Source organism: Equus przewalskii, chromosome 21, assembly GCF_037783145.1.
Source record: "Equus przewalskii isolate Varuska chromosome 21, EquPr2, whole genome shotgun sequence".
NCBI lineage: Eukaryota > Metazoa > Chordata > Mammalia > Perissodactyla > Equidae > Equus > Equus przewalskii.
In genome coordinates this window covers 13,783,737-14,208,565 of record NC_091851.1, presented here as the reverse complement: position 1 = coordinate 14,208,565, position 424,829 = coordinate 13,783,737, and the positions used below count along the sequence as shown (strand labels likewise).

General features: G+C 40.7%; 2 protein-coding genes and 1 long non-coding RNA gene across 17 annotated transcripts; 2 read left to right on the top strand and 1 right to left on the bottom strand.

Moving 5' to 3' along the window:
- Nucleotides 1–4,456: 4,456 nt before the first annotated feature.
- Nucleotides 4,457–26,539, top strand: LAMP5 (lysosomal associated membrane protein family member 5). Of its 3 annotated transcripts, XM_008533452.2 has the most exons (8): nt 4,457–5,523; nt 7,588–8,092; nt 10,310–10,880; nt 11,423–11,595; nt 11,972–12,103; nt 12,228–12,333; nt 13,772–13,960; nt 25,678–26,539. In XM_008533452.2, exons 3-8 carry the CDS (start codon nt 10,817–10,819, stop codon nt 25,854–25,856), a joined length of 843 nt encoding a protein of 280 aa, XP_008531674.1. In that variant the 5' UTR covers nt 4,457–5,523; nt 7,588–8,092; nt 10,310–10,816; the 3' UTR covers nt 25,857–26,539. The 3 variants fall into 3 exon arrangements, with proteins under 3 accessions (XP_008531674.1, XP_008531675.1, XP_070443961.1); XM_070587860.1 differs by lacking the exons at nt 4,457–5,523; nt 7,588–8,092; nt 25,678–26,539 and adding an exon at nt 22,405–23,024 and having other exon boundaries at nt 10,315–10,880; XM_008533453.2 differs by lacking the exons at nt 4,457–5,523; nt 7,588–8,092; nt 11,972–12,103 and having other exon boundaries at nt 10,178–10,880.
- On the bottom strand, nt 18,941–327,912 carry PAK5 (p21 (RAC1) activated kinase 5). Of its 13 annotated transcripts, XR_011530723.1 has the most exons (13): nt 220,985–221,188; nt 210,632–210,779; nt 140,922–141,136; nt 81,229–82,014; nt 62,897–63,388; nt 60,574–60,707; nt 57,148–57,274; nt 47,073–47,168; nt 46,652–46,906; nt 45,301–45,435; nt 35,033–35,205; nt 19,928–20,038; nt 18,941–19,294 (listed from the first exon to the last, which is right to left on the bottom strand). XR_011530723.1 is itself a non-coding variant. In XM_070587856.1 (11 exons), the coding sequence occupies exons 3-10, from the start codon at nt 141,123–141,125 to the stop codon at nt 35,050–35,052; spliced, it is 2,160 nt and encodes a 719-aa protein (XP_070443957.1). In that variant the 5' UTR covers nt 141,126–141,136; nt 210,632–210,779; nt 220,985–221,188; the 3' UTR covers nt 19,816–20,038; nt 35,033–35,049. The 13 variants fall into 13 exon arrangements, 6 of the variants coding, with proteins under 6 accessions (XP_070443957.1, XP_070443958.1, XP_070443956.1 ...); XR_011530720.1 differs by lacking the exon at nt 18,941–19,294 and having other exon boundaries at nt 19,816–20,038; nt 47,043–47,168; XR_011530718.1 differs by lacking the exons at nt 18,941–19,294; nt 19,928–20,038 and adding an exon at nt 34,298–34,481 and having other exon boundaries at nt 34,736–35,205; nt 47,043–47,168.
- On the top strand, nt 73,826–78,004 carry LOC139078026 (uncharacterized). The gene is made up of 3 exons (XR_011530724.1): nt 73,826–73,960; nt 76,556–76,665; nt 77,883–78,004. It is a non-coding gene; the product is annotated as an uncharacterized lncRNA (long non-coding RNA).
- Nucleotides 327,913–424,829: the final 96,917 nt, after the last annotated feature.

Here is a 424,829-nt window from a genome sequence, read left to right as displayed (position 1 = left end):
GGCAGATTCAACATCGCCAGAATTCCTTGGACTAAGAGTTGGACATACGGTTTCCTCCAAGGGAAACAGGATATAGTTAAAGGAAGTAGAAGTCCATGCCAAGAATGGGGTAGGGAGCAAAGCAAGAGATATCCACTAAGCATTCTTTCAATACATGAGTCGGATTGATTATCACACCAGTAACATAATGGCCCCATGCCACATACCTCCAAAATGACTGACATACTCCTACCCCGTTTGTCCCTTCTTTGCTCTTCTCATACCTCCTGCCTCCCATATACACACAAAGAAACACCATACAAAGACACACAATTCGGACATTCTGGTTCGTGTGCATCTCTGGACAGTTTCCAAGGTAACAATGAAACTCACATCTACTTCTTTCCATTGAAGGAATTCTCCAGACCTGCTCTGTCTACTACAGAAGCCACCAGATATTTGTGTCTCTTGAGCACTTGCAATGTAGCTATTCCAGATTAGAAATCCCAGATTGCAAAGATGTAACACAAAATACATTTACATTTAATACAAAATGCAAAATAGCTCATCACTATTTGGCGTTGATTAAATGTTAAAATTTTAACATTTTGGATGTAAGTAAAATATATTATCAAAATTAATTTTACCTGTTTCCTTCTTACTTTTTAAAACGTGGCTACCAAACTTATAAAAACACAGAGTAAAATGGTGGTTACCAGTGGGTAGAAGAAGAGGAGAGATGTTTGAGGGTACGAACTTGCAACTAGGAGATAAATAAGTCCTGGAGATCTAATGCACAGCGTAGTGATTATAGACAACAATATCGTATTATAATCATCAGACTTGCTAGGAGACTAGATGTTAATTATTTCCACCACAAAAAAGAAATGACAATTCTGTGACTTGATAGAGGTGCTAACTATCACTACAATGGCAATAATGTTACCAATATATAAATGGATCAAATCAACATGTTCATCTTAAATTTACACAGTTATATGTGAAATATATTTCAATAAAATAATAAATAAAAATAAAATGTGGCTACCAGAATATTTAAAACTACAGTTGCAGCTTGCATTATATTTCTATCGGACAGTGCTGTTCTCGAGATTTCTACGATGCTCTGAGTGGACCATTCATTTGGCCCCGTGGTTCTCAAAGCATGGTCCCCGCTGACAGGAAGCATCAGCATTACTCAGACACGCAATTGCTCAGCCACTTTCGAAACCTACAGAATCAGCATCTCTGGGTGGGACCCCCGCTCTGTGTCTAAACAAGCCCTCCAGGTATTTTTATTCAGCGGCTGCTGTGGGGAGACACAGGGGTGGAAGCACGCTCCATTAGTGCTTATAAAACTGATGGATGAGGATGAAATTACTGGAAGCGTCAAGATCAACCTTCACAGAGAATCAGGTTTACTGAATTGCTAAGTGATTTAAGATACTGGTTTTCATGTTGAAAGTGTTGAAAAATAGACAGGAATATTGAAGCAAAAACAAGCCATTGTGCCCTGGAAGAGGACTACTGAGGGGGAGGGGGAGGGAGTAAGATAAAGAAGTGGTCTGCCGTGTGGGCCTAAAATGAGAGATTGAGAGACTTAGCCTTATAAACTAATATTTATTGAATTTGATTCTAAATGTTTGATTCTAAATCTGCACCGCACTCGTTGTGGTAGGCATTATTATCAACTCTACTTTATAGGTAAGTAATCTGAGGCACAGCAAGGTTAATTAGCTGGGTCAAGACCACACTTATTGGAGCCAGAATGAATCAGGCTACAGAGCTCAGCGGCCTTAACCATTGTACTTACTGCCTCGCACAGGGCCCACGCCATATCTCAGCTAATCTATAAAGTGGACATTTCTTCACTAGTTATTCCTGGCTGATATTAAAATCACCCGGGGACACTTAAAACGCACTCCTACCTAGACTCCACCAACTGGAGATTCTAATTTCATTGGTCTGAAGTGGGTGCAGGGATGCTTAAATTTCCCCAAGGCCTCAGAAACAGCTCTCATTTGACAGATGATGATGATGAGGCTGGGAGACACAGTTGGAACAAGTCGGCAGTGGCTAAACTCAAGCTCTATCTATTAGGCTAGGGCTTTTCCGACAGAGAAGTGGGCAAGCCCTTGGATAACCATTTTAAACACTAGTTCTGAGGCTGTAGGGCTGAGGGGGCCTGAGACTCTGCAGTGTCCAGGTGAGGTCGATGCTACTGGTCCAGGGACCACACTTTGGTCTTTGGGCTGTGCATTGTCCAGATGCACTTTTCCTGGCTCCCCAGAGAGTGGCGAATTTCCCCACCGTCCGAGGGTGAGCGAGGGTACTCAGCACAGGTGCATACTCGGATTGGCGATTCCTTGAGACCCCAGGCCTGATCCCCTTAGCGTCCTCCAAGGCCCAGCCTAGAATGAACGCCTGAGGCAGAGTGCGAGTTCCGGAGACCCGGAAGAAGATTCTGCGAAGTAGAGAGGGACAAATTCACAGTTATGGCCTAGAAACAGGATCCAGCGACCCGACCCTTCTCCAGTTCAGGTGTCTTCCTCTCACCTAAGTTCAGCCTCCAGCTCGCCCCTGGGTTTCTTGCCCCCACCCACTCCCTCCTCAGCTTCGGGCCAGGTGCCCGGATAGGAACAAGCAATCTTGCCCTGCACGGGGGCGCAGGGCTTTCTTGGCCACCCTGGAGGGTCGGACAGCGGGAATGCAAGCGTTTCAATGTGCATTTTCCACCCGTCCTTCTACAACATCCCTCACCGCTGCCCAGACTCTCAACCCTAGCCCCGCCAACTCCCTCCAGCCTTCCCCGCCCGCGGCGAGCGGACTTTAGATGGACCCAGTTTAAAGGCTGTTTTCCCCCCACTGCAGCTTTCCCGCCCCCCTAGTGCCCTTTCCAGGCCCTCAAAGTCGAGTCCTGTCCTCCGCAGCCTCCCGCGGGAAGGATGGCGGCAGCGCGGGAGGGAGGACGCCGAGGCCCGAGGAGAGGAGGCGGCCCGGCGCCTGGAGCTCCTAGAGCCGGCACCGCACTCACAGCCCCGCGGTCCTCGGAGGCAGGGATGCGGCGCCCGTGCGCAGAACGGAAAATGGGGGAGGGGATAACTTCGCGTACAGTGTCAGGGGATTCGGGGGTTTTTCTCTAAGATATGTATACCTTACGCCCCGTTCCCCAACCAAATTCCAGGGCCGGATGCGGCCGTGAGGCCGAGTCCCTGTGCCCACCCGCTCCTCGCCAGCCCGGCCATGCCAGGTTCCGGCCCATCAAGTCGGGAAATGAGACTATCCATCAGCTGGCCCCGAGCGCAGGCGGGAGGCGTCCCCCATCTGCGCGCCTCCGCAAGGTCACCCGGGAATAACCGCGCAGCTGCAGCCACCGAGGCTCCCGACCTCCGGATGACACCGGTTGGCGCGCGTTGCTTTCAGCGGCTTTGCTGCTCTGGGCTCCGGGGCCCGTTTGGCTTGAGTTGTGACTGTGGGCGAGGCGGTAGCTACAACCTCTATAGCCTGGCTATTTCGCTGACAACAGAAAGAAAGAAAGAAAGAGAGAGAGAGAGAGAGAGAGAGAGAGGGAGGGAGGGAGGGAGGGAGGGGGAGAGAGAGAGAGAGAGAAAGAGAGAAAGAGAGAAAGAAAGAAAGAAAAAGAAAGAAAGAAAGAAAGAAAGAAAGAAAGAAAGAAAGAAGGAAAGAAAGAAAGAAAGAAAGAAAAAGGCCCCGGAGAACTGGAAACACAAAGAACATGCTGGGGAGGAAATCGATTCGGGCCTCGAGACTGCACATGCGGGTGCCACTGGGCTGCTGGACCAGGGGTGGGGGTGAGTGGGGGCGGAGGGGACACCTCCAGCAGACACACCTAGGGCGCAGAGGCCTGGGGGATTTCACAGGCAGGGGGACAGCTGGGGTACCCGTAAATTTTCTTTTGAACTAAAAAATAACCATAGCGTGGCCATGGAGAAAAAGCTGAATGTAGTGTGTTCATACTCTTATTTTGAGCTTTAATGTTATTTTTATTATGAAGGGAATATGGGGAAGGTCTCCACAGTGTTCTTCAGGTGTGGGGCCTCCCAGCGTTCTTATCTGGCCCTGTTCACCCGAGAAGAGGAGAGAGGCGGGGACAGGCCACCCTCTGGCACCACCAGACACCCGGCTCCCACGTCCCGCAGCAGCGTTGGGCCGGCTCGGTGGGGAGAGCTGCAGGGTGCGGAGGGAGCCCACGATCAACCTCTGTGGGCGAAGACTTTCCGCTGAGAGGCGGGCCCCTGGTTTGTCCCTGGAGACTCCCTTTAAGGTAGAAAACTGGGTTTTATTTCCAGTTGCGACCTAGGGTGGAAAATGCCCTCTGCTCCCGCCCCGATCCTTGGATTAAAAACAGAAAGAAAGAAAGAAAGCAGAACAAAACCCTAACCTCCCAGCCCTGGGCCTCCTGCAACCGGGGTGAGGGGGGTAGTTGGGGGGGGGGGACGCGCCCCGAGGGGGTGTGGGGTGGGAGGAGCTGGGCTTTTCAGTCCCACTTCTCCTCCAAGCCAGGAGCGACCAAGGACCCTCGCCCCAATGAGTCAGTCTTCTTTCTCACCTTCTAGTCCCGAGTCCAAACCTGCTGGGCTCCAAAGCAGCCGCCAGCCCCTCCTGCAGAGGCCGCTTCCCCCCGGGTGCGAGCCCCGGGCTGTCTGCACGCCCTTTGAGCCACTCGGGCCGTCTCAGCTTCGATCGCCTCTCGGCAGAATCTATCGTCGGTTTGGAAAACCTCGTGCGGGTCCCGGAGTTGTCCAAGGACCGAGCTGCGGCGAGGAGCCCCGCGCCGCTGCCTTGAAGCGCAGCATCCTCCCGACCTCTATCCTAGAAGCTGGACCGCTGGGGCACTTCAGGGGCATTTCCCTCCGGTGTGGATACTGCACTGGCGGTTTAGAAAGAAAAAAAGAAGAGAAAAGAACAAGAGAAGCAAAGCCTCTGTAACCCGGTCTCCTCCCCTCCCCCAAGTCTCCCGACTTTTCTCTGGGAGGAGGAGGTACTCAAGAGGCCCGAGGAGAGGAGACCGCCAGGGTCTCACCGCCCACCCTCCCCGCCCCAACACAGAAGCTGTTTGCCCAGACTTCCAGGGCGTAGGAGCTCCAAAGAAGGTCGCGGGGAGCCAGCGACACGCTCTCTGCCAGGAACTTTCTTCCTCCTTTCTTTAGTCTTCAAAAGCCCCCGCAGTTCCTATCGCCGTGGCCCGAAGTTGTTCAACTCGAGCATCCTGGGAATTGATCCCGCTTCCCTGGCTTTGGAGCCAGTGCGGACCTCACCTTTGCAACTGGGCAGGAGTTATCTCTCCCACGGCTACACCGGGAGCAGCTGCGCGAATGAGCCCGGGAGTCCAACCCGGGTGCCAGGCGCTGACGTCTTTCCCAGGCTGAGGTCGTCGCAAACTCGGGGTGCAGGCAGCTAGGCGCCCGGCAGCAGCGCGCAGTTTCCTTCCCGCGGGCAGAAGCCGTCTGGTCTGGAGGCTACCGCCCCGCGAAGCTCCAAGACCTGAGCAACCAGGCCCACCTGCCTCGGCGCCACCCAAAGGTAACGCCGCAGGCCACAGTCCATGTGTCCTGACCATCGCACACTTCTTGCACGTTGGCATATTAAGCTTTAATAATGAAATTCCCAGCATTTTTTTTTCCTGAAAGGAAATGCTCAGATCACTTCCCAACTAAGGCCACTCACAGAAGCGAGGCATTTAGTCCTGGAGGGATCCTTTGGGAAAGGCACGTAGAAGATGAGAGAGGAGAAGCCACTCCTCTCAGAAGTTCTCACTAGTGGAGTAATAAGGTCATAACTAACAGTGCATCCTAGATTCCCATTCCAGTCGCCTTTCCAATACACTAAAGACTCTTTCCCTTTCTTGGTTACTGGAGTATCTTGCAATGTTTTTGAAGAAAACAGTCATAGAACCATCTCACACTCACAACATCAGAGCACCCTGGGGCATTCCAGGACTCCAGCTCTGCACCAGCAAAGCTTCCTTGGAAGCACCCTGGACTGGCTGCGCCACTCTCACCCTCCCCGCAATGGCAATTAATATAAAGATTCCTTAGTTCTAACACATCTTCAAGTGAATATGCAGATAACTTCAAATAGACAATTAAAAGACTGGGTACCTGGGGACTAGTGACCCATGTGACACATCATAAAAGAGATTTTGAGTTGCATTATCTCAGAATTCATGTAGCAACCTTCTTTAAATGAACCTCAGCTTGCCTAATCTTAAGCCCATTAAGGTAGCTGTTATTTCTTGGAGAAAAACTTTTAAAGGATTAAAAAAATTTTCCATTGACTGTTGTCTTTTACAGAAAGGTCCCCTGCCCTCAAGTTAAGATTTTCCTCACTGCTAGGAAAGCAGAGAGGCTTGTACTCCACGGCCTAGAAACTTTATCACTGAAGCTAGTGATAAATAACCTAAAACAGTTTAAAATTAGTTAACCATTGCTGGCTCAAAAGATGAAGATAATTTCTTTGCTTTTTAACTTTTCAGGAATGATTACCTGGCCTCACTCGCTGCTTGTTCAGGGTTTGTTATACAGACTTTGTCCCCTGCATCCCCTCATGTGTGAAGGCATTTATTCTACATTAATTCATAAAAGGACATGTCTTAAGAACCTAGTACAACCATACTTTGGCAATGAAAGGACCATTATTTTGGTGCCTGTCTCCTCCGCTGGTTACCTTCATTGCAGAAACACTTCTTGTTTCATCAAAGTAGATGCGGGAGAGACCAATGAAATGAAAAGATGAAGGAAATTTCACCAAGGTCATGCAAGCTGAGTGCATCGAAGGCCCAAACTTAATTTTATGATTCTTTCCAAATATTTGAGGGTTTGGAAATTTATACACAAAATATTCTTGCGTACACTTATTTTTCAGTTCCTATCCCCAAAGGGTTTTCATCCTAGAAAGGGTTCCAAAGGCATTCAAAGGCAGTGAATACATTAAATGAAATAATTGTTTAGTGACAAGCTGAACACAAGAAAGAGTTTGGGTAAGTTGTAATTTTGCCTTAACATCTATGTGCATCTTGTCCAGTTTAGTTAAATTATCCCTGCTTCTGTTATCCTTTTGTGCTCCCATTGTCTCTGCGTGTGTGTGTGTGTGTGTGTGTCTGGGAGGGGATTGGTGGTGGTGGAGGCAGCAGAGTTGGAGTACATTTTTACTGTAGGGTGGACTGAACATCAATGAGCCAAATTTCAGCTGCAACAAAGTCTAGCTTTCCCCTTTGAAGCTCATAAATGTGTTCTCTAATTGCATTTTTCCTGATTTTTAAATTTTGTTTCTTGATTCTACAAATACAAGTCAATGGCTTGCACAAGTATAAAGAGATACACCTAACAATTTGAATACTTAATTTTATTTAGGATAAATTTAGCACATGCCAATCTTTTGCATATGCCATATGTGAGTAAATCATCAAATAAAGAAGTTAAATAGGGGTTATATAGTCTATAAAGCATTGTGGGTTTGGGGGCCTAATTTCTTCTTCATTACAAACTGATGAATATGGAAGTATGAACATTTACATCTTTGCACTGACTTTCCTATTTAATATATATTTCTTTCATCTGCATTGCCCTTCCTTGTCTTTCACCCTAGGTCAATTTGTCCACTTCTTTCAAGACCCATCTTCTTCAAGAGGCTTTCTCTGGTCAATTCCACCTCACTCTGGGATGGCTATCTTACCTTTTCTTTCCCTAAACATCTATGTGCACCTTGTCCGGGCAACCCCACATCTCCATGTATTTTCTTATTTTCTCTCAACCAGACTGAAAGTTCTATACATGTAGGGGCCTTTTCTTTCACTGCTATGAAACAGTAACCACCCAATGGCATGAGATTCATAAAGGCTAATTCAATAAGTGAATACATGAATTGAAGAAAATCTTTTGAAGAACTTAGAGGATCTAGAGGAGATTCCAAAGCCAACATGCTTGGGTCACACTGACATTTAGTATTGACCACCAGCAGAAATGATAAAAATTGACACAGCGTTCATCCACACAAGTACCTGTCAGTTCCTCCTACTTCTCTCCCATTCAAGAAATGAAGAATGGAACACATTCTGGACAACTTTGTTATTATCTTAAAATATGATTTAATGGTAAGCTTTGCTCCTCTTTCACTTCTTTGGTAATTCTAAAGAACTGAAGATTTTTTAAAGGATGATTAGAAAGTAGGTAAAAGTTGTAGATATCCAATTCCTATTGCAACATAAGAACCACTGGAAATAGATGAATGAGGTAGGTATTTCTAAGCTAAGGTTAAGATTAAACACCTAAAATGGCATTAAATTAATTATATTTTGAAGATGATCCTCCCAGGAAGAAAGGTTAAAATTGCTTCCTTTTTTCTTTTAACTCATTCAAGTACTCCCTGATGTTAACAAAGAGACCATTTATGTCAGGTATGGAAAGAAACCATTTTCAGAGGATCCACTATTTGATTTATAGTCAAATCAATAATCAACTACAACAACTTAAGATTAATGACCAATGCTACTTCCCATTTAATGTTTTATTATTAAAACAGATAATAATTAATTCAGTTGATTTTTAATAACTTATAAATGAGGATATTTGCAATAATGTATCACAAGAGAAATTATCATAATCTTTTATTACCGATATCTCTTCTACTTATATAATGGTATTTGTTTCTCTTTGGGTTTCCAAAGCACCAAGCCTAGTGCAAGTAGTAGGTATTCAGTTAATGTTTGTGGACTAAATTAATTTGTCTTTTGTTTTGAATGATTTTGTATTCATGGGCTCACTTGGCCTAACTAGCCATCCCCTGGGCTATTATCCCAATTTTTTAGTTGAGGAAAACAAAAATCTGTACAGGGTCACAAAAGTAGTAAATAGTGAATCCTAGATTGAAATATTTCCATTTCTTTCCACATTGAAGTACTGAAGGGAGAGAGAGATGGAGGGAGAGAGAATATAAATGTGTCATTACATATTCTCATTGTTTTCTAATTTTTACAGTAATGCAGGAAAATAAGTGTTTAATAACAATTGCTAACATAACAAATTGTAAGGCATATAAATTTTACAACTTCCACTCACAACTGATAATAATTGACTTTATATCAATCACAGTTTTGCCTCAATTCTTCTATATATAATCACTTATGTAAAGCTCTTAAATGTTTGAGTGAGATATAAAAATACAGAGATAAAAATGAAGATGTAAAAATGCAGTGTCAATTTAAATATTGCTTTATAACTTGAATTGCTATTGATCTAATTATTAATACAGGAATAGGTTTGAAAGAAAAATTATATAGACAGTTTTTAGCAAATATTATGTCAGACTATTATTATACTTAAAGCAACACTCTTTACATTTCAGGAACGTGAATTAATGATAGAGATTTTAGGTTTCCACTTGTTTGGTCATTCAATGAAGATTTTTATGGAAATCAAAATATAATATATTTTGGAGTCAAAGTATTATATAAGGAAAAATAAAGATGATCCCTACGAAGTCCAAGCATGTGATTTTTCTATTTTAATTCTACCTACCTATGTGATATTTGGGAAGGTCATTTAATTTCTCTGAGCTTCAGTGTTGGGATTTGTACAACCACAATAAAGTATATCTTCCCTTGTCTACCATCTAAGGTTGTAGGGAGGATCAAATTTGACAATGAACGTGAAAATATTTTGCAACTTGCCCATAATATGACATTGTTGGTTTTATGACATTATATTACTGATTATTCACATAATGAAATATCCTCCAAGAAATGAAATATTTGGACATCACTACAATTGATGGGGACAGCATGCCTATTGCTGAAAGAGCTATATTCAGATTTATGGAGCAAAAAAACTTAAAAAAAATAAGCAAGCTACCAAAAATGTAAATATAGGAATTAGCCAAGCAGTATTTGTTTTTCTGTCCCACTAGAGGCTGTAGAGTAATATCAGTGTGTGTGTGTGTTTACATAACTATGTAACATTACTGTCCTAAGAAATCCTAGATAACCCTCACAAACTTCAGGTTCACTTACATTCCTCTTGGTAGACACAATATAATGAGTGAGAGTATGTGACCCCAGAGTTTACAGTCCTCATGCAATCAGAGAGAAGAACTCACAGAAAATAAGCCCGAATGGGTATACTGCATTGACTAATGGACCTCCTTTGAGGAGGCGTCAATTTAACTTTAAACTCATGAGCTCATTAAGAGCAGGGGAGAGAAGGAGATGTCTCCAAACGCAGGAAACTGTTGCCATAGAATTCTCCTTCTCTATTCCCGCCTACTCTTCCTCCCCTAAAGCAGAAACAATTTGTGCTCTACCGTTTTCTTTCAGGAACCAGATACATTTTCAGAAGCCAGAACTCCAGTGATGTGATATCTCCACTACCTAACAACTGTCCCTGGTAGGGATATTGAATAAGTCTGAGGGTGCTATTAAGTTTCTCAGGACAGAATCATCTTTGCGGATGCAATTGCAGCACAGGAAGCAGACTTAGGAAGAATTTTTAGCCCCCTCAAATCTCATTGGCCCTCTGCACAAGCCAAGCCACTATCACTCCTACAACAAAACGGAATCCTTTCAGCACTCGCTGCCGTGGACAGCTCCCTCACGGCGCGGTCCGTTCCTCCGCAGTGAGCCGACTGGCGTTCAGCCTGCACCGGTCGGTGCGGCACCCGACACCAAGTCCCCGCCAGCAGGCACAGAACACGCGCTGCCCTCCTCCCTCTGGGTGCTCCCGCCCCTCGCTCACCCCGGCTCACTCCAGCGGCGACTTTGAGGGATTCCCTCTCGGGCGGCCTCTGCAGCAGTACATTTCGACTCATTCGCTGCACTGCGAGCATGGATCTCCGAGGAAGAGCCGTTCTCAGCGTCAAGAGACTTCAGGTTCTCCTGATGCTGTTCCGTGAGTAGCGTTTTGGCCATCGCGAGGGCAGGGTGCACTCTTTGCAGACAATAGAATCAGCATAGTAAGTGGTACTTAAGGTCAAAATGTGGCCCCTATGTTTCGCGGGTTTTTTTCTTTTCCGGGTGGGGGAAGGGAGAAAGGGTTGTGGAGGGCCTTCCCACCAGTGGCAGGGAATTCCCTAGAGAGCCACACACCCGTGTGGCGTGTCCCAGACAGAGTGCTATACGGGCCTGCTTCGTGGGGTCAGAATATTGGCAAGAAAGATTTGGTTTAAAAGCCTAAGAAGAAGAAAAAGGACAATTGGGGTACAAATTAGTAAGGCTTTACAATTTTTTTCTGTTTTAATGTTTATTATAAATTGACAGCAACAGAGTTGAATTTGTTGGCGTTAGGTTAGAGAAATGGTTCTCAGAGCGCATAACAGCTGGCAGGGAACTTTGTCACCCCAAAGCCCGCAGACCACAATCTCTCCACCCTTGTGCCCGAGATGCGTGGCCTTCAGTGAGCCCCGAACAGATAGGATTTTTTTTCCCCCGCAGATACAATGGTTCGAATCATGGCAGAACAAGAAGTGGAAAATCTCTCAGGCCTTTCCACTAACCCTGAAAAGGATATATTTGTGGTGCGGGAAAATGGAACGACGTGTCTCATGGCAGAGTTTGCAGCCAAATTTATTGTCCCTTATGATGTTTGGGCCAGCAATTATGTCGATGTAAGGAACCTTTTCCCTCCCAGCTTGCTCCTAGGGCTCCAAGGGCGAAGGGCACCCTCCCTCAAGGCCCTATGAAGACCTGGGTCGCCCGCCTTTCCCCCTACGCCCCTGCAGGCTGCTCCGGAATGCTGCATGGGGGTTCTGGCTTGCAACGCCTTCTGCTCGCCCTGCCTGCTTTGAAAGTAAACCCCCTTCTCTCTGCTTCCCTAACGGAGGGGTCTGCACGTAGAGCATCTAACCGCATGTTTCCGGAGCTGGGAGAGCGCGCGCGCAAAGGAGCGCCCAGGCGTGCAACCCGGAGTTTGGACGCGCCGCCCTTTATAGCCGGGACTGGGTCCGGGCGCGCTGAGGGGGTGCGGGGCGTCTGTGTTCCCAGCTGATCACGGAACAGGCCGATATCTCACTAACCCGGGGAGCTGAGGTGAAGGGCCGCTGTGGCCTCAACGAGTCGGAGCTGCAGGTGTTCTGGGTGGATCGCGCGTACGCGCTCAAAATGCTGTTTGTAAAGGTAACGCCGAGCGGGGCGCGCAGAGGGGGCGCAGACTCCGGGTGGATGTGGGCAGAGGCCGGCCCTCGGTTTCCCCACCCAGAAGGCGCGGAGGCGGTTGACGCGCGCCTCCCCCGCTCCGCAGGAAAGTCACAACACGTCCAAGGGACTGGAGGCGACGTGGCGGCTGAGCAAGGTCCAGTTTGTTTACGACTCCTCCGAGAAGACCCATTTTAAAGACGCAGTCGCTGGTGAGTAGAGGCCTGCAGGGCTGGGGAGGGGGCCTGGGAAGGCGTGGGCACTGCACACAGCACAGGCCTAGAGGGCGGATTTCTCAGGAAATTCGGCAATTTTACGGAAACCAATCCGGGTTTTGCGCTCCCACGCCAAGTCCACCCTGGGCTTGCTCTCCAAGGGAGAGCAGAGGAAACGGGAGCTCCCGTGGGTCCTCAGGACTTCAGGCATTGAAAATGCGCAAGGAACCTCGCGCCCAAGGACCAGCCCATCACCCAGGGCGCGATCCTGGATGACACGTCTCCTGAGGACCTGTGTTCCCCTAGTTGTTTCAGGACGACCTCATGATTTGTTCTTTAAAGGAGCACCGAGAAGGGCAAAGCTGTATTTTTAGTTTTTCTGCACCCCTGCTTTTTCTTCTCATGCGCTAAAACTTGAAGGGGGCGTTGTGACTTGCCTTTTCCGTCAGGATTTGAGAGCCTTCGGTATCTTTTTGCGCATGGCACAGGGTTCACCCGAGCTCTTCAGTCATCGACTGCAGCCACCTCAGAGTGGATCCTGAACCGTGTCCTAATATATTAGCTTTTCCTGCCCATCTCTCCAACCACTCACCCACATCCTCCAAAAATACCGTGGCAAGAGAAACATCCATCCCCCAAATGACAATGTTCACATCTGCAGGCACCAGCAAAGACCACATTTTAATTAATTAATTTAGTAAATTGTCTAATCTACTCATATGAAGCCTTCAATCACCTGGACACCTGGGGTGAGAAAAGGTTTTTAATGAGCACTTAAGAGAATACATATGTCATCTCTCTCCTCCCCCCTTTTTTTTATCATCACAGTAAAAAGAGCATCTTTTTCTTTTCATCAAAACTTATATTCAAGCATTTCCTTCTATTAAATTAGACCCCTCCCCTCAAAAAAAGGAAAAAAAGAAGAAAACACAAACAAACAAACATATGCCGGAAAAGAAGAAAAAGAAGGCAGACCTCCAAAGGGTATTTCTGTGTGCAAGGGTGTCTGCCCAGGGCACCAGCCATCAGCAAGGCTTTGTTGAAGAAGACATTTTAATCTTTGCAGGCCAGTGTGAAATGTGGAAAACCAAGTTGCCATTCTGTGTCTTTGGAATCTCCATCATTTGGTTTTATATAGTAAAAAGGGTTTGGTTTTTAGGTATCACTCTCCTCTTCCAAAAAGAAATAGCAGATTAATGCTTTAAGAGCCCCTGCTCATGAAATAAGGGGTGTATTTATCCTTTGTCACCACTTGGTGCCATTTGCACAACCCCAGCCCCAGCCCCAGCAAGGCAACATGGCATGGCAGCACAGAGGATGGGAGGGGTGTCTGGAGCTAAGAGGCAAGAGTCAATTATCTGGCACACGAGGTTAGGAGCAAGAAGGGTTCTGCCAGCAAGAGGGGCCTAACCATTGCTTTGGGCCTTCTCTGCAGCCAGGAAATACACAGCCAACTCGCATCACCTCTCTGCCTTGGTCACCCCAGCTGGGAAGTCCTATGAGTGTCAAGCTCAGCAGACCATTTCACTAGCCTCCAGCGATCCGCAGAAGACAGTCACCATGATCCTGTCTGCAGTCCACATCCAGCCCTTTGACATCATCTCTGATTTTGTCTTCAGTGAAGGTAGGTTGTAGGGGTGGTGGGAGGAGGAAACGGGGAGGAGGGTAGGGAAGGCTGACCTCAGGAAGGATGTGGAAGGGGCCCTGCTAGGGTCTCAGCCTATTCTCTAGGCTGACATGACACTGCCTCCTTCTGTAATATTTTTCAGAGACTAAAGGCAGTAAACTGAATCATATCAACTTCAGTGGCTCTTTTTTCTTCCCTCTCTCCTTTCCTCCTTCACTTCATTCCTTTCCTCTCCCTCTTTCCCTCCCTCACTCCCTCCCTCCTTTCCTTTCTTTCTTCATCTTTCCCTTCCTCCCTCCCTTTGCCAAAAGAGGAAGCTTGATAGGGACAGAGGTAAGAAAGTCAGCTTGGAAAAAATCTGTATAATTTTGATGCAAATTTCCCAATGAAAAAGCAGCTAAAAATCTCAAGTAGTTACCTAGAGAGCCATGGATTGGAGAATGGCCTTTTCTTCTGTGGGCCTCAGTTTCTCCATGTTCTCTCAGTCACTTCTCAGCTGTAGGATCTACCACCGTGAGTCTAAGTTTTGTTTGGCTAGAATGCAATAGGTGTGTTTTGTCTGTGTGTGTGTGTGTGTGTACGCGCGTGCGCGCAGGTCAGAGAGAGCGAGAAACTCATGCAGACCTGCTTCCATCCATCACTCACCTTTGCTTGTAGGGACACCCACAAGGATCCAGGGAGGCAAAGGTCCCTAATCTGCTCCCTCTGGCGTATAGAGGAATCTTCTTCTCAGTCTGTGCCAGCCCCTGAAAGGGGATCAGGCAGGATACACCTGGGCAGGCTCGGGGGGTCCACATTCTCTTGGTTCTCTGCATCCCGGCAGGGGTAGAAATGAGAGGAGTCCACATTTCTGCAATTTCTCCAAGTCTAACAACAATTTACATTGGGCAAATGTAGGGTGAGTGAACTCTTCAATTCATTTGTTCCTCTTTCTTGTCTGGAGGAAGTCATTAAAGACAGTTTGAGATTCTGTTTATTCCTTATGGTTAAGAAACGGGGAGAGATTCTGATGGCTTTAAGGATGCCTTCTTTGGGGCTGGGGATCCTCAGGTGAATACAACTATTCAAATGTGCAGGATATTAGGAAATCCCCGTCTGTGTCACACACAAATCATTAAATAATTTCCCAAGGAATCCAGCTTTCATAAAATGCCCCTGCTACTCAAACTGTGCTGAAGAGAATCTGCCCTTCCCCCTCCATCATTCAGATGGCATTTGAGAATTCCTAAGTTCAACTGGCCTTGAGAGAAGGACCTGCTTCTTTTTCATCTTTGTGTTTTTAGCACCTAATACAGTGCTTGGCACATAGCAGATGCCCAGTTGACTTCCGCTGAACTGATAGACTGAAGCTGTGGACTGGATGCTTCAATGCCAGGCAAATCAGAATTTAATAGGTTTAGTAAAGCAGTGCCACACTTACTTATTCTTGTGGAAGGGTGGGCTATTCCATTTTAATATATTTTCTACTGAATTGAAACTAAACTCTAAGTGTCAAGACTTTAAACATTTAAAAAAACCTGTTTGATTGTGGAAGTATTTATAAAATGTAACAGTGTCTTTCTTACCTGAAAATATTAAATATAATTCAATGTAATTGTACTTATGATTATTGATGACCAGGAATTCATTGTTAAAATATTGGATTGTGTAGTATCAGTCCCCAAGGTCCCTACCGTAGATGCTTTTGAGTTTATATGGTACTTTGAATAGCCTCTAATCTCTCTTTGTTTTCGGCTGGTCAGCAGTTCGTAGGCACTTCTGTGCTTCTTGGAATGACTGGTGCTATACTTGCTGCTTTTTACTAGTTCCTTACCACAACCTCACCTAACCTTCTCTGGGTTATTTCTAAGTTGTTGCTTACCATTGTTTATAGACTGAGAAATCAAATCTCACAGATGTTTAAAATTGTATATACCACAAGAGTAAATGAGTCCTGCCGAGGGACCAGAGCTTCTTTCCTAAAAATCAGTAAAGTTCATGGCATGACCTCTTTTGTTTGGAAAGCACTTTTTATCCACTTCCAGATCCTAAATAGGAGCGATTGCTGGGTAGGCTTAGAGAGTTTGTAAGCACGTATAAATTCCCAAATGCAGATATATTAAGCACAAGCAAATTGCCCTTGTCTTACCCAGGCTTTTCCGGGTAATAATTAGGATGTTCCCTCCTGTATGGTGCCCTGGGGCTCAAGCCTTGACACATGGGAGGATGCAAGCCTCATTCAGAATCACTCACTGGATCGATGTGCCTTTGTGTGGCAGGGGTTCCTTTGTTCCTGGCTCCTCCTGTCTGTGCTTCTCAGCACCTGCCCCCTACTGTGTTTTGTAAGAGATCATTTTATTTGATTTGGTGGAATCTGAATGATTTCTTTTGGGGTACCTTTTTGGGACCTGGCACTTGGCCCCCATTCCCCAGAATAGAAGCTCAGGAGGCTCTGGATGTGTTGCTGATGCCTGTGTGGGTGGAGTGGAGCATGCCTGCGTGGGGCGGGGTAGGGGGCCAGCATCTGGTCATATATCTGCACGCCCACTTCAGGGGCATGTACATGCGGTTTCATATGTGTACAGGACCCATAGCGTAAGGGTTTCGATTTGTAAAGGAAGTCTGCAGTTTCACACCTGCCTGCTTAAGAGACTGAGAAAAGCAAGGAAGGGTCAGTGCTATGGATTAGTGGACTCTCACAGGGGCTGACGTCTTCATCACACAAATCCCTTTGTGCATTGAGCTCAGCTACTACACTGATCCCCAAGGAAAGTCTCTGAGCCCAGCCCTTCTCCAACTGCAATGTGCACACGAATCATCAGCGGCAAAGTGGGCAAATGTGGTGATCTTGTTAACATGCAGAGTCTGGCTCAGTAGGTCTGGGAGTAGGGCCCAAGATGCTCCATTTCTAGCAAGCTCCCCGGTGATCCTGCTGGTCCATGAAATTCTGTAGGGGTTTGAGGAATTTTGAGCTGATCAAGGAAAAAGATATGACCATGAAAGGCAGTAACACACAAGCTTTATTGGGCAGCACTTGGACACGGTTGCATGATGAGGGAAGCCCCTCACAGCATGGGACTGTCCAAAGGGAGGCTTATGGCAGCTTGGGGACCACCATCCAGAAGGGGAGGAGGGCAAGGGACCTCCTGGCAGGGAGGGGGCTTATGTGTCTAGGTGATGCACTCAGCTGCATGGTGAGGAGTCTGTGGGTCAGAGAGCTCTGAGGGGCAGCAGAGGGTCCGGCCTCATCTTATCAATGGGTAACCGCTCTTGGGGGAGGTTTGGTATGCAAAGCAGGCAGCCTGTAAATGGCAAAAAAAAAAAAAAAAAAGTGCTTGTTTTGGCTGTTTTTTAAATAACTGGATGTGTAAAAATTTGAGTTTGACATTGGGGGCATTTAAGCTGACAGGTCTCAGCCTGCAGTGAAGAACTAAACCACCTGGGGCCAATCCGCAGAGGCCACTTGGGCTCATTTCTGGAACAAACACAACTTGTATGGCAACTACCGCCCTGCCATTCAGAGGCGCCCCTTTGTCTCAGTTGGGGTTGATTAACTTGTCCTTCCACAATTCATTCCTTGTAGTGTGTCCTTGGAGGGGCTCAGGAGATTTCTGGCAGTGGTGGGATGGGGGATGCATCACTAGGAGAGAACAAATCAGCCTGAGTATTTTAATTATTTGAATTAAAGGCAACTTTTACGCATAGCGACAGAAGAAGCATAATAGAACAGGAAAGGTGCCTCTGTTCCCCTTTATTAAAGATTCAGGTTTAATAGGCATTTAAGTTACCACATAGAGGCTGGTCCCTTTTTAATTCTCAAGGGGGAAAACCAACCAACCAAACCAACCTGTGAAGAAGGTGCTGAGATCCCCATCTGTGGTGGAGAAACTGGTAAAGGCTGCACTCCCAGGGGCTGCCAGGATTGGCAGGAGAGCTTGTCTTTGGGTGTCAGACACTGTGCTCTTGGCCTCTCAGAGCCTCAGCTCCTCCTGCGGAGCAACTATAATAAACACGTGGATGCAGGAGGCACCTTTAGGAAAGTTGTCAGGTACCCTGAATTCATGAGCTTTTTATTATTCTTCCCAACAGTATAATTGGGAGATGCCACCTGATCTGTCTTTTTACCCAGATCTATGGGAGAAACGCTTTGTGTTTTAGTGGAATGGATGTGTTTTACCTTTTCCTGTGCACCAACGCCCAGTAAAGTGCCCTGTGGCTGGCTGCCATGCCACTAATGCAGGAAGGGTTTGATGCTGATCCAGAGCATTGTGTAGACCTGTGATCTGCTTGGTACCTCCCAGCCAGGAAACGTGTCACCTAGGGTAGTTGCTCCTCAAGGTCTCCTGGGTAAGCATCCAGAGGGAGATAATCCTGGGATTAACACTGCTGAGAACTGCATTGAGGGCTGGAATATGGAACCCCAGTGTAGCCACATAGCTAGCCAGTCATAGAATTCTGTGTTCCTGCTACTGTCCTGGAACGTAGAGTTTTAGGTTGGGTTCCCTGAGCAGCAGATCCTATGCAGGTACACAAGTGCAAGTAATTTATTTAGGAGATGGTTCTAGAGAGCACTGGCAGGGGAGTGGGGAAGTGAGATAGGAAGGCAAGGCAGCCAGTACAAGTGCATTAGTGAGCAGGTGACCACTGTGGGCACCTGGCGCTCACCCCGCTGGAACCTCTGGGACCCACAGCAGAGTTATCCCACCTGAGGCATTTACCTGCCAGCTCCCATCCACCATTGCTGGCTGCTGGGATGGGGGAGGGGTGCGGACGCTGGGACTTCTAACCTGCCTTGTAGTCAAACCCGTTGGACTGTGTGGGAATGGTGATGCTGAGGGTGTCGGACACGGTCTGTCTGCTGCACCTAGGTGCTAGCATATGTGAACCTTCCCTGTCCTGGCGGAGCTTACAGGCTAGTGGGAAAGAGTTGATAAAACTCTTTCTTGCACAAGCCGTGTTCCTGGTGCACTGTGGCATCAATCATCAATCAATAACTGCTTTTATTATCTTTTTGTTGTTGTGTGGTTACTAGTGCTTACCTCTTGGTGAGAGTATCTGCTTGTCTCCAGCCAAAGGTCTCCAAAGCCCACTCATCTTAGCAGCTTCTCAGATACAAACTACATTTTTCTGAGTTTACAGGAGTCCAGAGCCAGCCCAGAGAAAATATGGAAAGATGGGCAGGCTCTTCCCTCTAGCTTCGCTGTCAGCTAGCAAAAGGCTTGCCCTCCTCCGTGAACAGAACAGTCTGGCATTGGTAGAGCTTGAGAAAGCAGACAGCTTGCCTATTGGCCCATTGCCCATCTCAGTGCTGTTCATTTGGGGTACAATGACGAGTTCTTGTAGATGCTATGCCTCAAGGAGTAAATACAAATTTGAAATGCGGTGATCATCAAACAAAACAAAATAAAGCACACATCTAGAAAACAGAACCTAAGGTGAACCAAGATTTCAGTAGGGGCACTGAGTTTATGGTTGAGGGGACCTTAGTTGGCAACTGGCAGCTGGCAACAGATTAACCCTCTGTTGTCTGATCTGTCTTCATCTGGTTCTTTCCAATGACTAGGCTGGTTTTTGCCTTTTCTAGCCACAGGCCATCCACTCTGGGCCTCTGTTTTGTGCTTTCTGTAAGCCTGAGTCCAGCCAGGGCAGAAGCATGTGGGGCCCCAAATCCTGTAGGGGTAAACAGGGAGTTAGGGGTCTCCAAGCATCCAAAGCCAGATGCAGTCTGGGCTGAGCCAGGGGATGCTATTTTCCCAGGCAGAGATTAGGGTTTTCCTTGTTTTATAATCCATGGGTTGTATTACCAGTTTATTGCACAGGATTTTAACCCTGAAGTCCATAGGGTTTGTGGATAGAATTCAGAGGTCTTTAAATTTCAATGGGAAAAATTTATACCTTTATTTTCACTAGCTTCTAATTAATATTTAACATTTCCTTCAATTATAAATGAAGGTGACCACCCACAGTAGTATTAGTGATACCCACTTTGTGACCAGTAGAAATCATAGATGTTCTCATCTTCCATTAGTTTGTGCAGATCTTGCAAAGTAACAATTACGCTTCTCACTAATTTGCAATCATGGCCATACATGTGAACTAAAAAAGAAGCACATATTTTGCTATTATTTAAAATTATTTAAAAAATCATTTAAAAATATTTTCATAGCTGAATTTCAGTATAATATTTTTCCTTTGGAATCTTATGTATTTTCTTTGTATGCATTCATAAGCATTATTTTGAAAAGGGGTCCATAGTTGCATCATACTGGCACAAAAAAATTACAACCTGTACTTTAGTGGGTCATGACCAGTACTGTTTTACATGGAAGAAAATAGAGTATAAATTATTAGATGCACAAAGTAAGGATAATAATTGCTTTGTAAAACTTTGGTTTCGGTTATGTGTGTATATATGTTCTGAGTTATAATGTAATGCACTGTTTTTCCTGTGGGTTGGAGGCAGAGTTTGAAAACATTGGCTTAAGCCTGAAAGGGGAATTCAAGTCCTTCTTTCACGGGTTCGCAATCTGTCATCTGAAACTCTTGGGGCTAGATGCTCTTCGGAATTCAGAATATTTTAGACGTTAGGAAGACAATACAGTGCACAGTCCATGCATTATGTAAGACCCCAGAAGAAACAGGGCAGCCCCTGTAATCAAACATATGAATGTGTCTGTTTCCTGCCGTGAAACACATGAGTCTTCTTGCTAAGTAGGATAAGTGAGAATCACGAGCGGCCTGACGTTAGTTCTAAACAGGTTTTGCTGCCAAATGAGTGACACAAAGTACTTTTAGCTCACCGCGTTTTGAGGATTTTGGAATGGTGGATAAGGAGTAGCAGAGTCAGGATTTCTTCTTTATTTGACTACTTAGTGGATGGAGGTGGGTGAGGAGAGGAAATTCAGTATTTTTCACGATAATTTGTGAAATCCCCTCATTTTCCCATGAATATTTTTGGCAAGTACATAGTTGAATACTCCCTTTCTATGTAGCCCTTCCTGTGGTGTGTTTAGTTCAGGTTTTTCCCTAAGGCAATAAAAAACAATTTCTAAAGAAGTAAACCACAATGTATTTTAACCATAATTTCTTTTTTTTGGCTAAAAGACACCACACTTTTCTCCTTCATCTTCCTTAAAGGATGGGATATGAGATGTTATGCCCCATAACTACACTAAAGTTATTATCCATTTAAGGATAATACTTTCAGCACTATGATTCGGACACCAATTCTGACGTGTGGCTGTTTTTCCCAGACCACTGAGCCATTCTACAACACTAGTTGAGTGTCTTACAATTCAACTCAATTCTGACACTAGCTACTTCGAGAGACCATCAGATCCCACAAGTTAAGAGCTCAGTCCTGCAAGACTGCCCTGACTCCCCACTTCAGATGCCAGTCACAAGTCCAGGTTGTCGCCTGTGCTTCTGACTCCGTGGCTATTGATCGTAGGTTCCCATACCTCCTCCTCAGATTCTATTAATTTGCTAGGGAGGCTCGCAGAACTCAGAGAAAGATTTTACTTACTGGTTTGCTGGTTTATTATAAAAGTATATAAGTCAGGAACAGTCAGATGGAAGAGATGCATGAGGCAAGGTAGGAGGAAAGGGCACGAGCTTCCATGCCCTCTCCGTGCTCGCCACCCTCCCCAATCTCTGTGTGTTCACCAACCGGAAGCTCTCTACTCCCCATTCCTTTGGGTTTTTATGGAGGCTTCATTACATAGGCATGATTGATGAAATCACTGGCCACTGGTGATTGAGCTCTATCTCCAGCCCTTCTCCCATCCCTGGAAACTGGGGGATGGGGCTGCAAGTTCCAATCCTCTCATCACATAGTTAGTTCCCCTGGCAACTAGCCCCCATCCTTAGTGACTTAGGGGCTTTCCAAAAGTCACCTCATTACCATAGACTCAGGTGTGAATGAAAGGGGTTTGTTATGAACATCAACATAGGAGTCTGCAGCTGGTACATGGAAATTAAGCAAATGCCGTAATCTATGTTGACTTTACACAGAACATTACATAGAACATGATGTAGTCTACACAGAAATCTAAATATAATGATGTAAAGCTGAAGTTTAAATAATGCTATCAGCCATTGTTACAATAAAATTTATTAAATTAAGGGGCTGGCCCCGTGGCCGAGTGGTTAAGTTCGCGTGCTCCGCTGCAGGTGGCCCAGTGTTTCGTTGGTTTGAATCCTGGGCGCTGACATGGCATTGCTCATCAGACCACACTGAGGCAGCGTCCCACATGCCACAACTAGAAGGACCCACAACGAAGAATATACAACTATGTACGGGGGGCATTGGGGAGAAAAAGGAAAAAATAAAATCTTTAAAAAAAATTTATTAAAAAAATTATGCAGGCAACAGTATGTTGTGTTGAGGAAAACAAGTAATCTTTGTTGTTAACAAAATCCCTACCCCAGGAGACCCCATTTCTATTTGTTGTTCTCTTCAGGGTCAGTGTGGTATCCTGGCAAAAACCAAACCTCTGGCTGTGGAATTCTGGGCCCAGAGCTGCCCCTGGTGCACCTCTTCCCTGGGGAGATGGGGAAATCGGACCACAGGCTGATACTTAAAGTGTGAGACTCGTTAGAATTGAATCAAATAGTGGAAAAGTCCCCTGTGAATTTTTTTAGTCCTTCAGATTGTGTGAGAACACCTCAGTGTAGTGCTACGTTCTTAACACTTCCCTAACCTTTGCCAAAATATCTTTTAAAAAAATCTATCTAGGGCCCAGCCCAGTGGCACAGCGGTTAAGTTCACACATTCTGCTTCGGTGGCCCAGGGTTCACTGTTTCAGATCCGGGGTGCGGACCCACACACCGTTTGGCAAGCCATGTTGTGGCAGGCATCTCACATATAAACTAGAGGAAGATGGGAACAGATGTTAGCTGAGGGCCAGTCTTCCTCAGTAAAAAGAGGAGGATTGGCGGAAGATGTTAGCTCAGAGCTAATCTTCCTCAAAAAAAAAAAAAATCTATTAAAAAAATTTTTTTTCCAGTTGGGGGATGTGTATATGTATACTTATTTATTTTAAACAGTTTTATTCAGGTATAATTGAAATACAATAAACTACACATATTTCAGTGTACAGTGTGATAAATATCAACTTAGGAATACACCTGTGAAGCCATCAGCACAATCAAGAAAATCAACATTTCCATCACCTCCAAAAGCATCCTCATAACCCTTTGCCATAAGTATCCAGCTCACGGAATTTTCAGAAACTGCACATAACTCCACAGCTGGATGCAGATGGAGAGCCTAGAACCCTCCTTCCTGCCCTCCTGTGATTCTGTAGTGTTTGAAGCCCAATAGCTCAGATCTGCTACTGACTGGACCTTACTCTAACCCTGGCTCCTGTCTGCTGTATGCTGCCTCACTATGCTGGTGAATTAGGCTGTTTGTGTTCAGATTGGGGTTTCATTTGCCCTTTGGAAAATGATTTAGCCTCTTTCTTCCTCAGTTACCTTATATGTAAAATGGGTATAATAATAGTCTTTACCTCATGGGGTTGTTATGGGGATTAAAGGAGATAGTCCTTGTGCTTAGAACCGAAAGTTAATTTAGGAACCAGGTGTGTTAAGTATCCAGCTTTTTTCTTTTTAAAGATTGGCACCTGAGCTAACAACTGTTGCCAATCTTCTCCTTTTTTTTTTTCTGCTTTATGTTCCCAAACCCCTCATACATAGTTGTATATCTTAGTTGTAGGTCCTTCTAGATGTGGGATGTGGGACGCCACCTCAATGTGACCTGATGAGCAGTGCCATGTCCGCACCCAGGATCCAAACCCTGGGCTGCTGCAGTGGAGCGCGCAAACTTCACCACTCGGCCATGGAGCCAGCCCCTTAAGTATCCAGCTTTTTACAAGCTGGATATTTGCCTGCAATTCTCCAGATTTGTATTATTAGAGAGAAAAGACTCCTGGGACTCAGGTCTTATCCTCCTTTCTGTTGGTCTCAGGTGAGGTGAGAGGAAGGATTGTGTCAACAGGGATTCTGGAGGAGCCTGGCACACTGTAGGTCCTCAATAAATGTTTACTGGGTCATCTTGATTTAAAAACTTGGTCCTTGGGGGGCCGGCCCCATGGCCAAGTGGTTAAAGTTTCACGTGCTCCACTTTGGTGGCCTAGGGTTGGCAGGTTCGGATCCCAGTCACTCTTCAGCCACTCCACTCTTCAGCCATGCTGTGGAGGCATCTCACATACAAAGTAGAAGAAGATTGGCACAGATGTTAGCTCAGGGCTAATCTTCCTCGAGCAAAAAAAGAGGAGGATTAGCAATGGATGTTAGCTCAGGGCGATTCTTCCACACTAAAAAAACCCCAACAACTTGGTCCTTATGAAGAGATATCGAAAGCCTGTTTTCTTCAGTTGTGGGTCTTAAGTTTGGTGAAAAGGCCCCTAGTTACTCCCAAGGAGCCAACGAGCCTGAGCAAATGTATCCTGGTTTCTAGGAGTGCTGTTCTGGTCAGCTCAACAAAGTACTTGATCACCTGGCTTCCCCAAAATTGTTTTTCAGTTCTACGTAAAAATGGAGACATACCGTAATTAAACTGTCTTAAATTTTACAAGCGTAAAGATGGAATCAACCTAGAGGTGCTGGTAACATTTTCTTTCTTGATCTAGGCACTGGTTATAGGAAGCGTCCATTTGTGAAAATTCATCAAGCTCTGCACTTTCTTTTTAAAAGTTGTGGTCTAACTTACATATATTAAAATGCACAAATCTGAAGTATTTGGCGCAGTGCGTTTTTACCTATACTTGCAACCATGTAACCCTCACTTAGATCAAGATATGGAATATTTCCATCACACCTGAAAGTTCCCTTGTGTCCTGTTCCCCAGATGTAAGCACTTTTCTGATTTCAATCACCATAGACTTAGTTTTACCTGTCCTTGAATGTCATATAAATGGACTCATATAATATGTACTCTTCCGTGTCTGACAGTTTTCACTCAACATAATGTTTTTGAGATTCATCCATTTTGCTATCTGTAGCCATAGTTCATTTGTTGGTTAATATTCCATTGTATGAATATACCAGTTTATTTATCCATTCCATTTTGATGGGCATTTTAGTTGTTTCCAGTTTTAGGCTGTTATGAATAAAGCCTCTGTGAACATTTACATTCAAGTCTGTCTATGTTTTCATTATTCTTAAGGAAATACCTAGGAATGGAAAGCTGGGTTGTAAGCTAGGTGTTATTTTATTAGAAACTACTAAGCAGTTTATAAAGTGGTTGCACCATTTCCCACCAATGATGTATGAGAGTTCTAATTGTTCTGTATCATTGCTGACTCTTGGTATTTTCGCTCTTTTTGAAAGCTGTATATTTGTGTGCAATTCTGTATGTGGACATTCTTCTTCAATAAAAAGTTAAAAAATGAAACTAACGATAAAAAAATGGTAGTGGTTGTGTCTAATGCCAAAACTCTGAAAATTTAAATAAATCATCTGGATGTTTTGTTGACATCCGCCAGGAATCTGATAACTAAATGTTGCCCTGTTTAATTGATGTATTTTTATTTCACATTATGCAGAAATTTTAAGAGGTTCAGCCTTAGGGTTGGTTGGGGAATTATCATTTCTGAAAACCAAAATGTCTCCCCAAAGCTTCCTTGAGAAATCTTTTTGTCTCCATCTCCCTTTTAGTTTTGATAGGAAGACTTATGATTTAGAATATTTTGACAGGAGCTCACTGCTTTTCTTCTTCTTTCCCATTTCAGAGCATAAATGCCCAGTGGACGAGCGGGAGCAGTTGGAGGAAACCTTGCCCCTGATTTTGGGGCTCATCTTGGGCCTCGTCATTGTGGTTACACTGGCGATTTACCACATCCACCACAAAATGACTGCCAACCAGGTGCAGATCCCTAGGGACCGATCCGAATATAAGCACATGGGCTAAGGGCCATTAGGCAGGCAGCCCCCAAACCCCCCTTCCCCAGCTGGATCAGGTAGAGAAACAAAAGCACTTTTCCACCTTGTACATGGGGTACACCAACATAGCTACAATCCAACAGTCCTGGGTATCTAAGGCTTGCTTGGCCTGCATCCATGCTTAAACCCAGGGATGGGGGGATTCTTTTGGATTCATGGGGTGAATGACAGTTGTTCTCTCCATGCTGGGGAATGGGGAGGGAGGGGACAGCCAGCTTTCATGCTCACGGTGGCTTGACTTTGACTCTCCAAGGAGCAACACTCTGAAGTTTAAAGATTGGAAAAGACGCTTCTTTTGGGAAGACACCCCTTGAGGTTCAGAGGAATGGGGAGGGGGTTTTTTGCTCCCTTGAACACAGCTGGCCTACCCTATGCAGCTGTCAGTGCACAAAAAATACAGCCTCATGCTCCCTGCAGCAAGACCCCTGAAAGTGGTCCATGCTTCTGGCTGGCATTTTGCATGTCTAGTGATTGTCTTGGGAATGTTTCACTGCTACCTGCACCCAGTGACTTTGCAGCACAAGAACCCGTTTAATGTAACTATGCAGAGTTGTTTGGACTTCATAGTGTGTCAGGTTCAACTAAGGGGACCTGAAGAATCAATCATGTGAGTTTGTTTTTCAAAATGAATTAAACCACAGTACTGTCTAACGTTTGGTTGCTTTCTTGAAACAAGAAAACAAAACTAAAATGGTTTCTTTGGCATCAAGAGGAGAGAGGGGAATGAAGATGGGCTTTTCATTTCTGCTCGAGGAAAAGCAAAGGAAGGGCAGGGAAGCAATGATGGGAATGTTGGCTTTTCCAGGTGAAAAAACATGGATTTATTTTGGCAATATAAATAGTTTTAATAATGGCACTTCTTGAACGATTGGTCTAAAATCGCTTCTGATGCTTCTTGGTCTTGAGTTTAGCATTTCACTTTGGATTAAAAAGCTGGACTGAACATGGCAGCTTAGGCTGAGTTTATTCAAAGTCAAATGTAATTTACTGAAACTTCCTAGAGAAATGTACACAGTTTGAATTTCCCTCACTTTCTAAACAACCATTTTTCAGAAGATCTGAGTGGGGGTAGGGATAACTCTTTTCTCTGGTGTTAGAATCGCCCAACCCCCATATAATCTCCACCATATGAGAGGCAGCCCATAAGTTCATCTCTCCAAGTCTTCAACTGCCGACAGTAGCGCATCCTTAGAAGTTTGTTATCCCCCAAATCTTGATAAGTACCAGCCAGCTGCTGTTCTAGTACTCATTTCTTTGCTGCTCTGTCAACTTCAATCTTTTCCCCTGAATCATCTCTCTTCAGTGTCTGTCCGGTACCAATGAGGGAAAAGCCCCAGTTCCTCATGAAAATTGCATGTTGCACAAGGAAAACAAGATACCTTTGTGCCAGTGGACACCCCCCACGGTTTACTCCACTCTTTTATCATCTGTGATCTTCTCACCCCCAAGCCCCAAACTTGACAAACTCTTTCCTTTTTAGCATCTCATGTATTTTTTTTTAAACTTCACATTTATTTTGAACCATCCAAGGATTTGGGGAGAAATGGACGCTTAGATGTAATCAGTGAGTTACCCTTGCTTTCTGTAACCTTTTCAGAAAAACCTTACAGATCTTTCTGAGCCATACTTCTGAAAACCCCATATTTACTTAACTTACTTTCACAAAAGTAAATTTGTGGTTTTTTAAAATTTTACATTCACAAAACATAGGACTCGTGATTACTTTTGGAATTGTCATTCACTTGTTCAACAAACAGGTTTTGAGCACCTACTGAATGCAGGCTCAGTGCTGGGTATCCAGTGGTAAATTTGACAACTTAGAGTCTGCAAGGGGGGGACCGACAAGAAAACAACACACATACACAGGTCATTCTAAAAAGAACAGAGTGTCCTGGCTCTTTTCAATATGTTGTCACATGGCCACATCCCTGTTTCTAAGCTAATTAAATTTTTCTGGAATCCAATTTTTTTTTTCAAGATTGGCCCTGAGCTAACATCTGTTGCCAATCTTCCTCTTTTTTTCTACCCAAACCCCAGTACAGAGTTGTATATCCTAGTTGTAAGTTCTTCTATTTCTTCTATGTGGGATACCGTCACAGCATGGCTTGACAAGCGGTGTGTAGGTCCGTGCCCAGGATCCGAACTGGCGAACCCTGGCCACCGAAGCAGAGCATGCAAACTTAACCACTATGCAACCAGGCCAGCCCCAAATCCAAATTTCTTAATTCTCTAAATTAAGAGTGATTTTTCCACCTGTGATATGCAGTATGTATAAAAAACCATATTACTATGACTATTATTGTTTCACTATTATTGTAATCACATCATCTTTATCTAGCTGTCCTAAAATTAGGTCTCAAGCTCAGCCTAATTTCTTTGAACTTTGCCTTATTTCTCTCAGTCCTGTGTTTATGTTCATTATCAACTAAGCAAAATAAAGCAGTGCCTCCTGATCAGGGCAGAGGCAGTGGTCTCTGAGTGCAGAAGGCAAGGTGTGCAGAGGGACTGACTCAGCTCTGGGCCTCAGCCCTGGGCTCCATTCATGGCCATTGCCATTGTCCAGCATTTCGCAGCTGCTCCTGTACCAGGAACAAGCTGAGGCTGTGGCTCATCTGTCTGCATTGCTTCCCAGGTTCAGAGATGGGAGAGAAAACAAACACACAAACCACAGATGCTCAATTACCCCTTTAACTGTCATTTTTCTTTTTTACTGGAGTTTTAAACACAAATGCCTCTGGGCACAAAAGGATGCTGGGTCTGGTTGCTGGTCTGCCTGCCTCGAAAAGCCAGGCAGGAAGAACCATATGCAGATTTCTTTGGGGGGGTAGGGTGAATCTGATTTAAATTCTGAGCATGGTTCTTTACAGGGTTCCCCCATTCTCAGGAAATAGCTCCCAGCAAGATTGCCTCAGGGGGCATGGAAGACTGTTTTCCAGCTGAGAAAGCCCTCTCAATTATAATCACTTTCTTCTTGCCAATTGTCCAATCTCTCCATTAACAAAGACTTGGCAAAGCTGCATGGGTGTGGGAGACACCAGAGAAATCTGAATGGAGAAATGGGAGGAAAGATGGTAGGAATGAGCTGCAGGGGCTGGTGGAAGCTGTGTGTGCTCAGAGCTGTTTTACCAGGAGAGCAGTCCCAACAGGCATTGGGCACAAACACTTCCCTGGAACAAATACCCAAGAGACCCGAGCCAGGCAGACACAGCTCTAAATTAGCGTGTCTCAAAGTGCAGTTTGCAAGCAGCCTGCATCCGAATCATCCCAGGGGGCCATTGAAAAATGTGACTTCTGGGGTATCCTCCCAGATGATAGAGAATCTCTCTGGTGAGACCTAGAATCTGTAGGTTTAATACGCTCCCCAGACAATTTTGATGCAGCAGGATGCAAACTTCTGGTTAAAAAGTCTGTACTACCAGCCTACCTGCAACATTAGCCAAATTATTGGGCTTCTCTGTGCTCATTTTCTCATCTGAAAATGGAGCTCACACCCCCATCCTTGCAAAGTTATTTGAAGATTCATGACAGTACATTTAAGTCCCTAGCACAATGCCTGGCACACAGGAAATGCTCCATAAAAGCCAATATTAATGATCCATTTTTCTAGCGCAATCCTTAACACGTGTATTCCAATTTTACCTGCCGTAAAAGTTCATGAAAGATCCAAAGGGATGCAGGGGATTTTAACCCAACAGCCACAGTTTTCCGTGTCAGTTTATTTTGAAATTGGAGTACGCTTCTGTGAAGGGACTCCCCCCACCACCAGCCCAGTAAACTACTCAGGGGGTCTCAATTTAGAGGGGTGGGGGAGACTGTCAGAGTCCATGAATTTGGATGGGAAAAAATTACGGCTTTAGTTTTTACTAACCTCAAATGAGAGGTAGCATTTCCTTCCACTATGAACATAGGCACCAAACCACTGTGGTATAAACAGACCTGTGTAGTTGTCATCCGTAGCAAACATCACATTATACTGTTGGCGATATCTCAAAAAATCATTTATACTCATTATTCTGAAATTATGGTAGTTATCAGACCCATCACAAGATCTTGGTATTTAATGCATTATAACCACAAAGTTAAAAATATTTTGATAATTATGCTTTAATTGGTTTTCTTTGTAAGCCTAGTATTTTACTTCATGCCTTTAAAAGCGTTTTTCTGAGGAGCCCATGGACTTCAGGCAGCCAAGAAGGTCCAGGGTACAAAATTAGGCTAAGAACTCCAGGGCTAATGGCTACTTCAGCTGTCATTTAGAGTGACATTTACATCATTTCATACCTGTTAGAATGGCTTTTACCAAAAGACAAGAAATAACAAGCGTTGGTGAGGATGTGAAGAAAAGGGAACCCTTGTGCACCTTGGTGGGAACGCACACTGGTGCAGCCACTATGGAGAACAGTATGGAGGCTCCTCAGAAAATTAAAACAAGAATTATCCTATGATCCAGCAATCCCACTTCTGTCTATTTATCTCAAAGAAATGAAAAGACTGACTCAAAAAGATATCTGACAACCTAAGTGTCCATCAACAGATGAATGAAGAAAACATGGTGTATATATATACAATGGAATATTATTCAGCCATAAAAGGAAGGAAATTCTGCCATTTGCAAAAATACTGATGGAGGGGCTGGCCCAGTGGCCGAGTGGTTAAGTTTGCGTTCTCCGCTGCCGCGGCCCAGGGTTCGGATCCTGGGCGCGGACATGGCACTGCTCGTCAGGTCATGTTGAGGCGGCGTCCCACATACCACAACTAGAAGGACCCACAACTAAGATATACAACTATGTACAGGGGAGTTTGGGGAGATAAAGCAGAAAAAAAAAAAAAGAAAGAAAGATTGGCAACAGTTGTTAGCTCAGGTGCCAATATTTAAAAAAAAATATAGACGGACCTTGAGGCATTATGCTAAGTGAAATATGTAGACAAAGACAAATACTGTACGCTCTCACTTATATGTGGAATCTAAAAAAAACAAACCAAAAAACTGAGCTCATAGTAAACAGGTTGGTAGTTGCCACAGGCAGGGGGTGGGGAACGGGTGAAATGAGCGAAGGCGGTCAAAAGGTACAAACTTGCAGTTATAAAATAAATGTCATGGGGATGTAACGTACAGCATGGTGACTATAGTTAACAATATTGTATATTTGAAAGTTGCTAGGAGAGTAAATCTGAAAACTTTTCATCACAAGAAAAATTTGTAAATTTGTGTTGACGGATGTTAGCTAGACTTAACCATTTCACAATATACATATATCAAGTCATTAGGTTGTACATCTGAAACTCATATATGTCAATTATATCTCAATAAAAAAAATAGTGACTGAACCTGCCAGGTAGTCTGCTGGGGAAGGATTCACAAAGGCTCATGTGACAAATGAGATAAGTATTTGCTAGCACTGACCACGTATTTTCTAGACCTTGGTCTCGGTGCTGTGGACACAGTGAACAACATAGGTAAAAATCCTTGCCTTCAGACAACTGAAGTCTCCAGATTCTCCTTTTAGCGGAACCCACACTAAGGTAATATATTCATCTGACTTGGAAATACAACTCAAAATGCACACATTTCAAGGCTCAAGTTGACTGACTTTCCCGAACAATTTGGATTTGTACTATATCATGTCACTTTCACAGAACTGCTTCTGCTTGTACATTTTGTACCTGCTTCAGACCAAATGGATCTTTTCTCTGCCTGGTGTCTCATTACCATTTCTTTGATGTCACAATGCTATTCATTTGACTGGTTTGACCAAAGAGTCTGAACTCATTGGGTTGTTAACTTCATGGAATTATTTTATTTTTCCAGTAATTTCTACTGAGTGTGTTCTTCACAGTGGGTAATGGGAACACAACCATAACTCAGTCTGCTTCCATCTATCTAATCCATTTAAAAACCAGTCAACCTCATTCTAAATCAAAATAACTCCCCTCTCTTTTGCTTGGGCTAAACTTGTGACAGAGAAAGAGAGAGGCAGCAGTGGCAAGGAAGCAGCAGGGGACACGGTATGCTCTCTTATTCCCTCTTTCTTTCTTCTAAATCCCTCCCCCAAACCATGGGGTCCCACACTAACACATGGCCCAAACCCACGGGGAGCAGTTGGGAAGGGAGGATCCGGTAACCCATCTGGCTTACAGTTCGATACCTTGGAGATCCTGTTAGAAGAAAGGGAGATGCTTGAATTTTCTTTGTCTCAGCCTGAAGACTATAGCCTATGCTGTTTAGAGTGGTCTTGGTGTAGATGGTATGTGTAATTTTTAGAGTAAGGTTCAGCTCCACCCTGACCCCTTCTCTGTGCCGAAAAGCAGCCACACCTCCCTTTAGTTCCCGTCACGGTGCATGCCTCCAATGCACTTTCCAAGTTGAGAATCCCACTACTTAGTTAAGTGGTTGACGTGTTTCCTGTTCCCTCTCCATGCTCCAGCATAGCCAAAGGAACCTGGTGTCTTCCTCCATGTCCCACAATGGCTTCTGGGACCTGCCTGGGGGAGGTTGCCTCCATTCTTTCTTCCCTGGCACACGATATACTACATCCTTTCTCTTGCTATCTCAGGCTATTTCCTGAGGGTTTTCATCTTTTAAAAATTTCAAGATGTGAAATGAAGTCTTTATATACAAGTGTCCCTTCAACTTCATGGGATAAATATTAATGTCTTCCTTATCACCCAAGAAGAAGAGAGGCCTAGCATTCTCTTCAGGCGGCCAGAGAGCTCTCACCACACTTTCTCTAACCCAGAATAATTTCCTTTTTATGTCTTTTATTGATAAAGCCTTCAGATCAGATCAGTATCTTTGGAACAGGAAAATGGGGTGGGAGTCTTTAGCTATGAATCTGACTTTCCTTGAACTTGGCCTTCCAGAATTCAATAATTTTTTTCTCAATAGTGATATTTACATCACATTGTTACACTGTTTGTAACCTGTGGGGATGGGAATATTTGTCTTTGATTCATGTCATCATGTTGTTACAATTAACTTTATACCAACTCATTTGCATTCCCCAAGATCATAAAGAAAGTATTCTTGGTTACTCAAGAAAACAAATTTGGGAAATCACTAGTTTCTAACAACACGATGGGAAAAAGGCAAATGTTTATTTTTATTTGCAAGTGCAGTTTCTGCCAATAGTTAGTGCTCACAAAACCTTTTAAGCTACAGTAACGTTTGGTAAACTCAATGAATACTTTAAAAAACACCCAGTGATAAGAAAATTACAGAAAAATTTCCATTAACCTGTTGAAAATGTTTGGAATCCAAAATTCACTATTTCCTGCAATGGTTTTTAATATTTATTCGGGTTAAAAAAAGATTTCCTTTTTCTTTTCTTTCTACTTCTACATAGTCCTGGTTGAATTAATACAATCTGTTCCATGAACTTTTAGGACTGCCACTTTCTGGATTTAGAATGTTTTTATTCTTACATATTTCTATTAATATTTTAATATTTTACATAAAACATTGATTTCTTATGTTTTATGAAACAAAATCATAGATTCTATTTATGGTGACACATTTCCCATTTGGGGGAAAACTGAAAAACTAATCAGTAGAAGGTCATTTTATGCCTTTTTTTCCTTTCTTAACTATAATAAATAATTAGCAACCTATTAATTACAAAAATTCTTAATTATGCTTAGAGCAACCAGAGCGTTTTCACGAATTTAAATTCATATTTGTTACAGTATGCGAAGTCATTAAGAAAAGCCTCTGGTTTTCCAGTTTGGTAACAAATGGCTTTTGTCTGATGCATAATTAATAGAAACTAATGATGACTATGTAGCTCTTCCAGAGTTTTAAAGGCAAATCTATATTGGCCTACGGTTAACATGCAAATTCATCCAACAAGCAACACAAAATGTATTACAGTAGTCATTCATTTTTATCAACATTCAAGAAGATCTAGTCAGCAGCACAACTCTCCTATGTCGGAAACACATTATAACATGGTCACAACTGAGTCAGTTCACATCTGGTAAGATACCCCCTTCCTAATCCATCCTCTAGAGGCAGTTCAGACTTCCAGCACAATACATGAACAATTGCAATTAATACTGGGGACAAAGGTAAATACAGACAAGAGTTTGGTGTGCTAGCACACAAAGTTTTAAAAACAGTGACAAACAAAACCAAACATCTTGCCCTGTTCTCTCTCCTTTCCCTTTGTGAGACTGGAATTCTCATGGCCTTGTTGAAACATTCACTTTGGGGAACTGAGGCCAATGATCCTAGCACTGAAATTGGTCCTTGGGAGGGAAATTTGGCCACAAGGGGATGTTGTACCCATTTGAGAGAGGGCAGTAGGAAAACACCCTGCTGTGCAAAAAATGGTTGGTGACTAACAGCCTTGAAGGAAAATCTGATTTTTCAAAATATTTAGCTTTATCCCAAGGAGTAGTTTGGTGGTATACTGTGGCTCAAATTTTATTTTATTATTTTTGGTTGGATAAATGAAATGTGCACCACCATCACCATCACTCTTAATTCTTCTTCCATCACATAAGACACTTGTTAAGATAAGAAAGATATTCTACTAAAGCTGACGGTGATAGAGAGTCATTCAGTATTCAAAGTTCCTAAAGAGTCGTTGGTTCTCTGAAAGGGATAAAAAAGTAGGAAAGGCTTTGTTCAAACTCTTGCTAGTAAACAAGTCTTACCTCAACTGATACAATGGCTACGTGACATCAAAGTACTATAAATTATCAAAACTATCGTACAGAAAAATTACAAATTCATTGCAAAATACATTACACTGCTACCATTAAGAAAAAAGTGCTTTTTGTTTTCCTTTCTTTTTTTTTTTTTTGCCAGAAAAGTATTCTTTCAATATAGAAAATCCTATGCGTTACCCTGCATGTGGCTAGGATGTATCATAACGGAGTTTGTACTGAGTCTTTCTGATTTGCTGAATGAAGGGCTGAAAAATATAATAATGACTTATTAAAGCAGTGTTCCAAATGACCACGCCAGCTGTCAGTGGAGAGATGCCTGTTTAAGACCCAAGAAGATGCCCTGGTCTGTTGAACCCTGCTGGTCATCACACTGTCCCACCAATCAGCTGGTCTAGAATGCACAGGCCTTTGCACGTTCTGTGGTTTCCTCGTGTTCTCCTGAATTACTCTCATGTCCTCATCTAGCTTTGTCACCTGCATGAATCCCCTGCTCAGTGATGCCTGTATTGTCTCATGAGGGGAACGATGCAAGATGGTGGACCTGCTAGTTTCAAGAAGGGATGTCCGAGGAGTTCCTGGGCTGTGGCTCTTTGGGAAGGCTCCCTCACCAACATCAGGTCTAGGAATCCCCGGAGCACTGAAGAAACCTGCGAAAACACAAGATGCCATCCTGAGGACGAACACCGAAACCCAAGCCAGTTCTCCCAAACGGTTTCCCAGCTAATTCCCAGGAAAGTCATTCTATCAACAACATCACATTCTAGAAAGTCAGCTTGAGGAGAAAGATGTTATGGAAGCAAAAGGCAGGTATTGCCTTTATTAACATATGATGTTTTCCTTACCTTCTTGAAGTTTGAAATAATAGGCGTAAATGACAGTGAATGCCATTTACAATGACAATGAAGAATGATAATTTATTTACTAAGTAAAATAATAATGATGATAATATTGCTAATAGCAGCTATAATGAAGCCTTGACTATGTACAGGCACTGGTCATACATGTTTGATGGAGTGTGGTATTAACATAGAATAGTTTAATTTTTATAACAATTCAACCATCTAGGCTCTGTGGCATCCCCTTTCTTGAAGAGAAACAAGCTTCTGTAAGGATTTCTGAGACAGACAGCATTTTTCCTTTAATTTCTTATAATTTACTTTCTGAGGTATATCTTACATACATTCAAGTGCATAAATAGTAAGTGTATGTTTTACATAGTTTTTTTTACATATTTTACACCTATATTTCCCCAACCCTATCAAAATATAGAACATTTCTACCACTCCAGGAGGCTATCTCAGGCCAGCTTCCTGTCAATACCCATCTCCCTGCAAAGGGATAAAACTTTGGCCACACACTCCAGGGATGAATCTCACAGACATGATGCTGAGTCATATACTCTCAACTCTTCTCTATCTGGCTTCTTCCCCTCAAAGTTGTTTCTGTGAGATTCATCCCTGATGTGTGTGGCCAACGTTTTATCCTTTTCATTGCTCTGTAGTAGTCACTGTTGAATTATACCACATTTTATTTATCTATTTGGGAAACAACTTTGGGCAGTTTTCCGTTTTTGACCATTAGGATTAAAGCTGCTCTCATACGTGACTTTGAAGAACATCACACTCATTTCTATTGGGTGTGGGACTATTTTGATACCATACTATTTTAGCCACTTTTCATTATTCAAACTTTGTTCAATGCAGTAAAAGTTTTAATCTCCTGTTCAATTCAAGCAGTTTCCTTTTTTTGTTTTTTTTTTGGTCCACAGAACCTATATGAGTGATTCTATTGGGGGTTTTCCCTAAGATTTAGGGGTAGGGGGAATGTTGTCAAGATGGCAGCATAGGCAGACTCTGAACTCACCTCCTCCCAAGGACACAACAAATTTAATTTACAACTACTCGTGGAACAATTACCCTGAGAGAGAACTGAAAACTGACTAAAAAGGACCCCTGCAACAAGGAACAGTGCTGACAGACGTGGAAGAGGCAGAAATTCCATTCTGAAGAGAAAAAAGCCACCTTCACAAGCTGCAGCGCTTCACAGCTGGCTAGGAGCAATCCTAAGGTATGAAGCCTTCCCCAGAGGACTGGGGGATCTGAGCGGGGGAGCGTTACCACTATAAGCACCTTTCAGACACAGCACAACCAAGACAAGTGTCGTACGGCTATTACCTACAACGGGGAGTATCCCCAGAAAAAGCTATCAGACATAAGGGAAAGAAAAGCCTGCTCTTAAAGGACCCATGCATAAATTCATCTGTTTCAGAAAGCAACCTAAAATCACCAGAAAGGTGCACAGTCCTTTGGTGAAAAGAGACTCACCTGATAGGCTGTGGGTGCATCTCAGTGAGAAGTGAGACCTCTCCAGGCACTGAGACATTGGCAGCAGCCATTATTGTGACCTAGTACAGGCATGCTGACACAGATGCTGGCAGACTCCATTGGAGTTCTTCCCCTGGCCTATTAGCACAGGGGTCTGCCCCATCCAATAAACACTGATTTAATTCAGCTCAGCCAGGGTAGGTAGTCCACCCTTGGGACTGGCCCCATACAACAGCAAGCCCTCAGGCAACTTGTGGGCTCTGCATAGCATAGGTCGGGTGTCTGGAACCTCTGCAGCCCAATGAGTAGGTCTGCCTCTGTGGGGCAAGGCATACATGAGGAGCAAGAAGAGGGTGTGAGACATTGGTGGAGTGTGTGAGGCCTCTGCAGTGGGGCCACTGGGTCTGCTTCAGTGGGTCAGGGTATGTGCCCAGGGCAGGACTGTGTTGATGGGGAGTGTGGCCCTGTGGGCAGTGGGGCTTCTCAGCTGCAGCAGACTTGTGCTTCTCGAACAGCCACATAGGAAATCAGACTTGAAACAACTTGAAACAACTTCCAAAACTTGAAACAACCGAGTGCTCCCATGCCTGGGGCTGGCCCCACTCAGCTGCAATCCTGAGAGAGCTGACAAGAGCCTTGCAGGCCAGAGGCCTACAGCAATTGCAAGCCCCTCAGCCTAACAAACAGCCACGCTGGGGGGACTACTCACTTAAGAGAAAAACTACCACAGGAACATGCTATTAGACCTTGCAGCCAACTGTGCTGTAACTCCCCATGGCCAATAAAGTGACTGAAGGGTCCATAGCAGCCACACACAGCTGATATTACAACCAGGCAGACAGGGGGACAGCCTAGCCTTCCTGGGCACCTGCAGCAAGAGCAACCCTGCCACAACAGAAGGATACATGTACCCCACACAGGGGACATTCCTGGAACATCTGGAACTGGTGATGAGAGGGAAGCACAATGCTGAGCCTCATAAGGCATCTCTTACACAAGACCACCTCTCCAAGATTGGGAGATGTAGCTGACCTACCTAATATAAAGAAATAAGCACAGAGAAAGAGGCAAAATGAGGAGGCAAAGGAATATGTTTCAAGTAAGAGATCAGGACAAAACCTCAAAATCAAACTAAATGAAACAGAAATAATCTACCTGACAAAGAGTTCAAACAAAAAGTCATAATGATGCTCATTGATCTTGGGAGAAGAATGGGTGAACTTAGTGAGAACTTCAACAAAGAATTGGAGAATATAAAAAAGAACCAATCAGAAATGAAGAATACAATGTTGGAAATGAAAAATTCTCTAGAGGGATCAATAGCAGAGTAGATGATACAGAAGAGCAGATCAGTGAGCTGGACAAAAGACCAGAGGAAATCACCCAAGCTGAACAGATAAAAGAAAAAGAATTAAAAAGAATGAGGACAGTCTAAGGAACCTCTGGGACAACATCAAGCACACTAACACTCATCGTATAGGTGTCCTAGAAGGAGAATAGAGAGACAAAAGGGGAGAGGATCTATCTGAAGAAACAATAGCTGAAAACTTTCCTAACATAAAGAAGGAAATGGATATGCAGGTGCAGGAATTATAGAGATCACCAAACAAGTTAAACCCAAAGAGGCCCACATCAAGCCACATTATAATTAAAATGCCAAGAATTAAAGATAAAGAGAGAATCCTAAAAGCCGCAAGAGAAATACAACAACTTACATACAAAGGAAATCCCATAAGGCTATCAGCTGACTTCTCAGCAGAAACCTCACAGGCTAAAGGGAGTGGCACACTATATTTAAAGTGCTGAAAGGGAAAAACCTACAGCCAAGAATACTCTACCCCACAAGGTCCTCATTCAGAATGGAAGGAGATATAAAGAATTTCTCAGACAAGCAAAAACTAGTGGAGTTTATCACCATGAAACCAGCCCTATAAGAAATGCTAAAGGGACTTATTTAAGTGGGAAAGAGAATCTCACAAACAGGAATAAGAAAATTATTTTAAAAAAGCAATAAATTCACTGGTAAAGGCAAATATACAGTAAAGGTAGCAGCTCAACCACCAGTGAAGATAATATGAAGGTCAAAATACGAAAGTACAAAAATTATCTATTTTCATGATAAGAGGGTAATAGATACACAGACACACACAGACAAAGAGGTTAGATATAATATAAAAAAACATAAAATCTGGGAAGAAAGGAGTAAAAGAGTAGAGCTTTTAGCAAGAGGTCAAACTATAGAGACAATCAACTTAATATAGATTGCTATATACATAGGTTATTATATATGAACCTCATGGTAATCGAAAACCAGAAACCTATAATAATTACACAAAAAATTAAGAGAAAGGAACCCAAACATAATACTAAATTATTATAGCTACTTTAAATGTCAATGGACTAAATGCTCCAATCAAAAGGCACACGGTGACAGATTGGATAAAAATAAAAGATCCATATATATGCTGCATATAAGAGACACACTTCCAACCTAAAGACACTCACAAACTGAAAGTGAAGAGATGGAAAAAGACACTCCATGCAAATGGCAATGAAAAGAAAGCTGAAGTAGCAATATTTATATCAGACAAAATAGACTTTAAAACAAAAACTGTAACAAGAGACAAAGCAGGGCACTACATAATAATATAGGGAACAATCCAACAAGAGGATATAACACTTGTAAATATCTATGCACCTAATATAGGAGCACCTAAATATAGAAAGCAATTATTAACAGACATAAAAGAAAAACGAGACAGTAACACAATAATAGTAGGGGATTTTAACTCTCCACTTACACCAATGGATAAATCATCCAAACAGAAGATCAATAAGGAGACACTGGCCTTAAATGACACATTAGACCAGATGGACTTAGTATATATATACAGAGCATTCCCTCCAAAAACCACAGAACACACATTCCTTTCAAATACACATGGAACATTCTCTAGAATAGATCACATAAATAGGCCACAAAACAAGTTTCAATAAATTTAAGAAAACTGAAATAATGCCAAGCATCTTTTCTGACCACAATGGTATGAAACTAGAAATCAACTACAGGAAGAAAATCAGAAAAGCCACAACTATGTAGAGATCAAACAAAATGCTGTTGAACAATGATTGGGTCAATGAAGAAATCAAAGGAGAAATCAAAAAATACCTGGCGACAAATGAAATACAACATGCCAAAGTTTAGGGGACACAGCAAAAGTGGTTCTAAGAGGGAAGTTTACAGCAAAACAGGTTTCCCTCAACAAACAAGAAAAATCTCAAATAAGCAATCTAACAGTGCACCTAAAGGAAATGGAAAAAGAACAAACAAAGCCCAAAACCAGTATAAGGAAGGAAATAATAAAAATCAGAGCAGAAATAAATGAAATAGAGACTAAAAAAAGCAATAGAAAAAATCAATGAAACCAAGAGCTGGTTCTTTGAAAAGATAAAAAAACTGACAAACTTTTAGCTAGACTCATCAAGAAAAAAGAGAGAAGGCTCAAATAAATAAAATCAGAAATGAAAGAGGCGAAATTACAATGGACACTTCAGAAATACAACAGATCATAAGAGAATACTATGAGAAGCTATACACCAACAAATTGGATAATCTAGAAGAAATGGATAAATTCTTAGAATCATACAACCTTCCAAAACTGAATCAAGAAGAAATAGAGAATTTGAATAGACCAATCACCAGTAAGGATACTGAAACAATAATCAAAAACCTCCTCCCAAATAAGTCCAAGACTAGACAGCTTCCCTGGTGAATTCTACCAAACATTTAAAGAAGACTTAAGACCTATCCTTCTCAAACTCTTCCAAAAAATTGAAGAGTAGGGGAAGCTTCTGAGCTCATTCTACAAAGCCAGCATTACTCTGATACCAAAACTAACCAAGGGCAACACAAAGAAAGAAAATTACAGGCCAAGATCTCTTATGGACACGGATGCAAAAATCCTCAACAAAATACTAACAAATGGAATAAAAAAAATAAGTTAAAAAAGATCATACACCATAATTAAGTAGGATTTATTCTGGGGATGCAAGGATGGTCCAACACCCACATATCAAGCAGCATAATACACAACATTAACAAAATGAAGAATAAAAATCACATGATCCTCTCAATAGATACAGAGAAAGCTTTTGACAAGATACAGCATCCATTTATGATAAAAACTGTGAATCAAATGAGCATAGAAGGAAAGTACCTCAACATAATAAAGACCATATATGACAAACTCACAGCTAATATCATTCTCAATGGAGAAAAACTGAAAGTTATCCCTCTAAGAACAGGAACCAGACAAGGTTGCCCACTGTCACCACTCTTATTTAACATAGTATTGGAAGTCCGAGCCAGAGTAATCAGGCAAGAAAAAGAAATAAAAGGGATCCAAATTAGAAAGAAAGAAGTGAAACTGTTACTATTTGCAGATGACATGATTTTACATATAGAAAACCCTAAATAATCCACCAAAAATCTTTTAGAAATAATAAATTAATACAGTAAAGTTGCAGGATACAAAATCAAGATAAAAAAATCACTTGCATTTCTATACACTAACAATGAATTATAAGAAAGAGAAATTAAGAATACAATCCCATTTACAATTGCGACAAAAAGAACAAAATGCCTAGGAATAAACTTAGCCAAAGAGGTGAAAGATCTATACACTGAAAACTATAAAACATTGTTGAAATAAATTGAGGAAGACACAAAGAAATGGAAAGATATTCTGTGTTCTTGGACTGGAAGAACTATCATAGTTAAAAATGCCCATACTTCCTAAAGCAATCTACAGATTCAATGAAATCTACAGGTTCAATACAATCTGTATCAAAGTTCCAGCAACATTTTTCACAGAAATAGAATAAAGAATCTTAAAATTTATATGGAAAAACAAAAGACCCTGAATAGCCAAAGCAATCCTGAGAAAAAAGACCAAAGCTGGAGGCATCAACCTCCCTGATTTCAAAATATACTACAAAGCTATAGTAAGCAAAACAGCATGGTACTGGCACAAAAACAGACACACAGATTAATGGAACAGAATCGAAAGCCCAGAAATAAACTCACACATCTATGGACAGCTAATTTTCGACAAAGGAGCCAAGAATATACAATGGAGAAAGGAAAGTCTCTTCGATAGATGGTGTTGGGAAAACTGGACAGCCACATGTAAAAGAATGAAAGCAGACCATTATCTTTCAGCATGCACAAAAATCAACTCAAAATGGATTAAAGACTTGAATGTAAGACTGAAATCATAGAAACTCTAGATGAAAACATCGGCAGTATGCTCTTCAATATCAGTCTAAGCAGCATATTTTCAAGTACCACGTCTGACCAGGCAAGGGAAACAATAGGAAAAAGCAAATGGGACTACATCAAACTAAAAAGCTTCTGCACAGTGAAGGAAACCATCAACAAAATGAAAAGACAGCCTAACAATTGGGAGAAGATATTTGCAAAACAGATATCTGATAAGGGGTTAATATTCAAAACATATAAAGAACTCATATACCTCAACAACAAAAAAACTAACAACCCAGTTAAGAAATGGGCAAAAGATCTGAACAGATATTTCTATAAAGATATACAGATGGCCAACAGGCACATGAGAAGATGTTCAACATCACTAACTCTCAGGGAAATGCAAATCAAAACTACAATGAGATATCACCTTTCTCCGGTCAGAATGGCTATAATTAACAAGACAGGGAATAGCAAGAGTTGGAGAGGATGTGGAGAAAAGGGAACTCTCATACACTGCTGGGGGGAGTGCACACTGGTGCAGCCATTATGGAAAACAGTATGGAGATTCCTCAAAAATCTAAGAGTAGAACTACCATATGATCCAGTTATTTCACTGCTGAGTATTTACCTAAAGAACATGAAAACATGAATGCGTAAAGATAACATGCACCCCTATGTTCATTGCAGCATTATTCACAACAGACAAGACTTGCAAGTAACCTCAGTGCCCATCAACGGATAAATGGATAAAGAAGACGTGGTACGTATACAGAATGGAATACTACTCAGCCATAAAAAACCATGAAATCCAGTCATTTGTGACAACATGGATGGACCTTGAGGGTATTATGCTAAGTGAAATAAGTCAGAGGGAGAAAATCAAATACCGTATGATCTCACTCATAAATAGAAGGTAAAACAACAACAAACAATCTCATAGAGACAGAGATTGGATTGGTGGTTACCAGAGAAGCAGGGAGGAAGGAGGGCAAAAGGGGTGATTAGGCACATGTATGTGGTGATGGACTGTAGTTAGTCTCTGGGTGGTGAACATGATGTAATCTACACAGAAACTGGAATATAATGATATACACCTGAAATTTATATGATGTTATAAACCAATGTTATCACAATAAAAAAAAGATTTAGGGGTGAGGAAAGAGAAGATGCTACCATTATAAACTAGTCTCTCCTAAACAGCAGCCTTACTCTCTCTTATCACGAGGCAGATTGGGGGGAGGTGTGTGTGGGGTCAGTGTTTATGGAACTTATCTGTGGAAACAGCACCTCTCAGCAAGCCCTGCCCCCACTGGCAGCCCCCACAGTGGTGGGTCTTTGACTTAGCATCATTTTTTATGAGCTTGACCCTACTTGGCAATCCTTGGAAAACAGGAAATACCCCACATGGTTCCTTCACCATGTCCTTCATTGCCTTGCTCAATCTAGCCCCTGCCTACCTCTCTGATATGTCTTACCAGCCCCCTTGCTCACTTTGCTCCAGCATATAAGCCTTCTCTCTTGGCTTAGGGTCTTTGTACTTGCTCCTCCCTCTGCCTGGGACATTTTTCTCCCAGATCTTTGCACGGCTTGCTCCTTCTTTACACTCAAGTTCCAGTTCAGATGCTCCCTCTCCAGAAAGGACTTCCTTCAGTCCTCTTCAGCCTAAGCTAGGCCCAATCCCCTCCCCTGCACTCTCATCACATCACAGTTTTATTAGCTTCATAGCATGTACCAGTCTCTGAAATTATTTTGTTCACCCATTTGTTTGTCATTTCTTATCTGCCTCCCGAACTAGAATGCAAGCTCTATAAGAGTGAGGAAATATGGGGTCTTGTGCTGTGATATCCCCAGCAATTAGAACAGTCCTCAGCAAGTCATTGGTTCTCAATGAGGGAGTGTTGAGTGGAGCACCTGATTATTCTTCTAGCCACCCTATGACAGAGGAGCAGACTGTACCCCACTGTACAGATGAACTTTGGAGAGGCTGAATCACTTGTCCAATGAGTGAACAGGAAGAGCAGAGATGTGAATCCAAGTGACTCTAATTCCAAATTCCATGCCCGTAAACCAGGATCTATTCCTGGATATGATATGGCGGTCTTTAAAACTACAGAGAGAATAATGATGAACATAGGGGTGCATATATCTTTTTGAAGTATTGATTTCATATTCTTTGGATAAATATCCAGTAGTGGAATAGCTGGATCATATGGTATTTCTACTTTTAATTTTTTGAGAAATCTCCATACTGTTTTCTGTAGTGGCTGCACCAGTTTGCAGTTCCCACCAGCAGTGTATGACAGTTCCCTCTCCAATACTTGCTATTTCTTGTTTTGTTAATTATGTTCACAATAACCAAGACATGGAAGCAAACCAAGTGCCCATCAATGGAAGAGTGGATAAGGAATATGTGGTATATATATATTATGTGGTATATATTATATATATGTATATATATAATATTATATATACATATACATTGTGTATATATATATATATATATACATATATACACAATGGAATACTACTCAGCCATAAAAAAGATAAAATTGTGTTATTTGCAACAATATGCATGGACATTGATGGTATTGTGCTAAGCAAAATAAGTCAGAGAAATACTGTATCATTTCACTCATATGTGGAAAATAAACAAACAAACACAGAGATAAGAAGAACAGATTAGTGGTTACCAGCAGGGAAGGGGGTGGGGAGGGGGTGAAAGGGGTAAAGGGGCACATATGGATGATGACAGATAAAAACTAGACTATTGCTGGTGAACACAGTGCAGTATATACAGAAACTGAAATACAATGATGTACACCTGATATTTACACAGTTATAAGTCAACATGATCTCAATAAAATAATTTTTTAAAACGGCAGCTAGAAAGGTACTGAATGTCCTGGGTGAATCCACAGCCCTCCAGTTCTATTTCAAATAGTCTTGTTGATGTTCCAGTGTCAATATAGAACCTCTTCTCATTGGTGTTCAATCTCACTGTGGAATCATTAGTTTTTATCTCTCAAATGTTACTCAGGAATTAATGAAAAATAAAAATGATTCAGATCTGGGGAAAAAAAAAAAACAAACTACAGAGAGACTGAAAAATCCAAGAACGATTTTGAACTTCAGCAACAGACACCACTTCTCACCTTGTGTAGGTCCTTCACCCTTGGAGGTAAACTGTCCCGGATCCTCCGCATCGCCTGGAGGGGAGGCTCGTTGAAGTAGGGGGGCTCGCCATCGATCATTTCTATCACCATGATCCCAAGGGACCAGATGTCCACCTGTCAGGCACAGCCCACTGGTTATCTCAGGCAAGGAGGACATTCTGAAATGGGGGACGTGTCCAGGGAACCCAGAAGGTTCATACTCATTCATAAATTAACGTGGTATTTGTAACCCCTCAAAATTTACAATACAAATTTATAGGTTCAACTGAGGAGTTACCGAGTGTTTGCTAACGGTCTTCATTTACTTTATAAGACAACTTCAATGAAGGTCCCGACAATTAGATATAGGTGAATACCTTAACATTCTAAAGTTTAGAGCTTTTAGTTTTAACCCTGTTAACTTTGGTGGTTAACTGTCTATCAGGGCAGATGAGAAAAACATCCAAAGCTTAATGTTATGAACATAGGGAAAAAAGTTGCATTTAAACCATAATAAAATAGAAAAGTTTTTGACATCTTCATAAGAAACTGCAAAGAGCTACATTGCACAATGCAGAGTATATTCTGATTTTTTATTAATTTAATTTTTAAAAACAATTATACCCCCCCTACTTTGCAGTTCTTTCCTTTACGTTTAATCATTTTGAAGCAGCAAGCACAAAACCTTGCTTTATAAAAACCATTTTCAGGGAATAGAGAAAAGAAAAGGAAGAGATGACATGCAATTCTTTCTGAGCAAAGAACGGGAAGTCAGGACAATGAGAAGGCATCATTGTGCTATAAATTCCCAGTTACAGTCTCTTCCCTGGGATAGCCTCATTACACCTTTTATCAGTTAGCTGCATTCTGTTATTACCCTGGCAGTGACCTTCACCGAGAATTTATGCTCTTGGGACCACAGTGAGGAGAACAAGCTGAGTACTCACGCAAGGGCAAGCAAATGAGGGAAAGAGAACAGGGTCCACCTTAACTTATGCCAAGATGCTTAGCCCATTGGTCCATGCCACCTCTTGCATGCTTCTCTTAGAATTGCCTTCTGCACCATAACGTGTGGAAGCACTGTGCGCCCAGCCGAAGCGAACTCCTTGCCTTCATGTGTGTGTAGCCTTGCGTGCCTCCGCTTCTCTTCATGCTATTCCCTCCCAGAAGGCCTTTCCTCCACTCCTTCTGGTCCCTTATTTTCACACATCCAGACCTTATCTCTTAATAGATAATGAGTGACTGTTTCCTTTCCAGAGGAAACAGAAACTGTGCCATATTTTTAAATAGGTTATAATATTCCTACATAATTTTTTCTATGGGAAAACACTATTGCTCATCCAAATATTACCTCTATTTTGTGGAGCTTTCTCCAAGCCTCTATCTTTTGACTCATCACGCCTACTCATCTGTGCATCTCCGGCCACTTTTTAAGTTGCGTTGCTGTGCTTTGTGTGAGCCTGCTATTGAGGGTGGGATCAGAGTTTGAGTGACTCTCCCTCAGTGTCCATTGTAGGACCTCAATAAATGCTCCTGGATCAATGTTGCGGCAGTATCCTCAGTGACGGCCAGTCTCCTTTCTGCCACAACCTACTTTGTGACAAGTCTAGTGAAGAGGAGTCAAATGCAAAGTCAAAACTCATCAACCTGATCTCCGGTGGCAGTTAACTGTCTCAGAACCACTGCATCCCTGAGCCTGTTCAGGCTCTGCCACTCCCAAACAGTGACTGCCACCCCCTTACCTCTGTCCCATAAGGTAGCCTAGAAATCACCTCGGGTGCCATCCAGTAGGGAGTGCCAACCAACGATTTCCTCTTCGGCACCTCTTTGGAAACTTGAGCACAGAAACCAAAGTCAGACAGCTTTATCTGAAAGCAAAGGAACGCAAGAAGCTATTTTAAAATACTGGCTGCTAGACTTAGAAATAGAGAGAGAGTTGTAAATTCAGAACAAAACAGTCTCATTAGCAGGGCTTGGAAATACCGGAGGAGAGGTGGTCAGACCCTTTTATTCGAAAGCACGATTCATTTTAATGGAAAAACCTCTCACGGGTCCACCAGGGTTGACTTGAAATGTTTAAACTCCTGCTGCTGATATCTTCTATAAAATTATGAAACCAAAAACAGTTATAAATTAAATATACCCAAAACAACAAATTCATTAAAATTCAAACCCAGAAGCTTAATTTAATTTAATGTAACAGGTGAAGTTTTAGTCTAAGCAAATTGCTATTCTCAATGTGAGTTTTGTACAAACCCCTGCACTTCAGGTTCTTCTGTGTTGAATGCATTTAGATTTCTAAGTACCATGAGATCATTCAAATAACCAGCCTCATTTCTATATTTGAATTATTGCAAGATCTCATTTATACAGGATGCTGAGATATTGGGAGTACTGGCTCCCTTTTTCTTTTTGTTTTGCTCCTTTGCTCACGACAACTGAAGATGCCAATGTGAACATCAATGCAAGTGGCATTACAGGCAAACAAACTGGGTGTTAGCACTTGGTTACCAGGGGTTTAAGGTGGTCATTCTAATGACCCAGTGTATGTATGTATATGCTATTTATCTTAGACGTCATCAAAAAGAAAAAAATTCTGAAAACTCCTACACAGAGCTTTTAAGAATACTCTTAAGAACACACTGCACCATTAGGCACCCTGCTGCTTTATATATTCTGGGTGACCAGGATTCAGTTTATATCTGGGAGGTGTGATTCCTGTTCATGATGACCTGGTCTGAACCTCAGGTGGCCTCACTGAAGAGGACTGCCACTTAGCTTTGTTGGTGATGATCAAATACATTCAAAGAAAGCAATTCTTTGGGCATTGGTTGGCAATGGTTCAGAATGGCCATCTGAAGTTAAAATTTCCATACATCAAAGGTACAGTCTCTCAGGCACAAATTCTCCCCTGGTTCTCTTCATATGCTCTGAACTTTTTTCAATCTTCTTCTCTGGCTCTACCTCTGCTGCCTACACTTTAAATATTCGTGCTTCTTACGGTGTGGGTTCCTACCCTCACCTCTTCTCTTTTTATATACTCTTGCTAGATATTCTTTTTTCTCTCTATGCTTAATTTAGACCTCTTTCCTTCATTCTAAACCTATACTTCCATCTAATATATTTTTCCACATGGAGTTAACTTTCATGAAGTGTGTAATGTCTGTGTCTAGATTCATTTTTGTGCATGTGGATATCTAGTTGTTCCAGCACCATTTGTTGAAAAGACCACCTTGGTCCATTGTATTGCCTTTACTCCCTTGTCAAAGATCAGCTGACTATATTCATGTGGGTCAATTTCTGGGCTCTCTATTCTATTCCATCAGTCTATTGGTCCACTCTTTTGCCAATACCACACTGTCTCAATTATTCTAGTTTTGTAGTAAGTCCTAAAGTCAGGTAGTGTAAGCCTCGCAATTTTGTTCTTCTTCAATATGTGTCAGCTGTTGTGTTGGTCTTTTGCCTCTCCATATGAACTTTAGAATCAATTTGTCAATATCCACAAAATAACTTGATGGGATTTTGAGTGGGATTGCATTGACTCTATAAATCATGTTGGGAAGAAATGACATCTTGACAATATTGAGTCTTCCTATCCATGTACATGGACTATCTCTCCATTTATTTCTTTGATTTCATTCATCAGAGTCTTGTAGTTTTCCTCATATTTTGTTAGATTTATATCTAAATATTTAACTTTTGGGGAGCTAAGGTAAATGGCATTGTGTTTTTAATTTCAAATGTCATTTGTTCACTGCTGGTATATAGGAAAGAGACTGGCTTCTGTATATTAAACATATATCCTGCAATCTTGCTATAATCACTTATTAGTTCTAGGAGTTTTTCTTGTCAATTCTTTTTGATTTTCTGCAAAGACAATCACGTCATCTGTGAAGAAAGACAGTTTTATTTCTTCCTTCCCAATCTGTACAGATTTTATTCCTTTTCTTGTCTTACTGCGTTAGCTAGCACTTCCAGTATGATGTTGAAAAGTAGTGAGAGTGGACATCTTTGCCTTTTTCCTAAACTTACTGGGAAAACATATTCAATTTTCAAGGCTACCTGATCACTTCTCACTTCCTCCAGAATTTTTCTCAGGAGCCCATACTCATCTCTCTCCTCTCCAAATTTGAGAGAATTTAGCACCCATTCAATCTTTAATTGTTTGCTGATGCTGATTTTGTCCCACTGGCTAGAAATGACATTCCCCATGGGCAATTGTGAAGTCTCACTGTGTTAAGAGCAGGGAAAGCAGTAGTACTCAAAACCACATGCTAGTAGGTTGACTTTATTTTATATTGACACATACATAGATAGCAGATCATGTGATAGAAACCACATTGGTGCTCTTTCTGAAACCATCATCAACTTGCCAAGACAGCTGTTTCTAGAATCAAAGTTGGAATACAGAGGAAATGGGGGTAATGTTTTGGAAATTATTAATGTGTTTTTTTCTTTTTTCATTTCCTTGTTCATGATTCTCTCTCTAATCAGGCCAAGGTTAGTGGTATGGTTTGGGATGGGAGGAGATTAGATTTCTGCAGGAGAAATGCTAGAGAAAGCTGGTTTAGAAGAGAGAATTTTCTTAATTGCTTTGGCATATCCAGAATCAAGATTAGATACCTCAGATCATAAAATTTCCATGTGGTATGAAGAAGAGAGCCCTGTGGCCACGGTAGCTGGTCCAAAATCATTGTTGTCCTATTGTAAAAGGAGTCTACAATTCAGAGAAGTGAAAATCCTACAGTCTACCCCTTTTAGCCTGGGATTATTTGCAGAAAAGGACACAGATTTGATTATTATTTGATTATGTCTGCCTCAACTGGTGGTGGGCTTCAGAAATATCAGAGTAGCACACATCCCCACACAAACAAGGGAGAAGAGAAGCCAGATACGTCTGTGTTCAGAGATAATATTAAAAATATTTAATAACCAGATTCATCTAGACCAATCAGAATCTAGATGTAAAGTTAAGAGCTATCCTAAAGTGATCCTGGGAGTATTACCATCTTTAATGAGGTTGGGAGGTGGCCCCCACGCAGGGCTAGGGTAACGGAGGGTACTCCAATGACTTGAAACACTGGCTATTAACAAATAAGCATAAAAATACTGCAATCTTTTAACAATGGGTATAGATGTACTAGTGTATACTGGCTGAACATCAGCCTTGGCTATTCCCAGTATGGCCTCCATGGAGAGATGGCACAACAGAGTGGGTGAAAGTGAACTGGAGGCAATGCTACTGGCTTCCCTGGCCTTTGAGTGGTGTGCAGGGATCCAAAAGCTCCTCCAAATCTCAGTGGGGGAATGGGGGATACCTGCCACAAGCCCACGGTTGACATGAGGAAGCAGTCTCAAGGATGGCTTTCAAGACTTGAGGCAAGAGGCTGGAGTTGTGGAATACTGCAGAGGCACCCTCCTGAAAAGCCCAGAAGCTGATGGGACCTGTTAATCCCCAGTGGTCACCAGTCCAGGTAGCAGAAGAGACCAGTAATGCCAAGGCAGGGACCAGAGAGGAACAAGAAGATGGGTCTTATCTCTTTTACCCTGAGGTCCCATAAGCCTCATTTGTCCCTTCTTCTCTCAGACTCCATCTTGAGAAAGATGGTAGTGGAAGGTGGGAAGAGGAAGTAGGTGGTGGCCAAATCTGAAAGATGGAGGTTTTAAAGGTGTCACTTAAACCTTACAATAATGTGGTTGAACTTTGATAGACTATGTTTAAATTATGTAAGCAGACTAATGTAATAGATTGAATTAAAATAGAAGGTTTTTAAAAAAAATCTAGTCAGTAGAACTTTGTCAAGAAGTCCCGGTTAGTTTTAAGAGACAGAGAAACTATAATTGTGTGTGCACGGGTGTGTGTGGTTATTTCAAGTTCAAGTGTGAGTGAAATTGCAACCCTACTGTAAGGACGATAGAGAAGGAACAATTTTGAAAATAAATTTCATTTGCCTGTAAATTTAAGAAACCTGAATGATTATGGAGGTGAATGTATCAACATTTTGGTATTGGCAGTTTTTTTTTTTTTGAGGAAGATTAGCCCTGAGCTAGTATCTGCCGCCAATCCTCCTCTTTTTGCTGAGGAAGACTGGCCCTGAGCTAACATCCATGCTCATCTTCCTCTATTTTATATGTGGGACGCCTGCCACAGCATGGCTTGATAAGCGGTGTGTAGGTCAGCAGCCGGGATCCAAACTGGCAAACCCTGGGCCGCCGAAGCAGAATGTGTGAACTTAGCTGCTGTGCCACCGGGCTGGCCCCTGGTATTGGGAGTTTTTAACATCAGTATTTCTAGAACGGCTCCTTCCTTCCAGACATAAAACAAAAAGACCCCAAACCTGACTGACAAATAATCATCTCCCTGACAAAATGTAAGATGAGAAAGTGAAAAACTTGACACTTGGGAGCCAGGCCTGTTCTTCTGTTGCAGGAGTGTAAGTGCTTCTGCATGATTTTTTTACTCATCCAGGTATATAAAAGAGACATTTTCTAAAAGAATATAATTGCACACAACATTCATCCAGATAAATCTGCACGTAGATAATGAGAACTCAAGTAATGAGTATAATAACACATTGCAGGCAGATCTTAAAAGCAAATCACATAGACTCTAAGCCGAGCCTTATTTTAGATAGAATTACACAACATGGCTGTTTAGGAAACCATCTTCATCTCAAACGGCTAGCACACTGCCCGCCCCCTAAAAGGAGGAGATGTAGCTTGTTTCACAGGGGCCAGACAAGGAACTGGAGCTTAGAGCTCAGACAAAGCTGCTATTTAAACCTGAGATCCTATCCATCTCAGTGTGTCCTGTAAGGAATCAGGGGCCCCACAAAAACATAGGAGAAAGGGGGCAAAAGAGAGTCTCTCCACAAGATAGCCACGGATTTAAAATAGAATGTAAAACCCTCATTCTGTAAATTGCATACATTCTAAAAAATTCTTGCATTTGCTCCTGGTTTTTGCTAAGACAGAAAGATGGATGCTTTTGTGCCTGGTTCCTGGATGCTTCCTATAAGGTAATGGTAGTCAAAGCGTGTAGCATCAGCATCCCCTGGGAACTCATTAGAGATGCAGGTTCTTGGGTACCACCCAGCCCACCTGAACCAGAACCTCTGGGGGTGGGGCTGATAAATAAATAAAAAGCAATAGGTTATTAAGAGTATATAAGGAAGATATTTGGTTTAAAATTAATTCAGCCTGAGCTTTTTTTTTCCCCAAAAGGGCCTGATGTGGCCTGTTGAGCATGCATTGTATGTCAGCTTTAAATATTTACTGCGTCCCAAAGACAAGAATGATGCTCTTAAACATAGGGATGTAACTTCCCCTCATATCAGCAATTCCTTTAGGAGAAGCGTCTCTCCCTAAACTAAGGATTAATTACTGACCTGCCTGTGACCTTGTGACCACAGACCTGCTGTGTTCACTGATCTGCTGTGCCAGCAAAGCAATCTCGTGACTATTGTAAAAGGACATTCCTAGCATATGTGCTGTATGCTCTTTGTTCCATGACAGTATATAACCACAAAGAAGTACATCCTACTTCTTTGGTGCCCTTCCTTGGAGAAGGAAGGCCCTGGGCTAGTCCTCAGATCTGGCTCATAATAAACTCATCCAAATTTTGATTTGTAGATTGATTATGGATTATTTGTGTTGACAGGGCCCAGGAATTTTTTTTTTGTTTTGCCAATGTCTCCAGCAGTTTTGATGCTTGCTAAAGTTTGCAAATTTCTCTTTTAAGAAGAGCAATGACCTAGGGACAAGGGGACTGAGAGAGGTCATAGAAGGGACCAGAAGTGATGATAGTGCCTCCAGCTTAATGCCCATTTCTTCAGCTGCCAAATCCAAGAGGAGAGGGAAGACATCACAGGAGCTCAGCTGGAACGGCACAGAGACCTCAGCCAGCCCCTCGGCCATTTGACCGAGTGCAGAGAGCGGCAGGAATTTGCCCAAGACTGCTCGCCAGTATCTGAGGGAGACTCAAGCCTGGGTCTCCTGACCTTTCACGCTGTGCTTCCTGCATTAGGAAAAGCAACCTCTGGGGAGTAGCAGGGAAGAAAGGAGGGGGAGAGTCCGGGTGTGTCCCAGACACCATCTGAAAGGAATGAATTTACAAGCTATTGGACATGCCTAAATCTCTGTTTATTGAAGAAGAGCTTTTGGGAGATAATCTTCAGGTCTTCTTCTAATTGTAAAGTTCTAGTTATTTGAAAAACAACAAATACAAATGCCTATGGGAACAGGCAAATAATACCAATGAATTAAATGGGCCTCTGGAGACAATGGAAAACTAGGGGCACGACCCCTCAGGAAAGAGATACTGACCTCCAGTTGGTTGTCAGGGGCACAGTAAAAGGGATGTGGAACCTTAGAAGGCCCTGGTTGCCAGTCTATGGCCCCTCACTTCAAATCCTGTGGGAGTGAGGCCACAAACACATCACATTGTCTCTAGGTACTGTACCAGCTTGGGCCTCCCCTGAATCACATGCTGAGAACTGGATTCAGTGCAGGTCGGTTACTGGGGACAAGCAGGAAACACTAGTGAAATGGGGACGCCTAACAGGGTAGGGAAGGCAGTCAGTCACGAGTTAGTTACCAGGCAAGTTACCACTGTGGGAACCAGAGCTTAATCCGCTGAGGCAGTGTGCAGACTGTGGAGGACAGGTGCCTCAGAGCTATTCCACCCAAGGGCAAGAGTGCTGGGGTATTTACACACCGACTCCCATCACTGGTTTCCAGGCTGATCCTGGGAGTGTGGATGTGAATTCCCTAGAATTTCTAGCCCGCCTTGTACCAGAAGAGCAGACTACAGTGGCCAGAGAAAGGCCCCAGGCAGAGAGATGCCAGTGGTGGCATTTGGAGGTGGAGCAAGTGAGTGCTGAAATAGGAAATCCTGTGAAGACACACGTGGGGCACGCACAGTATCTGCTATGGTCCTAATCACCCTCATCGCACCACCTCCATTACTGCTGTGTGTGAATTCAGACACAGTGTTGTCAGATACTTTGATTTTTTTTTCAAGGAAGATAGGAATCTGAAATTTTATGTGATCTCCTCCAATTCTTAAGTTGTGGCAATCAATTTACATTTTAAAAAAAGACCATAAAGATCACTTATGTGTTCCTTTTCTTTTCTTTTTTTTTTTTTTTGAGGAAGATTAGCCCTGAGCTAACTATTGCCAGTCCTCCTCATTTTGCTGAGGAAGACTGGCCCTGAGCTAACATCCATGCCCATCTTCCTCCACTTTATATGTGGGACACCTACCACAGCATGGCGTGCCAAGCGGTGCCAGGTCCACACCTGGGATCTGAACTTGTGAACCCTACACTGCCGAGAGGCAGAACCTGCGAACTTAACTGCTGTGCCACCGGTCGGCCCCTGTGTGTCCCTTTTCAATAGATGCACTGGGCTTAAGAAGTCATGGGTTTGAATTCCACTCCAGTCAATAAATTTGATAAAAGTTAATCACTCATTGTCTAGTGGCCCCTAAGTATCATCTCTCAAATGCAAGCTCCAGGCTGAGAAAAGATCGTGGATGAATTTACTCAACTGTTAATTGCAAGGGTGGGGAGTGGTGGGGTGGGAGGGAGGACTGCCTTCTCTCTGAGCATCGACCTTGTACCTGGTTTACTTCTGATGGTTTTATACAAATTCTTCATGTAATTCTTGTAACCACTCTATGACATGCTATTTATTTTCCCTTTCAAACCCCGAACATCACAGTCCTCCTGCTTAAGACAAATTAGTGACTTACTAGATATTATTTCTGCCTTGGACATTAGAGAACGATTCACTCTCAGTTGATAGCAAATAATCTCCCTTCTAATCTTTGAAGGGTCCAGAAAGGATTTATCCTCTTAACCCTGAGCAATTCACTGTCTTTTTATTTTTTATTCTGAAATAATTATAGGTTCATAGGAGGTTGCAAAGAAATGTGCACCCAGTCCTCCCTGATGTTAGCATCTTACAAAACAATAAGATATTCTGTACCTTATATAACACCAAGAAACTGACATTGGTACAGTCCATAGAGCTTATTCAGATTCAACTGCCAACTAAGAATTGTGAGCAAATAAAAGGTGGTTGTTTTAGGCCACAAAATCTGGAGTGATTTGTTATGTAGCAAAAGCTAACTGATACACACACCCATACTCTCTTTTTAAAAAAATTTCAGCCAAAGCCAGCCCTGATGGCCTAGTGGTTAAAGTTCGGTGCTCTTATCGCTTTAGCAGCCCAGGTTCAGTTCCTGGTCACGGAACAATACCACTCGTCAGCAGCCATGCTGTGGTGGTGGCTCACAAATAAAAACTAGAAAGACTTACAACTAGAATGTATGGCTATGTACTGGGGCTTTGGGGAGGGAAAAAAAAAAGCAAGATTGGTAACAGATGTTAGCTCAGGATGAATCTTTCCCAGGCGTAAAAAAAAAAATTTCAGCCAGACTAATGCAAAAAGCAGGACTTAAAACTGCCCATGAATTATAATCCCAAATTTGCAAATTATATGTACATATGCATGGAAATATGGGAAAAATAAGAAATGGGATTAAGACTGATCTTTATTTTATCCTTTATACTTTTCTGAATTTTCCACAATAAAATTGACAATCTTTTTAAAACAAAAGAAGAAAAGCCAAAGCATTTGGGCAGTTTCTTCTGGTTGCCCTCTGATCATTCCTGGGCATATTCTGATGTGACATGAATGTTTTCCATATGGCTGAGGTTGCTAGGTTGTAAAAGACAAGAGCATCAAAGGGGAAGCTGGCTTCATTCATCCCAGGGCTATTACCTCTGGTGGGAGTTTCAGGGAGGTCAAAATGACCTAAATAGTGAAAATCTATGCTTGGAAACTTTTCCATCTAACTATGTCTTCCTCGGAATGTCAACTCTTTGTTTCCTTGGCTGTTGTATCCTATGTTCTTTTGTACCCTGGTGTGGCTGATGAGTTTCAACAGAATCTCATAAGCAGGTTGCAGCAAAGGGAAATCAAGAAATCTGGGCCTGGAGATATGCTAGTGTGATGGATAGCTTCTGTTTGTCCTTCAGATCTATTCTCCTCCCTTCTCTGGGCCCTGGAAGGCCAACCTGTATTGACTGCATCAATGGCTTCTGATTGGGTTCAGCCAATGGGAAGCACCAATAGGAGGACATTGGAAGGTCCAAGGAGCAGAATGAGGTGGGAGTATTTATGCCCCCAGCTCCCATCCTGCAGGTTCACTGTGGTCTAGCTTCCACTAAAGACCAGAACTCCTGCCAAGCAACCCTCTTCACACAACAATCTCTATGTCCAGATTCCCAGTAACTAGTTCTGTGCCGTACCTCTTCAGCCATGGGGCATAAGAGTGGTGCTCCATTCTAGAATACTGCTCTAATCCTCATGCACAGTTCCTTATGACTCTTCTGCATCTGCCCACACCTTTATGAAACTCTCCTCAAATTACCCACTGGAGTTTGTCATCTGTTTCCTGCAAGGACACTGAGAGATACTGCAGACATGCACAGTCAAATGAATAGGGTGGGCACAACCCTAGAAAAGTCATTTTCTCTCCTCCAACAAAAATACGAACGTGGCAGGAAAAGAAAAGAAAAGAAATTTCCATAGTTTCTATTCCTTCCCACTCGTTATTAAGATAGAAAATTATCCATCAAATTCAGGTCACAGATAACTCTGACTAAGAGGATGACACAGAGGATGGTAATTTCCTTTTTGTAAGCCTTCTGGGAAGGGCAGTGGGTGACTTGCAAGTAAGAAAAATTAGAATTATGAGAAAGTGTTCTTAGAAGGATAATACCCAAGACAGACAAAGTGACAAGGTAAAGTGTGAGGAGGCCAATGTGAAAATCTTACCCGACCATCGCTCGTCAGCAGGATGGAGTCACTCTTTATGTCCCTGTGAATCACTCCTTGATTGTGAAGGTAGGAGAGAGCTCTCAGAACCGACAGACAGACGGTAGCTATCTGTTCTTCATTCATTCTAGAAAGGAAATAACATTTAAGGAGCAAGGACAGGATTAAGAATATCTTTGAAATGATGGAGAGAGGCAGCTCCCTTTGGTAGTAGTGAACCAGTCCATGCTCTCCAGCCAGTGTCTGGAAAATCTACAGGCAACGAGAAGGCAATCTTTGGGATCTGATTCATGGAACCTAAGGCTTGGGACTTAGGATGACAGGGGCCACATATAAGCAAAAGCAAAGAGACCCCATTTGCTGGCTTTTGGATCACTGATGCAATGCCCTTTCTTGGACTCTTATAGTTAATTCCTTAGGTATTGCCAAACCGCCAGGGTCCTAGAGAGAACACTCTGAATAGAGCCAAAGTTCCAGGGGTCCTTGAGCAAGTCCTTTAACTTCCTTGGGTCTCATTTTCCTCATTTTGGAAACGGGACAGCCACAGTTCTCTTCAAGGTTAGACTCAGGGATCTTTAAGACACCCCTAAGACTTACCCTGCCTCTCACTAGGCCTCCCTCTTGCTTTTTCAGGAGTTGGGAGTTCCTGTTGCTCCAAGTCCCTCTGTCAGAAGGAAACTGTACCTAGGAAGTTACTAATAATTAAGCATGAATGGATCATATTTTAATAAATGGACCATGGGAATGAGGAAGGCAAGTACAGCACTGGACATGGGCTCCCACATTTCATGGCTGCACCTCTCTGAAGAAGATACTTCTGGTTTCAGCTGAAGAGATTGAGGTCAGGTGACCTGCCCAAGTTTAGACAGCTAAGAAAGTGACCAGATCATGATTCAAACCCCACCCCTTTTGAGTTCAGAACTCACGCTTTTCCACTTTCCCCCTACATCACAATGCCATCGCAACTCAAAAGAATGCATTTTCTAATGAGTAAAATAGTTCAGCCATTGAGGGATCTAGGTGAGAATTATTTGAACAGCAGGGGGCTGCTCACTATCCTCAAAATGACCCATTTAGGCATTTGCCTAACTCATCTAGGTATACTACTTCCTCCCTCTCACAGAGCTATTATGAGGCCCAAATTAGACAGCAAATGTGAACGCGCTCTGAAAACAAACTATCACGCAAACAGAGGAGACTGTCAGGAGAAACAGAAGGGGTAACTGACCAGAGCCCAAATTTAAGGACTGACCAGGAAACTCCAGTAATCCCAGATGACCCTTTACTCAGCAGAACAAGGAAATGAATGGCCTTGAATTTGTGTTTGTCTTGTTGATGCCAGCAAACTCCGACTAAGTGAGACTAAGATTCAAGGCAAAATCCAAGGAGATAGCCAATTAGGAGAACGTTGAAGGCAGAAAGCTGATAAGTATGAAGAAACATGCTCTCCTCTTTGAAGAGGTTTCCTACAGCAATGAATTGGCCCCATACAAAGGCAGGTGAGAAGAAACATTCTTGTCTGAAACAGAGTGGAAATCTACAACCTCTGTGTTCTTGCTTTTGTGGCTTACATGTTAAACAATTAATAAAAATATGTCCAAGGGAGGGGCTTTTTTCTTGCCCTAGGGAGCCCCTCCCTTGGACATATTTTTATTAATTGTTTAACATGTAAGCCACATTTGCCTTATTCTTAGGTCTCTTCAGTACAGTTGTTTCTACACATTGAGATGATCTTACATATTTTTGGGGTGGGCATGTGTGATGGCTACACCAATAGGAGTCTGCCAGCTGAAACGATGGTGATGTCTTCCATGTCTTCCCTCACGCCCTTTTGTTTGAGATGGTGTACTACAGACTCAGAGCTGCAGAGGGTCATGATTGAAACTTTGCCTCATTTTAGTGGAGAAACAGCAGCATATTCTGTCCCTCACGGGGTTTCCCAACACTTTCTTGCTACCTTGCTTTCTGTACTGTACTTCGTCTAGAGTCACTTACGATTTGGGGGCCATTTCAGTGACATCAGCTAATATCCAATGCCTCTTCTTCATGACAATCCTCTCTTAACTCTTCTGCATTTTATTTACCAGCAAGACCAAAGTTTCCCAAATGTAACAAGCCTTTTTACATGTTTGTTCCTTAGAACGTTGCTCCCCCAAATGTGGTTCCATGAACCTATAGCACTGGCATTGTCTGGGACCTTGTCAGAATGCAGAGTAGTATCAGTATTTGAATCAGAATCTGCATTTTAATAAAACCTAGAGGTAATTTGTATGCATATTAAAATTTGAGAAGCACTGTCTTAGCATATACTCTGTCTTCTGCCTTCAATGGCTTTTCCTCCCACTTGTCTTCTTAGTAAACTCCTATGCATCTCTCAAAACTCATCTCAGATATCATCTTATACTGGAAATCTTTCTTGGCTCTCCCTGATGGAGACATTCAGGTATTCTTCTAAGCTACTTATATACATCTCATTCTGTACAGGCACTATCATGTATTTATTTCTAATCTGTGATTTTCTTAAGGGAATGTACCTGAGCCTTATTCATTTGTAAGACATGAATTATTCATGTAAGACATGTCTCCCCAGTGCTTAGGAAAGAGCCTGGTACATAAAAGGTGATCTATAAACACTTCATGATTTTATTTTATTTATTTATTTTTTGATTTTATTTTTTTTCCTTTTACTCCCCAAAGCCCCCCAGTACGTAGTTGCATATTCTTTGTTGTGGGTCCTGTTAGTTGTGGCATGTGGGACGCTGCCTCAGCGTGGCTTGATGAGCAGTGCCATGTCCGCGCCCAGGATTTGAACCAACGAAACACTGGGCTGCCTGCAGTGGAGCACGAGAACTTAACCACTCGGCCACGGGGCCAGCCCTTATAAACACTTTATGAATGACCACAACTGATATATCAGGGAAGCATGTAGCCAAGGCTACTGGCTAGTAATTAACCATTGTTGCTTGTAACACTATTTTAAAACAGAATTGAATTCCTCTTTCCTATGTAGGTTCATTATTATGACATAAAACTTTGGTCCTCCACCTGCCGCTCCCTCCCCCAGGTACCCTTGGTGTACACACCAATGACATGACAACTCAGGAGAATGAAACTCAGTTTTAGAAATCTATGTAGGGAGGGGAAATTCTATCATTTGTCACTGAAACTTCATTCTCAGCAGCCTGCTGATTTAAAATCAATGGGTATTAATGAACATCTTGAGGGCAGGGAGAATGTTGAATGAATGAACTATACATACATGATATTATACTACGCACTTGGGAGATACAAAGGAAGAGGACAATCATGTTCCCTGACTTCAAAGTGCTTACTATTTAGGAGGAGTTCATAAAGATAGTCATTGAGGCCTCACCCTGTAGGAGAATAATGAGTACCTTTATTTGTCTGGATAGCAAAGAAACTTACCTGGTATGAGTAACGATGTCTGTCAAGGCACCGCCTTCTAGAAACTCCATGACCACCCAGAGCTCATCACTGACAAGGTAGCTGTTGTACATGTCAACCACATTGTCATGGTGGTAATCCCGCATTATCACAACCTGGGCAAAGGGAAAGATACTTTTTGACTTGTGACAGTGAAATTTAGCTTTTTGTTCTCTTGTGCTCACACCTATGCCTTGAATACACCTGATTGAGGGAGGGAGATTTTTTCAGGAATTTACTATAGAGAAAAAGACGGCACTGAGAGTAGCTAGTAGATATAAAAGGAATTAAGTTAATAAATTCGGGAGGAAATGGCAGGTCAACCAGACATTGGAGAAGAAGAGAGGGTGGGCAGGGGAGAATAAGACGTGAAAACAGGCAGAACCATGGCAAGGTCTGCATTCACAAGAGGGAGCTGAGTTGACTGTTCTGGGCGGTTATGATAGCTATCCCTGGGGGTCTCCTTTAGAATGGCACCATCCATAGTCTACTGGTGGTTAACCTGGCAAAAGGGTCATCAACTCAGGGTGAGTGAACAGTGAGTCTCACAAATAAATGAAGTAAACAGTTAGTAAGGGTGGGGCCACATGAGATCAGCTTAACTTCTTGGGAGAAGGTCCGGGTTGGTCTGAGAGGGGTTTGGGCTGAATACAAAGGATAAGTATTGAAGGTAAAAACAAATTTGACTTAAGCATAAAAAGGCTAACTTGAGAATGCTTACCGGAGAGAACTTCCAGAAATTGCTGCCCTGTGGCTGTTTCTGGTGACATTTCCAGAATCAGTGTTAAATAATAAATTACAGAATTGCTTATCTAAATTATATTTGCCCTGTCTATTCTGGCATTGTGATTCAGAAATAAGTTCCAGAAATCAGGAATCGTGGACTGGGAAGAAGCTGAAGCCCACTCAACTGGTGCTCTCTGTGAGGTTCAGAGCATGGGAAAGAAATGAACACCTGTGGGAACTGGAGATGGGCGGAGCCACTGGTGGCTTCACATGAGTCACCATAGAAGAAGGTCCAAAGTCATAGCTGATGGCATTTTTTACAGTATGCGTCTACTGCTCTGAGAATTAGGAGATGTGGGGGGTACAGCCTTTGCTAGAGACTGACATATTATCTAACACTGGAAGTTTGACTTGATATCTTCAAGACACAGATTTCTCATCCACAAAAGCTCATCTCTTTCCCCAAGACCTTCTAGACACATTAAAGGGATATTGCTCCAAAATGTTTCGTGTTCTAGACACAGGTACTCATGTCTTTCCGCCAATGTGCATTTTACAGTTCTCAAGTAATAAGCAAATTCAAAAGCAAAATGAGAGAGTGGAAAAATATGTGCAACAAATATATAAGTAAGGGTTAATTCCTTAATATATTAAGAGCTCTTAAAAATCAATAAGACAAAGGCTACTACCCTAACTGAAAACTGTGCAAAGGCCATATAACTTGATGAAGAAATATAAATGGCCTATAAACATTTAAAAATAAATTCAGCTTCACTAGTAATAACAGTGTTAATTAAAGCAGAAAGATTTAGTCATGTTTATCAGATTAACAGATAATGTGATATATCCAATGCTAGTGAGGGTGAAACAGGACTATGGGTAGGGTCCAAATTGGTGCAAACTTTCTGGAAATCAACACTATACATCATTTCTCTAAGTAGAAAAAATATAGAAAGGAAATACAGAAATATTAATGTAGGCTATATCTTGATGGTGGGATTATGGGGCATTTTCTGTATTTTCATATTTTCTACACAAAGAACTTACTGCTTCTATAGTCAGGAAAAATATTTTAAAGTCCCTAAAGAGTGATTCAGCCCATTAGTAAACTACTTCTGTTTATTGTGATAAAAAATTGGCTGCAAAGAATATACACAATAACACAGCAGTGTAAAATGTGTATATGTACAGAGAGTGTAGCATGAGGGTTTGGAATCTGTTAGAATTCAAACCCCAGCTCTGCCATCAACCTGCTGTATGACCCTGGGCTAGTCACTTATGTTACCTGAGTTCAGGTTTCCTTGTTGCTATGGCGATAACATCTTTCTGTCTCATAGAGTTGTCGTGAGAACGAAACCAGATCGATGCTTAGCACAGAAGCTGAGACATATGAAGCACTTCACAAAGGTAGCAGACATACACACACAGGCAAAGACCAGAAGGATGGATTATGGAGCACGCTATTTTTGTATTTATATTTTCAGTGCTTTCTAATGTCCTAAAATGTACATGTACTAATTTTGAAATGGGAAATAAATATTACACAGGCGCGAAGGGATGATCCAATCACATCACTTACCTCATTGAAGAGCAGTTCTCGTCTCTGTTGCTTTCGGAGGTCCATTTTCTTCACTGCAACTTGTTTCCCTGTGTGTTTCTCGGTTGCGATGCACACAATGCCGGTTGACCCTTCTCCGATTTTGATAAAGTTGTCCAAGTATTCCCTAGGGTCTCCTGGGCTGACCACCAGCTGCAGAGCAGCCCGAAACTGTTCGTGGGACACCCTGGAGGGCTGCTGGTCTGAGGAGGAGCCCCAGCTGGGTGGGGGGTAGGTGCTGGATGAGATGCTGAGAGAGCTCAGGTAAGAAGCTGTGGAGATGTACTGCGAACTGGTCTGCAGGGAGGGGTGGTGGTACAGGGTGGCTTTGTGGTACCCAGATGGGTACTGGTGGCTGCTTGAGGAATAGCCAGCTTTGCTTTGACTTTGAGGTAGTTTGGCGGGGACCCTGGGGTAGGTGTCAGACCCTGACAGTGGAGGGCTGAGGACCATCTGTGCTCGATCGTAATCCACCTGGGAAGACAGACATGGATGGAGAATATTCACATATTCACCTGCTACATCTGAACGCCACAGCCAGTTACTGAGCCAACCCGCAGCTGGTCTGAGCGAACAGCATCATTGCACAACCTGGTTGTGGGTGAGGCTTACTTTGCAAGAAGCCTGGTTGCCTCAGCTCCCACCCTTTATCACCATCCAACCTCCCTATCCAGCCTCTTTCTTCCCCTTTCCCTACCAAAATCCCCAGAAGCAGACTCTGAGACCTGAATTTGAATTAAGCAAGCAAGCAGTGGGAGGTGATCCCAGAAGCTATGAAGGGGGACAGGAAAGAGGAAACTGCTAATAAAGGGTGAGTTGCAAGTACGATGGTTAACTTTATGTGTTAACTTGGCTAGGCTATGGCAGCCAGTTGCTTGCTCAAAAACCAGTCTAGATATTACTGCAAAGGTATTTTTTAGATTTGATTAACATTTAAATCAGTAGACTTTGCATAAAGCAGATTATCCTCCGTGATGTGATGTGGGTGCGCTACATTCAATTGTTGAAGGCTCTAAGAGAAAAGATTGAGCTCACCCAAAGAGGAGGGACTTTTGCCTCTAGATTTCCCTTGGACTCAAGAATACATCAACTCCTGCTGCAATTTCCAGCCTACTGACCAGCCCTGCATAGTTCGGACTTGCCAGACCCCACCATTGTATGCGCCAATCCCTTCAAATCTCTCCCTGTACACACACACACCCTATTGCTTCTGTTTCTCTGGTGAACCTTCACGAACATACACAGCAAGTTACCACGAAGCAACTGGAACTTAATCTGCTGGGGAACTCTGAACCCTGAGACTATGCAGAGCATGTGACTTGGAATTGTCCCATGTGAGGGGCAGAGAGTTGGGGTATTTATGCACCAGCTCCCTTCAAATGTTGTTTAACGTCTGCTCCTATGGCTATTAATTCCCTGGCACTTCTGGCCTGCTGTGTCCTGGGCTGAGCAGGCTCCAGTGGCTTGAGAAGGCTCTTAGACCAGAATTTCTCAATCTTGGCATTGTCGATGTTTGGGGCCAGATAATTCTCTGCTGTGGGGCACTGTCCTCCTGTGTGTTGTAGGATGTTTAGCAGCATCCCTGGACTCTACCTGCTAGATGCAGCCCCTCCTCCGAGTTATGAGCAACCAAACGTCTTGAGATATTGCCAAATGTCCCTAAGATATGGACAAAATCGCCCTTGGTTGAGAACCCCTGCTTTAGACAAAGGAAAGCAGTGTTGGCAGATGGAAACAGAAGGTGGTGAAGGGATGTGGCCAGGGCACCAACATTATCTACTACATCTAGGAAAGGGCCTCCTTCTACTCACAGGCACCACAGTGGGGGGAGTGGTGGTGGGTTCCAGTTAGAGTGTGCCTTATCCACAGTGTATTTGCTGTTTATGCCCTATTTTCTTTTTCAGGAATGAAAGACACCATTCCTCATTAAAGGATGCTAGTCTTCAGGGAGCATTTCAGGGGTAGGAGGCCTTTTCCCATGTGTCTGAACTCACATACGTGTGGTTTGTACCACCCAGGCATATAATTTAGCAGATCTGTGTAAAAGGGAAAACATGGCTCCCAGTGCTAAGCAGCTTTTCAGGATGGACGATGAGGTAACCACATGCTCACCAAGTAAGTACAAATAATAATTAACAGTAACCAAAATTTGTAGGGGTGTGTGTGTGTGTGTGTGTGTGTGTGTGCATGTGATAGAGAGAGACAGAGAGAAAGAGAGAGGAAGGGAAACTTGGTCAGCCCTCACAGGGATTCTAGAAAAGAACACTTTACTCTGATTATGAAGAGGGGATTGAGGGAACTAGTGGAAGAGAACAAGGAAGGCAGACAGAGCAGGGGTAGGGGAAGCCAGTGAGGGGCTTATGGGACACTAGGTGTGGGTTTCAGCAATCACTGCCTGGAAGGGATCAGGAAGGAGCTCCGGCTGCCCTTGGAAACACTGAGGTCAGGGATGGTGAACATACCACATAATAGCATGTTCGCTTCCTTGCGCTGGGCAGAAAGTGCTAATCCATCAACACACTGTTGTGTGTAAGATCATCATGGTAACACAGTGCTGTGTACATATAAGATGCTCGAAAAGATTTTCTGATTGGACATCAGGCTCCTTCTTAACACAGCAACCTGGGAAGTTTCTACCACTCTACCAGCATGTACATGGAATGACATTTACGTGCCTCACCTCCATCTACCCTAAGGATCTAGATCTGCTCTAATATGATGGCTACTGGCCACATGTGGCTATTCAGTTAAACTCAATAAAAGTTAAAATTAAAATAAAATACTCAGCTCCTCAGTCATATTAGTCACATTTTAACTATTTAATAGTCACCACATCAGACAGCACAGATATAGAACATTTCCACCATCACAGAATGTTTTATCCAGCAGCACTGTTCTAGATGAATCCATTGCTCCCACATGGTGCATTCATTCATTAATTCATTCATTCCACAAATTAACATTTGAGCAATGATTATGTGTTAGGCACCATTTCAGGTGCTGTGGGAATGTCCAACAATAATCACAATGGATGGTATTTCTGCCTTCCTAGAGTTTACATTCTAGAGAAGGAGTGAGATGGTAAACTAGAAAACCAATAAATATACAGTATGTGGTCCAGAAGCAATAAGTGACACGAAGAAAAATAAAGCAGAGCAAGAGGGTTGAGAGTAACGTGGTGCCACCTTGGATGGGATAGCTAAGGTAGGCCTCTCTGGGAGGTGTCATTCAAGTGGAAACCTGGCTAAAGTAAGGGAGCAAGCCCTGTGACTGTATGGGGAGGAGCGGTCCAGGCAGAGTGCACAGTGCACAGCACACACAGGATTCTGAGGCACATACAGGCTTGAGGAAGAGCATGGAGCCTCCTCTGGAGCAGAGCTGGACACAGTTTGCAAAGATGGACAGAGAAGTAGCCAGGAGGCAGATTATGTGGACCATGGCAAGGACGTCAGATGTTGCTCTGAGTGACGTGGGAGCCACTGGACATTGCTGAGCAGAGAGGAGTGACACGATCTAACTCTCTAGCTCTTGGAAAAGAGACTTTGGTGACAAGAGTAGAAACAGGGCTGCCGGCTGGCTTACTGCAGTCAACGTGGGCAGAGATTAGGGTGGATGCTGAAGATGAGGTAGGAAATGGTGGGACCTAGGGTAGGGTCAGCGGTCAAGCTGACAGGATTTCCTGATGGATTGGATTAGAATTTGAAAGAGACAAATCAGAGATGATTCTTAGGGTTTTGGCTTGAGCAACAGGTCATTTAATGATGTGAAGAGCACAGGGGCAGGAACAGGCTTGTGGGGTGTGGTAATCAGCCTCAAAGATGGCTGCCAATGACCCCTGCCTCCTGACATTCAGATCCTTGTGTAGTTTCCTCCTATATGGTATCAGGTTGATCTGTGTGAGCAAAAGAGTACAGTGCAAGCGACAGTAAGTGCCTTCTGAGGCCAACAAGGACATCGTGGCTTATCTTCTCTCTTGGATCACTCATGCTTGTTCTCTCAAGCTGCTATGTTGTGAGAACATTCAAGAATCCTATACAGAGATCCAAGTGGCAAGGCCTCCAGCCAAAAGCCAGCTAGAAACTGAGGCCTTCCGCCAACAGCCACGTGAGCCATCTTGGAGGTGATCCTTCTGGCCCAGTCAAGCCTTCAGAAGACTGTAGCCCTGGCTGGCATCTTGACGGCAACCTCATGAGAGACTCAAGGCCAGAATCACCCAGCTAAGCTAGCGGAGACATGACCCACAGAAACTATGTGAGGTAATAAATGTTTATGGTTGTTTTAAGCCAGTAAGTTTTAGGATAATTTGTTACACAGAAATAGAAAACTAATGCATGGGGGAAAACCAAGAGTTCTGTTATGGCTATGTTAAGTTTTAGAGTTATTAAGTATCCATGTGGAGATGTGGCCTAGGCAACTTAGACATGCCTCCAGTTCAGGGAAGAGTTGAGGCTAAAGACATGAACCTGAGAGTCATCCATCAGTATTTAGTTGGTATTAAGAGCCATGATGTTGAATGTGTAAGAGAAGGTCCCACCTTTAGAGACCAGAAAGAGCAGGAGGATCTTGCAAAAAGGAGCCGAGAAGGAACAACAGTGACATACAAAAGAAACTAAGGGACTAGTGTGTCCTGGAGCCAAGGGAAGAAAGTATCTCAAGAAGGAAGGAGTAATGAACCATGTCAAATGCCACTGAGAAGTGAAGTAGGATGAGGCATGTTGCTCATTGGATCTGGCAACATGGTGGTCATCTGGAAGAAGGCAGGTGTCTGAAGCTCTGGCCCCATCATGTAGCATGAATAGATGCCTAACCCACAAGCCTCGGGGAAAGATCTGCACGGAGCGGGCTCCTTAAAATTGCTACCATGGCACCATTCTCAATTCTTCTGCCCTATTTGTTGGCTCCCAGATGGTGGTGCTGATGCTGCACAGCCAGCAATGCAGCCCTTCCTAGCCTTGAGAACACTACACTCTAATCAGGGGAGTTCACCACTCAGACAGCCTCACAGCAGCCAGCAGGGACCAGGCTACTGCTAAGCCAGGGCCCTGGTTGTAGAACAGAGAAAACACGAATTCTGATTCTGATGGCTTTAGCGAAATCACTTAGCCTCTCTGAACCTGTTTCTTTATCTGTAAAGTAGGGACCATAATACCTCCTTCACAGCACTTTTATGAGGCTTAACTGTGGCAACCTAGAGCAACCTAGTGTTTAAGAAAACACACTCTGGGCTCAAAAGTTTTTTCTGTCATTTACAAGTTGTGTGACGCTAGGCAAGTTATTTAAAGTCCCTGTGCTTCAGTTTTCTCATCTGTAAAATGGGAGTAATAATAACAATACCTACCCACTTCCTTAGGTCATCGGGAATTTTAAAGGATTGAATATACATTAAAGGATTCGAACAGTGACCAGCCAATACATTCTAGGTGGTGGTTTTATGATAAACTGCTTAGCACATTAGTGAGAATGTAAAAGAAACAGTAACTACAGTGTTAAGTTAGCATTTATTGAAGGCATACAATGTATCAGTGGCATATGTTTCCCTATACATTAATCTTCAAAACAACCAGAAAAGGTGCCTTTAATTATAATATATTGAACATTGTATTAGAATCAAAATGCTATATTTGAAATGAAGCTGACTTTTTCTAAGCCCTCGGATTTGTGCCACACACAAGGAAAATTGGTGTGTGTATGTGACGGGGTGGAGAGAGACAAATGTTAGTGTAAATTAAATAAGTGGATTCTTCCTTTAAATTAAACTCAAGATTAGCCAAGCCCAGGCTAGTCACAAGGCCAGTGTGTGAGGGGAAGTGGGGTCTGTGACTTTTATTTTTGCAAGGGTGTCCTGGGAGCCATCACATGCCATCATTTCCTAGTGTCTTCACTGGAGGATTTCCTCCTGTACTTGAAGCGAAATTGAATTCACTTCCCACAAGCATGTATAACTGATCTCTGAAGATATATTAGAAATAAAAAAGCCATGCCCTGTAAGAATCACAACCACCCCTCCACACTGCATCAGGCCACTTTTCTTCTTTATCAACTGTCAGCAGCATTATCAGAGTCTACTCTCAACCCCAGGCATGCGGCATAAAGAAGAGGACACTTGCCAGCGTATATGGGACAATTTCCAGTCAGACAGAATGCAGAGGTGTTCACTGGGAGCTAAATGTCTTTGAAATTAGGTCTCTGAGACAAAGCGGTGCTATGGTCTTCCATGGCTTCTCATAAGAGGTGCAGACTCTTACAAAAAGCAATGGATGAGAGCAGCTACTATCACAAAAGGCAATTTTGGGAACCAAAGTTGAGGTGCACTTGTCGAAGGAGAATTGACTGTTTGCCTCCAGTGAGGAAACATGCGGTCTTCTCTCCGGGCTTCCATCTGTTCACGGAGAAGATGGCAGACAAAGAGGTGACTCTGTGAAGGAGAAATGCATGAATGACCCTGTTTGGGGTCACTATGTCATTGATCCACAGCCCTCAGCTGGGTTTTGATGACCTGATCGTGGGTTCCGTGATGGTGAGTATTGCTGGCCCACACATTTGCGCAGGCCTCATCCTTTTCCAGTCTGAGAGTCAAACAGGAGGCAATTTATCCCATTGTATTGCTGACACAACTGTGGTTCAGGGAGGTGAAACCGCCTCTAAGCAATCCAGGGCAAATCACTCCATACCCCCAAGAGGATTACACGACCCAAAATTCTTCTGCTCAGGTCAGTCCTTCACTCCTAGTGGGAAAGCGTCTAGATGCTTCCTTGTCTGCCTTGGCATTTCCACCATTAGTTGTCACCTCCCTAGTCTATATAATCAAGGCTGGACACTCTCTCTCTGATAAAATGCAGGGGTGTTTTACTGGCATTTAAAGTAGGGTCCTTTCCATTAGCCAACTGCTCTGTTAGAAGTCTGCTCGCAGGAGTAACTCATACTAATGTTAATAATGACAGTTGACATTTACTTGCACTTTCTATGAGCCAAGGACTGTTCTAAGCCCTTTATGTACATGGTTGCATGTAAACTTCAAGTCACACAATGAGATAGGCCCCATGATTGTTCCATTTTACAGATAAGGACACCAAGGCACAATGGGTTTAAGTAGGTCATGCAAAGGTCTCAAAGCTACTAAGAAGAGCCAGAGTTCAAATCTACAGTGTCATTTTAGAACTTGGGCCCTTGATACGTTCTCAGAGATACCCTTCAATGATAAGAAGGTAGACAGGGACAGGACAGAGGTGGGCACAGTGTGGAGTGACAACGATAGAGCTAAAGTCTGGTTAGGGTGCTTCTTTAGGGGCCCAGATGTCTAAGCAGCCTGGAGCACAATGCAAGAACTGGGCCAGAAAATGACAGACGATAATGCCTAGGTGAGGAAAGGGAGAAAAAAACTAAGCTTTTATTTTTAACAGTCTTGGCTTAGAAAAATCAGCTCAAAATATGCAAAAAAGGAATAATCATCATAGCAAAATGAGTTGATCATCTATGTACATAATTCATTGCTTTCATTTCTGTTTTGGCCAGAGAAGAACTTTGTGTTCAGCCACAACAATGCCCCAACTTTCTTCTGTGTGTTCTTCCAAGAAAGCAAGCCCAAGCTTTCTTCTATAACAAGGCCTCTTGGCTCTCTTACATGGCTCTTAAACTGCTGCAATTATTTAACTTTTCTACTCTAAATCATCTTCCCCACGATATCCTATATTTGGAAGTGGGTGAAACATGAATGATGAATTTGTCCATATACACTGTTTTGCACATAACACACATGTTCATGCAAGAAGGACCTGCAAAGGAGTAAAGCTTGAACTGTGCAACCTTTTCTACAACCTGATTTACAAATATATTTTAGAAAACAAAAGGAGTACATGTGGAATCCATATGAGCAGGCCTTTAGTATCTTGAGAAAGATGCAGAGTTTAATCCTAGCGAAACCACACTGCAGTGGAATTGGACCAGCGAAAGAGACAGATATTTAGTAAGCGAATCCAGTGTGCCTCCCACCACCCAGCCCCAAACCATTTCCAAAAGATCTATGCAGGTAGTTCACTTCCGAAGAGCAGATTGCAAGGGCACAGGGACCTGGAGCAGGAGTGGAAAGCCGTTATGCAGGAGAGAAAACAACAGAGATGCCAGAGAGGCTTCTCCTGACTCCTCCAAAGAGAAGAGTCCTGTGATTTTGTGCAAAAGTAACTTCATAAAAATGAGACCATGGTCTGCATCCTTTTAAGGGGGATTTCCATATGGCAAGATGTAATAAAAGAAGATCAGATCTTTTTACAAATTATCACCCAGGCTGCTAAACTGTTTAGCTGCTGTTACAAGGCCACTAGTTGTCACCGAAAATCAGATAGTGAGAAGGAATTCTCTCTACAGGAATCTTTAAAAACACGGAAAGAAAATACCAGCAGTCTTGGTTTCCTTCCTCTTTGAAATGGTTAATAACATATATTCATTTTTTTTAGTTTCCTGATGCCTTTTAGTATAACATATAAATTAATTCTTAAAGAAACACGCTTTTTCATGTCTCTATTCAAATCCAACAAAATACAAGAAGGGCAAAAAAAAGGGCTGTATTTTATGGGAATAAATAACCTCCAGGGAACAATTCAGCCAGACTCCCTTCCACGATGAGCATAGTATCTCCAAGGATAGGGTCAGCTACAGGCTTGTAATGTATCAAAATTATAAATAATTATAGCAATGAATTCATTTAATCAATCAATTTCACGAGTGGTGTGCTCCAGTAGACAGGGCACAAAACTCCACACAGCTATCAATTGCTCCGATTACACCTGGCTGTCAGCCAGAATTCCCCTGATCCATGTTAGTTAAATGCACATTAATCTGAATTTGGAAGTGTAATCAAAGACCTAACTGAACTGTGAAATTGAATTCTGCAGTAGAACATCATTTGACCATTTTATGCCAAGGCTGGGAAAAAAGGCTTGATGGGGGAGGGCAGGAGAAAGAAAATCAGGAAAAAAAACTCCTGCTGCAGCATCTATTTGTCACCGTAGCCTTCTGTACTGGTGACAGGGAGACCGAGGCTGGATCACGCTGGACTGGGTGTGTGTGTGTGTGTGCGTGCGTGGTGTAAGTCTGTGCCCACCGAATGGGGACTGCGGAATGTTCTCTGAAGGATGGAGAGGCTTTCTTTCCACTTCCCACAGTTACCCAGGAGGGGAGGCAGCTGGTTCTAGTGCTTGAGTGTGATGCTCCAATGCACCTTTTCTGAGTACAATAAAGCCAAGAGACTACTCATCCCGAAAATGAAAGAGCCAGACTGGGTGCTGCTTGCTCTACATAAATCAAATGCGGGATAACAGTGAATCATAGACCTCTATTATCTGAGCAAGGAAAGGACATCTTAAATTGTCCTTACTTGACCCAAAGGGAAATGTAACAGGACCAGCCTTGGCTTTGGGAAAGGAAAAGGACGGCTGGTCAGAATTCCAGAGAGAATAGGTAACAGGCTTTCTCTGCAGGGGCATTTTAGAGACTGATAATTAGCAGAAGGGATCCTCGTGCCCCCCGCCCCCCTCAACACTGCCATGAGCAGGAATGTCGCTGACGGGGTGGGGGAAGTCAGCCTGGCCTGTGGCCCATGGGCCCATGTGTCTCCATCCTTGACTTTCCAGCCTCTGCTACTCCTGCCAAGGTGTTGCTGCCCTGAGAGCTCCAGTCTGTTTCTCACATTGCACGGTGTTAAGGAATTGCTCCATCTCCAACTGCATCCTAATAATACAGTAGCTGCTGTCCCCGCTTGAGGCAAAACTTTGACATGTGCCCAGCCACGGTCAGTTCCCTCCAAATTACTTATTTTCATTTACAAAATGGAGTGGCCCTATTTTGTAGTCTATTATATTTGCCTTGGCTAGATGACAAAGGGATGTAGTGCGCAATTTGAGCTGGCGTTCAGTTTTAAAGAAGCATGCACACATTATCATTGCCAATGACTAGTTGTCATGGGCATGCTCAGGTGGGACCTATAGAGCCAAGGTGTCTCGTTAAGGTCCTGCATGCAGAGCGCTTGGGAAGTAGGCTACATTCTGGATATTCAGACCTATGCTGGATTTCCAAACTCCAGGTAGCAGAAAGCCATTCCCCATAAATAGAGTCTCTGCAAGGAAATTTCCCCCATCCTGATGCTGGATTCCTATTTAGGCATGTAGGAATTTACACCTTATGACACGAAGTGTGAAGAGTCATCTACTTCCCTGCCTTACAAAACATATGGCAAATGCACATCGAGAGAGTTGGGACAAGTGGCTCATGACCTCTACAGATAGGCAAACCCTAGTTATTTGAATAAATGAATAAATCTGGATCAGTAGGCTCTTTTACCTCTGAATCAGTATATCCAATTAAGACCCCCAGATGCTGTTCCAAACTCTAAGAATGCATCCTCTATTCAAGAGCAGATTGTTCTGCCCTGCTATCTGTCACTGCCTGCAGCGACAAGAGGTGGGGGACTCTGTGCCTCTGGGGATTGGTTCACTGAAGAAGAATATGGTCCAAATGTTTCAGGGCCTCTGAGAGCCCCAGGACAGAAAACAACAGATTAGACTCATTTCATTTTTAATTTGGTAATGGGAAAACCCACTCATATGTAATGACCAAAACACAATTTACTTTGAACCACAAGAACATTCATGGGAAGATGAGTCCATTCATATGCAAAGGACACCTAAAGTCAACAGCAGAAGGGACAGATGTTGCTCTGAATCAACTCTCTGAATGTTTTATGAGCTTTAATGAATATCCTACAGGAGCCTTCATTTTCTTTGTAAAGAAAAAAAATCAAAAAGCAATAATATCCATAGTTATATTAAGCGATTAAGTACTTCGTTCTCTCTTTCCCTTCCTCCCATCCCTTCTCCCTTCTCAGATTTTTGGTGCAGCTCATCAGACTCTGCCCAGCATTGTCCTTCCATTTCCCACCAGGTCCCTAAAGGATCTCTGAAAGGTATTCTGCTGGGATCCTTAGTAGATGAGGAGCCTCAGTTTTGTTCCTGGAGCCTTGGCAGAATCTGGGCATGGCAAGTGCCACAAAGAATGGTGAGTCATTCAATTATTGATGCAGCAAGGCTGAGCACCCTGGTTCAACTGCTTTTTCCTTTAAGGGAAAGCAAAGTGATAACTGAGCAGTGAAAATCCACCGCACTGGTGACCCCAGGAAGAAGGTCTGGGGGACCAGCTCACCATTTTTCTTGCATCCTCTCTCTTCACTCAGAACCCTTTAATATGCCATCTGTTTGGGACGTCCTGGGCTGCAGCACCGGTCACATTGCTGCCCTGGCAGAGGAGATGATGGGGGTAAAGTGGAGGTTTGGTTGGGAAGAACTGTCACAACTAGTCACACACCTACAGTATGACGGTTCTTGCTTTAATGCTGCTAAGTTTTCTGTTCTCACTTAGCATCTGGCTTCCATCAATTCTAGAGACTGAAGCAAGCTCTGGGGTGGCAGGACTGGGGTCCTCAGGCCAGCTCAGTCCTTAAGGCTTTACATGGCCTTGAAGAAGTCACACAGCTACTCTGGCCTCCTGTGACCCACATCTCTAAAGTGAGGACAGTAGGACTTATTAGGCTGCACAGAGTGGCTGTGAGGGCAAAGTCAGATAGAACTTGTTCCCATATTTTGAAAACATGTAAAAGATTATATAGACAGGATATTCCTATGGCTGGCATTAGAAAATATGGTGACAGGTTTTCCACCACGAATATTGCTGGGAATAAGGGCTAACCCTGGGTGCTTGCCATGTGCTAACTCCTTTACATTTATTAACCTTTTTTAATCTCAGGACAAGTTCAAAGCAAGCACTGAAACACCCCATTTTATAGATAAGGGAACTGAGACACAGACAAGATCACACAGCTTGTAAGTCTTGAATCTTGGGAATCTGATTCTAGAACTTGCACTCCTAAAAGCCTTCTGAAATGGGTGAGACAATCTAGATTGTTGTTTATAAAATGGAATAAGACCATCGCTCAAGGTAGAGTGAGTGCATGCGAGGGTCTCGGAGACCTCTACTGTCAATGCTTCCTTTGCAGCCCATGGTCCAAGCTCTCACCCACGTCACAGTCTGGGTGATGCTAAGGACCTTCTCAGAGGACTCCATCCTCCCAAGAAGAGACAGAATAAAGTGCATTCCCCGTGCACCCCAAATCCATCTGTGAATCATCACCCATTCTTCACCAGCAAGGTGAGGGCCGCCTATGGTGTGTGCACCTGGGCGCAAGGCCTCACATCCATTTTTCTGCTCCTTGGTTTTCTTCTGTGGAAATAAGAATCTGGAATATAAAGACTTTGGAGTAAGACAGACCTAATTTTGGATCCTGGCTCAGCCGTTAGCCTTCATATCCTTCGGAAGTCCATAAAGATTTAGTCTCATTGAGTCTCAGCTTCTTCACTGTAAAAGGGAGATGATCTTGAACTCTAGAGTTGTTGTGAGGACTAAACTGGCTCATGTTTGCAAATGCTTAGCACAGTGTCCAGCACACAGTAACCCTCAGCATCATACCACAGCCACCATGCATCTATATGCTATACATGCAGACTGATGTATAGAGACTACATGTATTAATGATTAGGCTATTGTCATTATTAACTTATTTATCCCTCACTCAACATGACGAGGCAGGGGCAGTCTTTGTCTGCATTTTATAGATAAAGAAGTAGAGGCACAGTTAAATAGTTTAGCAGTTTACTCACGCAGTTATAAGTGGCAACATCAAGACTCAAACCCAGGGAGTTTATTTCCAGAACCTACAGCTTTAACCACCAAAAAGCACCTGAGAAATGCCAGTATAGAACACTGGTTCTCAACTGGGGCCACTTTGCTCCCGTTGCTGCACGTGACATTTGGCAGTGTCTGGAGATATTTTGGTTGTTATAAGTGAGGGAGGGGTGCTACCGGCATCGAGGGTAGAGTCAAAGGAAGCTGCTAAACATCCTACAGTGCACAGGACAGCCCCCACAACAAAGAATTACCAGGCCCCAAATGTTGATCGTGTCAAGGTTGAGAAACCTGCTACAGAATGAGACGGGATGATGCAACCCAAGGGGACTTCATTGCTGCAGATGTTAACAGGAGCTTGTAAGAAGCCAGGTTAAAGCTTGGCACCCACAGCACCTATTCCTGTGCCACTGGGGATGTATGCAATGTCTGGTGAAGGGTTGAGCCCAGAGAGCTGGATCTCATCTCTTCTGTGAGCTGACTGAGCTGGCTGTTACTGAGCCTCTCAAAGCCCCCAGTTCCTCATCTGTACAAAGAGGGCAAGAATTGCTGCTTTATGGGCTATGAGGCTCAACAAGGCAACACAAGTGTCTGGCATGCAGCAAGTGCCTAGTGAACTGGCAGAAGGTGATTACATTGGGGGCTTCTCAGCAGTTGCAGCCAGAGCAATGATGTTCTGGGCCAGCACCAAGACACTGGAGCTGGCAGATCCCTGTGCCTGGCCCCTGAGAGCATCCCAGTGAGCAAAACCAAGTGTACAGTGACACTCTCTCCAGCCAGTATCCTCCCTGCAAGGCAGACTTGTCTGCAGGGGAGGGTGGAAAGCATTTTCTCGCTACCTCTGGCTGTTTTTATAGTTCTGTTTTGTGAATCGTGGCTGTAAGGATTTTTTTTGTCTTTATTTTTTCTTCCCAGGCTTCATCTGCTCAGCCCCAGCAAAAAACATTTAAAAATAGAGAGAGAGATGCCAATATCTACAGATTTCATAGCATCCTTGATTCCTGTTGTGCCAACAGGAAAATTAGGTAGGTAGATAACATTGGAGGAGTTTTCTCTGTGGATTAACATTAGTACTTTTTTTCTTTAGGTCAAAATGTAAAACTTGCAGCAAGCGCACACACACATGCATGCACATCTCTTCATTTTTGCTGTATCTGGGAACCTACACAAGTTTCGTGCTTTCTCTTATTATTAGAGATGTGAACATTACCCAGCAGCCTCTAGGATGTTCCATGAGGCAAAGCCAAATTATCTGAGTCGTGATCGCTATTCCTTCCCTCAGCAGGAAATCCAAATGTGATTGGTAGACTTTTAAGAGTACAGTTCTAAAGACGCAGGCATCTAAGTCTTTTTAGAGAAATGTTATATTTTTAATCAAGTAAACGTTTTAATTACTAACATGCCTCCTACTTCTTACCCTCCCACAAAATCTGCTTGTGAATCCTCACGGGTCTCCTGTGAAACATGGGACAGCAGGCTGTTCCTTTGAAGTCCTGGTTATAAGGACTAAAGAACTCCTGGTAGATGTTCCTATGGGTGAATATGTTATTTTTTTTTTCTTAACCACAATAGTTTCTGCATTGTTTCTGTTATATATATATTTTGGAGCCACAATAGTTCCTGCATTGTTTCCAGGTTTGACAAAACCAGATTTCAGGGTAGGTCTGCTTTGCCTTCTATTTGGAAATCTGTAGGAAGAGGGATTCAGCAGGAACGAAGCTAATTATCCCCTCCTCCCTCCCTTCGTCCCTCCCTTCTCTCCCTATTCTTCTACTTAGCCTAAAGTTCTGGTGGTCACTAAGAGCTCTCATGGGTTTTACTGGCAAATGCAGCCAAACTCCTGAAATCACATATGCCCATATCATGGGAAAAGTACTGGACTAGGAGAAACACGAGACTTCAGCTCTTGCCCTTGTTTTGCAATCAACTAACTACGAAACCTTAAACATGCCATGTGACTTTCCGGACCTCAGTTTCTCCTTCTGGGAAATGAGTGGCCAGGGGGTGCTGGTGGTTATATTAAATACAGAATTCCTCCAAGGATTAGGCTAATGGGAAAAATGAATGAAATGGGCTGGGCAGGGCTTGTCCCTTCTAATGGGGTAGCCTTTCCTCCAGCCAAGTCTGTTTCCAACGCTACGTGAAAATGTGGGCCCAGGGATACGAGATCATCCCCTTTTTTCCAACAGAAGCTTGAAACCCAGAAGTTGAGGCTCTTAAGTGAAATATCTTGATTTTTCAGATGCTGGAATTGACTACTGGGTGAGCCAAACATGTCAATGGGCTGAACTGGCTTCAAGGCTGGAAGGTTACTGCCTCTGGACAAAACTTTCTCTCTGACCATGACCTAACACAGCTTCCTAGCACAAGTGTTCAAATATGCCACAAAAAAATCATATTCAAATCTGAATAGCCAAAGAAATCCTGAGAAAGAAGAAGAAAGCTGGAGGCATCACACTTCCTGATTTCAAACCATATTATAAAGCTATAGTAATCAAAACGGTATGGTGTTAGCATAAGAACAGACACATAGATCAATGGAACAGAACAGAAAGACCAGAAATAAACCCATACATACATGGTCACTTAATTTTTGACACAGGAGCCAAGAATACAGAATGGGGAAAGGACAGTCTCTTCAATAAATGGTTTTGGGAAAACTGGACAGCCCCATGTAGCCTGGACCCCTATCCTATACCATACACAAAAATTAACCCAAAATGCATTCAAGACTTGAATGTAAGACCTGAAACCATAATACTACTAGAAGAAAACATAGTGGGTAAGCTCCTTGAGACCGGTCATGGCAATGATTTTTTTGGATTTGACAACAAAAGGCAACAAAAGTAAAAAAAATAAACAGGTGGGACTACATCAAACTAAAGTGCTTCTACACAGCACAGAGAACCATCAACAAAGGCAATGAAAAGGCAACCTATGGAATGGGAGAAAATATTTGCAAACCATATATCCGACAAAAGGGTTAATATCCGAAATACACAAGGAACTCACAGAAATCAATAGCAAAAAAGTAAATAACCCAATTAAAAAATGGGCAATGGACCCGAAAAGATGTTTTTCTAAAGAAGACATACAAATGGCCAACAGGTACACGAAAAGGTGCTGAACATCAGTAATCATCAGGGAAATGCAAACCAAACCACAATTAGATATCACCTCACACCTATTGGGATGGCTATTATCAGTAAGACAAGAGATAAACACTGGTGAGGATGTGGAGGAAAAGGAATCCTATACACTGCTGGTGGGAATGTAAACTGGTACAGCCACTATGAAAAACAGTATGGAGATTCATCAAGAAATTAAAAACAGCACTACCATCTGATCCAGCAGTCTGACTTCTGGGTATACAGCCAAAGGAAATGAAATCATTATCTCGAGGAGATATCTGTACTCCCATGCTCATTGTATCATTATCAATAATAGGCAAAGTATGGAAACAACCTGAGTCCATCAATGCATGAATGGATCAAGAAAATGTGTATCAATAAAATATATACACAAAGGAATGTTATTCAGCCTTCAAAGAGAAAGAAATCCTGTCACTTGCGACAACATGGAAGAACCTGGAGGGCATTATGCTAAATGAAATAAGCCAGACAGAGAAAGACAAATAGTGTATGGTGTCCCTTATATGTGGAATCTTAAAAAAAAAAAAGAAAAGAAAAGAAAAGAAAAAGGCAAAATGCATAGAAACAGAGAATAGAAAAGTGGTTTCCAGGGTCTAGGGGGTCGGGGAAAAAGGGAGAAGTTGGTAGAAGGGTACAAACTTTCAGTTATAAGATGAATAAGGTCTGAGGATCTAATGTAAAATATGGTGACTACAGCTGATAACACTGTATTGCATAACTGAAATCTGCTAAGAGAGTAGAACTTAAATGTTCTCCTAAAAAAAAACTAAGGTAAATATATGAGGTGATGGATGGATGTGCGGCGAATCCTTTCACAAGGTATACATATATCCAATCATCATGTTGTACATTTTAAATATCTTGCAGTTTTGTCAATTATACCTCAATAAAGCTGAAAAAAATTTACTTTCTTTACTCCTAGATGAAATCACCACTATGTTCAAAAACCCAAAGAAGTAACTAGATTCAGCTAAGGAATGTGTTAATTTGCTTATTTCACTCTAGAACTCTGAAGGGGTTCCCTCACTTGAGTGATATGCACAGGAAATCGAGTCATCTCATGCATCATGATACATATGTATGGCTTCATATAACTTTTATCTGTTGGTTAATTAGACCTCTTTCCAACAATTGCCCCGGCAAGAATGTAGACAGTAAAGGTAGCCATATTACCCTGATCATGGGAGTTCAATAACACAGTGAGATGAAAAATATTCTCAATATTTAAATTTTAACTGGAGGTATATATTTCAGGCCTTTTTTTTCCTCAAGATTTATTTTTAATTTAATATATTGGGAACTAAAGTGCCAGCTTTTTTGGTTTTTCTAAAGTATGGCTTAAGTCACTCCCAGCCTGTCCCTAAAAGACTTCTCAATGTCTTGGATTGGGTTTATGAGAAAAAATAAGCAAAGGAAAAATGTTGACTATCTACAATCAATATAACAGATGAATGGAGGCAGGCTTGCCTAGAGAGAGCATTTGGTACAAACATACACGATCACGCTGCTAAAAGTCATGTCCCTTTGAAATGGTTTAAGACCTCTAGGTGATCCACAGCCCATCACCAAATGCCCCACTTTCACTCTGCTGTGCAGGTGAGGCAGCAAAAGCATCACAGTTACCGTGGGAAGATAAACCACTTGCACACTCTCTAAGGTACTTGGCAAAGTCTGTGCTTTTAGCTTCAGCAACTTCTCCAACAGTGGTTCCTAACCTATGGGATATCACGGACCAGTCAAATTTCAAAGAACATTTGCAGCATCTAACATTAATTTTTCTTTCTTTTTTTTTTTTTTACCAAGAAGAGAATTACACAAAAGAAAACAAAATAGAAAGCACACCAAAAAAGGTCCAGCAACAAGCTTCTATCTGTCATCCCAAAATTTCCTATAGAAAATTACATTTCAACATAGAAATAGCAGAAAGAACATACTTTCAAAATGAAGGGCCGTCCCTTGAGTTGAACAAAATTAATTTTATTAAAAACTTACCACATTATCCTGATTTTTTTTTCCCCTTTATTGGCAGATCCAGGTAAACTTTGCCAGAACACAGGTACCATGGTATTACTCCCTCTAACGGTCTACAATCGTCTACTCCTTAACAGAGAACTTAGTACCATACGAGCACATAATATTTATCATTAGTACTATATCAGAATATTTTTCAAATAAATAATTTATTTTCGTTTTTTTTGCCTTTTAACCAGAAACCCTGTGGGAGATCCCAAAAGACTGACTTTAATGAATAAATGTGCTTTGCCCTAAATTCTCTGCTGTGGGGACTTGTGGATGGAAATTAGGTAGAATTTCAATATGGATTCTCACTTAAAAGGCAAACCAGTGCTCTCGAATCTGACTGTATGAGAAGGTAGTGCCAGTGCCACCTTTGAGAAGGTTCCCGTACACTCGAGGGAAGAGGGCAGTGAACGTTACCTTTGGAATGCACACTGTGGGCTCGGACAAGCGAGGGTAGGTGTAGGAACTGTACGAGTGTCCTTGGGGGTGGGTTTTAAATGCACTTGCTCCGAAGGGCATCATCGGTTCCTGGAGCCCCGAGCCTGACCTGGACCTCTGCCGCATGGCGGGCTGAGGGCTCGTCTGATTCAGGTACGACGACTTTGGCCTCCTGTCATAGTCATCCAGGCTGGGTCCCCATTCACTTTCACTGTACGCCAGACTCTCCTTGGAGCACCCGCCAGTCCCTGCAGTTCTAGAAGGTGTGAATTGGAATGGATAATCTAGAGGCGGGCTGCTAGAGGCCCTCTGGTACTCCCACTTGAGGTCACTGTATTCACTTGGTTTGCTCAGTGAGTCCAAATGTGCGTGATAATCGACAGGAAATCTGGCAATGTCGGATTTCAAAGGCTTTATCTCAGAATAGTAGGCCTCCCCGTGTTTCATTTTCATTACGTGCCCATTTTGCTTGGTTGCAGGGCTGCCTTTATAAAACGGATCCAAATCGTCTCCATAGAGACTCTTTTCTCTGTACTTTTCGGTCGTGTAATCAGCAGTGGTATCAGATTCGCTGGAATACTGCGAGAAGGTGATGAAGCCATTTTCTTCCCGATGGCCTTGACCATGGCTGGAGGCTCCCTGGTCCGGGGTGGGCGGGCTTTCTTTCCTTAGGGAGTTGGAGCGAGTTACCGAGATGTTGTCAAAGTCTTCCAGCAGGCCGTTGATGGAGGTTTCCTTGCAGGGTTTGTTTCCTCTAACGATTGTCTGGAAATAATAAAGGGAATACTGTTTAAAGAAAATATTTCATGCTTTCAAATTGATGGAGGAATTCCACGCCCACTCCATCCAATTTAAACCACAAAGGAAAACAGACCCCAGGAATATTTCATAAAAAATCATAACGAAAAAATTGTTGATTGATTTCAATGGTGAACTAAATCAAATATTAAACAACAATCTCAAATTAAAAATTTTCCTTCTCTATCTCAATAGAGAGATCAATTAAACATCAAAAAGCTAGTGAGAAGACTATATAGGCTAATATTGTCTTATTTACCAGTTTATGGGAAATCCCCCTCCCCGTTCCTCCACGTAAATAATAAACTCTAACCATCTAACAGTAAGCTGATGATTATAATTCTACCAGTCTATAACTGTTAGGATATAAAAGGTATATTACGTTTTTACATTCATTACTCAGATGATTTGCAAAACTAGTAAGCATTGTCACTTGAGTATGAACATACCCAGAAATGGGTGCACTTGTTTTTATCATTTTATGGAAGACACATAACAATTTGTTCTCAGATTTTATAGAAGAGGAAGGCACTTTCTGAGGTGTAAATAGCAAACAGCACGAAGATTACTTGTGGGATTTAATTCGTGAGCAAATGTGATGTTCTTATTAAGCATATAACTGTAATGTTTGCTATGGCCACACTTCTATCATCAGCACTGAATTTTGGATGGCTTAGTATTGAGGTGCTTGTACCTGAACCTTGGTGACAAATTGCCAAGCCCAAATGTTCCCTTTAATGAACCTAAATAACATCGGAATAACAGGAACAGAAAGAAATCACAAACTACTTACAAAGCCAGTCAGCTGCACCTTGACAATGACAAAGTTTGCAGTGAAATATGACGGGGGTGGATCAAAGAACAAAGAACAAAGCATTATGACTTCAGACTTCCAGGATTTTAAGAGAAAAATACCTTTGAGCAAGCAGCAAGGAGTTCAAACCATCTCAGTCAGTACAATAGAAGATTTCGAACTGGAAGAAAAAGTCTAAGTTGTCCTGGAGCATATGTTTTTACAGATCGGTGCTTCTCAAACTATTCATGGTGAAAAACAAGGTTTTAGTTTTTTCCCTAGTCAGTCCTGGGCTAATGCTTTTGGTCTATACCCTTTTCTTTTAAAGAACGTTTTAAGTTTGGAATAGTCTTAGATTAATGGAGAAGTTGCAGAGTGGAGGTAGCGTTTGCCAGGTTTCCACGCTGTACAATATTAGCGGGAATTCATAGTCCCCCAAAAAGTAGATTTCTGGTATTTTTAATTGCGTGCATCTGTGTTGACTGATGTGCCATGTGAATAATGACTGTAAGATGTGCCAAGGTCTTCAAGTACCTTCTGAATTATTGGACCTACCTTTAGCAAAAATACTATCCAGACTTGACAAATAATAGTTAACTATGTTAGAATTTTTCGTATTCAATGCTATCTTTAGCATTCTTTAACTTCAATTAATCTTTCCTATCTCCATCCTTCTCATCTCTGAATACACAAAATATTCAGCTCTAGAATCAGAGGATCATTTCCAATCTCTTAATGTCAGAAGGAATCTAAAGATGAGCTGGGTCACCTCCTGCCTTTACTGAGTAAAAACTGAAACTTAGAGTTGACTTTGCCACGTGGTATGTAACAGATGTGGGATTCAAAGCAACTCCTCTTTCTCCCAGTCTGGCTCGCTTTCCAAGGTACTTTTCAGACTCTTTTGGAGCTCAAGAAAATAGCACCAGTTGACAATGCAAAGGCTTGGTGTGTGACATCACAGTCCACCAAAAACGGGTCTTTAAGTGCATATTTCTATTGCACATTCCACCCCCTGGCAATGAGCCATTGAATTTACAGAATATGGATAATTCTAGCTTCTGGTCTCAATTTTAGCCACACTTGCTATGTGATTTAGTTTCATTCTTCTTTCATTATCTGTTCTCTGATTTGTAAATAGGATAATATCACTTGATATTTGCCCCTTTCCTCCCCCCATCCAGGAACTATAGAGGCTGATGGGGAAGAGATTACAAAACAATTTTAAAACATACTAATGCCCTCATGAAGACACCACTTTCAGGTGGACACAAACGCATAAATATGAAATAGATTAAGAATATTGAAATACAACTCATCAATGAAGGACAAGTTAAAACATGAAGATTATAAAGAAAAGATCAGAGAAGAACAAACCAAAAATCTTGGAAAGTTTTCAGGAAGAGGAGAATTATGAGCTAGTCCAGGAGGCAACAACAGATGTAATTGGATAAAGGAAAAAAGAGGTTAATTACCAGCTCATCACTTACTGAATGACTGAGGCACAGAGATGGTCAGAATGTGTCAAGATGCCACATCTTTGGGGCTATGAGGGTAATTGTGATTACAGAAGAAAAGTTTCCCTGTGCATATCAAATTAGCATCTCAATAACTTGTCCTCTGGAATTTATATCCAGAAAACTGGTTAGTTCATCTTCAGCAAATTAACAAGTGGTTATGATGGGGCTGGACTCTGGGTCTTAGAACTTCACCACCAGGACACAGATATTTAGAAGGAAAAAAATATTCTTCCCTGATGATTCCTTTGAGAGCAGAGCATTATTGAATATTTCATTTAAAACTGCTGAGTCCTTTAAATCTATTTTCCCCCACTAAAAGCTTTCCAGTTTCATTAGTGAGTTCAATGGGCAAATTTGAAACTAACTCATTTTGTTTCTGGGGAATATTTACAGAAAGAAATTTAGATACTAAAAAGAGGCATCCATCTATCCATCCATCCATCCACCCCCCACTCATCCATCCAATAACATCTATAGATAGATATAACAGATATCTGTAATATCTATATGTCTATATCCATACTGTCCGTAAATATTTTTTAAATGACTACGTGATAACACAATGAAGGTCTGTTTGGGAGAGTCTTTTCTCTCAATAACTGTGCTATGAATGTCTTACATTTTGAAAATTAAAAATCAAACAATCCTAAGCAACTATTTCACAATTATTTTTGTTGCCCAACTGTGTTCATTCCGATTTCTGTGGGAGATTAAAGGGTCGCTGTCTCAGCATATGAATCAATCTGCGGCATCAGAACTGGGGAGTATGCTGTTCCTGTGCACTTGTCCTTGCATCTCCAGAGAAGTATGCTCAGTTTACATGCAAAATTATAGCAGCAAAAACAAATAGAATTCTGTACATTTGTTAATGTGGACAGAGAAATATTAATATTGCTATGAGCTAATGCTATTTAGAAGAAAAAATGAGAAACACTTTTGAAAAACAATCTAGTATTTACGATCCTTGTTTTGGATCTTAGGCTCACAGCACTTCTCAGCTGTGGGATATTAGGCAAGTTACTTATCCTTTTAAAGCTACAGATTTTTAAAAAATTTTGTTGAGGTCAGAATAGTTTGTAACTGTGAAATCTCAGTTGTACGTTATTATTTGTTAGTCACCATGTAAATCTGCCCCTTTACCCTTTATGCCCACCCCCCAGCTCCCTTCCCCTCTGGTAACCACTAATCTGTTCTCTTGGTCCGTGTGTTAGTTTATCTTCCACATATGAATGAAATCATAGGGTGTTTGTCTTTCTTTGTCTGGCTTATTTCGCTTAACATAATACCCTCAAGGTCCACCCATGTTGTTATGAAGGGGACGATTTTGTCTTTTTTATGGCTGACTAGTATTCCATTGTATATATATACACCACATCTTCTTTATCCCTTCATCCGTAGAAGGGGACGTGGGTTGCTTCTACTCTTACGAGCCACAGTTTCTTAATCCATAAAATGGCAAGAATAAATCCTTGCCTCATGGGGTAACGTGATGATTTAATGAAATAATGTGTAAAACAGCTGGCAGGATTCCTGGCATACAGTAAGTACCAATAAATAGCAGTCATTTAATTACTTCACGGGTAAAATTTACTTTTAAATTAGGTTAATAGAAGCTGGCCCAGTGATGGAGTAGTTAAGTTCGCACACTCTGCTTCAGCAGCCAGGGGTTCTCAGAGTTGGATCCTGGGAGCAGACCTAGCACCACTTGTCAAGCTATGCTGTGGTGGCGTCCTACATACAAAATAGAGGAGGATTGGCATGGATGTTAGCTCAGTGACAATCTTCCTCAAGCAGAAAGAGGAAGAGGGACAACAGATATGAGCTCAGGGCCAGTCTTCCCCCCAAAAAAACCACCATAGGTTAATAATTTAGGGAAGAAAGGAAGCTGCAAACAATAGGTAGAAGAAATAAATCTCGGCTTTATATGATGAAAGAAAAATGATAATTGATGCAGTAGATTTTTACAAACTACTATTAGTAACTTTAGATATAAAACACAGATTTCTTGAGTTTAAACAGATGTATCTCAAATTAATTACAATGTTATATACACTAAATAGATACTGATAGATACTCCTTATTAGATCTAAAAAAGTGAAATACTTTCAAATCATAATCAGCACCCTATTGGTATCTTTCTTAAAAATGTCATGTCTAAGGTGCAAAAATTAACAAAATTAGACTTTCAATGTTCAAACTGAAAGATAAGTATGGAAAAGAAAAGGTTACGGAAATAAGGTAAAATACTGACAGTGGTCATCTCTGGCTGGTGAGAGATCAAGGGTGACTGGTATTTTAGACTGGTGCTTCTCAAAACCTTTCTGTGCACACAGATCACCTGAGGATCCCATTAAAGGGAGATTCTGACTCAATAGTCTGAGGAGGGGACTGTGATTCTGGATCTTGAACGAGCTCCCCAGCAATGATGCTGCCGGTTTGCTGTTCACACTGTGTACTCAACGGGGTTAGTGTATTTTCCAAGTTTTCTACAATCAGGGCTACTTCTATAATGAAAACGTTAGATTGAGATAACTTCCAGTATAATAGGATTCAGGATTTTATTTATATAGTATTCAACATACAATATACATTTTATTAACTAGATATAGAATAGTGTTAAATATACTTATATATTGTTTTATATGTATACATATCTATCTATATAGCTAGATATATATATTGTTAGATATATATATTGACATATGCGTTAAAATCATTAGATTTTATAGTTGGCTGTTGGCAGCTACAATGTTCAATATTTTCCCTTTCCCTATGAAGATGAAATATTTCTTATATTTAACCAAAACAAACACTTTAATAGATTTCACCATTTTGGTACACCCGCTTCTGTAGCATCACAATCTTACTATGAAGCTATAAGCCTTAGAGCTACTGATAAATAAAACCTGAGAACCATGGAAGAGAAGGTGTAGCTGCAGATATCTGAAAGAAGAAAATTTTGTCTGTACTAAAAAAAAAACAAAAAAAACAAAACAGAAGCAAAAACCCAAGGACACTAAAGCTTAGATTACCTAAGGCATGATCTTTCCTCGGATCTCCTTTTTAGCATTTGAAACTGTTTACTGACTGTGTAAATGTATCGCTCTTAAAGGAAGCACAAGCTTTTCTCTCTTTCAGTGAAAACTGTTAAATCAGTGTTACCAAGCGGGGGCTTGCAAAAGGTAAATATTTATTAAAAATAAATTGTTGACCTGCTCCAAAAAACTTAAAAAGGGTATAACATCCTCTTTTAATCAGGAAGACCAGTTACACTAGAACCGAGGTAGTATCTGTTTCCCTGACACGAGTTTCACTTTAAAGAATCATAAACGGCAAAGCAATAATAATGAACTCGAAACGTGGAATTTTACAGCATGGTTTAACCAGCTTCAAAGTATAACAACTACTATTTATTACTGTATCTGATGTTTATTAAAGCAAGATTGTGCTGTCTTATAGAGATCGATAATATAACAAGTCCCAGAGTATAGGTGAATTTCATGCCACGGAACAGCCAGGCGTTAAAAATCAATGCAACCCAATCTACTTGAGTTCGACGCCATGGTTCTCATTGTCTTTCCATTGTGCGTGGACCAGCTCAGCGTCTGCTCTGACTCCGGTGACAGCGGCCATATTTCATGGTGTTCCTTCCCCAGGCTGTGGGCCAGTGATAAGCTATAATGGATCTGTCTGTAAGAACAGCTGTCTCCCCTTGTTCCCGGGAAGAGATGAAAAAGTGCCTCTGCTCTCACAGACTGTATTATCCTTGACAATAATGAAGTGTGTAATTAACAGCTTTGCCCTAATAAGACCTCGCATTTCTTTCTCTCAAAAACAATGTCTTCTATCCTCCTTGAGAATGTGTTTCATTTGTCTTTCTGGGTAAACACTTCTCAGGAGGTCAATAAGCTAAATATTCCCATGACTCCAAAATAACCAGGACTCTCGCAGGAAGTATCCACTTTTAAACAATTTCTCTAAACTCTTACCCTGTTTGCAGAGAACCAGTCCCCTCATTTTTATTACGGAATGTGGCTGGAAACAGCTGAACACATAATCACAACACAGCTGATATACTTAGATCCTTATGGGAAGAAATGCTAATTCTTGGTTGGATTTTCTAACATCAAAAGACCTCAGATCTTCTATTTTCTTTCCGTTTTCCACATATACCTTTTTTTGGTAACCACAGGGTGTGGGGTTAATTGGGTGAGTAGTTAAGAATCACGTATTTCTGGACAACATGAGAATTAGGGCAGCATATCTCAGAGTGGAGGTGGTCGTGAAGGTTGCTAACCATTGAGACCTTTTAAGTAAATTATGTCATAATCTTAATCACGTGGAACCCAAATAAACCAATTCCTTTACTAAAACTATTATGTTCTGTACAAATTACAAGAAAGTAGAATGTATTTAAGTAAGGTTTTGTGAATTTTCTAGAAATGAACATTTCCTCATTAAGTTAATGGGGAAATGTTCTGTTGTTTTCCCATTCTCTCAAAGCACAGCAAATCCAACACATTTAGTGACCACTTCTATACGAGGATAACCCCTGAAGGGGACTTTCTATTTATTGTCAACTTGGCAGAGGAAATGTGAACAGTCGAGAGCCCTGGTTCTTGCTGTTTGGAATGTAAGGCAGACAGGCTAAAGTCAACTGAAGTGTTTGGCCAGAGTTAATAGTCAGAAATGTTTTACGTTTGTGTTTAAAGGCAGTTTGAGACTAATCGTACTGTAATTGGGAATTTAACTATTATTTGCCTGCTGTTTTCTGGCTCAGTGTCTAGAGAGCAATAAGGTCAATGGAAGTGCCTCTGTTTACTAATTTATTCATTTAGTCAAACAAAAAAATCATTTCCAGCTGTAGGGAGTACTCTGAGATGAATGAGACAAGATTCCACAATCTATTTCTTGACTTGGGTAGTAGGTATAAGAATTTAATATTATCCTTTAAATTTTCCATGTGCTATATTCTATTCATGTCTTAGCCTGGATTCCTCAAAAGCAGAGCAGAGACAAAAGCTTGCATGTGAGTGGTTTATTTTGGAAAGTGAGGCCAAGGCACAATGGGGGGGGGGGGCGGGGGGGTAACAGGGAATGGGGAAGTCAACTCAAGAGTGCAGTACCAAGCTGGTTATCTGTGGACATCTGGGGCTCAGTTCTTCTGAAGAGCTGTGAAGACTGAGTCTCAGAATCAACCACAAGGGAATGAAGATGGAAGTATCCATCCACCTGCTCCCATCTCCTATGTCGGAACGGCTGAGGGGACTTCCACATGCCTCCCACAAGGTGGCGGTAAAGAAACCGCTGTGTCCAAAAGCAGACGTCAGTGGTGCAACTGAGGTCAGAGCATGTTGCCTCAGCAATGACTGGAGTATCAAAGGTTGGCCTAAAAGACATGAGATGGGACACAAGAGGTGTCCAATACACCTTTTTTAGACATGTGATATATTCCACAATCAAAAAAATAAAAAATGAAGTAAGACAGGGCCTTCTTTTCACAAACCAATGGGCGTGGATATCAGTATTCTTGATCAATGTGCTAGATATGCTAGGTGGCCACCAAAGATCTGTGTCCCCTTCCAGAATGTAAACTTTTTGATACAAAGCTGTTGCCAGCCAGGGACCACATTTCCCACACTGTTTGCTTCTAGATGGACCATGAGACCAATTCTCATTCATGGAACATGAGCAGGATGTGATGTGTGTCCCTTCCAGGCTAAAGTCACAAACAAATGCCTTTTCTTCTCTTTATTCTCCTGTCTGCTAGCTGGATGGAGAAGATCTCACAGGATACTCAGTTGCTAGGGGATGCCAGAGCCACATGATAAAATCCATTAACCTGGCAGGAAAAGCCACACTGGATCTTGAGTGAGTGAGAAATAAGCTGCTATTTTGTTGAGCTTATTTACTGAGATGTAAGGGTTAATATGTGATAGCAGCTGGCAATACTTTAATTAATATATAACGATAATGATTATAGTGAGTCTAGAATCAGAAAGCAGACCAGGAAGAAAAGAGAGTAAGCAGGGACAGACTCTATCTTCATATTCCTATCAAGTGTGCCCAAGGCTAATCCCTATAACTGGCCTTGGCCATGCAGCCCAGGACATCCACACTGGGTCCAGGGATACCAAGGGAAGCAATGTGAGTTATGAACCAGACATGCACTGAGAAAGTCCTTGTAGAAGAAATGACATTGAGCACCTGAAGCCTGAGACAGGGCACTGAGAGTTGTGAACAGAAGTCCTTATTGCAGCTTGATTTTAGAGTATCAATAAGAGAGCGGCCATGTATGAACAAAAGTTTTATTTTTCCGTATTTGGGGATGAGATATAAACTCTTGCAGGGGAGTGAAAGAAGGTACATTTATTAGAGTGTAGCACCCACGGGCCAATCCTGTAGTTTATTAGTCTCTGTGACAGATTGCTTGTGAAATGGGCACAATTATCCCCCTCCCTGTGCAATGCGACTTTGTAGTTCTTTGCATTGGGAGGTGGTGGAGTTTATGTCTCTACCCTTGAATTGGGGATGGCCATATGGTTTGCTTAGACAAAAGAGGGTGACAGAAATGACATTATGCTGATTCTTAGTCTGGGCTGTAAGAAGCCTTGCCAGCTGCTGCCATCTCTGTCCCCTGCCTCTCCCAGGTGAACAAGCTAGGGCTGGCAAAGTGAAGGACCAGAGATGACTCATCATTGCTGAGGCCATCCCAGATCAGCCAGCCCCATTTCATCTAGGTGCCCCTTTCCTCCCTGCTGGCCAGAGCTAGAGCTGCAGGGGAAAGGAGGCATAAAACCTAGGATCTGGGCCCATTTATACCAGTGTAGGTGAACCAGACAGCCAGAAGGGGGAAAGGCTTGTGTGCCTGTGGGTAGGGAATGGTAACCCTTGATGTGGCTAGAGAAAGGGGTATTTATACGAGTGGAAACCCAACAGAGATGAGTCCTGGGTGGCAGGCTTCTCTTGAGTTGCGCTAATTATTAAGCCATCCTACATCTGCTTTTGCCCATAAAAGATGAGTCAGCATGCAGTATAAAAGGGGCATGGTCAAGGCTTATCTTTGAGTTGGTTTTAGGTTTTCTTTTTGTGGCTGAAATTACTTGAAAGTGGCATAGCCTCATGGTTAGAATTTTGGTTCTATTTATATAGATGATAAAAAAAAACCTGTCAAAAATGGGCATGTTAGTAATTATGCAGTTTCCTATAGTCACTTAAAAACTTTAAATCATTAGACATCAGGTCGCTTCAGGAAATTTAGGTTATTGGTAAGGTAACACATCTGTCCCTTTCTATGCTAAGACTTTTGTTATTCTTTTAAAAGTCTTTAAAAAATGAGACATTTTAATATATCAAGCACTTTTACAATGTGTTTACCAGGAAACGTAAAATTAAATATGTGGTTTGCATTATATTTCTATTGGACAGCACTGATCTAGAGTGGGGGCCGGCAAATGATGGCCCATGGGCCAAGTCCAGGCTGGTTTTGTAAATAACGTTTTATTGGAACACAGCCACACTCATTTGTCCATGTAGAGTGCATGGCTACTTTTGCACCACAATTGGTGCGACAGAGGCCATGTGGCTTGCAAAGCATAAAATATTTTCTCTCAGGCCCTTCACAGAAAAAGTTTGCTGACTCTTGATCTAGAATGTCACCAGCTGTACTGGTCCCACTCTTTGGAGAAAACTGTTCATTGTTTGAGCCATGGGGTGTGTCAAAAGGAAGAGCACCTCCCAGTAAGTGGGGTATGTTGTCTCAGGGAGATGGGGTCACCTGGCACCAATGGACCACCAAGCTCATCTACAATCTGTGGTTCTGTGGCAGAAGCGGGCATGAGAACTCCCCACTCCTGAAGCGATTCAGTTTGTGGGCCAAGTCGACCAACTAGAATAAGGAACCATATCCTGTTCTTGAGGGAATTTTCAAGCAACGTCATTCGGAGAAGGAAGCTGGTTGAGTTTTTGTTGGGTGGTGAGCTCAACCTTAGGTAACACAGATGTGAGGGCATAAATAAGATTGAGCCCACCCCCTCCCCTACAGAGGACCTGAGCTTTAAATAGTTTGTGAGATGCATAAAATGACTGTCGTCATTCCATGAATTGGTTTAAATGAACTTCTAGTCACTAACCTTGACCTAAACACTCACTGTGTGCCAAGACAATGAGAAGTGTTTTCCCCATGTTTAATCCTCACAGCAAGACCCTGAGATAGATGGCATTGTTACCCCTTTGTACAAAGGAGGGAAATGAGGCTCAGAGAGGCTAGGTAACTCACCCAATGTCACTCAGCTGGTAGGTGGAGGGTCTGAAAGCAAGGCCCAATCTTACTTATTACAAATACTGCCTCTCGCTATATGTATGAAAATCACAGCACACCCTGACAGCACTCTCACCTTCACTCTCTGAGGGCATGGAAAAGACAGCGAAAGCACGCAAGACAAGATCCACTTGCTCTGGGAGACACCGGAAGGAACATAAGCATACACCACGCGAGGCAATATAAAATATCTCCAGAAACAAAACTTTCTAAAGAAAGGATGTTTAAAACTCAGAATGATGGGAATTGGGGAAAAAGCCAAGTTGACTGCTCTTTGGAATAATTAGCCTTTCCAGCAACTTCAAAATCCTGTCACCATAACAAAAGAAACATCTTGCTACATTGCATTTGCTCAAGATTCTGACATTTAAAAATTTAATAACTAACAAAATGTGTTGTCTACACATCAATTGCCACCCTCCCCCTGTAAAAACAACTGATTAAATGATTCTGGGAATATTGCTAACAGGCAATGCTAAACGTCAAAATCACCTGCTTTCTCTTACAGACTATATAAAGAAGGACAAGACATATTTATTATAAATTTGATCAACAAAATGTTACCTTTGAATGTCCGAAACTTAAATTTCTGTTGTTTTTTTCAGTGTGACATTTTAAGCAATCTTGACAAACATGAAAATGATCTATTCAAGGCATAATAAATGTTAAGAAACTTATTAATTCAGAAAGAAAACTGCTAGGCAGTTAAATAACATTTTAAAGTACAAAGTTGTTACTGTAATTATGTACTTAATATTTCAAAAATGGACTGGTCTTAGATGCCAAGAAAAAATTATGCCCCAGTAGGAAAAAAGATTGGAGAAAAGCTGGGCTCCAAATCTTCCACATGTTTCAGAAATATGAAACTTGAAAGTCCATTAAATATTAAGGTCAGCTTTACCAACTTTCCTAGTTATTTGTCATCCATTTCTCTTTAGTGATCCAAGTCAGAATAAGGTTTACCTCCAGAGAAAGGGTGTTCATTGGGAGGAGCCCCAAGAGAACTTTCTGGGTGATGAAAATGTTCTATATCTTGATCTGGGTTGTGGTCACATGAATATATATATGTAAAAATTCAGCAAGGTGTACATTTATGATTTGTCTTTTATTACATGTAGATTATTCTTTTGTTAAAATACATTGGAGTGGCACCAAACCCAATGGTTGCTTGTCTTTTCCAGCAAATATGTAGCACCCTGAAGGCAGCTTCTGCAAAGGTGGGACACTGGATGTATCTCAGAATGAGTGGATGCTGGGTGGCGGCCATGGATGGATAACGGCAGGTAGGTACTGATGAGGGGAGAATGTAGATGAAGCATGGAATTCAAGATGGAAGGTGATTAATAAAGGAAGGGGCTCATAGGTAAGGATAATACAGCGGGGACAGAAGACTGGAGGTCTGAGGGAGGGAGAAGAACACGTGTTGTGGGGTGTGGCTGTGGGCGGGTGACTGAATCAGAGACAGGCAAACCCAATCAAAGACACGAGGCTGCACACTGAATATTCTAGAAACTTAGCAAATACAAAAAAAAATGATGCTATTAAGAGTTGGGAGGCTCCTTTCATCCTTAATTTCTTCACCATTCCCACTAGTTGAGCCCAGGGCCTCTCCAGCTACTAATCTGGCGCCCCCAGAGAAACCTGCAAGGCAGTGGGGCTTTCCTTCTGTGCCGCAGAAGGGCCAACTCCTCAACACTTCTTTGATTTATATAAGCTATGTACAGAAAAAACTGACGTGGTTTCTCTTTTCATTTGCAAAACGAGACTCATTTTTTCCCAAGGATATCTATCTATCCATCCATCCAAGATATAAGATTGTTCTCACTTAACAGATTTTATTGCTTTGAAACTCAATGAAGGGTTTAAGAATGCACCTGGAGCTTTTCTAAGGCAAGCCTTAGGGAAGGCTAAGGCAGCGAGAGGTTCTGCTTCATCTGGTAGCTTCAACTGCAGCGGCTCTCAGCACAGCTGCACACTGGAGTCACCTGGGGAGCTTAGGAACATTCCTGAAGCCAAGGCCTCTCCCCAGTTTCATCTCTGGTGGTGGTTCCAGGTGTCAGTAATTTCTAAAGCTCTCCCTGGATGACTCGAATGTGCAGCCAAGTCTGGGAATGGCACTGCTGGTAGACCTTGTCCCCTGCTATTCAAAGTGTGGTCCCGGACCAGTGCATCAGTCTCCTGAGAGCCTGGTAGGAGAGCAGACACTCAGCCCCCACCCAGAACTGCTGAATCAGAACCTGAGTTTTAACAAAACTTCCAGGTCAATTCACATATACATTGAAGACTGATCACCACTTGTAGACCATTTGCCTGAGGTCCCCTTTACATGACTCAAACAATTTCAATTCAATAAAGATTTTGAAAATCAGTCAATTCTCTGATTATATATATGTATATATATAACACACATATATATGTATACACATATATAGATGTATCATTTGTATCTTTAGATGTATATACATCTCTACAGATATAGACATATATTATCAGAGAAAAAATATTCCTTAGTCCTTAAACTCCAGATTAGTAGGGTCATTTCTTTGCTTTATGAAAAAAGAAACAGTGTTCTATAACAGAAAGGGGAAAATGATTGATTCATAACACAAAGGGCAGCTCTGGGGTATTATGTTCCTAGAACGCGTTCTATGACTTAATGTGGGAGCATATTTATCCTATTATGACTGTGTTCAAACATCCCTGAGGGCAAGTTGATGGCTGGAATGCAGGAGTCTGAAAAGAGTTTACTGGATAATCTTGTTCACTCCTTCAAGGATATTAACAGAACGGCAAGAGCCCTCGCACCAGCACACAGAGACAACCCACTTCTTTCTCTAAGCAGGATGCAGCTACTTGGCCAAATTTAAAGAGAGGGTGATTTTACAACTCCTCTTTGCTAAGTTCTGTCTTAGATAGAGCTGGGACACACAACACATGTGCACACACACCATAAGAGACTCAATAGTATCTTTCCTTTTTCCAAAATTGTATTCCATCAATTGTATTTCATATTCTAACCACAGATTTAACAAAAAGACACTATAAGAAACAGATGAAATTCAGTCCTGCTTTGCCCTAGGAATATATATATATATATATATTTTTTTTTTTTTTTTGTAAACATTGGCACCTGAGCTAACAACTGTTGCCAATCTTTCTTTTTTTTGATTATTCTCCCCAAAGCCCCCCAGTACATAGTTGTAGATTCTAGTTGTGAGTGCCTCTGGTTGTGCTATGTGGGACACTGCCTCAGTGTGGCCTGATGAATGGTGCCATGTCCGCGCACAGGATCCGAACTGGTGAAACCCTGGGCCGCCGAAGTGGTGCACATGAACCCAACCACTCCGCCATGGGGCCGGCCCCTGCCCTAGGCATATTCTTGAAGACATGACTCACTATGTTATTCAGTGTCCCTACAGAAAGACCTCATGAAACATTTACAAATTAGAGTGGGAGAGATTTGCATTCCCATAGGAAAGACTTTTTCCCACTCTCCTTTTACATTGATAAGAATTTTATAACCATTTCAACTGGACACCAAAGAGGCTTGAAAATATCAAATTTGTAGCTTAACTATTGATTATGTGCATGTGTGAGGTTTGCACATTTGTATTCTTTTTTATTGTCTTTTTTCTCTTCTATGATTTACATTTTTCTGGGTCCTTAATCTTCTATTGTTTATAATTTGCCAAACTTTTATTATGTGGGATTTTGTTGTATATTAGTGCCACTCCTTTTTGGGAACAAAGTAGGTTTTTAAAAACTTCCTCTCAATTACCAGCTCTAGTGTTTCACCTTCCTCCTTTATAAAGATATATTTAAGTAATCTTCAGCAATTTATAAATCCCTTAAGCCTACATCTGACTCAGAACACTGGAGCAAGTTTATCAGTTAGGGTCTTCCGAAGGTTGTGTTTACTCATTAAGAAAATACTAGCCCATTGCATGGAGGGGAAACCTAATAAAAAGCTGCCAACATCTTGAGCACATTAGAGATAGACTAAAGAGAAGCAGTGCCTCCAGGAGCTTTAAAAAATCCTTATGACCATACTGTAACCAAGAACAAATAAATAAGGGTCTCTGGGGTGGAGCTCAGGTATCAATAGTTTTAAACCTCTCCCAGGTGATTCCAATGAGTAGCCAAGGGTGAAAACCAGCGTCCCAATGCAATGCATCTTTTTTTTAAAGATTGGCACCTGAGCTAACAACTGTTGCCAATCTTTTTTCCTGCTTTTTCTCCCCAAATCCCCCCAGTACATAGCTGTATATTTTAGTTGTGGGTCCTTCTAGTTGTGGCATGTAGGATGCCACCTCAGCATGGCCTGATGAGCAGTGCCGTGTCGGTGCCCAGGATCCAAACTGGTGAAACCCTGGGCCGCCGAAGCACAGGGCGTAAACTTAACCACTCGGCCTCGGGGCCGACCCCCCAGTGCAATGCATCTTAAGCTCTACCATGCACACAAATGTCCTGGGCATCTTGTTAACATGCAGACTCTAATTCAGTAGGTCTGGCGTGAGGCATGAGATTCTAAATTTCTAGCAAGCTCTCAGATGAAGCTGATGCCGCTGGTCTGCAGAACACACTTTAAGTTGCAAGGTCCCAAAGAACAGATCAAGGTCCCTGGATGGCTGAGCTGGGGTTTGCCTATTGCAAGGAAAATGAGATCACCACTATGTCCTAGAGAGAGCACTGGATTGTGAGTTCAGCAGTCTGGGGTCTAGTGCAAGTTATCACTGGCAACTATGAAGCCTGCAACAAGTCACTTTACCTTGCAGAGACTACAGTTCCCGTCTGTACTAAGACGTGCCTGCCTCCCTTCCAGCTCCAACATGCCGTTGTTTTGAAGACTTTCTCCATGTCTCAGCTGCTCCGAAGAGTAACTGCCCCTACAAAGCGCTAAGTCTGCAAAGTATCTGGCTTGACTGAAAAATAATCTGACAGGTGCTTAATGCCTCAGAGAGAAAATTATGTGCCCTAATTGGAGTTTGTGTATAAATTCCTACACTTTTTAAATTCCTAGGACAGGCACTGATCCTTTTGTAAGCAACTCCTAGGTTAGATACATGAGCTCACTCTGCCACAAACCATTTGGTATCCTGACACGTTCTCTATTAACAATGTCAAACTGTGGTAGGTTGATGCAAAAATGGTGCCAATTCTCCTCTCCTGTCTGTATGCAGATCCTTTGCAACCTGACTCTGCAGCTCCTCTCCTCAGGAGATGGAGTCTGTTTCCCTTCCCCTTGATGCTGGCTTTGGCCCCAGGATGTGCTCTGGTCAATAGAATGCAGCCAAAGAGATGTGGTGCCCTTTCAAACCTCTGCCTCTGGAGGCTGTGCAGCTTTGGACCCTGCCCAGTTGCCATGTGAACAAGCTGGGCTGGTCTGGGGAATGATGACAGACTCATGGAACAGAGACCATGACCCCAGCTGAGGCTGTCCTGGACCAGCCAGCACCCAGCCCACTCCACAGCTGACTGTAGATGCTTGAGTGAGCCCAGATGAGACTAGAAGAACTGCCAGCTGAGCGCAGCCCAAATTGCCAACTTGCAGAATTGTGAGGAACAACAAATGCTTATTGTTTTAAGCTCTTTTTAAAAAACACTGTGGTAAAATACACATTAAAAATTTACTATTTTAACCACGTTTAAGTGTATATTTCGGTGGCATTAAGTACATTCACATTGTTGTGCTACCATTATCACTGCATTTCCAGAACTTTCTCATCATCCCAAACAGAAACTCTGTACCCATTAAACAATAACTCCCTCTGCTCCTCCCCCGAGGTCCTAGTAACCTCCAGTCTACTTTCCATCTCTATGAATTCACCTATTTTTGGTCCCTTATATAACTGGGATCATACAATATTTGTCCTTTTGTGTCTAGCTTATTTCACTTAGCATAATGTTTTCAAGGTTCATCCATGTTGTAGCCTGTGTCAGAATTTCATTCCTTTTTAAAGCTGATAATATTCTACCGCATGTACATACATTTCGCTTATCCATTCATCCGTTGATGGATCCTGTTTTGCTATTGTGAATAACACTGCTGTAAACATTGGTGTACAAGTATCTGTTTGAGTCCCTGCTTTCAATTATTTTGGGTATATACCAATAAGGGGAATTGCAGGATCATCTGCTACCTCAATGTTTAGCTTTTGAGGAACCACCAAACCGTTGCCACAGCAGCTGTACCATTTTACATCCCCGCCAGCAATGCATGAGGGCTCCAATTTCTCAACATCCTTGAAACGCTTGTTATTTTCTGTTAATTTTTTTAAGATAGTAGCCATCTTAATGGATGTGAACTGGTATCTCATTGTGGTTTTTAATTTGCATTTCCCCAGTGATTAGTGATGTTGAACATTTTTTCATGCACTTATTGGCCATTTGTGTATCTTCTTTGGAGAATGTCTATTTAAGTCCTTTGCCCATTTTCAAATTGAATTGTTTTTTGATGTTGTCCAGTTGTAGGAGTTCATATATTCTGGATATTAATACCTTAACAGATATGTGATTTGAAAATATTTTCTCTTATTCTGTGACTTGTGTTTTTACTCTCTTGTGTCCTTTGATGCACAAAGTTTTAAACTTTGACAAAGTCCAATTTATTGATCTTTTTCCTTTTGATGCCTATGCTTTTGGTGTCATATCCCAGAAATCACTGCCAAAACCAATGTCATGAAGTTTTTCCTTTATGTTTTCTTCTAAGAGTTTTATAGTTTTAGCTCTTACGTTTAGGTCTTTGATTCATTTAAGTTAGTTTCTGTGTATAGTCTAAGGTAAGGTTCCAATTTAATTCTTTTGCATGTGAATATCCAGTTTTCCCAGCACCATTTGTTAAAAAGATTATCCTTTCCCCATTAAATGGTCTTGACATCCTTATGGAAAACCATTTGACCATATATGTGAGGGTTTGTTTCTGGGCTCTCTCTTCTGTTCCATTGATCTAGATGTGTATCCTTATACCAGCATCGTACTGCTTTGGTTTTTACTGTTGCTTTGTAGTAAGTTTTGAGATCAGGAAGTGTGAGTCCTCCAACTTTGTTCTTTTTGAAGGATGTTTTGGCTATTCGGGGTTCCCCGTGATTCCATATGAATTTTAGGATGGGTTTTTCTATTGCTGCAGAAAATACCATTGAGATTTTCATAGGGATTGCCTTAAATTCATAGATCACGTTGTGTAGTATTGCCATCCTGACGATATCAAGTCTTCTAATCCACCAACACAGGCTGTCTTTCCATTTATTTATGTCTTTTTAAATTTCTTCAGCACTGTTTTACAGTTTTGAGCATGTTTTAAGCTCTTCAGCTTTGGAGTGCTTTATTATACAACCTTATTTGTGATAACAGATGACTGATCCTTTATTGATCATTAGGCCAGGCCACTGACTCTAAACCTACTGATTTCTTCACTCGCTAGAAAGCTCCCAGCAAGGCATTAACTTTTCTCATTTACAAAACAGGTTGTCAGGGGAACTGCCTCTCTCCTGTCCTCATGCTTCCATGAAGGGCCTTCCACTGGAATAATGAGAATAATGCTTTTGTTCTGTCTTGCTGCCCATACCCACTTGTCTGCATGTGGCAGGGATCACAGCTTATTCGCTGGGGGAGAAAGACGGGTTAGGGCACATGCATGGTTAGGGCTCGAGGGCCCTTCTCTTCCTTTTTCTGGACAGTCTTCCTGTCTGAGCGGCTTGTGTGTTTACCTCGTTCCCTGGGGCAAGGACCCAGAACTTCTCAATCTGGAGGCTGGCAGCCCTACTCTGACCCAGTACTGGAGGGTGATGAGTGTGTGTGGAAGTGATTCTCCCTGAGCAGCCTGGGTCAATATCAGCTTTGCAGAGCTCTCTCATATATTTAAGCTGGAGGGTGAGGGGAGGTGCATATTGTACAAGGCCTCATTAGTAAACGGGGCTTCACGATGATAAAGCTGACATCTGGATCAATTTATCTTTCCTGTAGTCTAAACACAAAGATACTCATATTGCCCTAACCTCCTGGAAGTGAAAAGAGGCCAAGCAGGGGAATTCGAGAATTGGGAGAGGGTGGCGCTGCTAGTAGACAATGGATGGTGGAGGGAAGAGATCAGGAGAGAAAAAGGGGCCAAAATGGAAAAGGTGGATTCTGTTACAATGAAATTATCCTTCATTAATCACTCACTATGTGCTATCCTCTCTCTCTCTGCCCTGCTTTTAATCTTCCCAACAGCCCTAGGAGGCAAGTAGTATTAAGACTCACTTTACAAAAGAGAAAAGAGAAGTTACGATTGTCCAAGGTTCTTCAGCTTCTTAGTGGTTGTAGAAGACTAAAATATTGTTTCAGTTCTTCACCTTCTTCCTGTAATGCTTATACAGTCATCCCTCAGTATCTGCTGGGGATTGGTTCCAGGACCTCCCTAGGATACCAATATCTGCGGATGCTCAAGCCCCTTAGTTGGCATTCCATATCCATGGGTTCCACATCCACGGATTCAACCAACCACAGGTCATAAACACAGTACACAATCTGTGGTTGGTTGAATCCGTGGATGTGGAACCCGCAGATACAGAGGGGCAACTGTACATCCCACCCTTTGCAAGAGACTTTTTAGTGCCCTTCAGCAGAGTATGTGGAATATGTACCCCTGGCCCATTGACTTTGAGCTTGGCCAAGTGTCTTACTTTGGCCATTGGAACGCTGGTAAATGACACAAGCAGAGGTTTCTAATGGTTTGGCTTGGTTCCTTGAGTTCTTGCCAACTTCCCTAGAAAGAACTGATGTGGCACTTCCTCATCCATGAATCATGCCAAGAGGCATCCAGAACAGACTAGAACCCAACCTAAAACCTGCAGCTAACTTCAGCTGTCCTCAAGCTTGAAGCAGAATGACTCCCACAACCTGCAGGCCCATGAACAAGAAAAACAAATGTTTGTTGTTATAAGCCACGACACTTTCGGAGTTGTTTGTTACACAGATTTTGCAACAATAGCTGACAAATAGAGTGGTGAAGTCAGGATTAAATTCCAGGAATGTCTGAGTTCAGAACCTTTGCTCCTAACTAATATACAATCTAAGGAATAACACTGCCCCTGACTAGCCTCATTGTACCCAGGTGGAGCAGAGCCCCTCCCTCGGTGTCTAGGAGGTGCCCAGTACAGAGGCTCATCTGTCATGCATTAATCTCTTTATGGATAGAGCTTCAGGCTGATTTATGAGTGAGTCCCTGAGAATCTAAAGGTTCTTTTTGCAGTTCATTCTATTCTTACTGTTTTGCACTGCGGGACTTCTCCATGCTAGATTGGTAGTTAGTAAAAAGCTTGGTTTATGTGCAACATTTGACAGAGCTGAGATTCAGAGCTGCTCCAAAGCAGTCAAACACGACCACAGCATCTGAGCAAAAGGCAGAGGGGACCCTATTTATCAACCAAAGTTGAGTTTCCTCTTATGGAATAATCTGAGTGTAATCCAAGGAATTCCTCATCTTGCCTGACTGTATGTGTAATAGAGCTTTTGTAGGCAAAAATACTCATTTACTTAACCTAGTCTTTAACCAGAAAACAACACAACAAAACAAAAAACAAAAAGCAAGCAAGCAAACAGAACACAATAACATGTGCCATCAGTCTTGCATTTTAGCTCCTATTCCTCTGAGTCACAGATGGCTGAGACAGAGGTGTCTTGGATGGGAAAGCCAAATTGATTTATTTTGCCCCATTTTGTCTCGGCACAGAACCCAGGAAGCTGGGTGGGACTACTTTCAACACAGAAGCATCCTAAAGCACAACAAGCTGGTGCGTACGGTGGCCTAGAGAGGACAGATCATAGACACCTCTAGATAGAAAAGCAGCCAAATCTCCTATAAGGTACCTGTCCAATGACACAATGGCTTTCTGGGTAGATGGAGCTCTCAGGGAAAGATGCAACCTTTGCCCTCTCCTAGGAAGTGCCTCTAGGTGGGGAGGGAGGGAGGGAGGGAGAGAGGAGGTAGCTATCCATTTTCTTGATCTCTATCAACTCCATCTCCTCTGTTTTCTTCCTCCTGCTTCTGCAAATCCCTTCTACTCATGCCACCTCATTCCCTAAAGGTGGAGACTTCAAGGTCTTCCCTACTTTAGTCAAAGAATCAGCACCTCCTGGCACCTAAGATTTTTAATTCACACAGGGCTTCTGCCCCAGAGGAAAATTCAGGACTGTCTTTTCACATTGTACTCCCTGAACAGCTAACGTCCCTCCTGCATATTAGTTGGCCCAAACTGCCTGGCTCTACACTGCATGACTGTCTCCACACAGCTTAGGTATTCAAGTTGCTTTTCCAGGTTTATAGATAACGTTATAGGGCTTTGAATGGGCTACACACTGTTCAAAGTTCTGTTTTTCTCTTGTATTTAATCTTTATAACTCTATGAGGTCCCCCTTTTTACAGATGTGGAATCTGAGGCCTGAGTCAATACAGAGAAAAGCTGTGTATTTGAACCCAAGCCATTTATCTAGCTAGAGAATCCATGTCTCAGCCAGCACTACATTGCTAACATTTTAAAAAACGGTTTATCTCCTGGGAGATGCATTAAGGGCTTTACATATATTTTCAAGTTTAATCCATTCAACAATCCTATAAGGTTGGCAGAATGATTATCATCATATGCCATGAGGAAACTGCGGTATGGAGAAGGTTAAGTGACTCAGTCAAGGTCACCCATCTCGTTTCAGTGGAGGAACCAAGGTTTGAAGCCAGGTTTCTGTAGATCCAAAGTTTTTTCTCTTAAACAGTTATAAATCTCTATTCAAAACAGTTGCATCCAACTTTGGGACCTCTGATGGATCCTCCTGCTTTGTGAGTCTCCCAGATTAGATCTTTGCCACTCACACACCAACACCACCTCTTTCTTCTCTCTCCTTAGACACTCTCTCGGATGGAAGAGAAAGGGATGCCTGGTTGTCTTGACACTGTTGTCCTCCTTCAGAGGGGCCACTGAATTCTGTGGGAATTCGGACATTCTATGGGAGGGAGGAAAAACCGGGAACTTGTACAACTAACCACTGAGGTGTTATCTGGACTGCTACCCTATTTAGAAGCATTAGGTATCCCATCACAGGGACCTGGAGAGAGAACAGGTGTCCTAATTTGGGTTCTCCTGAAAGCAGACCCCGAGGAAGGATTGTAATGCAGGTTTATTTGGGAAGAGATTCCAGGAAGCCAAGTCAGAGATTGAGGAAAGTACGATGGAAACGAAAGAAGTCCAAAATGGGTGCATTAATGAGCTGGTTACTACTATGGATGAGAGGTCTCAGTCCTGCAGTGGACCCTCTGAGGACGCGTGTAGAACACACATCAGAATTACCCCACGATGGGACAGGGAAGCTGGGGTATTTATCCAAAAATTCCCTCCCTCACTGGGAAGGATTACCTCTGGGGGTATTAATTCCCTGGCATTTCTGGGCTGACCTGTCATGCCAGAGAAACAGAGCATGCAATCAGTCCACCAACGCTGCAGGTAAACAGAAGGAAGTTCAGGGGACAAGAAACAGGGCATCCACGTGACCACTATAGTGGGCTTTGCACATAGACTGATGTAGGTTTAAATATCTGCTCTGCCATCTGTTAACTATAAGACCTTAATGAAAATTGCAGGAGCCTCTCTCTAAGCATCAGATTCTTTGTCTACAAAAAAGAGATAATGGTATCTTGCTCAATTGACTTCAGGGAGGATCAAGTGAGACAGGGTATGTGTTAACACCTGGGACAGTGTCAGCTGGGAGTGGGCAACTACTGTTGCTTCCCCATTGGGTTAAAAGTGAAGAGGATTTGGACAAGCCAGATGGTCAAAGCTGTGTTTACGAGTGCCAGTCTCTGCCTAATGTTCTGGATGCTCTGTAGGTGTTTTTTCAGTGAATGAAAGAATAAAAGACCCCAAATCTGGATGGTGGCCTGGGAGGGACAATAATGACAATTGTATATGGATCTCAGAATCACAATGTCAAATGAAAGAAGTTAGCCACAATAGAGAAGATCTCGTACATTCCATTAAAGTAATGTTAAAAAATTGGCAAAATCTATGGTGGATAGCAGTACCTTTGGGGGTGATTGAGAATGGAAGTGGGCACAAGATGGGTACCTGCTGAGGTGGGGGTAGTGATTATAACATGGTGATTCTTGATCTAGTGTGTTCCCTTTGTGGAAACGCGTTGGGCTCTTCCTTCATGATTTGTGCACTTCTCTGTATATGTGTTCAACGCCAAAACTTTTAAAAAGTGGAAGTGGGGGCTTATAGCCTTGGTTTTTAAGCATTCCTAGGGCTTGCATCCCTACAGAATGAGACGTACAGAGACACTAAGAATTCATTTCCCTCTATGTGCAACAAGAACAAAAACTTAAGAAAGCCAAGCCTTTGTAGAAAATTAACTAAAATTTGGGATCAAAACTTTTGCTGATGGATGTTTTAAAAGTGAAGGACCATATTTCATATTCTCAAACTACCTCCTTCTCCAATACTTATTAATTACAAAGGGGAAGAGAGTAACTTTACAGTGGAGAAGTCAGGCAGACACCACCTTCATCGAGTGATCAAAGTGAGTGACACCAGCAATGGGACACATTGAAACCGACTAGATGCAATGGGAAGACTCAGCATCACTCCTCTGATGGGCCCACAAAGGTGCGCCAGCTGAACCCAAACACAAGGAAGCAGCAGACAAAATCAAACTGAGGGACATTCTACAAAATGCCTGGCCTGTACTCTTCACAAGTGCCAAGGTCAAGACAAAGCAAGACTGAGGACCTAGTCCAGACTCAACGAGGGGGCTAAAGAGACATGATAACTAGATGCAACATTTATTTTCTACTGGATCCTTTTGTTATAAAGACGATTATTGGGACACTGAAGAACTTTACTGGGGCCTGAGGATTAAATGGCTGTAAAGACTCAGTGCTAAGGTCCTGGTTTAGCTGGTGGCATGTGGTTATATAGAAGAGGCTCCTCTTTAGTAGGAAATACACACAATGGAGTTTGGAGGTAATAGAGCATTGGGTTGACGACAGATTCAAGACAAAGGGTTCTTTATATGGTACTCACAACTTTTCTGTAAATTTGAGATTATTTGAAATAAAGATGAAAAGTAAAGGAGTTTCCCTGAATGCTTCAGCCAAGAGGATTTCCATCTCAGAGGATAGCCAAGCAGTCCAAGAATACGAGGCGGAAGCGGTCCTTCCTGGAGTGGACTTAAACTGATCCGCGAGCCTCAGTAGTTTCTACGTGGGACGAGGTGCTCAGACACCCTTGACCCTAAGTCATGTCTTTTTATTTGACTTTTCAATCTCCTTTTCAAAATCAAGAGGAAAAATATTTTAAATCTCAAATATCTTCTCTGAAAAACCTGACAGTGTATTTTTTTTTAACAAGAAATGTGTGTGTAAGGTGCACATATTCTCAAATTAAAACAAGATTAATAGGGGGACTCTAAAATGAATTAATTTATGGGAAGCTGCTGAAACACCACTTGAATCACTTAGATTAAATCTGCTTAGCAGGACAGGTCCACTTCCACTGTGTTCTATTATCAGTGGTATATTGGCCTTGACAACCCTAATAAATTAAACTGTCCAGATCCTGCTGCTTCATCTGAGGCCACTGGTAATAGACACAAGGATGAAAGAGGAGAAAGGGAAATCTCTAGTAACAGAGGAAATTCAGTGCGATGAAAGATAAAACAAAGCATCTGAAAAATTAGCAAATTAAGGATGCCTCTTCACTAAGTTATACCCATTGTCTGGAAAGTATGAATTCAATGCCCTTTCCCAGGCCCTGAGAAAGGCTTCCCTTTACAGCCAGACACGGAGCTTTGGGTAAGAGGGTACCGGCAACCTCATGATGCTGGACAGGAGACATGGGGGGGGCGGGGTGTGGACTGTGCTCTACGTCTTCCCTCTAGTAATGAAGAGGGACTTGCCTTCGCTTCCCCAGCCCAGGCCGGCGGCTCTAATTTGCCAGCTGACGAATTGGCCTTCAGGTCGAGTCTGAGCCACTGAAGAGGTCCCTCGCAGGTGGAGCCCATTTGTGCCGCCCTGAGCAACTGAGCAAGTACCACCACCTTCCACACTGATGGGAATCAGGGATGTTGCAATTTAACGCTGCGCAGGGCCAGCGTATCCAAGCCGAGGGCAAAGTGTAAGTGTGAAAACACCGATATTTTCCAGGCAAAGACACTGAAAGGGGCTGAGCAGGCACAGATGCCAACCACTCCTTTCCTTCCGTGAGGCTGACATTTATGGTGAGGGATCGCACTGGGCAAATGAACCCACAGTCTTTGAGCTCTGAGGCCAACCCTCAGCCACCAGGGTCAAAGCCATCAGAGGCAGGGACATAAGGGCTCTCTGCCTCTGGCCACTGGGCACGCTCAATTGTACGATTTTACACTAGCAGAACAAGAACACATTAAAAATGACTAACTTTAGCAAATTCTCTGTTCTAGGAACTTGGAAACCGTGGCCTATATATTAGCTGGTGGATCTCTGACACAGATACTAGATATTCCTGTTTAAAATTCAAATGAATCCTCAAAAATTGTCGCAAATGAAGCAGAAAGAAACACAGGCAAGACAGATGGACAGCAACTCTTTTATATCTAGTCCACAGAAGGTTTGCAATCAGCAGACGACAGTGAAAGAAGTGAAATGCCGGAGGGTAATTTTCCCTTGAGGTAGCCAAGTGTAGTAGGTTTTGCTTTTCTGCTTTTTTCTTCTTAAATTAGACATGGCTATTGTTTTGTAAGAACCACACACAACAGATTTCAAAAAGACTGACGTCTGCCCCCTGGTGTTGAAGATGGATAAACGCAACTGCAGCTACTGGGGCTCAAAAGGCAACTTGTTAAAGTTTCTCAGAGACAGGGCTGAAGTCACCCTGCTATACACAAATATAGTGCGTGTGGTGGGCTGACAACGTCCACCATTGTTTTTACATTTAATGTATTCAGAACCAGACTGGCCACTAGGGAGGACGTTAAAGGAATGGAAGAATTAGCCTGTGTCCCCCAGGTATCAGGCTATGAGCAAACCCCTCCCCGATGTGTGGCCCCAGGTAGAGACTGAAAGTGGCTTCACACACAGGGCCTGCGCTACCAGTGATCTCTGCTGGCTTTCTCAAACAAAGCTGCAGGGCTTGGCGTGGGGACAATGTTGCGGTACCATTCCCTGACTGGAGAGCCAGCTTGCACAGGGCAGTGTGCTCACAGCATTCTGACTTAGAATCATATTTTTAATATATTTAACTGAATAGATTACAGGAGATGTACTGATATTTGAATTACAAATAGGAAAATACAAGGTGCTAACATACTTACAAGCTCCTTAGGTATTTCCTCTTTCTTTTTGTAAATTCCCCTTTGGTCTTTGTAGCAGATACTGTTAACGGTCTGCTTGGATCCCCGTGGGTCTCTTTTACTGTTTCCCTGTGTCCCTCCCACGGCTTCTGTGTGCTTTGCTTCTAATGGCCTGTACCTGTAACTGTCTTCAAAGGACTGCCCTTGGGCTATCGGGGCTGCTCTGCCTGCATGGACAGACAGTGGTAGTGCCTGTGAGGTTCTGTTCCACCCGTCCTGGGGCGGCCCTCAGCCAACCTGCTTGCTGTGGGAGTGGGAGAGTCCAGCTCCTTGCATCAAGGAGGAATAAGGTCTGAGGAGTGATTTAGGCTCCAGAGCTCCCCACGGGTTCAGGCTGAGGCTGGGAATTTGCCTGAAATGGCCCCATTGCTTAGCTTCTTTCTCCTTTCTCTCCGCCTATTTCTCTCACTCTCTCACCAGTTTTCCCTGGGAGCAATTCCTTAGTAAATCCTTTATACATGAATCCTTGCCTTAAGGTCTTCTCCCAAGAACCCATTCTGAGACAGCCCTGCTCTCCACTTAACTTTTCTTTTTAATGGAGGTAGTTCAAATTTTTTAAACAGGTATGAACAATGTTTTTTGGCTCCTCCCCAACCTGAGGTGTCTGGTCCACTATGGAAAGTGTCTGGTCCACTATGGAAAATGCTCCAGTGGTCTGTGTCAATTAAACTCTGAGGCAGAAGGGACAGTGAACATTCAAATCTGAAGTCCTCACTGAGGCAAGACCTCTGGGCCCAGGTAGCCTCCTGCCCCCGGCCCCTGCGCTCGGCTCCCTGCTGTCACTCACTGCAGGCTGCTGCTCCTTCCAGTGCACACCACCTCAACAGCTGTCCTCTTCCCGCCATCTCTGCCTGGGAAGCTCATTTCCCAGCCACCCCCAGACTTGCTCCCTCATCCCATTCCCATCTCTGCTGAAAGGTCACCTTATCTTTCCACACCACTCTGTCTATGACCCCCTGTCACTTTTTGTCCCCTTGACGTTTCCTTCTGGCACTTATCACCACCTGATATTTATGAGCTTTTACTTCATCTTTCCCTCACTAGAATATAAATTCTACAAAAAGTGAAATGTTGTTTTACATATCATTAGATTCCCATCACCTGGAACAGGTGTCAGCAAAAATTTTCCTGTAAATGTCCGAAAAGTACTTCTGGCTCCGCGGGCCACACAGTCTCTGTGGCAACTACTCAGCTCTGCCGTGGGAGCACCAAAGCAGCCACAGACACCATGCGACTGAATGAGTGTGGTCGTGTTTCAATAAAACTTTATTGACAAAAACAGATGAGACTTCCAGTTTCTGGCCTGGCACGTAAGAAGCTTGGAAGTTGCCACTCTGTCCTAACAACAAGTACAAAGCTGAACAAATTGAAAAATCCACTCTTCTTAGCTCTGTAAGAGGAGCGAGGCCACAGACAAACCACTGTCCCCAAACTGGAAGATAGACGGGCAAACACAGAGAATCACAACTAACTGGAGCAGAAACTCCCAAGCGGAAACCTCCATGGGAACCAGCACCTGGGTAGGAAAACCTGATCTGTAACTGACGAGTTGCTGGAGGCTCAGTATTGACAAGTCTGAGAGTTAATAACCCCAGGGGGTCCAAGTCTCTTATGAGTTTATGGAGCCCCCTAAACTCTTGTAAGTTTTACCTCCTGGGGCTCAAGTAAGTTCTAACAGTGAATATGAGAAAAATTCACTCCTACTTCCTACAGGGAGAGGGAAAAAGTAACTATTTGAAATGTGCCAGAACATTCTGTTCTATTTATTTATTTATTTACTTATTTTCTTTTTTTGAGGAAGATTAGCCCTGAACTAACATCTACTGCCAATCCTCCTCTTTTGGGTGAGAAAGGCTGGCCTTGAGCTAACATCCATGCCCATCTTCCTCTACTTTATATGTGGGACGCCTGCCACAGCATGGCTTGACAAGTGGTGCCTAGGTCCACCTGGGATCTGAACCAGCGAATCCTGGGCCGCCAAAGTGGAATATGCGAACTTAACTACTGCGCCACTGGGCTGGCCCTATTCTGTTCTTCTTAACAAGACCTGCCTCAAAAGAAAGTATTTTACCAGAGCCTAAAGTATTTAGTTTTTTTTCAGAGCCTAACAATTAAGGAAGAAATGATACCAATTCTCTATAATATCTTCCAGAAGCAGAAGGAATACTTCCTAACTCATTCTATGAAACTGGCATTTCTCTAAGACCAAAAGATATGACAAGAAAAGAAACATAGACCAATATATTTCTCATGAACACAGATGCAAAAATCCTCAATAGAATATGAGTAAATTGAATCCAAGAATATATAACAAGAATCACACACCATAACCATGAACTTATCCCAGATATGCAAGGCTGCTTCAACATTTGAAAATCAATTAATGTAATTCATCATATCATCAGGCTAAAGAAGAAAAATCACATGATCATATCAACAGATGCAGAAAGAGCATTTAACAAAATCCAGCATCCACTCACGATAAAAATTCTCAGCATACTAGGAACAGGGGAAACTTCCTCAACTTGATAAAGAGGATTTATAGAAAACCTATAAATAACATATTTAATGGCAACAAACTAGAAGCTTTTCTGCAAAGATCAGAAACAATGCAAGGATATCCCTTCTTACCACTCCTTTTCAACATTGTACTGGAAGTCCCAGACAATGCAATAAGACAAGAAAAGGAAACAAAAGATATCTTGTTTGGGAAGGAAGAAATAAAACTGTGTTTGTTTGCAGATGACATGATTGTCTATGCAGAAAATCTGTAAGAATTGGTAAAAATACTCTAGGAATTAATAAGCAATTATAGTCAGGTTACAGGATACAAGATTAGTATACAAAAGTCAATTGCTTTCCTATACACCAGCAAGGAACAAGTGGAATTTGAGATTAAAAACATAATACCATTTACATTAGTGTCCCTTAAAATGAAATAAGTATAAATCTAACAAAATATATACTAGATCTTATAAAGAGAACTACAAAACTCTGATAAAGAAACCAAAAAAGAATAAATGGAGAGACATTCCACGTTCACAGATAGGAAGACAATATTGTCAAGACATCAGTTCTTCCAAATTTGATCTATAGATTCAATGTAATCCCAATAAAAATCCCGGCAAGTTATTTTGTGATTACTGACAAACTGATTCTAAGGTTTATATGGAGAGGCAAAAGACCCAGAATAGTCAATACAATATTGAAGGAGAAGAACAAAGTTGGAGGACTAACACTCACCAACTTCAAGATTTATTATAAAGCTCCACTAATCAAGATGGAGTGATATTGGCAAAAGAACAGAGAAATAGATCAATGGAACAGAATACAGAGTCCTGAAATAGAGCCACATAAATATGGTCAACTGATCTTTGACAAAAGATTAAAGACAATACAAGGGAGCAAAGATAGTCTCTTCAACAAATGGTGCTAGAACAACATCCATGTGCAAAAAAAAAATGAATCTAGACACAGACCTTACATCTTTCACAAAAATTAACTCAAAATGGATCACAGACCTAAATGTAAAATGCAAAACTATAAAATTCCTAGAAGATAACACAGGGAAAAAGTTAGATGACCTTGGGTATGGCAAAGACTTCTTAGATAAAATACCAAAGGCATGATTCATGAAAGAAAGAATTGATAAGCCAGATTTCATTAAACTTAAAAATTACTCTGTGAAAGACACTATCAAGAGAATGAGAAGACAAGCCACAGACTAGGAGAAAATATTTGCAAAAGACATATCTGACAAGAGACTGTTGTCCAAAATGTACAAAGAATTCTTAAAACTCAACATAAGAAAATGAAAAGTCTAATTTAAAAAATGGGCAAAAGACCTGAACAGATACCTCACCAAAGAAGATATACAGATAGCAAATAAGCATGTGCAAAGATGTTCCACATCATACATCATTAGGGAATTGTAAATTAAAACAACAGTGAGATACCACTACACACCTATTAGAATGGCCAAAGTCCGAAGCACTAACATCATATGCTGGTAAGGATATGGAGCAACAGGAACTCTCTTTCATTGCTCATGAGAATGCAAAATGGTACAGCCACTTTGGAAGACAATGTGGCAGTTTCTTCCAAACCTAACATACTCTTACCATATAATCCAGCAATTGTGTTCCTTGGTATTTATGCAAATAGGTTGAAACTTTATGTCCACACGAAAACTTGCACGTAAATATTTATAGAGGTTTCATTTATAATTGCCCAAACTTGTAAACAACTAAGATGTCCTTCAGTAGGTGAATGGATAAATAAACTGTGGTACATCCAGACAATGGAATATTATCCAGTGCTAAAAAGACATGAGCAATCAAGCCATGAAAAGACGTAGAAGGACCTCAAATGCACATTACTAAGTGAAAGAAGCCAATCTGAAAAGGCTACACACTGTCTGATTCCAACTATATGACATTCTGGAAAAGACAAAACCATGATTAGTGGTTGCCAGGGGTTGGGCGGGGTGAGGGATGCACAGGCAGCACAGTGGACTTTTAAGTGGTGAAGCTATTCTGTATATGATAATGATGGATACCTGTCATTACACATTTGTCCAAGGCTGTGGAATGTACACCGCAAGGGTGAACTCTAGGGTAAACTACAGACTTTGGGTGGCAATGATGTGTCAATGTAGGTTCATCAATTGTAACAAATGCCCTACTCTGGTGGGGGATGTTGATAGTTGGGGAAGCTGTGTGTATGTGAGGGCACCGGGGTGTCTGGGAAATCTCTGTACCTTCTGCTCAGTTTTTCTGTGACCCTAGAAGTGGTCTTAAAAATAAAGTCTATCAAAAAAACCAAAAACCAAAATCAGATGGCAGGCTAGATTTAGCCAGTAGGTCATAGTTTGTCGACTCCTGACCTAGGCCCTTCATCGAAGGGATAAATGAAATACCAAAGTGTGTTCCAGTTACTATTGCTGCATAATAAATGACCCCAAAACAACTGTTTAATTTTGCTCATAATGGCATGGCTCAGGAATTTGGGAAAGGCATCAGATAGGCAGTTGTCTGTAATTACAACTGGATGCTGGCTGGGGCTGCAGGCATAAAGGACTGGATGTCCAAGACACGCACTCACGTGGCTGGCAGTTGGGTGGTGACTATTGGCTGGGTGCTCAGCTGGGCTGTCTACGGAGCATCTCCCCAGCATGGCAGTTTCTACTACGGCGCACAGTTTCCCCCTAGAGCGAGCATCCCGAGAGAACCAGGAGGAAGATGGATGGCCTTTCCTCACCCAGCCCTGAGAGTCCTGCAGTGGCACATCCTTCACATTCTCCCGCTTACAGGAGGGAATCAGAAGCCCAGCCTGAGTCAAGGGGAGGGAAGGGAGACATCACCTCTGATAGGAAAAGTGTCCAAGTGGCAGATTCTGATGCTAAAGCCAGATCTGCCTGATGCTCATCCTTCCAGACTAGTTTGTGCTCCTGGGGACACAGCAAGGGTTGGGGGGGGGGGCGGGGCAGCACATTGGGAAAGGAATCAGAGTTCTCTTTGGCTAAAACCTTTGTTTTCTCTATGGTGGTGCTTCTTACAGTTTAATGAGCACACGAATCACCTGGATGTCTTGGTAAAATACAGATTCTTATTCAACAGGTCTGGGGTGGGCCTGCATCTCTGCATCTCACAAGCTCCCAGGGGATGTTGAAGCTGCCGGCCTGTGGCCTGCACTGTGGGAAGCGAGGCTGAATGGCACAGCGGGGTGATACACGGGGGTGCAGCGACCCCACAAGGCCCATGACCCAGGAAAAGCACGTCTGTTTGCTCAGGGGTCTGATTACCTTCGCTTTCTGAGGGTAGTTAGAACCTCAGGATAGAAGTCTGGGGGCGGGTGGCAGAGGGATGCTGTTGAATTCCTTGGCAGCATGTTGCTCACTGCCAGCAGGAATGAGAAGGAGTTAGAGATCGTCATTTTCCTCTGCGAAAGTCTTTTCTTTCATTCCTTCACTTTGGTCTTCCTGAGTTGTGTGAAAATATAGATAGTTGCAAAAACCTATACTATTACAATTGTGTGTCATTCAGACACAACAAGGCTGAGAGGCATAAGTGAGTTCAGAGAAAGGCCAACTTATAAATCGAAAGAGAGATCGAATCAATAATTCCAAGTGAGTTGATGGGATAATATTTGGTTATCTTACCACAGCATCGGTTTTTCTCATTAATTGCAAATTCTACTGCATTGAAACACTGACAAGTTAAAGCTTCAATATGCCCATATCTGATGTCGCAACATAAAGTGTTCAAGGTGCCACCACCCACTGCTGCATCCATTCAGCTGAGTGAGGCTGTACTACCTGGTGAGGGACACTAGGTGGCACCTTCGCATTTTTCTTGACAAAGGTGGACTCAAGGGAAAGAAACCTGTCAGTTCAGCGGTTCTCAAAGACACTGACTGGAACTCTGGGGACTGGGCCCTGGGAATTTGTAGTTTAAGTAATTCTCCCCTGATGATTTTTCTATACTGGCTGGTCGCCGTGCTGACATGGGCTGGCATTAGAAACAGCTGACACAGTTAAACCCTTAATTGAAAAATGAAGAAACTTGAGGGTGAGATTTACTCATTTTGTAGGGACAAGACTAGGACCCAAGAATACTGGCTTTTGTCTCAATGGCTTTTCTACCAAATCAGGAAAACAAAAAGTGCAAATTTTAAACGAGTTTTATTGTCAAACATCAAAGATATCTTTAAACTTCTAAATTGTGTCCCCAAATTGAAGACACACCATGGAAGAAAAGGTTGATGCTATCAAAAAAATTATGCAACTATTTAACGTTCAATTGAGCTAATATTAATATAATGAAAAATAAACCTTTTGTAGTATATAAAAGATGGGTAGGATTGTAATGTGGCCCCAAGGTCAGTAGATGGCAGCACACTCTAAGGAACTCATGCATGTTGCCTCCATCAAGAGTGAAGCTGTGGGTAATATAGCAAATACAACTTGAACAGATGAAGTAAATGTCTAATGTCTAAGGTTTAAAGTTACTTTATGTCCATGTATAAAAAACATCAGGTACCTCCCAAATTTTATCAACCTACTATGTTACAATCAAATTGAAGAAACACAGCTCTACTGCATGTGGCTGCAGCATTTCCCATGTTAAGATCCCTGCCTGGTGCTATTGCTGAGGCATATGTTAATATAGATGAACTATTATGGGCTGGAGAGTATTAATTCAATCATCAAATATTTATTCAGCTACCTGCCTGGTGACAGACACAGTTCTTTCTTTATTTTTTTAAAGATTGGCACCTGAGCTAACAACTGTTGCCAATCTTCTTTTTTTTTTTCTTTCTGCTTTATCTCCCCAACCCCCCCGTGCATAGTTGTCTATCTTAGTTGCAGATCCTAGTTATGGCATGTGGGATGCTGCCTCAATGTGGCCTGATGATCAGCACCATGTCCGCACCCAGGATCCGAACCAGCGAAACCCTGGGCCGCCGCAACGGAGCGTGTGAACTTAACCACTCGGCCACGGGGCCGGCCCCAGGCACAGTTCTATAAGTAGAACGTACAAGCAAATTAACGTAAGCTTAGATGAATGAATACATTCATAACACAGCATATGCTTCAGGACTGAAGGTTTTGAGGTAAGGAAGGTAGACTGTGTTCTTAATGGCTTTATTTTTGGTAGACCAGAGAGGAAAATGGAAGAAAAAGTTTGGAAGAAAAAAAAAGCCTTGCTGTATCCAGTTTTAGGAAACTTAGATGATATCTAGGACTTGGCAACATGTAAGTGAGAAACAATTCTACTCTGTCTCAACATCTCATGAAGGAGACACCACTGCCAACCCCCGGCCACACTCCTCACACCTCCTACCCCCTTTCTCTCTTCCCAATCCTCTCCCCTCTCCTGGGTGTCCTCAGCCTCTCAGACACCAAATTTCCTAACAAACTCTCTACTCTAGCCCTCGCTGGCATTTACTGCTGCCCTGTCTGCTGTGCTCAGGTAAATTTTATGTGTGCAGTTGGGTCAATACTGGAACATTCCTAGTGTTCCCATCTCACTCTTTTCCAGGCAGCGCCCCCCATTGCCAGAGAACACACATTGTTTCCGGGTCTGCCCCACTGAGTGTGTGGGACTGAGGCCGCGGTACTTTCTCTACTTCGCTCTTCCTGTTTTTCCTTCCAGGGGATTCCTAGAGGATCCTCAGTTCCCCTCCTATAGGGCAGCCATCAGCGACTGGGGAAAGCCATTGTGTGCCTCCCTCCCTTCCTCGAGTCGCGGACAGAGGATTGCCAGTGTTCTCAACCAGCTGTGAGCCTGCCTCAGTTCTCGATTCTGCATCATCTTGGCCACCTTTCTTGGGATATGCTTGTTAAACATTGTCCAATGATGAAAGGGAATGAAGCTGACAGCTGCAGAGTGCAGCTCACACAGCAGGGGGTTTCACAGTGACAACGAGGTGGGTGCTGAGGGCAGAAGTGTGAACAAGGACAAACCACAGTTCCACTCCACTCTTCATTCGCCCCTTCACAACACTCTACAATTAGATTCCTGGATCACATCTATAACTATTTCCCCTCTGGAGTAAATGTGTCTGGAAGGAAGGACTCACACCCAACTTATTCACAGCTGTGTCCCCAGCATGCAGCACTGGACCTGGCCCATGGGAGGCATTCATTGAAACAAAGTGACCTGAAATGGAAGAAGAGAAATTTGAATATGGGTCTCTTCAGAAGGACTGCTGAAAGCAGAAGGAGGTGTCTGGAATCATGATGACCCAACATCGCTCGTTCCCTCTCCAAGTTCAATTCTAGTCTATCTATTGCTCGCCACCAAGTGGCTTTTGAGGCCTATGGGCAGATAGTCATTAGCAAGGCATGGGTGCTGAGGACACTCAACAGTGAGAGCTGGTGGGCTGCTTTCCCTGGGCTGCCGGACAACTTGAGGTCTGGCTATGTATGGGTGGAAATCAGGGGCAGACCCTGGAAGCACATGGCCCACAGAAACACATGGACACAGAGGAAAGTGGACATTGGCACCATGGTCTTCCTAGCTCTGGAGAGCTAATACAGAACTGAAACTAGAGACTCTGAAGAGTCTCTGCTTTTGAGGCTGGGGGAGTGCAGAGAGACTATGGAAGAAGAGAGGGGCTTCCTCCAGGTGTCTCAGTGGGGAATTGGCAGGAGGCCTGCAGGACCCCTTTAGGTCCCACGTATAGACTTCACTTTGCCTTCCTCTAATCTTGGGACTACAGACACTCGGAAAGAAAATAGCCAGACCTGGGCATGGACAAACTAGAAAACGAATATGTGTGTGTGTAATATATATACCCAACTAAGGGGGTCCAGCAGCCAGAGAGAGAAGACGTTGGCTCAGAGCAAATTAAACTCATACCAAGCATAATAGAGCTACCAGGAGAGACAGATGACAACCTGAATGTAAGAAGAGCATCGCTGATGATTCAAGCATGGCACAGAAGAGTGTGTCTGCAACTAGACAATTCAGTGTACGGATTGAAGTAGAGGATGGTTAATTGCTATGAGATGAACTAGAGACTGACAAGAGGAAGAAATGTCTCAAAAGCTGTGCAAAAATACAAAGAGATGAAAATCATGACGTGGGAAAGTGAGACTTAATATGCAAAATAATAAGAGCGCCAAAAGAATAAAAAGGAACAGATGGAGGACGTAATTTAACAAATAATAGGTGATCATTTCCCTGAGCTAAAGAAAGACCAGAGTGTGCAGATTGAAAGGGTTCATTGAGTTCAAGGCAGGACTGGTTAAAAAAGAAAAAGACACACCTCAGCATATCCTGGAAAAATCCTTAACTCTAAGAATAACTCACATACTTCCAGGAAAGGAAGAAGAACCAGAATATCAATGGGCTTATTTTCTAAAAACCTGAAGTTCAAATAGGATGGAGCAGACACTGGTTGCCTGACCAGATCCCCTGTACCAGGGGCTGAGTGCTGGTGGCTAACAGCTCCTCGTTGTCCCCTCTCCCCCGAGAACTGCCCACAGTTTTCTAGAAAGGGCTCACAGCCTCGCCCAGCAGGGCCCAGAAGTTATGCCCTTCTCTGGGGTGGCTGCAGCCAATGACTGCTGCTAAGTGGGAACGAAGGCCAGAGTTGTTAGCTCAAGGTGAGACAACCCAGTGGTGTGGTGCCATTCACACTCTGGAGCTCTCTGTGGGATCCAGCTGAGGCTCGACTCCAGCTGAAGTCATGCCTTTGCCCAGCTCACTCATCTCTCCTATCCTGCTTCCCTCATTGTCACAGCTTTGTCCTGAGAGCTCCCCTTTAACTGGTCACTTACACAAGAATCCCATCTCAGGTTCGAGGGAACCCAACCTGACGGAAAAGGACTGAGAAGCCTATACTCAACCAAGATCTAATTCACTCATCAGCAAAAGCAAAACCAAAGCTAAAATTCAGAAAGCAAAACAAGCATATACTCATTTTAGAGATAATACGAAAGTCAAAAGTCTATCCAAACAACAAACGATCTGGATCTGTCCTATTGGCTATGGTAGCCACTAGCCATGTGTGGCTATTTAGTTTTAAATTTAAATCAAATAAACTTAAATCAGATTAAAAAGCCAATTCCTGAGTTGTATTTGTCACATTTCCAAAGCTCAGTACCTCCACGTAGCTAATGGCTCCCCTACTGGACAGCACATAGAGGGGACATTTCCACCATCGCAGAAAATTCTATTGGACGGTGCTAATCCAGAACATTGACCTCAAGATGAAGTAAACATGAGGAGCAGAGGAAAAACTCGAGCAACAACACAGTGTGGAGTCTGTCTCCATCTCTCTCTGTCTATGTATTAATTCTGCATGGATAAAGACACCTGTCTAGGCATTCTATACCTGTCTAGGTGTATAATAAGATTGCTAAATAAGGGGTCTTGAAATAACATAAGGGAAATTCTAATAATAGTTCAGTGCTAGAAATGTAGAATAATTTCATCAAAATTTAAGAGTTTGGGAGGTGATAGAGAAATAAATGCATCCATAGGAGCGGCTAAGGGGGAGAAGGGGATCAGATGAAAGTGTTCTAAATGTCTTGTCTTATTGGGGTTCAGAATAGGGAGGAAATATAGCATCTCACTGGGGGAATTAGTTGGGATTTTGTTTACAAAATGTAGTAAGGAAGGAAGAATCTGATCCCAAGAGCAGAGAAAGGGGAGAATCCGTGGGTGGAATGGAAACGTAGGACCTCCATGTTAATGACTAAAAGCAACATGTTCAAATTAGCAAGAAAATAAGGAAAAGGAGAAACTAACAATGCATATTAAAGAAAACGCTAATATGGCAAAAATAAAACAAAGTATGAGTCATGATACTGAATATAAATGTATTGAATTCTTCCAATAAATGAGATTGAATGAAGACAAAATGACATAAAATCAAACACTTATATGGCTGTCTACAAGAAAATGCTAACACATAGACACTCAAGGAAAAATATGATATTAGACAAAGATGTATCAGATAAGTGGAAACAAAAAGAAATCAGGTTTGGAAATACAAATATTAGACAAGGGGGCATTGAAAGTTAAATGCACCACACAAACTCTTACTGAGGCAAAAAAAGTCTTGAGACAAACACAACTGGAAAGACAGGAAAACCAAGAGAAAAGCTGGCAAAGGATTTAAACACGCAAGTCACAAATTGAGTGGTCCAACAATTAACAGTGAAACAAAGAGATGATCAAACACATTAGCAATCTGAGAAAAGAAATAAAAACCACACGAGACCTTCCTCAGAACTGCAATATTAGATATATATTTCTACTGCCAAAGTGTGGTGAGGGCGTAAGGAGACGTGCCCCCCTTCCTCCCCCGTGCTCTACTGGTGGCAGCATGGTGTGGTCATTCCGGAAAGCCACTGGGCAGTGTCACCAAGTGTAAGGGTGTATCTGCCTGCCACCCAGCAGTGCCACTCTAGGGTGACAGCATGCCCTGTAGTCAAGAAAGATTTAACTCGATGCCATATCTGAAGTCCCACATTAGAGAATAAAATATTATAAGGAAAACATAGTAAAAATCACAATCCTAAAGAGGGACTTAAGTATACTTCTTTCAGAATTTGGCAGAAATAGAGAATTTTTGCTATAAAATAAATAAAGCATAAGAGAATTGTATCAACAAATTCAAATTTGGTCCAATCCTATAAAATGGTTAGCCTCTGCTAGTTATCAATACCTCAGTCACAGGCGTACACATCACACATCTCAGCCAGCAGGGCACAATGTCTAACTTGCTGCATGAATGAAATGTTGAATCCCTAACAAAGGGATTACTGTGGTGAATAAATTAACAACAGACTATGTTTGCTTGGAAGGTGCTTACATGAAGGTTTTTCCTGTAAGGCCTCGGATTGGGTAGAAACACTATAGAGATAAAGCAGTTTCTTCCAACTTATCTGTTTGCTTGAAATTGAGGTCCATGTTTTCTCCTCACATCCCTGTATGCTATGAATGCCACCATACCCTCAGCAACCACCACCCATCTTAAAGCCTGCTTGGCTGCCTAGAAAGGCTCTGGCATCTCCTGAGCTGGGAGTGTGTTTCCGCTCTGCCATTTGATACCTGCGGGACCTTTGGCAAGTCTCTTGTGTTCCCTGAGCCCCAGATTTCCAATCTGTAAAAGAAGGATAACAATACCTACCCTCACGTCCTGAGGCTCAGATGAGGTCATGTCTAGTCAAATGCGTTGGTACTATTAACCCCAGCCCTGTATCCCAGAGTGAGTTCCTATCCCACAGAGAAAACCAAATTGCGAATCTGGGACCGGCAAATTTGGCAGGAGCATGCACACCCAACATTCACATTGGTTTACAGACAACTGAACTTTGTGACTGGGCATAAAACAGTTGTGAGCCTTTTACAGCTATAGGTAGCCTTTTGCAAAGGTTAAAAAAAAGTATTAGTCCCACTGCCTCCCACCTCCTCCGCTACCACCAACCACCTCTACTATCTTCTCTACCACCACCGCCTTAAATGTGCAGAGAACTCTTATTTTGAAGTTCTTTCTTGTTTGACTTGATCCACATAACAACCTTATAAGGCAGGAAGATATAGTTTAGAGCTGAGGGAATGTTAACCCAGCACAAGGAAGGGATGTAGAGTCATGAGTTGCATAACAGCATTTAGGCCAACGATGGACCGCATATATGACGGTGCTCCCATAAGATCATAATGGAGCTGAAAAATTCCTATTGCCTAGTGACATCATAGACATTGTAACAACCTAACACGAGAAAAGAAAACAGCCAGAAAAAGAAAGAGCAGCACCTCCAAGAAAATTCACAGTGAAAGGTTTAGCAGAAGCTTTTGCAGATCTCAACAAGCTCCTTAAAAAGTTTGAAAATATGGACTCCAACACTGAAAGGTTTCGTCACGAAACCTTTGTAGAAGAGAATGCTCATGGTGCATTATCTGCTGACAAGCAAATCTATGATGAAAAAAAATAAACCAAGCAAACCACCATGGACATATTTCTGAAAAGAGTGACACCTCCTCAAGAAGAGCCTCAGGCAGGTCCTTCAGGAGGGGTTCCAGAAGGTACTGTTATCACAGGCGATGGCAGCGCCACATGTGTTACCGTCCCTGAAGACCTTCCAGTGGGACAAGATGTTGAGTGGAAGACAGTGATACTGATGACCCTAACCTTGTGGAGGCCTAGGCTAATGTGTGTATTTGCGTCTTAGTTTTTAACAAAAAAGTTTAAAAAGTAAAAAAAAAAAAAAAAAAAATTAAAAAATAGAAAAAAGCTTATAGAATAGGATATAAAGACAGAAAATATTCTTAATACAGCTGCACAATGTGCTTGTGTTTTAAGCTGTGTTACAAAAGAATCAAAAAGTTAAAAAAATTTAAAAGCTTATAAAGTTACAGTAAACTAAGGTAATTTATTATTGAAGAAAGAAAAATAGTTTTCCTTTTTTTTTTTTTTAAGGACAATTAGCCCTGAGCTGACTGCTGGAAGACTGGCTCTGAGCTAACACCTGTGCCCATCTTCCTCTGCTTTATATGTGGGATGCCTGCCACAGCATGGCCTACCAAGTGGTGCCACATCCGCACCCAGAATGTGAAACGGCAAACCCCGGGCTGCTGAAGCGGAACGTGCGCACTTAACTGCTGCACCACTGGGCCAGCCCCTAAATAAAAATATTTTTTACAAATTTAGTGCAGCCTAAGTGTGCAGAGGTTATAAAATCTACAGTGGTGTACAGTAACGTCCCAGGCATTCACATTCACTCACCATTCACCCCGAGCAACTTCCTGTCCTGCAAGCTCCATTCATGTAAGTGCCCTATACAGGTGTACCATTTTTTATCTTTTATACCGTATTTTTACTGTACTTTTTCTATGTTTAGATCTGTTTAGGTGCACAAGTACTTACCATTGTGTTACAGTTGCCTCCAGTATTCAGTACAGTAATGTCCTGCACAGGTTTGTAGCTTAGGAGCAAGAGGCTATACCACACAGCCTAGGTGTGTAGTAGGCCATGCTGTGTAGGTTTGGGTAAATACACTCTATGGCGTTCATACAATGGTGAAATCACCTAACGACGACGCGTTTCTCAGAACGTGTCCCTGCCGGTAAGCGACGCATAACTGCATCCTTAATTGAAGAGCTAACTCCAACCCTGAATCCTTGTCTACAAAACTACACCGAGGAGAGAAGGCAAACGCTGAGGAACGCGCCAGCATCTTCCCCAGCTGAGCCAAGCTCACCAGTCGGGTAGGAGACAGTTCTGAGCCCAGGTTTTTGGTGTGAAGTTATCAAAAGTCAGAGTTTTTGAAATTTTATAATTATTTTATTTGTCTGCATTTCATTTCTGTGTTCTAGGCTAATTTCTCTCCAGTTGTTGCTAATTTACAAAGTCTTGTCAATTCCTTGGCTTTATTTTTATTCATTAACTTGGAAACTGGAAGCATAGCTGATGGGTTAAAAAATGGTTTCCTGTTCTAGGCTCATTTTCCTAAAGCCGAATCACTGAAAGATCCACAAAGATCCTAGCACTTGGAAGGTGGAAAATCACAGCCTTCAAGCCCACAGGTGCCACGGGCTACTTGGGCTCTCAAATTGCGAGGTGAGAATATCAACATGCCAAATAACCACAGGTTAACTGCACTCAAAAATTCCACTTCACTCAAAGGAATGGAACTTTTTACCCTTTTGAAGACAATGAACTTATCAATAAAAAGTAAACTAGCATTCAACAAATTTCCAACAACAGGAGGGGTTTCAAATCATGGTGCGGCTGTCCTAATGTAGCCACTAAAAATAATGTTGCAGACAATGTAACAGTTCATTAGGCTCGTGGTTCCCAAACTGTATACCAAGGCGCCCCAGAGGACTGCCATGAACTTGGCACAAGGGCGTCGTAGGGTATTTTAAACTTTTGAAGGAAACAGCCATATCTAGCCCTTGTCAGACACTTTGTAAACTACCAGCTCAGGGTAGTTCACGTTTCTACATTTGATTGCATCATCAAATGCAAAGCTGTGTATTTAGCAGTTGTCATGACAAAAAAGCACATTCTGTGGGAAGATCAATGTGGAACAGGAAACAAGGGTGCCATATCCAACCTGGTTCCAAAGTTGAAGAAGTGAGGTGGTGCCCAACAGGCATGCACTTTTCATTAGCGTTTTTAAAAGAATGACATAAAAATATATTTTCTCTCAAATTGTGTGTTTTATTTGTTATTAGGACATAAATGTTTATTAAGTGGTTTGGATTAAACCACTTAATAAATGGAATGGTTACTACTTCTTTTTGCCTAGAGGGAGCTGTGACAAAATTACTGAGACAATAGGGGTGTGATGAACTAAGAAAGTTTGGGAGTTAGCTCAGGGCTAATCTTCCTCAACAACAACAAAAAAAGATGGAAGAAAATACATCAAAATTCAACAGTGGGCAGTGGAGATACAATAAGTCTTCCTTCTCCATAGTTTTCTACATTTACTAACCTGAATAGGTATTACTTTCATATACTGAAAACAATTAAAGTTTATTAAAAATGACTCCCAAAGGAGCACATTTGCTTCTATGAATAAAAATATCTGTTAAACACATCAGAGAGTTTCATTTTTAGAGTAGGTTTTACGGCACTCTGCTAACTTCTCCAGCTTCCTGCCCCACAAATGTGGGATCTGGCTTTAGGACATTGAGGTGTTTTTTTTTTTTTGCAGGGGAAGAGTCACCCTAAGCTAACATCTGTTACCAACCTTCCTCTTTTTTTTTTTTCCTTTCCCTCCACAAAGCCCCAGTACATAGTTGTGTATAGTTGTAAGTTCTTCTGTTTCTTCTGTGTGAGCCATCACCACAGCATGGCTACTGACAGACTGAGTGGTGTGGTTCTGTGCCTGGGAACTGAATTCAGGCCACCAAAGTGGAGCGCACCAAACTTTGACCGCTAGGTCATCAGGGCTCGCTCAGGACATTGGAGTTTTGAAGAAACCTGTTTCTATGTGCCTCTCTCTTTGGCCCTGTTTAAACAATGCTCATTTCTGATCCCTGCAGCCTTCAGGAAGCAAACTTGGCTTGGGGTTTCCAGCTGATGGGGTTTCTCAGCTAACAGCTGGCAAATGTAACAGAGACGCTGCAACTGAGAGGGTGGGGAGGCACGCTCTGCCGAGGTCACAGATGCTGCTGTAGGCACATTCATTTCTTGACCTCCTGCTTCACACTGGAAGGAATGGCCTACAGCATCCTGGGGTTTGAGGTGAAAGGTATCGTTGGAAACCCACCCTGAGGAAATTCACACACGAAAGCACCCTGAGTGAAAGAGATCTGGAGTGTTTTGCTGTTAAAAATTGACCAACTCCTGGGGCTGGCCCAGTGGCATAGTGATTAAGTTTGCACACTCTGCTTCGGTGGCCCAGGGTTCATGGGTTTGGATCCTGGGCACGGACCTATGTGCTGCTCATTAGGCCGTGCTGAGACAGTGTCCCACATACAAAAAAGAGGAAGACCGGCATAGATGTTAGCTGAGGGACAATCCTCCTCACACACACACACACACACAAACAACTGAACAACTCCTGAGAAATCACATTTTGTGTAACTTAGAGACTTACTTCTGAAAATGAAACATACATATATAGTCTTTGTTTTATTTATTATGAGGGAAAACAAAGTCAAAATACTGTTTTTTTCTTAAAAAAGGTACTTTTCATTATCCTTTGTACTTGAGATAACTGGGTTTGTTTCTTTTTTTATTATTATTATTTATTGACTGCCAATATTTTAAATGCATTAGACTGTTTAGTCCTCACACCAGCCCTATGAGACAGTACTAGCATACCCACTTGAAGTGCACAGAGGGTAGGCAACGTGCACAAGGTTGAATAGCTGGATTAGGTAGAATCAAGATTTTGGATTTATCTTGGACAGTCTGGCTCCAGACTGCTCTGTTAAGAAACAAGACAAGAGGCCCCAAATGGAGTCACTTATGCTAAGCCCCCATCATCAAACTGAGACTTAATTACAGTTTCATCTCTCCCAGGAATGGAATCTTAAAGCAGTCAATCAGGGGTCACCTGATCAGCACTAGTGAGGTGACCTGCCTGACAGACCCTGCCGGCCCCTAAAGGAATGTGCTGTTGTTGTGACCAATCCACTTTCTTGCCTGGTGTAAATTCCTTGTTCCCGCCCCCTTCTGCCTACAAAAATCTTTCATTTTGTACAGCTCCTGGGAGCTCCTTTCTATCTGCTAGATCAGATGCTGCCCGATTCATGAATCCTTGAACACAGCCAATAAGATCTTTAAAATTTACTCAGATGAATTTTTTTTTTAACAGCTCTTAAACAAGACACTGTCACTGTCTCTTTGTGAAGTTATTTGTTTCTCTAGGGCTATCCTTTCATTAGGCATGAATATAAGATGACACTCTTTTTAACAATCCAAAATTATACCTTCTCTAAATTTTCTAGGAGGCATAGTATTCTGTTCTCAAAACTTTCATACAAAGTGTTTAAATATTCTATTGTGTTATATATTCTGCTAAATACTATATATATTCTATTGTAACATTTATCATACTTTCACTTGTCTTTACAAATCTCTCCCCCCCACTAGACTGTGTACTCTGTAGAGATGCAGACCTAATGATGTTCTTCTCTAGAGCTTCATGCCTAGAACATCATAGGGACACAATAAATATTTGATGATGAAACGAAGCTGATGTTATATTGACAGCAGTTGTCACTGGGGCTCTGCCTTTGTCCCCTCAGCCCATCTCAGAGGTCACTTGCAGACATTTCCTGTCCACACTGAAGGTTTCCTGAATCTCTACCCGAAGATGATCTCTGGCTGCCGGGGGATGGTGGTCAAATGTGGGGCACACTGGATCCTGCCAGGGAACTGATTCCAGGGAGCAATCTGCAACCAGTGAGGGACGGGCGACGGTGGAAGACGCTGCAGCTTCCCTGCTCCTTGCTGGGACAATTCTGAGGTGTGTTCTACAAACTCTCTCCGGGCTTCCCCAGCAGGACTGATCCCTGGTTGCCCACAGCAGTTACCTGTTCCTTAACACACCCTTTCTTGCCTTCTCTTCCTTCCTGGTGTCAGGAAGCTAGTCCCTCAGAGCTGCAAGGAAATGAATTGTCCCAACAACCTAAATAAGCTTAGAAGCAGATTCTTCCCCAGTTGGGCCTCTGGATGGGCAGGCAGCCCAGCTGACACCTCGATCTCAGCCTTGCGAGATCCTGAGCAGAGTCTCCAGATAAGCTGTGTCTGACTCCTGACCTATGAAAATGGTGAGGAAATTAATAAATGTGCACTGTTTTAAGTTTACAGTAACTTGTCATGCAGCAATAGAAAACTAATACAGATTCTGGTGCCTGGAAGAGGGGTGCTGCTGGAACAAATAGCTAAAAACACATGTATTTGTTTGCTAGGGCTGCCATAACAAAGTGCCACAGACTGGTGACTTCAACGACAGAAATTTATTTCTCACAGTTCTGGAGGCTGGAAGTCTGAGGTCAAGGTGTCAGCAGGGCTGTTTCCTCTGAGGCCTCTCCCCTTGGCTTGCAGATGGCCGCCTTCTTGCCATGCATGCACATGGTCTTTTCTGTGTGTGTGCAATGCCCCTGGTGTCTCTTCCTCCTCTTATAAGGATACCAGTCCTATTGGATTAGGGCCCCCCCCTTATGACCACGTTTAACCTTAATTACTTCTTTAATGGCCCTGTCTCCAAATGCGGTCACACTAGGGGTTATGGCTTCAACATGTGGATTTTGGAAGGACCCATTTCAGTCCATAACAACACAGGGATTTTATAACTAGGAAGTGGGTAGAAGCCAAAGGAATTTTGAGGAACATGGTAGAGAAAGTCTAAATTGCCAGGAACAGACTCTTTGAAGAAATCTGGATTTTGAGGATGCTGATGGTGAGGGCTCAGAAGCAAACGAGGAATGTATTATTGGAAACTGGAGGCAGGAGGATCCTTGCTATGTAGTGACAGAAAGTTTGGCAAAATCACCTTCTGGAGTTACATGGAAAGCAGAACCTGTAAGTGATAAACTTGGTGACATATCTAAGGAGATTTCCAAGAAAAGTGTGGAAGGTGCTGCCTGCTTTCTTCCTTCTGCTTACAGCAAAATGCAAGAGGAGAGAGATTAATTGAAGGAAGAAATTTTTAAGAAAAAGAACCAGAATCTCATGACTTAAAAAATTCTGAGCCTCTCTAGATGGCAAAGATGTGAAAATGAAAAGCTGCTCTCTCAGTAATGTGTGCTCTAAGGTAAAGGCCGAGAGTGTGACCACAGGACTCAGTTAGAAACTCAGAAAGACCAAAGGTCCAAGTACACAGTCACACAAAGGACCTTCTTAGGAATTAAGGGTGTTCCCCACAGATCTTCTCAAACCAGAGAACCTCTGGGAAGCTTAAGGGCATTGTCCCTCAGCCAACACAGCAGGAGGCCAAGGCACAAGACAGTTTATCTTAAAAATATCTGGGGCCGGCCCTGTGGCCGAGTGGTTAAGTTCGCATGCCCAGCTTTGGCGGTCCAGGGTTTTGTAGGTTCGGATGCTGGACATGGGCATGGCACAACTCGTCAGGTCCTGTTGTTCCTACATGCCACAACTAGAAGGACCCACAACTAAAAACATACAACTATGTACTGGGGGGCTTTGGGGAGAAAAAGGAAAAATAAAATCTTTAAAAAAAAAATTCTGTGGACATGGCTTTTGCCTAATGGAGTGAGCCACAGGGAAATGCACCTGAGGTCTACAAAGTTCCTGAGAAATTGTTTCAGTAGAAACACTGCTAGCTTGGACTGCAAGGGCCAGAGATATTACAAAGCAAAAGGAGGTTCTCAGCCCCCCGCCATCTCAGCCCTTCCACAGGCAGTAGAAAGCAGGCTGATAAACCTGCTCAGCTGTAAACACGGGCTACCTTTCATGAGAAAGGAGGGAAGAACCAAGAACCCAGAGGGTGGAGCTTGAGCCACAGAAGATTATTCCAAACCTTGAAACCTACTTAAGGAACTCCCATCATTTGCCAGGATGGATTTCAGAACAGCTTTGGAACAGTGACTCCTTTTTACCTCCCGTTTCCCCTGTTTTGAACCAGAACATCTATAGCTATTATCTTATGCCTGCTCCATCACTGTATGTTGGCAGGGCTGGGGGCAGATACTTGTCCCACTAGTTTCACAGGTCCACAGATGGAGAGGAATTGTGCCCCAGCAGCTGGACTTAATAGACTACATCCGAGTGCTCCATCCACACCTGAGCCTGATTTAACTTTGAGATAATGCCATAATGGAATGAGACTTTGGGAATCTTAGGTTGGGGTGAATGTATTTTGCACGTGGGAGGGACAGTGGGGACCAAAGTGAACAGGCCCTAGGGTGACTCCTCAGTGATTCCTACCTCCTGGTACTCATGCCTCTGTGTAATCCCCTCTGCATGAGTGTGGGCAGGACCTGTAGCTTGGTTCTAACCAACAGAATATGGCAAAGGTGACAGGACGTCACTTCCGCTGTTGTGTTATATGGCAAAGGTGATGGATGTTACTCTCATAGTTCTATTATATGATATGGCAACAGTAATGGGATATCCATGATTATGTCATGATATATACATAAGACTCCAAGCAGAGTAGCTCGCATTCTTCTTGAAAAGGAAGAGGAAGGAAGAAGGAAGCTGCAAGGAAATTTATTCTGCCAACAGCTTAATGAGCTTGGAAGTGGATTCCTTCCCAGTCAAGCCTCCAGATGGCAATGCAGCCCAGTTGATCTGATTGCAGCCTTGTGAGACCTCGAGCAGAGGACCCAGTTAAGTCATGCCTAGCCTCTGGAGTCAGAGAAACTGTGAGATAATAAATGTGTGTTCTTTAAAGCCATTAAATTTGTGGTAATTTGTTACGCAACAATAGAAAACAAATATAAAGATTCTCAATAGGTGATGGATTACGTGATTATAGCAAACTCTTAGACTAGTGCCTTCTTGGGCACAGCTTTTTTCATTGAAATTTTAACATTATGGGTAACCGTAGTAGCACCCAATCAATTGGATAGCTGCTTGTAAATGATCAAAGCACTGATAAACGGCTTTATCACTAGAGTTGACAATATAATGCTTACATTTAAAATTACATGAGAAAATGATAAAAACTATAGGATTTGACAGTGCCCCCAAACAAACCTACAGCTTCCATCTTAGTGCCCCAATTTTTGTAAGATGCTAAATGAGAGATAAAATTAAATCTTTCAAGTTCCAAGCGTGTGTGGGAGTCACAGAGAGCCACATGCTTTTTCTTTAGATTTAGAAGGATTATTTTCAGTTAGGTCACCCCTGCCAGGAAAGAAGAGCTGGGGTAAATAAGGCATTCCTGAGAATATCATCTCCCTTTATATAGAATTTTCTAGTTATCAAAGCACTGCCATCCTCATTTGAGGATTCAGCTGTCAGGAGTTCAGAGCAGGCTACTCAGTGGGAAACCAACAGGAGCCTGGAGCTGAGGGTTTGCTGTGTGACCTCAAATATGATCAGCTCAGGGAGCAGTGAGGCCATCCTGGAGATGGAGTGAGCCGTGCACTTTGGAACATTCACTTGTTTGCTTCTTCGTGTATACTTTCATTGACATTGCCTTTTTAAATATTCTGCCTAATTCACTTGAGAAGGCTGTGTGAATTACCCACATAATGAAAGACTCTGCAAAGGGCTCTGAGCACTTTACAACTAGAAAACAAAGTCACATGGCAGGAATGATAAGAAATCGTAGTGAGGCGGGCATTTAAATGATCTGCCTGTTAGTTTCTCAAGTGAGTGCTAGTCCCTAGGCTAAATCTAAGCGTTCTAAATGCTTCAATCAGAAGCGTCTCTTACACTTAAACACATCTGACGTCTGACATTACCTTGCTCTGTGACCATGGGAAAAGTCACTTTACCTACCTGGGTCTCAGTTGCACCTAGTCCTGTTAGAAAAAGCAGGACTAGGTAAGAAGGAAGTGATTTTTTTTCTGACTTAGCATCCTTTATGTATGCGACAATTTTTCATGCCCAGACACATCCTTATCATCAGGGGGCATGGTGGTGTGCTGGTTACAAGTGTGGGTTTTTGAGTGAGATAGGTTTGGATTTGAATCCTGGGCCTCTTCTAGTTATAGCTGTGGGGCCTTCAGCAAGTTCTTTAACCTGGCAAAGCCTTGTTTTCCTCACCTAAAAGATGGAGTAAATACCACCCCTTGAAAAGTTGATATGAGGGCTGAGAGAGAGAGTGTATCAGTCAGTTGTCCAATAATGCTGCATAACACGCCACCCCCACACTCAGCATCATACAACGAGCCTGGGGCTGGGACAACTGCTTCAAGCTGTAGGGATGCTGGTGGGCTGGGGTGATTCTGCTCTAATCACCGAGCTCTCCAAGGCATGTTCCCCTTATGGTGATGGCAGAAGCATAAGGAGAAATCTCAGCTGTACATTTCATGCCTTTGCTCACAGGACCTCATCAACCAAAGCAAGTCACAAGGCTAAGTCCAAACTCAAGGGGTAAGGAAGTACTCAGGCCCTCCAGTAGGCTGTAGCAGAAGGAGAGAAGAACTGAATTTAAAAATTCAGTCCACCACCAATAGTATATGTGAAGCACCTATGCAACACAGGCACTGCTTGGTCAGAGCCACGAGTGATCACTGACCTCTCTGATTACATGTGTGGCTTTTTTCTGCCAACCTTCTCTAAGCCAATCAATCTTTCTTGTGCCACCTGAAGCAAACTAGAAAATTTCTTCTGCTCAAAAATACCACCACTCCACTCATCTGTCTGATACTGTAATATAAGTTTCTCTCCTTGGAATTATTATTGTCTTTTTCCTGTGGTTCTCCTATCAAAAGCAAATACTTTGGGAGAGGGGAGCACACAAAGTAATCACCAAGCCTTTAGGGAAGAGGGGAATGGGAGCAGAGAAAGGGTAAGGAGCCACCAAATGCTGCTGGTCTATGCTATTAGATCTGGGTTCAATCTAGACATTGTGTGAGTCTGAACAAATCAATGTACCATGCTGAGTCAAGGTTTCTTCAACAACCGGGTTAAAACTATTCAACGGTTGTTATGAGAATGCCACAAAATAATGACTATTAAAGATTTTGTATTCTGTAAACACTACCAATGTTGGCTAACAATATTCTGGAGTTTCATCAGGCCTGTTTCCTGGAATATTTCAGCAAAAACTGCAATGACTATAGATTTGATGCCTGCTTTGCCTCAATCTGGTACCTGCTCTGGGAAGAGAGATGGGATAAACAAGCAAGGTGAGGTGGTCACAGAACTCCAGCATATATCCCGTCACTGCATGGGATCTGTTCTCTCTCGTCCCAGGAGTTATAGGAGGAGACCAGAGTCACTGCAGGAATGCTGGCCAAGGCCTTTTGAGCTGTGAGAGGCGGCATTCAGAAACAGACCTAACCATCAATTAGTCATAAATTACTTTCCCATACAACCTATTACTGAAAATTGCTTTAAAATGGCACATGCTGTTTGTGTTTACCTTGGTCTTGAGGCTGGCTGAAGATACCGAGCTCTTGAGAGGGAGTGACCAAGAGCGTTCATTCATGGCAGTGTCCCAGTTTTATTTGGAAACCTAGCCCCCTTCCAAATGTCAGGATCATGGAATATGAAAGTCCAGCTATTTTCTCCTTGTTCCAGTGAGTTGCAGATGTGGGATCCACTTATCTGTGATTACAGAACTGTCATACTGGGTGCTAGGATGAGCCAGCCACGAGGCCTGGAGAAGATGAGTGGGTAATAGCCTGCCCTCCTCAAAATGGAAGAAGGGTGAGTACCTGCTGTGATAACTTTCCTGTGATGATCCCTCCACCCGGAAAACATAAGCCTGTTTTCTGGAGTAAAAATTAGGCCATTTGAGCTTAAAGTTGCTCACATTTTGAAAGGAAATGTTAAGGTAGCTTAAGTGAGACACTAGTAAAAGTAGAAAGGTGGTACTTATGAGTGGTTGGTGTCAATTCTTACTCTCAGAGGTGGGTGTGGGTGGGTGGGGGTATGAGGCCTGCCAAATACCAACCTCACTGATACAATGGAAAACTGCTTTTCAGAAGTTTCCAGATTTGATTGGATCATAGAAATGAAGATATATAATAAATCTGGCTTTGGTTTTGACTTCATCCACTCCTTTGGAACAAAAGTTACCCTGCCCAAATCTCCTGAATTTAGACAAGTGAGAGAATTTGAGGCTAGTGCAATGTTTTTCTTCCACAGTGTCTGTGGCAGTGGAAAGGTTGAGAAGGTCTATTGAAAATGGAAGGAGGGGTTCCAGAAAGCAATGGGCCCTAAGAGAGCTGTGAGAGTCCAAGTGTGTTTTGTTGCTCCAGGTGGGAGAGTCCTTGATATCGACCCTGATATCAATTTTCCCACATTAAACCCAGCATATATGGGGTTAAAATCAAAACACTCATTCCCTGCTTACTCTATGGCTTCCTGGCTCCAGAATCCACTATCCTCCACGGAGACAGACACCACCAAGGACAAGCACCTGGATTATCTCCTCCCCACAAAGAGATATAGGCTGGCGGGGAAGCTGCTGACCAGCAAGGTCACGGGCTCCCTCCTCTCTGCAAGTAGTCTCAAGGCCAAAGACAGGCTGGTAAAAAATCTCCGACCAGCAAGGCCATATGCTCCCCCTCCCCTACCTAAAACCCCAAATAAAAACCCTTCCTTTTAGCTTTTCAGGGAGTTTGGGATTTCAGCATTAGCTGCCCTCTCTCCTTGCTCAGCGCTGTGCAAAAATAAAATTCCTACTTTCTTCCACCACACCCAGTGTCAGAGATTGGCTTGCTGCGCAATGGGTGAGCGAACTCACTTCAGGTTTGGTATCATCCTCACGGGTTTGGCAAGTATAGAACTATCAGAGAGAACTTTAGCAAAGGATTAACAACCAGCTTTCCAGTGAGAGCCTTCGTTCCAACCAACTTAATGGACATTGAAAAGACAAAGGTCTTTTCAAGTGGTGTTTTTGACAAAAGGTTTTAAAATATAGGTAATCCGCCCAACAGGTTTCATTTTATAATTACGTTTTCCTTTTCGAAAAAATTAACAATCTTTATAACACACATACTGTTCCTTCTGTAAGAAGGTTTGTGTCTTCCTTAAATGTCTTTTGACAATTGTAGAGTTGGAAGGACTCCCTGAATCTCAAGTGTTCATAGACCAATTTAACTGATATGTCCCCAAAAGTGCAGGATTGCATATCTAATCAATACATCAGCACACTTTAAGCTGGGTCTGACCTTTACATGCATCAATTCGTTTCATAATAGAACAGTCTCTTGATCTGAGACACCTCTTGATCTGCGTCCTCCATGCATGGGGGTTTATCCAATAGCAAACACCTGCTTGTGGCTTACAAAAGCCCCCTCACGGCCCAGTCCCACCTGTTTGTCCTCTCAACTCCCCAAACTTGTTCCTGCACCAGGGTCTCTGCACTGGTTCTTTGTTTGCCTGTGAACTTCTCTCCGTCCTGGAACTTCTCCTGGCTCCCTTGTCACCTTCTCAGAAGGACTCCTCTCAACGGCTCCGAATAGCTTCCCTACACCCTCAATTGCTTTATATTATTATGATGTTTTATTTTCTTCATCACATTTATTGCTACTGTAGCTATGTTGTTACTTATTTAAAAGATCATTCCAGCTCCCCAGACAGGGACCTGGCACTTCTTGTTCACATGGGCATCCTCCTCACCCAGAACAACGCTGGACAGAGTGAGTACTCAATAAATACATGAATGAATGAGTGAAATTCACGCAAAACTTTGTGTGTCCTGGGGTTTAAAGGTATAGATCTCAGAATTGGCTCTGAGTTAACAAAACCCCAGACATCCAGGAGAAAATAAACTCTGAGGAATAACCGCAACAATAACACCACCATCATTCTCAACAAGGACAACATTAGGTCCTACTTACCTAGCACCTGCCAGCTTGTTTGATCTTTTATCTTTTAGGTCTGGTAAGACTGCTGTAACCCTAGGAAGGTTTTTCGTATAAGCATTGAAGCATAACCGGAGAACTTATAAAATACATAGCGAAATAATGAGGAAACGAATCAAAATCATGCTATCAATATTTTTATAAGAGGATAAGTGATGGTGTCACAACACATTTTATAACCATCACGACACTTTTGTGTCTACCGTTTTGTTTGTGTACATATACTTTTTTAAAGGTGTTTATGGTTGAAGCAGCCAAGAAACCTTGATATATTCAACCTATGATTTTCTTAAAGTATTTGGGAAATTTTGACTAATATTTAAATGTATAACAATTTGATAGAATTAATTTAATAGTAGGTATTGGTATTTTTCTAAAAAATTACTTAACAGATCTGTAATTTTATCATGTTATTAAACTAAGTACAAATAGTAGAACGTATTCTTCTCCACACACCAAACCTCCTCGGACAACTAGGATCCAGCCGTACAAGCTTGCAAGGGAAATACTAGCACCCTCATTTTACAGGTAAGGAAACGTCTGTTCACAAAAGTAAATGGGTGATTTATCTAAAGCCATGCAGTTTGTAACTGGCAGATTTTGGACTTAGATTCCAGCGTGCTGACTTCTCGGGGCTCCTGTTTCCATTTCTGAAGTGCCCAGCCAGGGGAACATCAGGCCACCGAATTTCATGTTGTAAGAAAGATGCTTCTATGCTCGACATTACATTTTAGTAGAAACAGATCTAAGAGGAGGAGGAGTTAAACCACATGGACTTAAGAGGATAAGAAAATAGTGGGGAATCTATGAGCTTTGAGAGGGAACCCAGTGGAAAACATCAAGATGAAAATAAAAGCAGAAGCCACTCAGCCCAGCTGCAGGTCAGTGTGAGGCTTTCATGCTACAAGCCACAAAACAGGCACGGGAGCCAGAAGAGTCATGAGAGGGCAGCTCAGCTCTCGGGATTGCTGGGAGTTCCATTCTGCTAAGAGCATGACGACCACCTGATACACAGTTTGAACTCCGTGATAACTCTCGGAAGGTGGAGTCAGAACTAAAAGAAACTGTTCCTCTAGACTTAACTCAGTGATGTGGAAATGAGAAGGAACCTTGGGAGAAACTGTTACCTTGAGTCAAAAGGAGACAATGCCAGAAAATGTCAGATAGCTGCCCTGTATTTTAGGAGGAAAATTCCAAAATTATTCAAGGAAAAGGTGAATCCCATGGAAATTCCATGGACTTAGAAGGATGACATGGCTATAAGAACTTAAATCCTGAATGCAAAATTGTGACTCATGAAAAGAGAGAAAGGGTATAAATGTACAGAGTAATTCAGGCGGACTCATTCTTCAACGAGCTTTCAACACAAACTGTCATGGGGAGAAAACAAAACAACAGCACACGTCCTCAAGCACGGGGCAGCCAGACCTGAGGATTTACCTCTTTTGACTTTTGTGAGTAGAGTGGCTTTTAATGCAATGGTTAGGGGCAGGAGATACACTAAGAAGAGAAAACCTCAGCTTTGGAAAATTATGAAATACTAAAGACCAGAAAGCTGAAGTAAACCCACTCAGGGCCAGTTTTACTTTGGTCTTCTCTGTGAATCTTAAAACTTGAAAGGTTGAAAAGAAGATTGTTAGAAAGGATTTTAAGGTTAACTTAGAAAAGGGGATGGTGAGTAAGAATGTAGGCATTCTAAATGACTTCAAAACTTTTGGCTCAGAGCAATTATATTACGACAGTAAAAGGGATGGAACACTACATTCAATTATCTTTGAAACAATTGTAGAGGATGACCAGCAATCTGGAGAAGACAAAACTCTCTAAGAAAAAAAAACCCACCCAAAATACCAAAAAAAGATAGGTAATATGTGAGGAGCAAATGGGAGAAGCCACGGATAACCAAATTTGATGTCAGCCCTAAGACTGTGGTTTTCAAAATTTTTGGTCTCAAGAACCTTTTAAAATTATTGAGGATCACAAAAGACTTTGGTTTATGTTATATCTATCAATATTTACCGTATTTGAAATTAAGACAGAGAAACACTTAAAACATAAAAATACAAAGCACACGATCCATTAGGCATCAGACCAATTATGTTAACATACATCACGTAACTTCTGGGAAACTCCACTGTACACTTGGGAGAGAAAGAGAGTGAAAAAGGCAAAAGATGCCTTAAAATTATTGTGAAAAGAGTTTTGATCTTGCAGACTCCCAGAAAGAGTCTGAGGGACCCCCAGGGGTTCCGGACTACACTTTGAGATCTGCTGCAAGAAAACTTTTCAGCATGCACCCAAGAAGACATGAACATGGATGTTCATGACAATATTATTTACAATAGCAAATACTCGGCAACATCCCTTAGTAGAGAAATGGATAAACTGTAAAAAAAAAACCAAAAACAAAAAACAACCCTATAATTTTTAAATAAACTCATTTTCTGTATATCAAAATGAATTTATCTTAAAACAATGTTAAGTAAAAAAAGCAAATTAGAGAACACTACAGTATACAGTATGACAATACTTAATAAAATTCAAGTACGCCAATAATACTATTTAATATTATTTCTTTAGCTCTACATGGAAATAAAAAATAAATTTGAAGCAAATATTAAGAAATGCTATTTGTTCACTTGAGGTAGAAGCTATAAAGACTTTAAAAATTATCCTCTGTATTTTTTTAAGGCTTTTCAAATGATTTCTGGGCTGTTAACAAAGAGAAAGTGTGATCACTATGCTCTAGTTTCAGTCCACCTAAAACAGTGGTTCTTAAAGTCAGTCCTCCACCTTCAGCAGCATGAGCATCATCTGAGAGCTTGTTAGACATCAAATCATTGGACCCACCCCAGACCGACTGAATCAGGATCTCTAGGGTAGAGCCCAGGAATCTGGGTTAGAACAAGCTCCCCGGGAGATTCTGCTGAAAGCCCAAGTTTGAGAACCACCGGGCAAGAACAAATGCGACCATTCAACCCGCCCTCTACAAAAATGCATCTAATTCAGCAGGAATTTTGGTAATATTGCTTATGATGTTCTTGTGGACAAAATGACGTTAGGTACAAAAAGAAGTTTCTCAAAGATATTTGTCAAATGATTTACAGGGATCCTCCCCCAACCTTTAGGCATTCAGGTTATCTCGGTTTGCCTACACTTCTTACACTTCTTTGGCTTGGGTACCTGGACTTTAACTTACGACACAAGTCCAAGCTAACCCGTGGCTTCTGGTTACATTTCTGAGATCTTGGAATTCTTGGCCAGTAAACTTGTATTGATTAGACCTTATGTAGACAAATTCCTTTATAATTACCTAAATTAAGGTTCTCAAAGTGTGCTTCCTGGAGTAGCACATGAGCATCACCTGGGAACTTATTAGAAATGCAAATTCTTGGGCCCCATCCCCGTCCTGCTGAGTCAGAGACTCTGGGGATGGGTCCAGCAATCTTTGTTTTATCAAGCCCTCCAGGAGATTCTGACAGACTGTAGTTTGAGAAACACTGATCTAAATAAATCTACATAGAAGAGGTGTGTCCTGGTAAGCATGGCAGGCAATTTAGAGAAGCTTCTGAATCGGCACAGCTGGAATCCTAACCAATCAGAGAAAAAGAGGATTGGTTGCAATGGCTCATTTCCACTCAGCACTAGCCTGCCTGCAGCTTACTGACAAATACTGAAGCAGCAGCACTTTGTCCCAACATAAGGCACTATACACGGCTTCCATTTATTGCTTTTATGTCGTGTTCTCCTTTCTCATTTTTCTTTGTTTGCTTTAAAGGACAACTTGACCAAATTAGAACTGTTGGTTCTACTTGACTTAAATAACTTTGCCAAAATGGCTTTAAATCTGCACAAATCTATCCACTCCTTTCTGTCACTTCGTTCACAGCTCTTATTTGAAGGAGTGTTCTGATTTCTGAGATATATTCTGCACGGTTCACGATACGTCATTCCCAAGTGACTTGGAAGATGTCTCCAGAGAAGGCAGTTCCCAAAAGTGGGATCATCCAAAGCACATGGCATCCCTGGCCTCTTGAAGCTTTTACTTCCCTTATTCTAAGAGGCTGGTGGACTTGGCAGGATTCTTTCGGACCATCAATGTTGTCCAACAGCTGCCAACAGCGCTAACTGCGCTCACAGGATTTGGAGAGAGAGAGGATCAACCTGAAAGAGTCTGGTGAGAGTAGGACGTACAGATTTCTTGGGTACTCTTTCTGGGAAAAACTCAACCTAGCTGATTATAGTTTTGTCTCTTCTTGTTTGTTTTTATTTTTTTCTCGCAGGCAAAACTATGCCTGGAGTCTCATTTGCAGAAATCCAGGGCTGGATCTATACTTGAGATGTATTTTCCAGTCACCAGCCAGTTAGCATTTAAGTGTCTATAACAAATACTTTGATTTCATACAAACTGGATGCTCACACATTTGATACCAGGGCTAAAAAGCCCATAAAGTGAGTAAGAGGATCACGGGCTCAGGAGCTCAGCCATTAGGAAACCTTGCTCCAACTCTCAGTGGGGCTGATAAATTCTGTCCGACAGGATAACAAGCCAGCTCATCCCAGAGACGAAAGAAATGAGCTAGAAAGTCCTCTTAAGTCCCACGTCCACTGAGCCTGGTGGATTAATTGCTGAGAGAGGAGCTGCTTCTTTCACTGCCAGCTAGTACCTTCTAGGAAATGGACAACTGAAAAACCATTGTGAAATAAACAACACATGATACTCTGTCCTTACCCGACAACAAACACTCTAACAGGAGAACACACGTCCTGGGCCTTTAGTTAGGATATTACACTAAGACTCTGCCTCCTTCTAGAATTTTCCTAAGCCAACGATACCTGCACTCAAAGGTAAGAAAATAAGCCCTAGTTTAACTTGACCATTTTTCCTTCACCAGGATGATCACAACAGAGGGCTTTTCTGGGCACATGTACATCCCATTTTTCTGGGTTTTATAAAATATTGGGATATGAGAAAAACAATGAAACTAAAAGGAAAATTCATTCCAATCCTAACTTCTTTTCAGATATGGCCCAACCTATTATCTGGTCGTTGGTGAAGAATTAACCTTCTGTTAGGGAGAAAATTGTGTTCAATAGTAAGATATTGCCTAATATTAACCAGTAGAATTGGTTAATGGGTCAGTTTCTATTAAATATCAATCAACACCTGTTTCAAATGAGAAGTTCCTTTTGCCCCTAAAGATTTATCTTCTCAAATATCCATCTTTTGAGTATTTTACATTTTAGCTGGCCTGAAAAGTTTCAAAATCCTATCAGAAAATCAAATTCAGAAGATGGAGGATTAGAAGACTCTGCATTGATCTTTGGGCAGAATAGACCCCGCATGTTCAAGATCAGAATAGAACGACCAAGACTGTGACAAAATCACCGTTCGAATGTAGTCAGCTCGGATGACACCTTATAAACATTTCCCATAACTTACCAGCTATGCTTCTCTGCATCCTTTTACAAATGTATCCACTTTTGTTTTGCCCATTATTTAAACACAATGTATTCGATATTTACATTAACATGGAGTAAGGCAGTCCTGTAGCTCAGCTGTCTACTAATATAATGAGCAAGTGATAGAGGATAGAATCTGATCTGCTGGACAACAGGATGACAAACTTCAGTGATGTCTAAGGAAGCTTTTGGGCAATTGCTTGATGGTCTATGGAATTCTTATTCTGAGATGCAGAAGGAAACTGTAATGGCTGGATTTTCTTTGCAGTAACTTGACATATCTGAAATTTACCATGTCTGATTTCTGCTTTAACACAATTATTTTCATGAACATTCCTTGTCAAAAATCTACTGGCCATTTGTCTAGGGTAAATTACACCCTTTTCTAGGACTCAAATGATTACTTTTATTTGAAATAGCTCTTAGACTATGAAGACAAATGGGAATATATGTATACTTATATATATTTGACTACATATAAAACATGTAATATGTGTGTATATGTATATATGTATGCACATATGTGTGTACACATATACCTAAAATCATTTATGTTGTTAAAATCTGTTAGCAGTAAACTTTATATAAAAATTTGAACATTCTGATGGCAAATGTGAAACAAAAGGTTGTCTAATATAATGTTTAATCAGAGGTTATTGCCAATATGTACCAGAAGGGGTGGATAATATTCTTCAGTATAAAGACTAGCAAACATCATTAAAAGTAGAAACAAAAATTTCCTATTTTGTGATTGCATGTTATATGTCTGATTTAAAAAAATCTCACATCTGAGAGCTGAGATTCCTTTTCATGTGCTACAATTTACAGTAAGTGGTGAACATTACAATCACTGAAGAATAATTGTGGATAATCTCCGGATATTTAAAAGCAAATAATTATTTAGGCATTTGACAGCTTCCCTGTAAAGATCGTACGCTGTACCAGATGAGAACATGCTTCTCAAGCACTGTAAAGACAGAGCCTCACCATACCTTCATGGGAGCCAGCTGGATGGGTGTGATGCATGAAGGGTCCACCATGGGCTTCGGCCTGTTGGCTGTGTCTGCCAACAGGCTGTGCCACTGCTGGGGGAGGCCGGTGAATTTCTGTTCTTGTGGATCAAACCCAGTATGAACCCTGTGTTCAAAGTTAGATGGGCCAGATATTTCAATCTTTTTCTTTTTCTTTCCAAACATGATGCAAAAACCTGGGAAATGCAAACAGAAAAGAGGGAGCTGTTTATATCTTGCCAGCAGAAGACCACAGGAAAATTATTAATTCATTCACAGTCATATCTTTTCAGTTATTCCTCTACATACCAACTACAAAATATGAAAGTTGGATTTTCAGTGTGTGTAGATAATTTCACTCAAAACTTTTTGTTCTCTCCTTGCACTTGCCATGTGGACTATAGTTCCCTGCCCCATAGATTTTGGACTTGGCCATGTGATCTGCTTTGACCAATGGACTGTGGATGGAAGAGACAGTGTACCAGTTCTGGGTGGAGGTTTTTGGAAGCACTGTGTTTCCACTTTCCCTCTGGTGCTCCTGCCACTTGGCGTGAAGATCTCTCTGGAAGGTGATACTCTCTGAGCCTAGGTCCTGGACGGAGAGATGCATGAAGCACACACAAATCTGACCTCCAGTCTGGAGCAAAGCCCGAGTGAGACACAGCTGAGCCACAGGTCACTCGTGAGTAAGAAATAAATGTTTGTAATTAAACCACTAAGACTTTGCCCTTGTTTGTTAGGTGGTATTACGAAAGCAAAACCTGACTAGCAGGCAGGGAGAAGCATCTCAAAATTTGGTGAGCACTTTAAACCTACAACATTTGTGTGGAAAAATACAATATGTGTATACATGAAAAATGAGGTTCATAATTATATTTACCACATAAACTTATTAGGACGAAACAAGTAAACATTTGTAAAGCACTTAGAAAGTCACCTGGCACAAAGTGTGTGCTGCAAGAATTAAATATACCTCTGGACAAATACACAAGAAACTTGACTGGTGTTGCCTGCAGAGAAGCTCACTCAGGGGACAGGACATGGAGGAAGACCCACTTTTTCACTGTATATTACATTTAGAATTTTGTACAATGTATTCTACCTGTTTGAAACAATGTAGTTTTCCTAGTTAAAATATCCTGCGACTGAGAAACCTCTAGAAAACATGTACAATAGGCTCTGTGTGCCTTGTGGTATGGACAACATGTAAGATAACCTGGGTTTGAATCCCAGATAAGTCACCTATTTGCTTTGATCTTAGGTAACTGCTTTTCTGTCTCCGAATTTATTGTGCACAAGACATCACGATCATTTGGGGAATCCTGACAAAACTGTTGCCAGCACTATAAAAGATGACGTTTTGGCTTCAGTGTTGCTTTGTTGGGGAAGCCTTATCTCAGCCTTGAATAGGTGGGGTATACACTCCTACAGCTCCATGTACATACTCTTCACAGCATTCATCCACTTGCTGTCAACTAATTAGGTGTAACGGTGTGGCTGGTGTCTGTTTTCTCTACTAGAATGTAAGACCCATGAGGGGAAGAGATGCTGCCTGCTTGTTCATTACTGTTTGCCAGTGTCTGGCCTTTCGTTAAGCTCAAAATATTTGCTGACGGACTAAAATCACCCAGAACAGTCTACATTTACTCAGTGAATTGCACCTTGGATCAGAGCTCCATAAGTGTTAAACTCTCCTCTTGCTGTGCTTCCTCCTGTCCCTTCATCTTCCATTAAAATGTCAGTTTCTTCTTTTAACCACTTATCCTTTATCAGCAAGCAGGATCTTCCTGTTGCCTTCCAGTTTTCTCAAGCTCCTATTCACCCTCACCCTGCACTGGAAAGCCTTAGTGTGTCTGGGCAGCTATAACAAAATACCAAAGACCAGGTGGTTTATAAACAACAGATATTTATTTCTTACAGTTCTGGAAGCCGGAAGTCTGAGATCAAGGGGCCGGCAGATTCAGCGTCTGGTGAGGACCTGCTTCCTAGATGGCCATCATTTTGCTGTAACCTCACAGGGAGGAAGGAATAAGGGAGCTCTCTCAGGCTTCTTCTTGTAAGGGCACTGATCCCATTCACGAGGGCTCCACCTGCATGAGCTAACCAACTCCCAAAGGCCCCACCTCCTAATACCATCACCTTGGGGCACAGGATTTCAACATGTGATTTTTGAGGAACACATTCAGACCACGACACTGGTCTGATATATCATCTCTGGATAGTGATTAGCTCCTTCACAGCCTTTTAACTCCCCAGACGCTGTCAAAATCCATTCTCCCATCCATCCTGGGAGATATTGCAGACCAATTTGGAAAACTAATATACGGTGATAATGAAAAACTAATAAAAGATGATAAGGGCTCAAAATACCTTGATGTGTTGTCTCTCCTGGAAACAATTATAATTTAAAAAAATCTTTAAGTACATAATTACAAGTAGATTAATAAATAAAGGTCAACTGATTCTAAACATTGGAGTGCACCTTAAGCCAAAGTGTAAAAAAGTAAAGGAACCCAGGTACGGTGGACTGTTGCAGGAATGGCCCTCAATGTTTCACGCCTCCAGTGTCCATGCCCTCGGGTGGCCCTCTCGCACACTGACTCTGGACCTGGATATGTAATTTTCTGTGGCCAATGGGACAACAGAAACCATGACACAAGCATGAAATGTGCTTGCACACTGAGGCTTGCTCTCTTGCTGCTCTTGGAACTTGTAGCCCAGCATAAGAAGAAGGCCAGGCTATCCTAGTGGAGGATGACAGACCATGCAGCCCAGACACACATAAGTCCAGCCAACAACCAGCCAACCCCCGGAAGCAGAGCCACTTAGTTGACCAGCAGCTATCCACTAGGTAGGATCAGTCAGAAGAAAACACCCAGCTGAGCTGGACCTAAAGCGCCCAACTATAGAATCAGGGCACAAATAAATGGCTGTTGATTTAAGTCCCTATATTTTGGAGTAGACTGTTGCACAGAAAAATAATAGCAGAGACCTGATTATCATCCCATACCTTGCATCTTCAGATGCCCATCATTTTTCTCTATTTTAGCTGTTTCAAAGTCTCAAGTAACAATGTCCAATCTGGGTAACTATATTAGCCGTTACATAATTGTTGACAAGTGTTCTATCTCTGAATCTTGATTCTGGTGCTATCTGGTTGTTTGAGGGCCTGGAATGTTTTCAGTGGCCATGATATTATACCAAATAAGTAAGTGGCTCTATATACCATCTCTCAGTATTATTCAGTGAGAATAAAAATACATTTGAAAATATAATTTGGTCATGTGTTGGCTAAGACCACTTGACATTTTAATAAACTTAATGACCATTTTTTAAAAATAAGGTAGCAATTATTTTAGAAAAATCATTTGAGAAGAGTTCTTTTACATGCATTCATACTTGAACAAGCACTGAAAACGCTAGGTAAAATATTTTTAGAATCAAAATAGAAATGTCTTACTATTCCCTCCCTGATTGTGAACTTCTCAATGGTTGGTATGCCACTCAAGTGAGAGTACAAAAAAGAAAATGTCAATGAACTAATACTGTTCTTGTTTTTAAACAAGACAGTTGTGGAGAGGAGACCCAGGGCTGAGTTAACCTACCTACACTGCATCCTGTGATACAAATGTAATGTAAGAGGTAATAAATTATAGTTCTACATGACTAGTAAGTTTGAGTTAAAGAGGTGTAGAGGAAGCAAGTTAAAAGGAAAATAAAAAACAACTTTAAAATCCAAAGGCACTGCCCCTGGGAAGCTCACACTTGACTAAATGCAGAGAGAGAACCTCCATGGCATGTAGTGACAGTCCATTCGTGCTGGCCATTACTCTGATAGTAATGATGAATCCCACACTCAGGTGAAAGAGAGACAAAGTCCTAGTGTTCCAATGATTCTGGCTACCACAGGTGACTTTGCTGGTATTTGATATAATGGTGGCATAGCTTTCAGCATCACAACAACATGCAGCCGCCACAGTACGACAATTGACAGATGGGTGGTGTGGTTCCCTGACCAGGAAACGAACTCTGGCTGCAGCAGTGTGTGCTGAATCTTAACCACTAGACTACCAGGGCTGGCTGGAAGAAATCTACATCCCCAGTCTCCAAGGCAATGCTTTGGCATCTCCATTGTCATCTCAGCCCTCAACCTGCTTTCAGGGACACCGTTGGTCTTACCTTTGCAGGACGTCCTGCTTTAAGCAAAAGCCTAGTCTAAAAGCTTCTGGGTGTGGCCATCTCCCAGTGCAGGTCTCTATTAGCTGGGATAATGAGCAGAGATTCAATGAAGGGCTGGCAAGCAAAAAGAGCACCTGGAACCATTTGTATCATGCCATTTGGTGTGGTGGCACAGCACTGCACTAGGGGCCAGAAAATGCTACTGAGACTATACTCATATAGGACTAAGTGTATGCCAGACACTGTTCTATATGTGTACACTCACTTATTCTCTTCACAATAATTTATGTTGTAAGGAATATTACTATTCTCATTATACAGATAAGGAAATTGAAGTCCAGGGAGATTAATGAATGTGCTCAAGTTCACCTAAGTAGGAAGAAGCTAAAATGGGATTGAAACCAGGCAGTCCACATCCTGAGAACAGGCCTGTACACACTCCTCTACAATCACTGCCTTAAATACTAGTCCCACCTCCACTATGTGGAATGCCCTGGAGCCCTGGCAGCGTCCCTGAGATGGCGTATCCTCCTCTCTAAATGGAGATAACTCCATTTGCCTAGCTTCTGGAATAGTTAGGAAAACTAAGTAAGAAAGTATTGGAAGAAACCCTTCGAAAGTAACATCAGCACTAACAGTACCAGCTAACTGAAGTGAATATTTCCTGGAATCAGACATTGTCTAGTGTGATAGCCATTCTCTTATATTCTGAGACTTTGTGAGGGACCACCTTTATTTTACAAGTGTGGGGAATGAAGTTTTGGGAGGTCAAATGACTTGATTTCCCAAGGTGGCATGGTTAACAAGTGGCAGAAATGCACTCAAATCGAAGTCTACTTAACCCCAGACCCAGCTCTTAAAGGCTGCGCCTGACTGCCTGATTGCAAAGTGCCACTGCAGTATTGTATGTGATTTCTTTCACTTAAAGTGAATTTTAGGCAAAACTAATAATCGTGTACCTGGAAACAGCCTGGGGTGTGTAGGCAAGTTGTGGGGTTGGGGTGGGGGGGGCTCCCAAACTCTGTGTGACAAAACTCTGTGTGACATCACAGAGCAGCAGGGAATTTGGGATGAGCCACAACAGAAACACACATCACCTTGCAAGAGGTAAGCTCTTTAAAAAAATAAAGTATTATTCTAAAGAAGCCATTACAAAAAGAAGAGAAAGACGAGAAACTTTGGGAAAAACAAAAACTGGAATAGAAAGAAAAACATAGCCATAATATAATTCTTAGCTCATCAGTAAGCAATGAAAAAAATCACAAAGTATAAAGTCCATTTATTGAAATAACCAAAAGTAGCAAAAAAAATTATATTGGGAAAATAGAAAAGGTGTGAAGATTGTGTACTAAAGCTAAATGCTATCTACTAAAGCAGAAAATGAAAAGATGGAGACATCTAAAATTGATACAACTGCATACATATATTTTTGGGCATATGTCAAAAACTGGGGGAAAAAAAAAAAGGCCAAAACCAAAGAGATGTCATTGTGGCCTCTGGGAAGCAGAACTTGGAATTATGATGGGGTAGATCAGAGAAACGTTGGACTTACACTTTTTTGTAAATCATATGTGGTATATTTCTTTCCTAAAATATTTTTAAACCAACTGAAAATAGACACTTGGTAAAATTAACATGTATCAGTATATATTCAAATAAAACTTTAAAAATCTATCCTGTGGGTTAATGTTCAGAAAAAGAGATTGATTTACCTGGGTAGCAGAGTAAAAAGAGGGCTACCAACCATCATTTTGAGATCATATCTAGAGTAGCCGTCACAAATGATTGAAGAAGATGTTACCCCTCGGGAAATACACCAGATGACAACTTGGGCTTTCAAATGGTGCCAGCCCATTTAAATTGTCTTCTTGCCTGAGAAATGGTAGTTCATACAGACTGAGTCTTCATTGAGGTATTTCAATCATGAGTAGATTTCTAATCTTGGGCCCGTGTAATACCCTTGTTTCTATTGTTCTATATAACTTGCTAAAGTTTTTGAGTTTGGCAAAACCTATCTAATTCTGTGGTAGCCATATCCCCTGAAAGTGGTGCACAGCTTGCAAGAAATATCTTCTCTGATTGTTGAACTACACATTTACAATTGGTTGAGCACATGGAGACATGGAAAGAAATCGTGTATGACCGATAAGACATAAATGAATGTCCCCTATTTCCAGCCTCTCTAGCCTGTGTCATAGCTTATAGGTCCTTGGCTTATGGTATAAGCATTGTATTAGTCAGGGTTCTCCAGAGAAAGAGAACCAGCAGGATATATATAGGTAGATTTATAAGGGGAGATTTATTATAGGAATTGGCTCATACAGTTATAGAGCTGAGAAGTCCCATGATCTACTGTCAGCAAGCTGGGGAACCAGGAAAGCTAGAGGTGTAATTCACTTGGAGTCCACAGGCCTGAGAACCAGGGGCTGATGGTGTAAGTCCTGGTTCGAGTCAGAAAACATGAGAACCAAGAGCATCAATGTCAGAGGGCAGAAGACGATGTCTTAGCTCAAGCAAGGAGAGAAAGAACTAACCATTCCTCTGTCTTTTTGTTCTATTTGGGCCCTCAAGGGATGGGATAATGCCCACCCACATTGAGGAGGGCCATCTGCTTTATTCAGTTCACCAATTCAAATGTTAATCTCTTCCAGAAACACCCATGCAGGCGTATCCAGAAAGAATATTTACCACCTATCTGGACATCCCTTAGACAGTCAAACTGACACATAATATTAACCATCACAAGCATGTCAGTGAGAATTTATAAGGACATTCTTCTTGTTTACATAGAAAATGAAGTGACCTTGCCTGTAGATTTTAAAACTCTACCTGAATGCAAGCATGCTTACTGGCCCAGAAAATTGCCACTAACACTTTTTATTCTCCTGAATATTTTTGGCTCAGAAACTCAGTTTCAGGGCTATGAATTCCATTTTTAACTTTCTTGCTCAAAGTCTAACTTGTTATATAAATACCGGGTAATTTTATTTTATTTTTTTTTACAACTTCTGTATTTTTTATTAATTTGTAGAGCTGGAATAATCAGTAAGAATAGTGGTATACTGATGGGAAATATCTGTAGTTTTCAAAATGATGGTATGCTCACAATGGGTTTTGAATGGAGTTTGGGCCATAGGATACAAATTCACGAGGTATTCGTTTTCTAGTGTATTCAAAATTATTAAAATTATATTTGAGATACATGTACAACATGGATTAAATTTGAAGATATTATGGTAAGTGAAATAAGCCACACAAAAAAGGACAAACATTCTATGATTCCACTTACTTGAGGTACCTAAAGTAGTCAAATTCATAGGGGCAGAAAGCAGAATGTTGGTTGCCAGGGGCTGGGAGGAGGGGAGAATGGGTACTTGCTGTTTAACGGGTACAGAGTTTTAGTTTGGGAAGATGAAAAGGTTCTGAAGATGGAAGATGTTCTGAAGTCAACAATGTGACTGTACAATCATGTGCCGCATAACAAAGTTTCAGTCGATGACAGATCACATGTACGACGGTGGTCCCATAAGATTAGTACCATATAGCCTAGGTGTGTAGTAGGCTATACCATGTAGGTTAGTATAAGTGCACTCTATGATGTTTGCACAACAACAAAATTGCCTAATGATGCATTTCTCAGAATGTATCCCTGTCATTAAGTGACACACAATTGTATTTAATACCACTGAAGTGCACACTTAAAAATGGTTAAAATGGTGAATTTTAATGTTATGTACATTTTACAATCATCATCATAATAACAGACAATGGTGTGGATGTGCTCCAAGAGCTCTGACCTGCATAGGAGGAAGCAGTTAGCAGAGAGGGGCCATGTTGAAGATGGGGTAGGACAGGGACAAGATGAGCAGAGCTGGAGCAAACCTATCAGATAATCATTTTGCTCACATCCCCCTTCATCATCTCAAAGGCTGTTGGTCTAAGAGAGCTGAACGCTGACCCTGGGCACAGACAACTATTCAGGGGTACGCTTGCAAGCCCTACAGGTGAAGTGAGGAGTCTGTGTAATTACTGGACTACAAAGGTTTTCAGCCAGACAGACAGCTGGATACTTAGAGTAAGAATTTTACAATGATGTCTTTAATGTACATCTCAGGAGTGATTCTTTTCTCATTGACTCCCTCCTGAAGAGATTTTTCTTTTCTGAGCCTCAGATCTATTTTGAAGAACTTGGTAAATGTAATAATGGATATTTAAGTACTTCAGAAATACCTACTTGTGTTCAGATAATTTAGGTTTAATGACTGGCCGGTCACTGGGAGAAGAAAGATGACTGTTGAGAAACTGTATTGCAAGAGGGGATGGTACCAACCACACCATCCCCCTGTTGAGATGTCATTGCTCAGATATGCAATTGTCATAGCATTAGAATCAGGAACAAAACTTTTAGTTATGTTGCTTTTAGGTAAAATATAACATAGATCACACATTTGGGATTCAGAAGAAAATATTAAAACTTGGGATGGGTTCATAATATAACCTAAAAATAAAGTTTTTTTCTAAGAAAAATTATCGTTATTGTGTCCAAAAAGATGTAAATGACATAGTTCCCTTTCCTCGTATTCTTTAATTGCAGTCTCCTGGACGTCCCCCATGGGACAGTCACTGTGTTCCACCAGGTGTTTCCCACTCCAGAAAAACTGCTTCAAAGCATGTTGGGTCAGTAAAACAGATTATTCTTGTACCTGGTCCTCATTTGTACTGCACAGACACTCGAGATCCAGTTGCTCCATGCTCTGCGCCTGCTTCTCTGACCTGAGCCCTAAGCCAACTACACCTGCCTTCTCAACAGCTGGAGCCCCCTTTCTTCCTTTGTGGATCTGACTCTGGCTTTCAACTTCTATCCTTTGGATTTGAACTCAGCTTTCATACCCGACTCCTTGTTTTTATGTGTCCTTCTCTACTGGGTGACTCTCCAAGGCCCTTCCCCCTGATCCAATTGTTTCGATCTCACCTATCTGCCGGTTCCTTCTCATCTAAGCTTTTTGATTCCGTCCTAATTCTAGAACCTGTGGCTGCAGTTAGAGCTGACTCCACATTGTCTAGACCCTCAACATTGCAAGACCATTCTAGTCTAACTCACCACTCCATCCTGGCTTCAACATATCCATCTCATTTTTCTGCCTCTCAACACCCAGGACTCCCAAAAGGCATGCTTTGAGGAAAACATATTTAAATTCTAATCATTTTCACACTGTCCAGAGTGATAACATAATGTAAAAACAGTAACAAGAAAATCATGGTTTTGGGCCAGCCCTGTGGCATAGTGCTTAAGTTCGTGTGCTCTGATTCTGCAGTCTGGGGTTTGCGAGTTCAGATCCTGGGCACAGACTTACACACTGCTCATCAGGCCATGCTGTGGCAGTGACCCACATACGAAATAGAGGAAGACTGGCACAGATGTTAGCTCAGCAACAATCCTCCTCAAGCAAAAAAAAAAAAAAAGAAAGAAAGAAGAAGATTGGCAACAGATATTAACTCAGGGCCAATCTTCCTCACCAAAAAACAGAAAGAAAATCATGGTTTGTAGAATGGCACCAAAAAATTTTAGAGTAAGCACTCAAAAAATTTGCAGAAAAATTGTGTTAAATGTTATAGTCAAAAGCTACTATTTCAGTATAGTCTTATCCTATACTACAAGTTTACTTTCTCCTTATGCCAATGACCTCAAATATGGAGACACAGCCCAGAACCCTCTCCTAAGCTCCAGATTTATGCATCCAAATCTTCTCTTGGATTCTTCCCACTCTTGACACTTAGCATCAACAAATCTTAAGTCACGGTCTTCCTACTTGTTCAACCTGTTCCTTCTCTAGTTATCTCAATTCTAGCATGTAGCTCCATGTTGCATCAAATTGCTGAAGCCAATTCTTGGAATCCACTTTGACTTCCCCTTCGCTACCATCCTGCACATTCAATCATCACCAATTCCTGTCCATTCCACTCCCTAAATGCCCACTACATCTGCACATCTCTCTGAATTCCCACTGCATTAGTTTTCTATTTCTGCTGTAACAAATTACCACAAACCTAGCAGCTGAGATAACACAAATTCAATATCTTACAGTTCTGGAGGTCAAAAGTCTGAAATGGGTCTCACTGGCTGAAAACCAAGGTGTCAGCAGGGCTGTGTCCCTTTCTGGGGCTCTAAAGGGGAACCCATTTCCTTGGCCTCCTGCATTCCTTAGCTCTTGGACCCTTCCTCCGTATTCAAAGCCAGCAACACTGCATCTCTCTCTGACTGGGCTTCCTCACACACAGCTCAGCCTGACTCTTCTTCTGTCTCGCTTTTCCACTTTTCAGGCCCCTTGTGATTACAGTGGGCCCATCTGGATAACCTCCTGTTTCAAGGTCCGTTTATTAGCATCCCTAATTCTACCTGCAACCCAAATTCCCCATTGCAATGTAAGCTAACATTCTGACAGGTTTCAGGAGTTAGGACTTTGACAACTCGGGTGGGAGGGGGACATTATTCTGCCTACCACACCCACTGTCACTGCCAATGTCCGTGCCACCAGCATCCTCTCCTAGACTACTGCCAAGGCTTTTAGCTAAACTGCACTTCACCAAGCTTGCTCCCTTCCAAGCAGCCCTCCACCGTGCAGGCAGAGCAATCTTTCTAAACATAAATCTGATTGCAGGGCGCTCGCTCTCTCTCAAGCTTTTCCTATGACTTCTCACTGACTTTAAAAACAAAACCAAACTCCTTATCGCAGCTCACAGGGCTCCTGGTCCACCCCTTGCATACCTGTCTAGCTGCATAAATCCCTCTCCCCTTCATTAAGCCTTACGGTCCTTAGGCACCTCCATTGTCTTAAAGGCCCCCTGCCTCCTCCAATTTCTGCCTCCTCCCACCCCAGCACCTCCCCCTTCATCTCACCCCTTTCCCTAGGTCTCCCTTCTGGTCTCAGATCAAACACCACTTCCCCAGGGAGGCCACTTTTGAACCCCAGAATCCCTCTATTTTCATGTTCTCCACAGCTCTGGTATAACTATTACGCCACAGAAAAAGACTATTCCAAATTACAGAAGTAGTGTAGGAACACAAGCTGTTCAAACAATAAAGAAGCAGAGAGAAGAAAAGCTCAAAGTCAACTGCCACACCTGTTCCCACCGCAAAACCCCAAACCTGGACCTTTTTCTATTGGCTTATGCCGCCCCTGCACACAACCTGAATTTCCATATATAAATATGACAACACTATGTACACTTTTGTGGGTTTGCTTTTTGTGTCATTTAATGTATTTTGGCCTTTATGTTAAAAAAAAAAAAAAAGAAAGAAAAGCAAGACTCGGCTAGCTTTCCATATCAGTACACATATCGACACTTGCTTTTTTTTTTTAAGTCTCCATAGCATTTTATAAAATGGAATGCAATGCAATTCTTCTATTGATTCCTTTATTGATTAACATTTAAGAGGGTTTTTTGGGGCTCTTAAAAACAACACTCCAGTGGGAATCCTGGTGTATGTATTATTCTGCATAAATATGAGCAGTTCTGTGGCATAGATTGTCAGATATGGAAATAATAGGACAAAAGGCATATATATTTGTTTGCCAGGGCTGCCATAAAAAGTACCACAAACTGGGTGGCTTAAACCACAGGATTTACTTTCTCACAATTCTGTAGGCCAGAAGTCCGAGACCAAAGTATCAGTAGGTTAATTTCTTCTGAGGCCTCTCTCCTTGGTTTATAGTTGGCCATCTTCACACGGTCTTCCCTCTGTACCCAGCTGTGTCCAAATTTCCTATCTTTATAAGGATACCAGTCACATGGATTCAGGCCCACACTAATGACTTCACTTTAACTTAATTATCTCTTTAAAGATCCAATTTCCAAATGCAGTAACATTCTGAGATACTGGCAGTTAGACCCTCAACATATGAATTTGGAGAATGGGGGGCACAATTCAGCCTCTAATAGCATGTATGCTTAAAATTTTTAAAATGCTGGCAAGTTGGCTTTCAGAAAGCCTGGATCATTTTCTTCTCCTACCAATGCTGTTGGAAAGCAAAGTTGGTCTTCTTCAGTAAGCCGTAAGCCCCATAAGTTGATTTCCATCTTTTCTGTGCCTGGCACATAGTAGATGCTCAATAAATATTTGTTGAATGAATAGTCACTGGGACAAAATATTCCCCCTGCTAAAGACAATCTGTGGTTTAACCAGATTGGCAGCCCAGAGAGTAAGATTGGCAGCATGTGACATGCACGCATCTGAATGTCTGCCGCGGGCTCTGCTTCTAAGGAACCCTATTGGAAGAGACAGCTGCCCCTGGCAGAGTGGGACAGAGAAGCCAGGTCTCTTGAACTTTTTCCTTGTAAGTTTTCTATTTACTAAGCACTTACCGTGTACCACGCACTGTAGGCAAAGTGGGGTGGTAGGGGGAAGACCCTACAGAGAACAGGTGAGAGATTTTCTAGCAGGAGTGAAAGACACACAGGTATCGTGACATCTAGAGTCAGGCTTCTGGGTTCAAATCCTAGCTCTGCCATTGAGTGGGGCAGATTACTTAATCTCTTCATGCCTCAGTTTTCTCACCAAAAAAGTGCAGCCCATAATTCATACCTTTGTCAAAGAGTCATTACAAATATTTAATGAGTTAATGCCTGTTAAGCACATAAAACACCATCTGGTACAGAATGGGAATTCAATAACAGTTAGGGATTATTATAACAAAGCAAAGAAACAAAACGTTATAGAGTATAAAAAGGACTATGAAGTTAACAAAATAAGGTCATGGATGGAACTGTGCTATTCCATATAATAACCACTAGCCACATGTGACTACTGAACCCTGGAAATGAGGCTAGTCCAAACTGAGATGTGCAGTAAGTGTACAATATACACCAAATTGTGAAGACTTACAAAAAAAATGTAAAATATTTCAGCTATGTACATATGTGTGTGTGTGTGTGTATATACAGTCATGCATCACTTAACAATGGCAATATGTTCTGAGAAATACATGGTTAGGTGATTTCAACATTCTCTGAAGGTGATAGGGTGTATGTATACAAGCCTAGATGGTATAGTCCACTACCCACCTAGGCTAGATGGTGCTAACCTCATCGGACCACCACTGTGCATGAGGTCCATTATTGACCTAAACATCATAATGTGGCATATGATGGTATATACTTTTTACTTTGAAATATGATAGATTCACAGGAAGTTGCAAAGATAGTATAGAGAGGTCCCATGTACCCTTCATCCAGTTTCCCCCCAACAGTTACATCTTACATAATTACAGTATGATATGAAACCCAGGAATTTGACATTGGTATAATGTATGCATATAGTACTACATCACTTTATTACATACGTAGATTTGTGTAACCACCAGCACAATCAAAATACAGAATATTCCATCACCACAAAGATCTATCTCCCTGTTGCTACCCTTTTATACTCACTTCTATCTCCTTCAGCCTTTGCAACCACTAATCTGTTTATCTCCATAAATTTGTAATGATGAGATTGTTACATAAATGACATTACGCAGTATATGATTATTTGAGATTGGCTGTTTTGCACTCAACATGATGCCCTCAAGATCCATCCAAGTTGTTTTATGTATCAATAGTTTGTTCCTTCTTATTGCTGAATAGTTTTCCATGATACGGTGTACCATAGTTTGTTTATTCACTCACCTATTGAGGGATAGTTGGGTTGTTTCCAGTTTTTAGCTATTATAAATAAAGCTGGTATGAACAAAGGTGTATAGGTTTTTTGTAGTCTTGAGAATTTTTTATATTATGTATTGAAGTGACAATATTTTAGATATTTTGGATTAAGTAAAATATGTTAAATTAACTTCAATTTTCTTTTACATATTAAAATATAGCTACTAAAATATTTGAAATTAAATATGTACCTCGGATTATATTTCTATGGAATAGTGCTGTGATAGAGTAACTTTGACGAGAGTAATTGTGTAGCCACTTGTGATATGGATATGGGTGAAGAATGCTTGGAGTTCAGCTTTTATAGATAAGAAAGCGTGGGTCTTCCAAAGTTGAGAAAGAGAATTCCAGACAGAAGGAACACAAAGGACAATGACCCCAAGAGAGAAAAGGACTTGCTTTATTCAAGAAAGAGAAGCAGCCTGTGTGGCTGACACAGTACTGACTGAAGTGAGGAATGGAGGGGTCTAGCATCTTGAGACAGCCACTGCCTAGAAAGCTCCAGATTCTCCAGCTTCCCTTTGTATGCTACTCCATCGACACTAATGCCCAAATATCCTCATCTACTTTCTGAGGGTAATGGGTAGGAAAACTTGATACAGAAAGTATTTTCAAAGTGAGTCTTTAAGTGGAGTGGAGTTTCCCAAATAGACATTGGCCTGCATTTTAATCACGGCAAGACCAAATTTGCTTAAAATTTAGTGGAAATTGTGAGTAGATTAGTGTCACAATTAGCTTTTGCTGCATAACAAACTAGGCTGATATTTAGTTATGTAAAATGACCACCATTTATTTAGCTCACAATATTGCGGGCTGGCATTTGAGCTGAGCTCAGGTTGCTGGTTCTTCTGGTCTTGCCTGTGCTCACTTGTGTGTTCTGTAGTCAGCTGGGGTCTGGTCTAGGATGGCCACATGGACTCTAATATTTCAGCAGGATAGAAAGGACTAGTTATGGTGGCATCAGGGTTCTGAGAGAGGGCAGAAGTGGGGTCTCTTCAGACCTAGGCTAGGAAGAGGCACGCCTTTGGTTCCACTATATTCTATAACCAATGCAAGTCATCAGTCTAGTTCAGATTCAATGTGCAGGGAAACAGAGTCTACCCTGTACGGGAAGGAACTGAAAAGTCACATTTCAAAGGGTGTGGCTACACAGAGACACAGAGAATGAGGACAATGTTTGTAATCTACCACAATTAGTAACAGCTGTGTGCTGGTAAAGGTTTAACAACTGGCTCTGGGGAGGGGGCCAGGCAGGCGGGCAAACAAGCCCTGATTGTAGTGTTTATCAATTTCTGTGATGCAAATACTCCCAGAAAGGCTGATTTCGAGCTACCCAACTGACATTGCTGAACAAGGAATTTTTAAAAGATGCACACAATTGGCTCTCACGAGCCCATGTGAACCAGTTCCAGCAAACTGCGGACAGTAACCTCTAAATCTGGGAGTTGGCAGTGTAATGCTCCAATTTCTGGCACTCATCCACTCAGGACGGCACACTAATATCCCAGACCTCTCTTAAAAAGGCTACTGCAGGGGGCTACATGCCCCCAGCCACAGGTACAAAGGCCTCCAAATTCCTATATTGGATATAAAGATTTTAGAGTTGTTTGCAACGAAACTATGAGATCCATGGTAGACGTTGTCATCATCTAATTCTCAAAATTCCCAGGTTATTGAAAATAGGATCGTGTGTGTATGTGCCCGTGCATGCACGACTGGCTGGCAATCAAAATCAGATCTTCTATAAATCATAATCGGAACCACTGTCAAGTTTAACAATATTAGAGACTGCTTTCTCTCCTTCAGTCTCCAAGAAGATAAAAATTGATGCATCAGAATTGCACATGGAGCAAAATAACCTCAAGTAACCTGAATTTTGCTTTATTTAAATTGGTCAGATGTCTCGCACAAACACTTGCCTAATTTTGCTCTCTTATCTGAGGGTCACATGCTGACACCACCTCCTGGTGAGAATACAGGCTTCCCTTGGGCAATGGCATGTGTCTTATTTCCAAAAATAAGTCATTATCATTGCTACCAACTGTTTGAAAGCCTCAAAGAGTTGGGCACTTGCTTGAGGTTATACGAAGGGTAAGTTGAGAAGCTGTTCACTTCTGAAGTCTCTGATCATGTGTATTTTTACAAACAGAGTATTGGTTGTAAGAAATTCTTTCCTGTTGAAGAATATTGGTCAAAACATCAAGAACAGGGGGCTGGCACCGTGGTGTAGTGGTTAAATTTGGCCTGCTCTGCTTCGGCAGCTTGGGTTCACGGGTTTGGCTCCCGGGCCCAGATCTACACCACTCATCAGCTATGCTGTGATGGCAACCCACATGTAAAGTGGAGGATGACTGGCACAGATGTTAGCTCAGGGCTAATCTTCCACAAGCAAAAAAAAAGACTGGTAACAAATGTTACCTTCCTCAGCAAAAAATAAATAAATAAAAAATCAAGAAGAGATTTTGCTGTTATGCCTAAAGAATGGAACCTCCTTGCTAGTTAAATACTACAAACTAGTAGTACAATTTTAAACAAAAAATATTTTTCTTTTTGTTTTTTGAGGGATATTTTTTGGTTTTTACTTTAAACCATTGGAGTCGATCATTGGCTATTGCTGCGTCTTCAAACCATCCAACATTCTGAATAAATAAAAGCTATACTCCTGCTGATGTGTCAGCCTCAAACTGAAATTTCCATGCATAGCAACCCCTACCTCAGGGTATGATGCTCACCTTCTGGCTCTCCTCTTCACATCTGCTTCTCTGTGACAGCAAGCATGCCAAAGGGGAAGGGCCAGAATGCTTGTTCAGCTCAAGTCAGATCAGCTGAGAGGCCCAATAACACAGCCACAACAATTAACCTCTGATACCATAACTCCCTTCCAAACCTGAAGCTGCCCAACTCCTACTGTAAACGGTTCCAGAGTATTTCATTCAATGCCTGTCACTCGAGATGCTCAACTCCCAGAGCCCAAGGCTAATGCTGGCAACAGGGGGCTAAAGGAAACCAGTATGCTAATGGTTTCCAGAATTACACAAGGAACCAGAAGAGCTGCAAGTGAATTATACAGCAAACTGGCTGTGTGCACATGTGATATGATTTGCATTCCAAGCTGACTAAATGTGTTGTAGAGCAAGATTATTTTAACTCGTCTCTCCATTCTTTCTTCCCTCAATCCTCCCTTCATCTTTTCTTCACAAGTATTTTGTTGAGCATCTACTAAACGCCAGGCGCTGTCCTGGGTGCTGAAGACTTGACAGAGAAACAAAGATCCCCACCACCCTTATGGGATTCACATTCCAGCCAGGAAAGAAAAACAGTAAACGAATAAATTGGTAAATTATTTTGTGTATTAGAAGGTGATATTGGGAGATGGGAAAAAAAGAAGGTAAGGGAGATAGGGAGTGCTGGGGCAGGAGAGTGGAAATTGTAAATTGTGTGGTCAGAGAAGATGCATCTCAGAAGGTGATGTTTGGGCAAAGATCTGAAGGCAGTAAGGATGGAAACCATGCAAATATCTGGGCAGAGAGTTCTAGTACAAGGCAACAGTAAGTGTAAAGGTCTGGATGTGTGGACACACCTGGTGGGGTCACGAAAGGTGGTTAGTGAGCTAGAGAAGGGTGAGGAAGGGGACACAAAGACATGAGGACAGATGTAACAGGAAGGCAGACAGCATAGGGCACCGTCCTTCAAGAAGTGTGGTCCCCAGAGGAGCAACATCATCATCACTGGGAAGCTTGTTAAAAATGTAAATTCGAGGCCACACCCCAGACCTACTGAATTAGCAACTCTAGGGAGTGGGACCCAGACATCTTTGTTTTATCAAGTTCTCCAGAAGGTTTGAGAAGCAGTGACTTAGGGCATCATCTGCCACCACAGGACCTGGGCTTTTTCTCTGAGTGGAATGGGAGGTGATTTGATTGATTTGAAACAATATCTGATTTAAGATGTGATTAACTGATTGTATCTTTTCCAGGTATATTCATTTTCCTAGACCACAAAGGTAGTATGGTGAGGAGACGGTCATGTAGGACCTGTCTCCTTAACATGCCCTCCTTGGGGCTCTCTTCAGCACCTCCGGGCTCCTCTGGACTGTGGCTGGTCCTGGAAGAGAGGATGCCATTTGATACCAATACACTGCAATGGAAGCCTGGGTCCATCTGTAGCTCTCTCTCCCCGTGACTCTTGACTTTCAGATAACTGCAGCAAAAGAATTTTTCCATATATGGTGGTTTAAGATTTAGCATAATTTGATGCCTACCTGATGGGGAACCATTTGTTAACTCAGCAAGATGTGGGCAGTGGTGTTCGCCAGGTACTGGGCATTAACAGCAACCATATTTCTTACTATGATCACTCCTTGGTCATCTTTTTTAAGATAACATAGTGATGTCCACCGTGATTATGGGATGCAGGCTTGGAATAATGATGCTATAGAGAAGAGTAACTAAAATGTTAACAGCAACAACAAAATGTTTCCAAATGTGTATGGTTTTCACATGCTCCCCCTTCTGTAATGTGGAGCTCACCCTAGGAAGTGGGGCCCAGCCTGAGACTACATTCCCGGCTCCCTTTGTATCCAGGTATCGTCCTGTGATTTCTCCTGGCCAAGAAAATGTGAAGAGACGTCAAGTAAATCAATTCCAGATCAGGGCTTTCTTGTCCACTGGATGCAGAGAAAGATGAAGTGCAGGAAGTGGTGAAAATTCAAGCGAAAAGGAGCCTGGGTCATGGATTGCTGCATGGAGGAGACCCACCTGCTTGCAAGGGCACCTGCACTGAACTTCATGCAAGAGAGAAATATAATTTTATTGGGTGAGCTAATAAAATTCTGGGGTTTAGCTGTTATAACAGTGAGCATTACCTTAATATACAAGTCATTTTTTCCGATGTCAACACTGTGCCATCAGCAAATGGCATTAACCTCACATCAAAGAGGAAAAAGCTGAGTATTAGAATGAAATCACTTGCCTAAGGTCACTCGGCTAGCTGATGGCATACATAGAGCTCTTGTCAAACTCTTCTGGATTTTTTTTTTTTTAGGTGAGAAAGACTGGCCCTGAGCTAACATCCATTGCCAGTCATCTTCTTTGTTTTTTTCCTCCCCAAAGCCCCAGTACATAGTTGTATACCCTAGTTCTACATCCTTCTAGTTCTGCTTTGTGGGACGCCACCTCAGCCTGACTTGATGAGTGGTGCCAGGTCTGTGCCCAGGATCTGAATCGGCATGCATGAACTTAACCACTATGCCACCAAGCTGGCCTCTCTTCTGGCTTTTTTTTTCAAAGATTGGCACCTGAGCTAACACCTGTTGCCAATCTTCTTTTATTCCCCCCTCCTCTTCTTCTCCCCAGAGCCTCCCAGTACATAGTTGTACATTCCAGTTGTAGGTCTTTCTGGTTGTGCTATATGGGACATTGCCTCAGCATGGCCTGACAAGCGGTGCCATGTCCGCACCCAGGATCCAAACTGGCGAAACCCTGGGCTGCTGAAGTGGAGTGCGCGAACTTAACCACTTGGCCATGGGGTGGCCATCTTCGGGCTTTTAATGTAGGTTTTTTACATTATATTTAGTGATCCAAAGAAGGAGACACAAATATGAAGTTGCAACAATGGAGATTATTAGCCACCATGCAAAATTTCAGTGGTAACACCCTGAGGAAGACTGCCAATGAAGTCGTTAATAAAATTACTGTGTATTTTAGAAGATGGAATCTATTGTGATATATGATTGCAACTGGAATTTTGCCCCTTTAAATATACAAATTAATGAAGGAAAACATTGCAATGGTAAAATCTGCAATGGCCAAGGCAATGTTTTGTTTTCACCAAACCTTGATTTTAGTCTACATGTTCTGTGTTTCTAGGAAGCAATTCCACTAGGCGGCGGCTGCTCAGCCCACTAAGATAGCCTCAAGGAAGGAAATATTGCCGGAATTAACTCCTAATTTCTGCATCTTGAAACTGTGTCTAAACTGTATTTAATGTGAAGTTTCTAGAGAGGGTTATTTAAATAGCAGTCATTTTCTTCCCTCTGTTACGCATAATAATAGCCCTTTGAAATTCAAATCTTTGGGAAAAAAGTGCATTTTCCTCTCCAACTTATTACTGACTGTTTAATTTGGGTAGGTTTGTTAGAGAATGGTGGGATTTTTAGCTTTTTTTAAATGGAAAAGGAGCTTTGTTTCTACTTTGTATGATGTCAGAATTATGAAATATATAAGCTCAGCAAAGATTGCCCTTGCTTTTGAAAATGTAAGGCAGGGCTGCGCTTTGGAGCCATATCCAGCAGGCTCTTTCTGAGCCCTTGAGTAAAGACAGGGAACAGATATTACCACTGAGAGGGTCAGTTTTAAAATCTGTTCCCTCAGCAGACGAGGGGAGCTTTTTGAATGAAAATAGCATTTAAAGCTATTGCTTTACACTTTTACTTTTCTACATGCAACTGGCTTTTATTGCCTACTTGCTCAAGAGTCCCAAAGTGGAAATTACCCATATGCCCATCAGCAGAATGCATAAATACATTGTGGTACATTCCTACAATGGAATGCTATATAGCAATAAGCAACAATTATAGAGAAAAGTTTAATGAATTTCACAAACATAATGTTGACTGAAAAAAGCTGGATATAAATGAGTGCATACTTCATCCTATGATAGAAGCCTTTACAAATAGGTCAGATATGGGCAGTAATGTTCCTTACCATCAAGGCCACGCCATATAATGTAAAGAGCCCCAGACAACATGTCAGAACTCGTAGAGTGAAGACTCCTCTCTGGGACTCAATTATCTCACCAGAACAAGGCTGGGAAGAGAGAATCTGTACATCCCAACGAAGCCTGTAAAGCTTTAATCCAAAATGAAAGCAGCTCAGCATTTACTCATCTCTCCAAACAGTTCAATGGGCTGACACCATCTTTTGTACATGAACAAAGTGATTACAAGAGATTCTGCAACCTGCAATGGTTTCCTACAGCAAATCAGACCCCAGATGATCCCATCCAGCTCTAAAATTCTATGACTCTTTGATTCTCTTGGAATTGGGACTTTCAAAATTAATAAAATGTACATTAAAAATGGCTGGAAAATTGCAATATTACAGTAAAATCTATTCAGAGACAAACATTTGGTTAGACAATGGAACTTTGCTAGATATCCTTTAAATCTCAGGGAAGATTGTTGGATTTTTCAAAAGAACCAAGAAAGTATTTGTTGCTGCTGTTGTTTTTAATTATTTCTGCCACATTTTTCTACAGTTATCACCCTGTATCCTTGGCAGTACCAAAGGCAACAGTCATGCATGGATGATGGTTATTGGTTTTATAAAAAAATGGTGCATTGCCTCCAGCTTCATGCTACATATCATAGCCTCATAACCACGAGGGTAAAGGACATTTAAACTCAGAAAACTATTCACTGAGACACAGCCCTGACCCATAAGTGTCAACATTTTATTAAAAATAGTCTCTCAAAAAATGGACCTGGGGAGGCATATCTTAGCAGTACAACTTGTGGAGTGTAGAGGAACAATTTTATAATCATCCTTGTGTGTCAGTTATTCAAAAGTTGAGTTATTTTACAGAGCAGCAAATGTGGCATATGATTAACTGTTTCCTCACCTCCCCAATCCAAACCTGCCCTCAAATCCCTTTTTCCTGCCACCTGAAGGCCTGACTAGAAACTATAATTCCCAGACTCTGTGACTGCTGCCTGTGACCTTGTGACTAATTTCTTGCCATTGAGATAAGTGAAAATTATGTGTGCAACTTCTAGGTCATCTTCTTCAAGATGTAGAGAAGCTTGCCTTGGACTTATTTTCCCTCCCGCTGGTTGGAAATGGTGACAATTAGAAGAACCTTAGAAACCACATCTTGAAGATAGCAAAACCTCTCAGTTAGACTGGATCCCTGAATTATGTTGTGGAGCAGAGCTGACCTCCATGCCTGAGGCTATTAAGAAAGAGAAATAAACATCTCCCTCGTTGGACAGAATGTATGTTTTGACACTCTGCTACAGCATCTTAACTTTTATCTTAACTAACCTACTATGAAAGTGTTTTATATTTACTTGTAAATGAGCTGAAGAAGAAGGGAAGAAGGATGACAAAACTAGAGTTCAGCACTATTTCTTAAAATAATGTGAATGAGAAAGAATCCAATATAATTTAATAAATACAAGACATTTCTACACATGTGCCCCTTTAGAAGGAATAACTTGAGTTCTATAATTGAAAGTAGCCATCCACTGTAGTGAAACAAGTAAGATATAGCATCCTAACTGTCCACAGGAAGCTACTAACAGCAAACAGAGGTCCAGTAAGAGTAACAAGAAAGGATAAGAATCCAACTCTATGAGATATGGATATATATTATTACTTACTTTTTAGGTAAGGAGATGAGGAAGTGAACGTCTAACAGCTAATCAGTTACAGAGCTAGTCTTCCACATTCTTAACCTCAATGCCACATTTCTCCTTGTTAGCCAGGGCACAGAATGTGACAGATTAAACATGGCTGCAAATTTTATATCACTCCTCCCATTAAGATATAAAGTATAATTCCCCTCCTCTTGAATATAGGCTGCCTAGAGGGGCTGTGGCACAAGTTACATTGTGCCAAAAGTTCTGGGGTCATGCCTTAAGAGATGGTAGATTCCACTTCCTGTCTCCTGGAGCACTTGCTCTTGGTGTACTGAGTCCAACTGCCCTGAGGCCATCATACTGGACTGGCCTCGTGCAGGTGCTCCAGTTGACAGTTCCAGCTGAGCCCAACCTTCCAACCATCACCACCAAGGTCCAGATATGGAGATGAATCTGCCTTGGATTCTCCAGTCCATTCCATCTGCTGGTTGCATACCACTGAGGGATCTCCATCAATAACCCAGCCAAGTGTTGGCCAAACTCTTGACTCACAAAATCATGAGATATCATAAAGCTGTCTTTGTTTTAACTACTAAGTTTTGGGGTAGTTTTTACATAGCAAGAGATCACTTGGAACATAGAATTTTCTAATTTAAAGCCTATGATGTGTACATTATGCAGACTTACATATGTGTGTGTGTGAAGGTGTTCTCTTATGTTTATATATATGAAAATGATGAATTGTTGCACCCTCTGTTAATATATTTCCTGTTTAACAAGTTTAATAACATCTCAAATTACTTAAGAAATAGAAGCTTGTTAGTATTAAAAAGAACAGTCAATTTTGAATATACAGTTTATAAGCATATAAAGTAGATTAGACACTGAGAAATGGAAATTTGAGAAGAATTTTCTTGAAAATCATTTGAGTCATTGTAGCCTCCATTCAGAAAAAGAAGAAAAAACTTCTTCTTTAAGAACTGCTTTTTGCATGATTTCAACCCTCTGAAAAGAGCAACCAAGTACTGGAATATTCCTATAAGAATCTAAACTACATAGCTCTCCCATACAACCTAAAGAATAGCACAAACACTCCAAAACTCATAGTGAAAGCAAATAAAACTACCCCAAGGGGAGATAGAAACCCGGACACAAAGCAGTGGAAAACAGGTGTCTATGTCTGTTTTTTTCAGGGGAAATCTTGGACCATACATTTTTATTCTTTTTCCTTTGTGATTTGCTGCCTGCAGAATGGAAATAAATGAGTTAATTCCTCCCTGAATTTAAATCCTCCATGGCTGGAAGAATAACGTAATGTTGCATTTACATACAAAGATGACATCTACATGCCTTCAGCAGGATGGCACGTCATGAAGGCTGAGCCATTCCTTCTTTCTCCCTTGCCCCTTCTTATGATCAAGAAAAGTGGCCGCAATTAGATGGAGAGTCAATGGATAGATGACCACAAAGGTAACTGACCACTTGCAAAGGGAAACCATGAACTTTACCAGAGCATAACACTGAGAGTGAGAACCACATTTTTGTACATTGTTATTAGTGTTATGCTCCAACCAATAACCAAAGCATCTTTTAGAAGCTGCATTAGCTGTTTCTAGACACCAGGGCACCGTTACTTGATGATGTAATTAGCCCTGTCCTGAGAAAGTTTATCGAGATACTTTCAATTTTGCTAATATGATTTGGGGGTGCTGCATCTAAGATACAGTTCCCTAAATGCAGAAATAAAAGGGAATGGCCATTTACACATGCACAGCCTACTGAAGAAAGCAAGATGGAGTCCTCCTGCAGACGAGCGTGGACTCCTCCTGCGGCCTGTCAGTGTCCAACCACCACAGCATATTCAAGAGAGTTCCTTTCCTTGGATCCACAGCATCATAAGAAACATTTTTAATGTATCACGGAACACAAAATCTAACCTTGTGTTAACTGTCGAAGTCAGTGGAAATGTCCATAACAAAAGGCATTTGCCTTAAATATGGTTATAATTGTAAAACGCAATAGTTTACATTTAATAAAGTGTACTTAGTATGATTTCTCCTGAATTTGGATTACTATTATATTTACATGCTACTTTTTATTCTTTATATATTTATCTATACACATGGCATTGTTAAATACAGAACTAGAGGGGCCAGCCCGGTGGCGCAGTGGTTAAGTTCTGCTTCGGTAGCCCGGGGTTCTCCAGTTCAGATCCCCGGTGTGGACATGGCACGGTTTGGGAAGCCATGTTGTGGTAGGTGTCCCATATATAAAGTGAAGGAAGATGGGCACAGATCTTAGCTCCGGGCCAATCTTCTTCAGCAAAAAGAGGAGGATTGGCAGCAGTTAGCTCAGGGCTAGTCTACCTCAAAAAAACAAAAAAACAGAACTACAGTCCTCCTAGAAATATCTTGGAGAAACTGAGTTTTCTTTTTTCACTTTTTTTTTTTTGAGGAGGAGGAAGATTAGCCCTGAGCTAACATCTGCCAGCAATCCTCTTCTTTTTGCTGAGGAAGACTGGCCCTGAGGTCCCTTCTGATTCTTAGGTGTAGAAACTCAAAAAGTAATGTCCACCTCCTCTTCTTGCTACCTGTTCATCTCTGTGCAAAACCATTCCCCACACAAAAGGAAGAAGTACATGGGCAAGAGATAAATCCTAACACAGAGGGACAGATGTGGAATGTTTTCAGTGTGTTTGACATCTTACTGCATTTAAAGTAACTATAAAATACCAGTTGTCCTTCCTATTATAACAGATGGAAGGAACATGGCACCTTGTCCTTAATGTGTTTTCAGGTAAAAGACTCAAAATGTGCTTATTATCATATTTATTGGAAAAGAGCAAAAGAACTCAAGAGAAGTGAACCTCTCAAATATCTTCCCTTAAATAAAAAATAACCTTTAAAAAAGGGCTGGTCGGTAGAACCTTCTACAAGGATATATGTTGGACGTGCGAGCTGTCAGTGGAGTACCTACAAGACATGTGTGGTTTCTGAGCCCTTGAAATGAGGTAGTGTGACTGAGGGACAGAATTTTTAATTGTATTTAATTTTAATTTTATTAAATTTCAATACCCACATGTGGCTCATGGCTACCACATGGACTGTACATCTCTAAAGGCTGGGACTTTATAGATTATCTGAGGGGAGGTTAGCAGTGCAAATGATTCCCCTATAATTTATCTGATTGATTTAATGACAGTTCACTTGCCTCCTCTGGCAAATGTCTATTCTTACAATAATCAAGTTGAAAACTCACTTCTAGCTCCTACTTTTCCATCAGTATATTGTATTATAGATTTTATGGGACATTTCTGCCCATAGACCCCTTTCTGGGCAACTGGCCTCCACTCATGGTCCTATTGAATGGGAACCTAATTGTTATATACGACATGACAGCCCACACCAACCCCTGGGAAGCTAGCACTCCCAGGAAGGCTACTGACCCCAGTGCAATCTATTCATAAGTTGCCTAATTAGTAACTTAAAATCAGGTGAGAAAAGTTAAACTGGGCTCATCAGAGACACGGATTTGGAATCAGAAATCTGGGCTATGCTGCTCGTTAGCATGCATATGGGACCAAGGTAATACAGAATGATTTGTTGTGCTATAGAAAGACTGTGCAGCATAATGGCCCATGTAAATTGGAATTATGAGGGAAGAAAGGCTCCAAGGAAGCCAGGAAGTTCAGCACCAAAAAGAGAATGAGGACAGCACAGCCTCGCTGAAGGAAGCGCATACTCATCTCAGCTCCTGGCAGGCGAGACTAGTTCCAGCTCTGATTTCACCACAGCCGTTATGATTGAGGTATTCCTGAGCCCCACAATGCTAACAATGACTCCTCACTCTTTTTTCTGAGCTAATCTGAACCTGAAAAAGTCTCTGTTCACTGACACATAGACTTAACACAGGTGTGTGGAATTGAACCTGCCTACATCACTAAAAAGCAAAAAAAAAAAAAAAGAAAGAAAGAAAGAAAAAAGGACTTGAGACTCCTTGGGTCCCAGAGTTGATGAATTGATGAACCTGGAGATCAATCCTAGAGGAAGAAGAAGGTATGTGTTTTTAGGGTGGGTTGTCTTTTCTTACACCTCTGAGGGTCTTTCCTAACTAGGGACTGCTGCTGAGCAAGCTTTGCTACCAGAATCTTTTTTTTTTTAAGTTGGAAAGAATCTTGATAGTTTTTCGTTAGTACTTCAAATTTTTTAGGTTTTCATAGGCATTAATTCCTATAAAGTATCTCTCAGACCATATTGCCTGCAAGCAGACGCTCCATTTACTTCAAGAGATGCAAAACAAGTGGAGCCAGTATAACTACTAAGTGATTAGAAACAATAGTAAATACATAGATTAAGAAAATCATAGAAGATCTAATTTTCTTAAAAATCCACTTGCAATTGGAATCTTAATTTGGGTCTGTTATTTGAATATGAGGAAGGTCACGTGTGGAAGAGGTTGGAACATCCTAGTCCGGCAGACAGAAGATGGCAAAACTTGGTGTGATTCCTGCTGTGTCAGGTTGGGTTCCTAAAAGCAGAGCCCAAAGCAGGAATTTGGATGCTTGTGATTTACTGAGGGAGGAAATCTCTCAGGGACAGAGGGCAGACAGGGCTAAGAGCTGAGCAAGGACATGGTCTTAGTTGGAGTCTGGATTCAGCCTAATTCCAGGGGGAGCCCTGAAGCATTAGTTGCCTCACAGGCAAGGGGATTGACATTTTGGACTCCTGTGTCAGTCACTGTTTTTGAGTGCAGCATCTTGGGTGGAGATGCTCCCATTGGCTGAGGGCAATCCTCCAGAGAGGGGCCCAGCATCTGCCGCACTTACAACATCCACCACACACTTCTTCCCAAACAGGAACTCGGTTCCTGGAAGAAAATGGTACATTTGAAAACTGTAAGCATTGAATTGAGCAAAGGAGTTTCCTCAGATTGAGAATGATCAAGGATACGGAGATCCTGGCAGCTTTTTAAGTAGCTAGAACTCAATACAGGTGACAGAAAATGAAATACAGAGAGAGCAAGAATGCAAACAGTCCAGCTTGAACACCCACAGAAGCATAGAGGACACCATTCTGTAATGCAAGGATGACAAAATAAGGGGTTATGACACTTGGCAGTGACAAAAGATTCAATGTGGAATTGAAAGAGCAAAAAGGAGCAATGGTGCTTAGCACAAGGCATAACACACACAGTAGGTGCTTTTAAATATTTGTTCAATATTTGAATAATGAATAAATAAAACTCCAAACAGATCAACAATTAATTAATCCTTCCAAATATTCATTTCTTCCCTGTTCTGTTTACATTATTCAGTTCACATTTTTTAAGTTAAAATTTACCAGAGGAAAGAATGCTGTAAAGAAGAAAAGCAAACTATACAGCCATCCAAAATATTTATGGATAATAAACAAATTAGTCAAGTAACACCATGTGTCTTGCTGCTTATTTTGTTAGTCACAATGCTATTTGGTGACAACTTGTTATGAGCAATGTCTAATTTCCAATTCTATAACACTTCCTTGCAATATAGCTTTATTTGTAAATGAGTAAAGCAAGACAATGAAACAAATAACTGCCATAAGCAACATATGAATTATTGAAATTGGATCAGTCCACATCTTTTATGTAAATATCACACCTGATAATTTAAAAACTTCGTAATTTGTTACTTTTGAAAGACCTAGTAAACTATGATTACTATCTCTTCAGAGAGAAATACAGTAGAGAATTCAATAGGATCCTTATTCTTTGGAATTGTATGAACATTATTGATGCTATTTTTAACGAATAAGAGAGAAGGGGGCGGTTTCCATTTCAGCTGTGCTGGAAAACATGGTTGGGGAGGAGAGACAGAGGGAGAAAAGCACATGGTCTGAATTCTTAGATTGCTTTTCAACGTGAAAATTCCTTCAAAAGCAACAAATACAAGAAAGTCTTAAAGAGAACATTGAAACGGCAGATCAGTATATACCAAAGACATAAAAATATATACGTATATATGAAACACAGTCTTGTCTTTGATATAAAATCATCTTGATTGGTGATGATTCATTTCCCAGAAGGCAAAACAAACTATGTCAATCACCTCTCATATTTTTTTCCTAGGTTTTTATATTTAGTGATATTCAAAATGTTTATATATTACATTATTTTTGTATTTTATATGCTGCATATGTATTCAGGTGGTGAATTTTACGTATTTAATACATATCCGATATTCTGACAATAATATTAGGGAGAAGTGAGTCCAAATGGCTGTTGGCTAGTGTTTCAGGGATTCTGACATTTTATCACTGAAGAATATTTAAAGACAGAGGAAAACAAATACATCTTTTTAACAGAACTGAGAGCAACATCCCTAGGGGCACCCCAAAATGGTATTTTGTGTGTGTGTGTGTGTGTGTGTGTGTGTGTGTGTGTGTGTGTGTGCTGGGGGAGATGGGGCACCTTCTCTTTTATCTCAAAGGAGAATATTGCCTCACTTCATAATATATTCTGCTTTACTACGAAGCTCAGGTTTCCGCCTGCACTTGAACCCTCTCCTCCGACAAGTCTAACCTACTTCGGCATTCTAATAAGATGTGTCACATTCAGACCCTGGCTTCTGCGCCCCTAGCCTAGCACTCCATACTACAGGAGAGGATCTGGCTGGTAGACCCGGGGGGTGGGAGGGGAGATACCTGCCTTTTCTTCCTAGTTCAGTCTGAATGTTTGGGAGCTGGGGCCTGTACCCGTGCTGCAGCGGGCAGCCTGAGACACGAGCGAATCACAAGAGGCCTGTGTGACTACACTTATGCTCCTAAAATGATGCTGATCACTGCACTCCCTCCCTTGAAAACATTCACTGGCTCCCATTTGCTTGTAGGCAAAAAGTCTAAACTCTTTTGAACTCTAGCCAATTTCTCACCCATAGGTTCTTAACCCAATCCCGAGGGATGGTGAGCTTAGATGGGAAAAAGTATAACTTTATCTCTATTAATCATTAATGGAAGCTACTTCCTTAACTTACGCATATAGCAACAGACTATAGTAGTAGTAGCAGGATCCGTGACTCTTTCACTTATGGGAATCACGGATATTTCCACATCACAGGACAATGTGGCAGCTTTCTTGAAATACTGTTTACACTCTTACTACTTCAAATTATGGTAGTTATTAGGCATCCCACCAGGTCTTATAACTTACTGTATTGATAAAGAAGCACATATACGATCATATCTCAAGTTTTCTCCATGTTCTGATAACCATAGTTCAATACTGAAATTGTGGGAAGGACCCGTGAGCTTCACCAGATTGCCAACTCACGGCACACATAAAGGGGAAGACCCAGTTCCAGTCTCAGTTTCTACTGATTCTCTCTACCTACTCCAGGCTTCCACTGTAACTAGATGCTTGTTCTTCTCAAAATACTCCTTGGTCTTTCATGACGTCATGTCTTGATCTCACAGCTCTGTGCTTGGGATCTTCATCCTTGCTGGAAAATGTGCCCTTTAAGAATGTTTTTGGAAGAACAAGCTTGATGAAGCTTCCTCATCTTACCAGGCAAGAGTTTGAATATAACTCCTTGGTGTTTTTAAAACTGTTGGTACATTCCTTATCTTCAGTTTTTAGCATATTCTATTTTGAGTCCATGTGTCTGTCTCTACCATAACACCTATGTCTCTAGATGATAAACATCATCGTTTTTTTAATCTTCCAACTCCTGGCATAGTAATTGTCACAGTGCAGACACTTGAAAGAATCTTAAGGAATAAAGGGAGGGTGATTTTCCTGGGGATAATAGATTAATACAGCATTCTAAATAGTCAGGGTACAATGGCAGAGTGACAGAGTGATGAACCCACTTGCTTTCAATGACAATTTCTGAGTACAGGATGGTCCCCTCATTTCCTGACATCACTATTTCCTTTAAAATCAAATAACTGATTGATTGCAAGTAAAATTTCAATAAAACAAAGCATCTCTTTGTGCTATAAGCATGGCTGGCTCCAGGCAAAAGTGTGATAGGCAAAAGCCTTGCCACCCCTCCACCTCAGCCTTGCCCTCCTCCCACTTAAGGCTCTATGTGCATCTCCCAAGTAGGCTCCCGGCTCTTTCGACACCTTAGGATGTCTAGGGGTACTCCTGGCAGCATATAATCCAGGCCTGTCCTTCTAAGAGTTCAGACTTGTCTCCACTCTCTTTAAAACCCTGGCAGTGTGAACTGTTCAGGCAGCCCTGTCCTGAGAGAGCTCCTGATGGGTTTCAAACCAAGCTTCATTCATCACTTCAAGACTGCTACTGAGTACTTGTTGAACACTTATGTGCCAGGTGTCATGGTCTAGGATACAGAGGTAAAAGCAGGGTCCCAGCGCACAGAGGGTTCCCTCTTAAGAGAAGATGAGCAGTTGTGACTTAGCTGGTTACAACTACATTAGAGAGCACAGACAGCGGCACTGCCTTAGTTTGGGTTCTCAGGAACAGATCCTTCTACAAGAGGCTGAGTGCAAGTTTTTTATTTGGGAGATAATCTCAGGAGGCACAGAGAGTGTATGAGGAAGTCAGACGGGAAGGAAAAAGCAGCCAGTACAGGGTATGTTTTCAAGCAGGTTGTGCCATGAGCAATTGGGCTTCGGACTGATGAGAATCTCTTGGAGGTGGTGTAGAATGTATCCCAGAGTCGTCCTACCTGAGAGGCAACAATCTATGCAGCAATTCCCAATGTTCATTGGTTGAGAACAGTACCTAGCACATTAAACTCCTTGGCATTTCCAACCTGAAGTGTGTGTGGACCAAGTTCCTGTGACCAGAGAAAGTACTCAGGAGAGAATCCCAGGTGCTTGCAGAAAGAAGCAAGAAGCATGTAGAGGAATGATGAATGCTAAGGAGCACCAACAGGGTCTGCTCCAGACCAGAGTCGGGGTACTGCCAAGGAAGGTTTTCCAGAGGACAGGATACTTGAGAGGTGCCTTGAAAGAGGAACACTCCATGGGGATGGCCCTGTGGCCTAGTGGTTAAGTTTGGCACACTCTGCTTCAGTGGCCTGGGTTCAGTTCCCAGGTGCAGACCTAGACCACTTGTCGGTGGCCATGCTGTGGCGGTGACCCACATACAAAATAGAGGAAGACTGGCACAGATGTTAGCTTAGGGCAAATCTTCCTCAGGCAAAAGAGGAAAGATGTTAAAAGATGTTAGCTCAGAACAAATCTTCATCGGGGTAAAAAAAAAAAGAAAGATGAAAGAACACTCCTGACCTAGCATATCATCAGTGTTGGTATACATTTCATAGTCACTTCAAAAGAACGTGTATTCTGCAATTGTTAGGGTATAGTGTTTTATATATGTCAATTAGTTTAAGTGGGCAAATTATTTTGTCTAAATCTTCTATACTATTTTACTCTTTTTTGCTTTATCAAGGGTTACCAAGAGTTGTGGATTTGTCTATTTCTCCTTTGAGTTCTATCGTCTTCTTGCATATATATAGAGAGAGAAGGACAAAGAGACAGGGAGAGAGAAAGAATTACGTCATTCAATATATAGACAATAAGAACTGTTATATCTTTCTGATAGAATGACCCTTCAATTCTATGAAGTAGGATATATTTTTATCTCTAAAAATGTTTCTTGTCTTACAATCTAGTTCTATATAAACATACCTATATCAGCTTTTTATCTAAATTTTTTGCATGATCTATCTTTTTAATAGTATTATTCCTTCAACTTTTGTATATTATATTTAAGGTATGTCTCTTGTAAGCAGCATGTACTTGCTATTTCTTAAAAATTTTGACTTTTAATTGAAGTGTTTAGTCCTTTTACATTTAATATAATCTAGTTGGGTTTAAATTAACTATTTTGCTTTAAAAGAATTTCCCCCCCTTGTCCTATGTTCCTGTTTCTCTGCTTTCTGGCCTTCTTTTGGATGAATCAATTATTTGTTATCATTCTTCCTTCCTCACTTTATTAGCTTGTTAATTATATATTATTTTGCTTTTCTTCTAATAGTTTCCTGAGGGCTAACAACATGGATCCATATCTTTTTGGAATAACTACAATGTACTTATATGTAAGACACTTTACCACTTCCTGTTCAATGTAATGTACCTGTAGAATGCTTTCACTTCATCTGCCTCATACCGTCTTTTGTAATTCTCTACATTATCATTACTTTATAGAGTCAATATTCCCTTATATTTACCCTTTCTCTTGCTCCTCTTTGCTTTCTTCATGTCTTTGTTTCCATCTTAGATCATTCTCTCTGCCTAAAATTCTCTTTCTAGTCCAGGTCTGCCAGTAACAAATTTCCTCAGTTTTGTTGTTCTCTAAACACCTTTGTTTTGCCTTAATATCTGAAGGTTTCTTGACTATATACAGAGTCTCAAGCTTCCTTTCAGAACCATATACTTGCCATTCTACTGTTTGTCTTCATCATTTCCATCAAAAAATCAGTTTTCATTATTATTGTGGTTCTTTTGAAGGTAACATGTATTTTTTCTCTAATTATTAAGATTTGCTTGTTGTCTTTAGTTTTAAGCAGTTTTATTGTAATGTGCCTAAGTGTGGATTTCTTTGAATTATCCTGTTTGGAATTCTTACTTCTTCTTAAATCTGTAAATATATATTTTTTTCAAGAAATTTTGACTATTCTTTTTTTTTTAAAGATTGGCACCTGAGTTAACATCTGCTGCCAATCTTTTTTCTTCTCCCCAAAGCCCCCCAGTACATAGTTGTATATTCTAGTTGTAGGTCCCTCTGGTTCTGCTATGTGGGACTCTGCCTCAGCATGGCCTGACGAGTGGTGCCATGTTCATGCCAAGGACCTTAACTGGTAAAACCCTGGGCTGCTGAAGCAGAGCGCGCAAACTTAACCACTTGGCCATGGGGCTGGTCCCTGACTTATTTCTTAAGCTATTATTTCCGTATTGTTTCTTCTCTCCTTCACAGACTTCAATTACATTTATGTTAAACTTTCTCATGGAGTTACATGTGGCTTTTACGTTCTTTTCTATATGACTCAACTGTCTGGATATTTTCTATTGATCTATGTTCTAGTTTACAAGTCCTATCTTTTCCTGTATTTAATCTGTTTGAAACCCATTTATTGAGTTGTTAATTTCAGTCACATAATTTCCAGTTGAGTCTTCTAATAGATTTCATTTCTCTTAAGAAGTTCTGCAGCTGATTATCCATGTTTATATAATATCTATATCTATGATTATACTAATCACAATTATGTTAAAGTTCATATAAAATAACACCAATAACTATGAGTACGTTTCTATTATACATTTTATTTCTCTTACTTTTTAGTCATTTGATCCTACTCTTAGCTTTTCTGGTAAATTTTTATTAAATGACTCACATCACATAAGAAAAACTGTAATAATACTTTGAAGCTCTGGCTGACATTATCTTCTTACATTCAAGTATTACTTTTTTATGGCAGGCAGTTACAACAGGGGAAGATAAAGTTAATTGTGTCTGGCATTGGGCTTGTTCTAAGCTGGTTTCAGAGTGTGAGAGAGTGTGAGTGTGTGAGTGTGAGAGTGTGTGTGTGTGTCTGATGGTCAGTCTATAACCAGCATGCTTATTCCTGGGCTGGAGTCCTTCTGTTTATAGGACCCCTTTTGTTTGGTGGACTCTGAATTTCTATTTGCATCTCTCAGGTCCCATGAAACGGAGACTGCTGAAAGTTCTCGTTTGCTTTATAACCTTGTACATGATGCTTTCTACTTGGTTTTTAGCTTCTCAGTCTTAAGCCACTTAATCTAACTGCTCTGAGAAAGAAAATTTGGGAAGGAGAAATATACCTAACATCTGTTGAGTAACTACAATGATCCAGGCAGATTTTGTAATTACATTATTTGAACTTCATAGCCTATGAAATACACAGCATTATCCCCGTGTTCCCGATGAAAAGTCTGAAGCACAGAGAAATGAAGAAACAAGACACAGTTACACAGTTGGTAAATTAGCGGAGTAAAGACTCCACCCCACTCTTTATGTTATCAGGGCTTATGCTTAGAAATGTCAAACTTAAAAATTAGCAAAATTTCCAAGATCAAAGCTGGTGGTGTTTAATTTTAATAACCAATATACATATTGTATTTTACCTGGCACTAACAGCACTCAGTAAATAATTTAAAATAAATCATATAGCATCTTACTATTCCATGGTTTTGTTTTCCTTTTGTTTATAGAGTTTTATTATGTACACTTCTTTTAATAGTACACAAGCAATTTGGAGCCAGGATGGCTGGGCAAATAAATAGAATTACTGGTCAGTGACAGGGTATGATTTGAAAATTTCAAGTAAGTTTCCCTTACCATAAGCATTTTTACCACTGACCTTTTCCTGTGGCTAGAATTCCACAATTCAAAATCTTCCTTATTTTTTTCTAAGTTTTTCATTTCTGAAAAGGGTAGAATACAACCTCTTTCACCTAAAACAGTTAGCAAAGCTTGACAATTTATTTATTTAATTATTTATGGGTTTTTAAAATTAATATTATGGTAGATTAGAACCTTGTGAGATTTCAGTTGTACATTATTGTTAGTCATGTTGTGGGTACACCACTTCCCCCTTTGTGCCCTCCCCCCACCCCCCCTTCTCCCTGGTAATCACCAATCAGTTCTCTTTGTCTATATGTTAACTTCCACTCATTAACTTCCACCTATGAGTGGAGTCATATAGAGTTCGTCTTTCTCTGTCTGGCTTATTTCGCTTAACATAATACCCTCGAGGTCCATCCATGTTGCTGCGAATGGGCCAATTTTGTCCTTTTCTATGGCTGAGTAGCATTCCATTGTGCATATATACCATATCTTCTTTATCTAATCATCAGTTTCTGGGCATTTAGGTTGGTTCCACATCTTGGCTATTGTAAATAATGCTGCAATGAACATAGGGGTGCAAGGGACTCTTGGGATTTCTGATTTCAGGTTCTTAGGATAGATACCCAGTAATGGGATGGCTGGGTCATAGGGTATTTCTATTTTTAACTTTTTGAGAAATCTCCATACTGTTTTCCATAGTGGGTGTACCAGTTTGCATTCCCACCAACAGTGTATGAGGGTTCCTTTTTCTCCACAACCTCTCCAACATTTGTCGCTCTTGGTTTTGGATGTTTTTGCCAATCTAATGGGTGTAAGGTGATATCTTAGTGTAGTTTTGATTTGCATTTCCCTGATGATTAGCGATGATGAACATCTTTTCATGTGTCTATTGGCCATACTTATATCTTCTTTTGAGAAATGTCTGTTCATGTCCTCTGTCCATTTTTTGATCGGGTTGTTTGTTTTTCTGTTGTTAAGCTGTGTGAGTTCTTTGTATATTATGGAGATTAACCCTTTGTTGGATAAGTGGCTTGTAAATATTTTTTCCCAATTAGTGGGCTGTTTGTTTGTTTCAATCCTGTTTTCCCTTGCCTTGAAGAAGCTCTTTAGTCTGATGAAGTCCCAATTGTTTATTCTTTCTACTGTTTCCCTCAACTGAGGAGTTATAGTGTCCGAAAAGATTCTTTTGAAACTGATGTCAAAGAGTGTACTGCCTATATTCTCTTCTAGAAGACTTATTGTTTCAGGCCTAATCTTTAGGTCTTTGATCCATTTTGAGTTTATTTTGGTGTGTGGTGAAAAAGAATGGTCAATTTTCAATCTTTTGTATGTGGCTGTCCAGTTTTCCCAGCACCATTTGTTGAAGAGACTTTCTTTTCTCCAATGTAGGCCTTCCAGTCCTTTGTCGAAGATTAGCTGTCCATAGATGTGTGGTTTTATCTCTGGGCTTTCAATTCTGTTCCACTGATCTGTGGACCTGTTTTTGTACCAGTACCATGCTGTTTTGATCACTGTAGCTTTGTAGTATGTTTTGAAATCGGGGATTGTGATGCCTCCGGCTTTGTTTTTCTTGCTCAGGATTGCTTTAGCAATTCATGGTCTTTTGTTGCCCCATATGAATTTTAGGATTCTTTGTTCAATTTCTGTAAAGAACGTCCTTGGGATTCTGATTGGGATAGCATTGAATCTGTAGATTGCTTTAGGTAGTATGGACATTTTAACTATGTTTATTCTTCCAATCCATGTGCATGGAATGTCTTTCCATCTCTTTATGTCGTCCTCAATTTCTTTCAAGAAAGTCTTGTAGATTTCATTGAATAAATCCTTCACTTCCTTGGTTAAATTTACCCCAAGGTATTTTATTCTTTTCGTTGCGATTGAGAATGGGATTGAGTTCTTGAGTTCTTTTCTGATAGTTCATTGTTAGTGTATAGAAATGCTACTGATTTATATATGTTGATTTTATACCCTGCTACTTTGCTGTAGTTGTTGATTGTTTCTAATAGTTTTTCTATGGATTCTTTGGGGTTTTCTATATATAAGATCATGTCGTCTGCAAACAGCGAGAGTTTTACTTCTTCATTACCTATTTGGATTCCTTTCATTTCTTTTTCCTGCCGAATTGTTCTGGCCAACACCTCCAGTACTATGTTGACTAGGAGTGGTGAAAGTGGGCACCCTTGTCTTGTTCCTGTCCTCAGAGGGATGGCTTTCAGTTTTTGTCCATTGAATATGATGTTGCCTGTGGGTTTGTCATATATGGCCTTTATTATGTTGAGGCACTTTCCTTCTATACCCATTTTATTGAGGTTTTTTATCATAAATGGATGTTGGATCTTGTCGAATGCTTTCTCTGCATCCATTGAGATGATCATGTGGTTTTTGTTTCTCATTTTGTTAATGTAGTGTATCACGTTGATTGATTTGTGGATGTTGAACCATCCCTGTGTCCCTGGTATAAATCCCACTTGGTCATGGTGTATAATCTTTTTGATGTATTGCTGTATTCGGTTTGCCAGAATTTTGTTGAGGATTTTTGCATCTATGTTCATCAGTGATATCGGCCTGTAGTTCTCCTTCTTTGTGTTGTCCTTGTCGGGTTTGGGGATCAGAGTGATGTTGGCTTCATAGAATGTGTTAGGGAGTACTCCATCTTCTGGAATAGTTTGAGAAGGATAGGTATGAATTCTTCTTTGAATGTTTGGTAGAATTCTCCAGAGAAGCCGTCTGGTCCTGGACTCTTATTTTTGGGGAGGTTTTTGATTACTGTTTCTATTTCCTTACTTGTGATTGGCCTATTCAGATTCTCCCTTTCTTCCTGATTCAGTTTGGGGAGGTTGTAGGAGTCTAGGAATTTGTCCATTTCTTCTAGGTTGTTCAATTTGTTGGCATATAGTTTTTCATAGTATTCTCTTATGATCCCTTGTATTTCATTGGTATCTGTTGTGATTTCTCCTCTCTCATTCCTAATTTTATTTATTTGAGATTTCTCTCTTCTTTTCTTGGTGAGTCTGGCCAAGGGTTTGTCGATTTTGTTAATTTTTTCGAAGAACCAACTCTTTGTTTCATTGATCCTTTCTACTGTCTTTTTTGTTTCAATATTGTTTATTTCTGCTCTTATTTTTATTATTTCCCTCCTTCTACTGACTCTGGGCTTTGTTTGTTCTTCTTTTTCTAATTCTGTTAGGTGTCGTTTGAGGTTGCTTATGTGAGCTTTTTCTTGTTTAGTGAGGTGAGCCTGTATTGCAATGAATTTCCCTCTTAGGACTGCTTTTGCTGCATCCCAAATGATTTGGTATGTCATGTTCTCATTTTCATTTGTCTCCAGATAATATTTGATTTCTTCTTTAATTTCTTCAATAATCCATTGTTTGTTCAGAAGCGTGTTTAGTCTCCACATTTTTGCACCTTTCTCTGCTTTTCTCTTGTAGTTGATTTCTAGTTTCATAGCATTATGATCAGAAAAGATGCTTGATATTATTTCAACTCTCTTGTATTTATTGATGCTTGCTTTGTTTCCCAAAATATGGTCAATCCTTGAGAATGTTCCATGTGCACTTGAGAAGAATGTGTAACCTGCTGTTTTTGGATGAAGAGTTCTATATATATCTATTAAGTCCATCTGGTCTAATTTTTCATTTAATTCTATTATTTCCTTGTTGATTTTCTGTCTGGATGTTCTGTCCATTGGTGTTAATGGTGTGTTGAGGTCCCCTATAATTATTGTATTGTTGTTGATGTCTTCTTTTAGTTCTGTTAAGAGTTGCTTTACAGATTTTGGTGCTCCTGTGTTGGGCGCGTATATATTTATAAGTGTTATGTCTTCTTGGTGGAGAGTCCCTTTGATCATTATATACTGTCCCTCTTTGTCTTTCTTTATCTGTTTTGCTTTGAAGTCTACTTTGTCTGATATTAGTATAGCAACACCTGCTTTCTTTTGTTCATTATTAGCTTGGAGTATTGTTCTCCATCCCTTCACTCTGAGTCTGTGTTTGTCTTTGGGGCTGAGGTGTGTTTCCTGGAGGCAGCATATAGTTGGGTCTTGTTCTTTGATCCATGCTGCCACTCTGTGTCTTTTGATTGGGGAGTTCAATCCATTTACATTTAGAGTGATTATTGAGATGTGGGGGCCTACTGTTGCCATTTTATGTCTTGTTTTCCGGTTTTCTTCAATTTCCTTTGTTTCTCGTCCCATGGTTTAATCTGTTCTGATGAAGAGCTGCTACTCTCTGTTGTTGTCCTTCTACTTATCTCCTCTGCTCTTGGTTTTGTAGCCCCTTTCCTTTTTTGATTTTTCAGGAATGAGGGTTTTCCTGAGGATTTCCTGAAGAGGAGGTTTTGTGGCAATGAACTCCCTTAATTTTTGTTTATCTGGGAAAGTTTTTATTTCTCCATCATATTTGAAGGATATTTTCGCTGGGTAGAGAATTCTGTAAGTTTTTGTCCTTCAGATTTTTGAATATATCATTCCACTCTCTTCTAGCCTGTAAAGTTTCTGCTGAGAAATCTGCTGATAGCCTGATGGTGGTTCCTTTGTAGGTTAATTTCTTCTGCCTGGCTGCCCTTAGTATTTTCTCCTTGTCGTTGACTTTTGCTAGCTTCACTACTATATGCCGTGGGGTTGGTCTTCTTGCATTGATAAAGTTTGGAGATCTATTGACTTCTGTCACATCAAGTTCCATCTCTCTCACCAGATTTGGAAAGTTCTCAGCCATTATTTCTTTGAATAGGCTTTCTGCCCCTTTCTCCTTTTCTTCTCCCTCTGGTATACCTATAATCCTTACGTTGTCTGATAATTCTCGGAGAGTTTCTTCATTTCTTTTTAGTCTTACTTCTCTCTCCTCTTCTGCCTGCAGCATTTCTATATTCCCATCTTCCAAACTGCTAATTCTTTCCTCCATATTATCTACCCTACTGCTCAGTGCATCTAGATTTTTCTTAATCTCCTCTATTGTGTTTTTCATTTCCAGTATTTCTGTTTGGTTCTTCTCTATAGTATCAAACTCTTTTGTGACATAGCTCCTGAACTCATTGAGTTGTCTATCTGAATTCTCTTTTAACTCATTGAGTATTTTAATGATGGCTGTTTTGAAGTCATCATTTAGGTTATATATTTCATTTTCTTTGGGATTGTTTTCTGTGTATTTGTTATTTTCCTTCTGTTCTGGAGATTTAATGTATTTTTTCATATTGCTTGATGTTGTAGATTTGTGCCTCCACATAGAGATAGAGTTTAGTTACTCCTTCCACTTGTTTCTGCTGGTGTGCTGGGGGAGCAGCTGTTTATACTGCACCAACCAGGAACCCCATCAGCTGTTGCTAACTGGGCCTGGTCCCCTCCTCGTAGTCACAGTGGTCCTGTGGGTTCCCTCTTCTGCCATGGGGGCCGTCACGGGGGGGCTTCAGGCTGCTGATGCCTACTGTTGCAGACCACCTAGATGTGCTCCCTCCTTGGGGTCTGCAATGGTGTTATAGGATTTTCCAGCGGCCAGGGGTAGGATCACTTATATTTGCCGCTCCGTCACTGTCGGCACCCGCAAAATCTCACTTGTCCACTATGGGTCACAGCAGAGCTATTGGCATCTTTCTACAGTCTGTGGTTATCTCACCTAGCTATGCTACTTTTGTCCCGGGGTCTTCCAGCCTTGTGGCTGCCGGATGGGTGCTCTCTACTAGTGCTGTGCAGAGGCTTTCACTGAAGCTGCTGTGAGACTGTAGGGTTTCCCCCTAGGCTACGGAGCCGGGTCACTGGAACTCCACCCAGCCCCAGTCCTGTCCCCCAGGATCTCGGGGAGCCCTTTGCCCTGTCTGGGGTATAGCCAGAGACCTTGATTTCAGTGGTAGCTGGCCGGCTGCTGCTCTGCTTGATACTCTCCTCTCTGGGACCCTCCCGGTGTTGTGGGTGCTGGGAAGGCCCTCTCTGCTAATGGCAGACAAAGAGTTTTGTCTGCTGCCTGGGCGGAACTCCGGAGCTTCCCCCCCGGGCCATGGAGCCGGCCACTGGAGCTCCACCCAGTCCCAGTCCTCTCCGAGGAGATCTCTGGCAGTCCCGAGCCCTGCTGGGCAGGCAGCGGCAGCTGGTGGGCTGCCACGCTGCTTGGGATTCTCTCCGGGACCTTCCCAGCATTGTGAATGCTGGGTGGGGCCCCTCCACTAATGGCAGACAGAGAGTTTCGTCTGCTGCCTGGGTGGAACTCTGGAGCTTCCCCCCCGGTCCGCAGAGCCTGCTGCTGGAGCTCTCCCCAGCCCCAGTCCTCTCCGAGATCTCCGGCAATCCCATGCCCTGCCGGGCAGGCAGTGGCAGCTGGGGGGCCGCTGCACCCTCTGGGATTCTCTCTGGGACCCTCCGGGCGCCGTGGACGCCAAGTGGGGCCTCCCCGCCAATGGTGTAGCGAGGCTCTCCCCGCGGACTCAGGTGTGTAACTCTGGAGCTTCCCTCTGAGTTTAGGAGTAATTGCGGGGGACTTAGGTAGGGCTCTGGTCACCTGTTTCCACCGTCGCTCCTCTGGTGTGTGCTCCCTCCTGCCCTAGGTGTGTGTTGACGTTCTGGGGGCATCCGTTGGTAGACAGCTGCTTGCAGGTACTAGGCTGTTCGGTTAGGGTTGGAGAGTTTTCACCTATCTCCACCTCCTCCCGGAGGGAAGTCCGTCTGCCTTCCGATGTATAGCCGCGTGGGTCTCTCAGACGTCCTGAAATGCTATATGGATATCCTTTGTTAAGCGATGAATGTCCAAATAATTGTAGACTTGACGGGGGAGAGACAAAGAGGACTACTCACGGCGCCATCTTGGATCTTCCCTTGACAATTTATTTTTAAATCATGTTCACAAGCACCAGAAAGCTACTAAGGCAGCCAGAACTTGAGAGGCCAGGATGTTGGAGAGAAGGAAGCGCATGAAGTAACATTTTGAGCTTCATTTCCTCTCCAGGCACTTACTGACTCAGAAGAATTACAGGTCTAAAACCTCAAAAGGCAAGCACAAAGCAATGGCCAAAAGGCTGACACACTGGGCTTGTAATAGTCTTACTGGTCCAGGGAATTAAAATGTGAAATATTAGGGCTACAAAACCTTGAGGACCCAAGGTCATGAAGAAATGGGAAACACATTGAAGTGAGATCCTCAATCTGTGCCACCTTATGTTCTTGAGGTTCTTAACATTGTTACACAGATATAGGAAGGGAAACCCACTCTTACATATTCCCTTTGCAGGAGGAAAGAGGTGGTTGCCATCTTGTGCACAGCTCCTCACCCACTGGAAGAATAACATTCTATACACGGAAGGATCCACAGATCAAGTAAAAATTCCTAATCATGTTCCCATTCTAGGAGGCAGCTTTCTGGATTCTGTGAAAGCAGCTGCAGGGTTGGCATTTACCCTAACTCCACTCCAGACACGAAGACGCTAGAGTTTAAAACTTCATACTTAAGTAAACTGCAGTCTCAGAACACTCAGCTACTAATAGTTACACTTATAATCCTTCCTTGAACAACTGGTGGGATCCTACAGTGTTCATTAGAAACCTCCAGAGGAGTTTTCACAAATCTATTTAGGAATTCTCTTCAAATATTCACATACTCTCTCTCAAAATTTTATTTAAGCAAAAACATCTCATGCTGCAATTTTAGCTCCTGCCTCTGGTTCTGTTTTCAGAAGGAATGGAAAAATACATGTCCCATACTCTGTGAATAATTGTATTTCTACATAGAGTGAGACCTTAATTAGCTATTCTCTTTGGGAATGAAGTTCCCACAAACTAACTCATTCATGTTCATTTGTATTTTATACAAACATATCTATTATATAAAGATAATTTGTACTTCTCAAAAAATTTCAGAAAGCAAAGCTGCCTATGTTTGCAGCTGCAATATAGTTTCTATTAATCAGGACCAAATGAAGGTAAATAAGATTCCTCATGAGATATTGTGAAATCTGGGGGAATCTATCTATTTTCTGTCTCTTTTTCTTTTTTCCGTCCACATGGATTGGTCTGAGATACGAAGTTGTGACAGAAACTGTTTCCCTTTTTCTCCTGGGCACACTGTTGGGTTACACTTCCAAGCCACCCTTGGAGCTAGGTGTGGTCATGTGATTAAGTTCAGACCAATGAAATATGGATAACAGTTTATTTATCCCACTGCCAGGCATGGCCCATAAAATTCCCAAATGATCCTCAACTCTTTTTCCTCATAAATAGAGAGAGGAGTTAAATAGAGAAAGGACTGGAATCTTAAGACAGAGGCAGCCTGAGTCCCTGATGGACGATGGATGGAGTTGGAAGGCTGCCAACAAGCACCACTCACAGTGGATTGTGAAATGAATGAGAAATACGTACACCTTTGTCGTGCTAGGCCTTTGGCAACTTGGAATTTTTGTTACAGAAGTTAGTCAGCTAACAGGAGCCAGGATCTCTAGGTTATGAAGAGCATATTTACTCTCTGGAAATAGACTGTCTGGGTTCAGATCACGGCTCTGCCACCTATACTAGTTATGGGACTCTGGGAAACTCCCCAAGGATTCTGGTTCCTGAATGAGTGTGGGGACGGCTGCTGGACTGGAATGAACTCCTGCATTGGAATGGGAAATGAAGAAGAAATCAACATCGATTGCATTAAGCCACTGAGAGTTCTGAAGCTGTTTCTTACACTTTGACTAAATCAGAAGGCAGTGAATACATGAAAGCTGTCAAGGTATGGATGCCTTCAAGAAAGGGTAGCATTCAAGGTTTGGAAATATCCAGAGAGGAGGCTATTAATAATCCACCAGTTTTCTTTATCATGAATATAATTTGGGCATATTGGGTTTGCCAGGGCCACACACTGACTCTCTTTTCCTTGTCCTTTTCCCTCCTCCCAGGGATGTTCACGCTGCATCCTGAATGGCCTCTGCTGCTTTCTTAAATACATCTGTTCTCCACCCCCATCAAAAAACTAATGACCAAACTGATGAAACTCATTCACACAGAGTGTAGCTTTAATCATGCATTAGTATTTTTAAGCCTCTCAGCTTAAAGGATGGAGTTCCCTCCCTTTTCAAGTAAATAGGTGGAAGATTTTTTTATGACTACAAGCTGGCTGGAAAGCAGATTCAAAGGCAATTTGGGGACATTTGGGGTGGGGGTGGGGAGCACGTCTGCCATGGCAGATGCCCCTCATTCTCAGAGGAGCTGTTGTACAGAGGACCTAACCTGATTTCCTTCCTCCTCCTAGGATCCCTGCCAGCCCCAACCTCTCAGCATCTATAGAGACATGCTCTCCTTCCAGCCCTTCATTTAATCTCTTTCCTTCTCGGGGATAGCTTGGTCCTGATCTCTCTAATCTTAAACCGACTCTTTCTTTGCCTTTCCATAACACTGGTCCTGTGTTTCTGACAAATGTTGTTTTCAAGCACACTAGATACCTTTTAAGCATTTTCTAGTTGGGTAAACCGTATGCTACTTAAATTCTTGCTGACTCAGTTTTCTCATCTGACAATGGTATTATGTGTTTAATTGTGTCCTCCCTCCAAAAATTCATATGTTGAAATCCTAACCCCCAGTGCCCCAGAATGCAACCTTATTTGGAAATAAGGTCATTCGTTACACATGTAATTAGTTAAAATGGGGTCATAGGGTGGGCCCTAATCCAATATGACTGGTCCTAAAAGGGGGAAATTTGGATACAAACCCACACGCACAGGAGAATACCGTGTGAAGACCAAGGCAGAGACCTACAAGCCAAGGAATGCCAAAGATTGCCAGCAAACCACCAGAAGCTACAGTGAGACATGAACAGCTTTTTCCCTCACAGCTCTGAGAAGGAACCAACCCTGCTGACACCTTGATCTCTAACACTTCTAACCTCCAGAACCATGAGAACTGCGAGTCAATAAATTTCTGCTGCTTAAGCCAGCCAGTTTGTGGTACTTTTTTACAGAAGCCCTAGCAAACTAATTCAAATATCTATGTAATTGGGCTGTTTTGAGGATTTCAAGAGGCAATACTTGCGGTGCTCAAAGCACAGTGTCTAGCACACAACAAGTACTCAATAAACATCAGCTGTTACAGCTACTTCTACTACTACTTATTTACTGAACATTTCATCTGTCAATTGCATCATCTATGTTCTGGAGTGCAGCCCTATTCTGCCTGCACTATTTCCATCCCTGCCCTTGAAGCTTCTGATTAAAAAATCTATTATGGGGGCTGGTTTGGTGGTGTAGTAGTTAAGTTTGCACACCGTGCCTCAGCAGCCCAGGATTCATGAGTTTGGATCCTGGGCATGGACCTAGCACCACTCGTCAAGCCATGCTGTGGCGGCATTCCACATAACATAGAGGAAGGCTGGCACAGATGTTAGTTCAGCAACAATCTTCCTCAAGCAAAAAGAGGAAGATTGGCAACAAATGCTAGCTTGGGGCCAATCTTCCTCACACACACACAAAATCTATTATGTTGGAACCCATCTTCTTGATTAGCAAAGTGTTGCTACATGCAATGAACAATATTAATTGATCTTTCAGACTTTGAGTTAAATGAGCCTTGATTTTTTTTAATGGGTCTTAATGCCTTAATTTTTTAATCATGCCTATAGTGGCCAAGACAGGCTGAGTCCTTTAGTAATAGAATCCACAATCTGACATGGTATCAGCAGGAGCCAACACTCTAACGGGATAATCAGGAATACCATGTGGGCTATTTATTTCTTGTGGGCTCTGCCAAATCCAGTATTTGCCCTTCTCTGTGCCCTCAGAGGCTGATCCATGTGGACCACTTGGCCCAGACTCCCTTGGTGACCAGTGTTCGGGTAGGGGGTGGGGGCATTGGCCCCCAGGGGAGGCATTGGCAGATGACGTGAGGGACAGAGATGACACAGGTCGGGTCTTTCTTTCCTTCTCCCTCCCTGCTTTGGGACTTTGTCTCTGGGGGAAGCTGCATCCCTCCATGATCCCAGCACCTGGAAAAACACTTGCACTGCTTGTCCCCTTAGGCCTTGGGATAGTAAAGGTTTCCTCCTGTTCCTAGTCCCTGGGGGCCTCACCACCTTTTATTTGTTTCCTTAACCCTGTCCACACCTCTGTAGGTATCCCTTGCATTGAAGTCTCTTCATTTGAACCACCTGGGGTGAATTCTCTTTCTTATCTGTACCCTGACGGATTCATTCTTGAAGTTAGAAGTGGTCCCTGAGGCAGATCCTGAGGCAAGGATTGAGTGCAAGGAGTTTATCCGGGGAGTACACAGACCACTGTCAGGGAAGTAGGGAAGTGATATGGGTCAATTAAGGGTGAGCTAGTTAGCCAATTACAATGGTGTGTGACTGAGGCTTGATCCTGCTGGGGAATGCTGAGAAACGGTGTAAGACACATGTCTCAGAATCATCTCACCTAAGGGGCGAAGGAGCTGTCCCCTCCTCAGAGATGCGTGGGTGGAGAGCTACTCCCCGGAGTGTTATTCACCAGAACGGCCAGCCTCTCTTGTCCCCAGGCTGTACAGCCTTGCTCAGGATGGAAAGGAGAGCCCTCAGCCCCAGAGCCACACAAACTGGCAGCTGGGAGCAAACAGCTGGCTCAGTGTTGTACACAGGTGGTGCTCAGGGACCAGCTAGTGCACACCCCATGTCTGCATGTTTTTCCTTCTAGACATACTGCCAAGCCTCTAATTTTAGGCATGCTTCAGTCACATCATCCTTCCTGGATATTATCGAATGACACTTCTACCTGTGGTTTACTATTTCTCATCTCACTTGTAAACTGCTTCTCCTCCCCAATCGTGCTTCCTTACGCTTTTCTTTACTGGATTTTATTCTGACAACTTCCAATTTTACCGTGTCATTTAGAATTCTGATTTCCTCTATTACACACTGAAAATGTTACTTTACACGATGCTCATCATCCGAGAGCTACTCTGGATATTTCTCAGGTCAGGGTTTCCCCGGGTTTCATGTATTTCAAAAGCAAGGGCCAGACATATAAGTAGATGGTGATTAATTTCAAATGCTGTAAACTGTGGCTCCAGACATGGCCAGGCACATTTTTTGGGTCACTAAGGTGGGTTCACTTATCCATTCAATTGGCATTTATGCTGTGTCCACCACACACCCTGCATTGAGAATATATTGATGCATGTCATGTCTTTGTCCTCACGAGCAGTCAGACAAATAAATAGGTAATTGAAGTAGAGTGTGGCACGTGCTTGGATGAAGAGCCGCTTGGGGAGGAGTGTGTGCCTGATTACCCATTCCAGAATCGAGGGTTGGATCAACAAAGTCTCTGAGCTGAGATGGGGTGGGAAGAGGCGGATTGGGGATGCTGGTAGGGGTAGGGGCTGGGATAAGGATGTTCCAAATATTTAAACACATACCAAAATGAGAGAGAGCCTGGTGTCTTGTGAGGGGTGGAAGTAGTCTAAAACTGGCTGGAGCACAGCCATGACAGAAACTGAGAGCAAGGCCGGAGAAAGATGCGGAGTTAGCAGAGGGCAGGCTTTGTTGCCTTCCTGCTTCCAAACTCGACTTCCTCTGAGAGCCCCACAGAGCCAAAGCGAAATGTCTTCCTTCAAACAAATTCTGCTTTTCTCCCACATGCACTGTGCGTCATTTAGGAGATGGCAGAGCATTGTCTTTGAACTTGGTCAGCTTCTTCAAAGGGGAGATGAGACTATTCCAAGGCCTTTAGGAACATAGGGGAGATGCCTGTGTGTTCATCTGATTGCTAATGAACCCTGACTCAGGTTGTCCTGCTTCTGCTGGCTGCTCACCTGTCCTGGGCAGGTGCAGGGCTCTCCTGTGTGGGGCTTCTACCCCAGTGCTGACAGCACCCTTGTCTGCCCAGCAATGGGCCCTTGCTCTTATTCTCCTGGCAAAGCCAGGTGCAGGCAAAGTCTGGCAAACACCGGGTAATTCCTCCCAGCACACCGGGAGCCTGAGCACAGAACAGGAATGAGGAGTGAGTCAGGGGTACCTACACATTTCAACCTGGGATCCCAATCTCAGTTTCCTTATCAGCAACAAAACCACCCAGGGTTGTTGTTAAATGTGTTGTTTTATGAAAGCAATTTTGCCCAGCAAAAATGAATGCTATCTACATTTCAACTAGTCAGTTTTTCTAGTCAGTCCTCAAAGTGACGGTTACCAAGTGGTGCAAGCCTCAATTGGGTATAAAGTACAGCTGTATCACTCTAGACGCAGATGCAGCCCCATCCCTGCAGGTGCGGTGACAACGTGGATTCAGTCCCATCGTTGTAGATGCGTGTTCTGAATCATTAGAAAATAGTTCCCTCAGACTAGCAACTTCACTTACATCTAAGTGATATTTCAAACTGTTCCCAAAGAACCACAAGCTTCTATTGCCTTTGTTTCTTATAATTAAGGTCTGTATGAACATGTGTCTCCTCAGGTACTGCTTCATTTGTTTTCTGAGTCAGGAGGTGTCACTGCTCTGTAAACGCCCTCCCCGCCAGAGAAGCCGTGGGAGGTTCTGTCTGCCACATCCCCGTCCTCAAAGCGCTTCAGAAAGCGGAGGAAATCAGGATACAGGGGAAATTCACCAGGCGTTCGCTTCCTTTCATTCCGTGGCCAGCCTAATTATCTACTCAGCCAAATACCAATTACCTGAAATCAGTGTTACATTGAAGTTCAGCAGCAGATGGACACTCAATTGATTTCAAACAGACTCTTAATTGTCTCTCCTTCTTTACGCCTCTTCTTCCTTTGTGGCTACATCCGGCAGTCTAACTCTCACTTGGGTTCCCTAACCTCCCCTGCAACTTCACCAAACCAACAATTATTCCTTTCCCCAGCCTTCATGCTTCAAGCGATTAATGATTTGGAACCTAGCAATGAAACCTCCAAAAAGCAAGGGACATCCTGCAAATCGACTTGCAGAAAGCTATCTTTAGTAACTTGAACTAGATAAATGGATTATTCAGATTCTAAGTCTTTATCCGAAAGACTTTTTGATCTCTTGTATCCCATAATAGTTATTTTGGGGTTTGAAGTACACTGGAATTCAGAGTGAGAGGAATAGTTTAACAGCCAAATCTCTCTTCGGTATCTCTGTGAACTCATGTGTAGCCACACATATGTGCATATTTATAGTCATGTATAGAGATAACTAGAACACATCTGAGCTTCTAGGACATTTCTATGGTTACATGACTGCCAAACTGGCCTGCGGGCAGTAAGAGCTTACAGGAAACTTTATATGCACGTGGCCACAGATAAAATTCTTTTTTGAGGAAAAGATGCTGTCCTCCTGATTTTTGAAAAAACACATTCAACTCTACCCTCAAAAAACTGTCCCCTTGGCCCAGTGAGTCATCCAAAAGTATCATATAAATAGGTGGCTATTTATAAATGACTCGCTTAGGTCAATTGATAGAAAAACTGTAAGTAGATCTGCTCCTGGTCAGAAGGACAAAGGAGAGCTGTGCTCATGGGAGGAGGAATCAAAATGGCAGCCAGAGCAGTGTGGAGGGCAGGGCAACAATGGGATAACACGTGAAACACTGCCACCTGGGGGTTTGTAGTGACTCTCAATAGTGTGGACCTCTAATTCTGAAAGAGAATTACCCTCTGATCAAACACAAAGTTGGTATGGCATATCATGTCATTTTTGAAAGAAAAAGTATGTTGTCTTAGGTTGGGTTGCCCCAGGAGGCAGACTTTGGGACAAGGATCTGAGTGTAAGTAGTTTATCTGCAAGGTAGTCCCAGGAAGCAATGGTAGGGAAGTAGGGAAATGATTCAGGGAAAGGAAAGCCACCAACGCAAGCTGGTGTAATGAGCAAGTTACTGCTGTGGGCAGCTGGGTCTCAATCCTGCTGGGAGCTCTGGAAGACAGTGTAAAGGTGTTTCAGAGTTGTCCCAGTCCTGTCCTCTACATCCCACCCAGGAGCTAGGAAGCTGCAGTATATATCCACCAACTCTTGTCCATCACCAGCTGAGAGACGCTCCCAAGGGTATTAGTTCTTCACCATTTCTGTCTTCCCCTCAATTGGAGGCTGGGCAGCCAGAGAAAGCCACTAGGATATAGGCAGGGCAACAACAGCATCTGTGTGTCTTACAGCTGCCTCACAGAAACATATGGTCAGACATGCCTAAGAAGAGATGCACTTGTAGATGTTTCAAATGCAGGGGTCCCTAAGTTACCAAGAGAAAAGCCATAGTTACAAAACTTAGATAACATATGTACCAAAAGATGGATGCACTTGATTACCGAGGACACTCAGATGGTAGTGGGAGAGACTGAGGAAAGGAAGCGTAAGGGTGAAGAAGAAATGTTTTCCTCGAGTTAGGTCATCCAAAAGGCCTTAGGAAACTCTGTCACCAAAATCATAGACTTTATAGAAAGAAAAGGACCTATGACCACTTTCTCAATCACCCATATAATCAGTAACGTAGACTGAATGGCCCGAATTTCACAGGGTTTAAATGGGAAACACACCTTCTTTTTCTATAATCACTCTAAATAGGCTCTTTTGCATGGACCTCTTTTCCTCGCTCTGGACAAAAATTTGCGAAGACACCATAGATTTCTGGTCACTCTCAGTTATAAGGACTGTCTAATTTTAATAACTAACACTCATATATCAACTCACAAGTCTTATTCTGTTATTTATAAGGAAAAGAAAAATGAAATCACAAGCATATGCCTTCTTGTATTCTTTATATCCAAAGAAAACTGCCATTATTTCATTACAGAACACATGTCCTCTCAAGAGTATTCAGTCTGCAATTTAAGATATTATATGTTTATAAACACTTTAATTTGAGGTCATTAGTTTTAACCTTCGACTTAAAACAACAATGACTTGTTTCCAAAAGATTTGACAGGTGATCACAAATCTCAGTTGTGCCTTACCTTGAAATGGGGCTGCTATAGCCCCTCTCTCCAAAAGCCTCTAAGATTGCTAAGCCTACCTTGCTACGCAGAATCAAGTTCAAATCCACGTGCAAAGAGATCACTGAACCTGCCCAGGTACACACATCACTCATTGTTCAACATTCTCCCTTCCAGAGAATTCACATTTAGTAATTGCTCACTCTAATACAGTTCTTGACCAGATTTCAAAAATTTCACATAAAATAGCCAGATAGCTGGACCTGTTTCGTTACTGAACACAAACACAGGTTCATTTACCCACCACACAAGAGGGGGCCAAAAAACTGGAATGCCAGGCTTGTGGCAAGAAAAGAGATTTATTTCAGGTGACATCAGCCAGGAGATGGGAGTAAGCACTTAGTTCCATCTCCCTGAAAGATGGGAGACAAGGGGTTTTAAAGGTTGTGAGGAATGTGACTACGTGCAGGGAGCGAGGTGGTGAGATAAGGGAATCTGTAGGTGAGTGTCCTTGGTTGTCTGCTTCCATGATGGATTCCAGCACCAGGAAGTCAAGGAGTTGGAGTCTGGAAACGTTTTTTTTTGATATTTCCTGGACATCAGTTTTTCTGCAGTAAACTTCAAGGACCAGTAATTAGCCAAGACTTTAGTGAGGCCACCCGAGTTTTAACAATTTGTAACTTCCATGTGCATTGTGAGCGAGGGAGGTCAGTGCTCCAATCTCAACACAGTTTCCTGCATATGTGAAGCTCAGGGATACAAAGAAACTGATATTTACATATTAATGTAACCAAAGAAGCAAGGAAAGAGGACAGGTTTTGGTTTTAACTCCATACATGCTGGGGCTAACGTAGGGAAACCGCTCCCAGGGCCAGTATCAGCCTCACCAGCATTGCTTCTAACTTGACATTAACGTCAAAAAATACTAAAACCACATTCATTGTGTGAACACAATGAGAAGGTTAAAGATCACTGTGGCATTCACCTTCCTAAATTACTTGTTTGGATTATCTCTTCCATACTAAAATGCAAATACACTTCCGAAACAAGATTCAGGAGTGTTAAGAATCCATCTTAAGGGTCAATCATAATTTTATTTCAATTGACAGTTGGGCTATGTTTTATTCCATGGATATAGTTCCATAAAACATGATTTAAATTAAAGTAGTTGATACTGAAGGAATTTCAACTGTCAGCGATTTTTTGAAGTAGCTGATTCATCTTCATTCACTATTTTTAGAAAAAAACCACTGGAAATTAATTATAACCTCAGTTCTTACATACTCATGATGCCTCTTTATACAGTTGTAAAATATACATTAAAACTTTAGAAATGCATTAATTATGGCATTTTAAAAGATTCAGGTGTAGTAATGACAAAGCTCGAAAAACAGAGAGGCTAGATGTCCTCCTAGAAAGAGCGAGAGTTTTGCATGGTCAATACCAGCCTAGCAGCTGGGTAAACCTGACAGACAAGTACTGGATTAGTTCTTCATTCACAAAAAAGGGAAATACCCTTACTCTCCCCCTTTCCCAACCAACACACAAACTCGCAAAACAAAGTCTGTCTCACAGGCTTACTAAGAGAATTAAATAAAATCAAGTATATAAGTTGACTAAGACGGGAGCAATGCTAGTTCCTCCCTCACTAGCAAATCGTGGATCAATATTATAACATATTTCTACCTTATTCTATGTACCGTGCAATCTGAGTGAATTAACGTCTGGTTCTATGAATGACAAGTCATTTATGATGAGAGTATGCAACTGACCATTTTTGAAGATAATTGATATTCCTTTTTCAGAAAAGGAATAAAAGCCTCATTCTTTGTTAATCTGAATTATTCTTGATAATCTAAGAGTGGGATAGGACCTTTCATTTAAAGTGATGCACGGAAACACAGTATGGCAAGGATAAATTGATTTGATTTTTAATTCCTCAAAATGAGGAAGTCAATGCAGAAGTGAGAATTTGATTAATCATAGTAGCAAATTTCTCTCCCTCTTCCTCTCTACTTCCATTCTTTCTCTATCCATCTCTCATTTACTTCTCCCTGTATTTCCATCTTACCCTCCCTCCCTCACATACACAAACACACACACACAATGTGGAATCTTAATAAAACCAAAGAACAGTAATTATGGTCATTTCTACCTCAAAGGGGCATATAACACATTAAATTAGTGTAAACTTGTCAGTAATACAGCATTTCAAAGTAGTCATGCACAGATATTTTACTATATTGCAATCATACAGTTATATACTAAAACCAAAAGTGCATTTGAGCAAATGAGTCTTGAGTCATATAATTTTTAGTCCATTAGTACTTTATAAAAACATGCATTAAGACCAACTTCCTACTGGTGAAGAATATATTAATACAGTCATAAAGGCTTTTGAATAAGCTGTGTTGAACATATTTTCTAAAATAAGGCCTCTATATAATTTATCATTTCAACCTAATGCAAATAACAGGATGACAGCTGCATAAATTTATGATTGTAATAAATCTCTGGAATCATATAGGAATTTTTAAATCCCATGATCTATAGAACATGCCTGTCATCACGGTCCTTTTTTTTTTTTTTTTTTTAAGGTTTTTTAGGACAAGTTGAAACATATAAGATCTCTATTATCTATATGACATCTAATTGAATATAGAATGTAGTACTTAAACTTTTAAGGTTCTGTAATTCAGTGGTTATACTTTTTATTTTAAATGATATGTTTTTAGTGAAAAATTTAAGATAAATAAAATGGATTGATAGTTCTAAAAATCTCATTACATGAAGCAATTTCAGTGTCAACTGCAACCTATAGTTTTAAGTTGTGGGAAACAGCTATGACTATGCGCGTGTGCACAAGCATATGTGGGTATTTTAAAGAGGTAGGGTACTTTGTTGGGGGGGGTCATGGAGGTTTGACTTTGTATTTCCTTTTCTTGCTTTTTGTTAAAGTAAACATTTTCTCGAACAATAGCTACATACAAAAAAGTGCACAAATCACAAGGGTACAAGATAATCAATTTTCACAAAGAAAACACATTCCTGAAACCACAGTGCAGATCAAGGAAAAAAGTACCAGAAATCTCCCTCAAGGTGTGCCCGAATCATGAACTCCACCAAAGATAAACCATTACCCTGACTTCTCCCACCAGAGATTGGTTCTGCTTGATTTTGAACTTCATATTCATAGAATCACACAGCATGTATTCTTTTAGGTCAAGTGTCTTTGATTCAACATTTTGTCTGTAAGATTTATTCATGTTGTATGCCACATTCTTTCTCCCGTAGTACTACAGTACTCCATTGTATAGTTATACAATTTATTAGTTCATTCTAAAGTTGATGGACATTTGGGTGGTTTCTCATTTGGAGTTATCAGAAATAATGCAGCCATGAATGTTTTAGTACTTGTCTTTTGGTGAACACGCGTGTGATGCATTACTGTTAGGTATACACATACCCAGGAGTGGAATTGCTGGACCAAGGTTATGTGTATATTTGGCTTTCGTAGATGGTTCCAATCAGCTTTCTAAAGTGGTTACACAATTTACACTCCCACCAGCAGCTGACGAGTTGCTCACATACTCATTCATATTTGTAATTGTCAGTCGTTTTCATTAGAGCCGTTCTGGTGGGTGCGCAGTGGCATCTTATGGTGGTTTTATTTTGCATTTCCCTAATGACTAATGAGTTTGAACATCTTTCATATGCATCGGCCATTTGGATATCCTCTTTAGTGAAAGATGTGTTCAAGTCCCTTGTCCATATGCCCATTAGATTCTCTCCCTTTTCTTACTCATTTGATGGAGTTCTTTTAAATTCTAGATAAAAGTCCTTTGTTGAATATACGTATTGAAATATTTTCTTGTATTCTGATTTTCTTTTTTACTCTCTTAATAATGCTTTTGATGAACACATGTACTTAATGATAATTAGTCCAGTTTAGATATTTTTACAGTCTGTCTATTACTTTCTGCATCCTGTTTTAAAAATCATTGCTTCCACCAAGGTCATGAATATATTCTCCTAAAGTTAGATTTACAATCTATCTGTAACTGATTTATGTGTATTGCAATTGGGATCCAAACGGATCCAAAGAAGGGAAGTTCAGTGGCCTTTACAGCCTTTCCTTCTTAAGGAGAGCATTTCTTAGCAACTCCAAGGAACGAAAGAAAAATCAGGAGAAACTGATCCGACAACCACGTTAATTAAGGTGTGGAAATGGTCAAGCAGTTACTGAATCTTCTAGTGAATATTATCTTGTTAACTGTTATTCAAAACAAACTGAATAAAAAGGGTAATGTTAAAAACTATACCATTTATTTACAAAGAAAGCACAATACCTTCTTTCCCTCTGTTGGTAACTCTTAAATTTAAAATTATTCCAAATCCTATAACAAAATAAAACAGAAAAGCCCCAAACCTTCAACATACACATTTAGTAAAGATTCATAGATCAGTGTTGTCTGGTAGAAGTATGATGCAAGCCACATATGTTAATTTTAAATTTCCTGCTAGTCACATTAAAAATAAAAAAGACCAGCTGAAATTAATTTTAACAATATATTTTATTTAATGTAAAAGATCCAAAATATTTCCATTTAGACATGTGGCACTAGTCACATTTCAAGAGCTCAACAGCCACACATGGCTAGAGGCTACCATTTTGGGCTATCCAGCCATAGATATTTATATGATTATAATGGCCTCCTTCACAAATATTATAATTTACACATCCACAGATCAACCAATTTTATATTCATATTATAGCCACATATTTAAAGAATAACCGTGGTTCTCAACAGGTAGTTTCTGGACTGTCAGCACAGTCATCACCTGGGATTGTTAGAAATGCAGATTCGCAGCCCCATCTCAGAGTTTCTGAATCAGAATCTTTAGGGGCAGGTCCAACAATCTGTGTTTCTGTGATTTTTTTTTTTTTTTCCGAGGAAGATTAGCCCTGAGCTAACATCTGCTGCTAATCCTCCTCTTTTTGCTGAGGATGACTGGCCCTGAGCTAACATCCATGCCCATCTTCCTCTGTTTTATATGTGGGATGCTTACCACAGCATGGCTTGCCAAGCTGTGCCATGTCCACACCCAGGATCCGAACCAGTGAACCCCAGGCCGCCGAAGCAGAACGTGCGCACTTAACTGCTGCGCCACTGGGCTGGCCCGTTTCTGTGATTTTAAAGTGTGCTCCAGAACCCTGGGAATAACAGGGTTATTTCTGTTTTATACAATGATATTAACTCTGTATTACAACATTATAAATATACTGTCTTGTCTGAAGCAGAAGCATTTTTAGGGGAGTGTAACCTCATAGTCAGGTTATCATCTCTCATATTCCAAACGAGAACTCTTGTGGCTTGACAAATGGTCTGTTACCTTCTGCAACAGACATGCGGGAGAAAGTTTCTTTTTTATTTGCTGATGATTCCCAATTGCCAGAGGCATCTATTAAATTTGCAGCAGAAGCAAAGACTTGGGCCCACACAGTAATAATCAGAGCAAGGAAATTGTATTATACAGAAAAGCAAATAACTACTTTCCCCTTATTAGCTCTGTATGAATAAAGTGAATATATAAAGAGGTGCTTGAAGAACCTTTATTTGTTTAAATATTCATTTCTTTGGCTTGGGATATATGATCTTGGAAGACCCAATTTTATTAAATGAATGTCACCTCAGAGCCAGAGAGCCTTCCCCAGGTTTTTCACTGTGATGTCCCCATCCCATAGCACAGTGCCAGGTAGCTAGTAGGTTCCGAATAAACGTTTGTGGAATGAAGGGGAGGAAGCCCTCTCCATGTCTCAGATTCTGGTTTAGGAGGATCAGTTAGCTAAATTGCTAGAGTTTCCTTATCATTTTAACATAAATGAGCTGAATCATTCTGTTTTCTTCTTTCAAATACATTCCCCTTCTTTCCAAAGGACTTCTTGCCATCTAAAAGTTTCATACAGAGGAAATGCAGATTTGGGGGGTTTTTTTTTTGAGGAAGATTAGCCCTGAGCTACCTACTGCCAATCCTCCTTTTTTCTGCTGAGGAAGACTGGCCCTGAACTAACATCCATGCCCATCTTCCTCTACCTCATATGTGGGACACCTACCACAGCATGGCTTTTGCCAAGCAGTGCCATGTCCACACCCAGAATCCGAACCGGTGAACGCCAGGCTGCCGACTAGTGGAACGTGCGAACTTAACGCTGCGCCACCCAGCCAGCGGCGGAAACACAGATTTTAAGGGAAGTTCTAAAATAGATTAGAATGTAAACTCCATAAGGGTAAGGAGCTCGTTTGGTTCACTGCCGAACCCCTAGCATTTAGAACACTGCCCATGATATTACTGATGCTCAATAAATATGTGTTGAAAGAATAAATTTTACCCTTGAAAAAACATTTTTATAGCCCTCTTCTCTCTCCCTTCTACACACAGCCATGAAAACCCATCCATTTTTGTGTTTACCCAGGCTGCTCTACTTGCCTAGAATGCCATCCACCCTGCTTTCTCCACATTTACTGAGATCCACTAGTCTTCTGGACCCAATTAAAGTCTTCCCCTCCCAGAAATGCTCCCCAGAAAAGTCAAGGTTGCCCGAGTCCCCATAGTCATGTCTAAGTCTCCAAACCTCTACCTGACTGAATCCAACACTTGCTAACAAGATGCCTTTCATTTATTCTTTTCATATCATTGCATTTCACGAGCTTTCTCTTGCCATATAGACTCTGGCTTCTTAAACGCCAGAACTATAGTATACACTTAGGTTTTTGTTTGTAATTTTCCCCATACTAGCTTAGTGCTTAAAACATACTAGATATAATCATGACCTGACTTAAAGAGGAAGCTTTTAAACAATATTATTTGGTCCAGAACAGTCCCCGTTTACTACTGTTATCCTGGCATAACTATTAACAGCTCTCCTTTTTTACTCTCAAACCAGTCCTGGTTTGGACAATAAATTATGTTCTCTCAAGTTATGGTCAACATTGATACAATAAAACATTGGCCATAAAGTGTCTTCAAGTTTTTGACAATAAGCCATGATGTTAGGACTGTTTGACTACTGTGATGAATTTGACCCACGCAATGCCTTTGCTAGTTACTATCTTTATTTATTCGAATTTGTAAAAGAAAAAAAAAATCATACAGGGAGGCAAGTGTGATAGTTGGCTTGATTAATCTTCTCAGAACCTTCAACATACTGCTTGGAAAGCTCCCTGAGGAAAAAGCAGCATAAACCCTCAGCTACATGCTCTCTTACTCTGTACTTTTAAAGCCTTTGTACGTGTATGATTTCCTTTGATATTCACAACACTTTTCCTAAGTAGATCAGGCTGGTAGATACTGGTATTCCTATTTCACAAATAAAGAGAATGACTCCATGGAGTTAATACCATTTGGCTAGCCAGAAAGAGAGACGAGTTAGAATAAAACTTAGCATTTTATATTATAACTCTACATCTCCTTTGCCCCCATTAAAATACATGCTCTTTAGTCATCTTTCCACACCTTTCCCTTTCAATAAAAATGAAAACAGTAGTCGCAAGAATCAAAAAGTACATCATCCAAAGAATGTTTAAGACATGACATATGCTTTCTAAGCCACAGGGGTAATAGCAGTCAGAACTTCCACTCATCTCACACCTCACACTTTCTTAGGGTGCCTCTCATTTTCTTTCATACCAAACTTATGGAACAGACAAACTAGGTGTTTTCACTTTGATTCACTCTGCAGTCAGAGAGGTTTTACGATGTGAGCTCAAGACTGCACTGCAGCCTGGAAGGGATACAGCTGAAAATGACTGAGGTCACCTGGTTCCCAAGCTGGGTACCTCTGGTTTTGCCAAATGAAAATTCCATTGAATTAAATGCCAAATGGAACTTACTTTAATGAGATTTAACTTGCCTTTAAAATTGAAAAAAAAAGAACCAACATACTAATTGGGAGTTGACACAAAGACCACTTTCTAATTTTTCCTATCTTTCTTACATTACAGATGAGCAAGTTAAGTACTTTATAAAGATTCTGGGTTCTTTCATATTTTGAGTATCGTGTAGATACAAATGAAACTTTCAATTAGGAACAAAGGCTTTAGGAATGCAGGCGAGAGCATCAGCCACAAGCTATGACAACACAACACCCTTCTCTGCATCCCTTTACTTCAACCAGGCCTCGGGCTCCTGCATTTCATGCCACATAAGCAACAAGCTGCAATCCACAACCTACACATGGGTTTGGAGCACACAAGCTCGACTGTCATCAGAAGCCCTTGCATGCTTATGGGCTCAGCGTGTGCTCCCACTTCTTCAGTTACTCCTTTGGTTTCTACCACAGACTCTCTCTCCTTGGCCCACTTTCTGCCCTGAAGAGAAGATGACAAATAAAACAGGCTGGGAGCTCTTTTAGGTTCTTCCCAATTGCCTCCTGTTGGGGTACACTTAACCAGTTCCTGGGGCATGAGAAACAATCTGACGGTAACACAAATTTAGAGTAGCAGAGAAACAGACTGGGGCATGCATTTCCTTCCCATAAGTCTATTCCTTAGGAAACTTTAAAGAAATCGCAAGCTTGTGAGTGAAGGTGGGAGGGTTATTCTGCTATGTATTTTTTAAAATGTGCAGCGACCAGGATGACAGGATCAGTGGACGCAAAAGTAATGCCCCCAGAAGTGTCACTCCTTCAAGCTTAGTAGGTTTTACAGAAAACTCTAAATTTCTATGATGGCTAAAAGAACACGTATTTTTACAGGTGGGGAACCCAGAGGACTTGGAAAAACTGGACCACCATGCCACCTGGGGAAGCAGATTGCCCTCACGTCTACACACATGTACTTGCCACAGAGACATCGCATGCTGGAGAGGAATGGGAAGGATTAGCTTCAAGCACCCAGTCCTCTCACACCAGTGGAGACAGGGATACCTGAAACTCTCCTTCAAATCACCCAGAGGTCATCCCTCAGCTGCAAAACCAGAGAGTTAGCTCAATGGAGCAACCAGTGCTGCCATTTAGTTATTTCCTTTTTACTGCACATAGAATGCAGAAATCTCAACTGTTTATAGCCACAAAACCACTCCCTGGCTCATGAGATAGACCTTACCAGCCCCCTAGAAGGCTCCTGTGTGTCCTCCAGAGTTCTATCACTATAAACTAGTTTTTTGAGTTCTATCACCATAGATTAGATTTGCCTGTTCTTGAACTCCATGTAAATGGAATCGCATATACATCCTTTTTTGTGTCTGGCTTCTTTTGCCCAAGATAATATCTGTGAGATTCATCCATGTTGTTGTGTATGTCAATAGCGTATTCTTTTTACTGATGCACTGTATTCCACTGAATGAATAAACAAGATTTGTTTATCTGTCTTTTGTTGTTGAACATTTGGCTTGTTTCCAGTTTTGGACTATTATGAATAGATTCGTTATGCACTAATTTTCCTTGGGTATGTACTTAGGGGCTATGGCTGCATCACAGCATAGCTTTGTTGAGATTCTGAGTTGCTTCCATGTTTTCTTGTTACACACACACACACAATCTCTGCATGTGTGTAGCTTTAGTTGATACAGTATGTACTAGGCTTTTAAGTTTTACTAGAAGGAAAAAATCCCAAGCAGAAAAACAAGCAAGAAAAAGCCATAAATAAAAAGACCAAAAAGTTATTTTCCTTGGCACAAAATAATCAAATTGCCATGCAGATAAGATTTACTTTTTGAAACTAGTCAATCTCAAGCTACACACTGCTTATTCCAACTTGTCTGCAGGCTAGATTCAGTTGGTAGGATGCCTACAAACATGTTTTGTTTCCCTGAACAATCAGATTCTTTGTTGTTGGCATATTTTTGTTTCTCATAAGCCAATGTTTAAGAACCGGGAGATTTCATATCAGAAGACTCCAGCTTTCAAGTTTCCTCTAAAGAATTGGAATATCTGGTAGGCCTGAGCCCACATTCCCATAGGGCAATAACAGCTTGGAGTTAAGTAGAGGCCACTGTACTTAGAAGGGCAGAGGTTTCCCCGTTTGCACAGTGCCCATCACCACTTACTCTTTCTTAGAACAGCTGGTCTTTGCAGACATGAGAACCCTGCTCCCCCCACGACCTGTCAGTCAAGTTCATTCACATTTCTCTGATTTAGAGTACAGCGATTTGGCAATTCCAAAGATAAGAGTGTTCTAGACAGTTAAAAATCATTTTACATATCAAATTTTGGGATGTGTGGAAATCTTTCTAAACAGTACTATATACTGTTTCCAAGAAATGGCTGAAAGAAGGGGGACAGCTCAGCGTGTTGAATGTGTGTGTTAAAGGTCTAAGAGGGGATGCCTGGAGAGGAGAAGCAGCTGAGCTCGCTTCTTCTGCCTAGAGAAGCTTCACTCAGGATACACGCCCACAGGCCCAGCCTTCTGATCAACATTTGTTAACCATGAGAGCAGGATATTTGACAACGGATGAGAAAAACAGCCCCTCTGATCCATTCAATTAAATACTTCCTGGACTAAACTCAGTTCCATTATGACTGGTGCACTGGATAGCTGAAAATTGCATTGAGTCATTTTCATGCTGCCAAGATGTTAGTGGGGAGCCAAAGTTATTTCATTTTGGTAGCGTGTAGTCTAGATAATCTGAAGGATCCTTATGCTAAAATGTAAATATATCCTTGATACATTTATAAAATGATAAATTTTGCTAAGCTCATTAGATAGTAAAGAAATATCTTGGGACCCCCAACCCCCCGGGCCCTAACAAAAAAATAAATGGCAGAGAAATGAAACTAGAGAAACGACATAGAGAGTAAACCAATGAAGAAGGCAGGCGAGTCCTAAGGGAACACGGCAATAACAACACTGATCTGCAAACCAAGCCGCAGGCCTTTCAAAAAGCAAAGCAGAGCAGTTAAGCCTGAGAGACAGAACCTAGAACGGAGCTTTGGCTCAAGTTGTCCCTGACCCCTAGAGGAAGCGAAGCAACACTCTCCATAGAAAAACACCCCTCATTTAGGCGCTAAGGATTCCCACATATTAACATCAATAATCAAATATTACCTATCACACAAGGAGAAACATCATCAAGAATACCGGTTAACAAAATAACAAACTGGTTTTCCACACCCATTGTACTTTATGTATGAGAATTAGCAGGTAAATACAAAATAACTGTAGAAAGGGTAAAGACAATTAAAAGTGGAACAGAGATGAGCATGAATTGACTGCCATAATTCCTTTGCCGTCTGTGAACTGGTTTAGATGTGGGAACTTGGTAAGGGAGCATGATATTCCACAGTTATATTCTCTTGAATTTTTTTTTTTCCTGATTATCCAAACTGTGCAGCAGCCCAGTCAGCCGTCCAATTATTTTGTCCCAAAGATTTCCAGGTTTTCTTAACCACTGTCAGATCCCTGTGGTTCAAGGCACCCTGACAGGCACTGTAGTTTTGCTACCTATTATGGGAGTTACATCTGCCTTGCTGCTAACAGTAAGTCATGCTACTCGGTCTCTCCTGTTCTGGATCCCATCATCCCAGCAATACCAGGAAGCTCAACTCCTAGACAGCTTCTCCAAACATCAACCCAACCCATAGATGACGGTCTTCAGAGAGCTTCTCAAAGGTGGCAGTACCCCTCTCCAGAGAATACCTTATTGTCTTTGTGTCCTCTGGGCCCTCTTAGTCAGTTAGGAACATACTCAAGTGATAGGTTCTCAGATTGCATCTAAAACTATCTTAACATCCATTCTAACATCCCTCATCCCTGAGCCATCTGACCCTTTATCAAGACTGTGTCAAAGAAGTTATGAAATTTCCTCCACATTTGCTACAGGCTATCATAGCACGCAGGCTTCAAAGAACCATCCGAGAAAACTATCAGGATCAGCTTCAAGTGTCCCTGAAAAATGACTGAAGCTTGAGTTATGAGTGAGTGCCCCTAGATCAACAAATGCTCCCTGATGCAGCTTTACATTCCACCCTCCCCCACAGACTTACAGTCCACTCCCACGGGGGTTTCCTTGGTTCTGGTGGCACATGTTGACCAGGTACATCACTTTTTCAGTGGGTAGGCTACTTCTTCCTGGACAAGGGCTGACACTTCTCTGCTGAGACCATATTCTAGTTGCCAGCTTGGAGGCAATGAGGAATGGCAGAGAAAGATTTTAAGGAGAACAAGAATCATCTTATGAGGAGCCTGCTTCAGGTAAGATGCCTACACAGCCATTGGGTGGGGGGGGGGGGCTGTTCTTCTCTGTCAAGGGAGAAGGGCTTGCTCCTGTCTTCCAAGATTGTTTGGGGGAAGTTAGGGGTTCAGGGTTCTCAAGCTCAGGCACCCCAGTGAATGCAACCTAGGTCTCGGCATTCTGGGCAGGGCCCTGAGTTTGAAACAGGAGACCTAATGAAGCTGCGTGTTTAGTCTCCTTTGCAGCTCTGCCAACCTGATAGTCAGATCCTGGGCCTGAATTTCATCACAGTCTGCCCCACGATGCGAGAGGTAAGTCTCCATAAGGCTGCCAGAGATGCCCTCTGGCTTCCAGAGCATGCCTAAGTTGGCCATTAACTACCCTCAACCTAACAGTTTTTGGCATGTCAAATGTAGTCCCCCTACTCCACCACCCGTATAATCCTCATCGCTCTAACGTTCATTGTGTGCTGCAGCTACTAGATCTCACAACACTTGACGCTTCACCGAAGTCTTATCTCAGATTAGCACAGGGATTGTGATGCTGCTGCATACCAGGATTCATTTTCATTCCAATTTACCACAAAAAAAGGTGGTCCCCATTGCTTTCAGACAGATTAGTAATCCAATTCCAAAACCCTATCCATAGGGTATCCTCTCTACAACCACTTGTTTTAGCTTAGTTTTCCTAGGAAATTACCCTGAGACAAGCATTAACTGCTAAAGCTTTAAGTGGGATATGCAAACCCAAGGTAGGAGAGAGAAGAGAAAAGAAATGAGGCAGAGAAGGACAGGAAGCAAGACAAGGTGACATGTCACTGTTCTGGCCACTGCATTCCCACGAACCATGGCAAACACAGCTAGGAGCCCAGCAAACACATCTGCTAAGTGACATAGGATGCCTCTAAACAGGCTGTACAGGGACATAGGCTTTGGAATAGCCCCTCAGAGAGAGAAATGGGGAAGGAATTTATCTGCCTTGCTTCCTTCTCTCTCCCACAGAAGCAAGCTTTTAAGGATCTAGGTCAGCGGTTCTCAGCCAGGTACAATTTTGTTCCCCAGGGTGACATTTGACTAGATAGTTTAACATCTACAGACATTCTTTTCTTGTCACAACTGAGAGGAGCTATTGGCATTTAGTGCGTAGAGGCCAAGCGTAATGGTAAATACTATAATGCACAGGACAGGCCCCCACAACAATTATTCAGTCCAAACTGTCATTAGTGCTACTGTTGACAAATCATGTTCTAGGTGATGGTAAAGCCAAAAGAATCTGAAGAGGTGCATAAGATGTGCCTGACAAAATAATCAACAGAAAAACAAGAGACAAGGAAGGCATTTCACAGAAGAGAAAATACAAATGGAGAACAAAACAAGAAAAGATACTGAACCTCATTAGTAATCAGGGAACTCAAATCATGGCAAGATACCATTTCACACTCAACTGAGTGGCAAAAATTAAGATATTGAGAACATGAAGCATGGGGAGAATGGGTCTCAAGGGGAAGTCTCATTTGCTGCTGGCTGGGAGTATAAATTGCTACCATCTCTTTGGGAAAGAGTTTAGTATTATGTTGTGAGGTTGAACACGTATGTATTTAAGGTAACCACGCATCCCAGCTTGCCTGAGACTGCTCTGGTTTTAGCAGGGAAAATCCTGCATCCTGGGAAAGCCCTCAGTTCCAGGCAAACTGTGACGACTGGTCACCTATCTATCTTACATCCTAGCAATCCACTCCTATGTATGTAGCCCTGAAACCCTCTTGCATATGCACCAGGAGATACATAAGGAATGATCATAGTATTATTTTCATAATAGCACAAAATCAAAGTAGAAATGTCAACCTACAAGAGAATAAGTAATCTGTGATATATTCACACAATGTAATATTTAGCTGTGAAAATGAACTACAGCAACATGTAACATGGGTAGATCTTAGAAACTCAAATGTTCAATGAAATGGGCAAATCCATAGACTATATGAGTATGAGATCATTATTACAGAGCTCAAAAGGAAGAAAAAATTAACATTGCACAGGGATATAGTCACGTTTGGTCCTTTTTAAATTTAAAACAAGGGAATGGCTAAAGTGTAGAAACAAATTTAGGATAGTGGTTACCTCTGGAGAGGACATGGGGATATGGAACAGGGAGACACTCTGCTCCCCAAAGAAAAATAAATTAACTAAACAATTACTAGGTCACCAGAGAATATTCATGGGACACTGTATTTTTGCTGTCAGTTTTAACTATGTTATTTATTTTCCTTTGACTATGTTATTTTCTGTTTACTTTTTTCTTTTTTTAGGAAAAAAATTCATCTTATCTCTTTTTCTAGAAATAGGGAGCAAAGAATCACCAACATATTTGGGAGAGAAGAATGAATGTAATACATTCCCCAAGCCAACAATAGTGGGTATTTTGGCCCTGGGTTCTGCATTTATGGTCTTGCCAGCATTTATTTCCACAGTCATGTTCCCATTCTGCCTCCAAGGAGCTAGTGATGCTAACAGCAGCCGGTTAAGTCTCACACTGAAATTTGCTGCACCTGGTGACTTGGGAGAGTGTCGTGCTTAAAATACAAGCCCAGGAGAACAATAAAAGTTGCTTAGGAAAACTGTAGAATAAGGTTTCTATTTAGTTTACACAATTCAGTCTCAGAGTGAAGAAATCCATCAACTGAAAATGACTATTTCACACACACACCCCAAAGGAAACACACATGCACAGATCTCTATATAAATACACCCCTCTTGTCAATGGGGACCAACTGCCACATAGAAACCTGCCCCAGAAACTTGGCCTTGTGGCAGTCCAGAGCCTTGAAATTTCAGTTTGGGACCATAATCCCAAAATTCTTCATTAGTTTCCACAAAAACCCACTTACTATGCTTAGCACACTTATGAAAGGGGCAGCAAAGAAAGATTTCATCACATAATCTGCATCATTGCAGCACCTCCTTGAAGGCACAAACAGTCTTATGTTGAAAAATTCTTACATTCAGGCCAGGCCTATTCACAATTCACATTTTTCTACAAGCTCCCATCAAGGTATTTCCTTTCTTCCTCCCTCCCTCCCCTCCTTGTGGAAATAAATACAAATCCTACAAATCATTTCATAAGACAAAATCGTATTTTTTCCACCACATTTCTATAGCAATCTGTCCACCCACCCACTATCCATTCATTCATTTACCTGACTTTGCTCGTCTTCCCATGTGCTTATCATTTTTTCATAAACATAATCTTCCTGCAAGATAACTTTTAGTCTCCTGAATTTCTGGTACATTTACATATTTCTAGTCTTTAATTCTGCTCTCTCTCATGGTGCCTGCCTCTTCTCTTTCCCTCACCACTATATGCTTTCATGCCCAAGTCATCTGACAGAGTCAAGGGGCACCATGTTTCTATGTCTTTGAACACATATCATCCTCTTTGCCTTAAATTCGCTTCCTCCTTGATTTGGCTGGGGAAGCCCTACACACCATGTAAGCTTTAATCCAGACGTTTCTTTTCTTGGTAGACTATAACCTGGATCTTCCCCTTCCTGTGTCAGTGCCCTTTTGCAATGTGACTCTGAAGCTCCTCTCACCAAGAGGTGAAGTCTATTTCCACATCTCAGAATTTAGGCTGGCCTTGTTGCATTGGCCTATATAACAGAACAGAAATGATTGTTCTGAGCCTAGGCCTCAAGAAGCCTTGTACACTTTCATTCAATCTTAAACCTTTCTCAGCCACCATGTGAATAAGCCTGGGCTAGACTGCTGGAGAACTGAGTTTCCCCAGTTATATCTAACCAATTCCCAGATATGTGAGTGAAGCTATCTTCAACAATCCACCCCCTGGCCAACCTGTCAGCTGTTTGCAGATAAATGAGTGAACCCAGCTAAGATCAGCCAAACCTAACCCAGATCAGCATAATTCCTCAACTCACCCATAGACCCATAATACACACTTATTGTTTCAAGCCACTAAATTATGGGGTTGTTATGCAACAACAAAGGATACTCTCTTTTCTGATCCTATTTAATAGCTGCAACATATCCCCATTATACCTCTTATAACAGTACATACTTTGTCTCTCTTTTCCACAAACAAGCGAACTCCTGGAGAATAGAGGCAACTTTTGCTTTGTATCCCAAAATCTAAATTGTGCCTGACAACTTTTCAATAAATAGGAGTCAGAAAAATGTCAATGATTTATTAGTTAATTAAGGATTACAATGATGTTCAAGGGATGGTTTTGGAGGCAAATCAGAGTTTAGAATCCCAACTCCATTTCCTATGTGTGATACTTCAAAGAATTTGGTTAACCTTGCTCTATCTGCTCATCCATAACCTGAAGACTAGAATAACATACATGATGCAGGATTGTGGTGATAAGATTCTCACCCCCGCTTTGGTCCACATATGCGGTAGGCCACAAATGCCAGGGAGTTACACACCCCACTTCCACCCAGGGGGGGCAGCCCTCAACCAAGGCAGATGGGGGAAGGTGGCTATATGCCCTAATTCCCTTGCCCTTGGTTAGGATAAATCCAAGGTATGTTTTATGCTGTATCCCAGAATTACCTAACGGGATCATGCACCTCTTGGTCACAGCAGTGACAAGCCACCTTTCCTGTCATTCTTCTATTTCCTGTCTCACAACCCCACTCCCCTAGAAAGTCTGGCATCACCTCCCAAATAAACACTAGTATCCAAATTTTTTGTCTCACCACCGGATTCTAGGGAAATCAACCCAAAACACTATGACTCTTTCTGTTTTATTTTATCCTTATTGCTTCAGAATCTAATTATTTTTCCCAGGAACTGTGACCTCCATTTGAAAGCACAGCCTTTGAATCATCTCTCCAGCTAATCAAAGAGTTATATCCAATCCAGTGGATGACAAAACCAAACACAGGACGTGATGTACCACCTTGAGGTCTTCTCTGATGTCTTCATCATGGCTCAATTCTCTGAGGACAGGGTTAACTTGCAATTGATCTTGGGTAGCTCTGTGCTCATCTTAAATGGCACCTGGAAGCATAGTATTGAATCTTGGCCAAGACAGAGGTGAAATGTACTACCTAGTGATTTACAACATGCTGTTAAGTCTGAAACTCCCCCAGAGGCATCCTGTACCAGCTTGTCTATGTCGTTTATTGAAACTATATGGATTGGCAGTTTGCACCTGTTTACCTGTTCACAAATCCTGCTTTTATCTACCTGAGCTTTGGGATATAAAATACCCCTCAGTAAGCTTGAGACTTGGCTCCCCTAAGACCAAGGTGTCACACATGTATCTTGGGGGTTCACAATCAGAAGACGAAGTACATTCTGTGTGATGGAGAAAGGACCGTGGGAACTGTACCTGGAATCTCGGTCCTCTCTGATGCTTGATGGCCTTTCTTTCTCCTGCTGTATCTGATCCTTTGCTTTTATCACAGTCTTACATGCATATACCTTGTGGAGTCTCAAGAGTCTTTTCAATCACCCGACATGGCATAATTGCTGCACTGAGGCTGTTTTCTGACAACCAAAGCCTTTTGAGAAGGATCTGGTGTGAAGGAAGGAAAGGTTCCCACAGCATCCCATTTTGGAAACATCTCAGAAAGTTACGAGTATTGGAAAGCTGGGCTCTGTACTTTGCTGAGCTCCTAAAATACTGTTTGACTGAGTTAACATGAAAATTCTCTGAACACAGACTTTGAGGTTGGTCCATGCTCCCACAGTAGCTGTTGGCTTCTTCAATCTTGGACCTGCCTGCCAATGTCACTGCATAATTCTTCATCCTCTCACCCACCCTGTGGGGTTTTGCACAGTGGTCACACACTCAAGACATGAAGCCCTTACTGCGAACAGCATTAGTTTCTCTGGGAAACATTGCTTAAATCCACATATTCTTGTCTTTTAAAAACACCAGTTTTAAGTTGCATTTTACTTTTCCCCCTCAATGTTCCACCTAGGAATAATCCAGCATGGAAGTTAGTCTTGAAGTCATGCTTGACTGACCTAAGCCACCAGTCCTTAAAAAACTCATAGGTTTCTTATCTAAAAGGGCAGCCTTCATGCAGGCTACCTCTCCGTGGTCCGAGTAACAACATTCTCAGAAGTCAGGAACCATGCAGGGAGCAGAAGAGAATTTGCAAAACTGTCTGGAAGGCTCAAATCTCCTAGTGTTACAAGATAACCTGCCTAGAACACGAGATTTCAGGGCAGAATTTTCTTTTCAAAATTTGATACCAAACTCTAAGTTTTAGAAAACACAAACATGCACATCATAAGCTGTTCTTTGAAACAGCAAAATAAATTACCATTTGACTATTGTATATTCCAACACAAACAAGCAGCGTATCTTTCACATGGAAATTAGATTTATTTGGGGGGATTTATAAACAGCATAGGCAGTCATCTCATTTAATCCAGCTGAAGCAGATCCAAACTATATTTTAAATCCAACGATCCCCAATGCCATGTCCCTAGGCCAACTTACTATCATCTCTTGCCTAGGTGACAGCACCGTTTTCCACTGTTACTGAGCTCTAATAAAGCAGAAAAATGTGAAATATAATATAAATTCACTCCTCTGCTAATGATTATCCAATGGTTTCTGTCTTTGTTGGAGTAAAATCAAGACACCTTCTTCCTGTCTAAAGGCTCTCCTACATCATGTTTCTCCAAACGCCCTCCCAAAGTGATACAGACCCGCTTTCCCAGCCTTGAACATATCCATCAGATCCTGGTTTGCAGCTCATGCAAGGTCCTAGCTTCAAACCTTTACTCAGCTGGCTCTTTTCTATCACTCCACTCCCAGCTCAAAATTCTGAGTGGTCTGCTCTGACACCCAAACTGAAGCAGTCCCTTAATCACCCTTCATCTCATTAGCCTGTTTACCATGTTCATAAACATTATTAACGGCTGCCAGTTTCTTTTGCGTTTACTTACTTAGCTCCTCCCAGTAGAATGCCAGCTCCTTCACGGCCATACACTTGCCCCTCACTTTTCCCCCACTATCATATCCCTAGTGCCTAGAACAGTTTGTAGCCATGCAGAAGTCACCCAACGAATATGTGTTCAATAAAAAAGGTCCTTTTCTGCTTTTTTACTATCACATAATTTAAAATAAAATTTAAAGGGCAAAACCATAATGTCATTTATTCCCCTACCTTTTTATGATGGCTGTGGATGAATTAGACTCCAGAGGAGTGTGGCTATTTCTGTTCTGCAACTTTTCGTTGGAGTGCTTCAGTGTTCTTCATTTTTCCTCAGTGTTCATGTTGGCAAGAGGTGGAAGCATTTTGCCACAGTGTATTTCTGGAACAACATGGTAGCAACATGAGTCAGAACCCCACCAACAATATGCTCTGTTTAAAAATAAACATATAAGCTCATTTACTTCACATTCTCCTACATGCTGTACATCCTTCCTTTACTGTTTCAAACATTTTCTCAGGCATGCTGCTACTGATCTGTATATTATTACCTGGATACCCCCAGGCAGTGTTACACTCCCCTTAGCACCTTGCCTACATCTGTCACAGCTCCTTCTCTACTCACTCCTCTGTGAGTCCATCTCTTCAATAGATGGTGAGCCCTCTAGGGAGAGAAATGGTGCCTTTGGGCCCTGAAACTCTGGAGTTTAGTACAGTTGATTCTCATTATTTGCAGGAGTTATGTCCTATGAAGTTGCCACAAACACTGAATTAGTGAATGCTGAACCATTGGTCCTAGGGGAAATACAGGATTAGGTTTCTGCTAGTCTCTGGTCCCAACATTTTCATCAATCAACCAACATATAACCTTGTTTTATGGTTTTATGTGTGTTTCTGTTTAAGGACACCTTATTTAATATATATTGTTGATTCATTAACCTTCAATTCACAACCAACAGCACTACAACTCATGCCTGAACAAAGCTTATCTAACATTTGTGTTTTTCCCATAACGTACATCACAGCCTTCTTGTGCTTAGGAACACTAGATACCACTTCAGCACTACGCTGGAGGACTATTTCAAACAGGAAAAAAAGAGGCACAGAAACGCAAAAAACATGAGAAGGTGAATTTGCAAATAAAAAATCCATGAATAATGAGGATTGACTATATACACATTGGCTGGATCAAAGCTATCTGTGGATCTATAAGTTCCTAAGCTTGCTTATGGTTCAGCACAGCATTGCTATTTAAGTGAGTAAATAATAAATACTATTGCTAGGGCAGAAAGGGACTAAACACAGATATCATATACTTCATGAAAGATCCAGGAACCAAAAGTACTTATTCTCTCATATCCTATTAAAAAGACAAATTCCAGATCCCAATTCTTTGCTTCTGCCTGATATTAGTCATTGCTCATCCAATTTTCAGACAAGTCCAAAGAAAATTTCCTTGAAAATAATTATAGGTTGATAGTCCACCTTATTCATTATGGGACAACCCAAACTGCTCCCAGACACAGCTCCATTTTTCTTCTTGAATAATAAAAAGAAATACTTGTTTTATTTCATTATATGCATCAGTTAACAGTAGGTACACAATGTACACACTTAGCAGACCTGTATTTTCTATAAAAATGCCAGTACTTTGTGACACAAAAAAAACATGGAGGTATTACACACTGCATCCACTTTCTGGTGCATCTGAAAAATGTTTAAGACTTCTTTAAGGATACCTTTGTTTTAAAGCCGCTGCAAAGATTTTCCAATTAGGTTTACTTCTCAATATTTTAAACTGGTTAAATTTAACCTTGATTTATTTGTAGTTCATAGAAAGTAATTTGTTGGTAAAGTCATTTTAAAAGCATGCCCTATTTTTTAAATTATCATTGCTAAGGTCAGTAGGACATGCGAAAAAGCAGTGACTTGCATCAGTAACAAGAAATCCTAGAAGGATGGTTCTGAAAGCTCCGTTCTTATGTGCTTTGATTTAGTTCAAAATCAGCTAGAATAGAAGTAGACAATTTCCTTTTAAAGTGCTGAGATACTCTCTTCAGATATTTCAGAGTATTAGAGAAAAGTGACCTTGTCAGGAAATGCAATTCAGGACTGGTAGAACCACAGGAGTCCACTGCATGGCAAGAATTCAACGTATTTTGTAAAAGTAATACTTTGTCCAGAAAAATAAAATGAATTAAATGACCTTATTTGTTTTATACATTGGTACCATTATATTACATTTTCTATATAATTAACCAATATTCACTTAGTTTATTTCATAAGAATTAGCATTATTTTAAGTTTTCTATTTATACTGCAAATAACCAAATTTATAAAAAATATCAGCTGCCATAAACTTAATTTACTACATGCCTAGATCACCATTAAAACTCTCCTCTCAAATTTCTTTCCCTTTAAACATGCCACTAAGAAACCTTTATCCATATAGCTCTGATAAGGCCATACTGCCACTATAGACCTAGAAAAAGCAATCTGAATGTTCAGTAGAGTATGTTCAGAGAATAGCTATACCACTCTGAACCTGTTGATGATGTACACCTTAATATGAGGTACCGATGCCAATTAAGTTTAATATTTGCATTTTCAACCTTCAAGAGGAAGGGGTTAGTGGCTGGCCCCGTGGCCGAGTGGTTAAGTTCGCTCCGCTTCAGCAGCCCAGGGTTTCACTGGTTTGGATCCCAGGCATGGACATGGCACCACTCATCAGGCCATGCTGAGGTGGTGTCCCACACAGCACAACCAGAGGCACTCACAACTAGAATATACAACTATGTTCTGGGGGGCTTTGGGGAGAAGAAGGAAAAGAAATAAAGAATATTGGCAACAGATGTTAGCTCAGGTGCCAATCTTTAAAATATAAATAAAATAAAAATAAAAAGAGGAAAGGGGTGGCTTTGGAATTGACAGAGGTGGCTTCACCTTATGCTAGCTGCATGATTTGGGCCAAATCGTTATTCCTCAAGTTTATTTATTCATCTGAAAAATGAAGATGGACACCATTTTCTATAACATAGAGTGGTCCTCAGGACAAGTTAAAAATGGCCTATGTAAAGCACCTGGCCAACAGTGACTAGTAAAAAATATTACTTCATGTTTTTATGAAGTACGAAACCATAGCAAGAAGCACTTTTAGATCACTGAATTTAGCCCTTAACAGCAAAAAGCAGTGACGTGTCCTGTGAGTAATTTCAAAAAAAAAAAAAAGTTATAGTTCATCCACAAGAACTATATTTTACCAGAAAAATAAGCATCTCCATGGCTGTGGTGTGTGCGTGTGTGCCATAAAAATAGAGATATACCCATCAAAGAAGCATAACTAAGTTTTCAACACGCAAGTCTATGCCATTTTGTACATTTCATTTTCACAGATTCTTTGATAAATTGGCCCCTCAATATTAGGTGCCTTCACCATCAGGTCAAAGAAAAAACAAAAGCTTCATTAGAAATGGCACTTGACTGAGGTATGAATATACTATTGGGTTCATTGGCAAATTACTAACAAACTCAAGATTCTATTTTATGTGGAACATAACAAAGATTTACCATCAACTATATTAGTACAAACAGTGCTGGTCCCCGCACACTTTTCTTTTCCTCCACTCATTCAAGGATGAGAACACTTAGATATATTTTAAGGTGCTATAGACACAGGATGAAATGGGCCCATGAATCCTGCCATCCTACAATGTTCGCTGCATTATTCGCCTTTTTATCCACTTCTCCTTGTACCTGGAGATGCAAATATGTGAACAGGAGGCTTGATATGTGGTCTGTGCTACTAGCTTAGAAAAACAGGACTTTTACTCTCGCTCAAAGAGAACAGGCTACAACCTTGGCCTTATTAATACTGAGTTCTGGCCAAATGAACTCCAGTGGGTTCTGACACCATGAAAGACGCTAAATCCCATGAGGTCAGAGTTCTAACAACTCTGAGGCACTGGGATAAAAGGAGAAAAAATGGATTGTATGGAGAAAACCTAACACACAATTTCTTTTTTAACTAAAATAGAACTTTTCCAAAAGAAATGAATATGGATCATCCTTCTTGAAAATATATCTTCACCACTGTGCCATTTTAGAACAGCTTTCTGTTCACGTACACTTTATAATGTGGATAATTCTATACTTTCAGCTAGATGCTTTGCTCATCTAATAGGTAAACTCTAGATAAACAAAAGGGTTTCATTATCAGCTTTGAGAGTGTAAAAGCCAAGCAGAAAACAAGCTGGCAGAGACAGTTGAACATAAACCTCCTCCGAGGTATTGAAAACAACATCACATTTGTTTTCTGCTACTGATCTGCCCCTCTGTGATCTCTGTCTCTCCATATAATAAAATATTTATAGCCAGAGCTCGGCATCCCTTCCTCTTCCCTCACTGTTGGAATAAGATGTGTTCTGCCTCCATGGGAGAAAACAACATAATAGAAACACTGAAAATTTGAATAAGTAACTTTAGGGGAGTAGAAAACTTAATCCGCTCCAAAACGGATTTTCTTTGATTCAAAGCAAGGTAACTGTGACATATGGGATTGCATTTTTGCAGTAATTATGTATGCGCTTGTCAACTGCTCTGAATCCTCTCCAGGGAAACTTTGAGAGCCCACAGAACTATTTGCTGTCTTTGGATTTCCTCAAACATGGATTGGGCACTATTTTGTTTTTCTTTTCAGGTAATAATGAAACTCAATTTTTAAAAATAATCTCAACATTTTCCTAGAGGAAAATATCCTGTTTGAATGTCTGGCCTTTATCTCTGAGACATTTCCCCTAAGACTGGAAGGACTGAGCTTTTCAGGATTACAAACTATAGGTGATATTCCCATGTTAATGTTCTTTTCATCTGGAAGAGCAGTTTATAATGTGTTGGCTTTTATTTTAGGAGAAATTAATTTTTATGCTGAAAAACCAAGTGAACAATTAAGTTTGGATACCCTGGTTTTCTGGTCTACCAGAAAAAGCACTTAAAGTTTTTATCTGCCAGATACTCCAGGTTCTGTCTCCATTGGTACGTCCTTGCTTTTTGAACTTGATTGACTAAACTGTTCTGTATCTGGGCTTCCTCATCTTGAACCCAAGGTAAGGACAGCATGTACTCCCATGACAGCACATACTCACACAATTTCCAGAGGATTAAACCAGATGATGTAAGTGTAAGGACTTTAAGGACTCAGAAGCACTAAAAGTTATTTTAATTCCTAACTGTCTGAGTTACACAGAAATTAACTTTAATTGAATCGGATACAGAAAACAATAAAAGATGACAGCTCAAAATCTGGTGAAAATGTTCCCGGACTATGAGGATTCCTTCATCTCCACTTCGATCCATCTGCACCTGTCCAAAATGATGCTGAACTTAGGTTTCCAAAGACAGATGATGAGATGAAGCAATGGTGGTTAGAGAGGTAGGAAGAGAGGTGGGGGACCAGGGGAGGTGAGGGCTTAGCCGGGGGAGAGGGGCTACCATACAGTCCATTCCTATAACCACTCCCCTCTCTAAAGCAGGGGTTCTTAACTGGAGGTTTTAACTTCAAGTTCCAGGGCTCATTTAGATAGAATTCACAGGTTCCACGAAAGGCTATATTCATTAGCCTTCAAAGGGCAACAAATCTCAGGAATATTATAAGGACCTGTGATCAAAAAAAACCCACAAGCATTTTCACACCACATTTTAATTGCTGCAGACACCCTGAAATATCACTTGCAATTGGCAGTTATTAGACCTGCCAATAGATCTTATTATATTTCAAAATCAAGAAACTCTTATCACCATAGCACAAATGTATTTTATTTAATGTGTCAATAACCCTACGTCAACATAATTGGTTGCCTTTATAACCCTAGGCATTTTATTTTATGTATTTAAAAATATTATGTTGCCACTGTGGTAACCCAGCAATTGTACTACTGAGTGAACACCCAAAAGAACTAAAAACAGGTACCCAACAAATCCTGGCACAGGAATGTTCATAGCAGCACTATTCACAATAGCCAAAAGGTGGGAACAAACCTAAATGTTCATTACTAGATGAATGAATAAATACATGTGATATAGCCATACAATGACATATTATTTAGGATAAAAAGGAATGAAGTACTGATATATGCTACAATGTGGATGAACCTCAAAAACACGATGCTAAGTAAAAGAAGCCAGACACAAAAAGCCACATATTGTATGATTCCACGTATATGAAATATCTGGAACAGGCAAATCCACAGAAAGAGAGAGCAGATTGGTGGTTACCAGAGGCTTGGGGGATGGGAATTAAGAGAACTGCTTACTGGGCACAGAGTTTTATTCTGAAATGATGGAAATGTTTTGGAACTACATAGATGTGGCGGTTGTACAACTTTATGAATGTACTAAATGCCACTGAGCTGTTCACTTTAAAATAGTTGATTTTATGTCATGTGAATTCCATTTCAAGAAATAAAACGATGTTAAGGATTGGTTCCTGGTCTTCCTGAGACTGCCAAAGAAGTCTGCGGCACAGGGTAAACTCCCCCATGTAAAGCCACCCACAATGACAGGAGCTCCTCTTCCTTTGGCCCAGTTGAAGGAGCTGGACTTATTGAACAGGTATCCAAACTTTTCTAGCATCCCAGAGCACCCCCTGGGACTTGAGGTCAAAGTTAGGAGGGAGCAAGAATGTAGCCAATGAGCACTAAACTTGCTGTTAAAACGATTCATATTTTTTCTATGTATTTCTTATATACACTTAGTGATATATTCCAGAAAACAGAGAATGACTAGAAATTTCCCAGGTAAAGATGGTATTTAGCTATCACAACAAACTAACATTTGAAATGACAGAAGTGGGAGACACTACTTTTTTGGTGGTAAGGTTTTCCCATGCTGTCTGTTCTCCCATGTACCATGGGATCCATTTGAGGAATGCCTCCATGGTAGGTATAAGGCTTCTAGCACTTTATAGCACTTCTTTTAGGTTATTTTTTCATTCAACAAATATACATTATCATATGCAGTAGTAACATATACCATGAAGAAAAAAAGTTGGTCAGGAATGAGAATGACAGGAAGTTACTAGAGAGATGAAGAAAGGGACTCCCAAGAGGTGGCATTTGAGGAGAAACTTGAATGAAGTACATAAATGAGTATCAGGACGGTGAGGTCAACAGTATTCCAGGCTATGGAGACAGCTCGTGCAAATGTCCTGAGGTCATGAATGTTCATGGAACAACACGGAAGGCCCATGTGGCTGTTGTGGAGTCAATGAAGACACAACGGTATAAAAATAAGGCAAGGCATGTAGCCAGTGACCAGACCATGGGTGGCCTTACAGACCACGGTAAAGAGTCTGGATTTCACTTTAAGTATGATAGGGAAGCCATGAGACAGCTTTGAGCAGAAGGTGACAGGATGTAATTTACATTTGAAATGTGTTCCTCCATATGGCGGAAACACTGCCAGAGGGCAAGATTGAAAGCAGGAATATCAGTTCAGAGGCTATTTAGCCAGTAGAGGCGAAACTAGCGTGCTGGTAGTGGAGACCCTGAGAAGTGGTCTAATTCTAGACATACTTTGAGAGTAGAGACGACTCACAGATGGGTTGGCTATGGCACAAGAGAAGGTATTTCAGCCCGAGCAGGCAGAGGGTCCAGCAGTGCCACTTACTGAGCTGGGAGACAGCTGGGGAGGAACAGATCTAAAAGTTGCCTTAGTCTGTTCAGGCTGCTATTGCAAAACGCCACAAACCGGGTAGCTCAGAGACAACAGAAGTTTATTTCTCCCAGTTCTGGAGGCTGGAAGTCCAAGCTCAGGGGTATCAGCATGGTCGCGTGACAGCTTGCTTCTGGGTTGCAACCTCACACGGTGGAAGGGACTGGGGAATTCTATGGGATCTCTCTTATAAGCACATAAATCCCATTCATGAGGGCTCCACCCGCATGACCTAATCCCCCTTCTCCAAAGAGCCACCTAACACTATCGCCTTTTGGGGTTAGAATTTCAATAAATTCTTTTTGGGGGTAGGGGGTACGCAAACATTCAGACCACAGCAAATGAGTTGGTCAGAAAATCAAACCTTCTGTTTTGGATACTGTGACAGATTGACTGCAAAAAATGGCCCAAATACTTCATCTTTCACTGTATCCATGCTTTTTCCCAAGTAAATTTTTAGGTCACCCTCCGACTCTAGTTGTGTCTACGTGACTTGATTTGGCCAATGGGACATTAGCAGCTTTCCTATATTTTCAAGCGCTTGTGCATTTCTGATTTTCCTTGCACGTCTGCCATCGTTAGGAAAACACATTGAGGCTAGCTGGTGCAGAATGAGAGATACGAGCAAAGAAATAGCATCGCTGTGGTCGCCCCAGCCAAAGGCATCCTAGATAAGTCAACAGACACCTGACAAATTGGTGCAAGCCCAAACAAATCAGCAGAGCCGACTAGTTGACCTGCAGGTGACTGAAGATGCCTGAGCAAGCCCAGCTCAGATCAGCTGACCCCAGCAGAGCGGTGAACTTACTAAATGTATAAATAATTGTTTGGCTGGTTGTTAGGCAGCATTTTCATGACAACAGATGTCTGATACAGGATGTTCCTTCTTTACCCATTATGAGGAATGCAGTGGCACCTCATGCCAGCCAATCCTAATGGCTGTGGGTGACACAATACTGTTCTTACATTCTAGGCTGCTTGTGTGTTACAAATAGAATGTAGTAGCAAATTAGTAACAAACTGAATAATAAAGAAATGAATGAACCACAGAACCCAGGCTCCTTCACTTACACAGCCTGGTTGACTGAAAAAATTGTTTTAAATTTATAGTTTAAGAAAGTTTATTAAAGTTTTTGGTACTGGAGTATAATTTTTTAAGGATTATTGTCAAATTTGAGAAACTTCTCTCAAGTGTAAGATTTCAGGGCATTTCAGGATTTCTTTGAATTGCCAACGCTCACCTACTAATTTGTCATCAATGTCCTCATTGACTTTGCTTCTGATATCTTCCCTGCACAATATGGAACAGAGATAAATGTATCATGACGCCAACGAAGCCGAAGGCTCAAAGCCACTCATCTGTTCATGGACATCACGGCCTTGGGAAAGACCCTCATGATATGTTCACATGGGCATATATTTTTGGAAAATATGCAAAAATAATATATTTTAACAGCAACTGGTTAAGACAGCTGTCTCTTTGCATTCTGGCTTCCTACATCACACTTCTCCATGTGTTGTATGGAGATTGGACGGCTATAGTTACTTTGGGGCTCTAGCTAAGGGAGAACTTGAGTTGGGGATGCATTTGGTTTGTAATGAGTGGGACATAGTTATGTTTTTTGCAGTCAATTTCCATTAAAGTTAAGTCTTTGCAAGTCACTCCAATGTAACAATGGCTTCCAGGTATTCTCTGACATCTCTGTCTGACATGTACTGAGTAACCGAGCATGAGTGCACAAAGATGCAGGACCTGAGGGCATACTGCCATAACATAAGTGTGCCCTGCAGCTCCGGGTGTATGTGCATGAAGGAAGTCTGCCTTTTATAAAGCTTCCTAAGCCTTGCAACATGGGTACGTCAACACATTAATAAGCATGCTAAAATGTATTCTCAAAAATTCACAAAAGTTTTGTTTAGAAAATCAGTAAGGTTTGAGCATATCATGTAACTGCAATATGGAAAGTTGTTTTGAAGGGATCATCAAAACAAATGAGAAATTCAACCTCCCCAGACTGATCGTCTAAGAAGGGTACCTTTTTCTGCCATCTTTATATTTATTTATTAAAGAATAGAGAATTAAAAACTAAGAAAAAATTAATGGAATATGAAACAGAAACAACTAAAATGATTAAATCAATGGAAGTTATTCTGACATCATCAAAGAAGCCTCTTGTACCAAAATAATTTTCAGACCACACCAAAGCATTCTTAAGAGGGAAATTGTGAATAGAATTGTGAACAGAAGTAAGGGATTGGTTCCTTTTTGAAAATTCAATTAACAAAGAGGAGTGAATCATATGACGACAGGGAAACATTCAAATTCTTTCTGATTTGACACAAATGAAGACTGTGAAGATAACACAAACCTCATCATAGATACAACAACGAAGATACTGACAAGTGCTGATGTGGTTTATCAACTTAAGGAGTACTAAGATTAGTCATTGTACAAGCAAACTTCAAACGCACTGAAATCTTAGGACTCACACATTCAAGAAATGTGATAGAGGTTTCCCAAAATTTGATAATTCTAAAAAAGTTTACAGCCATTACTGATAACAAGATGTGATGCCCAAATAAACTTTCTAAATGTCAGTAATAAAAAATTTTGAATAGACATCTTAAAGGAAAGCCTGTATTATGTTTCCGTTCTCTCTATAGAAGGATCTTTCAAAATAATTTTCATATTTAAAGGTAAAGAGATAACCAAAGCATTTTCATTCAAAATGTATAGGGGTCAGGGTATTATAGAGATGAGGTGGGCAGCTTATTAAAAAAATATATCGTGTTTCTAATTTGGTGATGTTTGTGTTGTTAGGTTTTTAACTTTGCAATATGCTACGAATTATTACCTCACTCTAATATTAACATTCTTACCTAATTTTGTATCCACAGGCACAGCTTCTAAACTCATGGATCTTTAGGTTTATGGATCTTGTCTGCTGGGCCATTGGTTACTTCTCCCAATATGACTGCTCAGGAGTTTAAATTTAAAGAGTCAGCTAAAATGTATATCCAAAGCATGACCACACTTCAGTCAACTTAGAAATGTCACAGTCAAAAAGCAGCAGCCATGGCAACACCGTCTCTCTTTGTGATGGCTACAGACAGCAATTTCACTTCTGGAACTCATCTTCAACTGGGTGGCATGGTTCAAGAAACTGAAATCCTGATAAGGGTAAGTGATTCTACGTGAAACTGATGTTAATCAAATGCATGACAAAATGGAGCATAGGAATTTTTCTAAGCAAAGAAAAATACAATAGAACTTAGATCACATATACGCGGAAAGGCAAAAAGCACAAGGATTTTTGTCAAGTACTTAAAGTGTTAGTGCCAAAAGCAGAATGATCAGCTACATGTGCTAGAAACTAAAGAGATATGCCCTGGGACATGTTTAACTCAATAGAATAGTGAGTCTAAGTTATAAGTTTGGAATGACTGGCCCATAGACGTATCCATTTAGAGTCTTCTTGATTTTTCTTTTAAATCTAGTGTAGTTACTAAACCCAGTGTAATTACTCTGTTTTCTTTCTAGAAACTCTATCAACTGTGTGATTTAAATACGGTAAACACCAAACACACATATACTTCATTTAACCTACTGTGAATGCATTCTACTTCAACCTTTTTGGTTAGCAAGAAAATATACTGTTTTCTAGGAGGTAAAAAAACCACAACGTATTCATTTTTTAATTTTTAGTTTTTTAAAGCAATGACAAAGCTGGGGCAAATTAAGTATTATCAAAGGTGAATTCATGATAGAGGTTGCAAACTGAGGACACAAGGGCAAAAATCTGACTATTTAACCAAATTGATGTTTAAGATGTTTGAAATAGGGGGTTCATTCTTCATAAGTCTTATTACGGGTGATGTTAACCTTGATCATTTGGTGAAGGCAGTATCTGCCTGTAGTAAAATGTTACTCTTTTTCCCCTTTCCTAATTAGTAAATATTTTGGGGGTGACACGTTAGAGACTATGCAAATCTCCCGTTCTCCACAAATTTTAGTCCACTAATTTTAGCGTCCATCAGTGGTTGTGTTCAATAGTTGTTACTGTGGCATTTGCCTAATGGTAATTTTCTATTTCCTCTCATCCTTTCATTGGAATTTATTTAATTCCATGTATTAACTGGAATTATTCTATAAAGGAGAACTGTCCCTTCACCCCATTTATATATTCAACTATTTATTCATATCAGCACATACTATACTTGGGGGAGGTTTATTTAATTCTATGGGTTATAAGCCAACTTTCATTACATATTTGCTTGCTCAACTTGTCCCAGTTTTGGCCATTTATAACTCTTCAGATTGGTTCACGTGTCCTTTATTTTTTTTCCAAATTAAGAAATATGTTAATTTTTCTTTTTTTTTTTTTTGGCTGAGAAAGATTTGCCCTGAGCTAACATCTGTTGCCAAACTTCCTCTCTCTTTTTTTTCTCCGCAAAGCCCCCATACATAGTTGTATATTCTAGTTGTAGGTCCTTCTACTTCTTCTATGTGAGCTGCCATGATAGCACAGCTACTGACAGACAAGCAGTGTGGTTCCATGCCCAGGAACTGAACCTGGGCCACTGAGGCAGAATGCACCGAACTTTAACCACTAGGCCATCAAGGCTGGCTGGTTCATGTGTCCTTTTCACATGCTCCTGTTCTTTTGTGAATGCTACCTTACTTTTTGACAACACAAATCTTCTGCGAAATTCTCATATTTTCCCTGCCCTAGAGTGACGTCAGCATCATGGCGGAATGAACCTGCCCAGGACTCTCTCCCTGCCAACATACAACAAAAAGCAATCGTATTCCAATGGATAATACCCTAACAGCACAAAAATCCTTGGAGAGTCATGGCGGCCACACGTCAGAGGGCAGAGAGGCTGGAGACCCCCTGGGAGGAGCTGGAATGGGGTTAAGAGGGAACTTTGCTCTCTCCCCTAAAGACTGTGGTGGCTGCCCTCAGGAGGCTCCCTGAGGGAAGGAGTAGGGGAGGGGTTGCGCAGCTGCAGGATTTCCCAGGACTCCCTGGCCCACTTGCAGCCTAGAGGGAGGCCCTCTAACAGGGCGAAAGCTTTCACACAGGGTGACCTCATCAAACCAAGACTCCCAGGAGACCAGATAGCCAGATGTGATCGGGAGATCCAGGCCGGCGCACAGGAGAAAGTACCCCTCCCCCGACCCACCTGGTGCCATCTCGGCTGAAGGCGGAGGGGCTCAGAATACACAGCTCTTGACAAACCCCACCCAGTGGCAATAGGCTGTAACTGCAACCGAATAATATCAGAATGGGAAAGTCCCGTCCTTCCAACATCAGGCATTTCATCAAATCTCCAGGCCAGAGAGAAAATGATAAGCACCAAGGACTCAGTCCTGAGGACACAGAAATAAGTAAACTAAATGACAATGAATTCAAAATATCTATCATCAAAAAACTCAATGAGGTAAAAGAGAATATAAAGAAACAATTCAACGAGTTCAGGAGCTACTTCACAAAAGAGATTGAAACTATAAAGAAGAACCTATCAGAAATATTAGAGATGAAAGACACAATGGAAGAGATAAAGCAAAATGCGGATTCCCTGAATGCTCGTGTGGACACTATAGAGGAGAGAATCAGCATAATTGAAGATAGACATGTTGAAATGCTCCAGACAGAGGAGGAGGGACAACTAAGACTAAAAAGAAATGAAGAAAGTCTCCGAGAAATATCCAACTCAACGAGGAAATGCAACGTAAAAATTATAGGTATTCAAGAAGGTGAAGAGAAGGAGAATGGAGCAGAAAGCACGTTCAAAGAAATAAGAGCAGAGAACTTCCCAAATCTAGGGAATGAGAGGGAAATATGCGTGGAGGAAGCTTCTAGGTCTCCTAGATTTGTCAATGTAAAAAGACCTACTGCAAGGCAAATAGTAGTAAAACTGGCAAAAATAAATGACAAAGAAAGAATACTCAGGGCAGCAAGGCACAAGAAAATAAGCTACAAAGGAACCCTTATCAGACTTTCAGCAGATTTCTCTGTAGAAACCTTACAAGCTAGGAGAGAATGGAATGACATATTCAAAACTTTTAAAGATAAAATCTTCAGCCAAGAATACTCTATGCAGCAAAAATATCCTTCAGATATGAGAGAGAAATTAAATCTTCCCCAGACAAACAAAAGCTAAGGGACTTCATAGCCACAAGACTCCCCCTACAAGAAATCCTCAAGAAGGCCCTCACACCTGAAAAAAGAGAAAAAGGGAGAAAGGGGTCACAAAACACAGAGTAAGGAGACAGAATCAGAATAGGATAGCAAATATTCAACTATAGCATTAGGATAAAGGGAAGGAAAACACCTAAAACAAAGACAATCTTGTCACTTTAACCACAAACTCACAACACAAGTTGGAATAAAATATGAGAACAATAACTTAGGAGGGGAGGAGGAAAGGGACTGAATCAGTTTAGACTACGGAAATAAGAGGCCACCAGAAAATGGGCTATGTTATGCACGAGACTCGAATACAAAGTTCAGGGTAGCCACTAAACTAAAAAGCAGAACAGAGACACAAAAAATACGGAAAAAACAAAGAAAGACATCATTAAAAAACACATAATTCAATGGGTAGACCAAAACACACAGGATGAGAAAATAAGGAAATACAGGAAAACCAGAAAATGAGTGATATAATGAAAGCCCTCATATATCAATAATTACCCTCAATGTAAATGGATTGTACTGTCCAATAAAAAGACACAAAGTAGCAAGATGGATTAAAGAACAAGATCCAACAATTTGTTGCCTCCAGGAAACACACCTCAGCTCCAATGACAAATACAGGATCAGAGTGAAGGGGTGGAAGACGATACTCATATTTTTCCCTGCCCTAGCCATGGACTCAATTACTTCTCCAAAGAGCTCTGGTTCCCCTCATTGGAAAATAGTGTTTAGAAATCAAGATCTGGGTACTAGGTGTGCTCTTTGCTACCAGGATGTCATTGATTTTAGGCTCTCTCAGTGGACAGAATCAGGAAGTACACGTATGTATACTAACCCATGCATATACACACATCTGTATCTATGCACAACCTCAATCTAATCACGAGAAGCCGTCAAACAGATCAAATTGAGAAACATTCTATAAAATAACTGACGAGTATAATTAAAAAGCAACAAGTTCATACATGATAAGGACAGAACGAGTGACTGTTTTAGACTGAGGGAGACTAAGGAGACATGACAACTAAATGCAACTTGGGATCTTGAACAGAAAAAGGACATTAATGGGAAGACTGATGAAATCAAATGAGGTCTGTGGTTCAGGTTATAGTAGGAGTTGGCAAACTACAGCCCATGGGCCAAATCTGGTCTGCCACCTCTTTTTGTAAATAAAGTTTTATTGGAACACAGACCCTGTCATTTGTGTACATATTGTCTATGGACTGTTTTTTGCTACAATGGCAGAGTTAAGCAGTAGTGACAGACACCTAAAATAGTTACTGTCTGGCCCTTTACAGAAAAAACTTTCTAACTCTGGATTTATAGTGTTGTTGTACCATTTTTAAATTTATATTTCTGATAATTGTAGTGAAGTTATGTAAAACGTTAACAGGGATGAAGAGTATATGAAAACTCTTTGTACTATTTTTGCAACTTCTCTATAGGTCTAAAATTATTTCAAAATAAAAATTAAAAATATTTAAATTAGGTGCTCACATATAAAATACAGAATATTTCACATAAAATATCTGTATTTGTGGGTTTTTTTTTAAAGTCAAGATGTTTGATAACACTGCCCAACAATCAAAGTAAAATGAAAGTTGGGACCTGTGGTTAATGTGTCTGATACTGTTGGTTACTGACTCAATACTGACTTTCGTAGCATCAGAACTCTGATTTGTTTGGACATGAGGTATAAGATAAAAGACCATATTTCCTAACCTCTCATAGCCAGTGGTGGTCAATGATGTATGAGCACAAGTGTTTTGGTGAGACTTCAAGGAAAACTCATTAGATAGGTCAGAAGGCTGGCATGAGCCCTATTTGTCCTTCCCCCTTTCTACCTTTTCTTGCCTGGAAAATTCAATGTTACACCTGGAGTTACAGCAGTCATCTTAGACCATGAGGTGAGAATAGAAGCCAAGCATCCATCCTCACTTCAGGTAGAGCTCAAAGATAGAAGAAGCTTGTGGTAGACTTACTGTGGCCTATTTCTTTCTTTTATTTTCAGGGGAAGATTTGCCCAAGCTAACATCTGCCAATCTTCCTCTTTCCTTCCCTTTTCCCCCCTGAAACCCCAGTACATAGTTGTGTACAGTTGTAAGTTCTTCTGGTTCTTCTATGTGAGCCACCACCACAGCATGGCTACTGACAGATGAGTGGTATAGTTCCATGCCCAGGAACCAAACCCCAGCTGCCGAAGAGGAGCACCGAACTCTAGCCACTAGACCATCAGGGCTGGCTCATATTGTGTCCTTATTTTTCATGCATCTTCGTATTCACGCCCTTTACAACATCTCCCATCAAGAGGAGGAAACTGCTTCCCAACTCATTTAATCTAGGCTGGCCTTATGAGTTGATTTGGCCAAGAGAAGGTGGCAGAAGTGACAGAGTATCAGCTCTGAACCTAGATCTTAACAGGCCCTGAGTGATTCTACTCTCTCTCATAAATCTTCTGCTGATAGGTGAAACATCTCATGCTAGAGATTGATGAGAGGTCATGTGGAGTGGAACCCATTTGTCCTCACTGAGGACATCCTGTACCACCTACAGCCAGTTCTCCAGATATGTGAGACAATCCAGTAAGATCAACAGAGTTGCTTCTTCAACACAATGCTGACTGCAGATGCAGGTGAAACACCAGCCAAGACCAGAATATTCTCCCAGCTGATTTGTAGACTTAGGAGCAATAGTCCATTCTTCTTCTTTTATGACACTGAGTTTGGAGTGGTCTGCTATGTAGCAGTAGTGGCCTGATACAGACCCCGCATCTCTGATGACCATGGAGCCACCTTTGTGGCCTGAGACTTTTTGCCAAAAGTCATCTGAGAAAAAGCCGTCTTGCCTAAAACGCTCTTATTTTCAGTCTGTCTTACTTGATACCAAATAGAATCCCCTAAATGATATATAAAAGGCATGAGCTGTCTGCCTTTCCATAATCCCCACTCATCATGTGTCACCCATTTATGTCACCAGCTTTGCCCCTGTAGCACCTGAATGTGTGACTTCTATTCTGTAGCCACAGTTTTGAAAAAGAGGAAGAAAGATGATCTTTCAGTCTCACTTTGTACTTCGAGGCTCATTTAACATCGTGGATCTTTTTTAAAGGGTGCATATTAAAGGAAAACCATATCCTTTGCTTTGTAAACTCATACTTTACCCAAACCACTTGAGCAGGAAGCCTGTGGCTCAGGATGGTGAAACACCTGTGGGAGATCTAAGAAACAACTGACATGATGTTCTTTAGAGCATTTTCAGCTGATTAAGTTCATGCTAGCCTCCCTATATTGTCAAGTGCTGCTGGAAGCTCAATGAAACCCCTTTAGAGGCGAAACATTTCTCTTAGAGAAGAGCAGTATAAATCTAGCTTCACACACTATTGGAAAAAAATGAAAATCCATGCTATCGTTTCCTTTAACATACACACACGTGGCTGTATATCAAGAGAACCTGAAGTTTCAAACAAATGCTAACCATAGTCTCCTAAAAATAATTATAAGTCACATGTGAAATAATTAGTTACACATATCGTAGACTTAAAATAATTAACATAGTAACTATTAAAATATATAAGTGACAATCTTTCAATTAAAATACACAAGAGCAATTAATAGTTTATATCTCTAATACAAAGTAGTACAATTCAATTTGATCATTTTTACTATTTTAAAACTATTTCACTTAGCATAACATACTCAAGGTCCACCCATGTTGTCACAAATGGCAAGATTTCATTCTTTTTATGGCAGAGCATTATTCCAGTGTATGTGTGTGTATTATATATATACATACACATACACACACATCTTTATCCATTCACCTGTCAATGAACACTTAGGTTGTTTTCATACCTTAGCTATTGCAAATGCTGCTGCAGTGAACATGGGGATGCATATATCTTTTCAAATTAGTGTTTGCTATCTGCCATGCATTTTACATAAATAAATTTAATTACCACAAAAAAACCCAAATGGCAGCTTTCATAAATAAGATTACCACAAAAAATATATTTCAATTTGTAACTGGCACTGTACTGTTGTGTTTTCAGAAAAAAATTTTAAAAAGAGACACTTCTCCAATGAAGACTGCTACTTTTTACCAATACCTCTGTTACATAAGAAAATCAAGAATGTCAAGCCCATGCTTTGAATTTAAGTATTTATCATGTCATTCTGCATCACAAAAGTTTAACAAAAAAATGTAAAAATATGTGCATGCTTAAGGGTGTCTTAGGCTCTGAAGATTTTTTATAAAAGGTAAAAGCGTATCAAAAATCTGGAGAAGATATGATGACGTACGTGGGTGTGTTTTGACACGGCAGCTGACTCCCTTGGAATGAATACACACCACATCCACACTAAATTGCAGACACCAGCAACGCTGTTAGCCCAAGCAAGTGATTGCCTATTTCATTAAGCTCTTGATTGCTGAGTTCAAATTCCTGTTGGCTGGTTTTCTGTGCTAAACCTTGATGCACTGTATAGGGTCTCAGCCTCATCCAATGAGAAATGACTGGGATTCATGTATGTCAATGGTTAACAGGAAATATTTCTTGAAACAAACCCCAAATGTCAGAACAGGGAAAATTCCTGTGCTGCAATATACAAGAAGCACCTCAGTGAGTTCCAGAGGACCTGAAATAATGCCAGAGAGCCTGGGTGGGTACTATTTTGTCAAGTCTTGATGGTGTATGCAAGGACTAAGGGCTTTATTCACCCACAAATTGTGGAAGAACATGTCTTCCTGGCAAAGAAGCAAGCTCAAAAGCAGCACGATCCAATAGAAATATAATGTGAACCACAAATATGAGTCACAAATGTAATTTAAAAGTTTTAATATCTGTATTAAAGAGGTAAAAAGAAACAGGTAAAATTAACTTTCATAATGAATTTTATTTAAGCCAGTATAGAAAAAATATCATTGAAACGTGTATCAAGGAGATATTTTCATTCATTATTCCATAATAGATCTTTGCAATCCAATGTGTATTTTATGCTGACAGCACATCTCACTTTGAGTCCACATTTCAATTTCTCAGTAGCCACATTTGGTCCCATATTGGGCATTGCAAGTATGGAGTACTCTATGATTTGTCGTCGCAATTTAAAGATCTTAGGAGTGACAGTAACTACAGAGAAGAAAAAGATGAGATTTCAAATATAATGGATTAGTAAATTTTCCGAGAAGATTATGATAGAAATTATACGGGCAATACAAAAGTTGAAACCAACTAGTTGGGTTTTATGTTTAAAATATGGCTGTTTTAAAGTAAAGACTTTGCAGTATAGAGGAAGTATATCACTGGAAATTGTCTCACTTATAACTCAAATACTTTGCAGTTAGAGGAATTATTGGGACATTAAAGTACGCCAAAATAAAAACCATTAAGCTTTCGTTAAACATCCCAAGCAAATAATGAAACATTTATTTATATTCTGCAACATGGATAATAACACACAACAATATAAGTCTGAAGTGAATATAAAGTATCAAAATTAATAGCACAATTTTATAATCAGCTTCCAATGCAATTATAAGTCTTTAGAATGGAATTCATTTACATTAAAAGTTGACATGCAAGGATTTTCTCCATAGTCAAATGAGTTCATTAAAAAGATCTATAGATTTATTAGGTCAAATAGAAGGTATAGAGGTCAGATTGCATGTTAATAAGCCATAAAAAACTTCTAGACAAAAATTGGTGCTGTGCAGAAAATGGAAAAACATTTTTCTGGAAATTTTCTTAAGTAAAAATATTTATTTTCAAACAGTTTATATACTCTAACATCAATAAAACATTGCAAGACTCAAGGCTGTCAAATTACCTGATCACTCAGCAACACTCAGACTATGTGCTTCTTAGGGTAGCTTTTAATTTGCATTCCATGAGATTGTAAAAAGAAATAATTTGCCCCAAATATAAATGGCAAAAGTTATACATTTAAAAAGCTCTGATTACATATTGTCAGGTGTTCATTGTAGAAAAACTGGAAAAATGTAAAAAGTCAAAGTAGAAAAAACATCACTCACCATCCCAGCACCCAAGATACTGCTGACACTTTAGTCTACATCCTTCCATGCTCACACTAGCATAATTATTACTGTCAGACCTTTGTGATATAATAAACTCATGTGGGCTCTTTTGTAGATCTGATTCCTCCAATCAGCCATATAATCCCACTTGGTACATATGTACCCACACACTTCCCCTCTTCTACACAGCTGTCTACCCAAAGGTTAGAGAGAGTTCAAGGGCACTCCAGTCAGAGACTCATCTGACAGTGTCTTCTCTTCTGTCCTCCTCCTCCCGTTCCACCCCACTCAATCACATCCTCAATACGCGCACCCACATAAGCAGCCTTCTGTCTGAACGCACTTTCTTTCAGTTAGCCAAAAGCTTTGTAACGCTCTTATTTAAGAAGAGATGGTGCTTGCATAGACACACAGATTATCAGCTTTGCTTATTTACAACTCTAGAACAGTAGAATAATGTAGAAGAGACATCATCTTCTATCTCTTACTCACTAATAATGTTGGTACTGGCTGATAAACATAATCCTCTGGTTGTATTTTAATGGGCTTTACTTTGTGCCTGGAAGAACTTTACTTTTTCAGAACTACATTCAACAATAAACATTTATCAAGTGCCTAAAAGGGCAGACATTGGGCTCAGGATGGGATAATGAATTGTCCTTGAATCACACATGGTCCTTTGGCCTCACAGAAGTAACAGTTTGGAAAGAAAGATAGTTTGCAATCAATTAATTAAATATATATATTTACATACTGGGATCAATGCTATGAAGGCAATGGACATTGATAGTGAGATGGAGAACATAACATTGCCTGTTATAGTTATCAACACGGTGAACTGTTTGAAAGACTGGTAAGAATTTGGGAAGTTTCCTACTCACTTTACCAGAATTGACCCTTCTGCTCAGAAGCATACCACTGTGGTAAAATAGGCAAAAACAGAATAATCTGCACTGAGAGTTCCTACCTTGGTTTTTAACAAATGTTGAATGGCTTACTAAGGTAGAATCATTTACACGTGGATGGTTCTCCTTTTAACAAAAATGGAAATCCTTCCAAAGACCATGACGGAGAAAAAGGTAACTTTAGGAAGCTCTCTATTAGGTTTCTTATTGTAATAGGCGAATGTCTCCTTTTAACACTACTGTGGGCACCCTGCCTACCAAGTCAATCTCACATATGCTAAAAGAAAAGCTGTAATCACAAAGCTTATAACAGCTTTTTGTATTAGGAAGGATAGAAACCTGGAGAAATTTTTGGATCTTTGTTGAGCAGAAGGACTATACTCAATTCCTGTATATGCAAAAGTAGGCCAAAGGTGCAGTTGGGATAAGGCTGTGAGCTAGTTTGGCCTCCGTGGAAGAGGAAAAGGAATTTGGGACTGGTGAGTATGCAACTGGATAGATTGTAGAGAGAATGATGAAAGAAGAAGAGAGACAAACAGAGACATGCAGGCTAACAGAGAGAGAGTAGAGTATAGGAGACACAAGAGAAGGACATAAACAGAAAGACACAAAGAGAAAACAAGGAGAGAGAGACAAGGATGGATTGACAGATACAGACACATATGCAAATAGAAGGCAGTGGGTGGAAGTGGGAGAGAAATCCCAGGACCTGGCAAAGTTGAGGCCAACAATGTAGGCACACAGTGAGAATTTCCTGGTGGCTGAGAAAGTCTGATGCATCTAGAAATATCAATAAAATTGAATTTAAAGTTCTCTTTCATTGTTTGTATAATTTCTCTCTGTGAATCTTTACTAAAGTCTGCTAGCAAACACTCCCCTTAGCATTAGAAGCGTTTTGTAGACATGAAGAAAGAATAGAGGTAAGTAGCCTGCGGGAAGCAAGCTGGTAAGAGAAGATGCTATCAGATCCAAGAGCCATGGAACAGTGAATGGGAAAAATGGGCTTCCCCATGGGGGACTCATGAGTAGTGAGTGAACTGTTACTCCACAAAATTATTCTTGAGGAAAGTATGTGTAATAATATATAATACTATATAAAGGAAAAAGGAATTTATATTTGTTGAGTACCTGTTACCTATATGCTTTATAGACATGATCTCATTCTTCAAAACAACCCTACCAATCAGTTCTAGATACTTGATTTTTTTCACATAAGAAAGCTAAGGCCCAAGAGTGAGTCTCCAGGCTGTGGTGCAGGGAGGGGGAACCCAGGAGAGAACCAGCAGACTTCCTGAGTTGTGCAGATTGAGCTGAGAGACCAGGGAGACCAAAGCGACCTAAGTTTTCAGGATGGAGTATCAGAGAGGATAGAGTTAGAGGGAGAGAGAAAGAAAGAAGAATGAGATGGGAAGGAGTGGGGAGCAAGAACTCCAGAGATCTGTAGAATATCTCCCCACTGTATTCAGCTCAGTACTGATCGGTACAAGTATGTGAGGAAACTACTTGGGGCTGGGAAAAGAATGACCCAAAATATTTAGAAGTAACAATGGCCAGCCTTCACACAGGACCAGAAATAGTTCCTGTTTCCATCTGCCAAAACTAGAAAGCCTGAAGATTCATGGGATGCTGACTGGGTAAAGTACTCAGGAAGATCTTGCCTCAGTAGTCAGTAATAATTAGCCATAGATTAAGCACTGCTCCAGTTGCATGCAACAAATTTTAAAGCAAGAATCCCCCAAATCAAACTGTTTCCAAGTGACAACTGTGTCATAGAACAAAGCTCAAGAATATTTAGAGCAACACTAAAATATCTGGCATCCAACAAGAGAAAACTCACAATATCTGGCATCCAATCAACAATTACAAGGCATGCAAAAAAACCAGAAAAATATGACCAATAAAGAGAAAATAAATTCTTGAATCAAAACCAATCCACAACTGACACAGATATTAGAATTAGCAGATAAGGACTTTAAAACACTGATTACAACTGTATTCTATATGCTTGAAAAACACCCAAATCAATCATATACAAAATAATAAAGATAAAGTAAACAATGTGTGAGCTGAAAATATATACTAGATGAAACTATCAGATTAGATAATGCAGAATGAAAGATTAATGAACTTGGAGATATAGCAATAGAAACTACTTAAAATGAAACACATAGAGAAAGGATATAAAATAAACAAACAGCATATCAGTGACCTGTAGAACAACTTCAAGAGGCCTAATGGTAAGTGGATTCTCCAATGGAAATGATATAGAGAAATGGGGCAGAAAAATAATCGAAGACATAATGGCTGAAAATTTTCCAAACTTGATGAAACCTATATATCCACAGATTTAATAAGCTCAATGAAACCCAAACACAAAAAGTATGAATAAAACTACACCAAGACACATAATTATATTGCTCAAAAAAATGTGACAAACAGAGAAATCTCAGAAGGCAGGAGGAAAAAAGACATTACTGTACAGAGAAATAAAGAAAAGGATGACATCAGATTTCTCATCAGAAACAATGCAAACAAGAAGGCAGTGGAATAAAATCCTTAAAGTATTGAAAGGAAAAAAAAACCCTGTCAATCTAGAATTCTGTAACCAAAAATATTACAAAATTTAAGATGAAATAAGAGATTTTGAGACCAAAAATACAAGAAAAAATATAAACAACAAAAAATCCCCAAACCCTGATGGGACAAATAGAAAAGAAATAGCAAGAAACAATAGACTTAAACGTAACCATATCCATAACCACCTTAAATGTAAATGGTCTAAATACGCCATTAGGCAGAGATGTCAGAACGGATTAAAAAACAAGACTCAACTATGTTCTGCCTAAAAGAAACACATTTTATAGATAAGTATAAAATAAATTGAATGTAAAGAATGGTAAAGATATGCTAACAAAAAGAAAGCTAGAGTGCTGTATTAATATCATATAAAGTAGATTTCAGAGCAAAGAATTTTACCAAGAATAAAACTGGGGAAAATTCATCAAGACCTAACAATCCTAGATGTTTATACACCTAAAAACAGTTTCAAAATAGATGAAACAAAAGATGATAGAACTGCAATAAGAAATAGACAAATCTACAGTTATTGTTGAAGTCTCAATGCTATCTCAATAATTGATAGAATAAATAGACAGAAAACCAGTAAGGATACAGAAGACTTGAACAACACTTACAACCAACTTGGCCTAATTAACATTTATAGAATACTTCAACCAGCAACAGCAGAATACACGTTCTTGTCACATGCACACAGAACATTCAACAAGAGACTATATTCTGGGCTGTAAAGCAATTCCCAATTAGTTTAAAAGGATTCAGTCATACAAAGTATGTTATCTGACTATAATGGAATTAAATGAGAAAATAGTAACAGAAAAATCTCTGGAAAGTCTCTAAGCATTTGGAGACTAAATAACACATTTCTAAATAAACCACATGTCAAAGGAGACACCAAAAGAGAACAGAGAAAGTATTGAGAAGTACATAAAAATTTAAATATAAGTAAATAAAATATATACGTACATATATACACGCACACACACACACATAAATAAATTTGTGGGATGCCACTACAATAGTACCTAGGGGACATTTTACAGCACTAAATAATTATAAGCGAAAATAAGAAAGGTCTCAAATCAATGACCTCAGCTTCCACCCTACAAAACTAGGAAAAGAATAGCAATTAACCCAAAGTAGAAGAAAGTAAATAATAAATATCACTGTGGAAGCCAATACATAGAAAGCATAAAAACAGAGAAAAATCAATGAGATCAAAACCTGGTTCTTGAGAAGACCAACAAAATTGATAACAGATAGCAAAGCTAATCAGTAAAAAAAGAGGTAACATGTTTTACCAATATCAAAAATAACAGAAGGGGCATCGCTACAAATTTTACAAACATTGAAAGGATAATAAAAAGTGTTATGAACAACTTTATGACAATGAATTTATGAACTTGGATGAAATAGACAAATTCCTTGAAAAACACAAAATAACAGTACCATATCTATTAGAAAAATGGAATTTGTAATTTTAAACCTTCCAACAAAGAAAACTCTGGCCATTTACTGGTGAACTCTTCCAATAGCTTAAAGAGGAAACAATACCAATTTTACACACTCTTTCAGAAAACTGGAAATGAAAGAATTCTTTCCAACTCATTGTATCAAGCTAGCATCACACTGTTATGAAAACCCAGAAGAGATGCTGTATTAAAAGACAACTACTTACCAATAGCCCTCATAAATATAGACACACACACATTAACAAAAATTTTAGCAAATGGATCAAATAGTATATAAAAAGGATAAGATATCATGGCCAAATGGGATTTATTTCAGAAAAGTAAGGCTGGTTTGCATTTCAAAATCAATGTAATTCACCAGACTATAAACCAAAAAAATTACATTCTCAAAAGATGCATAATGAGCATTAACAAGATCCAACTCCTGATGAAAAAATAATCTCAGAAAATTCGGAATAGAAGGAACTAACTAACTTGATAAAGGACATTTATGAAAAACATAGAGCTAATATCACTTTTCATAGTAAAAGGATTGTTTTTTCCCCTCAGATAAAAAGCACAAGGCAAGGATATCTGCTCTTACCACATCTATTCAACATTGTCCTCGAGAGTCTAGTTAGAGCAATAAGGCAAAAAAAAGAAAACCAAAATAAAAAACATCCATATTGAGAGTGAGAAGTAAAACTGTCTGTACTCATAGAAAATCTGTTGGACTCTACAGAAAAAAATTAATGTATCAAGATTGATGGATACAAGATCAATATATTAAAATAAATTGTATTTCCATGTACTAGCAACAAACAGTAGAAACTGAAATTTTTAAATGCTGTTTAAAACAGCACCAAATATTATGAAACACTTGGGGATAAATGTGACAAAACTACATTGTAAGCTACAAAAGATTACTGAGAGAAATTAAAGACCTAAATAAATGGAGAGATAGACCTTGTACTTGAGTCTTGAGTTCTAATATTGTCGAGAGATCACTTCCCTTCAATTCGAACTACAGATTCAATGCAATGACCGTCAGAATCCCAGCAGGTTTAAAAAAAAGGACAAATTGATTCTAAAATTCATATTGAAATTCAAACAACTTAGAGTAGCTAAAATAAGGTTGAAAAATAAAGTTGGAGGAATAAGTAATCAAGATAGTGTAGTACTGATGTTAAGACAGACAAATAGATCAACGGACAGAACAGAACCCAGAAACAGAACCAAAGATTCATGGACTGCTGATTTTCAGCAAAGGTACAAAGGCAGTGCAGTAGAGAAATGATAGTCTTTTCAACAAATGCTATTGCAACAGTTGAATATTCATTTGCACAAACATGAACTCCAATTTGCACTTATCACCATATAAAAAGATAACTCCAGCTGGATCGTAGATCTAAATGTAAAACCTAAAACTTCTAGAGGAAAACATTGGAGATAATCTTAGCGATCATGGGTAAAGCAAGATTTCCTAGGTACAACACTAAAGACATGAGCCATAAAAGAAAAATTTGAAAAATTAAGCATCATTAAAATTCAGGACTTCTGTGCTTCAAGAGACACTGTTCGGAGAAAAGACAAGCCAAAGACTGAGAAAAACATTTTAAAATCTTAAATCTGATAAAGGACTTGTATTGAGAATATATAAAGAATCCTCAAATCACAACAATAATTTTAAAAAGTCAAGCAACCCAATTAAAAGATGGGCAAAAGATTTGAACAGACCCTTCATGAATATATGCAGATAACCATATGCATGAAAATATCTTCAATATCATTAGTCATTAGGAAAATGTAAAATACAACCACAGTGTGAATTGCTGGGATTGGTATAATTAAAGACATTAACCATATCAAGTCTTAGTAAGCATGTGGAAGGACTGGAATGCTCATACATTCCTGGGGAGTGTAAAATCATATAAGCACTTTGGAAAACATTTGGGCAGTTTCTAAAATGTTAAACATATGCCTGCTGTATGATCCAACCATTTCATGCCTAGATTATTTACTCAAGAGAAATCAAAGCAGAGGTCCATACAAAGGCTTGCACATGCGTGTTCATGGCAGCTTTATCAGTAACAGCCAAAAACTGGAAATAACCCAAATGCCCATCAATAGGTCAATGTATAACCACCTTGTGGTATATCCATACTGTAGACTATTGCTTAATAATAAAATGGAATAAACTTTTTGATACATGCTACAACTTGGATGAATCTCAGAATAATGATGCTGAGTGAAAGAGGCCAGATCAAAAAAAAAGTACTACTCTATGATGTCATCTATATAAAACTCTAGGAAATGCAACCTAATATATGGTGACAGAAATAAGACCAGTGGTTGCCCAGGGACAGAAGTGAGGATGAATATGGAGGGACATGAGAGAGAAATTAAAGGCCACAAGAAATCTTTTGGGGGTGATGGAAATGTTCCTTGTCTTGACTGTGATGATGGTTTCATGGTTGTACACATGGAGCAACAGGTATCAGACGGTAGCTTTAAGCATGGGCAGTTATTTGTCAGTTATACCTCAGTAAAGCTGTTTTTAAAGAAGAGTATTCAGTTCCTCCATGGCACTAAGCTCAGTAACCTTACAAGGCTAACTGGTATGGTATCATCAGTGCAGATACAAAACATTCCCACCAAAGTGGAAAATTCTATTAGACAGCACTGCTCTAACTCCTGTATTGTGTTTAATAAATGAATGACAAAGTTTAAAAATATATATAGGGATTACTCTTCCTCTCACAAAAGCCTCTAGTACTCTACCCATTATTTACAGTACTCTGTAATATATGCAAAGTCCCTGAAACATCATGATGCCACACCACTCTGAAAAATTCTTCCTTCTGCAGTTGGAGCAACACAGGGTCTTTCTTTGCTGTTTTTTTGTTTTGTTTTGGTTTTTAAATCATAGGTTGCAACCATTTTCTAAGTGCTCACTGACTTCTCTACTTGGCTGGAGTCATACAAAGAACCAAATACTCCAGCTGGGTAAAATGACCTCCATAGTTGACCCTTCCTGCGATGCAGAGATAAAAGGAAACCTGCATGCGCTGGGGGCACAATTCCTGCTTGTGAAATACACTGTTGAACTGCAATTGCTAAAACTCCTAACACCATCCTTAGCATATTTTATGAGAGTTGAATTTAAAATTTCCAGAAACTCACAAACAGGTGAACTAAATTACCTGCCCAAGAGAGAGTGCTATTATTTTTAAAGTCTTTTCCAAGAGCCAAATTACATCCGTTTTCGATATGAACCTGTACCTCTGCCTCAACTTATTTTCAGGGGTCAGATTAATGACTTCTGTGAATGAGATTAATAATCAATATTTTTTGAATAATCAATAATTTTCTAAGCCTAATTTGAGAGCAGCTCAGATTGGGTGACTGATAGAAAGGAAAGCTGTTTTGTCGTCAGAAGGGTCTAGTTATAAGAAAATGCTCAAGATACAAGCATAGCTTGTCACCAGGACTCTCCACCTGGAATTGGTGAAGACAGAAATGAGAGTCCAAAGGCCTATACACTCGTGGGCATTTACTCAAGAAAATGCAGGGCCAAGCCAACTGAAGCAGTGACGGTCTTTACTTTGGTCTAGCTTCTGCTCCATTCAGTATCTCATGCCAACCAGAAGTTCTATTTGGCACTTGTACATGTTTCATATTTTTGAAGGGAAAAATAATTAACAACTCTGGTACAAAACAATTTCTGAACATGGAGTCTATAGGGAAAAGAAATTAGAAATGTTCTTTGGTGGTAAAAATGTTGGAGCTACCACTGGACTTTATCAGCAAACACCTTAATTAAGAGTTAATACCACGGCAGGGTTTAGGGGACTGTTGGCAGAGAACAAGGCCCCAGCACAACTGAGGGATTAGAAGGAAGCCTGGCAACAAACTGAAGGCTCTAAATACCTCTCTAAGGCAAACTGAGATTCTCTAGAAATGGTGTGAAAGGCATGAGTCTGGGAGTGGGGAAAGAGGCCTGGCTCTATCCTATTTTTACTCCTAACCTGTTAGGTAACTGTGATTGACAGATTTAGTAATGTCTCCATTATTTAATAGTTACCCTCCTCCTCCGATCTATACCTTTTGCCATGTGACTTTGGAGTTGCTCCCAAAAAGGTGAGGTATATTTCTCCACCCCGGGTGACTTGCTTTGTCCAACAGAATATCAGCTTACTACTCCAAAGCCAGGTTTTGAGAAACTTTGTTTCCTCTCTTGCTCTTGCATGACTGCCCTCCCCTTGAGAATATGCCTGGGGCAGCCTGCTGGAAGACCGAGACAAATGGAGCTGGGCTGAGTTGCCCCACTCTTCCCAGCTGAAGCCAGCCTAGATCAGCCAACAATGGCTAAATGGAACATGTCAGCAAGCCTAGCCAAGATCATCAGAGCTATACAGCTGAACCCTGGCTGATCCAAGACCCATGAGCAATAAACATTTGTTGCAATATGCCACTGAGGTTTTATTTGTTATGCAGCATTATTTTGGTAGCAGATAATGGCAGTAACACCCACACTCTCTGAAATACTTGAAAATGGGAGTTTAACTAGATGGTCTTTCAGGTCCCATACAACTCAGCCTTCTGCAGCTGAACCAGCACCAGGTCTTGGGCTGACCCATCAAAACCTTTTTCCTGTCACTTAACACATACCTATCACAGACTACCGGGCCAGATGCTACCACCAATCAACCTCTAGTTAACCTTATTCATACAAAGTCCCCTCCCTGCTGGACAGCCAGAGTTTACAAGTTTTGTGTACTTTACCTGTCAAATTTTCTGCAAAGTTGAAAGACAGGAGTAACAAACGTGTGGTTCCATGAGACCCAGTAAGGCTCTAGTCTTGCTGACAGGGAAGAGGGGAAAGGAAGGAAAGGAGGAAAAGACTGAAAATACATTATCTTAAAGAATTTTTCACATTTCTTTAGATCATTTTGAGCCCACTACTCTTTTTCTTACTCCACGCAAGCTCACTCAAGTATGGTATCCAGAAGGTCTCTGAAGGAATCTGGTTCTGTCTATCATGGTTAACAAGACTTTTGGATTAAGCTCCCGGAGGAATGAGCTCTAGCCTCCAGGCTGTTGATTTAGAATGATACAATTTTGGGCAAGTTGCTTGACTTCTCTTGGCTTCAATTTTCTCATCTATAAATTGAAGATTAATACCTGCCCAGACCATTTCAGAGGGTTATTCTGAGGAGAAAATGCGATACCATCTATAAAATGGCTTTAAAAACCCTAAGATCCTCTACAAAATGCCAGGTTCTATCATGAGCACAGCTACTGAGCGCAAAGGTGTTGGACAGGGGAGGGATAAGGCAACCAGTTAGCACCTGGGGGGGTCTCTTGAGGTCTTGCATGGAATCTTTGATATACCCACTTCTTCAAACAACACTAAGTAGGATCCCAATGATCCAGCAGAGAAAAAACTCCTCCCTCTTCCCTTTCCTGAAAGCAATACTTTGAAAAATGTCAGGCCAACACTGGAAGTAGGTACTCAGAGATCCTGCCCTTTTGTCCTTACTTTAAATCCTACCTTAAAAAGACATAAAGGGAGGCTGGGGGCCAGCAGTGGTCCTCTGATGAGCAGGTCTTCTTAAGGCACAGAGCAAGGAGAGCTGAATAAAGCAATGTGTTATCCAACCCGCACTGCCCAAGGGCACTCAGATGCCACAGAGTTGACCTGCTCAGAAAAGATTCTAATAATGATTTCCTCCCCACACACCCACACATTACCGTGAATCTGTTCACAGCAAGGAAACCAACAGACAGATGGCACTGTAAATATCAGGTGCCAAGGATACACTGTTTCTTCCATGCAAAAGCCAAATAAAAAGTGAACGAGAATCATCTTACTTTTATTATTGTCTCCATCACATAGGTCAACTGTGAAACGAAAGCAGATCTGCCCATAAATAAAAATAGGAGCCCTATTATTCTATCTAAGGCACTTTCTCATTCATCAGATAGAAGGAGGTTTTAATTGTTTTTAATCTCATGCAATAAAGGCAACTAAATATCCCATAAATAAATTACACACGCTGATGATCATTCTCTTAGCTGAAGTCCCTGAGGCATCTCCAGTATAAGCAAATATACCAAGCTCTGTTCAAAGAGCTGACATTATGCCCACAACCCTTGCTGTTACATAGTTCCCTTTCATTTCTGCTGTTTGCTCTATACTCCTGTTGTTGAAAACACACATACACATGTGCACGCAAAGTCAGGATAGACCTAAGAAAATAATTCGATTTTCTGGATTTATTTACATACTTGGTCTCTAAGTATATCCAGCAGTATCTGGATATAGTCATAAATGAATATTCTCTAAATCTAAAATATAATTCATGTGTGGAAGAAAGAGAATTAACCATAGGTCTATCTCTTCCTCCTGCCCTAGCATGTCCCCTGGGAAGTGCTGACCTTGACAAGACCAGACCTTGTGAACACTAAGATGGGATTTATTGGCAGGAAGACAACCCAGGAACTTCTTATCTAAGGTTTTAGCAGGTTATTCTGGTCTGCCTTGTTGGCTTCATACAATTAACCTACAATTTATGGGTTTATGGGACACAGCCTGCTAAGGAATGAACATTAATCACATAAGCTCTCTACCTGTGTGACTAACGAACTATACAAAAAAGCTGAGAAGGCCTAAATCTAAATGGCTTCACCTGAGCTAACTTGTATCCCATTTTTAGGTAGCATTCCTCAGTTACTCCTAAAACAAAATGCATCCCCGTGCATCAAAAGAGAGTTTTAGGAAGCTGTTATCAGGGATTCAAGGACCCTTCAGAGGTAGATGTTGGGACACTGAAATTGTGCTTAGGTTTTGAAGGTATTCTTCCCTAATTATGCTTAATGGTGGGTAAAGTCCATGATCCTTCGTGGAACGACAATGTGCTAGACACTATCTATTCCTTAAGAATAAGCAACATTTTAAAGGGAAATGCCCTGATTCCTTGAAGTCTGTGGCAGGCGGAGAAACGGCCCTCCAAAAGATATCCACATCCTAATTCCTGGAACCACTGAATGTTACCTTATATGGCAAAGACTTTGCAGATGTGATCAAGGATCTTAAGATGGGAGATTATTCTGGGCTCTAAATGCCATCACATGTCTCCTTGTAAGAGAGAGGCATAAGGAGATTAGACACACAGGAGAAGGTCATGTGAAGAGAGAGATTTGGAGATGCTGGTCTTGAAAACTGGAGTGATGTGGGCATAAGTCAAGGAATGCTGGCAGCCACCAGAAACTGGAAGAGACAGGGAACAAATGCTCCCCTAAAACCTTGGGAGGGAGTGCGCCCCTGCTGACACCTTCATTTCAGCCCATTGATACTAATTTCAGACTTCCGGCCTGCAGAGAGAACAGATTTCTACTGTTTTTAGCCACCAGGTTTGTGGTAATTGTTTACAGCAGTCACAGGAAATTAATACATACCCTAAAGACACCCTAAAACGTTAGTTCATTAAACAGAGATAAAAACCCAAGAAAGCACTACGGTTTCTTCTAGAACAAACCAATTATGCTATTAGCTCATCCAACTGGTAAAACTGGCCTGTGCTCCTACTGTAAGAGATAGACTATGTAAGCTTATCAAAAGTAAGGACTTCTGGTGACATTAGCATCTCCACTATACACTTCTTCACGGACATTTAAAATATGTCCAATAAAAGGATAAAAGAAATAAAATATTAAATTGACTTTGGGGAAAAAAATTAGCAAGTTCACAGTGGGTGATGCAATGGATACACAGGTGAGTTAGGGACCGAATAGAAGTTTGGCAGACTATCTCCCTGATAACGGGCAACATCACAGCAGAATTCTTTCACACTTATGAGATGTATGGTAGAAGGATTATCTGAATGATGTTCCATACAAGCTCAAAGTCATCTCCATTGTGACTTTGGCCTGTCTGGTCCTGTCTTTGGGTTTAATGGTTGCCACACCCACAGCACGCAGCATTGGTTCTTGTTTTATCTCCATGTCACTCTCAATATCAAGTTTTGCTTTTGATGCTGCTGTAATTTGGTTTCTGCTCTGTGATTCAAGCAAAATCAGCTCACGCCAGCTACGCTGAGAGGCCTCTGTGGGGAATGTGCAATTTATGTGCCTATGGTGTGAGCTGCTGAAGAAGCTTCAGTGGTAGGTAAACGGACGTTGAGAGGAAACCAGACGGGACTTTATTCCTCCCAAGTCAGGTGTTCAGAGTATGTCCTCAGTATTCGATCTGAAATGAAGTCATCCCTAGTCAAAAGTAAAGAGAACATACATTACAAAGCTAACTATAAGAAATATTAATTATCTGACATTTGGGGTTATTCATTCTTTTCCTTCTTTCCATTTCAGAGATTAATTGAAAGCTGTCAGTATCAAGTTATTTCTTTTTAAATTGCCATCATTTAGTCAAAGGCTTAAAATGGTGCACTTATCGTTTTATATGTCGTTTTTCACTCTGAGTGACATGACATCAAAAAGCAATTTTTACTTTTAATATATAAAATACATTTGACATCTCATATGTCTGTTATAAGAAGATAGACTGCGACATTGGTGACTCAGTTTCTTTAAGAGAAATTCCCTAAGAAAGAAACAACCCTTTACAGCTGTTCAATTTAGCTGACAATAAATGGTCAATTTAGTATCTATAACTCCTCTTGGCTAATGGGCTACAAAATGATCAACCTAATTTATTAGTGTAGTAATGCAATATTCTGAGTGCTTTATATTATTTTCACCCATTAATTTTAGATTCCTACACCAGTGCTTCTCTAGCTGCAGTATGCACATGAATCTCCTTTTGAAATGCAGGTTGTAGGCCTGGGTGGAGCCCAATAATCTGCATTTTAACAAGCTCTAGGTGATACCAAGGCTGCCACTCCCAGACTGCATTGTGGGTAATAAGGCCTTACATGAATGAAGAACAGAAAAGGTAGTTAACTCTGCTGCAATCTTCAAAATCTGAAAAGAAAAATAAGAAAAAAAAAAAGAGAGAAATGTCAATGTAAAACCTACAAGAAAAAAGAAATTGTGAATCTAGTTTAGGATATATTGTTTTCTCACTAGTGTTGCTGCAGCTTCCCAAATCAGTGATAAACACTACATCTGCATCAAACAGAAGCAAGGTTTTAAAACGACTTAGAGCAAGCCTAACATTAATAAAAAGTGTTTCTAAACGTTCTGATCTCGCACACAGAGAATAGGGTCTTCTCTGCTCTGCTAATGATCTTTAGAAAACTGAGAGGGCTCTTTGATTTGGTGTCCCTGGCACTCCCTCCGGGCTGGTGGACCTCAGGCAGCCTCTGCCCTTGCCTCCCCGACACATCTTTGAGACTGCCCCATGGAGGGCCACCTCCACCAGGGCGGTGCAGGTCTCAGGAAGGCATCTTCTCATATCACCTAAGACCCTGCCCAAACTTCCCAGTGTCCAGGAATGGCACAGACATCCCTTAAACTGAACCAGAAAAGCCAACAGAGCCAAATTTCTAATTTTTGTGTTTCTACCTTTCAAATTGACGTTGAACTTACGACAGTAAAGTGTACTAGTCTTAAGTACATGAATATGACATAAGTGTAAGAATACTGACATATCTGTATACCCAAGTAACAACCCAGACCAAGCTCTGAAGCAGCACTGTCTAATGGGACTTTTTGCAGTGATGGGAAGGTTCCACAGTAAAACATAATTATGCACTGTCCAATTCATTAGCCACCAGTCACCATGCTGCTGAGCACATCAACTGTGGCTACTGCAATGGAGGAACTTAATTTTTAAGTGTACTTATTTTAATTAATTTACATTTAAATAGCCACAGTGGCTAGTGGCTGCCATATTGGAGAGTATAGGACTAGAACATTTATTTCCAGCATCTCCAAAGTTTCTCTCCTACCCTCTCTCTGCCAATATGCTCCAAATATGACCCCTCTTCTGGCCTCCAAGAGCACAGGAGAGTTTTGGTTCTCTCAAGTTTAACTGTGATCAAAAACATGTTTTCTGATCTCGTGCTTTATCTGAATAAATGAGGGAAAACTTTACGAAATAACCCACTAGCAGTGACCAAAAAAACAGTGTCTTACTTAATTATCATTATTTTTATCTACAAATAGTCCTTAACTCTCCCTTAGGGGTAAATAGTTTTTTAAAGATTTTTTTTTTTTTGAGGAAGAGTAGCCCTGAGCTAACATCTGCTGCCAATCCTCTTTTTGCTGAGGAAGACTGGCCCTGAGCTAACATCTGTACCCATCTTCCTCTACTTTATATGTGGGATGCCTACCACAGCATGGCTTGATGAGCGGTGCCATGTCCGCACCCGGGATCCAAACCTGCGAACCCCAGGCTGCCAAAGCAGAATGTGCGCACTTAACCACTGTACCACCGGGCCGGTCCCTAAAGATCTATTTAGAGCTACTAATTCACACACACAAAAAACTGAGATAAAACAGTCAACTTATCCAATATTCATTTAAAATACTGTATAGACAGAGCTTTCCAATATGCTTTAATTCTCATTAAAAGCACCCCAGAGCATTCACCATATCTGGTATTTGAATGTATACAATTGTTTTTATGTCTTTTCCCACTTATGAGGTTGAAAAATCCTGATGACCACAATTATCTTAGGTGTTTTTGTACACCCAACAAAATCCAGAAAAGTATTTCGTATACAGCACTCATCCAGGTGTCACTTACGGAAAGAAGAGGATGATAAATGAAGGTCCTAATGTAAGTTACTAATTTAAATGTTTGTTCTGAAGTGAATGTGAGGTCATATTCTGCGGTTCTATCGGTTGATGTAATCACCTGTTATTTCCTGCTTTTTGTGACATTTACTATCCACTAAACTACTGCTCCTTTACAGAGCCAATATACAAACTGTTTGTTATGATCAGGGACAAGATAAGGAAGGTGTACAAGGAAGTAAAATAAGTCACTGTTTCCTTCAAGAAAGTCTTACACTAGAGAAACATCAGCTGGACTCAACAGTGTGCTGAGTGATGTACGTTCTGACACAAGCTCCTGAATGCACTGCTGACCAGTAACAGTTTGCAGATGGCACAGGTCCACGGCCCACGCTTTGAGTACCACTGCCCTACACTACAAGCTCTTGAGAGTGGTGTTTCCTAAAGAATTACACAAGCATTATTCAGTTCTGACTCTCCCATGCTTTATAATTCCTGGCCTTTAGCAAGTATCCAATAAAATATTTTAAATAAATAAGTTGTTCTTGAGCCACATAGATCTTCAACACTAAGCTTTATCAGTTTCTGCCCACGCTCTACCAGAGAGAATTACTCTCTCGGTGGTGGCAGCAAATGTCTGCCTCCCTGCTACCTTCTTAAAACATACAACAAGAAGGATCAGCCTCAATAGAAAATTGTCAAACAGACTGATTCTATTTAATGAAACTCGTTTTAAAAAAGTGACATCTTTTTAAACAGAGTGAAGTATAACATTTATTAAAGAGGTTCTAATTTTTAAATTACAGCTCTAGTTTTGTTCATTAATAAAAGAAAAATTGGGAAACCAATGTAACAAAACTTTTAAATCCTCCTTTGAGTGGGACTGGGCAACGTTAACAGATGAGTATGTTAATCACATAAGGGACAATATATTTGATGAAATATAACTCATCACATGGCTTGCATTTTCTGTTGAAGTGGAGTTAGTCACGGTTCTTAAGTGTAAGCAACAAAAAGTGACCCTGCTTTATTGGAGAGTAAAAGAATTTATTGAAAGAATAGGTAACTCACAGCATTGCTGGGAAGCATAACGAACGAACCAGGGAGAGGCAAAGGAGGCTAAGACGGACCATGAGTAGAATTCACCCCAACCTGCCCAGTGAGGACATATATGTGTTGTCACATAGCTTGCAATGCCACCAACATCTGCACTAGTCGTAGTTCCTACTGGTCCTATGGCCCCAACCTCCACTATCAGTGTCAATAAAATGGATTCTCTCCTGCTCCACTTCTTCATATCACAGTCTAGGGTTCCTTTATCTGACTGCCCAAGCCTAGGCCACATGCCTGTGCCCTACCCGCAAAGGAGACTGGGAATTGAGTGTCTAGCTTCTCTGGTTTCTACAGATTCCAAAAGGAAGGAATTCCCCAGGTAGTAAAGGGATTGCACATAATTGGCAGCCCTGCCAAATTACAAATGTACATTGCAATATGTTTCCAAACTACTCATAATAAAGATGATATAATTACTAACATATAGATACAAATCATTACTAATGTATAGAGGACGTGTAAGTAAAAAGGTTCACTAGCATCTTCAAAATGCCAGATGTCTCTTGTTCAAAATATAGTTCTTACGACTCAAAATATTTTAGCATAAACATTGATCCACCTAGGGAGAGGCTTTGCAATATACGACTTCCTCTTCCATTTCTCCCTCTCACAATGTATTTCCCAAGGCCATCATATAATTAACAATCACAAAGCTTCCCACAATACAACTGCCTATGAAATGGCCAGCTTCTTCATTAGTTTGCTTTTCTCCTCATCTCTTCCGATTAGCAGCTGATAAAAAGAAATCAAAAGCACCTGATACCCGTTTTCCGTGATGGAGAGATTTCATTTCTCTCTGATGAATGAATAAAATTCAATTTCAGAGAGCTCTCTTCTCCATTTGGAAAATGAGGTTCTGAATACCGAGACCTTTATCCGGCAAAAACCCCTTTCTGAAAATGTTTACTTCCACTGTGTTAAGCAAGGTACTAATACACTTCTTTTGTAAATATCATCACTATATATGCAGCATCAGATGCATCCACTTTTAATTCTTTGGACCATCCCAATTCCATTCCCATAATAGAAGATCATTTGCCATGATTAATATTTATGATGTGTAACTGAGTATATTGCCATGGAAGTATGGAAAGTAACACATTTTAAAAGGAAGGTTGCACGTACTCTGCAGTTTTGTTGTTTAGTAGAAATTTATGTAGGAGTCTCCTCTGAAGGAGAACAACAAACATTTATTAAGTGACTACTATAGGCAATGATGTGCATAATCAGATACTGTTGGACTTTATGAAGCATGCATTTTGGTGGAAGAGATAGGCAATAAACATGTAAATTAACAAACCAAATAATATTATTAAGGAAGTGCACTAAGCAATATGATGGAAGGTAATCAGGGGAGTCCTACTTGACACAGGTGGTTAAGGAAGGACCCTCTAGGAGACATGGTTGTATGAGAAGAAATAAATCATATGAAATGTTGGAGAAGAAATATACTAGGGAGAGGGTCCAGCAAATACAAAGTCCCTAAAACAGAATGGGCCTGATATATTCCAGGACTTCACAGAAGGCAGGTAAGGCTGGAGCTGGGCAGAAGTCAGATCACTGTGGGACATTTTGGAGCACAGAAAGTATAGATTTATTCTAAGAGTATGAGTGAGAAGAAATAAGAATTGACTTCTGTTTTTAAAAGATCACTGTGCCTGCTGTGTGGAAAATGGATTACAGACGTCCAAGAGCGGAAGTAAGGAGATAAGTTAGAGAGTTACTGTGGTCAACCAGGTGAGATAGTGGCTTGGATCAGTGGTGGTAAGAGGTAGATAAATTTTTAAAGTATTTTAGCAATAGAACAGATAAGATTTACTGACTGATTCAACATGGAGAATCAGCACATGGCAGATTGCAAAAATGACCATGGACTCTCCATCCCTCCCTGTATCCAAGCCCATTGCAAGGTGATCTCGCAGCTCCTCCCACCAGGAGGTGGAGTCTGTTTCCCCATCCCTGGTATCTGGGCTTGGACATGTGACATGCTTTGGCCACTTGAATGAGGCAGAAGTTAACACCAAGTCAGTTCCAAGGCTGGGTTTCAAAAAGCTTTGTAGGGGCCGGCCCCGTGGCTGGGTGGTTAAGTTCATGCACTCTGCTTCAACAGCCCAGAGTTTCGCCAGTTCAGATCCTGGGCGTGGACCTAGCACGGCGCATCAGGCCATGCTGAGGCTGTGTTCCACATGCCACAGCTAAAAGGACCCACAACTAAAATATACAACTATGTATTGGGAGGCTTTGGGGGAGAAGAAGGAAAAATAAAAAATAATAATAATTAAATGAAAAGGCAAAAAAGCTTTGTAGCTTCCACTCTTTCTTAGAATTCTGCCACCACCAAGAAAACACACTTGAGCCCAGCCCTTTGGAATATAAGAGACTACAAGGAGAGGCCCCAGTCATCCCAACATCCCAGCAGAGGGCATTCTAGACCAGCAAAACCCAAGCTGATCTCCACCGGATCTCACACACAAGCCGAACAATTGAAAACTATTAAGCTCAGCCCAGATCGGCATCACTTCCCAGATGATCTGCAGACCAATGAGCTAAATGCATGCTAGTTTTAAGGTATGGTCTGTTACACAGCACTAACCTACTGTTACAATGGGTATGCAAAGGATCAAGTATGATGTTTACATTATATAATTTATAAAAGTGCAACACCCTACTCAAGAAAGTCTGTACTTGTTTTCTTATTCTATGGGCAGTCCTAAGGTAGTATCTATTACAATCAGAGAAAGACCATGTTACTCAAGCATATACTATAATGTATCATTGGAGGGTGGGTCTATATTATGACACATGACAAACCAGGAAATATATGATAAATTCCTATTCTTTAAATTTCACATTAACGAATAATGTCAAGTAAGAATGCAGGAGTTGACATGTTATCAAGTTTTTCACAGAGGAATATACATATATATATTTTAAATTCTCAGTGTCAACTAACAGAGTTATCACTTCCTATTTGGCCAAGTAAGGACATTTTACATACTCATACTTACTTGCTTCTCCTAACCCTGTTATTTCATGAAAGGTGGTACTCCAATAAAGAGACATTCCAATTGAAAAATTCATTAAGAGCATACCACGTTTTTCATATTTTGCCAAGGCCTATTGAAAACATGATCTCAAACAAGTGCTAGCCTGTAGACTGTTACAGAACAGGGAGCATAACAGAAGGACCACAGAGATGAGCACTTGGGCCATAATGTTCCCTTGGACAGGTCATTTCATCTCTCTGTGCCACAGTTTACTCATCTACAAAAAGGGAACACGGGATTGATGACCATCCCAACTCTGATAATGTATAACCAAAAGAGGAGGACTCAGTTTTTTAGGTTCACCCACCTAGCACAATGCCCACAAAACATATGCTTTGATCTCTTCTATCCATCAATAATTCATGTGCTTTGCAACATTAAGGCACCAAGGAAAACTCCAAAGTTAAATCTCCAGTCTCAGAATATTGTCTCAGTTTAATCCCACCATAGATTCAAGTGAAATGAACAAAAATGGATGTTACTAACTTTCCTGAAGGCGGAAAAAGTGGACGTGATGAAAAAGGAGCCATGTCATAATCTTAGGGTGTGTAGGGTGGGAGGGGGTATTAAAGCATCAGCTGTGGGGGGAGTGACCACACAAAAATCACATCATCCTTTGAATACTTTCTCCGTGACTCAAGTTCTAGTCAAAGATGTTTCAATCACATGCTTGAGAACGCTTTCTCGAATGTCTTTTCATTTTTATGTTAACAACTGTCATATCACCAATATGCTATCTATAGGGTTTTTTTGTGTAGGTGTGTGAGGAAGACTCACCCTAAGCTAACATCCATTGCCAATCTTCCTCTTTTTTTTCGCTTGAGGAAGATTAGCCCTGAGCTAACATCTGTGCCAATCTTCCTCTATATTTTTATGTGGGTCATCACCTCAGCATGGCTGACGAGGGATGTACATCTGCACCCAGGATCCGAACCCACAAACCTGGTCCACTGAAGTGAAGTGTGCCAAACTTAACCACTACGCCATGGGGCTGGCCCCTGTTTGTTTGTTTGTTTAATACCACACTTGAGTATGTGTTCAGAGAGAGTAATTGCTGCCCTGGTTCCCATCTAAATAATCAGGACTACCCTAGAAAAGGAAAAGGAAATTTTTAAGTCTGCAATAAAGACATAACCAAGAGCAAAAGTTAAAGAAGAGAGGGTAGCAGTTATGGAATTAATGTTCAGGTATAGAAAAGTTTCAGATTGCTGGCAAACTGAGTAGTTTGTCATTCCGGAATACAGAGTTTTTTATAAAAGTGAGAGTTTTCCCACCAAGTACCAATACTTCCTCATTTTAACCATGAATTCTGAGAAGTACTGAGAAGTGAAGGTCTCCCCATACTAAAACCTTACTCTGCATGAATTAGCCTTTCTCCTGCCTGGATCTCAGCTGATCTGAGCCTAAAGCTGGAAGTGGCTGCTCACACTCTTGCTTGGAGCTCTTCTAATGGAATTGGATATTCATGGGTTGTTTCTCTATTGTCAGAGATGGTTTTCTTCCTAAAGAGAAGTGATCCTGCCCTTCAGCCTGATAGTTCTACAAGACTGACTTCCGGATAACTCAGGTTTCACTGTAGTAACCAATGGGGATGGGAATGGGCACAAAGCAGGAAGAACAGACAGAGGTCTGTATCATACAGAACACAGTCAACGGGAAGTGTTGTTAATATTTAAGAGAGTAGTCAGGTAGAGAAAGGTCTCAGTCCTTGGAATCAGACAAAAAAGTTTCAACTTTTGTCATACCCCAGTCAAGTTCCTTAATGATTTTGCCTCAGTTTCCTTATATATGAAATGAACATAAGAATGTATTCCTTACAGAATATTGATATGCAGCCTCCATTTCCCCTTAGTAAGAGTTCCCAGCCTCCTTTTTGGCAATCACCATTTCTCCCCATTTTGTATGGTGTTGGTGGGCGTTACTGCTTCCCTTCCACTTCTGAAGCACAGTAGACTAAATCTCTCCTCACATGTTCCTGATACAACCAGAGGGGCACGTGCCTTAGGCAGGACCAATTTATACCTTCTCTCGGGACTTTGCATGTTGAATGAGTGATACGATGGCAGTTAGTGGATAACCAAAGATCCTGCCCACTGTCCTGTTTGTGCTGTGTGATGCTCGCCATGTCACATCGGCCTCCAGTAGATGTTTCCCAGATCTTCTTTCATGGGCCAGCGCACCTATCCCCAGCTGCTGTGAATGTTGGCTGCTAACAGCTTACAGTTGCCCCTTTCTCCAAAGAACCACCCTCAGCAGACAGGAACCCCCTGTCTAGGAGACACCTGGGAATAGTAATTTGCTGGATCCAGCTCATATTAGCTCACAAGAGCTTACTGTGCTCATTTCTTCCCATCTCTACATTCAGTGACTTCACATTGGTAGCTTGAAAGAGGCCATGGTGGGAGTGTTTACACCATGAAAATTGGCAAATGCTATCAATCTAGTTCTCCTCTCCCCCAGAGAGCCACTTTACCAGGACACTACCCTCTGGGAGGCTACGCTCCAGCCAGAGGCAATTCACAGCCAGTGACTGACTGACACAAGAGCTCAAAAGATCGGCCCTTTGCCACAAGGTGGAACAATTCTCTGATTATATTTAAGTTCCGGAGCTCCCTGTGGAATCAATCTGAGGCTAGATGTCATCAGAACCCTCATGTTTTGCTTGATTCCTGTTTCGCTCACTCCCTTACTGCATTCTCCAGAGAGCATTTTCTCAAGAAGTCATTTGCACAAGAATCCCCATCTTGGGCTCTGCTTCTAGGGACCCCAACCTAAGCCACCTCTAGAATGCCCTCGGCTCCTGCCTATTTGCAATAGGCAAACCACCTTTGTCTGCTAGAAAATGTCTTAAGAAGTTTCAGGAAGTAGTATATACCAGAAAATTAAATCTGTGAAAACAAAACGTATGATCTTAAGTACTGAATCAACTGACCCATTTTGATGTGTTAAAGATGTTTAAAAAATAAATGTATCTTTTCAATTACAGCTACATTCGCATGATTCCAACAGCCAAATGAAATACCCACACCCATTAAAGGCAATTATTATGTAATAAAACACTCTACTTTATTATACTCAGCCAGTTAAAGCCTACTGAAAGATTCTTCCTAGACAATATAAGTCCAGAAATATCCTGCATATGCAATCGGTGCAGTAAAATCTTTGCAAGTGTCACTGCTTCACGTTAACATTTTTTTCTTTAGTGTCTCAAACCTCAAAAGTCAATTATGCTTTGAAAACACCAAGTCTTTAAATTATTAAATGCTTTCACATTTCACCCAATGAATAAAAGAACCTTAATTAATAGAGAAATCATAGCCTCATTCACATTAGCAACTCAAATAAATGCCTCCCAGGGTTCAACTGGAAATATAAAGTCTTTGACCTGCCCTGCTGGTAGCTACTTTTCAAAGGTCTATAAAGTTTACACCAGAAAGATGGCACAAACAGTGATTCAGCCATGCATGTGACAGCCCATGGGGATGTATGATGTTTGAATTGCCCATAAATTAGGCACCCGGGGATGCAAAATAGGGCAGTGTAAACATCCTTCTAACCAGACTTAGTGCAACTCATTTTACAGTGTAGGTAAATCCTTAAAAGTGCCCTGTAAATTAGTTCAAAGAAAGAATCTAAATCAAGGCGCTCTCTAATTAAAGGACCCCTGAGGTGAAAAGTTCTGAAAAGTGAGAAATCCTCTTCTGAAATAGGACTTTAAATAACCACCATCCAACTTATTTTTACATACGACATTTGCGTTTTACATATGGCATTTGATTAAAATGAGATAAAGCCCCGTAACACGCTGCAAAGACCATTTGCTAAGACTGGTTCCTCCTCATGTGAACAATGGACTTTGGTGATTGGGAGGTGTCCGTGCAGGTGTACCAGCTGTAACAAATGGACCACTCTGGTGGGTGTGGATGATAATGGAAAGACTGTGCATGGCGGGGAGGGGGTATATGGGAAATCTCTGTGCCTTCCTCTTAATTTTGCCATGAACCTAAAACTGCTCTAAAAAAATAGTCTTAAAAAGAAAAAAGACCCTGTTCTTCACAGCAGTTATTTATATAGTACTCTGCTTACTGACTGCCTTCCCCACCGAAATGTAAGCTCAACGAAGGAAGAGCCTTTTTCTTGTCACTGAAAGGTCCCAGAGCCTCTAAATGTGCCCGGTCCAAAGAAAGTGTTCAATAAATATTTGGTTGGTGGAGGGAGAAAGCAAAAGAAGACAAATGAGGACCTAATTTTTACCAGTAAAACCCTATACTGATATATTAACAAAAACAGCGACACATTTTCAAAGACATTAAAAATACTAAAGCTTTCAAATACCAACGTTTATCAAATATCGAATACTTTTGTAAAATATGCAGAAGACTGCATTTCCCAGGTTTCATATCTTGAGAAATCAGAGGAACATCATCTAGTTGAGAAAATAAAGCATCAGTTGGGTCAAAAACCCAATCTACATAGTTGGTTCCATGACATATGGGGTGGAATTAATTTTGGGGGTTAGAGAGTAACTGACACATGTCCCCAGATGTGGTAAATAGTAAGTCAAACACAGGTACGTTCCCCTAGAACCACACTGCTGACCACAGCAGCCACTGCCCCGTGTGACCACTGAGCACTTGAAACGTGGCCAGTGTGAACTGAGCTGTGAGCTGCGCTGTAAATGTAAAATGCACACTGAATTTCAAAGATTTGGGGCAAAAATAAAATATTTCAATAATTTTTATATTGTCTGCAAGTTGAAATAATATTTTGGCTGTACTAGCCTAAACACGTAGTAAGATTATTTCACCTGTGTCTTTTTACTTCTTAATACAGCTCCTGGAAAATTTAAAATTACATAGGTAGCTCACATTAGTGGCTCACATTAAACTTTTCTGGACAGTGCTGCACAAAGGAACGTCTTGCCTCTGCATAGTGAAGGCTCCTTACAGCAAACACCTGTCACTTTCTGCCAAAGGGCTTCTATCAGGCTAAAGGAACACATTTTGCTCTTTTGCAGGGCAAGGCACTATTGTCAAATAGTTAATGACCCTGGAAGCGGCCTTTAACCAATGGCAGAAAGTGAGCTGAATAAATATACCCGCTTTCTTGCCTTTCTTTGGGACAATTCAGAGGCACGTTCTACAATGTTTCATGGAGTTCTCCAGCAGGATTGAGTACCAGTCGCGCATAAGGGCAACTCACTTGGTAACATACTCTTCACTGAATTCTTCTCCTTCCCCGTCTCACTTCTACTCACCCAGAGACTTCCTGGGATTACTTCCCCAAGAAATTATACTTGTGTTAGAAGCCTCTCTCAAGGTCTGCATCTGGGAGAACTCCAATTAAGACAATATGGAAAACCAAACCTACTAGATGCATTCCACACTTTTCAATCTGTCAAGGAGTTTCATTTCAACTCCTCACAAACAACTCAAAGCTGAAGTGTAGTAATATCCTTCTCATGACTATCACACTTAGCGTCCTGCTGTATCCACAACAGGAGAAAACACAGTGTGAATATAAAACAAAAATGTAAACATTAAGTTTCATTGAATCTAATAGAGGGTTTTTTCCTTCTAGATATTTTATTGGATTCCACTCAAGCCAGTCATTAAGATTTTACAGCACTGCTCTCTTCTTAGATTCTGTTTGGGCAGTTCTGACTTTTTAAAGGTGACACCAGAGTTGAGAGATTCAGTGGAGGGCTTTGTCATACTTCAACACGGATTTGAATCTTTGGGCCAGGTACCTCATTATTTATTCCCCCGATAAAACGGCCTGATTTCAAGAATCATGCAAATTAATGAATATACTAATGAAACAAATCTTCCACATTCCACGTCTTCCAAGAGCATTTTTATCCCTAGCTCTACTGATTTCCTTCATGCTGGTCTGTTTTTAAACTTTTACTTGAATTCCTTTCCTCCTCTCTCCAAATGCCTTGGTAGTAATCAATCAATCAATACTCCAGATAAAATATACTCACACTCTTCATTACCTTATGGTATGTAACCTATCATCACAGTGTTTTAGCTCTAAGGCCCATGGTGACAAAAGCAGTGAACACTGAACTTGGATACCAACAAAGTGAACATGAAATTGCTGCTCTTGGTATATAACGACAGGATTCTTTGAGGAGGAGGAGCTTGCTTCAGAAGTTACGCTGTCCCTGGAAGCTACTTTATAGTCTTAATTGGATTGCAGGCGCTTATATACCTTCCCTCAAGAGCAAACGTAGACAACAGCTTTCTAGGACAACGAAGAACTGTGTGCATTAGGCAGTTTTGCTTTTGCTCTTGAGGCAGCCTCATCGGGGGGTAAGGGTGTTGCTAAGTCATTTACCTGAAAATCTGAGGTGTGATGTCCTTCCTAGACTCATGTTTTGTGGTGATCTCATCATGCTATTAACACAAACATAGAGTCCGACATTTTAAAGCTCACCAGCACATTAGCTTGGAGAGGGGTAGGCTCAAACTCATGACTATTTTCTCATGTACTGAAGACCAATAGATCTGCCTCCCTCCCCACCTACCAAGCCTGGGCACCAACGGCGATGCTTCGCTCCCACCCATGTCCACCAAAGGCTAGCTTAGTTCCTACCTTCTTCAGCTCATGAGAGTGCTGGGAAGGCAGTACTTTGGGCAGTGGTGTGCTGAGGCAAGCTGGCGCAGGATAGTGACAACTAGCTGTCCCAGTTCCACTCCAGTGACATCACATTGGTAGCCTGAAATGGGCCACAGTGGGAGTATTACCATCACAAAAATCAGCCAATGCTATAATTCAGGATTACCCTCTCCACAGAGTAGGCTGCTAACATTTACCAGCACACCACTGAATTTGGGGGAACTAAAATGAATATAGCAGCTTATCAAAACAAAATGTATTCTATCCATGCAGGAGAAACCTCTGCCCTAATAAGGACAAGAAATGCTTCAGTCTGGTTCACAGGCTCCTTTATCCATGAACTGCCTGCTTTATCTTCTGCTCAGAGGCCATGACTAAGGAAAAGAAAGGCAGCAAACCTTTCACCAGGATAGAACCAGGTTCCCGGGCTCACTGAGTTCAATCCTAGGTCTGCTTTCCAAAAGGGACCGAGCCCTCTGTGACTTCAGCCACAACACAATCCCTTTAGGAATTACACACTCATGTAATCTTTGCTTAGCTCCTAAGAACTCTCAATGAGAAAGTAAGCCAGCATTGATTATAGGAAAAAATTCAAATGAGGAAGATATCACTTAACATTGTATCCTATGATATAACAGGGAAAATTAAAAATCTAGAGGGCATGGGAGTTATGCTAGATGCTGCAAAATCCACCTTTCCCTCTTTATTCTACTCTTTTCACTGCTCAACATCTGATAATGCCACGTTTTTAGGAAATTATTTTGGATCACACTTACATTTGTAAGAACATGTAAACTTGTTTGTTTGTACTTCTTATCACATCTTACAGATGTGTTCACCTATTTGTGTTTTGGAAAGCAACTTTTATATGACAGGGTGAAGAGATGATCATAATTATCTTTGGAGAAGCATAAAGCTATCCATCTGACTGTTGCCACACACTTATTGGAAATCCAAAGTCGTTAGACTTCACAGAATCACCCTGGAGAGGCTTGTTAAAACACACATTCCTGAGCCTCACTCTCAGGGATTCTGGGTCAGTAGGTGGGGCCCAGAATGAGCATCTCTAACAAGTTCAAACAAGGTGATGGTGATGGTGATGCTACTGGAAAGTGGACCTTAATTTGAGTAACTCTGCTCTACACAATGCTATACTTTGAGTGTAGATGATGCCTATTGTACAAGGTCCAGAAAGGCGACACTTCTGGTCCCATGCAGGGGTCTTTTGTTAAGCCCACAAGTAGTGCTGTTACAATGTTTACCCAAACACAGCTGGGAATGACTCCCTGGAGGCAGGAAGACAACGTGGCCTGGTGACGGAAGGGGTCTGTCTGTTGGGTAATGGAGAAGAGGATCTTGTAAGACACCAGGAGACTATCTTAAGTTGCACACCTAAGGTTACATTCAGGTCATACTATATACCAACTATTTCATTCTCTATTTCAACATCTGCCTATGAGGTATGTATCAAATAAAAACTTTTAGGTAAGTAAACAGCTTCATATTGTGATAAGCTGCTACCCTCCTGGGAGGTGTCCCTCTGTCCTCATTTTTTCCAGGGTTCGTATTGAAAGGTATTAAACAGTGTGGATGTCCTTTCCTTGTGGTTTTATTGAGAAGCTGTGGCAGCCAGAGTGTTCCAGCCATGAAGCATTATTTTTACGTTTCAAAACGTAGAACCAAAAAAGAAAACAACAGAAAAAAGAAAAAACAGAGAAGCTTAAAAAGCTCATTGCAAATGTTTAGGGCAATGACAACATAATGAAAACATCTAAGAACACTATTATTGTTTCTTTCTCCATGCTATTCACCAGAAGTGCCAATATTGAGGGTTGAATGATTAGTTTGATCAACAAACCATTCTGGGAACAACCGAAAAAGGCTCTCGTTTTCAATCCTGAGCAAAACTATCCCACACAAATCTGCTGTTCTCCCATTAGGATTTGGACTCATAAAAGGCATGCTAAGTGTCAATATTGCTCCTACAAATCCATCAACCTCCTTCTGACAGAATGGCCAGAAAGTGTCCCAGAAATTCCCAGCACAGAATTTCAAGCTTTTGATGGTTTAGAAAAAAATGCATATTTATCTGAGTTCAGCTTCTTTTTGAAGTTCATTATCTGTATCAACTAATTTGACATTGATACTCTTCCCACAAAATTACAGGGCCTGTTCTAAAAAGACAGCTCATTCATTTAGCACTGCAGACTATGCTAACTAGTGTTCCTTACAGCATAAGCAATAAAGTATCACTAGTGTGATTCAAGGATTAGACAAAGATTTTTTTTCCAATTTTGGGTAATACGACAGGCTGATCTGAACTGACAGAAATGATAAAGGGGGAAGTCATCTCTAGCTTTACTCTTCCCAATGTTATTGTTTCTCATAGAAAAAGCATCATCATCTTCCAGGCATGATGCCATATTAATCCAAACACACGTAGGGTCTTTGCTTCTGGGTGGGCTCCTTCCCTTGGTCCAGGCATCCTCAGGGTAGGGGGGCGATTGCTAAGAATCCTTCCTCTTGAAGTGTAATTTTACCTGATTACTAGACAAGTAGAGATTAAACAATACAGTGGAGTTGATCCCAATGAGACTGATGTTTTGTCAAAATATTACAGAATGGATTGAGTTGTGGAACCTCAGAATAAACGGAATCAACAATATTTTCTCAACTTTATTTTGAAAAATTTCAAAACTAGAGAAAAGTTGAAACAATAGAAGATTCACGTCCACATACAACCTTCACCCACCTTCATCAGAAGTTAACATTTTGCCACATTTGTTTTCTCTCTTTCTGTATGTGTATGTCTATATGTATACATAATTACACATATACTTACACATAAACATAAATATACGCATATACTTTTTTGGGAATCATTTTAAAGTTACTTGCAGATATGACACATAACTCAAGTGTTCCAAATTTCTCATAAGATCAAAGCCATTCTCCCACATGACCACAATATACTGATTGCATTTGGGAAATTTAACATCAAAATAATATTATTATCTCATATATAGTCTATAATCAAAGTCTCCAAATTGCCCCAATAATGTCCTTTATAGCTTCATTTTTCCAGGATACAATCCAGAACCACACTGCATTTGGTCATCATGATTCTTGGGACTCCTTTCATCTAGGACAATGTGTTGGCGTGATGACATTGACATTTTAAAGGAGCACAGATGAGTTTTGTTTTGTTTTGTTTTGTTTTGGTGAGGAAGATTAGCCCATCTTTCTCCATTTTGTATGTGGGATGAATGGCTTGATGAGCGGTGCACAGGTCCATGCCTGGGATCTGAATCCTGTGAACCCCAAGCCGCCGAAGTGTAGCATGCAACTCCACTACACCACCAGGCCGGCCCTACAGATGGTCCTCAATTTGGTTTCCCTGATTTTTTTTTTTCTCACAATTACACTCAGATTTAACAGTTTGAGCAGAAATACTGCATAGATGACATTAAGTCCTTTCTCAGTGCATCTTATGGGGCACATGGTTCCAGTTTATCCCATTATTGGCAATATTAAATTTGATCAGTTCGATAAGGCAATGTCTGCCAAATCTCTCCATTTTAATGGTATGTTTTCCCTTTTGCAAGTAATAGATAATCTGTGAGTGACACTTTTAAGACTATGTTAATATTCTCTGGCCTAACAACCTTTAACCCAGTAGTTTTAGCATCCACTGATGACTCTTGCCTAGATCATTACTACGGTGTTTGCAAAATAAGCATTATGCTTAAAGCATTATACTGGAGATAGTGTCTGACAAAAAGCACGTTAACTCATATACAGAAAATATTCTTCATTAGGATTGATCTTAGCCTCACTTAATAAAGAATTTTCCTCTCTATTTTCTGAGAAAATGCATTACTAGCAGACAATTCTGTGAATACAGGTGTTATTTTTCTAGAATAATTCAGATATATGTAAGGATAAAAATCTCTAAAGATGAATTAAAATGAGCCTTTTATTTTTTTTCCTGCTTTTTCTCCCCAAATCCCCCCAGTACATAGTTGTATATTTTAGTTGTGGGTCCTTCTAGTTGTGGCATGTGGGATGCCACCTCAGCATGGCTTGGTGAGTGATGCCATGTCCGTGCCCACGATCTGAACTGGCAAAACCCTGGGGCGCCAAAGTGGAGAGTGCAAACTCAGCCACGGGGCCAGCCCCTAAAATGAGCCTTTTAAAAATAACAAATGGCCCTGAGTGGATGGTCTTGGTGGAAATATTTACAGTGCAGATATCCATGTGTCTCCCACATTTACTAGTTACTCTTGCAGTTGGGAGGGACCAGGTAACTAGTTCTAGCAAATGACCTGTGAGTGGAAGCGACAAGTCACTTCTGAGCTGAAGCTCCTACAAATCCACACATAACCCTGGTCTCTCTCTTTTGCTTCAACACTGACCATGGAGACTGACTGTTGAAATGAGGAGTCATAACACAGAAGCAGCCCAGGCTGCTAAATCATCGCATTGAGAACAGCGGCACTGGAGAGTTGCTTGACCTACAGGGGACTTGGCTTGAGTGAGAAATAAACTCCCACGTGCTGAGCTGCTGTAATTTGAGGTTGTTTATTACCACAGCATACAGGTAGTCTATCCTAACTAAGAGTCTCTAAAAGCCAGTTTTCATCAATAGTCAGAATTTTATAGGAACAATCTTTGGATTAGAATGGTGGTTTATTTATCCACGGTAATAATTCAATAATTGATGCAAAAACACTGTTTGCCACAGAACAATCTTCTCTACCTTTCCCCTGACCTCTTTTTTCCTGGCATAGCCAAACTTCAACTGTAAAGTGTGAAAATGAGAGCCAGTGGTATGCTGGAGCTTTCTTGGGAGAGCTGCTTTGCAAGCTGGTTGATTTTGACATTGGTACCCTGAAATTGGCCATGGTAGGAGTATTTACACCAAGGAAACTGGCAAATGCTACAAAGCAGCCCCATTTCCCCAATCCTCATGCAGAGAGCTGGTTGTTGAATATTTAAACAGCATATCACTGGCTATTTTCTTTCCCAGATACTGCTACAAACAGGAGATGGGCATATGACCCAATACTGACCAATAAAATGAGAGAAAAGTGGATATGGTACTTCAAAGGAAGACTTCTCTCCCTACTAAAAATGAAAACCTATATATTCAAAAGAAATGCCTGCATATGATCACTAAAAGATATGTACCAGAACGTTCACTGCAGCACTATTCACAGTAACTCCAAACTGGTTACTACCCAAATGCTCATCAACAGTAGAAAGGGCAATGGAATACTAAAAGGCAATGAAAATAATTCACAACTACACACAAAAAGTGTCTGTGCATCTCACAAACACAATGAGTCAAGGAAGCCAACACAAGACAGTACATAGTATGTGGTTCTATTTAGATTAAAGTTCGAAACAGGCAAAACCAATCCATAGTGTTAGAAATCAAAAATTATACAACTAGTTACACTTGGAGAAGTCACACTTGGAAAAAGGGGGCTATGAGAGACTTCTTGTGTGCTAATTATTTTCTGTTTCTTGATCTGGGTGCTAGATGCCAGATGTGTTCAGCTTGCGAACTATATACTTAGAATATGTACACTTTTCTGCATGTATACTATACTTTAACATTTTTTTAAGAAAGAAAGATGAGAGAAGAGACAGGAGAACAGAAGAGACTGACTTTGCATTTCCTTCCTACATTAAGATACGGCTGTGTGAGACCTGGATTCATGGCAGCCATCTTACCCAACACACTGGGGTAGCAGAGCTGGATCCCTGATGACAAGGGTCAATCACTGCACCAGTCTTGGAAGTCCCTCTGGATCTCTTGTTTTGGGAATAATAAACAGCATTTTTGTTTGGCCTAGGGTAATTGTGTCATCAAAATTACTCATTCTGATTTTGAATGGAGGCAGCATTTGGTATTAGATGAAGAAAAAATTTGAATGTCAGGATTGCAAAGCAGAATGATGAATCTATTCAAGTGAATAATTTTCAATACTGCATCAAATAATCAGCAAGGTTGTCTTAGTCCTTGTGGGCTGCTCTAACAAAATACCACAGACTGGGGAGCTTATAAATGTCAGAGATTTACAGCTCACAGTTCTGGAGGCTGGGAAGCCCAAGATCAAGGCGCCAGCACGGTGGCATTTTGGTGAGGCCCTCTCTCTAGTTCATAAACCAGCACCTTCTTGCTGTGTCCTCACATGGTGGAAGGGACAAGAGATCTCTCTGGAGCCTCTTTTATAAAGGCACTAATCCCATTCACGAGGGCCCCACCCTCATGATTTAAGTGCCTCCCAAAGGCCTTACCTACTATTACCATCACTTTAAGGATTAGGATTTTAACATAGGAAGTTTGGCGGGATGCAAACATTCAGACCACAGCAAAGGTTATCCTGATCATTCTACTAAATCAGGTTCCCTACGGTATACTCACCTGTCTGCTCAAATGTCACTTCCTCAATAACAGTCACAATTCCCTCACCCCAGTCACCCGTTGCCTCCCATTGCCCTTCTTTATTGTCTTTATCACACCTATGTCTCTGGAATTATATTTTTCATCTTTATGTCTCTCTTCTAGAATATAAATTCTACACAAACATAAGAGTAGAGACCTTTTCCTTCTTGTTGAATGTGGCCTCTCTAGGGTATAAAATTGAGCCTGACAGAATGTGAACACCCAGTACATGCTTTTTAAATAAGGGAATAAAGATATAACACAGATTTCCGGGCAATATTTAAGCCTTCCACTGAGCACCTATTGGATAGTTTAGGATTTCCTTGTTTTGCGTCCTTCAGTCACCCTGATGCTTCCTTCTATTTCCTCCTTCTGGACATGGACACCAGGGAGGTCTTGTGGTGCTGGGGGTTTCCTGTCCTACTTGGACTTACGATTTAAGGGGATGTCTTGTGACCTAGTTTGGTTCTAACCGTTGTCCACAAGTTTTCAGTTTTGCTGTCCAATTTCCTCGTTTGTGTAAAACTGCCGACACCTTCTCAGAATCCCCTCTAACTGTAGTTTCTAAACATTTTCAAAATAACACAATGACAAACACCTCTTTTAACATCACAAGAAAACAAGAGCTACGACGTATGAGGCCTGAACTTCTGACTAATCAGAAGCACATCACAGCAAATCTAGCACAATTAACACTTGTCATATAACTGAAAATACAGGCAGACTGGGGCATGACTTGACCCATGGCATAAATGAATTGACTTTGAAGCAAGACACGTTCCCAAGAGTGTGGAGATGAAGCTTACCTCTTATAATCAGTAGAGTGAATATTATCTGCAAAGTCTGTCCATGGAATAAAACATCCTATCAAAATGCAAGGCAGAGGTTCTGAGAGTTCCTCTGCATCCCTGCCAGTCTGTATAACTACACAGGTGTCCCTGTGACACGCTCTACTCCTTAGCCATCAGTTCTAAAAATACTTGTTTGCTACAATTGCTACAGGGTGAAGACTTTGACTTTGACACAATTTATCAGATTTGGCTATAGCTTTCCCCCCTTTAACTTCCAATGACACTCTGAACTCTTCCCCTCAAAATTGAATCTGACAATGCAAACCAAAGAGATTTAAAAGAACAAATGGTCTCCAAGCTTTCCTTCAAGCCCAGTTAGGCAGACTTAATGTGCCTTTAGCTCCACTGTGGGCTAGAGAGAGCACTTCTAAGGTACCGAGTAAATTGAAATGCTTCAACAAAGGTGATGGAATGGAATGGCTTCACCTTTTCTCTAAATATTTGGCTGCTATTCCTCCTCTTTTCATCTGTTTTAAGCTACTAAACAGCCATTCCCCATGTGACGTGACCTGTGGTATTGAGATGAAATATTTCTAGAGGAAGAAGCTCTTTAAAAACTAAATATGATACAAAGAAATCAGTAGCAGCCAGTGGAGGAATACAGAATCAGGAAATTGTGTAATAATGTGATCCTGTATGACTAACTCTATTGAGGAGTTTTGCTCTAAAAGAAGTAGAATGGGGTGATAGCTGAAGGGTCCTAAAGCCAAGAGAATTTCATTTTTCAATGGAAATAAATAAGTGCATATGTACGTGATACACACAGGTAGAACTGATGATTCGGGATCAAGCGAAGAGTTGCCAGAAACGGCAAGAAAGGACAGTGCTCTAGCTCCTAGGAGGAGGGGCTGACCCTATGACCCTGATAGGAGCACAGACAGTTCATTCTGAGAAAAAGGAATGAAGGCAGAGAACACGGGTGCAGACGCAAGGTTGGCAGCAGGATGGTGAGAGTTGGGGGGCGCAGGGTGTTCCCTTCTGACGGCTTCTCTTTTCTTAAAAAAATAAGAAGAATATCAGCTACAAGTGGGAGAGAGAAGAGAGGAGAAGGTACGAAATGGTTCCCTAAGAAAACAGGAGACTAAATGGATTTGGGGAATATAATCAGACTACCCAGCAGCTCTAAAGACTCACAAGTGGTTTGTGGTCATGAATGTAAAGTGAAACCAGCCAGCACAACAGTATGTTTTTCTCCAGCTGTGTTGAGCTGGGTGAGAGCAGGCAATGAGTGAGCGAAGAGCTGAATGTAATCAGGTTTAGGCTTTTGCCAAGTGAATGTCAAGGAGAAAGCAATGTGTGCAAAGCATAGGCAAGAGAGTAGCTATAATTACGGAGACTAGAATCTGAGCTGCAACAGGGAAAATGAGGACATGAAGGGGATGAGGGATGGTGAAAAAAGATGGTAGAATCAATGGACCTCAGGTCACAGAGCAGCTGAAGAATTGTTGAAGTTGAGAAACCACAGGGAACAAGGACCGTCAACAAGTTATCCTCATTGTCACATAGGGCTCTGATAGCAGTATAAATGGAGAGCAAGTTGTCAAGGATAGATAACCAGCAGAGACAGTCTTCCTATTGTTTAAGGCTGCCATGGGAACAAACAACTCAGACTAGACCCATCTTAAGGGAAAGACAAAACTGTCTAGTAAGGAAGAGATTAGAAAAAGATTAGGGAAGGACAGAGGAGACCTCCTAGGTATAAACATACACCCAGGAACAGCCTTTTCCTCTGACACTGTAGATGTAAGAAAGCAAGATATCAACAAGATGGAAAAACATTCTTGAAACAAGATTTCTTGCGGCAGCCATAGCAATGACCCACATCCTGGAGCTTTCCTGTCTTCTTTAAGATTCATAAAACCAAAGACCGTTATTACTGAAAAGCTCCTTAGGATTTTTCTAGCAAAACCCATTTTACAGATGCGTAACTAAGAGCCAAAGAGGTGGGAGGATTTGCCTAAAAGCCACACAGCTATAATGCAGACATCCGGACTCACTTTCTAAAAGGGGAGATTGTCTTTATGTCAGCGGAACCATATGAAATTGACGTTGGAGGTAAAAAAAAGTTGAATATTGCCACTTTCACGTCTTCAACCTAAGGTACTCCAGCCTTCTTTCCACTATAGCTGAGTGTCAAGAACAAGCAAATACCAATGATTTTTCTAATAAACTATTGTTCGCTTGTTCCTCACTAAATTTTATCAAGAAAATGCTTGCAGGAAGCTAAGTGAAGTTAACAGTAAAGAACCTCCTAAAACTGAAGTTAAATTTAAGTTCTAGTAAGGAAATGATAAAGAATCCAAATATAATGGATAAGAGCAGCCATCTGGAGCTGTGACAGAGATTACTGGTGACCCTCAAAACTAAATTAAGATGAAAAGTATAAGTGGATTATGATTTTAATACAATGCTTATGGCTAAGGAATTGCATTGTGTATTAGAAGGAGAAGAAGGTCAGCAGGTATCTATGAAAGGAAAAAAAAGAGTCAAATCAAAGGAGGACGGTTCTGGAAGAGTCTCCGGCCCATCCCCATGGAGGAATACAGGATGGATACAACTGGAGTACAGAGCTTAATGACACTAGCCAAGAAGCTCATGTCACCAACTCTGAAAGCCCCAATCTCTTTGTGAAGATAACCTGGCTTCTTACTAGGATACGTCCACAAAGAGAGGCTGTGATTCTCACGCAGTTCGAATTCCTGGTGGTTATGTTTCTCACTGAATATGAATAAATCAGAGCTATTACTTTTCATACATTTGTCTCTGTCCTTGGTGAAAGTGGTTAATGTCCATTGGTGTTTGAAAAGTGATGAAGCAAGATGCTGTCAATGCCCATGCACATCCCCTGGGCCCACCATGGGGGCACCAGTAGAGACTTTCCACACGTGCCAACGCTCCTCTTAGCCCAAGGGTCAGGGGGAGATGCTCAGTCTGTGTGCAAGGCAGGCTAGACTCGCCAGGGAGTTAACACCCTAACAGTGACCCTCAACCAAACAAACGTTGGTGGAGAAACATCCCACCTCCCTCACCCCTCAGTGGACAAACTGAGGCATACCCTACACAATCTCCCCAAGGGTCTTCAGAGAAAACTCAAACTAAAATAGATTAAGTCAGCATGCTGAGAAATCAGATTCCTCACCCTTCGAAATCAAACAAGGGCTATAGTGAACTCAAGGTATTGGAGGCCATCCAAGAAGATCTGTCTGGAAGATGAGTTGGCTTTGCCCGAAAGCTCATGCAAGTGTACCATACACCACCTGAACAACAGAAAGAGATGTGGCTTTTCCTTCCATTGCTTCTCTTAAACTCTACATGATAAGCATTAGACAGTGCACGTGAGTCTGGTAAATTACATCTTTCTGTCTTCTCTCATTGGTCTGGAGGTCACACTTTTCATAACTAGTTTCCTAAGTGAAAAAGAAAAGCCCGAAGCCTGAAAGTTATGCATTAACTTGATGTGGTTAGCAAGTATATGAAAAGGAACAAGGAAGAGAAAGAAGATTGAAGCATGTGGTGAGTGAGGGCAGAGAGTGGTAAAGAGCCAAGTTAGTAGACACCAGAAGTGACAACAGAGATGTTAGCTTTCTAACACCCACCACGGTAATAACAGAAGCAGAGCTGGAGCCCTGAGGTACCTGTGGCTAAATGCTTTAAATACTTTATTGTTTAATTCTTACAATACTTTTTGTTATTTTATTCTCACAACAACACTACAAGGTAGTCGTCGTTGTCCCATTTTACAGGTGACGAAAACAAGGCTTAAGGTTAAGTCCAAGGTAAAAAACTGGTAAGCAATAGAGTTAGGATCTGCACCCAGGCAGTCAACAACTCTGTTCTATTGCTCTTGTCTCTGTGCTGGACAAGGCCACGGACAGCTAGGAAAAGTTATGTTTCAGAAAGCTATATCTGAAAATGGGGGCATGCATGAGAAGGAGACAGGAGAGCCACAAAGCAACGCAGGATGTGGGGTCAGACCTACATACTCTGGCAGATGCCGAGGCCATGGAAGTGCAAAGAAAGTACCAGTCAGGAAGTGCCCAGCAGGTTCGAGAGGTGCCTGGAGTGGAGGCCATACTTCAGTGTAACACCTCACTCAGTAAGAACACTCCCCACCAGGAGAGGTTGTGGGAAAGGGGTAACAGAAACAGCGCAACATTTCTCCTGGGAAACTCAAGCAAAAGCTGTCACTAGAGAAAATGAGAGCACGCACCTGAATAGGAGAAATTGTCCATACCTCCTCAGACCTACGAGAATGCCTAAAAGTGACATGACAATCAACCTCAAATGTGAGGGAAGATGTGGAGCAACTAAACATCTCATATGTTGCTGGTGGGAGTATAAAATGGTACAACCACTCTTTAGAAAAAGTTTGGCTGCTCCTTATAAAATTAAACGCCAACCTTATTACCTAGCAATTATATTCCTCAATATTTACCCAAGAGACAAAAGATGTGCAAAACTGCTCATAGAAGCTTTATTCATAATAACCAAAAACCAGAAACAACCCAAATCTTCAACAGATGAACAGGTAACCAATTGTGGTATATTCAGACACTAAGATACTACTCAAAGAAAAAAGGAAGGAAGCACCGATAATATACAACCATGGATCTCAGAGGCATAATAATATGTCTGGTAGTACATACTTGCTAAAAACAGGCTAAACTAATTAATGACAGAAATCTGATCAGCGGTCGCCTTGAGGATGGTGGTGAATGACTAGAAAGGGGCATAAACAATATTTTAGAGTGACACAAATGCTCTATTTTGATTGGGGTATGGGTTACACATATCTATACATTTGTGCAAGTTCATAGAACTATAAAATTTAGGCCTGTGCATTTCACTTAATGTAAATCACACCTAAAATACTTGAGAAAATAAAAGAACTGCGTCAGTAGACTCATTCATGTGTTATCAAGTTTCAGGAGAGCTGAGGGAAGTCCTTGTTGCACTTTGTGATTTAAGTCAAGTTGTTGAGCAGTGCTGTTCCACGCACAGGGTCCCATGGCCTCATTTCCCCTCCACAAAATAATAATTTCCCAAATTCATCCTGCTGTCATGTCCCACAGGAATAAATGGCATTACAGAGGAATCCTTTGGTTTTCCTTCAAGTACAAAATATTATCACATTCATTTATTTTAGACAGAATGCTGGGTCTAAATTGCAGTTGTACTCCCTACACTAAAGAACTGTCTTTGCACCTGACATATTTGTTAATTTTTCCCCCATGTACATGTTAGAATTCTCTTGGGAGGACCCAGTAGGGAGAGATTATGCATTGGCGCTAAAGTTCCTCCAATCTAATGGAAATTGATTTTTCTTCAAAAATTAAATATGTAAGTAATTAATCATGAGAAGAGTTAAATTTTAAATGTTCAAATTATAAAGAAATGGTTGTTGAGAGTGTTGGAAAAAGCAGAAAGGGAAAAAATCAGATAAACTAAAATTTGAATGCCTGCTTTGCACTGACAACTTGAGGAAGTGCTTTGCGTATGCAATGTCAATTAATCCTCACAGCATCCTTGCCAAGTAGGTGTTAATATAGCACAGGTGACATGAGGAAACGAAGACTCACAGAAATTAATATGCCCAAAGTTCAGAGCTAGTAAAAGCTGGAGCCAGAATTTCATCCCAGGTCTAGATAAATCCACAGCCTATATTTTTCCTGCCTATGAGGACATCCATCCATTTACTCATTCAAGAGATGTTTATCAAAGTGCCGACTGTTCTGGGCACTGAGGACATAACCGTGAGTAGCAACCTATGCCCTGCACTGTTGGAGCTTATATTCTATTTGGGAATGTGGTGGTTTTACAATGTCCACAAATTCTCTGAAGCCCTTCTCAATAATTGGAGCTTAATTTCCCTTCCCCTGGGTGTGGACTGGACTTAATGACTTATCGGTAACAAACAGAATATATTAGAAGTGGTGCGTCACCTCTGAAACTAGGTAATAACACATCGTGGCCTTCTCTTTTGGATCATTTGCTCAGGGGGAAATCAGATGCCTGTGGCAAGGACACTCCAACAGCTCGATGGAGAGGCCCATGTGGTGAGGAACTGAGGCCCCCTGCCAACAGCCGAGGGCGTGAGCTTGAAAGTAGACCCCTTAACCCCAGTCAGAATTTTCAGAAGAGATGGTAGCCCTGGTTAGTATCTTGACTACCACCTCACTAGAGAACTTGAGCCAGAGACATCCAGTTAAAGTGCTCCTGAATTCCTGATCTGTAGAAACTATGAGATAAACATTTATTGTTTTAAGCCAGTAAATATTAGGGGTAATTTGTTACACAGCTATTAAATAGACAAAGAAAGATACATTCAATGTATGGTATGAGATGTGCCGGGAAGCAAACAAAGGATTGAAAGAAATGGAAAAGTGCTAGTGCTATTTTAGGTATGGTGGCCATGGAAGGCATCACTGGGCAAAGAGAACTGTTCATTGGATTTGGCAGTAGGGAGGTAGCCAGTTCCCTTGACAAGCTCAGTTATAGTCAATGGTGGAAACCAAGGCCCAGTGAGAGTAAAACAGGGAGTAAATGGACAGAAAGAAATACAAGCATTATACGCAAATATCTTTCTAAAATCTTAGCTAGAAAGAACAGAAATGGTGGGGAAGCTAGCATGGGATATGAGAGGGCCATTGATGGTGGTGGTGGTTTGCTGTTGTCACTCTTTTGAGATGGGAGGTATTCGTGTGTATGATAAAGACCAAGAAACAGTGAAAAAGGAGGATATGACCAAGCTGAGAATGTGCAACCTGCAGCACAAATTGAGTGATCACATAGGAACGCTATGTCCTGTATCATGACAAGAAAGGCTGGCGGAGGCTGGGCACTCGGGCGGGTTCTGTGAAGCTCTGTGGCTATGAAGATGAGGGAATTTATTAGTAGGGTAAAATTCCTTTAAAAATGCATGTTAATAATTATATTATTAAAAACTAACCAAAAGAATTCTAAATGTGTTATTTTTTATTTTTAACGTACTGATTTGGGGTTTTGTGTCTTTCTTAACGTCTATGCCTCATGTGTATAACTTACCATGATTATGAACAAGTTTGCCAATGTTATCTTTTAATAACTTTATGTATTTTTTTTACATTTAGTTCTTTAAGCTTTTATTTTAGAATACATAATGAAGCATGGCTGATCTTCCTACATCGATATTCAGTTGTCCCCTTTATTCGATTGTTCGCTCTCTTTAACTAATTGAAAACACTCCCTCTACTAAGTTCTCACACAAACATGAGCCCATTCTGGACTACCTGATAAATTGGCCTATTTCTGTGTCTAGACCACCTTTTTCCTATTGTGAAACATAAAATACACACAGAAAAGGGCATTAAATACACACATACAGTTGAATGAATAGTTATAGTCTTGGGTAACCATTCAAGTTCAGATAGGGACCATTATGAGTCCCTCTAAGCCCTACAAATGTTCTTCCCCAGCATTCATAACCTCCTTCTCTCCTGTATGTGTAACCACTATCCTAAATATATATATATATATACACATATATACATATATATATGCAAACACACATATATATACATATACACACACGTACACACACACACACACACACACATACCTATATATCCCTAAACAACACAGTTAAATTTACTTACACTTCGCTTTAAAAATTACGTAAAATTCTGATATCTGGTTGGGGTAATTTTCTTCACCACTATTCTTTTTTCACACTTTTCTTGAGTTTTTGTTTTTTTGAGCATTGTCTTTTCCAAACACAGTCTGGAATCAGATTTGATAGTTCACAAAATTATATTAGCACTCTGGTTGGTATTGCATTAAATTAATAGATTATAAGTCTTCCTGTCAGTTCTAAGAACTTGACATTGGGGAGGGGAGGGGATGGAAAGTCTCTCCTTTATATATTTTCCCATCTTTATATATTTTCTTTACATATATCCACCTTTACATATTTTAATTATATTTATACTATACTTAATAGTAGCCCCTTAAAGTAATTTCATTATTACAACTAAAAATACTTTAGATTATCTACTAAAGACCTTTGCTTTCAATGAGAAGCAAAGGGCCAATGTATCAATGCACCTTAACCAATAATAATAATAATAATAATATGCTCTTTACTAATAGCTCAAAGAACAAAAAAAACACACGAATTCTCAATGAACACGTATAAGAATTTGTACCTGATATCCATTCCAATTTGTATATTCTACAGTAAAATGCCTGTTTCAACATACTAAACTAAACTTCTAACTCCCAACAGCAAGATCTGTAAGAGAATCTCTCATGGAGCTACTAATATCACCAGGCACATTTTCTGCATGGTCTGGAGACTAAGCTGTGAAAATACTAAAGATGACTTTTCCAGACTTGTAGGAAAAAGGTAGCATGAGGCAAAATCAGATGAAAAAAATACACATTAAAGAACTCTTCTAGAACCCTTTTCACCTCTGGTTCATTTTCTTCAAACACTAAGTCATATCAGGAAAATTATAGGTAAAATCAGAAAGAAACAGGACATAATAAGGTGCAATTTAGAAAGTTAGGCCAATATTTACCCAAGAGAATAGTTCTCCTTATGCTTCTCCAGCTCTGACATTCGAAGCAAAGTTTATTCATTCTGCCACTAACTCTGTTTCCAGTTTCAATCTAAAATAATATTTTCTCAACCAAAAGCAAAATGTCATCTAGGTCCTGGAGGCTGCTGAGATGTTTATGCCATACATATCCTCAGTCAAATAAAAGTGGGCATAGATCATCAATATAACCACATTTATTTAGAAATGTATGTTTGTATTAGTGCTAAACTGTATTTCAAATATTAGAAAGGTTAATTTCTGTATTTAAGTTAAAAAAATATGAATAACTACACATCTTGGTTATTTTCTTCCCACACCCCCTTGTATCAGCTAGTCTACACATACCCTCTTGGAGACTGGTAGTCTAAACCACACAAACATTGAATATTAGCTTTCTCTGAACAAGCCTTTTCACAGGCTATAACCATCTGAATGTTAAGCAGATAGAGATTTAACTTCCTTTGAGTGTATTCCACCCATATATCATGTGCTTTAAAGATTATAATCATATAGTAAGTTATGACTTAGTCTTCTCATACATCATCAAAACCTAATGTGCTTGTTCCATTACTTGTCTAGGTATTATGATGATGGTGATTTTTCCTTTATGGACAGAGGTTCCAGACTTTGTGCCTTTCTTCATGAAACGGACAGTGTCTAATACTGCATCCTCAGGAATAAAGACAAAAATTCTCATGGATGAGGTAAGGTTTTCTTTTAAATTGGCAGCTATCACTGATACTTAAAAATGCAGCTATGTAGGGGCTGGCCCCGTGGCCGAGTGGTTAAGTTCGCGCGCTCCGCTGCAGGCGGCCCAGTGTTTCGTTAGTTCGAATCCTGGGCACGGACATGGCACTGCTCATCAGACCACGCTGAGGCAGCCTGCGTCCCACATGCCACAACTAGAAGAACCCACAACGAAGAATACACAACTATGTACCGGGGGGCTTTGGGGAGAAAAAGGAAAAAATAAAATCTTTAAAAAAAGAAAAAATGCAGCTATGTGGCATTTGGCAAATGAAGTAGCTTCTTTTCAGAGTATTGAATTTTAACTGCCTACATTTCTAAACAGATGCCATCATTGTCTCAATTTTTGATTTTAGGAACAGAATTGGGTAGGCCTGGGAGAAAGGTATACATGATCCTTCATGAATTTACCACTGATAGAAAGGACAATTTGTCTAAAATAAGGTGTATAGAAATGAAAGGAGAAATTTTAGAAAAGCTTATCTGAGTCAGATCTAAATATGACAGCTCTCCCAGAGAAGGCTATCATGAAAGTGGAAAGTTACGAGAATGTTGTCCTTGCTTGTTCTGGAGATGGGGGGAGCAGGTAAGTTACAGAAGACATCACGTATATCACATAATATATTTGCTTAGATCAGGGTGCTTCAGTTAAGTAATATCAAGACCAGACCTCTTTCCCAACACCGAGAATCTGATATCCAACAGCCTCCTTGACACCATTTGGATCACGTGCCATCAGTTGTCTATCAGAGCACACAAAGTCAACATGTCCAAACCTGGACTCCTCATCTTCTCTCCCAAACTAGTTCTACCCACACCTATCCTTACCGAGGTGAGGGCAACTCCTTCCTTTCAGTTTCTCAGGCCAAGAACCTTGGCACTATCCTTAACCCTTTCCTTCTCTCACATGACATCTAGGCCCTCAAAGAAGACAGAGTCCCTTTGCTCCATCGTCATAAAATATCCAGATTCCAACTACTTCTCACTTCCTCCACTGTCACCATGTGTCCTGAGCTACCACCCTCTCTCCCAGAATCAATGTAAAAATCTCAGAACAGATCTCTTCGTCTCTCTCTGTCCCCATATAATCTGTTCTTGGCCAGCAGTCAGACTAAAAGTAAAACCAAAAACAAAAATGTAAACCAAACCATGTCAAATTTCTGCTCAGAACCCGCAGGGGCCCCATATGTCACTCACAGTAAAATTCTAAGTCTTTACAATGACCTTCAGAACCTCACATGATCCACTGCCCACCCCTCCTCCATTCTCTCTCTGATATCATCTCCTATTACTCTCTCCCTTGCTCAGCCACAGTTGCATCCTGATGGGTTCCTTAGATGTCAGACGCACTTGTGCCTTTGCATTGTCTATTCCTTCTTCCTGGAACATTCTTCCTCCAGATACCTACAAGTTCCCTCCCTCACCTTCTTCTACTCTTTTTCAAATCTCTTCTTCTCAATGATGCCCATCCTGACCATCCTATTTAACTGCAACCCTCCCTTTCTCCCCTTACTCCAACCCAGCCCACCCAATGCCTCTTACCCTGTTCCATTATACGGCATTTATCACTGTCCAACATAATATACTTCTTTGAATTTCAGACACCATCCATTGTGAGTCATACTATTATCCTGGTATGACACACCAAACTATGGTATGTTATTGATTGTAAGATACATCTTGATTTCAGGGATATTAAAATGTGAAAATATATGTACCTTAGAGTCAAAGGCACATGGGTGGCAGGCAGTACTTTGAGAGTATCTTTCCTTATCTCTTACATTAAACTTGCAATATCATGACAGGAGGGGAGTCACTGGGGACTCTCACTTCTGACTTCCATTCTCATTCATTCATTAAACATGTCTTTCCTGGGAACATACTTTGCATCAGGCATTGTGGATACAGTAATAAAGAAACAGCATCTGCTCTCAAGAGGAACTTGAGTCTAATAGGAAGTATGACTATAGATCAAAACTGAATTACAGTGTGCTGACTACTATGATGACTATATTGTCTCAGAAGAGGCTCCCAAACACTGTCATAAAATACTTCCAAGCTAAAGAGAGAGTACACATAGTTGCCCACCTTTTCCTTTTTTTTTGCCAAACTGTGAAATGGGACAAATCATAGTACTGATGTATGAGGCAGCAAGTAATACATCCAACTAAAGAATCATTATACGTCTGTGTATGTATATTTTTTTGTTATTCCAAGTCCACACAGCTGCTTGTCCCCATTCCATTCTGAAGTATTAACTCAGGCACTAGGTCCTTCTTCCATTTATGTGATTGTGTGATGTTCTGAACTTCTGTTGCATCAGTTCTCAGCAAGAGGCCAGAAACTCTGAGAACCTCTCCATCTCAACGTCTTGGATTCTATTATTGCTTAAATAACTCTGAAGAAGGTTATCATTACCCTGAGGAAATGAGTCTGTTTTCATCTATTAAGATATGTTACAGAACATTGTGTTAAGATGATGTCTAATATTTATGTCACAGGTTAAAAAAAGTCTATATGTGTGTCTATATATATGTGTGTGTGTATATATATGACACTCTAAATCAAGTCCAAATTTGTTAGGTCTAGGACTCAATTTTCAACGTGCAATACAATGTTGTAACTCTCTGTAGGTAAGAAAGAAGAGTTAGGAACATTCTGTTGGTTGGGTCTTATTTAACATGATGCTCTCAAAGATCCTGAAGGCCAAAACAGCTTTCATCTTCTTGTGTAATAGATTTAATCATGCTAAGAACCTTCCATCTGTAAAATTCTTCTAACTATCCCAATTTCCCTTCAATGCATGAATCAAATTATAAGACTTTGGCAAGAAATGAGGTAGAGCAATGAACTACAATTCTACAATGAAATCACAATTTAAGTCCCACGAAAAGGTAAAAAATAAAATTAAATAGCAGGTGCCAGTGTTCTCTCAATAATCTATAACGACACAACCAACCACAGGAATCTCAGATTAGACCAAAAACACAGATAATACAGATTTTTTTACTGGTTCAAACTGTAATTAAAAAGGCTATTCCTGATGTTTTTGCTGTATTTCTACAATATAATACAGAAGCTTGTCTAGAATCTCAGAAGCCACTGCTGAGATACAGGATTGCGGATGGAAGAGTGACTTCAAAGATGAGAAGGGGGTGGAAAACAGATTCAGTTTTGGATATATTTTTAAGATATCACCCAGATGGAGACATCAGCACAAGCTGGAAATACAGCTTTGATGCTCAGGAGGAGAGGTTGGTGTTGGAGATGGATTTAGTGATAAACATTGTAGAGATTATTGTGAGAGCCATGGGGCTGGATGCAATTATAGAGAGAGAGTAACCATAGAGAAAGGCAGAGAAAAATCTTCTGCAAGAGAGTGAAGAAAAACCACAAGAGAATGATGAGGGGAAAGAGAGCTGAGAAGAGAGTAGTGGAGAATCTGGAGGATTAAAATAATTTTGTTGGATATTTAGGTTATTTTTTTCACTTTCAGTAAGAATTTTGCCAATGGTGGGCTGCAGATGGAGTTCTGGGAGGAGGAACAATGAGGGAAAACCTTGTCCTAGGCTGAAGAGAGAATGGGAGAATACACAAGGATTTCAAGATATTTGGAGGAAAAGAGGCCGAGAGGGCAGTTGCTTGAGAGGAAGGCGGGGGGTGGGGGGAGGGGAGACTCGATAGTATTTGTGAGTTGAGGGCATGAAGGCAAGAAAGAAATACTTCAAATATACCAGTAGAATATAGGGCTTGTCTGGAGATGCAAAGTCCTAGATGAGGTGGAAGTGGAGGAGATCAAAGGCTCACGGTTTACAATAGGTTTGATGTTATTAATATATGAGCCTCAGGGTGGGAGGAAGGGAGGCTGCAACGTCAGTCACCGATGGACCACATTCTCTATGAAGTGGAAGGGAGGACCATATGCAAAAAGCAAGGGAGGAAACTAAGAGACGTAGCCACACCATTGCTTGGAGTTTTACAGTATGCTTAACCTAAACTCTTTTACTCTTGTCAGATGAATAAAGGAACAGATTGATCAAGTGCACGTTAAATGGAACTAAACGCAGTCTAGTTTCAAATGAAGAATACACTTTATTTTAATACAGTACCCCCTGTCCAACAATTTCATAAGTCTTCATATTACACTAGATCCACTTTCTACTTTCATTGTACTTACTGGCTTTCAAAACTCATGTATCGAGTTATAGATTTAAATAAATATAATCCCCAGACATTTTTCCAGTCTGCATCCTATAATCATTATGAGAACTTCTGACTTCAATAATTATTCTAGGAAAAAAATGTAAAAAATTCTTCCATAATTATAAACAGATTGAACTCATTTTTTCTTCTCTAAGTTGGCAAATTAATCTATAACTATGCTTGTATTATCTAAATTATCACTGTGCCTTACTATATTCACATATGATTTGCATGATTACAACAACAAAATGTAAACAGAAACCAAAAGTTTGCTGACAAATGACAGCGAGCAAAGACTTTTAATGTTACAGCCTCAAAATGGCTGTGATAAAATGTGCTAGCTCAACTGAAAGAATCACAGCGTCTGTTTTGTCAACTTTGCAAGTTTATTAAATTCTTTTGCAGTCTCTCCATTTCCCTCTGAGTGCATCTCCTTGGAAAATTATCAAGTCTCCAACTAAAGATAAAATATTCTCTTTAGATATGGAAATGTTGAAAACGTTTCATTTTATAGAAAATTGCTCCAAGACTAGGATGATTTAAGATTAACATCTTTAGAGGAAAAAAAAGTTCACGGCGTAGGAGAGAAAAGTGTCTGAATCAGTAAAAGTTTTTTTCCAGTAACTTTGAAAAAGCTGGCAATCAACAAAACTTTGGTTGTTTCGATCATGTGTTGTCACTTGCAAGTGTGCGTCCAGTATGTCAAAACAAACACCTAAATACTTGTTAGAAAAAGTAGCACGTCTGTGGATAATGGTGTCAAGACTCCCAAAGGGCAGCTTCTTGGGCAGCCTCAAGGTCAGAAGGAGTGTCCTAGAATGAACTGACCCACAGATCCCCGACCTACCCAACACACCTGTCCGTCAGGCAGATCAACCAGTGAGCAGCAGTGGTCCAGAGAGCTTCCCTCTTCCCATCTGCCCATCCTCCAATGTTGGTGAGAAAATTAATAAACAGAAATCTCATTTAAAATGGAGTTGGGAGGCCAGAAAAGAGAACTCTCAGGAACGTGCCACTCAACACACACTACACACCCCAACAGGAAGAGACGTACCTTGCAACTCAGACAGGAAGTGACTCTACTTTACTACCCTCAGCAGAAGGAAGAAATTCCTCCTCGCCCAGCAACAGCTCAGCCAATGAGAGACTGCCATAACTCAGCCAATAAAATGCCACTATACTTCAAACTCTCAGTCTCTCCCAATGGACTTCTCCTTTACAACGGCCCCTCCCAACTTCATAAAAGACCGCTCCTCTCCTTTGTTTCTCCAGACTTGCCCGTGGTTCACCATAGACTGCTTGTCCCCATTTGCAATTCTTTGCTCTTCCTCAGTAAACCCATTCGGTTGATAAAATAACTGGCTGTTATTTGTTTTAGGTCAACAATAGTATGTAGGCTTTTGTCCTGATGCTTGTCATATCATGCTTGTCATGACCTGCTGCTGGACGCCATGGCCCACTCCAGCAGGACGGAAAAAAGAGAAGGCAAAAGACAGAACGATTAAGGGGTTTTCCCACTAAGTCTATCCCTTTCTGAAAGGCTTTTCCAGAAACCTCTTCAACAACTTCACACGGCCATGCCTAGCTGGAAGGGAGACTAAGAAATTGAGTATTTGGGCTTTCCAACTTTGATGGAAGAGACAGGCAAGGGAGAAGTGGACTGTGAAGGACGTTAGGGTACCCAGCCCACAGTGTCCTCTAGCTGGGACACAGTAAGTGCTCCACAAACATTTACATACTGTGGAGTGATCCATCTCCTAGCTGTGACACACACATACTATGTACTTTCTAACTCTAGCCTCATCTAATTTTGTGTCTTGCTTCCTTGGTTTAGTAGAGCAAACACCTTCCTCTCTGTCCAAACCCAATTCATTCTTTTAAGAACACTTTTCTTGGGGCCAGCCTTGTGGCATAGTGGTTGGGTTTGGCGTGCTCTGCTTTGGTGGCCTGGGTTTGTGGGTTTGGATCCTGGGTGTGGACCTACACCACTGGTCAGCCATGTTGTGGCAGCAACCCACATATAAAGAAGAGGAAGATTAGCACAGATGTTAGCTCAGGGCTAATCTTCCTCAGCAAAAAAAAAAAAAAACAAACAAAACACTTTTCTTAAAATTGCCTACAATACACACAGAAAAGTGCACAAAATACAAGTGTACAGTCTGTTCAATTTTGATAAATTGAATGCATTCATGTAACAAAAAACAGAATGTCACCAAAGCCACAGAAGCCTGTTACATTTATATTATATCTTTATTTAACTATACGCTAAGATGTACCTATATAATTGATATGTGTATAAGAGGACTTGGTACCTATTTTATGGACAATGAATGACTGGTAAAAATCGGAAGACCTGGATTTTCAAAATACAGGATATGTTTCAACGTTTTTTTTTAGTCTTGTATGATTCAGGAGACTGGCCATTTGAAAGGTGTCACAAGAGTGTCCTGTTGGGATTCCACCTGCCATCGTAAGACAGCTAAGACAGATCTCAGTAATCCCAGATGAATTTAAGCTGCCATGCACTGTGGATTTCATATAGGTTTAAATAGGCTAATAGGTACTTCTGAGGGGCGAATTTAAGTATTTCCAAGTCACCCATCATGCAGTTGCTAAAGATGACAAGAAAAAATTATTCTTAAAATTATACTTAAGTCAAAAGAAAAGAGTGCTGATAGTAAAGCTAAGCTGCCACAATAGCTCTAACAATGACTTACCTAAAGCACAGCAAATTCACAGACATCGCCAGCCTTTACTCTCACTTTAAGCATGAAGTGACCCATTCTACAGATCAGAAAAATAAGGCAGAGAGAAGAAAGTTCTTGGCTGGTTTCATAAGGGTAGGTTAGTGATCCTGCCCTACTTCTCTCACCTCTGCAAATTCTCTCCCTTCTTCTCTCCGCTTCAGCCCCAATAGGACCCTTGCTGTCCTCACAAACAGCAAGCATGATCCCACCTCCGGGTCTTTGCACTGGTTGTACCCTCTGTCTGGAACGCTAATCCCCTAGATTTCCACATGGCTCATTCTTTCTGTCTGTCTGTCTCTCACTTCCTTTGACTCTCGGCTTTTTACTTCTATTCCAGTACAGCTTCAGTCCTCCTAACTATTCCCTATGCTTACTTATCGCACATTTCTGAGAGTTCAGAGAATTAAAGCATTCGAGTGGCCCCTTGGACAAGTTACTTAAACTCTCTAAGTCTCAGTTTCTTCATTGATGAAAAAGAAAAACTGACACTATGGATGGTTATGAACAGGATTTGCATATATATGTATGAGTGTGTGTGCGCACACTTACAGCGGTGTTCTGGTAAATGTTTAACAACTGGCTCTCAAAAAAAAAAATTCCTGATGTTGCTAAATGCAGATTTGGGAGATGTGCAGTGACACACCATCATGTATACAGTATTTCCCTCATATGTACAATAGTTGTAACTAACTGCAAGAGCATAGATAATAGTAAAATAGAGCAAAATAATGAGGAAGTGGTTAAGAGTGTTTATTACTTTTTAAAATAAAATTTAATTGTATATTTATATAATTTAATTTTTAATAGTGGTTGACAATTAGTTGGCTGTTGTAGACCAGTGTGTGTGTGTGTGTGTGTGTGTGTGTACAAACACACCACTAAATAGAACAAAGCCAGTGCTACTGACAGGAAAGAAAAACTACAATATTTGCTTCATTTTCTCTAAACAGACATAAATTAAAGGAAGCATTGACTTTATTGAATGACCCTATCCCAGGGATGGCTAATAGCAGGTATAATCGTGCGGCTGTAGCAACAACTTCAATGCTAATGCACAGAAACTGAGACATATTAAACTGAGAATTGCAAACGAATCTCAACCAAGGAACCACAGAAAATGTGTCTCTAATAACCAGGCATGGATCTATCACCCATGAGCGTTTTGTCACAATAGATACCTGGTCTGTCTCCTGAACCCTCGCCCTGACAGATTTCCAAAAAGCTTGTCAGGGCACATCCTCAAGTCATTACAGACCCAGACAAGCTTTAAATTGAGGTCAGAGTGAAATCCTTCCACACCACTACCCAAATCCCCAACTGCTCACCTGCTTCAGCTGTGCTCAAATCCCAGCGGGGCGGGGGCGGAAGTGGGGGGCGTGGAATATGATCAGAACAGGAGAGAGAAGCGCTAGTGTCAGCTTCAACGTGAGAACTAAAAGGTAGGAAAGGTCCTCCATTGGAAGGCATTGTTTGGCAGATGCAGCGGAGATAAACCTGCTCCTACTTTGCAAAAAGCAAAAGGCATCATACAAAGTGTCGTCTTTCCGTGTTCTCTGCTCATGTCTAAGCCACTGTCATGCTTTCGCTTTTATTGAAATTAGATATTTGGGCCAAGTGATGCACGACCCCATCCACCGGCGGAAGTCTCTCTTCTTATTCTTCATGTGTTACGTAACAATCAGGTTCCAAGATTCAGCTTAATCCTAGAGTCATCAGCAGCACAAAGCAGAGAAAAGAGCAGCTAAACCTGAGGGGCAAAACTTACGTTGAGCCAGGTAGCAAGGGAACACAGCCGTGCAGGTGAATCTCAGGCCTCAGAGCTTCCAAGAACCGAACACAAACTAGGGATGCAGAAGGATATAGAGGCGAATAAAGACTCAGACCCTGTTCTCAGAGATCTGTCTACTCACAAAGATGCACCTATTGGAATGTGGCCTCTGGAATGGGATGCATCTATTAGAACAAGGCCACAGGAAGGCCTAAGAGCATTCCTAGCTGAGCTGTATTAGAAGCTCTCAGTATGCAGTTCAGGCTGAATGAATTGATTATTTGTCGGAGTAGGTGCTGCCTGCCATGCAGTCAAACCCTTGGTTACTCCTCCAGTACATGTGAACATTTCTGCAAGATCTCTACTTGGTGTGCTGTCTTTCTTCCTTATGGAACACTATATGTGATGGAAGTTATGCCTAATTCACAACTCCTAGTCCAAGCAGCTGTCATTTTGGCTTCATCTTGCTGCCAAGGCTGCATTTCTAGGGGACACATGGCTATCAAACTGCTCTTCCATTCGGAATACAAACCAGATGCCCTCACAACTCAAAGGAAAGCCCTAGGCTCTTTAAGGTGTAAAGTTTTACACTTTAAGTTTAAAAACTCACTTAACTTTCAACAGGAAGAAAAGTTTCCATTAAGCCATTCTTTTCTGTTTTTCCTAAAACATAGCTTATACGAAGTTTTTACTCTTGCTGTCACTGGGAGTTAGTATTAAAGGTGACTTCAAGATAAGCCTTCCACAACTAGGAAGGGGTCACTATATTTGGTGAACATTGCTGGCACCATGCCTGAATCCCCTTTCCTGGTTCCATATGTGGTGGTGTGGGGAAGACCAAAAAGACCAGGATTTCTTGGGGAAAGCCAAGGAACTGTCTCCTGAATTTCTTGCTGAGGCTCCAGAAGAGGCTGAAATAAAGTATCCCCTCTCCCTTAACCTCCAGAGACTGTTACAGAATCACTCCTGAGGACCATATGGACTGGCATCAATCAAAAATTGCCCTGGGAAGGATACCAGTAAGACTAAACGGCTCGTTTCCCCATAATCCTAACCACATGGAATTGCAAAAAGATGCTGATGCAAATCAGAAAAGCAAGGGTCTCTCCACACCCAAGAGGCAAGCAAATGAATGAGCGTCAGCTTGAGGAAGTTGAGGGAGCTGTCTGAGAATTTAACTTACGGAACCTCCTTGCCTGGCATAGCTTTCTACCCCAGCTCCCAGACAACTCTCCATGACAGCTACAAGAGCCTGCCTCATGCTGAGGCAAAGCAAACTGTACCCCCAAAACTTCCTCTACTGGTCCTGCTTTGTGTTTGAAATTCCTGCGACCAACCGCTCTGGCTCAGGGTTTGGAGAACCAAGGTTAACATACAAACCATACCACGCCATTATTAAGCCATAGCACCTTATATAAAATAATTCATCAAGTTTGTTTGCCTATCACAGAGCAAATGGTACAAAAAGAGCCCCAGGAAAGATCCTTTTACTTTGAGGTGAAACGTGGGAAGAGGAAGAAAGGAGAGAGAGAAACCTATTCCAGGGCCTGATGGAGTGGGAGGACAGAAGGTTTGGGGTGGGAACATTACATAAAGGAAGAACGGTCGCTAAAATAAGCCACTTCTGAAGACTTCTATTATTTTTATAGTCTGATGTTGGATCAAAATAGGAGGAGAGAGTACTTCTGAAAATAAATTTCCCTTAATTCAGTGTTGGGTCTTGGATCTAATCAAGGCTAAGAGAAAAGGAAAAAAATTAATGGGTCTAAACATTTAATGAAGAATAGTGCCACAGTCCATGACTACCAAGGGGCAGCTTCCAATTGGCTACATATTGCTACAAAGGTAAAGGGATGAGCCATAGGCACTGACATGCTCAATTTCCTTTCATGTTACAAATTGAATTTTTTGGTTTTCTCCACAAGCATATCTGGTCATCATTCCACTTTTTTTCCCCTTTATCATCAAGCTCCACAAAAGCACAGCTTTCACTGGGGACATCTCATCCTGTATCACCCACTCCCATTGTCCCTTGATATTTCTCTTATGGTAAGGTTGATTTTGATTCCTCATTTATCAAAAACGGTGGACTCTGGTCCTCATCTTTGCCGGCCTCTCTGCAGCACTGGGTATGGACGGATTCTACTTGCTGGCTTCCAAGACCTTCCTTATCCTGTTTTTGCTCCTCCCTCATAGAGAGCAATTTTTGAGCTCATTTCATTTGCCCTCTCCTTACACAATAGTAGGATCCAATATTCACCATCACTCTCTTGGATCTCTCTTCTCACTGTGTTGTGCTCATTCACTGCCATTACCCACAAGTCACCTGTAGGTGTCTTAAAAATCTAAACTTTCAGTACAGATGCCACCTCTAAGCCCTAGATATTTATTCCTAATTCCCTGCTTTCTGGACAGATCCATCAGCGTGACTTCAGCCACGTCACAGTCCACACGTCTGTCCACAATCGAATTCCCTATATATCTTCCCCAAATTGCTCCACCTTCTCTTCCATTTGTAATTTTAGTGAATGACCCACCACTCACCCAATCAACTGAAGCAGAACCTTGGGAACCATCTTGGATTCCCGCCTTTGTGATACATATCAACAAGGCAGGTGTGTGATCCATTCACGCCCTCCATCTTCACTTCACACATACATGGGACATTCACATACTGGCCCCCACCTCTCTGGCCATTGAGTCCCTCTTTGCCCACTTGTGCAGCAGGCTGGGTGTTGACCTGACTCTCGCTGAGAGCAGCAAAGCATTCAGGGCGTAGGCTGAGCAGGCACAAACAACCCAACAATCCTTTTTTTTTTTTTTTTAATATCTGTTGCCGATCTTCCTCTTTCTGCTTGAGGAAGATTCACCCTGAGCTAATATCTGTGCCAGTCTTCCTCTATTTTGTATGTGGGATGCCACCACAGCATGCCCACTGACGAGCAGTGTAGGTCTGTGCCTGGGAACCAAACCTGGGCTGCTGAAGCAGAGCACGCCATAGTTAACCACCAGGCCACAGGGCTGGCCCCCAAACAATTCTCTTTAAAAGCACAATCCTTTAGAGAAGATGTGGTACATATACACAATGGAGTACTACTCAGTCATAAAAGGATGAAATCTGGCCATTTGTGACAACACAGATGGACCCTGAGGGTATTATGCTAAGTGAAATAAGTCAGAGGGAGAAAGTCAAATACCATATGATCTCACTCATAAATAGAAGATAAAAACACCGACAAACACACACATAGAGACAGAGATTGGACTGGTGGTTAGCAGAGGGGAAGGAGGGGGAGAGAAGAGAGGGGAAGGGAGGAGCAAAGAGGGCGAAAGGGGTGGTTAGGCACATGTGTAGTGATGGATTGTAATTAGTCTTTGGGTGGTGAATATGATGTAATCTACACAGAAATTGACATGATGCACACAAGAAATTTATATAAAACCAATGTTACTGAAATAAAAAAATACATTAAAGAATTAAATTGAATTTAAAAAAAAAAGGAAAGAACATAACCAGGAGATTTCTGAGGAACATGCAGGAATACTTTCTATTAAACCTGAGTACAGAAGTTAAGGAAAAAAAAATACAATCCTTTTTAAAAGTACAGCTTCAAACAAGACATTGGTGCCTAAACATAACTCCTCTTATAATCACTTTGCATAAACCTGCTTTTATATCTAAGGCCTACAGGCTGCTGATAAAAAAAGACTCCTTTAAAAAGGCATTTGGTGGGTGAGCCATGGGCCCTGTAAAGCAACTTTCCTAGGGACCTCTCCCTATTGACTGGGTCACACCACCATGGCTTTGCCCAAGCTGCTGGCTCTACCTGGAACGGCTCCTTCCCAGGTCTTTGGAAGCCTTTGTCTTGCAGGACTTGAACCTTTATGAAGCTTCTTCTGCCTGCACACCCTTCACAGTTAGAATGGACTCCTCCCTCCAGAATGCCCCTGACCTTCCTATCCTCAAAGCACCATAATCTTATCTCTCTTATTATTTATCTGCCCATCTTCCTTACTAGACCATAAGCACCTTGAGGGGCAGGATGGACTTTAATGAATATTCTGGATCCCCCCACTGCACAAGGTGCACGTTATACCTGTTTATTAGATGGATAAATAAATGAGCTAACAATTTATGAAAAGAAGAAAATATTTCCTACAACTTTACATTGACAGGGAAAATAAATGAAGATGCGTTGAGTATTTAAAGGATTGCTTCCAAGTAATGAGGACATCACAGAATCCAAGAAACCGTATCTCAGGGGGAAGAGAAGTTTGGTAATCATGGTAAACAAGATCCCTGGTCCCCGGATTGACAGAAAATCTTGTGTCAAGAAGACACAATAGTTCTACAACAGAACCAGGAGTCAACTGCTTCTCACAAGTGCTGTTTGTAGGAATTATACTCCTCTGCCCACAAACAGTACAAGGAGTTATTTTCACATGCAGATGTATCCAAAAACCGCCAGGAATCTTTTAAGTGGGATGGTAATTTTCGGCAGACACATCTCTGAACACAACTCCAATTTAATTTTCGGGAAACATAAGTGGAAGCAATCCTTTTGAGAACATCTAATAACAGGTCCCAAAGAAACATATTTGAATAGAAAGACGGAGAATATATTACTATTTCGTAGATGACTGACACCACATTTATATTTTACTTCACGTTATAGTAGTAATCCCAGTAACACTATTTTCAGAAAGCAAGACTATGTGAGAGATTCCTAGGTTACAGGAGATATAATTAACCTTGGATCAAGTGGAAGTTGGCACCTGAAATTCTTCTAGGAAGCAAGCAGGTATGACTCAATCAATCAAATATGCTGGCAGAAAGCTAACAGGGAGGCAACTTAGATGATGCTTGCTTAGAGAAAGGGGACTACATCAAGCTTTCTCTACTGCATCAGCAGAGTACCTTGAAAACTGAAGGGGAAAGTTTTTAAAATGACTGTGATAGCACCTCATCAATTTCTCAGCACCATGAGGACGCCACCTTGTCCCACATGGGCAGACGAGTTTATGAATCATATCAACACTGTGGCCTTTACCTCTAAGTGCTTTCATTAGAGCTAACTTCATTCATTTATTCAATACTTATTTGAGTATTAACTTCCTGGGAATATGAACTATATTCTTGACCTTGTGAATATCACTCTTTGGCAGGAAAGCATAAAAGAAATGTGTAAACCCATAAATGTTTTTAAAAATAAAAGATTTTGTAAAGAACATCTGTGTATGCTGGTACAAAATAACCTGTGAGTCAGGCTACCTACACCAAGGGGCTACCTAGAAGTATCTATAAGTTAGTCAGTGAAGGTGGCAAGAGCGGTGACTCAAGAGTGTTCTAGGGGCCAGCCCCCTGGCTGAGTGATTAAGCTCGAGCGCTCCACTTCAGTAGCCCAGGATTTCGCCAGTTCAGAACCCAGGCGCGGACACGGCATGGCTCATCGGGCCATGCTGAGGTGGTGTCCGACATGCCACAACTAGAAGGACCCACAACTAAAAAATATACAACTATGTACTGGGGGCTTTGGGGAAAAGAATACAAAAAAAAAAAATAGAGGGTTCTTTGAGAGGGAGAGAAAAGCACAAGAGTTGATGGAGGTAGCCAAGGAGTGGATGTAAATCACTGATTCTCTCTGCATAAGCAACGAAGACAAGTAGGACGCGGCTACACAATAGAGAGAAATGTGGATTAATGGACTTGATGAAGGAGAAATGCTGCTTGTGGGAGAATATAGCAAGTGAGTTAGGATAGGAGGTGTGGTCAAAGAGTCGGATGTGTGCAACCATGATGTTGAAGGTGGTGATGTTTCTAGTCACAATAGGATCCAAGGTGACCCTGGGAGGGTGTGGTTAAAGTGAAGTGCACAAAAGGTCATTGGGAATGAGAAGATCAAAGAACTAGAGGAGAAACATGGACACATCGTGCTTCCCTGTTTTGGAAGTTGGTCAAAAAAATATTTGCTGAAAGTCAGCCTTTCATCTTTCCTTAAGTCAACAGTCCCTAAATCTGATACTTGTCTTTTTCTCCCCTCTAAGAATCATGACTTTAGTACAGGAGATTCCCTGGATGGCTTTTCCTCTCACTCCCATTCGACCAGCACTTCCTTTTCCTATTGCACATTTTTTATCTTTTTCCCCCACAAGACTATGACATTCCCTCCATTCCCAGATCCCCACTGGCCTCACTCCACTTACAGCTCAGCTCCCACCACTTAGAGATTTGCCCTTCTGGATTCAAGATGTGGCTTCCATAAATACCTTCAGCTGTGTATTACAAATATTAACTAATTATCAGGAGACCCTGAATCTCTCCTAGGTACTCATTTTCCAAGATGAACGTGTCCCTAGGCCACGTTACAGAAAGCAGTCTCTAGGTAAAGAAAAGCAAGTTTTGTGTTTTGTGTTTCCTACTGGGAACCATCACATATTTATAAACTTTCTAAGCTGTAAGCACTACACATATTTTATAACGGCATCTACACCAAAGGTATTTATACAATTAATGATTTTTCCAGCAAACTGAAAAGCATGCACCTGGCCAAGTAAACTGTTCTAAAATGACTAATGAGTATTTTGCCATATAAGCATTTAAATGCCTTTTAAAATAACTTCATTACAACACTGTTTACCATCACAAATTTGGAAATAAGGCACAATGAAATCTAACCATAATTCCACCACCCTCAGAAATAAACCCTCATAATATTTACGTTCTTTTTTTAGATAGACAATTATGGAAAAAAGATGGATCCTACTGTATACAAAGCCCCTAGCAATGCCTGGTACCCAGATGATTAATAAATATTTGTAGACTGAATCAATATAGTAAACATACTGTTTTGTAATCCACTTTAAAATGCCTTTATGTTTTCAATACAGGATGTTATAAAAGGAATATTTGCAAATTAAAAAAATTTAAAAATCTGATAGTTTGGAAAAGGATAAAATAAGAGAAACTCTTCTCATTCCACATTGCCATTCCCTGGAAGAAATCCCAGCAGAAATCTGGAAAAATCACATAGAAAGAGAGAGAGAGAGAGAGATACACAAGCAGATATAAATATGGAGACACATTTAAAAACAAATGGTGTTGTTCTATATGATGTTTAATAATATGCTTTTTCCACTTAATAATATTTCTTAAATATGTATCCTATGTTAGCACATAAGAATTTACTTTTTTTTTTACAAAGGCTTCATGTGGATTGTTCTATAACTTAATCATTAAAGTGATGGACTTCTGCACTGTGGCCAGATTTTTTTGCTGTTAAAAGCAATGCTCTAATAAACATTATTCAGTCTCCCAACAGATACTTACTGAGCACCCACGGGCCATGCATTGAGCCAGATTTTGGGGGCTTAGATGTTAACAAAACAGCTAAGATCTCTAACCTCACAGAGTTCAGGAACTACTAGAGCTTCTGGAGATAACTGATAATAAAAATGAACACATCCTTTAAATTACAATTGGTACCATGAGGGAGATGGAGGAGAGGGAAAGCCAGAAGGAAATGACGTCTATCGGATGGGCAGGAAGGTCCCTCTGAGGATGTAACTAATAAGCTGGGACCTAAAGGATGAAAACGAGCCAGGTTGCAAAGGTATGGGGGGCATTTAAGCAGAGGGAACAGTTCATGCAAACGCCCCAGTGAGAGACTTGCAGGAAACTGAAAGACAATGAATGTTGCTATAGTACAGAGAATAGGACCCAGGCTAGGCTGGAGAGGTCGAAGAGGGGTGGATCTTGTAGGATGCTAAATAAAAAGTTTAAATTGTATTGCAGATGTAGTAGAAAACTACCAAAGAGTGATAAATGGGGGAGTGATATGATCTGATTTGCATTTTTAAGAGACCCTCCTGACTGCTGTGGGGGAAACGGATTGGGAAGAGGCAAGCAAGGAGACTTATTGCAAGTAATTACAGGATATAGGCAAATGATAGTGGTGGGGCTTGGTCTAGAGTGTGGACAATGGAAATGGAAAGACATAGAAGATCAAAGATCAGTCACGTTTGGTGATGGATTAGACATAGATGATATGAGGAACTGTCAAAGGACGCCTGGACTGTGAGCAACTGGGTGATATCACTTTCTGAAATACGGGAAAAATGGAAGAGGAATCAGGTTGGGGGAAAATCGGGAGTTCTGCTTTGGAAATGTCAATTTTGAGTTGCCTATTAGATGACCAAGCAGAGATGTCAATTGGGCCACTGTACGTGTATGGGTTCAATATAAAGGTCTATGCTACACATAAATAAAAGATACAACAGTTTATGAATGGTTGGATATCGTCCAAGAAAAGATGAATAAGACTACATAGGAAAAGTGGATTGAGAGAAGAGAGGTAACACAACCTGTAGAGATCAGTTAGAGAAGGTTGCTCTGGCAGAGGAGGCGGAGGAGGGGTTAAGTGGGTCACACGTTACACAGAAGAGGACTAAGAACTCTGTTAGAATGAGAAGTTGGGAGATGACAAGGAAATCCATTTCAGCGCCAAAACCAGACTGGAATACATTTACCAGTTATTGGAAGGTAGGAGGAAGTATATGAAGACAATTTTTAGAAGTTTCACTTTCAACGTCTGCAGAAAAGTAATTGTAGGAGTTGTAGGGTCAAAAATGGTTCACAGTTGTTACTAAGTGTATAATTTTAACATGGAAAGACTAGAGCACATTTGAGTATTAATGGGAATAACCCAATATGGTGAGAGGAGAATAACCATGCAAACAACTGAATGTGGAGAAGGTTAGGAAGTATGGGATTCAAAGTACAGAGTTTGTCTTTGACTTCCTTCAGGAAAGAGGAGGGAAGGAGGAGAAAGCAGCATTCAGGCACCAGCTGGTTTGTAGACTTGCGATAAGGTGTCAGGAATCTTCCTGCTGGCGGTTTCTATTTTTTCAAGAAAGCATGAGGCAAGTTATCAGCCTAAAGTACGGATGTGTGTGTGAGAAGAGGAGATAAGTTTGAAGGGGAGAAGCAAGATGTCAAATTCTTTACAGACAAGGAAAAAAGAAGCTTGCTAGAATTTCCAGGTAGTGTTTTACTTCCATTTAAAGTGGCTCGGGGCTCGTGAATTTGCAGTGACACCAATCTGCCAGCTATGACTCTCTCAAGTAACACTCATCAAGGGCTGGATTCATCTATGGCAGTGGTCCTCCAAGTATAATACCTGGACCAGCACCATCAACCTCACATGATAAGTTGTTTAAAACTGCAAATTCTTGGGCCCCATCCCAGACCTACTTATACCAGAATGCCTGGCGGTGGGGCCCAGGAATCCATTTTAACATGCCCCCCTAGGTGATTCTGAGACACTGGCAAGTTTGGGAACCACTAATAGAGGGAAGGCATTTTTTTTTAAAGATTTTATTTTTCCTTTTCCTCCCCAAATCCCCCCAGTATGCAGTTCTGTATTTTAGTTGTGGGTCCTTCTAGTTGTGGCATGTGGGATGCTGCCTCAGCATGGCCTGATGAGTGGTGCTATGTCTGCGCCCAAGATTCGAACCTGAAAAACCCTGGGTCGCCGAGGCGGAGCATGCGAACTGAACCATTCCGCCATGGGGCCGACCCCAGAAAGCCTTTTTCTGCCAGGTAAAGCAAAGGAGGGAGAGAGACCAAAAGAATTAAAATGCATATGCAAGAGTAATTATACTAATGATCCATGGAATAAAAACTGGATAAGCAGTGAAGACGTCTTTTACAGATATCCTGGCCCCTTTTAGAAAAACACATTTTAAAAAGCATTGTTCTTGAACGAAAGGTGTAGACGTTTTAAATTCTGATACAGATTGCACAATGGCCCTCTAAAACTTTACGTACCCATCCACGGGGCACAATGCCCACAGCACCGTATGCTTGCCCAATTTTTTTCATTGTTTGACCATTTAATAGACGAAAATGGTATCTTTTGGTTGTTGTTTTTGTGTTATTGTTTGCTTATCTTTTATTGCCTTTACGGCCCTAAAATGAAATGTACAAGAACAGTGTGGGGGTACCTGACAACAGCATATGAGAAAAGGGCCAGAGGAGTTTTAATTGGAACACACAATAAACCCAGAGTATGCTATGGTTCTATTAATGGGAACATGTGTCCTATTCAATTGCAGCGATGTTTCAATTCAGGACTGTCCTGGGAAGGTTTCTACACGTCTTCTATTCAGTTCTGGATATCACACTTTGAGAGATTTATAATCTAAAACTCTACTGTAATGATAAAGTGCCTTCCTGAGACCACCAAACATGAAGTATAGTTGAATGTTTTGGAAATATTTGGCCTAAAAGAGAGACTTTTGTGGAGGGAAGTGAATGTAGGAAACAGACTAGCATGACATCCATAAGGAAATATGTGAATAATTGACAAATGAAAGACAGTGTAGACTTCATAATCATAAATCTTATAAGAAGATTCAAGGGTGGAATTAATAAGGAGACAACTTTCATTATGATTCACAAAAATTCTTCCTAATAAAACAGAACCATCTTCTCTGATCCTCTAGACTTTTAGGCCAAGGACGAACGGCATTAGTTAAGGGCTAGAACAAGGATCTTTATCTTCTTCTCTAAGTGTGAGATTCATGATGCTTTGAGGGTTCCAAACTCCACTTTCATAGAGATAAACTCACTTTATCTGTTTCTGCTATTTAAATTTCTAACATAGCCTGTTTTCCAACCAAACAACATGAGCTTCTCATTTAGCTGTAAGTATGGAGTTACAGGTCACTGTAATTTTTTCAACTTTGTTATCCTACCACTAACAAAAAAACTTGTATTTAAATTCACAACTGTTTATCATGAACCTTAACATCTATTTAGACATCTTCATGTCTATAGGATGGGAAGAAGAACATACTCAGAGACCTTTTACTTCCCAATATTCTTGCAGTAGGACTAGCTTTGACAAAATGATAAATAGGACTAGCAAGTAGGAAGTCAATGTGTGATACCACACCTAGAGTTTGAATTTATATTCATGCAGTTCATTGTGGTTCTTTTGGTAGATTTACTTCCATCTCCATGGCTGACAAAATGAGTGATTATGGCCTAACAATTTTTGCTATCTCTACAATCTACTTTCTGAGAAGTAAATCTAAGTCACAAATATCAACCTACTCCAGCCTGCTCTTTTCCTAAATAGATTAAACCAACATCACCAACATAACTGGCCTCTCTCTTCTACACAGCTCCCTCTGCTAAGAAGTCAGAGATTCTATGTCATGCTTCAAGTTCCAGAAGGACAGAGACCATTGGGAGACTCAAAATGTACTGCAGAAGCTAAATAGTAAAGAAATGAATATAAAGACATTCTGAAAATTCGAAGACTAGAGGAGAGTTTGCAAAGTCTTCTAACAGTAGCACAGTTACGTCAGAAAGGGATATCTAATTATCCAGTTGACTCTCATAAAGTTTATTTTTATAGTCACAAATGGGATCAGTAAAGAAAAAAACAGGGATAGAGGTTTCCTGCTTCAATATTACTATTGTCCCCGTGGGAAAACAAATGATGAAAACCTTATATACAACCCCTGTTAAGAAGGTTTTCAGGCCATGGCTGAGAATAATTTAGTGGGTCACTCTTCCCTTCATGGCACCTACAGGGAGAAAAGGGACATTGCTAGAAACATTTACTCACCATGGGGTAAACGGGCAGAGCACACCCAGTTAACTCCTTCTTTTCTTCTTGTCCGTGAACAGTCTCATCAAATTTTCAGCCTCTGCTAAGCATATATGCTAGTGTCCATCTTAAAATTTTTGATTTGCTGAAGACAAAAAATAATTAGGTAGTATACCCTACATATCTCACAATAACATCCTGTGTTCTGAATGAAGATTTTCCTCTTCCATTTTTAAAAAAGCAGCAAATTTTTAGACAAAGCTTCTTAAAGAGTTTCTTAATCACTTGAAGAGTATCTATGAAACTCAGCTCCCAAAGAACAGAAGACAGAATTTTTAAAAGACTTATGTGTGTATGGACATCTAACCCATATAACCAGTAAACTATTTCTGGCACCTAGAAAAAGTAAAATTTTTCTTCTTCTCTCCATCCCCACGATGATTTCAAATTCATTTTAATTAAATGTGATACTGGCAAGATCTGTAATTCAATGTTTGAATATAATAAAAGCTTATTAATTCAGAGTAATTGTAGGAAAGGCCAGTGTGAATTAAAGTATCTCAATTCTGAAGAGCTTGAGATAAATTAAAATTAATTCCAGATATAAAGGTAACTCAAACTGAAGGCCACCAAAATACCACGGAGAAGGAGGGCCTGAGGCAAAGGTCTGTGTGTTGTTACTTTATCAGAGAGTGCAGTCTCAGGAGGCAAGAGTGAGGGACGTGCAAACTAAAACAGAGACACATACAGAGCCAGTACAAAATGCATTATGGTGCTGGCTACCACTAAGCATAACTGATGTTTCTCGATCTTGTAGGGTCATCTTCTGAGAAGCCATAGGAAATGCTTCTTAGGATGGTTGGTCTGGGGAAATAAAGGGGAAAGAATTTTTTAACTAGCTCTTGTTTCCCATCAGTCCAAGATTAGCCCTATGGGGCATTAACTCCCCATATTTCTGGGTTGCGCATTTGTGTGCAATAAGTAAAATCTCATGGAGTCCCATGCTTTGCATAGAAACAAAGGAGGCAAAAGGCATATGGCTCAGGCATAATGTGAGGTAGAGTCAGGCTGTACTTAGAGATGATTGATGGCTGGAGGCCATAATGAGGGGGTGGCCACTGCAGTGACTGCAAGAAGAGATAAGTGAGGACAAGGGGATCCAAAGTGGCATATAAACAATGCTTAATGTGGACATCCTGTAAACATGGAGGAAGGAGGTAGTGTATATATATATCTTTCATATGCATTGAAAGCATCTGGAAGGGTGGCCCAGAAATTACTAATATTGTTTACCTATTGGGGAGAAGAACTTTGTAAATGGGAGAAAGAAGGAGCCTTAACAGTGTGCATTTTTCTGTTTTGACTCTGAATCATATGAATGTGTTTCCTATTCAAAAACTTAAATAATTAAAATTGAAAACTCTGAAAAAGAAATAAGATGTAAGTATATAACTTAAAATCATAAGGAAGAAGTACAAAAACTTGGAAAGTGGAGAAATTGGGAGTTGGAGATGGGTGGGAAAGTTAGAGATGATGTAATTGCTCGAAATTCCCCATTTTTCCAATGTAGGAGTCAAAGAGATTCTAGATCAAGAAACAGAGGTGTCAAAACATCATTTAAAATGAAGTGGAGGGGCCGGCCCAGTGGCACAGCAGTTAAGTTCACGTGCTCCACTCTGGCGGTCTGGGGTTCACTGGTTTGGATCCCAGGCGCGTACCTACGCACCACTTATCAGGCCGTACTGTGGCAGGCATCCTACACATAAAGCAGAGGAAGATGCGCATGGATGTTATCCTACACATAAAGCAGAGGAAGATGCGCATGGATGTTAGCTCAGGACCAATTCTCCTCAGCAAAAAGAGGAGGATTGGCATTGGATGTTAGCTCAGGACTAATCATCCCCCCCAAAAAAACCAAAGCGGAAACTAAAAAGGAGGATGGGACTGGAGGGGGGGGGTTAGTTTTCATTTTATTCCCTTCTGAATCATTGTATATTTTAAACATGTGCATGCATTACTCTTATATATTAAAAACACAATTTCATAAAAATTAAAGAAAAAAATAGAAGTTCCAATCCATTCCTCAAACACAGGCTCCATACAGAGCCACCAAGGTAGTTGCACCAAAAAGATTTCGAATCCAAATACCAGCACTAACCCTAAGACGCTGTTCTTTGAAGAGTACCAAAGCTTCCTGAAACATATGGAAAACAACGAAAGACAAAGACAAAAACGTCAAGTGCTCATAACCCTGAACATCACCACTGTTATGAAAGCCAACACTGCAGAGACAGAGCTCATGTTTACAACGCAGGTTTACTAGAAAGTGACACCCAGAATTAACAGCTGCAGTTGCCTGAAACAACAAAACCCCTTTACCAGGAAATCTATGACCACTTACTCCGCGAAGTCCAGACAGCATGAAATGATATGCAAGGGCTCATCTGAATACACATTTGAGGTCTGTAAGGTGCAATCCTCACCAAAGGACTTGAGAAACAGCAGCTCTCCCATGAGAGTAAAGGGACAAATGCTCCTTATATGAAAAGGAGATATTCTACATCCAAACAATTTGGATGACTTATTAAAGGCAAACTGTAAGAAAAAAGGGAAAAATTTAGGAAGATTCTAAGAACAACACATCAGCCTTCCAAACAGACCATCTCTGAAATAAAGGCAGATCAAGTGGATGCTGGAAAAGCTGATGTAATCTAGCACCTGTGATTTATCTAAGCCAATTTTGAGGCAAACATGATGCAATTATGTATCTGCATTAAAGTATCAAGTGTAAAAGAAAAATAACCTGCCAATAAATATCTTCTGGGAAAAAGTAGAATTAAAAGAAATGGGAACATTATAGATGTTCAGAAACCAATAAATCCTTTTCTCAATTAAGCATTCCTAGCTCCACGTGTCTTCTTCTGTAAGCCCAGAAATAAAATCCTGATGCCTTTTTAAAAACCATCCCCCAAATCTGACATGTAAAGCACCATATACCAGCTGGAGAAGTTCATTATCTTGGGATTATTAATGTAAATAACAGCAAAGATTAACATGGAAGAAATATCATATATCCAATTAAGCCCAACACCTCCTGGAGGGCATGGGTCATGGTTATTGCAGGAGACCTCTTAGCCCTTTGGCACTAACAGTGTGGTGCACGGTCAAGCAGCAGCAGCATCACCTGGGAACTTGTCAGAAATGCACAATCTCAGACCCCAAACCAGACCTGCTGAATCAGAATCTGCATTTAACAAGAGCCCCAGTGAGTCATACATTCACTGAAGTTTGAGAAGCACTATCATGGTCTCTCAGTCTTGACCCCAGAGTCACCTGGGGTGCTTATATAAAATACAGATTTCTAAGCACCTTCTCAGACTTAACTGGATTTCCAGGCATCAGCCATGTAGATCTATCAAGCGAGCACTTCAAGTAATCCTTCAAATCAGGCACAGAAGGTAGATATATACATCAATGAAACAGAAACGAGAGTCCAGGGAAAAACCATTTATCTATGGTCAATTCTTTTTTCTTAAAAATTGTATCTTTTGACATCCCTTTAAATTTTTATTGAGGCATGACTGACATACAAAGTCTGTACACATTATTAATATGTACATCTTGATAAATTTGAAGATAAGCATATGCCCATGAAACTGTCACCATATACAGTGCCATAAACTTAACCATCACCTCTAAAAGTTTCCCTTTTTTTGAAAATAACCTTTAAACATAACATCTACCCTCTTAAATTCTTAAGCATACAACACAGTGTTGTAACTGTTAACACAGTAGTTGTATACTGTATATACAGCAGATCCCCAGGACTTACTCATCTTGCATAAGTAAAACGATGCACCCCTTGACCAACACCTCCCCATTCCCCTAGCCCCTGGTAACCACCATTCTACTCTCCGCTTCTATGAGTTTGACTATTTTAGATTCCTGACATAAGTGGGATCACTTGTAGTATGTGTTCTTCTGTGTCTGGCTTGTCTTACTTAGCATAATGTCTTCCAAGTTCATCCATGTTGTACCAAATGGCAGGATTTCTTTCTTTTTAAGGTGGGATAATATTCCATTGTATGTATATACCACACTTTATTTTTCCATTCATCTGTCAATAGATATTTAGGTTCTTTCCATGTCTTTGCTATTGTAAATAATGCTGCAGTAAACACAGGAGTGTAGGTATCTCTTCAAGATTCCGATTTCACTTCTTTTGGATATATACCTGGAGAGGTGCCAAGACAGTTCAATGGGGGAAAGAATAGTATTTCCAACAAATGGTGCTGGAACAACTAGATACCCACACACAAAAGAATGAATTTGACCCTCACCACCTCACACCACATATAAAATGTAACTAATAATGGATCAAAGACCTAAACATAAGAGCTAAAACTATAAAACTCTTGGAAAAAAACATACAGGGTAAACCTGCATGACCTCAGATTTGGCAATAGTTTCTTAGCTATGATACCTAAAGAACAGGCAACCAAAAGAAAAAATAGGTAAATTGACTTCATCAAAATTTAAAACTTTCGTGCAAAGGACACCATCAAGAAAGTGAAAAGATAATCCACATGACAGGAGAAATTATTTGCAAATCATATGTCTGATAATGGTATATAGGTCTAGTATCCAGAATATAAAAACAGCTCTTGCGGCTGGCCCTGTGGCCAAGTGGTTAAGTTCGCACGCTCCACTTTGGCAGCCCAGGGATTCACTGGTTCAGATCCTGGATGCGGGCACCGCACCGCTCATCAGGCCATGCTGAGGCAGTGACCCACATGCCACAACTAGAAGGACCCACAACTAAAAAATATGCAACTGTGTACTGGGGGAATTTGAGGAGAAAAAGCAGAAGAAAAAAAAAAGATTGGCAACAGTTGTTAGCTCAGGTGCCAATCTTTAATTAAAAAAAAAAAGAGAGAGAGAGCTCTTACAACTTGGTAACAAAATTGAGTTATACGAGTTCCCAAATAACCCAATTAAAAAATGAGTATTTTCCAAAAAAAGACATACAAATGGCTAATAAGCACATGAAAAGATGCTCCATGTTATGAGTCATTGGTGAAATGAAAATCAAAACCACAATGAGATACCACTTCACACTCACCAGGATGACTAGAATCAAATAGTCAGATCACAACAAGAAGTAACGAGGATATAAGAAATTACAACTCTGGTGGGAATGTAAAATGGTATAGCAACTTTGGAAAACAGCTTGGCAATTCTCCAAAAAGTTAAACAGACTGACCATATGACCTAGAAATTCTGCTTCTAGATATATACCCAAGAGAATTGAAAACATATGTTCACACAAAAATTTGTACTCGAGTGTTCACAGGAGAAGCATTATTCACTGTAGCCAAAAAGTGGAAACTACCCATATGTCCAACAACTGATGAATGGATAAACAAATGTGGTACATCCACCCAATGGAATGTTATTCAGTCATAAAAAGGAACGAAATACTGACAGATGCTATAACATGGATGAACCTTAAAAACATTATACTAAGTTAAAAAAAGCCAGTCACAAAGGACCACAGATTGTGTGATCCTATTTATACGAAATGTCCCAAATAGCTAAATCCAGAGAGACAGGAAGTAGACCAGCAGTTGCCTAGGGCTAAGAGTTTGGTGAAGGGGAGAGAAAAGGGAATAACTGCCAATAATTACTAGGGTTTTTTAAAAATTTATTTTTTGAAAAAGAAGAAGATTAGCCCAGAGCTAACATCTGCCGCCAATCCTCCCCCTTTTGCTAAGGAAGACTGGCCCTGAGCTGACATCCGTGCCCATCCTCCTCCTCGTCTAGTTCACATGTGGGAGGCCTACCACAGCATGGCTTACCAAGTGGTGCCATGTCCACACCGGGGATCCGAACCAGAACATGTGCACTTAACCGCTGTGCCACCAGGCCGGCCCTACTACCGTTTTTTTTTTGAGATGATGAGAATGTTCTAAAACTAAATGTGGTGACGGTTGCACAACTCTATGAATATCATTGACTTGTATACTTTAATTGTATGGAATATTATCTATACCTCAACAAAGTCATTAATAAAAAACTCAGGAGTGATTATCTCTGAGGGGAGAGAAGACAATGGAATTTGGGGACAAATACACAGAAGGACTTCAACTATATTAGTAATATATTATTTCTTATGCTGGGTGGTGGGTACACGGGCATTCATATTATTCTTTCTACTTTGTATGTAACTAAATTATTATTTTTTTTTAAAGATTTTATTTTTTCTCCCCAAAGCCCCCCGGTACATAGTTGTATATTCTTCGTTGTGGGTCCTTCTAGTTGTGGCATGTGGGACGCTGCCTCAGCGTGGTTTAGATGAGCAGTGCCATGTCCGCGCCCAGGATTCGAACTAACGAAACGCTGGGCCACCTGCAGCGGAGCACGTGAACTTAACCACTCGGCCACGGGGCCAGCCCCTTAACTAAATTATTTTTAATAATTTTGTTTAAAAAGTGTTCCCAGAGGGGAGATCTGTGCCCTGACCAGTGTGGGGAAACCTCATCACCACCACCTCCAAATTCTCAACCAACATCCTAAAGCTTTGGGATGCACCAGATACACCAAAGATGCTCACATAAAAATACACAATTCAGGGGCCGGCCTGGTTGCGCAGTGGTTAAGTGCACAGGTTCCGCTTCTCGGCAGCCCGGGGTTTGCAGGTTCAGATCCTGGGTGCAGACATGGCACTGCTTGGCAAAAGCCATGCTGTGGTAGGCATCCCAAGTATAAAGTAGAGGAAGATGGGCATGGATGTTAGCTCAGGGCCAGTCTACCTCAGCAAAAAGAGGAGGATTGGCAGTAGTTAGCTCAGGGCTAATCTTCCTCAAAAAAAAAACAAAACAAACAGGAACAAAAACAAAAAAAATACACGATTCAAGGTCTCACACCACATCTATCGAATCAGAGACTCTGGGAAGGTAAACCGAACACGAAAAAAAGCCAAGTAATTTGCTGAACCCTCCAGTTACAGAACAATTGACACTACATTTCTGTTGAGGCAATTCAAAAATCTGTTATGTTTTTGGCAGCCTCATAATGATGACGACACAGATTCTGGGTTTTGGGGGATAACTCTGGACTTAAAAAAAAGAAAATAAGAACATAACATCAGGCCACAAATACCTGCTTTGAGAAAGAAAAATTACAGCTGAGACAACTAAGTGATCACACAGGCTGTAACTTGATTTTTTTCCTCCCATCAGAGATTTAATCGGTGTATAACTGGATCCTATCTTAGTCTAATCCATGTTGGGCCTAAATTTGGTTCTAGTTCATCCTATTTGATGGAAAAATCAGACTTGAATAGTTTCAATTTGAACAATTTTGATTTCTCCTGTCATCTCTACCTTCTACCATTTGCCTCTTCAGAAGTAGGATAGTTCCTTCCTGGTTTTCTTTTCATTGAGAACATCATTTCTTCAAGCTTTTTAATTGTTGTTTTTGTGTTTTTGAAACCCAGTCTATTCCCAGTCTTTAGACCAACTGAAAGTGTTCTTGAAGGTCCATGGCATGATTTCGACACTGCTTTTTGGTCCCTTCACATTTGTAAATACTATTCCTTCAAAACTCTGAGCTTTGGAGCTCTTCATGCTATCATTTTTTAAAGATGCGTTGTTTTTAGTGGAACAATGTTTCTCAAACATATTAAAATTTATTCACATCCCACATTCCTTATTTCTGCCCTATACCACCTGTACAATTTATAGTTTTATTTAAATCAATTTCAAATTGACTCATTTTTTAAAAATTATCCTCACCTATTGCAAATAAATTCATGAAGTCACAGGTTTGATGTGCCTCTTACATATTTAGTATATATTAAATAATTGCATAACTGTTAACGATTTTTTAAACTTTATCTGTTAACTACCTAACATCAAAATGCATACCACACATGGTCCATGAACCATCCTTTGGAGAATATGCTTGAAAGGTTCCAAGGTCAGAATTTTATTCTAAGGAAGCTTCTCCATCTGCTTGAGTTGTCAAACTTTGGAAAGCCTCTGGCCACAGGATCCTATTTATCTTTCCTCTTTCCATTCTGTAAGCATTTTCCTAATGCCGAAGTTCCACCTTCCAATGCTAAAATGACAGCCACTTCCTTCCAAGACACTTGCTTCCTAGTGCCACCTTACTCTTGTCGGTCACAGTCAAGGATGCCCTCACTGCTTCCTCTACCTTTTGGTCAGTGGTTCTCAACCTCTTCTGCACCTGGAGGGCTTTCAAAAATCCTGTTGTCCTAGCCATACCTCAGATCAATTAAAGCAGAATCACTTGGAATGGGGCACAGACAACAGTATTTTTAAAGCTCCCCAGGTGACCCCAGCATGCAAAGTTGACAGCTACTCCTTTAGAAAGACACAAATAGCAGTAAGGCAAAGCAAGACTCTAGCAAAGGCAGTATGTAACCAGACTTAATTTAGGAGATGTTTGCTTTTGATACCTCCAGACAATACAATTTATATTTCCTACTCTTTATACCAAATTTGAAATAGTGCTTTGACCAACAGCTGTTAAAATTACCTACTTGCAAATGTACTCTACCTGCTATTACCCCAAAGGAGAATGTTTCTTAACATACACTAATAATTTGCAAAGTCAGGATTTACCATTTCTTGACAGAGATGAATACAAGATTTGCAAAGCTGTTTCACTATATATAGATACACACACACGTATATACACATCTACAGACACACAGTTGGAGACACTCAGGAAGTAAGTCTTCAGATAAGTCCAGCGATATGGAAGACACTATGGAAGTCAGCTCACAAAGGAGACATCTGGCAGCCACGTCAGCAATGGAAGGTATAACAGTTTCTATAGATGGCACAATTTGCTACCGATATTCATACATTCTGCGCTGCCTAAGCACTACTTGAATATCTTTCTAATGACCGTGGAATATTTAAATTGAGTAAAATGAGCACCAGATTGTTTACAAAGTGCTGGCCAATGATCCCCTCCTTACAAATTAACCTGCCCCAAAATATGATCGAATTTGATTTCCTGAAACGTACTTAGCCTATCCAGTTTTCCTTTTAATGAGACTTACCAGAGACCACCCAGTAACTCTTAAATGCTACTAAAACACTCACACACACTGTACCCCAAAAGAAGTGTGTTCCTAAAATTTAGGGGGAAAAAAAGAAGAAAGGGAGAAAGAAAGAGAAAGAAGGAAAGAAAGAAAAGCTTTTTGTGGCTTGTTTTACTAATAAAGAATGGTCTAGGACAAACATTAACAGGCCAGTCAAACGCTGACAGTGAAAACCATTTAGTTTCTGGGCCTCAGGTCTAACATGCGTGAGAGAGGAAAAGGGAGGGTGACACTCTGCCCAGTCTAGTCTTTCACACTAGTGTGGGCTGCCTGATTGTGTGAGGCTAGATGGCCCACACAACCAGAAAACCACGACTACATTCCACCAAGCTGGTTTCTACAACCAGAAACTCAGCCAATCTGCTAGCTACGAGTCTACCTATGTCTTTAAATTACGTAGTCCAACACCTGAATACGTGTAATTCTGTGAAAATATCATCTTGAAGTACCCCCTCAAAAATATAAAAGCAACATATGCTCACACAGCCAGTGAAAAAAGGCAAAGCTGGATAATGAAAAAGTTACTATGCTCCTTCTGGCCATTATTCATCCCTTCGGCACATCCCACTGTCCGTGGACTACAGAGGCAGAATACTTTGTTCAAACAGTGGCTTTACCAGTTTCCCTCTTGGTGACTTTGGACAAGGTGACTTCATCTCCATCAGCCTCAGTTTCCTTATGTTCATAACAGAGAGAAATTATAGCACCTATCTCACTTTTTTTTTTTTTTTGAGTTTATGAATGAGGAGTGTTTAGACCAGGGCCCAGCACATAGTAACCACTCAAAACATGTTAGCTATTATTGCTCTTATTACATCAGGAATTCCTTCAAGTAAATATATTACATTACATAATAGACTTCATTATCTATAGGCATATCTACATGCCTCAGTGTAAAGTATATTGATTAAGATTAGCGACTCTGGGGTTGGTCAAACCTGGTTTGGACTCTAAGATACTTGCTAGGGGACCACCTTTCACTAAGTCGGCTTTTGAAGAAACAATCTTTGAGCGCCACCATGTGCCAACCACTGTTCTAGTTCCTGGTGAGACAGCATTAAAACAAAGGGCACTGTTACAAGAATGAAATATCAAGCCACAGTCCAAGAGAAAATATTTTTAAAACATATCTGAAGGCAGCCTTATATTTAGAATATATTTTTTAAAACCTCAGAATCTCAACAGAAAAAAGGTTTTTAAACGAATGAAAAAGTTAAACAGACATTTCATGAAAGGTATACAAATAGCAAGTAGTACATAAAAAGATGCTTGACATCATCAGTCATGAGGGAAATGTGAATTAAAACCACAACGAGAAAAAAAAAAAAAAAACCACGATGAGATACCACCACTCCCGCTAGATTGGCTAACACACAAAAAACGACTGACCTAATAAAACGTTGGGAAAGCAATGGAGCAACTGGAACTCTCACACAGAAAACAGGTGGACAGTTTCTTACAGAGTTAAACAGTCACCTACCATATGACCCAGCCACTCCGCTAATAAATATGCACCCAAGGGAAGTGAAATTATATACATGAAAGCTTATACTTGAATTTTCATAGCAGCATTATTTACAATAGAAAAAACTGGTATCAACTCAAATGTCTATCATCAGATGAATGAACAAATTATAGTATATTCATACAATAGAATACTACTCGTCAATAAAAAGAAATAAGCAACTGCTACATACAACACCATGGTGAATCTCAAAATAACTGTGCTGCGTAAAAGGAGAAAAACAGTACATTATTTATGATCCCATTTACAAAATGTTCCAGAAAATGCAAACTAATGTATAGCAACAGAAAGCAAATCAGTGTTTGCCTGGAATGGGAGAAGAGGGAAAGAGGGAAAGAGGGATGATAAGAAACAAGAGCCAGATTTGGGGGGGCGACAGTTATGTTCATTATCTTGATTGTGGCAACGATTTCATGGGTGTAATACATATAACAAAACTCAAATTGTAAAACTGAGGAATATACAGATAATTGTATGACAATTATATCTCAAAGCTGAAAACACCAACAAGACAAAATATAAACAAGGTCTTTACCTTCATCAGACTTACATTTTGATAGGGGGAGAGCTAGACAGAAAAAGTTTAAGTAAGTGCCTACCACATAGTTCTAAGTAATACAATTAAAATCAATTCCCATGATGCTCACCCCTCGAAAAAAAGACACTGAAGAATGTTTATAGCCGCACTGTTTGTAATAGTGCCATCCAAATGCCATCCACAGTAGAAGAGATTAAACAAGCTGTCATATATTCACACAATGGAATACTATTTGGCAATGAGAAGGAGTGAACTACCGCTGCATACAAACACGGAAGACTCTCACAAACGAAATGTGGGATGAAAGCAGCCAGGCACCAGTGAGGACTTCCTCTCTGATTCCACTGCTGACAGAGGCCAGGAGGGCAGTTACCCCTGGGGTGTAGTGACTAGAAGGGAAGACCAGAAGGGCTTCTGGTGTCGGTACAGAGTCGTGCTCACTTTGCAAAAATTCAAGTTGTATTCTTAAGATTTGTGTACTTTTTATGTTAAGCTTCAATAAAAATATTTTAAACAAAATGAAAAGGAAGCCACGTGATGTGATAGGGACTGACTGCTCTTTTAGGTTGGACGTCAGAAACCTCTCTGAGCAGGTGGCATTTAAGGTGAGGCCTGAATAACAAGAATGAGCCAGACACGTCAAGTTCTTGGAGAAGCGCATTCTAGTCAGAGAGAACGGCAAGTGTCATCACAGTGAGCATAAATAGGAGAGCCAGGCAGAGAATACTATAAACTGAGGTGGGAGAAGTAGATAGGGGCCATGTCATAAAAGGACACCATAGGCTAGGTAAGGAGTATAGATTTTATTCAGATCCAATGTGAAAACATCAGAAAATTCTACATATGAAATGTTATAAAATTATTTGTATTTTTGGGGGTTTTCTTACCTGTTTAAACCGGTTTCATCATCAGTGAAACGGGAATAAGAAACTAAATGATAAAATGTATATAAAGGGCTTAACACAGTGCCTAGCATGCCCTCAAAGACTGCTTGTGATCAATATTACCATATCTCATTGAATTTAAGATACCAGAAATTGCAGGATGCATCATTATTTTATAAATCATTAAGAGAAAAACATTGCCCATTAAAATATCACAACGCTATTATTTTATCAGTTAGAATTTTTAGTTACCTTGTAAAAGAGTGTTTTGGACTCATCAAGTCACAGCTTATTATCATTTGCCACTCTTTAGGCATATATAAAAAGTAAAAATATAAGTTAAGTACTTACCAAAATGTCTTCCCATTCAGAATCTCACTGCTCTGAATCACTTTTGGACTCAGATCCCCCAATTCCATGTTGTGAGCACCTGTGTCAGCAACAGCAATGGCGGGAGGTTGGCTACCCGGAAGTCATAGGATACTGTTGCTACCTATATCATTAGTCATATAAATCTGGCTTAATACTGCATCGAAAATATGAATATAATACCTGCCCTCATTCCTCAGGAACACAGGGAGTGAAAACTGAAATGGTGTGTGGAACGCTCGGAGTTTCAGGGGAAGAAAGGCACCATTCGGGTCCAGGTAAGGTTACTGAGCAAACCCTCCCTCTGGTTTAGGCCATACTCACTGCTCCAACCCCAAAGCCAGGCCCTCCCCAGCTCCTACATGAAACAGTAATTATTTTCAGATGTCAAATCATTGTTCAGGTATAATTTTGTAATAGTCCCACCTCTGTTATCATTATGTTCTGAATTATCTGTTCTTACCATGGCCCCTAGTGATTAAAAAAATAAGCCCTTATAATGATTAAAGGTCTACTGTAGCAATTCTTTTTGTTTCTACTACTTGAAAATGGTTCCTTTCTTCTGCCTACTAAAATCATAATTAAATTTAATCCCACCACTACTTAGGGGAAAATAAGATTCAATACACTTCTATTTCACACACCAGATGACAGCTCCTGCCTCTCCAACAACTCAAACCAACCAGCTCTTTCTCTGGTTTTCCCTTCCTTGAGGTCAGACACACAGCTTCTCATAGTACAACGTGAAGATTGCTCTTACAAAGCAGAAAGTATGCGCACCATTCACTGAGCTCAAAATCACACTACAGTGGAACTGCCAGGTTCGGAGCAATTGGCGTGTGGAGGTCAGTCTGATTTGATGCAAGTTCTGAATTACAGGAATTGGTACTCTGGGGTCAGTACGGCTTTGTGGTGATGAGGGCAGGCTCTGGAGAGAGACTTGACTGGGTTCAAAGTGGCAGTGTGACCTTGGGTAGATAACTTCTCTACAGCCCCAGTGTCATTATTTGAAAAATGGGGATTACAATAGTACTAAACTCATGGGGTTATTGTGAGCATAATATCTGCCACATTAAGAGGGGAATGAAGGTTAGCCACCATTCTCATGTCTAGTATAAGTTTTATTCCTCTTCTGTAACTCCCACTACACAGACGTGCAGTATAGGGAGATTAATAGGAGACAGGACACCTCAACTCTTACCTTGTATCTACTACTAACTGCTTATGATGGAACAAATCTCTTGACTTCTCTGGTATTTCTTTTACTGAAGCAAAATCACAGTTTAATATGAGTTTAAGAATATACAAATAGGAGCATTCCACATAATAACAGTTTGTGGTAGAAGTGGAAGCTCAAAGCCACTCCAACTTTAAACTGTTTCCATGATTTTAAATCTGTACAGAAAAATCATATCCAAACGAAAGACTTCCAAGTCTACACAGAGAAGAGCCTCACGTATCAGCAAATGACATAATGTGCATTTATTGAGTGCCTACTCAGTGCACTATTCTGCACTGAGCATGATACATTCATCCATTCCTTCATTCAACACATATTTCCTGATCCCCTAATAGGTGCCAGGCCCTCTCCCAGGTCCTGGAGATAGATGGTTGAACAAAACAGACAAGGTCCTTGATCTTGTGAGGATGATATTTCAATGGTGAGGGAGAAAGATAATAAAAAATAAACAGAAATGAACAAGATAATTTCAGATGGTGAAAAAACATGTAGAAAGTAAACTAGAGTCACATTTTGGGTCAGGGATGCTGGTAACCCACCGCAACCCTAATGAGATACCTAATGTTATTTTTTTTAACGCTTAGGAAATCAGTGCTCAAAGTAACAAATTTGATCAATCTGCACAACCAGTAATGGTCTAGACAGGGGCTGGAGCCCGTGTTTGCCAAGTTCAGGATCCAATGACTCACCATGCCCATTGCCTTTGTAACAGAGGTTTTCTCAGTTCACTGTCATGGCTAGTACAGAGTTATACACCAGGTTGGCCCCTATGATTTATATCAAATTCCAAAGCTGTCAATTCTGAATTAACGAAGTCGAACCAGGTGAGGGCCAGACACAACCAGACTCCAGACACCAGTATCAGAACCTTCCCCACAGGGTCACAGAGCAGCTGGGGTCATCAGCTACCTTTGTCACATAAAATTCAGCTGCCATTGCCAAAACAAATACTCAACTGCTTCTGTTGTGAAAATAAAAGAAGGCTGGGTCACTTTTGGGAAAAAAACAAAGAAAAAAAGAAATGCAAATTCACATTCCCTTCAAATACATTACTACTCACTATTCCTCCTGCCTTTTAGTTGGAGGAAAAATTATCCCAGAGGAAAAAAAAATTTTTTTCTGGAAGAAGAGGAAGACTTAAGTTTTCTCTTTTGTGGAGGAGAAAATGGAGGAATATGCAGATTTTTCAAGAAGGCAACCCAAAAGGAGGTAAAAGGAAGGGAAAAAGAGGGATCTGGGACTGTCAATCCATCAACATGGGAACAGCAGCTCACAGGGCTGGGTTTTATGGGAGGCTGAGTATCTGCAAGAACTAACAACCCAAATCAAGTCCAGAAAAGCAAATAAACCTGAACAGATGCACAGGACTCTGATGTTCCTAATGCCACTAATATTTAATCTCTGAATAGACAGATGAAATTATCACAAAGGATATATCTGATACTATTCCATGGAAGAGACTGAAAACATCATGGTTTCAGAGGGCCTGAAGGCAATCATTCGATAGGATTCTAAGTTTGCCATTTTCTCAAGAATGCATGAACATCCAAGACCAAACAAAATGGTAGGTGGGCACTCTTAAATAGAATGTAGGCTGGCAGACAGGACTGCAGAAATAAGAAACAAGGGTCATGAACATCATTTCAACTAAACAATAGCAGCCAAAATAACAGTAGTTACCAAAGGTACTTTCCAATTTGCCTTGACCAAAAGTCGAACTGACCTAACAAAACATGAAGCTATACAGGACAACACAACACCAAATCACTGAAATCACAGAGAGGAAACACAGTGTGCAAGAGAAAGCCAAAGACAAAAATATCAGAAGTTGAGGCTTGGGTGCATCCATTTCATGTTAGTTTGGTACGACAGTATGCCCCCACTAACCCACATAAGTTCATTTCCCTGAGAAACACTGAGGTTGCAATTACCACTGATTTTCCTCCCATTAAGTTAGGTTCTGAATATGCAAATGAGTTTGCATTTTAATTTCATACTAAATCAGTATATCCACACAAATCTATTTTTTACCAAGCTCCCAAAATAGAAGCAGCTGTACAATGGCAAAATTAGGACACAAAGATGAAAAGCAAAGATCACAAGAGGAAGAGGAAAAAGAATCTATGTATAGCGTCTTTGGAAGCTGCTCATTCATTTCTAGGAAAAATAGATATTTTCAAATACAATCAGTCCAATAAATTAGGGTTGCCAAAACTATGTGACCAGAGAAATGTCACTGGGCCAGAAAACTGTCGAGAATATAATTACATCGGGCAATTTTACTTTTACCCACTCTAAGGAAATTTCTTTTTCATGACCACATCCATTGCATGGCATGCTGATAATCCTTACGGATCCTCTCGAGCCCTACTCTCAGTCCAGGTGGTTTGGGAGATAGTAATTCCACTCTGACTTCTGACTCCAGGGATGGATTTGGACTCAGGTAGGGTCAAAGGGCAACACATTCCCCAGGCTCACTAATTAGACTAGGAATGGGCACCATCATGTGACCTGCAAAAGTAACACCCAAACACTGAAATTCAATCCTGAGACTTTTGTTGGAATTCTTACGCTGATGAGCATTTTCCGGTGGATTTTGAAATTGGAAGGATCTTAACCTAGAGGTGCAGTTGAGGGGGAGCATCTTGCCAGAAAAATGGGACAAGCTGCATGAGCATGAAGCCCTACACAGAAACATGCAGAGCTGAGAGATGGGGAAGAAATGGCACCACGATAATATTTTTGAGCTCCTAATCCAGCTGCATTTCCGGGCTTTTCAGCTATAAAGGTCAATAACTTCCTAGTTTGCTTGGTACACTTTGAGTTGGATCTCTTTGAGTTGGATCTCTTTGAGTTGAGTCACTTTTTAAGCAAAAGAATCCTGTTGAAGACACACTCTCTACTTCTCATGGCATCTGGCTGCAAATACAACTGTAGCATATGGGGAAAGACATCAAGTATTTCCTCATCATAATACCAACTTTCGTGAAAATAAATCAAGAGGTAAAAATCAGGAGAAAGAAAGTTTCTTTTCTTTAAATGCATTGGATAGAATTCAAATTTCCCCTATGTGCAGAAGGCCTCTCTTCTTTTCGATTCTAATTAAATTGGGCCAAACTTTTTTACTGGTAGATATAAAGAAAATGTGTACTTAGAGTTTTAATTTGCAGCCATGGTTTCATTAATACAAACTGATGGAAGTACATGGAAATGTACTCTGATGGTCTCTGATCAACTGACAGTCTCTGAATTTCTGCAGAGACCAATTCACACTTTCTCCATCCTTCTTAAAACTGTCATCACCACTGCCACGACCACCACAACCTTCCTTCTCAAATTGAAAAAGGAGGTAAACTTATCTACTCAAAGGCAAAAAGAAAAGGCTTCAGACAGGACCTTTCAGCTTTCACCACCAAATTTCCGTGAATCCATTCCACCCTCTGCTCTACTACTGTTCCGGGAGGACAGACCTCCTGTCTACTCCTCTGTGCGTCTGTTCTGGGTTCATCTCTGAATGCTATCCATGATCAGTTCTCTCAATGACATGTTCCATCTCCTACTCACAAGTGAGCCCTCCCCATCAACATTCAAACATGCTCAAGTCCATCCATCTGTCTATAAAATGCTCTCCCTCGACCCAACCTATCTCAGTTATACTTTCTATTCTTTTTTTTTTTTTTTTAAAGATTTTATTTTTTCCTTTTTCTCCCCAAAGCCCCCCCGTACATTGTTGTGTATTCTTCGTTGTGGGTTCTTCTAGTTGTGGCATGTGGGACGCTGCCTCAGCGTGGTCTGATGAGCAGTGCCATGTCCGCGCCCAGGATTCGAACTGACGAAACACTGGGCCGCCTGCAGCGGAGTGCGCGAACTTAACCACTCGGCCACGGGGCCAGCCCCATATACTTTCTATTCTTAACTCTTTTCAGTCCTTCATATCAATTCTTGAAAGAACTGAGTTCATTCACTGTCTCCACTCAGTCAACCTTCTCTCACCATCACAGTGTCCTCAAAGCAGAAACGAAGGCAACGTGTACCCCCATGGGATCATTGTTTGGATTAAGAGATGTAAACAGGTAAAATATTTTACACAGAGCCTAACACTGGGTCAATTCTCAACAAGTCACAGCACGATTATTCATTTACGTATTTTGTAAAGGTTCACTGAGCAACTCTATATGAAGGATGTCACGTGAGATGCTTCATTATAAATACATAAAATCTAGCCTCTTCCCTCAAGCCTCTTTGAGTTCAGAGGGAGGGAGAAAAACAGAAAACATAGATAATTACAAGGCATGGTGATACACTTCACCAAGTTTGGACCAAATCAATGACAATGTAAGTGGAATCACTGCAGAAGGCCATTCAGGCTGCGGACTACACATGGACCAGATGGGAATGGCACCTCTTCTTGTTTTACAACAGAGAGGTCCTGAATATAAAGGAACTGAATGGTGAGCCCTGAAGTTCTGACTAGGAAAGGCAAAATGATCACATTCAGGTTCAACAATCAGAGCAACCAAAGATGGTAAAGAAGGACTCAATGTTGATGTTCCAAAGCCACTCAGGACCACTCTTCTTCTGACTCTCATAGCTCACCCCAAATTTCTTCTCTTCATTCCTTCAGGAACACTAGAAATTATGAAAGGATTCTCTACACATATCTGCCATTCGAGGTGGGAAACTCCAGCATCCAAGGTGTTGTCTGGTATGAAAAAAATCTAGATGGTTCCTTGCTATATGAATGATTAGTTTTTTGTTTTTTGGGGTTTTTTTTGAGGAAGATTAGCCCTGAACTAACATCTGCTGTCAATCCTCCTCTTTTGGCTGAGGAAGACTGGCCCTGAGCTAACATCCATGTCCATATTCCTCTACTTTATATGTAGGATGCCTGCCACAGCATGGCTTGATAAGTGGTGTGTAGGTCCACACCTGGGATCTGAACCAGCGAACCCCAGGCTGCTGAAGCAGAATGTGCGAACTTAACCGCTGCGCCACCAGGCTGGCCCCGTTGATGATGAGTTTTTTAAAACCATATCTCATATCCAAGGCTTAACAGCTATTACTTTAGGAGAACAATGATTTGGGGCTTACTAAGCCTGAATATCCTACTGGCAATCACTGATATGACCTAGTCAATTTTGGATTCCCTTCTCACTCCACAATAGTCTGAAGCAGACAGCCAACTTTGAAACACTGTCCCCACCATCCTAAACCACCTCAACTGATATGTTCTCATCAAGGGAACCATCTGAGGTATTTCTGAAATCCCACTACGGGCTGCTAACTGCCTGCCCAATATCCATTCCCCACTTCTTGCTGATCAAGTACATTGCAACACCCCATTAAGATTCACTAACATTTACTGTATACCCATGTAAACACATGACTAAGACTTGTCTCTCTGCCCTCAGCATACCTATTACACACTCTTCTCTCTCCACACAAACTATTTTTAGTTTGGGGTTTCTAGCGAGGCCTAGACTCAAAATCATTTTTATTATCCATGCCAACAGATAAACTTTTATTATATTTTCTCCAACTTTCCCTACTCGCATGATAACTGTTCCTAAAATGATCATGGCATGAACCACATTATTTGGGACATAGAGTTCCATTAATGCCTTCGAGGAGATGGCTTACCAACTGGTCCATTAGTGCCCTACAAGAATGCAATTACATTACATGGGTAAATGATTTACTCCTGGGGAATATTTTATCCTTTGTTTCATCACAAGGTCAATTATAGCCTTACTTCTGTCCCACTTTTCAATATTAGATGCATTTAACAGCTGCATGCTTAATTATCTAAGACTCCAATTCAGCACCTATAGTTATATTATCTCATTCATTTGGAAATGATTTTTGAGTGCAACTTAACTTTCTGGCTCAATGCCCTCTTACCCATTGTACATGTGGTGTCCTTGTCTACACTGATAGATGGCCCAATCAATACACTCACAGTTGGCCGGCAAAAGATAGGTTTTTTGTTTTTTTTTTTTTTACTACAACTTCTGAAGGATCTCAAGTTTCGTAGGCACATGCTAAGGGGACAACAGGTACAAATATAGCAAGACCTGTTAGTGCTACCCATATGGCTACTGACTTCCAACAGCCAGTATCTGTGTTCCTGGGGGCTTTTCCAAATCATGGAAGGTTGAAAATACAGAGGAATTAATATCCCCTGGGAATAGCCTTCATCCAATAACTGAAGTGCATATCTCAGCTCCCTCTCCTTTGGATGAAATAATTCTGAGGCATGAGTTTTACACCATTTCCCAGTATCCCTAGCATTAAACTCCAATTTGGGCAGTCTCCCCTTCCTGATGTTACTTTCCCTCTCTCCTAATGGTGGTCCTCGAACTTTCCAAATGAACCACTTGTCTTGAATTCTTGACTCAGGTCTGTGTCTGGGGGGAACCTAAACTAAAAGAGAGGTGGTCAGAGAAATTAGACTTTAGAACTCGGGAACATACTTATCTTCCTCTTTTGTACTTCTTCTGGGAGAAAAATTTTAATAGAGCAAGACGGTCCAAATCCGCCATTTACTAGCCTTAAAATGAGAATAATGATAGCACCTAATATATATGCCTTTGGAAGGATTAAATGAGGGCATATAACGCACGTAACACAATATCTGGCAAATAAGTGTTCAAAAAATCTTATTGTTACTAGCATTGCTTGAACTGAGGCACATCTTTTCTTCTCATAATCAAATAACTTTTTGAACACCTACTACGTACCATGACTTCATCCTGGGCATATTAAATCTCCAGGAGGCAGTTATGGTTCAAATTCCGTCAACACCTACCTGTGTGAGAAGCCATTTTCACTGAGAAAAATCTACAAGAGAACTGACAGGGCTGCAGTCATAGTGTCCTCACCAGCAAGAGAATGAGGCTGAGGTTTGACTCACTGCTAAAATTCTGCTGCCAAATGAAAACATCGGAGGGTCTTTGCAAGGGGCAAATGGTATGCAAATTGAAGTACCCTGCAAAAGTGGCCCTGGTCTCCACCTCCCACTGTACCCACATCCTTTGCAATGTGACTTTGCAGCAACTCCCTTTAAGAAGTCGAGTCTACTTCCCCACCCCTTAAATCCAGGCTGGCCTTGAGACTTGCTTTGGCCAACAGAATGACAGTGAGTGTGCCAGTTCTGAGCCTGGGACTTATAAGCCCGGTGTGCTTCCCTTCTCTCTCAGAGCCCTGCTCAGGTGCCAGGTGAACAGGTGCAGGGCAGCCTGCTGAGGATGCTCCCTAAGGTGGTGACGAGTCAACCACCACATCTGTGACTGGGTTAACTCTAGAGAGCTGGCTCTGCTGATTCTACTGGAGCCATCTCTTCTACCCAAAATCTTAACTTTGAAGTTTCCCACATTCAGTCCTTGAAGTCTTCTACATCTAAACTTACTTGCTTTGGTGATGTCATTTTTAGTCTTTGGCTCCAAATAGCGCCCATTTGCTGAGTTCCACATTTATATCGCCAGTCCAGATTTTTCTCCTGAACTCTACCCTCATATGTCCCACAAACTACTCAATATCTCCACCAGAAGTAGACATCCACTGGGATGTCTAATGTCTAAAACAAAACTTCTTATTTCTCTCCAGAAACTTACTTCTCCTCCAATCTTTCCTTTCTTAGCTGAAGGCAATTCCATTCTTCTAGTTGCTCAGGCCAAAAACTCTGAAGTCATCCTGGACTCCTCTCCTTTTCCCATAACTCATACCCAACCCTGACACCCCTGTTTAAAATTGCCACCATCCCACCACTTTTGATCCCCCTTAGCCCACAATTTTTTCAAAGCACAGATCACCTTCTGACATTCTATACATTATGTTTATTGTTTACTGTCTCTCCCTGCACAGGAGCGATCTATGTTCATTGATGTGCTCCCATGTGCTTAAGTGCCTTCCCAAATCAACACAGCAGAGGTCACTGAATATCTGCTGAATGAATGACTAGATGGGAATGCTCCTTGTACTATGTATGCTATTATTTACCTAGCCTGTCAAAGGACAAAGCAGGAGCAAGCAGACGCCACCCAAACAGATCCAATTATCTTTATTTTAATCCTACCAGTTAAGTGATTAACTTAGAACCAAAGGTTTTTCTGTTTTACGGTGACATCTAGAGTCATTGCACACCCTAGTTTATGTAGAAAAGGAAACCCCCTTCCACAGGAGGGCTGTGCTCTGTGTTTAAGATAAACTTGTGGTCTGAAAAGAAATGGGAAACCATTTCTAAACTCTTCTCTCTCTCTTCTATCTCAAGCAAATAAAAACTCGAGGGACAACTCTGGAATTTTCTCTCTCATTTGTTTTTCACTACTTTTTCGTAAGGTACAGTGATATCACTATTCTCAGTCGCCCTGGGTGATTCCAATATTGATTTTGAGATTTTTCCAGCCATTCCATAAAATGCATATCATTTATAAGGTTCTACTTCCCTTCTGTGGGCATGTTTGCAGTCTGAATGTTTTATATTTTCCAGATGATAGCAGCATATGAAATATGATAGCATCCTTCTGAGTTTTGATAATCCCTTCTTCCAGCAAGCTCAAGACCATATGATTTCTTCTTCTATGTTGGCTTAATTCAAACGAAACACAAGAAAACTTTTATAATCATTCAATGTTGAAACAATATTGAAAAATTTAGTTGCTGAAGCCTAGCTGTGCAAATATTCCCATCAAATATCCCCAAATCCTATTCCTTGAAATAAACTTCACACCAGCACAGGAGCCTTCACTCTAAATTTTTTTTCTAGGATCGAATTTTAAAAACGCATCTTTCTAAAATGTCATTTGCCTTATATTTAAATTACTAAATAAATTAGCTCATGTTTTCAGGAAATGAGATTGAGAAGAAACAATATATAAGGAGACAATGATCCAAAAACATAGAGCAATCCTCTCCTCTAATCCAAAGATGATGAATTCAAAAGTCTTCAAGTACCAAGAGGGCAATATAAATGAGTAAAATGACCTGATGGGACACAATAGGGAGTGATGGAGACTGTGGCAAAGTGAAGACTCCATTACCTGTCTATGATGGAGGCAGCTGTTACTCAGCCACAATGGATGGTTGCCATGAGAAAGCATGGTCAGTGATGTCAAGTTTTGTATTTGTGCATACAGAATTTTTTTAAAATAAGAGAAGCCAGAGGGGCCAACCCCATGGCATAGTGGTTAAGTTCAGCACACTCCACTTTGGCAGCCTGGGTTCACAGGTTCGGATCCCAGGCACGGACCTACACCACTCATCAGCCTGCTGTGCAGCAACCCACATACAAAATAGAGGAAGACTGGCACAGACATTAGCTCAGGGCGAATCTTCCTCAGCAAAAAAAAAAAAAAAAAAAAAAGAGAGAGAGAGAAGGCCAGAAATTTAGACTTTTAGGGGAGATTTCACACTATGTGTGCCAAACAGAACACATCTAGACCACAAGACTTAAAATCGGCACTGTCAGCTGTTTAGTACCTAATGGAATTCAGTGTTCTCCTACACCTTCAAGCTCTAAAAGGACAGTTCAACTGTATTTCACAGATAGTAAAAGTCTCCAGTTGTTGTTCTCCGATTCCTAGTTGTTAATGGGCTCTAGGCGGTATGCGTTTCTTTTAATCACTGTAGACTGCTAATATTGCAATGCAGGTACTCCCCACAGGAATCCAAGCTAAAGGAAACACTAGAACTGCTGTCTTAGAGACAGTATCTACATACTGCCTTTAAAATCCCTTCCAGTGGGCACCCTAGAATCTGCTATCTCTGCGAGTCTTGCCAGAAATATATGTGACCAGAAGCCTGAAGAGGCCCTGGCTCCCACACGGGGGAACCTCTTGTTGGACCACTTATTTTGATTCATTTCCCTCCCAGGCCTTCCCGGTTTTTCTCATTTTATAGTGCATCTGTTACTATGGAAACAAATGGTGCCAAAGACTTGGGCAGAACTGCATAAAACCCCAGCTTTCAGGATAAAAAAAATCAATCGATGTTCAAGCAGGGGTCACATCACCAAGCAAGCATATTTATACCAGGTTTGGGACAACAGAGCAGTAGCTATAAGTTGCATCTAGTAACCAAACAATTATTCTTTATATTTTTCAAGCAGCTCAGTTTATTCTATTGTCAGAAGGCTGGCTCTTAGTTTAGGGTTTGCTTCATTACTTTCTCTCTTTTCAGTGTATTTAGAATGTCTTCTTTATAGCCAGATCCAATATTAGAATTTTTGTCTCTAACCAGAAACAGAATATTAATCTGTCTTTCCACATCTTTCATCTATAGAAAGTAGAAAATTACTATTAGCATACAACTTTTTTTAAGGAAATGAATTAGATCATTGCTAGGTTCCATCCAGAATTTTAAATCATGGCATCACCCTTTTGCATTTGCACTCCTTTTTTAGCCTAGGTAACACGCATTCATCCAGAAACATTTATAAAAGACCTGACATATATAAGCTTAAAGCTAAGTGCTAGGGATGGAGAGACACAATACTTTCTTTAGAAGAGATCCCAGTCTAGTACAAGAAGGGAGTCAAGTAAGAAAACATCCACAAAACATTGTGACGAATGCTTTGAGAGGGATAACCCAGGGCCACGTGGAAGAAGTTTTTCCAGCAGGGAGCAGTAGCTGGGTAGGAAGTACTCAATGAAGATGTGATAATCACATGTTCATTTCAAGGTAGAATTGAAGATAAAGAACAGACAGGAGGCTGACACAAGGTCTGAGAGATGCTAAGGGGACAGGCAGTAGCGCCCCCACTCCTTCCCTCCTTACGCCCTCCTCCCCCAATTTGTTATTAAAAGTGATGGAACCAATAACGTTTGGATAAAGTCTTCTTGATTCAGTTGGATAGTGGGGTAATGAAGGTGCAGTGATTGAAGCAGCGCTTTATAGGAAAAACAACGGTACTCTTTGTTGCCAATTTACTTTCATCACCAATGACACAAGTGGCAACTCCCTTAAAAATCAGCAGAGGGAATCCCATAACTGACATCTTTTTTAAAATGCAAGGTAAATTTGTTTCTTATGCAAACAACCAAATATTGATTTTTGGTTTTGATCCTTCAGTTAATTGTAATACTGAACACAGCAAGGCAGTCAAGGGCATTGACTCTCCTTTCTCATGAAGAAATTTGCATGACCAGAAATGCCAAATCGGAGGATTTGAGAGTCAAAGTGGGTTGATTAAGCTAGTGATTTTTAAATTACTGAAGGTTCAAGGACTCCAAACAAAACTTCTCTTCTTATCTACTGAGTTGTCATATGCCACAGTGTTTACGGACACGGGATTTGGATGAGCGAGGGTTTGACTCCTCTTGACTGCCCTATCTAACTGCATGATATTTTGCCTTGCGTGATGAATTTTATGCAGCTCTTATGATGATTAAGATACACAGGCAATATACTTGGATGAAGGATTAACACATCTTGTTCAGTATGTTAGCTATAATCACAGGAGTGCAATCTACTTTCCTTACATCTACCTTGCTGTCACAGGAGGAGTTAATTGGGTATGTGTGAACAATTTAGTGTTACCATTCTAAAATAGTTACCCGAGCAGATGAGATCCTGACATTTGAGGGTCAAGAGCACAAATGGAGTCCCAATTATCAACTACCTGAATATTCAAATATCATAAACCAAGCTAAAAAATGTTAAGTTAAATGTGTTCTATCCTCTTACCTTGACAAATATGCCTTCCTAATAACCTAGAAGCCAGGTTTAAATTTAGAATAGTTGAATTCCAGAACACGGCAAAGTAAGGAGAATCAGCCTCCTGCCCCACCCACCTTCTCATTTCACCCTGGCCTTCAACACCTGAGTATGGAGTACAATGTCCGCATGTCCAAGCTCCACCCGCATCTCCCATTAGCAGCCTTTCCTCAGGCCCCCTTAGGCCCAGGGGTCTAATTAGTAGGGAAGTCCAAGGTCCCAACTATGCAGAGAAGGGCCCAGAAGGGGGCCAAGATGGCACATGGGCTCTTTGGTGCAGAGGGACACCTCGCTACAGGTGCATAGAGGCTGCAGGACGGAGCAGCCGAGTTCTTTAACGTGCAGTGTCCAGGACTGGGGTCCCTCTTGGTAACTGAAGATTTTCTCTGTCCTGTTTTTAGTGCAATTGAAGGATAAGTACCTTTTCCTCTTTCCATTTGTAAGTCTTCCTTCCTAGGGAAAAGTTTATAAACGGTTATAAAAGCAGCATAAACCTAAGCATTAAATTAAGTGGATAGCCACAGACATTTCTTACTTATGATGAGAACTCCAGTAAGAACACACACTGACCTAAGGAGGATTGTTTAGTATTATGTACCAAAAGTTATTTGAACCAAGAGCCCAGTAGACTAAACTCAAATACTCCCATAGGACTTGCTAAACGTAAGGTAATTCGGAAAAAAAGAAGCCTAGACGTGTGTTGGTGCCCTATTTCCAAACTATACCTCTAGCTTCTGCTAAACTGTCTCTTTCAGATAAACCTTTCCCCAGCTCTTGTCTCACCTGAGAATGGAATCTCCTCTTCAAAAATCCTGCCTGTACAGGGAGAGAGAAAGGCTGAAAAGCCAGGTTCTTCGGGACATGTCACTGCTGGCTCCAGAAGGAAAAAAGCATCTCCTGCGTGGAGTCCCGCCACACACGCTATACCATGAGCCCTGTGTTAGTTGTGACTGCTTCTCAGCAGATGTTCCCTGCGGGATGGGAGAAAGCCCTGGGGCATGGGGCATTTTTACTCTGTCTTTCGGTTTTGGTTGTTTAGCACCCACCCCATCTTTTTTGTTTGTTTCGTTCATCGGAAAAGGGGGAGTAGGTTTGCTGATCAAGGTGCCCTGCCCACTCTGATGCCAAGTGCACTGGGTGTGGGGGCAAGCCCTAAGCACAACAGCCAGTGGACTGTGGCCCAGCTCTGAGCAGGCTCTTTTTGGCTGGAGCTGGTTCTCTAGTAGCTGATACGAGACCCTGCAGCTGGCTCAGTTCTAGTTTGCTTCTAGGCCTGTTTTTCTTGTTGTTGTTGGTTGCCCCCTCACCCCATTCCTGGCAATTCTTTTAGCTACCTGATAACCTTCTAGTAAATCCTTTTTGCTCAAGTTAGACAGTTTCTTTCATTTGCATGCAATCTAAGAGTCATTGCTGATACACTTGGCAGGGCCCCTAACATAAGAGAAAAAAATCAATGAATGTTTGTTACATAAATGAATAAGTATAACCTGAATGTGTTTCACCATATTTGTAAAATAGTGAGGGTTTTTTCTAATTCATAAAACAATGTTACTATCAACTAAATTTCAAAAAATTCAGAAAGATATAAAAAAATAAAAGAGAAGCCATCCATATTTCTACCATCCAGGGTTGCCTTTTTGGTTTTGCTCCAGTTTTTTATATGCCTATATGATATTTCCATTTCACAAAACACATATCATCACAATGCAGTAGTGCATTTGGTTATTTCTACTTAAAATTGTGGTGAAGGCTGTTCCATGTGATTACATAATCTTTGAAATGATCTTTTTTTTTTTTTTTAAAGATTGGCACCTGCGCTAACATCTGTTGCCAATATATATTTTTTCTTCCTCTCCCCAAAGCCCCCCGGTACATAATTGTATATTCTAGTTGTGAGTGCCTCTGGTTGTGCTGTGCAGGACGCCGCTTCAATATGATCTGACAAGCAGTGCCATGTCCGCGCCCAGGATCCGAACCAGTGAAACCCTGGGCTGCCGAAGCGGAGGGTGCAAACTTAATCACTCAGCCACAGGGCTGACCCCTGAAATGATCACTTTTAATACCTATATAATAGTCTATCATTTGGGGATCTTAAAAGATCTTTAGGGGCCGGCCTGGTGGCGCAGTGGTTAAGTTAGCATGGGCTGCTTTGGCAGCCTGGGGTTCACCGGTTTGGATCCCGGGTGCGGACATGGCACCGCTTGGCAAGCCATGCTGTGGCAGGCATCCCACATATAAAGTAGAGGAAGATGGGCACAGATGTGAGCTCAGGGCCAGTCTTCCTCAGCAAAAAGAGGAGGATTGGCGGCAGATGTTAGCTCAGAGGTAATCTTCCTCGAAAAGAAAAAAAAAATTTAAAAATGATCTTTAACCAGCCTCTAATATTCAGTTACACAGGTTTCCAATTTTTATTATAGAATATATTATAATAAAAAATCCTCTATATAAATTTTTGCCTGCTTCTACTTCCTTACGAAAGACTAAAACAAAAATAAAGAGAAATAGCTGTGTCAAGTAATTTGAACTTTCAAAAGCTTTTGACAAATATTTTCAAACAGTTTCCCAAGAAAGTTGTATCATGTAACCCTCCTGCCAGGAGTGAATGAGAATGTCCTCACTGCATCCTTGCCAGCATTGAGATTTTTCAATTTAGTTGTTTTTGTTTGTTTAACACATGAATACATGGCATCTCATTTTTGTTTTAATTTGCACTTCCGTGATTAATAGTAAGAACATTAAATATGTATATTAGCCTTTTTATTTCTTCCTTTTGAATTTTTTAAATCAGATATTTGGAAATTCTATCAGGGTGTTATTTGTGTTTACTGATCTGCAAGAATTTTTCAGTGCAATAATTATATTAACCGTTCTGTCATGCTTGGTGTCAATATTTTTCTCCAGGATTATTTTCTGCTTTAAATTGTATATTTTTTGCATCCAAAAAGTTTAAAATATATTCAAATCTATCTTCTGCTTTGCAATTCTTTCCATTAACTTTATATTAAAAATTCCTTCCTCTAAAATTAAAGATTTCCCTCCAGCTTTGTTTCTCGCCTGGCAGATAAACCTTTCAATTTATTTGGAATTTAGTGAGTCACGTAAACAGAGGTTCTTAGTTGGATGTTTTCTATATACTTTGCCAATTTCTGGATGCTTTCGTCAAACAGTCTTATTTAAAAATGCTTTCTCCATCATATTTCTGTTTCCGAAATCTACCTGAGTTTGTTTCCAAGCTTCTCTATCCCATTGAGCTATCCATTGACTCTTGCACCACTGCTACACTCCCATAATGACTGAAGTTCCAGGATCAGATTTATTTTTCTTTCTGGAAGGGCAACCCACGCCCACCGCCCCGCCCACATATATATTCTTTTGCAAAATTTTCTTGACTACGGTCATCTAGTTCTTCTTCCAGATGGATGTTAGGATCATTTTGTCAGCTTCTCCCAAATCCCAAAACTACATAATTGACCTGGGAAAAATAACCATTTCATAATATCCATCTTTCTACCCAAGAATCAGGTATGTTTTCATTTGTTCATTTCTTATTTTATGTGTCTGAGTAAAATTTTATAGCTTTCTACATAAGTCCTCAGATATTTCTTATTCTTCTCAAATATGTTATGTACATTTCCTTTTTTCCCTAGGTAATTTATATTTTTCTGGATTCATGAATAGAATCATTCTCTATTCTGTTTTTTAAGTTGGAAAATACTGGTATTTGGGGTAGCCATTGATTTTAAATATGTATTTTATAACCAACCATCTTACTGAAATCTCTTATCAGTTCTTTTAGGTTTTTGTTGACTCAGTGGTGTAGCCAACACTTTTAAACAAAATCAAGACACGAGATCTGATTTTTCGTTACTTACGTGAAGAGCTATGCTTACGCACATGCATTAAATGATATTTTTAATCTCTTTTTAAAAATCACCTTTTATGAGAATAATAAAGTGACATGAAATTGAGGCCGCCCTAGAAATCCGAAGCGTAGCCTGTGCTCCTGTGTTGAACCACATTCATTTCCCTCAGGTACCCCGCCTTACTATTCAAAACTACCGAAAAGGGCTCTGAATGAGAGAGACAGTAAGTCACTTCTCGCCTGAATTAAATGCAACAAATATAACAATGCAGCTGGTGATTAAGAGTTTTGACAAGTGCACCAGGAACTTGTTTTCATATAAAGAGCAATTTGTCTCTTATTTTAACCCCAGAAGCAACAGGCAGGATGATTTTTCAAGAAGAACAGGGCCCACCTAGATATCTTCAGAAAGCAACCACAGGCTCTTCTATATACGAGCAGATTCCTCTTTCCCCAGATAAGCATAAGTTTCTTATTTTGAAAGGTCAGGATAAGAGTATCTAGCAATTACTGTTTCATCAAATATTTGTTGTGTATCTGATTCGGGCCCTGGGTTATTGGGAAAGATTAAAAGGCTATCTATAGTAACGAGTAGAAATAGGGGCTGAGGACCCAGCATATAACAGACGTTCAATAAATAATTTTATTATTATTATACATAGCATATATTGTATATTATTATTAATCTCTAGAAAGCTAAAAGTCTAGTTCACTATTATCCTCCTAGGACCTAGCATGGCAAATATAAATGTCCAATAAGTATTTGTGAAATATTTGTTTACTGACTGATGTATTTTTACAAAAACTTCAGTTGCCAGAAAATATTTTGACTCAATTCTTAACTGCTAGCTTAAAACCAATTCTTAGAAGATGCATTTGTTAAAGCCAAAAATACTCCTCTTTTGAAGTCAGAATGAGATTCTAAATTGCTCTTTTTATACGTTAGTTAAAAAAAAAAAATAGAAGTTTCAAAAAAATCAGATCTTTTAAATTGGCACAGAAAAATGCTATGAGACAGAATATTCCTTCCTTCACTCATTCACCAAACATTTATTGAACATCTTCTACATGCAAGACAAAATAAGTGGCCATCACAGAGCTAACAGACATTAAATAGCCAAACAAATAAATAGGAAATTGCAAATTGAGGTAAGTGCTATGGAAGAAAAGTAGGACGTCATGAGAGATTTGGGATGGTGGGAAGAGAGATCAAGAAGGCCCAAAGGATGCATACGGCTTGGACTGTCGAAGTATAGGGGGAACTGCCTGGGACATTTAAGAAACAGACAGCAGGTCAGTGTGACAGCTGGAGGAGGAGATGCCCAAGATGAGGCTGGTCAAGCACCCAAGGCTCTGAGAGTCTTTGGAATCTGTCCCAGGTGTGTGGATTTATGCAGGACTGACATCATCCCATCTGTTCTGATGAAGGACTGGAGGGGCCAAGCAGAGAACCAGGGGTCTTGCTAGAAAGTTATACTAGCAGTCCAAGTGAGAGATGACAACTTCAAGTTTGATGGTGGCAGTAGGGGGGATAGAAGAAGAAACTATCAAGATATATTTAGAGATATACATAGAAGACAGAATTTATAAGACTGTGGGATGGTTCTGGATATGGTGCAAAGGGAATGGAGGTGTGAAAGATAATTCCTGAGTTTCTGGCTAAAGCAACTCCATGGACAGTGGTGCCATTTACCAGGATAAGAAAGATTAGAAAGGCGTTAAGAATGGGGTATTTTTGTTGCTGCTGTCATTTTTGTTGTTTTAATTTTGTTTGCTTGCAATGTGTTGGTTGGGTAGCAGAAAGGGAGGAAGGCAACATTAACAAATCCATTTGGGACAGAGTATGTTTGGGACACCTGTCTAAGAGTGAGGTCCTAGATTATCTGGGTTTTCAGACAAGTGACATTTGTATAAGTGAGGAACCTTGGGATGTTCTTCCTCCTTACCACGGTTGGGTATATAAAACCTCTCCATAGGTTAGCTGGATTAAACAGACTTTAAAAACTTCTCTGAATCCACACTACTATCTCTACTTTCTGCTCATATGCTGACATAATATTAATGTCGTCATTAAACACAGATCATGGGGATGTTAGCTTACTGGGCTGAATAATGTCCCCCCGAAATTCATGCCCACTCAAAACCTGCAAATGTGACCTTATTTTGAATTAGGATCTTTGCAGGTGCAAACAAGTTGAAACGAGATCATACTGAATTCGAGTGGGTCCTAAATCAATATGAACGGTGTCCTTAGAAGAAGGGGGAACTTTGCCACGTGAAGATAGAGACAGAGATCGGAGTGATGCTGTCACAAGTCAAGGAACACCTAAGGCTAAGAGAAGCTGGAAGAGGCAAGACGGGATCCTCTTCTAGAGGCTTCAGAGGAGGCATGGGCCTGCCAACACTTTGATTATGGACTTCTAGCCTCCCGAACTGTGAAATAATAAATTTCTGTTGTTGTAAGTCACCTAGTTTTTGGTGATTTGTTATGGCAGCCCTAGGAAACCAATGCATTTGGGATGACTAAAGGAGATTTTCACCAACAAGTGTAACACAGGGCACACAGTATAGGCTCAATAAACACCCATTTCCCTTCTTATAAGGGTCACCAGTACTCTCCTGGTGGTTCATATTACGAGTAATGCCCACACTTACCCTCTTAGGTAGGACTTACTATTCCTAGGCTCGTCTTACAGACAAGGAAACAGAGGCTTGGGAAAGTTAAACAGCTTGCCCAAGATCACAAAGCTAAACATGGAAGAGTTAGTTCAAACTCATCTCTGTCTCATCACCAAGATGACCCCACACCCTAGAACACCTGCCTCTCACACCTGCAGCGTTTTAGCAAGCTCTGACAGGTGAGGGAAAAGCCCTGCCCAAATATGTTTGCAATGCCTGCAATTAAAACTCACACTTATTAACAAAATAAGTTGCAGGGACTTCGTACGATCAATCTCTATGCATTCATGGAGGAACACAAAAATGTTATTCTAAGACCCATGCTATCAATGAACTTGCCATCAACTTCTATTGCTTCTGCTTCGCACGTCTGTATTCCAAGTCAAGGTATTATCATCAGATTGGACATTTATGGCTTTAATTTCCTTAAACGCATTTTCCTCAAGCATACCCCATTTCATTTTGATGATACTGACTCATTCTTGCCACCTTAGGAGACCATAAAAATAAATAGTGTACATACGGAGGGAAGTGGCTGTAAACTTCACAGTCACGGATGTCCATCCTTTCGATTACAAAGCGAAAAATAAAAGCATATTCTAAATCTACCTTCCCTCTTGATCTCAGTGAACTGGGCTGCTGAATGTAACAGATATACAAATAGAAGATGGCAGGGCCGTTATTAAGGGGTGTCGATTTCATAGAAGTCTAGTGTAGGAGGGGCTTCTAAAGAGTCTCCTGTCCATCTGGACTCAGGTAAGAGAGAGTCTACCTGCCACCAAACCTCAGAAGAGAAAAGGATGTGCTGAGAGTTACCTTAGACCCTATGGCTGCTTCTTGGTAGAATCTTATAGCATGCCTGGCTTCCCCATTTCCCCCAAAAGCTATTCAGCCTTCCAAGCTGTCATCAACTATTAATGATGACACTTTCCTCAGGCTTTGAGCTAACTTCTTTTTCTTCGTTACTCTGGCCTAAAAAAAGACCACCACAGATAGCGCCAATGCTTCAAATTCTTTAATCGATATCTCATGTTGAATTAACTGTTGTCCCACGTTTAAAGCTCCAGAAACACCCACAGGGGGTTCAAGAAGGGTGAACACACTGCTCCTTCAAACTGGGCATGGATGACCCCTGGACTTTTCAAGTTTATCCTCCAGGAGGTCGACATCATGTAATTTTGACAAGAGTTTGGAACCAAGATCCTCTTCCATGCTCTGCCCACACCCGTGCCCACGAGCAGAAGTTCTCTCTCTCTCCATTACAACCCACCACGCACACACACACCAAGGCAAGTAACAAAGGAAAACAGCCTCATAAAGGCTCAGCTATTACATCTTCCAGTCCACACCTGCCAACAGACAAAAACCATACGGGAATCCTGCCCTGGCAATATGTCCAACAGTCCTCGGGAGAAGCAGGCACCGTGGCACCCCCCGAGCTTGCGCGGCTCTATACACAAAGAACTGGTGCTGGGCTTGGTAGCGGTCCGGGGTACCAGCGCGCTCCCAGGGCTGCAATCGGGGTTCTCCCTCCCGCCCTCCTGCCCGCAGAAAGGAACTATCCTTTATTTGACCCGTAGAGAACCCAGGCTGGATGGCAGCGCATGGGTGTGTGTGTGGCGGTTGTTGGGGGCGAGGGGCGGTCCCCGGATCCCTTCCCTCCAGCCAGCCGGTCCCCAGCCTTTGGCATCTCCTAGGAGATGCACAATTGCGCGCTGTCACAGATGTCCCCTTCGCATCCTCTCCCGGCAAAGCAAGACGCCCCAGGTCCCAGCCGTGCGCATCCCCGCAAGGGTCCCTCCCAGCGCGGATATCCACCCCGGCAGCCCCGCCAGGCGCGCCTGCCTACCTGGTGGCTGGCTGTCAGCGGAGCGGCGCTGCCACATCCCCGTCTCCTCCTCGGCTGCTACATCTCTCGGAGCGCCATGTTCCCGGTCTCCCTGGGCGCACGCCGGGCAACTACTACGAGCTGGGTAGGGGCAAGGGGGCGGGGGCCAGAGGGAGGGGGTGGGAGGCTGAGCCAAAGCTTTCTACTCTCCACCCCAGCCTCCCCCAGCTACTGAGCATGCCCAGCTGGCCGGCTTCGCCCCTAGGACGACTTTCCATGAGCGCACGCAGCTGTTCCGGGTTTTCGTGGCAGCCGGCGGGAGGCAGGCAGTAGCAGCTGCGGGGGGTGGGGGTGGATCAGTGTTGGGGGGAGGGTCGGGGGAGTGTCTACACTCGGCGGAGCCCTGAGCTGAAGAAAGCTACCTTTTGCCAACCCAATCACACTTTCCCTCTGCCCTCCCCGGCGGAGGGCAGCTCCTGCACGCCTCCTCCCCACCTACTCAGGGTTTGCAGAAATTTTGTGGAGGACCAACGCAGGGCTGAGCTTTGCTTTGGAGGAGAGCAAAGAGGGGGAGGGGGCGGGGCTGAGAGGCAGATTCTTCCGCAAGCCTCCTTGCTACCGCCTGGACCCGTGCTTCTTAAACTTCAGTGTGCCCATGAATTAAAATACAGATTCAGATTCAATTGGTCTGGCCTGGGACAAGCCAAACGAGCTCCCAGGTGATGCTGATGCCGCTGGCACCCCGACCACACTGAGTAGCAAGGATCTAGAGAGCTCCCACTCTGTGACCTCTGAGTGGCCAACCTTCAATCGGCCAGCCCAGAACTGGTCTTTGGCGTCCACAGAAGGCCCTCCTGACTACAGATGGTGCGCAGCTAACAAGTGAAGGCGCCCCAGGGGTTGCTGTGTCCACCTTGGGACGAATCTCAGTAGGGCTGGGCTCTGAGCACCCAGCAAAAACGGGCTGCTTTCTGGCTTAGAACTTGAGGCTTAGGGGAAAATGGGTTCCTAGACCTCTCCATGCTCACTTTGCTAGTTGGCTAGCAAACTGGTTGCTAGCTAAACTTCTACTCAAGTCTGAACCAGTCTGCCTTGCTGTCCCCATGCCTTTCCCGAGCTGAGACAAAAACTCAATTGGACATCAAAGTGTCACTTTATTGTACATGTGGTGGTACAGCTGGGCTTGCTCAATTAAGAAGCCTGACAGATGATGGTAAGAGTAGGGTGTTTATGTACGAAGAGATGGGAGCTTTCTGATGAGTGATGTTGGGGCTGAAGCTTGCAATAATATCTTGTAGTTCATCTTAACCGCCCCCCCCCCCGCCCCGCACCCTCCTCCCCCCCGTTGTCCACGCCCATCCCGATCCTGGAAGGCTCCAGCGTTGTCAAGAATATTCACCATCCACGCTACAGTGAGAGAGAGACATTCGCAAAACCAGTCATGAGTTGTCAACCTTGGAAATGAAGAAGTCCCACGCTTATCCGTCCTCAGCTACCCCAACAATACCTGCGTGAGCTAGTGATATGGTATCTGATCCCATAACCAGATAACTGATTAAAAATAAGCGTTTGTATTGATCAGTACCCTATTATACTCAATAACTCTAAATAGTCTTCTAGTTAATGATACAATATTTATCATTTCCCTCTTGCTTGTTTTCCATTCATTCAGCACCCTCAGTGTAGTAGCTGCCACATCAAAACAGGAACCATAGGATAAGTGGATGATTACTTTTCTCCCTCTATACTGTTATACATAAAGAGAAATATGTCCTGGTATATCATACGCTGTTTTTCTGTTTAAAGGAATAGGAGTCTGTAAATCCATCTCTTTATTCTCTAAGCCATACACATAGCCCTAACTACCCACCCACCACCCCCACAACCATGCTTACTTATTTGCATAAATATTTTCTATTTTTGACTTTCTTGTGTGTGTGCTTACACAGATACAAATCCAGAAAATATATCTACAGAAGTGTTTTTTGGGGGCCGGCCCTGTGGCCAAGTGGTTTAGTTCGCGCACTCCGCTGCGGTGGCCCAGGGTTTCGCCAGTTCACATCCTGGGCATGGACATGGGACTGCTCATCAGGCCACACTGAGGCGGTGTCCAAATAGCACAACCAGAGGCACTCGCAACAAGAATATACAACTATGTACTGGGGGCCCTTGGGAAGAAAAAAAAAAAGATTGGCAACAGTTGTTAGCTCAGGTGCCAATCTTTAAAAAAAAAGGGTTTTTTTGTGATTGATTGGTATCAATTAAAATTTTGCTTTGAAACACTGAACTTTAATCACTTAAAGTATCTTTTCTGTTCTGCATAAAGTTTGTGTTCGTGTGGTTGTTTCTACTGGTTAATTGCTATGACTATTGTTAGTTGCCTCAAATTCATTTAGGAGTTATGCAAAGTAAATATTATAAATGAATAATAATACTATTCCTGTAAATACTGCGTTGCATTAAGTCCTTGGGGTTTTCTTTTTAAGTAATGTCATTTCTTGAGCGTTTAGCAGGTAGAATGTTGATTAAGGAGGAACACCTGTGGGTGAGAAAAACAGGAAGCGGGAGTGGGCAGAGGTAGCAGTCAAGCTATGCTACAGGCCACTGACAGTCTTGGCCAGCCCTCGAGGGAGCTCTGGAGCTCAGATGGCCCTTCCGAGTCGTCCCGAGTTGGGGTGAGTTGTCCAGGCCTTTATATCCTAACATTAATCATTGAGTGTGAGCTGCCTTGGAAGGGGCGTGAACTTGAGACAGGGCTGCTCTCTGAAGCTGAGGCAGACCCTGAGGAGAGAATAGGTCAAGGCCTTCCACCAGCGGTACCCCCTGTGGCTGGGGCAACAGGCCCTTCACTTAGGGGAACTTTGTCCACCACACTAATGCATTTATTGAACACCCCACTTTTTCATTCACAATGCAGGACTGTACTGATTTATCAGAGGGATTCCAAAAACTTTGTTTTTAAATAGGTAATAGACTTTCTTCATGGCTCAGAGATTTAAAAGTTGGAAAATAACCTGAAATCAGCAACTGGGAGTTGTTAGAGAAGGTCATTGACAGGACATGACTGCCAGATGACCTTCAAGTTGAACCTGAGAAATCAGAGGCTCCTCATGCCCTCCCCACCCTTGGAATTCTGCCCACTTTTCCCACAGTAGGAGTCAGTTTCAAGGATACAGCCTTGAGAGAGCAATATGTTGTGGAGACCATCTGGATGGTATGTATCGCTGAACCCAGTCAAAGCCTCTAAATAAACTTTTAAGATTCTGGTGGGCAGGTGTGGAGATCTACTCATCTTGCCATTGCCCAAGGCAAGCCTTGTATGTAAGTTCCCTTGCTTATTAAAACTGCTACCTACCAATCTGTAATGGTCTGCCTCTTTCTTCAGTCTCTCCTTGCCCTCCAATAGAGAGACCACTTTCAGATTTTACCCAGGGAGCTCCTAACTTTGTGAACCAACAGGAGTACATTATCTACCTAGGTATCTGGTTATATACATTTTTTGTATGTGAAGTGATTAATTATGGTCTCTTGAGCTGGTATATGTTCATTCTCCGACATTTAAGACATGATTTTATCTGCTGTCAGAATCTATTTGTAAGTTTGAAGGGGAAAATAACTTCTCTAAAATCAGCAACAAGGCAAGGATGCCCACTTTTGCCACTTCTATTCTACATAGTATTGGAAGTTCTAGGGAAAGCAATTAGACAAGAAAAAAATAAATAAAAGGCACCCAAATTGGAAAGGTAGAAGTAAAATCATCTCTGTTCGCAGAAAATGTGATCTTATATGTGGAAAACCCTAAAGATTACACACACACACACACACCACACACACACACAAATTGTTAGAACTAATAAATGAATTCAGCAAAGCTGCAGATACAAAATCAATAGACAATAATCAGTTGTGTTTCTACACACTAACAATCAAAAATCCAAAACGGAAATTAGGAAAGCAATTTCATTTTCAATAGTATGAAAAATAATAAAATACTTAAGAATTAATTTAACCAAGAAGGTGAAAGACTTGTACACTGAAAACTACAAAACACTGTTGAAAGAAATTAAAGAAGACATATGTAAATGGAAAGACATCCCATATTCATGGATTAGAAGACACTGTTAAGATGCCAGTACTACCAAAAGCACTCTACAGATTCAATACAATCCCTAGAAAAATCCCAGTAAGGTTTTTTGCAGAAATAGAAAAATCTGTCCTAAAATTCATGTGGCATTTCAAAGGACCGGCGTAGCCAAACAATCTTGAAAAAGAAGAACAAAGCTGGAGGACTCACTCTTCCTGATTTCAAAACTTACTACCAAGCTACAGTAATCAAAACAGCGTGATACTGACATAAAGACAGACATAAAGACCAATGGAATAGAATAGAGAGCCCAGAAATAAACCCTCACATATATGGTCAAGTGACTTTTGACATGGGTGCTAAGACCATTTACTGGGGAAAGAACAGTCCTTTCAACAAACAGTGTTGGGAAAACTGGATATCCTCTTAAGAAGACTGAAGTTAGACCCATACCCTATACCACACACAGAAATTAACTTAAAATGGGTCAAATACCTAAACTTAGGGGCTAAAACTCTGAAAGTCTTAGAAGGAAACATAGAACAAAATCATCAAGAGTTTGGATATGGCAATGATTTCTCAGCTATGACACCGAAAGCACATGCAACAAAAGAAAAAATAGATAAATTGGACTACATCAAAATTAAACTCTTCCGTGCAAAGGACACAATCAACTGAGTGAAACGGCAACCAACAGGTTGGGAGAAAATATTTGCAAATTATATATCTGACAAGGAATTAATATCCAGAATATATAAAGAACTCCCAAATCTCAACAATAACGACAAAAAACAACCCATTTTAAATATAGCAAAAGGACTTGAATAGACATTTGTTGAAAGAAGATATGCAGATAGCCAATAAGCACATGAAAAGATTCCCAATATCACTAATCAGGTAAATGTAAATCTAAACCACAATGAGATGCCACCTCACAGCCATTAGAATAGCTATAAAAGAAGAAAAAACAGAAAATAAGCATTGGCAAGGATGTGGATAAATTGGAACACTTGTGCACTGCTGGTGGGAATGTAAAATGGTACAGCTTCTATGGAAAATGGTATGAAAATTCTTCAAAAAATTAAACATAGAATTACCATAGGATCCAGCAATTCTACTGCTAAGTATATACCCAAAAGAACTGAAAGCAGGGGCTTAAACAGATTTTTTTACCCCAATAATCACAGCAGTGTTGTTTACAATAGTCAAAAGGTGAAAACAACCCAAAGGTCCACTGACAGATGAGCTGACAAACAAAATATGGTATATGCATTCGATAGAATGTTATTCAGCCTTAAAAAGGAATGAAATTCTGATATATGCTACAATATGGATGAACTTTGAAGATGTTATGCTAAGTGAAGTAAGCCAAATAAAAAAGACAAATGTCGTGTGGTTCCACTTATGAGGTGCATAGAATAATCAAATTCATAGAGACAGACAGTAGAATAGTGTTTACCAGGGACTGAGGAAAGGAGGGCAGAGGGAGTTATTGTTTATTGGGTACAGAGTTTCAGTTTGGGATAAGAAAAAAGTTCTGGAAATGAATAGCAGTTATGGTTTCAAAAAGAGGTGAATGTACTTAATACCACTGAACTGTACACTTAAAAATGGCTAAAATGGTAAATTTCATGTATATTTTACTGCAATCAAAACAAAACAGAAAAAAATGAGCCTAAGCCTCACATCTTATACAAAAATTAACTCAAAATGGACCTAAATGGAAAAGATAAAAGTATAAAACTCTTAGAAAAAACACAGGAGAAAATCTTCAGGATCTAGGTCTGCCAAAGAGGTCTTAGACTTCACACCAAAACCATGATCTATACAAGAAAGGTTGATAAGTTAAACCTCAACAAAATTAAAAGTGTGTTCTCTGTGAAAGCCCATGTGAAGACGATGCACAGACAAGCTACAGCCTAGGGGAAAATATTTGCAACCCACATAGCTGACATCCGGGTTGTATAAAGAATTCTCAAAACTCAACAGAAGAAAAAAAAGAAACAATTAGAAACAAACAAACAAGAACAATCCAGATAGAAAATGATCAAGAGAAAAGAGCAGACATTTCATTGAAGAAGATATACAAATGGCAAATAAGTGCATAAAAAAATGTTTGATGTCATCAGACATTACAGAAATTCAAGTTGAAACCACTATGATATATCACTACCCACCTATCAGACTGGCTATAATAAAAAATAGTGACAACACAAAATGCTGGTGAGGATAAGGAGAAACTGGATGATTCATACATTGCTGGTGGGGATATAAAATGGCAAAACCACTCTGGAAAACAGTTTGGTAGTTTCTTAGAAATCTAAATATGCAATTGCCATATGACCCAGCAATTGCACTTTTGTGCATTTATTGCAGAGAAAGGAAAACTCACATTCACACAGAAACATGCACAAGAATGGTCATAGTAGCTTGATTTGTAATAGCCAAAAGCTGGAAACAGCCTGCATATTCTTCACAGGTGAATGGTTAAACAAACTCTGGTACAAAAATACCGTGGAATACTACTCAGCAATAAAAAGAAACAGGTTGTTAATACATGCATTAACTTGGATGAACCTCCAGGGAATTATGCTGAATGGGGGAAAAAGCAATCCCCAAAAGGTTACATATTGTATGATTCTATTTAAATAACATTTTTGAAATGACAACATTTTAGAATTGCAGAATAAATTAGTGCCCCAAGGTTTAGGGAGGGAGGAAGAGGTGCAAGAGGAAGTGAATGTGCTTATGAAAGGGCAACAAGAGGGATTCTGCTGGTGGAGAAGTGTCTGCATCTTGGCTGGGGTGGTGAATGCATGAACCTCTATGTGTGATTTAATTATATAAAACTAAATACGCACATGCACACATAGAGAAATGAGTACAAGTAAAACTCGGGATATTTGAATAAGATCAGTGAATAGTACCAGTGTCAATATCCTGGTTGTGATATTGTACTACAGTTTTGCGAGATGTTGGGAAAAACCGGACTAAGGGTAGACTCATCTCCATATTATTTCCTACAATTACATGTGAATCTACAACTGCCTCAATAAAAATTTCAATTAAAAAATAATTCAGATAGGGGCTGGCCCCGTGGCCGAGTGGTTAAGTTCGCGCGCTCCGCAGCAGGCGGCCCAGTGTTTCGTTGGTTCGAATCCTGGGCGCGGACATGGCACTGCTCATCAGACCACGCTGAGGCAGCGTCCCACATGCCACAACTAGAAGAACCCACAGCGAAGAATATACAACTGTGTACCGGGGGGCTTTGGGGAGAAAAAGGAAAAAATAAAATCTTAAAAAAAAAATAATAATAATTCAGATATTCTTTACTTACTAGCATTTACTGAGCCCTTCCTATATCAGTGCTGTCCAACAGAACTTTCTGTGATGTTGGAAATGTTCTACATCTACATTGTCCAATACGGTAGTCACTTAAAATGTGACTAGTGTGACTGAGAAACTGAATTTTTAATTTTAAATAGTTTAAGTCTAAATTGCCACATTTAGCCAATGGCCCCCACATTGGGCAGCACAGTCCTAAATGGCAAGCACTAAGCTAGGCACTGGAAACCTTAAAATAAACACTTGTCTTCCAGGAGCTCAAAGTCTATTTGAAGGAGGCTAATAAAGATATCAGTATTATAAACTATATGCCAGAGCTTGATTGCTTATAGGCATTTTGAGAGTAAAGACCCCTCATCTAGCTATGGCTAGAGAGGTCATGAGGAAATGCTGCAAAATGAAATAACCTTTAAGCTGAGGCTTCACAGCAATTAAGATAGTCTAGGTGAGTTAAGGCAGGAATTGGGGAGGAGAAATACTCCTCCAGGTAGAGGGAACAGGTTTGACAAAGGCACACTGACATGAGAGGGCATTCAGGCAAGGCAAGGCAGAGACAATGTGTCTGGAGACAGGAAGGGGCTGCATGGTGAAGGGTCTCCGATGTAATGCCTTGACACTTGAATTTCATCGTGAAGACATTGAGGTAGTGTAAGGACGACCTAATTAGGGTTACATCTTTAAAATACCGTTCTCCCAGCAATACATTCGCATAGTGCAAGACTTTAGGTAGAGAGCTATTGGTGTAGCCTCTGAGAAGAATAATCAGAGTTTCAAATATGGCAATGGAAGTAAGGGCAAGAAGAAGGAAACAGATTGAATAGACATTAAAGAAGCAGAATCAGGAAACTGTTGAATCCAAATGTATGTAGGTGATAAGGGATAACAAGTGAGATGAGATGGTTTCCAGGCAATTGACTGGGGAAACTTCATGGATGGTAGTGCTGTTAGCAAAGATAGTTAATGAAAGAGAAAGAATGGATTTGGAGTAGAAGATATATAGCTCAATTTTTTTTTTAATGGATTGGGATTGAAGGGCCTGAGACACACCCTCCTCCACCCCCTCTTCCCTGCCCCGGACTCAGAAGACAAAAATCTGAGGCTCAGTGAGGAAGTGAGGGAGGCATACCAGTTTGGGTATTAGCTGAAAACATGGCTATAGCTAGGAATACTATATTGCGTGAGAATGGCCAAAGAATGGAACTCAGGCAAACGCCAATGTGAAAGGAGTAGATGGAGAAAAAAGTGACTACAAAGGAAAAAGACTAGAGAGATGATATGAGGAAAATGAGGAACAGTGCTTGAGAAGGCAAGCAGAGCAACACCTTCCATGACAAGGGAGGTGTCTACATGGACAAGCACTCTTAGAGGACGTTTTTTTCCTGGCCCGAATGAAACCAAAATTAAAACATTTTAGTACTGGCACACAAAATAGACAGACATCAGTAGAACAGAAGAGTCCAGAAATAAACCCAAATCTATACGGAAATTTCATTTATAATAATGGTGGAATTATAAGTCAGTGGAGGAAGGATGGATTTCTATTGGTGAAAGAGTGTGGCTGAAGTTCTGTAGAATTGAGCTGTAAGTGCCAGTGGCCTTAAGCAACAGTAAATTACTTTATCCAATTTAGTGAGTTCTATCCTCTTTCTGAAAGAGAAACCCATGTACCTTTAAGGTCATGGATTTCAGTGAAATTTGTATGAAATCCCCTTGAATGATTTAGGTGAACTTCACTCCAGAACAAGCTTAAGAATTCCGAATGAGATGATAAATTTTGAAAAATGAAAATATTCACTACTTATATATTATATATACTCAGAAAGTGTGAGGTGTGCCAACCCAACAATTAAGGCCTTTCCCTTGCATAAGTCTCTCATACATGAGTGTGTATAATTGCTTCTATCCTGCTGAAATCCCAGCATGCTGATGAATATCAATGCCTGATTTTTTTCTGTAAGAAGAAAAACATCATCACCACCACTATATAAAGGCTATCCCTTAATGTGTTTCCAAGCCATTGTTTAATATTGAGGTGGACAGATGGAAAACAAAGTACGACCTCATCCACTAGTAGCGTATCTACAACAACTTAGTCATAGTCCCTGGGCCATGCCCAGGTGATGAAAGATTATGACTCACCTGTCCTTTGGTAAAGCTCTCAGCCTGGAGAGCAGCATGGATTCTTTGGGACGGGGTGTTGGCCACCTCACTTTGCTTTGCGCACAACTAGTGGTTTAGACAGGATCAGAGAGTTGTTCAGAGATTTGAAGAAGGCACTACATGTTCACACCAAAAGAAAAAGGTTCTTTTCCCATTAAACCCACCCCATCTTCATTTTAACTTGCTTTTTCATTTAAAATGCATCCTCACTGATGCCACCTAAAGCCTCAGTTGCCTCTTGGAGAATTTAATAGGCTCTCCTTTTTCTGGAAAACCCAACTCTGCCTTGTAAAGATCTGGGAGGGATTTATTCAGAGAAAACGGATGAGAGCGTGTTGCAGTTTCTTTTCCATGTCTGGTATTGGGAGTTAAAGCAACAGCTCTTGCCAGGATCAAAGCCAGCACCACGTGACCATCCATGCCAGATGAAATATAGTGGGAAATCTATTATTACCATGACAGGGACAAACTTTTATTTTTATAAGAAGAGCCACTAATATAATATTAGAAAAGTTTCTAAGAATAATGAGGGCGTTCATTTTGTTTGAAGAGCAATATGACTTATCCACTAGTAAATTTTCAATGTATGAGAGGGAGAGGAGAGAGAGAGAGAGAGACGGGCTTGGAGCAGGAATGAGCAAGTCTGAGCCCAAGTGATATTTAGTGGCTGTATGACATTGGGCATACCACTTATAGTTTCTAAGCTAGTTTCCTTGTCTGCAAAATACAGGTGTCAGTGCTGCTTTTTTCATGGAGTTATGAGTATCAAAGGAAGGTACTTTGAGGCAGGAGGGATGTCCTCACAAGCAAAGGACATAGGCCTGGCCCAGAGTCCTTACTCAAGGGTTTTGAATGAATATCTAAAAGAGTAATTATCAAGCTTCTGTACATCAAAATCATATGGGAAGTTTATTTAAAATAAAAATGTCTGGCTTTATTCCATGTCAACCGATTCAGAGTGAAACTCAGGTCTCTGGAGGCCCCTGAGTGATTCTAAAGCACAAATTCGATGGGGTGGATGCTGGGATGTGCTACCCAGCTCCCACTTCAAGGAAGAACTTATTGCCCAGCTCCTGGGAGTGAGGTTGGCAGATGGCCTCTCAGCACCTTTAGGGATTGCCTCAGTTGCAGAGAGCTGCCCTGTACCAGGTCACAGCCCTTTCCGGGGCAGCTCACATGCAATGACTGATCAGTGTGGGCATATCGAGGCCTAGCCATCTTGGCCCAACTTGATACAACTCTGAAGGGTCACTCTAGCTCCAGAGCTCCCTGTGGGGTTGGCCAAGGCTGTCATTGGGTCTGTATTACTCTCATCTTTTCCCTCTGCCTCCTGCTTCCCTCCCCTCCATCCTCAGATGTTGTGTCCCAAGGACAGTCCTTAATGCGAGTCCCAAACACTAAATTCTGCCTCAGAGTCAGTTTCATGGGGAACCCAACCTGTAACATTTGGAACCATAAATTTGAAACCAGAGTTAATTATGTTCTCCCTCATCCTAGAAGCCTTCTTAGGTCCACACTGCCTACAAATTCCATTTCATGGAAGTTAAGGCTCTTCATGATTTATTACCAATCATTCTTTCCTGTCTCATTTCCCCATATGCTTTTCTTAATCCTCAGGCCATCAAGACCAGGCTGTTTTCTGTTAAACCAAGCATTTTCATGATGGAAGCCTTTGCTTAAGTGTTTCGCTGATATTAGCTCACTCTTCCTTTTCCTATTGGAATCTCATTGGTCATAAGTGTCCCTTTTCAGGGGCTACCTGAAGTATGGTTCTTCCTTGATTCCCCAATCTCGCTTTGATCTCATTCCCTTGCTACGAGTTGTGTTATTTGTGTGCCCTGCTCACCAAACTTAGCTCAAAGACAGCAATCTTGTGTTTTTCAGCATTTCATTTCCCACATCACTTAGCCTAGTGCCTTGGTCATAGTAGATACGCAAAGCATATGTTGGGTTAGTAGATGGTACTGAAGCAGTAATTTACTAAAACATAAACTTGTATTGATGGAAAAACCCCACAGACTACATCATTGAATCTGTTACCCCCTATTATTGCACAGATAAGAAAGCTGAAGGTTAAAGGGCTTGCCTGAAGTTATACAATTAATAAATAATAAATGGAACTGTAACTCAGATCTATTGACTTTTTCTTTCATATGTATTGTAATGTTCAATTTTAAAATTGAAAACGTAACAAACATTTGAAAACCTGTTTTTTGTAACTTTTATCATAGATTGTGCAATCAAATAAATTCTCATAAAAATTTATATCTGAATTACCAATTTTTTCAGAATTTGGTTATTTTTATCAGTTCAAACACATTAAAGAATAGCCAAAACATCCAAGTACAATTTTTTGCAAAATTACTACTACATGCCTATTTAAACATATTATGAAACTCAATATCATGAATTTAATTCACTTTCTCATTCTCTTGACATCACTTCAATAATTCTTAGATTAGAGTTACTCCTGTTTTTGATATTCCCCAATGGTTTCCTAACGTTATTTTGATAACTTCCCAGGGTTTCAAAAATCTTACAAGAATGTGGAAAAGGTACTTATTTTCTCAAATGAGCTCTAATTGATGACTCTGGATTGCTACCTGACTGACATTTCAAAAAATGTTTGAAGTATAATATGCACACATAAGCACAATCTAAACTTAGGCATGTAATCAGTCCCCAGAGCAAGAAAGATAACATTGCTAGTGAGCAGAGGGAGTTAATGAAGTGGGTCTATTTTACTTAGTTCTCATTTATCTCTGTAGCCCTGATAAAGAGCCTTGGTTGACTCTGAGAACTAAACTTCTGGAATGTTCACATGCTCACTGGGTAAAGATATTAGGCTATATGCCCCAAACAGAGGGTCGAGATGAACCAGGTTGCCAGCATATTTAAAATAAACATCAAGGTCCACAATATGCACCCAGAGCCTGCTTTGGGGTTTGTACCATGGCTGGTCTTGTGGCAGGGATGTGACCAACTCCATTTAGGAACTTTTGACCCCACGATTTAAGCCAATTTTCCTGGGCATGGGCATCTCGCCCATGTCTCTGCACTTCACAGCTGGAGAAGCTGTGTCCATGCATTCCTTGCAGACGGGAGGATGAGAAAGCCTGCATTTGTATATCTTTTCCTGTTATTTCTGAATGGTATCCTTTGCTGTAATAAATCTTAGTCACGGCTATAACTTTATGTCGAGTCTTGTTATTCCTTCCAGCAAATCCCTAAACTAGTGTGTGGTCTTAGGACCACTGTGCCGACTAACACCTCGGAAGCCCCTCTCTCGCTCCCTTAAAATTGCTATATTCTTCCCAGAATAACTACCATTCTAAGTCCTAAGATCGTAGAGTAGTTTTCCTTGTTTTTGAGTTGCATTTATTTGGAATCATACAGTCTGTACTCTTTTGTATCTAGCTTCATTCACTCAAAAATTATGTTTGTGAGAGTCATACATCTTGTATGTGCAATTGTAGTTCATTCATTCTCACTGCTGTAGAATGAGCATTTTCACTGAATATACTACAACTTATGTTCTCATGCCTCTGTAGATAGACAAGTTTTGGATTACTATCAATATTGCTGCTTTGTATATTTTGGTTCATATCTTTTGGTGAACATGTGTATGCTTCATTGGTTATATACCCAGGAGTGGAGTAATGCTCTGGCACATGTTTATTGGTCATTTAGACATAACATGTGAAGAATTTTTTGACCATTTTTTTCAATGGGTTTGTGCGTATATAATTGATTTACAATTATGTGCATACTCTGAATTAGAGACCTTTATTGGATATGTACTGCTAATATCTTCCTTAATTCTATGGTTGCCTTTCCATCCCTCACAGTCTGTTTGATCAATCAATCTGATAACTTTACTCCAATTCCCTCTCTACCGTACTTTCACTCAACAAATATTTATATCTGGGCACTTTGTAGATATTGGGGGAAAATAATAAGCACAATGACTCCTGTATATACTCTTCCTGAAGAGATTAATTTAGCTTGATTTCACCTTGAGCCAATTCATCTTAATTATTTAAAGGCTGTGGGAACATACTCTTCCCAGTGTTCTAGGATTATGTTTTCCAAGCACATGATTTACTAACCAATTTTTTTTAGGGATGTTTTAAAGCCTTGCTCTGTTCTATCACTAAGGACTGAAAGAGAAAAAGAGAGGAAAGATACTCTTGGCCTACTTTGCAATCAAGTCATGTCATTGTTTATATCATTCCCTTGGCTGTAATGTTTTTGCTGCCACTTACACCATATGTAAATATTATGTCTTGGTTCTGGCGTCCCAGAAGCAGACTTGGAGATAAGGATTCACGTGCAATAGTTTGTTTAGGACATGAACCCAGAAAACAATGGTAGAAGACTGGGGAAGTGAGTCAAGGAAAAGCAGACAGACAATAAAGGGTATTTTATCAAACTGGTTACTACTCTGTATAACAGGATCTTAATCCTGGTGGGGATCTCTGGGAACCAGTTTAGAACAAATACTTTTGAACTAATCTACTTGATAGGGCAAAGCAGCTGGAATATTTATAAATGGTCTCCTTTCAGTCATTGTTTCAGGGCTGCTCCTGTGTTGTGGGGGTGTGTGTTAATTCCCCACCACATCCTGCCCCATCCTCAGGAAGAGCAGGTTCTGTTGCTAGATCAAGCGCTCAGCAAAAACTACAGGTTCTGGCAGTTGGAGTCAGATGTTTTGGTGCTATGTTATGTAAGTTCAGTTTCATTCGATGGAATACTAAAGAGGAACTTGAAAAAGAAAATAAATCATAAGGAATAAAGTAGCTATGCACAAAACTTCATTTTCTTTTGGTCTTTTCTTCACATACAAAGATCTTGACTGCCTAATGATTTTTCTTAAAAATTTCCATAATAACTATACATAATATTGCCTGGATCTTAGTTGGAAATGGCATCTGCTAGAATCTTTTATTAGTAGGACACATCCAATTATTTTAAAATATATATAATAGTCAATGAGTCATAGAAAGTCCCAAAATAATAAGCCTATAAAAATAGAAACTTATTTTGCTCTCACATTCAAAAAGTCAGTCAATTCAGGGTTAAAGTGGTGCTCTTTGGTGTAAGAGATCCAAGCTATTGTTATCTTGCTGCCCTGTGGGGCGTGGCTTCTGTCCCTAAAGTTATCTTGTTGTCTACCAGGGCTGCTGGAGCTCCAGGCACTCCAGTCTCTCACTGTTGCCTAAAGGAAGGAGGAACGTTTGAAGAAGAGATGTAGTGGTCTTATGAGAAGTTGCACATCCTCCCTCTGTTTATCTCCCGCTCCCAAGAACTTGGTCACATGGCCAGACCAAGCTACAAAGGAGCCTAGAAAAAGGATCTTCATTGCAAGCGGCCACATGCCCAACCAAAATGGAAGCTTTACTACTGAAGAAGTGGGGAAAGAGGTATTCAGGACAACTCTCACTGTCTTCCTCACCAGTTCAAAAATCCAAACGTGAATTTTTAGAAATTTAAAACATAAGTAACCTTTAGCAGAAAGTTTTAGCTTAAACCAGTGATTATTTGGACTTAAGAGAAATCTCGTGTTTTCCTTAGACCCCTCCTGAATTCATACTTAGATTAGAATTTTACCAACTTAAAAAAATTATGTTAAATCAAAATACAGTATGCAAACAGCATAGACCTATCCCAAGGAGTGTGTGTGTGTGTGTGTGTGTGTGTGAATGTGTGTAAATTAGGTTCCTACAGGGAGTCTTTCCTTTTTGATACCAGCAATGTTATAAAGGTCTTACAACTTTGTGTGTGAAAAAGTGATGTCACAAATACTATGTGCATATAGAGGAAAATTCTCAAACATGAATTTGCTTTTATAGGTCTTATTTCTAATCAGTGTGGTCTTCCAATTCAAGCCATTAATTTGACTCCTGAATCTGAGGTACTCTTCAAGCCACAATAGCATGATAAGCATTTTGAAGTCCCATAATTACTAGAAACATAAATATTTCCTCGGAAAACTGAGTGAAGGCTCTTGAAAATGAATAGGAGAGATGTTTTCAAGCTAGACTTCCTGTAACTATAAGGAAAAAAACCAAGAAAAAACAGACCATTGGCATTGTCATTGCTCATAAATTCAGAAGCAGATTTCACGGTTAAAAATAAAACCATAAGTCTCTTGACAAGAACGATGAGTAGAAACCAAAAAATTGTGATTCTCCTTGGGTGACTGTGATGGATAATCAAAGACAGCTTTTTCATATTGATTGGCCTTGTCTTTCCAGAGACCAGAAATGGAATCCATCTGGACATTTGCTAAGGGACAGCAGATGGAGTTATACCACATGACAGTGAGCTGTTCTCTCCGTCATAATCCAACAGTGGTATTCTTTGTAAGAATAACAGTATAGGGGACCTGGAAGATCATTTTTTTCTTATGGTTTAGCTCCATATTTGTTAGGCTGTGCATTCTCCATACTAGCAGAGAAAGTTTCTTAAATATTCTCAGTACTTTCCTTTTTGAATTTGGAAAATAAGGAGAGACCAGCTAGCATGACTTTTGTATCTGAAAATGTTCCGGAGCAAATTCATTAAAGGCTCATTTGTAGGCACCTTGTAAATAGATGTATATCAATGAACAGCAACAATCATTTTTCTTACACAAATTATGCCAAAGAAAGCAAAGGAAGTTTCTCAGTTATATAATACATTAGCTATCATTTATTAAATGTAAAGATACGTGTTTGCACTCATCTCCTTCCCCAAATCTTCATCATCATAGGCTACAGATCTATAATTACAGCAATCTTTGGGACCCAGTTAATACTTTCTGTCCTTCACTGTATGTCTTATCATCTGCTTTTCTCTTCATCAGCTTTAATATGAGCCACATTGTTCCTATTTCCTTGACTTCCTTCTTCATTCTACACTATATATTTACCAAATAGGTTTTAGCCTACTATCGTTTTCCTGAGGTCTCCAAATAAGTTCCCTCCAAATCTTACCAAAAAACTTTTTATCTCCTATCTCTCCCATTCTCCCAAGAAGCTTATTTCAAGTTCAGGCCCCCATTCACTTCAGCAAGACCCCTCACTTTTCTTTTGAAACTTCCTTTACACACTGACTGAAAGGGCCACATTTAGTTTTACTCATTCATTCAACAAGGTTATAAAGATTCATGCAACCCCTTGGTTCTGTCCGTAAATTTCAAGGACAGAAAGGCATGGGATAATGGTATTAAAAGCAAAGTCACTATTAAAGGATCACAAATACACTCAGAGGCTGGAGCTTGGTGAAAAATAGAGCTTTACTTTTCTCATCAAGTCGCTCATCTGACCTCCCAGGGTCCATGTCAGGTGGGCAGTAGGTGGTCTCCCTCATTCATACTTTTTTCCTTGTCCCCTTCGTACTTTTATCCCTCTGGACCAGCATATGTGCCCTTTTCTGCTGCCCCAAAGCTGTGTTTGTTTTTCCCCCAAAAAACATATCCACTTCTACAGTGATAAATACAAAGTTATCGTGCATGCATTCATTGGCTTATCTCCTCTTTCATTCATTCAGCAAATTGAGCAGTTATTAGGTACAAATTACTGTGCTAGGAACTAGAAATAGACAAATGATCAAATAAAGACAAATTTCTTGGTGTGATAAAGGATACAGTGTAGACAACTTTAATAAAGTTGTAGACCAACTTTAATAAAACTTTAATAAAATAACTGATGGTATAAATGCAAGAATCATAGTAGTGAAAAGTGAAGACAGAGTTACATAGTTCTATAACAGCCCATAATAGAGAGATTTAATCTAATAAGGCATGTCAGGGAACTTTTCAGAGAAAGTGACTTTGGACCTGAGATCTGAAGAGTGGACATTAATCAGACAAGGGGTTAGGTGAGGGGAATATTGCAGAGGAGGATTTTTCTAAGAAAACAAAACAGTAGTTGCAAACATCCCATAGTGCAAGGAAGCAGAGAAATTTGGAAGAATTGAATGTAAGATGGGCTGGATGGCTGGAAAGTTGAAAGCAAGGGGGATGTGGTTTAAGGTGAGACGCCCACCTCCAAATACCATCACATTGGGCATTAGGATTTAACATGTGAATTTTGGGGGGACACAGAGATTCAGTAGCCAGTGAAGAATTTTAAGCCATGGGTAGGTTATAAAAAAGTAGACTTGGGTTTGAGAAGTGCACCTGGGGTTGCTGAGAGGAGAATGGATTGGAGGAGCACCAGAATGGATGCAGAAGACCATTAGGAAGCTAATGCAAAAGTCTAAATGGAGGTGAGGCAGGCTGGCCTAGGGTTGCACAAATGGAGATGGAGAGAAGTAGATTTGAGAATTATTTGGGAGGTAAACCTAGAGAACTTGTTGATGATTTGAATATAAGATGTGAGGAAGAGGGAATTGTCAAAGACCATTTTTAGGTTTTCATTTTGGGGAATTGGGTAGATGGGATTTAACTGGACATGGACTAGGTTTACAGGGAAGATATAGTCTACGTTGATGGATTCTATTTTTTTTCTCTTCTGCAGAGGAATTTGGTTTCACTCTGTATTAGGTTAATTCCACTAGAAGAAAGGATTTGAATGCAAGTCATTGTTTTGGGGAAGCAAATGTGGAAAATGAGTAAGAAAGAAGGAACTGAGAAAGGGAAGGAAAGGAATCCGTTATCTGTTGATGAACCGATTACCACTGTGGGCAACTGAGGCTCATCCTGCTGGTGACCTCTGGGTGATGGGTAGAACATGCCTCGGCATTGTCCCATATAGGGGATGAGGAATCTAGAATATTTATATGCCGGGGGCACAAATTCATGGCACTCTGGCCCGTCCTGTGCTCTGGCCAACAGTGCTCTGGAAGCCAGGGAAGCCTCAGGCTGTCTCAACGAGGCATCAGAGTGCACTGGAAAGGGTAACGCTGAATGGACACTAGTGGATCACGGACAGTGTCTTCTGCTGCCCTTAAATTCCATCCTTCGATATTTCAAATTTCACCATTTCTCTAAGTGTATTTATTCTATCTTAATGCTTTTGTCTTTTTCAATTCCTGGCCCATTTCTCGATTTTTTTTTCATTGCTACATTTTGAGTAAATCATTGATCCACAAATTCTTTGAACTTCAAGTTAAAATGGTATTTTCAATACCACTCCACACCTATAACTTCATATCTTTTTTATGAGACAATAATTTATTAAGTATAAAGCCATGCATGATTCTACAAAAGTTGTGATGAAAATCTAAGAAGATGAACTCATAGGCAAGCATATAAAATACAGGTTACAGTGAAATAGTGCTATAAATAATGTTGACTTAGAAAAGCTCAAATGTAGCTGTCAGTGCTTTGGTCTTAAACTGGAAAGAGAAAATAAGTTGAGTGCCTAAAGGGCCTAAATCCAAAATTACTCCTTGTTTTTATTAGTGACTTCTATGATGGAGTAGAGAACATATTTTACAACATTTGCTCATATTGCCAAGTTGGAAGCAACTGCCAGCACTTTGGAAAGCTAAAATATAATATCTAATGTATCATTGGGCATAGACGAGATGCTTCATAAATACTTGGTGATTGATGGATTAAAATCTAGTATAATCTTTGTAGACATTCCTCGCAGAACCTATGCCAAAACTTTCCATTCTCTTGGGCCCGCATCCTCACCCACTCCTTCTTTCAAGATGACCTGATGTCTAACTTTATTAAGTTCAGAGTCATCTGATTTTGGCTCCCCCCATTTTCACTTCCTTCCCCAAAGGAATGTCTATATTAACCGAGCATTCTTTCTCTCTAAGCCTCACTCTACCGCTACCATCCCTCCCTCTCTTTTGATCAATTGTTTTCTTCTACTTTCCTCAAGCATGTTAAGCTTTTTCTCATTCCTTCATTCTCCTGGTTGGAAACCTACTCAAGTGTGCCCTAGATTAAAAACTCATTGGCTCGCCATCATGTTACTCCTTGGAGCTTCTAAATGCTTCTCTGGAGAGTAATAACCTCCACCCACACCTCCACTTCCTCCTCCTCATTTATTTATTAATCCCTCTTGCCTTAGAAGGACTGCATGTAAAACTCTGGCTTATAATCTTTACATCCAGCTCATGGCACAGCTCCAGTCACTTCATAGGTGATGACTGAATGCTTATTGAGGGAGTACCTGTGAGCGCTTTGTGACCTCTCTTCTTCCCACTCCAACGCTTTTTGAAAATCTCCATCGCTTTCTTCATCCTGCTTGTTCAGAGTCTTTCACCTTTAGGTCTTTTGTCTGATGCATTTAGAGGTTTTCCTGAAGTTTTCTTTTGTCCTTGGCCCTTTTCCTTCTTTCCCTAAATTCTCTCACTTGAGGAGTTCTTCTGCTCTGAGATGCTCCACTATCTCTCCAGTTTACCTAGCCTCAAAGTCATAGTCACCTCTGAACCCTTCCTTTCCCTTGTTTCTCTCCCGCTTGTATCTCTTAGTGCTACCCCTTGTGCAACTTACTTTCTCTTGACAATTTTACAGCTTGCCATTTGTCCAGCACATCTGGAACTTCCTTATCTGTATGCTTTTGCTTATTCAGGTTCCACTGCCTTTGGTGCCTTTTTTGTCCTTTCTCCAACATTCACATTCCCATTCCTCTGAGTTCAGGAAATCTCAACACCATAGCTACCTCCTTCATAAAATCTTTCCTGCTGTCCCTCGGTCAGAGGCATTTATCCCTCACACTGCAATATCTGAGCTCCCCCACAGTATTTGTTACTTTTCTCTGTGTACAAGTTATGATTATGTGACATCTTCCCATACTTCAGCTCCTAGATATACACCAGGAGGTGGTAGAAAGGCACAGCACACTTAGGGATTCATTGCTGGAACTATGCCAGACCCACCCACCTCTTCCCTCATATTCTCGTTCTCCCACCTCCTGCTTTCTAATCCCCACTTATTTCATCAAATGTGTTCTTGACGCTCTTCACCGCTGACCCTCCCCTTTTGGAGTCCACTTGGACACACTTCTCTGATTTATATTATGATTTGATATGATTTATATTATCAAAATAATGGGCCAAAGATACTCCAAACCCCACCCTGGGACTTTCTAGCTTTCTAGATTCTCGATCAGGGTTGGGTGGCCAGATGATAAACAGATTGAAATCCCCTTGAAATCAGGTGACAACTCTTGGACATTTTTCCTATGCCCATTACAGTTAATACTAATCCTTTAACATAGTGAGTGCTCAATAATAAAATTTTAATTAATATATTAGTTTCTTTGCATAATAAATGCCTGAAGCAATGAAATTTAGGATAGGATGTTTCGAACAGCATAAAAGGATGAAATATTATGTATGACGAGTGATCTGAGAAAACAACTTCTGTACAGGGTTCTGCACAGCTAGGGAAACTGAACACCCAGAATATATTGGGACGTAATGCAGGTTAGTGATTAGGTGTGAATGTTCTGAGTTCAAGTTTCGATTCCATTGTCTACTAGTGATCTGTAATTTAACCTCTGTGCTTCATTTCCTCAATTGTAAAGCAAGATTAGTAACAGATCATACTGTGTAAGGTTGATAGGGAGGTTAAATGAGATAATATCTATAATTGCTATAGAAATTAGTATAATGTCTGAAATATAGTTACTGCTCAATAAATGTTAATTATTCTCATCAAAGGGAGGAGGGTGTTGAAAGAGGCATAGAGAATCAGAGAAAAAAACGTTGCCTTCTTTCTAATTTTACCTAGCCGTGGACTTGTATAGGATCTCCTGGATAGACACAATAAAATGATGGGCATTATTTAAAATCAATCAGACACCTGTTACTGAAGGGATCTAAGTTCTTTCCATGTGTGTCTCCCTTGAAGTCTGTTCATTCAGTCAGTGGATGGGAAAAATAGGATGTGTATCAGGAGTACTAATTTTTTATGAGTCAGGACTACAAGTGACAGTCATAGTCTCTATTTACATACCATTGGCCAGAAATCATCACATGATCGCAGATGGCTGAAAGAGAGGCTAGGAGATGTAACATAGCTGTGAGCCAAGGGAAATAAGGAGAACATGGACACAGATGAGCCCTTGTGGTTTTAGCCACCAGTGCATTTTATATGCACCTGCCTTCAGGAATTAGGGAACCATTTCCAGAGCATGATCATTACAGGAAGTAGCAGGCTCATGCATGTATTCATGACTGTTAGCACATCTTCTGTTGTAGCTCCTCCGCTTCGTGCCTACTCATGCAGGGTTCAAGGGTTCTGGGGATCATAGAAACAAGGTAGAAGAAGTAAGGTTTTTTTCCACTTCAATTAGTCAACAGATGATTATAGAAAGCCTTTTATATGTATGCACTGGGCCAAGAAATACAAGGAAAAATAGCCAGATCCACCTGAACCAAAGGATTCTGACCACAAAGCTGGGCATTTACTTGAGTAACAAGGTTAAGAAGAATGAGTGAAACCATAAATGTGTGCTTTCTTTTCCTCACTCAACCTTCTTGGACAGAACTCCCTGCAAATAGTCTTGATTTATTTTCAACCTTTGCTGCCTAACATTTTTAGAGCTATCATTTGGTCCCAAATTGATGAAAAAATATTCAATAATAATGTAAACTCTGTAATCATATTTGAATGTCAGAATATCTAAAGTTAAATTTCACATCCAAATCTATGACCCACTTGGCTTGCTTTTTGAATCATGACATCAAAGAAAACATTCATTGCAACTGATATTATTTTTTATATATAGAATAATAATTAATATAAATAGCACTTATTATGATCCAGACACTGTTACAATTATTATACATAATTGTTACACTTCGTTTTCACCATTACCCTGTGATATAGATATTATTATCACCATTTTAAAAATGATGAACTCATCCTTCAGAGATGTTGAGTAATTTGCCCAAGATCACACAGCTAGTAATAGGCAGGGTAGCTACTCAATCCTAGACAGCCTTGTTCCAAAGTCTGTGCTCCTAATAAATTCAAATATTAGCTCTCTTCTCCCTTCTCACCAAGATTTGAAATTAATTAAGCACTACAGGAAGTTTTGGTTCAATGGAGATACTTTACACATTTCTTTTACTTTTTAAAAAATATCCTATAATGTTATATGTTTTTGAGTATACATAAACTGTATTAGGTAAAATAGTCAGATAAAAATAAAATGCAAACTCTGTTTGGATGAATTAAAATGTTTGTGTCATCCGTATGGGACGCTCTATGAAAAATATACTTAGATTTTTACTTTGTTCTTGGTAAATAAATTAACATCTATTATTCAAACTAGACAAGTTTAGCCAGCCACGATGCTTCTCAGCAAATATGTCCTGGAAGGTTTTTAAAATATATTTATTTTGGAGGCTTCAGAGAACTAGAGTAAGCAGCTAGCAGCACCGAACAAGGCTCCTCCCTTCTCCTATCCACTCCTATTACAAAAATTCTCTTTCAAAGAATCATACAGATAATACAAGAAGAAAATATTAAAATACGGAAAAGCCAGGAGAAACAGAGGGTTACAGTTCTAGAAGCAGCAAAATCACATACATGAGATCTGGTTTTCCTAGAGTTGATTTGAACAATTTCACTATTTTACCTAGTACTAGGCAAGGTCATTGGGAGATAGACCTGAATCCCTAAGAAAATTTCAGTCCTTCTCTCAGCCCACTGGACTAAGAGAGTAAAACAGTTATATCGTGAGACACTGAAGGGCCTGATATATCTCTAAACGAGTTTTTCCTCAGTTGGGCCTGGTTAGATGTATGCAGTGTCTTTGTCAATAAACACTAGAACCTACGCTGTGTGAGGGCAGGAGTTATGGTTCATTTTGGGAAGGAACACAAAGAAACACAAGGAGCACCAGGAAAATTTTGGGGGCAATAGATATGTTACCTATCTTGATTGCGGTAATTGTTTCCTGGTGAATACATATGTCAAAACTTTTCAAATTATACACTTTAATTATGGGGCCATTTGTTGTGCGACATTTATATCTCAATAAAGCCATTAATTTCATCTTAAAATGAGATGGATCTTCGTGATCTGTAACCAGCCTCCAGAAGGGATAATATATAATTTTGGCAACTCCTGGGCCTTTCCCAGGAGACCTGGGGGCACCCTCTCTGCCTAGGCCTCAAGATAGAAAATAAAGTTCATTCTACAGAAATCTAGTGAGTGCTAGATGTGGCCCCAGGCACTGAAAATAAAAAGGAAAATTTTAAAATAAAAGAGCTTATGTTAGGATCGAGAAACAAAATCCAACTATCTGCAGAATACATGAGAGAGGTCTGAAACAAAATGTAAAAAATATTAGGCAAGAGAATAATCTAAATTGGAAAACAGAGATCACAGTCTTAACATTACACAAAGTTGAATTTACAAACCAAAGAATTAGATAAGAGGGAGATCGTTTTCTGGCATGACTGCGTGAGGAGCTGAGGAGATCCGTGGACCTGCTGCCCGGGGAAATTGGTAAAACTTTTATATATATATATATATATACACACACATTTAAATTCCTGTATGTATATAAACACTTAAAGTCTGTAGGCATGGTAAGGGCAAATGAAGAAATATCATGGGGGTTTTTTTGTTTGTTTGTTTGTTTTTGAGGAAGATTAGCCCTGAACTAACATCTGCTGCCAATCCTCCTTGTTTTGCAGAGGAATATTGGCCCTGAGCTAACATTCGTGCCCATCTTCCTCTACTTTATATGTGGGACACCTACCACAGCATGGCCTGCCAAGCAGTGCCATGTCTGTACCTGGGATCCGAACTAGTGAACCCCAGGCCACAGAAGAAGAATGTGCACACTTAACCACTGTGCCACTGTGCCAGCCCCTGAAGAAATATCTATTCAAGAAAATCTACTAAAATTCATTAAGAATAGTGAGAGTCTGTGGTATTTGAACTAAGACCGCTCCCTTTCTTTGTCCTCCAGTTCAGTAAGACAAATCTTCACTCCACATTGGGGCAGCCGAGAACACAGGGCTCCCTCAACACCTTAGTTCCCAGATTGGAGGGCTATCTTACTGGGAGGGGCAGGACTTCAGCACTCTTAACCCTACTGCCAACCACCTGTTGCTAAGACTAAGTTCTAAGAGAGTTCAGCCCAGAGATGAGGGGCCCCTCCTTCTGCCAGCCTCCACTGGTGGGAGGGAGGCCCTACCTGGGGCACAGCACCTCTGAGAATATTGGGATCCCTTACCTCAGCTTGCAAAGCCATGGCTCCATGCCAGGAGATGCAAACTAGTTGAGATGACCTGAGATTACTGCCTCTCGCTTCTTATCTAGAGGTCAGTTTCTAAAGCAGAAGTGTCACTCAGAAAGCAGTGCACCATTGTTTCCACCTTCAGCTCCAAGATTTTGTCTCAGGGATGTTGCCTTAAAACAGATAGCCCCTAATCTCTTCACAAAGAGACTGACTTCATTTGCAACAGAATGTGAAGAAGTTCAAGTCATAGGGCACTCTCAAAAACAATGGAGGTTGTGGTGAAAGGTACTTGGGAGGAGACAAGTGGGTTCATTGGAGTTGTAGATTACACTGTGGGAGAGGTGGTATTCCAGAGAGAACTGGGAAGGAGACAGCAGAAAAGATTCCTCCTGGGGTCAGAACAAATCTAAAACACCGACTTTAGTAACTATCTTTTCAAAGGAGCCTGAATTTGATGGTATTAGTTTATAGAGCTATTTATGCCCTAAGGCATTGTTAAAAACAATAGAGCAATCAGTTGCTCTTAACAGCTGGGTATGATCAGGGAAAAAGATGCTCAGGGCTTTGCTAAAACCACTGTCTTCTCAGAATGACTATAGGCTTATCCAAGGCTACACCCTCTGTGGGGCATCACCAGAGGCTTCATACTGTGTAGGGGAAATAGACTCCACTAAAATAATCCATCCAGTCACTAAACAAATAAACAAGCAAATGACAATAACAAGCCCTGGAAGCAGGTGGGGGGAGAAGAGTCCGGAGACATTTCTAGATATATATTATATATATATACACATACATATCACCTATATATACATATATATATAATCTAAATATATTATCTAAATGTATTATCTAAAATGTCCATTTTCCTACAAAATATTACAAGATATGCAAAGAAGCAGGAATGTGTGACCTATACAATGAAACAAAGAGCAAGCAACTGAAAGTACCCTTGAGAGCAACGTGATATTGGATTTGACAAAGACTTCAAAATAAGCATTATAAATATGTTCAAAGAACTAATGGAAATCATGATTAAAGAGTAAAAGAAGGTACAATGACAATGCTGCATCAAATAGAAAATATCACTAAAGAGAAAAAATGATAAAAAAAGAACGAAATGGGAAATCTGGAATTGAAAAAAGTACAGTAATGAAGAGGAGGAAGACATTTCCTCCACCTGCTCTGGGTCCTTCTGGCCAGAGAATGAATTAAATTCACGTGAGACAGAATAACAGGAGAAAATTAAACAAAGCTTTACAACATGTATATGTGGGAGAGGCTCTGGCAACCTGAGAAACTCACCAAAATGGCTGAGGCCACCACCTTAAACATCATCTTCAGCTAAAGACAAAGGAGGATGTTGTGGGGCGGGGGGGGGGGGGGGGGGGGGGGGCGGGGAGTCAGTTACAGGAGGTTACCAGACAAGTACAGTAAACAAGAGTAAGATTATTATGCAAATTTAAGTCATTGCCTTCCACATTGATGAAGAGTTTCTAGAGATAATGTCATCCCTGCTTCTTCCTGGTACAGAGAAGGAGACACCTTTACGGATGGAGATTTCCTTTACAAATGTAAATGGCTCTTAACAAAGGGTAAGTAAATTCTGCTTTTCAGAGTTTCTTTCCTGTCTGCTGTTTTTAAAAGGAACCAGCCCAAAATAATCTTCATGCCAAAGAGACATATCTTGGGGTGGCCAATTCCAGTCCCCCACAGTAACTAAAATGAAAACTCCATTAGAGGGGCTCAACAGTATATTTGAACTGGCAGAAGAAAGAATTAGTGAACTTGAAGACAAATCAATAGGGATTATGCAATTTGAAGAACAGAGAGAAAAAAGAAATGAGCTATCATGCCACAAAAACACATGGTGGAACTTTAATTCATATTGCTGAGTTCAAGAAGCCATTCTGAAAAGGCTACATACTATATGTTTTTGACTATATGACATTTTGAGAAAGGCAAAATTATAGAGACAGTAAAAAGATCAGTAGTTTCCAGGAGTTTGGGGAAAGGGAGGGGAAGGATGATTAGGTGAAACTCAGAGGAATTTTAGGGTGGTGAAAATATTCTGAATGATAATGTAATGGTAGATACCTGTCATACCTTGGTCAAAACCCATAGAGCTTTATAACACAGTGAACAATTTTTAGATTTATATTTCATAGGACCTTAGGGTAAATTATTGACTATAATTAATAATAATATATCAATATTAGCCAATTAATTGTAACACACAGAACACACTAAGGGAAGATATTAACAATAGGAGAAATTGTGACAGCCTGGAGGATTTGGGGTAGAGTGGGTATGTGGGTATTATATGTGAATTATATCTCAATAAACCTGTTTAAAATGTATTAGATAGATCTAAACTAGAACTTTATAGTGATAGAACATGTAATCCCCTGAAGAGCTAAGACTAAGAACTGTGAATATCTATGTACTAAATAATATAAGATCCAGTATTTTAGAAGCTGAAACTGATACTGAACCTCTTAATCTCAAGTTCATGTGCCCAATGTGCAGTAAGCCAAAACAATGAGATATCAATACTTGGAGATGAAGAGGGTTAAGAGGGTTTATTCTAATTGGCCAAGACAAGAAGGCAGGAGGTGGGTTCTCTCAAATCTACCTTAACAAGAGAAGAAAGCATAGGGTTTTATAGAGCTAAGGGACATGGCAGGAGGAGTTCCAGGGAAACAAAGGGGTAATTCGTGTTTCTTTCACTCCTGAGAAGGCCCTGGGCAATCTCACTTCTGGGTGTCCATGGCAGCTGGGGCTGGTTATCTGGTGATCCTTGAAGGCATACTTTTTCTTCTGTAAAACAAGCTCATAAGTCATTTGATGCTTGAGTTACCCCTCGTTAAATGAGAGGACAGCAAATTGGCAAGATTAACTTCTTTTCATAACAAGGTGGGAAGGTAATCTTATTGAATATTTACAGTAACCCCAGGTACCTGGCTTCAAGATTATAAGGAAAAATTGATACAAAGAAATTTAGAGTCTAATATTTTCATATACTTCTCTCACTCTATGAGAGATCAAACAGGCAAAAGTAAAGGTTTAGAAAAGTTAAATAATATAATTTATTACACACACACACACTCCTATTGCTGCTTATTTGAAAACCAAGCATTAACTCTTCTAGACAAATACCCAAGAAACATTCACAAACATTACCAATGTTAGGCCATAAAGAAAATATAAGTAAATTTCAAAATGTAGAAATAATATGGAGAATACTCTCTGATCACATTGGAAATAAATCAGAAAATAAAGGAATTTTAGCATCTAGAAAAATTTTAAGTTCTCTTATAAACTCATTTTTTAAAAAACTAAACTTCAGATTATAGTAATGATCAATAACAATGAAAACACCAAATAGCAGACCATATGGAAAACAGCTAATGTAGTATTCAGAAGCCAATTCATAGCAATAAATGATAAAGCAGTAAACAAGAAAGAATGAAAATAAGTGATTTAAGTATCCAACTCAAGAATAAACCTAAGGATAACATAAAGAAGGAATTAATTTTAATAAATTAAATTATATTAATGTGTTTTAATTAATTTGACATTTGAAACAGAAAAAGAAAAGATTTACTAATAAATCCAGAGGCTGGTTCTTTGAAAACAAACCAAAAAAAAAGAGAAACTTTTAGCTGACTTTAAAGGAAAAAAGTTGAAAGCAAATATATGCAATATGGAAAATGACAAAGGGGAAATCATTACAGGTACCAAGGAAACTTTCTTTTTTTAGATTTTTTCATTTATTTTATTTTTTTTTCCTTTTTCTCCCAAAGCCCCCCAATACGTAGTTGTGTATTTTTAGTTGTAGGTCCTTCTAGTTGTGGCATGTGGGATGCTGCCTCAGCATGGCCTGAGGAGCGGTGCCATGTCAGCGCCCAGGATTCAAACTGGTGAAGCCCTGGCCAGCTACAGCGGAGGGCATGAACTTAACCACTTGGCCATGGGGCCGGCCCCTACCGAGGAAACTTTAAAGAAATATCTTAAGATAGTATGTCATGACTGATGCGGGGTCGGTGAGCCGAGGAGTCGAAAGAAAGATTTCTTGGACTCTCAAGATGTGGCAGTAGTGCTCTTTTATTTTGAGAATAGTGTGGAATAGCATGGGGACAGGACCCACGGGCAAGAGGAGCTGCTGCTGCCCCGGCTTCTGCTGCAAACATGGGTGGAGAGTAATGCTAAATTTAAGGCATAGGTATGTGAGCCATCTCTTTACAAGACAAAGGAAACAACATGTAAAAAAGTTAAAATGGTATCAGTGCAGGTGGGGTCTGGCCATTGGGTGGTCCCACAACTTTTAGCTAAGAATCAAATGGGATTAAGTAAAGGCCAGAAGCCACCACCCTAAATCAGTTACATGAGGTTGCCAGACAGTAACCAACTTAAGTCCTTGCCTTCCCCCATTAAGAGTTTCCAGAGATAAGGCCATCCCCCCTTCCTCCTGGTGCAGAGCGGGAGGCATGGAGATTTCCTTCACAAATGCAAATGTCTCTCAAAGGGCAAGCAAACTCTGCGCCTCGGAGCCTGCTTCTCATCTGCAGTTTTAAAATTAACCAGCCTAAAATCCTCAGCAATGACGAGTTATTTTTTTTCTTTCCTCTAATATTTTGTAGGTGTGTCAAATTCCCCAGGTCATAAAGATCCATAACTGAACCTATCCAGGAGAGTTGCTTACATCTGGCAATCCTGAACATGAGGTGGAATTTTGTGTCTCCCTGGCTGGATTGGAGAACAGAAGGATCTACATTTGTTTAACTGATTGTGGTCTTGTGCCAACTAGAAACCTGAATTTGCTAAATATGGGCTCAGAATAAGAATGGATGCTGAGAAATAAAAGAGTTGACTGTACCAGACCTGAACCTGTTTGTCTCCAGATTCATTCCTTGCTCCCTCCTTTTTTTTGGCTCTGGTTGGAGTGAGGTGAATTCTTACAGACTGTATCCCCCAGAATGGGTCGACCAATGTGTACTGGGGTTTCACCAGTGAGGCCACTGGTGCTAGTTGGGGAGCTGAGGAAGGGTATTTCTGTCCCTCTTCTTCCTCTTGGGTGGAATGCCTGTCCCTTGAGGTCCAGTACCACTGCCTCCTTCCTCTCTCACTCCAGCCTAGGAGCGGGAGAAGTTTCCTGCTGTGGTTAACCTCAGGGTTGTCTCAGATTCTCCTGTTTGTCTTCCCAGTGCTTCTACCACCTCTGTAATCACCCCCCTCACCCCAAACTACCATTACTGAAACCCTCCAGTGGGTTTTAACCACCCTTTGAATCACGATACCACATCAGTGAGATTAGTCTACAGTTACACATGCACATGTGTAAAGTGCCATATGTCTAAGTTTAGTCTCTGCAATATTGTTTACAATAGCCAAAAAAATAGAAACAAGTGATAGACACTGTTAAAGTTACACCCACAATGGAATATTAAGCAGGCATTAAAAAGAATGAGGCAGAATTTGATGCTATTGAAGTGGAAAGATCTCTAAGATATATTGTTAAATGACAAAAGCAAGGTACAGAACTATGTGTATACTACATTATTATTTATGTGAAATTAGATAAATACACTGGTATATGACAGTATATCCCCCAATGATACATTTGAAATGGAAGGGGAACCGGGTGACTGGGGGATAGGTGAGGAGACTTTTTGACATTATCTACTTTTTTACCTTTTGTGTATATACTACCATTCCAAAATTATATAACCTTTAAGTATAAAAATGGTTATTATGATTAAGTATGAAAGTGTATATAAAGTACCTAAAACAGAACAACAACAAAAGAGCCTCATCAAAGTGAGCTCACAGGGTTTGAAACCTGGCTCTACCCTTCGTGAGCTGCACGACCCTGGGTACGCTATGTAACCTTTCCAAGCCTCAGCTTCCTCACCTGTAAGATGGGGATGATAGCATTACCTGCCCCAAAGGGTTGTGGTGTAGTGAGACGATTCATGAATAATGCTCAGCACAGGACATGGCCTATAATTAGTCCTTTGAATCACTTCGGGCTGTTATTAGAGTTAGTCTTAGTCCTACTCTTCCTTTTACAGGCGCTTTCTTTATCCGAAGCTAGAATGAATGTTTGAGGCAGCACAGTGGAGCCATCTAGGGGAAAAGCTAAGAGATTTCTGTCTGTCCCTCCCGACTCTATACCTAACTCAGAGATTAAGTTATTCGCTCCCCAGAGAGAAAGCACTCCCACCTACCCTCCACCCCAAATAGGTATTGTGTGGAAGCTATTTCTAGCAGAGCCAGGACCCTTTCACTTCGCTACCACCCCTACGAAGTTAAGATTTTCACAATGTTGGTTTGTTACGCTGAATCCACGTGCGTGGAAGTAACGCACATGAGGATGAAAACAAGGGGCTCGAAGGATGGAGGATGGTGATTATATTTGGATTCAGGAGTCAGCAGTTGGAAGGAATAGGCTCTGGCAACATCTTTAGACAAAGATATTTGATGTGGGTTGGGTGCTCATACATTTTTTCTGGCAAGAAAAAATTACAGGCAAATTCAGATTTTTATCAAAGAAACTCCATAATTCGGGTTGCAGTGGGACCAGCAAATTGCACCGAAAGCTAGAGCTCTGCTTTGATAAGCGTTATAAAGCACCAGAGAGTTATTTCTTGAACCTCTGAAGGAATATCTTTCCTGCCATACTTACAGGAACTAAGGAAAGAACCTCATGGGCTGCTCCTAACTCCGGGATGACTCATCAGAAGAAAAAGGAGTTATAAACAGGCTGAGAAAATAAAAAATTAGACGTAGCATCCTTAAGGATATAGAGCAAAGCCATACCTTTTTTTTCTTTTTTTGGAAAAAATACTAGAGTCTAGAAAAGAAACATTAAGATGGAAAGCATCATCTTTTATACCCTCAAGGACATTCAGGAAATCATGCATTCCACAAAATAAAAACTCAAATATAAGATAAGTCCAACTATAAAAGGAACTAGATCAGAGAAAGGAAGAAAATTTAAAGGACTGGAGTATAAGAGCTTAGAGAAATCTTTAAAGACAATTAAAATCAGTCAGTCAATAAAGGGGAAATATGAGACAATGAAGGGGATTAATGGGTGGACAGATAAAAATTGAAGATGGATGACTGCATTTGAGAGTTCATTATACCATTGTGTCTACTTTTAAAATGTTCAAATACTCATATTAAAGAGTCTAAAAAGAATCCTTCTTAGAAATAATAAAGAGTGGATTGGACATTGCAGAAAAGCAATTTTCTAATTTGAAAAGTTCCAAGAACACAGACCTAAAATATTAGGAATGAAAAATGAGAAGAGAAATGAAAGATATGGAGGACAGAGAAAAGAAATCAAATAACCAGATAATTTATTGTCTCTAAAGAAACATTAGATTAAATAGAATGGAAAAATTATAAAGTTGTTATAAAGCATATTTTAAAGCCAACGAAGGAATTAGATACTTAGTTTTAATGGGCTTATGATATATGTGATAAAATTAAAAGAAAATATGTAAGATTTTTTTTGGTGACTTTTTTTACTCAAAGACTAAAGAAACAAAAAAATTACAAGCATCCAAAGAGGGAAAATAAAATGAAGTAACAAATAAAAAGGAAATCGGTCACGTTTTTTCTCTACAGCTCTCAACACTGGGAGACAATGGAGCATTACATACAGTGGCTTATGGAGAAAGGTCTGTAACACAAGAATCATGTACCCCCACATTTTTGTATCACCCGTAGTGTTGCTGTGAACTTTTGTGTACAAGTCTGTTCAAACTGTTCTCTGCTATAAAGTTACTATTTTTCCCTCTGTCACTAATAACTGGGTTGGAGGACATACTTTGAGACTATGCAAAACTCCTGTTTCTCCTCAAACATCGACCCTATAATTTTATCTTCCACCAATGAATTGTACCTGCAACAATTATTACTATGGTGTTTGCCCAATGGGGAGTTTGCATTTCCCTCACTTCTTCTACATTTATGAATTATAATATTATCATATTACTATATTTAATAATATTATATATTAATAATGTATATAAATAGTAATGTTACTAATATGTTAATAATATGAATTATTTATAATTCAATTATAAAAAGGAGCTGTCTCTGCCCCCCCATTTACTTATATATCTAATTATTTATTTAATTAGCATGGATTCATGGATATTTATTTTATTTTATGAGTTATCATGTAATATTATTATATCAGCTAGTTCTGGCTTTGGCCATTGGTTGATCATCCAGGTTGCTTCTGTTCCCTTTTAGCATGACCCATCTTTTTTCAAGCAGTTCCTTACTTTCTTGCAGTACAAGATGTTCCAAAGACAGGCTTGCTCCCCAGGAATCTTCTATTTTCCCTGTCTTGGTCCTGGAGTCAAACACTTTTGTTGGGACTGATTCCTTTTATTGGAGAATGGTGTTTGGAAACCAAGATCTGGGCATTGTCTGTGCTCATTGCCACTAGATTGTCGCTGCTTCTTGGTGTCTTCAGTGGACTGAACTATGAGATATATGTATATATGCATGGATTCATACATGGACACATATTCCGTTAGCTTTGAATGAAGTGTTTGCTTCATGTCCAAATCTAATCCATTCTTTAAGTCTCAAGTTAATTTTCCTTTGTCCCGTGAAATCAACTTTAACACCTCAAGTTAGAAGGAATATTTCACTTTTCTGAAATTGCATAAATCTTCATCTGTATCGCACATTCCTTTTACCCATGGATGATGTTAATTTCTATCTCTACAATATAGTTGATGCTAGACTGTAAGTGCTCTAGAAGGATCCAATTTTCGTTCTTTTACATAGGACTTTTTATAGTCTTTTGCATATGGAATCAACAGTAGAGCCACCTTTTCTGAGGAGTGACACATTTCAAAACAGGTAATTATTTTATTTGTGAAAGTGAATGAATTAATTTCAAAGAGCATTTTAGATCTCACTACAATAAGGCTTTTTAAGAGGAAACAAAGTTAGTAAAGCATGTAGAACAGTGTTTACAACACTGTAGGTATAAAGTTTGTGTGAATTCCTTCCCTTGTCCCTTGCAAAAATACTTTCTCACAGGAAGGACGTAATGATTTTCTAATAATCTAAGTTAATTAATCCATTCTATGGGAGCAGCTTGCTTCTTATTCCCTTATTATGTTTTAGAAAGTAAAAAAAGCCGTTAGAAATGCATTAAAAAAATAAAGTCAGGACAGAACTGGTTAAATATTGTAATGTTCATTTTATAAATAAGACTATAATATTTGTTTTGCTCCTTTAATTATGAGAAATGGTCAGCATTGGCACTTTCTCCTATTGAGACATTTTCTTCCGTGTTTATACTTTTAGAATATGGATTAAGTTAAACTCTTTAAAGGATGTTTGGTAAGCCCTTTGGTTGCTTTTTTCTTTTTGCACATACTATTCAGGAAGCCCAGCAGGCTATATTACAAATGTCGTCTCATCAAAATGTTTTTGAGGTGTGTGTGTAGAAAAACATCTTTTATTGTAAGTTCTATTTTCCTCTTTTCTCTATCACTGAATTGGCAAACTATGTCATGTAGATCATATTTCACCCCTAGGCCAACCAGAGATTCATTCAGCATCTAGTCAAACATTTTTATTACTTTGTGATTCTGATCTTATTTCCTGGCACTAGACCATACGTTATTGTTGATGACAAGGTTAATAAATATCTTGGCTCTAAGAATTGCCAGAAAATGATTGGTTTGTCTTCTAAACTTGCCTCCTTTTTTCAGAGATGAGGTCATTTGACACCACTGTCAGTCCTTTAGAACCAATTTTGACCTCAGAAAAGAGAGATTCAAAGTGTTCCCAACTCTCTGGTGCTTAGAATCAAATCTTTCCTGCTCTAGCTCTGGGTTGTACTGGGCCTCTGAAATTTTTTCCTCAAGCCAGTTCCCAATTTCCACCCCAGTCACGTCTATTGAACCTGATGTTGTTCCCTGTCATAGCAAACTGCCTAATATATGTTTCCCTAGGGCGTGGGAATCCGCCTTCCTTTTATCCTCTTCTAAGTCAACCCCACAGGTACTGGGGATTTCTCCCAGGAATCTATCTCCTCAGCAACTCCTTCGACACCTGGCTGAATTTCTCAGAACTGCTATAAACATTGTATACAACACAAAAAGTGTTCAGACTCTAGGAGATGTACTTTCAATTCTACTCAATTCAATTCAACTCCACAAAGATTTATTGAGCAACTTCAGGGCCAGGTCCCGTACTAGAGCCTGGGGATATGAAGATGGGTGAGACACAAGAACGCTCTTAAGGAGTTCCTAGTCTTGTTGAGGAGACTGAGGTACAAATACACTACAACAGTTTGTGTTGAAAACTAGCTATAAATACCTGGTCAGAGAGAGAAGCAGCTCTGAGGAAGGAGCAGTCAACCATCTGGGAGGAAAATATGAAGATGACAAAGCTTCCATGTGCGGTGGCTACAGAAGTGTTTTCCCTGGGTTTTGTGCTTTGCAATTAGGCGATATGGTGGATTGCATTATTGGCCCCCGTTTTCACCTTTGCCTGTTATATATACTTTTTGACACAACCTCATGGGGACAGCCGCCTGTCACATCTCTTAATTCTGGGAAATTAGCGGACATAATGCAAGCAGGGGTGCGGGATGGGTTTGCACATTGAAGCTTATGCTTTTGCGTTGCCGCTATTGCCATAAAGAAGTGCTCAGGTCAGTCTGCTGGTCCCAGGAGGGGACTGAGAGACACGTGGAATGAAGTTGCTCCGGCTAAGCTACCTCAGCCAAGCCAGCCTAGAGCAGCGCCCCCAACGGACACACACGTGCATGGGAAAGCCCAGCTGAGAACAGCTCATCCCTGGCTTCATGTTCTATAAAAATCATTGTTGTGTTCATCCCCTTAGTTTTTGGTGGTTTATTCTGCAGCAGTAGCTAGCCATACAGGAATTCTAGAAGCTGTTGAATGGTTTATGAGATGAGTATTTTAGAAAGATCACTCTAAAAACCATTTTGAGGGGGAACAGATTAGAGGTGGAAGATTGAGGGAGAAGAGATCTCAATAGTTAGATTATGAAGGCTTGAACTACAGTGACAATGAAAACAAGAATGGATTCAGGAGTGATAAAGGATGTAGGTCATAGTGATTTATTGGATACGGATGGAGAGAGGGAGGATGGAGTTGAGGATGGCGTGCAGATTTCTGGGTTAGATTACTGACAAAACTGATTGTGATAAATGGAAAATATAGGAGTTCAAGCAGGTTTATTAGAGCGTAGGAAACAACAGCAGGTCGGTAACCCATTCTTTTCTTAGCAGTGAGATCTAAGAGTAATGAATTCAGTCAAATCACCACGTAAATGTGGCAATGACCTAAGGACAAGACCTCCTGGTAAACATACTAATGGTGTTTATTGGTGGAATGATACCAGGGAGTCATTACCTATAAGTTTTTTTTCACGCGATACGCCTGGTCTCTCCTGATTCCTTATTGTACACAGAACTGGAATTTATGGATTCATAGGTCATGGATGGCTGGAGGGTGGAAAGTCATATCATAGACTATAACTGAGAGAATATAAAATGGGCTTTTCTAAAATAGAATGGGTCTCTGAGTGAGTGAGTAGTGTCTCCATGTACATTGCTCAGAAAGAATCTTCTCTGTTAAATATGAAACCAAAATTCAACTAAATGAGGGAGAAAAATGGTCTTTTTGGGATCTGTGTCTCATGTCTCAGATTCCTCAGAATGTTTCACTTGTGACTTCCCTCTTCCTTTGAGTTATTTATGAGTTTTGGTTTGGAGTAGGATGTATAATTGGGTGAATCTCCTTCAAGTCAATACTTATTGTTCTCAAAATATGGATGTAGGCTCTGGAGCAGGGACAGGGAGGGGTGCAAAACTTGGATCAAAGACCATGCTAATAAAGCAAGCAGAAGCCACCAACAAGGACCTGGCACTTCTCCTGTTCATAATTCATGAATGTTCTCCAAAAGACAGGTTCCTCTCAGGGAGGGTAAGCTACCTACCCCAGTAATGAGGAGGGCTGAGGGCCAACTTATGTAGGATAAAAGACTTTCTTTGACTATAATATGAGGATGATGTGGATGGAGTAAGCCCCAGAAATTGCCAGAAGGTGTGGGTGCACTTCTCAGAAAAAGTAAGAGAGATTAGGCAAACAAACAATTGCTGTTCTTACTGAAATTCTCTCAGGTTGGCACAGTTTTAAAGTTCAGATAGGTTTGACGTCAAGTCCTTTCTTGTCCCAGAATCACTTGAAATGTTGCATGCATTTACTATTTTGCTTATTTTAATGGATTTATGCTTTATTTCTCCCCAAATACTATTAGCTTCTTGAGAGCAGAACTGTGTAATACACCAGCGATTCTTAAACTGGAATCATACAAATGATCTGAGGATCCCAATAAAATGCAGATGCCAAGTCAGCAGGCCTAGGGTGGAGCCTGAGAATCTGCATTTATAACAACCTATCAGGTGTTGCTGATGCTGCTGGTCCATGGACCACATGAGTAACACTGGTCTACCTCGAGAGAGATGCTTTGTCAGGGAAAGAGTATCTCACAGTTGTTTGTTGTGGGTTCTTATAGGAATTATTCCCATGTCAGCCTTCCATAAAGACATTCCTCATTTGGTTGAAGCTCCTTTTTTCTTCTTTCTAGAGAGCAGAATAAATCAGAGATCCATATAGCAAAACAACACTTTCCTCCCTACCCATCACAAAGTGGTTGCTGCCTGGCTTGAAATGAAAATATGATGTCCATCAATGGCAGTAAGTTAATGAATTGTCCTCAGCAAACTAAATTACAAGCATAAACATGATTTTTTGGAAAAGCGCTTTTAAAGAAATTTCAGGACACCTAATTTCTCTTCCTTTTACATCCCACCTACTTCACAGGACACAGCTAAAACCCTCCCCAAGCATGGTCCCTGCTCGTACCTGTAATACTTATTCACCCGACTGCTTTAGAGATAGTGTCCTCTACTGAATTTCACTACCATTTACACATTTCCCATCCTTGACTTGTCTCCCCTAGAAAATGTTAAACTCTTGGAGGTCAGGGACAGTAATAATAGCAATAACAACTACATCAATTAACATTAATCAAGTATTTACTATGTGTCAGGCATTTTCCCATGGACGTTATATGCATGATTTCATGCAGTACCCTTGACAACTTTTTTTATCCCTGTTTCGAAGATGAGAAAACTGAGGCTTCAAGAGAATAAAGAATTTACCTGAGGCACGTTAGAGACTACAAGTTGCTACCCAATATCCATTCTCCATTTCTTCTCTTTCAATGGAACCACAGTTTCATTTGGGGCAGCAACGCAGTTAGCTAAAAGATGACCTTCCTCAGCCTCTCTTGAAGCTAGGTGGGCATGTGACTAGGCCATAGCCAATGACATGTAAGCATAAGTGTGGTCTACAAATTGAGGACGCATAAAGGGAACTGAGATTATGAGGTGAGAAGCATGTCTTTGTGATAAGCACTTGTCACGCTTCTGACTTTCTTCCCATTTAGGGCTTTTAATGATCTCTCAATGGCTTTGAGCTCTGGTGGCCATCTTGGACCACAAAGTGGCATTGGGGATGAAGGGTATACACTAGCATGATGGAACCAAAAAATAGGAAGAGCTTTGGTCCCTGATGACCCTGAAGCTACACTTCCAGTACAGAACTACTAGCTGCAGATTTCTGTTACAGGAGAGAGAAGTGAATATACACGATTTCAGTCATTTTGGATTCTCTCTCACTCTCAGGCTGGCCTTATTCTAACTGAAGCACATCTCACAGCTGATAACAGACATTGCTGAGATTCAGTCCTAGGCAACTTGACATTTTCTTCCTACCTTCAGCACCTAACCACATGATACGCACATTTTATATGTTCTCCTTAGTTTGGTTGCAAGAATGAACTCTTGATTTAGAAGGAAAAAAACTGTATATTTTCTGTACCAAAATAACCCTTCCCAGGATTGCCTTGCATGGTCTATTCCTGCAGATAGAAGGAGGAATACATCAGCCTCCCCTAAACAGTTAGAAAATGGAGTAAAGATATTTCCTGAATATTGGAAATACTTTACAAGATCCTTATTTTATTTATTGATGTTCCTGCACTCTATATTTTTCTCACTTGCAATCCATACATCTGAAGTTGCCATTATCATTTTTGCATTCATTTGGCAAATATTTATTTAGCACCTACTAAATGCCAGGAACCACTTAGTTGCTGGGGATAGAAGAGTGAATAAAACAGACAATACGCCTGACGTTGTGGTGTTTATATTCTTTTGTATAAGTGAGGGTGTGGGGAGAGGACAAATAATAGACTACGTCAGGTAGTGATACGCTTTATGAAGAAAATTAAAGCTGAGAAAGGGAGATAGTGTTTCTAGGACTGGGATAGTTACTTGAAATAGGCAAGAGAGCAAATCAAGGAACCTGCACTTCCTAGCTAAGGCAGGGCTGTCAACATACATTCTTAGTTTGGGAATGAACATAGAGCTTGTGACAAAAGATTGATACCTTTCTGAGAAGGTTCTACATTATTCTTGAAAACTTGAAAAGCTTCCTGTGGACTTGCCTGAGAGTTTGTTGACCAACACTCCCAATTGGACAATAACTGATTTGCTTTTTCTTTTCTTTTCCTTCTGCTGTGAATGTGATGTCATTCTGTCAGAAGCCCAGTTACTTCTTTCCTCATAGGGGTTGTACCTTTTTAAGCCAACTCGGGAAGAGAATGTGAATAAGTGAGGAATTGAGTGTGCATGGGAGTGTGGGTGTGTACCCCAGATGTGCAAGTATATCTAGGATGGGAGGTGGACTAGACAAGATAATCCTGGTATTCATTTGGTCAAAAGATTGATATTCCTAAATTTTCAGCCCTAATTCTCAGTCCTCCTAAAATGCAAACTTGTTCCCAATATTTTGTGGTCAGAGGAGGAGATTTGAAATAAGTAGAAGGAAAGATAATGAAGCAGCTGCTAAAGATTTTGCATGAGAGCCGGAAGACTTTCCTTAATGTTGAAAGACATGATCTTGCAACCTTCTCCATTTTTATTTCATTTTCCTCATCTACTGAATAAATGAGAATCCAAGGGATCTGCAGGTTGAGCATTTTCTAGAAATAAGAAGTCCAGAGGTAATGGTCCTTGGCTTTCCCCAGGACTGAAATCCATCTGCCTAGCACAAATCAACAGAAACTTTCCCATCATTATCATTCACAGGAAGCCCCTCAGAAGCCTACAGTGACTGGTAATTGTTATTACTGGAATTAAAGTTAATAACTTCTCATCTCCAATATGCGTACTTCTCGGCCAGTATACTGTTGTCTCTAAAGAGAACTACAAATTGAATTTTGAGTTTAATTGTGATACATAAATCATGAAGTGTCATTACTATATCATTGTACCCTGGTCTAGTTTTGAAAAATCTGATTGCACCATAAGAGGCTGATATTTTGCTATTCTCTGCTGATGAGACAATTAGTAATAAAGGTTTAGTAATGAAGGTTTTATTGGTCTGTGTGTTTTACGCTGGTCAGAATTCCCCAGAAGCAGAGCCTGAGACAAGGATTCAGAAGCAGGTGATTGATTGAGGAAGCATCCTGAGGAGAAAAGGAGTAGGGCAACCAGGTTAGAATAAGGGGGAAAAAGAAAGCAAGGACATGGTGTCAGGTGGACTCTGGCCTCTGTTTGAACCACAGGGAGTTCTGGAGCGTGAGTTGTATTATTCTCACCTGGTCTTTGTACCCCTGTGTCTGTCAGTCACTGGCTGTGGGATGTCCTTCTCCCAGAGAAGGGAGGTTTATAACCTACCGTAGAAGGCAGCTCCCATTGACTGAGGGCAATTCTGTGCAGCTGTGAGCCATTAGCAGCCAATATTTACAGAAGCTGGGATATGGATACGCTGGCTGATGGGTGCACCAGCTGGTAATGATGATCCTAAAGCATCCACCGTATTTTCCCTTTCTCCTCTTTATCCAAGAAGACTTCCTACTTGCCGCCTTTTATGGTATTCTCACCATTCCCTTCACATTTTCCTTTAGTACTCCTGAAAGATATGGATGACTGCATTATTCCTAGAATAATGGACCCAACCTGTGAATGAGTAATGGCTTATCAGGAGAGAATAGTCCTCTGGATTTTGTGATCAAAGCATAAAAATTCAAAGATAGTGCCCTGGGACTTGGTGTTGTACAACTGACAACCAGGATTGTTCTAAATCCACATTTTGGGGGGCTTTTATTAGTTATGCTATGAATAGCTAGGAGCGAGAACTATCATGTTTGTCTTTCCGTTTCTAGCATCTGACATGGTTCCTAGCATACAGTAGACTTTCAATAAATGCTAATGAACAACTGAATGAATGAATGAATGAATAGTGGAAGTAAGTATTGATATATAATATTTTACTGTAAGAATCTTAAGATTCAAATGATTTTTTAAAAGTTTATAGGGACCAGGTCGGTAATGTGAAATGAGTAAAATGTTGTGGCCAATTGGAGAAACCATACGCTATCCTAGGGAGGCAACAAACAATGAGAATAGAAACTGGTTGGGAATGCTGGCCTAGATGTTTTGATTGTTTTTTCAAGAAAATCTAGAAATTTCTTTATTTTTAAATGTTAGCAACTAACAAAGAAAATCAACCATCTAGTATTGTCAGAATCAAGCAATACATTTTTTAACTGAACTGCGCTTGGGAGCCTTCAGTTCATGTCCTCTGTCATGCCATATTTCCTGATTGATGATTACCATTTTTCCTCTTTGAGTGAATAATAACATAAAAGGAAGAACTGGAGAGAGATAATCTCTGTCATTTCCTACCGATCAAAAGTGGCTCAACCAAGCACATCTTTTGTTTTTTCCCTATAAAACTCTGCTTTGAGTCTTTTCCTGTCCCAATGACAGCTTCTTATTCTACCTCCTTTATTCTTGTTTATACGTAAAAGGTTATTGTTCCCAAATCTTCAATTCCTCAGCCCTCCTGTCTTCTTGCTCTATACTACGCATTTCTAACCACTCTTCTAGAAAACTTGAGGAGGTCCACAGGTGTGCCTCAAAGGGGATTGGTGACCCTGGAAATCCCTTTGCAAAATTGTATGTATGTGTTTATATGCATTTTTGTGTGGAGGAGCTTGTGATTTTTATCAGATTCTAAAAGTAGTACCCCCTTGTCCTGGGTTATTTCATCCACACATTTGAAGCCTTGTACACTCGCCCGTACCTTACAGCTAAGCCATAATGTGTTCCTTTCCTGCCTTTTAAAAACATTTCAGTAGATCTCCGCTGCCTTCAAAATCAAATACAGATTTTTAGATTAGCATTCAGAATCTGCTATCATCACTTTCAACCCTGAAGCCCCGTGTTCCATCAATTGTAACTATTCGCAGTCTCAAGGTCCCTCCTGCTTCCATGTTTGTGCGCATATCACCAACACCTTCTCCCCACTTCTCACCCATCTGCAGATGGACAGCTCATGTTTATTGTTAGGCTCAGTCCCTGCGAAGCAGACCCTAAAACGAGGATCTGAGTGTGAATGCTTTATTTGGGAGTTGATGCCAGGAAGAACCAGCAGGGGAAAGAGAAGTGAGACAGAGAACTGGGCAGAATCTAGTAAAAGGCACTATCAAATCAGTTACCAGTGTGAGCAATTAGAGAAACTCTACCCTGCTAGGAGCTCTAAGAGAAAGTATAGAACAACTTCAGAGTTATCTCAACTGTAAAGCGAGGAAGCTGGTGTACTTGTCCACCTGGAAGTCACTGGTTGAAGGCAGCTCTTGGGGCGACTTCTGGCAGCAATTGGGTGTGCTCCAAAGCCAGGAAAAAGCCATCTGGTAGTGAGCCTTCGGTGTTCTCAGTAAATTGCCTGTAGCATAGAAGTGAGAGCTGAGGGAGTATGGGCAGGGTAATGTCAGTTTCATTAGAAAATACCAAATGTATAGATTACTCTGTAAACATATCCAACCAAAGGAAACCAATCCAGGGGAAGTTCTCTAAAGGTCTTTCTCCTTCATTTGAGTTATGTCACTGTCCATTATGCTCTCTAAGTGAACTGTGATGACTTCTATAAGCATCTTAGCTACATAATGGGGGAAACGTTTATTAAGCAGATGCCATGTGTCAGGCATTGTGCTGGGCAGTGAGGCTGTAACAGTGAACCAAGCAGGCATCCAATGGTCAGTTACGGGTGTGATGAGTATCACACAACCATAGCAAATTGACCACTTGCATGCCTCCAAGCCTAAACAATATCTTTTATATCTTAATTCTCAGGCCTTATTCATTATCTGGCACAGAGTGGGCATCCAATAAATGTTTATCAATGATCAGTGCATAAATGAAGTATAGTCTCCAGGCTTGTTTGGAGCCCTTTATTTGGAAATTGTGAGCACGTGGAACAATTCTGAATTGAATTGGGTATTTAAATTCTCCCTGTAAGCACAGATCTGGGGAATCCCTGCCTGCTGTGGTACATGCGACCTTGACTGGGGGCATTTGAGCAAAGCATTAATTCCTGCAGAGCTGTTACCCAGAGAGAACATTCCGTACTATTTCAAATAGCATGTTCTTTCTCAGTGAACTCAAAGCAAGCCAACTTTGCCACCAGAACCACTGCAATTGGTCAGCTGTAATTAAACCCAGGCCTATGAGGCAGGCTTTTAATCTTTGAAGTAATTCCTAGTGTGAAACTTTAAGAATATCTACTCTAGTGAGTTCAAACCAGAGTAGAATGAATCACTTCCTGACCTTTTGGTGAAGCCAAGTACAAAATAAGGTGTGGAACATTTTCTTTTCTTTTCTTTTCTTTTTTTGGTGAGGCAGATTGGCCCTGAGCTAACATCTGTTGCCTACCTTCCTCATTTTGCTTGAGGAAGATTGTTGCTGAGCTAACATCTGTGCCAAACTTCTTCTCTTTTGTGTATGGGATGCCACCACAGGATAGCCTGAAGAGCAGTGTGTAGGTCTGTGCTCAGGATCCAAAGCAGAGAACCTGGGGCCGCAGAAGCAGAGTGCACAAATTTAAGCACTATGCCACAAGGCTGGCTCCTGGACCATTTTCTTGATCAATTTGATTTTGAGCCTGAAGTGAATTTGCTCACCTGTTGTGTAGCAAGCCAATCTCTGACACAGGGCATAGAAGAAGAAAGTAGGAATTTTATTGTAAAGCGCTGAGCAAGGAGAATGGGCTGCTCACACTGTAATCCCAAACTCCCTGAAAAGCTACAAGTGAGGGTTTTCATTTGGGGTTTTAGGAGGGGAGGGGGAGCATGTGGCCTTGGGGGCTGAAGTTCTAAGAGTCCTCTGCACAGGCGTGACTGTCTGTTCTATGTGTTGCACGCAGTGGATTTTTAGTCTTTGTTTACAATCAGTCCTTTTAGTTTCTCAATGTTCCTGCAAGATGCTTAGTCAGACAGGGGGTTGCCAGCAAGTTCCTCTCTCATCAGCGGTCCTCTGGCTGTTCTGCAAGGCAAGCTCAGAAATTTTGGTTATTTTGTTTCCCGCATTAAACTTGTGGATACAAAGCACAGTTTTACCCTAATGCAGGGAAATTTTAACTCCTTCATCCTCAGTTTCAATTTCATCTTGACAGAACTGAATTTTCCTTAAGAAGGAATGCAGCCTAACATAGAAAGTCTAAAGAAATATTTTCAGATTCAAGAATGGAAGTTCTTACATGTTTGTCAGAAAGACTTGCTAGGAGCCACACATTCAAAGACATTAAAGAAGAAAAGAGCATTTGAATTGTTCTACAGATATAACTAATAGTCTTTATTTCCAACGACTTATTTCTCTGGAAATGCCTTGATATGCAAATGAAGGCAGTTCACTAAACAGTGTTGTGATCCAGTGAGCCACCTGTTGGTCATTGCTGACAACTGCACTGTAATTAAGCTGTATTTTGTTTTCTTTCAATGTGGCCTCATGTGGGAACGTGCTGTAGAGCGGTGGTTATTAAACTTTGCTGTGTCTCAGAACCGTCTGCAGAACTAATAAAAAAAACGCATGACCGAGTGTCTTGAAACAGGACAGGGTCCTGGGTCTTTGTATTTAACTTCTCACATCCATAGAAGTTTGAGAATCACTCCTGTGGATTGTGCACACGAGTTTTTCTCAAATATTTTGAGCAACTGTCTTATGCAGAATACCTTTGGAAAAAAATGTTTTAATTTACATCTCTCCGAAAAATTAATTAAAAACACAATAATAAAAGAAAATCAAAAACATATATTGCAAAAACAAATAGAAGCAATTTAAGTATTAGTGTAATGATGAAGCAATGTTTCCTTTTGCTTTAATGTAGCAGAAGCTATAATTGAATTGTGTAGTAAATGCTCAGGAAAAAACCTGCAAGTTATGCTGGGAATGGCAGTTTATTAAAGGCTTGTCTAGACTGTCACAATGTTCCTTTTTCCAGTCTTCTTTCAGTTTGCTACATAAATTCTAACCTTAGGTGAAGGCCATCCACACTCCATTTAAAATTTACGTATGTATTTATTTGAAATTTCTCTTCTAGTGTGTCTTTCTTTTTCTGATAATTTAAATTATTTTTATTTAAAAGGCATTTATTTATTTCTCTAACAAAGTAGATAGTTTAAAATGACATGATGTAAATAATTAAAAATAAACTAGTCCAGTCATATTATAGGAAACTGCAGCTCAAAAGATGATTTCCATCTGTGGCAAACTTTTAAAAAATCAAATACAAATCTCAGCATTAAATAACTTGGCTCAAATGTGGGCAATTTCAGGTCAGCATACATTGAAAAAAATTCTTCAAAAATAGTAGATGTTACCACTTCCAATTCACTAGAATGGTTAAAATGGGAAAGACTGGCCACACTGAATGTTGGTGAGCATGCAGAGCTGCTGGAACTCTTATTCAGTGCTGTTTGGAGTGTAAAATGGTAAATCAACTTTGGAAAAAAGTCTTCTATAAAGCTAAACATTTATGGTTATGATACAATAATTGTCCCCCTGGGAGAAAACGCATCCAAGAGAAATAAAAATCTATGTCCACAACAAGACTTGTACAAGAGTCTTCGTAGAACTTTATTGGTAATGGTCAAAACCTGAAAATAATCCAAATATCCACCAACATGAAAATGGATAAAGTAATTACGTCATTCTCAAGTAATGGAATACTACTCAGGAACACAAAAGAATAAAACATGGGAGACAATGTGGGTGAATCTCACAGCCATGATGCTGAGCAAAAAAGACAGAGACAGCTGAGGACATAGTGTGTGATTTCATTTATATGAAGTTCAAGAACAGACAAAATCAATATATGATGAGAGAGATCAGGACATAGGTTGCTCATTGGATTGACTCAGGAGGCACGTGATATTGTGACATATAATAAAAAATATACGTGTATGTTTGGTTTTCATCCCCATTTCTGGCACAGACCTCCTAAACCCCCTGGAATGTCCTAAGGGCTGAGAGCACAAAGGTGTCTTTTGTTATGTTAATGAAGTGACCTTTGGACCTTACCTAAGGATGGGGCTGGTTGCCAGGAAAACCAACCACACAAGTAGAGGGTTGGAACTTTCAGTGTCCCCCTGCCCCACCCCCGGCCATGAATCAGTTGCCAATGGCCAATAATTTAATCTATCATGGCTATGTAATGAAGCCTCCATAAAAATCCCAAAGGACTGGATTCAGAAAGCTTCTGGCCTGGTGAACACATGGAGATGCAGGGAGAGTGGTGCGCCTGGAGCGAGCATGGAAGCTCCATGCCCTTTCCCCTTCCCTTGCCCTAGGCATCTCTTCCATCAGGTTTTTGCTGATGTATATCCTTTTATAGTAAACCGATAATCTGGTAAGTAAAATGTTTCTCTGAGTTCTGTGAGCTGCTCTACCAAATTAATCCTCCTCCTAATGAGGAGATCATGGAAACCTCTAATTTATAGCCAATTGGCCAGAAGTACAGGTAACAACCTGAGCTTGCAACTGGCATCTTTAGTGGGTGGGTGGGTGGAGGTAGTCTTGTAGGACTAAACCCTTAACCCGAGGAACCAGATGCTGTCAGGTAGTAGACAGCACCTGGGTAGATAGTGTCAGAACTGAGTTGAATTGTAGGACACCTAGCTGGTGTTCCAGAATTACTTGGTGTTGTGTGGGAAGCCCCTCTCCGCACCCCGGCCCCCCGCCTCCCTGCCCCAACCACACATTGGAATTAGGTCCAGGAACCTAAAATAAGGCATAAGGGAGCTTTCTAAGATGATGCGAATGTTCTTTTTGCAAGATGTTAAGTTTGTCAAAACTCACCGAATTTTACCCTTGAGCTGTGCATTATACTGTACATAAATTTTACCCCAATAAAAATGAGGAAAATATAGGATTTTGCATCTAGTGAAATGTTTAATTAGTTCACTCATTGGCTTAGACTGAAAGCCTGAGAGAAGCCTATGAATTGTCCTCTGCACTGCTGTGAGCACTAGGCGTGTGTGTGTGCATGTGTGTGCACGGGCATGTGCTTGAGCATGTGTGGTGGGGGTGCTAGTAAAGCTGAAGCTGAAAAAGATCTTGCGAAAGCTAGAGGCAGCGAGCCACTTGGATTTGGTTTGGGGATGAAGGTAGAGGTGTTGACCTAAGACCAGACAAGATGTTCTTTCTTGAACCGAGAGACTGAATAGTTTAAAACTTGGATGCCGAAGTCCCTCCTCACAGAGTTAGAAGGCAAGTTCCTTATTCTGGGTAAAAACCGAGGTGATTTACTTAGGTCTGGAAAGGAATGCACAGCAAAGTCCCAAGGCGGAAGTGAGAGAGAAAACAGGTGAGTTTCAGGTAGAGGTCCAAATGGATCAGAGGGTGGTGGGCATCTTCCTGTTGGTGAGATCATACTGAGAATGCCTGGAAAGATGAGGAAGGTGGAGGGGGAGGTGGGGAGCTTCTGGCACCAGAATAAAACTCATGAACTATCATCAAAGTAGCTGCTTGGGTTCTCAATGAAGCTTCAACAGAACCCAAACAGAGGCAGTTACTCTTCCATTGATAAATCAGATGATTCCTTAAGACTAGATGGAGGCCCATGCATTGGACTCATTCATTTCTGGACAAATCTCTTCTATTACAAAAAAAGAAAGATAACAAAGGTGAGCACATCATCAGTAGGGATGAGCATTAACATGGATCAATTTCAGTGAACTGGTTGAAAGAATATCTTGGCTAACTGTTGTGGTTCTCAACCCTGGTTGTGTTGTAATCATCTGAGATGCTTCACAAAAGACCAGTGCCTGGGCCCTGCACACAGAGATTCTGATTGAATGGGTCAGCAAGGACCCAAGGCAATTCTAATATGAAACCAGGATTGGTGTAGAGAAGTGGTTTTCAAAGTGCGGTCCTCAGACCAGCGGCATCATCATCACAGGAGAGCTTGTTAAAATGCAAAATTTCAGGCCTCCCCCTAGATCTACGGAATCCAAACTCCAGGGCTGGGGCCCAGCCATCTGTGTTTCAACAAGCCCTGTAGTTGATTCTAATGCACGATGTAGTTTGCCCACTGATTTAGAAAAGTTCTTTGGGGCTGTTTGAGGTCCAAGACTTCCTGGATTTGGTTTTAGAGTCCCTGGGTTTTGAAACATTCCTCTTTCGTATAGTGGTATTAATTTAGAACCTAAGCAGGGATGGGCTTTTTTATCACGAACTGCATATGAATATTTCTATTTTCTGTAATTCTCCCTTCATTTCTTGAATTCACTGCCTTTAAGTTTTCATCTCTTCTGCAGCTGATTGCTTTTGCTCTTTCTTTCCCCATTTATTCTCTTCCTGAATCAGCTTTTCTTACAGAGCCATATCTTCATGTGCTTTCAGGATCCCTACATTGTGCTGTGAGGTTTTGCATTCATTTTCCACTGGAGCTTTGCTGAACGTGGAGAACAAATCTCGTGTTCTTTATTTGTTCTTGCAGCCCGTGCCTCGTTGACACCTCATCACTCCGTTTAGATGGGAAATGGGCTCCATCTTTTCCAGCTATTGTTAACAAAGATTATATCCAGGAGACAGAGATCGTCTGTCATCTTTGATTTATTTTATCTTCTCACTCTGGTGATTTGCCAGTTATTTCAGCTGCCCAATGCAATTATTCAAAACTTCAAATTTGTTTTTTTTGTAAACAAGCATTTCCTCGAGGTCTGTCTGCATTTGATATTAAGCTGTAATTTGATTGGTTCTCTCAGCTCCTTGTTCCTTTCCTTCTACTTTTGGCTTCCTGTAGTGACTGCTCCATGCTTTCCTTGGGTCTTAATTTTTTTTCTCTTGAACCTGCCAGAAGTCAGACTTCATCCTCTCTTTGCTGTTAGCTTCATTAAGGCTTTTTTTTTACTTTGTAAGTTTTATAAAATTCCTTGAAAATGTTTGTAATATTTCTGCAGACCCCTCACCTTCCAATGCCTGTTTAATTTTTTCTTCATTGGTTTGCTTTTATGTTTTATACTTTCTAAGTTTCCCCAAACAAGTACACTTCCTATCAGCATTTCATTTATTATTTGATTCCTTTTTTGAAGCTTCTGGTCAGAACCATTGTGTACTCTTTTCCTCAGAGAGATGTTTATTTTGTATCTTGATTTGTACCCCCACTCCCCAAAAGTTTTTGCTGCTTTAATTTTCTGTTCACATTTGACAATTTTTATTTGCTGTAAGGTATTTTTAAAGTTTTATAAATCTGTTGTGCGTTATTTGCTATCTGCATCTTTTCCTGGGAAGGAATACTCTCCTAAAGAAAATAGCCAATGAGCAATTTCTCAATAAGCACTATTAATTATTGACTGACGAGGCCCTTCATGCAAATCAGGCCTGGCCGGCAGTCTCCAGGGAACGGGTCTTGCAGCATCTCAGGATCTGTTGTTTCAGGCTGACCTTGACCTAAAGAAGCACATTCTCCACACCTGAAATATACCAGGGCTCTGCTGGATTTGCTTCTGCTTTTATCTCTTAGTTCCCATAGAATCAAACAGCCTTTTCTAACAGGTCTGAATCACCTTTCAAGTACTTAGCTTGATTTCTGCATTTTCTAGAGGCCTCTTATTTTCCTCTGCTGGGTGATTATCCTCATGCACGTCCTTCACTTCAGGCTTCCATTCCAGGAATCTCTTGAGTTCTGTTTCCTATTCTTGAATGACTGTAAAAGAATTTTCTTCTAGAGCAGGAGTCAGCAAACTGTAACCTCTGGGCCAAATCTGGCCCATCACCTATTTTTGTAAATAAAGTTTTATTGGAACACAGTGATGCCTATTTATGTCTTGTCTATGGCTGCTTTCATGCTATAAGGACAGAGTTGAATGGTTGTAACAGAGACCATATGACCTGCAAAGACAAAAGTATTTACCCTCTGGCCTCGCGCAGAAACAGTTTGCAGACTCCTGCTCCAGGGCTTTACCGATAACAAGTGTCTTTCTTTGCTCCACTGAAGAGGGTTGGTGCTGAGCATGCTAGGTTATTCTCTGATTTCCGGTTAGCCCCCTGGGGCTTGGTCTCCTGGACCTCATCTTTAGGTATTTAACAGGTTTGTTCCTTTCCTTCCTAGTTTCAACTGTGGGCTTTCTCAATAGGATGTCCATTGAGGAATGGTTTCTTTTGCCTTCCTGCTCACCTAAATCCTCTTTTTCTCCCCTAAAAGTATTAAAGCCTAATTTCCTCTACGAAAACAGACACAGTCTTTACTTGTTGACAATGCTGGCATGAAATCTCACAGTCTCTTCCTCCGTCTCTCTCGTACTTCACATTTAGTTGGATTAAATCTTTTAGAAATTATCCACCACCAAACAACCCAAAGCTCCCACCAGCTTGTAACACACATGCATTTGGTTTCTTTGTTTTTAAATCAGGGTTGGTGAAATCCTGCATTACTTGATCCTCGTATGTCAATATTCTGAATTTCTCAATGGAACAGTGTTTCAGCTCAGAAATACCCAATTTCACTCTGCTTAACTTACTAACTGCCCTGGCATTTAGAGTTGCAACACTGAGCAGCAGCTAACTTAGAGGGCCTGGAATCAAGAACAGGAGGAAGGATGGAGTTGGAGAAGACTGGGGTGAAGGGGGACCCTAGAAAAGGCTAGGTGGGCAGGGATCCATGGGCAGGAGTTGGGTCCTAGCAAAGGGATTTTTACAAAATCTCCAGGCCTGTCTAGCCTGGTCCCTTCATTTGCATGAGAATGGAAGCCACTTGCACTTCATGAAGAGCAACTTCCTTACTGAAAGGATAATAAGGTCCTAAGGGATTCCAGCCACAGGTGTCCCGCATTGAGCTTTAGCCCTATCCCACCTGCCCTCCACTCAGGCCCTGCTGTTTAGAGTCAGGGGTGACTCCCTCTTTAATACGTTGTGATAAATAAATGAAAAGCATTAGGATATATTGGAGTATATGAGGAAGCCATTTGGTTTAAAATTAATTTGGCCGACATTCCTATCCTATGTGATGTATGCTCTTTGTTCCAAGATGGTATATAACCACCCTGTACACCCCATTTCTTTAGTGCCCTTCCTTCCTTAGAGAAGGAAGGACCTGGGCTGTGGTCTTCAAACCTGCCTCATAATAAGCTCACTCCAATTTTGATTTATAGGTTGATTATGGATTATTTACATTGACATTTCTGAGATAATTAGAAAGCTAGATGAAGTTTATACCATTTTAGGTGTATAAATGGTAATAAGACTTTAAGAATTTATTCTATTGAATAAATTTTAAAGTCTTCACAGTTAGCATGTAATGATTGCTACCTATTTCAGGAAGTACCCTTTATCAGATTAAGGAAGAGTTCTCTACTTCTAGTTGACTAATAGTTGGGGGGGGGATGGGTACTATATTTTACCAAAAATTGATATCTATTGAGGAGGTGATTTATCCCCTTTAATCCAGAAATAAGATATTTACTAAGGATAGTAACGTTGAAACATCCTCGTGCTAACGGCTGCAGATTGGTGGGTAAATATATACTGACAAAAGAAAACAATAGAATTTTACTATCAGGAAAGCAGAATTCATGGTAAAAATTATAGAATGAAACAGTGTTGTTTTATCTTAAAGCCATACAGTCATGAATGATAGGTGGACTAACAGTCCTAAGGCAGATAAATAAGCAATATAACGAAAATTTCACAAGACCACACTTGTCATGAGAGATTTAACTCAATTCTCATAGTCTGGGATGCATTAAGATGCCAAAATTAAAGAATGAAATATAGCAATTAAATAATAAGTAGTATGGATTAAATTGATAAATAATTGTTTACAATGTCTATGAAAATTTGACGGAGAGGAGTATTCAACCAGAAGTGAAATTAATACACGTATGCGCACACACAATTTATATATTTCTCATGCATCTATCCATTTTACCCAGCTTTCTCAATATCTATTAGCGTTTTTAGCTGAGTTTCTTATTTGCTACAGGTGCAACATCGTATCATTTGAGAACAGGTATATGAATTTTGAATATTTCTGATTTTAAATATTTACACCTTTCACTTTGTAACTTTGCTAATGGCTTTGTATAATGCTTTGTGATCACTGTTAATTAATGGATGGTGCAAAGTCACAGAGAAGAAGCGCGTGTGCTGTTTAAAGGGAATAGTTAGATATGGGGTTCTGGGAAAGGAATCCGTCTTCTAAGGAAGGGGCAAGAGGGAGGGCGAATGATGGGACACAACAATGAAATGGGCAGTGTTTAGGAGGAGGTGATGCACAAATACTGACGTATTCCCTGCAGAGAGGGTATATTTGAAAATCTGGATGGCCAGTTTGTTTCTATTGTAAGAACTCTGAGAGCAGAAACTGCCGCTTGTGATTATCTTGTGCTTAAAATAACTGTTTGCATTAGATGAACACCGAAGAGAATGAGAATTCAACCCATGTAATTGTTAATTTTCCACATTTTGCATTTTTTGCTCTCAGGGTATATAAATAGAGATATCCTGAGAAGGCATTGATGCAAAAAGTAAAGTGCAAAAGTTCCAGGAACATCAAAATATAATATATACTAGGCTTATAATTCAGTATGTTACAAAAATGGCTCAAATTCTCTCCCCTTTCCTAAATGCACTACCTTTCCCAGGTGACTTTGCTGCTCCTCCCCCCAAGAGATTTCCCCACCCAGTGACTCTGGGTGGGAGTGGCTTTGGTCAACAGAATGAGGCAAAAGTGATATTGTGCCACTTCTGAGCATGGGCCTCAAGAGGCTTTGCTCTCTTCCTTTCTCATTCTTAGATCCTGGCCACCACCAGGAGAAGAAGGCTGAGCAAGCTGCCAACGGATGGGAAACCATGAGAAGGACAGCTGAATTTTCCAGGTGAAAGCCATCCTAGACCAGTCAGCCTCAAGCTGACCCACCAGTGCACCAGGTCTCTGAAGGAGCCCAGCCCAGATCGTCAGAACCACCTAGCCAATCTGTAGACGCATTAGAAGTAATAAAGAGTTGTTGTTTTAAGCCACTAAATTTTGGATAGTTTGTTACTCAGCCATAGTTAACTGATACAATAGTCTTTTCGAAAAATCCATGCATTGTTGAGTTGATATGCTAGGCCAGCCCATATTTGTCACAAGCCTATACTTGATGCTCACATCCCTTCTCCCTTTTGTTGACCTTTCACCTAACCAAGTGGTAATTCCTTAGTAACTCTTTAGATACCAAAGTCCCCTGTCTAATCTCCCCAATTTTTCACTTCAAATGTTTGGTCTTCGATCATGCTAAAGTGTTAATGACTAATAGAAGATTGACATATTTTTGTTCTTAAGGGACTTCTGCATTTTAACTGAGATCATAGAGATTTAATTTAATTATTTTATGTTTATTTTTTGGTGAAGAAGATTGGCCCTGAGCTAACATCTGTTGCCAATCTTCCTCTTTTTGCTTGAAGAAGATTGTCCCTGAGCTAACATCTGTGCCAATCTTCCTCTATTTTGTATGTGGGATGCTGCCACAGCATGGCTTGATGAGCGGTGTGTAGGTCCACACCCAGGATCCGAACCTGCAAGTCCTGGGCCTCCAAAGCAGAGCACATGAACTTAACCACTACACCACCAGGCCAGCCCCATAGACGTTTAATTTTTAAGTGGCTGCATTAGTTTGCTAGGACAGCCACAATAAAGTACTATAGACTAGATGGCTTAAACAACATAAATTAATTTTCTCTCAGGTCTAGAGACTAGAAATCCAAGATCAAGGTGTTGGCAGGATCCGTTTCTTCTGAGGCCTCTCTGGCTTGTAGACGGCCGTCTTTTCCTTGTGTCCTCACATGGTCGTCCCTCTGTGCATGTTTGCGTCCTGATTTCCTCTTCCTATGGCATCACTCATTTTGGATTAGTGCCCACCCTCATGACCTCATTTTAAATTAATTACCTTTTTAAAGACACTATCTCCAAACACTGTCACATTTTGAGATAATGAAGGGTAGGACTTCAATGTATGAATTGGGGGGGGCGGGCACAATTCAGCCCATAACAGTGGCTTCAGTGAACGTCATACAGCAAAGGGTGGGGACAGAAGAAAGCTTCCAGAGTGGAGGAACTCTCCAAGGCTGGAGGCCAATAACCCTGGAGAAAGGAGATCGGACTAGAAACCAGAGAAGAGATGCCACTCGTTTGAATCGAACGCTGACTGTGCTCAGCACTGTGCTGAGCTTATCACTATGCTGTTGCATCTGTTCCGCACAGCAACCTCTTTAGGTAGTTCCTACTCTTTTTACCAGAATGGCTTTTTCCAGGTTATACAGTGATCGAAGTGGCAGAGCTGGGATCTTAATCCACTCTATCTGACTCTAAAATCCATATTCTTTCCTCTGGCAAATAAAACAGGAATTGGGTTTCCAACAGATCTGAGTCATTAGAGGGTGCATCCAGATCATACCCGGGAGGAGAGTCTGAGGACTCGATGAACTCAGTAAACGGTAAACGAAGTCAGATGGGAAACATCAGAGTATAATTTTTAAAAACTTCAAAAGCAACACTTTTTCACTAATACATAGGGAACATGTGTCAATTAATAGCAGAAACTCATTAATGGCAGAAATAACAGGATGGTAAAGCTGGTTCAAAGGAGAGTTCAAAAGACTGAACTACATATTGTCAACGGAGGAAAAAATGCTGAAATAAGATTGTTAATTAAATAGAAAACTGGTTAATGTACTACCAGGCAATAACACTGTTTTATTGCCCTGTAGTAGGGGACTGAAATCAAATTTGCAACTTATCAGTCTTCTGGAAGTTAACATTTAACTTTGGAGAGTCTGGACCCTAATCAATAGTTAATAGTAAATCAAACACAGGTACATACATTAGGCTGGAGCTGTTCTGTCCAATGTGGTGGCCAGACTGCATGTGGCTATGTAAATTTTAAATTGAACTGCTATAAAGTCAAAAATTATCTTCCTTATTGCATTCGCCATATTTCAAATGCTCAATAGACACATGTGGCTAGTGGTCACCATGTGAAACAGCTCAGATATAGAACACTTTCATCCGCGCGTAAAGCTCCATTGGACCGCACTTCCCTAACCCATCAGGTGACCCTCAGGCAGGCTTGTTAAAGAATACTCCAGCGTGACACAAAAACACAAAGTTTTGTATGATTTTCCTTAATATCAAGAGCCATGAATTGCAGGAACTTGGAATTTCATTGGAAGAGCCATGAAAATTGAGATGAGAGGTTGGCTGTGCCAGCAGCTAGTAGGAAAAAGGATCTTTTCTGAGATACCTGCCTAGACTTCTGCCATGGCCCATCCCAGGTCCAAAGCATCCTTACAGTGTGGCTGGGAAGCTGTGTGGCCCTGATGCTGCCCACACACGAGCCTGTTTCTCTAGAAGTGGTGTCTCAAGTCGATGGGCTTGAAATCATCGCTGCCATATCCCACAACTAATGTTGAGAAACTATAGATCCCCTCGCAAATTTCAAGCTGAATCCAATGATGTAATAACACTGTTACATTACATTTGAAGTGTATCCAAAGGAATCTAAATAGGAATGGCATTTTGAAATTTAGCATCATGCATTAAAAAGAAGAAAGTCTCCAAGGATAGAAAGTTTACGTCATTTCTTTCACTGCTTGAAATCCAATTTGTATTATGGTCCCCCTACAGAATTTTATCCTAAAGTAATTTGTTTTATATTTGAAAGTTTTTATTGATCATTCTGCATTCTTCTAAGCACCAAAAATATGTATAATAAATTGAAAAATTTTTCTATTGCTTATGACCACAAAGGTTGATATGTTTAAAATGTATTGTAATAACATTGCAATTATTGGTATCTGACAATTGATAAAACCATGATAAATCTACTATAAATTTTTGATAAGTAAGTATTAACATAAAAGCAAAAATCTTTTGCAGGGCCAGCCCTGTGGTGCAGCAGTTAAATGCACACGTTCTGCTTCTCAGTGGCTCGGAGTTCGCCGGTTCAGATCCTAGGTGCGGACATGGCACTGCTTGGCACATCATGCTGTGGTAGGCATCCCACATATAAAGTAGAGGAAGATGGGCATGGATGTTAGCTCAGGGCCATGCTTCCTCAGCAAAAAGAGGAGGACTGGCAGTAGTTAGCTCAGGGCTAATCTTCCTCAAAAATCTCTTATTGAGATAAATGAGACTTTTTCCCAATTCATCTATTTATGGATATATATGAAGAACATAAATATTTCTTTATTGCTAGAAGGGTCTGAGTCTGATCATGGATTCTATGTTTTGTTTTTTCTTTTCCTTTTTTTTTTTTTGCTGAGGGAGATTGGCCCTAAGCTAACATCTGTTGCTAATCTTCCTCTTTTTGCTTTGAGGAAGATTGTTGCTCAGCTAGCCTCTATGCCAATCTTCCTGTACGTTTTGTATGTGGGATGCTGCCACAGCATGACTTGGAGAGCAGTGTATAGGCCCGTGCCCGGGATCCAAACCTGGAAACCCTGGGCCTCTGAAGCAAAGCACGTGAACTTAACCACTATGCCACCAGGCTAGCCCCATGGATTCTATTTCTATTCTTCTTTTTTTATGTATATAATCAGTGTGAAAGCTTGTTCTTATAAACAAGAACATAAGATTGGAAGCACTTTTGTTATAGCAATGACATTCAACTGTTTGAACTTTCCATATATACACTGAAATCACATTGTGATCTCTCTTCAAAATCTTTTAATGATTCTGTCAGCTATGAACTTTACAAACCCCTCCTTCAATTTTGCTGAAAGCACATGATTGAACCCCCCCCAAACTTGCAAATGGATTTCTACCCCAATCACTAGAGTTGTTCAATATCTCAATTTCTGGGAGGAATAGCAAAAAGGCTTTATCAAGAACAATCAAATACTATTAACTAGGTTTGTTACTCTTTCAACTAGAGATATATTCTGAAAAGTTTTGAAAAACCAAAATATTGCTATTTTTTATACAACTTTGCAAATAAAATATTTTAATAAAATGCCTTAAGGTATTACATGCCTTAAATACATTTTTCTTTTTTATCAAAATCTCAGAGCTACAGATAAGTTTGTGGAAAAGTCCCTGGAATGACCTAATTGGCAAAGCCAGGCCTCATTTTTAAAAAACAACCAAACTCATATGATCTTTCAGAAAAAAGTGGGACATCATTGTTCTGTACAAATAGATATGTTATAATGCATATGGAAATATTAACCTTACAGAATGCACCTTGCAGGGCATATTACCAAAAATGTGATAAAAATTTATCAATTTGAAGTAAGTTATAAAAAAGATAAGCCAATATTCTGCTTCTTATTACTTAATTTGTAAATTATTCAACATATCTAAAATATATAAACTATTTGTGAAGCAAGGAGTATGACAAAGCATAGTATTTCTTTGAAATATACGTTTGTATGCGAGTACATGGGTGTGTGTGTGTGTTATATTCTGGTGTTCTGTTTTTGAGAATAATGAAATAAGATTCACGTATTAAAAATTAGAAAGAATTTCTTAAATTTCATTAGCTATCATGATCAAATTATCTCTATGTATTTAAAAGAATAGCATAAACTGCTAAAAACAAATTGGTCTGACAACCAGTACATAATTTTATTTAATTTTTTAACTGCAATGAAAACAATGTGACATTTATAAGATGAAACCAGATAAGGTTGCTGTAATCAGGATAAACAGCTAATGATATTATTTGATAAAACAGGTTTTAATTCTCTTATTTAATAACAACAAACGTGAAGGAAGTCTCATAAAATTTTCTCTGATTGGCATCCAGGACAAGGTGATGCTGCTTCTGGAAAACAGTCTAAATTAATTACAGTCATTAATGTGCCATCTTTCATTCCTTCAAAGGTTCTTTTCTTCCCTCTCCCAGGGCTTGATTTTCCAGAGAGGACTGATAAGAGACATCACTTACATTCAAACACATGAAAGAAATTGGTATTTTCACTTTCAATATTTCTTGTGATCTCTTTGCTTTGTTCTCACGGAATCTACTTCAAGAGGGATTCCTTCTTCGACAGTATTCAGAGATTTAAGAGGTTAAGTCATGCACTCCCACCTTCCTACTCTATAATACATCTGAATTAGGAAACATTTAGAAAAGAATGGTAATGAAACACCTGTGACATAATAAGAACTATATATTTGGTCTCTGACCCCATTTCCTGGCACACAGCTCCTAAAGCACTGAATCTCTGAAATGACGTGTATTTTTGTCTGCTAATGGACGGCTGGGGGCTGGGGGCTCCTAGGTAGCCTCAGAATGGGGTTTGGTTGCCAAGGAAATCAAGCATGTGATTAGAGGGTTGGGACTTTCAGCCTCACTTGGGATTGGAGGTTGGCTTAATTACCAATGGCCAATAATTTAATCAATTGTACCCATGTAATGTAACCTCCAAAAAAATCCTAAGTGAAGGAGTTTGGAGAGCTTCTGGGTTGGCAATCACATGAAGGTACTGGGAGAGTGGCGTGCCCAGAGAGGGCACGGGAGCTCTGCATCCCTTCCCACATACCTTACCCTACGCATCTCTTCCATCTGGCTCTTCCTGAGTTATACCCTTTTATATTGCATGTAATAGTAAGTAAAGTGCTTTCCTGTGTTTTGTGAGCCATTCAAACAAAGTTATCAAACATGAGAACGGGGTTGTGGGAACCCCAGATTTATAGCCAGTTGGTTAGAAGTCTGGGAGGTGTGGACTTGTTATTGGCATCTGAAGCAGGGGCAGTCTGGTGGGGACCGAGTCCTTAACTTGTGGGATCTGAGGCTAACTCCAGGTAGATAGTGTCAGGATTGATCTGGATGGTAGAATACCCAGCTGGTGTTGAGGAATTGGTTAGTTTTGGAAAAAACCCCCACATTCAGTGTCAGAAGTGTATGTAGTAGAGGGAGAAATGAAGTTTTCTCTTTTACACCGCATGTCAAATTCTGAGAAACATAAAAGCACTACCTAGAAGAAAATACATAGCTGTATACGTACATCAAGAAACCAAAAAGGGTTAAAAAAACAAGTGGGCTAAGCATGCAAATAAAGAATATGAAAAATAGCAGGAGAGCAAATCTAATAAACCAAAGGCAAAGGAAACATTAAAATAATGGCTGATGTCTATGAAACTGTGAGCAATAGAAATAATAGCAAATAGCAATAATTCAGCCAAACCAAAAGCTAATTCTTTGAAAAGCTTAATAAGAAACATTCCTGGCAAGACTGAATGGAGGGAGTGGAATTTGCAAATATATAAATGCATAAAGTAAAGGAGAAAGACTATACATGCAACAGAAGTTTAAAGAAGAATATTATGAACTACTCTGTCTATTGCTTTGAATACCTAGATGGAATGAAAAAATTCTTAGAAAAGTACTGAAACACAATCAAAGTAGAGCGAAGCTAAATGAACCAGTAAGAATTAAAGAACATAAATTGATCGTCAAAGACCTCTTTTTCCAAAACACTCCATGTCTAACCGGTTTTATCACAGTATTATGTTCCAAATATTTAAGGAATGGTTAATTCCTATTGTTTACCACTTTCTCCAAAAACCTGCAAACAAGAAAATTCTGCCTGTCTGTAACTGACAAAATAAAAATGAGTTTTAAAGCGACTGCGACAATCAAGCATCGTTAAAAGAATTTAAGCAGAGGAGTGATGTGACCAGATTTACAACTGAAGATTACTCCTGCTGCATAAGGCATGGACTGGATGAAGTTTAAATTGAGGGATGAGGTCAAGTTAGGAGCATATTGAAGGTGAGCGATGATAAGAACCTGAACTGAGAAAGTAACAGTGATGGTGGAAGAGATAGATTAGAGAGCTTCTAAGGAATTAGAATTGACAGGTCTTAATAACTGATCAGCCATGAGAAGTAATGGTGAGGGAGGAATCTAAGGTGACCGCCAGATTTCTGGCCCAGGAGACCCAGGGGGTCACAGTTCCATTAACCACAGTAGGGGGGGGAAGCGGTAACCAGAGGGAGAGAGCACCCAGCCACAATTAGGACTAGAGGAGGAGGAAGAGATTTGGTGATGTTTTTTAGATGCATAAGCAATCCTAGAAGTTGGTGTCCAGTAAGCAGATGAATATATAAGGATCCAGATCACATCAGGAAAATATGGACTAAAGAACTGGAAGTTTTCAGCATATAGAAGGTAATGGAAGGCTTGAGCATTGCTGAGATACATCAGCCGAGACCATGTGTAGAATGAGAAGGGCAAGGAAGAAAAGAAGACGCTAGCAGGTGTTTTCGGCGTCTCTCATATCTCCTCTGTGAGCACTTTCACCCTCTACTTGAGGCCGCTCTGTTCATGGAACATGGTTGTCCATGCAGTGAGTGGCCTGGAAACGCATGGAGTTAAAGCTCCTAGGAAGAGCCCCCAGCCAGAGAGGACTGGGAGTTGTTGGCAGATAGATACCCAGGCCTCCTCCCATTTAGTGGGCTCAGATCTGAGCTGTGTCCCACACTGTCCCTCAGAGCTCCCAGTTGGATTGAGCTCCATTTGCCCATAATGGCAGTGGGTGTTTATCGATAATGCATCTTTTATCAGTTTTTCTCTTTCCTGTCTCACTTCCTCACTCCCATACCACTGTTTCCTAGGATCACCTCTGGAATAAGCTACCTGCACACAAATTCCTGTTTAAGGTTCTGGTGGTGAGGAAACCCAAACTGTCACAGGAAGAGAAGTGCCAGGACGGGAAGGGGAACTTTGGAGAGGGGGTGTAGAGGAAACTGAGAGAGACCAGCTGGATATCATGGAAGGCAAAGGGGAAAATAATTTCAAAAAGGAGAGAATACAAATACTATATGATTCCACTTATATGATGTATCCAGAGTAGTCAAATTCATAGAGACAGAAAGTGGAATGGTACTTGCCACAGGCTGGGGGGAGAGGAAATGGGGAGTTGTTGTTTAATGAACATAGAGTTTCAGTTTTGCAAGATGAAAAAGTTCTGGAGATTGATGTCACAACAATGTGAATATACTTAACACCGCTGAACAGTACACTTAAAAATGAGTAAGATGGTAAATTTTGTTACATGCATTTTGCCACAATCACAGTTTTTTTTAAGAAAGTGGAAAAAAGGGGAGAAGATAAATGGTGTCAAAAGCTGCAAGAGGTTGTAAAAGACAAGAAATGACAAAGATGTATGAACTTGGCAAAATTAGGGTGCTGAAGAACTCGGAGGAGAGATTTTATTGTATCCAGGGTGGTTTAAGCTAGAAAGGAGTAGACTGAGCTGTGACCGGGTGAGATTAGCATGTACCGAATATTTATTTTAAAGGCAAGAAACCAGTGGAGCAGGAGAAAATCAGAGAACTCTGCTTCTTGAATAGTCTCGTAGTCCCATGAGAAAATATAAAATGGAATATTTCTCCACTTATGGAGCACTTATAATTGAAGACCCATTTATATTGATCTCTGTGGCATTCTGTCATTTGTTCATCCATTCTGTAACGTAGTTAGAGAGAGAACAAGAGAGAGAGATAATGGTGAGCAAAACCAGGCATGGTTCCTGCACTTCCTTACAGTGCAGTGGCCCAGTGAGGGGAATGGAGAGTAATCAAATACTCGTGCAAACTGATAATACAAATACTCATACAAACAGTACCTATCGTTAATGCTTTAGAAACAGATATTATATGGTATTATGAGAACACAGAATTGCAATTGGACACAACCAGTAAGGCAAAGTCAATCATGATGATGCAAGATGAGTAGTAGGAGTTATCTGAAGGATGGGGGAAGTAGAGGAAGAGGATTAGAGCCAGAGACAATAGGATGTGCAAAGGGCCTGTGAGGGGAGGGAGAATGGCAAGATACGAGCCTGAAAGAAGGCTCCAGAGACTGGAACAAAAAGCCTAGTCCAAGAGCTAGAGAGATAGGTTGGGGTCAAAGGATGCAGGCCTTGCTGACAAACTTAGAAAGAGCTGACTTCATCCTAAGAGCAAGAGGAAGTCTGAGAAACCTTTAAGTGGTGTGGGAGTGAGTGGCAGTTGAGGGAGTAGTCAGGATTGTGACATGATCACTGTGGCTCCAAAGTAGTGAACGGATGGAAGGGGCAATAGTGGGTGAGGTGAGATCAGTTAGGAAGGTACTGCAGCAGTCCTGGCCAGAGATAACAGTGGCCAAGACTGGGGTAGTGGCACTGGGGATTGAAAGCATGGAAGAATTCAAGACATATTTAGGAATAAGAGATCATCAGGTCTTGAGTCTCCTGTGGAATTGTGAACTTAGAGTCCCAAAGGAATAAGAAGGAAATTAGGCAGAATCCAGAAGTTACCCAGGCTAGAGGGGCAGGGTGAGCAGAACCTACATCATCACATATCATGGTATTAGGTTGGGGTGGGAGGGTAGTTGCAGGTAGTTGAGTCAGTACAAGTTATATTAGCCAGGTCTATAAGGTCAAGTTCTGGACAAAAGGAAGTTATCATATAGACATGGAGGGCTCCACTGGGGCAAGTCAATCCCCACTTTAGTGTCAGGTAGGTGAAGACTCTCAATGTTACAGGATTTTCAGAGCCCTCAGGGCATCAGGAATCAGAAAGCTGTCATCTAGACCCATTTTCTACCAATTGGCCATGTGACATTCATTCACTCACTTACTTGTTCATTAATGTAACAATTCATTCTCTTATTCAACAAATATTTATTGAGTGCTAATGTGCAAAGGCTGTGTGCTACATGCTGAGGAAATGAGGAAAAAGACAGACAAGCTACTGCTTTCCTGGAAAGCATGACCAGTGTGTACTAGTATGTGTTTAACGTCTCCTTCTTGCGTGTCTCTCCCCAAATCAAAGACCTGCTTTGTAGTTTATGCCACTTTCTATGGAGTAAATATTCCTGCTGCGGTTGATTTCAGGTCACCAACATGATGTCACCAGGTTCATAGAATTCCTAAAAATGCAACAGTTGGTCTTTAAGCGCTGGTACAAGCAAGCCCAGCATCACTGGAATGGGCAGTCTAGTGAGGGAGACAGGAGAAGTCAATAGTCAAGTAGGAAAATACATAATATCACTATACATTATTATTTCATTGTCGGTAGCTTGTAATAAATGTGAAGGGGTGCTATGATAGAAAATCATAAGGGGCGGAGTGTCTTTAGAGTGTTGAGGCAAGGCCTCTTCAAGGAAGAATATTTAAATTGAGACTGAATGAATGAGGAACCAAACAAGAGCAGTCTAGGCCAAGGGAAGAGCCAGGCAAAACTCCTAGAGTTTGGGGTATTTGTTCTCTATCTTGCTCTCTATAGGAATTCTTTCAGGCTGGCTGAGTTCCTCCACTGAAGTTCACAGGTCCCTTTCTCACTTTCGTCTGTACCCACCCGCTTTGGTAATGCCTTCCTGCGCTGACTTCAGGCTTGGTCATGTGACTTGCTTTGGGACGTTAGCAAACATGTGGGAAGAAGAGGCTTGAAAAAGCATTTGTGCATTTCCACTTTCATCCATGCTTCTTTGCCTTCACTGTGAGAACGTGCGCGTGCCAGCATGCTGGAGGCTGAGAGAGATGTGGAGCAGAGCTGAGCTGGCTCAGTACAGCCAAGGTCCAGGTATGTGAGAATGTCCAGCCAAGATCATCAAAACCACCTAGATAACCTGCACCAGACCACAGACACGCGAGTGAGCCCTCCTGAGCCTGGGTCTTCTCAGCAGAACCACCCAGACCACTTATAGTCTCCTGACAAATAAGTGATTGCTATTCCAAGTCATTAGGTTCTGAAATGGTTAGGTTGCAGTAGCTAACTAACACAAATGGCTTCTGATAGCTAGCTAGATAATTAAACAATATAGAGATTAAGAATTTGTTTGTGGGAAGGAGAGTTTTTTTCTGCTAAGATGTCAATTATATAAAAGCCCTCAAATGTTTAGAAATCTAGTGAAATAGTCCCTTTTTAATTTACAATTAAGAATTCAATGAATTAAATATATGTTCTCAGGACAAGACAAAAATGGGAATTGGATTATGCAGAGTCTTTCAGCCCCAGTTAGCTTTAGAAAATGTACTTGGTCTTATTTTCCGGGTACTGAAATTAGACATATTTGCCGTTACTGGTTTCTCTCTTTTGTAAGAGGGAGCGAGCTCTTACTTGGTAAGAGGGAAAGCAAAATTTAGAAAATAATTTATTCTAATTTCATCCAACTTGCAAAATCTGTGCTGTCTCTAGCAATATTTGATTTTCCCATCTTCTTCTCCAGGAATCTCTCTTCATGCTCCGTTCTGCTCAGAGAAAGACTGTGTGCTTCCTTCGTATACACACACACACCGTGTTTGTTAACTTACGCAGATTCCTTGGAAAACCAAGCAAGCACAGATTATAAAAGAAAGGTGGCATATACTAAATTTCTCTTGGACCTCTGGTTTCTATTTAGTTTAATTGCTCCAATAAGGTCTCAGTAGTTGGGCAGAGGAAAAAAAGTGAATTAAAAAAATAACGTAATAAATTTATAGACATATGTCATGAACCGTGACTCATTGATCTTTATTGATTTGTAGTGGGCTTTCCACCTGGAACGTAGCAGGTAACCAAGAATGTGTATTGAGCAACTGACTTAAAATGAACACACCTGGAGACTGATTTACATAGATGGGCGTTGCCAACATTAATGTTTGGATTAAGTACTTATCCCCCAAGTACCGTTTAAAATGTTCCTACAGGCCTATAGGGTTTCATCACGTTTTATCACTAAGAAATTTATAGCAGTCGCAAGTGACAGATCAAAGTAATTTTCTCCCCCAAAGTTCAAGGAGGTAGAATTTTTCTCATTAGGTCCATCATTCTTGTCATGCAAAAGGGAAATGCTTTTGAAGACCAACTGCTGTGAATTTAGCTCTTTGCTTTTGTGTTGATTATTTTTACACAAACTAATTGCCTTGAAAGCTGATGAGCATGTTAGAAGGGCTGTAGTAAATTGCTAAAATGTTTACCACTGAGGCACAAGCACAGGTTTTGCGTCTGTATTTTTTGCATGATTTCGAAATGCTTTTGGAAAACAAAAGCGAATGGAAAAGCAAAGACCCCCTCTCAGGGCTAGATTAACTTCAAATTGGTGTCTATCATATGAAAACTATATCTGACTGAAAATTGCTCAAAAACCCCACTTTAGTAGAGATTTTGCATTCTAAAATGTGTCCTGGATACATACAAATCAGTGTATGAAGAGAATCTTTTAAGGATGCGTGGAGCCTTTCAATACTACCTACTAATCAAAAGGAAGCAATTACTGATACAAGAAACAACACAAATGAATTTTACAAACATTGTAACAAGCGGAAAAAATGGACCTGAAAGAATGTATACTGTATGATTCTACTTCTCTGAAGTCTAGAGCAATCAAAACTAATCTGTGGTATTGAACCTAGAAAGTGGCTGCTTCTGGGAAAGAATTTGACTAGAAAAGGGCACAAGAGAACTTTCTGGGGTGATGACATTGTTCCATATCTTGTTTTGGGTGGTGGTTACCCAGGCCTATTCAATTGTCAAAAAACATCAAACTGAACACTTAAGAACGATGTTTCATTTTATGTAAATTATACCTCAATAAAAATAAATCAGACATTCAAGAAAAATTTTAGCTTTGCTACTTTGATTATAAAGAACAAAGGTTGATTTTGTAACCAGAAAGAATATTGCCAACTGGGCATCAGATGTTATCCAAATACATGTAGCACTAAATAACGTTGGTTGACTAATTATGTATGCTCCTCTAGGAATATTGCTCAATTTTATGATGTGTAATGAAATAGGAAAACTCATAAAAAAAGTAATTGCAAAACTTTGTAGAAAATCAAATAAGCATATAGAGAGTGTGGGTGTGCAACTGTAGCAGAGTTGACTGGCCCATTCCATAAGTAAATCTTTATAGTGATTATAGCTGTCCTATGGATGTGTAAATGTCTGTATAGATCGTCATGGCTGTATTTCTGCGGAGACAGTCTTTCTAACATCGTGCATGGCTGAGCCTCTGGGCCCATAACTTTCTGCTTCACTCTGTAAAACTTCTCTTTTATCTGTTTTATATATTAAGATTTTATATAAAATTTCATTTGGAAAAGAGGTTTTGTGGCTAAAATAAGACTGAATTTCACTGTAGAAACTAGCATTTTAATTCTTCTGAGTCATGCAAGAGAATGTTTTAAGTTCTTTCCCAGTAACGCCTAGTAGGTAGCAGTTGTAGTGGGTTCTGCCAGCCCTCCATGCCCTCTTGATCAGCCTATTTTGTGACCAGAGGCATCCCTTTTCAGAATGGGAATCATGACTCAAATTCTTAAGAGGTTGCTATATTTCTTCCTAGATGCTGACTATAAATGATGCCTCTACCAAAAACTTGAGTTATGACTGTATGGGCCAAAAGTTTTCTCAAAAGGTAGATAACCGACAGCTTTAGAATGTAACAGGCTTTTGCATGCTTTTTAGATACTCCTTTTAGAAAAGGGTTTTTAGTTACCAATATTTGAATCTTTGCACTAATGTTGTTCCAGATTTAAAGGAATTTTTTAAAAAACTTTGGATTTAGCATCAATTTATTTTCTGACAAATTTTACAATAAAATCTGACTTACTAAACAAACAAAACTAGACCTTCTCTAGTTGAAGTAGGGTTGGGGAACCCAGAGTCTCACTTATTTGGTGTCCCCGTCACTTTCTGCAGCAGCCCCCAAGGAACCATAACATCATTCAAGAGACCTCATAACGATACTGAGTTGGAGCAGTGATTCTGAACTGGGGACACTTTTGTGTCTCAGGTGACATTGGACTATGTCTGGAGAAGTTTCTGGTTGTCACAACTGTGCAGAGGGGCTTCTGGCATCTAGAGCATAGAGGCCAGGGATGCTGCTAAACATCCTACAATGCACAAGATAGCCTCCACAACAAAGAATTACTTGGCCCAAAAGGTCAATAGCGCCAAGATTGAGAAACCGTGATATGGAGCAAGATTGAAAGGGATGCAAACACTTAGGTATAACTTGTTCCATCTTTGAGGCTGAGTTAATCAAAATCCACTTAAATATTTTGTTATATTATGAGGTGAAAATGTAGAGCTTGTCTCTGATGCTTAGATTTCTGAGCACCTGCTTATAGCATTGCTCTTCTGCCTTAGCTACTTACCTAGAACTAATTAGAAAGTAAAGTGCCTCCTTAGTGCCCTCAATTGGGTCTTGACACACTTAGTGTTCATTTTTCTTCATTAGCCAGGGGTCAGATGCACTAACCTCATCGTGTAGTTCTAAAGCAAAAGGAAAACTTTCAACCTTTTTCTGAAAATACTGAAGCAATTATGATCCAAATTCCTAATTATGCCACCATTAGACCTGTGTTACAGCTAATAAAACTGAGAAGTCATAATTCTTCATATGAGTGTTTTTCCTGGAGATGGAGAATAATACCTCTCTGCCTATAAAACAAGTAACATATGTCCATTGTTTTGGATGACAGATCTAAGTAAACATTTCCATCAGGCTTTATTGTTATAAAAAACAATCCATCCCACTGCACAGGAAATTAAGCTATAATTAATGAAAAACAAGCGAGCAGATTATTAACACTTTTTCAGTACAAAAAGCAAGCAAGGCTGCTTGCCAGGATCATATATTACTTTTAAAAGAAAGAATTTTTAAAAACTCATTGTATTGGAACTTGACTAATTAGAAAGCCAATTTGCAACAGTACCTTTCAGTCTAAAGAGACAATGTCACAGGCAAGTTTGCATGCTTAGAGTGCCTTGAATCTTTAAAAATACGGACCTTTTCAAGTTTTGATTCTATAAGTGTGATCCACTCACTCATTGCAAGCTCATTCCATCAGTTATTGCTGCATAAAATACTTATTTATTGCTGCATCTACCCAAAAGCTTAGCAGTTTAAAACAAGTTATGTATTTAGCTCTTGATTCAATGGGTCAGCAATTTGGGCTAGGCTCCGTTGAGTGGTTATTCTAGTCTTGGCTGAGCACCCTTATGCATATGCAGTCAGCAGTGGATCAGCTAGGTGGCTCTGCTGCCTGCATTTGGCTAGCTGTTGACAGGTACAAAATGGGGATGACTGGGTCATTGGCCACCAGGCTAGTCCTGGTTTGTTCACATAGAGAGGCAAGGGTCTGAAGAGAGAGAGCAAAAGTATGCAAGGACTCTTGCAGTCCAAGCTTGGAACTGGCACAAAATTGCTTGTTTCACATGCTATGGGCTAAAGGAAGTGGAAAATCCAGCCCAGATTCAAGGCATGGAGAAATAGGTTCTATTACTGGAAGGAACTGCAAAGTCACATTGCAATGTGGATGGATATAAGGCCAAGTGGAGAAGTGAGGCCATTTTTGTAAACAATATACCATGTTCACCCAGCATGCTGCTGTCATCTTTACTTTCATGAGCTCGAGCTTCCCTGGGGTGACTACCAGAAGGACAGTGTAACACAATCCAGAAATGCATGAGTAATAATGCCCAGTGGAGCAAACTTGGATCAATGAAAGACAGGAGCTGAAAGCAGCTGGCAGATAAATTCTTTTCTCTTCCTTCCCTTTGACAGCCTGTTCTAAGATGTGTCTCCATAAGGTCCTTCCAGAAGACATCTGCCATGGCCAAGTTATCACACTTTTTTGTGAAACTGGCTAGCTCTGAAATACACCTCTTTGCGTTTTTTTTATCACCTTCCTTGCCTCTCTTCTCTTTTCTTCCTTCATTCTCATTGCGTTTGCACTCCCAATAAATCATGGAAGGGTTGGCTTTGGGGGTATAACAAAATACCCCAAAATTTAGTGGCTTAAAACAACATGCATTTATGTAGGTCACAGTTGTGTAGGTTGGCTATTTGGGCTGGGCCCAGCTGGGCAATTCTTCTGGTCTCAGCTTTAGTCAACTGCTAGGTTGGCTAAGAGTTGGGTCGTCTAGGATAGCTCATTACTGCTCCACATGTACCTCATCCTCTAGCAAACCAGCCCTGCTTTGTCTCTCATTGCAGCTGAGCAGGGTCCCAAGAAAGCAAGCAGAAGCATGCACGATCTCTTAAAGCCTAAGCTTAGAACTGCCACATCACCACATTCGATTGGGCAAAACCCATCACAAAGCTAATCCAGATTTGAGGGGTAGGGGGATATATTCCACCCCTTGATGAGGGGAGTTATGGAGACACATTGCAAATGCATGAATAGAGAGAGGAACAGAGAACAGGGGACATTTTTGCAATCCACCCAATGCATTAGCACATAAGTTTTGCCTTGGGTTTATTTTCTACAGGACTCAGGCTATGACATTGTCCATTACACCAAATCTTTTTTGAGCAATGTCCTTAAATAGGCTTAAACTTTTTTTGTATAAGCATTATTAAGCTATTAATTAAAATGAAAATGAAACAAAATATTATGCATTGTTCTGTCACCTCCACAATATGAACAGTCCATTATTTACCAATTTTCTTTTTTAGTGCTCTTCTGTATGCATATAGAATTTTGCAGTGATGTCTCCTTAGACTGGTTTTCAAACAAGGCTGGATATAGGAAAAAAATATTACTTATAGCATATTCTGGTTTTTTTTTTACCTAACCCAATATCATAGTCATTTCTACTACTAAGTTGTCTTCAAAATTTTTGCTAACAATGCAATACTCCAAATTTTGAGAGATCTAGCAGTTTATTCGTTTTCATTTCCATTGACAGATGCTTAGTCTCTTTTGTTCTGTTTATTGTTGATATTTTAATATTAAAGATACTCCTGAAAATTTATACACTAAGCTTTTCTCACCTCTGCTTTCCTTTTCTAACTTCTACTTTTTAACACACGGGGTGGTTGAATCAAAGATCACGTGAACTTGACATGATCTGAACAATCACTTGGTATAAAACATGCCGCAAAAAATCATCAATAACAATAACCAGACTGTTAGTTTTATAATTTTTGTGCAATTTGTGTAAAAGAGGTGAATTGTTGGATTTGTTCACTCAAAAAGTGCTTGTTATACGCCAGGTATCATTGCAGTCTTCATGAGCGCAAATATGAAAAAATGTGGAATTGACCTCAAGGAGCTTTCAGACACTGAACTTCTGCTTCTTGCAAGTCTAGTTACTTGACTAGTCACTTAAACTTATGGTTATTATTATTTTTATAATTAAATTAAGAAATGAAAATTTTAGTTTAAAGTTATAATAAATGGTGTGGTATTTGAACAGGAATAGAAAAAAAAAAGACTAATGGAACAGAATTCAGAAACAGATTCACCATAGATGAGAAATTATTCTTTGTTAGAAGTGACATTTCAGTTTAATGGGGGAAAGTTAGACTATTGAATAAATTACTGATTGCAACTGATCATTCATCCATTTTGGATATTCTTTGACCCAGCAGTATTTCATCTAGTAATCTATCCTTCAGAAATGTCTAAACTCGCACAAAGTGATATATACAAAAGTTTATTGTATCATGATTTAATATCATTTAATATCAAATAATTAGAAATAATCTAAATGTTCATCAGAAGGGCAATATTTACATTGTGCAACCAAGTTATGGAATTTTATAGAGATTTTCAAGAACTATGTAAGGACTGACACAGAAAAGGCCCATGATAATAGTAAATGTAAAAGCGATTTGCTGAACTATAGAGAGAGAGATCCCCATTTTTGAAAAATAAAAAATATATATGCAGTTTATCCATCCCCATTTCTCTACGGAAAATCTCAGTAATATCTACATTGCTGATTTGGGGTATGTATGTATGTGTGATGTGTGTGCATGCGTGTGTGTGCTTGTGTGTGCGCATGTGTATGTGTGTGAAAGATTCTGGCAGAATATACACTACATCGTTGATGATTACTTCAGGATAATGAGGTTGGGGAGAGGAAGACTAATTTTCACCCTGCATATTTTTACATTGTTTGAATATTTTACAAGTTTAAATGCTCTTGTAACTTCTAAAATGCATGATGTACCAAGGAGAATGCTGTCAACAGTTATTCAAACTGTTACACTGTTCCCTAAAACCCTCATTCCAAATGCTGTCAACAACAATTTCCCAGATAGCATCAAAGAATATCCTTGAGGTCTAAAAACTTGCCTACGAAATCTTCTGAGATTTGTCTGTCTGAAAATCTTCAAAACTTCCAAGTTAAATTAATTAACCTTGATACTATTCCTGGGGGCTGCCCACACCACACACCATCGTTGCCCATTATAGCGCTGTTTCCAGTCGGCAATAAATGCTACGTGCTAATGAATGCTGTTGCTGTACCAATCTAACCAAATTTTGCTCAGAACCTCACCAAAAAGAGCTAAATACAAATCCCAGTGAAATGCAGAATTATGGCTACTCCTTGACCTAAGAAAGTAAACATGAGCTAAAACCATGCTAGACACTTAAAATTAATAATAAAAATAGCTAATGAGGCTGTACTTATTTTTGCTCTATATAAACTGCCTGATTTCCCTGCATTTCACCCTGGTTTACTTTTGGCCCTGAGTAATTAATGTGAAAAAAATCTTATAATATATCTTTGGGGTGTTTGCTCTCTTAAGTTACCAAACTTGGACATCACTGGAAATGACATTGCCCGTTATCGTCACAGGCAAATGTCCTGCTCTCATCACAGCTCATAGGTGCAAACCAAAACTGAGAATATGTTTTCAAAGAGTAATGTCCAGTTTGGTTTTGCACAAATCTTTACTCTGAAGCTGATTAGAAGAGCTGTCCAAACCATTTAGAGTTTAAGATATACTGGATAATTCCCAGCCCAAATATATAGGCCTAGGGCAAGAACCCTCTTAACAAGTTAATCTCTAAACAAGGTGGAAATACAAAAACATGCCAATTAGACACAGATAATTATCACAACAAATGAAGGAGAGTTTCAGATTAAAACATCATATTCTTTCCAAATAGGATTTTATCCTATCCCCTGGAATTCTTCAATATAAACAAACATATTCTCTAGAAATAAATGTTAACCGAAATACATATTTTTTTCTTCTTTGCAACTGATCCTCATCTCAGGCAAAGAAAAGTTGATCCATCTTGATTTCATGATTGTTATTTCATTTCTTAATTCCCTCCCCCCTCATTTTTATCTTTTTATTATTTTGAAGGAACTATCAATGTAAAAACCAGTGTTAATTCCCACAGTCTCAAGTTTTGCCTCTTTGAATCCTGATTTTGAAGGAAGTTTCCCATGTAATCTTCGCAAATTGAGGTCTCCAAACGAAACTAGTCTTTTTTTTTTTTTTTTTTGAGGAAGATTAACCCTGACTGAGCTAACATCTGCTGCCAATCCTCTTTTTGCAGAGGAAGATTGGCCCTGAGCTAACATCTGTGCCCATCTTCCTCTATTTTATATGTGGGATGCCTGCCACAGCATGGCTTGATAAATGGTGTGTAGGTCTGCACCCAGAATCTGAACCAGTGAACCCTGGGCTGCTGAAGCAGAGCACGTGAACTTAATTGCTATGCCGTGGGGTTGGTCCCTGAAGTTAGTCTTGAATCACACAGATGTGGAAAGAAGCACTTGGCTTGGGGTCCTCAGAGTCATAGAGACCATTCTGGAGGATTGTTTCAGGCACAGAAGACTGGGCAAGGGAGAATGCCAAGTTCACTGTGGCACTGGTTTCTATCAATAGTAATAACTTTCCTCCTTTTTCCCATTTACCTAATTCCCACCCTTCATATAGAGCCAGCTTAAATCCAACCTATGCTGTTTAAGATTCCTCAAGCTTTTCTGAACTCCCTTCTTGCTTTATCAATTTGTATCTGTCTCCTTCAAGGAGTTTTTAGTTCAATTATGCTTGTATCTTTTAAAACAATAGTACCTGCTCTCCAAAAGTAGATTGAAAACACTTTCAGGCTAAGGTTCCAATTCTAATACTTTTTTTCCATTTTAGAAAATTAAGGTATAATTCTCCCTTATTTGTGTACAGCTCTGAAGTTTTGACAAATGTACATGGTTATGTAGTCACTATCATAATCAAGATGCAGGGCACTTCCTTCACCTCAAAAAATTCCCCTCTGCCCCTTTGTAGTCAACCTCTACACACATCCCTAGCCTCAGGCAACCGTGGATCTATTTTCTGTCCCATAGTTTGTCTTTGCAAAAGTGTCATGTAAATGGAATCATGCAGTAGGCTTCTGAGTCTGGTTTCTCTCACTTAACACAATGTCTTTGAGATTCATCTACGTTATTGCATGTTTCAACAGTTCATTCCTTCTTATTGCTAAGTAGTAAGTGGGTATACCACACTTTGTTTACCAACACTCTAGTTGAAGGACATTTGAGTTGTCTCCAGTTTGGGTTACTAGGAAGAGGGCCATTTATAAACATTCAAGTACAGGTATTTGTGTGAATACAGGTGTTCATTTTATTTGGGTAAACCCCTAGGAACAGGATGATTGGCTTGTATAGTACAGGCATGTTTAACTTCTACCGTATTTTCTAATGTATCCACAATCTTGTATGCTGCCTTACATAGCTGAGACATCACTGGGCTCCTTCCTTTAGCAGTCTGAGTCAAATTGGTTCAGACCACTACCAAGTACACACCCTCAACAAGTTTAAAGTTTTCTCCTGATATAAGCATATTTTCAGGAATTTCACTTTGATGGCTACCATTGCCTCTAACTTCTGGGTTTTCATGATGTCTTCCCTGACCACTCCTCCAGCCCACCACTAATAACCTGGATTCAAAATTTGCAACACCTTCTAATTACTTGTATAGGCTTCAATCACATAAAAGCATGAGTAAGCATTATAGATTTTACAGAAAGTTCATAGGAACCATAAGTTGTGTGAGTGAAAGTGTTACATCTTACATTCCACAGAAAACAACTACAAATTACATCTTAAACATCCCTGTTCTTTCATGGGATCCCAACTTGGACACTCACTCACCATTCTGGCTTCTTTCTACGCTTGCCTTTTTAGGAGCTGGTCTTGTGAGCCTCACTCCAAACCGAAAGTAATTTTCCTCCCTTTATATACAGGATGCTCAGGTCCCTCTGGCTTCTATTCTGCATGGTGTATATATCCTCTTGTATAAGGTCCTCAGAAGATCAAGTGCTTTCCTGTTAAGATTCTTTTCCTTACTTGGAGGGCATCATGACTGTTTCTTGTTAAGGACGTGATTTTCTTTTTCCTTTTTATTACGTTCTAAATCTTTGAAAGTTGAATACTCCTTTATGATGCAAGTCGATAACTCTTAGTGTATCTGTTAGCTAGTACTGTGTAACAAACCATCCCAAAATTAGTAGCTTAAAGCAACAAATTTTGGTTTTTTTTTAATTGCTCATGAGGTCTCAGATCAGCTAGGCAGTTCTGGTCTCACCTGGTTTCCCTCTTATCTCTACAGTCAACAGTTGCTTGGGTAGACAGCTCTATTGACCTAGGCCAGGCTCCCTCCCATGGGTGGCTGCAGGAGATTTTAACATGGCCTTGGCTAATACTGCTGTGTTCTCATTTATATTGTCTCCCATTTTCCCACCAAATAGTCTGGCTTGTTTTCATGGCAGTGGTAGGGGTCCAAGAGAAAGTGTGGCAGCATACATGGCTCCCTCAAACTAGCACACCATGACTTCCATGACATTCCATTGGCCAAACAAATCATAAGGCCAGCCCAGATTCCAGGGTGGGGAAATAGACTCCACCTGTCAGTGGGAGTTGCTACAAAGTCACGTTACATGGAGAATGCATGTAAGAAAGGTAGAGAATTAGAGCATTTTTGCAACCAATCTACCACACTTACAAAATCAGAATATTCTATTAATTAGAAGATCTAATTTTCCTATAATTCTAAATAAGTGAAATTTTCACTCTAGTCAGCTCAAGAACACAAAGCTAATTAAAGTAAACTTCATGCTTCATTAAAAAATGTACTTTTCCTAATGAAAAACTAAAACCACATTGTTGGATCTTTTCAATTTAATAAACTACACACCACCTATAGCTCAAACAATACCACTATGGTCTTCTATCAGTTATTTTAGTCAATTCCATTAAATCTAATTAAATAAAAAATATTTAAATAGTTGCATTAAAAAACTTTGAATAGGAAAAAATGAAATAAAATAAGAAATAAATAAAAAGGAAGTTAGGTTATAACTTAGAAATCCCTTAATATGTCTTTTTTTGAGGAGGGTGATTTTATGAAGTTGTCCATGCATATAATTTAAAGAGCAAAATAGTTTTTCAATGTGTGTTATGAAAAATAGCAGACCTCGACGTCCCCACAGCCACTGTCCTCTTCCAGCAGGTAAGTATTTCCAACTTTTTACAATTATTCTTTTGATTTAGACACTCATATTGCTTAAAATTGCATGTTTATATTCCTGTCTCTTAATTTTCAGTCTTGGGCATTATCTATTGTCTTCCTGTTATGGAAAATGATGACACCTGCATGATCTCTCCTGCATCTTCCTGCTCCCTCATCTCCCGCCAAACACACATTTTCCCTCTTCCCATCCTCTTAGGATAGGTATACCCCAATTTGGGTTAGAACAGTATGCAGTAATTGTTACACAAATGCTATCCACAGCTGATCTATGTGGTATACTATAATTAGTTTTCAGTTTTCATAAACTTTTTGTTCTGTTTCTAATTAATATTTGTCTGTCTTATTTCTTTAATTCTCCAGGTATTTTCTTTTTTAGCAACTCAACTGCAAATTCTCTGACAATTACTTATCTCTCTTCTTTAAATAGTCAGACATACCATTATTTAATAATTTCATTTTCTCAACTATGTTTCCCCCAAAGCCTTCACTCAAGATCCTCCTGATGATTCTCCTTATCTCTTCTCTGTGTTGGGTTCTCTGTTTCTTAAACCCCGGACCTTTTTTTTCTTGGTTTGTGTATTTACTTTGGTAGGACGTCACCTCCAATAGTTTGTTGAAGAAAAATTTTTGAGACTTTGAGTGTCTGAGAATATTTCATACTCACATTAAGTGACATATTGTCAAGGTATAGAATTCTGGGTTGAAAATAAATTTCCTTTGGAAATTTGAAGGTATTTTTCTATTGTATAGACCCTAGTGTTATTTATAGCTTCTAGTGTTGGTCATGAGAAGTTCAAGACCATTCTTAATTTTTATTCTTTAACTGTGACAATTTTTTTCTCTTGTAGTATCTTCCCTTTGTCCTATGCCGTTGACATTTCTCCAGTGTCTTGGCATAGGAATATTTCCATCCATTGTGCTTGGCACTTGCTGACTTCTTTCAATCTGGAAATTTATGTCCCTCCATTCTGGGTAATGTCTTGAATTATGGTTTCCTTCTCTCTGCTCCCCTGATAACTCTGTCTTGAATTCCTACTTGTTTTTTGACTTTTAGACCTTCTGGACTGGACCCTAGCTTGCTTTTTCTTTTTTTCTCTTACTTTCCATCTCTGTCTTTATATTCCTCCTTTTGTGGAGGTGTTCTCAACTTTATTTTCCAATATGTCCATGGAGTTTTTATATCTGTTCTCATGTCAATTCCTAAGAACTCTTTCTATTACCTGAAAATCCCTTTTTATAATTTTCTGCTATTTTATTCATGAATGCAATATCTTCTTTCATGATTCTGAAGATATTAACATAGATTTTTAAAAATTTTCTTCTCCTTGCATAATATGTTTCTTTCTAAGTAGTTTGTTTGTTAGTGTTCTTCTTTTTTTGTCTTAATATTTTATGCTAATAATTTGCTCAATGTCTGGTGACCCTTGGTATCTGCTTCTATTTAAGCCTAGCACCCTGAAAAGCTGATTGGGTGCTCTGAGCTGGTGGGTGGGCTTTGCTGACTTTGGGCTTCACTGTAGAGGCATCTAAGGGGGACTCATTCATCTCAGAGTCTAGCTCTTTATTCTTGGGTAGGTCAGTTTCCCCAGAGAAAGACTCCTAATTTCATGCCTGGAATTCATAGGCCTTAGTGCCAGCACTCTGGGAACTAAACAAAAACAAGAGGGCTGGAGGGTCTCAGAGTTAAGTATGCAAATATAGTACCACGTTTAAGCCTGGTAGGATGACCAACCATGGTGGTTTGCACAAGACTGAGGAGTTTCCTGGGATGCAGGACTTTCAGTCCTAAAATCAGTACAGACAGTTGATCACTTTATCCTGGGCAACATTCTTTAAAAGACTCTGCTTTGGTCCTTCTTTGAAGTGCCTTTCCCCAAAGTCAAGGGGACCTACCCCTTATGTCTAGACAATGCTTCAGAAGTCCTGCCCAAATGACCTCAAGCCTGCTGTCAGGGACTGTGTGGGCCTCTTTTCTCAATCTGTCCTCCTTAGGGTGAACAGTTCCATCCACCAGTGTGTGCCCCTCTGAAACCAGCGGATGGGCAAGGAGGAGCAGTTTGTTGGAGTTTAACAGAGCTTGAACAGGACAACTGGGTCTCCACAGGGGCTCATTTGAGGTCCCTGACAGTGAGGCAAGGGACAGGGTAGCCAGAGGATGAGGGTAGGCCAGGAGCCATAGCCCCCATGGGAACTCTTGCTTTGGGCTCTGCAAATGCCAGGTGAAGACCTGAACCTCATTGTTTTCACTGTGACATCTACCCTACTCCCAACTGTGACTTGAGCCCTCCAGTCCAGAGACCTCTCACTTACTGTCTCCCATCATTAACCTTCTTGTATTTTACCAGGATGCAAAAGGGCAATTGCCCAGCTCCACAGAGAGCACAGTAGGATCTTGTAATCAAACCTCCTTAAGAGACCTCCAACCAATCCCGTCTTGGCCCCATCTTCACTCTCACTTCAGGAGTACCCAACACTGCCAATTCCTGAGCCTATGGGAGGTCTGTGGGTGTTAACTGAATTGCTTCTGATCTCTCCCTACTTCAGGCTTGAAATTTAGCTTTCTTTGGTTTTTCTGGTTTTCTAAGTCAGGGTCCTCTCATCCATCCATTTTCCAGCTTCCAACATCCTGCGGTGTAGTTACCTCTCCTGTCTTTTGTACTAGTAGGTCTTATTATTATTATTTTTTTATTGCTTTACTGTTATGTTACTAGAGTTTATGGAGGGAGAGAAAGCAAACGTGTATGTTCAATCACCCATCTCTACTAGGAAGTTGAAATGTCAAAGTATTTCCAGAAAAAAGTAAACAGGAAGAAAAAGAATAAATTTGGGGTATGGATGTGGGTAAGAAATTGGGAAACAGTCAGTTCCCCTTTGATCCACTAATGAAACAAAATCCTGAAATTACATGAGATAACATATACCTGTCTGTTTGCCACCAAATGTATTATATCAGGCAAATATGCAGCTGCTCTAGAATGGATTGAGTAAGCAAAGGGAGCTGGATTTCTTTCCAGGACATTCTTTTGACCTCTGCTGGTGATAAGCTATTGTGATTGTGCCACTTTATGTGTTGATGGAGGATAAATGCAACCACAAGCTTTCAAATGGTGAGACATATATGTTTAAAAATTTTTAAGAGATTAAATGTTTTGGGATGGCATCAGAAAAACAGATCATAAACACACTTCAGCCTCAGTTTCTAGTGATGCTGCCTTTCTGGGGCTGTGAAGGCTATTGCAGCCTGCGCAAAGCTAGAACCCTCGTGAATGTGGAAGGACAGGGTGCTCTGGTAGGAGCACCCATGCACTCAGTACAGCCCATTCCTTTAGGAATGAAGGTAGGCCCTGGCCAGACAGAGCAGCAGGAGTTGCCATCAACGCCAAGCCAAGCCTGCGTTAGCTCAGGGACAAGGCACCAACTTTAGCTATGTGCCTAATATAGATTCATGTAACGCATGATTTCATTGAAAGCTTCAGTCACCCCACTTTACATGCAAGGAAATGGAAGGCCAGAGAAGTTAAGTAATTTCCTCACGGCCCACACTGACTAGTTAATGGCAGAACTGGGAATCCCATCCAATTTTGTCTAGTTCTTTAAGCCATGTACAAATAATCACGAACCCAGGCAGAGGCAAGGTCTTCTGCATACGGTTGCTGCTATGGTTTCCCAGCAGCAAGGTGAGGAGCCTTTGGATCCAGCTTTTCTCCACTTGATACAGGGGTGCTGGGCCTGCTCTTGGCAACAGGATCTAGACAGCAGAGTGTATCTCTGGCAGGTGCAGCCTTCTTTACTGGGCAGTGCAATCGGCTTCCCTCACACAGGGCCCAGCTCGCTTTCATATTTCAAATCTTCTGTCCACGGATGATCAGGGAGTCACTCTCCCATTTTAGGGGCAATTCACACCATTAAGTGTACTGACATCTCCTGGTTCTTGACATTCTGTAATTTCTTGGTTTTTTTCTAATTGTGGAATAGCTGTGTTTGTTTCACATTAAGGACCTCAGCCAATTGAGATTGGATGGGGACATATGGTAAGAGTAGGGAATCTTTTCCTTCTTGGGTTTAAGATTTATTTTTAGTCATTTTAAACTACTTTTAATCCAGTTCTCCCCCCTCAAAACTCATGGGGTTAGGTTTTTCAGGAAAAGCTCGTACAAGTTACCTTAAGTTCTGGAAGCTTTAGTAAAGTATTTGAGATAAAAATGCCCATGGTCATACCAACTCTCACCTTAGCCATTCACCCAAGCCATGAGAAGAGTATGTGTTGAGTAAGGCCAGGCCTCAGGTCTTCTGCAGCATAGCCCAGGGACTGCAGGATGAGGCAATTCTCCAGAGGAGGGGACAACTGTGAGCTGTTTGCAGCTGACACTTGCAACAGAGGGTGATAGGTGCACTGTCCAGCCAACAAAGGAGATTGGGACACGGACCCCAATAGCATCCCCTCGCTGCTCTCCTTCAACGCATAGCCAGCAGTCTGACCCAGCTCCTCTCTGAGTCTCTGCTTCTCTCTGGTGATCTTTCCCATCTTCTCCCATTTCCAAATAATTGACTTCATTTTTATTATTTGATTTTTTTATTTTAGAAATTAAAAGTTATTGATTAGAACACCCATATGGTCAACATCTAGAATTACTAACTGTTAATATTTGGTTGTATTTGCTTTCAGAAACAAATAAAACATTACAAACATAGTTCCTTTCAATCAGAAATCCTCCAGGTCACATTCCCTAACTCCTGCCCCAAAAGTAACAACACTTGGTGGTGGGTTTTTTTCCACTCCATGTTTTACACCCTGAACAATAACTAGAATAGAATATATGTGTATTATTTATATAAATGATATCAAAGTGCATCTTTCCTTTCTTTAAATTATATTTTGGTGATACAGTCATTTGATTTTTATGTATTTATACATTTGCACACATACACATAACAGTAGTCCCTTTTGGTTGGTGTATAGTATTTCATATATGAATATGTCACATTTTACTCATTCCCCCGTTAATAGACATTTACATTGCTTTACTTTTTCTGTTAATACAAAAATCTTGCAATAAACATTCTCGTAACATCTGCTTAGGCAAATATGAAAGCCAATGTGGATTCTTAGAAGTGGAATTCTTGAGTCAAACGTTAAGCTCATTTTCAATTTTATGTGGCCAAATTGCTCTCTAAAAAGGGTATACTAGTTGATATTTCAGGGTAATGCTTGAAAGTTCCACTGTTTGCAACACTTTGCCAAGACTTTATTTTGACAAACTTTTAAGTTTTTCCCCATCAGATAGATGAAAATGGCATTTTTTTTTTTGCACCTCCCTGAAAACTAACTAGATTGACTTTCTTTCCAACTGTTGATTGGCTGTTTGAATTTCCTTGTCTTTTTTTCCTTAAGTTATAGGATGTTTGCTCATTCTTCATTCAACTAATGCTTATAGATTATTTATCATGACGGGACCCTCTTCTAGGCACTGCCAGGGCAGTGGTGAATAAGACAGACAAAGACATCAAACCTAGGGGTTTGTATTGCAGGGGAACTGGGGGAGGCAAGAAGTAAAGTAATAAAAGAACACAAAAATTTCAGAAAGCATCTACAAGAATTCCAAACAGTAAACAAACCAAACCTGTCATGACGGTGACAGGGAAGGAGCAGTAATTTATACTGGGTGATCAAGGAGAGCCTCCCCGAGGAGGGGACACTGAAGTGGAGATTTGAATGCCAAGAAAGAGCCAGCCATGTACAAACTGTGGGTGGAGATTTGGGGAGAGGAAGCAGCAAGTGCAAATGCCCTGAGAAGTGTGGTGTGTTCTAAGGATGAAATGGAAGCCTGGGGGGTTGCATCCCAGCGAGAAAAAGGCCAGGAGGTAAGCGATGCTACTTGAGAGGCCAGATGATGAAGGGACTTTTAATTCATGCTAAGACTTTGGCGTTAATCTAAGAGCGATGTAAGACTTTAGAGAATGCAGTGGAGTGGTATAGTCTAATTTACTTAAATGTTTCGCTCTAACTGCTGGGTGGAAAATAAATTGGAAGGAAGTAGGGGGAACAGTTAAGAAGTCATTGAAATGATCCAAGTTAGAGATGATGGAGGCTTGGACTAAGTTGTTAAGAGTAGAGATGAGGAGAACTAGGAAGATTCAGGATATATGTTGGAGAAAGAGGTGACACGACTTTGTGATAGATTGGACATGGGTGGAAGTGGAGAGAAATAGAATGATCAAAAGTGGTCCCTTTGGGTTTGAACAATTGGGTGAGTGGTGGAACCATTTAAAGAGACAGCCAAGACCAGAGGAAGAGGGAGCGAGTGGGAATAATTGCTGAATGCAAACCCTCTTGGACAGCTGACTGCCTTGACGCTAAGGCCAGTGGCAGTACACAGAGAGCCCTGGAGACTTTCTCAAATATTGTTAATCAAGGTGATGTTTCAGGGGAAGTTATAAATCAGGGACTTGCAACCGTATCAGCCCAAGATTTTGCTGGGAAACCGAAGTCAGTGCAGCTTGTTGGAGACGCTTTAATGAAATAGTCCTTACAGAAGTGTGGGTGGAGCGAAGGGAACCCACAGGGAAGTTACAACATCCAGGGATTAGCAACGGTGGGAAGCTGTTGCCCCCTCAAGGGGCAGAGGGAGAAAATCGTGTTAATAAAGCCTAATGAGTATAGAGACCTTTGGGCAACCACTGCCACAAACGTGGCACAATTAGAAAGGGAGCCAGAGGAATGAATGCCCTGACTTTTCTCTCCCCTGCTACCATCCTATCTTCTGTTTCTGTTTCTCAAATCCAACCAGAGACCAGAAGACAAAGGAGTCTGGGCCAGGAGGTCCATAGGAATCATTAGCCTGTCCCTAACCTGGGGCATAGAGCAGGACAGAGAAGGGTCAAAAATGGATCTGGTTGGGGGGAAGAGGGTGGACAAGGGGAGAATAACCTCAAAGCAATCTATAGAATGTTTTCTGTGACACATGAGTAAGTCACTCCAATGTCCCTTTCCTTGCTGCCTTTGAGGATACAATAGTTGGCAAAATAACCTTTCCTCTCCCACCACCCACACTACTCATCCCACTCATGTTTATGAGACTCAGTGGGATGTCACTCACTACTTCTGCCATTCCAATAAATAAACTAAGACTGATTTCATTCAAAACGTAGAGTCCATATGATCCCTCTTTGTGTCTGACTTCCATCCAACATAGTCATACCTTTGACCTTCTTAAGAGCCTTCCATGGATTCATAGGATTTAATGAAGAAAATCCTAATTTTTGCTTTGTGTTCAAGGTCACCACCCACAGTTTGGCTTTAGCTGTCATCCCTAGGTATTTCTCCTACTGTTTCTCAAGAAGAATCCTAGGTTGTAGTCAGTCTGAAATATGGTCTTGTGCATTCTCCATATTTGTGCCTTTACTTTTGCCCAAGTCCACTTGTAAAAATTCTTTCTTACTTTTTAGGGGCCAAATGAAATGTCCCTTAGTTTAGTGGGCCTACTATACGCAATTTCACTAGGCAGGAGCCTTTCTCCCCACCGCTGTCTTCTGTGCGGCATATAATCAATCACTCGAAAATCAAAACCACAGGGTTGGGGGGAAGGGTTAAGACAAATGTACATGGAGAGTGCTTGGCGGCTCACATGTATTATCTCATTTACTCCCAGCCAATAATCTAATGGAAGTAGAATTATCCTGATGTGGAAACTGAGGCTTAGAAGGGCACGGCATTTCTTACATGTGGATTACATACTCTCTCACGCTAAGATGCTATCATCTACTTCCGTTTTTCAGATGAGGAACTGAAATTATGAGCTATTAAGTAACTTACTCAACAGTGAACAGCTAGAAAGGCAGAGGCTGTATTTAAACTTGACTCTGTGTCTTCAAGCTCTATACCATGGTGCCTCACAACAGAAGAGAAAAATGACTTTACTGGTTGACCTCTCTGGCCCAAGAACAGTGTTGGGGGCTTTTACATAACACTGTATCACTGAACTCTAACTAGAATCTTGGGGAAGATGGAACAGTCAACGAGGAAGGAGAACAGAGCACACAGCAAGGATCCAAACTCTATCAAAGGGTGGCTGGTAGCTTCAGATTAAGACCTTTCACTTTTCTAGCCCTCAGTAAACTTGGTCCATTGATGTGTTACTCTGTAAAAGATGAAGTTGGAGAGTTATAAAGAAAAATTTACCTACTTCATAGTTTATAAGTGATGGTTCTGATAAACTTGGTAGTGGCAGCTCCCAGGAGAGAGGAAGAAGCAAATATGCTCTGGTTGGTGAAAAAATACAAGCTCCTCCTTTGCAGCCACCATCTCGCCAGTTAATTCTCATTGAGTCTTTATTTACCACTTAATCCTTTTTCATGAGTTATGAAATTAAAAAGAGTGGTTCATATGGTTTCTTATCCTGACATCTACCTTAGAATATAGTGGCGTACTCAACCAGATTTTACAGGAAAACAAATATCCAGATTTTCTTGCCCCCTCTCCTAATCTGATTCACACACACACTCACACATGCACATGCACACACCTGCTCACACCCAAGTTGGTGCTGACTTGGATCTTTATTCCCACTACTCTTTTCATTGCAATACCTGAATTTTGCCTTCCACCCATATTTCACTTCTGTGGTGGCCAAGCAAATATTTTGAGATCTACTTTCATTGTCTAAATAGACAATCAGGTTACATAATCTTAAAATAATATCTAATCTCCTCGCTATTTCCCTTTACTTACAAATAATCTATGCAAATTCTTGTTTGATTATGGTATAACATCTCCTAGTATCTCATTCAGAGTCCTAGCAGGAAGCAGCACTCTGTTGATAGGATTCAAAGGAAGACATCTAATAAAGAGACTGCAGAGGTATGGGCAGTGTTAAAGGAACCGAAGAGGAAGGATGAGGCATACCGAGTCTAGCAACAGTGGGAAGCTGCTATCACCCACAGATCTGAAAGGATTTGGGGCAGTGATGATGTTATCAGAGCTCAGTGAGAGCTGGAGCCATAGAAATTGGGCTGCCAGATGGATGCTATAATTATTGAAGGCTTCAGCCATTTCCAGAACTGGAAAACCGAAGCCAACAGGGAGTAGAAAAGACATACTCTGAGCTAGGGGTCCTGTCCGGTGGCATAGTGGTTAAGTTCATGCACTCTGCTTCAGCAGCCTGGGGTTCACCGGTTTGGATCCTGGGCATGGACCTGTGCACTGCTCATCAAGCCATGCTGTGGCAGCATCCCACATAGAAGAACTAGAAGGACTTACAGCTAGGATATACAAGTATATACTGGGGCTTTGGGGAAAAAGGAAAAAAAAGAAGAAGATTGGTAACAGATGTTAGCTCAGGGCCAAACTCCCTCACTCCCCCTCGCAAAAAGTATAACTTAAAAAAAAAAAGAAATAGCTCTTTTTCCATCATGGTCTCTGACAGAGCTCCCCAGTGGCCAAATCCATAAGGACACCAAAGGACAAGGGAAGCAGCTAACGCAATCCAGAGTGATCAGGCTCCTAGGGCACAGAGCAGAGCAGAGCAGACTGAGAATAGACAGGGAGTAAGAAAATAGCTAGCCTGTCCTTCTTCCTAGTTCCATAGAAGGGTAAAGATCATCAACAATGACTTCATACTAGCAAAGTCCTACCTCCCAATGTCTTCATTCATTCATTCATTCATTCAACATGGATTCATTGAGTGCATTATTAAATTGTGGAAAATATAAAAAAAATTTAAATATAAGAACAAATTTTACTCATAAGGAACACATGATCTATATATGTGAGAAGACACACCTGGTTAAATACACCTTGAAAGTGTTTCCTTACTCTCTTGCATTCTCCAGTGAGCCCTTTATCCTAAAATTCATTTTCATAAAAATATGTCAATATTATCTCCGAATAGTCTGTATTTGAACTTTACTGTAGATCACACTTTAGTCAATAATGAAAATCTATATTTCTGGAGTGTTTTAGAGGGTTCAGTGTTGAATCCATTGATCTTGAAAAGCTTCCAATAGCAAATAAGTTTGCAGACACTTGAGGGAAAAATTTTCAGGAATTTAACATTTCCTGTATTCTTAAAACGCTGTGATTACGTTGAGTTGGTACCCCAGAAACAAGCCCTCCTAGACTACTTTAGTTTAGCTCTCCACAGAAAAGCCTTTATTAAGCTAAGGCTTAACGCCTTAGATTTAATTGAAGGTCAGGATGAGAAATGGCCCTCTGCAGCATATTTCTGCTTACTCTACAAAACTGCATTTATGGATGACATCCATTCCATTCTGTGTTGTTCCTTACATAAGAAGCCATAGAAACTACACCTAAAAGAGGTTCTCTGAAAACAAGATCTCTAGTTTTGTTTCCCTATGTCTATAATTGTTAAAACAACTATATTAAATCAGGTTTCCAGAACGTTGCTGCCATAAAATGGTTCCTCTATTCTTTCAGTGTTTACTCATAATGGTCTATTTTGTATCCTTGAAAAATTTGTCACCTCAACTTCTTTTTTATAAGAAATTAATATAAATTAAGAATTAGAGTTAAGAAAAGAGCATTATTTATTATGTTGTTAATTAAACCAAACAGCAATGAAATAATTAAATAACCATGTAAGACATAAAAATATGTGTGTATACATATATATTCATATATACATATACTCAAAGATAGATGTATGTGCATGTATATATATGTATGTATACACACATATTGCACACTATATCACAAAGGGAAAAGTATGAAGTGAGTGATAAAGATAATTCATCATGAATCATAGGAGAAAAACCAGTGTGCTGAACAAGGCAGCTAGGGCTGCATTCGTGAGTCTCTTGATTCCACAAACATTTATTAAGCTGCTTCTATGTGCTAGGCGCTGGGCTAGAAGATATGAAATTGCTTTAGGTGGTAGCTCTGTCCTCCAGGAGCTTTCAGTCCAGCGGAGCAAGGTGTGGTGGGCAGGCAAGTAAATTTATTATAGGAATGTGTTATAAGGGGAACACTCTGGACGCTAATGAAAGTCTGAAGCTGGTGTTCAAAGCATGGCTGGAATTCGGAAAGGCAAAAGGCCATGCCATAGAAAGTCACTATCAAAACAATAGTGGGGACTGGAGAACAAGGGTACATTTGAAGACAGCATGTATACTAGTGTATCTAGAAGAAAGTATTCATAGAAAACCCTTTTACTCCAGTAAGAACTCTATACCCAGAATAATTTTGTATTTCTCTGAATTATTCTCTCTCTGTCACTTCCCTGTCAACTTCTACACAATTATTGCATGCTATATTTTTAGTACAAGCATTGTGGTAAATTGATTGCAAAATGGTCCCAATTTTCCACTCCTCCATGCATCTACACCCTTTGCAATGTGAGCTTGCAACTCCTCACCCTGGGAGGTGAAATCTATTTCTTACCCTTTTGAACCTGGGCCTGACCTTGTAACTTATTTGGAGCAGTATGGCGCAGAAAAAGTGATGGCATGTCAGGTCTGTGCCTCAAGAGAATTTGCTTGCTTCTTTCTCTCTTTTGGAACCCTGCCTTTGCCATGAAACAAGTCCAAGCAGGCCTCCTGGAGGATGAGAGGTCATGAGAAGCAGCAATAAATCATCCCAGCCAAGATCCCAGATGTGTCAAAGAGCACAGCAACAATCAATAAGCTACTTAGCAGACCAGCAGCTGGCCAAGATGAATGAGTGAGCCCCTGCAAGCCCAGCTCAGATCAGCAGAACCACCCAGTTGACCTGAAGACTCATGAAATGTAATACTTGATGATTTATATTAGCAAATATTGAAGTATTTTATTTTTCAGCAATAGCTAGTTGAAAGATTTAGGGGGGAAATGAATCAAGGTATTATGGAAACATAAGGGAAAATAGGAATAACGTGTTCTGTCATGAAGTCAGGGAGACTTCTGGTCTCAGCTTTATTGTTACTACACTTGATCTTAGCCAAAAGACCAAGAAGTGATCAGCTCTATTGTTAACTGGCAGGTGTCCCTGAACAATTTATGTAAGTTTTTTGGTCTTTGGTTTTCATACTTGTGGTTTAGATAACAATATTTCTGATTAATGATGGAAGAGTAAAAGCATTTTTATTTCCTTTCCCTCTTCAAACATACCAGAAAAAGAATGATAAACAGAGGGGAAAATATTCCAGCTCTAAAAACAAGAGAGTACCCAAGAGAATTGAAAACATGTCCACACAAAGGTGTATATACGAATGTCTATAGCAACATTATTCACAATAACCAAAAAGTGGAAACAAACCAAATGTCCATCAAAGATGAATGGAGAGTAAAATGTGGTATATCCACACAATGGAGCATTATTTGGCAATAAAAATAAAGTACTGATACATGCCACAACTTGGATGATCTTTGAAAACATTATGCTAAGTGAAATAAGCTAGACATAAAAGACCACATATTGTATGATTTCATTTATATGAAATGTGCAGATTAAACAAATCCATAGAGACAGTAGATTAGTGGTTGTCAAGGACTTGGGAGAGGAGGAAATGAGAAACGACTGCTAATAGGTATAAAGTGTTTTTTCAGGATGATAAAATGTTCCGGAATTCGATAGTGGTGATGGTTACACAATGTCATGTGTATACAAAAACCACTGAATTATACACTTTAAAAGGATGAATTTTATGATATGTGAATTATAAGTCTATTTTTAAAAATGTAAAAAAGAAAAAAGGAGCTACAACCTCAAATCATAGACTATGATATATAGTTGCCCCAAAGTCTGAAATCTGCACTACAATGACCATGCCTTACCACAGCCATGAAACAAGATACAAGAACTCTGGTCACAATGCTAAAGGAGGAGAGGGAGAGAGTGTCGATTTCAAATAAGAGCTCAGATTCCAGGAATTTGGTCGTGAACCCCACACCAACTTTTTGAAGGCTAGAAATAGAGATATACTTGTAAGGTTCAAAGAAAAAAGTATTTATTAAGAGGATGCTGGAAATAATAGATTTTATTAGAACCACAGACTGTCCCAAAGCGTTCCTTCCTTACTCCCCAACGAGATTACCTATCATATAGCTGTCCCTATTCAAAATGAGTATTAGGTACCAGCTTGAGATCTGCTGTCGAGAAAACAAGTCAATTCTCTGGGACTCTCCAGTGTTCTGTTGACTGCTCATTTCTTTCATGTTTTTAGCTTCAACCAACTCCACTCTCTATCATGGTCCCCCTACACTCACACTTTTGTAGACAGCTCCTTTGTTAACAAAACCTCCTAGAATTATCCTATTTTGAGTATTCTATTTGGTTTCTATTAGGACATTGATTAATACAGTGAGCGGGTCAGATATGTTTGCTTATATCTATTTAACCATGCAAAGGCCAAAGCTGAGATAAGTTATGTGATTCTAGGCCTATGGATCATTCTTCTATGTTATCTTGCCTCCCAGCCTAGGATTAAACTTGGTTCAAGCTTACAGTTTACAGAAGAAACAGCTGAGGCACCTGCTCATGATCCTTTGGTAGAAAAAAATCTTCTAATCACCTGGGTTTAAGGGATTATTTTTCTAACTAGGCTGGTTAAATTTAGAAATAAGATTGCAATGGATTATACAACTAGCTTCAATATTATTCTTTAAATCTAACTGACTGCAAATATACTAGATTATGTCTAGAGATGCAAGAAAGGGTATGAAGGAGGAACAGTTGAGTGAGGAAGGAGAGGAGAGAGGAGGAAGACCTAGGAACTGAGGGTGGGACAACCCTGCAAGGGAAAACAAGTAGGCTGTTATTGATGAGCCATATGAAGGCAGGACATAGGGGTGGTCTGACAGGACAGGCAGTGTGGGATGAAGACAGGTAAGGGTGATGAGCATGCAAGACTAACAACATGTCATTCAATGTTTGCCAAGGACTCACCTTTTTAGGAGGGCAGGAATTAATGACAAAGGCACACTATGGAAGCACACTTTTAAAACCTCACCCAGGTGCCCCAGATGAGCCAGTGTGCCATCTCCCAGGTACTGTGACTATTAGATGCTAATGGCTACCAGCTGCTCCTCCAGAGACTTGCCCTCAGTGCATAAGAGATGTCTCGCCAGGAACTTTTATCTTCCCTCTAAGCAGCTAGGGACAAACTTAGAGCCAATCAGTGACTGATAGAGAAATAAAAATTTGTGATGTGGCTTGCACTCCAGAGCTCCCCTGTGGGATCAGGCAGAAGCTAGACATTACCTTAGTCCTCACCTTGCCATCCTGCTTCATCCCCTTCATTACAGGTTTTCCTGAAGAATGCTCCCTCAGTACATCGCATACAATGGATCCCTGTCTCAGGCTCTGCATTGAGCCTGACCTACAAGCACTATGGTTTGATAGTCCTCAAACTCATTTTTTCTTCCTTTCCCTTGTTTTTCAAATATTTATCAATCCTGTTCTGTGGCTGAGTCATTGCTTTTACGTGGTGGAACATCAGGAAGCTGTGCGAGACTGTTAGCACCCACTCTATTTGTTTAGAAGTCAGTCTTGGTCTGGAGATCTTTACGCCCAACTTCAGAAGAATCTTGACTTATATTTCAGCTGGTTAATCAATTTCGCAATTCAGCAAAACTAGGAGTAAAGCAGCGTCCTGCCAAATGGTGTAGCAGTTAAGTTCGCGGGCTCCACTTCAGCGGCCCATGGTTTGCAGGTTTGGATCTTGGGTGCTGACCCACGCACTGCTTATCAAGCCATGCTGTGGCAGGCGTCCCACATATAAAGTGGAGGAAAATGGGCACAGATGTTAGCTCAGGGCCTAGTGTTCCTCAGCAAAAAGAGGAGGATTGGCAGCAGATGTTAGCACAGGGCTAATCTTCCTTGGGGGCAAAAAAAAAAAAAAGGAATAAAGCAGAATTTCTATGCTTTTATCAAGTGGGATATTTAAATGAATAACATATTCATAAAGCTCTTCCAAGATTATATTGCATACATGTACCAAGTACACTCTCTAGTTCCATTTAAACAAGCTAATATGAACTCATAATTCTAAGTTTATTATGTCTATTCCTGCGGAAACAATACTTGAGGTTAGGGAAATAAAACTGAATTAGGTTAGTTAATTAGCCAGTGTTATTAAACAGTTAACTTTATGTGCCTCCTAAGATGGATCATTTATTCACACCGCACTGTAACAGGAAAACTAATAAGAATTTGTTATTTATAGTACTTATACAACCTATTATTTTGAAGAAGAGAGAGTTTAGGAGCTAAAAAATGGCTTATCTTAAAATTTCTTTTTAATAGTGGTGAGCTCTGGAACTAGCTGTAAAACTGCACAATGAAACTGCACAGTAGAAAACAAGAATAGGGTGATAACAGTGAAACCAGGAAACCCTCCTCTACACCTGCCAGTTGAGCGGCTGCAAAATTTTCATGACAGCGCATCAACAGATGAATAGGCCATTAGGTGGTGCTATTGCTATGTGTAATGTCCCGAAAAAGACAAGGAAGTAGACATCTTGGGGAAAACCTTTGCCAGAAAAAAACACAGGACAAAAACATACCTCTGGCTTCTGAATTCTTCTAGAGACGGCAGGGTCATTTCTTTATCTCTTGTGTCTGAGCTTGAGCCATCACTTATCATTCATTATCTTGTTGAGTTGAAGTGCTCAATTTTTGTATCTCAGATCAAAGTTACGGCCAACATGTCATTTTCACATGGATGTTTCAAGGAAGGATATCTATTCAGTAGATTTCTGATATTTCTCAACTGGCTTGAAAAGACATCTTAACCCACAGCAGAAGAGGTGACTACCTACTGGGACAGAGGTCTTCAAAAATAGAGGACAGTGGAAAGCTCCTCAGAGCGCATCTGATTTCTACAACTTTTGGTAGAATTATTCCACAGTTATCTTTTGGGAAAAAATTACAATGAATTAATTCTTTAACTTCCTAAAGTAAAATGACAGACAATTTTTAATAAAGTTTTGTAAAATTCAAAATAGCTCTCGAAAGTCACATTAGCTATGCTAAAGGAAAAAGGAGCAATATGGATGGTTTATAAATAGCAACGACTCTTTAGAGCATTGTTTTATGCATGGAGAATGGATTTTTTTCTTTTTCGTCTGCGATGGGATTCATCATTTTAGTGTTAGTTTTGTGAAATCAGTCTTCATGGCTTGAAAAGAGGTCCAGGTGTAGACAGGAAGTCACCTTGGGTTTAAAAATTTGACACAAATAATCAACCAAATTGTGAAGATTGGACCACATTTGACATGCATTTTAAGGCTGATTTCTGGAGACAAATTGTTTTTGACTCCAGTGGTCTCAGAAGATACTGGTCTCGTCAAACGAATCTGTTAAGCATCCTAAATTATTGCTACCCTTAAAAGAGTTGCGGTAAAAAAAAAGAAGTCATGTTGTACAGCAAAGGGAGAAATGAGACAACAAAAATAATTTTTCATAAAGTTTATAAAGTTCTTTCCAAGAACTTGATAGTCTTGGTAACCTTTGGAGATAGGCAAGATAGTTTATATTGATTAATAATGTTTAGCTTACATTAATGATGTAATAATAATGATAGTTTACATTCATTGAGTACTTAGGGCACTTGTTCAGCATTTTACCTCTTTTAAGTCATTTAATGTTTGCAATGACCGTATGAGGTAGGCACCATCATCGTTCTTCTTTTCTAACAGAAGACATTGAAGTAGAGAAAAGTTAAGTAGTTTCCCAAGGGTGTGCAAACAGGAAGTGGCCTACCTGGAATTAAAACCCAGACAGGCCAAAAGACTCATGCAGTCAATCAATCATCATTTTTAGCAATATAGATGTTTATATAATAAAAAAGTTTATGTAATAAGCTATGGAAGGTGGAATTGAATTTAGAACCAAAGTCTTAATCATTTGTGACCTGATAGTCTTCCCTGAATTACATTCCATTTTGATGTGGCCAATCCCAGACTTGTCAAAAATTACAGTCCCCTTGAATATAAGTGTCAATGTGTCAAAGTGTCTATGACCACAGATATTTCTCTGCACTTGACGAGTATGCTGTTTGGAATTTCATGCCCACTCATCTCTGCAGGCTCCGCTATAAATTGAGGCAGCCCCTCTCCCAAGAATCTTCCTAGACATAAATTCTCACCTGAGAAGTCTATTGTGGCTGCCTTAATGTTGGCATCAATGGAGAAGTGGGAAGAGAGAGATCTCCAGACTTTAAGACTCCAGACCTATCTCCATTCTGTCAAGAAAAGGAAAGATTACCAGATCTCTTCGAGTATGGGCATCTAGCACTCCTGAAAGCAGGATGCCTAGTCTCTAATATTTTTTGAAGGACATATAAGAGAGACAGGCCAGGAGTGCAGAAATTTTGAGAAATAAGAAATCACTCTCATTGGCTAAAGAGAGTGACTTCACTGAACTTTTTTGGTTTATTCATGTTCAGACAGTTACAGATTCTACAAAAGATGCTGATTGTATCAGGCAGCTGAGCTAAGTTATGCTACAGTAACAAAAGACACCCTCTACCTCCAAATTTTAGTAGCTTACAGCAACCATTTTCTTTCTCGCTCATTTTACATATCAATCATAGGTTGGCTTTGGCTCTTCCATCTGGAACCCACTCAGGGTGAATGAGCACCTTCATCTCGGACCTGCCAGCTCAGTGGCTGTGGAAAAAGAAAGATGGTGAAACCACATGATAGTTTTTAGAGCTTTTGCTCAGAACTGGCGTCCAGCATTTCTGACCACATTCCCCTGGCCAAAGCAAATCATGTGGCCCAGCCTGATGTCTATGAGACTGGATGGTTGAAGCCTCTTATAGGCAGGAAGGGTCACCTACTATTGGGAACAAGAAGACAATCATCCGACTTACTGAATTATACCATATTGGGCTTAGGGAGACTCCTATCTGAATAAATTAATAGGGCAAAAATGCAAACAAGCTCTAGCAGCCTCAACTTAACAACATGAAGTAAATGCTAGAGCAGTCCAAGCACTGAAGCTCCTCTCCACCTTTCTCAGCAGTGACCTATTGGAAAAAAAGCCATTTCAGGCTGTGGCAGTGGACTTGAGAGGGCCAGCAGCAGAGCTCAAGAGGCTGCTGAGCCCAAAGAGCAATCTCCCCCATCCCCAACCGCAGCACGGGCCAGGTCACAGCTTCTTATCTTGTAACATTGGCAAAACTCCACGCCTCATTTTTAACTCACTGCATTGCAGTTCTTTTCAAGTACATTACCAGGACTTTATAAAGATTGATAGAGTGCTGGGAAGCCATTGGGTTGAAAGTCCAGATGTACATAAATCAAGTCATAGCATCGTTTAATTCAGAATGCTGCTGCCCAAGTCATTATGGAGTGGAAGTGGAGAGATTTATAGTAAGTCTTACGGGATCTGATGATCTGAAAGGTAAGAGATATTAAATGTATGATTTAGTTTCTGCAGACACTGCAGTAGTTTTCAATCTACAGAAGCCATCATTGCAGCTGGTTTCAAATACATTTTAAATAATTGGAAATAAATTTGGGGGGCACCTTAGGATGAAGAGTTGCATGTGATTTTTGGTGGGCAAAGCTAAGATCTGATTTGCATAAAGAAAAAAACCTACCCATCAATAAAATGTATGGCAGCAAACCTCCTTATATATTAAAGCACTGTTCTCTACTATAACTAGTTCTAGATCTAATGATTTTTACATAAATTTCTAGGATAAGAACCTAAGATCCTCGTGTTTGATGAAAAGAATTTCCCTGATCCTTTTAATCTTGAGCCAGAAATCAATCTACATTTAAAATCGTCCCAGTTTTTACGCTGCAGGACATGAAACGGCACAATCCCAATTTATGCCCCCACGATCTCACCTCCCCAGGCATACTGACGTTAAGCCAGTAAACCTGGGGAGGTTTGCTATAATCTTCTCTGGGCCCAATCTTTTCTGTCTTTCTTCTTTTGTCTGAATCACCTGCCTCTAATGCCTTAATCTCCCTCTTCCCTTGTCTTACCAAAACCTATTCATTAAGATAAATTATTTTTATTAAAATTTACCAGCTTTCTCAATACCTAAATGGCTGAGTAAATTTAATCTGCTGGCATAGGCTATTGTATGCAAATATCAAAAGAAAACAAAATTTTAGCCAAAGGAATGACGTTCTAATGGGAAATTAAAGACAAAAATTAAAGTGGAATACATTACTCTCTTTTGTGAAATCATACAGTGGAGAAAATTGAAAAACAATGATTCAAAAGGACAACTGGTTTATAGTGACGTTACATTTCTGCCCACTACTCTGAAGATTTTACAGCCTTTTTTAAAAAATATTGGCACCTGAGCTAACATCTGTCGACAATCTTCTTCCCCCCCCCACCCACCCCCCGCGCTTTCTTCTCCCCAAAGCTCCCCAGTACATAGTTGTATATTCTAGTTGTGGGTCCTTCTAGTTGTGCTATGTGAGATGCCACCTCAGCGTGACCTGATGAGCAGTGCCATGTCCATACCCAGGATCCAAACTGGAGAAACCCTGGGCCGCCACACCGGAGCGCGTCAACTTAACCACTCGGCCACAGGGCCGGCCCCTTACAGACATTTTTGGTGGAGCAAATTTTTAAGGGAACAGAGAAGTTTCCTCCACAATGTGAACTCTGTAAACATGCTCTCCATCACAGAGGAAAGACTGGACAAATAATATTTCTTTCCAATTAATACTAAAAGTAATTTAATTTTACATAATGTGCCTGAGAAATTTTTAATAGACACTTTATTTTAATAAATGCTGTCTGTAAATTTAGTCTAATGAAATTTTCTTTAATTGCAATTATAATAGGAAATCTGAATTCTTTCCCTGACGTTGTTACTTAGTCTCTAGTAGCTTTGTAAAATCGGGGGATTGAATTTATGAGAGACTATTTCGAGTGTTGGATTCGGAAGTTGTTTGTTGGTTCTTTTAGTTAGGGACCAGCTTCTTTAGTAAGGTGAGCCCTCACAACCAAGTCTATCTCTTTGTTAAACTGGAACACGTACGTATTACTTCAGCATAAAGCTAGCCACGTCTCTGTTAACCATCACAGTGCCGTCATCCGCTAGTTATTTTACATTTGTTAGTTAATCTAATGTGCAGAAAACTACCCAAAGATTTCTAAAATTGAGTTTTAAGCTGAGAAGTGAACTATTGATCAATATAATACATCTTATAATCCTAGCATCCCTTCTCAATTATATTTATCTACCAGTGCTTTCATTCTTTTTCTATAAATCGAAAGGTAGGTCATTTTCACATTTTATCTAAATGACTCTCCTTGCTTGATTCTTTTGATTTTTTGCCTCCAGTCCACCTACCTAATCTACTCTTTAAAAACATATCATACTTTTTATTTATTCCACATTATCTTATTTTGCATTTCATTAAATGTTTGTTTAGAGAATAATAGATGGACTTGGTAATAAAAATTTGGGCCATACAAAAGGGCACAAAATGAAAATATAACATTTTCCCCTTTCCCACACCTGTCTGCTCTCCAGAGAGAGCTATTTTTAATATTTTTAGTTCTCTTTTTGATTAGCTCTAAAGTTCTAGAGCGGTGTTGCCCAATAGAAATAGAATGCAAGCCACATTTAGTTGGTCTAGTAGCCACATTTTAGAGAGTAAAAAGAAAGGTGAAAATAATTTTAATGATATATTTTATTTAATCCCATATATCCAAGACATCATTTCACATATAGTTGATATACAAACTATGAATGTGATGTTTTAAGTTCTTTTTTCATGTTAAGTGTAATTCATAGTTAGAGCATGTATCAATTCAGACTGGCTACATTTCAAATGTTTAATAGTCACATGTGGCCAGTGGCCACCGCACTGGACAGCATAGGTCTAGATAATATACTTATAAATTTAGTTTGTTATTTAGCAATTTTAAACATGATCTGTTGATTTCCTACCGTGAAAGTGAAGAATTCAACATTTTTCTACTACCAATTCTAACTTATAAATCTTGTTAAATTTGTGTTTTTAGCTCTTCTGATGGTCTTCTTTATTATTTTTAAAACTACACCTAGTCTTTATTTCTTACACCAATATTAAGCAGTATCTCTTGAATTCCAGCCATGTAAGATGTGGAAATCGATATTCCCTCACTTCTCTCCCTCTCTCTCAGTATGCCTCCAAACTTTTCTTAGCTATAGCGATACTTTTAAATTCTCAAGGTTTATAACCTACACATTCTGTTCTATCGCTATCGTAAATTAAATTTTATTGTCATGTTTTAGGTTTCTAGCATGTAAAACTGGTAGATAGCATTTAGAATATTATAATTTTGAAAATATTCATTGTAAAATCAAGCAGTGTGGTTAAACCCTTTGGAAATACAATCTCACACTGTTAGTCTGTGCTGCATGAAGCAGACGTTTCTGAATATTAAGGACAAATAGTTTCTCAATTCTCATATTCCATCAGTTACTCAGAATCAGGCTTCAGTTTAGTTTGCTTCATTTGACTACCGTGGCTTCATTATTCAACTTTATCTTATTCTTGGATCCTCCTATTACCTTTCATTTACTTTGTTAACTAAGAAATATCTTGGCCATTTTGTTTCTACATCATCACACTTTTTAATCACACCATTTAGTACTGGAAAGTGACTGTCTTCTTAAAGACTATCTCTGGTAGCCCACTAACTTCCTTTTTTAATTTGAATTTATTGCCTTGTATGTCTGCTGCTGATCTGTGATTCTGGGATTTAATTTCATTGCTTTATTGGTTAAATTCACAGGTCTTAACATATCAAGTATTCCTCTTTCAATAAAGATGTTTTACTGGATTATATCCTCAAGCAATTTTTTTTTTTCCAAACACATGCAAAAGAGGTAAACTTTCTGAGTCTTTGTGGGTTTGAAAATGGCTTTATTTTCCTTTCACACTGGACTGGTGCATTTCCATTTTCCAAGCGAACCATTAGATTTCTATGGTAGCCTTGCATGTTATAAAATGATAAT

Coding starts and splice junctions, on each gene's coding strand:
- LAMP5 (XM_008533452.2), top strand. CDS start 10,817: ATGGATCTCCGAGGAAGAGCCGTTCTCAGCGTCAAGAGACTTCAGGTT. Junction 10,881..11,422: donor GGTTCTCCTGATGCTGTTCC/GTGAGTAGCGTT, acceptor TTTCCCCCGCAG/ATACAATGGTTCGAATCATG. Junction 12,334..13,771: donor TTTTAAAGACGCAGTCGCTG/GTGAGTAGAGGC, acceptor CCTTCTCTGCAG/CCAGGAAATACACAGCCAAC.
- PAK5 (XM_070587854.1), bottom strand. CDS start 141,125: ATGTTTGGAAAGAAAAAGAAAAAGATTGAAATATCTGGCCCATCTAAC. Junction 60,708..62,896: donor GAGAACTGCTCTTCAATGAG/GTAAGTGATGTG, acceptor CCCTTTGCCCAG/GTTGTGATAATGCGGGATTA. Junction 35,206..45,300: donor GGGTGAAGGACCTACACAAG/GTGAGAAGTGGT, acceptor GTGTTTTCGCAG/GTTTCTTCAGTGCTCCGGGG.